The following is a 576,716-nucleotide window of genomic DNA, read 5'->3' as shown; positions in this document are numbered from 1 at the left end:
AAAAAGGAATTGTCCACCTTGTGCTGTACAGAAATGTCCTCTTTGTCCAAAGGTTTAATGGACTTCTTGAAGGTTTTGACAACCCTTTCAGTTAACCCATTCATTGCTGGGTGGTGAGGAGCTGACTTGAAATGTTATTTTTCTTCATAAATAGTCTGAACTCTTCTGATGTGCATTCTGGTCCATTGTCATATAGAATAGTACAGCACATTACAGGCCCTTCGGCCCACAATGTTGTGCCGACCCTCAAACCCTGCCTCCCATATAACCCCCCACCTTAAATTCCTCCATATACCTGTCTAGTAGTCTCTTAAACTTCACTAGTGTATCTGCCTCCACCACTCTCAGGCAGTGCATTCCACGCACCAACCACTCTCTGAGTGAAAAACCTTCCTCTAATATCCCCCTTGAACTTCCCTCCCCTTACCTTAAAGCCATGTCCTCTTGTACTGAGCAGTGGTGCCCTGGGGAAGAGGCACTGGCTGTCCACTCTGTCTATTCCTCTTAATATCTTGTACACCTCTATCATGTCTCCTCTCATCCTCCTTCTCTCCAAAGAGTAAAGCCCTAGCTCCCTTAATCTCTGATCATAATCCATACTCTCTAAACCAGGCAGCATCCTGGTAAATCTCCTCTGTACCCTTTCCAATGCTTCCACATCCTTCCTATAGTGAGGCAACCAGAACTGGACACAGTACTCCAAGTGTGGCCTAACAAGAGTTTTATAGAGCTGCATCATTACATCGCGTCTCTTAAACTCTATCCCTCGACTTATGAAAGCTAACACTCCATAAGCTTTCTTAACCACCGTATCTACCTGTGAGGCAACTTTCAGGGATCTGTGGACATGTACCCCCAGATCCCTCTGCTCCTCCACACTACCAAGTATCCTGCCATTTACTTTGTACTCTGCCTTGGAGTTTGTCCTTCCAAAATGTACCACCTCACACTTCTCTGGGTTGAACTCCATCTGCCACTTCTCAGCCCACTTCTGCATCCTATCAATGTCTCTCTGCAATCTTTGACAATCCTCTACACAATCTACAACACCACCAACCTTTGTGTCATCTGCAAACTTGCCAACCCACCCTTCTACCCCCACATCCAGGTCATTAATAAAAATCATGAAAAGTAGAGGTCCCAGAACAGATCCTTGTGGGACACCACTAGTCACAACCCTCCAATCTGAATGTACTCCCTCCACCATGACCCTCTGGCAAGCCAATTCTGAATCCACCTGGCCAAACTTCCCTGGATCCCATGCCTTCTGACTTTCTGAATAAGCCTACCGTGTGGAACCTTGTCAAATGCCTTACTAAAATCCATGTAGATCACATCCACTGCACTACCCTCATCTATATGCCTGGTCAACTCCTCAAAGAACTCTATCAGGCTTGTTAGGCATGATCTGCCCCTCACAAAGCCATGCTGACTGTCCCTGATCAGACCATGATTCTCTAAATGCCCATAGATCCTACCTCTAAGAATCTTTTCCAACAGCTATCCCATCACAGACGTAAGGATCACTGGTCTATAATTACCTGGACTATCCCTACTACCTTTTTTGAACAAGAGGACAACATTTGCCTCCCTCCAATCCTCCAGTACCATTCCCGTGGACAACAAGGACATAAAGATCTTAGCCAGAGGTTCAGCAATCTCTTCCCTTGCCTCATGGAGCAGCCTGGGGAATATTCCATCAGGCCCCGGGGACTTATCCGTCCTAATGTATTTTAACAACTCCAACACCTCCTCTCCCTTAATATCAACATGCTCCAGAACATCCAGAACATCATCAAGTTCCCTCTCATTGGTGAATACCGAAGAGAAGTATTCATTGAGGACCTGGCTCACCTCCACAGCCTTCAGGCATATCTTCCCACTTTTATCTCTAATCGGTCCTACCTTCACTCCTGTCATCCTTTTGTTCTTCACATAATTGAAGAATGCCTTGGGGTTTTCCTTTACCCTACTCACCAAGGCCTTCTCATGCCCCCTTCTTGCTCTTCTCAGCCCCTTCTTAAGCTCCTTTCCTTCTACCCTATATTCCTCAATAGACCCATCTGATCCTTGTTTCCTAAAACTCATGTATGCTGCCTTCTTCCACCTGACTAGATTTTCCACTTCACTTGTCACCCATTGTTCCTTCACCCTACCATTCTTTATCTTCCTTACCGGGACAAATTTATCCCTAACATCCTGCAAGAGATCCTTAAACATCGACCACATGTCCATAGTACATTTCCCTGCAAAAACATCATCCCAATTCACACCCGCAAGTTCTAGCCTTATAGCCTCATAATTTGCCCTTCCCCAATTAAAAAATTTCCTGTCCTCTCTGATTTCATGATATCTTTTCCATGATAATGCTAAAGACCAGGGAGTGGTGATCACTGTCCCCCAGATGCTCACCCACTGACAGATCTGTGACCTGACCCAGTTCATTACCTAATACTGGATCTAGTATGGCATTCCCCAAGTCGGCTTGTCAACATACTGTGACAGGAATCCATCCTGGACACACTTAACAAACTCGGCCCCATCTAAACCCTTGGAACTAAACAAGTGCCAATCAATATTAGGGAAGTTAAAGTCACCCATGATAACAATCCTGTTATTTTTGCACCTTTCCAAAATCTGCCTCCCAATCTGCTCACAATTTGTTCAGGTAAGCCGTTTCTGGAGAACATAGCCCTCAGAGTGGAAACAGTCTTTTCTCTGAGGTGGGTGCCTTCATTGGTTTGACCTCCAGCCACTTCAGATGAGCATCCATAGAAATCAAAAACCTTAAGTCCGTGAAAGGCCCAGCAAAGCCAATATGCACTGTTTGCCATGGTGGAGATGGCCACTCCCATGGGAGTAAAGGTGCCTGTGAGGGCACATTTTGAACTTTGTTGATTTTAGTCAAGCCTCCAATCTGTCTATCTACTCCCAGCCACCACGCATAGCCCCGAGCGAGACTCTTCATCTTGACTGTACCACATGTCCTGCGTGCAGATTCTCCAACACTCTAGTGTGCAGTTTTGAGGAAACCACAACACAAGATCCACACATCAGGGTTATTTGACATTCAGGCAGTTCTCTTCTCGAAGAGAACTCTGGAAACATAAGATTACCATGAGCTGTCCATCCTTGCATGGTGATGTCATAGACTTTTGACAATGTCAGGTCATTTGTTGTATCTCTTTGTATTTCAGAATTTGTTACCAGCAACTGGTCCACCAATGCGGTGTGGAACATTTCTGCTGGGTCACAGAATGAAGACTTTTCTTCTTCAGTTGCCAATAGTGGAAGATGTGATAAGCCATCAGTGTTGCTGTGTTGTTTGGTACCCTTGAGCTCTATGTCATAAGAGTGGGCTCCTTGGAGAAGTGTCCAATTTTGCAATTGGGTATCAGACATCACTGGGATTGAAAATGGACACAAGGGTCACTAGTGTAAACTTTTATCCGTGGAAGTAGTGGTGGAATTTCTTTATTCCCCATACTAAACTAATGGCCTTTCAGTCAATCTGTGCATAGTTGCGTTCTGCACTTGGCAGTGATCTTGAAGCAGATCCATCTTTCATCATGTGTCATAAAATGGCTCCACTGTCTTAAGGGGATGCATTGTACACCACTCTGATGGTCAGAGACGAATCATAAAGGGTGGGAAGTTTATCTGATGTTATTAGTCTCTTTGTTTTCTTCAATGCTCTTTCTCATCTCTCTGACTATTCTCACTTTGCTCCTGTCTGTAACAGTGTGTTCAATGGGTGCAGCACTGTAGCAATGTTTGGGAGAAACCGGTGGGAGTAGTTTATAAGGCCCAAGTATGACCTGAGACATGTCATTTTCCAGTTTGGGTGCCTGTAGCACTGCTTCAGTCTTCTCTTGTGACTTATGTAAGCCATGCTTGTCAATGACATGTTCACAGTATGAGGTTCCTTTCTTGAAATACTCACAATTCTCTCTTTGCGTGCAGACCATACTCACTCACACTGTTAAGCACTTTACCAAGGCTCTGGAAGTGCTCTTCATCATTCTTGCCAGTCACAATGATGTCAAATTGTTAGAGCTGATGTGACACCAAAGACGAGATGATTATACTGGATTATATTGTGTGCCAGTCTAGTTGGGTTTTTCTCAATCATTCATGTCTGAAAAATGCTGGCCCTCCATCTTTCAACACATAAAGCTAACACTGTTGAGTTTTGCCTCCGTATGTCACATTCACATTCAGTTTGTCTTTGAGAGACACTTTTTCACCTTTGTAGGTCTTTACCATTACTGAGGTCTTTTCTAATGGTAGCTTAGAAAACAGTCTGTTGTAGTCAGGCTCTGAAATTACAAACAAAGCTAACCTTCAGTTTTAAACCAGACACATCTATTCTGATCGAGATGATTTTGTGATATGCTTCAGTAATGCTATGCAGTTCTATGCATGGGAGCTCATTGTTGTCAGACTCTGTGTTGTCTGATTCAGTTTCACATTCAGTCACTTTATGCATTTGTTTAGTTTCGTGTTTAAAATTTCTCACTCTGTGTGGCATTTCTCAATGGTTATGCTTTTTGTCCGCCTTGCACATTCTCTCTATGTGACCTTGTCTGTGACACTTACTGCAAACTTTTTCTTTGAACCAATAGTCATTTGTATCATAGGAGGATTTGCCACATTGATAACATTTTTGGCATTTTGTACCTGTAACCCTCTCACCGGGTTCGTAAACCAACTCAGGTCTTTAGCTGACTCTGCTAACAACCATGTCATTCAGTGGTGAGAAGACTGCCTTTCATAAGCAATATACATCGGGGGGTTGGTATGATTTGGGGTTTAACCAAACAGGAGTGCCGTGATGGTCCAATTAAAGGAACCTCAATTTGAGTGAACGCTGTATAATAATTCCCCATACACAGTTATTGGTAACCCAGAAATGATAGATTGTACACCAGCATAAAATTATAAAAAAATATATTTACCAATTTTCAACTTCATCAGTTAACAGAGAAAGAAAAAAAAAGTGATGAAAGTCTGCATTACAGTTAAACCAATCTAAATGTGCACTAAAAACTTTGTTCATTCCTGTATTAGCTGGGTGTATCACTTTATTCACGGCATTGAAGTCTCATTACTAACAGCAAGTAGAACTTCTCTTCTTGGATTCCTCCACCTCGCAAAGCACTACTTGCAATCAGGTCTCCCCTTCAAATCGGATCCTCCAGGTGTCTCCACGGTGCTCTCCTCTCCACCCATCCTGCCAAAAAACCCCACACCTTCTACAGCCCTTCTGAAACTTTCCCCCACCCCCGCCTCCAGCTCCCTAAAACCATCTCTCATATTCCATGATCCTGATTTTTTTGACAAAACATTCCTGAATTGGACAACATGGCTCCTTATCTTTAGCCGAAGCCAAAACATTCTTTCCAGCAGGACACACTGATTTTACTGAAAAATGCTGAAGTAAATTACCTCATAGTATAGTAGTAGAAATCTTAACCAGGGCATTACATTCTCCTCCCACCAAAAATAGTCATGTCCTCATGACTTTGAAATTTATTAAACCATCAATAATAATACAGTATTCAAATGAACTTTCCAGGACACCCAATGGCAATACCTCACTATTGGGAAGGATGCAGCATTCTGTTTCCGGGGTGCATCATATGCCAGTCTACTTGGGCTTTTCCTGACTCTCTGAGACCTTCTTATCTCACCTTCAGCTTCTTCAGCCTCAGGCACCCCTTGTGACTGTTCCTGTTTACTTGGGGATGCCTCCTCCTATCTATCACTTGTACCTTCCAGTGATTCAGGAGCTCTGGCCACATGAATGAACTCAGCTTTATCCCCAATTATATTGAAGCCCAGTTTCCCCTCACTGTCTATTATCACGTCTGCCTGTCTACTAGTAGTCCTCCCCGTTACATTTGAGTCAGGGCTGGGAGATTCAGAAATCTCTTCATCAATTCTTGGGGAGTTTGCACAAGGTAAAGCATGCCACACTCCCATTTCCTCATCCTCTGGGACAGTACAGTATTCAATGGTTGGTCCCTCTTCAGGTCTTTCCACTGAAATCACACTATTGTCAACGGGGCGCCTTTTGTGCCTTCTCCTCCTTCTGTGCAGAGCTCTCCTTCTAGGTGTAGGTTCCATGTCAGGTTCTGGGTTAACACGTTCTTCTTGTCCTAGGGATAAAAGGTGATTCGGATTGAGAGTTTTGACAGGACCATTCCCATCCTCCGGCTTCACCTAGGAAACTGGCAAATTTGGCATCTGGCTCTCCACTATGCAAGGTGTAGACTTCAAGCAATTGGCCAACTTATGCTTCCCTAGTAGCCCCAAATTTCTTATTAAAACTCTATTTCCAGGTATCAGTTGGGAGAACCTAATCTTTTGATCATATCTTGTCTTGTTTCCTTGGTTTTGTTTGGCAGCAGAAATTGCTGATAGCTCATAAGCTTTTAGCAGTTCTTCACTCATGTCAGACACATACAGCTTCTGTGGCAAGTCTTCACCACCAGTTCCAAAATAGAGACCTACTGGTAATCTTGCTTTGCTCTGCCACATCAAATAGTGTGGCAGGTAGCTTCATTCTGTGTACAGTTGTCAAGTTAAAGTTAAAGTCTGTCCCAAGCCTTATAGGCTCATCAGGCCAGTGTTTATGCCAGTTTCTGTGGCATGAGCGACTGAGAGTATGAAACTCTCCTCCCGCCCCCGGATAGGACGCCAGTGTATCGCAAGGTTAACCCCAGAATTTTGCTGGTACCCATTCAGCTCTGTGGACTGGAGCAATGTGTGGTTAAGTGTTAACACAACACGTTGCCTTAGCTGGGGCTCGAACTCACAACCTTCAGATCACTAGTCCAATGCCTTAACCTCTTGGCCACGCGCCACTGTGTATAGTTGTAGCAGTGTACCAAATGCCCAGTATGCTGGCTCCACTTGTTCTTTTTGTTGGTATCCAGAGTTCCAAGCATATCTAGCAATGTCTGCTTGAACCTTTCAGCCTGAGGATCACCCTGTTGGAATCAGGCTCCATGGAGAGGAAATCCATGCACACTAAATCAAGTGGTCCTGTACTTTATAAATGAGATAATGGAGCAACTCTCATTGACAGCATCTTCCTCTTAATACATCAGATGCATGACTTACAGTACTGACTGACCCATGGCTGAAGGTTGGTTCTAGTTGGGAGCTGAATGTTCAAGGTTACATGTTGTATCAGAGGTAAGCAGAGGGAGAGGGATGGCTCTGCTAGTAAAACATGCCATCAAATCATTAGAAAGATGTGACAAAGGATCAGAAGATTTTGAATCCTTGTGGGTTGAGTTAAGAAACTGCAAGGGTAAAAGGACCCTGACGGCAGTTATATACAGGCTTCTCAACAGTAGCTGGGATGTGGACCAAAGATTACAAAGGGAAATAGAAAAGGCCTATCAGAAGGGCAATGTTATGATAGTCATAGGGAGTTTTTAACATGCAGGTCAATTGGAAAATTCAGATTGGTAATGGATCTCAAGAAAGTGAGTTTGTTGAATGCTTACAAGATGGCTTTTTAGAGCAATTTGTTGTTGAGGTGTTCCTGACAATCACCGTCATCCTGGTTGCGTGGACAGCTGAAGGTTTCTGCAGTTCAGGTCTCATCAGCCCTCCAGCAGGTAAGCGTAACTCTTCTTCATGATCCTCCATAGCATCCACTAAAAGGGTCTTGGCATTGGGCTTTCTGTGGAATTTGGGGTTCCTATCACTCTAGCTACCTCCCCAGGATGTAACATGACTGGTTTGGACCGGGTGTACCACACTGTCATCGTCATCCTTAGGAGGAACTTGCACCTTCTCAAAAGCCACTCTGAACATCGAGTGAATAGATGAGGTTTTCAAAACATTCTCTCCATTTCTCTCCTTGCATGCTCCCATGAGCCTTCTCATAATAAAGGAAGCTTCTCCTATTTTGAAATGGATCCAGACAGATCAACACTATTGCATCAAGGGTCTCAGCATCCCCAACATATGCTTCCAAAAACTCCAGTTTCAACGAGAAGTAACTATCATATGGGTAATCATCAGTGCTAAGGCCCCAAAGCTCTAGCGCACTAAGTGGCATCAATGGTAAGTGCTTCAAATACTAGTTGTAAAAGGATCTGTAAGGTAGAGTAATTTGAGAAGCTCTGTCAAGTATGGCTCTAGCATAAATGCCCTCTATCCATATGGAAACATCTGAGCTTGGTCCCACTAAACCTTCAGGAATAAGGTTTTGCACTTTAGTGTTTCCCTTGGTGCTCTTCTCTATGCACACCCCCCAAAAAAAACCAAACCAGACCACTGTCCTTCAGAAACTCTTCACCCCAGCTCTCCAGAACTTTTTCTCACATCCTACAATCACGATTGGCTAACACAACATTCCTAAGTTGGACACCATGGCTCCTTATCTTTAACCAAAGTCAAAAGTCTCTTTCCAGCAGGACACACTGCTTTTACAGAAAACTGCTAAAATAAGATATCTCACCGCATAGCAGTAGAAATCTTATCCAGGGCATTGCACACCATTCAGGAACATTTTGTGCATTTTACTTTCTACACTCTTTCTGCAGAATCTAATGATATTACAATGGTCAATGCCCATTCCAACGTTAGGTTTCTCTGACGGTAGCCACTTTTGAGTGCTTCGGCTATGCATGCCACATACAAGCCTGTCCATTAATGCATCAGAAAGTCCACCTCTAAAGTCACAGTATTTTGAAGGTTTGCGCAGTTCTACAATGTATTCAGAAAAGCTTTCATCCCTTTACTGGTTCCTTTTGTGAAATCTAAATCTTTTAGCTGTTACCAGCAGTTTAAGGCTCAAGTGATTTTATAAACTTTCTACAATTTTGTCGAACATCTTACTTGCAAGCTTTTCAGGAGTTACTAAGTTGCATAAGAGACTGTGCTTCTTTATCACCCGTTAAGCTAAGAGGTGTGGAGACTTACTTTTCCTCGTCCATATAGTTAGCATTATAACATAGTTCCAATCTCTCCATGTCCCAGTCCTCATTAGCACTATCAAATTTGTCAACTGTCCCACCTAAGGCCATCATCACATTATTTTCACTTTAGCTATGCTAGCTGTGCTTCTGTCACTGTGTACTGTGCACTGTCAGTCACACCTTCCTGAACCTGCATCCATGATTGCCTTCCTTCCTCTTACTGTCTCTCTCCCTTTCTCTGAGTTCTGTCATCTCGTAACTGTTTGAGATATTCACTGACATTCAGGTTCGTACTCGTTGCCAATCTGTTGTGTCTCTACAACTACATATCAAATCAATAAAGGCACGTACTCGGAGGTGAAGTTAACTCGTATACAGTTGGCCCTCCTTATCTGCGGGGGATTGGTTCCGGGACCCCACTCACAGATACCAAAATTCACGGATGCTCAAGTCCCTTATTTAACATGTATCAGTGCGGTGGTCTTTAGGGCCCAGTGGAACTCCAGGCTTTATTTAACCATATAACCATATAACAATTACAGCACGGAAACAGGCCATCTCAGCCCTTCTAGTCCGTGCCAAACGCTTACTCTCACAACTTTAACATGTTAATGTTAAGTTAATGTTTAACATTTAACAACTTTAACTCTTTAACATGTCTCCGTGTGGTGGACATTAGGACCCGGCGGTGCATCTCTGAATCCGCAGTGTTTCTGTTCACAAAAATAATCACGAACGCGATTGAAAATAAGGTGGAGGTACTAAAGCGATCGGAAAGAGGTGATCATTGGAAAAGCGCTAGGCTACAGTTGGTCAACGATCGGAACAATTTTAATGGAGAATGTGAAAGGCCCTGCCCCGATGAAAGCTACAATTATTACTAAGCAACGCAGTGGTTTAATTATTGAAATACATATGTTTCTTAAGTGTTTTATATGCATAGAAAAGTAAAATATGTACTATATACTAAGAAAAACATTTAACTAACTGATGCTATATAATACCTGATGTACCTGTTCCGACTTCAAATCCGACTTAAAGACGGACTCAGGAATGGAACTCGTACGTAACCCGGGAACTGCCCGTACTTTTAAGTCATCTCTAGATTACTTATAATACCCAATACAATGTAAATGCTATGTAGATAGTTGTTATACTGTATTATTTAGGGAATAATGATAAGAAAAAATAGTCTGTACATGCTCAAGCAACGAGTGCTGGAGAGAACTTCTGGGTTTTCCCGATCCGTGGTTGGTTGAATTTGCGCATGCGGAATCCACGGATAAGGAGGGCTGACTGTATTTGCTTTGCAGAGAGAGCAGCAAATCAACACACATGGGTGAGTTATCAGTCAGTAATTAGTGCTAGGGGAGACATGCACTAAAAGAAATAGATCTGTACACTTCAACTCACACTTACAATGTAACGCATTTTGGGTGAAGCATATTCCTCATGTCAATCCAAGTGCAAAACTGCTTTTCAGGGTTTTTGGCTCTACGTTAGTGACAGTTTTCTATAGTTCTCCTTGTCATTGGCTACAAATATAAACATAGAAAGTGAACTTTTGTAAGTGATGAACTAGAGATCTATAAGATAATCATTCTGTACAAATGTCTGTATGTTCTCTAACTGTTAAACAATTATGGTAAAACTGCAAGATATTTTGTTTTGATCTTTTATCAGGTTTTAAAAGATAAAGCACTAGATTATAACCAAAGATTGGGCTGGATTATGATTGATCCAACTCGCTGTCTATAGATGACCTACATCTTTTTTCTCTGTCAAAATGTTTACCTTCAGCAGCTCCGTGAAATTGATTGGCTTATAGTTCTGGATCCTGCATGGTAAAGCAACAAAGCTCAGTCTGCAGTTCTGAGGCCCATCTAGCAAAACATCCTCATAACCTTTCAACAGATTAAGAAATAAAATGTAACTAGAATTAAGAATATTAAGATAAGATTAAAATTCAAACAATGAAGATAAAATAACAAGCTGTAATTATTTACTTTTGAGCTGGTATTTTGAACTATCCCCAACTGCTGTAAAATTTGTGTCAGCTTTGATAAACATAAATCAGAAATACCGTAAATCAATTCCTTACCTGCATTTATGTTTTTAACTAACATCAAAATAAATTCATTGTCAAAGTTCATATATGTCACCATATACAATCTTGAGATTCATTTTCTTGCGAACATAAATCCTATGACCATAATAGAATCAATGAAAAACTGTACCAACTGGATATATGACTACTGTGCAGAACAAAACAAACTGTGTAAATACAAAAAGAAAGAAATGATAATAAACAATAAAGATTGAGACTATGAGTCCATTGAAAGTGAGTCCATAGGTTATAAGAACATTTCAGCGATGAGGCAAGTGAAAATGAGTGAAGTTATTTCCTTTGGTTCAAGAGCCTGATGGCTGAGGGTTAGTAACTGTTCCTGAACCTGGTGGGGTGAGTCCTGAGGCTCCTGTACCTTCTTCCTGATGGCAGCAGTGAAAAGAGAGCATGACCTGGGTGGTGGGGTCCCAGATGATGGATGCTGCTTTCCTGCAACAATATTCTGTGCTGATGTGCTCGGTGATGGGGATGACTTCACCCACATTGTAATGGGCTGTAGCCACTATTTTTTGTAGGATATTTCATTCAAGGGCATTGCTGATTCCATACCAGGTTATGATGGAGAGTGAAAACTTAGGAGTATATTTTTAAAATATTCCCATCCTTGGTCAATCTTTTATTATAAAATTTCCCCTGCAGCAAGAAAAGGACACATTCACTCTCACATTTGACTTTTGCATTCACCCAGTCTCCACAAGCACACTCTGACCTTATCAGCCATTTCAGAATTTGGATGTGTATATGTAGGATGCTGCAGTGGTTTTGCTTAAAGAAATAGAACTCAAACACAAACAGCAGGGTATGGATGCAAATAATAAGGAGGCAATGAAAGTCTCATTGTTGAAGATTCTCCATTGTGGGTCATGATCTTAAATCAATCTCTCAGAGGAGAAATGTAAGTGAAAAACATGGTTTATCAAGTTAGTTTTCTTTAACTTAAGAACTTTAGTTTTCTCTATGTCCACTTCCATGTTGCACTGCTATAAATAACTGAGGTCAAGGTCTCTCTTACAATATCATTCCAGGTGGTTTTGTTGAATCTATGTTAAATTTCCCACTATGACACACACTGCTCCATTTCTCCTCCAGGATTAACTTCATTTGCTGTGCCAGGATGTGGAAATTGAGGACAGAAAAGCAGACATTGTGAAGAACAGTCCTATCTGGAACTATCAAATATCATACAGAACCTAATGACATATGAAGTAGGAAAATGTATGGTCATGCACTTCGGTAGAAGAAATAAAGGTGTAGACTATCTTCTAAACAAGGAGGAAAGGACAAAATCAGAGGTGCAAAGGACTTTTTGAGCTGCAACCCATTTTCAAGACTGGAAAGGAAGGGGGAAGATGCCAAAATAAAAAGGTGGGGAGAAGGGAAGAAGGACAGGTTGAAGGTGAAGCCAAGTGGGTGAGAAAGGTAAAGGCTGGAGAGGAGAGTGGACCATAGGAAAAAGGGAAGGAGGAGGGCACTAGGGGGAGGTGATAGGCAGTTGAGAAGAGAGAAGAGGCTAGAGTGGGGAACAGAGGAAGCAGTGGGGGGGGGGGGAATTTTTAACGGATGGAGAAATCTATATCCGTGCCATCAGGTTGGAAGCTAACCAGATGGAATATAAGATGTTGCTCTTCCATCCTGAGGTTGGTCTCATTGTCAGAATGGAAATGGGGATAGGAGTTAAAATGTTTGGCCACTGGGAAGTTCCACTATTGGCGAATAGAGCAGAGGTGCTTGACGAAGCAATCACCCAAATTATGACAGGTCTTACCAATGTAGAGGAGACCGCACCAGGAGCATGGAATACAATAGATGACCCCAGCAGAGTCACAGGTGACGTGCTCCCTCATTTGGAGGGACTGTATGGGCCCTGAATGGAGGTGAGGGAGGAGGTGAACGGGCAGGTGAGGCACTTGGGCCACTTGCAGGGATATGTGCCAGAAAGGAGTCGGTAGGGATGAATAGACAAGGCAATCACGGAGGGAACTATGGAGTGGGGGAGGGGGTGTTGGAGGAGTTAAAAAGCAGCAACTCTAAAGGGAAAAGAGACAATTCTGGAATTATCTTTAGGGAAAGAGGCTGAGTGCATAAGAGGACTATTAGGTAAAGAGAGTTTGTATCGCAATGATCATTGCTTTGTTTGAGTTAATGTAGCTATGGGAAAGGAGAAAAATAAAGTAGGAGTAAAGATTCCAGATTGGGATAATGCCAGTTTTAGTTCAGCAAGAATGGACTGGAAGAAGTTATTTGAAGTAACATCGATGGAGAGAGTAAAGTGATGAATATTGCCATAAGAATGAGATGGGATAGCCAGTTACCGTGTCCACAGATCCTTAAAAGTAGCAGTACACATTGATGAAGTGGTTTAAAGGCATTAAGAGTTACATTATTTTATTAAGTAAACTTTAGAATAGAGTATATATTATGATCTTACAGCATATAATAGTATGAAGGGTAATGGATAAGTTCGTGGCTAAGGTAAAAGGAGTCAATTTTAGAACATGTAACACATTTATTTTTCAACATAGTCCCCTCCTACATTTATACACTTAGTCCAGCGGTCGTGGAGCATACGGATCTTAGACCTCCAGAAAGCGTCCACAGCATGGGTGATTGATAAGTTTGTGGCCTTAGGTAGAAGGAGACGAGTTATACAGCTCTCGTTACATGCACATGCAGTTCAACTCTTTGAGTGATTATGCAGAAAGTTTGAAGTTAATAACTTATCAGTTAATAACTCATCAGAGGTGATTGATAAGTTCGTGGCCTAAGGTAGAAGGAGATGAGTTATTAACTTCACAAACTTATTAAAGCCATGAAAGTGGACACTTTCTGGAGGTCCAAGATCCGTATGCTCCACGACCACTGGGCTAAGTGTGTAAGTGTAGGAGGGGACTATGTTGAAAAATAAATGTGCTATGTTTTCTAAATTTGATTCCTTCTACCTTAGGCCACAAACATCAATCACCCTTCGTATATATCATAAAGCATACTCCAACCCCTCTGCCTTTGAAAGACTGGGCAGTCCTATCTTGGTGGTATATTGTAAACCAATCAAGCTGCATCACTGCATCCGGAATGGTAGGGGATAACCAAGATTCCATGAAGCAAAGAACACAACAGCTCTTAAGATCCCTCTGGTACAGCAATCTAACTCTGAGATCTTCAGTTTTATTTACCAGAGACTACACTGGCCATCAAGATAGTCGGTAATGGAGTTGAAAGCCATGCTTTCATAGATGAATTTTTAAACCAGAGTGGCATCCTCTCTTCTGCTGTCTTAAAGGGGAACCACGTCAGAGACCAGAGTCTATTCAAGCTCTGTCATCTTTGAGTAACACTTTAAGATGTCTTTACCACTTTAAAATGAAATTACTAACTGTACAGACCTTAGATATAGTTGTGGTTCTCAGCTGTAGCAGACTGAAACAGGAGTATTTGACATTTTCCATTGGAGCTGCTCATCTGATTTGCCTTCTTGGTGGCACCCCAGACGATCTGTTTGTTATTAAATTATTTAACTTTGCTGACAACCCCACTGTTACTGGCTGAATCAAAAGCTGCATATAGTAACATATACATACTTCGATAATAAATTTAATTTGACATTCACTTTACAAGGCTTTTAGACAGACACACGAATATCAAGTTTATTGTCATTTAACCATATACATGTATACTAGCAAATGAAGCAACATTCTTCTGGACCAAGGTGCACAACACAGTACATATAATTCACATGCAACATATAAAATAATATCACCATAAATAAATTAACAAATAATAAAATATATTCCAGATGAAGTGGTAAATGCGGGCTCACTTTTAACATTTAAGAAAAGCTTGGACAGGTACATGGATGAGAGGTGTATGGAGGGATATGGTCCAGGTGCAGCACAGTGGGACTAGGCAGAAAAATGGTTCGGCACAGCAAAGAGGGGCCAAAAGGCCTGTTTCTGTGTTGTAATGTTCTATGGTTCTATGGTTCTAAGTTGACATTTAACATAAGATGCATTTGTGACACATGTCGAAAAGTGAACAATATAATGCTACTGGTGCTTCAAAGGTGATGACTTTGGTGATGGCAGAGAGTTCAGTAGTCTTACGGCCTAGGAGAAGAAGTTGTTTCCTATGCTGACAGTCCTAATCATAATGCTATGGTACCTCCTGCCTGATAGTAGGATGTCAAGGAGATTGTGGGATGGGAGGGAACCTTGAGAATTCTGAGGACTCTGCTTACACAGTGCTCCTGATAAGTATCTTGGATGGGTAGAAGATCCAAGGCCTTGATGATCCTCTTAAAAGTCCTTGCAATCCTTTGCAGTCAGATTCCTTGTAATTCTCATATCAGGTGGTGATGCAATTCGTCAAGTGATAATATCAATCTGCTCTGCAAATTTCCTTGATTTAAACAACTTATCCAACGCTGTCTAGCTTGAAACAAGCCTAATTAAACAATCCATTGCCTCACACTGCATCTCTTCAACAGCTAGACCAGGTGCTGTGGAGCCAGCATCCTGTGTTATAGACACTGTTTCTTTGCAATGCTGTCCATTTAACTTCAAACTGCTTGCAATTTACTTTGAGAATTAAAGACTGGCTTCCATTTACAACAAGAAGCTAAATAAAGAATACTGGATGGAAGTTTATCTTATTCAAAAACAACACTTTTATCTTTAGAGGTGTTAGCTGCTAGTGGTTAGAAAGCTAAGCTTGGCAAAGAAAAACAAGGCCCCCTGGACAGTGAATATCTATCACAAAATAGATGAGTTAATTTCTTGTATGGAGGAGACAAAAAAAAAGGATATAGATGGGTTAAGTGAGTAGACAAGAAGTTTACAAATGAAATATAATAAAAATGGGAGGTTGTCTTCTTTGGAAAAAAATATATATTTAAGTTGAAGCTACAGAATATTGCAGTACAAAGTGAGCTGGTACACTGAAGACAATAACCTGGTAGTCAGGTACAGTAAGTAATTAGAAAGGCTAATGGTAAATTCATTTTTCTTGCAAGGAAGACAGAATATCAAAAGAAAAATTTGCTACAACTTTACAGGGCACTGGTGAGCCTGGAGTAATGCATACAGTTGTAATCATCAAAATCATGGTTAGATGTGCCTGCATGGAAAGATATGCAGAAGTTCTCGAGGGTAATTCCTGGGAAGAACGTGTAGATGAACGGAAAAAAAAATCATGAAGGTGAACCACTTTCTTATGTCACTCTGGTCCACCTGGTGAAGGTACTTCCCAGTGCGGTTGGGTAGGAGTTAGAACATAAGAACATAAGAAATAGGAGCAGGAGTAGGCCATCTGGTTCGACCATTCAGTAAGATCATGGCTGATCTGGTCATGGACTCATCTCCACCTACCTGCCTTTTCCTCATAAACCTTAATTCCCCTACTGATGCACCATCAATAACTCTCTCTGAGACGTGAAGTCGAGATATCGGCTTTTATTGACTGGAAGAAAGAACAAGCAGTAGTTGACCACCATACTACATCCTGGAGAATGAGGGCCGGGCTCAGGCCTCAATCGCCTTTATACTGGGGTCTGTGGGAGGAGCCACAGGAGCAGTCAGCAGGGGGCGTGTCCAGACAGGTATATGTAGTTCACCACACCTACCATGCAAAAGGCTATCTAACTTTGTCTTAAAATTATTTACTGAGGTAGCCTCCACTGCTTCATCGGGCAGAGAATTCCACAGATTCACCACTCTCTGGGAAAAGCAGTTCTTCCTTATCTCCATCCTAAATCCACTCCCCCAAATCTTGAGGCTATGTCCCCTAGTTCTAATCTTACCTCTGGAATCAACATGGTGAACGTCCTCTGCACCACCTCCAAAGCCAGTATATCCTTCTTCAAGTAAGAAGACCAGAACTGAACACAGTACTTCAGGTGCAGCCTCAGCAGTGCCCTGTAGAGTTGTAGTATAATCTCCCTGCTCTTAGTTGCAGGTATTAGACACTACAACAATGTATGATGAGTGAGATAATTCTAAGTCTGGAAGATGTGCTCAAGGCTGGGAGACTGAGAGTTGCTGTTGATGTGACCTAAGTAACTAACATGTAGGCACTGCTTGCTGATTGTGGAGGGAGTGAATGGTACTGGAGGACAGGGTACTAATTTAGAGACCTGCCCTGTTTTTGATTGTGGAATGCATTAAACCAGAGGAAAATATCCATTCCACTCCCTAAATTCTGTTGGATACCTAGTTGCAACAGTATTTATCGGTTGGTCTGTTTCAGTTTTGTATTGACGTTAACCTCCAGGATGTCGGCAGTGGGAGATCCCACAATTAAATAACTCTGAATGTTATCAACAAGAGGATAAACTATCTCTCATTGGAGATCATCTTTACACGTGCACCTGTTTGGCACAGATGATTTGGGCAACTTATTGGCTTATACCTGAATGTAGTCTAGGTATGCTGCCGGTTGGTTAGTCTTCTTAATTTGTTGGGGAGAATCAAATGATAGACAGACATACTTTATTGATCCCGAGGGAAATTGGGTTTTGTTACAGTCGCACCAACCAAGAATAGTGTAGAAATATAGCAATATTAAACTATAAATAATTAAATAATACTCAAACACAATTAAATAATTAAATAATAATAAGTTAACCATGCCAAGTGGAAATAAGTCCAGGACCAGCCTATTGGCTCAGAGTGTCTGACACTCCAAGGGAGGAGTTGTAAAGTTTGATGGCCACAGGCAGGAATGACTTCCTATGATGCTCAGTGTTACATCTCGGTAGAACGAGTCTCTGGCTGAATGTACTCCTGTGTCTAACCAGTACATTATGGAGTGGATGCGAGTCGTTGTCCAAGATGGCATGCAACTTGGACAGCATCCTCTTTTCAGACACCACCGTCAGAGAGTCCAGTTCCACCCCCACAACATTACTGGCCTTACGAATGAATTTGTTGATTCTGTTGGTGTCTGCTACCCTCAGCCTGCTGGCCCAGCACACAAAAGCAAACATGATAAATGGAGTGTGTTAATCAATGGATATCCCCATTTCTGACCATATGATGGAAGGAAGGTTAGATGACACAACTGAAGATGGTTGGGCCCATGACAATGCTTTAAGGAATGATTACAGTGACACCTTAAAGCATGAATGATAACCACATCTGTCTTCCTTTGTATAAAATATCAAGTCCATTGACTTCAGTTTTACCAAGACTTGCTGATGCCACTCTCGTTCATTTTTGTATGCTAACACATTTAGATAGCAACTAATGTCTAACTTTGGCAAGCCAAGGTAGTAATCCTCTTTTATGTCCACTAATTCAGCATATCAAAGATAAGGGGTGACAAAAAAAATGGACCTTTACTCATTTTCAAGGTTGCATCAAACTCAACCTGAGAGTGTTTCCTAGTAGCGTCTCACACAATACAAAAAATTACCTATTGAGTATACTGACAGAATTTCTCTAGATTCATGATTTAGTGCTCTGTGGACCATAAAGTTTCAGCTGGAGTCTGGCCATCTCATTATTTTTTGAAATATCAAGCTTGTTCCTCCCTGATAAATAATTCCTGCTGGTATAATGTATCAGGCCACACCATATTTGCCAAGGCCAACAAGGTTAAAGCAGCAATCTAGCCTGAGTATCACCTTTTTTAATTTTTTTGCCCTGCAGACAGTGATTTCCATATACAGAGTGACCTCACTTTCTGTTGAACATGTGAAATCATGATGAAGCATGAAATGACACGTATTGCTGTCAGAGATTTGAAATGAGGCCTGCTAACCTGTGGGCAGTATCTCCGGCAGTGGAAATGTATTATGATATAAACTCCTTAGGAGAAAAAGGCTGGTGAAGTTTTTATCTAGGTCATTGAAAAACATGACAATTTAATGTATTTTTGTAATAATCCAGTCTTATCCCACTTTTGAAGCAGTTATCTCTCTGATTCTTGAAATATGAATGCTGCAAAGAAAGCATTTTTTTTGCTTCTGTAAACCTCTGTGGTTTAATGATTGACAATGTTTATATGGTATTAAAGACTGATGGAGTTTTTCGGGGCATTTAGATATTTGTGCTGTGTGTAATCACTGCGATGATTTTAATATTTGAAACGCTTGCAGCAGAGACTGTGGGAAATAGATAAAAAATAATGTGGTAAAAAATTATTACAAGAAAAGTTTTTTTTGTGAAAGGAATAGAAGGAATAGGACTAACAGCCCCTATATGTATGTATTGAAATTCAAAGCAAAATTGTGAGCAAACATCTTTTAACAAGTTCCTTAATAGAAATGCAGTTTTTCAGAACTGTTTCATAAAACTTGATTAATATTTCAAAAGCTCTTTATGAATTAGCTACAAAATTCAGAAAATGAACCTCTTCATTTTTTTTGTGTGTATTCTTTAACAAGTTGTCTTTTGTTCATAATACTGTCATCTTGAGTTCCTCTAGCTTTAATGTCTTAACAGAAATTATTTGAAGAATCTCTTTGGGACGTGAACGGGTTTAGTAATAGTTGCTCACAAATGTTTAAACAGGTTCAGTTAAAATTCTTGGATCAACAACATAACAATTTAGCAAGGAGATGGAATTGTTTATTAAGGTTTCTAAGCTTTTTCTTATCCCCATTTCTGTATCTAACCATAAGATACTCCAAGTTATCAGAGCCTCTTCAGTTCAGGCCTCTTGTTCATCCCCAAATTTAATCTCTTTGCCTAAACTCTATAATTCCCCCATTTAATCTCTCTGCTTCTGAATCTTTCTCTTCTCCTTTCAAAACCACTTCTTTTACCAACCTTTTGCCATCCATCATATTATCTCCTTATTTAGCTCAGCATAATTTGTGTAACTAGTAAGTTTGCTGTCCAATATTAAAGGTGTCATATAAATGAAATTGTTATTTTTGTTTATCACATTTGGGAATAGCTCCATTATAAGATGAAGTGGAAAGCAATATTAATGAAATTATGGATTTTCAGAGATGAAGAATAACTTGATAAATTATGGGATGACATAATTGCAATGCACTATTTTATTTTCATTCTAAACAAAATTGAAATCCATAAGCGACAGTAGAGAAATACATAAATCAAGGAGAAAATTGGACCTATTTTCAAAAAAAGAATTATGTTAATACTCACATTTCAGGCAAGTGCATATGGAAAAACTGTGTAGTAAGAGGATTCACACTACAGCTTACAGGATCTTGGAGACACAATGCAAGATGCATGCATGTAAGCTTCATTTTTCAGGGTCTTTAGCATGGTTACTATTTCAAGCCTTTCATCCTTGAAGCACAATAATCTGCAACTGCAAAGTGCTATTCATGGTTGTCTGAGAACAATTCAGCTTCCATGATGTGTGATGGGCTCTTTTTATTGTCCATTTTTGCCCTACACATCCATCATCAAAGATCCTCACTACCCAGGCCAGCTCTTTTCTCACTGCTGCCATCCTCCCAGGTAGAAGGTACAAGAGCCTTGATGCACCATCAATAACTCACACTGAGACGTAAAGGCAAGATATCGGCTTTTATTGACTGGAAGAAGGAACAAGCAGTGAGTGACCACTATACTACATCCTGGAGACAGAGAGACCGGGCTCAGACCTCCATCACCTTTATACAGGGGTCTGTGGGAGGAGCCACAGGAGCAGTCATCAGGGGGCCTGTCCAGACAGGTATATGTAGTTCACCACATTCACCCCCCCTTTGTTTTAAAAAGAGTCCCCATGTGGCGAAGTTTCTTACAAGTATATTTACAGGTTAAGTCTATCAGGTGGTCGAATCTGTCGCTGCGATCTACGTAGCACCGGCTGTGATTGCACAGGTGCCGGAGGTGGTGATTGCACAGGTGCCGGTGGTGGTAATTGCACAGGTGCCGGTGGTGGTGATTGCACAGGTGCCAGTGGTGATTGCACAGGTGCCGGTGGTGGTGATTGCACAGGTGCCGGAGGTGGTGATTGCACAGGTGCCGGTGGTGATTGCACAGGTGCCGGTGGTGGTGATTGCACAGGTGCCGGTGGTGGTGATTGCACAGGTGCCGGTGGTGATTGTACAGGTGCCGGTGGTGGTGATTGCACAGATGCCGGTGGTGGTGATTGCACAGGTGCCGGTGGTGATGATTGCACAGGTGCCGGTGGTGATTGCACAGGTGCTGGTGGTGGTGATTGCACAGATGCCGGTGGTGGTGATTGCACAGGGGACGGAGGTGGTGATTGCACAGGTGCCGGTGGTGGTGATTGCACAGGTGCTGGTGGTGATTGCACAGGTGCCGGTGGTGGTGATTTCACAGGGGACGGAGGTGGTGATTGCACAGGTGCCGGTGGTGGTGATTGCACAGATGCCGGTGGTGGTGATTGCACAGGTGCTGGTGGTGATTGCACAGGTGCCGGTGGTGGTGATTGCACAGATGCCGGTGGTGATTGCACAGGTGCCGTAGGTGGTGATTGCACAGGTGCCGGTGGTGCCAGTGGTGGTGATTGTACAGGTGCCGGTGGTGGTGATTGTACAGGTGCCGTAGGTGGTGATTGCACAGGTGCCGGTGGTGCCAGTGGTGGTGATTGCACAGGTGCCGGAGGTGGTGATTGTACAGGTACCGGTGGTGATTGCACAGGGGACGGAGGTTGTGCTGGTTCCGGCCTAACTGGAGGTGTCAGCCCACTAGGCGTCAGTGATCCCTCACGCGTGTGCGAGGCGCCTGGAATATACGCGTACGAGACTCCTGGTATATGAGTGTCGTGAGGGGTCAGTGTAGGGCTTGGTGTGCACGGTGTCACCTCGGGTACAGGGTTCATAGTTACCGTGGAGTGTTTGGGGTAGTGGTCTGCTGCTCCTGCGGGCGCCAGGTCGCGGACGGAGACCGTGTCCTCCCGCCCATCAGGTAAGACCACGTAGGCATACTGGGGGTTCGCATGTAGAAGGTGAACCCTCTCGACCAGCGGGGAGTATTTATTGCTCCTCACATGTTTCCGGAGCAGCACTGGCCCTGGGGACGTCAGCCAAGCCGGTAGGGTGGTCCCAGTGACAGACTTCCTGGGAAAAGAGAATAGGCGTTCGTGAGGGGTGGCATTGGTGGACGTACATAACAGGGAGCAGATAGAGTGGAGTGCCTCAGGGAGGACCTCCTGCCATCGAGAGACCGACAACCCTTTTGACTTAAGGGCTGAAAGTGTGGCCTTCCACACTGTGGCAAGCCTCAGGACTTGCACCACCAGGTTCAAGAACAGTTACTTCCCCTCAATCATCTTGAACAAAAGGGGGATAGCTACACTCATTTTAGGACTCTTTTATCCTGTTATTTCATACTTGTTATTTATTGCTATTTACAGTGCCTATAAAAAGTATTCACCTCACCTCTTCCACAAGTTTTCATGTTTTATTACAACATTGAATCACAGTAGATTTAATTTGGCTTTTTTTTACTCTGATCAACAGAAAAAGACTCTTTTGTGACCCAAAAAAGCCAAATTAAATCCATTGTGATTCAATGTTGGAAAACAATAAAACATGAAAATTTTCAAGGTGGGGGGTAGCAGCCGAATGCATTTTATAGGCAGTGCATTTATTATCTGCAGAGTTTGTTTACAGTTGATCCAGCTCTCATCTTGTTTTACTGAATATATACTGTACTGTATAGTTTGTCTTACTCTTACATGAACAACAAGTTCATGTAACTTCTGCAGTGATTCTCCTTGCATTGATTTTGGTATGATGGTTGCAAACCAGTCAGCGGAACGCAATCTTCCTGTGGAATGTCATCTTCGATGGACCAATTACAAATCATCAGTGGCTGCGTTTCTTACCTCTTTTAGGATCATCCAGAAACACATGTTGAGAATTCGTCCATAACTATTCATCTTTGTCACTGTTGCACTCACTTCTTTTGCCATTACATTTACCAACTAGTGAATCTTCACACCGAGGTATCTCACCTTCTGCTGGTGCTGTGGAAAAAGATGAGAATCTGCACGTGCTGATTCTGCTCTAGGTTCGTCAGCCTGCAACGTTCAGTCCCTTTCTGACTTTGCAGGTGTTGCCTGATTGCTGTATATTTCCAGGATGATCTGTTTATTCATTGGATTTCCAGTATTTTACAACTAGAACACTACCACTACCCTACTTTCATCAATCATCTTTAATCTTTTCAAAAAATTCAATCAAGCTTATATGGCACGACCTCTTCAGCAAAGTACAATGCTAATTATCCTTAACAAGTTTTTGAAGACAAGCTGAGTTTATTGTTATAGGCAGTGTACACATTTGAACAAAGTGCCCTGAAAGACTTACTTGCAACAGCATCTCAGGTACAGTGCATTAGAAACATGACATTCACAAGAAAAGCACAAATTGAACATTAAATAAACGTTAAAAATTGTACATAATTTTACAAATCAAGATCTAAGGTCCACTGCAGTGCGAAGTGTTGCCATACTGAGGTAGTGATTAGAGTTGGGCAGGTTGGTTCCAGACCCAAGTGATTGAAGGGAAGTAGCTGATCTTGGAATAGATGGTGTGGGGCTTCAGACTTCCACACTACCTGCCTGATGGTAGCTGCAAGAAGATAGATCACATCTTTGATGATATATTTTGCTTTCTTGGGTCAGTGCCTCATATAAATATTCTCCATGGTGTTTTGGCATGCATGTTACTGACAATCTCAACTCGTGCATCAACACAACCTCTTTAGCCAAGAGAGCACAGCAGTGGCTCCACTTCCTGAGGAGACTGAGGCAAGTGAGGCTCCTCCAGCATCCCCTCCCCACTCTCCACATTCTACTGGAGCACCATTGCGAATGTCCTGACCAGCTGCATCATCGTCTGGTATGGTAATTGCAATGTACCTATCAGATCAGAAGACCCTGCAACAGATAGATGTTTGCTGAAAACGTCAGTGGGGTCTCTGTCTCCCCCATTCAGAGCATACAGTATATCAGAAGTGCTGCATTTGCTTTGCCTCCAACATCGACAAAGACCCCTCCCATCCTTCCCACATTCTCTTTCACCTCCTGCTCAGGCAGAAGGTACTGCAGCATAAGAACCAGAGCTGTCAGGTAGGGTGACATGTTCTACCCCAAGCTTGTTGACACTCTGCTGCCACGCAGCACATAGATACATCCTGTCTGAATGACCAGTCCCCACCCTCCGTACCCACAATCCTCAACTCACAGACACACTCTCATCCTGCACTGGTCACATTTCATCTTTTATTACTGCTGTTACACATATTTATATGACTGCTTGTTTTATAATAGTAGTGTCAGGAACATTATACTGTTTTACATCAAACATGCACCTCACACTTTATGTCAACCCGTCAATCTTCAGGTCATGCCACTCAGGGGACCTGTGCTGATAATATTTTATGATTGTATGTGCTGGACTGTAACTATATGTGCTGTGTGTGGCCATATGTACTGTGTTTTGTACCTTTGCCCCCAGAGGAATGATGTCTCGTTAAGCTGTACTCATGTGTATGTTTGAATGACAATGAACTTAAACTTTATAGTGATGAAAGATGTCCTGTGATGGATTTGGCTGTCCACTACTCTCTCCAGCTCCTTACAATTCCTACACATTTAAATTGCCCTACCAGTCCATGCTGCAGCCAGTTGGGATTCTTTCAACAGCACCTCTCTAGAAGTTTGTTAGAATGTTTTGTGAAATGACAAAACTCCTTAACCTCCTAAAAAAGTAAAGATGTTGGCACACCTTCCCTATGATGGCATCTATGTGCTGGGTCATGTATGTTAACACCCAGGAAATTAAAGCAGCTGGCCCTCTCCACTGATGATCCACCAATGTAAACTGGCACTTTCCTGCCCTCCTTCCATTCCTGAGGACAATAATCAGTCCTTCCATTCCTGAGGTCAAATCATTTTTACTGACACTGAGGTTGCCATTGTGATACCACTCAACCGGGTGTCCTATCTCACTCCTGTTCCAGGCCACCTTTGAGCCAGGAGTTGAGTTGTAGGATAACTAATATCTCCAAGTGTTTTCTTATAATTTTATTGTTCACTTAATGCTTCATGAAATTTTCCAATTTTACACAACAACCTGATGAAAATCCATGCAGAAAATTCCAAACTTTAAATTAATTATAAATAATCATACTGGTATTGGATAAAGAAGAATTATCACGGGCTTGAATGGTGACACATTTTCTGTTGAGAATGGGAGAAGGAGAAGACCTTACACTCCATCTATTCATACTTCACTTATCCAGGAATCCGATGTGAAATGATTGATGCAATGTTAAATAATCCCAATACTAACACATCCCCACATCCCTCCTTGATAGTACCAAAAATAATGCTTAATGATGTAAGCAGTGTGGTTCTTTAATAAACATTTTAATATAAGAATCATGGACAATATAATGACGATTGTTGGGACAAAAGTCCTTTCAGAACCAGAGACACATTTTACATCAATTAAGCAGCACAAACCACATAACCTGCAATATGTGTTGTTCTCAATGATCTTTGTAGAATTATATTTATTAAGATTGTATCCAAAACTACCAGAGAATTGTGACTTTCTGGAAATCCCTTCAGCATTGTATAAATGATTTTTCTCCCTTTGGTTTACCAAATAATAAATTAAATCTCCCCTTATTCTCTGAAGGGTCAGTTTGTTGTATTCAGATATGTTGAGCTATTAGCATCAATGAAAATATCAGATGTGTGATCTCAACCTCTCCTCCTCAGGTCAGCCACAGCTTTTAATTTCCCTGAAGGCTTCAGCTGTGATGAATTGAACCACACTCATTGCCTGTTTTGTTTGAACCTATTGTGGCCAATAATGGAACTTATACATATGAAAAGAAAAAAAAATCCTAGTCCGTTTAGGCTATGTCGTGCGGCTTCTGGTCAATAATATGGGAATGATGACAATAGAATCAGAGGCCATATTTAGCTTTAATTTGTGTCACAAGCTACATGAATTGTTGATTCTGGAAACTGCTAATGACGTATTAACTGTTTATTCTCTGTCTTTTTACAATACAAAAAGAAGAGGTTTGCTATACTGTCCTGTAGCTCTTGGTGCAGAAAAGTGTTGATTTTGAGTAAAGTAAATAAATTGTAAGTACTTATTAAAAAATAAGAACATGTCTCTTAGCCCATAGCCCGATATGAGCCAGCTGGTGGTGTAGTGGCATCATCACGGGATTTCAAGGCAGATGCTTCCGAGTTCAAACCCAGCTGGGTCCCAACCTGGGCAGAAGCAGTACCTAGCGAATGAAAGGCCTGGCAATCTGCTTCCGTATGTCGCCATGAAGACCCTATGGTCCTTGAGGTCACAAAGGGTCGGGTTTGACTAAACGACTAAACAACAACAAATGTGTGCCGACTATGATCCCAATGTAATCTGCACGTGGTCTACATCGCTCAATTTCCCGCCTGTTCAGTTATCTTTCTAAATACCTCAGAATCACTGGTATAGTATCTGCTTCCACTGCCTCCCCTGTCAGTTCATTCCAGGCACCTAGCTTTCTTTCTCTGTGTAAAAGCTTGCCACGCACATCTCCTTTAACCTTACTTCCTGTCACCTTCACTTTATTTCCATTAGAATTCACCATTTTTGACTGTTCCTATCATCCCTCCCCGCATACTCTCCCACTTACCAGCACACTCAGGATAACTGACCCCCAGCTCGTAAATCTGGAAGGAAACCGGAACATGTGAAGGAAACCCACAGGGTCATGGTGAAAACACACAAACTTCACACAGACAGTAGCAGGGCTCAGGATTGAACGTGGGTCACTGGACGCGAGAAGCAATAACTCTGCCCGCTGTGTCACTGTGCCAACCCATTATTATCAGCTATGTTTCTTGAAGGTTTGGTTTAGCAAAATTTCATTAAACTATTGTTCATACCTTCCGAGAAAATAACTGCAGTTTATCGCTTAATAAATTGATATTTTCAAAATTATTAACCATTATATTCATACATCATTAAGCATCAATTATACAGTGAATTTCTTTACCTACTCTCATTAAACTGCAGAAAAACAAACTAGCAAAATGATACAAATGGCAGACAATATAAGAATCAGAATCAGGTTTATTAACACTGGCATGTGTTGTGAAATTTGCTAACTTAGCAGCAGCAGTTCAATACAATACATAATATAGAAGAAAAAGAAGAAATACTAATAATAATAAATAAGTAAATCAATTACAGAACACATATAAATGTATATTGAATAGATTAAAAAGTGCAAAAACAGAAATAATATATATATTTAAAAAGTGAGGTAGTTTTCATGGGTTCAATGTCCATTTAGGAATTAGATGACAGAGGGGAAGAAGCTGTTCCTGAATCGCTGAGCGTGTACCTTTAGGCTTCCGTACCTCCTACCTAACGGTAACAATGAGAAGAGGACATGCCCTGGGTGATAGGGGTCCTTAATAATGATGTCACCTTTCTTAGGCACAACCCCTTGAAAATCCCTTGAATACTATGGAAGCTAGTACCCAAGACGGAGCTGACTAATTTTATACCTTTCTGCAGCTTCTTTCGGTCCTGTGCAGTAACTCTCCCCCTCGCCCCATACCAGACAATGATGCAGCCTGTCAGAATGCTCTCCATCATGCATCTATAGAAGTTTACAAGTGTTTCAGGTGACAAACCAAATCTCTTCAAACTCCTAATTCCACACTTGGGGAGCCACCTGTCGGCAAAGAGCCAATTCAACAATGGCACTCACCACAACCATGACACACACTACCATCTCAAGAAAGTCAGCACAGCCTTTGGCCATCTAATGCAATGATTAATGAAAAGATCGGTACTGGAAAACTAGCACAAAATTCATAATATACAAATAGCTGAGATCACTGATATTGTGTTCAATGTCACAGAAATGAATTACCCCTAGCAAGCAACTCAGACCACTGCAAGGTGACTAGCAACACTGTCTCTGCAAAATCCTCTAATTGTACTGCAGAAAATGACAGCATCCTCTCCAGTATCATGGGTCTGTGTGACCTGGTCAGCATGAACACCAGGAGTGGAGTCCTGAAAAGTGCCCTCTGACCTTCGTCACATCAAGAATATCAGGTATATGCTGCAAGCAATTTTTCAAATCCTACTGAACAAAATGTCACACCCTAGCCAACCTTTGGCCTGTCATTGGTCAAATAAGCAAAGCAATATCTGAGGTAACAAAGTCTCTTCATTAGAATCAGATAAAACCATATAACTATATAACAATTATAGCATGGAAACAGGCCATCTCGGCCCTTCTAGTCCGTGCTGAACACTTACTCTCACCAAAACGTCAGCAAAAAAGTTCTGAGTTAAGTGCAACATGATTGGAAAAAAATTTCAAGCAAGAAGATTAAACTGATTTTGGCAATGAAGGGATTAACTATCAGTCTCCAGCAGGGATCCTTATTGTTTGACATAGATATTAATAATGTGCTTGTAGAAGAGTTATGAATGGAGGTTTTTGCAGATTACACAGAAGCTGGTGGTGTTGATAGTGAAGAGGGTAGCCTAAAGTACAGAATTATACTGATCAGTTGCTAAAATGGCATCTGAAAATAAATTTCGAAAAACCTACCCTTTGAGAGATCTACAATGGATAGACACAATGAATACTATGAAGCTTGAGAGAACAGGTATAATGGTGTATACATTCAGAGATCCTTAAATGCAGCAGAAGGTGCTTAAAAAGGCATATTGGATACTTGCCTTTATTAATCAGACAGAGAGGAAAGGAATTATGGCACAACTATGTAAAATATGTTAGGTCATACTGTACATATTGCACTTTCCGTTAGTCTGTTCACCACAATATTGGTGCACACGTTCACTGCAGAAAAGATTTACCAGGATGATGCCTGATTAAAAATGGAGATGGGCTGGTGAGGTTGAATACACTGGCTTTATTTTCTTTGGAGCAGAGAAGGCTGAAGGAGGGTTGAACTACACAAAATTGTAAGGGTCATTGATATGATAGTGAGCAACTTTCGCCACGCAGATGTTGTCTATGACCAGAAGGCATAAATTTAATAAACTTGGAGGAGTTTTAAAGAACGTTGTGTTCATCTAGAAGCTAACTGAAATCTGGACCACAGACCATGCAAGATGTATTTAGATGATCAATGGCATAGAAGGCTCTGGACCAAGTGCTGGGAAATCAAATTAATGTGAATAGGTACATGATGTCTAGCATGAACACAAAGGACCAAATGGCCAGTACAATCTCTTAACTCCCATACTACCGGCCAACTTACTAAAGCTTACCAACACAGCTAAAGCCTTAACTGTGGTAAATTCTATGGGCACCCAGTTGCCAACATCAGGCACCCCAGAACATACAAAACTGCAGTAGAAGCAAATCACCCTTAACGTCAAGGGAATACCTAAAAGAAGGAAATAGTAAACTTTTAAACTAGCATCAGCTGATCATGGAAAGACTGATCGATGCCATCTCAGCTTCAGAAATATCTTGTTAAAGGGGACTTCATGGTGCCCCAGTGCTCCAGCAGTTTGCTCTGCTGGGATTACTGTGGTGCTCTCGGGGAGAGTGCCCATTATTGGGGCTGAATCTCCTGTCTTTTCCATAGGGCTTTATTTCAACTCCAAGCATGTCAAATAGCACCATATCCTCATGGCTGCCTGGTTTCCAATAAGCCCGGGATGCTAGCTCCTGGCGGTCTGAATGCGAGCCATTCATTTCAGAAATAGGGGCCTTTGGGGAGGCTGGGATAGAATGTAAAATCAAAAGTAGGTAGTAAAAGACAAATTGACTTTGAATCGGTCCAGATTATGTTTGACTACACCAATCAAGGAACAGAAAGCCTTTCCATTTCTATTAGAATACAAAAACATAAAGAGGAGCACGAATTATTCAGTCAACCCCTCACTGAGCAGTGAACCAGACCTTTGGCCAACCACCTCCATGCCTGTCTCTATTAATCCGATTTACACGTACCAGTTCCATACCTTTCTAACTGTTAGTAATTCAAGCGCTCTTCCACAGGGCTCTCATATCTGTAGGAGTGATTGCATGACACTCCATTCCAACCACCCTCTGGGTGAAAAGAGTTCTTCCTCAGACATCCCTTTTACCCCTCACCCTAAACCTCTGCTCTCTCGTTGTAGATACCTCTCTTAGGTGGGAAAGTTTTATTTTATTATCTACTCTTTCCGTACATCTCAGAGTTTCATAATCTCAGTCAGGCATTCATTCATCAGCCTTCAATGCGCCAAGGAAAATGAACCCAACCTATCCACTTTCTCTTCATAACTGAGATACACTGTTTCATGTTGTGGCTCATCAGTTGTTAATAAAAGTTGAAGGGCTCCACCATACTCTAAGTAGGTCCTATCTTTAGTCATCTTCCAAGTCCATCACCTTGACTAATCAAGATTAAATTCTACCTGTAATCAGTTTGCCCATCTTACCAACTGATTGATATCATCCTGTTGCCCGTAACTATTTTCCTTACTATCAACAACAGATCTGCAAACTTACTAATTTTACTATATTCATACCTTCATTCCTAATATATTGTGCTGCTCCGGGGGGGGGGGGGGGGGGGGGCGTGGTTGACAGCTTGATGTCAGCGCTAGTTATTGTTCTTGTTTTAAAAAGCATTTGTGGGGCTATGGTGAGATGTTTCAGTTCATTTATTGTTATACTTCAGCTTGGGTTATACAGTTGTTTGCTTGTGTGTGCTTGTGGGTCACTCTGTGACCGGTGTGTGTAATAATCACCTCCCCCGCCTGGCTGTGACTGAGTTGGTTCTAACCGAGTGATGGTGCTCTGTCTGTCACTGTGCTTGTTGCAATAAAACTTGTAGTTGACATAAACGAGCTCTTCCTGTCTGTCTTTATAAACCGAATGCTTGCCATAATACATAACAAAATGTGTCTTAGCACTGAAGGCTGTCGTACATTACAGGTCATACACTTCCAATGAAAACAAAGCTCTCCACTTCTGTCTCACACCACCAAGATCAATTTTGGATCCTATTTGGCAACTTGTTCTGGGTCCCAAAGATCGAATACTTTGAATCAATATCCATGAGAGCTTCATCAAAGGCCTTAGTGTATGTGGACCACATCAACTGTACTGACCTCATCAATATATTCTGTTATCTCATTGAAGAATTCAATCAAATCTGAATGTTGTCACTAAATATGACTATGGATTTATTGTATTCATTGAGAGACAGCACAGAATCGGTCCTTCCAGCACTTCGAGTCAAGCTGCCCAGCAACCCACGATTTATTCCTAGCCTAATCATGGGACAACTTACAATAACCAATTAACCTACCAACTGGTACATCTTTGGACTGTGGGAGGAAACCCCAGCACTTTCAGGAAACCCACGCGGTCACGGGGAGACCGTACAAACTCCTTACAGACAGTGGTGGGAACTGAACGTGTTGTGCTAACCACTAATCTATCTTTTTCATTGGCTCTCCTCCATTATGTCATGTCTAAGCTTGGAGAAAATTAGAAGCCGGACATTTGATACATCATTTAATTTTGAGCAAGTCTGGTGACCCTTTATTCAATATTTTCACATGATTTAATTTATTTTTATTTATTTATTTTTCTTTACTCTCTTTAGGGAAAATCCTTATCCATGAAGGTTCGGAGATGACTGGAAGGATGTTTTGTTTTTCTCACTTTCCCTTTATTTTAATTTTATCCTCAAATGGACTGCCCAATCTTTCTTTTCTTTTTTTTTGTTTGTTCTGTTTAGTTAGTGGGTTTTTCCCTTTATTAAATAAAATTTCCAATCTTTTTTTAATGATTGTCAAGAGGAGTTGTGGTTTTCTTTTGATTATATTGTATATATAACAGCATAACATTTTACCTATCTGATTTTGACAATATATACTTTCTTTTTTTTACTGCTGTTTATATTTTTTTTGCTAAACTTCTCTGATCTGTATATTCTTTACTGGAAAATTAATAAAAAGATTGAAAAGAAAATCACTAATCTATTGTGATCTACTTGGGCCTGAATATTTGCTTTCCACTCTCGACACCATATCCCTTGACTTCCTTTTGCTTAGGTATCTGTCATTCTCTCCTTGAATGTATTAAATATGTAAAGCAACCACACAAAATGCTGGAAGAACTCAGCAGGTCAGGCAGCATCTATAGAAATTAATGAACAGTTGACTTTTCACCTTCTTCAGGACCAGAAGTGAAGGGGGAAGAAGCCAGAATAAAACAGTGGGGGGGGGGGGAGGGAGGGGAAAGAGGCTAGCTAGAAGGTGATAGGTAAAACCAGGTGGGTAGGAAAGGGTAAAGGGGTGGAGAGGAAGGAATCTGATAGGAGAGAAGAGTGGACCATAGGAGAAAGGGAAGGAGCAGGGAACCCAGGGGGAGTTGATAAGCAGGTGAAAAGAGGTAAAAGATCAGAGGGGGGAATAAAGGGTAGGGAGAATTTTTTTGTTGGAAGGAGAAATCGATATTCATGGCATCAAGTTGGAGGCTACCCAGATGGAATATAGGTTGCTCCTCCACCATGTCAGAACAGGAACAGGAATAAGATTTACAATGTTTGGCCACCAGCAAGTTCTGCTTGTGGCGGACGGAGCAGAATTGCTCAATGAAGCAGTCTCCCAGCATGCTATGGGTCTCACCAATGTAGAGGAGGCCACATCGGGAACACCAGCTACAAGAGACAACCCCAGCAGATTCCAGCAGATTTCCAGGTGAAGTGTTCCCTCACCTGGAAGGACTATTTTGGGTCCTGAATGGAATAAGGTAGGGGGTGAATGGGCAGGTGTAGGTGGCATTCATGTCACTTGCAGGGATGTGTGTCAGAGGGAGATTAGTGGGATTGATATCTGTCTGGAAAGTGGAGGAGAGGGGAAGTAAACGTGGTAGGATTCCTTTGGAGATTGTGGAGAATGATGTGTTGAATGGGAAGGCTCATGGGGTGGTTGATGAGGACAAGAGGAATTCTATCACTGTCAAGAAGACAGGAAGATTTGGTGAGGGCAGATGCCCAGGAAATGGGGGTGATGCGGGAGAGGGCAACATCAATGGTGGAGAAAGGGAAACCTCGTTCTATCAAGAAAGAGGACATCTCTGATGTCCTGGAATGAAAAGCTGTGTCCGGTGAACAGAGGTGGCTGAGGTGAAGGAATTGAGAAAAGAGAATAGCGTTTTTACAGGAGATAGGGTGGGAAGAGGTATAGTCAAGATAACTGTGGGAATCAGTACGTTTATAAAAGATGTCAGCCAACAGTTTGCCTCCAGAGATCGAGAAAGAGGAGGGAGGTGTCAGAGATGGACCAAGATAATTTAAGGGCAAGGGTGGATGTTAGAGGCAAAGTTAATGAAATCGTTGAACTCAGCATGGATGCATGAAGCGAAAAAAGATTTGGGGAGTATTACCAGGGAAGGCTTCGAACATGAACATGGCAAATAACGAGGCAGGCACAGCTGGGGTCCATGAGGGTGCCCATGGCACCCCTTGAGTTTGGAGAAAGTGGGAGGAGCCGAAGAAAAAATTGTTGAGGGTGAGGAGCAGTTCTGCCAGACGGAGCGGTGGAGGGCAATTAGTTGGTTCTTTTGTCAAGAAAGAAGAAGGTTGCTTTAAGGCCTTCTTGTTGGGAAACAGAAACACGTAGGGACTGAACATTCATGGTGAAAGTGAGTTGGTCGCTGCCAGGGAATTGAAAATTACCCAGGAGATTAAGGGCATGGAAAGTGTTGTGGATGAAGTTGGGAAAAGACTAAACCAAGGGGACAAAGTAGAATTGAGGTATGAGGACATGAGTTCAGTGGGGCAGGAGACAGGAGCAGGCAGAGACAATAGACCTACCCAGACATTCTGGTCTATGGATCTTGAGTAGAAGGTAGAAACGAGCAGTGCTGGGTAAGGGAACTATGAGCTTGGTGGCAGTGAATGGGAGTTTTCCAGAGTTGGTGAGGTCAGTGATGGTGTTGGAGACTGTTTTCTAATGATCCAGTATGACAGAGCAGATCTGCCACATCCAGAGAGGGGTCCTCTTCAAGGTGTGAAGAGGTGTCTGAGAGTTGCTGCCTGGCCTCAGCAAGGTAGAGATCACTGCGGCACACAATAGCACCCCCTTTGTCTGCGGGTTTGACGTTAAGGTTGGGATTGGTGTGGAGAGTGGAGGGCAGTGCGTTCAGTGAGGGTAAGGTTCGAGGGGCAGAGAAGGGTGCTGAAGAAGAGATACTTGATGTCTCGTTGGCAGTTCAAGGTGAAAAGATCCAGAGCAGGCGAAGAACAAGAAGAGGAGGAGGGTTGAAGATGGGAGAAGGGATCATCTGTGTGGGACATGGAATTCTTGCCAAAGAAGTAAGCTCGGAGATGGAGGCAACAGAAAAAGAGGTTGACATCATGGCGGGTGGAGAACTCACTGAGGTTTGGGCAAAGGGGAAGAAAGGTGAGACCCTTACTGAGGACAGAACATTGAGCTTCAGAGAGGGGATGGTTGGAGGGAATGAAGAAGACACGGCGAGGATTAGAGCGAGGATCAGAGGGGACAAGAGAGTTGGTGGTGTCAGAGGAGAGAGGGGTGTTCAGGGAAGGTGGGGTTGGGAGGAAGATGGAGGCTCCAATGACTCCAGAGGTGATGGTGGGGTCTGAGGGACATGAGGTTGGAGAGTGATGGTGGGAGACAGGGAGACTGGGGGCCCAGCAGAAGCATGTAAAGTCTTGGCCTGAAGGTGCTGGCAGTCAAGATCCAAGCTGGAGCTGCAGCTAGAGGTTGTACAATTGGAGTTTTAAAGGTGTCCAGGGTTGTAGGAACTGGCAATGATGGTGGTGGCATCCGGGTTCTGGATCCACTCGGGATCATTGGAACTGGTGTTAAATACATAAAGATGTGATACTCACTGCTATACAAAATCCTGACCTCTATGATAACAAGGTTAATGGTGAGTACTGGCCATTGAGCTTGTTACCATAAAGAAGTCCCAGGATTTGGCAGGACTATGTAGCCAGACAGAGGGAAGGCAGAAATTACCGTCACTACCAACGCAATCACAGAACTCGACACAAGGAGTAGGCACTGCCAGTCTCCAGCAGCGGCTGAACATTGAGTCCCAGATCACCGTGCTGAATTCACATCCACTCTACAGGGTAAGGCAAAAAATGGATGAGTGTACTTTTTGATCAACAAACTGTGTGGGATCTTGGCAAACGCTTTGCTGAAATCCATGCAGACTATTTCAAATGCAACAACATTGCCAACTATTGCCAGCATTGAGTTTATTTGTCATCTCCTCAAGAAAACTTCAATTCAGTTGGAAGCTCAGGCCTCGCTGCTTTATTAAATTGTATTTGTCAACATATGTGATCCCCAAATATCTTTCAGTATGTAGAGTTTGGAGATCTGATCGTGCTTATATTTTCTAACTCCATCTTTTCCTATTATCCCACAGAAGGAAAATGATAGTAGTCCAAGAGGAATAGGAAAAGTTGGACTGTTTCTGCCTGGTCCACAACAAGTCCAGAATCTACTCACAATGGGCACATTATAATCTGAATTCAGCAAAAAAAAAGCTATTTGGGAAGAAAGGCTAAGGCTAGCAAGCAAGTGTCGGCATAAACCAAAAGGCTGCTTCAGCTATAAAGGAGAGTGCATTAAAGATGGTGTGTAAACACTTCCACTTTAAACAGTAAGTTATTGAAGCTTGGCCAATAGATAGTATCAAGCCCTTCGTGATACTGTGTCCTAGGAGGTCTGAGGAAACGCATCTGCGAGGTGCATTCATGCAAATTATTACACAGAGTCCAGGATGCTGATAAATAAGAATTGCAGTGTCTGGCCTCTGTGTGTTGAAAATGGCATTGCAGTTCAAGAAAAACAAAGTGGATAAAATATTAAAAATTGCAAAAAAAAAATCCAAGCAGTCGGAGCGGGTTTGTAAATGAAACCAACAAATGCCTGTGATTATCCGCAGACACAAATATAGTCTATTGAAAGATAATTACAATAATTTGAAATTCTAGGGGATGCTTTAGGCTTAAAGAAATGACAGGCAACAGACTGTCACCTTCTCCAATAAAAAGATTAATTTGAAGTTTGCTCCCAAATAATCAGGCTTATTCAAAATCAGTGGCTAGTAACAATTTTATGTAGTTACTGTTAATCCTTCAACTGCTCTCGCGTATGTTATACAAAATCCACTGTAATATGCACAGAAATAATCAGTCACATTCTGTACATTTATTTCATTCTAAGATTATAACTATAAGAGCATGAGAAATAGAAGAAAGAACTGGATCCTTTGTATGATCCACCCGACATCTCTTTAAGGTCACTTGCATTCTTCTAAACTGAAGAGAGTATATGGACTAAGTCTGCTCAATCCTCTTCCCATGACAAAGCTGCCATTCCAACACTCATTTTGATGAACCTTTTGCTGAGCTATCTCAACCACAATCCTTAGATAGGGAGACTCAACCTGTACACAGTATTCCAGATGGTCTCTCCCAAGAGTAAGGTGCCTCTGCCTTTGTATTCAAATCCTTTTGAAATAAACAGTAATATGCCATTTGTCCTTCTGATGTTTACTTTATCTACAGTGCATGTTAATTTTCAGAAATTTGTGAATACCTTGAACAATAACATAGCTCAGCACTGAAAATATGTTTCACCTTTTTATGTTTTCAGCAAAAGGAAGGCCAGACACTTTTCCACATGATCTTGCATTTACAATGTTCAAGCCACTCACTAAACCTGACCCTATTCCTTGGTGTCATTGAAAATGGATGAACAGCTTACGGGCTGTTCATAAAGCAAGAAATACAACCAAATACTTCATTAATGACACTTTTTCTGTGGAAAATTGTGGTAAATGATCACTGCAAACAATGAAGAGAAGAGCGACGTCAAAGTGGACCCCATGGTTAAGGTGTGCGGGTGCGACGCAAAGTCGGAACAAGGCCAAGACGTGTTCCAGCAGAAATGGTTGGAGCAAGGCCGAGACATGTTCAAGACAGAGTCAGGGTCGGAGCAAGCGAAGTGGAGTAATGTCAGAGCAGAGGAATTTCTGAGCCTGTCCACCAAAACTGAGAGCGAGGTTAGTTAGATCTAAGTGCTGGGTCGATTTAGAAAGGTTGAGTACAGGCTGGAACGTGATGGCGGGGTCCAGACCCAGAGGGTATTGAAGCAATAGGGCCTAGGTCCTAGTGTGGAAAACAACTTGGTGCTTGGACAGTTTAAACATCAGGCTGGGTGTCAGTGTCATTTTCCCCACTCTGTGATGAACTGAGGCTGAGGCTGAGGGCCTGCTATGGCTGCTCTGGGCTTTGTGTCTGCTAGCTTGGTGACAATTTTCCCCACTCTGTGATGAACTGAGGCTGAGGCTGAGGGCCTGCTCCAGCTGCTCAGGGCTTCATGTCTATAGACTCACTTTAGTTCTGATTGATGCTGCTTGCTTCTCTTGTTTGCACGATTTGTGTTTTATTCTCTCTCTCTGCACATTGGGTGTTTGTAGGTCTTTTATTTAATGGGTTCTTTCGGATTTCTTGTTTTGTGGCTGCCTGTAAGGAGATGAATCTCAAGGTTGTATAATGTATACATACTTGGATAATAAATGTACTTAGAACTTTGAATGCTCTCTGCATCCCACTCACAGCCATTTGTATTAGCAATGTATTTTTCAAGATTTTAGCTCCATATTTAAAAAGATCTGAGCCTCGATTTTAATCTCTCTCCTCCATTCTGGAAGGATTAACTCAACCGTCCACACAAGTCTGAGGTTCCATACTGAATCAGCAGCATTGCACATTTGTTCTTCTTCAATAACTACTATTTAAATTTCAGAAAACACCAATGATGAACACATTGATTCAACATCATTTTAACATTGAGTCGGGGGAGCCTTACCTGTCTGGACTACCAAATTTGAAAGAAGTTCAGAAGAATCTGAGGTGAATTTTTTTAATTACTTTTTCTTCTATAGGGCAAGAAACAATCAGCCTAAAATTGCCTCTCCCTTTGGAGACCAGAATCAAAGTGAAAAGTCTTGCAGAGCACTTGCTTTAATCTGTGGATTATGTTTTTGGAGCCATTTTCTTGGATCTTTTCCTTTCCTGCTTGTCAGTTCTGGCATTCTTGTTAATTTTGGTCAGGAAATAGTGCTGGAGTATTAAGATGGCATGGGAATTAAAATGGCCTAGGCCACCAGTAAGGAAAAGTTCTTTGAATCATTTCCATTTTTTTAGATACTTGCGAGCACATCTTAAAAGTTTTCTTGCGTCAACAATAGAGTGATTAGCAACAGAACTGTGTCAGCAAAATACATTGGATGTAGAGCGATGTGCAGGACTCAGCAAACAGCCTGTTATGAAAATGTTAAAGGCATATAAAATTACGAGAGGTGCAGAAAGACTAGATATTTAGTTTTCCATGCTGGCAGTGTCTAAACCTAGAGGGCATAGTCTTATGGTGAGAGGTGGGTGAGAAATACATTTTTCTCACCAAATGGAACTTGGAAGCATAAATTGGGAACAGGCGTTCTCAGGGAAATGTATGGCAGAAAAGTGGCAAATGTTCCGGGGATACTTGGATGGAATACTGCAAAGGTACGTTCCAATGAGACAGGGAAAGGATGGTAGGGTATAGGAATACAATGCTGTTGTAAATCTAGTCAAGAAGCAAAGAAAAGCTTACCAGCAGTTCAAAAAATTAGGTAATGATAGAGATCTAGAAGATTATAAGGCTAGCAGGAAGGAGTTTAAGAAGGAAATTAGGAGAGACAGAAGGGACCATGAGAAGGCCTTGGCGAGCAGGATTAAAGAAAACCCCAAGGCATTCTACAAGTATTTGAAGAGCAAGAGGATAAAATGTGAGAGAATAGGACCAATCAAATGTGACAGTGGAAAAGTGTGTATGGAACTGGAGGAGATAGCAGAGGTACTTAATGAATACTTTACTTCAATATTCACTACGGAGAAGGATCTTGGCGATTATAGGGATGACTTCCAGTAGACTGAAAAGCTTGAGCATATAGATATTAAGAAAGAGGATGTGCTGGAGATTTCTGATAAGTCACGGGGACCGAACGAGATGTACCCCAGGCTACTGTGGGAGGTGAGGGTGGAGATTGCTGAGCCTCTGGCGATGATCTTTGCATCATCAATGGGGATGGGAGAGGTTCCGGAGGATTGGAGGGTTGCAGATGTTGTTCCTTTATTCAAGAAAGGGAGTAGCGATAACCCAGGAAATTATACACCAGTGAGTCTTACTTCAGTGGTTGGCAAGTTGATGGAAAAGATCCTGAGAGGCAGGATTTATGAACATTTGGAGATGTATAATATGATTAGGAATAGTCAGCATGGTTTTGTCAAAGGCAGGTTGTGCCTTACAAACCTGATTGAATTTTTTGAGGATGTAACTAAACACATTGATGAAGGTAGGGCAGTAGATGTAGTCTATATAGATTTCAGCAAGGCATTTGATAAGGTATCCCAAGGCTTATTGAGAAACTAAGGAGGCATGGGATCCAAGGGGGCATTGCTTTGTGGATCCAGAACTGGCTTGCCCACAGAAGGTAAAGAGTGATTGTAGATGGGTTATATTCTACATGGAGGCTGGTGACCAAAGGTGTGCCTTAGGGATCTGTTCTGGGACCCCTACTCTTCGTGATTTTTATCAATGACCTGCATGAGGAAGTGGAGGGTTGGATTAGTAAATTTGCTGATGACACAAGGTTTGGAAGTGTTGTGGATAGTGTGGAGGGCTGTCAGAAATTCAAGTGGGACATTGATAGGATTCCAAACTGGGCTGAGAACTGGGCAGGCAGAGTTCAATCCAGTTAAGTGTGAGGACGTTCATTTTGGTAGGTCAAATATTATGGTAGAATATAGTATTAATGGTAAGACTCTTGGCAGTGTGGAGAATCAGAGGAATCTTGGGGTCCGAGTCCATAGGATGCTCAAAGCTTCTATGCAGGTTGACTCTGTGGTTAAGAAGGCATAAAGTGCACTGGCCTTCATCAATCATGGGATTGAGTTTAAGAGCCGAGAGGTAATGTTACAGCTATGTAGGACCCTGGTTAGACCCCACTTGGAGTACTGTGCACAGTTCTGGTCACCTCACTACAGGAAGGATGTGGAAACCATAGAAAGGGTGCAGGAGATTTACAAGGATGTTGCCTAGATTGGGGAACATGCCTTATGAGAATAGGTTGAGTGAACTCGGCTTTTTCTCCTTGGAACGACGGAGGATGAGAGGTGACCTGATAGAGGTGTATAAGATGATGAGAGGTATTGATCGTGTGGATAGTCAGGGGCTTTTTTCGAGGGCTGAAATGTCTAACATGAGAAGGCATAGTTTTAAGGTGCTTGGAAGTAGGTACAGAGAAGATGTCAGTGGTAAGGTTTTTACACAGAGTGGTGAATGTGTGGAATGGACTGCTGATGACGGTGGTGGAGGCGAATACGAGAGGGTCGTTTAAGAGACTTCTGGATAGGTATATGGAGCTTAGTAAAATAGAGGGCTATGGGTAACCCTAGGTAAATTCTAAGATAAGGACATGTTCGGCACAGCTTTGTGGGCCAAAGGGCCTGTACAGTGCTGTAGGTTTTCTATGTTATCTGAAGTGAGCTGCCGGTGGAGTTGATGGAGGCAGGGACAGTAACAACACTTGAGGAATCATGGCTGGTCTCTGGCCTGAAATAGGATGATCATACAGTTTAACATGTGGCTAAGGAGATGATACACGAGTGAGGGTTTCAGGTTTTTGGATCATTGGGCTGCCTTCAGGGAAGGTGGGACCTCTGTAGAAGGGACAGTTTGCACCTGAAGTGAAGGGGTACTAATATCCTAGCAGAAAGGTTTGCAAGTGCTGCGCGAGGGTCCTTAAACTAGAGTTGCAGGGCAATGGGGACCAGAGCGCCAGAATAAATTGTGGAGAGATTTTGGAAAAAGATGTTGTTAAGCCTATATACAAAAAGTCAGGAACCAAAATGTTGAGCATAGTGGAACTAATGTTCTGAGCTGCCTATATTTCAATGCAAGGATTAATGTAGGAAAGGCAGATGAGCTTAGGGCATAGATCAGCATGTGGAGTTACGACATTGTAGCCGTTAGTGAGACTTGGTTGCAGGAAGGGAAGGACTCACAGCTCAGTGTCCCAGGGTCCCATTTTTTTTAGACATGATAGAGCAGGAGAGATTAAAGGGGAATGAACGTGACAAGAAACATTATTAATAACACCTTTTCTGAAGTAAATTGTGGTAAACTATTACCACAAACAATGAAGACAAAGTGAATTTGAGGCATGAGCCGTGCTGGTGCATTGCAAAGTCGACGCAGCTGGAGTTGGAGTGAGCGATTCAGAGAGGAGGAGTCTCTATGCCCATCCAACTAACCCAGGTGCATGGTCGGATCGCTCTGAGCACTGAGCTGATTTGGGGAAGTCGAGAACGGCTTCAGGCTGGGCGGCAAGTTCTAGGCCCAGAGTGTTTCAATGCAGTGGGGTCCTGGTCCTAATACGAGGCATGATCCACTCTTTGGACAATTAAAACACCATCCCAGGTAGACTGAAAATGCAGGGTGTTGGGATCAGAGGCAAGAGCCAGGGCGATTTCTCTGTGCATTGGGTTATTTTTACTTAATTGGGTTCTTACTGGTTTCCTGCTTTGTAGCTGTGCATAAGCAAACAAATCTCAAGGTTGTGTTACTTACACCTTCTTTAATATTAAATGTAATTTGAATACTTTGACCACTTGCAAATATGATGACGAGTCTTTGAAAGTGAATCCATTGGCTGTGGAAACGTTTCAATGATGGGGCAAATGCAGTTGAGTGAAGTTATCCCCTTTGGTTCAAGAGCCTGATTGAAGGGTCGTAACTGTTTCTGAACCTGGTGGTGTGAGCCCTGAAGCACCTGTACCTTCTTTCTGACAGCAGTAGCAAGAAGAATGCTGTGGATGGTGTGAGTAGCTGCTTTTCTGTAACAGTGTTTCATTTAGATGTGCTGAATGGTTGAGAGGGCTTTATTTGATGGACTGGGCTGTATCCACTACTTATTGTAGGTTTGTCCATCCAAGGGCACTGGTGTTTTCATACTAGGTTGTGACGCAGCCAATCAATACACTTTCCGCTACATATAGAGTCATAGAGAAGTACAGCCCAGACACAGGCCCTTTGGCCCATCTAGTTCATGCTGAACCATTTAAACAGCCTTTAAACAGGGAGCTAGGCACACAGCCTTGTGGTGCAACTGTGCTGATGGAGATTGGGAGGAGGTGTTGTTGCTAATCTGAACTGACTGGGGTCTGGAGTGAGGAAATCCATGATCCAAATGCACGAGAAGGTATTGAGGCCAAAGTCCTGGAGCTTTTTGATTAATTTTGATTAATACTGAATGCTGAGCTGTAGTCAATAACGAGCATCCTGATGTATGAATCTTTGCTGACCAGATGTTCCAGGGATGAGTGACGAACCAATGCAATGGCATCTGCTGTGGACCCATTGTTACTGAATCTAGAGGGAATGGGAATGACACAGGGCAGGTGACAGAAGTTTGTGTAGAGGGACAGTTTGCATCTAGTATTATAATGCCATTAGTTAATTATGGAGAAGTTCAGGGCCTGGTCCTTGGGTTAAGATTCCAAATTGGAGAAGGGCCAAGTGTGACAGCATCAGAAAGGATCTGGCAAGTGTGCATTGGGACTGGTTGATTTTTGGCAAAGGCGTGCTTGGTAAGTGGGAGGCCTTCAAAAGAGAAGAGTACAGAGTTTGCATGTTTTTATCAGAATAAAAGGCAAGAATAACAGGTTTTAGGAACCTTTGTGTTTTGAGAGTTATTAAGTCCCTGTTTAAGTAAAAGAAGGAGGTGTATAGCAAGTATGGGAAGGTGGGAACAAATGGGATACTTGACGAGTGTAAGAAATGCAAAGAACACAAAAAGAAATCAGGAGGGCTAAAAGAAGACATGAGGATGCCCTAGCAAACAAGATGAAGGAGAATCCTAAGGGATTCTACAGATATAGCGTTAAGAGTAAAAGGATAGCATGGGACAAATTTGGTCCTTTGGAAGCTCAGAATGGTAACCTATGTATGTGCAGTCAAAAGAGATGGGGGAGAATTTAAATGGATTTTTGCATCTGCACTTACTGAGCAGTGGACACAGAGTCTATAGAAGTGAGGCAAAGCAGCAGCGAAGTTAAAGAAAAGGAAGTGTTTGCTGTCTTAAGGCAAATTAGGGTGAATAAAAGCACAGGGCATGACAAAGGGTTCCCTTAGATTCTGTGATAGGTTAGTACAGAAATTGCAGAGACCATAGCAGAGATACTTAACCCATCCTTTGCCAGGGGCGAGGTACTGGAGAATAGGAAGATAGCTAATGTTGTTCTGTTGTTTAAGAAATTCTCTAAGAATAAGCCAGGAAATTTTAGGTCAATAAGCCTGACATCAGTCGTGGGAATGTTATTGGGAGGTATTCTAAGACCGGATGTATGAGTATTTGGATTGATAAGGGACTGATTAGGGATAGTCAACATGATTTTGTGCATGATAGGTCATGTCTAGCCAATCTTACAGAGATTTTTGAGGATATTATCAGGGAAGTTAGGCAGTGGATGTTGCCTACATGGTCTTTAGCAAAGCCTTTGAGAAGATCCTAACGGGAGGTTGGTCAAGAAGGTTCAGTTGGTTGGCATTCAAGATGAAGTAGCAAATTGGATTAGACATTGGCTTTGTGAGAGCAGCCAGAAATAGATAGGATATGGTTGCCTCTCTAGCTGGAGGTCTGGCTGAATAGTGTACCACAAGGATAGGTGCTGGGTCCTTGGTTGTTTGGCATCTATATTAATGATTTGGATGATAATGTGATCAACTGGATCAGCAAATTAGTGGATTACATGAACACTGGGGGTGTAGTGGACAGCAAGGAAGACTATCAAAGCCTGCAGCAGGATCTGGACCAGCTGAAAAAAATGGACTGAAAAATGGAAGATGGAATTTAATGCAGACATTAAAGCCAAGATAAGTCTTATACAGTGAGTGGTAGGGTACTGAGGATTGCAATAGAACAGAGGGATCTGGGAATACAGATTTAAAATTCCTTGAAAGTGGTGTCACAGGTAGATAAGGTCATAAAGAAAGTTTTTCGGCGCATTGGCCTTCATAAGTCAATGTATTCAGTACAGGAGTTGGGATGTTTTGCTGAATTTGTATAAGATGTTGGTGATGCCTAATTTGTAGTACTGTGTGCAGTTTTGGTCAGGAAAGATGGAAATAAGAGTGAAGGAGTGCACAGGAAAGTTATAAAGGTGTTGCCAGGACTTGAGGTCCTGAGTTATAGGGAAAGGTTGAATAGGTTAGGACTTTATTCCCTAGAGTGTAGAAGACTGCAGGGAGAATTGATAGAGATATACAAAATTGTGAGGTGTATAGATGGGGTAAATGCAAGCAGGCTTTTTCCACTGAGGATGGATGAAACTACAACTGGAGGTCCTGGGTTAAGGATGAAGGGTGAAAGGTGAAATGTTTAAGGCAAACATGAGGGGGAACTTCTTCACTAAGAAGGAGGTGAGGGTGTGCAACAAGTTTGCAGCAGGTTCGATTTCAACATTTATGAGAAATTTGGATAGGTACATTGATGGGAGGGTAATGGAGGGCTATGGTCCAGGTGCCTACAGGACTAGATAGACTAATAGTTTGGCATGGACTAAATGGGCTGAACGGCCTGTTTCTGTGCTGTAGTGTTCTATGACTGCATGAATATTTAACTTAAGAATGTGATTAGCATACATAAATGAATCTAAGTTTTAAGTTTGATATTCTTAAAATTCCAGTGGAATTTAAATCATACTCTGCTGCCCTTCATGTATACAAAACTAGGCAGGGAGTAAAACACATTCTCGAAAATCACCCAGGCTGGTAGCTTTCTTCGGGGTTTTTAATAAGAAAAAACTTTGGAAATTGCAGAAAGTTAAGGAAAATACGTATCAGATTTAATATTAAATTGTCAAGTGCTCGAATATATCGATTACTATCAAATATTCTCATGATCGGTGTTAACCAAGATAATGGTCACATGCAACATCCTATTACTATGGTGTGTACACCAGAGTAAACTCACGGTGCAAGAGTATTTATTTATTTATTGGGATGCATCATGGAATAGGCCCTTCCCGCCCTTTGAGCGAAGCTGATTTAATCCTAGCCTAATCATGGGACAATTTACAATGGCCAATTAACCCACCAGCCAGTATGTCTTTGGATGGTGGGCGGAAACCGGAGCACCCAGAGGAAACCCATGTGGTCACAGGGAGAACGTACAAACTCCTTATAGGCAGTAGTGGGAATTGAACCTGGGTTGCTGGTACTGTAAAGCGTAGCGCTAACCACTACACTGCTGTGCTGCCCTACCTTAATATCTTAATAGCGATAAACAATGCACATAATACTTCCTTCAAACCACATCTACTAAATGTTTACCAATGTTAAGAAAGCTTAACATTGCAGATATTGCTGTTTCACGGGCAAATAACACATGGCTGGAGACAGATGTCCTTCCTCCATGCGCTTCAAAACGAAATCCAAATTACCCAAGCAGGAAATGATGTAAAAGGCTGTTTATGTACAGGAAGTGATGTTCATACAATATGAACTGTGCACCAAGGAAACAGTGCCCCTAGAGGCAAAACACATATAATTCAGACTCAGGATAGACCAATCTTACTAAAAATGTTTATTTTTATTTGTATTCCACTTTTCATCTATAAAACTATATTCAATTACTTCAATAAATATGTCAAAGAATAAATGATGCTGGGAATAGGAAATAATGCAGAAAATTGGAACTATTGAGCTTTTTATTACCCAAATTAATTTTAGGTGAAACGTCAAATGTGCAATTTTTTTCTTAGCATTGTAGAGCGTCCAAAATGGAAAATTACCCATGATTAATTGAATTTAGTCACACAGCTATTATTATTCTCTGCAATTATCGCCTTTATCACACTTCTGGTGAAATATTATATTTGATCACAATCGTGTGAATTACTGTTTTCACACTCCAGTGGATCACAATCCAGTGAATAAGTAATCAAATTACAATTTTTATTCACTATAATTAATTATTTTTATTCACCCATCATTAATCTCTGCAATGCATAACTGATTTCAATCATATGACAACTAATTTTCTCTGTGATTGGTCACAATGCAATTAATTGTTGATTTTAATCATTTTGTTACATTGTAGCAAGTTGCTAATCTTAATTGCATTATAATTGATTTCGAAATATTTTTGAGTAATGTTTTCATGACAGTAACACACTTTATTGTTTTTCTTTAATTCAGCCTTTACTTTTCACCTTGGTGTGTGTATATATCAACAACCTAGAAATTTATTTTAAAACTAGAAAGTATGTGATAACGAGCAATGTGTGATTCCTTACTGTACATTTTGGAATAGAGCAGGTCTCTGCTCTCACTGTATCCATGTAGCAGCTTTACAGAAATCAAGGATAGATTAGAACCAGAATGTTACTGCACATCATGGGGTCCCTGCAAGCTCTATAGTTCCATATCAGAGTGAAATAAACTAGAAATAGTAACTACTCTTTAATAACTTATTGTTCTGATTCCATTCTACTGGAACTTCTTTGAATCAAACAACAGATTTCATTCATTTTTGACACCATGTATTCCCACAACATTGAGTCAATGCCACGTTTCAGGGCAATGCCATCTGTCTTGCTCCCCCAGCTCTTCACCGTTGTACACTATAACTGGCCTATCAACATGGAGGCAAGAGGCGGAAAGGTGTAAGCAGATAAGCAGTGCATGGTGGGCAATCAAACAAGAGAGGGGATGGAGATACGAAGGGCAAAATGGGAGAAGAAACTCATATATTTGGGTTTGTGGGTGATAGACAATTGAATATGGGAAGTTAGTAAAAGACGAGAGCAAATGGTAGGAGTGGGAAAGGAAGATTTGGGTATGATTATCTGAAACTGGGAAATTCAATGTTTACAACATTAGGTTGTGGGTCACCCAACAGATGTCGTTCTTCCATTTTGCATTCCATCTCACTATGACAGTGGAGACAGAAGGACAGACAGGTCAGTGTCGGAATGGGATGGGGACTTGAAGTAAATTAGAGAGCGGATTTAAAGCTAGACAAAATCATAGAGGGCTTAGAGAGTCGCCCTGAAAAATGCCTCAGTTTATTTTGATAACGGTGGTTGTTGTTTCTTGGTTGTTAATAGATTATAGTATGCCCATGCGTCATCAGACGGTGCAGAAATTTCACAAGTTTTGGGCGTAGCTTATATGTATTAAGAGCTTCTATTAATCATGTGTGTGGGACAGAATCAAATGCCTTTTGGTAGTCAATATAACAACATGAAAGATTTCTGCTTTTCCTCTGGGCTTTATATAGAATTACAGAATCTATTATCAGTTGTTCTTGACACTTTCTCATGCACTTACAGCATCCTTGCTGCTCTTCTGTAAGCATACTGTGCCTGTCTAGTGAGTGGTGATTAGTTGTGAGATACATGATCTTACAGTTTTATATATAGTTTGTAAACAAGTAATAGGACAATATTTTGATTGGTCATTTGTGATTTCTCCTTTAGGTAAGAGATATCTTTTATCTTCTGTCAAAAATTCAGCACCTTTTCAGTTTTTTACAGAAAAATGTTGACAACTAATTTTTTTGTACCAATAATTATGAACATTATCACTACCAGTTGTGGGTGGAGTTAAAATGGTACCAAGTGGCTGCCTCTTCGAGCTCATCTGTGGAAACAGCTTAAATTCCTCTCTACAGTTTCTTTCTTTTTTTTGCTTTTCAAGATGGTTGGGGTTTGATCGAGGTCCTGATCTGCAAGTGGCACTTAAGCTGCAGTACTTTTACGGCAGATGAATGTCTGTTCCTGGAGTTTGCCAGCTGACCGTTTTCCAACATGCACCTGGTGCAGCTCGGAAGATGGTGCCTCCAGGGTACGGCCTGGGAACAGCCAGTTCTAGGCAGTGATGCTGACTGAGGCATTGCAGGAGTTGGAACATCAGGATTTCGCTGCAGCAGATATATTGACGGGGGTCTCTAGTTGAGCAGTTCAGCTGTCTCTCTTTTTTTCTTGATGGTCGGAGAGTTTGCTGCCGATTCTTGAATAAAAAGTGACTCGGCAGACTGTACTATCGTAATCATGACTGTTAGTCTCCCCTTTCACTGTGAAAGTGGGTGATATCTCTCTGTCCCTTGCTAGTGAGGGAAGAGAGCCTATAGCATGTTGAACTGTCTGCTAAACAATAGATTTTTGGTGACCGCAGATCATAGACTTTCTTCAGGTGATTTTTTATTGTTTGGTGGATGGTGGTTGCTGATGCTTTTTTGCTGAAAAGAGCAGTGGTGGGAGCTTCATGCATTGATGCTTGCTAATGCTCGTACAAGATGGGATAGAGGGGCTTTGAGATTCTAACATTTTTCTGTCATTCTTTTGGGGTTCTGTTTTTCGTGGATGTCTGTGAAGACAAGTATTTCAGGTTGTATACCGCATATATTCTCTAATAATAAACTGAACTATTTGAACCATTTCATTGTGAGTGCATTCTTGTTCCTCCCTAATCCAGCTTGCTTCTTTGTTGTGCGTCATACTGTTTATTCAGACATTAGACCAAAAGTTCATTATCTGTATTTGTCGGTAATTCTGTGCTAGGGTTAGTGTAATTAAATGTCCTGTATAAACCTTCTTCTTTGTTCCTGAACTGATAATTCTGTTTTCTTCATCTGCCACATTTCATGTAATTATTTAATCTTGTTTTTTATGCACCAAGCTTTTGATTTAGTGTACCGAAAATTCAACAATGCTTTTGTTAGTTGATCATATCTTGTACTGATATTATTATCATTACTTATTTTTTTCTCAGCTCAAGCTGGTAAAACCTGAGGCATGAGCATACCCAAGCATGCTCATTTGTCAATTGCTAGGAACGTTTGGATTATTCTAGTGGTGTTCAGTATTTTGGCTTTCTGAAGATTTACATAGATATTATTGTGTAGTCCTAATTGTTTAATGCTATAGTGTAATGCCTTTGGGATGATACCAGTTGTAGATATTACTATTGGGTACAATGTATACCCTGTTCATGTTTCATAGTCTTTCAATTGCCTCTTTTAATTCAGCATGTTTCTGCTGTTCTTCACTTACTGGTTTCTGTAACTTACGTGTGTTTGGACTGGCTATATCGATTAAATAAGTTGTTCTTACTTGTTTATCCTGTATTATTATATCCAGTCAGTTATTATGGATAGTCCTATCTGTATTAACTGATCAGTCGTAATATAATTTGTGGTATTCTGACTCTAAAACTGGGTCATACTTGTATTTATAGTAAGGTGTGATTTATTTTATGAGTTTGTATTTTAAAGCAAGATTTTGATGAATGATGTTTGGCACTTGATTGTGCCTGTGTAAGTAATCAGATTGAGTTAAACTGCTACAGGATCCTGTAATGTGTTGGATTGTTTCTGGTTTTTCTCAGCATTTTCTACAGTAATCATCTTGAATTTGTTGGTCTTTTATTATGTATTTTTGATGATTTTTTAGTGTTAACCGCGCGATCCTGTATTGCCACAAAGAACCTTTCTGTTTCTGGGAAGAGGTCTCCAACTCTGAGCCAGGCGTTCAACACTTCCTCGTTGACATCTAGTCTGTTATGATTATACAGATGTCTTCCACGAAGGGTCTCTTCCGTTGTTTGTCCATCTTTGTTGTGTGTGGCTTTTTATTGATTCTATTGTGTTTCTTTGTATATTCTATTCCCATTCTGACATGTTGGTCCATGACCTACTCTATGGTCACTGAGAAGCCACTCTCAGGTTGGAGGGGTAATACTTCATATTCTCTCCTGGTAGCCTCCAACCTGATGGCACATACACGATTTCTCTAACTTCTGATAATTTCTTCCCCCTCCCTTTCTCAAGTCTTTATTTTGGCTCCCCTCTTACACCTTCACACTTCCTCACCTGCCCGTCACCCCCCTCTGTTGTCCCTCCTCTTTCCTTTCCCTTTCTCCTATGGTCCAATGTCATCTCCTATCAAATTCCTACTTCCTCAGCAGTTCACATCTTCAGCTATCACTTCCCAGCTTCTCACTTCATTCCTCTTCCCTCACCCAGCCGCCTTCCCCTTCACCTGGTTTCACCTCTCATCTGTCAGCTTCTGTTCCTTCCCCTCTCCCCACCTTTTCATTCTGGCTTCTTCCCCCTTACTTCCCATCCTGATGAAGGGTCTTGGCCTGAAATGTCTTCTGTTTATTCCTCTCCATAGATGCTGAGTTCCCCCGTCATCTTGTGTACATTGCTCTGGATTTCCAGCATTTGTACATCCTCCTGCATTTATATTTCATGTTGATCCCTGATCAACGAAGCTTTGTATTCATATGCGTTTTTTTGACACTCTATCCCCTTGCAGGGACCTATGGAGCTGCATGACAAATCTCCCTGTACATCAATGCTCCTAGGTTGCCTCTTTACCTCATTTGACCTTTCAAAGTGCAATACCTCAAAGTCGTTGGGATTAAACTATATCCATCACTTCTCCAACTGGTGTGTATCCTGCTCCATTCTTCGACAACGTTTACCACTATCCACAGCTTTGCTAATTTCGGTATCTCCTGCAACTCAATAATGAACTCTCCAAATACAGGTAATTTGTTCTTTCTTTCTATATGTTTCAGAAAAGGCCTTTTCTGCAGTCATCCATCTGTGATTTTGGGTCAGTCCTTCCCTCTCTATTAGTAAATTCTTGCCTGCTAGGCGTGTCCCACAACCTTGTCATAAGCAGCACGTAACACAATCAAATAAAAATTATCTGCTTCTATCTACCAAGTTAATTATTTTGGTCTTTTTCCCCTTTCAGGTATGTTACATTTGTTCTATACAAACAAATCTACCAAGCCTTAATAAAGTGGTTTCTGAGTGTATGTTCGTGGTCTTCTGCTGCTGTACCCCATCCACTTCAACATTCAATCTGTTGTGCATTCAGAGATACTACTCTGCACACCACTGTTGTAACAACTGGCTGTTTGAGTTACCGTCGCATTCCTGTCAGCTTGAACCAGTCTGGCCATTCTCCTCTAACCTCTCTCATAAACAAGGCATTTTCACCCACAGAACTGCTGCTCACTGGATGTATTTTGTTTATCGCACCATTCTCTGTAAATCCTAGACACTGATGTGTGTGAAAATCCCAGGAGGTCTGCAGTTGCTGTAATACTCAAAAACCCCATTTGGCATCAACAATTATTCCATAGTCAAAGTCCCTTAGATCACATTTCTTCTAATGTTTGGTCTGAACAACAACTGAACCCCTTGACTATGTCTGCATGTACAGTATATCTAATAAAGTAGCCATTGAGTGCAGGTGTCCTGAAGTGCACAAATTGTGCAGGGCCCAAGTTATATGTACAGTATAGTCAGAGAGTCATAGAGCACATAGAGCATACTGCTCAGAAACAGACCCTTCAACCTAACTAGTCAATACCAAACCTTATTCTGCCTGGTGCCATTGACCAGCACCTGGACTATAGACTCACATACATCTCCCATCCACGTATTTTTACAAACTTTTCTTAAATGTTGAAATCGAACCCACATCCACCATAAGACATAGGAACAGGATTAGGCCATTCAGCCCATCTAGTCTGCACCAGCATTAAATCATGGCTGATCCCGGATCCCACTCAACCCCATACACCTGCCTTCTCGCCATATCCTTTAATGTCCTGACCAATCAGGAAACAAACAACTTCTGCCTTAAATATACACATGGACTTGGCTTCCACCGCAGTCTGTGGCAGGGCATTCCACAGATTCACTACTCACTGGCTAAAAAAATTCCTCCTTACCTCTGTTTTAAAAGTTCACTCCTCAATTTTGAGACACTACCCTCTAGTTCTGGACTAGGAAACACCATAGGAAGCATTCTCTCCACATCCACCCTATCTAGTCCTTTCAACATCCAGTAGGTTTCAATGAGATCCCCACAGATTCTTCTAAATTCCAGTGAGTACTGGCCCAGCGCTTCCAAATACTCCTCATATGTTAACCCTTTCATTCCTGAAATCATACTCGTGAACCTCCTTCCTGACTAGTGCCTTATAAAGGCTCAGCATTATCTCCTTGCTTTTATATTCTATTCCCCTTAAAATAAATGCCAACATTGCATTTGCTTTCTTTACCACACACTCGACCTATAAATTAACCCTTCTGCGCATCTGATGTTTGAATGTTCTCCCATTTAGATAATGGTCCGCACTATTGTTTCTTTTACCAAAATGCATTATCATACACTTCCCAACACTGTATTCCATCTGCCACTTTTTGCCCATTCTTCCAATTTGTCTAAGTCCTGCTGCAATCACATTGCTTTCTCAGCACTACCTACTCCTCTACCTATCTTTGTATCATTCACAAAATTTACCATAAAACCATCAATTCTGTTATCCAAATCATTGACAAACAATGTGAAAAGTAGCGGTCCCAATACTGACCCCTGAGGAAGACCGCTAGTCACTGGCAGCCAACCAGAAAAGGCCCCCTTTTATTCCCATTCGCTGCCTGTTAGCCATTCCTCAATCCATGCTAGTATCTTTCCTGTGACACTAGAGGATTTTATTTTGTTCAGCAGCCTACGTGTGGCACCTTATCAAATGCCTTCTGAAAATCCAAATAAATAAAATCCACAGCCTCTCCATTGTCCACCTACTTGTTACTTCCTCAAATAACTCTAATGGATTTGCTGTTACAGAAAACATGCTGACTTTGACTTATTTTGTCATTAGTCTCCAAGTAACCTGAAACCTCATGTTTAATAATAGACTCCAACACCTTCCCAACCACTGAGGTTAGGCTAACTGGCCTATTATTTACTCTCTTTTGTCTTCCTCCCTTCTTGAAGAATGGGGTGACATTTTCAATCTTCCAGTCCTCTGAGACCATGCCAGAATCAAGTGATTCTTGAAAGATCATGACCAATGCATCTGTTATCTCTTTAGCAACCGCTCTCAGGACTCTGGGATGTAGTCCATCTGGTCAGGTGACTTACTCACATTAAGACATTTGTGCTTGCCTAGGACTTTTTCCTTTGTGACAGCAATAGCACTACTTCTGGTCCCTAACACCCAGGATCTCTGGCAGATTGCTAGCATCTTCCACAGTGAAGTCAGATGCAAAGTACCCATTAAGTTCATCTGCTATTTCTTTGTCCCCTATTACTACCTCACCAGCATCATTTTCCAGTGGTCTAATATCAACTCTCATCTCCTCTTTACTTTTTATATAAGTGAAAATACTTTTGGCATCCTGCTTTATATTATTGGCTAGTTTGCCCTCATATCTCATCTTTTCCCTTCTTATAACTTTTTAGTTGCCTTTTGTTGGATTTTAAAAGCTTCCCAATCATCCAACTTCCTACTAATTTTTGCTACCTTATATGCCCTTTCATAGAAACATAGAAAACCTACAGTACAATACAGGCCCTTCGGCCCACAAAGCTGTGCTGCACATATCCCTAACTTAGAACTACCTAGGCTTTACCAATAGCCCTCTATTTTTCTTTTTTTTGTAATTTATTTTTTAATTGAAGTTCATCAAACATTTCCATAAGATGTATTTCAGACATTGTACATATACATCATATAATCATATATATCACAAATCTCCACAAAGTATTTATCTGGGGTATACACTTATAGGAAAGAGTGGAAAGAAAAAACAAGCAAAAGGAAAGAACTATGTACAAGTAGGGAGTGATCTTTTTTTTACAACAGATTCATTGATTTGTGAGAATAAAATCAGGCCTATGAGGCATTATGTAGTTAAACCATTTTTCCCAGTATGAATCAAATTGTTCCAGCTTATGATTAACAGATGCTGTTATCTTCTCCATTTTGTAAATGTCCATTGTAATTTCCATCCATGTATTTAAAGTTGGGCTCTCCTGTGATAACCATTTCCTAGTAAGAGTCTTTTTACCAGCCACCAACAGTATATTCATTAAATATTTATCTCTTTTCAACCATTCTTGAGGTATATATCCAAAATATATGGTCTTACTCTCCAAGGGTATTTCACATTTAAAGATGTCTTGTAGGCCATTGTGTATCCCCCTCCAATAGTTTTTGATAACAGGGCAGTCCCAAAAAATATGATAATGATTTGCATTTTGATTTCCACAATTTCTCCAGCAAACAGGGAGGTTACTATCATAATGGGATTTCTGAGAGGGTGTAATAAAATATCTTATCAAGTTTTTCCATCCAAACTCCCTCCATTTCTGTGAATTGGTACACTTCCATTGATACCTCCATATTGTTGTCCATTCTTCCTCAGATATAATTATCCCTCCTTCCTTCTCCCATTTTGTTTTAATGTATGAAGTTGAATGTATTTTAAGATTTGACAACCCCTTATACATGCTTGAAATGATTCTACTACCATTATCTGAATTATATGTTTTTCTAAAGAGCTCTATCAAGCATGTATTTGCCTTGGTTATATTTTTAAGCGTCTTATTAACATATTTTCGCATCTGTAAATACCGATAAAAATCCTGTTTTTCTAGTAAGTGTTTCTCCTTAAGCATTTCAAAACTGAACAGTGTTCCTTCTTTCATTATGTTGCAAAGAACTGTTATTCCTTTAGCTGTCCAGTCCTTAAATCTAGCATCCAATTTATTTGGTATAAAATCAGAGTCATATGCACACCATTTAAGAATTGTAATATCTCCCTCTAGATTATATTCTTTTATAGTGGTTTTCCATATTTTAAGAGTCAATTTCACCCATGGGTTATCAATAGTATTTATGTACCTTTGCAGGTTGTTATCAGCCAAAATTGCTTGTATGGGGATGGGAAGTACCCGCTCCTCAATGTCTTTCCATTGAGCGTCATATGATGGGTTGCACCAACATATCACAGCTCTCAACTCTGCTGCAAAATAATAATCTCTAAGAGAAGGCAAGCCCCATCCCCCCTTTTCCTTTGCTAATTGCAAAGTTTTGAGATGAACTCTAGGCCTTTTACCCTGCCAAATATACCTTGATAGCATCTTGTTCCATTCATTGAATTGATTTTGATTAATCTCTATTGGTAGGGTCTGAAAGAGATATAACAGTCTGGGCAGTATATTCATTTTAATAGACTCAATCCTTGAACTGAGACTGAAAAATGGAATCAGGCTCCATCTTGCCACATCTTCCTTAATTTTTTTTTATATAGAGGCTGATAATTACATTCTGATAATTTTGCCAAATCTTTTGGCATAATGATGCCCAAATATTTGAAAGACTCTGTGTGCCATGCCCAGGGGTATCGACTTTCAATTTCTCTTGGTGGGCTATAGTAATATGAAAGTAATTGGGTTTTATCTATGTTGATCTTGTATCCTGATAATTGACCATATTGTTCAAAGGATTGCATCAAATTAGTTAAAGAGTATGTTGGTTGCCCTAGATAGATCAAAATGTCATTCGCATAACAGGCCAATTTATGCTCTGTCCCTTTAATAGTAATTCCCCTGATATCTTCATTTTGTCTGATGTATTGAGCTAATGGTTCCAGATATAGCGCGAAGAGTAGCGGTGACCATGCACAACCCTGTCTAGTGCACCTTTCTAGGGTAAGACTATTTGATAAATATCCATTGATTTTAATCCTAGCAGTAGGATTGTCATATAGTGCTTGTATAGTTTTAATAATTGTGTCTTGGAAACCAAATTTATGTAAAACTCTGTAAAGAAAATTCCAATTAACCAAATCAAATGCCTTTTTAGCGTCCACGCTTATCACTATTGCTTCGATTTTATTTTTTTGTATATGATCCATAATGTGAAGTGTCCTTCGTATATTGTCTTGAGTCTGACGTTGTCGTATAAAACCTGTCTGGTCATTACGTATCAGTATGGGTAGAAACTCCTCTAATTGTTTGGCCATGATGGAGGTAAATAACCTATAATCTACATTAAGAACAGATATTGGTCTAAATGACCCACATTCCATTTTATCCTTGCCTTCTTTCGGTATAGCTGAGATTATCACTTCCTTCCAATTGGGTGGCATTTGTGCCTTTTTTAGAGCCCAGTTTAGTGTGGGGAGTAAAACAGGAATTAACTCATTTTTAAATTCTTTGTACCACTCTGCCATATACCCATCTGATCCTGGTGACTTGCTTAATTTAAGCCTACTAATTGCAGCTTTTAATTCAACTTCAGTTATGCCAGCAGTCATCCTTCAATTTTGTTCTTTGCTTAAAGTGGGTAACTCTAGAGAATTCAAGAAGGTGTCAATTTGGGTTATGCTTCCCCCTGGAACTTTGGAATATAGCGTTTTGTAAAACACTTCAAAAGCTTCTTGAATTTCACTTAGCTTATTTTTTTATCATTTTCGTTCTTGGGTCCCTAATTCTATGAATTGTATTTTCTGCTATCTTTTTTTTACAGTTTCCACACCAGTATTTTCATAGATTTTGATCCACTTTCATAATGTCTCTGTTTCAGAAACATTAAGTTTTTCCTGATTTCTAGCATAGCCAAATTATTTATTTCATTCCTAATTCTTTTAATTTCCCCTAATGTATCCTGTGCCAAATTCAATTTGTGTTTTTTCTCTAGTTCCTTCAGTCTATTTTGTAATTCCTCTAATGTTTTATTCCTTATTTTATTCTTATATGAAGATATCGCTATAATTTTCCCTCTTAAGACCGCCTTCAGAGTATCCCATAAAATGGGAGGTGAAACCTCTCCATTATCATTAAATTCTAAGTAGAGACCAATTTCTTTTTTAATTTGTTCCTTAAGGTACAGATCATTGAGTAGACTTGAATTTGGTTTCCAAATAGTATTCTTTGGTTGTAGGTCAAAATCAACAGATAAATATATAGGTGCATGGTTACTTACATCTATTGTCCCAATTCCACAGGTGTTTATTTTGTCTTTGTCTTTTCCAAATGTTATGAAATAGTCTATTCTTGTATATACAGAATGTGGAGCAGAATAATTAATGTAATCCCTTCTGTCAGGGAAAAGGTCCCTCCATATATCAATTAAACCAACATCCTCAAAAAGTGTATTAACTTCCTTATGTAAAGATTTTGTTTCATAGGTTTTTCTATTGGAAGAGTCTAAGTTTAGTTGTAATTGTAAATTTAAGTCTCCCCCACATATCAGGAGACCTTCTGCTTCCGTTACCATAATATCAGTAATTTTCTGAAAGAAACCAATATCACTTCCTGGGGGTGCGTATATATTCAATAGAGTAACTGAATTGCCGTCTATATTCCCCCTTACCAGAATATATCTGCCTTCTTTATCTCCCATTTCAAATATTTTTTCAAAATTTAGCTTACTTGAGGTAAGAATAGCAACTCCTCTCCTATGTCCTGATTTATATGAGGAGAAAAACAGATTAGTGAAGCCCATTCTCTTTAGTTTTCTATGCTCATTATCACTTAAATGAGTTTCCTGTAAATATACTACATGGGCTTGTTCTTTTTTCATTTTGGATAAAATTCTCTTACGTTTGATTGGATTTAATACACACACATATACACATATACATACATACACACACATACACATACATATATACCGTAGATTTCGCACTACAGAGCGCACCTGATTAAAAGCTGCTGGCTCTAATTTTAGAAAGAAAATCAATTTTGTGCTTGTACAAGCCGCACCGGATTTTAGGCCGCACCGGATTTTCGGCCGCAGGTGTCCCACGTTGTAATATGAGATATTTACACAGAAAGATATTACACGTGAGGATTTTTTAACTTTTAATTAAATCCATATGGTAACATAAACAAATACATATTGCAAATGCTTTTTTTCGAACCGTGCCTGTAACGCGGCTACTTTTAAATATACGTTGCGTATACTTTTTTACTGAACAACATTCCAATATCTCCTAACGACTGGTAAAAAATATATATACTGCAGCCTACCAGGAAAAGTTATTGATCGCCTTTAACTTAAAAGCAGCGTTCGCTCAGATCTAATGCCGCTCGCCCCCACCTTCCCGTTTATCGCAAACCAGTATTTCCCACAAGATGCGGCGAAACCGGGTGTGACGTCATAGCATCCCGCGATGTAGTACAGAAAACAAATATAGTTAAAACACTTCTAACTTTAACTAGAAATGACTAACAAATGAATTACTAAGCGAAAATATAATAAACTAAATAACTGCCATAAAGGCAGCACAATGCTTTTCTTCGAGTGTTTTCCATGTTGATGAGGGTGAGTACAAATGACTGATTTACAATAATTTAATTGTGAAAGTGCGCTTGATTTATCGTACAATTTCATTGGACCTCTGTGAACTACTCATCAATTTTATTGGTCTACTGTTACGAGGCAAAATGTTTTTGGCGGCATGAAAAAAATCATACATTAGCTGCACCGTAGTAAAGGCCGCAGTGTTCAAAGCTGTTCAAAATGTGGGAAAAAAGTAGCGGCTTATAATCCGACATCTACGGTATATATATACACACACACACACATATATATATATACACACACACATTACACACATACACATATATGCACACATATACATATATATATATAAATTCTCATTTTGGTGGGGAAAAAGGAGTAAGTGAGCGAATAAAGAATAACAACTAAGTAATATAAAATCCACATTATAATAAGTATTTCTCAAGATAGGTATATCACCGTGTACTTTTGCTTCTGTTTAGGTTCTCAGCATTTTTAAAGTTAGCCAAACCTTATGGCTCTTCTGAAGGGGGTGAGGACTGTCTTTGGGAAACTCCCGGTCTCTTCCTGATATGTTTCTCTTGGCCTCCTCCCATCTCCTGCCTTCTCGTTTCTCGCACTATTTCCCAAGCCGAGCGAGACAATTCCTCAGCCAGGCTTTCTTTCGTTTTGGTCATGCTGACGGAACACCCTTTGGCTTTCATGTCTGTAGTCGCCTCTTCCACTGTCTGGTACAACTGCGTCCCGTTGTCATAAAACACTCAAAGTTTAGCAGGGTACAGAGTTTGAAATCTAATCTTATTTTGCTTTAGTACTCGCTTTACTTCAGAGTATTCTTTGCATTTCTGGAGGACCGCGGGGGGGTAATCTTGGTGGAAATATATTAATTTATCCTCTAAAAACACTCTCTTCTTACCCCAGGCCCTTCGTAGAATCTCCACCTTGGTGCTGTACTGAAGGAATTTAATTATAATTGATCATGGCTTTCTATCCCCGGTAGGTTTTGGAACGAGCGCGCGGTGCGCTCTTTCAACTTCCAGCTTCATAGCCGGGGGAAGCTCCAGCGCATCCTGCAGTAACTTTCCGACAAACTCCGTCATAGACGGGCCCTCCGCTCCTTCGGGAACGTTGTAGATTCTGATATTTTTCCGCCGTGATCTTCCCTCCAGATCAAGCAGTTTACCTTCTTGGTGATGTATGATTTTTATTGTCTTGCTCAGTATCCGTTCCACGTTTTGAACGCGATCTTCCACCTTCTCAATGTGAGTCTTTGCCACCGCTATTTTTTGATTAACGCTGGCGAGCTCTGCCTTAATATCACGGAGCTGCTGCTTTATATCTTTATGGACCTCCATTATTTCTTTCAGGATTTCGAACATATTCGCTGCTTCGACTGAACGAGGCCCGGCGCCCGCCTCGCTCGCATGCGGTCGGGTCAGAGAGCCGCTCGCTGCACTCCTCTCGGACACAGGCTCCGCAGTGTTGCTTTTTTTATTTCTGTTCTTTTTCCCCATTCTTGCCCCTCTTCTCAGTTCAAATATTTTTTGAAAAATACTATATTTGACGGGTTAATGGGGCTTAATACGCGTTTTTCCGGAGGAGCTCGTGACTTAAGCTGCCATTCTTGACGATGACGTCACCGGAAACCAGCCCTCTATTTTTCTAAGCTCCATGTATCCATCCAGGACTCTCTTAAAAGACCCTATCGTTTCTGCCTCCACCACCGCTGCCGGCAGCCCATTCCACGCACTCACCACTCTCTGCGTAAAAAACTTACCCCTGACATCATTTCTGTACCTACTTGCAAGCAATGCCCTTAAAACTATGCCCTCTTGTGCAAGCCATTTCAACCCTTGGGAAAAGCCTCTGACAATCCACACAATCAATGCCTCTCATCATCTTATACACCTCTATCATTTCACCTCTCATCCTCCGTCGCTCCAAGGAGAAAAGGCCGAGTTCACTCAACCTATTCTCATAAGGCATGCTCCTCAATCCAGGCAACATCCTGGTAAATCTCCTCTGCACCCTTTCTATGGTTTCCACATCCTTCCTGTAGTGAGGTGATCAGAACTGAGCACAGTACTCCAAGTGGGGTCTGACCAGGGTCCTATATAGCTGCAACATTACCTCTTGGCTCTTAAACTCAATCCCATGATTGATGAAGGCCAATGCACCGTATGCCTTCTTAACCACAGAGTCAACCTGCATAGAAGCTTTGAGCGTCCTATGGACTCGGTACCCAAGATTCCTCTGATTCTCCACACTGCCAAGAGTCTTACCATTAATACTATATTCTGCCATCATATTTGACCTACCAAAATGAACCACTTCACACTTATCTGGGTTGAACTCCATCTGCCACTTCTCAGCCCAGTTTTGCATCCCGCTACAACCTCTGACAGCCCTCCACACTATCCACAACACCCCCAACCTTTGTGTCATCAGCAAACTTACTAACCCACCCCTCCACTTCCTCATCCAGGTCATTTATAATGACCTTTCCTTGGCTTTTATACAGTCCTTAACTTCCCTCGTCAGCCACGATTGCCTACCCCTGCCATTTGAAAACTTCTTTCTCTGTAGGATATATCTATCCTGTGCCTTGTGAACTATTCCCAGAAAATACAGCCACCTCTGCTTTGCCGTCACCCCTGCCTGGGCAAGCTCCTCTCTCAGGGCTCTGTAATTCCCTTTATTCCATGGCAATACTGATCCAAGTGACTTACGCTTCTTCCTCTCAAATTGCAGTATGGATTCAATCATATAATGATCACTGCCTCCTTAGGATTCATTTACATTAAAGCTCCCTAATAAGATCTGGGTTACTACATAACACCCAATCTAAGATGGCCTTTCCCCGAGCAGGCTCAAGCACAAGCTGCTCTAAAACGCCATCTCGTAGGCATTCAACAACCTTCTTGTGATTCGACACCAACCGGATTTTCCCAATCTCCCTGCATATTGAAGTCACCTATTACAATTGTGTCATTACCATTATTGCATGCCTTCCCAGCTCCCTTTGCAATCTCAACCCCACATCCTGGCTACTATTTGGAGGCCTATATATGGTCTTATGGTCTATCTATACCCCTCATAGATAGGGTTCTAGATAAAGTAATGCAAGCTGTATAGATATACCTCTACCAACTCTCTCCTCATTCCCCTGCACTTCAGGGATTGAAGTCCTAACCTATTCACCCTTTCCCTATAATTTAGGTCTTCAAAGTCCCAGAATCATTCTTGTAAATTTTCCTGTACTCGTTCAATCTCATTCCAACTCCTGTACTCACGAGGAAATCTGCAGATGCTGGAAATTCAGACAACACACGCAAACTGCTGGTGGAACACAGCAGGCCAGGCAGCATCTATAGGGAGAAGCACTGTCGACATTTCCAGCCGAGACCCTTTGTCAGGACTAACTGAAAGGAGAGATACTAAGGGATTTGAAAGTAGTGGGGGGAGGGGGAAATGCGAAATGATAGCAGAAGACTGGTGGGGGTGGGATGAAGCTAAGAGCTGGAAAGGTGATTGGCGAAAATGATACAGAGCTGGAGAAGGGAAAGGATCATGGGATGGAAGACCTAGGGAGAAAGAAAGGGGGAGGGGGGAGCACCAGAGGGAGATGGAGAACAGGCAGGTTGATGGGCAGAGAGAGAGAAAAAAAAACAACTAAATATGTCAGGGTTGGAGTAAGAAGGGGAGGAGGGGCATTAACAGAACTTAGAGAAGTCAATGTTCATGCCATCAGGTTGGAGGCTACCCAGCCGGTATATAAGGTGTTGTTCCTCCAACCTGAGTGTGGCTTCATCTTGACAATAGAGGAGGCCATGGATAGACATAACAGAATGGGAATGGGACGTGGAATTAAAATGTGTGGCCACTGGGAGATCCTGCTTTCTCTGGCAGACCGAGTGTAGGTGTTCAGTGAAATGGTCTCCCAGTCTGCGTCGGGTCTCACCAATATATAAAAGGCCACACCGGGAGCACCAAACACAGTATACCACACCAGCCGACTCCCAGGTGAAGTGTCGCCTCACCTGGAAGGCCTGTCTGGCAAGGACTCTCCTACTCCTACCGATGACCCTTTCTCCCATCTTCAACCCTCCTCCTCTTCATGGACACCCCGCTCTGGTCTTCTGCCTGCTCTGGATCTCTTTCTTGCTAATTGCCGACGAGACATCAACCGTCTCGACTTCACCACACCCTGTTCCAATTCCAACCTAACTCCTTCCGAACGCTCTGCTCTCCGCTCCCTCCGCACCAATCCCAACCTCACTATAAAACCTGCTGATAAGGGGGGAGCTGTTGTTGTCTGGCGTACTGACCTCTACCTGGCCGAGGCACAGCAACAACTCTCTGATACCTCCTCCTATTTACCCCTTGATCATGACCCCACTAAGGAGCACCAGGCCACTGTCTCCTATACCAGCACCAACCTTATCAGCTCTGGGGATCTCCCATCCAGGGCCAACAACCTCAGTTCCCACACCCCGCACTTCCCGTTTCTACCTCCTACCCAAGATCCACAAACCTGCCTGTCCAGGTAGACCTATTGTCTCAGCTTGCTCCTGCCCCACTGAACTCATTTCTGCATACCTTGACACTGTCTTATCCCCCCTTGTTCAATCTCTTCCCACCTATGTTCATGACACTTCTCACGCTTTGAATTTTTTCAATGATTTTAAGTTCCCTGGCCCCCACCGCCTTATTTTCACCATGGACGTCCAGTCCCTATATACCTCCATCCCCCACCAGGAAGGTCTCAAAGCTCTTCGCTTCTTTTCGGATTCCAGACCTAACCAATTTCCCTCTACCACCACTCTCCTCCGTCTAGCGGAATTAGCTCTTACTCTCAATAATTTCTCCTTTGGCTCCTCCCACTTCCTCCAAACCAAGGGTGTAGCCATGGGCACCCACATGGGTCCCAGTTATGCCTGCCTTTTTGTTGCTTTGTGGAACAGTCCATGTTCTAAGTCTATACGGGTATCCATCCCCCTCTTTTCCTTCGCTACATCGATGACTGCATTGGCGCTGCCTCCTGCACACATGCTGAGCTCGTTGACTTCATAAACTTTGCCTCCAACTTTCACCCTACCCTCAAATTTACCTGGTCCATTTCCGACACCTCCCTCTCCTTTCTTGATCTTTCTGTCTCCATCTCTGGAGATGGCTTATCTACTGATATCTACTATAAGCCTACAGACTCTCACAGCTACCTGGACTATTCCTCTTCCCACCCTGTCTCTTGCAAAAATACTATCCCCTTCTCACAATTCCTCCGTCTCCACCGCATCTGCTCTCAGGATGAGGCTTTTCATTTCAGGATGAAGGAGATGTCCTCCTTTTTTAAACAAAGGGGCTTCCCTTCTTCCACCATCAACTTTGCTCTCAAATGCATCGCTCCCATTTCCCACACATCTGCCCTCACCCCATCCACCCGCCACCCCACTCGGGATAAGATTCCCCTTGTCCTCACCTACCACCCCACCAGCGTCCAGGTCCAATGTATAATTCTCCGTAACTTCTGCCACCTCCAACGGGATCCCACTACCAAGCACATCTTTCCCTCCCCCCAATTTCTGCTTTCTGCAGGGATCACTCCCTATGTGACTCCCTTGTCCACTCGTGCCCCCCATCCCTTCCTACCGATCTCCCTCCTGGCACTTATCCTTATAAGCGGAACAAGTGCTACACCTGCCCTTACACTTCCTCCCTCACCACCATTCAGGGCCCCAGACTGTCCTTCCAGGTGAGGCGACACTTCACCTGGGAGTCGGCTGGTGTGGTATACTGCGTCCGGTGCTCCCGGTGTGGCCTTTTATATATTGGTGAGACCCGACGCAGACTGGGAGACCGTTTCGCTGAACACCTATGCTCAGTCCGCCAGAGAAAGCAGGATCTCCCAGTGGCCACACATTTTAATTCCACGTCCCATTCCCATTCTGATATGTCTATCCATGGCCTCCTCTACTGTCAAGATGAAGCCACACTCAGGTTGCAGGAACAACACCTTATATACTGGCTGGGTAGCCTCCAACCTGATGGCATGAACATTGACTTCTCTAAGTTCTGTTAATGCCCCTCCTCCCCTCTTAACCCATCCCTGACATATTTAGTTGTTTGTTTTTATTTCTTTCTCTCTGCCCATCACCCTGCCTGTTCTCCATCTCTCTCTGGTGCTCCCCCCTCCCCCTTTCTTTCTCCCGAGGCCTCCCATCCCATGATCCTTTCCCTTCTCCAGCTCTGTATCACTTTCGCCAATCATCTTTCCAGCTCTTAGCTTCATCCCACCCCCTCCGGTCTTCTCCTATCATTTCACATTTCCCCCTCCCCCCACTACTTTCAAATCTCTTAGTATCTCTCCTTTCAGTTAGTCCTGACGAAGGGTCTCGGTCCGAAACATCGACAGTGCTTCTCCTTATAGATGCTGCCTGGCCTGCTGTGTTCCACCAGCATTTTGTGTGTGTTGCCTGAACTCCTGTACTCAGTACTTTGATTAATGAAGGCCAATGTGCCAAGAACTCTTTACAACCCTATCTACCTGTGATGTCACTTTCAAGGAATCATAGATCTGTATTCGCAGTTTACTCTATTCTAGCACACTCCTCAGTGCCCTACCATTCACTATGTAAGTCCTGGTTTGCCCTCTCGATGGGCAGCACCTCACACCTGTCTGCATTCAACTCCATCAACATTTTTCTAGCTGGTCCAGATCCTGCTGCAAGTTTTAAAAATCCTTTCTTACTGTCAACTAAACTCCAATCTTGGTGTTATCTGCAAATTTGCTGATCCAGTTTACATTATTACCCAGAACATTGTTATAGATGAAAACAACAACAGATCCAGCACTGATCCCTGAGGCACACCACTAGTCTGCAGATGGAGTAGACTTCCAGTCGGAGAGGCAACTCTGACTGGAGGCCAATTTACCATCTCATCCTCCACGCCAAGCAGTTGATCCTTTTTGAACAAACTACGATGCTGGCTTTGCAGGGCCTTGCTAAAATCCATGCAAACAACCTCCACTGACTTTCCTACCTGGTAACTTCCTTGAAAAACTATATAAGATAGGGAGAGCACATTTAATGAATAATGAATCAGATTTAGTTAACTGTCTAAGAGCCTGATGCACTTATCTAAACACAATGCAATCTGATACAGTGAAAACTGTAAAACAAGTCCGGAGGATTATGAAATAAAAACAGAAAACTATTTTAGAGCAGTCAACAGTTTAGGGGGCAATCCTCAATAGAATTAACCTTCTCTTCCCAATTATTCAACTGCTAAACATTTCTGGCATTCTTTGCTTTTGGTTAAAATTCTAGCTTGATTTGAGACAAGATAAGAGGAAGATTCTCAGTGGATGATGTTTTCCTGGTTAGCATGTCGACAATCCAGCATCACAGACTCAAAATAAGAGGCCAGCCATTCAACAGTGAGTGGGATGCCACAAAACCTCTTCCCCAAAGTGGAATGAATCGCTGGGATTTATTTATCTATTTCTCTCCCAGGAGACTACAGAGTGGCAGTCACTGGGTATATTCTAACCAAAATGGATAAATTTTTAATATTAAGATATGGAGTAAATGCATAGAAGTGTCGCTGAAGTATAACCATATTAAGTGGCAGAGAAGTCAACAGAGCCTGAATATATTACTGCTCCCACATAGCATGCTCTTAGATGAACTGGCTAAACTAGTTAATAAGTAAAACGGCATACAGTCAGAAGACTGCCTTCAATAAAAATAATGAATATGATAAAGAATCAATTTGTACCTTAAAAGTTCAAGCGTTCTACTTGTCAAAACAAAAATAACAACATAGTCTGTGGTTCTTGTCACCTACCTGTACCAGGGATGTCATTAAGCTGGAATGGATGCAAAAAAAGATAAATGACAAGGATGTTAGCAGGGCTGGAGGGCTTGAATTTTAAAGAGAGACTGGATTGTCTGGGGCTTTTATACCTGAAGCAAAGGAGGCTGAGGGGAAAGAGCCTTGGAAAGGTGGGTAAAATCATGAGGGCCATAGATAAGCTGAATGGTCACTGCCTTTACCCAGGGTAGGGAGCCTGAAGCTTCAGGGCATAGGTTTAAAGTGAGCGGGGAAAATTTTAAAGACAAACTGAGAGGCAAGTTTTTCGCACTGAGCTCAGTAAGTATATGAAATAAGCTGCCAAAGAAGTAATAGAGGTTGTTACAACTCTTTAAAGTGCATTTAGGTAAGTGCAAGGAAAGGAAAGATTTTGAGGAAAATGGGTCAAATGCAACTGGCTCAGGTCAGAAAGAGTAAGTTGGGTCAAAGGGCCTGTTTCTGTGCTGGAAAGCCCTATGTTTGTATAAAAGTACAATAAAGGTGCATGCAAAATGACAAATAGTGGCTGTGAAAAATATAAAGATCAACAGAAGGTATAAAAGTAAACAGTAATGGCTTTATTAAAGGAGAACAGAGAAAAAAATATAAGACATCAAAATCAATAAAACCGTTTCTGAGTTTATGATGTGTGTAGCTGACAAGGAATGTATACTATAGCTTCAGTGCTCTAAATGCAGTAGCCACCAAATGCCAATCACAGTGTTGGTGCCCTTAATATAACATCACAGATCCAACTTCCTGAATAATTAGCCTAACCAACACTATTTAAAGCCACTTCTTAAAAAGATGTGCTTTTGGTGGAAGTCAGTCACAGAAATTATTCCACTGGTTTTTTGAACCTGCTGGAACGCAAGACAGGGCAGGATGAGACCTGGATTCCAGATTTTCTAACATGGTCTGGAGGCCTTGTTGAATGAGATAGATGAGGGCAGAAAGCCTGGCAGAAAGACCCTATCCTGAGGGTATGCATGGAGTGCACAAAAGGTCCAATGGTTTCACGTGCACTGACAAGTTAAGTGAATTTCATCTCACACCAGCTGCACTTCTCAACGCAATTCACCTACCATTAATCAGGAATGGAATCTAGTGCTTTAACACCCCCTCATGTGCACACCACTCCTCCAAACCTCACACTGATATGCATACACACAGTTATTATTGATTTCTGAGACTCCTGTGAAGCCATCCCTGAAATGTCTTCCACTTTATAATGCATAAATTATTGGAATTATCTCGAGATAATTCATCCTCCCATTCATATTATCATACAGGTATCCTTGCAGTGCCAGTGAGGCAGGCATTTCCAACTGCTGCTGATCAGGTGCAGTCCAAAGCCTGACCTTCTAAGCCCAGAGCTGCTTGAAGTGATCCATTATGGCCTCTAGGCCTCGACCGCAGGTCAGCAGACTTCCACCATCTGAGCTACAACCTCTGATAGTGGATTGCTCAAGAGACATGCAAAGTAGCAGATGATAAGGAAATTCAAAAGCATGACTTACTGATCTTTCATCATTTTAGTCTTGGTTGGATATATATATATATATATATAGAAAACCAAGGTATGGAACACTGCTTTGTATTTAGTTGGATTCTGACATCATGGCCCAAATTATCAAAAATTATCAACGACAAGGAAGATGAAGAATTGGAAAGTCAAATACTGTTTACTCAAATTGTGTTTGGATCAGTTGGTCTTCCACTTCTCATTTATAAAGAGTCTCCTCAGCCTCTCCCCTCCTATTCCTCCCCCTCGTTCTGTAAAGGTTGACAACACGCAGCAATCTGTCGAGTGCATGCAGGCAGCTGTTGAGCATTTTTCATTGAGGCTTCAATCACTATCAGACTGAAAAAGGAATCAGGGAGCACTTTGAATGTCATTCCTCTCTGTACAACGAGAGAGAGAAAATATACTGTTCCAGTAGCTGCCTCTTATTCTGACATTATGGCTCAAAGATTTTCTCTGCTTTTATTTATTATTCAACATGTGGGCATCACGAGCAAGCTCAATATTTATTGCCCATCCCTAATCGCACTTGTTCACTCATCCATCCAGACAACTGGGCTATGACTTCCACGAGATAAGATCCCAAATTCATTCCATCATTTGAAAGGATATCTAGCTTCTGACTTGCTTTTGCTCATCCAGTTGAGTTTCTGATCAACGGTTAACTACATGATATTCATGGCAGGGAGTCAGTCATGAAAATACTGTAAGTATTGAATACTAGGAGTAGCTGGTTACCCTTTCTTTTGTTGGAAAAGTTACTTAAAACTTTCAAGGAACCAGAATTCCTTGAAAATAGTGTCAGAGGTAGGTAGGGTTATAAAGAGAAATTTTGGTAGGATTTTAACCTAATTTGGCAGGGGGATGGCAACTGGAGTGATAGCGCTAAGGATGAGGGGTAGATGGTTTACAAGTAAGGCAATGTGTGGCAATACTCCGAACAAGGAGAGGCCAACTATAGGGCAAAATTGCAGACAACAGGATGAGTTGCAATGTAAAAGGCAGATAAAATCGAAAAGGGTGAGTACTGGACGTAAGGTGTTATATTTGAATGTGTGCTATATAGGGAGTAAGGTAGATGAATTTATAGCACATTTAAAGATTGGCATGTATTTTATTGTAGGCATCACTGAAGCGTGGCTGAAAGGAAATTATAGCTGACGGATTAATGTCCATGGATACATTGTATTGAAAGGACAGGCAGGAAGGCAGAGGGGGTGGCTTGTCTCTACTGGTAAAAAATTAAATCAAATAATTAGAGGTGACATCAGGACAGAAGGTGTTGATCCATTGTGAGTTGAGCTAAGGTAAAAAGCCCCCAATGGGAGTTGTATACAGACCTCCCCCCGCCGAACATTAGTGAGAATGTAGTCTACAAATTACGACAGGAGATAGAAAATGCATGCCAAAAGGGCAATGTTACAATAGTCATGAGGGATTTCAATACACAGGTAGTTTGAGAAAATAAAAGGATCCGCTATTCTGGATTCTGGAAAGAGTTGGACAGAGTAGATGTGGAAAGGCTGTTTTCCTTGGTGGATGAGCCCAGGACAAGAGGCCACAATCTTAGAATTAGAGGGTACCCATTTAAAACAGAGATGAGGAGAAATTTTTTTAGCCAGAGGGTCGTGGATTTATGGAATTCGTTGCCACATACAGCTGTGGAGGCCCAATCATTGAGGGTGTTTAAGGAGGAGATTGATAGGTATCTGATTAGTCAGGGTATTAAGGGATATGGGGAAAAAGCCAGAAATTAGAACTAGATGGGAGAATAGTTTGGTTCATTGTGGAGTGGCGGACCAGACTCGATGGGCTGAATGACCTACTTCTGCTCCTTTGTCTTGTGATCTTGTGATTGTGTGTTTGCAATGAACCAAAATTGATCAGAGATTTGAAGGTAAAAGAGCCCTTGGGGGCAAGAGATCATAATGTGACTGAATTATCCCTGAAATCTGAGACAGAGGAGCTAAAATCAAATGTATCAGTATTATGGTGGAGTAAAGGGAATTACAGGCATGAGCTCAGAACTGCGAATGCGGAGGAGCTTAGGAGGAGACAATGGCGGCTCACGACGACTCCTTTGCTTGCATCTTCGGAAACAGCTCTATTTCCATCTTTAATATCTCTTTTATTCCCTTTCAGGGTTCTTTTGAAGACCCTGACCTGGAGCTACATACTGACTCTGGGTTTCATGACTGCCCGTTATTCGATGTGCCTCAGAGCTCAGCTCGCCTTCGAAGGGCTGAGATCTCATGGCTCTGGAGACAGGCAGATCGAAGGTTGGTGTCCTGACAGGAGATCGGTGTGTCAGAGAGTCGGAAGATCTATTACTGTGTGCCCAGAGACCTGAGATTTTTCGGCACAGAGCTCGGAAAAAGCAACGCAAAGGACTTTTAACATCGTAAACTAGTGAGTTGTTTGTTATGTCTCCCCTCTCACTGTAAAATGGAGACATATCTTTCTCCCTTATTAGGGAGAGAGCCTGTGGTATATTGAATGAGCAGTCTTTGGGGTACTGCGGCTTTGCTGCATGCTTGAGTGCTCAGTGGGGGTGCCGACGTTTTTTTGCTGGTGGGGAGAGGGGGATTGTTGCTTGCTGCCGCTTACACACAGGAGGGAGGTTTTGCTGGGGGACTTTGGCATTCTAATATTTAACTGTCGTTCATTCTTTGGGGCACTCCTCTGTTTTCAAGGATGGTTGTGAAGAGAAAGCATTTCAGGATGTATATTGTATATATTTCTCTGACAGTAACTGTACCTTTGAAACCTTTGAATGGGGCCGGAGTTGCCAAAATTGATTGGAAGAAAACACTGGCAGGAATGCTGACAGAGCAGCAATGGCTGGAATTTCTGGAAGCAATTCCGAAGGCACAGGATATATACATCCCAAAGAGGAAGAAGTAATCTAAAGGCAAGATGGCACAATCGTGGCTAGCAAGAGAAGTCAAAGCCAACATAAAAGCCAATGAGAAGGCGTACCATAGAGCAAAAAATAGTGGGAAGTTAGAGGAGTGGGAAGCTTTTAAAAACCAACAGAAGGCAATTTAAAAAGTCATTAAGAAGGAAAAGATGGAATAGAAAAAAAGCTAGCCAATAATATTAAAGAAGATATCAAAAGTTCCTTCAGATACAAAATATGTAAAAAAAAACAGGTGAGAATGGATATCAGACCGCTGGAAAATGACATTGGAGAGGTAGTAATGTGGTACATTGAAATGGTGGATGAACTGAATAAATATTTTGCATTAGTCTTTACTCTGGAAGACACTAGCCGTATGGTGGAAATTCCAGAACTAGGTAAGTTCCGTTAGGGGTCAGAACAGTGTGAAGTTGTCGTAACTAGGGAGAAAGTTCTTGGGAAACTGAAAGGTCTGAAGGTAGATAAGTCACTTGGACCAGATGATATGCACCCTAGGGTGCTAAAAGAGGTGGCTGAAGAGATTATGGAGGCATTAGTAATGATCTTTCAAGAATCACTAGATTATGGGATGGTTCCAGAAGAATGGCAAATTGCAAATGTCACTCCACTTTTCAAGAAGGGAGGGAGGCAGAAGAAAGGAAGTTATAGGCCAGTTAGTCAGCCTTCAATGGTTGGGAAGATGTTGGAGTCGATTGTCAGGGATGTGGTTTCGGGGTACTGTCGTCCCTCGGTATCCGCGGGGGATTGGTTCCAGGATCCCCCGTGGATACCAAAATCCGCGGATGCTCAAATCCCTTATATAAAATGGCATAGTATTTGCAAATAACCTACGCACATCCTCCCATATACTTTAAATCATCTCTAGATTACTTATAATACCTAATACAATGTAAATGCTATGTAAATAGTTGTTATACTGTATTGTTTAGGGAATAATGACAAGAAAAAAAAGTCTGTACATGTTCAGTACAGACGCAACCATCATGGCTCTTCTGGGAACACTGATGCCGCCTCGGCATCAGCCGATGCTGATTCTCCCGTGATCTTTAAGTTCTTGAGGCTGTAGCGCTTTACATAGCAAGCCAGCCATCCCTTACTAGCCTTAAACTCTTTTCTCTCACTCACAACACAAGTAGCGAATGCATAAGGCACAAGGCGAACAATGCTCAAACAATGAGTGCTGGAGAGAGACTGAGGATCTGTGAAATGGCGGGAGGTTACAGCAGGGTATGCCTACACATCACTTCATTCGCGTGGATTCAGCGCAGTGCTTGGCGCGCGGCAAATGCAAGTTTTGCTTTTTGGAACTTACTGGAATTTTTTTCAAATATTTTCGATCTGCGGTTGGTTGAATCCGCGGATGCAGACCCCGCGGATACGATGGGCCGATTGTACTTGGAGGTAGATGGTAAAATAGGCCATAGTCAGCATGGTTCCTTCGAGGGAAAATCTTAAGGTGCCACACATGAGGCTGCTTAACAAGTTAAGAGCCCATGGAATAACAGCAAATATCCTAGCATGATTAAAGTAGTGGCTGATTACCGGGAGGCAAAAAGTGGGAATAAAGGGAACCTTTTCTGGTTGGCTGCCAGTGACTAGTGATGCTCTATAGGGGTCTGTGTTGGAACTGCTTCTTTTTACTTTTAATGTCAATGACTTGGATGATGGAACCGATGGCTTTGTTGCCAAGTTTGATGACCATACAAAGATAGGTGGAGGGGCAGGTAGCTTTGAGGAAGTAGAAAGGCCACAGAAAGACTTAGACAGATTAGAAGAATGGTCAAAGAAGTAGTAGATGCAATATAGAGTTGGAAAGTGTATGATCATGCACTTCTGTAGAAGAAATAAAAGGATAGACTATTTTCTAAATGGAGAGGGAATTCAAAAATCTGAGGTGCAAAGGGACATGGAAATCCTTGTGCAGGATTCCCTAAAGGTTAATTTGCAGGTTGAGTTAGTGATGAGGATGGAAAATGCAGTGTTGGTATTCATTTTGAGAGGACTAGAATATAAAAGCAAAGACGTAATGTTGAGGTTTTACAAAGCACTAGTGAGGCCTCACTTGGAGTATTGTCAACAGTCTTGGGCCCCATCTATAAGAAAGGATGTGTTGTCATTGGAGAGAGTCCAGAAGAGGATGCTGACATTGGAGAGCATTCAAAGGAGGATGTTTCCTATGGTGGGGAAGTCCAAGACCAGTGGCCAGAGGACATGGCCTCAGAATAGAGGGACATCCTTTTAGAATTGAGATGAAGAGGAATTTCTTTAGCCAGAGAGTGGTGAATCAGTGGAATTTGTTGCCATTGGCAGCTGTGGAGGTCATGTCATTGAGCCTATATAAGTCAGAGTTTGATAAATTCTTGATTGGTCAGGGTATGAAGGGATACGGGGAGAAGGCAGGTGGTTGGGGCTGAGAGGGAAATGGAGCAGCCATGATGAAATGGCAGAGCAGACTTGATGGGCCAAATAACAATTCTGCTCCTATATCTTATGGTCTAATGTCCTGGATGCCAATGCTACTTTCACCACATCTGGCATTGATCTAATGTGAGCTTCATCTTCTCTGTGTCTCCACTCCTGAATGGTGCAGGTCTTTGCCACCTCTATGGTACCTATCTTCTTTAGGCTGCTCTTCTTTGCCTTTTTGCACTTCTTCCACTTTGGTCTTGCTTGATCCATGCTCAACATCTACATATTCATCTGGAAGTTCCAGTGTTTTGATATAATTATCTAGTTCATGTTTCTTGCTAACTCCCTTGTGTTTTATTATACTACTTCCACTCCAATTTTGGCATCCAATCCTGTTCCAAGTAAACCTCAAAATCAGCACCATTATCTTCCAGTTCATCACATTACAATCCCGGGACTCACAACTGAACTAACTATTTTACATATATAATCAATCATTAATTTTTTTTTTCTTTCCTCTGTGGTCACTTCAGATTTTATTTGCCTCCTCTTAGTTACACTTCCTCCAGACTTCTCCAGCCCTTAGCATCAACCGGCACAACAGCATTTGTCTCATGGTCTCACTCTGACATCGATACTCCCGTGATGAAGTGCTTTGACGGTTTGTTTATTGCTCATATCACATCAAGGACCAGCACCCACTGTAATTGGCCTCTCACCACAATAGATCGACAGCAGATGTAATCTCACTGGCTGTCACTGCTGAATTCCTCCAGCATTTTGTGTATGTTGCTTGGATTTCCAGCACCAGCAGATTTTCTCATCACTGGGCTGCCTACTTGGCTTCGGATCACCTGGACAATAGCAACACATAGGTCAGGCTGCTGTTATTGATAACAGCTCAGTGCTAAACACAATTATTCCCTCAGTTCTATTCAACAAGCTCCAAAACCTGTTCCTCTGTACCTCCCTCTGCAAATGGATCCTTGATTTCCTCATCAGGAAAACACAGATCTCAGATCGGAAATAACATCTCCTCCTCATTGACAACCATCACTGCTGCACCTCAAGGATGTGTGCTTAGCCCTCAGTACACCCTCTACACTCTCTACACCCATGACTGTGTAGCTAGGCACAGCTCCAATGCCATCTATAAATCTGACAATGACATAACTATTGTTGGCAAAATTTCAGATGGTTACGAGGAGGTGTACAGGAGTGAGATACAGTAGATTAGTTGATTAAGAGATGTCACAACAACAACCTTGCACTCAACATCAGTAAGACTGGGAATTGATTGAGGGGTAAGTCGAGGGAACACGCATCAGTCCTCATTGAGGAATCAGAAGAGGAAAGGGTGAGAGGATTCAAGTTCCGGGGTGTCAACATCACGAAGATGGAAGAGACACTGCACAGGATCAGAAAAAGCTGCTGAAAGTTGTAAACTCTGCCAGCTCCATCGGAGGTACTAGCCTCCCCAGCATCCTGTGGCCTCCAGTTTCTTTTTATTACTTGTGGCCCCTACAAAATCTGGCATGGTCCACGTTAAGGACCACTGCGAAAAATAACACTGATGGATTTGCAAGTGAAGGACTGTCTCATCTGGAAGGGCAGTTCAGGATCCTGAATGATGGTGAAGGAGGCCGATGTTGCAGGGACTTGAGGGTCTAGATTATAGAGACAAGTTGAACAAGCTGGGAAATTTTTTCATTGGAGCGAAGGAGATTGAAAGGTAATACTACAGAGGTGTATAGAGCCTGGAGGGGCATAGCTAAGGTAAATGTTCACAGTCTTTTCTCCCAGGGTTAGGGAATCAAAACAGTGAGAACATAGCTTTGGGTGAGAGGAGAGAGACTTAATAGGAAACAGAGGGTGGCCCATTCACAGAATGAGCGGCCAGAGGAAGTAGTTGTTGGCATGGATCAGTTGTGCTGAAAGTTCTGTTTCTGTGCTATGACCCTATGATCTGTGCTTCCATGCGCTGTCATTGTCATGTCTTCTACAAGGCCCCTCACAGTAGGACGATCCTACAGGATAAGGCACATGGGATCCAGAGAGACTTGGTAGAATGGATTCAGAATTGGCTTAGCCATAGAGCACAGAGGGTAGTGGTGGATGGGTGTTATTCTGACAGGGGGATGTGAGAACAGTACTGTACCATGGGGATCAGTGGTGAGACCCTGCCATTCCTAATATATATAAATAATTTTAATGAAAATGTAGATGGGCTGATAAATAAATTAGCAGACAACAGAACAATTTGTGGAATTGCTGATAATGAGTAAGTTTGTCAAAGGATACACAGGAAGCATGGATATATGGACAGGTCCATAGTTCACCAAAGTTGCTCTGCAAGTGGACAAGGTGGTAAAGAAGGCATATGGAATGATCGGGGTGTTGAGTACAAGAATAAGGAACATGCTGCAGCTTTACAAAACTTCAGTCAGACCTCACCAGGAGTATTGGTCATCCCATTATAGCAAGGACGTGGAAATTGTGGGAAAAATGCAGCAGAGATCCATAAGGATACCGCCTGGATTAGAGGATGTGAGCTTGGTTTGTTCACCCTGGAGTGCTGGGAGTCTGAGGGGAGTGGTTTTTAATATTATGAAAGGCATAGATAGGGAAGACAATCAGAATCTCTTCCCCAAGGCAGAAAAGTCGAACTCCAAATAACATTCTTTTAAGTTTACAGGGGGAAGTTTAAGCACAATATGAAGGGCAAGTTTTTTTTATATGTTGAGTGTGGTAGGTTCCAGGAATAAATTACCATGGGTAGTCGTGGAATCAGACAGTTTGGTGGAGTTTAAGAGGCTTTTAGATAGACGCATGGATATGAAGGGAATGAAGTGATGAGAGTGATATACAGGGTGAGGACATTTAGTATAAATTGGCAGTGTAATGGGTACAACATAGTGGGCTGAATGGCCCATCCAGTGATGGTCTATATTCTGTGAATGGATAAATGGCAGATGGAGTTTCACCTGGATAAGTGTGAGGTAAAATGTAAGTGGAAACAACACAGTTAATAGCAGGACACTGAGTCATTGGCATACAGAGGGATCTTGACGAGCAAGTCCATAGTGCCCTGAAAGTGGCAACACAATTGGAAAAGGTGGTAAGGAATGCATTTGGCATGCTTACCTGCTTTGGTCGGGGCACTAAGTATGAGATTCAGGAAGTCATGCTGCAGCTGTATAAAACTTCAGTTAGGCCACATTTGGAGTACAGCTAATACTCCCTAATCCAAACAGACTCCTGTAAGGAAACAAATGTCAAGGTTTGTAAGTTATACATTCTGTGATAATAAATGTACTTTTGAACCTTTTCAATCTTTAAAACTCAGTGAAGCTCTTCTTTATTTCTGAAGCCTCAGGAATATTGAAATTGTGGTCAGCACATTACAGGAAGGGTGCAGAGGCTTTGGAAAGGGTGAAGAAGAGCTTTACTGGGTTTCAAAAATTGAAAAGATTCAAAGATTCAGAAATATATTTATGATCACAGAATGTATAAATTATAAACCCTGAGATTTGTTTGCTTACAGGATGCCGTCTGGATTAGAGAATATTAGCTCTAAGAAAGGGGTTGCACAAATTTAAATTCTTTTCTCTGGAGTATTGGAGGTCTGATAGAAGTATATAAAATTCTGAGGGTCATTGATAGGGTAGATAGAGTTTTTCTCCCCCCAGGATAGAAGTTTCAAATACTGAAGGACTTCAGGTGAGTGTGGAAACATGTAAGGCAGATTTGTAAGGCAAGTTTATTTTAATATAGATTTTACTACCAGGGTAGGTAGAGGGGAAAAAATGATAGAAACATTGAAGAGCCATTCGGATAGGCATATGAGCAGGCAGGGGATGGAGAAAAATAGACTTTGTGCTGGCAGGTGGGATTAGATTAAATTGGTATTGTGCTTGGCACAGACCTCATGAGTTGAAGGGTTTGTTCCTTTGCTGTACAATTCTATACAAGTAGATAGTTATCTTGCTCTGCATTACATGGCCTTAACGGACACTCTGGACTATAAATCCAGCTGCACAATGCATTAGTCTCTTTTCTTAGAATATATCCTTGGAATATTTGCCTTTCACATTCAAATTTGCTTTCAATGCTTTGCCAAATATTTGCATAACACACTGAAAGTGAAATTTAAACAAAAGCCTTTTATGCAAGAGAATACATTAAACGAATAATGTTAAAAATGAACATAAAAGACCTTCAATTCAAGACAACGGAAACTCAAATTTGAAATGTAAATGCAACTTTCTTCACAATTTATAATCCATTTAAAGAACCCTACAGCTGCTTTAATGTGCTATCTTTCCAAGTAGGCTTAACAGTGCTATCACTACTGTGTAGAGCTTCTCTTCTGGAGCTGATGAGAAACTGCCTCCTTTCTAGAGGGATACCACTGAAAAGCTCCAACCCCGGATGGATGGATCTAGTAGTGGGAAACTGTTGGAGGAATCTGTCCAATAGCAGAAATCCTACACCCTGAGGAAGGGCAAGATGATCAATCTCTGCAATAACTGGTACTCTCCTGAATATAGAATATATAACAATACAGCACAGGAACAGCCCCTTTGGCTCATGATGTTGTGCCAAATTAATTAATCTGCTGATGCTTAAATAAACTAACTTATCTCCATTCCCCCTCTCACTTTAAATGCAACCCACTAGTGGCAAATATTTCATCCCTGGGAAAATGATACAGGCTGTCCACTCTATCTACAGAATGCCTATCATAATCTTACAAACTTGTATCAGGTCTCCCCTCAGCCTCCGCTGCTCCAGAGAAAACAAAGCAAGTTTGTCCAGCCTCACCTTATAGACCATATCCTCCAATCCAGGCAACATCTTAATAAACCTCTCCAAAGTCTCCACATTCCTTCTATAATGAGGTGCCCAGAATTGAATGCAATACTCGAAATGCAGCCTAACTGGAATTTTATAAAGCTGCAACATAAATTCCTGACTGCATTTGCTGGAGACCTGGATCAACACACTAAAAGCTCACCGAACTCAATGGGTCAGACAGTATCTATGGAGCGAGATAGATAGTCGACATTTCATAACTTCTTTGCTCTTAAACTTAGTGCCTCAACTGTAAAAGGCTAAGGCAAGCATCCCAGACACCTTCTTAACTTGCCCTGCTGCTTTCAAAGAGTTATAGATATTTCTGTGGGCTGAAGTCAGCACAAGAGGTTGCTGACTGGTGACAAAGTGCAAAGTTTAAAAATAACTCAGCAGCTTTCAGCAGGCTGAAATCTGTACCAGGCAAATACAAAGAAGGCAGCTATTAGCAGAGTGGCCATTGTTAGAGCGGCCATTCTGTGAGTGGGCAAGTGTTAGGGTTGTCTGGCTTTGGCTCAACAAGGCTTGAGGAGAACAGGCTTCAGCAAAAACAGGCAGAGGTTCTAAGTAAGGAGAAAGTTTCTAGTTAAGTTTTTTTTCTCCTGTTAATATGTAGCTAGCGCATTGAGAATGGATGGGAAGGTCGTGGTATGTTCCTTGTGTGAGATGTGGGAAATTTGTGAGACCTTCAATCTCTCTGATAACTACATCTTCACAAAGTTCATCGAGCTGCAGCTCCTAAGAGACCATGTCAAGGAACTGGAGCTACAGCTGATTGACCTTTGGCTCATGCAGGAAGCACGTTCTTGGTGACTTCAAGAGAGGGAAAGGGAATAAGTAGCTAGTGCATAGTACCCTATGGCTGTTCTCAATAGTAAGAAACCTCTTTGGAAACAGCTGGGGGAGACGAACAACCAGGAGAAGCACGAGTGACCTGGTCACTGGCACTGAGTCTGGCTATGTGGCTCAGAACAGCAGGTGGGGAAGAGGAGTGCAATATTGATGGGTGATTCCATAAATGGAGCAGCAGAAAGCAGATTCCATAGACAGAAGAGAGACACCTGGATAATATGTTGCCTCACAGGTGCCAAGGTCAGAGATGTCCTGGATCAGGTCCACAGATTTTTAAAGGGGCAGGGTGAACGGCTGGAAGTTGTGATAGATAGTGGTGCCAATGGCATACAGTATGTGGAAAAACGGAGGGGATCCTGAAGAGAGAATGTAGGGAGTTGGGTAGAAAGCTGAAAAGCAGGATCTCCAGGATAGTAATCACTGGATTGCTGCCTGCGCCACACATCAGTGAAGGTAAGAATAAGATGACTTGGCAGATGAATTGGTGCAGTGGGGCAGGATTTCAGATTTCTGGATCAATGGGATCTATTCTTGGGAAGGTATGACCTGAACAAAAAGGACGCGTTACACCTGAGCCCAAGAGGGTCCAATATCCTGGCGGGCAGGTTTGCTAGAGAGGTAGGGGAGGGGTTAGACTAATTTAGTATGGGGATGGGAACCAGACTGATAGGGCTGAGGATGGGGCAGTTGGTATACAAATAGATGCATTGTGTAGTGAGGCTGTGAGGAAGGACAGGCAGATGACAGGGCAAAATTGCAGTCAGTGGAATGAGTTAAATATATATTTTTTTAAATTAGTTTTTTTATACATTTTCTACATCGCTACAGATAAAAAAAAACCCAGATCGAAATGAAGAACATTAATACAGTGCAAAAATAAACATACAATAATAATATAATACAAAAGAAGATAATTGAGAAAGCATCCAAATTGAAGATATGTAAAATTAGTATCCTCCCCAAGCCCCGCAACAAAAAAGAACTCCAGACCAACCACAACACAATCTAGAGAGTGTACATCAGGACATTTAAACCCCCAAAACTGTAAATACACTTAGCAACAGAAGATATTAATGCCTACTACCAACAAAAAAGGAGCTGAAAGCAAGGGACCGAAAAAAAAACCTTAGTTAAGAAGAAGGTTATGAAAATACTCAATAAAAGGTCCCCAGACCTTATGGAACTTTGTATCCGAATTAAGAACTGAATAATGAATTTTTTCAAGGTCTAAGCAGGACATAATATCATTAAGCCATTGAGCATGCGTGGGCGGGGCAACATCCCTCCATCTAAGGAGGATTAAACGTCTAGCCAGGAGAGAAGCAAAAGATAATATTTGACACTTAGTCGAACTCAGACGTAAATCTGTCTCACCCAAAAATCCGAACAAAGCAATTAAAGGGTTAGGTTCTAGGTGGTGATTCAGAATATGCGATAACGTTATGAAGACGTCTTTCCAAAATTTCTCCAAGCTAGGACAAAACCAGTACATATGAATGAGAGAGGCCTCGCCCCTTTTGCATTTATCACAGAGAGGACTAATGTTAGGGTAAAATCGAGATAGTTTAGATTTAGACATATGGGCTCTATGAACAATCTTAAACTGTAAAAGGCAATGGCGAGCACAAAGAGAGGTTGAATTAACCGATTTGAGAATCAAATCCCAAGTCTCATCAGATAAGGAGATATTTAAATCATGCTCCCAAGCCATTCTAATTTTATCCGCAGGGGCACGTCGTAAGGATGCTAATTCATCACGAATAAATGATATTAAACCTTTACCTAGTGGATTAATAGAAAGAAAGAAATCCATAACATTTTTCTCAGGCATTTCAGGGAAGTTAGGAATTAAAGGATTAATAAAGTGTCTAATTTGGAGATATCTAAAAAAATGAGCATTGGGCAGATTGAACTTGGCAGAGAGCTGTTGAAAAGATGCGAAGTGATTATCAATAAAAAGATCTTCAAAATGTCTAATGCCCTTCCTATACCAATCATGGAATGCTGAATCATACGTAGTAGGTAAAAAAAAGGTGATTATGTAAGATAGGGCTAGAAAAGGAAAAACCATGGAAACCATAAAACTTCCTAAACTGGGCAAAGTGTGTCTAACAAGAGGATTAACAATTAATCTGGACAAACTACTAGGGAGTACAGAGCCAAGAAGTGCAGAGATAGATAATTCTTTAGTGGAGCTCAACTCCATTGCCACCCAATTAGGGCACTCGGGTTGGCCATGGAAAAAAGACCAAAAGGTAGCACAACGTATATTGGCTGCCCAATAATATAAACGAAAGTTAGGTAAAGCCATGCCACTCTCTTTTTTAGATTTTTGGAGATAAACTTTATTAATTCTAGAGCGCTTATTCTTCAACAGGTATGACAAAATAATAGAGTCTAAGGAATCAAAAAAAGATTTAGGAATAAAAATTGGGATTGATTGAAATAAATATAAAAGTTTAGGGAGAACATACATTTTAACAACATTGATACGACCTAGCAAAGACATAGATAGAGGTGACTATTGTAACAGACTCTGTTTTATAGTATCTGAAAGATTGGCAAAATTTTCACGAAAGAGATCTTTAAACTTCCTTGTGACTGTAATCCCAAGATAAGTAAATTGATTATGAACTACTTTAAAAGGGAGATCACGAAATGTTAATTCTTGTGCTTCTTTATTAATTGGGAAAAGTTCGCTCTTATGTAAATTAAGTTTATAGCCAGAGAACTGGTTAAACTGATCAAGAAGTGAAAACGTTGGAGGTAAGGATGTAGACGGATTTGAAAGAAAAAGTAATAAGTCATCAGCATAAAGAGAAACTCTATGCTCAACACCCCCTCTCCAAATCCCGGTCAATTCAGGACAATTTCGAAATGCTATCGCCAAAGTTTCTATAGCCAAATCAAAGAGAAAGGGACTTAAAGGGCATCCCTGGCAGGTGCCACGTTTGAGGTTAAATAACTGGGATTTCTGAAAATTGGTCAAAACAGAGGCAGTAGGACACAAATACAGCAATTTGATCCAAGAGATAAAACTTTGACCGAAGTCAAATTTTTCTAAAACTGCAAAAAGGTAGTTCCATTCTATACGATCAAATGCTTTCTCCGCATCGAGGGAAATAACACATTCAGGAATCCCAGTTGGAGGTGAATATAAAATGTTAAATAAACGCTGAATGTTAAAAAAAGGAAGACGGTTTTTAATAAAACCAGTTTGATCATCAGAAATAATAGAGGGAATAACAGTTTCTAATCTATAAGTCAAAACTTTGGCCAAGATTTTAACATCAGCATTGAGCAAAGAAATCGGCCTATACGAGGAACACTCTGTTGGATCTTTACCCTTTTTTAATAAAAGAATAATAGATGCCTCATTAAAAGAGGGTGGCAATTTACCATAACTAAGCGAGTCAGATAATACTGAGAATAACTGAGGGGAAAGAAGTGAAGAGAATGATTTATAAAATTCTACGGGGAACCCATCAGGTCCAGGAGACAATGCAGAAATTGCAAAAGATATTTCTTCTGAAGAAATAGGCGCATTAAGTTTGGCTTTGAAATCAGATGAAAGCGAAGGAATATTCAGATTATTTAAAAAGTGATCAACAGAGATATTGTCATTCAAAGATTCAGAGGAATAAAGTCGAGAATAGAAATTTTTAAATGCGTCATTGATTTCTAAGTGATCCGATGTAAAGACTCCATTCTCCTTCCGGATCTTTGTAATATGTTGTTTGGCTTTGGAACGTCTCAGCTGATTGGCTAGAAATTTACCAGATTTGTCACCATGAATATGGAAGCGACTCTTACTTTCAAGAAGTTGGCGTTCGACAGGTTGAGTAGACAGAAGATTAAATTTAGTTTGAAGTTCTACACGCTTCTTGTATAATTCAGGATTCTTGGTTTGAGCATACAGTTGATCCAATTCTTTAATCTGATTAATGAGGTCTAATCGATCTGCACAGGACTTTCTATTAAGATTTGCTGTATAGGAGATAATTTGACCCCTCAAATATGCTTTCATGGCATACCAGACAATCTGGGATGACATTTCAGATGATGTATTGGTGTTAAAATAAAAGGTTATCTGATCTTTAATAAATTTTAGAAAATCATCATCCGATAATAAAGTCGAGTCAAAACACCAGTGTTTATTCCTCTGAGGGAGACCAGGAAAATTTAAAGACAAAGTAATTGGGGCATGGTCAGAAATCAGTATACTCTGATAGTCACAAGAATAGACAAATGGAATAAGTTGATTATCCAGTAAAAAGTAGTCAATTCTAGTAAAGGTATGGTGAACATGTGAAAAAAAAAGAATAGTCTCTCTCAGTGGGATGAAGGAAACGCCATATATCAAAGATACCATAATTAGAGAGAAAAGAGTGAATAGCTAAGGCAGATTTAGTAAGTAGTCTAGTAACAGAGGACGATCGATCCAAATTAGGATCTAACCAACAATTGAAATCGCCACCCAGTATAAGAGAGTATGAGTTTAAATCTGGTAGCGAGGAGAAAAAACGTTCAAAAAAATTAACATCATCAAAATTGGGAGCATACAGGTTTGCTAGTACAACTTTAGTATTGTATAGTTTACCAGAAACAATAATAAAATGGCCATTTGTATCAGATATCTTATTATGGAGTTCAAAAGGAATATTTGAATTAATAAGGATGGAGACCCCCCTAGCTTTGGCAGCAAAGAATGAATGAAAATGCTGACCCGTCCACTTTGACAGAAGCCAAGAATTATCAAAACTACGAATATGAGTTTCTTGAAGGAAAGCAATGTCAGCTTTGAGTTGTTTAATATGCGAAAAGACCTTCCTTCTTTTAACAGGATGATTCAATCCCCTTACATTCCAGCTCACAAATTTAAGTGAATTAACCATTATCAATTGTTAGTGCATAGAAGGTAGCAGGCATATAGAAAATCAAGCAGTACAATAAAAGTCTGGGAGCAAAAATGTAAACATAGATCCGTAGAATCAAAACAGAGACATGTCCTGAATAACAAAGGAAAACAAAAGAAACAGTGAGTAGTGTTGGAACTGGAGAACCCCCCCCTCCGCAACCCAAAATTAGACAGCTACCTAAAAAAGCAGCTAGCTCTACCAAAAAAATTAACCCAAGTATGACTTCCAGTTCTGTGTCGTTAACAAAAGTTCCGTATAAATAATATAGCAAATAGTAACTAATTTATGCACTAGAAAACAGAATTATAAATAGGAACAACTTCAACAGAAGTATAAAACTTAATACAAAGAAAATCAGAAGAAAACTAAAACTAACCTACCCGCGAAAAATTATAAAAGATTAAAAGAAAAAAAAGGGAGGGAGAAAAGGGGGAAATTATAAAATTCAAAGAGAGTCCTTATCAACCATTTACAGAAAAAAAAGCAAAACTTAAACTATGAATCAACCAACAGGGAGGCCTTCAATAAAAACTCCAAACCTCCAAAACAAGTTAAAGACAATTGTAGTTCTCTATAGATAATGTTATACAAAAATAAAATAGATTACACAGGTAAAATCTAAAAGTTCGCAGGGAAACATTAAACTTAAATTATCTGTTTAGAAAAAACGCACCAAGTCCAGGGAGAGATTGACTACAGCCCTTAGAGTTTCAATAGATAATGACTGAATTATTCAAGTAAAGTCTGAGTTCGGAAAAAATAGTTTTACTTCGAGAAGTACTTATCAGCCATTTTAGAAGGTCAGGCCGGTTCCGAAGAAGACGAGGTGGCTGGAAGACTTCCAACAAACGCCTCAGCCTCCTTCACTGATTTAAACCACTTATAATCTCCAGTAGTAAGTGTAATTCGAAGATCGGCTGGGTTTCGGAGAGAGGGTCTGAATCCGCGATCAAAAAGCACTTTCATTACACCTTTAAACTCAGCACGCATCTTCAGAACCCCGGGGGGGGCAAAATCCTCCACAAAACGAATGACCGTATTTTGAAAGGCGAAAGTACCTCTGCGGCGTGCCTCCATCATCAAACGGTTTTTCACCTGGTATTGATGAAAGCATAAAATAATCGGCCATGGGCGGGAACCCAGAATTGCACGGGGAACGTAGATCCTGTGTGCCCTTTCAAGCTCAGGTGGAGTCGGAAAAAATTCTTTCCCGAAAATCTCACAGAGAAACTTGGAAAAAAATTCAACGGGAGAGCCCTTTTCGGTGGCCTCTGGCAAACCAAGAATTCGTAGATTGCAACATCTGCTCCGATTTTCAAGATCCACCATTTTGGAAAAAAGTTTACTATTCTCCTCTAGGTTGGAGCAGAGAGTTTCAAGATATTGAACACGGCGTTTTAAATCTTCAGAAGTTACGTCAATGCGAGATAAATGTTCAGCATGATCATCCACTCTAGCATTAATCTGATCCAGTTTGACATTCAGCTGGTTGAAAGAAGTTCTAAATTCAGTTCTAAAATCCATTAAAGTGTCTTGTCGATGTTGTTCCAGAACAGCGAGAATGTCAGCCGGCAAAGCCGTAGAAGTTTCCTTTTTCCCGGTTTTAGTACTTTTGGTAGCCATTATAAGATAGATGTGTTCGCAGGCAGGTAGAAGAGAACTAATAAAATACCTAACTAAGGTTTAAAAAGGGAGACACATAGTGCAAAGGTAAGAAGAATAACGGAGCAAAAGTTCGGAGCAACTAAACAATCGCCATCTTACCGAATGAGTTAAATATTAACAAAGGACCAAAATCAAAAAAGATAATGAATGCAGGACTGAAGGTGTTATATTTGAATGCACACTATATACAGAATAAGGTGGATGATCTTGAAGCACAGTTAGAGATTAGCAAGTATAATGTTGTGGGTATCACTAAGCCATGGTTGTCAGATCATCGATGGGAGCTTAACGTCCAAGGGAACACTTTGTATCGAAAAGACAGGCAGGTAGGCAGGGGAAGTGGGGTGGCTGTATTGGCAAAAAATGAAATTAAATCCTTGGAATGAGGTGACATAGGATTGGAGGATGTAGAACCCTTGTGGATAGAGCTAAGAAACTGCAAGAGTAAAAAGACCCTGATGGGAGTTATATACAAACCACCATACAGTAGCCAGGATGTGGGCCACAGGTTACAATGGGAACTAAAAAAGGCATGTATAAAGGGAAATAGTGCAATAATCATGGGAATTTCAGTATGCAGGTACATTGGGAAAATTACTTTGCTACCTGATCCCAAGAAACGGAATTTGTAGAATGCCGACAAGATGGCTTTTGAGAGCAGATTGTGGCTGAGCCCAAAAGAGGACTGGTACTTCTGGACCGGTGTTCTGTAATGACCCAGATTTGATTAGGAAGCACTTTGGAGGCAGTGATCATAATATGATAGAACTCACTCTGCAGTTTGAGAAGGAGAGGATAAAATTGAATGAATCAGTATTATAGTGGAGAAAAGGGAATTACAGAGGCTTTAGAGAGGAGCTGGTCAAAGTTGATTGGAAAGGGAGACCAGATGGGATAAAAGCAAAACAGCAATGCCTGTTCTTTATGGGGGAAATTCAGATGGCACAGAATAGATATATCCCAAAGACAAAGCATTCAAAAAGGAGGATGACACAACTGTGGCTGATAAAGGAAGTCAAAGACAGCATAAAGGCAAACAAAATAGCATAGAATGCAACAAAAATTAGTGGGAAGTGAGAGAATTGGGAAGTTTTAAAAACCAAGAGAAGGCAATTAAAAAAGCCATAAAGAGAGAAGCAATGAAATATGAAGGTAAGCTAGCCAATAATATCAAAGAGAATACAAAAAGATTTTTTCAGATATATACAGTGCCTATAAAAAGTATTCACCCACTTGGAAGTTCTCAAGTTTTGTTTTACAACATTGATTCACAATGGATTTAATTTGGCTTTCATTGACACTGATCAACAGAAAAAGACTCAAATTGAAAATAGATCTCTACAAAGTGATCTGAATTAATTACAAATATAAAACACAAAATAATTGATTGTATAAGTATTCATCTCCTTTAACATGATACACAGATCATCACTGGTGAAGCCAACTGGTTTTAAAAGTCACATAATTAGTTGAATAGAGATCTGTTTTTGGAGACCTGTGTGCAGTCAATGTGTTGCAACTGATTGTAGTAAAAATACACCTGTATCTGGAAGGTTCAGCCGCTGGTGAGTCAGTATCCTGGCAAAACTAAACCATGAAAACAAAAAGAACACACTAAGCAACTCTGTGAAAAGGTCATTAAAAAGCACAAGTCAGGAGATGGATACAAGAAAACTTCCAAGTGAAGGTAGAGAGTAAGAAGAATACAGCAAAATATAGGAAATCCTGGAGGAAAACCTGATGCAGTCCGCAGGGGATTTGCAACTTGGGAGAAGAATTGTTTTCCAGCAAGACAATGTCTCCAACCATAAAGCCAAATCTACACAGGAATGACTTAAAATCAAAAAAGTTAATGTACTGGAGTGGCCAAGTCAGAGACAAGACCTCAATCCAATTGAGAATTTGTGGCTGTACTTGAAAAGGGCTGTTCATTCACGATGCTCGTGTAATCTGAGAGAGCTTGGGCAGTTTTGTAAAGATGACTGGGGGAAAATTGCAGTGACCAAATCTGCAAAGCTGATAAACCCCTATTCTCACAGACTCAAAGCTGTAATCACTGCCAAAAGTGCATCTACAAAATACTGACTTGAAGGGGTGAGTAATTATGTAATCAATTATTTAGTGTTTAATAATTTAGACCAATTTGTAGACATTTGTTTTCACTTTGACACAAAACAGTCTTTTCTCTTGATCAGTGTCAAAAAAGCCAAATTAAATCCATTATGATTCAATGTTGTAAAACAATAAAACATCAAGACTTCTGGGGGGGGGGGGTGGTGTTGAATATTTTTTAAAGGCACTGTAAAGAGTAAAAGAGAGAGGAGAGTGGCTATTGAACTGCTGCAAAATGGCATTGGTAAGGTAATACTGGGGGACAAAGAAATGGCAGAGGAACTTAATCAGTAGTTTGCACCAGTCTTCACTGTGGAAGACACCAGCAGAATGTCAGAAATGCAAGAGTGTCTGAGGAAGAAGTGCATGGCATTGCCATTACTTAGGAAAAGGCGCTTAGGAAACTGAAAGGTCTGAAGGTAGATAAGTCACCTGCGCAAGATGGACTACACCCCAGGGTTCTGAAGGAGGTGGCTGAAGAGATTGTGGAGCCATTAACAATGATCTTTCAAGAATCATTAGATTCAGGAATGGTTCCTGAGGACTGGAAAATTGCAAATGTCACTCCGCTCTTCAAGAAGGGAGAGAGGCAGAAGAAAGGAAATTATAGGCCAGTTATTCTGACCTCAGAGGTTGGGATGATATTGAAGTCTACTATTAATGATAAGGTTTTGGGGTACTTGGAAGGACATGATAAAATAGGCCAAAGTCAGCATGGTTTCCTTAACGGAAAATCTTGCCTGACATATCTGAAGGTATGGACAAGGGAGTCACAGGACTGCTTTGAATCAATGAACTGGACTGTATGCAGGGATGAGTATGCTGCAGTTGTCACAGACTTTATTAAAACTAGTGTGGATGAGTGCGTGCCTATGAAATCTTTCTGTACATATCCAAATGAAAAGCCATGATTGAACCAAAAGGTCCGTAGTCTGCTGAGGGCTAGATCTGTGGCATTCAAGTCTGTACGAGAAAACCAGGTATGACTTCCGGAGGGCTATTTCAAGAGCAAAGAAACAATTCCAAGTGAGGTTGGAAGCGATGTCAGATGCACGTCAACTCTAACAGGGTTTGTAGGACATTACTTCCCACAAAGTGAAGCCCAACACCATGAATGGCAGTGATGCTTCACTACCTGATGAGCTCAATGCTTTTTAATGCTGGTTTGAAAGGCAGAATAAAACTACAGCGGTGAAGATTCCTGCTGCACCCGGTGATCCTGTGATCTCTGTCTCGGATGCCAATGTCAAGCTGTCTTTCAGGAGGGTGAGCTCTCACAAGGCAGCGAGCCCTGATGGAGTACCTGGTAAGGCTCTGAAAACTTGTGACAAACAACTGGCAGGAGTATTCAAGAACATTTCAACCTCTCACTGCTACAGTCAGAAGTTCCTATCTGCTTCGAAACAGCAACAATTATACTAGTGCTCAAGAATAGCAGTCTAAATGCGTTAAAGACTATCACCCAGTAGTACTCACATCTGCTGTGATGAAATACTTTGAGAGGTTGGGCATGGCTGGAATCAACTCCTGCCCCAGCAAGGACCTGGACTCACCACAATTTGCCTATTGCCACAATAGGTCAACGGTGGACGAGATCTCAATGACTCTCCACTCAGCTTGGATGGCCCGGACATACAAATACCTATGTCAGGATACAGGTTATTGGCTACAGCTTGGCATTTAACACAATCATTCCTACAGTCCTGATCGAAAAGCTACAGATCCTAGGCTTCTGTACCTCCCTCTGCAACTGGATCCTCAACTTGCTCACTGGAAGACAACAATCTGTGCAGATTGGTAATAACATCTCCACCTCGCTGATGATCAACATTGGCACACCACAGGGATGTGTGCTTAGCCCACTGCTCTACTCTCTCACTACACCCATGACTGTGTGGCTAGGCATAGCTCAAATGCCATCTAAAAATTTGCTGATGATACAACCATTGTTGGCAGAATTTCAGATGGTGACAAGAGGATGTACAGGAGCGAGAACTACCAACTAGTTGAGTGGTGTCACAGCAACAACCTTGCACTCAATGTCAGTAAGTTCAGGAAGGGTAAAATGAGGGAGCACAAACCAATCATCATGGAGGGATCAGAAGTGAGAGAGTGAGCAGTTTCAAGTTCATGGGTGTCAATATCTCTGAGGATCTAACCTGGTCCCAACATATCAATTCAGCTATAAAGAGAGCAAGACAACAGCTATATTTCATTAGGAGTTTGAAGAAATGTGATTTATCACCTTAAACACTCAAAAACTTCTACAAATATACCGTAGAGGGCATTCTGACTGACTGCATCACCGTCCAGTTTGGGAGGGAGGGAAATCTACTGCACGGCAAAGGAAAACTGCAGAGAGTTGTAAAATTAGTCGGCTTTATCATGGGTACTATCCTCCATAGTATCCAAGACATCTTCAAGGAGTGGTGCCTCAGAAAGAAGGCATCCACCGTTAAGGACCCCCAACACCCTAGCCGTGCCCTCTTCTCATTGTTACTGTCAGGAAGGAGGTACAGAAGCCTGAAGGCACACTCTCAGCAATTCAGGAACAGCTTCTTCCCCTCTGCCAATGGATTCCTAAATGGACATAAAATCCATGAACACGACCTCACTAACTTTTGTAATTTCTGTTTTTGCATGACTTAATTTAATTATTTAATATATATATATATATATATATATATATATACACACACACACACACACACACACACACACACACACACACACACACACACACACACACACACACACATATATACTGTCATTTTTTTCTATATTTATCATGTATTGCATCGTACGTACTGCTGCCTGAAATTTAACAAATTTTATGACATAAGCTGATGATAGTAAACCTGATTCCAATTCTGGTTCTGGAATTCTTTGAGGAAATACTATGCAGGATAGACAAAGAAGAGTCTGTTTATTTGGATTTTCAGAAGGCACTTGACAAAGTGCCGCACATGAGGCTGTTTAACAAGATAAGAGCCGATGGTATTACAAGAAATGTACTAGCATGGGCAAAAATTTGGCTGAATGGCAGGAGGTAAGGAGTGGGAATAAAAGGGTTCCTTTCCAGTTGGCTGCTGGTGTGCCACAGGAGTCAGTTTTGGGACCATTTCTTTTCACGTGTTACGTCAAGGATTTGGATGAAGGAATTGATGACCTTGTGAATGATACAAAGACAGGTAGAGGGCCAGATAGTGTTGGGGAAGCAGGGAAGTCTGCAGAAGGATTTAGACATATTCATGGAATGGGTGGCAGATGGAATATAATGTGGGGAAGTGCATTGTCATACACCTTGGCAGAGGGAATAAAGATATGACCTTTTTTCTAAATGGGGAGCAAATAAAATAATCAGAGGCGCAGGGTGCTTGGGAGCCCTTTTTTCAGGATTCCCTAAAGGTTAACTTGCAGGTTGAGTCAGTGGGGAGGAAGGTGTATGAGCCTGTATTGTATTTTGTGGATCATTTACTATGGGAATCTGTCATGTGGGTTGGAGTGTGATAGAAGCAAATAAGTGCAGTTACGTATTCACACATTGTTTTAATTAGTTGTTTAGTCTAGTGGAGATGGAGTGAGCTGGGGAATGATAACCTTTTTGACCGCTAATATCACCTAGTTAGATCGCTAACTTCATTATTTCATTAATTCGAATGCAGGATCTCTAATTATGCAAATTGGGATGCTTAGTTAAGCTATTATACCGCTAAGTGTCACTAATATCACTATTGGACCACTATATTGCTAAATTAGTTTTGTTAGTTTTATTATTGCTGCAAGATCATTCATCTTTGAGCCTTTCATAATAAAGGCTCAAACCTATCTTTCTCGATGTGGAAATTCGTTATTGAGAAGTGTGTCATACAGTGTTGAGTCCCTCACTCAGTTTCTCAGTGATTTTGGTTTGGTTGCAAGTAACCGCTACATTTTGTCAACAAAAAAATAGTTATACCAAATGGCCACCAGTCTATGGCAAAGAATTGCCTCGGACCTCTTGGAGCAGCTTGGGGCAGGTAAACAACCTTTTGTTGATTTTTGCTGTGTATTTGTGGTTTGATAACAGCTTGGAATGGTCAGAAACATGAGAAAATATGCAGATGCTGGAAATCCAAGGTAACGCACACAAAGTGCTGGAGAAACTCAGCAGGTCAGGCAGCATCTACGGAAATGAATAAACAGTTGATGTTTCAGACCGAGACCCTTCATTAGCACTGGAAAAAAAGATGAGAAATCAGAATAAGGTGGGGGGAGGGGAGGAAGAAGTACAAAATGGTAGGTGATGAGTGAAACTGAGAGGGGGGAGGCATGAAGTAAAGAGATGGGAAATTGACTGATGAAAGAAATAAAAGGCTGGAGAAAGGAGAATCTGATAGGAGAGGACAGAAGGCCATGAAAGAAAGGGAAGGGGAAGGAGCATCAGAGGGAGGTGATGGGCAGGTGAGGTAAGGTGAGAGAGGGAAACAGGAATGGGGAGTGGTGAGGGTGTGACAATTACTGGAAGCTTGAGAAATTGATGTTCATGCCAAATGAAGAAATAGCTGCATAGATGGCCAAAATTAATGTGCTAAGGGCTTCAAATGTGGCGAGTGCTGAAAGTGCTCCAGTAGGATCGTCCTCTGGTGTGAGTTCCAATGTTGAAAAGATGCAGAGAAAAACAAAAACCTGCAATGTCAATGTTGTAGCACAAAGACAAGAAAATCTGCAGATGCTGAAAATCCAAGAAACACACACAAAATGCTGGAGGGACTCTGCAGGCCAGGCAGCATCTATGGAAACGAGTAAACTGTCAACGTTTTGGGTTGAGACCATTCAACAGGACTGGAAAAAAAGATGAGAAGTTAGAACAAGGAGGTGGGAGCAGGGGAGGAAGGAGTCCAGTTACAGGTGTCAGGTGAAAACGGAAGTGAGGGGAAAAAGGATCAGCCATGATTGAATGGTTCGATAGGCCAAATGGCCTAATTCTGCTCCCATGTTTTGTGGTCTTACGGGTGAAGTAAAGAGCTGGATTAGAGCAAGAAGGTGGAAAGAGGAGACCGACTTCCCATTCCCGTTCCGATACGTCAGTCCAGGGCCTCCTGTACTGTAGCGACGAGGACACACTCGGGTTGGAGAAGCAGCACCTTATATTCCATCTGGATAAACTCCAACTTGATGGCATGAACAATGATTTTTGACCTTCCAGTAATCTCCCCACGCTCCCCTCCGCTCAATTCACTATTTGCATTTCTGTTTCCCTATCAGATTCCCCTTATCCAGCCCTTTATCTCTTTCACTTATCAACTTCCCAGTTCTTTACTTTATGCCTCCCCCTTTCCCAGTTTCACCTACCACCTTATACTTCTTCTTCCCCCTCCCCCCCTCAACTTCTTGCTCTAGCTTCTCATCTTTTTTTTTCCAGTCCTGATGAAAAACTGGACTGAAACGTCAACGGTTTACTCTTTTCCATAGATGTTGCCTGGCCCAGTGTCAATGCTGATTCAATGTCAATGTTCCTCAGATGTCTGTGAAACGTAAGCTAGATCCCCAAGAGATACGTCAGGGTGTTTACTCTCAGCCTGCAAATATGAGGCACTCTGAACCATTGACATAACCAACAGCTCAAAGGACTCTCAGGGACATTAACTTACAGCATGGAAACACTCCTGTTTCAGATGGTAGCTGTCAGAAAAGTGTTATTGATGTTATGAGGGAGCAAAATGAAACAGCAACCTTATTTGTACAACAAAAACACATCTTACCTTTGCTAAAAGTTAGATTCAAATCTTTGATGGCAATCTATTGAAGTATTATACATTCTTGAAAGCTTCTGAAAACAGTACACTAGAGGTTGCCCTAAAGAACTTGTTAGAAGTTGCCAGCATGTTGACCCTTAGAAAGGATATGCAAAAGCTAAGGCTTTGCTACTGGAATATTTTGGTCCCTAGCAGAAAATGTATCTGCTGGCATGCAAAAGACTCTTTCTTGCATACCTATCAAATCTGATGCCATGACAGATCTTCAGGACTATAGACTTTTTCTTAGAGGCTGTTGCAATGCCATAGAAAGAGTGCAGTACATGCATGAGCTGGATATGCCTGTCAATATGTTGGTTATCATATAGAAATTGCCCTAAATGCTTAGAAATAAATAGAGAATGGTGGTCGATGAACTGCAAGAAAGGCACAACCATAAGATTACTTTCACTAACATCGTTCATTTTATTTGAAGGCAAGTAAAGATTGCTAAATACAAGATGTTTGGGAATATTCAGGATGCTACATCACCTGCAATAGCAAAGGTGTAAACAAAACTGAGACACAACTTCGTTCTAAGGCTAAAGGAAGCAGCTTTGCCACTACTGGGGCCACTATGGGAAGTAAAGTTTAAACCGAACCTAAAAGGACTATTCGGGGCATTTGGAAATGGTTTCATCAGCCAAAAGGTTCTGTCTGTTCTTTGGGGGTGGACACACATTGGATTAGTGTTTTCAACTGGACAAGAGGGCTCAAAGTGAGAAGATTGTCTTCCTAAAAGAAGATGATGTCTGCTTTGGCTGTTTTTGTGCAGAAAACATCACCACAAATTGCAGGAAGCGTCTTTCATGGAAGGTATGGAGTGGCAAGTGTCCCAGCATACTTCATATTCACTCTAATAAAAAGGGTGCAGAATCAAAGCAAGCCAAGAAGGGATTAGGCACATTAGGGTGAGTAATACCCTGGTATCCAATGGCCTTAAAGGGGCTGGTGATCATGACTTCCCATAGTTCCAGTACAAGTGGAGTCTAAGAAGGGTAACAAGACAGTGATTGCTTATGGTTTCCTTGGATCAAGGAAGTACAGCAGTGTTCTATACAGTGGGCCTCATGAACAAGCTCAACCTCATAGGAAAAAGGACACATATTCTCTTATGCCATGAAGGCTATGAGCAGCTACATTGTTTCAGGATTGGAAGTGGCTAGCTTAGATAGTGACAGCTATTGTGAACTACCAACATCTATATGGAGGGAAATGTACCTGTCCACAGAGGGAATATTCCATGTCGGATGGATCTCCAGGGCTGGACTCACCTGAAACATGTCTATTTGCTAGAGATTGGTTAGGAAATTATAGGGACAAATGTGCCCAAAGCATTGGAGCTTTTACAAGCGATATGCAGTGTTAATAATGGACCTAATGCAATTAGAGCAATATTGGGTTGGACAGTGAATGGACCACTGAAAAGAGACTGTGCACAGCCAGTGCTGGCAGTAAAGAGGATCTCTGCTTTGAGCCCGGATGAACCTTAGAGCAGCATTTTAAGGCAGACTCTTCCCTCAATGCAGTCAGGATGAACAACCTGCTCTGTCAAGAAAAGACCACAAGTTCATTGAGCTGGATGAAACTTCTGCAAAACTGATGGATGGCCACTGAGTAGTGGTCACCAACCTTTTTAAACCCAAGATCCCCTATCTCGGCCTTAGTGAAAGGCGAGATCGGCCCCAGATCGATTAGTTACACGCATGCGCACCGGGGCAGAAAAGACCGGAAGTAAAACCCCCGCAACCCGGAAGTAGAAATAATGTATAACCACCAGGGGTACCCGCCCTTTTTGCTCCGCGGACCGGTTTAATATTGACAATATTCTTGCGGACTGGGCGACGGGGGTGGGGGGGGGGGTGGGGGTGTTAAACAGGATGGGAATACAGCGATACTCGAAGCAGGTTCCTTATGTCCAGCCTATTCCGCAATTTAGTTTTCACGGCTCTCAGCACTCAGCTGCTGTCCCGCGCTGCTCTCATTTTTTTCACTGAAAAAACTCACGGGTTCATCTTTAAGTGCTGGGTGCTTGGACTCAGGGTACCGAAGCAGTTTTGAGGGCTTCATTGTCTCATTAGACAGCCTCCAGACCTGAACTCCAGCCTCTGCCCGCCCACCACGAGACACCCTGGCCAGGTGCGGCTGGTCGTGCGTGGGATGAGAGGACAAGGTCAGGGCCGGAGGTCCCCGTGCCGGGCAGCGGCGGTCGCAGTCCAGAGAGAGCGACCAACCGAGCAAGGAGAGCGACAGGCCCGCACTCACCCCCCCTTGTAGGATCTCTCGGCCAACAAAAGTTTGTTTCAGTAGATCGCAGCGCAATAGCTGCTCTGCTACTTACAAAACCCTGAGCCTGGATTAGGTTGTCTGTGAATATTTTAGCACCAGGTTCCCCATGAACATTCAGCATGCTAAACAGGTTCAGAACTTGATGACGGTGAGGACAATATGAGTGAGGTTGATGTTCTGGAGCATGTTGATATTAAGGGAGAGGAGGTGTTGGAGTTGTTAAAATACATTAGGACGGATAAGTCCCCGGGGCCTGATGGAATATTCCCTAGGCTGCTCCACGAGGCGAGGGAAGAGATTGCTGAACCTCTGGCTAGGATCTTTATGTCCTTGTTGTCCACAGGAATGGTACCTGAGGATTGGAGGGAGGTGAATGTTGTCCCCTTGTTCAAAAAAGGTAGTAGGGACCATGCCATGGCCAGCCGCTCAAAGCCTTTCAAAATGGTTGATGTTAATGTCACTGGACCATAGACAATTAGGTAGGTTACTTTCACCTTCTTTGGCACTGGAATAATGTTTGCCACATTGAAAACTGAGGAGACAATGAACTGTTCCAGTGAGGTGTTGAAAAATTCCGTCAGCTGGGCTACGAAGTCTTTCAGAACCCATCCTGCTGTATTATTGGGTCCCGCAGCTTTGTGTGGCTTGATTCTGGCCATGGTCTTCTTGATCTCACCTCCAGTCAGACAGAGTACCTGTTCCGCTGGGGTGGAGGGGTGCCTTCCTCATCAGCACTTTGTTCTGTGCATCAAACCGGGCGAAATGGGGTATTGGGTCATATTTACCTGTCCAGCTATACGAGCTGTTCTCATTGAAGTAGCATCTTCTTTAGACACAGATTCCTTTGTTAATTAACTTCACTTTATAGCAAGATGAGGGCAAGTTCATGAACTGCACTCTGAGAGTGTGACAAGTATGTGAAAAGATGTACAAGATGTGAAAAGTCACTGAGAAGTGGAATCATTCACAGATCAGCGACGGCCTCCTTCAAAATGGAATTAAGTGTTTTTTTTAATCACCCCCCAGCTGGTTCACATCATGGAGGAACACGGGAGAAATTGATCAGGTCTGTGCGAAAGGTCCTTAATTCCACCATGAAGGAACAGAATCTTGATGAGGAGGGTTTCCACACAGTCCTTGGAAAAGTAGAGGATATTATCAACGGTTGTCCAATTACTAAAGCATCCTCCAATCCTAATGATTTGGAAGCTCCAATATCCAACCATCTGTTGCTTCTGAAGACCTCATCATTCTTATCTCCAGGAGAGTTCCAAACGGAAGACATTTATGCTCGTCGTAGATGGAAACAGGTCCAATACATGTCAAACATGTTTACAAAATGTTGGGTCAAAGAGTATTTACCACAGTAACAGGAATGTCAGAAATGGTCAGGTGTAAAATGCAATTTCCTCCCAGGCAGCATTGTGCTTATAGTTAATGACACAGCGCGTCATAACTCATGGATCATGAGGAGACTCATTTGTCTTTCCAGACAGAAGAGCATTTGAGCGGTAGGTGTATATTAAAACCAAGACCAGCTGTCTGGACAGGCCTATAACCAAAATCTGTCTTCTACAGGAGGCAGAGGTTTGAGGAGCTACAGCTCTAGAAGTTTCATGACTCTGACATGAAGCTTCTTGACTTACTGACTTGACAGAGAGTGATGGTGAAAATCATTCTGTACTGGGCTAAGTGCTCATAAACTCTGGCATAGATGACTGGCATAACTGGACTGGAAGAAGAAAGAAGAAAGAGGGCATTTGTATAAATGTTAAGATGTTTATCCTTGAAGATTTCATGTCTCCTGTTTTAGTAGTCTGCAGTTGTAACTATTATAGTGCAATAATTAGGGGCTGGAATGTTGGATCCATGTACCTATTTTCTGTCTGTAGGAGCCATGCATCTATTTTCTGTCTGTATTGTGCTTTGTGGATCATTTATCTTGGTAATCTGTCATGTGGGTTGGGCATGGTAGAAGCAAATAAGTATAGTTATGTATTCACACTTTGTTTTAGTTAGTTATTCAGTTTCATCTAATGGAGAGGGGGTGAGCCAAGGACTATGATATTTTTTTGTTAACTGCTAATACCACCTAGTTAGATCGCTAACTTTGTTATGTCGCTAATTGGAATACTTATTATTTCTAATTATGCTAATTACACTAATTGGAACACTTAGTTATGCTAATTACACTATAATGCCACTTTATATGTTAAAACCACTGATTAGACCGTTATATCACTAACTTAGTTTTGTTAGTTATTTATCACTTCTAAATCATTCATCATTTCATAATAAAAGAAAGACCGTATCTTTCTTTGATTTGGAAATTTGTTATGACATTGGAGTGGGTCCAGAGGAGGTTCACAAGAATGATCCTCAGAATGGACAGATTAATGTATGAGGAAAGTTTGGTGGCTCAGGGGGCATACTGGAGTTCAGAAGAATGAAGAATGAAGGGGGATCTGATTGCAACCTATCACGTTTTGAAAGGCCAAGACAGAGTGGATGTGGAGAGGATGCTTCCTGCAATGAGGGAGTCTAGAACTAGAAGGGACGGCCTCAGAATTGAGGGACATCCGTTTAGAACAGAGATGAGGTAAAGTTTATTTTGCCAGAGGGTGTTGAATCTGTGGAATTCATTGCCACCGAGTGATGTGCAGGCTAAGTCATTGGGTATATGCAAGGCAGAGGTTGATAGATTCTTGACTTTCAGCACATCAAATGTTACAGGAAGATGGCAGGAGAATAGGATTAAGAGGAATAATAAATCAGCCATGACACAATGGCAGAACAGACTCAATAGGTTGAATGGCCTAATTCTGCACCTATGTCTTATGATCCTAGGCCTTGGACCCCAATGCTGTTAAGTGTCCCGACATTAACTGTGTACTTTCCTCTTACGGTGATCTCCTAGCTCACACCTAAGATCCATCCATCATTTCGCTGCAACTGATCTACTGCATGTCCCACTGTATCCTCTGGCAATCTTATACAATGCTACCAGTCCTTGTGTCATCCACAAACTTACAAATATATCTATCCCCATTTTCATAAAAGTCATTTATATCATATACCACAAAGAGCAGAGGTTCCAGTACAGATCTTTGAGGAACACCAGTAATCATGGACCTCTAGCCAGAATAAGACCCGTTGTCCACTATCCTATCTTCTATGGATGAGCCAATTCTGAATCCAAATGGCCAAGTCATCATGGATCCATGCATCTTAATCTTCTGGATGACCAAACCTTGTTGAATACTTTTGTAGCACGCTGTCAGGTTTCACTGCTAATGTAGTGGCTTCTCTGTGATGTTCCACTGCTGAGGTAATGGTTTCTCTGTAGCAGCATTGTTTGGGTTATGCCTAGAGATAACGGGGCATGCTAGCCAATGAGTGGGATGTTGTTCTTTCTTGTCTGTCTGGGAGCCGGGAATTCATGGTCTATTGCCAGGGAGAGATCAGGCGAGAAGACGTGAATGGAGAGAATTGGTATACCTCCGACGGAGTGGACTTGGAGCGGGGGTCCAAAGGTCAGCGAAGATTGGAGGAGGTCAATGGTGGATGAATGGCTTTATCAGTGAGGTCCAACATTGCACATTAGACTGTTTCATGAGAATGGACCCTTTTTCTTCTTTTTTGCTTTCTTTATTAACAATATAGCCAAATTAAGAATTATAAAGCTCAATTGTTGAATCGCATATTGCGTACTGTTTGTTATTTTGTGGCACTGATTTGTAACAGGGGACACATTGCACAGCATCCACCTGAACAAGATTTCTTAAGTTTGGTTGGACCGGAGTTACAATTGTGGGGGCTCATCTGGGATTGATTCTGTTCGATGCTGAGTGATTTTGCTGAGCATTGAACCAGTGGGGTAGATATTCATAATCTAGATGAATTGTTTATTCACCTTTTAAGTACTGTTAAAGTTGCGATTAAAGTGGGCGGAGGTTTGATAAAATGGTGGTCGCAGCTCTCCTTTTAATACGGACCAGTACTGATGTAGCAGCAGCTAGGGGCAGAGATTTCAAAGACAGGGTTCTTTCATTCCTGAGGAGTGGGAGAGCATTCCTGCCCCATGAGTGAAGGCCATGTGTCAGTTTGTCATCACTGTGAAGGCAGAGGGAAGGGAGGGACAGGATTGAGCATTGGATCAATTGGGAGCTTCTGATGATGCCAGTCCCCAAGTTTATTGTAACCTGACTGCTCTGAAGACAAATCAGCTGCCGGAATTGAGTTCTGGCAAAGTGGCTGCTACTCAGCGAGATGATCCGGGCATGGTACCATTTGGGTAGTGGTTGAAAAAGGAAGCATGGCTCAGGTGGAGAAGACGAAACATGCATCGGTGCCTCTATTACTGTGAGAATGGCCTCAGTTGGAGTTAAAGAACCAGATCTTATACTGGGTCATGTCGCCCCCAATCCATCCTCAGCGTTGCCAGCTGGTTCTGCCCGAGAAGTATCGGAGGATTGCATTGAAATTACTTCATGATGATTCTGGACATTTGGGAGTGGAAAAGATTGCTCAGGGACTGGTTTTACTGGCCCCGGATGAAATCGGAGGTCGAAGAATACTGCAAGTCATGCTTTCGATGCATACGGTGGAAGACACTGCCTACGCACGCAGCACCCTTGTCCCACTTGCAGAGTGCAGGGCCCCTGTACCTGGTGTGTACGGATTTCCTGTCCATAAAACCCGATGCCAGCAACACGGCGAATGTCTTAGTCATCACAGACCACTACACCAGATATGCTCAGGCTTTCCCTACCAAGGACCAGAGGGTGTCTACGGTGGCAAAAGTGTTATGGGAGAAGTATTTAATCTATTATGGCCTCCCAGGTGGATACATAGTGATCAGGGACGGGATTTTGAAAGCAGACTCATCGTGGGTTACTGGGCATGCTTGGAGTCGAGGACCACGCCTTATCACTCACAGGGTGATCCCCAGCCCGAGAGGTTTAATCAGACCTTGCTAGACATGTTCGGGACCATGGAGATCAGCAAAAAGAGCGGTGGAGTCAACATTTTGGACATCTGGTTCACAGTTACAACTGTACACGAAATAAAGCTACTGAGTACTCACCATATTATTTTATGTTTGGGTGCGAGGCGAGGTTGCCCATTGACCTCTGTTTTGGGACTGATGAGGGTGATTTACCCCCGAAGACTTATCTGAAGTATGTGTCTAATATGAGAAGAGAGCTAAAAAGGGCTTATGAACTAGCTGGGGTCGCAGCTGCCAAGCAGTATCAAGGAAATAAAAAGAGTTACGATCAAAAGGGAGGTTCACCCAACTCCTGCTGGAAGACTGGGTCCTCATAAGGAATTCGGGGCTACCTGGGAAAAATAAGTTGGCTGACCGCTGGGCGGCTATGCCCTATGTGGTGGATAGCTAGATGCCAAACGTACCAGTTTTCCGGGTGAAACCAGAGGATGGGAATGGGCCTGTAAAGATTCTACATCGGAACCACCTGCTGCCCTGGGACAAGAGGGGCAGGTTGACCCAGAGCCCGACCTGGAGCATACACCTAGTAAGGGGACTCTGCAAAAACACTGGGCAACTGCAGGGCCAACGTGGCAGAGGCTGGGCCGGCCCTCACCCGAGGGGGATACTGTTTCGGAGGATGATGATCTGGATGTGTGGGATATGCCACCTTTTGCTAACTCTCCATTGATTGAGGAAGAGACTCCCGGCCCTTCTCCCACTGAGTCAGGTGAAGTTGGGGGCGGGTATCTGTAGGCAGCTTGGGTTGCAGTTGGACTCTTCAGGGAAGGAAGCTGGCCTGGCCATGGGACAGAGGTGTCTGAGTTGCAGGTGGGCGCGAGTGATAGGCCAGGGGAGGCCTCGCCAGGTAGATTGAAAGTATCCCCAGTAGTGTCTGAACCTGAAGAGTTAGGTGAGGGGGTACGGAGGTCTCAGAGAATTAGGATAGGCTGGCCTACATAGCATCAGGGGAACAGAGTGTGACCCTCTAACCTTTTGGGGTGCTATGTCACTGCCTTGTGCACCTGGACTGGACTTTGTGTTTTGCAGGAAAAGTTGGCAAATGATCTCAACATCATGAGGACTTGACTAAACTTGGTGGGGTGGGGGGGAAGAGTGTAACACTCTGTCAGGTTTCACTGCTAATGTAATGGCTTCTCTGTGATGTTCCACTGCTGAGGTAATGGTTTCTCTGTAACAGCACTGTTTGGGTCATGACTAGAGATAACGGGGCATGTTAGCCAATGAGTGGGATGTTGTTCTTTCTTGTCTGTCTGGGAGCCGGGAATTCATGGTCTATTGCCAGGGAGAGATCAGGCGAGAAGACGTGAATGGAGAGAATTGGTATACCTCCGACGGAGTGGACTTAGAGTGAGGGTCCGAAGGTCAGCAACAATTGGAGGAGGTCGATGGTGGACGAACGGCCTTATCAGTGAGCTCCAGTGTTGTGCATTAGACTGTTTCATGAGAATGGGCCCTTTTTCTTTTTTTGTTTTATTTACTAACCATATACAATAGTCAAATTAAGAATTATTGAGCTCAATCGTTTAATCACATATTGTGTACAAGTTGTTATTGATTTGGTACTGATCTGTAACAAGGGACACATCGTGCAGCATCCACCCAAACGAGATTTCTTGAGTTTGGCCGGGCCAGGGGGCTATCATCCCCTATATTAAGCCATTTGCCAAAGTGAGAGTTACACTTTACAAATCATTGGTAAGATATAACTTGCCCCACACAAACCCAAGCTGATTGTCCCTAATTAGGCTATGCTTTGCCAAATGCTCATAAATTCTATCCCTAAGAATCCTCTCCAATACCTTCCCTCCCAGTGACATGAGACTCACCAGTCTATATTTTCCAGAATTATCAAATTTTTCCTTCTTAAGTAATGCAGACTCCAACAGGACATTATTCTGTTCATAGGAAGAACAACCTGGAGGTCAAATTACTGCTGGCTCAACGCAGCAGAACATTGATGGACAAAGAGAATCTGTTCCAGCAGATACTATTCATTGACTGTGGCTGAACCAGAACTGTTTGCCTTCTTAAAATCTGACTTCCATGCCATTTCCAGAGTGAAAATGATGCTATCTTCAATCAGCACAAACTCCGGCATTGTCATATAGTGTTTTCAGCATCAGAGTAAGGTTTCCTATCACTGGCATACGTAGTGAAAGTTTTTTTTGTGACAGCAGTACAGTTCAATACATTACAGGCCCTTTGATCCATGATGTTGTGCCAAACTTTTAACCCTTCCCTCCTACACGACACTCCATTTTTCCATACCTTTCTGCTTACCTAAGAGTTTCTAAAAATGCCCCTAATCTTTGTTTCCAACACCACCGCTGGCAGGGCATTTCACAAGCTCACACTCTCTGCACAAAAAAAAACAAATCTCTGATATCCACTGAATACTTTCCTTCAATCACCTTAAAATTATGTTTCTCACGTTAACCACTTTCGCCCTGGGAAAAAGTCTCTGGCTATCCATTCGACCTATGCCTCTATCATCCTGTACAGTGTACCTTTATTAAGCCACCTCACATCCTCCTTTGCTCCAGACAGAAAAGTCCTAGCTCACTCAATCTCCCCCCATAAGACGTGCTCTTTAATCCAGGCAGCATCCTGGTGAATCTCCTTTGCACCCTCTCCAGCGTTCAGAGATCTGTAAGGAGTTTTCCTCATCAGTTTTCTTCGGGTCCTTTGGTTGCCTCCTACAATCCAAAGACGTAGCGAGTAGGTTAATTTGTCATTGTAAATTGTCCAATGATTAGGTTATTGTTAGTTGGGTTCAAAGTTCAAAGTAAATTTCATTAATGAAGTACATAATGTATATGTTACCTTATACAACCCTGAGATTCATTTTCTTGAGGGCGCACTCAGCAAATGTATAAAGTAATAACTATAGACGAATCAACGAAAGATCAGCCAAGTGGGTGTTCCACCAGAGTGCAAAGACAACAAACCCAGAAAGAAACAATAAGATCAATCAATATTGAAAACATGATGTGAAGGGGCCTTGAAAGTGAGTCCATTGGTTGTGGGAACATTTCAATGATGGGCCAAGTAACGTTTAGTGAAGTTATCCCCTTTGGTTCAAGAACCTGATGCTTGAGGGGTAGTAACTGTTCCTGAAAATGGTGGTGTAAGTCCTGAGGCTCTTGTACCTTCTTCCTGATGGCAGCAGTGAGAAGAGAGCATGTCCTGACTGATGGGGTTCCCTAATAATAGATGCTGCTTTCCTATGACAGCATTTCTTGTAGATAAGCTCAACAGTTGGGAGGGCTTTGCCTGTGATGGACTGGGCCGTATCCACTACATTTTTGTATGATTTTCCATCCAAGGACATTGATGTTTCCATTCCAGGCTGTGATGCAGCCAGTCAATATACTGTCCACTACATATCGTAGTATTGTCAGAGGATACAGGGGTAGCATGGCTCTAACGGCAGGAAGGGCCTACTTGGCGCTATATCACTAAATAAATAAATAGAAAGAATAGATGTTCACACCCAGGAATTCAAAGCTGCTCACCCTTTCCACCACTGACCACTGCATGAGGACCGACGTGTGCCCTCCTGGCTTCCCCTCTTGAAGTCTACAACCAATTGCTTTGTCTTGTCAATGTTAAGTGCAAGGTTGCTGTTGCAACACCACTCAGCCAACCAATCTATCTCACTCCCATCACCGTCTGAGATCGTGGCAACAACTGTGGTATCATTGGTGAATTTATAGATGGTGTTTGAGCTGTGCCCGGTAATGAGTGTAGATAGAGTAGAACAGTGAGCTGAACATTTATCATCAAGGAGGAGATGTTATTGACTGCCGTCACCCAATGAGGAAGCAAGGCTCTAGTTGCAGAGGGAGGTACAGAGGCCCAGGTTTTGAAGCTTGTTGGTCAGCACTGAGGACACTGTGCCAAGCACTTCACTATGCATTGCCACTGACTGCCTCCTCATTCTCACTCATGATCTTCAAATAGAAACAGCACTCCACATTGTCCACACACAGTATTAATACTTTCTCCAGATCTGACCTGATCACCCATTGTCATAAGCCTATCCATCTCAAATATTGGCGTGTGGCCTAATGGATAAGGCATCAGGTCTGGTGATCTGAAGGTCACTGGTTCGAGCTTCAGTTGAGGCAGCGTGTTGTGTCCTTGAGCAAGGCACTTAACAACACATTGCTCTGCAACGACACCGGTGCCAAGCTGCTTGGGTCCTAGTGCCCTTCCCTTGGACAACATCGGTGGTGTGGAGAGGGGAAGAATTGCAGCTTGGGCAACTGCTGGTCTCCCATACAACCCTGCCCAGACCTACATCCTGGAAACTTTCCAAGGAGCAAATCCATGGTCTCACGAGACTAACGGATGCTTATATATCCATCTCTAATGTGCTTTTCACACACTGAGTAAATCATTTTGTCCTGAGCATGGCCCAACTAAATCAAAAAATAATTTTTTTATCAGAATGTCCCCTGACTTGACCCAATCAAGCACAATTTAAATAAAGCACAAACAAAAAAAAACTTACAACACAGGAGGCCATTCAACTATTGTGGCTGTGCCTGCCATGATTGGGTCTTGTTTGGCTCGGTTTGTGCAGTCAGTCTTTGTTTATAGGCTGATGAGATGTGCTCCTGCCAGATGTCTCTATTGTGCAGAAAGCCCCTGTGTCTTGCCATTGTGGTGCCAGTATCTGAGCCGGTGCTTTGTGTACATGGCTCCGCATTACCTTTCCTCCTCTACTCCCCCAGCAGCAAACTCCTCCAGCTTTTCTCAGTCCTCTCCCTCCAAATGAAGAGTCCTTCTGGAGTTGGATTGTGTTCTCCTCAAAGTAAATAGTCGTATCAGATCAATTTCAAAAGCAGGGTTGGAGTGATATGGTGCCTTAGTGGTATGTGATTGACTCATACTAGAAATAAAATAGGGCATCTCAATCACTCCAGCCGGAGAGCTGGTCAACTTACATCACAGCCAGTTCCCCAACTGTTTATGCAGGTAGTTTTTAAATGTGACAAAGGTTTCTCGCATCACTGCCCTTTCAGATAAAAGTCTAGATCTCTGCTGCTCATTCCTGAAATACTACAACTAAATTATTGTAATTTATGTCTCTAACTAGACTATGTTTCTGCCAAGATAGATTTCTCCCAACCTGTTTTCCCTGTCTGGCCTCTCCTAATTGTAGACACCTCTGTTAAATCTCCTCCCAGTTTCATTTGTTCTAAAGAAAACAAGCAATGCCTAGTCAGTCTATTATTACCTAATCTCACAATTTTTAACACATTCACCATTCCTTTCAGCAACCATTCTGATGCAACCACATTCTTCCAGATGTGTGGCAAATATAACTGTGCACAGAAGACTGGGCCATATCCACTATCCAGTATTTTCCTTTCAAGCGCATTGGTGTTTCCATACCAGGCTGTGATGCAACCAGTCAATATACTCTCCACCAAACATTTACAGAAGTTTGTCAAAGATTTAGATGTCATGCCGAATCTTTGCAAACTCCTAAGGAAGCAGAGGAATTGCCATGCTTCCTTTGTAATTGCAATTGCTTGCTGGGCCTAGGACAAGTCCTCCAAAATAATAACTGAAGAATTTGAGGTTGCTGACTCTCCGAAGAGGACCAGCTCATGCACCTCTGGTTTCCTTCTCCTGAAGTCAATAATGAGCTCCTTGGACTCGCTGACATTGAGTAAGAGATTGTTGTTAAGGACCACTCATTCAGATTTTCAATTTTCCTCCTAAATGCTGATTTGTTACCACCTTTGATTTGTCCTATGGCAGTGGTGTCGTCAGCAAACTTGAATATGGTATTGGAGCTGTGCTTAGCCACACAGTCATAGTGTAAAGTGAATAGAGCAGGGGATAAGCACACAGCCCTGTGGTGCTCCTGTGCTGATGGAGATCATGGAGGCAATGTTATTGCTGGGGCCTGCAAGTGAGGGAATCAGGGATCCAATTGCTCAAGAAGGTATTGAGGCCAAGTCTTGACACTTATTGATTAGTTTTGAAGAGATGTTGGTATTGAATACCAAGCTGTAGTTGATGAAGAGCATCCTGATGCATGCATCTTTGCTGTCTAGATATTCCAGGGTTCTGAAGAATTTGTTGCTCATCCTATTTATTGCAGGCTCGTTTAAAGTCAAAAATAACACCTTGCTAACAAAGCTGAACAAAATATTCAAATTTAAGTACAGATGAAAAAATATTCCAACAAAGAAAGTTTGCATCTGAGGCTGAATCCAAGTTTGCATAACATATGAACTGAGAAATCTGCTTATAAATGAAAATTATTTTTGCAGGATCCTTCCGAATATACTTATTGAAAAGCCATGTTAGATGGTAAATGACATGGCCTGCACTTGGTGTACACTAGAATTTAATTGAATTGGGAATCATAACTGAATTTGTCAATTAATAGGAACCCTTTGTTTAGAGACTAAATTCATCTTTGGTTGCATGCATTAAGTATGCATTTTAATGATATGAGGTCTACTATCAGACCCTTCAAACCTATTTACTATGTTTGATGTGTGTGACCTCAACTCTTCTGCTGTGTCATTTCTCCACACTCCTCTGTTCCCTGATTGATCAAATGTTTATCTACTTCCACTTTAAAGTACTTAAACCATAACTGAGAAATAAGATATATGCAATCGTTATGGTGGGCTATACTACAGGTAGAACAGAAACATCAGCAAATTGTGGAAAGATGTAAAACCAACAGGGCTGTTGTAGTCGGTGACTTTAATATCCCCAATATTGACTGGGATGTCCTTGATTTTCCATGTGCTTTGTAAATTATACCACTGTAACAACCTCAACCACTTCCCCAGGCAGTTCATTTCATATTCTCATCACTTTCTGCATGAAAAGTCACCACTCAATTCCCTTTTAAAACTCAAACACAAGGGATTCTTCAGATGTTTAATTCCTGATGAAGTGTCTTGAACTGAAACATCAACTCTTTACTCTTCTCCATAGATGCTACCTGACCTACTGAGTTCTTTCCGCATTTTGTGTCTGTTACTGTTCTAAATCTTTCCACTCTCCACTTCAATCTATGCCCTCAAGTTTTGGAACCCCTTCCCGAGGAAAAGACTTATTATTGACCTTATCTATGCTTCACATAATTTTATAAACCTCGTATCACTTCACACCTCATTCTCATAGGCTCCTAACTGGCCAACCTCTCCCTATAATTCGGCCCTCTAGTTATGGTAACATCCTGATAAATATTTTCTGCATTCTTTCCAGTTTAACCACATCTTTCTTACAACAAGGGGACCAAAACTGTAGACAGTAATCTAAACGGGGCTTCGCAACTCCTATATTCAATGTTGCTGCTTTTTGGCTAACTGTGTATAAGTACTGCGACGTCCCGCTGCTCCACTACACTCCCTAGTGCCCTACCATTCACAGTATAAATCCTACGCTTTCCAAAATGCATCACCTCACACTTAGCCGTATTGAAATCCACTTCGGTAACTGAGCAAGATCCCCTTGTAATCTATCGCAATCTTCCTCACCATCAACCCCTGTGCCTATCCAAGTCACTTACATAGCAAACAATAAGACTCCAACACCGACCACTGCGGCATGTCACTAACTACCGAACTCCATTCCGAGAAACTGGAAGACAGGGCAGGGAAGGAATGGCGACGAGCATATTGCTATCACCCCACCCCCAAAATTTCCTTTTCGTCCCCATGTTGTGTGCACAATTACCAAATTGAGCGTTCGATTCTGTCGAAAACAGTAATAGTGGCGCAATATACATTAATTGATATATTGCAATATTAAACCCGTTTTCCCGCCCACCAGAGTAAATCATGGACTTTCCCAGGATTTTAGTCAAATCTCATAATACACCGGCCCAGGGCGCAGGAGAAGCACCACGAATCAGCATTGATGGCGAGGAGCTCCCGTCCACGCACTGGCCAGCAGCGTGCGGATGGGCCGACTGTGGTGAACAGCCAGCTGGAAGGTCGCTGGATGGGCTCCACCGGTCCCGCCACTGCCTAACCCGAAATGAAGGGAAATGCCAATACTACCTGTTCCATAATTTGTCCCCACGATCACTGACAGAAGCGCTGAATGGCATATGCAGCATTTTATATTTTATTTAAGATATGGAGCAATTTCACTCTTCTGTTTTTGGCTTGCATTTTTTTCTGCCAGTATAGAGTAAATGCTAAAAGTATAACTTCATTTGCCCGCTCTCGGGAAAAGGCGGCCCCAGAGCGCAACAGTTCGGTGTTTTCACACTGCTTCCATTCTTGGTGTTCTACATGTCCGCGCCCATGGTGCAAGGAGAGCGAACCTGAAACAGACTACAGAAGCTGGTCTTTCTCCGCGCACTAGACGAAGGATACAAAAGACCACAATGGCTAGCATAAACACTATTTAATGTTATTCATACACGATTGAAGAGATGGGCGTCGATTTAGCATTGCAGCAAAGTAAGAGCATTGTTGGGAGATTAAAGGAGGCTTAATGAACAGGAAGCATCGTTTCAGCAGGGTGACAGTAAACATCCAGCATTAGTATTGTGAGCGATGCCATTTATCCTGTGGGGTTTAGGATTAGGGAAAAAAAGAGAAAACAGAGTGCGCAAAGGAATCCTGTTGCCGCAATAGGTTCGGAAGAGGAAATACAAATTCCACTTTTCAACCTGTGCAGAATCGGACTGTGATCAGACCTGGTATAACTGGACAGCGTAAAAAAAACCGGGCCCGCCACTATTTTCCTTTAATCGCTTTAGCACGTTTACATTGCATTAATGTCGTTTTCTTCCCTGTTTTCACGTGTTAGCTGCAGAGCGGGCGTTAATACTCCTTTAAAAAGTACACGGAAAGATTCAGGTTTCTGTGCGCTGCGTAAAATAGGGGAAAGATGTGGATCCCCTAACGCGGTATGGCGATTTGTCTTGCGTTTTAATGTTGAGTATGGAACCACTTCTCTCTCTTTCGAAAGGATTCGCGGCTACTTTTCAGAGTCGATGAAGCATACCGCGATTCAAGAATAAAAGCAACTGCGGTTGCGGGTTCGCAGAGGATCAGGCAGAGCAAGGTTTCTGCTGGGTCCTACATTCTCTTGAATACTATCGACCCCAGCATATTACCCGCACTTCAAATGCCCATTCGATCGATAAACGCTCTGTATGATCTATTTCCTTTATCCTGCTGTTCAGCTTTTCAAGTACAAGAAAAATCTTGCAATTTGCACAAAAATATACCGAGAGATGGAAAGTCACGTTTCAAAAAAAAAGAATCAAACTGATGCTTTCTGTTTGAATTGTCCGAGAGTTCTGATATTGCAGACGGTAGGTTCAGAAATGGGTAATAGTACCGTTCAGTAAACTGTAATTACAAAAACAATTGTGCGCCAGAGCAGCTGCATTAAAACGCGCATTTGGTGTTATAATGACACTGAGCGGTATCTCGAAAAGCAAGCTTGTGCAAATGAAGTAATATCTTTGGAATTTGAAAGCGGTGGTACGGCAGGACCACGCGGAAGCCTTGTCGATCGGGTTGACGGGTTAGTGTCCCTCCCACGTTCTGACCATCGTCAACCCTCGCACAAAGTAATCAAAGATCCCAGCAATTTAATCATTGAAACCCTCACTCTAGAGACGACAGGAGTGTCAATAACACACTATGTCATTATCCGTTTGTATTTCGCATCGACAGTGTCAGATAAACAGAGTGGAAAATTAAGATTAAAAATATGGTAATTTCATTTCACTCAGCAGGATGCACTTACTGCCCCATTATCCTATTGATTACCTTTGAATTCAATTTCTGTTTGAATGCAAACTTTAATCTGTTTTCTTCCCAGCAATTCAACTCCCTGGGGGCTATTTGCAAGTAAGTAACCATTTAATCTGGCAAAGCAGTGCCCTAAATAAATTGTGTAAATCAGCCAGCTCTAACGCACCTATGACTTCAATTTCATATTTTTGGCAAAAGCTGCCTGATGTAGCTTGTGTATGGATAATTACAAAGTACAAAGTTTTAATACAGCAAATATGATAAAAAGGTCGTGCGTAATGAGGATCAGTTTTTAATTTCAGAATGCCTATTCATGAACTGAATGAAAGATTGAACAGAGAGGCTCAAAGCTCCAGCAACCTCACAGGGTAAAGTTGATAGACATCGTAATTACATGGTTAATTTCAGAAATTTACGCACGGGTTATGATTTAAAAGAAATCGTTGAGAGCTGACATTTCATTTTTAAGAAGGCTCTTTATGTGAAATTAATCTGCTGTCTCACAGCCTTAATTATTTCCAAGCAAAGGATTGAGTAGGATGCAAAGTTAAAGCTAATGAAATGGAAACCTGAACCAAGCAAACGAATGTTAACAGCACCCAAAGTGTATCGTGTTAACTTCGGTTTAATTTTATAATGTGTACTTAAATGTAGTCCACATGGGCTACAGGCAATATACCGCAATTCTCTTTTTTCTCTTTTTTTTATATAATTAATAGCAAAGGAACCAACTGCACAAATATAACCTGGATGGGGGGGGGGGGGGGGGGGAGGGGGGAGAAGAGAGAGAAGGAGGTTGACGGAAACAGAGTTTTCAACAAAATTTCCCAACTAGTGACAAAACTTGCTCATCTGTTGAACTGGAATGGCGAATTACTTTGATTAATAAAATTACAGGCGACGCATGCGTCATGGCCTTTCGGGTAACGGAATTCGCCCTTACAAAATTAACAAAACACTATCCGAAAAAAAAATCGAGATGAGAAATAAAACACACTTAAGTAGAATGTATGTGAAAAGTGGTTATGTGTCAACTGGCATTTCTCAAGTTACGGAAAGTCGCGGTACCGACTGCTTTCCAGAAATACAGACTCAGTTATGCGGGGCTTCCCTGCATTGCCTGTACCGTCAGTAGTACAATGTTGGAAACATTAAGCAGGTCAGACAGAATGTTTGGACAGAGTTAACATTTCAACTCAATAACCATCAGGTTAGAGGCAAGATCATCTGAAATGTTAGCCTGGTTTTACCTTCTTCACCAATGTTGCCTGACCTGGCGAGTACAGCGGCGTTTTCTGCTTTTATTCCAGATAACCAGCAGATATTCCGATATATCAACAGGATATAAATAAATATTATTTAGTTTTCGACGGTTACCCCAATATAGAGACTATTGAAAATTCTCAATGGTCAGTCAGCGAGTATGGAGAGGGAAACATAACAGAACTGCGACTTTAATGTAATGATCATGTCAGTGAAACACTTCATATGTGTCCTACATGTTAGGGTTATCATCAGCATCACATATTTTAACGTGTATTGTTAGTTGCTTCACTGCATGTTCACGACGCGCACTATTTAACACATGGCTCCCACGACAACTTCCCTTCTGGTACTGCAGCCTGCGAGTTCTTAGTAAGAGATGTTCACCTCTTCAATAAAACCAAATTTATCTCCGCTGCTAGGCTCTTTAGAGGAAAGGAAAATATTTTACTATATTCCTATTGGAAATATATCCTGCACATGGCTAACATTTATTTTAATATTTTGATGAAGTTGTGATCCCATTGGGAAGGGCAACTCGCGTTACAAAATATAATATACAATATCGAAACATTTCTCTAAGTGCCGTACAGGATGTGTAAACTTCTATTTCGGACACCCGTACCTCGTCGCAGTGCAGTTCCAATGTGGGGTTAATCGGATAACACACACGCGCGTTCTTTTTGCCTCCCTCCAAACCTGGCACGTCTGTGCCCGTGCTCCCTTGCGTTGTGCAACAGGAAATTTACACTACGATTTCCACGTGAAACTCGAGTTCACAATCTCGGCCCTATTTAGGAGCAGAGCCACGTGGTGTGAAATATATTAAACATGCGAGTCGAAAGTAACGATTATGGTGCTGGGCTTGCTTTTCACGTGTAACAAGGATTTCAGAAGTTTCGCTCTCGCTAAAATAACGTAGTCGACTGAAAGGCACGAAGACTTCCTTGGACTCCAGCACTGATTGACAACTGATTACAACATTCGATCCATGGTTCCAAAACTATTTCGTTTGATTAGTCAGTGAATCCATTGACTCGAATTTCTGTTACTGAACATGGAGTAGCTATGATTCAAAAACTCTTTTGTGGTCCTCTCTTATTAACCGCAAACTTCAATGTTTCCGCGGAAGAAAAGGTGAAAATACAGATGAGATATAATCGATTCTTTGTGGAAACAGGAAAAGAAAACAATGTAGGCTGTTTAAAACTTAAAATGGGTCAAGATAACTTGAGATATCAATAAATTTAGTTTTAGAAGTAGTTAACAGTTCGAATACCTGAAGACATTCAAACACACAGAAGACAGATTCACATTACCGGTGTTTCTTTTCCATCTAGAAAAAACACCTAAACAACGCGAATTATTCTCGAGGGGTGGGGTGATAGTACAACATCGAATAAACAGTGTGAAGATACCAAATGGACTTTTAGAAAATGTTAGAGGCATCGGAACGAGGAATTGAGCAAAAAATACGTGCTTTGTCAGTTGCATTGTCCGCCACTATCAGAATGAAGCATGGTTGTTGATCTTATATTTCTAATTTCAGCAAATAAAATGGAGAGGACTAATACATGTATAAAACGTTACGGATCCCTGTTTCAGGGCTGACAAGCCAAGAGCGCCTGCTTCTAAATAGAGTTCTAATTAACACGACGCGTAATTATAAACGGAACTACTTTAATGCTGTGCGAATTCATCTTTAAATGTTGCAGTGTTGACATTTGACCTGTCGTCTGAGAGTGTTCGGCGTTTCGGGTTGATGGGAACACTTGATATTTTTGTTAGTTGAAAACGCCGTGGTTATTTCGGAGACAGACAGATGACTGTAATAGGTAGGTTAAACATAATAATCGTTAACTTTTAAACACACATCTACTCCTCTAATTGTGGTTCTGCACCTTAATAACAAATTTTGGCAGCAGCAATAATGTTTGTTTTGTACACTACTCCCTCCCCCAACCATCCATCAACTTTGTACATCTGGTAATTATTCCGACCCATTAGGGCAATGTTTTGTCTGCCTTTCAGTATTTCATAATGTGTGGTAATTCGAAGTCTCTGTACGTTTCAACAGTTGCAATTCCGAGAGGCGTTTTCAAAAGGAACCCTGATATTCCGGCGATGTTTCTTTCTGTCACCTTGCTCGCTGGTGTTTTCTTTAAAAACAAATTACACACAGCGATACTTTGGGCCAACTCACATTGACTTGAATGTGACAAGCCTCTCAGCTGCCGAAAGGTCTTAAAATCGTTGATCCGCATATAACTGCTGCTTCCTTACTTATTCCCCTTTCTCCGTTTGGTTAATTAGCAGAATTTCACGAAAGGACCTACAATGTAAGTGAGAGCAAGGTGTACCCTACAGAGGAATTTTCCAGTGCCTAAGAGTGCTAAGTCATTGCTGCTCGTTTTCCAACAACTAATCTGACAAACGGGATTACAAGTTGACAGTAATGAGTGAAGTTATGTCTATTAATAAAACATGTCCAGCTTTACAAACTGTCCCAAGATTCAGCACAGGAGTATTGACAAAACTAAAATTATATGAGTTAAATCAGGAAATGTAAGGGCAGATGAACAAAAGCTGAAAGAATTCCAGAATTTTGTACAAATAAATTTCTATTTATTGAGGAATTATAAAATGCAGGGGTGTGCAGGTATCTCAGAGATTTATTGAGCTAGCTGAGACTGCAGCAAAACAGAGAAAAGGGATGCAGAGTGGGGCTTGAAAATAAGATGAGAAGTTAAATATTGAATTTTTGCTTTACCTGGAACCAATATATATCAGCAAGCTTTGATGACTGGAATTTGTGGACATTAGACTAGAGTTTACAGAAAATGGAGGGAGAGGTGAGCAAAAGGTACTTTTGTATTGTCAAATCTACAGCTACCAAATTATAGAAGAAATTTTTACTAATGTGAGCTGATGCAGAGATAGAATCAAGTGACCTTATGAGGTAGAAACAGTGGTTTTAGTGATAAGGCACATAACTCATTTCAGGTGTAAACTCTGATTTTGTGTCAGATGAATTTGAATTGGAGTTACATCAATGTGCATAACACATTTACAATAAATTAATTTTTCAAACCCTGTCTGCTATAAGATAGCAATTTATGTTAAACCAAATACCATTTTCTACCAATAGACTCACCTTTTCATCCCCTTTCAGCATTCTGAAGGAATTGTTTCCATCATGTCTCCTTGATTTGTTCTACCAATTCCACCAGCCACTCTCTTTCAATGGTACTTCATGCAATTGCAAAACACCAGTCCTTGAACTCCTCCCTTAACACTATCCAGAGACCCAAAAGATCTTCCCAACTGAAGCAGCAATTTATTTGCACTTTTTTCAAATCTAATGTGTTGCAGTAATGTTTATGACATGTTCTCCTTCACATCAAAGATATCAAATGTAGATTGGGTAACTTTACAAAATACTCAGTGCTCTATTCACCTGCATCTTTAATTCACTGTTCAATGTCACGTTAATCTTTGTTTCTGGCTCCTTACTGTGTTTCATTGATGCTCAAGGAATCGCTCCGCATCTTCCCTCTGGACATACTGCAGCTCTTGAGTTTTACACTTAATTCAATAATTTCAGGTAACCTGCCATTCCTGCTCATCTCTGAACTGGTTGGTTCTAATGTAAGGTTATCTATCTCTACTTAGTTTTCTCTCTCTTATTTGCTGCTGCGCAGAGGATCTCTGAGTATTATGGGCTTTCTTTTCATTGTGGTTTTTGTTCAACGTGTTCCTTTGATTCTTTCTAATTGTCAACATCAAAAATAATCACAATAGCTGGAGCACTGATCTCCACCAAATCATAAGCTTTCCACCTTGCACTTCTCCCCTTCTCTGCAACTTAAACACACTTTTCACTATTCCATTTCTGATGATTGACCTGAAATATTAAATCTGCTTCCTTTTCCCTCAGATGCTGTCTGACCTGTGGAGTGTTTTTGGCTTTTTCTATCCTTGTGGTAATGAATATACAGAAAAACTTTGATAATACAACATCTACAGGACATTGGTGTTGGATGAGCAGATGTTCTGGGTGTTAGTCCTATTAGCACACCAGCACCCATTTAATTCCCTTTTTTGTTTAGATAGCACACATTAGTAGTACAATAAAATTCCCAGTGAACCAGACAAGCACCAGAAACAAATGTATTTAAAAGGAGTGTGCCAATAGGCCCAAGTTGGTTGAAAAAGAGCTCAGGCAGAGGGTCCTTGGCGAGTTTAAGTGAAGTGTGATAATGGACCCTAGATGAGTTTAAGTGAAGTCTAGGAAACATCATTCAGTGGGTTTAAAGCCAATATGGTAAGAGGACCATGGAGAGTTGAAGGTGGTGATTCTGTGGCCATGAGTGAAACTCCATGTCACGAGCCCTGCAGCTTGCCAATGGGGCGCTGAGCTACTAGGGTTCTTTGGCACTTGTATTTACTAATCAATATCTTAACTAGAGTTGTTAAGCCCCTGTGTTTTCGGTTTAATCTCGTTAAGTTAATTGTGGCTGGCACATGTACCCCACATTCTATGATTATTTAAAGAGGACTCTCATTCAGTGCCCCAGTGGGGTCATTGTGTTGGGGAGGATGAATTACCCTGTGGTGTTGCTCAGTCGCTCCTCCGAGGCTCTGTTTCCAACATTTAACCTCTTGTTTTCGTCTCTTCCTGGGAATCCTGTTCCTCCATGCCCAGGTCCAATCTGTGGTGAGCGCACGGTGACACTCCAGGGTGGTGAAAGGGTCAAGAAAATCTTGAGGAGGCCAGAGGACGTTCTGAAAGGGGAGGGCAAGCAGCTGGGGGTTGTCATAGAGCTATAGAATACTACTGCACAGAAAAGACCATTTGGCCCATCTAGTCAATCCCAAAACATTAATTGCCTAGTACCATCGATCTACACCCATAGCCCTCCCATCCATGTATCTTTGCAAATTTTTCTTAAATGTTGAAATAAACCCTGCATCCACCGCTTGTGCTGGCAGCTCATGCCACACTCTCGTGACACTCTGAGTGAAGAAGTTCCCCCTCGTTCCCCTTAAATCTTTCACCTTTTCACCCTTAACCCATGACCTGTAGTTGTAGTCTCGCCCAACCTCAGTGGAAAAACCCTATCTATGCCCCTCAGAATTTTGTATGCCCCTTTCAAATCTCCTCTCAATCTTCTGTGTTCCAAGGATTAAGTCCTAACTTATTCAATCTTTCTTTATAACTCAGGTCCTCCAGACCTGTCAATATCCTTGTAAATTTTCTCTGTACACTTTCAACCTTATTTATGTCTTCACATAAAGACTTCACATATGTAGGTTACCAAAACTGTACACAATACTCCATATTAGGCCTCACCAATGTCTTGTACAATTTCAACATTGCATTCCATCTCCTGTACTCAATACTTTGATTTTTGAAGGTCAATAAGCCGAAAGCTTTCTTTACAACAGTATCTATCTGTGATGCCACTTCCAACAAATTATGGACCTGTAATTCCAGATCCCTTAGTTCTACCGCACTCCTCAGTGCCCTACCCTTCAGTGTGTAAGACCTACCCTGGTTAATGCTGCTGAAGTGCAATACCTCACACTTGTTTGCATTAAATTCCATCTGCCATTTCTCAGCCCATTTTTCCAGCTGATGCAGATCCCTCTGCAAGTCATGATAGCCTTCCTCACTGTACACTACAACCTGAATCTTGGTGTCATTCACAAATTTGCTGGTCCTGTTAACCAGATGATTGATATAGATGACAAACAACAACAGACTCTGCACAGATCCCTGCAGCACACCACTAGTCACAGGCCTCCAGTCAGAGAGGCAACCATTGACTACCACTCTCTGGCTTCTCCCACAAAGCCAATGTCTAATCCAATTTACTACCTCATCTTGAATGCTGAGCAACTGAACCTTCTTGATTAACCTCCAATGCAGGACCTTGTCAAATGACTGACTAAAGTCCATGTAGACAACATCCACTGCCTTGCCTTCATCAACTTTCCTGGTAATTTCATCAATTAACTCTATAATATTGGTTAGATGTGACCTACTGTACACAAAACCAATGTTGACTATCCTTAATCAGTCCATGTCTGTCCAAATACTTATATATAGAAACATAGAAAATAGGTGCAGGAGTAGGCCATTCGGCCCTTCGAGCCTGCACCGCCATTCAGTATGATCATGGCTGATCATCCAACTCAGAACCCTGTACCTGCTTTCTCTCCATACCCCCTGATCCCTTTAGCCACAAGGGCCATATCTAACTTCCTCTTAAATATTGCCAATGAACCGGCCTCAACTGTTTCCTGTGGCAGAGAATTCCACAGATTCACCACTCTCAGTGTGAAGAAGTTTTTCCTCATCTCGGTCCTAAAATGCTTCCCCTTTATCCTTAAACTGTGGCCCCTTGTTCTGGACTTCCCCAACATCGGAAACAATCTTCCTGCATCTAGCCTGTCCAATCCCTTTAGAATTTTATATGTTTCAATAAGATCCCCCCACAATCTTCTAAATTCCAGTGAGTATAAGCCTAGTCGATCCAGTCTTTCTTCATATGAAAGTCCTGCCATCCCAGGAATCAATCTGGTGAACCTTCTCTGTACTCCTTCTATGGCAAGAATGTCTTTCCTCAGATTAGGGGACCAAAACTGCACACAATATTCTAGGTGCGGTCTGACCAAGGCCTTGTACAACTGCAGTAGAACTTCCCTGCTCCTGTACTCAAATCCTTTTGCTATGAATGCCAACATACCATTTGCCTTTTTCACCGCCTGCTGTACCTGCATGCCTACCTTCAATGACTGGTGTACAATGACACCCAGGTCTCGTTGCATCTCCCCTTTTCCTAATCGGCCACTGTTCAGATAATAATCTGTTTTCCAGTTCTTGCAACCAAAGTGGATAACCTCACATTTATCCACATTAAATTGCATCTGCCATGAATTTGCCCACTCACCTAACCTATCCAAGTCACCCTGCATCCTCTTAGCATCCTCCTCACAGCTAACACCGCCGCCCAGCTTTGTGTCATCCGCAAACTTGGAGATGCTGCATTTAATTCCCTCGTCTAAATCATTAATATATATTGTAAACAACTGGGGTCCCAGCACTGAGCCTTGCGGTACCCCACTAGTCACTGCCTGCCATTCCGAAAAGGTCCCGTTTACTCCCACTCTTTGCTTCCTGTCTGCCAACCAATTCTGTATCCACATCAATACCATACCCCCAATACCGTTTGCTTTAAGCTTGCACACTAATCTCCTGTGTGGGACCTTGTCAAAAGCCTTTTGAAAATCTAAATATACCACATCTACTGGCTCTCCCCATCCACTCTACTAGTTACATCCTCAAAAAATTCTATAAGATTCGTCAGACATGATTTTCCTTTCACAAATCCATGCTGACTTTGTCTGATGATTTCACCTCTTTCCAAATGTGCTGTTATCACATCTTTGATAACCGACTCTAGCATTTTCCCCACCACCGATGTCAGACTTATATATCTGGTCCCTCAGAATACCTTCCAATAACTTTCCCACTACTGGTGTCAGGCTCACTGGCCTATAATTTCCTGGTTTATTTTTAGAGCCTTTCCTGAACAGCAGAACTCCAATCCTCTGGTACCTCACCTGTCTCTAAGTATGATTGAAATATCTCTGCTAGTGCCCCCTGCAGGGTTGGAGGGAACATCTTGTCAGACCCTGGGGAGTTATTAACTAATTTGCCTCAGGACAACAAACACCTCCTCCTCTGTAATTTGCGTAGGGTCCATGAAGTTAGTGCCGCTTTGCCTCACTTCTATAGACTCTGTGTCCATCTCCTGAGTAAATACAGATGCAAAACATCCATTTGCCAGGGAAAAACCTGTCCCAATCTACACTTGCCAGATCATTTCTGATTCCATCACATTTGTCTTTTTTTCTAATTTAGAATCTCCAGTGGTGGACCTGACCTATATTTTGAAAATAATGGCATTGTGGTCACTGGATGCAAAGTACTCTCCTACACAAACCTCTGTCACTTGCCCTCCCTAAAAGCAGATCCAGTATCGCACATTCTCTCATTGGGATTTCTCTGTACTGACTAAGGAAACCTTTCTGTACACATTTGACAAACTCTATTCCATCTAGTCCTTTTACAGTATGGGGGTCCCAGTCAGTATGTGGAAAGTTAAAAACACTTACTAGAACAACCTTACGTTTCTTACAGCAGTCTGTGTTCTTTCTACAAATTTTCTCCTCTAAATCCCTTGGACAGTTGGGTGGTCTATAACTGAATCATGTTAATGTGATCATACCTTTCTTATTCCTCAGTTCCACCCATAGAGCCTCAGTAAATGAGTTCTCCAGGCTGTCCTGACTGAGCACTGCTGAGACACGGTAGATAAGGTGTTGCTCCTTCAACCAGAATGCGGCCTCATCACGATGAAACCACTCTCAGGTTGAAGGAGCAACATCTTATATTCAGTATGGGTAGCCTCCAACGTGATGGCATGAACGTTGATTTCTTGAACTTCCGGCAATGTCCCCACTCTCCTTCCCCATTCCCATTTCCCTCTCTCACCTTATCTCCTTACCTGCTCATCTCCTCCTTCAGGTTCCCCCTTCTCCACCCTGGTATCTCTTTTCACCAATCAACTTCCCAGCTCTTTACTTCACCCCTCCCCTGGTTTCATCTATCACCTTGTGTTTCTTCCTCTCCCCACCCCACTTTCTTACTCTGACTCATCTTTTTTTCTCCATTCTGATGAAGGGTCTCAGCTTGAAAAGTTGACTGCACTTTTTTCCATAGATGCTGCCTGGCCCGCTGAGATCCTCCAGCATTTTGTGTGCATTGCTTGAACATAGAGCATGGATCAGTGCCTGGAACTAGGATGTTGTGGCCATTACAGAGACTTGGTTGAGAGAGGGACAGGAATGGGTGCTTAATGTCCCAGGGTTTTGATGTTTTAGAAAAGATAGGTTATAGAGGCAAAGGAGTTGTGCTCCTAATTAGGGACGTTATCAGAGCTACACTCAGAGGGCTCATTCACTGAGTCTATTTAAATATAGGAAGGGTACAATCACTCTGATAGAATTGTACTACAGACCACTCAATAACAATTGAGAAATTGAGGAACAGATATGCAGGCAAATTAAGGAATGGTGTAAAAACAAAAAGGTTGTTGTCACGGGGGATTTTAATATCCCTAATATAAACTGGGACCTTCTTCGTAGCAAGATGTTTAAATGGGGCAAAATTTGTTAAGAGCATCTAGGAAGGTTTTTTAAAAAAAATCATTATGTAGATAGTCCAACAAGAGGAGGGGTTTTTCTGGACCTGGTGTTGGGAAATGAGTCTGGTCAGGTGACCGACCTTTCAGTAGGTGAGCAGTTAGGGAATGGTGACCACAAATCCTTAACTTTCAAGATAACTATAGATAAGGATAAGTATGGACTTTGAAGGAGATTATTAAATTGGAGCAAGGCAAAATATTAGGCATTAAAAACATTAAAAATTATTAAAAACATTAGGCAGGAACTAGGGAGAGATAATTGGAAACAGCTGTTTTTGGGCAAGTCCACATCTGACATGTGGAGAGTGTTTAAAGCCAACTGCACAGCATACAGGACAGGTGTGTTTTAGTCAGAAGGAGGGATAAGGATAGTAAGGTAAGAGACCTTAGATGTCAAGAGGGAATTTTAGGGAGTATTCTGGAGTTACGTGAATGTAGCAGATATTAATTCAAACATGAAACCATCTTCAATTCTTAATGTGGATTGTAAATTGCATGCAGTAAATTGAAGTTAAACTAGCCCATAGACTAAGAGATTTGCTACAGCTGTGGCCTCTTAGCCATGGCTGGAGGCAGTGTCCTAAAGAGAAATGGGTCTGAGAGTTATCCACCAAAACGGGCAGAAATGACAGCAGCACTGTCTCTGACTGACTTGACTGCTGACCAGATCATAGAGCTGGTGAAGACAGCATCCAGGTCAGACAAACGGTTGGTGGCAGCCTCTGTTGGCAGTAGTGGTCACACACAAATGTACACAGAGGTTTATTGGGGAGCTAGTAATGTGATATGCTTGTGGAGAGAGGGTCATAAGCATCGGTAACTGAGCTACCCTTGCCCACGACTGGAGAGGGGGGACTTACATTAACAGTGCAGGGTGTGAAACAACAGGGCAGAGGGAAGTGATCCTTAGGTATTTGGGATATAGGGAACGCAGCTTTCTGTGGATTTTTGGGTGTGCCCACACAATGAGGTTACTGCCCTGGGGTTAGACAAACTGAGTAAGGCAGGTGCTATCATAGATTCAGAAAAGAACAGTTCAGACACAGCAGGAACAACAAATGTGTGATTCCTAGACAGCTAACGTGGCCCACAGAGAGACAGTAGCCCTAAGCAAGGACAGGACACAGGACAATGAGTGGAATCATGTCAGGAGGCCACAAGGGTAAAACAGAGTAAAGAATTGTTCAAAGCAGAGGGAGCAGCAATTTAAGACAGACCAGCAGGGGGAGAGTAAGGTGCAGAAAGGGAGTTCGTTTGCAGAGCACCTGGCAAAGGGGGCCACAGAAGGACACGTGATGACAGAAAATGGAAGTGTACAGAAAGAAACTACAGGAGTCAATATTGTAAAATGAGAGATTTGAAGGGCCACTGTAACTAGCGTAAAGTGTTGAGCAGTAATATATTGTGGATCAGAAAGAGCCAGAGGGAGAGAAGATAATCTTACCACAGCTGGGTGACCAAGTCATGGTGAGGGAGCTGCCTGAAAAGACAGGGTTCACTCCCAGGTGAAAAGGACCACAGCTGGGTGCTTCTGACAGTGACACCTCTGTTTGCTTGACAATCTGGAGGGCCAGCCAGTGGAAACCTTTTTGTCACCCTCACAGACAGAACAGGGAATCAAGTCACCCAATAACAATGTCATTAGAGAATCTAAGTGATGAACTCCAGCCTGACCACTCCTGATGGAGCAGGAATGCAAATGACAGAATGGAAACATGAATGCAGCAGACAGAGAGAGTGTCAGCAAGCCGTGAATGAAGTGTAAAGAATACTAGTACCTGTATTTTGTAATGAAGGCTGCTTCTGGGAGGTAGATGATTAGTTATATAGATAAGAATAGAAAGATATTGGGAAAATAGTTGGGAAGGGATCAAAGTTGCTGCAAAGACATCAGGATCCACAACCTTGATGGTAAGGCATACCGAGAAAGAGTAGAAATTGCAGTGCAGTGTCTGAAGGCAGCTGCCCCAGTGTGGAATGGGAGTGGACCCAAATGAGCTGGGCCCCTTTCAGTGGTTGGACCAGTGATCGAAAGGACAGACCAGGAGGGGTACCACCAGGGCGAGGTCCTTGTAACCATTCAGATAGAGACCATTCCAAACCCTCCTGTAGACCGATAAGACTTGCTGTCAGATTTTTCTGACTTCACTCAACTTCACTCACCTCTACAGTGTACTGATCCCATAACCTATGGACTTACTTTCAAGGATTCTTCATCTCACATTCTGGATTTTTATTGTGTTATTATTTATTATTATTCTTGTTTTTCATTTTGCATTTGCACTTTGTCTTTTAAACATTGGTTCTTTGTCTGTATTGTGAGCACCTTTCATTCGTTCTTTTGCATTTTTTATACTTATTGGGAATGCCCACAAGGAAATGAATGTAAAACTATTAACTGATTCCAACCTGATATAATCTTTGCACAAGAGACGTGTGTCAGGTTATGTGATAAAAATTGATTTTTTTTAATATTGGAAGGATCCTCAGTTTCATGCAAACTCTCAAAGTAAAATTAGAGGTGTCTCTATTTTTATTGATTCCAATATTCCTTTTAATCAGGAGGATATTATAGCCAATATTAATGGTAGATTTTTGATTGTTAAAGGAATAATTTATAATAGGAAAATGGTTTTGGTTAATATTTATGGACTAAATGTTGATGATCCCTCATTTTTTTAAAGCTGTCTTTGCTCTATTACCTGATTTAAATGAATATATGTTATTAATGGGTGGTGATTTTAATACTTGTTTAAATCCTTTAATGGATAAGTCATCATCCAAACATCAACTCCATAATCGTTCTGCATCACTTATTAATTCCTTTTTAATTAATTATGGCTTAACTGAAATTTGAAGGCATATGCATCCTAGTGATAGAGAATACTCTTTTTTTCTCACATGTTCATAATAAATATTTGAGAATTGACTATTTTATAGTCGACCCTCGACTTCTATTTAATGTTCAGAAATGTGAGTATGATGCCATTGCTATCTCTGATCATGCTCCTTTAAACCTAATATTTGAACTGAAAGATGTTCCTTCTACCAGACCATTTTGGCATTTTCCAGAACATTTGTTACAAAGTTCAGAATTTGTTGAGTTTATTGAAACTCAGATAAAAGAATTTTCTCTCTTTAATAATACAGGAAACGTCTCAAAGTTAGTAATCTGGGATACATTAAAAGCCTATTTACGTGGTCAGATTATTTCGTATATAGCTAAACTGAAGAAACAAACAAGAATGGAATTAGATAAAATCTCTAAACAAATTAAAGAACTAGATAAAATCAATGCAACCTCTCCAAATGTTGTTTTGTTTAAAAGAGTGGAATTACAATCACAATATAATTTATTTTTAACTTATCCTATTGAAGGATATTTGCTTAAATTGAAAAGTCAGTTTTATATTTTTGGGGATAAAAATAATAAGCTCTTAGCTTCCCAATAAAGGGCAGCTAGAGCTAAAAGACAAATTTTAAAGATTCGTAAAAATAATGGAGATATAGCAAGTAACCATGAAGACATCAATAATATTTTTCAGGATTTTTATTCTGATCTTTATAGATCTCAATTTCCTGCAGATTCCTCCAAAGTGAAGGTTTTTTTTACATAAGATTAAATTTCCTCAAATTTCTGTTGAAGATCAACAGATGCTTGATGCTCCAATTACTGAGCATGAAATTCAGAAAGCTATGTTATTAATGCAATCAGGTAAAGCTCCTGGACTTGATGGTTATTCAGTAGGATTTTACAAAAAATTTGAAAGTTTACTTTCTCTAAACATTTGGAAATATTTCATGAATCCTTTGAGAAGGGTAGTTTACCACCTTTTTATGCAACTTCTATTTCCTTAATCCTTAAGAAAGATAAAGATACTACTGAATGTTCATCATATAGACCTATTTCGTTATTAAATGTGGATGCAAAAATTCTCTCTAAGATAATGGCTAACCACTTAGAAAATATTTTAACTAAAATCATCTCTATGGATCAAACAGACTTTATTAAAGGCCGTTACTCTGGCTATGTCCACACTACACCAGATAAATCCATAACTGAAGCTTTTTCTCTTCTGTCCACACTAAAATGGCGTTTTCATCCCCTGAAACCAGAGCTTTTCAGAAACGCTCTCCAAGGTGTGTATTTTTGAAAACACTGGATTGGCCAGATCAGTGTGGACAGGGTAACTGGAGACTTCTGAAAACGCTGTCAGACGGCAGCGCGCTATTTCATTGTTTTCTTGAATGCAACCTAACAATTTCAGAATAGATGGCAACGAAACTGATGCGAGAAGAGTTAGAAATGTACTCACCAAATACTTTGAGCCATAACTTACTGAATAAATAAGTATACTCACTTTGCCATTTTCTGTCCTTGCTCGTATAAAGGTGGTTTACCTAGTTATGCAAGTACTTCTCTGACAATCGATGTGTAACAGCCTAATGCAACATTGTATGGAAATACAAGATAACACTGATGCAGACATGTTTTATACATTTAACAAGGGGCTTTATTAATGTAACAGATATAGTCAGTTTTTCAATGTTCATCGTCAGCCGGGTCATACGGGTCATGAATTCCCTGTTGGTTGCCTCCGTACGCTCCAGTATTTGTTTTTTTTTACTTTTAAGTTCTCCTGCGTGAAAGCCAACAGCTGTCAGTCGTTTTAAGTTTTTCTAGTCTGTAACTACACAAATGTGCACTTTTATGGTGAGATTCGACACCAAACATGTCGCTTGTTTTTGGTAGATGTGTCCTGTGCATGCACAGGAGGAGGAGATTCGCCGACATCTCTGTTTCAATGTGGACAGAAATATTTTTAAAAACACATAGTGTGGACGCCTAATGTTTTTACACGAAACCGGAGTTTTCAAGATTATCCGGTCTAGTGTGGACGTAGCTTCTTTCTCCAATGTTCGGAGATTGATGAACATTATATATTCATCACTGTCTAAGGAACCCCAATGTGTTATTTCTCTTGACACAGAAAAGGCATTTGATAGAGTTGAATGGTCATATTTGTTTAAAGTATTAGAAAAATTTGGTTTTGGTAATAATTTCAATAGGTGAATTCAAATGATTTATAAGAATCCTATTGCCACGGTTATTACTAATAATTTCAGCTCCTCTTTTTTTTCACTTTCTCGTGGTACTAGACAGGGATGTCCATTAAGCCCTTTATTATTTAATCTTGTACAGGAGCCTTTGGCCATAACACTCTGTGAAGCTAAAAATATTCATGGTATTTCTATGAATGGAACCATACATAAGATTTCTCTTTACACAGATGATCTTTTGGTTTTTATTTCGAACCCTGAGGAATCAATTCCTAATCTTTTGGAAACACTGAAAGATTTTGGTAAATTTTCAGGATATAAACTTAACTTGAATAAAAGTGAATTGTTTCCATTAAATGCCCCTGTTTTTATATATAATGATATTCCATTTAGAATTGTTAATTCTTTTAAATATTTAGGTATTATAATTACTAAAAATATAAAGACCTTTATAAAGCTAATTTAGTTCTTTTAATAGACTCCGTGAAACAACTATTTTCTAGATGGAATCCACTTACTCTTTCTTTAATAGGTCATATCCATGCTGTGAAAATGATGATTTTACCTAGATTTTTTATAGTTTCCAAAATATACCTATCTTTCTAACTAAAAAAAATTTTGATCAAATTGACTCTCTTATTTCATCCTTTATTTGGAAGAATAAGAGATGAAGAATTAATTAGTATCATTTACAAAAATCTAAAAAAGATGGTGGACTTGCACTTCCTAATTTAAGACTGTATTATTGGGCTGTTAATATCAGACCATTATGTTTTTGGCTATATTGGCTCGACAAGAGCCAAACACCAGTTTGGGTTGATTTGGAATTAGAAGCTGTCAAACAATTTCATTTAACCTCAATATTAGGAGCTCCATTACCTTTACAGCTCTCTAAAATTCCAAATTTAAATCTCTACCCTGTTATTAAACAGTCCTTATGGATTTGGTTTCAGTTTCGCAATTTTTAAATTTTTAAACAACTTAAATTGTTTAGTTCTTTATATCGAAATTTTTTATTTAAACCTTCAATAACAGATCCCATTTTTCTCCTATGGAGAAATAAAGGGATCCGTTCTTTTACAGACTTATTTTGTGATGGTCGATTGATGACTTTTGAAGAGTTAATTAGCAAATATTCTCTCTCTCATACACACTTTCTGTAATATCTTCAGGTTAGATATTTATTACAACAATACTTATCTAAGTTTCCATATTTGCAAGAATCTGATTTGTTGGATACCATTTTGAATTTGAATCCTTTAGTAAGAGGTTCCATTGGTAGAATTTATAATTTATTTTTACGACAAAAAGAGAACCTCTCACTAAAGATTAAACAAGATTGGGAGAGAGAACTTAATATGACCTTTGTTAATGAAGATTGGTTGCAAGTTTTGAAAAAGGTAAATACTTCTATATGTGCCAATCACTGTTTAATTCAATTTAAAATTGTTCACTGTTATTATTTAACAAAGGAGAGACTATCCAAAATATTTCCTAACATAGACAATTACTGTGATAGGTGTGAAGTAGCTACTTTGTCACATATGTTCTGGTCATGTTCTTCATTAAAATCTTTTTGGAAATCTTTATTTTCTACAATTTCTAAAGCTCTGAAAATTAATTTACAACCTAATACATTGATTGTTCGATTTGGAATAGTTCTGCATCATATTCAGGGCATTTCATCTTCAGATCAACATGTAATTGCATTTGTTACATTGTTGGCAAGAAGGGCTATTTTATTAAAATGGAAAGATACCTCTGTCCCTACATTAATTGAATGGTTTTCTCAAGTAATGTTATGTCTCAGTTTGGAAAAAATTAGAAGTAGAACTTCTGATCCTTGATTCGATTTTGAGAGAAGATGGGGCTCTTTTGCCAAATATTATCATTTAATTTGAATTATTTTATATGGTTTTCTTTCCAATCTTATTCTATATAAGCATGAATTGGAGGTTGATGATTCTTTTTCTTATATAGATGATGGTAAGACGTATTGCTCCGGGGGTTGATTCCTAATGGGTTTTTTTCCTTTTTTGTAGTTAGTGGGTTTTTTTTAGTTAGTTGAGGTTCTCTTTTTTCCTTCTTTTCCTTATATAAAAACTTTTTTTCATTTTCATATATTACGATTAGCTTTTTTCTCTTCAGCTTTATTAGTTGTATATATATCAATTTGTTGAAGTTTTGTATAATTTTATAGCTGTAGAAGATTATGTACCAATTAAAAGATTATAAAAATGAAAGAAAATGAATCTCAGGGTTGCATATGGTGATGTACAATACATGTACTTTCGTAATAAATTTACTTTGAACTTTAATCATGCCTTGGAGTTTCTTTTCTGAGTGCACATGGATATAGCCTTGATCTGCATCAGCCATTGATGTTTGGATCACCCTAGTTCTGGTATTTAGTTACCACAGATTGAAGAGTTTCCCCATTTGCTCTATGGACAAAATGGACAAAATTTCTGAGGCAACCAAATTTGAGGAGATTGCTTCACAGTCCCTATTGATTAAAACAATAAAGAGCTGTAGTGAAGTTAAAATGGAGATGTATATACTGTATACACACTATGTTGGTTTGTATTGGACACTCTTGGAATTGTTGAATGGTGACATTTATTTCCACTGTACCTCTGAAAGGATGGAATCCAAATTATGATTCATGAGGCAGCTCTTTGACAATTGTGAGCAGGACCTCGGTGATGACTTTTCCCTTAGAAGGTAGAATGATATCTGTTTGTAGACCTGATGAAGTGTCTCGGCCTGAAACTGCAATTGTTTACACTTTTCTGAGTTTCTCCAGGTGTGTGTGTGTGTGTGTGTGTGTGTGTGGGTGTGTGTGTGTGTGTTGATTTTTCAGTATTTGCAGATTGTCTCCTCCCTCTCTTTTCTCACACAGCAGGAGACACGTGTCATCGGGGGAGTTGGAAAATCTTCTGCTGTGTGCCTAAAGACCTGGGATCTTTGAGCTCGTTGGGAACAAAATTTTGAAAAAGCTACGTAATGGACTTTTAACATCGTAAACCAGTGAGTTGTTTGTTATGTCTCCGTACTCGCTGGGGAAAGAATGGAGACACCTCCTTCTCCCTTATTATGGAGAGAGAGAACCTGTGGTATGTTGCATGCAGGGTGAAAGGCGAAGTCTTTGGGGTAACTGCAGGTCTGTGTCTTTGCTGTTGCTTTGCTCACACTTGAGTGCTCGGTGGCGGGTGCTCATGCTTTCTTTTTGCTAGTGGGAGGAGGGGCGAATCATTGCTTGTTGCCACTTACACATGGGAGGGAAAGAAGCTGGGGGAACTTTGGGGTTCTTGCGTTAATCTGTCATTCATTCTTTGGGGCACTTATCTGTTTTTGTGGATGTTTGCAGAGAAAAAGCATCTCAGGATGTATATTGTATACATTTCTCTGACATTGAATTGGTCCTTTGAAGGTGGTCAATATAATGGCACCTCTGAGGTTCCCTCATATATTCTCCTCTTCCTAAGTGGGGAAGGTTATGGATCCATGACTGAAACTCTTCTTTACCAAGCGTAGGAATACCAGCAGGAATACCATCTGTTCCCAAAGCCTTGTACTGTTTTAGTTGGCTTGGCTGGTAGTGGATCAATTCGGTTGCTATCGGCTGGAGTCAAGACCACTTGCATCACAGTTGAGGAGGTCTTTTCAGTGCACCATCCACCTCTCTGCCTTGAAAGGGCTATCCATGTTATTTCTTTCCAGTGGGGTGAAATTTTCTGTGGATGTTCTTGATGGTGCTGAGTAGCCTGTTCTCATGGCTGAGATTTACACATTTTTCCATTGACCATCTGCCCTCTGAGCCGTGGGTCTTCTGCTGGACCTCTGCCTCCAGGTGCCCAGAAAGTTGTTTCTTCCTTGAGGAGCAGTGCAGCTTCCTATTGAGTTTGCGGTTAAGAAGATATTTGATCTCCTGGTCATTCTCAAAGAGTTCTGCTATTGTTTGGTAAAGGAGTCAAGAGTGTCTTCACAGGTATCAAGTATGATGGATTGCTGGGCAGACAGCCCGTGGCTGCTGCTAGCAGGGAGTTGACATACTGCTTGCGAGGTGCTGTCTAAGAGCAGCCGCTTTTGTGTGGAACTTGAGAGCTTCAAAGTTGATAGCACCAGCAAAGAGGATAGAGTGGTGGTCAGTCCAGTTACGTGTACCTGACAGGCTAAGTATGGTACAGACACTTCTGCAATTCCTCATTCCAACAGGTACATTTAAAGTCAGAGAAATGTATACAATATACACCCTGAAATTCTGTTTCTTTGCAAACATCCACAAAAACAAAGGAATGCCCCAAAGAATGAATGACAGTTAACTGTTAGAACCTCAAAGCCCCCCAACTCTCCCCTCCCATGCATAAGCAGCAACAAAGCAATGACCCCCCACCAGCAAAAAAGCAACAGCATCCTCCACTGAGCACTCAAGCATGCAGCAAAGCATCAATAAGACACAGACTTGCAGTAGCCCAGAGACTACTCGTTCATCTGGTACTCGACATACCACTCTCTCTCTCTCTCTCCCTCTCCCTAATAAGGGAAAAAGAGGTGTCCCCATTTCACAGTGAGAGGGGAGACATAACAAAGCAGCTCGCTGATTTCTGGGGTTAAAAGTCTGTTGCATTGCTTTTTCTGTAATTTGTGCCCAATTAACTCGGGTCTCTGGACACACAGCCAGCAGCCACCCTGTTGCTTAATATCCTCCGTCTTCCATGACGCATCAGGTGGCAGCACCAGCCTTGTATCTGCCCACCCCCAGAGGCACGAAAATCCGGCACCCTAAGGTTGTGCTAATCTTCCAGGCTGCATCCTTGGCAATATTGAAAAATGGCCGTTAGTGAGGCCCCAAGAGCAGGTCCCATTTTCACAAAGAACCAAAGTCAGCGCGTAACTCCAGGTCGGGGTCTTCAAAAGAACCTTGAAAGGGTGAAAAAAAGAGATATCAAAGATAGAAATAGAGCTGTTTCCAAAGATGCAAGCAAAGGAGTTGCCGTTAAGCACCATCATCCTCCTAACAGGTACTAGAGATTACTGTTAAGTCCTGTGCTTGTCTAGATGAGACTGCACTTCAAGCATTTTGAGAAGAGAAGGACTTAGACTTCTTGAAATGCCATGCAAAGCCTTTTCTTGCCCTGATGTCCAGGAGAATCAATTTGTCTCCCTCCGGGATTTGGACCAATGTCAAAATTCTTCTTGACCTCATCTGAAGTTTCCAGGGTTGGAACATATGTACTGATGACCAAGCATTTTGGTTCCTTGTTAGGGTGAACAAAGCCTTTATTAATTTTATTAGTGACTGAGAAACCAGACCAGTTCATTTTTTATGACAAGAGTTTACCTTATAAAGAAGGTGGTTGTCTTCTGGTGCATCTCTCCAGCAGAAGGTGTTCTTCACCATCTTAATTAAACCGGCTACCTCCTGCCTAGCATTCCTCAATAGGCATTACAATTCAGCAGTTAGCATGAAGCTATTACAGCTTGGGGCTTTGGAGTTCAGAGTTCAGGTCCAATGTCATCTGCAATAATGTCCCTCCCATGGAATGCGTGGGTTTTCTTCAAGTCCTCCAGTTTCCTCCCACAGTCCAATGACTAAGTTAATTGGTCATTGTAAATTGCGGTGTTATTAGCTAGGGTTAAATGGGGTGCTGTGCAGTGCAGCTTGAAGGGCCGGCAGGGCCTATTCTGTGCTGTATCTCTAACAAACAATTGGAAGCAATGTCAAAGTCAAAGCATTTCACATCCCAAGCTTTGATAGCAGAGAGCATTCAGGTATATGTGCTGCAATGCTTCAATTCTAGAGTCAAGCTGTTTATGAGGGAGAATCTCATGGTCACAGCTAACGATCTTTCTGTCCCAAGAGATCAGTGATCTGCTCAGGGATGACGTCTCTGTTCATGGAGGTATATTTAGCTGCTTATTTTTCCTGATGAGCTGGACAATCATATCCTCTTTCCTATGGAGTGCCACAAGATCTTTCCCAGGGACTTCATCCCACTTCTGTGAGAAGTGGTGACTGTGACCTTGATCTTGACAGAGTTGCCAAGACTTATAAGGTACATTTTCACTTGATTGTTACAAATCCCATTGCAAATTCAGATGTAAACGTGATTCTATGTAGACATTTATTTAATGCAGAGTGATCAGGATCTTATCTTTCCTGTTTCTCTGCAGGCATGGGGTCTTCCCATTTCCTCATTATTATCCATCTCGCCTTTGATGTGTTAACCTAATGGACTTAATCAAAAATATTTTGCCAATGGTATCAACATCAAAACATTCTTAAAACTAAATCAAGGGCTTTTTTCCAAAAATAAATGTAAAATAACAGTGTGGGATAATTCTGAGGACATTAGTGCTTTCTGAAGATTGCAATGGTTAACAGTATTAAGTAGTATTCCAGTGTAGAACACATAGGGTCATACTTATCAGTTGTATTATGAATCCAGAAGATCAAATTTAAATTGGCAATGCTATGAAAGAATTTTGCACAATGAATTAGGCCTTTAGGTGCACTTAAAATTCATTTCTTGATTTATGCAATATGATGCAGAATTCCTTGCAAATGTAGGTCACTACAGATGAAGCTGATTCACAGGTTTGGAAGGTTTCTTGCATAAAATGCTACTATTGGTGTTTATATCTCACAAAATGAACCTTTTACTCTGTATTGATAGTTTACATGAATCTTAGCAAGGCTTTCACAATGTCCCAGAGAATAGGTTGATCCAGTAGTTTCAAGCCCATGGGATCCAATGGTCATAAAAAATGGTGGAGTGGTAGACTACAAATAAGATTTTGAGAGTATACAGAGAGAGACACTAATTAATTGGAAAGATGGACAGAGTGGTGGCAGATGGAATTTAATACGGCCGAGAGAAGTAATGCAGTTTGGGAGGTCAAAAATCTACTGGACATCTATAGTACATGGAAGATAATATAGAACCATAGAACATTACAGCACAGAAACAGGCCTTTTGGCCTTTCTTGGCTGTGCCAACCATTTTTCTGCTTCGTCCCACTGACCTGCACCTGGGCCATATCCCTCCAAACCCCTCTCATCCGTGTACATGTCCAAGTTTGTGGAGGGATATATGTGGAGGGATCTCAGCATGCAAGTTCTTAGCTACCTGGAAATGATGCCACAGGTGGGTAGAGTAGTGAAGAAGACATCTGATAACATGTTGAAGTTGTACAAAAAATTGGTCAGGCTGTAGCTGGAGTAATTTGAACAGTTCTCATTGCCATACTACAGAAAGGATGTGGCAACTGGTAATGTCAGGTAAAGTGCAGAAGTGATTCACCAGGAAGTTGCCTGGAATGGAGGACTATAGTTATCCAGAGAGATTGGATAGGCTGGGGTTATTCTCATTGGAATGTAGGAAGATGATGGGTAACTATGGAGTTTATGAAATGTGGGTGTGTGTGTGTGTATATATATGTATATTCTATATCGGAGACAGATACTATTACGATGTTTAAAGGGCATTTGGACAGGTAATTGGATAGTAAGTTAGTGGAAGGATGTGGGTCTAATAGAGGCAAATGCGATTAACACCAATGGGTATCATGGCTGGCATAAACAAGTTAGACCAAAAGGCTGTTTTCTATGCTGTTCAACTTTGACTATAAATGCACAGAAATACCCAGAGACTCAATCATGCATCAAAAAAGAAGTTGGGGATAGTGATGGAACCAAAGAGGAGGCTGTAAAACTGTCAGAAAATGCAGCAGGCCTGAGCTCTGGGAAGAGCTTTGCATTCAGCGAAGAAAAGCAAAAGGACTGGTTAAAGTTGGGAGGTGAATGAGCTAGATTGTGAGGCTGAGACTGCAGGAAACAAAAATAGACTAAGTTTAATAAATATATGAAGACAAAGACGCTAATTAAAATCAACGTTGTTCCTTTCCATGCCTCAGGTGGCAACCTTGCTGTTTTTTTTAGCATCTTTGTCCGTTTTTTTTATGAGGCTGAGTTGTGAACTCAATGCTCAGCCAAGCACGGATGGAAAGCATACAAGGAGCTGGCCGAATTCAAACCTGGGACCACTCATGTTGAAGTCCGGTGCAGATGCCACCACACCACTGGCCGAAATTAAGACCAATGTAGGACTCCTACAGTCAAGAAAATGAGAAATTGTAATTGGGGAAGTAGAAAAGGCAGAACAATAAGATACATATCTAATTTGGCTCTACCTTTAAAAGGGAGGACACAAATAACCAAGCAAAGCTCTACAGAGAAGGCGGAACTGAAGGAAATCAGTATTCATTAAGAAATAGTGTTAAGGAAATGAATGGGGATAAAGTCTGACAGATTATCTGTGTCGAACAAGCTGCATCCCAGAGCTCTAAGGGAAGTGGCCCTGGAAATAAGACACACTGGCGGTCGTCTTCCAAAGTTCCTCACACTCAGATCCTACAGACCTGGCAACATTTTTGTTAATTTTCTCTGTACTCTTTCATCCTTGTTTACATCGTTGGCAAAAACTGTCCACAATACTCCATATTAGGCCTCACCAATGTCTTGTACAACTTCAACATAACATCCCATCTCCTGTACTTTGCTTTATGAAGACCAATATGCCTAAAGCTTTCTTTACAACCCTATCTACCTGTGACTCCACTTTCAATGAATATGGACCTGTATTCCCAGATCCCTTTGTTCTACCACACTTTGTTCAGCTCACTTTTTCTGCTGGTCCAGATCCCACTGCAAACTCTGATAGTCTTCCTCGTCATGTGATTGGAGTGCTTGCCTGTGATGTAGATGAGTTCATATGGGGAGTCCCTCAAAACTTTGCAACAACAGTCATCCCTCGGCTAAAGTCTGCCTTTCAGGTTGGATGCGAGGACCATAACAGATTCTTCTATGTAGGGATTGACATCCTTGCTATTGATGGAACAGTACAACTATTACATAAGGAATCTTCCGACAATCCACATGGAATACGACAGGATGCTCCCCTCACTGAAGCGAGGCCCTGCAACTCGGGTGAAAGAGAGGTCAGATTCTATGGGTGAAAAGACAAAACAGACCTGACATGATTGATGCCTGCAGCTTGGCATCCAGCACAAAAAAAACACAGGACTATCTTCACATGAGGCAAACAAGATAGTGCGCAAAATTCAATCTGAAATAGTAGTCTTGATGTTTCAACAAACACAAAATGCTGGAGGAACTCAGCAGGCCAAGCCAGGGTTTCATCCCGAAACATTGACTGTACTCTTTTCCTAGATGCTGCCTGGCCTGCTGAGTTCCTCTAGCGTTTTGTGTCCGTTGCTCTGATTTCCAGCAGCTGCAGATTGTGAGTGAAATTTCAACATCTTAAAAAAGATAGCTCACTGAGGCTCAGTTGGAAATCTTCCTGATGAAGGGACTCAAGGGGGACATTTTATTGTGATGACGGAAGAAGAGGGACCATTTTCACCTCTCTGTTGGCGATCAAAAAAGTTCCAAAGAGTTGTACGCAGTACGCTGGCAGTAGTATCCCTTGCGATGTCTGAAGGTATTAACATAGTTGTTTTTCTGGCCACACTCTATTCTCTATTCTGAGCTTTTTCAAGATGACCTACAGAAGAATAGTCTACAAGTAACTTGTGTCACAGACAACTATTCTCTGGTTGATCGCATCAAATTCACCAAGTCAATTACAGAGAAGAGGCTTTGTCTAGAGATAAGGAACTTATGCAGTCACAGAAAATTCATCCCATGCTACAAAGGACCAACCAGCTGTCTCACAAAGAAGGGACTGCCAGCTCGTGTGCGGCTAAAGGCACTTAGTGATGGCATTTGATACCTTAAGTACTGCATCAATATTAAGGATTAGAACTAATTTCCATATCCTAATAGACATTTGAATTGGTGTTTAATTTTTTTAAATATACATAAAAAGGATGGTAGATTGTTGAGGTCTATTCATTTGGGCAATGTAAGCATTTAGTTGGGATGCGCACGTTCCCTGTTGTGGGCATTCACATGGGGGTGAGAGGCTATTTATGGGTAAGAAGATGGCAGCATTTATATACTGAATGCTAAAGTGGTTTAAACGAAAGAAAATCTTGTCTTTGTCATATGAGAGTTAACAGAACAGTGGTAGCACAGGATGGTTCTCAATGATCAGATCCTGCCGGCATTTGACAAGAGCAAGCCTTACGAAAGCTGGAAAAATGAAGTTGGAATATGGACTTGCGTTACAGAGCTCGAGAAGAAGAAGCAAGCCCTTGCAGTTGTGCTGTCGCTTTCGGGAAGAGCAGAGAGACCACAATGTGAATTTCAGTGGAAGACTTGAACAAGATGACGGTAAGAATAGGCTATTGGATAAACTTGACTCAGTTTTTCTGAAGGAAGAAAAGGATGGGATTTATGAGGCATATTCAGACTTTGACAAAATCCCCAGAGACAGTCCTAGAAATGTGGTTGATCTATATTATTGATTTTGAATAAAATGAAAGCTGCATGTGTAAATACAAAATGCAACTTCCTGATGCAATATTAGTTTTGAAATTGCTGGATACGGTGCACCTAGACATAAAGGACAGATAGCTAGCATTAACTGCATGTATAGAACTTGCATTTGCATGTATGAAATCAGCACTGGATTTTTGGAGAAAAGGCCACTTAGATAACATTCAGAATTAGTTTGAGTCAGGAAACCACATACCCCAATGAGCAGAGTGAGCGTATAGCAAGCATAGGTTCCAGAGTGACCAGATGAAGGTGCCATTACCTGGCACAAATCCACTAAGCAAGTATGGCAGGAGATTTAGATGGTGCAGTTTGTCAAAGTACTTGCCACTGGGCAAGAAACTTATCTGCACAGAACCAAACAAGTAAGGCTAACTGAAGAAAATAACAAATCTGAAGATTTAGAAGGGTGCCATATCACACTGTTTGCAAAGGAATCACCTACTAATGCAGAGACATCTGATGCAGAGATTTTGATGATAGAATATCTAGGATCTGATGCAGTCTGCACGTGCACCATGTGTGAAGAAAAATGGCTTGAAAGCTATGTGTAGTGTTCTCGCTCGGGTGTAACGGAACCCGAACTAAACACCGAGGTAAACCGTCGTTAATGAAAACAGGGTCGCAGTAAGATTAACCATTTACTGTTCACTCTTCCACATTAACGTATGGTGAAAACTGTTGATAAAACAATACAAGATTGGTACAGTATTTGTTTCCCTCTAGATATCACACTTACATCGTAAATACTTGCAAAGGTAAAACTACAACAACTACATTACATTAAAGTGCAGCATACAGTCAGAATCTACTTACGCCATTGACTGCTTTAAATACACTTCAACACGACTATCTGCAACTCTTTAACTAACGAAAACATAAACCTTATCGACCGTCGTTACTTTTAACAGAATCAGCGTTAACATTTTAATTCAACATATCGATTATCTATGAACTTACAGCGTTGCTCCACTGTGATTTCTAATGCGTAGAAGACAACTTTTCTTGCGCTGGACTCGCACATGTGAGCCCCCCACCTTTCCGTCTTTCCCAAACCGGTATTTTTCCCACAAGACGCGGCGAAACCGGATGTGACGTCATCACATGCCGCGATATATTACGGACAACGAATTTACTTAAACAATCCTAACTTTAATTTAAAAATGCTAACACACGAATTACTAAGCGAAAATATTATAAACTAAACAAATGCCATAAAGGCAGCACACTATGTAATTGATCAAAACCAGAATGAAGTGCATAAACTGGTGAACACAGATACACCTAGTTACAAAGTACTCAAAGTCGGAGATGGAAAGATTGTACATTCTACCAAAAGAGTGAAAATTCCTGCAAAAATAAGGCAGACAAAATGTTACATGAAAATGGAGCTGGTACCAGTGAACATCCATTACTGAGTAAAACTTCCCTAAAGAAAGTGGGGGAGAGGTAGGGAGAATGGTCAAGCAGTGATATTTCAGCACTGTCTCTTGAGCTCAACAACTCTGTGTGACATTCAAGATAGAGGCATTACTGAGAATCAATGTGAGAGTGAAGTATTAACTGTCACAGAGAACATGACCGCAGATGGGAAATGTGAAGTGTTGCTCAAGTTTCACAAACATTTTGGAAGCACTTTGAGCATCAGGAACCGCTCAGGAGTTCAGGAAACAAAGATGTAGACTATTTTTCTACAACAGATAGTTGACAGCTGTCAGACATGCCAGAAGTTTGTAAGCCCAAACCCAAGCCTGCAGTTGGTCTGCATTACAATGAAACAGAGGCAGTGGACATGAAGAACTGGAGCAAGGAGTGTGGTATCTCTACATTGAGTTCACACTTCTCAGTGCCGATAGCATTGTAAATACAAGGAGACCCTCCGAGATAGAGAAGCACTTCATCCAACCCTGGATAAATGTGCATGGCCCATCTTGGAAAGTAATTCAGCAATAATGGTGGTGAATTTAATAATGATGAATACGGAGATATGGCAGAGAACTTCAACACTAAAGAAGATAACAGTGGCATACAGCCCCTGGAATAATGGACTTCTGGAGTGACACAATCAAATACTTACTGAAATAATGCAGAAGGTAAAGAAAAGCCATGGTTGTGATTGGAATACGGCCCTGGACTGGGCCCATAACTCAGATGCTGATGGATCGAAACCAACCTCTGCTACAACTGATAACGTTTAAGATTTTCTTTCATTTAAACAACTTTACTTTATCCAATTGCATTCTGTAAATAAAGGCTGCCATCTTCTTACCCACAAATCCACTCCCCCTGCTCTCCCCCCCCCCCCACCCATGTGCATGCCCGTAACTGGGAAAGTGCACATCCAAACTAACTGCCCAAATGAACAGATCTCAACAATCCTCACTGTCCACGGCACACCCAATCCTGGTGTCATTCACAATCCAGTTAACCACATTATCATATGGATCCTTGATATAGATGACAGACAATGATGGACCCAGCATCCCCTCTGGCACCCCACTAGTCACAGGCCTGCAGTCAGAGGGGGAACTATCTACTACCACTGTCTGGCTTCCACCACAAAGCCAATGTTTAGCCCAATTTACAAACTCATTTGAGTGCCGACTGACTGAACCTTCTTGACCAGCCTTCCATGCGGGACCTTGTCAAATGCCTTGCTGAAGTCAACGTAGACAACATCCACTGCTTTGCCTTCATCAACTTTCCTGGTAACTTTCACAAAAAACTCTATAAGATTAGTTAGACATGACCTAACAAACACAAATCCATGCTATCTATCCTTAATCAGACCATGTCTATCCAAATGCTCATGTAACGCCCTGGTTAAGATTTCTACCACTGTGCTCTGAAGTATTTTAGTAGCTTTCTGTATAAGCAGTGTGTCCTGCTGGGGAGGGTTTTGGCTTTGGCTAAAGATAAGGAGCCATATTGTCCAGCTTTGGAATGTTGCGTCAGCCAATCAGGAGTGTAATGGCATGGAACATTCTTGAGAGCTGGGCGGGAGGAGTTCCCTGAAGGACAGTCATCTGGTTTGAGGTCTTTTGATGGGAGGTTTAGAAGAACACCAGGGAAGACACCTGGAGGACAGACCCTATTGCAAGAGTGCTTCGAGGTGGAGGATTCCAAGAAGAGACGTTCTACCTGTTGGCGGTGAGGAGAATCCGGCGCTGTGAGTAAAGCTACTCCCAGCTACTACAGAAATGAGCTCCAACATTTGTGTGCTCATTTAGTCTGGTTTAACTGTAATGGGCATTTTTCCTCTCTCTGTTAGCTGATAAAATTGAAATTGGTAAATATACTTTCATTATAATTTTATGCTGTTGTACGATCTGTCATTTCTGGGCTACTGATTAACTGTGTATGGGCAGTATATACACAGCAGTCACTCAAATTGAAGTTCCTTTGATCAGAAGATCTCAGTGTTCCTGTTTGGTTGAACCCCAAATCATATCAACCCTAGACATGTATTGCTTATGAAAAGCTAACAAGCCAAGTTGGTGTACAAGTCCTGGTGAAAGGTTTGCATTTGAGGGGTGCTCATCCCGGATTTTGGATGCTGTGTGAATGCTATTTATGGATTGTTTAAGGGGCTTGTGTGTGTTTATTTGTGTGTTTAAGCAGTGTTTAAACTAATGTTTGGGGAAAATGAAGTGTGCTGTAATTAAAGCATTGTATTATGGATGCAGCGGGGATTAAAGTTTGGTATGATTCGAAATTCTTATCCAAAGGTCATGCTTGTGTTCTGAGTGGGGAGGATATTCGAATTCCCAGCAAACTGCTACTTGGAGTGCTGAGTTCTATAAAAGTATTGGGGAAAGTTACGCTGGTTGAATGGCATTTTGAGCAATCAGTTTGTAAGGATGCCGTGTTAGTCCAGGCTACCAGTGGCATAACCGAAGGCACATTGCCTGATAAGATAGGGGAGCCTGGAGAGGTGGGGCCATTGCCAGTCTATATTTTAGAGAATGGGGGGGAGTATAGCTGAGGGTGAAGACTTTAAAGACAAGTTGTTCTTGTTTCTGCAAAGTGAGGGAAGGGAATTGTCCGATGTGAAAGGTCTAATGGGTCCTTCAGTTCATGATTTAAATTCTGAGCTGGTTTTGGCAATTAAATCACTGGTTGATAAATGCCAAAGTGTACCTGTGGAGAGCCAAAGTTATGTAGGCTAAGTGTTCTCTGGAGTCAAGCCCATCCCCGATGGGGGGAGAAGAATAAGGTTTGGGTAGAGCAGACATTTCTGTTCTGGGATGAGTGGCAGTGCTCAGATAATATGGGAAAAAACAGACTGGTAGAGAGTTTAAAAGGTCAGCTGGTAAGGTAGAGAGGTCCTTAAAGGCAGAAAACCCATTGGTCATGTCGGTAGACTACATGCAAGAGTAAGAAAACGTTTTTGGCATGACGGCCAGCTCTGTTGATCTTACGATGAAGTTTAGGCACGCATTCCAGGACAAATGGGAGAAAATTTTTGTGTACATTTTAGGCTAGAGAAACAGCTGCATTGCTTGTGCTGTAAAGGGGCCATTCAACGGACTGAGATATATCGATTTGAGGATGGGGCAAATTGTGAAGGGCACACTATCACATGACGTGATTGCTTTGAGTATTCGAATGATCCACAAGATGCGTCTCTCTCCCTTGTTTGTTGAGCTGATTAGGTTAGTAAGAGAGGAAGAAAATATGATGGAGGAGTGGGGGTAGGGGGTTCTCAACCAGTCGGGTATTTTTCTCAGTAGTACCCTCTGCTGAAGCGACCCCCTTGCCACACAAGCAAGGGCTTTGCCGGATGAAGTATAAAGCCTGCAAGCTGAAGTATCTAGGTTGATGTTGGTTACTGCTGCCACCAACTGTAGCAAGTCGATAGAAACCTGACCCACCTGTAGGACATACTAAGCAGAGAGCTACTCAAAGGGGTCTTTTGACAAGGGAAGTGACTGGTATTTTCTGTTACAACTGTCGAGAGGATGGACATTTCAAGCGGGAGTATGAAGGATAGGAAAACTTTTGGAAAGTAACCCGGTGGTTGCTAAACAGAAAAGGAAGTCGGGAAGCTTTAGAGGGACCCAGCAAAGGAATGGCCTGGCATCTCAGAGAGAACACGTTTTAATCAATGTATTGAGGGAAACACAAAAGTGCAAAACACTAAAGCTTAGTGAGACTAAGCTCAGATGTATCCATATGGACTGAGGGTATTTATGCTAGAGCCATACTTCACACAGGTTCTCTAGTTACTCTACAGATACTTTTACAACCAGTATTTGACACATTTACCATCGACACCACTCAGTGCACTAGAAATTTGGGGCCTTAGTACTGATGACTACTCATATGATGGTAATTTGTCATTGAAACTGGAGTTTTCGGAAGCAAATGTTGGCGTAGTTAAGTCCCTTGATACATTAGTGTTGGTCTGTCTGGATCTGTTTGAAAAAGTTGAAGCTTCCATTATTGTGGGAACAAATACTCCCATTGTGAGAAGGCTCATGGATGCAAGCAAGGAGAGAAATGGAGAGAATGTTTTGAAAACCTTCAACACTCACCCAGTATTCAGAGTAGCTTTCGAGAAGGTGCAAGTTCCTTCTAAGGAGGATGATGAGCATAAACGAGGAACTGTGTGGTTAGGACTGGGTGTACCAGTCATGTTACATCCTGGGGAGGTAGCTAGAGTGATAGGAAACCCCAAATTCCCCAGAATGCCTGATATCAAGGTCCTTTTAGTGGATGCTGTGGAGGATCACAGAGAAGAGTCACACTTACCTGCTGGAGTGCTGTTGAGACCTGAACTGCAGAAACCTTCGGCTGTCCACACAAACAAGGTGATAGTGATCATCAGGAGCACCTCATAGAGAGACATTACCCTCAGATGTGGGATGGTGATGGCATATCTTTTCCCTGTGAGGGTGATGACTAATTTTCTGGTGAGAAAACCGGGGGAGAGAGGCAGTTCCTGGATTGGGAAAGTTAACAGTAAAGTCATTCAACTTTGACCCCCGAGGAATGGAAAAGGAGACCAACTGAGATGTTGAAGCTGAAGGATGTATTTTCTACTGATAAGTTTGATTTGGGTTGCTCCAAGAGTACCTGCCACACTATTAGTGACAGAAGACACCCCTTTAGATAGCACTGGCGAAGGTGGTTTGGCAGCACCTGCTGAAACTGAAGGAGGCTGGAATTACGTATTACCCATAGTATGATGAGGAAGAAGAATGGGAAGGTATGCATGTGTAATTGACTATGGAGACATGTAGTCCCAGACCAATATACTGTTCCATGGATCGAGGGTGCTCTGGCCTGCCTGAGTGGAGCCAAATGGTTCCAGTGTGTAGCATCTAGGATCTAAGGAGATGGTATTATCAAATACCCACGAGTGAAGCTGATAAAGAGAAGACTGCATTCGTATGTCCACTTGGAAAGTATGTCCCAGGGCACATCAAGAGCACCAACTACTTTCCAACGTGTCATGGAGAAGACTGTTGGGGCATGAACTTACTCAAGGTACTGGGGTGCTTGGATGATCTCACAGGGCTTGGGTCCACACAGGAGGAGCATGAGACAAGGCTACCGAAGGTGCTAGATTGTCTGAAAGCTGAAGGGTTAAAACTGTCACTGGACAAGTGCCCATTCTGTATGACATCAGTCAACTATGTCAGACACTTGGTCTCACAGGATGGAGTGACTATGCATCTGTCCAGATAGAGGTGGTGACCATATGGCCAAGGCCCACGAATGTGAGTGCCCTATACTCATTCCTTGGATTCTGTGGGTGCTACCGGAGATTTGTGAAGGACTACTCCAGAGTAAGCCACCCTTTGAATCAGCTTCTGTGTGATTACCCACCCTTGGGGAAGAAAAGGAGAACAAAAGGGGAGGAAAGCAAAGTTTATCTTAGCCCTTCGGAGCCTTTCGGGAAAAGATTGAATGGAAAATATGAAGAGGCCTTTCAGCTGCTGACTCAAGCACCTGTGCTGGCCTTTGCAAGCCCCCAGTTGCCATATGTACTGCATATAGACACCAGCATGAGGTGTTCTATATCAGGACCAAGGTAAAGGGTGAGACCTGTTGCTTTTGTCAGCTGGAGCCTGTCACCATCTAAATGAAACTACCCTATGCACAAATGAAGTGAGGACTAACAACAATCTACTGACATGTATCCAGACTTCAACGAAGTTGGATGCCACAGCTCATCACTGGTTGGTGGCATTGTCTGCTTATGATTTTGGCCAGGGAGTCGGAATATTGATGCAGATGCATTGGCTTGACGTTTGCATGAGATGTCGGAAATCGATGGAGAATGGGAGGGCATTCCTGCCTCTGGTGTTAAAGCAATGTGCCAGTTTTCAACAGAGCTGAGAATCATTTGGGAGCTTCTAGTCATGCCATTCCACAAGCATATTGCAGCTTGACCAGTCTGGATATGAAGCAGTTGCCTTCAGAACTGGCAGCAGCCCAGCGAGACAACACTTGCATTGGTGCCATTTGGTCATCTGTTGTCAAAGGGGATATAGCCCAAGCTGAGAAGGCAAAACACTCTACCATATCCCCACTGATGAGGGAATGAGACAAAATGGAGTTGAGGAACAAAGTTTTATAGAGTCACATCTCCTCCAGACAGACTTCTGTGCTTCCAGTTGGCTTTGCCTGAGGAGTACCAGAGAACTGTACTAAAGTCATTTCATGGTCTGAGACCAGTTCAATTGGCCCTGAATGAAGCCAGAGGTTGAAGAGTACTGCAAGTCATGCATCTGATGCTGCCTATGAGAATTGCCCCATTATCTCATTCATCAAGTATAGGGTCACTTGATTTGGTGTGTCCATACAGCCTGATTCCCGTAATGTTGCAAATGTCATTACGGATCGCTACACCAAATCTTCCCTACAAAGGATCAGAGAGCATCCACTGCTGCCAAAGTGTTATGGTAGAATTACTTTGTTCATTATTACCTCATTATACACAGTGATCAGGGAAGGGATTTTGAGAGACGGCTCATACATGAGTTACTGGGTATGCTTGGAGTTGAGAAGTCAAGGACCATGTCATGTCATCCTCAGGTTGAAAGGTTCAACTGGACATTGCTAGACATGCTTGGAACTCTGGATGCCAACAAAAAGAACAAGTGGAGCCAGCATACTGGGCATTTGGTACACTGCTACAACTGTACACAGAATGAAGCTATTGGCTACCTGCCACACTATTTGATGTTCAGACGCAAAGCAAGATTACCTGTAGATCTCTATTTTGGAACTGGTGGTGAAGACTTGCCACAGAAGCTGTATGTGTCTGACATGAGTGAAGAACTGCTAAAAGCTTATGAGCTATCAGCAATTTCTGCTGCCAAACAAAACCAAGGAAACAAGACAAGATATGATCAAAAGATTAGGTTCTCCCAACTGATACCTGGAGACAGAGCTTTAGCAAGAAATTTGGGTCTCCCATGGAAGCATAAGTTGGCCAACCACTTGGAGTCTACAACTTGCATAGTGAGAGCCAGATGCCAAATTTGCCAGTTTTCCAGGTGAAGCCGGAGGATGGGAATGGTCCTGTCAAAATTTTCCTTCAGAATCATCTTTTACCCCTAGGGCAGGAAGAAAGTGTTGACCCAGAGCCTGACACGGAACCTACACCTAATAGGAGAACTCTGCACAGGAGGAGGAGAAGGCACAGAAGGTGCCCCGTTGACAATAGTGTGATTTCAGTAGAAAGACCTGAGGAGGGACCAACCATTGAATACAGTACTATCCCAAAGGATGAGGAGATGGGAGTGTTGTGTAAACTCCCCAAGAATTGATGAAGGGATTTCTGAATCTCCCAGCCCTGACTCAAATGTAACGGGGAGGACAACCAGTAGACAGGCAGGCATGATATAGACGGGAAACTGGGCTTCAATATAATTGGGGATAAAGCTGAATTCAGTCACGTGGCTGGGGGACCTGAGTCATGGAAGGTATGAATGATAGACGGGGGAGGCATCCTCAGGTAAACAGGAACAGTCACAAGAAGTGCCTGAAGCTGACGATGAGATAAGAAGGTCTCAGGGAGTCAAGACCCACAGATAGTCTAGCATATGATGCACCAGGGAAACAATGTTGTGTCCATCCCAATAGTGAGATATGTTACTTCCATTTACAAATGGCTTGGAGGTCCTGAAATTACAAAGTTCATTTGAATAATGGTTTGATAAGTTCCAAAGTCATGAGGACATGACCATTTTTGGTGTTGGGGGGCGGGAGAGAATGTAATGCCCTGAAGTAGTGAAGTATTTTATTTTGGCAGTTTTCTGTAAAATCAGTGTGTTTGTTTTGTAAGATTTCTTTGGCTTTGGCTAAAGGTAAGGAGCCATGTTGTCCTACTGTCAGGATTGTGGGAAGTGAGAGAAGGTTCCAGAGAGCTGGGGGAAGAGTTTCCGAAGGATAGTAGTCTGGTTTGGGGTCTTTTGGTGGGATGGGAGGAGAGAAGAGCATGAGGAAAGGTGCCTGGAGGGTCCCATCCGAAAGGGAAACCTGACAGTAAGGAGTGCTTCGCAAGGTAGAGAATCCCAAGAAGGGAAGTTGGGGAGAATTCAGCTCCGTGAGTAAAGCTACTCCCAGGTACTACAGAAATGAGCCTCAACGTCCATGCACACATTTAGACTGGTTTAACTGTAATGGCTCTTTAAACTTTCTCTTTTTCTTTCTCTATTAACTGATAAAGTTGAAAGTCAGTAAACATACTTTATAATTTTATGCTGACATACAATCTGTCATTTCTGGGCTACCAATAACTGAGTGTATGGGCAGTAGTTACACAGCATTCGCTCAAATCACGGTTCCTTTAATTGAGACATCCCGACGTTCCTGTTTGGTTAAACCCCAAATCCTGCCGACCCTAGACATGCATTATGAAAGGTAGCCTTCTTATGGTTGATTCATGTGGCTGTTAGCAGAGTCAATTAACAAGACAAGTTGATGTACAAGCCCCAGTGAGAGGTTAGAACTCACATATACAGTCCCTTGGAATATCTTCCAGTAACTTCCCCACTTCAGATGTTAGGTTTACTGGCCTATAATTTACTGGTTTATTTTTAGAACTTTTCTAGAACAGCGAAACACCATTAGCTATCTTCCAGTCCTCCGGTACCTCACCTGTCATGATGGATGATTTAAGTATCTCTGTTAAAGCCCTGGCAATTTCTGCATTTGCCTCTTGCAAGGTCAGAGGGAAAACCTTGTCTGGCCCTACGGATTTATCTGTCCAAATTTGGTTCATGATAGCAAACACCTCCTCTAAAATCACCTAATATAACAACCTTGTTTCTTGCATGTCTGCAAAGTCTCTTCAAATTTGTTGGCTAACTCCCTTGGACTGGGTGGTCTGTAATATAGCCCCATTAACATGGTCATGCCTTTCTCATTACTCAGTTCTCTCTATGTGTCCTGTCTATCACCCTCTTAGCCTCCCAATGATACAGAGTTCATCCAGTTCCAGCTCTAGCTCCATAATGTGGAGTGTTAGATGCTGCAGTGGAATGCAATTCTTGCAAGTGAAGTAATCAGTGACACTGAGTTCTCCCTGCCTTCCAACATCCTTGAAGAGGAACATTCCACTATTCTGCCTGGCATATCTAATGTTCTAAATGAAGAAGTATAAGAAAGGAAAACTATCACCTACAGCTGATTTTGTTTTTGTTTACAGCTGCTTTTGCCTTCTCTCACTTAGGCCTCTCCTCACTGAAGCCTTCAAATCCCCACTCTAACTCTGACCACTCCAACAATGGTCGCTCCACATGCCACTGCCTTACTTCAATTTGTTCTTGCCAATCAATCCCGAATGCTGATTGGCTGCTGCTCAAAACACCAAGTTTTTGCAAGTAGCTGTTTTTTCTATCAATCAATGAACCTGAGTGAGCTACATCTTCTCACACTTTCAAAGTCCATTTGGCTGCTGCTCAAAATTCTTTTATACCATGTACTTCCTTCTGTAATTCTTTTTCCCTTTTAGTTTAAAAAATCTTGCAATATTTTCTTTATGCATATTCATGAACCCAGAGATCATTGAGCCAGTCCTCATCAGAGATGTCGAGGCCGGTGCTGTTTGTCATCTATATCAACTATTTGTGTTCATATGTAGAGGGCTGTTCACAGATGACCCTAAAATAGGTGGTATAGCGGATAATGAAGAAAGTTATTTTAAATTACAGGGGGAGTCTTGATCAGCTGAGTAAGTTTGGGCTGATGAATGGCAAATTGAGTTGAATTCAGCTAAGTGTGAGGTATAGCATTCTGGAAAGTCAAATCCAGGTAGGACTTTCACAGTGAATGCCTATTCCTATTAAAGCTTTCCACTCACATTAAACTTCTGCCCTCCAGTTCTTGTCCCCAACCCTGGGAAAAAGACGGCGTGCATTATCTGTCTGTGCCCCTCATGATTTTATAAATGTCTCCGAGATCACTTCTCAGTATCCCATGTTCTAAGCTATAAAGTTCCAGCCTGTCCGACCTTTCCCTGTAACTCAAGATCAAGTAACATCCTTTTCTGTACTCTTACCAGTTTACTAACACCATGACCTCACAACTTTATACTCACTACCCTGACTTATGTAGTTTGCTGTGCCAAGTCACCCTCACCAACCTGTGGCTCCACTTCCAGTGAACCAAAATGATACTGAAAATCCAGCAGCATCTGCGGAGAAGAACCCATATAGTTATCTGAAACTGGTGAATTCAATTTCTAGCACTGGTCCTTCCACAATTTGATTATTGTGTTCAATGTCAGTCACTGCATTATAGAAAGCACACGAGTATTTAAAGAGGATTCTGATGAAACTTAGCAGGATGAGGAACAATGCTAAAGTGATGGATTAGGAATTCTGGAATATTACCTTTAGGAAAAGTTGAGGGGTGATACGATAGGAATATATAAAATGATGACTGGTCTGGGTAGTGGGATTCTTTTCCCTTTCGTATCAGGATGGAGGTCACATATATAATTAGGGAAGAAAATAAATAACAAAATGGAAAAAATAAACTATTATACAGCTTGTGGATTTGGATTGAATCTGGAATACACTGTTTGCTGATGTGGTGGGGGCCGGTTATATTGTGGCTTTCAAAATGGATTCAGACAAATACATTTTAAGGAATGATTTGCCAGAGTATGAAGTTTTTGGCCCCATATCTGAAAAAGAATGTGCTGGCATTGGAGAAGGTCTAGAGGATGTTTAGAAGAATGATCGTGGGAATGGAAGGGTTAATGTATGAGGAGTATTTAATGGCTTCAGGGCTGTATTTGCTGGAGTTAGAAAAGTGAGGGGGAGGCGGATCTCATGGAAACCTATTGTATATTGAAAGGCCTAGATAGAATGGACATGGAGAGGATTTTTCCTACGGTGAGGGGAGTCTAGGACCAAAGGGTACAACTTCATAATGAAAGAATGGCCCTTTTAGGACAGTGATGAGGAGGAATTTCTTTAGCCAGAGGGTGGTGAACCTGTGTAATTCATTGCCACTGATGGCTGTGGAGGCCAACTATTTGGGTACATTTAAAAGGGAGGTTGATAGTAAGGGCATGAAAGGTTAAGGGAAGAAGGCAGGAGGATGGGATTGAGAGAGAAAATCAACCATAATTGAATAGTGGGACAGACTCAATGGGCTGAAAGAAGCAGATTTAGGCCAATGTCTTATGGTCCAAAAAAGGACCGGATGATGGAATTTGTGAGTTGTGCTGGTAGAGAGCTGGCATGGACACAATGTGCCAAATGGTTTCCTTCAGTGCTGTAACCATTCTTCAATGCTATTGAGTCCTGTGAGTTGCTAGGTGCATGAACAGACACCTGGGGTAACTCTTGTAGACTGAATGGATGTTTTCCAGAAAAGTGCATTTTGTTCCTCGGACGCAGAGGAGATAGCATTATGAGCACTTTGGAAGAAGTGCCAGTGAATGTGGAAGATTTTTTTTGAGTCACGACATGGATGGGGAAAGTTAAAAGGCTGGTGTTGCACCTCGAGTGGTTCCATGGCAAAATGCCGACAGAATAGTGGGTAATGTAGATGAAAGAGTGAGTCAGACAGAGGTGGATGCAATGGTCTCTTTGAAATGCTGAAAGACACGGAGGAGATGTGGAAATTACACTGACAATGAAAGCTGATGGGGAATGGGATGTGAGATAAAGGGCAAACAATCCTTTTGATTTTTTGTCTGAATCCTATTGATGAGGCAGTAGAGCAGGAAAGTGTGAAACTGGTTGTGAGTCCTGGTAGGAGGAAGCCACATTTAGAACAGAGAACATAGAAATCTACAGCACATGTTGTGCCAACCATGTAACCTACTCTAGAAACTGCCTAGAATTCCCCTAGTACATAGCCCTCTAATTTTCTAAGCTCCATGTACCAAAGGCTCTGCTGTGTAAAGTCAAATTATTAGAACAGGTAAAACAGAGACGAGAAACTGGCAGAAAGGCGTTATTTCAGAAAGCAAGGCTGGAGGAGAAACCGTGCGAGTGAGTAGACAAGGGAACCAGATGGAATTTGGTCGTTGGTGACAAATCAGCATATAGGAGGGAGATAGAAGATCTGGCTGAGTGGTTCCAGAACAACATCTTACTCAACATCAGCATGACCAAGGAGCTGATTATTGACTTCAAGAGGCAGAAACCAAAGGTCCATGAGCTAGTCTTCATTGGAGGATCAGAAGTAGAGAGGGTACTGACCTCTGAACTTTGAAGCACTTACAAATACCTTAAACATTTGAAAATACCTTTTGTTACAAAATCAAGTTGTCAGACTTTTTATACTCTACTGCTTGGTCTGTAATGCATATACAGTACTTCACACATACTCAAGTATATTCTAACACTATCTACAAACCAACACTAATAACCCATACACAGTCACTATTGTAAACAGTGGCTAAAATCTAAACAAAGTGGTGTCTCGTAATGAAAACAAACATGTAGAATTATCACTCTTCTCTGAAGATCATAACACTTGTGGAGAGGTATTAATGCACGTATTTAAATTGAAGGCATTGGGTAAACTGCTTATACTGAGTATAAACAAAACTTTTAATCAAAATAAGAAATACAGTGGAATTTTAAGAAGGAAATATGATGAAGCTAAAGGACTTAACTGGCTCGGTAATTAAATGCCATCTTAATAAAGAGAACACAATCTCTGGTTTTTGAAAGATTACTATTATGATTCTTCTTTCTCAGTTTGGATTTGCCGCATCCCTTTCCTTATAAAAGTCCTAATAGCTTCTACTACTGGCTGGCAGCGCAGTGACATCAGCGCCGGACTCCGGAACAGAGGTTCCCGGATTCGAATCCAGTCGGGTTGTTCCCGAGTACACTTTCCATCCGTGCCGGGTTGAGTGTTGAGCTCGCAACTCATCCTCGTAAAATAAGACAAATACTGCAAAATGTCTGTGTGAGGAGTGGCGCACCACACAGTCTTTCGTTCCACGCCTTGCAAGGCATGAAAATGCCCGACGCTGGCCTCTCAAGCCTGAGTCGACATCATCATAATCACATTAAAGAACTGTATTAATTATTGTATATAATAATATAGTCCAATGATGAAAACCCTCAGGGATTATTTGAGGGTTATGAAATTATGTATAGCATAAAAGCTAGAAAAGATGGCATCCGAGGTTTTTGTATCCCATGCGACTACTTCCAGCTTGTCTGCGAAACTGCTTGTTCTTCTTTTCTCGTGTCTCCTTTCTCTTTTCAAGGAGGCTGGGGTCCTGTCGGAGTCTGTGATCTATAGCTGCACCTCAAACTACAGTTCTATACAATCAGTGGGTTCTCGCTCTGTGTAGCCTGGCATTTGGATATCAGCAGGTGTGGCCTGGAAGACGTGCATCTTTAAGGTGCGGCCCTGTAGATGACACGGTGCATTGCCAACTGAAGTGTTGAGGGAGAGTGCAACATCAGGACAGCAGGCGGTGTGCACTGCTGTAGGAAGAAAGCCCCTGCACTCCTGCATCCCTCTCTCTCCCCCGAGTCAAGGGACTTGAAGAAGCGACATGGAAGATTGTGTCATCGAAACGGCAAGCTGCTGGTCTCCCAGTTTCACTACTGTACTTTTGCTACTGTTGGTGTGTGGGAGGGGGGCTTTGGGGTTCTGAGGTTTCTGCTTTTCATCCTCTGGGATTTTTTCTATTTCATGGATGTCTGTGTAGAGTAAAGATTTCAGGTTGTATACTGTATACATTCCCTGATATTAAACTGAACCATTGATTATAGATTGACTGAATTGAAAACCAGTCTTCAGGAAATAAAATCTGTACACAACTTAACTTTCAACTGATACACTGTGACTAGGCAAACCATTCATTCTGATTCTGCCAGAATGAAACCAGATTAGGAAAGATGAGAGATGAATACTCCTGCTATTAGCACAGTGATAAAGGCATAGTTCAGGACAGATCTGTTTTGTCACTTAACCTTTAGGTTATTTGTATATTCATGGAGCCATCCCTTAACACCATAATAAACAGCATATTTTGGGTCTCTGGCTTTTGGAATAGACATCAGTATGGAATGCAACACACAAAATGCTGATGCAACTCAGCAGGTCAGGCAGTATCAATGTTTTGTCAATGAAAGTCAAATGTTTTGGACCAAGACTTTTCTTCAGGACTGGAAAAGAAGGGGGAAGATGCTAGAATAAAATGGTGGGGGGAGGGGAAGGAGGATAGCTGGAAGGTAAAAGATGAAGCCAAGTGGGTGGGAAAAGTAAAGGGCTGGACAGGAAGGAATCTGATAGGAGAGGAGAGTGGACCATGGGAGAAAAGGAAGAAAGAGGCACATCAGGGGGGAGAGATTTTTTTTTAAACTGGACAGAGAGATCTATGTTCATGCCATCTGGTTGGAGGCAACCCAGATCCAATACGAGGTGTTGCTCCTTCAACATAAGAGTTGCCTCATTGTGGTGTTAGAGGAAGACATGGTAATGGGAATAGGTATTAAAATGACTGACCACCAGGATATTCTGCTTTTGGCGGATGGAGAAGAGGTACTCGATGGAATATTCAAAGGGGTTCCTCTAGTTGGGATGTGCCATTGTTGGAAGTGTGTAATAATGTAAATTTACCTGACTATATCCCAACTGTTAAAGTAGGTGATTATAACAATAAACAAATACATTTTCAGTTGTAATGTTTAAGTATAAAATGTCGTGTCAGGAGAGTAAGATTCTGTTGGATTCTCCTGTGAATAAACACTTGCAGTACAGGATATATGGCTCAGTTTTAGTCAGTCACAACAAAGACCATTTGTACAGCTTCACTAACTTTTATTACAACTATAAGGCATCAAGTATTTCCAAATGGAGTAGCCATTTCTGGTGGAGACTAAACAAATAATTTCAACTGTCTTATATACACAGCAATATTCAAAAATTTTATTGGTTCGAAATTCAGTTTAAATTGACATATTTGCAAAAGTAATGTAGTATAAAGTTTCCTGTCAACTATTGGACTTCCTTATAAACAACTAAATAAAATTTAATCCTGTAAGTATAGACATGTGATGCAGAGGTTATTGCTTGTGTGAATTAAATACTCTGGAAAAACTCACTGAAGAACAAAATATGAATATTGCTGCAACTACAGTAGACAAAAGGTTCAAGTAACAGAAAAATATTTGAATTTATAGGGCAAGATATAATGAACAGTTTCACTGTTTGATCTTTGCATAAACATTGAAAATAACAGGAATATCGAGGAGCAGATAGGGAAATAGATTCTGGAAAGGTGTAATAATAAGAGTTTTCATGTTGGGAGATTTTAATTTCCCAAATATCAATTGGCATCTCCCTAGAGCAAGGGGTTTAGTTTGTTAGGCGTGTTTAGGAAGGTTTCTTGACTTAGTATGTAGATAAGCCTACAAGAGGGGAGGCTGTACTTGATTTGGTATTGGGAAATGAACCTGGTCAGGTGTCAGATCTCCCAGTGGGAGAGCATTTTGGAGATAGTGATCATAATTCTAGCTCCTTTATAATAGCATTGGACAGAGATAGGAACAGACAAGTTAGAAAAGTGCTTAATTGGAGTAAGGGGAATTATGAAGCTATCAGGCAGGAAATTGGAAGCTTAAATTGGAAACAGATGTTCTCAGGGAAAAGTATGGAAGAAATGTGGCAAATGTTCAGGGGATATTTGTGTGGAGTTCTGCGTAGGTATGTATGTTCCAATGAGACAGGGAAGTTATGGTAGGGTACAGGAACCATGGTGTACAAACGCTGTAATAAATCTAGTCAAGAAGAAAAGCTTACAAAAGGTTCAGAGATATTAGAGATCCAGAAGACTATAAGGCTAATAGGAAGGAATTAAGAAGGAAATTAGGAGAGCCAGAAGGGGCCGTGAGAAGGCCTTGGTGAGCATGATTAAGAAAAACCCCAAGGCATTCTACAAGTATGTGAAGAGCAAGAGGATAAGACAAGAAATAATAGGATCTATCAAGTGTGACAGTGGGAAAGTGTGGAAGGAAACAGAGGAAATAGCAGAGGTACTTAATGAATACTTCAGTATTCACTATGGAAAAGGATCTGGGTGATTGTAGTGATGACTTGCAGCAGACTGAAAAGCTTGAGCATGTAGATATTAAGAAAGAGGATGTGCTGGAGCTTTTGGAAAGCATCAAGTTGGATAAGTTGCTGGGACCAGATGAGATGTACCCCAGGCTACAGTGGGAGGTGAAGGAGGAGACTGTTGAGCTTCTGGCAATGATCTTTCCATCATCAATGGGGATGGGAGAGGTTCCCGAGGATTGGAGGGTTGCGGATGTTGTTTCTTTATTCAAGAAAGGGAGTAAAGATAGCCCAGGAAATTATAGACTAGTGAGTCTTACTTCAGTGGTTGGTAATGATGGAGAAGCTCATGGGAGGCAGGATTTATGAACATTTGGAGAGGTATAATATGATTAGAAATAGTCAGCATAGCTTTGCCAAGGGCAGGTTGTGCCTTACGAGCCTGATTGAATTTTTTGAGGATGTGACTAAACACATTGATGAAGGAAGAGCAGTAGATGTAGTGTATATGGATTTCAGCAAAGCATTTGATAAGGTCCCCCATGCAAGGCTTATTGAGAAAGTAAGGAGGCATGGGATCCAAGGGGACATTGCTTTGTGGATCCAGAACTAGCTTGCCCACAGAAGGCAAAGAGTGGTTGTAGATGGGTCATATTCTGCATGGAGGTCAGTCACCAGTGGAGTGCCTCAGCGATCTGTTCTGGGACCCTTGCTCTTCGTGACTTTTATAAATGACCAGGAGCTTAGAATAAGAGGGCTCTTGGTAAGCCTAGTAATTTTCAAGGTAGGGACATGTTTGGCACAACTTTGTGGGCTGAAGGGCCTGTATTGTGCTGTAGGTTTTTTATGTTTCTATAAGTTGAGGACAGAGTCAGAGACAATCTAAAGTGATGGCAGTCTCGTGCACATTCTATGCAAACCCAACCTGGATTATCCAGCACCTCACAAAACATTACTAAAGGCCAAATTTGTGTCCTCCCCCCAAATTTTCAAGTTCTTTCCAATAACTGATAAATCTGACATCATTCTTAAAGGCAAGTGTGTATTTAGGCAGCAGTATATTTCTGTATAATATCAAGTTCAAGTTTCTAGAACTAAATGCAGCAAATGGTGATGGAATCTGGCCCAGGAACAGAACGGTGAATTATCCTGGTGCAATTTTTTTTTGCTGATTTACAATTCATGTTTTGTTAGTTAACACAATCCTTTCCAGAGCATTTCCCTTATTACTTAAATAAAGGTGCTCCACTTCTCCTTTCCTCTGCTCATAGTGAAGTCTCAAAGACAATACCACTGGAGTGTAAAATTGCAGAGCCATTGGCTTTCATTTGGTCAGTTAGTGTTTCTTCCAAAGATTTCCTTTTCAAGTGCACCTGTCGAAACAAAGAAAGACACAATCCTAAATATGTTCTTGATTACATTCATAATAGGAGCATAATCCTATCGTTTCAAGTGAAATAAAAGTTTGAAATGGCATTTTCTTAGATTTCTTATTTGATTATATGGAAAAGAACAGAACTTTCTTCCTGAAACTATTTTTCTGAACTCATTCTATACTAGACAAACAAATAATTTCCTCATATTTTCACTCCATGAGTAACATATGCATTCAGGTCAAAACATCTTCAACATTACAGTTTAGTCATGCTCAAGTTGCTCGACTCTACCCCAAAACAAAGTAATCCACTTGATTGGCATTACATTCAGAACCTCCATCACAGCTGCACTTTGACTACAAAATCACTACAAGAACTCATCAGGGCTTCATCTGACAGCACCTCGTAAACATCTGACTTCCGCCAGTTGGAAAGAAAGACGGCAGGTGCTGGGAACTTTTCATTTTTAATGGGTCATCATCCCAGAATTCCCTCTCATGGAGCAGTGTGAAAGCACCTGCCACAACATCCTGGAATTCCCTCTCATGGAGCAGTGTGAAAGCATCTGCCACAACATCCTGGAATTCCCTCTCATGGAGCAGTGTGAATGTACCTTCCACAACACCCCGGAATTCCCTCTCATGGGAATTCTCAGTGTGAATGTACCTTCCACAACACCCCGGAATTCCCTCTCATGGGAATTCTCAGTGTGAAAGTACTTTTCATAACACAGGCTCTTTTATTCATGCACTGCAGCAGTTTAAGATGGACTAGTGTAATTTTTGATCAGTTGGACCTAAATTCAATTTAAGCTTCAGAGTTAAAAGTAAATTTATTATCTAAGTACATATATGTCTCCATATTTTTTACTGCCCTGAGATTTTTTTTTAACTTAAGGGTATTCACTGAAAAAAAAGAGAAGCATAAAAGAATTAATGAAAATCTACAATGCAAAAAGTTTGAACAGTAAATGGGCTTTTCCCAACAAGTGCCAATTCCCTTCACTGTGCAGTAAATGGCTGAGCTTCAAACTGCGTTCATCAGTGAAAAATGAAAAATTTCTGTTGAAATGCTAATCTCAGTAAAGATTTTCCTGTCACATAACAATGGAACCTTCAGGTGTTATTTGAACAGGAACAAAATATAACTAAATGTACAATTTATGTTGGTGATTTTAGTCATTAGTTATGGAGCAACACAGTTGCTAGATATTCAGAATAATCCAACAATCTTTTTACACCTTTTCATACATTATAGTATTCCTGTAATTCAGAAAAGGTTACAAATCAGCTTCACAGTGGATTATCTAGGAATTAAGAAGATCAGTGCATGGATTTAGGGTGGATTTGACAATCATGATCACTGCGATGCAGTTAGATGCATACTATAAGGTAAGGTTTCCAATGCCAAGTGTCTGGGGCGTGGAGCAGATAATTAGACACAGGGCCAGTGTATTCCATCCTTCATTCATCTCACAAAATACATTTATGTTAAAATTAATCAAAATTAAATACATTTATCTTGCGGACTCATTCAAAAGTGATTTGTGAAAAGGGTAACAGATTGAAGAATCAACATCATAGTTCCAATTGTCTGACCGGCATTGTCTTCAAATACAAGTTTCCATTGGGAAAATCAGATCAGACCAGTTAATTTACTTTGATTAATCTTGAGCAATAAGCAATGGAATACAAAGTGCTGAAGTAATGGAAATTTAATATTAGTAAAGTTAGTTTCTGATTTTGACAGAGATGGAAAAAACCTCCACATACTGTACATCCAACAATCAAAAGACTCAGTCAACCTTTCACACCATCCAGCTAATGCCATAGAAATTGGATGGAAACACCTACAAAACATCTGTTTTAATATTTAATTTTAGATAAAGATGTTCAAAATGCATTGTTTTCATCTAAATGTCAGGGATACCGCTGAGGAATGTACCATTTTCTCTGTGGTGGTAATCAGTTGCTGCAGTAACTGGTTTGATGGTAGTTTCATTACAAGTTAATTTGATTTAATGTCGCACTTACTCTTCTTGGAAGTGCCATCTTATTCTAAAACAGGAGTTCCCAACCTGGGGTCCACAGACCCTTGCTCAATGGCATTGGTACATGGCATAAGAAGGTATCAGCGCTTGCCCTTCCCTTGGACTACATCAGTGACGTGGAGAGGGGTAACCCGCTGCATGGGCAACAGCCGGTTCTTCAAATCGTCCCGCCCAGGCTTGTGTCCTGGAGAGGACCCAGTTGTATACCCATGATGCCCTGGGATCGATGGCTGCCTACTACCCTAAGCAAAACCATCCCTCTCTACACAGATGTTTTATTTTAAACTGCACAATTTTAACTGCTTTCACCTACATTTCAAACTCCTTACAACATTTTACCTTGCAGCTATTTGATTAAAGCTCTAAGTACAAGAGATTCTGCAGATGCTGGAAATTCAGATTAACATATACAAAATGCTGAAGGAGCTCAGCAGGTCAGGCAGCATCAATGGAGATGAATAAACTGTTGACATTTCAGGCCGAGACCCTTCATTGGGACTGGAAAGGAAGGAAGAAGAAGCCAGAATAAGAAGGTGGGGGGAGGGGGAAGAAGTACAAGCTGGAAGGAGATAGGTGAAACTCGGTGCATGGGGGAGGGGGATGTGCTATGAAGCTGGGCGGTGATAGGTAGAAAAGGTAAAGGGCTGAAGAAGTAATCTAATAGAGAGGAGAATGGACCATGGGAGAAAGGGAAGTAGATGGGGCTCCAGGGAGAAGTGATAAGCAAGTGAGGCGAAGAGGTAAGAGGGGAGCCAGAGTGGGGAATGGGAAGAGAGGGAAGGGGGAAGGGGAAAAGTACCAGTTGCCATCAGGTTTGGAGGCTACCTAGATAGAATATGACATGTTGCTCCCCCACCCTGAGGGTGGTCTCATCGTGACAGAAAAGAAGGCCATGCATAGACTGATATGTTGGAACGGGATTGGAAATTGGAATTAAAATGATAGGCCCCCAGGAAACTCTGCTTTTTGCAGACAGAGTGAAGTTGCTGGACAAAGTAGTCCCAACCTATGTCAGGTCTCAACAATGTAGAGACTGCATTGGGAGCACTGGATACAGTAGACGATTCCCAACAGATTGGCAGGTAAAGTGTTGCTTCATCTGGTAGGACTATTTGGGGCCCTAAATGGAGGTAAGGGAGGAGGTTGATGGGGCAGGTGTAGCACTTGTTCTGCTTGCAGGGCTAAGTTCCAGGAGGGAGGACGGTGGGGAGGGAAAATAGACAAGGGAATCATGGAGGAAGCGAATCCTTGTGGAAAGCAGAGAGTGGGGCAAGAGATAAAGACATATTTGGTTGTAGGATCCCCTTGGCAAAAATTGTGGAGGATGATGTGTCAGATGTGGAATGCCCATGGGTGGTAGGTAAGAGCAAGAGGTAGCGGGAAGATGGGGTGAGACTGAAAGTCTGGGAAATAATGGATATGAGGGTGAGGGCGACATCAATGGTGGAGGAAGGGAAACCCCGTTCTTTGTAAAAGGAGAACATCTGTGATGTTCTGGAAAAGATATGGCAGAGACGATGGAACTGAATGAAGAGAAACACATTTTTACAGGTGGGATGAAATACAGTCAAGATAGCTGCGAGAGTCTGTAGGTTTATAAAAGATATCAGTAGACAGTTTGTCTCCAAAGATGGAGACAGAGAGATCAAGAAAGGGAAGAGAGGAGTCAGAAATGGACCGAATGAATTTTAAACTCCTAATGAAACTCTGACTATGCAGAAGTGTACAGGCAAGGTCTGCCAGACATGCCCAACAGTTTAACTAGTGACTCATAAGTGTGCACTAAACCTATCAGTCATTCAAACAAGCTGGTAAATTCATTATTCCATATAGTCTATGGAGGTAAAATAGATCACAAAGCTAGCAGCCTAGTTGGTAGCAATAAACATGCTGTACAGTCACATCGTTGCATTGTACACTCCATCTGAAGCTCATTGCATTGATTGGACGTACTAGGGATAAATTTCTAGGCAAGCTTACTTGCTTGCCAGTTTGTACAAAACCACAACACACAAGATTTCAAGTAACCCTGCTTTCTAAGCCATTGTGTAAAAATGTCTAAAATATCTCAAGAACATATTCCCCGCCTGCCCAGGTCAGGATAAATCTGGTAAATAATTTCCTCAAGCAACAAATCTGCATTTACTAAAGACCACAGCAAGCTTTTACTTTCCATCGTACTGCTGGCCCCATTGTTTATGCAACTACTTAGAGAAGTAATGCACAGGAGAATTTAAAGCAAATGTCTTAACACCTTTCATTGCACAGAAATTGTAATAATTATTGATCATACATGCTGATACATTTTAATGCTTTATCAATATCAAATAGAAGGAAGAAAGTATTGCTATGATAAGTAAAATCATTTTTGCTGTTGAATTGAAAGATAAATGAAAAACGGGGTAACAAAAGGCAAGTAAATCTAGTCCCTGCACAAGGATTTCTCATTTTCTAACATGAAATGAACAAAATAGGTTTGACAGTAATATCAGATTAGGACCAGTACATTGTCAGAAGCATGACTGACAAGTGTAGATACTTCAGTATTATTTGTATTAAATCTCTGCATTGAATTTGTTGCGTAAAGCAATTTTTTGAGTTGGTAAATCAGTGCGATGAAGAGAGCGACTACAATGAGAAAAAAAGCAACCTGACAATGACCAAACCAAGCAACATTCTGAAAATGTAAAAAAGTGATACTGAAGTAATAAGGTAGTCATATGCTGGGCCTTTCAATTGTTATAGTCTATCAAATTCTACTTGTGCTGAGGCAGATGTAGGTCTTCCGATAAACGCAAAACCTGAATAAAAAGGAAATGAAATAATATCAGGTCTTACTGTTTTTTAATGGCCACATTCTAGCCATTTTTCACACTTCCTTGGCATCTCTGTTCTTTGACAAGTAAACATAACACAAATGAATTGATGCCAAGGCTACTTCAACTTTATCTGAAATGTATTCAAGAGAAAGAATACATAAATAAAAGATGTATTTACACAACATATATAAAATCTTTTTTCCTTTGATCTTTAGAGTGTAGTTAGTTGGTTAAAAATATGACTATCAAATCCTGGAATTAATCTGATCTCTGTCTGTTCTGGTTGCCTTTAATACAGCTTGAAATAAAGGCTTATTGAAAAGCAGATCAATTTTGAACTTTAAATCAAGTACTTCTCAAAGAGGCATGCTATTCCACAACTATTTTAAAGAATGAAATTATTTTGTTTCTCTAAGGAATACGGCAAGTAATCAAGCAGGATTTGGCAACAGCTTGGAATACTGGAATTTTCTCCCACCATCCTTTTTATTTACCACCATATTGTTAAAAATTTTAGGAACTTACTAAGCCAAAAGCTAACCTCTTATTCTTAATTCGAGCTAGTTACCAGCGATGACTTGCTGACTAGGAGCTTTGGAGCCAGAATACAAAACAGATGCATTTCCTGATGAAGTGATACATTTGATTGTACAAATTGCAAAGGCCAGGAAGAAAGTAATACACAATTGTTAAGCATAGTAAACAGAAAACACAATTAATACATTGACTTGACTAATTACAATGAATAGCAGAAAAAAATCCTGTAGTTTACTAAAATGTTTGTTATGAGGACAGATGTTCTGAAGCTGTGTCTGTAGCTGCTAGTATTTAAACATCTTCTCTGCTTGGAAGGTCAGCAATACAGATTACATTTTTCAGCTGAAGTTCCTGTAGGACCTGTGCTGGCACGATTAGCTCTCCATAAAATTACAAGGGCGAGTATTTTTGTTTTCATTTCTGATCACTTTTCATTTTGCAACTAACCAAACCCAGTCTTGTCCATACCTGACATCACAATGAAGAAATATGCAGCAGGGGCTACAGAATATTACTGAGGAGTAATACTCTCATAAACTCAATCACACAAACCCATGAAAGCTCAGCTACTTGAAGCACTGATCTCGATCTCTCTGCAAGGACTCACAAGAAAGAAAGAGGTGGCTGCTGTAAGGCAAGAAGGAAAGTAACTGGAAAATGTAGTATTCCCCGAGAAGTTTTCCTGCAAGCTGATGACAAGGGATCCCACTTGCTTTTAAAGTTGTTCATCAATGCCATTGATACAGTACATCATGTATCTAAAAACCTTGACCAGAAATAATAATCGGTCATTATCATATGCAACTCTGGTAGGTCAACCAATGGTCCAGGAATCTACAGGCAACATCCCTCTTGTGCGCCATCTACAAACTCCGAGATCACATCAAACTCTGAAGAAATATTGCTGATAGTAAACTGGCAAAAGGCTTTGCATGTCCAGGGGATGAATTCCTCACTAGAAGTACCCAGCCTCTGACCTGCCCTTCAGTCCACGTGGCTAATCTAATTTCATTTCTGGACAACACCCACTCCCGAAGATTCTTTTGGTGGAAAAGTTGGTGATGGTCAATCCCATTATGGATGCATATATATTAGACTAAACAAATCAGAGAGCATTCTTTTAAACTGAGAATAATAAATCTTCTAATAGGAATCTGAGGAGAGGATATGTAAGCAAATCACAAAAGTAAAAGAAATATGGTTATAGTAATGAGTTATTTTAATTTTCAGAATATTAGAAGGGATTAGGAGACTAAAGGGCTGAGATGGAGTGGAATTTACTAAATGCATCCAACACAGGTTGTTGAGACATTATGTAGGTAGTCCTACTGCTGAAGGGGTTGTGCTTCATATTATCTTAGGAAATTAAACCAGGCAGATAGTGGAGGTGTTGGTTAGAAAACACTTTGCAAACAAGAATGTAAGTTTCAGAGTTCAAAATTAAAATCAGAATCTGGTTTATTATCCCTGACAGGTGTTGTACGTTTTTGATTTGTGGCTGCAGTATACAGTACAAGGCATAAAATTTACTCTGAGTTAGTGGTCACCAACCTTCTTAAGCCCAAGATCCCCTATCTCGGCCTTAGTGAAAGACAAGATTGACCCCAGATCGATTAGTTACACGCATGCGCACTGGGGCAGAAAAGACCGGAAGTAAAACCCCGCAACCCGGAAATAGCGATACTCGAAGCAGGTTCCTTATGTCCAGTCTATTCTGCAATTTAGTTTTCGCGACTCTCAGCACCTAGCTTCTGTCCCACTTGCTCACGTTTTTTCCACTCACAAAACTCAACGGGTTTGTCTTTAAGTGCAGGGTGCTTGGACTCTAAGTACCGAAGCAGTTTTGAGGGCTTCATTGCCTCATAGACAGCCTCCCGGCCCGAACTCCAGCCTCCCACCCGCCCGCTGCCATATGCTTTGGCCAGGTGTGGCTGGTTGTGGGTGGGGCAAGAGGACAAGGTGAGGGCCGGAGGTCCCCATACTGGAGAGAGCGACCGACTGAGCGAGGAGTGCGACAGGGCGTGCGCCCGCTCCCCCCTTGTAGGATCTATCGGCTGACAAAAGTTTGTTTCAGTAGATCGCAGCGAGGTAGCTGCTCTGCTACTTACGAAACCCTGAGCCCGAATTAGGTTGTCTGTGAATATTTTAGCACCGGGTTCCCCACGAACATTCGGTGTGGTGAACAGGTTTTGAGGCCGCGCCCATCTGTCTGCTCTCCAGACCAGTAGCAACGGCACTTCCCGCCGACCGCGCAAGGCCAACCAGTGATCCCTGGCATGAGGGCGTCACTGCGTTTAGGTGACTGATGACCTTGCGTGGGTTCAAGTTCAACAGTGGCTGTGACAGGGAATGAAGAAAAATGTAATTGACTCATACTGTTTCCTCGCGGCCCGGTGGTTGGGGACCACTGAAGTACACTGTGTAGTGCTGGGGAGCTACACGCATGCGCACTGGGCAGAAAGAAAGGAACTAAAACCCCGCAACCCGGAAACAATCTCTCAACAGTATTTGTGTATTTATTTTTCTTTTTTTTGGGGGATCTACTGGGAAAGTCTCAAAGATCGACGGGTTGGCGACCACTACTCTAAGTTATAATTTAAAAATGTTGCAAAAGAGGAATAGTGAAGTAGTATTCATGGGTTTGTGGACTTTTCAGAAATGTGAAGGCAGAGAGGAAGAAACTGTTCCTAAAACATTAAGTGTGGGTCTTCAGGTTCCTATACTTCCTCCCTGATGGTAGTAATGAGACGAGGACATGTCCCAGATGGCAAGGGTCATTAATGATGGAAAGGGATAAAGTTGGTTAGTTAAATCCTTAAATTAAGGTAGACTGCATTAGAGAGGACATGTGGATAGTAGATTGGGAGCAAATATTTGCAGGTAAAACAATATCTAAAACGTGGGAGACTTGGAACAATTCAGGGACAGCATGTTCCAGTAAAGATTACTGAAAAAAGTAGCCAGATTAGGGAAACTTGTATGACAAAGGTTGTTAAAGGGTGACTTGGGAAAAATAAAGGAAGCATAGGGCAGATATAATCATCTATAATCAAGCTAGTCATTGGAAGAATATAGAGGGTGTAGGAGAGCAGCAAGAGGTCACCCTTGGCAGGAAAGATTAAGGAAAACCTTAAGTTATTCAATATTAGACCAAGAAGATAGCGACAGAGAGAATACATATCCTTCGGGACTGAAAGAGTAATCTATGTGTGGAGCCAGATGATGTGGATATGTTTGTACATGAATACTTCTTGTCCGTATTCACCAAGGAGAACAATGTGGAGGATTGCATGTTCCAGGGTGGATCCATTGATTGTCTGAACCATGTAGGTACTGAGAAGGTGGAGGTGGTAGATGCCTTGATCTACACAAGGACCGGATGAGATCTATCCAAGGAAACTATGGGAAACAAAGGAGGACACTGCTGGGACTGTGACAGAGATTTCTGCATCTTTGTTACCCAGACAAAATACTGGAGGATAGCTCATGTTGGTCCTTTATTTAAAAAGGGCAGCAGGGATAAAACAGGTAACTGTAGGCCTTATAATTAGTGATAGAGAAGTTACTGGAGGTTAAAGGACATAATTTATGTTCAATTGGAAAGGCTGGGGACGATTGGGGCTGTTACCCAGCATGGCCTTGCGAGAGGGAAATCCTCTCTCTAATTTGACTGAGTTTTTTGGGGAGGAGAGGTAACTAAGGTGACTGACAAAAGCAGGGTAATAGGTGTTATCCCTACAGATTTTGGTAAGGCACTTGACAAGGGTCCTGGTCTGGAAGGTCAAGGCACATGGGATCCAAGGTGGAATGGACACCTGGATCCAGAACTGGATTGTTCAAAGGAGGGAGAAGATGGTGTTAAAAATCTGTGACCTGTGATATAGAGCGTGTTGAAAAAGTATTCAGTCCCCACAACTATTTTCACATTTTATCGGCTTATTTTCTAAATTTAAAATATATCGAAGCAGAATTGTTTGAGCTAATCTACAAAACACTGTGCATCATATCAAATAAAAAGAAAATTTAAATAAAAAACCAAAATTGTGACGCTGAAAAACAATTCATTCCCTTTGTAATTATTATGCTAATTTTCCTGAGGTGCAATCCTGTATATTCCTTTCACAGCTCACACAATTTATTGATATAGAAAATTGGAGAGACACCCATTTTCAATGAATTCATAAGTATAAACAAACCATCACTCTGTTGGTTCTAACAATATGATAGATTTTCAAAAGACCAAACCAAAATGAAGACAAAGGACTACTTAAGACAAGTCAGGGAAATGATAATAGAGAAGCACAAGACCATATCATAGGTACTGAGTATACCGTTCTTAAGAGCTCAGTGCAGTCCATCGTAAAAAAGGAGGAAAAATATGAAACCACAGCCTCACTGCCTAGGTCAGGCTGCCTTCTAACCTTAGTTGCTGGAGAATAATTGTACTTGTAAAAGAGACTACAGTGATGCCAACAGTCACTCTGAGTGAACTGCAGAAGTCAGTGGTTGCAACCGGAGATGAAGTTCTTGGCTCCACAATTTCTAGACCTTGCATAAAATGTATTTATGTAAGAGTGGCGAGGGAGAGGCCCTGGCTAAGAAAAAAAACCATATCCTTGCCAGTAAAGATTTTGTAAAGTGTCACTTGGAAGATACCGTAAAGATGTGGAAGAAGGTCTTGTGGTTGGATGAGACTAAAGTGGAATATTTTGGCTTTAACACTAAGCGTTATGTGTGGCTTTAATTGAATACTGCACATCAGCCAGGTACCACGATCCCTACTGCAAAATACGATGGAAGTAGCATCATGCTACGAGGATGCTCTTCAGCAGTAAGGACTGGTAATCTGGTCAGGATTGATGGGCAGATGATTTGTCTTTCAAAAGGACAACAACCCAAAGCACACTGTTAGGGCAATCATGAAGTAGGTTCAAAAGAAGAAAACTGATGTCCTTGAGTGGCCCAGTAAGAGTCCTGACCTTAACCCCATTGAACATCTCTGGCAAGTCCTCAAGATAGCTGTCCACCGCTGCTCCCCAACTAACATGGCACAGCTTGAGCAATTTTGCAAGGAGGAATAGGTAAATATTGATCCATCACATTGTGCAAAGCTAATAGAGAATTATCCTATAAGAGCACTAATGTGAACAGTTGCAAAAGGTGATTCAACCAATTACTGATCAAAGGGGGAAAACACAGACAAGAGAAAATCTGCAGATGCTGGAAATCCGAGCAACACACACAAAATGCTGGAGGAACTTAGCAGGCCAGGCAGCATCTATGGAAAAAAGGACAGTCAACGTTTCGGACCAAGACCCTTTCTACAGCTGATGTTTTGGGCCGAAACGTCGTCTGTCCTTTTTCCCATAGATACTGACGGGCCTGCTGAGTTCCTCCAGCATTTTGTGCGTGTGGATCAAAGAAGGATGAATATTTCTAAAAACTGACATCTCAGTTTTTGAATTTTTAGTTTTTTATGCTTTATAATTTTTCCTGATTCAAATAAAAATTCTCAATTAAACTGATCAAAACCCCTGGTTGTTATACTAATTTATCTGAACAAAGGGGCATGAATAGTTTATAAGGCACTATACCTCAGGAACTGGTACTGGGATTTCTGCTGTTCATGATGTACATTAATGATTTGGGTGTGAATGTAGGGGCGAGTTTGTGGGTGATGCAGAACATTGTTTAGGGGTCCAGCAGGACATACTATAGATCAGTTGGAATGTTTGGTGTAGCATTGATGGAATTTAATCCCAACATGAGTAAGTATATTTTGGGAAATCAAATAGGGGTAGTACATATGTAGTAAATGAGAGGGCATTAAGGAATGTATATGAACCTCATAGACCAAGTCCACAGTTCCCTGAGAATATCAAGTGTTGAATGGTGATGATCAATATCTTTTTCCTGTGGGAGTGAAGTCAAAGACAAGAGGGCATGCTTTTAAGGTGAGAGGTAGGGGATTCAAAAGGAATCTTTGGGTTGAGTTTTTTTTTTACACAGAGAGTGGCTGACATCAGGAATGTGTTGGCAGAGGAAGTGGTGGAATCAAATATGATTACTACATTTAAGAAGCATTTAGACAAACATTTAAATAGGCAAGGCATAGAAGGAAGCAGTCTTAATGTGGGAAAGTGTATTTAGTGTAGATGAGCAAAGTCAGCCTGCAATGGAAACACAACATCTCAGTATAGGGTTTCAGTTATGTGGAAGGAGAGAGTTAAATTAAATATAGTAAAAAGGACTAAAATGGTATTGGGTGATGTTAGAAAATAGATTAGAACAGATGGGGACAGGCCAAAGAGGGACCATAAGGAATACAAATACCTATATGAAATATAAATAAAGTTGGTTAGGAACATATATAATTAGTAGAATAATGAAGCAGTGGCAAAAGGGAAACCGTAGAGGAATAGCAATGCCAAGTAAAAAGATAGTTGTTATGGACAGAGAAGATACTCTTGAAGGTTTAAGGGCAAAACCAATTTGGTTAGAGTTCAGAAGCAAGAAAGGAGCTATGGTGTCCAAAATTGAGATTGAGATAAAGGAGCAAAATTACAGAAATTGGGAGATTTCAATTACTCCAGGATCAATTGGAAAAGTGTTTAATGTGAAGAAAGAGAGGACGTTCTGAAATGCACAGAGGAGAAATTTCACAATCACCTAAAAAGGAGAGGAAGCAATGAAGTAGGTCAGTCAAAGTGGGAGAATAGTTGGGGACCAGTGATCACCAAATCATACAGTTGATGATAATAAAGGAGAGCAGCAAAATAACTACAGAGTACAACCTCTACATTTCAGGTGAGCTTACTTCCATGGGAAGAGACAGAATGTGTTCCTGATAAACTGAACCAAAGTGTTAGTAAACAACAGTGGAACAAAGGGTCATTTTTAAAGAGGAGGGCTTAGAAATGCCATTGCACAACCACTACCCTCCTCCATACATCACAAGTAAAAATTCAAAGCCATGCATTTCCAGACACAACCTAGCATATGCACACAATTTCGTACGCATTTCTGGCTTGTTGGAAAACTTCAATGTCTGTCTTTTGACAGGTTTTTCTTAGTCCTAACACCTTTTTCACAAAACAAAAACTGTCCCAAATGATGCCCACAGTAGAGTGACATGTAAAATGTGTCATCAGTAGGATCCTTGGACAGATCAGTGACATTCAGAGAGAATCATATTTACTGAATGAAAATACTGTTACAGTAGTACAGTACTAATACTGTTCCCCATGAAATGGACCTAAATTTTAAAAGTTTTCTTTGTCTTTAGAGTGATTTCTTGCAGCCTCAAATTCAGCCTTATGCGTGCTTACAGTGCTTTGTCTGCAGCGGTTATTTCACAGTCATTTTTAGCTTTCTAGCTTCAGGATCGTTCCAGACTGCATCTTATGATCTCTGCCGCATCATGAAAATTTTCTGCTCACTGCTGCATGAGGGAGATCACCCAAATTCAAGACTCAAGGAGACTTCATCTACTTTTCCTTCAGCCCATAGGAGCAGGAAAAGCAGATTTGCACTGCAAGCTTCCCCTAAGTAGTCTGCATGTACTGTAGCTTGCATTCAGTCAAAACCTAGGAGGTGGTAAAGGATTGCTTACAGTAGTGGTCGCCAGTCGATCGTGATCAACCAGTCGACCTTTGAGACTTTCCCAGTAGACCCCAAAAAAAGAAAGATAAATACACAAATACTGTTGTAATGTAAGCATTACAAAAATAAGTAATACTAATTAGGATAATGGTAATATAGCAATACTCCCACTATGGAAAGCTGTTTGTAAAGAGAAGTTGTTACTGGGTTGCGGGATTTTACTTCCGTTCTTTCTGTGAAGTGCAGAAGTGCTGCAACGATTTGTTGACTTGCTGCCTAAGATAAAGACTTTTCTGTCGACAAGAAACGAGGAGCACGAGGAACTGTCAGATGATGCATGGCTACTGGATTTAGGGTTTCTGACAGACCTAATGGCTAAATTAAATGCACTTAAGAACGAGCACATGGGAAAAGACCGAACCCACATGATAAGTGCAATAAATGCGTTTAAGGCCAAGCTCAATGTTTGGATTTCAAATTTAAAGAACGGGAGGCTGACACACTTTCCTAACTTGGAGAAAATGTTACATGCCATCAAGGAAAAAAACACTTTTCGCCCTGAGTAGTACTGTGCTTACCTAGACAAACTGGCATCAGAGTTTGACTGGCGTTTTGGGGAGTTAAACATCATGAAAGATATTGCTGCATTTATTTCAAACCCATTTCTGCTGATTGATATAGAACAGATAGCAGCCAAATTCCAGCAAGTATATGGTGTGCCAAGTGTTAATGAAATGGAAATAATTGATTTGCAAAATGACATCAAGCTTAAAGCAAGATGAAGGGACGGTGACTTTTGGGGGCTTGGCAGCAGGGAGAAGCTTCCTCATCTCACCACGTGTGCACTAAAAGTCAGTGCCTACTTCGGGTCAACTTATCTGTGTGAAATTGCATTTTCACAGATGAAAATTATTAAATCTAAGTACAGGAGCTGTCTTACTGACAGACACCTCACAGACTGTCTCAGACTGGCTGTCTGTAGTTATGAGCCAAATTTCAATGAACTAGCAGAAAGTATTCAGCCCCAATCATCACACTGAGTGCCACAGTCAATTTTTATTCATTTATTTTTCGTGTTGAAGTAAAATTAAATAATGAAACTTAGAATTAAAGGTATGAAGTATTGTAATATTCTTAAAGAAAGACAGCTATGGCCTGTTTGATATGCTAGTTACAGTTTTTTTCTTGGTTGAATTAATTTGAAAGTTTGACAAAAGCATTTTACGTAAATCAAATACAATCAGCCCAAGTAAAAGTCCTCAAGTTGGAAGTACATTCTGAGCTGTTTTTTCTCTAAACAATTTAGTCGGTCGATCTTGCCTTTCACTAAGGCCGAGGTAGGGGATCCTGGGCTTAAAAAGGTTGGCGACCACTAGCTTACAGTATATTGTAGGTCACTTTATGTTACCTGCAAAGATTGCAGCTGCTAATTTTGTAAGAACTTGTAAGGCAAAGCACAGAGAATGTTAATGTTAGCATAAACCCAACAACAGTATTTGTGAACCTCTTAAATGAAGGTCTTATTCAGTGCTAAGGTGACTTGCAATGCTGTTTTAACATCAAAAGAGGAATGTGAAACAATTTCTAGGTTAAAATTTCTAACTATTATCTAAGTACCTTTTATACATTCTTTATAGCAACATTTTACATACTTTCCTTTGTCTACAGTGTCACGAAAGTAGATTTACCCAGAGGCAAGTTATAGCCATAGTTAACTTACCTACAGAGAAAGGCTGATTTCCATGTTAGAAATTGAAAAATTTAGATACCAAAGTGCACTTTTCTAAATAATTGCAACTTTTAGAACTCTCCAGATTTCAAGGGATCAGCACTAGTGTCTACTATTAGCTCTAAACTTATGTTTGCTCAAAATGTCTCATTATACTAACAAATGTGCAGAGTTTGGTCATCAATGTTAAACATTTTGAATGTAAAAAATCAATAGTGTGAATCATATCATGAAGAGCTTTAGAAAAATTGAATACATGCTTTGTGCATTAACCACCAGTTGATATTTTTGGAGACATTTAATCAATTGTGCATATCACACTATGGTTTCAGTATGCTGCACCAGATAATACCCTCTGGATTCCAGACAAAAAATAAATCTATTTCAAATTCAGTTGAAATGGGCAAGGACAGATCTTCAGGACAGGGTTGAGTATTAAGGGGCATTCGATACAAACATGCTCTCTCATGTTATCTGTGAGTAGTTGTTTTTAAAAATATATGTATTTTAAATGTTTCTATGGCTTATTGCAAATGCAGAACGATGTCTTTCAACAGATGGATCAAAGAAACTGTCAGAAAAGAAAAAATGGCTCAGCACCAACAATTCAAAACCAGTACATGTCATGCTACTTTGAAACAAGTTATGTTACATAATTGATTAACTTATTGATTTCAAAACAAGTACGAAAAGAGTTGCAGTTAATCTTCACATGTAACTTAAATTTATATAGGAAATGCAAACAATGATCTTTCATATACAACCATACCTCTTTTGCTATATTTGTCAGAGCAATTGCTTCAGTTTTGCCCAAGTGTTGAACCATTCTGTATAAGAAACCATCCTTGTTCTCAAGAAGAACGTAAGGTTCCTCGTATTCAGCAACTCTTCCTTGATCCAGCACCTATAGGTAACAGTTAAAGCAAAAACATTCAAAAAGTGTAGTCAACCAAAAATACTCTCATATCAGACCCAGACAAAATGAATGTGAAAGGAAAACAGAAAGATAGCGAAGTCCAAACAAGGAGTCTAGCAATTTTTACTTCTATGCTGCGAATGTGTTTTGGGATGTTGGGGCTCAGATCTGACTTGAACTTTTAAACTCAGCTGTCTGGAAATGTTAATAGGTTTCACTGGTATTTTCAGCACAACTTAGTATTTTTTTTCCCCAGAGTGGAGCACAATATTGCACTTGCTAGGTCGGAACCTGATACACATTTTAAATGATGAAATTGCATTATATTGATTCAAATCAGACTAGTTATTGGTCAGTCACAGGGAAGTCAGCTTTCATTGCTTAATGTGCACTACTGTGATTTAGAACAAAGATTTTGTTCAATCATCTGCAGAATTCTGCTGATTTGGAATCCCATTCCTGTCGACCACAGAAAATTTGGGTGATGTCCACTATTCTATATCCACTCTCCAGATCTACACACTACCATCCCAATGTGCATCTGACAAGGTGTCAGTGAGTCATTGCCTTGGTCTGCTGCAGTTCTTCTTGTCAAGGCAATTCCAAAGTTCCAGGATTTAGACCCAATGATACGAAGGTCATTTTATATTCTTCTAGGTCATCTTGGAGGGGAATCTGTATATGGCAGTATTCTTTTGCACCTGTACCAGTGTAGCCTAGGCGAGTGACTGGAAGAGTAACTTAAAATGATACATACTATACACCTTGAAAGTGGTGTATGCCAGTGCTAGAGGGAATGAATGTACAGGACTGATGGATTGTCTGCTAAGTCCTACCCTCATCCTGGCAAATGGAGATTGTTCCACTCAGCAGCTGACTTGTATCTTGTAGATGATAGAAAACTCCTGAAAAATCACTGGAGGATTTCTAGAATTTGACCTTTCACAAACAAGAGGAAATCTGCACATGCTAGAAATCCAAACAACACACACAAAATGCTGGGGGATCTCAGCAGGCCTGGCAGCATCTATGGAAAAGAGTACAGTCGACATTTTGGGCTGAGACCCTTTGGCTGGATCTGACTTTTGCTTGCTTGTAGCTAGATACAAGATTTTGATGGTCAATGACTCAAAGAAAGGTAGGTGGTCAGATTCTTTCATGCAGGAGATGGCCATTACCTAGCAACCTCATGTCATTAATTACTCAGTACTTAACAGATCATGGATATTGTCTAGGTCTTGTTGCATAGTCTCCTTTGTTTGAGGAGATGTTCATGGAACTGAACCCTGCACTAATCAAACATGCACACCTCTGACCCTATGATAGAAGTGAGGTAATTGATGAAGTAGTTTAAGACAGCTGGAATTTTGACACTGAGGTCCTCCTGACAATGAGGTTCTGGAGCTGGATGACTGATCTGCAATAACCACGACCATCCTCCCTCATGCACGGTTATGACTCCAGCCGCTGGAGTCCTTTCACTAAAATGTCTTACCAGAAGCTCTGATGTCACATTTGGGGCAAAGGAGTCACATTGCCTCCGGCAGTCAGCTCTTTGGTGAATGTTTGAAACAAGGCTGTGATGAGGGCTGGAGTTGAGTGGTCTCAGAAATGCGAGCACCTGACTCACCAAGGCTATAGACTAAGTGCTGTGAATGCAATAATGTGGATAGATAATTACTAGTAAGCAAGGAGTTGGTGGGCTGGAGGGCCTGTTTCTGTGCTGGTGACTCGATGATTTCAAGCCCAAACTAGACATCAGTGAATAAATACTGTAATTGGTAAGTATCACTTGATAACATGGTTGCCATGGCTTCTATAGTTTGTTGTGATTGACAGTAACCTGACTGGGCAGTATTTGGCTGAATTGGAAATGTTCTGCTTTCTGTCAACAAGAGATTCCTGGGCAGTTTTTCATACTGTTGACAAGATGCCAGTGTCATAACAGCACTGAACAGTTTTATTAGAGATGCAAGCAGTTCTTAAGTGTTGGTCTTCGTTAATACAATTGGGATGCTTTCTTATCTTGTAATCTTCACTGTATCCATTACACTCAGCTCTTTCATGGTATCATGGAGAGCACATCAAATTGGTTGGACACCAGCCACTGTGACAGTGTTGGTCTCAGGAGGAAGATGAGAGGCATTATCTATTCAATATGCTGGCTGAACACTTGTGAAAGCTGTAGCCTATTTAATTGCATTCACATGCTAGGCCCTGCCATTGCTGAATTTGGGATGTTCTTGGATTCTCCCCTTCCCATTAGCTATTTAATTGTCTATCACTATCCATTACTAGATGTGGTGGAAATGCAAAGGTCTGATCTGATCTATTGGTTGGTGAGATTGCTTCACTCTACCTATCCTGCAATGTATTTATTGTATAGCATATGCAATTTGACTTGCATTTTCACCAGGTAGCACACAGTTTTAGCTGACTGGTGTCTTTTTGTACATCTCATTGAAAAAAATACTTCTGATTGCCCCAGATTGTTGGTGGTTGAATAAGGAATGCAATGAGCCACAAGGTAACATTGTGGGTGGGAGTGTACATTTTTGCTGCTGATCCACAGTGCTTCATGGATACAAAGTTTTGGGCTGTCAGACCTGCTCGGTAAATACCCCATTTAGAACAGAGAACTATACAACGTTGTTTAAGATGTTCTCAGTGTGAAAATGAGACTGTCTCTGCAAACATTTCTACCAGTGCTGCCACGTACAGATGCATTCCTCACGTGAGAGGTTGAGATCATATAGGTTTATCTCTTACGTTGGCTCATTCACTGCCTGCTGAGGACTCAGCCTGTGGTGGTGCTACCATGCTATTCTTGCTGACAGGAGGTGAATGGACAATGTCATTAAGCTCCCCAAAATGTGATTCTGGTACATACACTGTTCTGGGGGGGGTGTTCTCCAGTAATCATAGAAATTTCATACTTGGTTACTGTTTGTTGTATCCTACAGATCTTAGCCAGCAGGAGAGAGTCCTTGCTTGAAGGCCTTCAGAAAAAAAGAAACAGAAAAAGAAGGAAGAAGATGAAGAAGCGGAAGTGGATGAACATCATGGATACAGAGAAGAAGGGAAGCTCTCTCTTTGGCATGAAGTTGGGAGCAATTCAATTTCTCTGCAATTCACCAAAATATTCAATTCCTCAGTTCTGCACATCAACAACACAATCCATAACTGACTTATTTTGCTAAATGAACGAGATCCACAGATGGCATGTGTTGCAGGGGCATACAGCAGAGAAACATGCCCATCACCACCACCACATCAGTGCTGACCCTTCAGCCCATCTACTCCAATCCCTCTTGTCTCGCAGCTGCAACAAAATATGTTTGAGCCTGAACTCTGGTGCTGTCTGTGTGGAGTTTGAACATCTCCCTTCGTGATCATGTCTGTTTCCTCTGCTTTCCTTCCAAATCCCAAAGGCATGCGAGTTGGCAAGTTAATTGGCTAGTGTAAATTACGCCTGCTGCGTAGGTGAGTGGTAGAATAGATAAAGAATTAATGGGGATGTAATTGAAAAAAGATTAAAGTTATTGGAGAAAGATACTGTCTTTCAGGTAACAAAACACTCAATGGGCCAAAGTAGGCTCTTTCCATGCAACAAGAAAATAACGATGAGGAATCCTGTAAACTTCATTCTAAACCACATAAGCTCCTGTGGCCATCGATGCTGAGTCTGCACTGATTAAATTTTCATCTACAATTTTCCATGCAATGATTGGCCATAACTGACTTGACCTTGATCTTTTACCAGCATTCATCACTACGGTTACAGCATCTAGATGAACTTTCCAGATTACATGACATGTTCTTACACAGGCTTTCGTTTGCATAGTCATATGCTATTCTGGCAATTTCAACAGACATTCAAAGTCAAGTAATGACACTTGACCCAAATCCCAAATTTTTTCCATGAAAACAGTAAGCGCTGAATATAACTATTTTGCAGGAAAACTGCTTCACTCAGATCCAAATCTGTGATAGGCAGATTTAGTTTTTCCTCTTAAGACCTTGGGCGAAACATAACAGCAGCTTTAAGGAAGCTTGTGCTTGGCCAGCTCTTACCAGAATCCTATCGCTGTCGATTATGGTATTAAGACGATGTGCAATTGTCAGTACTGTACACAGTTCAAACTTCTCTCGAATTGTCTTCTGAATAAGTTTATCCGTCCTTTAAAAGAAGAGAAACATTAGGAGCATAGAAATCCACACAATTTCAGATCTTAGGTCAAATAAGAGAACCCAAATGCCCTCCTTCTACCTGACTTTTTAAAGTCAGGTCCACGGAAACATTTCAAAGCAATCTGCATTCTACTGATCGTGGCTGATTGAATCATAGAAACTTAAAAACACAGAAGAGCTTAGAAAGTGATCGATTAGTATCCAATGTGTAAATCATGCAAAAATCTATTTAACCGCTGTAGATCTTGCCACCATATACTGTAACTATTGTGAAGTTCTATATGCTACTCACATTTAACTCTTCTGTTTATTTGTTGTCGGGCACACACCTGATGATATCACTACTTGTGCAACATCTATTGCCGCCATTACCAGCATATACTAAAACTTTGATAATTTGGTACTCTTGCTATATTGATGATGAGAGACTGGCAACTTTTCTGGACTGGCATCTTAATCCAATTAATTTCGAACAAGCATTTCATTCACTATTTTTTTAAAGATGTTGCACAGTAGTATAAAATTTCCAGGTTTAAAAGGTCAGGACCATGTTACAAGCATTGATTGCCTTCCCCATTGGCCGCTACACCTGAAATTAGGAGTTCAGTTCTCTACTTTATCATTCACAATGCCTTATTAAAGTATTTGGCCCCCATCCCTTTGTTCACAACTTAACTGAGAATTTTTATTTGTGAATCACATGCTCCTTTTTTCACAGTAAAGCCCATAAAACAGAGAAAACATGAAAAACTAAAAACTCAAACACTGAAATGTCAGCAGTTCAATATATTCATCCTCCTTTGCTCAGTGCTTAGTTGAACGACCTCTAACAGCCATTACAGGAAGTAGTCTTTTTGGATAAGTCTCTATTAGCTTTGCTCAACGTGATGGAGCAGTATTTACACATTGCTCCTTGCAAAGTTGCTCATGCTATTTCAGGTTAGTTGGGAGTGGCAGTGGACAGCAATCTTGATGTCTTGCTGGATGAGCCACTCAAGGACATTAATTATCTTCATTAAAGTCACTGCATGGTTGCTCTGGCAGTGTGCTTTGGGTCATTATCCTGCTGTAAGGTGAATTTACTCCCCTCATTTAAGCTTTCTGGCAGATGCCAGCAGGTTTTTAACCCAGTATCTCTCTGTATTTAGCAGCATTCATCTTCCCATCAATCGTGACCAGATTTCCAGTCCCTGCTGCTGCTACCCCCACCATCCCTGGTAGGGATGGTCGCAGTATTAGATTAACGCCACACATACCACTTAATGTTGAGCCCAAAGTGTTCCACTTTAGTCTCATCCAAACACAAGACCTTCTTCCACACCTTTGCAATATCTTCTAAGTGATGTTTTGCAAAGTCCTTAAGGGCAAGGATACATTCTTTTTAAGTCAGGGCTTCTTCCTTGCGACTCTTCCATAAGCACATTTTATGCAAGGTCTAGAGATTGTGGAGCCATGAACTTCATCCCCAGTTGCAGCCACTGAGTTCTGCAGTTCACTCAGAGTGACTGTAGTCTCTTTTACAAGTACAGTTATTCTCCAGCAACTAGGTTTAGAGGGGCAGCCTGACTTATTGCAGGCAGCGTGGCTGTGGTTTCATATTATTCCACTTGTTCATGATGGACTGCACTGCGCTCTGAGGTATGTTCAGTACCTTTGAGATGGTCTTGTAGCCTTCCCTAGATTTGTGCTTCTCTATTATCCATTCCCTGACTCACCTTGAATGCTCCTTAGTCTTCCTTTTGATTTAGTCTGTTGGAAATGTGCTATACTGGTGGACGTAACAGAGAGAAGGGGTATTTGACAAGTTTTGTCATTTTTCTTTTTCAAGCACTCTATTTCTGACTTTGGGTGCACATCCACTTTCATAATTGGTGCATTGTCACCTGGAAGTGATGGTTAACGGGATTTACTGATGTTGAGTCAATTTTAGACCATTTTAGAAGTTACTAAAGATTTATGAGAATGCTGCCAAGAATAGAGGGCTCCAATTACAGACATTAGAGAAGGGTTTGAAATTATTAGAGGCCTGGATGAAGGTTTTCCCCAGGGTGAGGGGAATCCAAAACTAGGAGTGCATTGGTTTAGGGTGAGAGCAAAAAGATATATAAAGGACCTGAGGAGCAACCTTTTCATGGAAAGGGTCATGATTATATGGGATGAGCTGCCAGCAGAAATGGCTGAGGAATATACAAGTACTTGGGCAGACACATGGATGAGTGAGGGTTGGAGGGATATAGGCTAAATGCAAGAAATTGGGACTAGCTGGGTTGGGCACCTTAGTCAGGATGGACTCGTGGGACAAAAGGCCTGTGGTCATGCTGTTTTGCTCTGTGACTTAATGTTACACTCAACAAAAAAATACCATAATCATAATGTTTGGTGGTGGAGTCCGTGAGCTGTCAATCCGAATTGTATGAAGCATTTCCTTGCACTTTTCTAGCATTCAATGGTGTAAACAATATTCTGGCTTTATTTTTATATTCTACATTACAATTTGTTCCATAACCACAGTGCACTGGTGGTGGAAGGAATGGATGTCTACTTTAGTATCATTTGTTCCTTATTTGCCATCATATGATGTGTACTCAGCTCAGGGCTAACCACCCTGACTGGTCAAACAAAACTGTCATGGACACAGCAATGAAGAATCCTACATTTGAGTGTGATAGTATTCCTGAGTCTCCACCTGGGACTTGCACAACTGACAGTAGAGAAAACTGAGCTACTGACATGATGAAGGAGGCCCTGAACACCGCCAGAGATGGAGGACCTTCATTGCTGCCCTAAACACCAGCAGCATAACGGGCAGTAGGATGACATGGACGATCATGGTCTTTCCATGACCATGATTATTCAGGGCAAATTTTTCTACAGAAGTGATTTGCCATTGTGTTCTTCTGGACAGTGTCTTTACAAGATGGGTGACCCCAGCCATTATCAATACTCTTCAGAGATTGTCTGCCTGGCATCAGTGGTCACATAACCAGGACTTGTGATATGCACCAGCTGCTCATATGACCATCCACCACCTGCTCCCACTGGCTTCACATGACCTTGATTGGGGGGCTAAGCAGGTGTTACATCTTGCCCAAGGGTGACCTTCAGGCTAGCGGAGGGAAGGAGCGCCATACACCTCCTTTGGCAGAGACGTATCTCCACCCCGACACTTTGGTATATAGGTATCAAGTGAGCTGTTTTGTCCTGGATGATCTTGGGCTTCTTGATCATTATTGGTGCTGGTTACTCCCAAAGCAAGTGGTGTCGGGCCTGCATTTGTTCATCATCTTTATGAATTATTTAGTAGGCCAATTGTTACACTACTCAACAATCCAGCCAATTGAAGCATTCCATATCTTCATGGAGCTGGACCTAGACCACAGTCAAGCAAGGGCTTATAGTGCCAAATAACATTTGCATCATAAAAAGTCCAGGCAATTACCAACACCAACGAGAAAATCTAATTACCTACTAACAGTATTCACTGGCATTAGGTTTGCTGGACCACCCACCTTCTGGGAGGTCAACACTGACAGAAATTCAATTGGGCCAGCCACATAAATACTGTACAAGGACAGTTCAGAGGCAGGGGATCCTGTGGTGAGTGACTTACATTCTGATATTCATAAAAACATTATCATCTACGCAACACAAATCAAGAGCGCAATGAAATACTCTCCACAACTGGATGAGTGCAGCTCTAATAACTCTCAGGAGCTCAACACTATCCCGGATAAAGCAGCCTGCTTGATTGGCACATTACCAATCATCCTAAATGTGTATTCTATCCAGCACATAGTGACAGCAACATCCAGACCAGGAGGATTAAACATAAAGAAATTTCTTTCTATGATGACATAAATTGGAGCACTGAACCACACATAATGATGCCTAGGTACCATCTGAGAAAAATTAAGAGCACAGCTTTACTTGCTGTCTAAAGTGGTACTATGCTGGCATCATGACACTATGCATTTAAATTTGACTGCAGACTATTTAGATATTTCCAAAGTTCACGGAGCATGCTAAACCTAATAAGGGAGGTTTTTTTTGCACGATGTAGCGGAGAACCACTCGCCCTACATGAGACTGAGAAGCTGCAGTGGGACGGGAAGTGGTGACTTTGAGAGAAGGAACATTAATGGCCTGTGCCTGAACACCACGTGATCAATGGGGCAATGTCACTGACCACACTGCTAGTGTTTCAACCTTCAGACTTAGAGCTGAGCTTGCTGGCAGATAGCTGAGTGATCCCTGCTCCTCTCACTCTTCTCCTTGGAGTTAGTTTTCTGTGTGTTCTGGGAAGGGTTCTACTCACAGTGAAGGCATGCATGAATTGAAGTTGCATGTCTTTACTCCTGCAGAAGAGTGATGCATTTATGTTCCAAATCTCTCCCCCTCATGCTGTAGAACATGTGCCACGTCTCTCTTGGTTCCTGGAGGACAGATAGTTGCACACGTGCTGCCAGTTGGTCAGGGGTAGATTCCATGTGTTCACTGAGAGCAACAAGCAATGAGAGGCCCACTCTTTCTGAGTAGTTTCATAATGCTCTTCTCCAGTTGGATTTGCGTGAAACTGAATCGAAGGACAAAGCCCTTTTAAGTTCCTTTAAATCAGTAAGTCCTGGGTGGCTAGATTATTGCTGAGCTCTTGTAAAGAGGTGAGTGTCATTTCTAGAAAAGAGGGCATAGTTTCCTGTTCTTCACAAGCAGCTCAGAGATGGACTCTTCTGTGTTCATCTCCTGCACTGTTAAAAACATAACTACTTCTTTGAATTCATTCTTAAAATACCAGAATGGTTTTCATGCCTTGCAAGAGCACCAAAGTGCTGTTGTGTGGCATGCCAGTGACTATCTTAACTACGACATTCAATAGCAACTAGGACCTTGGTTGTTCATTGCATACATATCAGTGAATGCAGAAATAAATACAGTGCAGGATTAGGTCTGGAGGATTAGGGAAGAAGAGAGGTCAAAGGTGCAAGTCAGTCCCACAGAGTATGTTGTCTGGAGATGGAAGAGTGGGGAGCTCAGAGAGTCAGGCAGCATCTGTGGAGGGGAAAAAACTGTCAAAACTTTGGGCCAAGGCCCTTCATCAGCACTGGAAAGGAAGGGGGAAGAAGCCAGAACAAGGAGCTGGGAAGCGGGGAAGTTGAGGAGGGGGGGATGAAGTAAGAAGCTGGGAGGTGATAGGAGGAAGAGGTAAAGGGGTGAAGGAGGAATCCAATAGGAAAGAACAGCAGTCCATGGAAGAAAGGGAAGAAGGAGGGGCATCAGAGGGAGGAGATAGACAGGTGAGGAGAAGAGAAGGGGTTAGAAGAAACCAAAATCTGGAATAGAAAAAGAGAGAAGGCAGAGGTGGGAGAAATTAGCAGAGAGAGAAATTGATGTTCATGCACCATCAGGTTGGAGGACACCCAGAGAGAATAGAAGGTGTAGCTCCTTCAGCTTGATTGTGGCCTCCTCGTGGCAGTAAAGGAGATCATAGACCAACATGTCGGAATGGGAATGGAAAGTTGAACTGAAATGGATGGCCACCAGGTAATCCCACATTTTGCAGCAATTGGAGCAAAGGTACTCAGCAAATTGGTTCCCCAATGTACATCAGGTCTCACTGATGTGGAGGCCACATTGGATATAGTACAATTATTTACTTAAATAGAGACACGTGTGGAACAGGCTTCTGGTCAGTCACTCTGCCCAGCAACCCACCTGTTTAACACTAGCCTAATCACAGGACAATTAGTTTTACAACAACCAATTAACCTATTAGCTGCTACGTCTTTAACCCGTGGGAGGAAACCAGAGCACCTGGAGGAACCCCACATGCTCACATGGAGAACATACAAATTTTTTGCAGACGGTGCTGGAATTGAACTCTCAACCCTGATGCCCCGAGCTGTAGTACTGGTGTGTTAACCGCGACATTATCGGGGTGCCCATAAATCACTGGCATTTCATTTCTCAACTTGTTCAAGGATGAGAAATAACTGCGCACCCACCAGTTACTCGCCAAAGGGGAAAGTGCGTTGAATTCCAGAAAGATCCACTGAGTGGATTCGCTACAAACATGGCGATGACAAAATTGAATGCAGTCTTTGCGACCCCCAACATGATCTGAACACACAGCCTTCTGATCTGGAATCAAATGTGATTCCGATACACACAGACAGGCTCGCAGGTGAAGTGTCGTCTCATCTGGAAGGACTGTTTGAGGCTTTGAATGATGCTGAGGGAGGAGATGTAAGGGCAAGTGTGGCACCTGTCCCTCTTGCAAAGGTAAGTGCCAGGATGGAGATCAGTGGGGAGAGGGGCAAAGGGAGTCACTTAGAGAATGAGCCCTACAGAAAACAGAGAGTTGGGGGGAGGAGGGAAAGGTGTGCCCAATGGTAAGCTTTTGTAGATGATGGAACCTCAGGAGAACAATGTGCTGGATATGGAGACTCATGGCATGGTAGGTAAGGACAAGCGGAACCCTATCCCTGTTATGATGGCAGGAAGATGGTGTAAGGGTATATGGAGGAAATGCAGGCAAGGACAATGTAGATGGCAGTGGAAGATAAACCCCATTCCTTGAAGGATGTTATAAAATGGAAAGCCTCATACTCAGCAGATGCAGTGGAGGAGGAGGAACTGGGAAAAGGAAATAGCATTTTGAGAAATGCCAAGGTGTGAAGAGGTATACTCAAGATATGAGAGTCAGTAGGTTATCATATCAGTAGGTAAGATATCAGTCTGTCTCCAGAGATAGAGACAATGAGATTGAGAAAGGGGAGAGAGGTGTCAGAGACAGACCAAATAAAAATCGAGGGCTGGTTGCAAGTTGGAGGCAAAGCCGATGAAATTGACAAGCCTAGCAGGAAACAGCCCAATGTTGTTGTCAATGTAGTATATGTGGGCATATGGGAGATGATAGAGGGTTGTGTAGAGACAGTACTGGAAAACTGGGACTGAGAAGAACAAGCAAGTTCAAAAGAAATTAGAAGGGACATACCTAGGTGGATTTCCCAAGCAGACAGCAGTGTTAAAAGAGCATTGTTTTTCTGGGAATGACCAAGGCCAAGCATGGCAGTATAACCTGCTTTTCTGGTAATCCTCCATACCTGTTCTTCTTGAAGAATGGTGACATGGAAATCATATAATAACATTAACCTGCCAAATAATCTGCCAGGTTGGAGCAGTGTGATGGAGGAACCTATGAATGAACGTAGTTACATTCCATTCCTGAAATAATGGATTCTAAGGTGTGTAGCACTGAAATAACAATCCTAGGCTTTTGTAACTAAATTTCTAGCCATTATATTAAATAATAGAAGATTAGCTAAGTTTCTGTTTAGTGTGTCATATTTCACTTACGCTGAAAACAAAAGATGCTGCAGTGCAGAACAGCCAGTCAGACCCCCAACCTCACAGTGTCTGTGACCTTGATTCAACTCTGACGTCCGAAGCAGAGTTTGTACTTTCTCCTGGTTTTTCTCCAGGTGCTCAGGCTTCCACATTTCGACGACGTTCGGATTGGTAAATTAATGGGTCACTGTAAGTTGTCCCTCATTATACAGTCACAGGATAGCAACAGGCCATTCTGCTCACCATATCTATGCTTTCCTATACTAATCCCACTTGCCTGCCTTAGGGCTATACTCTTCTATGCCCTGCTCATTCAGTACCTTCTCAGCTACCCTTTAAAAGCTGCTACTGTTCCTGCCTACACTACCTCTTCTCGTGGCTCACTGTAGGAACTGACTGCTCTTTGTGTGAAAAGCTCACCCCTCAGATTCTCTTTAGATATCTGATTAGTGTAAATGAATGGTTAATGTCTGACAAGGACTTGGAGGACTGAAAGGCCTATTTCATGATATTCAATTCTTATTTCTAAGTTATAACTGGAAGGCACCGTCCAGTGTGAATGATAATTCATGTATTTCTAAATTCCTACCAAGGCTTTCAGTCACTGATGATCAAGTAAGTTAAATAATTCATTATCTAAAGTATAGTTTGAAGATAATTGTGAGTGTCACAGCTGCAATTACAATGATGTTACGATTTAACGTTCGATTACTTAAAGCAAATAATTATATTCGAAAGGACACATTACCTCGGATCCACATTTGCCGTTGCTTCATCGATGATAAGTATTTTACTTTTTCTAAGCACTGCTCGGGCAAGACACACTAGTTGTCTTTGTCCAACGCTGAAATTGGAACCAGCTTCCGCTAGTTCTGTCATTAATTTATTTGGCAGTTCTTCTACTACCTCCTTTAGCTGCACCTATGAAGTGAATCATGCAGAGGACTATTACAGAACCTACATTTAATTTAGTTTAAAGAAGATACTTCCACTCTTAACACATTTGTCTAATCTTGAAAAACAGTTTCATATATGGTCATTCAAAGTCTTCAGTACAGGAGAAGTGGGTGTTTTTAAAGTTAGATTAGTCATAAGGCTCAACAGCAAATAATGATTTTCAGTTCAAGCTCCTACCTCTTCCAATGCATTCCACAGTGTTTCATCGGCATGTTCATCAAATGGATCCAGGTTTTTCCTCATAGAGCCAGTAAATAAAACAGGATCCTAATAACAAAGAAAGTTTATATTTTTACATTTTCTATGAATTAGATGCATAAAATATTCACACTCTGTTTATAATTCACAGTAGGTCGTTCACACTCTGTTTATGACGCAGGACGTCACCTTCCTGTAGCAACTAGTGTGACACTATTGCAGCTTGGGATGTACCAGAGGCTGGAGTTCAATTCCAGCCCTGTTCTGTAAGGAGTCTCTGTACATCATCCCCGTGGAATGCATGGGATTTTTCCAGAGTCCTCCTGTTTCCTCCCACAGGCTAAAAATGTACCAGGTAGGTTAACTGGTTATTGCAAATTGTCCTGTGATTAGGTTAAGGTTCTTCGGGGTTGTGGGGATGCTGAGCTCATGTAGCTTGAAGGGCTAGAAGAACCAACAGGAGTTCAGTGGCTGCAACTAGAGATGAAGTTCTTGGCTCCACAGGACAAATATTTATCGAAGAGTGGCAAGGAAGAAGCCCTAGCTAAAAAAAATCATACCATTGCCCATAAAGACTTTGCAAAGCATCACTTAGAAGATACTGTAAAGATGTGGAAGAGCATCTTGTGGCCGGATGAGACAAATGTGGAACTTATTGGCCTCAACACTAAATGGTTCATGTGGTGTAAATCTCATACTGTGCATCAGTCAGGTAACACCATCCCTACTGTAAGGTATGGTGGAGGTAGCATCATGCTATGGGATGCTTTTCAGCAGTAGGGACTGGAAACCTGGTCAAGATTGATGGGAAGATGAATGCTACTAAATATAGAGATCCTGGATAAAAACTTGCTGGCCTCTGCCAGAAAGCTTAAACTAGGGAGGAAGTCGCACTTTCAGCAAGACAACAACCCAAAAAAACATTGCCTGAGCAAGCATGGAATGGCTTCAAATGAAGAAAATTGATGTCCTTGAGTGGCCCAATCAGAATCCTGACATAAGCCTGATGTAAATTCTTTGCAAGACATCAAGATTGTTGTCTACTGCCACTCCCCAGCTAACCTGGCACAGCTTGAGCAATTTTGCAAGGAGCAATGGGTAAATCTTGCTCCATCACATTGTACAAAGCTAATAGACTTATCCAAAAAAAACTACTGGCTGTAATAGCTGCGAGAAGTGATTCAACTAAGCACTGAGCAAAGGGAATGAATACTTTTGATCCACTGACGTTTCAGTTTTTGACCTTTTAGCTTTTCATGCTTTACAGATTTCTCTGTTTTATAGGCTTTACTGTGAAAAAAGGGCATGTAATTCACACATAAAAATTCTCAGTTAAATTGATCAAAATCCCTGGTGGTAATACTTACTTATGTGAACAAAGGGTTGGGGGCTGAATACGTTTACAAGGCACTGTATCTGTTCAGGGTCTGGAGATTTACCCACCTTGATACGCATTAAGGCATCCAGTAACTCAGGAATGTGAATTATGCCCAAGAAACCTCTATTAACTATTTCAGTTCCAAAGTCTTCATGTCCTTCTCCACAGTAAGAAAAAAAGAGGGGTGTTCATTGACGACCTCACCTATCTCCTACAGCTCTACATAAAGATGTCCCTTTGGTCTTTGAAGAGCCCTGTCTCTCTCATTTTATTTTTTCCTTAATATACTTATAAAATCTCTGGGTTCTCCTTAAACTTCACTGCCAAAGATATTTAATTTTATTTTTCTTAACAAAAGCATCAATATCTCTCATCATCCAGGGTTCTCTACCTCTACCAGATTTGCTCTTCATTCATCTGGGAACATGCAGAACTGAACTCTTGATATCTCACTTTAAAAAAAAACACTTGCCTGCAAACACCTACTCCAATCAACTTTTGCAAGTTCCTGTCTAATATTGTCAAAATTTGCCTTGGTCCAGTTTATAACTTTAACATGTGCATCAGACCATTTCCTTTCCACAACTCATTTAAAACTAACAGAACACTGGTCACCTCAGAGCACCCCAGTGTCACCTCAGTCACGAGGGCTATCTTATTTACTTACTTTTACTTTATTGTCACCAAACAATTGATACTAGAGTGTATAATCATCACAGTGATATGTGTTTCTGCGCTTCATGCTCCCTTAAGTACAAATCGAAGTAAATATAATAAAAATTTAAATTATAGATCATAATTTGAAAATAGAAAAGGGGAAGTAAGGTAGTGAGAGTAGGTCGTTTAGCCCTCGTTCTCCCTATGAAGGCCTTCTATATTCCCAGAATATACAGAATCACAGCCCTTAGCACAATGGCAATCCCATTCTAAACTAGGAAAGTTGAAACCCCCGACCGTGATAACCCTATTTTTCTTGCAACTATCTGCTGTCTCCCTGTATATTTGTTCCTGTAAGTCAGAGGTTCCACAGACCCCTCGGTTAATGGTAAAGGAATGAAATTGCATACCTTTTCTCTAATTCCTGTCGACTATTAGGGCGCCTATAATATAATCCCAACTAGGTGACCATCCCCTTATTTCCTAGCTACACCCAAAAAGCCTTACTGGATGATCTGGATGATTCCTCAGTAATTTCATCTCGGGCTACTGTCATGACATTCTCCTTAATCAGAAATGTAAATTTTCTTCCCCCCTCTCCCACCAAAAGCCTTTCTCCTCTCCACCTGCCTCTCCTATTTTTATCTCTCTAGCCCCATTCACCATCCACCACAGGCTCCTGTCTTATCACTCCCCTCTCCAATCTCAGTCCTGATGCAGGATTTTCACCTGAAACAGTTCCTCCGCCCCCCCACCCCCCCCCCGCCCCCCCGCCCACAGGGGATGTGTGATCACTGAGTTCTCCCAGTCCGTTATTTGATGCTTGCTCCCTATTACACACCATTAGTCAAAAATGATTGCTAATCTGAAAATAACCTACTTAACTTTATTTCTGTTTTCTGTTAGTTGGTCATTCCTATAACCATGACAATATATTACTACCCCAAACACCCTTATTTTGTGCAGAAATCTTTTATGTAGCGCCTTCTCAGTTCCTTCTAGAAATCTGTAACCTAACCACTGGTTGTTCTTTATGTATCCTGTTTATTTCAGTATGTGACGGTAAATGTAGGTCAGAGTATTTGTATCGCTATAGAGACTTTTTAGCACATCATATCTGCCTTCACTCCACGAAGAGAAATACATTTATCCTCTTCTGAAGTTACTCCATACCTTCTTACATTTCCAGCTAATCATCTAATTCCTCAGCGAAGATTCCTACTGAATTACTCCCTCCACTAAAGGAAGTGCAAGCCTACTCTTAGAACGTAGGAGATAGAACAGTACAGCAAAGGAACAGGTCCTTTAGCCCAGGATGCTGGGCCAAATAACTAAGCTAATGATACTGAATCTTTTCTGCCTGCACATGATCCATATCCGTCCAATCTCTGTATAACCATGTGCCTCCTAAATGCCTTCACAGTATCTGGCTCCATCACTATCCCTGCTTCAACAGTTTTGACTGTATATTAACAATATTTATCAGCAGTGAAAACAGATTTTTAAAAAAACCTGATTTTATCCCTTCTATGAACAATCTCTTTCCTTATTTTCCCACAGCATCCTGGGATAGATCTCAATCCAGTCCTTGGAATTTATCCACCAAAATAGGGGGGGAAAAATTAGCTCTGGAAGTACCATCACTGCCAGGAACCACATATTAGACCTGCTGTCCATTAGACTAAAGGTTTCTGGCTGGATTCCTCTTCTATCAGTTCATACTGTACCTGAGGAATGATGGACATGCAACTTCGCAGGTCATGTAAACCTAGCTCTGAGGTCACAATGCCATCAATCATGATTTTCCCTTCTGGCTCAGCAAGGCGAAACAAGGCTGAAATCAGGGAGCTCTTTCCAGCACCAGTCCTTCCAACAAGCCCAACCTGCAACAAACCCAACTTTAGTTATTAATACTATACATTAAGCAAGTCAGGAACACTTTCTCAATATATCCTTTTGAAGAGTACATCAAAAAATTGATTAATTATCAATATGTTCAGTGTCTAGTGACATTTTATTGATTTAAAAACACTGTACACTGGCTAAGAGAGGGCCGATATTGATTCAATGACTGCTAAATAATGGTTATCTTCAGAATTAGGTTAAGAAATGCTGCTAATGATCAAATTTCAAGTAGGCTCTATGTAGAGGGTTATTGCACAAATTGTTGAAGAGTCTGAAAATTCTTGTATACAATAATATAGTTGATGAGTATGCAAATGAAGTCCGCTGGGGCAGCCTCATATGGAGACCACGGCATTGAGGACTGGACTGACAATCTTCTACATCTCATCTCATTCCTCTTCCTGGCCATCACGATGCTTGTCTTCAACCTGCCAGCCTTGCTTAGTTGCTGATCTTCCCCTTGCTCCATGTCTGGAGGCAACTGTTGTGATCTTAACATAACCAGACTATGAGGTAAACCATAAACCATGGACATGATGATAGAGATTAGTTAAGTGATTGAAAGCAGAAGGTAGGGACAAAGAAGATCTGTTCAGTATGGCGAACTAACTAATGGGTGCCAGAGGAATCAATGCTTATGTTCATACATTTACATGATCCCTTGACAAACTTCGAAGGATGTGTATTGGAGAGTATATTGACTGGCCACATCACAGCATGTTATGGAATACCCTTGAATGGAAAATCCTATAACAAGTAGTGGATAGCGTCCGGTCCACCACAGGTAAAGCCCTCCCAACCACTGGACACATGAAATGCTGTTGCAGAAAAAAAGCATCCATCATCCAGGACCCCCACCACCCAGGACATGCTCTCTTCTAGTTGTTGTCATCAGGAAGAAGGTACAGGAGCCTCAGGACTCAAAAACCAGGTTCAGGATCACTAACTGCCCCTCAACCATCAAGCTCTTGAACCAAAGGGGATAACTTCACTTGCCCCATCATTGAAATGTTCCCACAACCTATGAACTCACTTTCAAGGACTCTTCCTCTCATGTTCTCACTATTTATTGCTTACCTATTTATTATTAGTGTTTCTTTACTCTTGTATTTGCACAGTTTGTTGTCATTTGCATTATGGCTTAACACAAGAGTATGCTCATAAGAAAACCAATCTCTGGGTTGTAAATCATGATATATGAGTGGCCCGACTGGATTCGAACTCGGGAACCTTCGCTCCAGAGTCCAGCGCTGATGTCACTGAGCCACCAGTCGGCTGATTGGGATATAAAGGGCTAGAAATTCAACCCCATAATTCCCAACCCTATAAAGTTCTATACAAACTAAAACAGCTAAACCAATGTCAAATTGTGCCCATTTCTAAATGTTGTAAGAATATTCCCATGTCCCCTGATTCCTCTAATATTCTGGTTGATTATAGTTTAGAATGCTGTCAATGATTGATCTGCCACATCCCTCCCAGGTAAAATATTCCAAAATACTCTTTGACCACTGAATGTCCTTTGTGTAAAATGGACTGGAGGCCAACCGGACAACAGCTTGGCGCCCAAGGCAGGGAATGCTATGGAGATCTCGGTAATGATCAGTTCTGAACATTGAATGTTCTACCTCTCATCTTGAGACTATGAATCCTAGCTCCGGACACATCAGTAAGGGAAACATCCTCCTGTACCTACTCTCCCAGGTCAGCTATGAATTTTGTATGTTTCAGTGAAATCACCTTTTATTATTTAACTCTGATGACGAATAGATGCCAAGATTATTCAACTCCTTGTTGTCCATAAGACCCACCATACTAGGAATTAGCCTGGTGACTCTTCACTATATACCAGCTGTAGGATGCATAATCTTTGTTAATTATTTAGAGAAATGGCACAGAACAGGCCCTTCTGGCCCAATGAGCCACATTGCCTAGAAACCCACCTATTTAACTCAAGCCTAATCACAGGACAATTTACAATGAACAATTACCCGGTAACCTACTAACCATTCTGTCTTGGGACTTGGAAGAAACCAGAGCACCTGAAAGACACCCAGGCAGGCAGACAGGATGTACAAGAAGGTACTTATAGAAGGTGCCAGAAATTAACTCTGAACTCCAGAACACCCCAACCTGTAATAGCGTCGCACTAACCGCTAAGCTATCATAGCAGGCCAATTGTTTCATAGGTAAGGAAATCAAAATTGTACACAATGCATCAGGTATGGTCTGATCAAATCCCCACATCTAATTATTATCAAATGTTAATGTTATACTGCATGGAATCAGGCCAGAGGGCACCTGCTTATATTATTCTCTTCTTCCACCAGTTGGCCCATAACCTTCAATACCTGGATGATTGAATTACACATCTAGAAGTGAAGTGTCCTCTGCACTGGTGAGCCCCAGCGTAAATTGGGCAACTGTTTTGTCAATCACCTTCGCTCCAGGTAGGATTTCCCAGTGGTCAACCATTTTAATTCTACTCCCCATTCCCATTCCTGTGTTATTATGGGTATACATAATAAAGAACTTCAGTTCCCAGTGTGCAATGCGGGCAGTTCACCAGGAACCGGAAGTGGCGTTGGTGAACTGGTCGCACATGCTGCTGTCGGGCTGAAGCCATGACTAGAGTGTCCTCTAAATAAATATGTTAGCTTTATTCTTGCTGTTTGTCTTTTATCAAGAACAAGTATAACATTGTGTCAGAAGTGATATACAGGCCTACATTGATGTGATTGTCACCTCCATTCCAGTATCTCCCAAAAGAACAGAGAAGATTAGGACAGCAGCAGGGACAGATGAAACAATGAAAGTACTCTAAGAGTCAATACAGAAAGGATGGCTGGCAACTAAGAATGACTATCCAATGTGCATTCGGGATTATTGTGCATGTACAGCTGAACTGTCAGTAGTGAGGATATGGTCTTCAAAGGGAACAGATATGCAATTCCAGTGTTGTTACACAAGGAGATACATGAAGAGCTCCTGGTGAGGAAAAAATGTAAATATAGAGCTCAGGAAGTGATGTACTGACTAAGGATCAACCAGGATATCAGCCAGACCAATACTTCATGTGAGATATGCCTTACCTACAGACCAACGCAGTAAGCAGAATCGTTTACAACACACCGTGTACCAGACAGGCTGTACTTTAAAAGGGTTTTGGCCCAAAATGTCAACAGTACTTTTTTCAATAGATGCTGCCTAGCCTGCTGAGTGCCTCCAGCATTTTGTATGTGTTGCTAGGCTATACTTCAAAGTTGGAGTGGATTTGTTTGATTGTAATGGGAAGTCATATTGTCGTAACAGACGACTTTTCCCAATTACCCAGCAGTTGCAACACTACAAGCAGCATCCAGCAAAGCGGTTATCACCTTCCAGAAAGCTCTGTTTACAAAGCATGGAGTTCCATGTGACGTGGTATCAGACAACGGTCCACAATTTTCGAGCTGTGAGTTCAAGTCCTTTGCCAATGATTGAAAGTTTTGACATACAATTTCAAACCTAATCACCTAAAGTTTAATGGCCAAGCAGAGTTCAGTCAAGGTAATGAAGGCCCTCATAAAAAAAGTGAAAGACAGATGAGAGGACTTCCACAAGTCTTATGATTTACAGAAGTGCAGCACTGCACAGTGACCTTTCACCAGCCCAAATGCTGATGGGTTGACACATACGTGCCAACCTTCCAGTGCGCGAAGACCTGTTGAAACCTCAAGGAGCACACGGGTCAAATAGACTCAAGAGAAAGGGAAAGAAAAACAGAAACAGTATCACGACAAGTCTGCAAAAAGCCCACCAGTCCTGAAACCTTGAGATCGAGTACGAATCCAAGATCACGATTTCAGCACATGGTCCATGCAAGGATATGTGCAAGAGGAAATTGTCCACATTCCTATCCGATCCAGACGGTGTGAGGAAGACCTCTGAGGAGGAACTGGTTGGTCTACTTCCACAATTTCAACACACAGCTGTGAGACATAACCAGTCAGTACACCAAATGGCCAGCAGATGTGAAAAAAGAACTTGGTATTCAGAGTTCTCAAAAAGACACTAATACTAACACAACAAGTGAAGGCCATACATCTCTGGAGACAAATAGCAGACCAAAAAGGATCATTGAACCACCTCAGACACTGACTGAGATTTGATGCGTGAATAATGGACTGTATTTGCTCATTATGATTGAATTTACAAGTAAATATATTTACTGGTAAGCATTATTGTTGCTTGCAGGTTTATGAAGACATAGTATTGTATTTAGTTTTGTCTTAGAAAGGGTGAAGATGTGTTATAATGTGCATACATAATAAAAATCTTGAGTTCCCAGTGTGCAATACAGACAGTTCACCCAGAACCAGAAGTGGCATTGGTAAACTGGTCACATGTGCTGGTAAACAAGAGGAAATCTGCAGATGCTGGAAATTCAAGCAACATACAAAAATTGCTGGTGGAACGCAGCAGGTCAGGCAGCATCTAGAGGGAGAAGCACTGTCGACGTTTTGGGTCCTGATAAAGGGTCTCAGCCTGAAACGTCAACATGTGCTGGTGTTGGGCTGAAGTCCCATGACTCCATGACTGGAGTTTCCTGTAAATTAATGTGTGTTAACTTTACCCACGCTGTTCATCTTTTATCAAGACAATTCTGATGTCAGTCTGTGGTCTCCTCTAATGTCATAATGAGGCCACTCTCAGGTTGAAGGAGCAACAACTCATATTCCACCAGGGTAGCCTCCAACTCAATGGCATGAGCATCGATTTTTCTAACTTCCAGGATTGAATGGCCTGTCATATGAAGAGCGTTTGATGGCTCTGGACCTGTATTCACTAGAATCCAGAAGAATGGTGAAAGGTCTTGATAGAGTGGACGTGGAGAGGATGTTTCCTATGGAGGAAGAGCCTAACATCAGAGGACATAGCCTCAGAACAGAGGGATGTCTTTTTAGAATGGAGTTGAGGAGGAATTTCTTTAGCCATGATATGTGTAGATATTCTCCAGGTCCTCTGGTTTCCTCCCACAGTCCAAAGGCATACATGGTAGGTTAATTGGTCATTGTAAGTTGTCCTGTGATTAGAGTAGAGTTAAACCGGGGTTGTCGGGGGTGCTTGGTGGAGAGGCTAGAAGGGCCATTAGGGCCTATTCCACGATGCATCTCTAAATAAATTCATTGAAGTTCAAAGTAAGTTTTATTATCAGAGTATACATATGTCACCATATAAAACCCTTATAATAATTTTATTGAGGGCATACACAACAAATCTATAGAATACTAACTATAACAGGATCAATGAAAGATCAACAAGAGTACAACAAACTCTGCAAATGCAAATACAAATAAATCACAATAAATGAAGAGAACGTGAAGTAACAAGATAAATAGTCCATAAAGTGAGATCATTGGTTGTGGGAACACCTCAATTGATGGGCAAGTGAGTATAGTTATTGGTTGAGGGGTAGTAACTGTTCTTGAACCTGGTGGTGCAAGTCCTGAGGCTCTTGTACCTTCTACCTGATGGCAACAGCAAGAAAAGAGCACGGCCAGGAAGGTGAGGATCTCTGATGATGGATGCTCTTTCCAACGACAGCACTTCACACAGATGTACCCTGTGGTAGGGAGAGCTTCACCTGTGATTCTGTGATGTACTGGGCTGAATCTACTACCTTTTTTAGGATTTGATGTTCAAAGTCATTGGTGTTACCATACCAGGCCATGATGCAGCCGTCAATGCACCCTGCAATATATCTATAGAAGATTATCAGAGTTTTTGATGACATGCCAAATCTCCGCAGACTCCTAAGGAAGTCGAGGAGCTGTCATGCTTTCTTTGTGATTGTATTTACATGCTAGGTCCAGGACAGGTCCCCTGAAATAGTAACACCCAGGAATTTAAAGTTACTAACCCTCTCGACCTCTGATCCTCCAATGAGGACTGTCTCATGGGACCTCTGGTTTCCCTCTCCTGATGTCTACAATCAGTTCCTTGGTCTTGCTGAAATTGAGTGAGCAGTTGTTAGGACATCAGTCAACCAAATTTTCAATTTTCAATTTCATACCTCCTGTATGCTAATTCATCACCACCTTTGACGTGGCTCCCAACTGTGGTGTCATCGGCAAACTTGAATATGGTGTCGCAGCTGTACTTAGCCACACAGACATAGGTATAAAGAGGGTGGAGCAGGGGGCTAAGCACACAAATCTGTTGTGCGCCTGTGCCAACGGAAATCATGGAGGAGATGTTGTTGCCGATACGAACTGACTGGGGTCTGCAAGTGAGGAAATCCAGAATCCAATTGCACCAGGAGGTATTGAGGCCAAGGTGTTAGAGCTTATTGACTAGTTTTGAGGTGATGATGGTATAAAATGCTGAGCTGTAATTGATAAAGAACATCCTGATGTATGCATCTTGGCTGTCCAGATGTTAATGAAACTTCTCAAATAATGACCGATTTTGCTTACCTTTTCCTTTGGTCTGATTGTTAGATTCAGGTCCTTAAGAACAGGTTCAGAATCAGGACTGTAGCCAAAGTTGACATTTTCAAATGTCACACTGCCTTGGTTTGGCCAGTCACCCGGTGGCGGTTTTCGAGATTCCCAGGCCGCCTCGCTTTCAAGTTCACTATAGTCCAGTACTCTTTCCACTGATGTCATCTACAAGGATGAGAGAATGTTTAAAAATGTCATGCGATTCGCTGATGCTTCCTTTCACACAAGGCTTTACTACAACCAGTTCATTTAAATAAAACACTTGGCTATGAAAAGAATATGCATGCTTCAACTTCCTTGCATTACTTTAGACGAGAAATTTCAGCACACCAAGGAAGAAAAAAGGAACAGCTCCACTGGTGCTTGTAAGGTGAGCTCCAATAAAAGATTTTGACTGATAGAAAAAAACGCAGCACATGCTAGATGATAATAATGACAAAAATAGGTTCTCCATTGCTGCCTGGGGTACTTGCTTCATAAAATGCTTGTTCAACATATCCTGCTGCTTTCAAAGACTGGCACTCAACTGCACACAAAAACCTCTGTTGCTGCACACCTTACAATTCTGTCAATTACCCTGCACTTAATGTTTCTGCTAAAATATATTACTTCACACTCCCCTGCATCAAACTTCATCTGCTATGCAACTGACCTTTCTCCCAGCCTATTCATCCCCTCCTACAGTCTATCATTATTTCCCTCAGCACCGAAAACACCTCCAAACTTGTATTGTCTGCAAATCATGAGGTTTTATTCTCTACACTCGCATCCAATTCTCTAATTTGTATAAAAAATTAAATTCAGAGGTTGTAATACTGCCTCCGGTTGAACAATGCTCGAGTCTGCAAAGAGTAACTATTGAGCAGAACCTGACTTCAGCCCCGGAATCAATTTTTATCAATGATCCTATCGACATCTTTAGCTCACCGGCCTCAGTTTTAGTAAAAACCCTTTTATGTCAGACTTTCGAAAACTGTTTTTTGGGAACCTCTACTGAGAACATCTAACATATTCCATTATTTGTTATCCCATTAAAAAATACAGTCCGGTTAGTCAAGGAATTTTTTTGCAGGCTTTCCTTTGACTGGAGGCTCTCAAGCCAATCTTTTCTACTTGCTTCACCATCACAAATATAAATCTGAGAGGCCTGGCATGTTCGTACTCCTTTTTAGATAAGGGCATCATATTCATCATTTTCCAGTTATCTGGCATGCTCAGTATGTATGGACAGTTTGGGTAGATGGCAAGTTCTTTTGTCATTTGTGTTTAACTCCCCTCAGCAAACTACACTACCTTAAACATCTTTTCATCAATTCTTCACGTGTCTTCTATCACTCGAATCTCTGCTTAGTGAAGCTGATAGGTCAAAGGGATAAAAGGCTGGAAAAGGGGGAATCTGATAGGAGAGGATGGAAGATCATTGAAGAAAGGGAAGGGGGAGGAGCACCAGAGGGAGATGATGGGCAGGTAAGGAGGTAAGGCGAGAGCAGGGAACAGGAATGGGGAATGGTGAAGGTGGAGTGGACAATTACCAGAACTTCGAGAAATCGTTGTTCATGCCATCAGATTGAAGGCTACCCAGGTGGAATATAAGGTGTTGCTCCTCCAACCTGAGTGTGGCCTCATAATGGCTGTTGGGGAAGCGATGGACTGACGTGTGGGAATGGAAATGGGAAGTGGAATTGAAATGGGTGGCTTTCAGGAGGTCCTGCTTTTTCTGGCAGATGGACCATGGGTGTTCGGTGAAGTGATCTCCCACCCTACGATGGGCCTCACCGATATACAGGAGGCCACATCAGGAGCAGTGGATACAGTATATGACCCCAACAAACTCAGAGGTGAAGTGTCACCTCACCAGGAAGTACAGTTTTGGGGCACTGAATGGTAGAGGGGGGAGGTGTAGCACTTGTTCCACTTGCAAGGAGGGAGATCATTGGGAGGGACGGATGGACAAGGGAGTCGCACAGGGAGTGAACCCTGCAAAAAGCGAAAGGGGGAGGGTGAGATGTACTTGGTGGTGGGATCTCTGGAGATGGTGGAAGGTATAGAGAATTATGTGCTCAACGCACAGGCTAGTGGGGTGGTAGCTGAGGACAAGAGGAACCCTTTCCCTGGTTTGGTGGCAGGAGGATGGGGTGAGGGCAGACATGTTGAAAATGGAAGCTATGCAGTTGAGGGCACCGTATATTCATTCTGGATACACTCCAAACTGATGGCATGAACATTGATTACTCAAACTTCTGGTTATTGCACCCCCCCCCCCCACCTTTTTCACTATTCCCCATTCCTACTTCCCTCTCTCACCTCACCTCCTTACCTGCCCATCATCTCCCACCGGTGCTCCTCCCCCTTTCCTTTCTTCCATGATCTTCTATCCTCCCCAGATTCCCCTTCCTCCAGCCCTCTATCTCTTTCAGCTGTAAACTTCACAGCTCGTTATTTCACCTCCTCGCCCTCTCCCAGTTTCACTTGTCACCTACCACCTTGTATTTCTTCCTCACCTCCCCCACCTTATTCTGACTTCTCATCTTCTTTTCTAGTCCCAATGAAGGGACTCGGATTGAAATGTTGTGATTTCTCTCTTTTCCATAGATGCTGCCTGACCTGCTGAGTTCCTCCGGCATTTTGTGTGTGTTGTTTAGAATATAAAGTAGATTCTTACGATGTAGTAAATGCAACATGCAAACTTTAAATGTTTTCTAATATAACTGAAGTAGTAAAATGAGTAAGATAAATAAATCGGTTATTGTGCTCCAATTCAACCAGTTCTTAATATTTTTAAAGTTCTTTCCCAGAGTTTAAAATCTGGTTAACACTAGTTAAAATGTTTAGCTTTGTTTCTAAAGTAAATCCATTTTCAGCCGTGTTAATCAAAGCACCAAGTTATTTTGTGAACACCTCAAGAAACGAAAAAGGATCCAGTGCTTTCCTGGCGTATATGATGAATAAGCTCTTCTCGGGCTTCCAGCTGGGTACAGGTATCAATTACAACCGACATTTTGATTCCAAACTCTGCCATCTTCATCAGGGATGATGCCTGGGCATGTCTTACCCAGTGGTAGTTACACCCTGTAGCCCATCACTCCTGATTGGTTGGTCCTCATCCAATCAGGTTTCCTTTCACTTTAACTTTTAACAATCAAATTCCAGTTCTTAATAAGAGTGAGAATTTTACAGAAACACAGAAAACATACTGCACAATACAGGCCCTTCAGCCCACAAAGCTGTGCCGAACATGTCCCTACCTTAGAACTACCTCGGCTTTACCCATAGCCCTCTATTTTCCCAAGTTCAATGTAGCCATCCAGGAGTCTCTTAAAAGACCGTATCGTATCTGCCTCCACCACCGTCGCCAGCAGCCCATTCCACGCACTCACCACTCTCTGCGTAAAAAACTTACCCCTGACATCTCCTCTGTACCTACTTCCAAGCAACTTAAAACTGTGTCCTCTCATACTAGCCATTTCAGCCCTGGGGAAAAGCCTCTGACTATCCACACGATCAATGCCTCTCATCATCTTGTACAACTCTATCAGGTCACCTCTCAACCTTCGGCGCTCCAAGGAGAAAAGGCTGAGTTCACTCAACCTATTCTCATAACGCATGCTCCCCAATTCAGGCAACATCCTTGTAAATCTCCTTTGCACCCTTTCTATGCTTTCCACATTTTTGTTAAAACTCTTTTATTCTAGTTTTATTTCAATGGCTTCCTTTACCAGGCGGTCCCAAAAGCCATTGGCATGGCACAGTAGTTTTGTGCTATCAAAGTCAATCCTATTGCCATTGCGAATGCAATGTTCTGCTACCACTGATTTCTCTGGATAACCCAAATGGATACACCTCCTGTGCTCCTTATGTGGGTTTTCTCTATGCGTCCTGTCTGGCCAATGTACGCTATTCTGCATTTACAGGGAAATCATATAAATGCCAGCCAACCTGAATCCCAGGTCATCTTTGACCTGCACAAGCCGTGGTTTGAGCTTCATTACAGGCATCCCGGCTAGAAGCCAGGAACAGCTTTACTCAAGTAATGATTTAGGAGAAATTTTGCATTTGCTGTTATGCGCACGATTTGAGAAGAAACTCAATACTCTTAGATCAGGTGCAATTTGTGCCTGGATTGTAACAAAGTGGAAACTCTATGCAAGTTAATTAATTCACTGCATTTATTTATTTAGGGATACAGCATGGTACAGCCCTTCTGGCCCAATAAGCTGGCACTGCCCTTACACGCCCAAGTGACCAATTGACCTCCTAACCCGTACACCTTTGGGATGTGGGAGGAAACCAGAGCAGCTGAAGGACACCCACGCGGACTATGAGAGAACCTGCAAAGACCTTACAGTCAGCAGCGGGAACTGAGCCATTCTTCTAACTTGCTGCATAAAATACTTTAAAAGCAATCTTACCAGATTTTCAACTTCAGCACTTTGCCGTACGCCCCACTGGAACATTCCCATTAGTGTGATAGAATAAGACAGAACTAAACCGACCTGTCCTGCATCCAACTCTGCAAGAAGGAGAGAGAACACCTGCAGTCAAAAAGGGCACCTTTCGTACTCACCACTGAAAAACACTGGAGGAAATCGGCATTGTTGTAATGCAGGAAATGCAATTGTCAATTTACACAAGTGTAACTTTTGTTGAAGAATCTAACTTAACTGAAGACACAGAAGAAGAAATAAGCCTTATATCTTCTTAGGTGCTGATCAGTAACTATCTCTTATAATAATAACTAATCTTTACTCATACTCTGTGCCTCTGGGCTTGATCTCTGATCCTTTAGTAAAAAGCCCGATTTTTGTTCGTATTTAGAATTTTGCACTTGTCAAAAGCAGACCTTTTTTTGCTTGATAAAGTTGGTATCGCACAGCACAAAAAGGGGCCTTTCAATCCACCAAATCTTTTGCCTATCTACACTAATCCCATTTGCCCACATTAGAACTATATGCTTTTGTTTCCCTAATTAAATAATTGCCTTAAAGCTGCTTAAACATAGTATTTGTATCCACTTCCATCCCTTCTCTGGCAAAGAATTCCAGATATCAACCACCTCTCAGAATAAAAAAGGTAAGTGGCAATTCTGTACTAAATTGAAGGGTGCTCAACAGCTGTGGCAGGGTTTGGATGTCATCACCTCCTGCAAAGAAAAACCAAGCAGCAAAAATTACAACAAGGTTTCGCTCCCAGATGAGCTCAATGTTTTACGCTCACTTTTACTAACAGAACTTGGAGGCACCTTCACGAACCCCCACACACCCCGATGACCTTGTGATTTCAGTGTCTGAGACCAATATGAGAGCATCCTTCAACAAGGGCAAATCCTCGGAAAGCATCTGGCCCGGAGCACGTATCTGGCCGAGCACTGAAGACTTGTGCAAATTAACTGGCTGGAGCATTTACAGACGTCTTTAACTTCTCACTTTGGCTGTCTGAGGTACCCACCCACTCAAGTAGGCTTCAATCACACCAGTGCCCAAGAAGAACATGGTAACCTGCCTCAACGACTATCGTCCAGTTGCACTTATATCAACTGTGATGGAGTGCTTTGGGAGGTTGGTCATGAGGTATATCAACTCCTACCTGAGGAGCAACCTGGATCCACTTCAATTTGCCTAACAGGTCAACAGCAGATGCCCTTTCATTCACCCTACACTCAGCTCTGGAAGACCTGGATATTGAAAATGTATACGTCAGCATCCTCTTTATTGACTACAGCTCAACACTATCATCCCCTTGAAACTTATCACTAAGCTTTGAGACTTGAGACCCAATACCTCACTTGGCCAGTGGATCCTTGACTTCCTCACTTGTGGACCCCAGTCAGTGCAGACTGGCAACAGCTCCTCCACGATCACCACCAGCACAAGGCTGGGAGCATAACCCCTAACTCTACTTGCTGATACCTACGATTAAGAGCTGTTCCAATGCCATATTTAAGTTTGCTGACGACACTCGTTGGCTGGATCGAAGGTGGTGGTGAATCACCATATAGGAGGGAGATTGAAAACCTGGCTGAGTGGTCAATCAGCAGTCTCACTCAATGTCAGCAAAACCAAATAGCTGATTATTGACTACAGGAGGAGGAAACTAGAGGTCCATCAATGTGTCCTCATCAGGGATTCAGAGGTGGAGAGGGTCAGCAACTTAAAATTACACTGTGTGATCTTTTCAGAAGATTTGTCCTGTGTCCCACAAATAATTTCCATTACAAACAAGGCACTACTGCATTTCTACGTTTTTTTAAAAGAAATTTGTGTACATTCGGTATGTTACCTAAAACTTGGACTAACTTCTATAGATGTTTCCCTCCAGGTTTCACCTATCACCTGATATTTCTCCTTCCCTCCCCCCACCTTTTAAATCTACTCCTCAGCTTTTTTTCTCCAGTCGTCCGAAGGATTTCGGCTCCAAATGTCAACATACTTTTTTCGATAGATGCTGCCTGGCCTGCTGAGTTCCTCCAGCATTTTGTGTGAGTTGCTCAGATTTCTAGCATCTGCAGATTCCCTCGTGTTTGTGATTCTATAGATGTATAGTGAAGAATATCTTAACTGGTTGCATTTTGCCTGGATACAGAAACACTGATGCCCAGGAACAGAACAGTCTACAGAAAGTGGTGCATGCAGCACAGTCCATCACAGGCAAAGTCTTCCCCACCATTGAGCACACTTACATGGAGAACTGCCACAAGAAAGCATCTTCCACCATGAAGGACCCATACCACCTAGGCCACGCTCTCTTCTTGCGGCTGTTATCAGGAAGGAGGTACAGAAGCCTTAGGTTCCACACTACCAGTTATTACCCTGTAACTGTCAGGTTCCTGAATCAGCATGGATAACTTCACTTGCATCAACTCTCAACTGATGCCACAACCTACAGACTCACTTTCATGGATTCCACAGCTCATGTTCTCAGTGTTATTTATTTTTTATTTGCACAATTTGTCTTCTTTTGCACATTAGTTGTTTGTCAGTTTTTATTTATGTGGGTTTTCTTAAATTCTATTGTATTTCTTTGTTCCTCTAAATGCCCGCAAGAAAATAAATCTCAAGGTAGTACAGTGCCTGTAAGAAGTATTCACTCCCCTGGGAAGTTTTCATGTTTTATTGTTTTACAACATTGAATCACAGTGGATTTAATTTTTTGAAGAAGATTATTTTGTGTCAACGTAAGTTCCTATGTATTGCTTTCATCCTGGGAGCTCTGAATTTGTTTATGCTTTCTTTAATTCTCTTGGGAATGTGCCTCAACTGTAGGTGACCGGTCACTTGATTAGGTAAGGCATCGAAGAGTACAGATCTACTAAGGGCAAATGTGTTTAGTGTAGATTGGGTAAAAAGCATCAGCATTTTCATAGTAGGTTGAATAACCCATTTCTGTGCTCAACAACTTTATGACTATACACAATACTGTAGAGAATCACACTGGTTCTTCACGTTTAGCTTTGGTGGCACTCTGCACAGTTTCCTACTCTTGATCTTGGTTTCTCAACACAAAAAAAATGCTCAATGTACTCAGTAAATTCAATATAACAAATCATAAAACCTTGTAGTTTAATAACACTGAATTGGTTACATCAATTACAGATTTATTTAATCAAACTGCAGGATCTGTATTCAGCTCAATCTTGCTAAGTAATGTAAAACAAAAATAGAAATAAAAACCATTTTAACAGAAAACTAGCTTAATTGTAAATCTGCTTGCAGAAAGTAAAAGAAAACTGGATTACAGAATTATAATTACATCCATAAAAAAAAGCTGAAATGCCTACTCACGGTTTGCAATGAAAATGGAACTAAAAGCAACCACTGTGACAAAAATTGCACAAAGACCATCCAACCGAACTGCAAGCCACCGTGAAGTAGTCAGAAAAAGGAACCACGTTTCTGCAGAGAAAATGGGAAATAAAAGTCCGATAAAAATCAATGACATGTTCTTTATCATTTCGTCAAAACAATTCAGAATACAGTTCTGTGTACAATGCATAATTCAGGTAATTTAAATGTTGATATTAAAATATTATAATACTGATATTAATGAACTATTCTCCTGAGTTTTACATGCAACATTATCAGTTACTTGTTCAGCAGTGACCACACAGATAGAAGCAACTGAACATTTAGACTCAGAACACAAACAATGGTTTATTTCTATTAGGTTCTATTAAAGGGAGTTTACGATTCCAATTGAGGCAAACTCCAATTAACCCGAGAACAAAGCATACACTGAAACATACTGTAACTACTGTACATGATATGTCCATATTTCCAATAATCATGCTTCCATTTTGTGCAATATGTGAAGACATGCTTTGGTTTTCATTAGTGTGGAGCTCCTGGGCCATTGGTGCTTTGGAAAGAGTCCAGAATTAGAATTACCTGTTACAAAACTAGACAGTATTTTCCATCAGAAAGCAATGCCTAATTGCAATGATTTCTAAGCTTCCACTTCTGCAGAGCCAGCCTACATACATGCTTTGACATTGACTCCCTATTTCAAATGTGTGAGGAAGAAACATCTTAAAGTATAAAGTCACATCTGTCCAACATAGAAAAAAGCCTCCTCCTCCTTGCTGACACTCAACACCGATGTACTTCACAGACAGGTGTTTAGCTCGCTGCTTTACTCTCTCTACACCCAGCGCAAACACAAACTATAAATTCACCTTGATACAACTATCGTTGGCAGAACTTCAGGTAGTGACAGGGAAGTGTACACGAATGAGATAGATTGGCTGGTTGGGTGCTGTTGCAACACAACCTTCAATCCAATGCCAGTAAGACCAAGGAACCGATTGGGGACTTCAGAAAGGGCAAGTTGAGGGAAAACGCACCAGTCATTATTGATGGGTCAGCGGTGCGAAGGGTGAGCAGTCTGAAGTTCCTGGGTGTCAACATATCAGAAGATCTATCCTGGGCTCAACATAATGATGCAATTATGAAGCAGCAAGCAGCTATATTCCATTAGGAGTCTGAGGAGATTTGGTATGTCACCAAAGAACACAGAAGAGTACAACACAGGAATGGCCCTTCATCCCACAATGTTGTGCTGAACCAGCTAAAGAATAAATCAAAGCCCCCAAAAGCTAATCCCTCCTACCTACATAATGTCCATATCCCCCTATCTTCCTCACATTCCTGTGCCTATCTAAACAGCTCTTAAAAGCCTCTAATGTATTTGCCTCTACCATCATACCAGGCGGCGCATTCCAGGAGTAAAAAACTTACCCCTGACATCCCCTTTGAACCTACCCCTCTCTTCTTAATTCATGTCCTCCATTATTACACATTTCAACCCGGGGAAAAAGATGCTCCCTGTCTACTCTATCTGTGCCTCTCATAATTTTATAAATCTTTAACAGATCTCCCTTCTGTCTCCACCGCTCCAAAGAAAACAACCAAAGTTTGTCCAGCCTCTCATGATAGCAAGTGCCCTCTAAACCAGGCAGCATCCTGGTAAACCTCTTCTGCACCCTCTCCAAAGTCTCAGCATCCTTCCTATAGTGGGGCAACCAGAACTGGATGCAATATTCCAGATGTGGCCTAACCAAAGTTTTATAAAGTTGCAACATAACCTCTGGACTTTTGAACTCAATTCCACAGCTAACAAAAGCAAGCATTCCATAAGTCTTCTTAACCACCCTATCAAGCTGTGTACTTCCATGGAGGTATGAACTTGGGCTCCAAATCTCTCTGCTCAGCAACACTGTTAGGGGTCTTGCTCTCAACAGTGTACTGTCTCCTTGCATTTACCCTATCAAAGTGCAACACCTCATATTTATCTGGGTTAAAATTCATCTGCCATTTCTCTACCCATACCTGCAACGGATCATTGTGCTATACTCTTTGCCAGTCTTCTACACTATCCTCAACTCCACCAATCTTGGTACAGTCGGCCCTCCTTATCCGTGAGGGATTGGTTCCGGGACCACTCGCGGATACCAAAAATCACGGATGCTCAAGTCCCTTATTCAACCTGTCTCAGTGCGCTGGACCTTAGGACCCAGCGGAACCCCAGACCTTATTTAACCTGTCTTGGTGCGGTGGACATTAGGATCTGGCAGCGGAGCTCTGAATCAGCAGTGTTTCTGTTCATGAAAATAATCACAATCACGATTGAAAATGAAGTGGAAATAATAAAGCCATCGGTCATTGGAAAAGCATTAGGCTACAGTTGGTCAACGATCGGAACAATTTTAAAGGATAAAGTGAGAAAGGCCCTGCCCTGATGGAAGCAACAATTACTAAGCAACGCAGTGGTTTAAGTATTATCTGCATACTTACTAATCCACTCACCTACATTTTCATCCCATTTATTTATTCACATACAAACACAGAGGTCCCAGCACAGATCCCTGAGGAACACCACGAATTACAGATCTCCAGCTCAAATAAGACCTTGCTTGCAACCACCAACCTATGTCTTCTTTACACAAACCAGTTCTGATTCCAAACAGCCAATGTGTTATGGGCCCCATGCATCTTAATCTTCTGGACTAGCCTCCCATGAGGGACTTCATCAAACTCCAGCAAGTGTCTACAAATCTACATGCAGAACATTCTAACTGGTTGCATCTCTGCCTGGTATAGAGAGGCCATCGCATAGGATCGTGTAAAGCTGCAGAGGTTGAAAACTTGATCAGCCCCATTCCTCTTATCAAAGACATTTTCAAAAGGCGATGCTTCAAAAAGGCAGCGTTGATCATTAAGGACTCCCATCACCCAGAACATGCCTTTTTCTCATTGCTATCACCAGAGACAAGGTAAAGGATCCTGAAGACACACACTCAACATTTTAGGGACAGCTCCTTCCCCTCCACCATCAGATTTCTGAATGGACAATGAATCCATGAACAATACCCCACTATTTTTGCAACTACTTATTTAATGTTTTATATATATTTCTTTTTATAGTATATATTGACTTACAGTATATATTTTATAGTATATTTTGATGTATTGTTTTCTATTTATAGTGTTTAATTTTTTTTCTGTTTTTTGCCTGATCGTTCTCGTCCTTTTTGTGAGGGAGAGGGGGACTCATGGTCAATAAGCCTGTTCCATTTTTGTTCATTTTTTTGTGTGGGGAAGGGGGGGATGATGGGCTTGATGACTGTGTTGCTCTTCTTTGATTCTTTGATTTTGTGGCTATCTGGATAAGAACGATTTCAGAGTTGTATACTTTGATAATAAATGAACCTTTGTACTGTGCTGTGCAAATGCTGCAAAATAACAACTGTCATGACGTATGTCAGTGATAATAAACCTGATTCTGAAGGCCCCTCAGCTTACTATATCTACGCCAACCAATAATTCCACTTGACTGAATTAATTCAATATCCTTCTATGTCTTCCCCATTCATGTACCTGTCCAGAAGGCTCTTAAATGTTGTGACTGTTCCTGCCTCTATCAACTCCTTTAGCATTCCAGAGACCAACTACTCTTTATGAGAATATTTTACCCCTCAGATCTCCTTTAAAACACCTCCCTCTTAACTTAAACCCCCTGCCCTCTAGTTCTAGATTTGCCTATCACAGAAACAGATCCTGGCTTACTGCTCTTTCTATCACTCTCATCATTTATACATCCCCATCATGTCACCTCTCAGCCTCCTTCATTCCAGAGAAAACAGACCTAGCCTTTCCAATGACTACTCATAGTTCAAGCCTTCCAATCCAAGAAACACTCTGGTGAAACTTTTCTGTTCAATAGTTTTTCTTTACTGGATTGAAGTGGTATTTGGACTTCTTTTGTAACTGCTGGTTTTCAGAATTCTCCAATATTTTCGTTGTTTCTTTCTCTTCGCTATTGGTTTGCTTTTAAGCTCCACTGGACGTTGGTCACTCTCAGTAACTGCTTTATTAATTGCACCTGTACACTTGCTCGCTAATGCAAATATCTAATCAGCGAATCATGTGGCAGAAAAGCATGCAGATATGGTCAAGAGGTTCAGTTGTTCTTCAGACCAAACATCGGAATGGGGAAGAAATATGATCAAACTGACATGGAATGATTGTTGGTGCCAGGGAGTGTAGTTTGAGTATTCAGAAACTGCTGATCTCCTACATTTTTCATGGCCAACAGTCTCTATAGTTTACAGAAAATGGTGCAAAAAAAAAAAAAAATCCAGTGAGCAGCAGTTCTGTGGACAAAAGCAGCTTTTCAATGAGAGAGATCAGAGAATGGTCAGACTAGTTCAAGCTGACAGGAAGGCAACAATAACTCAAATAAGCATGTGTTCATACAGTAGTGTGTAGAAGAGCTTCTCTGAATGCACAATATGTTGAACCTTGAAGTGGATCAGCTACAGCAGCAGAAGACAACAAACATACACTCAGTGACCATTTTATTAGGTACAGAAGATACCTGATTAAATAGCTCCTGAGTTTAGAAATCTCTGGAATACAATAGCATTTTATGATTGATTTTTAGAATTAAATATCACATTGCTTTTTTTCCAGTTCTGTCAGTAATTATCCATGTAGCTGAAGCTGCACTGAAGATTTCAGTCTTTTCTTGTAACAGGTTTTCTGTTTTCTTTTCTCTCTCAAAGACCATGCCTCTCCATTGATTATTGCTTTAATTGATCACAAGTACTTATGGCACTTCAATGAAATCGATATTATGTCCTATTCTAACAGTGAATAATATTTAATCAGTAATTCCGCTATTGTGGACACTACAGTTTAGCTTAATCTTGTACTGATTGAATATCTATGCACTTGTGGGAGCAAGAAGTATAAATGCATTAGAAAGATAAGCACCCAGGAAATTAGCTAGTGGAGATAGAAGAGACTACTAGATGCTGGAATCTGGAGCAACAAACAAATAAATAACTTCAAGCAGGCAGTGGTGGCTCAAGGAAATTAGCTAGGCTATTTCTAGTAAAAAAAAGGTTCTTCTTTCATTCTCCCTGATCTATATAGCATTTTCAAAGTATCATTTAAATTACTGAGTTGGGGAAACAATAAAAATCATAGAATTATTTCACCTGAATGGAGATCCTGATGTTCATCAAATTTTGCTTGAAACTGTTGCTCTGTTCTTGTTGCACGAATAGTCCAAAGTCCTTGAAGGGACGAAGATAGATGGGAAAAGACTGGACTTCGAGCTGAATTACAAAATCAATACATGTATCATTATTTTTTGCAGTAATTTTAAACACTGTTACATTTATAAAGAAAGCAGAAGCCCAGGACCACTATTAATTAATTATGTTGACTTCTTATGGATTTTAATATCGAGCATTGGTGTAACTGTGAACATAATTAATGGTATAAACTCTCAACACATTTTCAATGATTTTCATAAAGCATTGCCATTAAAACATTTTGGAATAATTTTTTGCATGTTTTGGTGTGATATGGGAGATATGGTAGAGATTTGGTGTGGAAGTGGATGGTGGGGGTGGTGAGGTGCTCTGGGAGAGGGAAGCACACTTGGCAGGTGGTTTAAAGAGCTTTCATCCAATTATGTTCCAGCCTAACGTTGGTCAGGTACACAGTTAACCTGAAGCATGATTTCAGGTTGTTCCAGAGTCAGCAGGGAACTCTAGAAAGGATAACAGTCCAGAATTTGAAGGCCTAGTGAAAGCACAAAATGGACATATCATGTTGAAAGCAGCCACTATTCACTGCTTAGCTAGGAACAGTTTTAAAAAAGTGCTTGGAAGCTAATAAATAAATATTTCAATCAAAATAAACCTGCCACTGTTCTAGGATATACTGGTACAAAATGCATAGTTCACAATAAATACATTTAATGCTTACAAAGGTACATGTCCTTTCAAAGTACATATATGTCACTATATACTACCCTGAGATTCATTTTCTCATTTTCTTGCAGGCATTCACAGTAGGACAAAGAAATACAACAGAATTAATGAAAATCTGCACAAAAACCAAAGTCTGACAAGGAGCCAAGGTGCAAAATAACACAAAATGTACAAACAATAAACACAAAGGTTGTGATTCAGAAGAGCAGCAGGACGGCTGGGTAAATTAAAGTCTAATAAAGCACCAGACTCCACCTGCAGTTTGTGGGCTGTATATGTGTAAATGAAAGTTGAAGTAGCAATGGATAGGTGAGCAGTGTTGGACAGTACTGCATATGTCTGAGAATGCCCAAGTTTCAGCAGATCACTCTATTAAAGATATATAATAAATATAATTTCAGGCTATAAAAATATTGTCGTCAAACATGTTTTGACGTACATAGATGTTGCAATATTCAATTAAATTTTAAGAACAGTGTCATAATGTCACAGAATAATACTGATAGGAAACAGCCCTTCAGCCCAAATAGTCCTAAAGATGAAAGTTTATTAATTCATGAAAGGTATGGATAAGATAGGTGGTCATAGTCTTTTTCCCCAGGTTTAGGGAGCCCAAAACTAGAGGGTAAAGATACAAGAGGTGAGAGATTTAAAAGAGACCTGAGATGTAACTTCTTGTATTTCAAAAATATTTTACAATTGACAAGTTCAAGACCATAGTTCCCCAAAAGTGGCAACACCAGTCAGTAGGATGGTGAAGGAGACCATTGCCTTCACAGGTCAGGACATGGAATGGAACAGTTGGGACATTACATTGCCAATTTATGAAACACTGGTTTAGCCACACTTGACACACTAATCCCCACACTGACTACCGCACCACACCAGAGAATAACGTGCAGTTTGGGTCACAACACCACAGATTGATCTGGAGAGAATGCAGAGAAGATTCACCAGAATGTTGACTCAGTTGGAGGACCTATGGAGAGAGGATGGACAAGTTGGGGTTGTTTTCCCTTGAGTGAAGGAGACTGAGGGGGTGACCTAAGAGATTATAAAATTATGATTGGCATAGATAAGGTTAACATCGAAAGCTCTTTCCCATGGTAGAAATATCAAAAACAAGATGACTTAGGTTTAAGATGAGAGAAAGGAGTTCTAAAGCAGGCTTGAGGGGCAGGTTTTTTAAGCAGAGAATAGTTGAGGACCCATGTTGTCAGAGGGGATGCTGGGATCAGATATAAGCACTATGTTTAAGAGGCTTTTAGAGAGACACTTAAATAGAAAAGGCACCAAAGTATACACTCCTAATGCAGGAAAATAAGATTACTGTTGATGAATAAAAAGGTGGATGTGGACTTATTATGTGACTTACCTAAAGAACAAATAAAAATGCCAAGCTTAGAATCCCAGTAAATATCAACATTGGTCTCAAATTGCAGACCATCTAAAAAGGCATTATGGTTTACTGGTCTGTACCAGTCTTATGCAGGAACAGTACATTGTGCCAGAGGCACACTGTGTCATATTCAGCAAAAAAGGCCCTTCCTGAAGGTGAAGTCGCAGATGAATTGATGGTTAAGAGAGGATGAAGAGTTTTATTGTAGGGAAGGGACAGAAATTGCATAGATAAGGGCAAACTGACAAAAAAGGAGCAGGAGATTACACACAGAAGAAAAAGTTGTGACTGAGGAGAGAAATGATGATGAAGCAGGGGAGAAAAGAAAGCCAAGGAGGAGAGAATAGGGAGGGTCATAGGGGTGGGGTGACTGGTATTTAAGTACTGTGGATGTGAGAGAGATCTCAATGGGAAGAGAGAAATAAAAGAAATGATTGTGGAAGGGACCACTGAGAGAATGGGGGGGTGGGGGGTAGAAATCTTTGGAGGTTAGTAGAAGGCTTTGAGTCACAGCAGAGTATTTTGTAGTGGAGTAATTGAAGAGTAAATCTTTTAGTGTGATGATCTGAGTGGAAAATTGTTTCTAAAAAAATTTGGTTAAAGCTTACTTCTGTGTGTAAGCAGCGCCTTTCACAGGCCTTGCTGTGCAGTACACTTTATTGTAGGTGATGTATGTCATTTCTTGTCACATACACGATATACCTCATGTAAGGAGGACCCCATCTAACTAAAAGAGCATAAGACTTAGGAACAGAACAAGGCCATTTGGCCCATCGAGTCTGCTCTGTCATTCGGCCATGGGTGATTTATTTTCCCTCTCAACCTCATTCTCCTGCCTTCTCCCTGTAACTTTTGACATCCTGTCTAATCAAGAATCTAACAACCTTTAAATATACCCAATGATTGGGCCTCCACACTTGTCTGCGGCAATGAATTTCACAGATTCACCACTCTGTGGCTACTGAAATGTGTCCCCATCTCTGTTAGAAAGGTACACCCTTCTGATCTGTGGTTGTGTGAAGACATGGGCGATGAGATGCATTTTAGGAATTTAAACACAGGCCAGGGCATACACAGTAAATGCCAGAACTCTGGGGAGTGTTGTAGAACAGAAAGGCATAGGGGTATAAGTACATAGTTCTCTGAAAATTGCAAAAGTATTAGATTGGGCGGTGAAGAAGGGCAGCTTAACTTTATTGGTCAGAGCACTGCGTACAAGAGTTGAATGCCATGTTAGAGCTCTACAAGACATTAGTGAGCCCCACTGAGAGTATTATGTGCCGTTTTAGGCTCCATCCTAAAGGAAGGATGCAATTTAAAACAGAGAGAGGGCAGAAAAGTTTCACACGAATGTTGCCAGGGCAGGATGGCTTCAGTTATAGGAAGCAATCAGATAGGCTGGGACTGTCTTTCCCCCGGAGAAAAGGAGGATGTGGGGTAATACAATTGATGTATATAAAATTATGAAGGGTAGGAGAATCCAAAATTGTTTAAAGTGAGAGGGAAAAGATCTAAAGTAAACCTGAGGTGTAAGTTTTTCACACAGAGGGTGGATATATGGAATGAGTTGTCAGAAGAAGTGGTTAGCACAACACTTCACAGTACAGGCAACCTAGATTCAGTTTCCACTTCTGCCTGTAAGGAGTTTGTACATTCTCCTCTGACTGCATGTGTTTCCTCCAGCTGCTCCGGTTTCGTCCCACACTCCAAAGATGTTCTGGTTGGTAGGCTAATTGGTCATTGTAAATTGTCCCATGATTGGACCAGGATTAAGCTGGGGGACTGCTGGGCAGCTTGGCTTGAAGGGCCCATTCCACACTGTATCCCAATAAATAAATAAAGGTGTAAAAGACATTTGGACAGGTACATGGATAAGAAAGGTTTAGAAGGGTATGTGCCAAATGGAACCAACTCAGACAGGCATCATGATCAGCAAGTACGAGTGGGCCAAAGCATCTGCCTCGGTACTATATAACCCAACAACTCTTTACTTTTATAATAAGATTATTGTTTTAAAAGATAAATTTCACCAGATTTGGCTGAAAGACATCCAATAATGGCTAAAAGATGGCCATCAAAATATACTTTGTTGATGAGACCTTGTAGTTAGTCATAGATTCACTGAGAAGAACAGCACAGAAACAGGCCCTTTGGCCCATCTAACCCATGCCGATACTATTTAAACTGCCTATGGCCTTTGACCATACCCCTCCATATTGCTACTATCCATGTACATACTGTAGCTATCTAAACTTCTCTTAAACGTTGAAATCAAACTCGTATGGACCACTTGTGCTGGCAGCTCATTCCACACTCTCAAAACCCTTTGAGTGAAGCTGTTTCTCCTCATGTTCCCCTTAAACTTCTCACCTTTTACCCTTAGCCCATGACTGCTGGTTGTAGTCCCACCCAACCTCAGTGGAAAAAGGCTGCTTGCATTTACCCTAACTATACCCCTCATAATTTTGTATATCTCCTGTCAATCTTCTACGTTCTAAAGAACACAGTCCTAGCCTATTCAATCTTTCCTTTCAACTCAGGTCCTCCAGACATGGCAAAATCCTCGTAAATTTTCTCTGTACTCTTTCAACCTTGTTTACATCTTTCCTGCAGGTAGGTGACCAAAACTGCACACAATACTCCAAATTAGGCCTCACCAACATCTTGTACAACTTCAACATAACATCCAATCTCCTGCACTCACTGCATTGATTTATGAAGGCCAATGTGCCAAAAGCTTTCTTTACGATGCTATCTGCCTGTATTCCCAGATGCCTTTGTTCTACCACACTCCTCAGTACCCTTCCGTTCACCGTTTAAGACCTATGCTGGTTGGTCATACCAAAGTGTGAAAATTTGCATATTTAGGCGAATAACAGTGGGAATAATTGGTTGAGATCAACAGCAACTCCTACAAAGCACACCAATACCATGAGCAACAGGAAGAATCATTGGAATTTCAGTAACATTTTGAAAAATCTGACATTGTACAGTAAGCTCTCTACACCACCTCCAGCCCAACCTGTCCATCCACACTCCCTGTATTCTTTTTATTCTTTCTTCACTTATCATAAAAGGTGTCCAGAACATCATTTAAAGACCGATAATTTAGTTTTCTGAGTCATACTTACTAGTAGTTTCCATGCGCTTAATATCACGTGATGTTTCCAAGAAATAACTCCGAAGGAAAAAGAAGATAATGACAAGTGGAGTGATGGGAATAAGTATCCAAGGAATGACTGATACTGCCACAGCTATCACACTCAAGATCTGCAGAAAGATCTGAAAAATAAAACAAACACATTTATCATCTCATGAACAGCTGACAATACAGTTGAATTCTAATCGGAAAGAATCCACTGAAGATTTTTAATATACCACTCTGTTTAGATAAAGTTACAAACTCATGGAGCACATAATCAAGGCTCACTATATCTATGCCATTAACCTACATTAATCCCATTTACCTGCATTAGTTAACATAACCTTCTGTGCCTTGGCAACTTAAGTACCTGTCCAAATTTGCGGATGGTACAAAAATTGGGGGCACAGTAGACAGCAAGGAAGATCTGGACTGGCTGGAAAAATGGGCTGAAAATTGGCAGATGGAATTCAATGCAGACAAGTGTGAGATTTTGCACTATAGGAGGGTAAACTAGGGTAGGACATACATGGTTAATAGTAGGGCACTGAGGAGTGCAGTGTTACAGAGGGATCTGGAAATACATCAACATCAAAGTACATTTATTATCAAAGAATGTATAAAGTATACACCTTGAGATTTGTTTGCTTACAGGCAGCCACAAAGCAAGAAGCTTGAGGAACCCAATTAAAATAAAGAAAGGCCATAACCACTGTGGGGAAGAAACACACACATTATGCAAACAACAGCGTTCTGAACTAAACTGAATCCTTAGACCCGCTCCCCAGACCAGCCAGAGTGTTAGGCCCACGCCTCAATCTCAGTTCATCACATCAGTGGGGCAAAAGTGCCATATGGAACTCGCAGAGACTATAACCACCGGAGAGAGGATTGAACATTGTGGGGGAGCAAGCAAGATCAGCCCAATCTTCACCGCCACACTTGGGTTTTCTAGCCTGCCTGGGCCAGCGTGAAAATTATGCAAGCACTGGGTAGTGCCTTGCCCTAGGACCCGGGCCTTGCTACAGTGACACACCTGGGCCGCATAGCCTGAATCCATTCTCGATCTCACCAAATCAGCACAGCACTCGGGAATGACCCACCCTCACACCCGGGTTAGGTGGATGGGCATCTTCCACATCAACTCCTCTCCAAATCATTCACCCCAACAGCGAGAGTGATACCAACTCCGTCTGTGACCACGTCTTCAACATATTGTGTTCTGGCTTTGCGATACACCAGCATGGGTTATCCTTCGAATCATTTGCCTCCACTTGCTTCTGGTTTGCGGTGATAGATGGCCGCAATTTACTTCAGAAAAGTTGTTATTAATAATGCTTTTAGTCACATTTCTTGCCTTCTGAACTACCAGTAAGCTATACGAGCTATATACTACTGGTATACAGATGCGTAATTCCTTGAAAGTGGCATCACAGCTAGATAGGGTCTTAAAGAGAGGTTTTGGCACATTGGCCATCATGAATTCAAGTACTGAATACAGGAGTAGCAATGTTATGAAGCTGTATAGGACTTTGTAGAGGCCTAATTTGGAGCACTGTGTACAGTTCTGGTCACCTACCTACAGGAAATATCAGTAAGATTGAATGAGTACAGGGAAAATTTACAAGGATACTGCCAGGCCTTGAGGTCCTGAGATATTGGTAAAGTTTGAATAACTTTATTCCCTGGAGCATAGTAGAATGATGGGAAATTTGGTAGAGGAGTTATGAGGGGTATAGATAGGGTAAATGCAAACAGGTTGGGGGAGTCTAGAACTGGAGGTCATGGGTTAAGGGCGAAAGTTGAAATATTTAAGAGCAACATGAGGGGAACCATTCAGTGGAGGGTAAAAGTGTAGAATGAGCTGTCAGCAGACGTGGTGAATGCAGGTTCAATTTCAACATTTAAGTGATGTTTGGATAGGTACATGGATGGGAGAGGTATGGAGGGTTATGATCCAGGTGCAGGTTGATGGGACTAGGCAGAATAATAGTTCAACAAGGACTAGATGGGCTGAAGGCCCATTTCTGTGCTGTAGTTCTCCATGACTCTAAATGGTTCTTAAGTACTTGAGAGTCTCTGACTCCTGCAATTCTTCGGGCAGCTTGTTCCAGATTCCAACCACATTCCGTGTGAAAATAACTCCTCACATTCCCTCTAAACCTCTTATCTCTCAACTTAAAACTGTGTCTTTTAGAGTTAGACATTACTTCCAAATGGAAAGGAAGACCTCTTCATTTGCCTCTGTCGTTTTTTGGCCTCCACTACTCCACCCAGCCTATCCAGGTTCTTCTTCAATACAAGAAATTCTGCAGATACTGGAAATTCAAAGCAACACACACAAAATACTGCAGGAACTCAGCAGGACAGGCAGTATCCATGGAAATAAACTGTGGATGTTTCGGGCCAAGACCCTTCTTTAGGACTGGAAAGGAAGGGGGAAGACGCCAGAATAAAAAACTGGGGGGAGGGGAAGGAAGCTAGTTGGAAAGTGATAGGAGAAGCCAAATGGATTGGAAAGATAAAGGGCTGGAGAGGATGAAATCTGACAGAAGAGGATAGTGGACCATAGGAGACAGAGAAGAAGGAGGGGACTGAGGGAGAGGTAAGAGGCCAGAGTGGGGAATAGAAGATGGGAGGGTGAGGGAATGTTTTTTTACTGGAATATTCACACTCAGGTTGGAGGCAACCCAGACAGAATATAAAATTTTGCTCCTCCACTCTAAGGGTGGACCCATCGTGGCTCAAGAGGAGGCCATGGACCTACATGTCGGAATGGGATCAGAATTAAAATGTTAGGCCTTGGGGAAGTTCTGCTTTCGGCGGACGGAGTGGAGGTGCACGACGAAGTGGTACCCCAATTTATGACAGGTCTCACCAAGGCATTGGGAGCACTGAGCACTGTAGACAATCCCAGCAGATTCACAGGTGAGGTGTTGCCCCACTCGGAAGGACTGTTTGGGACCCTGAAGGGAGGTGAGGGAGGAGGTAAATGGATAGATGTAGCACTTTGGCCACTTGCAGGGATAAGTGCCGGGAAGGAGGTTATCGGGGAGGGATAAATGGACAAGGGAATCACGGAGGAACCGGGGGTGGGGGGGGGGGTGGAAGATAAAGATGTGTGGTGATAGGTGGTGGGATCCTTTTGGAGATGGCAGAAGTTGTGGAAGATAATGTGTTGGATGAGTGACTCATGGTAGATGAGGACAAAAGGAACTCTATCCCTATTAATATGGCGGGAAGATGGGGTGAGTGCAGATGCCCAGGAAATGGAGGAGATGCAGGGGAGGGCAGCATCGATGGTAGAGGAAGGAAAACACCGTTCTTCGAAGAAGGAGTGATCTCTGATGTCCTGGAAAGAAAAGCCTCATCATGGGAACAGACACAGCGTAGATGGAGGGAACCTCTAATCCAGAAACCTTAAATTGAAATGCTCCCAATAGCTAACATTTATGATTTTTCAGTTCAAGACAAAAAGGTCTCTATCACCAATCTCCCCCACCCCCAGCTTATTTTTCAGAATTATAGAACAAAGAAGCAAGCTGTCTCACCTATGCCAACCATGGCACCTATCTATTTGTACACATCGCTTTATGCCCCACCTAAGTATCAGTCTAAATGCTCATTAAACATTATATTTATAACTGTCTCCCACCTGCCCTGGCAGCTCATTCCAGATATTCTCCACTTTCTTTGGGAAAAACCCATCCCTCAGATTGCCCATAAATTTGTGCCCCCACCTTAAACAGATGCCCTCTAGTTCTACACGCCTAGACCCTGATAAAAATATTCTGAATGCCAATCCTACCTGTGCTCCTCAATCTTATAAACATCTTCAAGATTAACCCTTTGCCTCAGGTCTTCCAGTGAGAATAATGCAATCTCTCTACTGTCCTTTTACAGGCGACATGCAGATGAATCTCGTCTGCACCCTTTCCATTGCTTCCTGCATGTAGTGTAGTGCAAAATACTCCAGCTGTGTCTCACAGATATAAAATGATGTCCTCATTCTTATACTCAATGCATTCTTCACTACTCTATCCGGGCCCCTACAGCTAATTCTATATGTTCTACCAGAGTTTGATCTCCTAAAATGTATTACTTCATACTTGTCTGGATTAAGTTCCATCTGCCACCACACTGCCCAACTTTTCACATTACGTCCCATATGTGCTGGGTTTAGCTGGCCAGTGAATAAAATAGCCTCCACAATTTGAAAGCACATCCATTCCAGAACATCTGAGACATAGTTTTTTCAGAAAACAGGGTTTCCCTTCCATCACTATCACCTGCATCTCAATTACCTGCAAGCCTGCCCTCACCCCTTTATCCCACTAGCCTCCATATCCAGCACATCATTCTCTGCATCTTCTGCCATCCCCCAAGGGACCCGTCAGGCAGATCCTTCCCTCCCCTGACCCATCCACCAACTACAAGGATTCCTCTCTAGACATCTACTCCTTCTTTCCCATTCATCTCCCTCTTGGCGCTTAGCCCTGCCATTGTTGCAAGTGCTACACCTCCTACCTCACCATCAGTCAGCGCCCCAAACAGCACTTCCAGGTGGACCAACACCTCACCTGTTAGTCCAGCAGAGTCGTCTATTGTATTGGGTGTTTCCAATGTGGCCTCATCTACATCAGTGAGACCCAACGCAGACTGGGGGATCACGTCGACAAGCACTATTGCTCTGCCTGCCACAAAGGCTAGGATCTCCTGTTGGCCACCTACTTCAATTAAAGTTCCCATTTCCACACTGGCATGGCTGTCCATGGTCTCCTCTAATGCCCTGATGAGATAAACTCAGGTTGGATGGGTAACATCACATATTTTGTCAGGATAGTCTCCAGCCTGATGCCATGAACAAGTTCTCTACCATCTGGTAATCACTCCTCTTTATTCCCTCCCCATCTTTTTGTTTCTCCCCCCTCCACTCTTACCCGTTCTCTACTCCTCCGTGCGCTTATAGCCTACCCATCATCTCCCTCTGGTTCCCCACCTAGTTCACTTTATTTCATGGTCCTTTGCTTCTTTCACCTGTCACCTCCCAGCTTCTCACATCATCCTCCCCACTTCCACCCACCTCCCCTCACCTGATGTCACCTATCACCTACCAGCTTGTACCCCACCTCCCCCACCTATGCTGACACCTGTCCCCTTCCTCTTCAGTCCTGATGGAGGGTCTGGGCTTAAATTGTCAGCTGTCTTCTTATTATATGGAGGTTTTGCGTTTTCCCATCTTATACACCATTTGACTTATATTTGCCCCTTCACAATCACACTATGTTTCTGTAGCTTCTCGCAAATTACTTCTCTACCTCACACTTCGTCACTGGAAAACTCAGCAACCATACCTTTCCTGCCTTCAACCATGTCATTTATATAGACCTTCAGAATTTCCTCCGGTAATTTCCCCTTACTGATGTCACGCTGAATGGATTGTAGTTCACCGGTTTGTCCTTGCTACCCTTTTTAATCAATGGAGCAATATTAACTACCTTCCCTTCTTCAGGAACTTCAGTAGAAGCTAATGATGAAGCAAGTATCTCTGCAGGGGTCTCACAGTTTCTCCTCTAGTCTCCCACAAAGTCCAAGGACATATTCAGTCTAGCCCCAGGGATTTATCCACCTTAATGAGCTGTAACGCTGCAAATACCTCCCTCTGGTAATATGAATGTCCTCAACTTATTTCCCATATCTCTTAAGCAACCACAATTTCCTCCTTACTAAATACCAAGGAAAATTATCTGTTAAAAATCCCACATATCTCCTGCAGCTTAAGATACAAGCAGCCCTGTAAATCTCCAAGGGTCCTACTCTCTCCTAAGCCATCGTTTCTTCTTCTCAAACAAGAAAGATCAAACCTGGAAGACTTCAGAAAATAAACGGTTAAACCGATTTCTATTTTGTAAGACCAGACTGACTTTTACTGATTTGCCTTGATTTTTTCATTTGCCTTGAAAGTCTTTAATAGCAGCATTTTCCTCACAACGAACTGGCCTGTAATTTCCTGCTTTCTGTCTCCCTCTTTTTATCAACAAAGGAACTGCATTTGCTTTTACTAACCTAATGGAAACTTGTCCAGAGCTAAGGAAGTTGAAAACGAAAACCAACAACACACACAGTAAATGACTGGTCTCTGGGAGGCACTGTTGAACAGTGATCCAGGGGTACAGATATCTAATCCCCTGAAATTGGATTATGATTAGTAAATTAGTAAAAGATGACAGCAAAATTGGTGGTATAATGGTCAATGAAGAAGGCTATGCAAGGTTACAATGGAATCTGTTTTAAGATGGTGCTACCAAAGACATGCGACAGCTTACTTGTGGTTTGAAAGCAAAGGAATTCAATTAAAATCATTAATAACACCTCTTTTGAAGTAAATTGTGGTAAACTATCACTAGAAACAATGAAGAAGTGAGTAAAGGCAAAGTGAATTTGTGAGATGTGCCCTATTGGTGTGCTGCAAAATTGAAGCACTTGGGAGTTGGAGCCGTGCTGGTTGGAGTGAACAATTCGGAGGGGAAAAGGCACAACAGAGGAGTTTCAATGCCTGTCCAACTAACCCAGCCATGAGGGTGGACCGCTGTAAGTACCGACCCAAATTGGAGAGGTCCAGAACGGCTTCTTTGGCAGCGAAATCCAGGCTGGGAGCAATTCGTGGGGCCAGGTCCTAGTGCGAGGTTCGAACAACTTACACGCCAGCCCAGATAGTTTGGGTGCTTCTCTTTACGATGCTAAGGCTGTGAGACTGCCCCGGCTGCAAACTTTGTGGCAACTTGCTCTGCTAATGTGATGATCTGGATACCAAGGCTTTGGGCCTACTCCGAGCCGCTCTGGGGATTTGGATCTAAGGACTCAGTTTGGTTCAGAACATTGTTGCTCGTTTCTATTGTTTATACAATTTGTTTTGTGTTTTTTTTCTCTTTTTCTTTGTGGGCACTATGGAGGGGTGTTGGTCTTTATTTTTTTTAATTGGGTTCTTTCAGGTCCCTTGCTTTGTGATTGCCTGTAAGCAAACAAATGTCAAGGTTGTATAATTTATATATTCTTTGACAAAAGGCGCACTTTGAAACTTGCAATGTTGAATATTGATGGACTGAGAAAGTGGGCAAAAGAGGCAGATGGATTTTAACTCAGACAAGTATAGAGTGATGCATTTTGGGAAGTTAACTGGGACAGGGCTTACACAATGAATGGCAGGTTCCTGAGGAGTGCTGTTGAACAGAAAAAATTGTGTGGAAGTGGTGACACAGGTAGACAAGGTGGTGAGGGAGGCATATGGCGTGCTTGTATTCATCACTGAGTAAGAGTGAGAGTAAAGACATTTGTTTAGAGCACAGTTGTATGCAATTCTGATAGTCATGCTACTAGAAGAATTTGATGAAGCTGCAGAGGATGCAAAGCAAAAAGATGCACATCAATGTTACTAAGACTGGAAAGCTTGAGTTAGAAGGAGAATTGGATAGAGTAGGATTGTTTTCCTGGAGTGAAAGAAGCTAAGGAATCATGTTATAGAGTTTTATATAATTCTTTAGAGAAGACATTTAAACAGATACATGCATAGAAAAGGTTTTAAGGGATATGGGTCAAGTGCAGGCAAATGGGATTAACTTACATAGGTATTTTAGTGGACATGAGTAATCGGGGTAAAAAGGACTTTTTTCTGTGATGTAAAACTCTATTAAAGTGGCAGCACAGGTAGAAACTCTAAGGATCTACCCTGGGCCCAATATATTGATGTAGTTACAAAAAAGGTACAACAGCGACTATATTTCATTATGAGTTTGAGGAGATTTGCAATGTCACCGAAGACACTCACAAACTTCTATAGATGTACCATGGAGAGAATTCTAATTGGCTGCATCGCCAGCGGAAGGGAGGGGGTGTTGGGCAATGCATAGGATCGAAATAAGCTGCAGAGAGTTGTAAACTCATGGACACCAGCTTCTCCAGTAATCAGGACACCCAGAAGCTGGCATTCATCATTAAGGACCCCCATCACCAAGGACATGCCTTCTTCTCATTGCTCCTATCAGGGAGGAGGTACAGGAGCCTGAAGGCACACACGCAAAAGATTCTGCAACAGCTTCTTCCTCTCTGCCGTCAGATTTCTAAATGAATATTGAACCCCATAAACACTAACTCACCACATTTTTTTCTCCTTTTGCACTACTTATTTAACTATATTTTATATATATATTATATATACACACACACACATATATATACACACAAATATACATACACTTACTATAATTTACAGATTTTATTCTCTTTTGCAATATACTGCCGCCACATAACAACAGATTTCATGACATATGCTAGTGATATTAAACCTGATTCAGATTCTGAAAAGTAGTGAGGGCGGCATATAGCATGTTTGCTTTCATCAGCTGAGGCTTTAAATACAGTGCCTTGAAAAAGTATTCAGCCCCCAAATCTTTGTTCATATAAATGAGCATTACAGAGATAGTGATCAATTTAACTGATAAATTTTATTTGTGAATCACATGCTTCTTTTTTTCCCAACAGTAGAGTCCAACAGGGAAATTTGTAAAGCACAAAAAACTAAAAATTCCAAAACTGAAATGTTAGCAGCTCAAAAGTATTCATTCCCCCTTTGCTCAGTACTTAGTTGAACCACGTCTCACAGCTATTACAGCCAGTGGACTTTTTGGCTATGTATAACCATATAATGATTACAGCACAGAAACAGGCCATCTCGGCCCTTCTAGTCTGTGCCGTGTGTGTATTAGCTTTGGCTAATGGAGCAAAATTTACTCATTGCACTGAACAAAATTGCTTAAGTTAGATGGAGAGCGGCAGTGGACAGTAAACGTGAAGTCTTGCCAGTGATGTTCAATCAGATTAAGGTCAAGTTCTGACTGGGCCTCTCAAGGACACCAACTTTCTTAACTTGAAACCACTCTGGGTTGCTCTGGCAGTGTGCGTTGGCTCATTGCCCAGCTGAAAGACCAATTTCCTCTCCAGTTTAAGCTTTCTGGAAGAGGCTAGCAGGAATTTAATTCAGGATCTCTCAGTAGTTAGCAGCATTCATCTATCCTGACCAGATTTCCAGTTTCTGATCCTGAAAAGCATCCCCATAGTACAATGCTACCTCCACCATACTTTACAGCAATGATGGTGTTACCTGACTGACGTGCAGTATTAGATTATTGTCATAGTGTTGAGGTCAAAAAGTTATTTTTAGTCTCAACTGACCACAACAGCTTCTTCCATATCTTTACAGTATCTTTAAAGTGTCACTTTGCAAAGTCTTTAAGGGCAAGGATATGCTTCTTCTTTGTCATTCTTCCATAAATCCCTGCTTAGTGCAAGGCCTTTTTGTGTAAGGTCTTAGGGATTGTGGAGCCATGAACTTCATCTCTAATTGTAGCCACCGGCTTCTGCAGCTCACTCAGAGACTGATGGTGTCACAGTAGCCTCACTTACAAGTGCCATTCTTCTCCAGCACTAAGTTTAGCAGGGCGGTCTGACCCTCTAAAGTGGGGAGGAAGCTTGTGTTTCTAAAGAGCGTGGCTGTGGTTCCATGATGGGCTGCAATGAGCGCAGGCGGGGTGTGTTCAGTGCCTTTGAGATGGTCTTGTACACATTTCTTTTGATTTGACATGACGCCAAATGTTTTGTAGATTAGCTTAAGAAAATCCTACTTCAATATATTTAAAATTTAGAAAATGAGGCTATAAAATGTGAAAACAGTTGTGGGGGCTGAATACTTTTTCAAGGCTCTGTACAAGAGTTGCATAAAATGTTGGCTTGGTTGCACCCAGAGCATTGTGTGCAGTTCTGAATGGTACACTTCAGGAAAAACATGTCTAAGGAAGAGAGGGTGCACAAAGGTTCAGAAAGATGTTGGTTCAGATGTTGAATTATAAGGACAGAATGGTTTTGTTTTCCTTTTAGCAAAGAAAGCTGAAAGGTGACATAGAGGATGATAAAAGGATGCAGGGCATAAATAGGAGAAATAGTCAGAGTCTGCCTCCCGTGGTAGGAGCGTTTACGTCTTGAGAGCATATACTTAAGGTGTAAAGGAGGAGGTTTAAGGAGACCCTGAGGGGTACTTTTCACACACAAAGAGTGGTTAGTATCCAGATTGAACCGCCAGAGGAAGTGGTGGAGACAGGAACTGTAATCAGAATCAGAATCAGGTTTAATATCACCGGCCTATGTCATGGTATTTATTAACTTTGCTGCAGCAATACAATGCAATCCATGATAATTTAGAAAAAATGAATTACAGTGTATATCTGTATATTAAATAGTTAAATTAAGTAGTGTAAGCAAAGAAATTTCAAAAGAAGTAGTGAGGTACTGTTCATGATTTCAATGTCCATTTAGAAATTGGAAAGCAGAGGAGAGAAGCTGTTCCTGAATTGTTGAGTGTGTGCCTTCAGGCTTCTGTCCTTCCTTCCTGATGGTAACCATGAGAAGAAGGTATGTCCTGGGAGGTGGAGGTCCTTGGTGATGGAAGTCACTTTTCTAAGGCACCGCTCCTTGAAGATGATGAGTTATAAGGCATTGTTGCAGTGGGCTGAATAATCTGCTTCTATAATACACAACTATATGACTCTCTAATCACCCCACTAACCAATTATTTTTAGACCCTAAGATGAAGTCCTGAGGGACCTGACTTGTCAGTCATAATTTTCCTGAGCTTCTCCCTCCTTTCTCATTCCCATTGGACATTTCCTAGATCCTCTATTCTGAAAACTGAAACAAAGACTCTGTTTAATTCATCCACCTCCTTGTTTATATTACTTCTTTTCTAGAATCTCTTCCAAAAAGGCCAATTGCTCACTTTGTCAACTCTAAACATTTTTTTTAATCTTACAACTCGATTTTTTTTAAAAAGTTCTGGCAAGCCTCTTCTCATACATTTTCCTTATCAATCTTTTTATAATTCATTGCTATTTTTATATTCTGGGCAATTTTGGACTTGCTACCCTTTCCAGCACAATTATAAGTTTTAATTTTAAGTTTTGTACTTCCATTTTTTGGCTACAATACCATCTTTAAGTTTGCTGATGACATCACTGTCATTGGCCACAACTGAATGTGGTGACGAATCAGTAGGTAGGATGGTAATAGAAAATACAGCTACATTGTGCCACAACGACCTCTCATTGAACGTCAGCAAGACTAAGTAGATTATCACCGACTTGCTGAGGAGGAAACTAGAGGTCCATGAGCTAGTCCTCATCAGGGGATCAGAAGTGGAAAAGATCAGCAACTTTAAATTCCTTTGTATTATCATATCAGAGGATCTGTCCTGGGTCCAGCACACAACTGCCATTATGAAGAAAGCAAAACAGTGCCTCTTACTTTCTTAGAAGTTTGTAAAGATCCGGCATGTATTCTAAAACTGAGACAAACATTTAGAGAGGTGTAGTGAAGAGTATACTGACTGGTTGCATTACGGCCTGGAAACACCAATGGCCTTGTACAGAAATGCTTAAAACCTCACCACCAGGTTCGGGAACAGTTACTACCCCTCACCATCAGGCTCTTGAACCAGAGAGGATAACTTCACTTGTCCTGTTACTGGACTGTTCCCACAACCTGTGGATTCACTTTCAAAGCCCCTTCACCTCAAGTTCTTGATATTTATTGCTTGCTTGCTCATTCGTTGGTTTGTTTGTTTTCACTTTCTTTTTTTGTATTTGCACAGTTTGGTTGTTGCCCATCCACTGATTCCATTGTGTTTCTTTACTTACTGTGATTGACTACAAGCAAAAGAATCTCAGGGTTCTATAGATCGTGACATATATATATTTTGATAATAAATTTCCTTTGAACTTGAATGACTACAAATTCAAGTTTTAGGAAAGTAACAATTTGCTTGCTTACATTTTGTTTTGTGTTTTCAACAAGGTCTAAATGATCGCAGCATGCTAGAAAGTGATACTTCTGTTTGCCGACCTGTGATCACTCCCAGCCCGTTTGTGTAGCAGGGGTTTCCTACCTTTTTAAACTAATGGATCTGAGATTTATCTACGGAATGGCACTGACATTCAAGCTGTCCAGCTTTGAAAAGGTTAAAACCAGGGAGCTGGTTTGGGTTGCTAACAGTAACTTCTGCTGTTATGAAGATCAGGACCAGTTGTAACCTTAGGTTACAATATTCAGGGAGGTCTGTATGACCCAATTTGTATCTAAATCATCATTTCAGGCATCAAATTGAGAAGTTCCAAGAATGGCAGAGATTTAGTCCAATATCCAGCATTCCTTCAAGAGCCAACAAATTGTTTGCAGAGTAAAATTATTTACTGCCTTTTCTATCATTTACAACACAAAATGCTCCAAAAATGTACACTGATTACAAAGCTGTTTTCAATATATTAAGGAAATATATAAAGAGACTGTTAATTTTAGTTATTTGGAGATACTCCGTGGAATAGGTCCCCTTGGCCCTTTGACCCGTTCCACCTGGCAGCCCCCAATTTAACCCTAGACTACTCATGGGGCAGTTTACAATTACCAATTAAGCTACTAACTAGTATGTCTTTGGACTGTGGGAGGAAACTGGAACACCTGGAGGGAGGAACACAAACACGGGAAGGACACCCACACTCGCTTACAGAGGATGTTACAGTAGCGTTGTGGTCAGGGCGACGCTGTTACAGCTCAGGGCACTGGAGTGCAGAGTTCAATTCTGTTCCTCATAATTCTCTAAAAACAGGATGTATCTTAGTATTTTTTTCCCATAAGTTAGTTTTATTTTTAAAGGTGCCTACTCGTTGTAATGATACTAACAATGGGTGGCACAGTAGTGTAGTGGTTAGCACAACACTTTACAGTACAGGCAACCCAGGTTCAATTTCCACTGCTGCCTGTAAGGAGTATGTCCATTCTCCCTGTGACTGTGTGGGTTTCCTCTGGGTGCTCCGCTTTCCTCCCACAGTCTAAAGATGTACCGATTGGTAGGTTGATTGGTCATTGTAAACTGTTCTGTGATGAGTACAGGATTAAATGGTGGGGGGTTGCTGGGTGGCACGACATTAAGGGCCGGAAGGGCCTATTCTGTGCTGTATAAATAAGTAAACAAACATAGGACTATAATTATCATAAAATCTGCATTCAGAAAGGGTTACTTTTATGCTCCACTTTCCTCCCCTCATTCATTTAAGCTCATGTATATCCTTCTGCAAAACACACAAATTGCTGAAGGTCAGGCAGCATCTGTGGAAATGAATAAATAGACGACGTTTCGGGCCGGGACCCTACGTCAGGATCGATCGATTCCATGTATTAACAATTCAGCTTTTCCATATTCTCACTGGATCTTAATATATGAAAAATTACACAGCCATTAATTCAAAATAATTAAAATCCTGTCTGCAACAATTTATTCGATATCAAAGAAATTTGTTTGTGAAAAATTTATCCAGTGAAGCTCAGAATCTGAGTTTGCGATGAAGTCAGAATATGTATTCAGTTAAGTCAGTGATGAAAGATCACCACACTGCCCTTTGATTTAATTAATGTGCTTGTTTTACATTATCATGTCAAGATCACAAAATGCCTGATTCTTCCCATAGCCCATACCAGACAATGCAGTAAACAAGCAAAAAGTAACCTAATGTCCACTACACTTGAAAGTGAAAATAAAGCTTTTATATACAAATGTTCTAAATAAAACATTATTGTTAATTATTTTGAAGATTTACCAAAATGGAATTACGGATTTGCAATTGTGTGAACAACCAAAGTAATGGGTGCATTCCTGTTCTTTTAATGTCAAGATTTAAATCTTTCAGCTATAATTTTTAACGATAGCATCTTTTCCTTGATGTCTAAAAATGAGAAATTAGAGTAAATTACAATGTTTTTGTTATGTGGATATGAAAAGTCACTTTTAAACCCAACATAAACATTGGTCTAACAATTAACTACATAAACAACAAAAACACAATGACCTGCACTTTGAACAAAATGGGATAAAAGGCACAAACAAAACATTTTGCTTCAATTTGAGTTTCAAATTTTAATTGTGAATAGGAACTGAAGAATCCTTTTTTAACTTCACTTTTTCATGGCTTAGTCTTTAACCACTTACAATGAATCCACAAGAATTCCTTCAACACACCTTCCTTAACACCACCAAACAAAAAAGAAATCTGTAAGGGTCAGTGCTACTGAAACAAGTAAAGACAGTTCCACTTCTTTGTACTAATGAAAATGACTGACCCATACCATTATCCCTGCCTTCGAACCTTTTGACTATCACATCCAGATGCAGCTGTTAGTCATTCATACCATTTACAATGGATACTTCCATCACTTTTACCCCTTATTCAGCACTTTCACTTCATAAAGCTCCAGTCAATGAGTTTTGTGTGTGGTTGGAAAGGAAAGACAGATTCAGTGGTGGTCTCAGAATCTACCTTCATTGGTGGTTCAAGTAGCTGTAAGATTGGGCCTTTGTGCTTCATGAAAAGATATTAAAAGTCACTTATTTGAACTCAGTCAAGCTGCTGATTTTTAAGTAGAAGGGTGCTGTAGTTCACTTTTAACTCTATAAATCGCCGCCTTTTCCATGGAACAGCTGTGGCAATGTTCGCTCAAGAAGCTGGAATAAACTTTAAATCTGTGATACCATGTATTAAATAATAAAGCTGCCCCTGGCTATTAATAACAACATGATTTGTCATTGTTTGAAAGCGGCACTAAGATTTAAAACAGTATCAATGAAAATAAAAATAAACTGTAGTTTTAATGGTTTACTGCTGTTAAGAAATAAAGATCAGCTTTATTTGTCATATCCACATCAAAACATTGAAACATACAAATGTGTCATTTGTGACAAATCAGATAGTGAGGATTGTGCTGGAAGTGCCAGCATGAGCAGGATTTGCCCATTCCTCCTTGGAAGATTGCTCAAACTGTCCCAATTTAGTTGGAGAGCGGCAATGAACGGTGATCTCAAGGTCTTGCCAAAGATGTTCAATCAGGTTAAGATCAGGACTCTGACTGGGCCACTCAAGGACATCAATCTTCTTAATTTGAGCTACTCCATGATTCCTCTTGCCTTGGGTCATTGTCCTTCTGAAAAATCCAACTTCTTCCCCAGTTTGAGCATTCTGGCAGAGGCTAGCAGGTTTTTATCCAGGATCTCTCTGTATTTAGCGGCATTCATCTTCCCATCAATCCTGAACAGACTTCCAAACCCTGCTACTGAAAAGCATCCCCAAAGCACGATGCTACCTCCACGTACTTTACAGTAGTGACCGTGTTACCTGGCTGACATGCAGTATTTGATTTATGCCACACGTGCCATTTAATATTGAGAACACAAAGTTCCAATTCATTTTCATCCAACCACAAGACCTTTTATCACATCTTTACAGTATCTTCTAAGTGACACTTTGCAAAATCTTCTCGGGCAAAGATACGCTTGCTTCTTTAGCCAGGGTTTCTTCGTTGCCACTTTTCCATTAATAGCCTTTTTGTGTAAGGCTTTAGGTATCATGAAGCCGAGAACTTCATCTCCAGTTGCAGCCACTGACTTCTGCAGCTCACTCAGAGTGACTGCTGGTATCACAGGAGCCTCTCTTACAAGTGCCATTCTTCTCCTGCGACTAAGTTCAGAGGGTAACCTGATCTAGGCAGTGAGGCTACTAAAAAGCAATTACGGTTTGGCAATAATTTTGAATGACACCCGGAAAGACAGCAAGTAAAGTGCTGGCTTTATCTTTAATCACAGTAGCAAATATAGTTTTAATTCCATTAAGTACACAGATTTAAAAAGTTTTTGTATGACCACTTTAAGACACACAACCTATACAACTATGGGCCAGGTTGTGCATCTTAAAGTGGTCATACAAAAGTACGATGGGTTGAATAGTTTCCTGCACACGTATAAATTTCTGTAATTCTATGATACAGCTGCAATTTTAATTCAATCACTTTGCTGGTTTAACATCAGTTAAGATTTTTCTACCTCTTAACACTGTGAAAAGTAAACCAGTGAATGCTAAGGTGAGTGTTGAGCAACATTTGGCAACCTTATGAATGAGTTTATGTTTATGAAGATCAGGTTGAAGAGTAGAATTGCATTGGAATAGTTGAACCCGGAGCTTCAAAGACACCAAATAGCTACGTGACACCAAAACACATGCAAACTGTTTTGCACAATCAACTCCCTTCCAGAATGTATATAAACTGAAATGTTAACAGTAAGTTATTGGAAAATGCTTTAATGATCTCAGCCACATTATCAAGAGAAGCAGCTAATAGCACAGGATAATAGCTTAGGATATTTTGCTTGTGCCTGACAGTCAATTATAAAGCAAATGTGCCACACTTCATAAGGAAGTTGCTTGACAAAGGTGTAAAAAGTGATTTGACTAGTTAGAGGATTGAGCAGCTGTTGCACAGAAAGCAGGGAGATTATACGCAATTTTCAGAGCATTGCCACATTAGAACATCTTGGGGAAACAATTGAATAGACATCACAATTTGCCTGGGTGCCCTGTATTAGACAACTGTCTTCTTCATCTGCTCTATAGGTGTCAGTCAGTCAGTCTACATACATCATCTAAGTTTAGATCAAAAATAATTCATAGAATTTATAGACTTGTACAGCATGAAAACAGGCTCTTTGGCTTAATTGGCCTATGATGGCCAGGATGCCCAGTCCAAGCTAGTTCTATTTGCCAATGCCTGGTCCATAACCTTTTATACCTTTCTGTCTGTTATTGCACCCGTCTCAGCCTTCTTCCAGCAGTTCATTCCACATGCACATCACCCTTTGTGCAAAAAAAAAAATTAGCCCTCAAGATATTTTTAAATCTTTCAAACCTAAGCTCTCTAGTTCTTGATTCCCGAACTCTGGGACAAAGAGCGAGTACATTCACCCTCGCGATTGCCATCACTGCAATTGTCCTGTGATTATATAAATAAAGCACAGTTTATTTCAATGAATGACATTTTATCCAAGACGTCATGATAAAAGAAAACAAGAGTTAGAGAAAGGTAGGCAAAAAGGAACAGTCCTTTCATGTGCCGCTGGAGTTCCAATAAGTGATGCCAGTAACCATGTACACTTACAAAAAGAACGAGGTCAGACCTCAATGAAAATATTTTCATTTGAAATTCTGTCTCTTAGTAATAGCTTCCACAATAAAGGTGATTGCTATGCAAATCACAAATCATGGAACAGAGCCAACTATTTTAATTAAATCTCCAAAAGGTATGAATACATAATTGTGCAAGTTGAAAAAACATAAACAATATCTTTATCAGTATATTATGAGACAAAGGTATTTATAGAATGAAACAGATCACAGTAAAACTAAAACGATGCACTGTTAAACTAGGTACGGTCTACGAAAGGCTAACTTAAGATCAAAAAGACAATTCCAATTGAGTTTAGGGACGGAATCGGATGCACGTCGGCTCTGGCAAAGTTTGCAGGCCATTATTTCCTACAAGGCAGAATCTAACATCATGAATGGCTGTGGTGCTTCACTCCCAGATGAGCTCAATACCATTTATGCAAGCTTTGAAAGGGAGAATAAAGCAACATCTACTGTATGTGATTCCCTTCAGCATCCGTTAACCCTGTGATCTCCGTCTCGGAGGCTGACGTCAGAACATTTTTCAAGAAGGTGAACCCTTGTAATGGTGTACCTAATGGGACTCAGAAAACATCACTGCTGTAGTCGGAGGTTCCCAATCATACCAGTGCTCATGAAGAACAGGGTGGGCACCCCCAGTGACTATTCCCCAGTGGCACTCGCATCTACTGTGAAGTGCTTTGTCAAGTCAAGTCACTTTTTATTGTCATTTTGACTATAACTGCTGGTACGGTACACAGTAAAAACGAGACAACGTTTTTCAGGACCATGGTGTTACATGACACAGTACAAAAACTACACTGAACTACGTAAAAACAACACAGAAAGAAAACTACACTAATTACAGACCTACCCAGGACTGTATAAAGTGCATAAAACAGTGCAGGCATTACAATAAATAATAAACAAGACAATAGGTACAGTAGAGGGTAGTAAGTTGGTGTTAGTCCAGGCTCTCGGTATTAAGGAGTCTGATGGCTTGGGGGAAGAAACTGTTACATTTGAGAGAGGTTGGTCATGGCCAGAATCAACTTTTGCCTAAGCAAGGACCTGGACCTGCCATAATTTGCCTCTCACTATAATAGATCTACAGCAAATGAAATCTCACTGGCTCTCCATTTATATCACCTGGACAACAGAAATACTTAGGTCAGGCTGCTGTTAACTGACTGCAGCTGAGCGCTCAAACACAATGATACCCTTAGTTTTAATCAAAAAGCTCCAAAACCAGGCCCTCTGTACGTCTCTCGGGAACTGGATCCTTGACTTACTCAGCGGGAGACCACAGACTGTGTGCATTGGAAATAACATCTCCTCACTGACAATCAAAACAGGCACATCTCAAGGATACATGCTTAATCCACTGCTCTACTCTCTCTACACCCACAATTGTGTGGTGAGGAATAACTCAAAGACCATCTATAAATTTGCCAATGACACAACTATTGTTCACAAAGTTTCAGATGGTGACAAGGAGGCGTACAGGAGTGAGATAGATCACCTGGTTGAGTGGCGTTGCAGCAACAACAATGCATTTAACAGCAATATGACCAAGAAATTGATAGTGAACTTCAGGAAGGGTAAGTCAAGGGGACACACACCAATCAGAAGTGGAAAGGGTGAGCAACTAGGCATTGACCGCAGCTGAGCATTCAAACACAATCATACCCTCAGTTCTAATATTAAAAAAACTCCAAAACCTGTAAGCCCCTCAGCAATTGGATTCTTAACTTCCTCACTGGGGTGTCAACTCTCTGATGATCTATCCTTGGCACAACATATTGATGCAATTACATAGAAGGCAAGACAGAGACCATTTCCCTAGGGGTTTGAGAAGAATAGGTATGACATCAAAGACACATACTTCTACAGATGTACCGTGGAGAGATTTCTAACTGGTTACATCACTCTCTGATGTGGAGGGGCATTGCGTAGGATCCAAGGAACAAAGTCCTAACCTATTGAATCTTTCTATATAACTCAGGTCCTCCAGACCCAGTAACATCCTTGTAAATTTTCTCTGTACTCTTTCAACCTTACTTACATCTTTCCTGCAGGTCGGTAACAAAAACTTCACACAATACTCCAAATTAGGCCTCACCAATGTCTTAGACCATAAGACCATAAGATAGAGTCATAGTCATAGAGTAGTACAGCACAGAAAAAGGCCCTTTGGCCCATTGAATTCATACCAAAACCATTTCAACTGCCTACTCCATTTTCCCTACTATCCATCTACCTAGACAAACTTCTCTTAAATGTTGTAATCCAGCTCGCATGCACCACTTATATTGGCAGCTCATTCCACACTCTCATGATGCTCTGAGTAAAGTTTCCCCTCATGTTCCCCTTGAACTTCTCACCTTTCACCCTTAACCCATAACCTCTAGTTGTCGTCCCACCCAACCTCAGTGGAAAAAGCCTGCTTGCATTTACCCTATCTATAACCCTCATAATTTTGCATACCTCTATCAAATCTCCTCTCAATTGTCTATGTTCTAAAGAATACAGTCCTAACCTATTTCAATCTTCCCTTGTAAATCTTGTTTACATCTTTCCTGTAGGCAGGTGGCTAAAATGGCACACAGTACTCCAAATTAGGCCTCACCAATGTCTTATACAACTTCAACATAACATTCCTACCCTCTGTAATCAATACATTGATTTCTGGAGGTCAATGTGCAAAAGCTTTCTTCACAACCTTATTTACCTGTGACACTACTTTCAGAGAATTATGAACCCATATTCCGAGATCCCTTTGTTCTACCACACTCCTCAGTGCCCTACCATTCACTGTGTAAGACCTACCCTGTTTGGTCCTACCGAAGTGCAAAACCTCACATCTGTCTGCATTAAATTCCATCTGCCCATTTTCAGCTGATACAGATCCCTCTGCAAGCCATGATAGCCTTCCTCACTGTCCCCTACACCTCCAATCTTGATGGCATCTGTAGATTTGCTGATCCAGTTAATCACATTATGATCCAGATTACTGCTATAGATGACAAACAACAAAAGGACCCAGCACTGATCCTTGAAGCACACCACTAGTCACAGGCCTCCAGTCAGAGAGGTAACTCTCTATTAAAACTCTCTGGCTTCTTCCCACAAAGCCAATGTCCAATCCAATTTACTATCTCATCCTAAATGCTGAATAAAGGAGCAGAATTAAGCCTCTTGGCCTATTGAGTCTGCTCCACCACTTCATCGTGACTGATCCATTTTCCCCTCAGCCTCAATCACCTACCTTCTTCCTGTAACCCTTCATGCCCTGACAAATCAAAAATCTATCAAACTCTACCTTAAATATACATTAAGACTTAGCCTCCACAGCTGCCTGTGGCAAGGAATTCCACAGCTTCACCATTATCTGGCTGAAGAAATTCCTCCTCATCTCTGTTCTAAAAAGGATGGCCCTCTATTCTCAGGCTATGTCCTCTAGTCTTATGACTCTTCCACGAAAGGAAGCATCTTCTCCACAACCACTTGATCAAGGCCTTTCACCATCTGATAGGTTTCAATGAGGTCACCCCTCATTCTTCAGAATTCTAGTGAATACAGGCCCAGAGCCATCAGACACTCTTCATATGATAAGCTGTTCAATTCTGGAATCATTTTCATGAACCTCCTTTGAACCATTCTAAGTTTCAGCACATCCTTTCTAAGATAAAGGACCCAAAACTGCTCAAAATACTCCAACTGAAGCCTCACCAGTGCTTTATAAACTCTCAACATGACATCCTTGTTTTTATATTCCAGTTTTCTTGAAATGGATATTAACATCGTATATGCCACCCGAACCGCATAGTAAACCTGTACATTAACCTTTAGGGAATCCTGTACAAGCAATCCCAAGTCCCTCTGAGTCTTGGATATTTGTATTTTCTCCCCATTTAGAAAATGGTCAACCTTTTCATTTCTTTTACCAAAGTGTTTATCCATACACTTCCCAACACTGTATTCCATCTGTCCCTTCTTTGCCCATTCTCCTAAATCGTCCTCCTGTTGCCTATCTACTTCCTCAACACTACACTCCTCCCTCTACCTATCTTCATTTTGTCTGCAAATTTTGCAACAAAGCCATCAATTCCATCATCCAAATCACTGACATACAGCGTAAAGAGAATTGGTCCCAACACAGACCCCTGTGCAACACCACCAGTTGGCAGCCAACCCCGAAAAGGCTCCTTTTATTTCCACTCTTTGCCTCCTGGCAATCAGCCACTACTTGATCCATGCTAGAATCATTCATGCTATACCGTGGGCTCGTAGCTTGTTAAGCAGCTTCATGTGTGGCAGATTAATGCATGGCTGAGAAGCTGGTGCAGGGGACAGGAGTTCATGTTTTTGGATCATTGGGATCTCTTATAGGGGAGGTATGACATGTTCAAAAGTGACAGGTTGCACCTGAATCTGAGGGGAACCAAAATTCTCTCAGGCAGGTTTGTTAGAGCTGTTGGGGAGGTTTTAAACTAATTTGGCAGTGGGTTGGGAACCACAGTGAAGACACTCAGGATAAGACGAATGGTAAAAATGCAAAGATAGTGTGCAGTCAGACTGTCAAGAAGGGCAGGCAGATGACAGGACATAATTGCAGTCAGCAGGGCAAGCATCAGTGCATTAGGGATGCAGAATCAAAAAGCACATACCGTACTCAAAGTGTTGTATCTCAATGCACAGAGAATAAGACAGACGGTGGATGATCTTGTTGCACTATTACAGATTGTCAGGTATGATGTTGCAGCCATCATTCAATCATAGCTGAAAGGTGGTTGAGTTGGTAGATGAATGTCCAAGGTTACACATTATATTGGAGGGATAGGAAGGGAGGCAGAGGGGGTGGCGTGGCTCTGCTGATAAAAAATTGCATTAAATCATTAAAAAGATGTGACATAGGAACAGAAGATGTTGAATCCTTCTGGGTTGAGTTAAGAAACTGCAAGGGTAAAAGGACCCTGATGGCAGTTATATACAGACCCTCCCCCCAACAGTATTTGGGCCACAGATTACAACAGGAAATAGAAAAGACTCATCAAAAGGGCAATGTTATGATAGCCATGGGAGGTTTCAACATACACGTCGATTGGGAGAATCAGGTTGGATATGAATCTTAAGTGAGTGAGTTTGTTGACTGCTTACGAGATGACTTTATAGAGCAGTTTGTCGTTGAGCCTAATAGGGATCAACTATATTGGATTGGGTGTTATGTAATGAACCAGAGGTGATTAGGGAGCTTAAGGTAAAAGAAACCTTAGGAGCCAGTGATCACAATATGATTGAGTTCAACTTGAAATTTGATAGGGAGGAAGTAAAGTCTGATGTAGCAGTGGAATAAAGGAAATCACAATGGTACAAGAGAGGAATTGACTGAAGTAAATTGCAAGGAGATGGTGGCAAAGATGACAACACAGCAGCAGAGTTTCTGGGGAAAATGAGGAAGGTGCAGGATAGATGCATTTCAAAAACAAAGAAATACACAAATGGCAAAATAGTACAACCATGGCCAACAAGGGAAGTCAAAGCTAATGTAGAGCAAAAGAGAGCGCATACAACAAAGAAAAAGTTAGCAGGAAGATAGAGGATTGGGAAGCTTTAAAAAACCTGTAGAAAACAACTAAATGAATCATTAGAAGGAAAAAGATGAAATATGAAAGCAAGCTAACAAACATTATCAAAGTGGACAGCAAAAAGCTTTTTCAAGTACTGTATGTAAAAAATAAAAGATGAGAGAGGATATAGGACAGCTAGAAACTAAGAGGACAAGGAGACAGCAGATGAACTGAGTATTTTACATCAGTCTTCACTGTAGAAGACACTAGTAGTGTGCCAAATGTTGAAGGGTGCAAGGAAAGAGACGTCAGTACAGATACTATTACAAGGAAGAAGGTGCTCAAAAAGCTGAAAGACCTAAGGGTACACAAGTCATCCGGACCAGATGAACTGCACCCTAGGGTTCTGAAAGAGATAACGGTAAAGACTGTGGAGGCTTTAGTAATGAGCTTTCAAAAATCATTGGACTCTGGCATGGTGCCAGAGAACTGGAAAATTGTAAATGTCACTCCACTCTTTAAGAAAGGAGGAAGGCAGCAGAAAGGAAATTATAGATCAGTGGTTAGGAAGATGCTGGAGTCAGTTAGTTAAGGTTATGGAGTACATGGTAACACAGGACAAGATAGGACAAAGTCAGCATGGTTTCTTTAAGGGAAAGTCTTGCCTGCCAAACCTGATGGAATTCTTTGAGGAGATTACAAGTAGGATAGATAAAGAGGATGCAGTGGGTGTTGTATATTTGGACATTCAGAAGGCCTTTGACAAGGTGCCACACATGAGGCACCTTGTGGCAAGTTAAGAGCCCATGGTATTGCAGGAAAGTTACTGGCATGGTTAGAGCATTGGCTGATTGGTAGGAGGCAGAGAGTAGGAATAAAATTATTCTTTTCTGGTTCGCTGCCAGTGATCACTGGTGTTCCACAGGGGTCAGTGCTGGGACACTTCTTTTTATGCTGTATAACAATGATTTAGATGATGGAGTAGATGGCTATGTGGCCAAGCTTACAGATGATACAAAGATTGCTGGAGGGGCAGGTGATGTTGAAGAAACAGGTAGGATGCAGAAGAACTTATACAGAATAGGAGAATGGGGAGAAAGTAGCAAATAAAATACCATGTTGGAAAATGCATGGTCATGCACTTTGGTAGTAGAAATAAATGTGCAGACTATTTTCTAAACAGGGAAAAAATCCAAAAATCGGAGATACAAAGAGACTTGGATGTCTTTGTGCAGAACATCCTAAAGGATAACTTGCAGGTAGAGTCGATGGTGAGGAAGGCAAATGTTAGCATTCATTTCAATATGTTTAGAATACAAGAGCAGGGATGTGATGCTGAGGCTTTATAACATAGTGGTGAAACCTCACCTTGAGTATTGTAAACAGCTTTTGGTCCTCATCTAACAAAGTACATGTTGGCATTGGAGAGGGTTCAGAGAAGGTTCACAAAGATGATTCCAGGAATTAAAGGGTTATTATACGAGGAATATTTGATGGCTCTGGGTCTGTGCTCACTGGAATTTAGAAGGATGGGGGGGGCAATCTCATTGAAACCTTTTTAATATTGAAAGACCTAGACAGAGTAGATGTGGAAATGATATTGTCCATGGTGGGGGAGTCTAGGACAAGAAGGGCACAACATCAGGATAGAGGGGTGTCCATTTAAAACAGAGATATGGAGAAATTTCTTTATCCAGAGGGTGATGAGTTTGTGGAATTTATTACCGCAAGCAGCCGTGGAGGCCAGGTCATTGTGTGTATTTAAGGTAGAGCCGGATAGGCTCTTGATTGGACACGGCACCAAAGGTTATTTTGGGGGGGGGGGGGGGGGGAAGGCTGGGGAATGTGGCTGAGGAGGGGAGAAAAGGATTAGCCATGATTGAATGGCGGAGCCGACTCAATGGGCCAAATGGCTTAATTTTGCTCCTATGAGCAAAATTACCTGTACATTCAATGAGGTGGACCTCATTGTATATAGTTTATGATTATTTGCACCATTGTTTTTGTTTGCTTTTAATTCTGTACAGAGAGAGCTCAGGGAAACCGGCAGCAAATTCCCTGTATCTGTCCTCATACTTGATGATAATAAAGGATTCTGATTCTGATTCTGATGAGTTATTATCTTATGGTCTACTGAAAATCCAAGTACACAACACAAACCGATTCTCCTTTGTTTGCTGTTTGTTATTCTTTCAAAGAATTCCAACAGATTTGTCAGGCAAGATTTTACCTTGAGGAAACCATGCTGACCACAGCCTATTTTATTATGTGCCTCCAAGTACCTGAAAACCATATTATCTTTCCAACCACTGAGATCATACTAACTGGCCTATAGCTTCTTTTCTTCTTCCCCTCTTCCTTCTTGAAGAATGGAGTGACATTTGCAATTTTCAAGTCTTCTGGAACCATTCCAGGATCTAGTGATCATTACTAATGCCTCCACAAACTCTTTAAGCACTTCTTTCAGAACCCTGAGGTGTACACCATTTGGTCCAGGTGACTTATCTACCTTCAAACCTTTCATTTTCCCAAAAACCTTCTCTCTGGTTTTTATGCAGTCCTTAACTTCCTTTGTCAACCATGGTTGCCTACCCCTGCCATTTGAGAACTTCTTCCTCTGTGGGACATATCTATCCTGTGCTTTGTGAACTATTCCTAGAAACTTTAGGTATCTCTAGTCTGCCTTCATTCCCGCAGGTATCCTCCTCCAATCCACCTGGGCAAGCTGCTCTCTCATGCCTCTGTAATTCCCTTTATTCCACTGCGATCAGTCTAAGACAGGGCTGTCAAACACATTTTAGGTCACGGGCTGGATTGCGACTTCATGCGGGCCGGATCAGTTGTGCACGTGCGAACACACGCACATGTGCTCCCACAGCTTTCATTGCTTTCGTTTTTTCAACCTGCTCTCATGCATCCCAGTCTCTGCTATAACTACAAAGTGTTTCACTTTACGAATTCCATTTCTTATCAAGAAGATTGCTCAGCAAGCATTATTTTTATGATTGGAATTAACTTACAGTCATAGGCTACAAGGAAGTTGTGATGAGAGAGAGAGAGAAAAATGATTATATTTTGGCTAAGATTGTTTTTGGAGCCCCACCCTTTCCATTAATAAACCATTTGAAATCGAACATTAGCAGACACAAATGTAGACCGAACGAAACAAATTGTAAATGTAGGCTACGCAACTGCACCTTATTTTTATTAGCCTGCTTCCAGCAATCAAACTCAGACAATGAACACAGTTAGCCTCTAATTTTTATTGAAGTGATCACATTTACAATAATAGAATAGTCAGAAAATGAATGAACCACAATATTATGACACTGAATATTTCACAATGCATTTTGCTTACATGTCGCAATGCATCAAACAGTGTCACTCATTTTTCACTTGCTGCTTCCAGACACCTGACATCTCTTGGCTTTAACCAGCCTGTCAACATCAGGGACCAGTTTCTGGGCAGTTGTGATTTTCATAATGTCATTTAGATGTCTGTGCATCAGCTGTGAGTGCAGTTTGGATTTGTTAATGTTCATTATGGAGAACGCCTGCTCACAGAGATATGTTGTCCCGAACATGCAAAGGATCTTTGAGGCAAAGTCTGTCATCTTGGGGTACATCGGTCCCAGGTATTGATAGAATGAGTCCAGACCCACAGTCTCAAATTTATATTTCAAAGCTGAGTTACACTTAGTTCCATTTGAAGTTCCTCCGGCACATCTGATACTGCATTGACGGCAAACGGCGAGCAAAATCGTGAGAATTCCTTCTCGAGCTGAGTGAAGACTTGGAAACAATTCTGAAACTCACTTTTCAGCTGTGATATTTTGTCCTCGTACCTGTCCATGTTGTCATTATTCCCGTGAGCAACACGCACAGACTGCAAAGAAGGGAAATGAGCTGGGTTGCTCTGGGATAGTTGCATCTCCCACGTGCCTAATCTAACCTGAAAGGCACGAATGCTGTCGCAGTATTCCGTAACAAGTTGTTTGTAGCCTTGCATGTTAACATTAAGCACATCTAAGTGCTCTGTTATATCCACCAAAAATGCAAGATCATGAAGCCAGTCTGAGTCATCCAACTCTGCCGACTTCCCTTTCTCGTTCATGAATAGTCCAATTTCCGCACGTAATTGAGAAAAACATTTGAGCTCAACCCCTCTGTTCAACCAGCGGACTTCAGTGTGGTAGGGTAGGCTGTTTCCAATATTACTTTTGGACAAAAGGGTGTCAAATTGCCGATGGTTGAGTTTCTTGGCTCTAACAAAATTAACTATTTTGATTACTACATCTATGACATTGTCTATTTTCAGGCTCCTGCTACATAACGCCTCTTGGGTGCATAATACAATGAAAATTCCAGAATTCCTGCTCTGGATTCTCTGTCTGAACTTTCTCTCTGAGTTTCACAACAACACCTGCCTTTTTCTCGAACATGAACGGTGCGCCATCTGTTGCCACGCTGACAGCATGACTCCAGCCAACCCCCAGTCTGTCCAAGGCTTCGACGACGCTGGAGAAAACATCATTCGCCGTTGTGGTGTTTGTCATGGGCACCATCTCCACAAACTCCTCGGGGACAGTCAAAGATGCATCAACACCGTGAATAAATATTCCCAATTGAGCTACATCAGTCATGTCAGTGCTCTCAGCAATTGCAATAGAGAAGGCAATAAATGACTTCACTTTGTCTTTTAGTTGACTGCTCAAATCTCTTGCAAGGTCCCCGATTCTCTCTGCCACAGTATTTCTTGACAAGCTGGTATTACTAAATGCCTGTCTCTTCTTAGGGCACCCCAGCTCAGCCGCCGTCAGCAAGCATGCTTTGATGAACTCCCCCTCTGAGTATGGCTCCAATGCAGCAGCTATTTTGTTTGCAACAATATAGCTGGCCTCGACAGCTCCATCATGAGTCTTTCGACTTTTGACGAACACTGATTGCTGTTTTTTTCAGAGCTGCTTCAAGCTCGTTTACCTTTTGCGTTCTGAGTCATGCTGCGTACTTGTCATATTTTTCTCCGTGACGTCTCATAGTGTCGTTTGATATTGTAATCTTTTGCCACAGCCACTTGTTGCGAGCATATCAGACACACAGGTCTGCCATTTCTTTGCTCTGTATTACTACCTTTCCAGCATCGTTTTCCAGCAGTTCAATATCAACTTTCACCTCTCTTTTACTCTTTATGTATCTGAAAATACTTTGGCATCCCCTTTGATGTTTTTGGTTAACTTTCCTTCATGGTTCATCTTTACTCCTCTTACGTTTTTTTTAAAAGTTGCCTTCTGTTGTTTTTTAAAGTTTCCCAATTCTCTAACATCCCCCTATTTTTTGCTATATTATCTGCCTTCTCTTTTGCTTTATGCTGTCTTTGACTTCTTTGTCAGACGTGGCTGCCTCATTCTTCCTTAGGAATACCTCTTATTCTTTGGGATGTATCTATTCCACATCTTTCAAATTGCCCCCAGACACTCCAGCCATTACTGCTCTGCTGCCATCCCTGCCAGTGTCCCATTCCAATCAACTTTGGCCAGCACCTCTCTCGTGCCTTTGTAGTTCCCTTTACTCTACTGTAATACTGATACATTTGACTTTAGATTCTCCCTCAGCAATTGCAGAGTGTGTTCTATCATATTATGAACACTGTCCCTCAAAGGGTTCCTTTATTTTAAGCACCATAATCAAATCTGGTTCATTACATTACACACAATCCATAATTGCCTTTCCCTAATATGCTCAACCAGAGGGTGCTCTAAAAAGCCACCTTGTGTAGGCATTTTACACATTCACTGACTTGGGATCCAGCACCAAGCTGATATTCCCAATCTACCTGCAACTGAAATCCCTCGTAACATTGCCATAATTACATGTATTTTATCTCCCACTGAAATTTTTTATCCCACAACATGGCTACTGTTCAGGTACCTCCATACAAGTCCCATCAGTGTCTTTTTACCCTTGTAGTTTCTTAACTCTACCCATAAAGATTCTGCATCTTCTGATCCTATGTCATTTCACTACCTCCTCTAGCACCTTTCGATACAAGGTGTATCCTTGGATGTAAGCTCCCAACTGTCATCTTTCAGCCACGACTCAGTTGTGCCCACAAGATCAAATCTACCAATCTCTAACTCCGTTACAAAATCCATCTAACTTATTCCATATACTGCGTGCGTTCAAATACACATCTTCAGTCCTGTATTCGTCATCCTTTTCCTATTTTGCCACCATGTTCAACTTCATCTTATCCCACTGACTGCAATTTCTCTCTATCATCTGCTTGTCCTTCCTCACAGTCTCACTACACTGCATTGACTTGTCTATCAATTGTCCCATCATTCCGGTTCCCATCCCCCTGCAAAGTTAGTTTAAATCCTGCCCAACAGCTCTAGCAAACCTGCCCGAAAGGATATTGGTCCTCCTTGGGTTCAGATATAACCTGTCCTTTTTTTTACAACCTAGATCCTGATGTAAACTTTGATAACCTTTTTCTATGTCCAGCACACCTATTTTGCTGTTATACTTAACCTTCCAAACCACGTAGACAATATTTTCATTTACTTAGATAACAAAGAACCTAGATCTAGTCAATATCTACTGCCCTATCCCTCATCAACCCTATTCATCATTTCTTCAAAAAAAATTATCCAAATAGTAAGTAAACACGACAAAATCTGCAGATGCTGGAAATTCAAGCAACACACACAAAATGCTGGTGGAATGCAGCAGGCCAGGCAGCACCTATAGGAAGAAGCACTGTCCCTCTTCCTACAGATGCTGCCTGGCCTGCTGTGTTCCACCAGCATTTTGTATGTGTTATCCAAATAGTAAGACATGATTTCCCATGTGCAAAGTGATTCTGATTATCCCTTAGTCCTTGGCTTTCCAAATGCCAGAAGGTCTATTCTCTCAGAATCCTCTCTCATAATTTTTCTATCACTAATGTTTGGCTCATTGCCATGTAGCTCCTTAGCTTGTCCTAGCATAAAGTAGAACATTAGCCGATCTCCAATCTTCTAGTACCTCACCCATGGCTAAAGGTAGTGCAAATATCTCTGCAGGACCCCTGCAATCTCTTCTCTAGCTTTCTATGATGTCCTAAGATGCACCTGATCAGGTCCCAGTGATTTATCCATCTTGGGTGTCACGCTAACATAGTGGTTAGGACAACACTACTACGGCTCAGGGCATCGGAGTTTGGGGTTCTATTCTGACATCATCTTTGAGGAGCCTGTACGTTCTCTCCATGGAATGCATGTCTCATGGCTTTTCTCTGGGTGCTCTGGTTTCCTCCCACAGTCCAAAGATGTACCGGTTAGTAGGTGAATTGGTCATTGTAAATTGTTCTGTGATTAGGCTGGTGTTAAATAGGTGGGTTGCTGGGCGATGGGCCTGTTCTGTGCTGTTCCTCAATAATAATTAATATGCCAACACCACCTCTATTGTATGTAATGTGGATATGTTCCAATACATCACTATTCATTTTCCTTAATGGTTTAACTTCCCTGCCCTTCTGCAGAGTAAATACAGATGAGAGATACTTATTTCAGACCTCACTAGTCTCCTGTGGCTCCTTGCATAGAATGATTACATTGAACTGTAAGAGGACCTATTCTTTCCCTAGTTACATTTTTCTCTTAATAATTCTTGTGGAATCTTTTAGGATTCTCCTTTACCATATATGCCAAAGCTATTTCATGATCCCTTTTTGCTTTCTGGATTTTCCTCTTAAATTTACCCCTGCAGCACTACTCTTCCTCAAGGGAATCTCTTGATCTGACATACACCTCTAATTTTCATGAATAATATCCCGTGTTGACCAGGATTCTGTAACCCTGCCAGCCCTGTCCTTCACTCTACCAGGAACGTCTCTGAACTCTCCCTATTTCACTTTTGAAAACCTCCCACTCGACAGACATTCCTTTACCTGCAAACAGCCTCTCCCAATCAATCTTGGCAATTCCCAGTCTAATACTTCAAAATTTGCTTTGCCAATTTAGGATTTTGCTTGATATAAGCTATGAAATTAAACCACTGGTTATATAAAAAAAGATCAATTTTAGTAAAATATTATTATGAAGTATTATGAGATTCAGTTTAACATTACTATCAGTATGCATTCTAATTAGAGAACACAATCCTCTTTACCCCCACTGAAGGGCTATATTTCTTAGCACCAACAAACTTTTATTCTTCTTTTATTATGTATTGCTGACTTGACTCAGCTAATAATCACTTTGTCATAGTCGACTGCTGCCCTACCGTAGCCATACTTCATTATACTCATCGAGATACGCTCCGAATGATTAGAAAACAAATGATCAATGAGCTACTGAGTATGTAGGTACCATGGATAAGACATGACACCAAAGGTCTAAAGCCACTTCCATACATCAACTATTTCTGACACTAAATTTCTAGTTTTGTTCCATAAAAATACAACCAAGTTCTCCTCTGAAATGCAGACACTTCAACTGAATCACTGTTTAGCTTTGTTAGAAGCTATTGATTAGGAAGTAATTGTTTTATGATCACAGTATTTCAGCATTAAAGAGCACGCAGCGTCCCATAAATAATCACACAATGTACAATTCATCAACTCCAATTTACTGAATCACCTGAAAAAAGTCCATGAAAGTATAGGGCAACAAGTCATCAAGGTGGCCGACATCTTTGGAGAAACGGTTCAGGATCCGACCTGAAGAAATTGAAAATAAGTCACTGCAAAAATTTTTAAATAAAACTTACAATACTATTTCAGTTATATGATTCAGCTTCTTTCAGCTCATAAAATACTTAACCAGGTTTACAAATGTGTCATCATCTGGCTAAATGCTTTACAATATCCAAAACTTATTGGGTAATGTACAGCAAATGAGAAGGGGCACTGAGAATGAAAGACAGCAAGTCATGCTACAGCTGCATTAAATCTTGTTTCACCCACATTTGGAGTTTGCTTAGTCGATGTACAGAACATGCAGAAGTTATTCACCAGGATGTTCCCTAGACTGGAGAGTATTAGTCTTAAGGAGGTTGGACAAACTTAGATTGCTTTTGTTGGAGCATAGAAGCTGAGGGGCTCTCTGGTGGAAGTACATTAAATTATGAAAGGGATAAATAGGATAGATCGTCAGAGTCCTTTTCTCTGGATGGATATGTCATTTACCAGAAGATGTAGGTTTAAGGTGAAAGGGGATAAGAAGATAAAAGAGGCAAGTTTTTTTTTTTTACACAGAGAGTTGTATGTGCCTAGAACACACTGTCAGGAGAGGTAGCAGAAACAGATATGATACCAATTTGAGAAGCATTTAAACAGGCGGGGAATATCAGGATAAGGAATTTGTGCAGATGGGATTAGTTGAGATTGGCGTCATGGTCAGTGCTGAAATAGTGGGCCAAAAGCTCTGAACTTGTGCTGTACTGTTCTGTGTGTGTGTAGAAAGAACAGCCTCAAAATTCAACTTAAGACTACATTTTGTAACTTAAACGAAGTTTCACTTGGGGTACACCACCATACTCTTGGCAACTTACAGGTAAAATTCATCCTCAGGAAATCGGCTCAGACATTTCTGCCCATTTTCCATCTCAGGGAAGCTGACATTTTCTCAGTGTCATTAAAGATAATCAGGTCTTGCAGGGTATATTACTTCCACTACTGGCAGCCATGGTGGCAACCTACACTCTTCACCTAAGCAACCATTATAAGACTAGGAACATATCAGCTATTCTGTCAGTCTCAGAATGGTAAGAATAATATAATCTGTGTCAATCGTGTTCCCTTTGCTCTTCAGTTTTTGTGAAAATTGGATCTGAACTGACCACTTAATCATAACACTGTGAACCCACTGATGGCAGAGGAGCCATCTGTAGAAATATCCACACACCTAGCAGACTGCCCATATGTGTTATTTTGCCTCAGTTATAATCTTTTCTGTAGCAGTCCTAAAGTCACTCTCAAGCAGAATCTAGTGATCAGTGCAGCCAAGATGTAGTAGCTGTGAATTCTTCATGGAACTCTTTATCAGATCACATTTAGTTTATTATTCTGTGTGCCAAGTGCCACAGTGCTGATTCTAATGTGTCTTTGTCCACATTAGTGGTGCTACGTACTAATATGTCAGGGACTTTTGAGATAAAGAAACTGTTGGACCATTGCAGCCATTAAGATGGATAGGTCCTCAGATTATTAGATAGAGATAGATAGATACTTTATTGATCCCAAAGGAAATTACAGTGTCACAGTAGCATTACAAGTGCACAGATATACTGTACAAATATTAGAAGAGAAGCAGAAAGAATAAAAAAAAAGTTACCTTGAAGAGTCTAACAGGAGGGGTCATCAATTCCCTGTCTACAGGTTGATTCATTATAGAGCCTAATGGTCGAGGGTAAGAATGACCTCATATAGCACTCTTTGGAGCAGCGCAGTTGTCTTAGCCTATTACTAAAAGTGATCCTCTGTTCAGCCAAGGTGGCATGCAGGGGGAGAGAAACATTGTGCAGAATGGCCAGGTCCTTTGTTCTACCACAGCCCCCAGTGTGTCCAGTTTGACTCCTATAACAGAACCAGCCTTTCTAATCAGTCTGCTGAGCCTGCTGACATCACCTATGTTGATGCCATTGCCCCAGCTCACCACCACATAAAAGATTGTACTGGTAACCACAGACTGGGAGAACATGTGAAGGAGAGGCCTGCATACTCCAAAGGACCTCAGTCCCCTCAGGAAGTGGAGGTGATTCTGGCCCTTCTTGTACACAGCCTCTTTGTTGGAGCTCCACTCAAGTCTGTCACCCAGGTATACCCCAGGTACTTGTAGGTCCTCACCACATCCTCATTCTCACTATTAACAGAAACAGGGAGCAGTGCAGACTTAGTCTTCCTGAAGTCCATCACCGTCTCCTTTGTCTTACTGAGCTGCAGATGATTCAGCTTGCACTATTTGACACAGTCTTCCACCAGGGCCCTGTATTCATCTTTCCATCCTCCCTTTATACACTCAACTGTTGCTGAGTCATCAGAGAATTTCTGCAGATGACATGACTCAGGGTTGTATCTGAAGTCCGAGGTATACAGGGTAAACAGGAAGGGAGTCAACACAGTCCCCAGTGAGGCCCCACTGCTGCTTATCGCCATGTCTGACTCACAGCTCTGAGATGCACAAACTGTGGTCTGCTAGTCAGGTAGTCCATTATCCAGGATACAATGGAAGTGCCAACCTGCATTGAACAGAGTTTTTTCCCCAGAAATGAGGGCTGTATGGTATTGAAGGCACTTGAGATATCAGAAAAACACGATCCTCACAGTGCTGCCCTGCTTATTGAAAAGGGAGTAGGCTCTGTTCAGCAGGTAGATGACAGCATTGTCGACTCCACTGTGCTCCTGGTAGGCAAAATGCAGGGGATTGAGGGTTGATCTGACCAGAGGTCAGAGGTGAGCCAGGACCAGCCTCTCTTGAAAAGTCTCATTCAAAACTTTTGGTCGTCCCTTCTGGGGTACTGGGACCACATGTGATATTTTCCACAGTCGGGACCCTTTCCAGGCAGAGACTCAGACTGAAAATGCTCTGGAGAACTCCACACAGCTGCTCAGCACACTCCTTCAGGAGCTTGGGGTTCACATTATCCGGTCCCAATGCTTTGCCGTGCCTGACTTTCCCCAGAGACTTTCTTGCCTGCTCAGTGGTGAAGGTGACTCCATGATGACTGGGGAGTTGGTGGAAGGTGGGGGCTAGGGGAGGTGAAGATCAGGACTATAGTTGGTATGTGGAGGCGTGGATGGTAGGTGCAGGGCAAGAAGCAGATGTAGACAGTGGTAATCTGTGTTGTTCATCCATGTGTTGAACAGAAGGGGGAGGCATTGGTGCGGAGGGAGCATTGGGTGCTTCGGCATCTGGACTGGTGTGATGGGGGGGTATTAACAGGAGGGCAATTGTCAAACCTATTGAAGAATTGGTTTAACTCATTAGCCCAATCAGAACTGCATTCCTAGACTCTACAGCTAGGCTGATTGAAGCCAGTGATATTCTTCATGCCTCTCCACATCTCCCGTGTGCTACTCAACCCAAGCTTGCTCTCCAGCTCTCTACTGTATTCCTCTTTAGCCACCTTGATCTTCTTCATCTGCACACTTCAGTTCCTCCTCATCTCCTGATTTGAAGGCTCTTTTTTGTGGTGACCCATGGTTTTTTTGTGAGAGAAGCAGTGAACTGTCCTTGATGGTATTACAGTGTCCACACAGAAGTTGATGTAACCAGTGATGCAATCAGTAAGTCCGTTAATATCCTCCCCATATGGTTCACAAAGCACATTCTAGTCAGTAACCTCAAAGCAGTCCTTAAATGTGTCAATGGCTTCTGGAGACCATTTCTTTCCTGTCATGGTGGTAAGCTAGCTGTTGCTGTACTTTGGGCTGATATAAAGGCATGAGGTGAACCAGGTTCTGACCTAATCTTCCAAGTGGGGGTGGAGTGTGGGGGTAGAAGGAGATGAGTTCTACAGCTCTCATTACATACACATTCAGGTCAACCTTTGAGTGATGATGCAGAAAGTTTGAAGTTAATAACTCATCTCCTTCTGCATTAGACCATGAACTTATCAATCACCCCTGCTGCAGACACTTTCTGGAGGTCCAAGATCCGTATGCTCCACAACCACTGGACTAAGTGTGTAAATGTAGGAGGGGACTATGTTGAAAACTAAAGGTGCTAGGTTTTCTAAAACTGACTCCTTCTACCTTGGGCCACAAACTTATCAGTCACCTCTCGTATATCAATGCTTTGGCGCTCACAATTGACTGTGGCAATGAATTCCACAGATTCTCCACCCTCTGGTTACAGAAATTCCTCCTCATCTTTGCTATAAAGCAGGGGCTCCCAACTTTTTTATGCCATGGACTGACACCATTAAGCGAGAGGTCCAAGTACCCCAGTTTGGGAACCCCTGTTCTAAAGGGACATTCTTTTATTCTGAGGCTGAGCCCTCTGGTCCTAGACTCTCCCATTATTGGAGACATCCTCTCCATATCTCCTCCACAATCACCATCACCATAGCTACAGCACAAGGCCGCGTGCTTAGGCCCCGCTGTACTTGCTTTACACCTATGACCGTGTGGCGAAGCACAGCTCCAATGCCATATTCAAGTTTACTGACAACACCGCTATTATCAGCAGAATCAAAGGCCGCCCCGAATCGGCATTTCGGAGGGAGACTGAAAACCTGGATGAATGGGGCCACAGCAAGCTGATTATTGACAACTTGATTAACGAGCTGAGGAGGAAACTGAAGGCCCATAAGCCAAGTCCTAATCAGGAGCAGAGAGGGGTCAGCAGCTTTCAATTTGTTGACATTATCATTTCACAGGAACCATCCTGATAGCAGCACATAAGTGCCATCACAAAGGCGACATGGCATGCCATCTAAAACTCTGACAAACTTCTACAGATCCACAGTGGAGAATATCCTGACTTGTTACATCAGGGCTGATATGGAAACACCAATACCTCTGAACGGAAAAGCCGGCAAAAAGTAATGGATACAGCCCAGTCCATCACAGGAAAGAGCACTGTCACCAGAAAGCAGCATCCATCATCAAAGACTCCCACCAACCAGACCATGCTGTCTTCTTGCTGATGCAATCATGAAGAGGGAAAAGGAGCCTTGGGTCCCACACCACCAGATTCAGGAACCGGTATGACCCTTCAACCACCAGGCTCTTAAATCAATGCGGAAGGCTTCACGCACAGCAATACTGAACTGATTCCACACCTATGTACTCACTTTCAAGGACACTGAAACTCGTGCTCTCAGTATTAATTATTTATTGTGCTTGCACAATTTGGCTTCTTTTGCACTTGGTTGTTTATCCATCTTCATTTATGCGTAATTTCTCATTGATTCTATTGTATTTCTTTGTACCTACTGTGAATGGCCAAAAGAAAATAAATCTCAGGGTCGTATGTGCTGACATACTGTGTATTTATTTTGACAATAAATTTACTTTGAACTCTCTCTTGGCCTTTTAATATTTGGTAGGTTTCAATGAGATCGTCCCACATTTTGCTAAACTCCAGCGAGCAGACCACCAAACACCCTTCATAACCCTTTCATCCCTGGGATCATTCTCGTAAAACTTCCTCTGGACCCTACCCAATGCTAGCACATCTTCCCTTAGATCAGGGGCCCAAAATTGCTCACAATACTCCATATATGTGTCAGGCCACAATATGTGGTCTGACCGATGCCTTATAAAGTCTCGGCACTACATCCCTTGCTTTTATATTCTAGTAGTGGCAAATTATCCACATAATTTCTGAAATGTATTTTTTACAAATAGTTCTCAACTTCTAGCTTTTTTCAAAAGCTTACAAGCAGTATGCTTATATTTCACCCCATCGTGCTGCAGTTAAGAACACAGAAGTCGAAATAGACAATCTGTTGGAAGAACTAGGCGTGTCGAGCAGCATCTGTGGGAGGAAAGGAATTGACATCGACACCTCAGGTTGAAATCCTGCATCAGGATGGAGAGTGGAGACCTGAGAAGGCAAGATTAAAGTGAAGGAAAGTGGTGAGAAATGAGTCAGAAGTAATTGGTGGACTGAGGAGGGTATAAGATAGAGTCATATACAAGAGGGGAGTAAGATGGAGTTGGGAGACGGCGGCAAGTGAATGATAGACGGAGGCAGACAAAGAGAGAGAAGTAAATGGGGAAAAAAGTAATTTATCTCTGGTCAAAAAAGACAAAATGGATTTGGAATGACTTTGCAAATTAACAGTAGTTAATCAAATATACATGTAGCATTCATTAAGTTCTATAAATCATAATCAAAATCAACTTAAAAGCAATTAATCACCATGTCACAAAAGTACAAAACTGAAATGCTCTGCATAGCACAATTGGTACTATTTAATGGATAAACATTGCTTTATCTAATTTAAATAATGATTCATTAAATTTGTTTTATTTCTACAATGGTTTGCTACTTCAGTGAATATAGTTTTGTTCTGCAATAAAAAGCGTTTGCACTGTACAGCAATTAAGAATCATTTGTTGGGATTGATTGTCAATTAGATTTACTAGGTCTGTGAAAACATTAAGCTGTAATAATATGGACTTGTGGCTTACAGGTGCTCACTTACACTGCTCTATATTATCAATTTTTAGTTATCACGTGCATAGTAACTCTACCACACCTGTTTAAATCTGATTACCATTTACTTAATTTGGAAATTATCCCAGTTGTGCGCTTAGCAGTTAACAATATGCAATTATTGTCAAAAGTAACAGAATGATATACATAATTTGAGGGTCTATTCAGAATTTCTTTGGAGAAATACATTATAACCCACATCAAGACTGCCTTTATTACTGTGAAGCAGTCCATTCCGTTTTGCATTATTACAGTCACGGTAAATATAACAGTTAATGGATCAATTCTGGTAAGGAGCACAACAGAAGGGAAGACTGATTATTCCAGGATTATCCTGGGGAAGAACAGACTAAACTGTTTATCAGTCAATGAAAATAATGGAATATTTTATGTTTCTTCTAATATACGAGGAGTGATTAATAAGTTCATGGCCTAAGGTAGAAGGAGTCAATTTTAGAAAACCTAGCACATTTATTTTTCAACATAGTCCCCTCCTACATGTACACACTTAGTCCAGCAGTCATGGAGCATACAGATCCCTTCTTTGTAAAAGTGGTCCACGGCAGGGGTTATTGATAAGTTCGTGGCCTAAGGTAGAAGGAGATGAGTTATACAGCTCTCGTTACATGCACGTGCAGTGCAACTCTGAGTGATTATGCAGAAAGTTTGAAGTTAATAACTCATCTCTTTCTACCTTAGGCCACAAACTATTTAAAGAAGAAGTGAAAAAAAGATAAAATACCATTTAATTGAGTAACAAATTATGCATTTAAATGAAATACAGAACAAATTAGGACACTACCAATGATGCTACAGTACTATAAAACTGCGTATTAGTTCCTAATAATTATGTATATGGTCTCCAGGGAAGGGTAGTGTCCCTGGTGAAGTGTCTATTCTGGGGCAGCTCACTTACTTTTGGCTGCTACCGGACATTCTGCTCTCACCTGTGGCTCCAAGTAGCTGTTTGCATGAGATAGTGCTACACCCCAGCACACTGCTTTGACAGGTGGGGTAAACCATGTGAGGGTAGCCCGAAGGGCTCATACCCCAGTGAAATTTCAATATGCTTATCCTAGAATGTGAAGTCAGCTCTGGCAGACTGAACAGATGAGATCAACAGTGAATTCCATCGGCCCCGAAGGCAGTTCTGCAATGCTTTGTGGAGAGCGAAGTGCAGGACAAGGCACGGAAGTCACCCCAGTTTGTGATAACTACTCATGATACTGGATCTGGATTTCTGACGTTAAGAGAGTGGAGCTCTCCCAGTGCAATGGCTTTTTTCATTTTAAAAACTCCCCGGCACAGGTTTCACTGTCATTGTTGGCTATGAGGGAAAAACAACCTGCTCCCATGTTCTTTTGACTGACTGTAAATGAACAAAATTAACGCAGACACTGAGTGCAGAAAATGAACTGACTTCATACAATACTTTCAACAACTGCATCCTCCAAATCTTCATTTTCATTGTAACATTCAAGATGATCGGCAACACCTTCAAATTTCTAACTTGTTGAAACAGTGAAATCCTTTCATTTTTACTTCCAACTGATTCTGGCATCTCAAAGCCTGAAAGCTTGAAACTTCAGCGAGCAAAACAATTCTGAACTGTATTGCTGCTTATTTCTCACCAACTATCAGTGACAAAAATCACTGCTCTTCAAACACAACTTACACAAATGATACTATTTAAAAAATGTACGGTGTAGTGTGTAACGGGACACACAAGTTCACATGACTGATTCACATGCTAGTTAGAAACTGTTCAGCAATAGTCTCCCAAATAAATGAAGGGAATCTCAATTATTTTCTTGATTAGTTTTTTTCCAAATAAGTGACTGCCCTGATTAACCGGTGGACCAATTAACCGGAATCCAATGCACCTACCATCGAAAGTAAAAATGACCTATTGAACATAGCAACTAATGCTCTAATGTGATGTAGACAAGTTTTGGAAGCCTAACTTCAAAACTAAGCAGACTGTTAAATGACCAAACTGTTTTAAATAAATATTACAATAATCTTAAACACAAATTACTTTTGCAAAATGTGCATGATAAAAACAAAATGTTAATCTCTGAAGATCAACTAAACAACCAAACTCATCAGGTGTAATGTTCAGAAATATCTGTGCTATATGTTTGAAAGTTTTTGAAATCTTATACTTTATTATCAATTGCACATGTTGCAAATCATTGTCATTTTAAAATTATGACTATTCAGACTCACTTGAGTAAGCTGCGAAAGTTAACAGTATTTAGCAAAGCTTCAAACCTTCCTTAACTGAAGTTTATTTTGTCAAAGTTACTGATAACATAACACAGATAACTGTACAATAGTATTTATAATAAATAAATATAGGCTCCACAGTATTTTAAGCTCAAGTGTACCACCCATAAAGTTGTTCTTCAGCATCACACCCTGATAATAGATAATCTCAACAATAAAAACGATATGTTTGTTTAAAAATTAACAGTCAAACAAGTTCAACCACACCTATTCCACTGGCACTACTGCAAAACGATAATGGACTCACCATATATTTACTGGATCAAATTACAGCACTATGTGTCACATTAAAACAAGTTAAAACAACTAACAAGCAATAAAGCACATACAAGGATGAAAGCTAGTTAGAAATAGTTACAGTGCCGCAGGAGGTTTCAGCTGTCATTTTGGTAGCAGTGTACATTCTACCTCAGGCCAATACCAAACAGGCTCTACACGATCTGAGCAACAGGATCAACATGCAGGGAACAACTCGTCCTGATGCATTCACCACCATTCTGGGGCATTTTAACCAGGCCAACTTGAAAAAGTCACTACATAATAATAATCAACAAATCACTGGTAGTACCATAGGAAACAACACACTCCAGCACCATCAAGAATGCCTACCACCCTACGTGATCGCACAGCAGCTATGGCTGGAATTTCTGGAAGCAATTCGGAAGGCACAGGATATATACATCCCAAAGAGGAAGAAGTATCTAAAAGAAAGATGACACATCTGTGGCTAACAAGAGGAGTCAAAGCCACCATAAAAACCAAAGAGAGAGCATACAACAGAGCAAAAAAATAAGTGGGAAATGAGAGGATTGGGGTGCTTTCAAAAAACCAACAGAAGGCAACTAAAATAGTCATTAAGAAGGTAAAGATGGAATACAAAGTAAGCTAGCCAATAACATTAAAGAGGATACCAAAAGTTTCTTCAGACAGATAAAAGTGTACAAGAGAGGTGAGAGTTGATATTGGACCGTGGGAAAACTATGCTGGAGAAGTAGTAATGGGAGACAGACTGAATAAGTATTTTGCATCAGTCTTCACTGTGGAAGGCACTATCAGTATGGTGGAAGTTCCAGGTGTCAGGGGGCATGAAGTGCGTGATGTTACTATAACTAGAGAGGTTCTTGGGAAACTGAAAGGTCTGAAGGTAGATAAGTCACCTGGACCGGATGGTGTACACCCCAGAGGTCTGAATGTGGTGGCTGAAGAGATTATGGAAGCATTAGTAATGATCTTTCAAGAATCACTAGATCTGGAATGATTCTGGAAGACTAGAAAATTGTAAATGTCACTCCACTCTTCTAGAAAGGAGGGAGGCAGAAGACAGGAAACTATAGGCCAGTTAGTCTGATCTCAGTGGATGGAAAGATGTTGGAGCTGATTATTAAGGATGAGGTCTCAGGGTACAATAAAATAGGCCGTAGTCAGCATGGTTTCTTCAAGGGAAATTCTTGCCTTACAAGTCTGTTGTAATTCTTTGAAGAAATAACAAGCAAGATAGACAAAGGAGAATTGGTTGATGTTGTGTACTTGGATTTTCAGAAGACCTTTGAAAAGGTGCCACATATGAGGCTGCTAAACAAGTTAAGAACCCATGATATTACAGGGAAGATTCTATCATAGATAAAGCAGTGGCTGATTGGCAGGAGGCAAAGAGTTGGAATAAAGGGAGCCTTTTCTGCTTAGCTACAGGGGACTAGTAATGTTCTACTGTGCTCCGTGTTGGGACCGCTTCTTTTTACTTTTTAAGTCAATGACTTGGATGATGGAATTGATGGCTTTGTTGCAAAGTTTGTAGACAATATGGATATAGCTGGAGGGGCAGATAGTTTTGAGAAAGTAGAGAGGCTACAGAAGAATTAGGAGAATGGGCAAAGCAACGGCAGATGGCATAGAGTCTTGGGAAGTGTGTGGTCATGCACTTTGGTAGAGGAAATGAAAGGGTTGACTATTTTCTAAATGGAGAGAAAATATTTTTAAAAAACTGAGATGGAAAGCGACTTGGGAGCCCCTGTGCAGGATTTCCTAAAGGTTAATTTGCAGGTTGAGTCTGTGGTGAGGAAGACAAATGCAATGTTAGCATTCATTTCAAGTGGACTAGAATATCAAAGCAAGGATGTAATGTTGAAACTTTCTAAAGCACTGGTGAGGTCTCACTTGGAGTATTGTGAGCAGGTTTAAGCCCCTTATCTTAGGAAGGATGTGCTGAAACTGGAGAGGATTCAAAGGAGGTGCATGAAAATGATTCCAGGAATGAATGGTTTGTCACATGAAGAGCATTCGACGGCTCTGGGCCCGTATTCAGAAGGATGAGGGGTGATTACATTTTTGCAGAACAAAATTAGTGTAGTTAAGCTCTCAGCATCTGCAAATGACTTTGTAAACTACATCCCATATACAGAATGTGGGTGCTGCAGGTACAGTCAAGTCAAATTTATTTATAAAGCACATTTAAAAACAACCCATTTTCACCAAAGTGCTGTACAAACCATAACAGGTAGCTAAAATCACAAATACAAGAAACACACATATAAACAACAAGGCACTCAGCTTATAGGCACAAAATAAACAACACATGAGCCTAGGCACAAGCCAAAAATCAGCCACATCAGGAAGATTCAAACGCTAGTGAATAAAGGTAAGTTTTGAGCCTGGACTTAAAAGATTCAATGGAGGGGGCAGATCTGATAGGGAGGGGAATGCTGTTCCACAGTCTAGGGGCTGCACCAGCAAAGGCACGGTCACCCCTGAACTTAAATTTAGATCGCGGGACAGCCGGGAGCCCCAAGTCAGCTGACCTGAGGGGCCTGGAAGTAGAATAAGGGGTTAGAAGGTCTGTGATATAATCGGGAGGGGGCCAGTCCATTTAGGGCTTTATAAACAATCAGGAGAACCCTAAAATCAATCCTAAACTGTACTGGTAGCCAGTGGAGAGAGGCCAGGATAGGAGTAACATGGTCCCTCTTCCTGGCACCTGTCAGGACCCTGGCTGTAGTGTTCTGGACCAGTTGCAGGCGGGACAGGGATGACTGACTAATCCCAGTATACAGGGAGTTGGCGTAGTCCAAGCAGGAGGATACAAGGGTGTGGATGACTTTCTCGAGATCTTTGAAAGGGAGAAACGGCTTGATCTTGGCAATTGTATGAAGCTGGAAAAACTGGCTTTTACTACTGCATTAACTTGCTTGTCAAACTTAAAAGGCGGAATCAAATCTCACACCAAGGTTTTTAACATGAGGTTTGACAAGGGTGGACAGGTTACCAAGACTTGTTGGTAATCACTTTGATGGAGTCAGGGGGGTCAAATAGGGTAACTTTAGACGTCTTCATTCAGCTGTAGGAAGTTTTGTGCCATCCAACACTTTATGTCCTCACGGCAATTCATGAGGCTGACTAGATTTGACTGATCATTTGGTTTCAAGGGGAGATGAAGCTGAATCTTGTAATTATTAGTCAACTCTAAATCACTTTATTGTGCAACCACAGTCATTTGATGAGGGCTCTCTCACAATAGTGTTGGGCTCTCACAGTATTGTTGGGTCAGGAGTTCCATGACTTAGATCTTGTGATGATGGTTACGTTCAGATCTTGTGGCTTGGAAGGAAACCTGCAGGCAGTGGTGTTCCCAAGCTTATGCCTTTGTCATTCCTGGTAATAACATCTGAAAGCAGCTGGACTTGCCTAGAGGAGTGTCTGCATTGCACTTGTGAACAGTGCACACTGAAGCCATGGTGTTCAGGTGGGAGAAATGTGTAAATGAAGAGCAATTCAATTGGTTGCTTCATGCATCCAGCTTTTCCACGTGGTTGGACCTGCACTGATGTATTGTCTGATATGTACTCTCTGTGTACTTACTGAATGAGCAGACGGTCAATGACATTTGCTTATTAAGCTTTCAGAAGGCTCTTAACAAAACAGGAGGAACCAAAAGCACAAAGCTAAGAATATGTAAATTTAACTTGCAATGCAAACTTGTTCATGAAGTGGTTGAAAATTGTGGCAGAGAAAATAACTATGATTATGATTACGTCAAAACTAGGGGAGCAATTCAGCTGCTTCCAGCAGAATTCAGTGTTTCAATTCTGCCTGGATTTAGAAGTACAAATCATACAAAAATAATAGAGCAAAACTTATTTCAGAATGTCTGATAGATATCAGTACGATTCACTCTGGAAATTGTTCTATGTAAATATATACAAATGGCAACATGAGCCCAGCAAGTATGACCACTTTTGTGGAAACACCAAGTGACTTTCCTGATGTGTTCATTCATTATGTGCTGTGTTGCAAAGTATACAGTAGAGAAATAGAGTTCCGGAGTTATCTAGGTCCCTTCAATCAAATTTGTCCATGTCAAGCAAGTTGCCTACCTGAGCTAGTTCCACTTGTCTGTTTTTTTTGCCCATAGCCTGCTAAACATTTCCTATCCACGGTAGCTGTCCAAATGTTGAAAGTGTACCTCTGCCTCTACAACACCCTCATGTGACACCTGTAAACTTACTAACCAGCTTTCTCATCCAAATTGTTAACATGAATGACAAACAACAGGGGACACAGCATCAAGTCCTGTGGCACACTACTGGGCACAGGCCTGTAATCTGAAAACAACCATCCATTATCACTCTCTGACTTTTTCCAACAAGCCAATTTTGAATGCAATTAGAAACATAGAAAACCTACAGCACAATACAGGCCCTTCGGCCCACAAAGCTGTGCCGAACATGTCCTTACCTTAGAACTACCTAGGCTTACCCACAGCCCTCTATTTTTCTGAGCTCCATGTACCCATCCAGGAACAAAATTGGCTGGGGTTTGATCTTTGAGTCCACATGACCTTCTAGAACAATCAATATGTCGAATCTTTTAAGAAGCCTTGCTTAAATCCGTGTAGACAATGCCTACATACCCTCATCAATCTCTTAAATTTGTGAGACAATTTTCCATGCACAAAGCCATGCTGACTATCCCTTATCGATCATTCCAAATGTAGATGGACCCTTTCTCTTAGAATCTCCTCCAGTAACTTACCCACCACTGATGTTCGGCTCACTGGTCCATTGTTCCCAGATTTGTCCTTGCAGTCCTTCTTAAAGGCATATTACCTATCCTCTAATCTGCAGGCCAGTGGTGTACTGGCATCAGCACTAGCAGATGGTCCTGAGTTCGAATCCGGCCGGGTCCCAACCTGGACAACAGCAGTATCTGCACGGAAGAAAGGCCTGGCAATCTACTTCCACATCTTGCCACGAAAACCCTGTGGATGATTGCACTATCCAAACGGTCGCCATGAGTCAATGATGTCTTGATGGCACTCAACAACAACAACAATCTTCAGGTACCTTATCCATGACTAACAAAGATTTAAACAGCTCTGCAAGGCCCAGCAATGTTCTCTCTTGCTTCCCACGTCTTACAATACAATGTTGTTCAGATAAAACTATCTCCGGGATGGAATACATTATTTAATTCATGTTCTCAGGACACAAATCACTTGAGTAAGTTCTCTCAGACTACTTAATCACCTAAGCACACCTGTAAGTATAAATTTTAAAGGTAGGCAAATGAAAGATCCTAATTTCAGTTGTGTGTGTGCTTGTGCGCCCTTAACTCCTGGTTGAGTCGTCGGGGTGCCGTCATGACAAGCTTTTTGCTTGCCGATCTTTCTGGTGATAGCTCATCGTACAGCGTGTCTTGGGCATCTGAAACCTGGCGGAGCCCATCCCTCTCCGGTTTTTTTTTTTACAAGGTTGAGTTGCTGGCTGGTGGCGTAGTGGCATCAGCGCTGGACTTTGGGGCGAGAGGTCCCGAGTTTGAATACGGCTGACTCCCTTGCACGCTCTCCATAATTTCAGTTATCTGCCTTAATTTTTCAAAAATTTATTGAAGGAATGGGAAAGCAACAGGTAGACAGTTTCAAAACCTCTTGTTTAATATAGTGGTTTGCAGATTACAAACGGGTCAGAGTAACTCATGAAGAGATAAAGCATGGAAATCAGTCTTCTGGCCCACCGACTCTGCACTGACCATTGTCCACCCATTTTTAAACTAATCCTACCCCAACACATTTTACCTACCATATGTTTCCAGCAACACTCTCTCAAAAATCTATTGCTCATCTAAACACTCAGGGCAGTTTACAGTAGACAATTAATCTACCAGCCAACAATTTTTAAATGTAGACGAAATCTAGAGCATCCACAGGAAGCTTGCTTGGTCACATGGATAATGAGCAAACTCCACACTGACTGTACCAGAGGTGAGGATTCAACCCAGTCGCTAAAGCACTGAGGCAGCAACTACACTACATGTATCACTGTGCCACCCTAGATTAAATCAAAATCATTTGATTTTATTTCTTATTGAATTAAGTAACAACATGTTGGAGCAAAGTTCACCAGAGGGGAGAGGACCCTGGACTTGATGTATGCTAATGTTAAGGATGCAAACAGCTCCTCTCCCCTCCCCCCACTGGGAAGGTCAGATCACAACCTGGTGCATCTCAAACCCTGCTACATGCCTCTGGTGAAGAGTAAACCTGCAACCTCGAGGACAGTGAGGAAATGGTCGGGGGAGCCTTAAGAGGCACTCCAGGGTTGTTTTGAGGTGACAGACTGGCAGGCCCTCTGTGAGCCACATGGAGAGGATATTGATGGGCTCACAGAGTGCATCATTGGTTACATCAACTTCTGTGTGGACTGCAATGTTCCGGCAAGAACTGTCCTTTGTTATTCAAATAACAGGCCATGGGTAACAAAGGAAAATAAGGACATCCTGAATGCTAAAAAGAGGGCGTTTAGAGATAGAAATAGGGAGGAGCTGAGGACAATACAGAGGGACCTGAAAGCTAAGATCAGGGAGGCTAAAGACAGGTATAGGAGGAAGCTTGAGTGGAAACACCAGCAGAACAACATGAGAGAGGTCTGGAGTGGGATGAGGACCATCACTGGGTTCTGGCAAACTAGCAACAGAGGAGCTGACATTGTCAATACGAATTGACAATTAATTGGACTGGTCAAAGAACACTGAGGCTGTCTACAAGAAGGGGCAGAGCCATCTCTATTTCCTGAGGAGACTGAGGTCCTTTAACATCTGCTGGACGATGTTGAGGATGTTCTATGAGTCTGTGGTGGCCAGTGCTATCATGTTTGCTGTTGTGTGCTGGGGCAGCAGGCTGAGGGTAGCAGACACCAACAGAATCAACAAACTCATTCGTAAGGCCAGTGATGTGGGGGTGGAACTGAACTCTCTGACAGTGGTGTCTGAAAAAGAGGATGCTGTCCAAGTTGCATGCCATCTTGGACAATGACTCCCATCCACTCCATAATGTACTGATTAGGCACAGGAGTACATTCAGCCAGAGACTCATTCCACCAAGATTCAACACTGAGCATCATAGGAAGTCATTCCTGCCTGTGGCCATCAAACTTTACAACTCCTCCCTCGGAGTGTCAGACACCCTGAGTCAATAGGCTGGTTCGGGACTAATTTCCACTTGGCATGATTAACATTATTATTTAATTATTTATGGTTTTATATTGCTATACTTCTTCACTATTCTTGGTGCAGCTGTAATGAAACCCAATTTCCCTCAGGATCAATAAAGTATGCCTGTCAGTCTGTCTGTCTGTCTGAAGGCAGTGTGGACAGGGCCAACGAACTTAACCTGTTCTTCAACAGATTTGACACTGTGGCCCCTGTCCATCCCTCACATGATTCATCTGTTGTCGGCCCCCAACCAACACATATTCCACTCTCCCCTCCTACCCCTCCTCACAGCCCCCCACCCTGCTCTCATGGCTACACCCCTCCCCCACCTGAAACCACCACGGTGGGCTTCACAGCTGAACAGGTGAGAAGACAGCTGAAACGTCTCCAGCCAAGCTAGGCTGCAGGCCCGGATGGTGTCAGCCCCAGGGTGGTCAAAGCCTGTGCCCCCCAGCTATGTGGAGTACTTCACCATGTCTTCAACCTGAGCCTGAGTCTCCAGAGGGTTCCTGTGCTGTGGAAGATGTCCTGCCTAGTTCCTGTACCGAAGACGCCGCGCCCCATTGGCTCCAATGACTACAGACCGGTGGCATTGACCTCCCACATCATGAAGACCCTGGAGAGACTTGTTCTAGAGAAGCTCCAGCCTATGGTTAGGCCACACTTCGACCCCCTCCAGTTCACCTAACAGCCCCGACTAGGAGTTGAGGATGCCATCGTCTATCTGCTGAAATGTGTCTACGCCCACCTGGACAAGCTGGCGAGCACTGTGAGGGTCATGTTTTTTGACTTCTCCAGTGCGTTCAGCACCATCCGCCCTGCTCTGCTGGGTGAGAAGCTGACAGTGATGCAGGTGGATGCTTCCCTGGTGTCATGGATTATTGATTACCTGACTGGCAGACCACAGTACGTGTGCTTGCAACACTGTGTGTCAGACAGAGTGGTCAGCAGCACTGGGGCTCCACAGGGGACTGTCCTGTCTCCCTTTCTCTTCACCATCTACACCTCGGACTTCAACTACTGCACAGAGTCTTGCCATATTCAGAAGTTTTCTGATGACTCTGCCATAGTTGGATGCATCAGCAAGGGAGATGAGGCTGAGTACTGGGCTACGGTGGGAAACTTTGTCACATTGTGCCAGCAGAATCATCTGCAGCTTAATGTGAAAAAGACTAAGGAGCTGGTGGTGGACCTGAGGAGGGATAAGGCACCGGTGATCCCTGTTTCCATCCAAGGGGTCAGCGTGGATATGGTGGAGGATTACAAATACCTGGGGATACAAATTGACAATCGACTGGACTGGTCAAAGAACACTGAGGCTGTCTACAAGAAGGGTCAGAGCCATCTCTACTTCTTGAAGAGACTGAGGTCCTTTAACATCTGCCGGACAATGCTGAGGATGTTCTACGAGTCTGTGGCGGCCAGTGCTATCATGTTTGCTGTTGTGTGCTGGGGCAGCAGGCACCAACAGAATCAACAAACTCATTCGTAAGGCCAGTGATGTTGTGGTGTTGGAACTGGACTCTCTGACGCTGGTGTCTGAAAAGAGGATGCTGTCCAAGTTGTATGCCATCTTGGACAATGTCTCCCATCCACTCCATAATGTACTGTTTAGGCACAGGAGTACATTCAGCCAGAGACTCATTCCACCGAGATGCAACACTAAGCATCATAGGAAATCATTCCTGTCTGTGGCCATCAAACTTTACAACTCCTCCCTCGGAGTGTCAGACACTCTGAGCCAATAGGCTGGTCCTGGACTAATTTCCATTTGGCATAATTTACTTATTTTTATTTAATTATTTATGGTTTTATATTGTTATATTTCTACATTATTCTTGGTTGGTGCGACTGTAACGAAACCCAATTCCCCTCAGGATCAATAAAGTATGTCTGTCTGTCTATCTGTTGTTAACTTTTTCTTCTGGAACACTCTATCAAGGTTTCATGGAGCCATAGAGCACTATAACTCAGAAACAGGCTCTTTGGTCCATCTAATCCATGCGAAACCATTATTCTGCTTACTCCCATCAACTTGCACCTGGACCACAGCCTTCCATAGCCCTCTCATCCATGTAGTTATCCAAACTTCTCTTAACCATGAAATCAAACCTCTTCCTCTGGCAGGTTGTGCCACATTCTCACCACCCTCTGAGTAAAGAAGTTTCCCCTAACCTTTTCACCCCTCATTCTTAACAAATGATTTCTAGCTCTAGTCTCATCCAACCTCAGTAAAAATTGTCTGTTTGCATTAACCCTATTTATACCCTTCATAATTTTGTATACCCTAATCAATTCTCCCCTCATTCTTCCACATTCCAAGGAATAACCATAAACCATTCAACCTTTCCCTATAACTCATGTCCTCAAGTCCAGGAACATCCTTGTAAACTTTCACCCTACACTCTCAATCTTATTGACATCTTTCCTGTACCTAGGTGACCAAAACGGCACACAATACTCCAAATTAGGCCTCACCAATGTCTTATACAAATTCAACATCATGTCTCAACCCCTGTATTCAATACTTTGATTAATGAAGGCCAATGTGCTAAAAGCTCTCTCTACAACCCTATCTAACAGTGATGTCACTTTCGAGGGATTATGGATCTGTACTGCAAAGTGGAACACCTCACTCCTGTCTGCATTATATTCTATCTGTCATTTATCAGCCCATCGAGATCCTACTGCAAGCTTTGGCAGCCTTCCTCACAGTCCAGTATGTCCTCAATCTTGGTTTATTCTGCAAATTTGTTGGTCCAAATTTGCTTCAGTGGAAGACTGGAAGCATTTTCCTTTTTTTCACTTTCAGACCTCTTTCTCTCAATAATTCTCTTCATATCATCCATAAATCAGAACCAGATTCAGGATTACTATCACTGAGATATGTTGCATTAACAAAGATTTGATAGTCTGGATACATTCTCTTACAATGTAGAAGGCTGACAAGTAACTTTATTCAGGTGTATAAAATTATGAGGGATATAGACAGAATCTTCTTTTCTTAGGGTTGAAGAATCCAAAGCTAAAGGGTATAGGTTTGAAGTGAGAGGGGAGAAATTTAAAGATCTGTGGGGGAAAAGGGTGGTGGTTTTACGGGAGGTAGTGTCAGAAGAAATGTTTGAAGCAGATACAATTACAGCTTTTAAAGGCATTTGGACAGGTAGTTGGATAGGAAAGGAGAATGCATGAGTGTGGTTGAAAGGCCCATTTCTGTGCTGTACAACTCCATTACCCTATGAACTGTTTGAAGTTAAAGTTACTCGAATCTGCTGGTACCACCCTGTAACTAGGAAGTACTAAAATTGTACAGCATGAGCCACCAAAATCTCTGTCCTTGTTTCCTCTTGAAGTTTACACTATATTTCTTCCAGATTTTGTGAATTATCCATTTTCAGGTGATAAACACTTTAAATACTTCTTTCTCACTATGCTTATCCCATTCAATATTTAACTCCATATTTTAACATCAATATCAGCTCCTCTTTTGTGAAGTGGGTTATAAATTTCACAGATTTGTAGTTGGCACAAAATTGCTAATGTAGGTAGTAAGTAGTGTTGTTTAAGGTGACAACATGGTGTAGAAGATCTGGAAAGTTGTGGAGTGTTATGGCAGTTGGAATTTAAGCCTGATAATATCATAAACAATAGAGACCGAGGCTGTTGAATAGAGGGACCTTAGGGTACAAGCACCATAAATCCCTGAAAGCAACAGTACCGAGAATGTATATAGGATGCCTGTTTTCATCAACCATGAACCCATGAACAACTAGGTGACACAAAAGGAAAGAACACAGAATATACAGGTGCAGTTGCAAAGAAAATGCAATGCAAGTAGACAAAATGCAAGAGCCATGATGTGGTAGACTGAGAGGTCAAGAATTTACTGTGTAAGGAGGTCAGTTCAGGAGTCTTAGTACAGCAGGATAGAAGCTATTCTTAAGACTGCTGGTCTGGGTTCTCAAGCTTTTGTATCCCCTGCCCAATGATAAGAGAATGACTAAGGTGTGAGGAGTCCTCAGATTCGTGTCGGCAGAGGTAAAAATTGCCAGCAAATACTCCCATGAGCTGGTCTGTGCAGGATATGAGGATACCGCTGGGAACTCCATGCAGCCCACTTGGTTTCCATGCAGTTGTAATTCACATCAACGTTATTGAGCCCAGCAATTTTTAACTGATTTTATTAATCAGATGTTTATCTAGTCAAGCAATCATGGAGTCCGTCTTAGCTTTTAAGATTGCACTGCTTGAACGACAGCTCCTCCCTCATGAACCTTTTCTGATCTGGTATTGTCATGTTACAGATTTCTACAGATGTGTGATGGGGAGCATTCTGGCTCATTGAATCACAGCCTGATATAGTGGCTCCAATCAACAGAATCACAAAAGTCTGCAGAGCGTTGTAGACTCAGCCAGCTCCACCGAGGGCACAATCAAACCACCACTGAGGCAGCAAACATCATTAAGGACCCTTCAACATCGAGGATGTGCCCTCTTCTTATTACTACCATAGGGAATCAGAATCAGAATTATTATCACTGACAAATATCATGATATTTATTGCTTTTGTTGCTGCAGTACAGTGCATGAATAACAAATTACTAAGTTGCAATAAAAATAAATAAATAAATAAATAAATAGATAGATAGATAGATAGATAGATAGATAGTGCTTAGAGGAATTGTGACGTAGTGTTCATGAACTCCTCAGAAATCTGATGATAGAAGCTGTTCCTAAAACATTGAGTGTGGATCTCCAGGCTCCTATACTCTCAGAAATCTGATGATAGAAGCTGTTCCTAAAACATTGAGTGTGGATCTCCAGGCTCCTATACTCTCAGAAATCTGATGATAGAAGCAGTTCCTAGAACATTGAGTGTGGATCTCCAGGCTCCTATACTCTCAGAAATCTGATGGCGGAGGGGAAAAAACTGTTCCTAGAACATTGAGTATGGATCTCTAGGCTCCTATACTCTCAGAAATCTGATGATAGAAGCTGTTCCTAGAACATTGAGTGTGGATCTCCAGGCTCCCATACTCTCAGAAATCTGATGGCGGTGGGGAAAAAACTGTTCCTAGAACATTGAGTGTGGATCTCCAGGCTCCTATACTCTCAGAAATCTGATGGTGGAGGGGAAAAAACTGTTCCTAGAACATTGATTGTGGATCTTCAGGCTCCTGTAACTGCTCCCTGATGGTGGTAATGAGAAAAGAGTACGTTCTGGCTGGTGAGGGTCAATAATGATGGATACCACCTTCTTGAGCCATTGCCTTTGGAAAATGTCCTTGATGGTGGGGTTTGTTGCGCCTGCGATGGAGCTGGTTGACCCTACAGCCCTCTGAAGCTTCCCATGATCCTGTGCATGGGGGCTCCACACCAAATGGTGATGCAAGCAGTTAGAATGCTCTCCACGGTACTTAGTAGAGACTCGCTAGTCTTTGGTAACTTACTAAATCTCTTCAAGCTGCTAATGAGGTATAGCCACTGGCATGCCTTCATCACTGTTGCATCAACATGGTGGACCCAGAACAGATCCTCAGAGATTTTGATGCTGAGGAACTTGAAACTGCTCAGCCTTTCCACCGCTGACACACTCAATGAGGACTAGTGTGTGTTCCCCTGGCTTCCCCTTCCTGAAGTCACCAGTCATTACCTTGATTATGCTCATATTGAGTGCCTGAATGTCCAGGGATCTAAAGACCCATAGTCAACAATTCAGAAACATCTTCTGCCACTCCACCACAAAATTTCTGAATGGTACATGAAAACCACTTCTATTTTTGGCATTATGTTGACTTCAGTAATTTTTAGAAATGTTATGTCTTTGCGCTGAACTGCTGCCACAAACCAACAAATTTCATGTCATGTCAGTGATAACAAACCTGATTCTTATGGATGAGAAGCAAAAGATTTAGGAGTTTAAAAAGACAAAATAGCTAAGTTACATTCTAAATAATTTCATCTTGACACACCTAATAGTAGCAGATAAGAATTCTTGTTAACATGTTAACTTGGCTTTATGCATCCACATTAATTATCATTTCAAAGACCATAAAATCAGGTTTTCAGAAAGCAAAATTTAAGCTTTATTTTCTCCTCTGAATGCTATAGAAGACCTTAATTCTTCAAAAGGACTGTCCACCATAATTTTTTTTAACACTTAAGTCACTAATAATTACCATTGACCAGGCTAAGCCTTATCTAAAGCTTAAGTAACTGGCATGCATAGCAATATATTCAATCATACAAACAGCAGTATTATTTTGCAACATCTACTAAACATAGAGAACACCATCCCCTTGTGGTTGCTGAACATAATGACAAACAAAATCACAGTTTTTTTTCTGCCATGCTGGTCTAAAAATGTTGGAGACAGTATGATGACAAATAACATAAACTTAAACCTTACCTATTGGATTTTTGTCGAAGAATAAAACCGGAGCTTTTATGATGGATGTAAACATTTTGTTGTGCAAGTCCTGCGATGCATTAACCAATACTTTGAAAATTAGCAAACTTCTGACTACTCCAAAGAGTAGCACAGATATTGTTAAACCTGAGATGAGGAAGTAAAAAAAATCTTCAGTTGAGCTCATTAATTGATTCTAAAGTAATAGTATTACTATTTATTTAGTAATACTAATAGTATTAGTAATAGTATTAGTATTAGTATTTATTTTATTAGTATTTACAGCAAACAAGAAACTATATTACAAATCTGTAGTTTTCTGAAACATTATTTTCCAAAACTTGACCTTGGGTTCAGATTTTTGTAGGCTTCACAGGACTGCCCTCCTATGGGCCAGAACTTAGTACTAAAAGTATCAATTCCATTTGATTGGCAGACTTTTACCTGTACAACAGTGTAAATGTTTAGGACACCTGAATGAGGTCAGAAAAGATGAACTTTAGTGAAGCTCACTGACACCAGATGACGATGCACTCTGTCACTGGGCTTTTTGTGGAGTTTAAAGGAAGACCTTAAACCACAAATGTTGAGAAACTGCCCACAGAACCTGTTTCTGATTCAGAAGGCATAATTTCATTGCCTTCTCGGCCTGACAGGAACAAACTGCTGAGGAATTCAATGCATTGAGCAGAATCAATGGTGGGGAGCGGGGGGAGGGAGCGGCAGAAGGAACTGTCAGCACTTCTGAGGACACGCATCAGGACTTTTGGAAAGACAGCCTGCATAAAGAGGAGAGGAGGAGGAGTGAGATAGGGATTAGTAGATGATAGGTGGATTGAAGAGGGGTGAGATCAATGGACAGGTGGAATGAAGGATGTGGAGTTGGCTACAGAGGTGGATGGGTGCTAGGTAGAAGCCGTGAAGGTGCTGAGGGAGGGTGAAGGTGGAGGAAGAATAAAGTTGGTAAGAGGGTACACAAAGGCTACAAGTAGCAGAATCTCAGGTATGGAACGTAATAATGAGAAGCCTTAGAGGGAGAGACAAATAGTAGATGAAGCAACCTGGGAGGGGTATCCAGTGAATGAAATGCTTAAGTAGTTGATGGATAAAACTAGGAAGGGGCTAGGGACCAGAGCAGGTGTGGGGGAGTGTGGGAAAGTAAATAACAAGTGGCAGAGAAGGCCGGTGGGGGAGGGGGGAAGAGGGAGGGGGGTAAGAGGAGAAGGGGGGAAGAGGAGAAGGGGGTAAAGAGGAGAAGGGGGTAAAGAGGAGAAGGGGGTAAAGAGGAGAAGGGGGAAGAGGAGAAGGGGGAAGAGGAGAAGGGGAGGAAGAGGATAAGGGGAGGAAGAGGATAAGGGGAGGAAGAGGCAATGAGAACACAGAAGCAGAAAGGTTAAATGAAATAGGAAAATTCTGTGTTCATATCCAGGTTTGTCAGGCAATGGAAAGATAAGTTGAAATCAAAATCAACTGAGAGTTCAGGATGACTCTGGGAACAAAGCACAGCTGCTTTGCAAACCAGTCGCCTAGTCTGTGGTTGGTCTCGCTGACGTAGAGGACACCACCAAATGAAGTAGGCAGGAAGTGCACATGAATCATTGCTCTTGCTAGCAGGACTGCTGAGGTCCCTAGATGTGGTGACGGAGGAGATGCCAGAACAAGTGATGCACTTCCTGGTGTTGCAGAGAGGTTAGGGAGGGGTGGATGAGGGGAGGAGGCCAAAAGTTTGTGAGTGAGGTGGGGTGGGGGCTGATTGCTCTCTCCCCACTGAACCTATTTATTCATATATTGACTCCTATTTTGCCTTGTCCAGACACTTCCCACCTACATCTGGGATACCTTACATGCCTCCACCGTTCTGACAACTTCTGATTCCCTGCGTCCCACTACTTCATCTTCACTATATATGTCTTCATGCATCTTCATCCCACCTCAGGAAGGTCTTCAAGCCCTTCATTTCTTTCTGTGACAAAGATCCAACCAGATCCCCTTTACCAACAGCATCAACCACCTAACGGAACTTGTTCTTACCCTGAAAAACTTCCCGTTTGATTCTTCTCACTCCCTATAAATCAAAAGTATAGCCATGGGCACACAAATAAGCCTCAGCTATGCCTAATTTTCACTTGGGCATATGGAAATTCTTATTCCAAACCTCCTCTCATATGACCTCCCAATTCTCGCAAAAATTTCATTGCTGATTCTATAGGCCCTGCTACCTGTACTCGTGCAGAATTCACCTTCGCTACTAACTTCTACCCCTGTTACAGTTTGCTTGGACCATTTATGACATTTTTCATCCTTTTCTGGATTTCTCTGTCTGCATTTCAGGGGTCAAACTTATCAAATAATAATTAGTACAAACTCCCTGACTCCCACAGTTTCCTAAACACCTCTTCCCACCCCTTCTCTTGTAAGGGTGCCATCACATTCTCCCAGGTTTTCTACCTCTGCTGTATCTCCTCTTCAGATGAGGCCATGCTTTCCATGACATCTGAAATGTCCACCTTTTTCAGAAAGCCAAAGTCAAAGAGAGGACATATAACAGAGCAAAACTTGTTGAGAAGTTAGAGAATAAGGAAGCTTTTAACAACCAACAGAAGGCAACTAAAAAAGTCACAAAGAAGGAAAAGATGGAATACAAAGCTAAGCTATCCAATGATATTAAAGAGAATATCAAAAGTTTCTTCTGATACATAATGTGTAAAAGAGAGGCAACAGCGGATATCAGGCTGCAGAAAAATGATGCTGAAGAGGTAGTAATGGGAAGGTGCAAGGAAATGGCAGAGGAACTGAGTAAGTATTTTGCATCAGTCTTCACTGTGGAACACACCAGCAGTATGCCAGAAGCTCGAGGGCAGAAGTGTGAGAAGTTATCATTACTAGGGAGAAGGTTCTTGGGACACTGAAATGTCTTAAGGTAGACAAATCACCTGGACTAGATGGTTCTGAAAGAATTGCCTAAAGAGACTGTGGAGGCATTTGTAATGATATTTCAAGAATCAATTGATTCTGGTATGATTCTGAAGGAAACATTCAAGAAGGGAGAGATGCAGAAGAAAGGAAATTACAGGCCAGTTAGTCTGACCTCAGTAGTTGGGAAGATGAGAGAGTCGATCTTTAAGGATGTGGTTTCAGCGCACATGGAAGCATATGATAAAATAAGCCTTAGTCAACATGGTTTCCTTAAGGGAAAATCTTGCCTGAAAAGTCTGTTGAAATTCTTTGAAGAAATAACACACAGGACAGACAATGGGGAAATCAGTTGGTGGTGTGCACTTGTATTTTCTGAAGACCTCTGACAAGGTACCACTTTAAACAAGGGGTCCATGGTATTACAGGAAAGATACCAGCAATGGATAAAGCATTGGCTGATTTGCAGGAGGCAAAGAGTGGGAATAAACCGAGCCCTCTCTGGTTGAATGCTGGTTACTAGTGGTGTTCCACAGGGGACTGTGTTGGGACCACTTCTTTTTATGTTGTATATCAATGACTTGGATGATGGAATTGATAGTTTTGTGGCCAAGTTTGCTGATAAGTGGAGAAGCATGCCGTTTTAAAACCATAAGATCATAACATATAGGAGCAGAATCAGGCCAATTCACCAGAGTCCGCTCTGCTATTTCATCATGGCTGATCCAATATTCCTCTCAGCCCCAATCTCCTGCCTTCTCCACGTATCCTTTCATGTCCTGATCAATCAAGAATCTATCAACCTCTGTCTGAAATATACATAAATACTTGGCCTCCACAGCTGCCTGTAGCAAAAAGTTCCACACATTCACCACTCTCTGGCTAAAGAAATTCCTCCTCATCTCCATTCTAAAAGAACACCCCTCTATTCTGAGGCTGTGTCCTCTGGTCTTAGACTCTCTCACCCTAGGAAACATCCTCTCCACATCTACAGTATCATGCCCTTTCATCATTTGATAGGTTTCAATGAGGTTACCCCTCATTCCTCTGAATTCCAATGAATACAACCCCAGAGGCATCACTCTTCTTATGACAAGCCGTTTAATCCTGGAATCATTTCCATGCACCTCCTTTGAACTGTATCCAGTTTCAGCACATCCTTTCTACGATAAGGGGTCTGAAACAGCTCATAATACTCCTTGTGAGGACTGATGTTGTGAAGTCTCAACATTACATCTTTGCAATTATATTCTAGTCCTCTTGAAATGAAAGCTGACATTGCATTTGCCTTCCTCACCAGACTCAGCCTGCAAATTAGCCTTTAGTGACTCCTGCACAAAAACTCAAGTCCCTTTGAATGTCAGTTTTTAGTATTTTCTGTTCATTTAGAAAATAGTCAGCCCTTTTATTTCTTCTACCAAAGTATATGATCATACACTTACTGACACTGTATTCCACCTGCCATCTCTTTGTTCATTCGCCTAATTTGTCCGTCCTTCTGTAGCCTCGCTACTTACTCAAAACTACCTGCACCGCTACCTATCTTTATATCTACTGCAAACTTTGCAACAAAGCCATCAATTCCATCATCCAAGTCACTGACATACAACTTAAAAGGAATCAGTCCCAACACAGAACCCAGTGAAACACCACTAGACACTGGCAGCCAGTCAGAAAAGGCTCTCTTTATTCCCACTCTTTGCCTCCTGCCAACCAGCCACTGCTTTATCCATGCTAGAATCTTTCCTGTAATACCGTGGGCTCCTTGCTTGTTAAGCAGCCTCATGTGTGGCACCTTGTCAAAGCCCTTCTGAAAATCCAAGTACACAACACCAACCAATTCTCCTTTGTCTATCCTGCTTGATATTTCTTCAAAGGATGCCAAACAGCTTTGTCAGGCAAGATTTTCCCTTAAGGAAACCATGCTGACTATGGCCTATTTTATCACGTGCCTCCAAGTACCCTCATCCTTAATAATCAACTCCAACATTTTCCCAACCACTGAGGTCAGACTAACTACCCAATAGTTTCCTGTCTTCTGCCTCTCTTCCTTCTTGAAGAGTGGAGTGGCATTTGCTATTTTCCAGTCTTCCAGAACCATTCCAGGATCTTGTGGTTCTTCAAAGATCATTACTAATGCCTCGCCAATCTCTTCAGCCATCTTTTTCATAACCCTGAGGTGTACACCATCTGGTCCAGGTGACTTATCTACCTTCAGACCTTTCAGTTTCCCAAGAACCTTCTCTCTAGTTATGGTAACTTCACACACCACCTGACCCACCTGAAACTTCCACATACAGCAAGTGTCTTCCACAGTGAAGACTGATGCAAAACACTTATTTAGTTTGACTGCCATTTCCTTGTCCCCATTAATACCTCTCCAGCAGCATTTTCCAGCAGTCCGATATCCACTCTCACCTCTCTTTTATGCTTCATATATCCGAAGAAACTTTTGGTATCCCCTTTAATATTATTAGTTAGTTTACTTTTATATTTAATTGTTACCTCTTTGATGACATTTTCAGCTTTGATTGGTTTTTAATAGCATCCCAATCCCCTAACTTCTCACTAATCTTTGCTCCATTATATGCCCTCTCATTCGCTATTATGTCAGCTTTGATATTTCTTGTTAGCCATGGTTGTGTCATCTTTCATTTAGAATACTTCTTCCACTTAGGGATGTATATATCCTGTGCCTTCCAACTTACTTCCGGAAATTCCAGCCATTGCTGCTCTGCCATCATCAGTGCCAGTGTTCTTTTCCAATCTTCTGTCCAACTCCTCCCTCATGCCTCTGTAATTCCCATTACTCCAGTTTAATACTGATACATCTGATTTTAGTTTCTCCTTCTCATATTTCAGGGTGAATTCCATCATGTTATGATCACTTGCTCCGAAGGGTCCATTTGCCTTAAGGTGTCTAGTCAATTCTGGTTCATTGCACAACACTCATTCCAGTATAGGTAGGTGATCCCCTAGTGTGCTCAACCACAAGCTGCTCTAAAAACCCTTTTCTCATCGGCACTCTAGAAATACACCCTCTTGGAATCAAGCACCAACCTGAATGAGGGGTGACCTCATTGAAACCCATTGATAGAGTGGGTGTGGATAGGATGTTTCCAATGGTGGTGATGTCCAAGACCCGAGGACATAGCATCAGAATAGAGGGGCGTCCTTTTAGAACAGAAATAAGGAGAAACTTCTTTAGCCAGTGAGAAGTAAATCTGGGGAATTCGTTGCCTCAGGCAGCTGTGGAGGTCATGTTCTTGGGTATATTTAAGGAAGAGTTTGATAGATTCTTCGTTAGTTAGGGCATGAAAGGATACACCGACAAGGCAAGAGATTGGGGACTGAGAGGGATAACAGATTGGCCATGATGAAATTGCAGAGCAGACTCGATGGGCCAAATAGCTGAATTCTGCTGCTATATCTTATGGAACCATGGCTTCCCTTTTACTGTGGTTGATGGAGCCCTCTCTTGAACTTCCTCCATTTCCTAGATCTCTGCTTAACACTCTTCCTCAACAGAACAGACAGAGTTCTCCTCATCCTCACACTTCACTCTGTTAGGCTCCTTATCCCGCACACCATCCTATGTCATCTCTGTCAACTGCAATGAGATCCTGACTTGACCACATCTTTCTCTTCCCAGCTCTTTCCAACCTCTACAAGGACCATTCTGTTTATGACTACTTAGACCATTCATCTGCCACACCCCACCCCACACAACACCTGACACTTACTCCTACAACAGCACGAAGTGCAATATATGTTCCTACCCCTCCTGCCTCACCACTATTCAGGGACCCAAGCAGCCCTTCTAAGTGAGGCAAAGATTCACAGACATCTCCTTCAACCTTATCTACCGCTTATGGTGCTTCTAATCTTCTAATATTTTCTTCCTTGCATTAGCAAGACCAAGCACTGGACATCAAAGGTTTCGGGGAGAAGGCAGGAGGATGGGGTTGAGATGGATAATAAATCAGCCATGATGGGATGGCAGAGCATACTCATTGGATCGAATGGCCTAATTCTGTTCCTATGTCTTATGCAACCAGCTTGAAGAGCACCTGTTGTCTGTCCACAAAAGCCATCCGAGCACGCAGTTGCATGCCATTTTAACTCTGCTTCCCATTCCCACACGAACTGTTCATCCTCAGCCACCCCCACTGCTAGGGTGAACCCCAATACAAATTAATGCAATCTTCATATTTTGCCTGGGAAGTCTACGAGCCAATAATATGAACACTGAGGTTTCCATTTTCAGACAACTCTTATCTCCTCGCAGTGCCCTCTCTCTCCTTCTGATCTATTTCTGGTTCTTCCTCTTTGTTTTTTCCGCACGCCTCTCGCTCCAGCTCTGCACCCATGTCAGCCATTTTCATGTGAAATACAGCAGCATCTGCGTTTTCTCTCCAAGTATTGAAGTTCTATCGTTTTAACTGGGTTGCTGCAGTCACATCTTTCACATACTTTTTTTCTTAATATTTTGTTTTATAACTGAGATTTTACAAAACATAGACTTATTCCTGAAAGTTCTTGGAGAGGAGGGAAGAGGAACAGTTGGTGGGTAAGAGAACTTAGACTTCCATTATGTTCCTTTGCTGAAACGAAGGAACGGAAGTAAGGCAACAGGTCATCAGTTTGACCTCCAGTTTAAAAAAAGTATTAGAAGAATACCCACTCACCAGCTTCTCTATTTACCTGCATATGTTCCTAAATAGAAGTCAATATCCAGTACTTGGGTTGTGTTATTTGGACTAGCTCCCTCAGTAATATTCAGATTTTTTTGGTTTGTAGCCCTATAAAACACAATAGTAATACATTGTTGTATTTTAGTAGCAAAACAAAACTTGATTTAAAAGTAACATTTTTAATGTGTGCCTTCTATGCTGTCCTGTCTTGCTGTGAATTCACTATGCTGTTAAGTACACTTAAGTACACTTCTTCAACATTCAAATTTTTAGTCTACGGTCTTGTAAGCTACAAATGCATAAAATCTATACGCAAATATTTTGTGAGTTATCATATTTGTGACAAATGCTCGAGAATGAATATACATTTGTCAAGAATCCAAAGGTGCATGTTAAGGGTTGCAGAACTTAAAAACTTGAAAATTACTGGGGCAACAGAATATTAATATAAATCATAATGTCTCTGTGAAAAAAATAAATTTGGTTTGTTCTTTTCACCAGTACAAACAACAATTTTTTTTAAAAGGCAAACACGAGGAAATCTGCAGATGCTGGAAATTCAAACGACACACACAAAATGCTGGTGGAACACAGCAGGCCAGGCAGCATCTATAGGGAGAAGTGCTGTCGACGTTTCGGGCCGAGACCCTTCGTCCTGACCAAGGGTCTCGGCCCAAAACGTCGACAGCGCTTCTCCCTATAGATGCTGCCTGGTCTGCTGTGCTCCATCAGCATTTTGTATGTGTTGTCTTTTTTAAAAGAATTTGTTGATGGTAATGTTTTAATTAGCCACCTTCTATGTGATTATATTTTTACAAATCTACAATGGGGATTGGAATACAAGGGAATAACGATGAGGCAGCTCAATGAACATGATAACTGAAGTGCTGCATTTCTAGATAAACCGAGGTGGAAATATTCATTTGATCAGAGAGGTTACATTGATAAGTAATAGTGGGAATGTTTACAGTAACTAGCCTGTTCAGCTTTCAGAATAAGGTGACTAAAATCATGCACAGAGGTACAGAAGGTCCATGTTATTAAAATGGCCATCCAGTGGCTGCTTTATTAGGTACAGCTGTACATTAATGCAAGTTCAAAAAAGCATGCAGTCATAGTCAAGAGGTTCAGTTGATGTCCAGACCAAAATTTAGAGTGGGAAAGAAATGTAACCTAAGTGACTTTGACCATGGAATGATTGCTGGTGCCTTTGGGGTGATTTGAGAATCACAGAAACTGCTGATCTCCTGGGATTTACAAGCACAACAGTCTCTACAGTTTAAATAGAATGGTGAGAAAAACAAACAAAAACAGCTGTTGATGGGCAGGTCTGTGGGGTGAAAATGCCTTGTTAATGAGAGGTGAGAGGTCAAAGGGCAATCTGACAGGAAGGCGACAGTAACTCAATTATGTGCAGAAGAGCATCTCTGAATCCACAACATATTGATGATTGAAGTGGATGGGCTACAGCAGCAGAAGGCCTCTGATGGTAGATACTGGAGGTACCTAATGAAGTGGCCACTGGGTGTATGTGGACTTACAGAAGCATTTGAGGTCTTTGACTAATTCCACATCATTCCCCCTCCCTACAACCCACCCTCCATCCTGGCTCCCATAAGTGATTACATGGAATAAGCTGCCAAAGAAAGTGCTGGAGGCTGAGGCAAGCACAGCATTCAAAAGGCATTTGGATAGGGAAGGAGTAGGAGGGTATAGGCCTAATGCCAGCAAATGGAATTACCATAAATAAGGATGGATGAGTTGGGTCAATGGATCATCTTTGTGCTGAACACATCTATAACTCTAGGTTTGGGATGTACTATTGAAGCTGGCTGGGCCAGCAACTGCAAAGCACGTCCTAGATGCTGCCCACTGCAACTGCTGTGTGCCAGTGGTGTAGGGAATGAATATTTAGAGTAGCTGATGGGGTACTAATTAAATGGTTGCTTGGTCATAGATGCAGCCCAGTTTTCTGAGACTTCTTCGTGCTGCAATCCACTAGGCAGGCGGCAATTATTCCATCGCATTTCTGACTTGGGTTTATAGTACACAGTAGTAATGTCTTGGGATGTCAGTAGTTAAGTCACCTGTCAGTTCTTGGAGCTTGGAGCCATCTGATTAATGATTCACTACCCCACCCCCCACCCCGCCAGATACTGATAATGGTATACGTGGCAATGGTAATGTCACCAAAGGTCAAGAATTGGTGGTCAGAATCTCTTGTTAGAGATGTTTATTGCATGGCACTTTCGTGGTACAGATGTTAATATTAATTATAACGTCCAGGATATTATGTGGTTCAGGATAGGAGATTCAAACGCTATGTATAGACCATCTCATTTGCAGTTAGGACTAAAACCAGAACCTGCTGATGAAATCAGAATGAAGTATGCAGCAGAGAACGATCATACTTAAAAGCACGAACCTTTCAAGGTTTCAAACAATCAGAAAAACATGCTCAAAATGGATAAGAAAGCACAAATCATCTTCCCGGCGCTGATTCAGGGATTACTCCAACAAGCTTAAAAGTAGTTATAAAAATCAAGAAAATCATTCTTACCAATAAGACAGCCACCAATCTTGAAGAATATAAGAAACCTGCAGGAAAATGAAACAAAATCTAATGATCAGTAATGAAATGTTATTTGCAGTGGATTCTGGTTAATTGGGACCAATACATTTTGACCGAATCAAGCAGCTATCTCAATTCGACAAAGCTTCATGGAAACAGTTAAGGAGGGAGGTAAGGGAGAATAGGAATGGGCAGGTGTAGCATCTCTATTGCTTGCGGGGATATGTGCCAAGTAGGAGTTAGTGGGGACAAGTGAATGGACAAGGGAATCACAGAGGAAAGCGGAAAGTGGGCAGAAGGTAAAGATGTGTTCGGTGGTAGGATTGCGTTGAAGATGACTGAAGTTATGGAGAATGATGGATTGGATGTGAATGCTCATGGGGTGGTAGATGAGGACAAGAGGAACTCTATGTTGGAGGAATGATGTGGTGAGCATGGATGAAGCTGAGGGCAGCAACCCTGTTCTTTGAAGCAGGACATCTCTGATATCCTGGAATGGAAAACATTATCCAGGAACAGAAACAGCAAAGCCAGGAGATAGGGTGAGAAGAATTGTAACTGCATCCAATATATTCAGCTCGTCTACATGGAAGAGAAATTGCTCATCAGAAGAAATACCTATGGAAGCTACTCTTCATGACCATCTATAATTACAGTTAGATTCCTTTACTCTAGTAGCCAAACACCCATGTAAAAAAGGCCAATATACCATTCGCCTTCCTATTTCCACTGGTTTCAGACTGAACTACATCAACTTGAAACTTCATGTATAATTCCATCATATTATGGTCACTTGTTCCAAGAGTTCCTTTTACAACAAGTCCATCACATTCTCAGAACACATTAATATATCCGAAATAGCCAGTCTCCTGGATGTTGACTCTAAGCCTGGGTTAAAAACCTTTCTTCCTAACCATAATCAATGTTATCACATCTCTTCCCTAATCTGCCCATTTTTTGCCAAAATCCTAAAGCTTCATCTTCTGGGCAGCAGCTCAGTAAGGCAGGAGTGATGCAAGTACGACATGGCTACTGAGGTTTAAACAACAACAACTCTTTGGAGAAGAAAGCTAGTAGGATGAACATCAGAGAAGTCACATGGACTTTAGCAAGGCACTTGACAAGGTCTTGCATGAAAGAAGATTCAGTTACTTGGCATTCAGGATGAGGTAGCAAATTGGATTAGACACTGGCTTTGTGGGACATGCCAGAAGGTAGTAGTAGAGGGCTGCCCCTCTGACTGGAGGCCTGTGACTGATGGAGTGCCGCAAGGATTGGTACTGGGTCCTTTGTTGGTTGTCATCTGTATCAACGATCTTGATGATAATGTGGTTAACTGGATCAGCAAATTTGCGGATGACACCAAGATTGGAGAAGTAGTGGACAGTGAGGAAGGCTATCATGGATTGCAGGAGGATCTGCATCAGTTGGAATAATGGGCTGAAAAATGGCAGATGGAATTTAATGCAGACAAGCGCGAGGTTTTGCACTTCAGTAGGTCCAACCAGGGTAGGTCTTACACAGTGAACGGTGGGGCACTGAGGAGTGTGGTAGAACAAAGGGATCTAGGAATACAGGTACATAATTCATTGAAAGTGGTGTCTTATGTATATAAGGTCGTATAAAAAGCTTCTGGAACATTGGCCTTCATAAATCAAAGTATTGAATACAAGAGATAGAATGTCATGTTGAAGTTGTAGAAAACATTGGTGAGGCCTAATTTGGAGTACTGTGTGAAATTTTGGTCACCTACCTACTGGAAAGATGTGAACAAAGTTGAAAGTGTACAGGGAAAATTTACAAGGGTGTTGATGGGTCTGGAGAACCTCAGTTATAAAAAAAAATTGAATAGGTTATGACTGTATTCTGTAGAATGAAGAAGATTGAGAGGATAGAGGCATATAAAATTATGAGGGGTATAGACTGGGTAAATGTAAGCAGTTTTTTCCAATGAGGTTCAATGGGAGGACAACCAGAGATGATGGGTTAAGGGTGAATGGTGAAAGGTGAGAGGTTTAAGGGGAACTTAAGGAGAAACACCCTCACTCAGAGGGTTGTGAGAGTGTGGAATGAGCTGCCAGCACCAAGCGCACATTGCTTGAATTTGATGCTTAAGAGAAGTTTGGATAGGTACATGGATAGTAGGGGTATGGAGGGCTATGGTCTGGTACAAGTCGATGGATGTAGGCAGTTTATAAGGTTTTGGCAAGGACTAGATGGACTGAAGGGCCCGTTTCTGTACTATACTTCTCTATGACTCTAGAGACAAAAACACACGTGAATGGTTTCTATATTGGGCAAAACCAGTTGACATTGCAGAGGATGAAATAGAGAGATTTGGTACTCTTGTATCCAACCCAGTCTGGTCAGGTGATTGACTCAGAAAAGGTGGATGGAATTGTAAGCAAGGCAGTAAAATTAGTACAATGGTTTAAAATGATTTTATGTATGTATTTTTGTTATAGGGGAATTTGATATTGTGCTTGGACAGTTAATTCCCTCAAGGATGTGGTGGCGAACTGTCTTAAACACCCATAGTACTTTCACATTTGAATTCAGCTAGAGTAAGCAGTCAGGAAGGAAACCAAAAATAAAAACTGGTCTCAGCAACAGTGATCATGAAACCACTTGATCGTCATAAACTCATCAGGTTCACTAACAGGCTAATAGGTCATAGAACATCAAAGATTACAGGACAGGAGCAAACCCTTTGATGTTGCACTAAATTAAACACCAAACTCCATTTAACCCTTCTGCCTACAAAATGTCCAAATCCCTCCACATTCTGCACATTCACGTGCATGAACACTAGCCATAACCCTAAGAACCTCTTAAGCCTCCATATTTACCTCCACTCTCATCAATATTCTTCAGTAAAGGAAATCTGCTGCCTTGAGCCAGCGTATCTGATCTATGACTCTAATGTGTTTTCCCTCTGAAATGTAATTGTAACACAACTAACAGATCAGAATACAAAAATACCAAGCATGAGAAGATGTAATTCACTCAGGTTCGCCGATCGAGTAGAAAAGGCACCAACTCGCGGCAATTTTGGTGCTTTCATCATCAGCCAATCAGCATCCGGGATTGGTCAACAAGAATAAATTAAATTAAGGCAAGGGTAAGTAGACCGGCCATCATTGGAGTGGCAGAGTTAGAGTGGAGATGCTGAGGCTTTAGCTCTTCAAGGCTTCAGTCAGAGAAGGCAAGGTCATGGAATGCTCCTCTTGCAGGATATGGAAAGGCAGGGACACCTCTAGTGACCCTAACAATTACACCTGCAAGAAGTGCATCCAGCTGCAGCATCTAACAATCCACATTAAGGAGCTGCAGCTGGAACTGGAACTGGAAGAACTCCGGATCATTCAGGGGTTGAGGTGGTGATAGATAGGATATATAGAAAGTTAGTAACACCCAAGGTGAAGATACAGGAAATTAGGTGTCAGTCAGAAAGGGGAAAGGGACTAAACAGCCACTTTGGCAGTGGGGGTGGGGTGGGGGGATGACCTAGCAGGGGAAAGTCTCAGCGGTCCGGTCTCTGGCACCGAGTTTGACTCTGCGATTCAGATGGGAAGGGGGAAGAAGAGGCGAGCTGTAGTGATAAGGGATATTTATTAGTCTAGTGAACAGAAAGGAGGTTCTATAGGTGAGAACGAGATTCCCAGATGGTATGTTGCCTCCTGGGTGCCAGTGTCAGGGACCACTTGGATTGAGTCCTCAGCATTCTTACATGGGCGGCTGAACAGCCAGAGGTCATTATCCACTTAGGTACCAATGACAAAGATAGGAAGAATGACGAGGTTCTACAAAGTGAGTTCAGGGAGTTAGGTGCTAAATTAAAGGGCAGAACCTCCAGGGTTGTGATCACAGGATTGCTATCAGTGCCATGTGCTAGTGAGGCCAGAACTAGGAAGATTATACAGTTTAATACGTAGCTAAGGAGTTGGTGTAGGAGGGAAGGCATAAGATCTTTGGATCATTGGGCTCTCTTCCAGGGAAGCTGGTACCTGTACAGAAGACAGTTTGTACCTGAACTGGATAGGGACTAATACCTTAGCGGGAAGGTTTTCTAATACTGAACATTTAGTGGAAAGGCTTCAGAAGCAGATAAAACCTCGGACAAAGTCAGGAATCAAAAGGTTGAGCATGGTGCAACTAATATCCTGAGCTGCACATAGTTCAAAGAACAAAGTATCGTGGGAGAGACAGATGAGCTGAAGGCATGGATCAACACCTGGAAATATGGTAATGTGGCCACTAGTGAGACTTGGTTGCAGGAGGGGCAGGACTGGCAGCTCAATATTCTGGGAATCCGTTGTTTTAGGCATGATAGAGCAGGAGGGATTAAAGGAGGAGGGGTGGCTTTACTAGTCAGAGAAAATGTCACAGCAGCATTCTGTCAGAACAGACTAAAGAGCTCATCCAGTGAGGCATTATGGGTGGAGCTGAGGAATAAGAAAAGTACGATCACATTAATGGGGCTATATTACAGCCCACCCAACAGTCCGAGGGATTTAGAGGAACAAATTTATAGAGAGATCTTAAGGGGATTCTACAGGAATTTGCAAGAAACATAAGGTTGTTATTGTAGATGATTTTAAATTTCCATATATTGACTGGGACTCCCATACTGTATAAGGACTAGATGGGAAAGAGTTTATCAAATGTGTTAAGGAAAGTTTCCTTAATTAGTCCATAGAAGTCCCAATGAGAGAGAGTGCAATACTTGATCTATTAGAGAATGAGACAGGGCAGGTGACAGAAGTTTGTGTAGGGGAATGCTTTGCATCTAGTGACCACAGTGCCATTAGTTTCAAAGTAAATATGCAAAAAGGTAGGTCTGGTCCTCAGGTTAAAATTCTAAATTGGAGGAAGGCCAATCTTGATGGTATCAGAAATGATCTGGCAAATGTGGATTGGGACAGGCTGTTTTCTGGCAAAGGTGTACTTAGTAAGTGGGAGGCCTTCAAAAGTGATTTTTTTTTAAAGTAAAAGCTTGTATGTGCCTGCCAGAATAAAAGGTAAACATAACAAGTGTAGTGAACCTTGGTTTTCAAGAGAAATTGATGCCCTGGTTTAAAAAAAAAAGGTGCACAGAAGGTATAGGCAGGTTGGAACAAATGAGGAGCTTATGGAGAATAAGAAATGCAAGGGAACACTTAAGAAGGAAATCAAGGTGGGGGAGGGGCTAAAAGAAGGCATGAAGTTGCTCTAGAAAACAAGGTGAAGGAGAATCCTATGGGATTTTACTGTTATGTTAAGAGCAGAAGGATTGCAAAGGACATAATCTTCCAGAGGACTAATTAGAATGATAATCCATGTATGGAGCCAAAACTGATGGAGGAAATCTTAATTTTTTCTTGTATCTATTTTTACTCAGGAATAAAGAGAATCTATGAAGTGAGGCATCAACTTCATGGACTCTATACAGATAACAGAGGAGGAGGTGTTTGCTGCCCTGAGGCAAATCAGAGTGGATAAGTCCCCAGGGCCTGATAAGGTGCTCCCTCGGACCCTACAGAAGGCAAGTGCAGAAATTGCTGGGACCTTAATAGGATATTTAAATCATCCTTAGTGACAGGAGAGGTACTGAAGGATTGGAGGATAGACAATGTTGTTCAGCTGTTTAAGAAAGGCTCTAAATATAGGAAATGATTGGCTGGTGAGTCTGATATCAGTTGTGGGAAAGTTACTGGGAGGTATTCTAGGGGATTTTATATATTTGGATAGACATGGCCTGATTAAGTATGGTCAGCATGGCTTTGTGTGTGGTAGATTATGTCTAACCAATCGTAGAGTTTTTCGAGGAAGTTACCAGGAAAGTGGATGTTGTCTACATGGACTTCAGCAAAGGTTGGACAAGAAGGTTCAGTCGCTTGACATTCAAGTTGAGGCAGTAAATTCAATTAGATATCGGTTTGTGGGAAAAGATGACTGCCACTATGACTGGAAGCCCGTGACGTATTGGAGTGCCGCAGGGGTCGGTGCTGGGTTATTTGTTGTTTGTCATCTGTATCAATGATCTGGATGATAATGAGGTTAACTGATCAGCAAATTTGCAGATGATACCAAGATTGGGGGTGTAGGCTTGCTGAGGGATCTGCATCAGCTGGAAAAATGGGCTGAAAAATGGCACAGAATTTAACGCAAACAAGTGCGAGGTTTTGTACTTTGGTAGGACCAACCAGGGTAGGCCTTACACAGTGAACGGTAGGGTACTGAGGAGTGTGGTAGAACAAAGGAATCTGGGAATACACGTCCATAATTAGTTGAAAGAGGCATCACAGGTAGATAGGGTCATAAAGAAAGCTTTTGGCACATCGGCCTTCATAGATCAAAGTATTAAGTACAGGAGATGGGATGTTACGTTGAAGTTGTAGTGAGGCCTAATTTGGGGTATTACGTGCAGTTTTGGTCACCTACCTACAGGCAAGTTATAAATAAGGTTGATTTACAAGGATGTCAGCAGGGTATCCTTGCAAATGGAACAAGTGCCACATCTGCCCCAACTGCTCCTCCCTCACTACCATTCATGGCACCAGGTGAGGTGACACTTACCCTGCGAGTCATCTACTGTACCCAATGCTCGCAGTGTGGCCTCTTGCATATCAGTGAGACCTGACGTAGATTGGGAGACACTTCATTGAGCAGCTTTGCTCCATCCACCACAAAAAGCGAGAATTCCCAGTGGCCACCCCTTTCAATTCTACTTCCTATTCTGACATATCAATGCACAGCCTCCTCTACTGCCAAGATGTGGCCACACTTGGGTTGGAGGAACAATATCCTATATTCTGTCTGGATAACTTCCATCATGATGGCATAAAACATCAATTTCTCAAACTTCCCGGTAAGTACCTCCCTTCCTCTCCTTCACCATTCCCGTTTCCCTCTCACACCTTCTCTTCCTACCTGCTCATCACCTCCCTCTGGTTGTCCTCCCCCTTCCCTTTCTTCCAAGGTCTCTGACCTCTCCTATTAATTTCCCTTTCCTCCAGCCCTTTATCTCTTCCACTCACTAATCAACTTCCCAGCTCTTTAGATCACCACCTCCCCCTCTCCCTGTTTCACCTATCACCTGCCACCTTGTATTTCTTCCTCCCCTCCCCCACCATCTTATTCTGACTTCTTCCCCCTTCCAGAGGTGGAGTGCAGAGGTATATAGTTAGGAAGCCACAGAGAGCCTCAATATTCACTCCAGACTCCACTGAATTTCACAAGGACAAAAGTAATAAAAAATAGAAACAGCAGTAAGCTACCTAGACCTTTGAACCTGCTCACACTTTCATTACAATCATGGCTGACTTAATAACTGAGTTGTATGCTTCAGGGCAGTCTACACATTCCCTTGATCCCTTGAATGAATGCAAAGAATTCCAAAGGTTCACAACCCTCAAAGAGAATATTCTTCCTTCACCTCTGTCCTACACTTTTTTAAACTGTACCTCCAGGTCCTGCAGACCTCAATTCTACCAGCAACTAGCCTGCTGGCCCTTACAAGAATTTTGGAAGACTCACAGAGAAGTTTTATTCTTCTAAACTATAAAGGAAGCAGTCCTAGTCTATCTAATCTCTCTTAAAGTTGCAAACCTCCCATCCTTAGATTCAGTCCAGTGAATTTTTCATGCCTTCCCTCTGTACCACCAGGTACTGTCACTGCACAAGTTACAACTGCAATGAGGCTTTCTTATTCCTGTAATCAAAGCCTTTTAATAATGCAACATCTGATACAAGAGATTTTGCAGATGTTGAAAATCTGGAGCAACACACAAAATGCTGTTTGAACTCATTAGGTCAGGCAGCATCTATGGAGGGAAATGAACAGTCAACATTTTGTGCAGAGACCCGAATCCTGATGAAAGGAGTCACTCCAAGTGCCAACTGTATAATATTTGCCTTTCTAACAACCTGCTGAAACTACAAGTCTATCTTCCGTGACTTATAAGTAAACACACCCATGTCCTTTTGAACATCAACAGTATCTTATCTCTTGCAGCAAACAGTCTGTTGGAAAAACTCAGCAGCTCAAGCAACATCAGTGGGAGGAAAGGAATTATTGACATTTTCGGTCAAAAACCCTGTATCAGGACTAATCAGGAGAGCATCAGCTCAAACCAACCACCAAATACCACAAACAGCAAATTTCATGCCATATACGAGTGATATTAAACCTGCTCTGATACTGATTCTGCCCTCTGCGTGAGGATTTAAGTGTCAATCAGGGAGATGTTGCGTGAGCCTTAACTGAGATTGCTAAAGAAATTTTTACTCCCGACAGGTATCCCACAAATCAGGTACAACACCCATAACTGGAGTAGTGGAAGGAATGAATATTTTAAAATTGCCAATGGCAAGTTGATTATAGAGACCATTTGTATTGGATAGTACTGAATTTCTTAAATGCAGTTAACCAGGCAAATGCATAGTTTCCCAACAAGATCCTGACTTGTGATGCAAAAGCAAATGAAAAACTTTATAGAAATATGAGACTAGTCAAACACAGCTCTGAGCTCATGTACATAACTGGTCTTGACAAGAATAGGGTCAAGAGTATGGAAACAGGCCCCTTCCGCCTACTTGGACTGTATTAACAATCAAATAGCCAGTTCCTATTTACACCAGTTCCTATTTCACACTCCCCCATTCCAACAAATGCCGCCCCTTACACAGCCACAACACCCGTCTCTGCAACTTGCCTATACATCTGGGCAATTTACACTGTTCAACTTCAAGTTCATGGTGATTCCAGAGCGCTGATGGCATAGGATCTTAAATGTACCACAGAATCACAGGAGGTGGTGATTAGGAGTTCTTGCTCAAGATATTCATTGTCTGACAGAAATGTATTGAATATTTATTAGCTGAAGTTTAGATGCTGAACATTTACCTGTGCCAACAAATAGAGACCCAAGAGAATCAATGACATAAAACAATTCGCTCCTGCTAGAAAATACTTCTTGTAGACTGTGAAACTAATTGATCCTTCAGTTCGACTCTCTTCTGGTACTGCAGAGAACGCAGTCTCCCCCTGTCAAACAAACACACGGGATAAAAATAACAAACTATACATTACATTTTTCATAACTAGAGAATGTCCATCAGTCAAATGATATGTTAATACATCAAAATGCAGTAACCAATCTATTAGTTACACATCAAGGATATACAGTTGTTATCAAACGAAAAGTAATTACATAAATACATTTTCTACAAATTCACAAAGCTGTTTATTTCTGGGTTGGATTTCTGGCAGACAGCAAACTGCATGTTGATCATGCTGTAACTTATCCACTGATAGTCCTCATGCAGGATTCCCTAAAGGTTAACTTGCAGGTTGAGTCAGTGGTGAGGAAGGCAAATGCATTGTTAGCATTAATTCAGAGAGGACTAGAAAACAAAAACAAGCATGAAATGCTGAGGCTTTATAAGGCACCGGTGAGGCCTCAGTTGGGGTATTGTGAGCAGTTTTAGGCCAATTATCTGAGGAAGGATGTGCTGACATTGGAGTGGGTTCAAAGGTGGCTCATGAAAATGACTTTGGGGTTGAAAGCCTTATGAAATGAGGAGCATTCGATGGCTCTGGGCTTGTAGTCGCTTGAATTTAGAAGAATGAGGAGGGATCTCATTGAAACATATCGAACATTATAAGGCCTAGATGGAGTGGATGTAGAGAGGATGTTTCCTAAAGTGGGGGAGTCCAGGACCAGAGAGCACAGCCTCAGAATAGAGGGATGTCCATTTAGAACGGAGATGAGGAGGAATTCCTTTAGCCAGAGGGTGGTGAATCTGTGGAATTTGGAGTCACAGGCAGCTGTGGAGGCCAGGTCTTAGGTGCATTTAAGGAGGATTACAGGGAAAAGGTAAGAGAATGGGGTTGAGAGGGAAATGGATCATGATCATGTGGCGTGCCATACGATATGGCCAATCACGGTCTTTGGCCATGAATGTTCCTGGCAATTTTTTTCTACAGAAGTGGCTTGCTTTGGCCTTCTTCTGGACAGTGTCTTTACAAGACGGGTGACCCCAACCATTATCAATAGTCTTCACAGATTGTCTGCCTGGCGTCAGTGATCACAAAACCAGGACTTGTGATATGCTCCAGCTGCTCAGAGGACCACACACCACCTGCTCCCATGGCTCACGTGTCCCTGATATGGGGGGGGGGGGGGGGTGCTAAGCAGGTGCTACACTTTGTGCAGGCAAGTGGAGGGAAAAAATGCCTTACATCTCCTTGGTAGAGACAAATCATCCCCCCCCCCCCACACCCAGGAAATGGATCAGCCATGATTAAAGGGCAGGGCAGAGTAGATGGGTTGAATGGCTTAATTCTGCTCCTACACTTTATGAGCATACCTGATGAAAGAACCAAGCGCACAGAGTAATACACCTGAAATAGACCCTTCAGCCCAACTGCTCCATGCCAACCACAACATCCTCTCTGCTAGCCCACAGCCCTCCAAGCTCTCCTTTCCATGCACCTCCCAAAAAGACTTTTAAAGATCACTGTGTACCAGTCTCAACCACTTCCTCTGAGAACTCTGTACAGTGTGTTCCAATGTAACTATGGCTATGAATAGGACAATAGTGTGGCACTGCTACAATAAGCACACAATAGAGTCTGCAGAATAAAAATTAACAATAACTCCTGAGAAGTAATGCATGGCATCAAAATAAATGAATGAGTTCAAACCCCCTGTAAAATCCTGCAAACAGTGGCTCAAATTTGCCTGTCCAGTTTTCTAGCACTGTTTTGAAAAGCTGTAGAAATGATTGCACCTGTGTGGATACTAGCTTATCCAATGTCACACCTACTTCAGGGGCAGTAATTACTTCCAGCTGGATTTCTCAAACTACTAGCACCCATGCTCAAAAGCCCTGACCTTTAGAAACAGTCTATTAAGGGTCACATCACAATGCAAACTAGACCTTTCCACCTCCTCCAGAGTGCTCGAAGGAAAACATACTTTGGTAATGCAGAATATGTGCGGCAGAGTCCTACCACACAGTAAAAGGGACTTGCACAAGCCACTGAAGTAGAGTGCACCAAGGTGACTGATGCACCATCAATAACTCACGCTGAGACTTAGGAAGTGAGATATCGGCTTTTATTGACTGAAGAACAACACTACATCCTGGGAAAATGAGGGAGAGCAGCAGACCACAGTCGCCTTTATACAGGGGTCTGTGGGAGGAGCCACAGGAGCAGTCAGACAGGTATATCTAGTTCACCACATTCACCCCCCCTTTGTTTAAAAAAAATCCCCAAGTATATTTACAGGTTAAGTCTATCAGGTGGTCGAATCGTTCGCTGCGATCTACGTAGCTCGGCTGCAATTGCACAGGAGCCGGAGGTGGTGATGGCACAGGTGCCGGAGGTGGTGTTTGCACCGGAGGCGGAGAGTGGGTTGGTTCTGTCCCAACAGGAGGTGTCAGGGATCCCTCGCGTGTGAGCGAGGTCCCTGGAATAGACGCGTACGAGATGCCCGGTACATGAGCGTCGTGAGGAGTCTGGGTGTGGCACGGTGCGTGCGGTGTCACCTCGGGTACAGGGTGCATAGTTACCGTGGAATGCTCGGGGTAGTGGTCTGCTGCTCCGGCGGGCGCCAGGTCGCGGACAGAGACCGTGTCCTCCCGCCCATCAGGCAAGACCACGTAGGCATACTGGGGATTAGCATGCAGGAGGTGAACCCTCTCGACCAGCGGTGAGTACTTATTACTCCTCGCATGTTTATGTAGCAGCACTGGCCCCGGGGACGTCAGCCAAACTGGTAGGGTGGTCCCACTGACAGACTTCCTGGGAAAAGAGAATAGGCGTTCGTGAGGGGTGGCATTAGTGGACGTACACAACAGGGAGCGGATAGAGTGGAGTGCCTCAGGGAGGACCTCCTGCCATCGGGAGACCGGCAACCCTTTTGACTTAAGGGCTAAAAGTGTGGCCTTCCACACTGTGGCATTCTCCCTCTCCACCTGGCCATTCCCCCGGGGATTATAACTCGTGGTGCGACTAGTAGCAATGCCCCTAGCTAGCAGGAACCGGCGCAACTCGTCACTCATAAAGGAGGACCCTCTATCACTGTGGACATAGCAGGGATATCCGAACAGAGTGAAGAGCTGGCGCAGGGCTTTTATGACCGACGTGGTAGTAGTGTCGGGGCAGGGAACGGCAAAGGGGAATCGCGAGTACTCGTCAATAATACTGAGAAAATAGACATTGCGGTCGGTGGAGGGAAGGGGGCCCTTAAAGTCAACACTCAGTCGCTCAAAAGGGCGGGTGGCCTTGACAAGCTGCGCAGTGTCAGGACGGTAGAAGTGCGGTTTGCACTCAGCGCAGATCTGGCAGTCCCTGGTCATCGTCCTGATGTCCTCCAGGGAGTACGGCAGGTTCCGGGCTTTAATGAAATGGTAAAATCGGGTGACCCCCGGGTGGCAAAGTTGGGCATGAAGGGCATACAGCTGGTCGAGCTGGGCACTAGCACACGTTCCCCGGGATAGGGCATCAGAGGGTTCATTGAGCCTGCCAGGCCGGTACAGGATATCATAATTGTAGGTGGAGAGTTCTATTCTCCATCGCAAAATTTTATCATTTTTGATTTTGCCCCGCTGTTGGTTGCTGAACATGAACGCAACCAAGCGCTGGTCGGTCAGCAAGGAGAACCTTTTGCCGGCGAGATAGTGCCTCCAGTGCCTAATAGCTTCCACTATGGCCTGGGCTTCTTTCTCCACCGCGGAGTGCCGAAGTTCAGAGCCTTGAAGGGTACGAGAAAAAAACGCCACTGGTCTGCCTTCCTGATTGAGGGTAGCAGCCAGCGCGACGTCAGAGGCGTCACTCTCTACTTGGAAGGGAATGGTCTCGTCTACCGCATGCATCGTTGCTTTGGCAATGTCCCCTTTAATGCAGCTGAAGGCCACGCGGGCCTCGGCAGAGAGGGGAAAAGTGGTAGACCTGACCAGGGGGCGGGCCTTGTCTGCGTAATGGGGGACCCATTGGGCGTAATAGGAAAAAAAACCCAGGCACCGCCGGAGGGCCTTGAGAGTGGTGGGAAGAGGGAGTTCTAACAGGGGGCGCATACGGTCGGGGTCAGGGCCAATGACCCCGTTCTCCACGACATACCCAAGGATAGCGAGTCGTGTGGTTCTGAACACACACTTGTCCTTGTTATAAGTGAGGTTCAAAGCATCGGCCACTTGGAAAAATCGTTGGAGGTTGGCGTCATGATCCGACCAGTCGCGACCACAGATGGTGATGTTATCTAGATAGGGAAATGTGGCCTTCAGTTTGTACTGGTCCACCATCCGGTCCATCTCCCTCTGGAAGACTGAGACCCCATTTGTGACACCAAATGGGACGCGCAGAAAGTGATAGAGCCTGCCACCCGCCTCGAAGGCGGTGTAGGGGCGGTCCTCTGGGCGGATGGGGAGCTGGTGATAAGCGGATTTCAGATCAATTGTCGAGTACACCTTGTACTGAGCTATCTGGTTGACCATATCCGCGATGCGGGGTAGGGGGTACGCGTCAAGCTGCGTGAATCTATTGATGGTCTGGCTGTAGTCCACAACCATCCTATTTTTCTGCCCAGTCCGAACAATGACCACCTGGGACCGCCATGGGCTTGTGTTTGGCTCAATGATCCCCTCCCCGAGCAGCCGCTGCACCTCTGAATGAATAAAGGCCCTGTCCCCCGCACTGTACCTCCTACTTTTAGTTGCCACCGGTTTACAGTCGGGGGTCAGGTTGGTGAACAGCGATGGGGGAGGGATCTTGAGGGTGGAGAGGCTGCAAGTAGTGTCAGCAGCACAGCTATCGGCATGGTGCTGGGCGGGATGTGTGGGTCGGTGTGTATGTGCGTGTGGTAACGGAGTATATGGCAAAGTCCCACCAAACTGAGGATTCCTGACAGTGAGTGGTGGAAGGGGCCCGTCATATGCCATAGTCACACTTTTGAGATGGCTCTGGAAGTCGAGCCCCAACAGCACAGGTGCGCACAGTCGAGGCATGACCAGGAACGCAAAGTTCCGATACTCTGTGCCCTGCACCACCAATGTCGCTACACAACCCACCCGGATGTCTGTGGAATGCGACCCAGAAGCCAAGGTGATCCTGTGACGTACCGGCCGTGTCACGAGTCCACAGCGTTTCACTGTGGCCGGGTCAATAAAACTCTCAGTGCTGCCCGTGTCAAACAGGCAGCTAGTCCTGTGCCCCTCCACCAGGATGTCCATCATTGACCTTGCGAGCTGGTGCGGAGCGCTTTGGTCGAGGGTCACGGAAGCCAGCGTTGAACGGGGCGAGTCGGGGGCGGGGCCTGGAGACGCCGGCAAAGATGGCCGCTCACATCCGGGCATGCAAGATGGCGAGTCGGGGGTGGGGCCTGGTGACGCCGGCAAAGATGGTTGTCCACATCCAGGCATGCAAAATGGCGGCCCCCAGGTCTCAGACGCAGCGCTGCTCGACCCCGGGCGCGGTTTAGATTTACAGACCTTGGCGAAATGGCCCTTCTTCCCGCAGCTGGAACAAGTCGCTTCGCGAGCCGGACAGCTGTTTCTGGAATGTTTCTGAAGCCCACAAAAGTAACAGTGTTTTATACTCGGCGAATTCGAGGAGTTCGTGATACCGCGACTGGCCGCGGCGTTGGCGAATTCGCTCGGAACCGGGGAATCGCGCGGCTGGACCGCTTCGGCGTACAGTTGCGCAGCCTCTAACGTATCGGCCGTCTCTATCGCGGAGCGTAAGGTAAGATCAGCTTTTTCCAGCAGCCGCTGGCGTAAATACACTGACCGGACTCCAGTCACAAAAGCGTCTCGGACCAAGAGTTCCGTATGCTGTTCCGCTGTGAGCGCTTGGCAGTCACAAGCCCGCGCGAGTGCCTATAGTTCGCGGAGAAATTCAGCAGTCGACTCCGTAGGCCGCTGTTTTCGTGTTGCCAAGCGGTGCCGTGCATAAACTGGATTTACTGGCCGCAGGTACTGTCTTTTGAGGGCGGCAAGCGCCCCCTCGTAGGTGGAGAGGTCCCTGATGAATGAATAAACTTTTGGGGCGACCCTCGAGAGGAGAAGTCTGTGCCGAACAGCCGAGTCGGTGGCACGAACCTCCTCCAAGTACGATTGGAAGCACACAAGCCAGTGTTCAAAGGCAAGAGCTGCTTCAGGGTCTTGGGGGTCCAAATCTAGGCGTTCTGGGCGTAAAACGGTTTCCATGTTGTAATTTCAGTCAATAAAATTGATGCACCATCAATAACTCACGCTGAGACTTAGGAAGTGAGATATCGGCTTTTATTGACTGAAGAACAACACTACATCCTGGGAAAATGAGGGAGAGCAGCAGCCCACAGTCGCCTTTATACAGGGGTCTGTGGGAGGAGCCACAGGGGCAGTCAGCAGGGTCTGTGGGAGGAGCCACAGGAGCAGTCAGACAGGTATATCTAGTTCACCACAGTGACATCCACCTGTGCAAGGATACCTTTTGCAGGAAGCTATCTGGGAGATGTGTGCAAGGGGGTGAGTACCCTCTCTGGCTATCTGTTTCAGTGCAGCTGATTCCCCTGACTGCTCCAATTCTAGAGGTCCATTAACCAAAATGCATCCTAGCCCGTTGAGCTCTCATTTGACTTCCATAACAAAAGGCACGGCAACAATGCTTGTAATATAAAAACAAAAACTCAGCAGGTCGAGCCACAGCTGGGTGAAGACAAACAGAGTCAATGGTTCAGATGAAAACTCTTTTGCAGAATTGTGAAGGAAACAAAAGAAGCCTGTAAAACTGGAGGGGGATTGCATTAGTGGGAATGCCCCTTAAAGGGGAAAACCGAAGTGATTGTGGAGATAAGTAAATTCACTCCATGGTTAAACTGGTGGGTTGCTGGGGTGGAAGGACATATTACGCACTGTATCACTAAATAAACATAAGTTTAATAAATTCTTGTTTGCATTTTGTAAAGAAACATATATGGCACTGAATATTCGTCCAAAATTTATTGTATACCTCTGCCTAATTTTTTTTAAAGTTTTAACCACCTTGTTGAAACCTTTTCCACTTTGGTCAATAGTAGCTCCCAATTTGAAACACTCAGTCAAGTTACATCCATGATTTTCACAGATGTTTTACAAAGCGAATTGCTTTACTTACTGATAGTTCAACTGTGCTCTCTTTATGTGATTGCGTTGATGACCCCAATGACAAAACTGAGGTCTGAGAAAGTGTACGTTCCTTCATTAGTTTAGTTGTGGAATGAAGATCTGCCTGTTCATCTTCTTCATGCTGTTTCAGCAGATGAGCAAAATCAACTCCAGATTTTATTAGCTGGTTTAACTTTCCGCTTTCAACCACTCGACCCTGAAATTAATTTTCAGTATGTCAATTAATTAATTGAAATTTAGGATGTGATTTACTAAATATAATTGTTCAAAGTAAATTTATTATCAAAGTACATACATGTTACCATATACAACCCTAAGATTCATACTCTTGCGGGCATACTCAATAAATCTAATAACCATAATAGAATCAATGAAAGAGACTTCACCAACAGGGCAGACAACCAGTGTGCAAAATACAACAAACTGTGCAAATGCAAAAGCAAAGAAAATAATAATAATAATAATAATAATAATAATAATAATGAAAGGTGCAATAGTGCTAAGTAGATTATAACACAGAGCACAGAATACAATATAATGATGGAAGAATATGAAACATAGAAGTATTTGGGGTATCAAAAAGTTAAGAAAACAGATCATAGTCCAATAAAGGTAAATCATTTGACAGAATTTACTTCAAGGCTTACGAATATCTGCCAAACAGTGCTCAATAGTAAAAATATAACAAAGAGAATAAATACTTTCACTAGATCCATATTAATGTATTATTTTGCCATAACAGCTTGGTTCAAAATGGATGTGGAAAATTTACTAAGAAAAATAAAAACTGAGTTGACAAATTTTAGAAAACTCTATGTGCAACTATAATACACTTGGATTAACACTGCCTGAGACAGGAGGAGGAAGAGGAATAAAAAAACATTCAAATTACTATGCCACAGTCAGATAAAACTTCTAAGAATATATTTTCATCAACAAAAGTAGGATTCAGCACTCTATGCGTACACATGAAATTCTGATAAGTACACACCACTAAACTTAAATGAAAGCACAACCCAGAAAAATGAAGAAATTATCACTACAGAGGAAAAAGTTAACAACAGACAGACAGACATACTTTATTGATCCCGAGGGAAATTGAGTTTCATTACAGTCACACCAACCAAGAATAGTGTAGAAATATAGCAATATAAAACCATAAATAATTAAATAATAATAAGTTAATCATGCCAAGTGGAAATAAATCCAGGACCAGCCTTTTGGCTCAGGGTGTCTGACACTCTGAGGGAGGAGTTGTAAAGTTTGATGGCCACAGGCAGGAATGACTTCCTATGACGCGCAGTGTTGCATCAACAGGTTACTATCGATGCAATGCTCCTCAGACAGGATGAAGAGGTCAATACTCCCCAATGCCATTAGGCTTTACAATTCAACCGCCAGGACTTAAGAACTTTTTAAAAGCTATTATTAATGCTTTTTGAGATAGTGATTTAGATGCATATCATATTTTTTACTGAGTTAAGTATTGTATGTAATTAGTTTTGCTACAACAAGTGTATGGGACATTGGAAAAAAAGTTGAATTTCCCCATGGGGATGAATAAAGTATCTATCTATCTATCTATCTATCTATCCATCTCGGTGGAATGAGTCTCCAGCTGAATGTACTCCTGTGTCTAACCAGTACATTATGGAGTGGATGGGAGACATTGTCCAAGATGGCATGCAACTTGGACAGCATCCTCTTTTCAGAAACCACCATCAGAGAGTCCAGTTCCACCCCCACAACATCACTGGCCTTACGAATGAGTTTGTTGATTCTGTTGGTGTCTGCTACCCTCAGCCTGCTGCCCCAGCACACAACAGCAAACATGATAGCACTGGCCACCACAGACTCGTAGAACATCCTTAGCATCATCCGGCAGATGTTAAAGGACCTCAGTCTCTTCAGGAAGTAGAGATGGCTCTGACCCTTCTTGTAGACAGCCTCAGTGTTCTTTGACCAGTCCAGTTGACTGTCAATTTGTATCCCCAGGTATTTGTAATCCTCCACCATGTCCACACTGACCCCTTGGATGGAAACAGGGGTCACTGGTGCCTTAGCCCTCCTCAGGTCCACCACCAGCTCCTTAGTCTTTTTCACATTACAAACAAACAGAAGAGCATAACCCTCCGTGGAAGACATCCCCACAATCTGAGCAGACCCGATGTCGACAAGAAAGCATCAAATGCCTGGCTCGGAGTTGCAGATCTCTTCCCTGAAGTAGAGGGGTTCTTTGTGGCAATACAGGACCAGGTGGGTAACCCAAAAGAATATCAGAAGTACATAATACGAGACCTATAAATTCAAGATTTAAGAGACTCCTGGATGGATACATGGTACTTAGAAAAATAGACGTCTATGGGTAAGCCTAGGTAGTTCTAAGGTAGGGGCATGTTTGGCACAGCTTTGTGGCTTGAAGGGCCTGTATTGTGCTGCAGGCTTTCTGCGTTTCCAAGAACAGGGTATATACATTGGCCCATTAGTAGTATCTATAACTGATATCATTCTGAAGAAGGCGGAGCTTAGGAGGGATAATGGCGGCTAACGGCGAATCCTTTGCTTGCATCTTCAGAAACAGCTCTATTTCTACCTTTAATATCCTTTGAAGACCCTGACCTGGAGTTACACGCAGGCTTCGGCTCTTTGCGGGAATGGGACCCGTTCTTGGGGTTCCACGACTGGCCGTTATTCGACATGCCAAGGGTTTGGCCTGAGAAGCTCAATTGTGTTCAGAAGCCTGGGATCTCAGGGCTCTGGATACAGGCAGATCGAGGGTCGCTGTCACAGCAGGAGACTCGTGTGTCATCAGGGAGGCCGGAAAATCTTTCGCTATGGGCCCGGAGACCCGAGGTCTTTGCGATCCTTGGACACAGAGCTTGGAAAAATGCAATAAAGCAGACTTTTAACATTGTAAACCAGCGGGTTGTTGTTATATCTTCCGCTTGCTGTGAAAATGGGGGATACCTCCCTCACCCTTGCCCGGGAGAGAGAGAGAACCTGTGGTTTGTCAAATGTCAGATGAAATGCGAAGCCTTTCGGGTAACTTTGGTTTGTGTCTTTGCTATTGCTTAGGACATGCTTGGGCTCGGTGACAGTACCAATGCACTTTATTTTGCTGGTGGGGGGAGGGGGGTTGTTGCTTGCTGTTGCTTATGCGTGGGAGGGGGGAACTGGGGAGGGACTTTGGGTTCTCATGCTTAACTGTCGTTCATTCTTTGGGGCACTTCTCTGTCTTTGTGGATGTTTGCAAAAAAAAAAGCATTTCAGGATTAATATTGTATACATTTCTCTGACATTAAATTCAACCTTTGAACACTGCACGACAGCATTAAACAATTAAGCCTACACAGCAATATTTATGTATATCTTCAGAAAACCACAGAACTAAACACTACTAGAATAATCTGAAAATTCCTAGCAATTTAGAATAATCTAAACATTCCTAGCAATTGAGAAATGAGTGTGCTTGGCTACATCTGTACAAGTTTTACCAGCTTGAGCTGAGGAAAAAAGTAAAAATACAACAATAATAAACATCAAGAACATGAGCCAAAGAGCCCTTGAAAGAGAGTCCATAGATTGCGAAGTAACTTTTGGAAATCCTGTTTGTAGCCTGAAATCCAGAATGCTGACAGGAGTTTGTGCACAAGCCTCTACAATCACTTAGATAATCCATTGAAGCAAATTGAAAATTATGCAAAGCACATACCACATTTCTAAATGCAGAATAAAAGCAGAAACACCCTGGTCATCTTATGACATTGACTGCTTTGATGATGTTGACTGGAATGTCTTCCATGATGATGATTTCTCCGAGTTCACGGATGGGGTCATGAGTTTCATTCAGAAGTGCATTGAGGATGTTGTCCCCCAGAAATCGGTCAGGGTCTATCCAAACCAGAAACCCTGGATCAATAGTTCCGTGTGAGCAGCACTTACCACGCGACACAGAGCTTACGTTGCCGGTAACCAACAGGAACTCAAGAAATGCAGCTACAATCTACGCAAAGTCATCAAGGCAGCGAAACAACAATAACAGGGACAAGCTTCAGACTCAACTCTCCACCAACAACACACACAGCTTATGGCAACGTCTGCACACCATCGCAGCCTTCAAAGCTAAACGCAGTGGAGTTTCTAACATCGCTGCCTGTCTCCCAGATGAACTAAATCTTTTCGATTCGATGTTGCCAAAACTGAACCCCTGAGGAGAGCTGCTGATGCGACCTGCAGCTTGGTCATCTCTGAGGCTGAAGAATGCAGGTGTTTCCAACGAGTGGACAGTCGCAAGGCTGCGGGACCGGATGGCATCTCAGGACGGGTACTCAGGGTGTGCACGGCACAACTGGCTGGTGAGTTTACAGACATTTTAATCTCTCCCTCTCCCAGAGGCCTCAAAACATCCACCATTGTTCCTGTACCCAAAAAGACCAAGGTAACATGTCTGAACAACTGGCATCCTGTCGCACTGACCTCAATAATAAGCAACTGCTTTGAGAGGCTGGTCAAGGGCTACATCCACAGCTTGCTACCAATCACACTGGACCCCTACAATTCCCCTACCAACACAACCGATCGACAGACAACGCAATAGCCACAGCTCTACACACCGTCCTTACACATCTGGAGAAGAAGGATGCTTATGTGAGAATGCTGTTCTTGGACTACAGTTCAGCATTCAACACTATAATTCCCTCCAGGCTCAACAAGAAGTTCAGAGACCTCGGCCTTCACCCTGCCTTGTGCAGTTGGATCCTGGATGTCCTGTTAGATTGCCGACAGGTGGTAAGAGTGGGCTCCCTCACCTCCAACCCTCAACACAGGTGCCACTCTGGGCTGTGTCCTAAGCCCCTCCTCTATTCTCTGTACACTCATGACTGGGTCGCCACCCAAGCTCCAATCTGCTAATACAATTTGCTGACGACACTACACTGATTGGCCTAAACTCAAGTATTAATGAGGCAGCCTACAGAGAAGTCATCTCCCTGACACAGTAGTGTCAAGAAAATGACCTCTACCTCAATGTCGCTAAAACAAAGGAGCTGTTTGTAGACTACAGGAGGAATGGAGACAAGCTCACCCCTATTGACATCAATGGATCTGGGGTTGAGAGAGTGAACAGCTTTAAGATCCTCAACATAAACATCACTGAGAACCTCACGTGATCTGTACATACTTGCTGTGTGGTGAAAAAGGCACTAAAGTCCTGGGTAGGTCTGTAGTCTAGTGTAGTTTTTGTGTTGTTTTATGTAGTTCAGTGTAGTTTTTGTATTGTTTCATGTAGCACCATGGTCCTGAAAAATGTCTCGTTTTTACTGTGAAATAACAATAAAAAGTGATTTGACAAAGACAGATCCATATTACAAATAAAAGCTCAGCTCTAAGCTTTTCACAATGTGAAAAGATTGTGATAAGCAAATATGTCAATTTGAGTGTCCAATTCCCATTTTGATGTATTTTCATAAAGGGACACTTAGTTCAAAGAAGAAACTTACCTCTTTTAATATGATAATTTGGCTAGCAGCACTTAGATATTGAAGCTGATGGGTCACCAGAATACGAGGCTTATTTTTCAAAATTCCTGTTATACACCTATGGCACAAAAACAAGAAATAAGAATAATCAGCACCTCTCTACTGTGATCCTGAATCTAGTTTGCACTGTTTGATTTTGATGGTGCCAATCAAACTGTAGAACTGTTGACAAGCTACGAACTTGACTACATAACAGCCTGCATAACAAGACTAGGAAAATGCAACTCAATGTATTAGTATAAAAAGAGGAGGATTTGAAACAAAACTGAGTAGTGGTCAGGAAGTCATGTCAGAGTCTTATATCATGGACACAGGTTCTTTGGCTCACTGCGCCTGTGCCGGGTGTAACACGTATCTACACTAATCCCATTTCTCAGCATTCAGCCTACAGCTTTCTACGGCATGGTATTTCTTATACTCATCCAAAAACTGAACTGTTTTAAGATTAATCATCTCCATCCCTCTGTCAGGAAGTGAATTCCAGATACAGTCACTCTATAAGAGTAAAAAAATCTTCCACAAATCCCTCCTAAATCTTCCAGTGTGTTTGGTATCCTCCGTCTGCAGCATTATAAAATTTAGGAAGTATATCCTTCATGACACTGAAACTATATGTAATGGCAAAATGCACAACTTACAAAACTAAGTTCAATAATGGAAGTTTCTTCATTCATTACACTGGAAGTGAGAGAAAAGAAATTTAAGCAACATCACTATATAGAGGCTAGATCCAAATTAAAAAACTTGGGAAATCCCGACTCTTAATGTCTGTCTCGAATTCAAAAGCAGAAGTAAATTATATCAGTATGAATACTTTGACTCCTATATTTTATATACTTTAAGAAGAAACTTGCCTCTTTTAATATTACAAATTGGTGGTGTACAACCGCCTTCAAGATACAATACTTCTGTCGAATCCTTTCTAAATCTTCCACTCTCTTATCTTAACCCTATGTCCTCAGGTTATTAACCATAGATTTTCATCCAAGTCACTGATATAGAAGACAAATAGGCCTGGGGAATACCATAGTTAAGGGCCTTTTCTCTGAAAAGCAGCTTTCCATCATCACTCTCCCTAACTTGTTCTGTAACTGGATCCTTAACTTGCTCACCGGAAGACCACAGTCTGTGTGGGTTGGAAATAATGTCTCCATCTCGCCAATAATCAACATTGGCGCACTTCAGGGAGGTGTGCTTAGCCCACTGCTCTATTTTCTCTACACCCATGAACGTGTCGCTATACACAGCACAAATGCCATCTATAAATTTGCTGATTACACAACTATTGTTGGCAAAATTTCAGATGGTGACGAGAAGGCGTATGCCTCTTGAGAGTCCATAAATCACTCTTATAAGCAAACTTTGTGGCGATTTGCCCCGCCAATATGATTAACTGAATACTGAGGCTTTGGGCCTACTCTGGAGATTTGGATCTAAGGACTCATTTTGGTTCAGAATGCTGTTGCTCGTTTCTATTGTTTATATGATTTGTTTTGTGTTTTTTTCTCTTTCTCTGTGGGCATGGGGGGATGGAAATTGGTCTTACATTTTTAAGAAGTTGGGTTATTTCAGGTTTCTTGCTTTGCGACTGCCTGGAAGCAAACAAAACTCAAGGTTGTACAATTTGTACGTGCTTTGATAATAAATGAACTTTGAAACTTATTTTTCCTGACCCTTGTCATCCAGGGTTCCCTACTCTCATCAGTCTTGCCCTTCACAACAGCACCATGCAGATCTTGAGATCTCAATATCTCATTTTTAAAAGTTTTCCATCCCGTTACCTGCTCCGCACCATCCACTTCATTAGCACTATGACTGTCCCAATCTACAGTACATGAGGAAAGTTAAAATCCCATCCCATAGTACCCTATAGTACTATAGGGGCCTATAGTACAATTGCAACAAGGTGATCATTCCTTTTTTATCTCTCAATTCCTTCCAAAAAGTCTCTCCAGATGATCCCTCAATAATTTCATTTTGCCCAAGTGCCAAGATTGTATCCTTAATCACAAGTGCAACTCCACATCCTCTCTTTCTGCCACCTCTATCCCACCTATAGCATCTGTACCTTGGAAATGTCACTTGTGCCAGTCCTGTCTCCCGCACCCTCCCACTTCACCATGTTTCTATGATGGTTATAATCTCCCAGTCCAATGTAGCTATCCATACCCTGAGTTAACACATACAAACAAGCTGGATGAACACAGCAGGTCGGGCAGCATCCGCTGAAATGTGCAATCAACGCTTCGGGCCGAGACCCTTCGTCAGGACTGAAGGGGGGGCCATAAAGAAGGTGGGGGGCAGGGTGGAAGGTGCCAGGTGAAAAACCAATCAGAGGAAAGATCAAGGGGTGGGGGAGGGGAAGCAGGGAGGGGATAGGCAGGAGAGGTGAAGAAGTAATGAAAGGGGAAAGCACTATGGGTAGTAGAAGGCAGAATCATGAGAGGTGATAGGCAGGAGAGGTGAAGAAGTAATGAAAGGGGAAAGCACTATGGGTAGTAGAAGGCAGAATCATGAGAGAGGTGATAGGCAGCTAGAAGAAGAGGCAGAGTAAAAGTGGGATGGGGGAAGGGAGAGGGAGGGAATTACCAGAAGTTGGAGAATTCAATGTTCATACCAAGGGGCTGGAGGCTACCCAGACGGTATATGAGGTGTTGCTCCTCCAACCTGAGTTTGGCCTCATCATGGCAGTAGAGGAGGCCATGTATGGACATATCCGAATGGGAATGTGAAGCAGAGTTGAAGTGGGTGGCAACCGGGAGATCCTGTCTGTTGACCCTGAGTTCATTCCCCTTACCTGTCAGGCCTTTTGCTTTGAAATTAATGCAATTTAATCCAACAGCCTTTCCTTGCTCCTGGTTGTCCTGTCTTCTAATATTACCACCATTAAATTCTATCTCAACTCTATCTCCCCATCTGCCTCACTTGATCCTGCCCTCCTACCAAACTAGTTTAAACCCTCCAGGTAAATCTCCCCGCTGGGACATAAGACTCTTTCAGTTCAAGTGCAAACTGTCACTCTTGTGCTGGCAACCCTCATTCCAGAAAAGTTCCCAAAGGCTTGTAAATCTAAATCCCTGCCTGCTGCACCAACTTTTCAACCACATATTCATCTACCTTATCATCAATCTGTTACCCTCAACTCAGACATGATACAGGCAGTAATCCAGAGATTACTACCCTCAACTTCTTGCTTTTTAAACCTCTTTCCGAACTCAATATCCACTCTGCAGGACTATGTGCCTTTTTCTTCTGCCAACACACACAATGACTCCTGGCTGCTCACCCATCACCCTCTCCCCCCACTCTCTTGAGAAGATAGATAAGATAGATGAGCTTTATTTGTCATACGTACATCAAAACACACAGTGAAATGTGTTCTTTGCACCAACGACCAACACAATCCATAATGTGCTGGGTGCAGTCCGCAGGTGTCACCATGCTTCCAGCAACAACACATCATGCCTACAACTAACCGGTATGACATTGGGATGTGGAAGGAAACCGGAGCATCCAGAGGAAAACCACGTGGTCACGTTTTAGAATGGACAGACAGTAGTGGGAATTGAACCACTATCTTGCAGCTAGTGCTTTCAAGTGTTACTACCAAGTGCTGTGCTACCACGGTGCCCGATAATTTGAGAACGCTCTACAACAGCTCAGATTCACCCTTGACCTTGGTCCCAGGGAGGAAACACACCATCTAAGAGTTCCTTCTGCAGCCTTCGATCCCATGTCTGCCCTAAGTATCGAGTCTCCTGGTACTACAGTCCTTTCTGCCTTCACCCTTCCCCATGGAACCTCAGTCAGTCACAGAACTGGCTGCTACTTTCTCCTGAATGGTGATTCCTCTCACTCAATAATATCCAAAATGGTATACTTGTTTTTGAGGGGAATAGTTACACTATCTAGCTGCATCCTCTACTTTCCCTGGTAGTCCCCCAAATACCTGCAACCTGCACTTTCGGTATGACCAACTCAATAAAACTCTTATCAGTGATGTTCTCACTGATGTGTCCATGTGTCACATGTGTCCAGCTCCAGTTACATCTCTTTTACACGGAGCTGCAGCCGGACACACTTCCCACAGTGTCTTCAGGGACACTGGAAGTCTCGCTGACCAAGTTCGGCCCTAAAATGAAAGCTATTCTGTAGGAGTGATGACAGGCCTCCATCGCTTGGCAGATGATGGAGAGTTAATTCTGAAGGTTGGTTTTAAAGTATCAGAGTAATACATCATAGAGGCAGGCCCTTTGGCCCAACCCATCCATGCTCACCATGGCCACTGAAGCTCATCCCACTTGCCCATATCTGGCCTTTACCCCTCTAAGCCTTTCCAAGACACAAACTGATGCAATTTTTTTTTTAAAATTTTGTAATATCAGTTTCAGCTGCTTTCCCTGGCAGCTCATTCTATTCCTGCACTACCAGCAGCATGAAGAACCTGCCCCTCAGGCCTCTTTTAAATCTTTCCCTTCAGACTTTAAACTTTTGCCCACTAGTGTTTGGTTTCATTTTCCTACGAAAAAGACAGTGTGCATTCACCCCACTTATGCCCCTCGTGATCCTATATACATCTGTAAGGTGTATAAGATATATCGTCTGGCTTTTTAGGAACAGATGCCAGTATTGTAAGAGTAATGGAAGAGTCTGGCTTGACATCACAAGTTTAGGGTGCAAAGATGAAAACGTAATGAAAATACTTTTAATAACAAATACAGTGCTTTGTAAAGTATTCAGCTCCCACAGATATTTTCATACTTTACTGTTTCATTTTCTAAACTTAAAAAATATTTAAGCAGGATTTTTGAGCTAATCTAAAAAACATTGTGCATCACGTTAAATCAAAAGAAAAATTATAAAACCTGTCAACAATTTACTAAAAATTAAAAAAGCAGCATTGTGAAGCTGAAAAAGTATTCATCCCCTTTGTAATTACTGCACTAACTTTCCTCAGGTGCAATTAAGGATCAGCTGAATAAATACCCCCTTTCTTTGTAAGGCCCAACAAGTATGGCAAATTTTCAACAGACCAGACCAAAATAAAGACAAAAGTGTATTCAAGACAAGCCAGGGAAATGATAATAGAGAAGCACAAATCTCAGGAAGGGTATAAGATCATCTAAAATATACCTCAGAGTTCAGTACTGTCCATTGTGAAAAAGTCAGAAAAATAAGAAACCACTGCCACATGGCCTAGTCAGGCCGCCCCTCTACTTAGTCGCTGGAGAAGAATGGCACTAGTAAGAGAGGCTACTGTGACACCGACAATCACTCGGAGTGAGATGCAGAAGTCAGTGACTGTAATTGGAAATGTAGTTCATGGCTCCACATCTCCAAGGCCTTGAACAAATATGGTAGAGTGGCAAGGAAGAAGCACTGGCTAAATTAAAAAAAAGCACATCCTTGCCCATAAAAACTTTGGAAAGCGTCACTTAAAAGATATTGTAAAAATGTGGAAGAGGGCCTGTGTTCGGATGAAACTAAAACGAATCTTTATGCCCTCAACACTAAGTAGTACATGTGGCGTAAATCTAATACTGCAGTTAAGCCAGGTTACACCATCCCTACTGTAAAGTATGGTGGAGGCAGTATCATGCTATAGGGATGCTTTTCAGCAGCAAGGAATGGTTATCTGGTGTTGATGGGAAGATGAATTCTGCTAAATACAGAGAGGTCCTGAACAAAAAAACTTGCTGGCCTCTGCCAAAAAGCTTAAACTGAGGACGAAGTTCATCTTTCAGCAGGACTACTCCTGCTCCTATTTCTTATATTCTTATGTTCTTACTACAACCCAAAGCACACTACCAGAGCAACCATAGAGTGGCTTCAAACAAGGAAAATTGATGTCCTTGAGAGACCCAGTCAGAGTCTTGACCTTAACCTGCTTGAACATCTCTGGAAAGATCTCAAGATCGCTGCCCACTGCCATTCCCTAAGTAACCTGGCACAGCTTGAACAATTTTGCAAGGAGGAATGGGCAAATCTTGCTCCATTACATTGTGGAAAGCTAATAGAGACTTATCCAAAAAGACTACTGGCTCTAATGGCTGTCAGAGGTGATTCAACGAAGTACTGAGCAAAGGGGGATGAATACTTTTGAACTGCTGATATTTCAGTTTTTGAATTTTTAATTCTTCATGCTTTACAATTTCCCCTACTTTTTGGGCTCTACTGGAGGGAAGAAAAAAAGAATATGTGATTCACAATAAAAAATCTCAGTTAAATTGATCAAAATCTCTGGATGTTATACATGGGGGCTGAATACTTAAACAATGCACTGTAAATTATCTGAAATATGTCCAACACGCTGGTTCTTTTCCAGGTACTCACTGCTCGAATAGGTATTTTCCAACTTCAGCATCAACAGCACTAAGTGGATCATCAAGCAAGTAGATATCAGCATCTTGATACACACATCTTTAGTGAAGAGAAAATTAAAACAATGCAGTTTTACTTCTTTGTCCAAATCCAAATTCAGCAACCACAAATTCTTCATTATCAGATTTCTGAACTGTTCATCGGCACTGCCTTTTATTCCTTTCATGTTACACAATCTATTCATTTCAAAATTTGCCACAAACAAATTTAATGACACAAAACAGCAATAATAAACATGATTCTGAGATTATTCAACTTATTGATTTTTCCTGAAATATTTGGAAAGTACAGCAAGTCCACTATCCCATTATTAAGGAATAGAAGATTAAGATGCAAGGTGACTTGGTTGTTTCGATTCAGAATCAGCTTGCCCACTGAAGACAGAGGGTACCACTCAATGAAACCTGTCCTGGCTGGATATCTGTGACTAGTGGTGATCTGCAGGGATCAATAATGGCATCTGTACTATTTGTGATATATATAAATGGCTTAGATGTAAATTCCAGTTCACATAATCAAAGTCTGTGGCATGGTAGAGAGTGTAGATGTTTCAGGTATTGGCACAGTTACAGAACTGAGTTGCAGATACAGATGGAGAAATAGCATGTGATGTTCAATCTAGTCACATGTGGATGTTACACTTGGGAAGATCAAATGTAAAGCGACAGTACATTTTAGTGGTAAAATCCTCAACGGTGTTGATGTACAGTGTGATTACTAAAAAGCTGCAGTACAAGAGGAATCAGGGGTCCAAATGCAAGAAATACTGAAGGTCAGTGTGCTGGTATAGCAAATAATTAGAACAACTAATGGAACACTGGCTCTTATTGAACAGTAGTATGTACAGAAGTATAAAAGTAGGTACCATGATGCTACTTTGCAAGGCATGGGACTGCTCTGTGCAAATTCTGTCTCCATACTTAAGGAATGACATGTTTGAGGTGGAGGAAAACATATCACTCCTTCAATATGGGGAGCATAAGCTGAAGGAAAACAAATCAAACTGCAGATAATACAACCTGAAACAAAAAAAGAAATGCTGGAAGAATTTATGCAGCATTTGTAGAATGAGAAAACCAGTTGATCTTTTGGGTCAGAGGACCTTCCTTAGAAATGGCACAAGATCGAAGGGTTAATAGTTTAATAGCTTTCAAAGCAGAGCTCTGGGGAAAGAGTAGGGGTAAGAGAAAAGACTCCCTATGGATAGGCTACAGCAGCTCAGGTGCTGACCAAAAGCAAAGCATTTTGAAGAGATGAGCTGACCCGATTTCTTTAAGTACCTTCCTAATGGTCAGTACTCATGCTCCTCACCTTGATTCAGATATTAGAACTGTGAGACAGTCAAGCAGTAGGGGGAGAAAGCCAGAGATGAGGCCAAGATTGGACCAGCGACAATCTTATTAAATTTCGGAAGAATGGAAAATTGCAAATGTTACTCCACTCTTCAAGAAGGGAGAGAGGCAAAAGAAAGGAAATTATAGGCCAGTTCACGTGACCTCAGTGGTTGGAAAGATGTTGGGTACTTGGAGGCACATGAAAAAAATAGGCTGTAGTCAGCAAGGGAAAATAATGTCTGACAAATCTGCTGGAATTTTTTGAAGAAGTAACAAGCAGGATAGACAAAAGAGATCAGTTGATGTCGTGCTCTTGGATTTTCAGAAGGCCTTTGACAAGGTGCCATACATGAGGCTGCTTATCAAACTACGAGCCCAAGATATTATAAGGAAGATTCTAGCATGGGTAAAGCAATGGCCGATTGGCAGGAAGCAAAGAGTGGGAATAAAGGGTTGAGTGCAGGTGACCACTGGTGTTCTAGGGGGGTCTGTGTTGGGACTGGTTCTTTTTATGTTATACGTCAGTGACTTTGATGATGGAACTGATGACTTTGTTGCAAAGTTTGCAGATGATATGAAGATAGGTGGAGGAGCAGGTAGTTTTGAAGAAGTAGAGAGGTTACAGAAGGACTTAGATAAGGAAAATGGGCAAAGGAGATGGAATGCAGTGCCGGAAGTGTATGGGTCATGTACTTTGGTAGAAGAAATGAAAGGGCTGACTATTTGCTAAATGGAGAGAAAATACAAAAATCTGAGGCACAAAGGGACTTGGGAGACCTTGTTCAGGATTCCCTAAAGATTAATTTGCAGGTTGAGTCTGTGGTGAGGAAGGCAAATGCAATGTCAGCATTTATTTCAAGAGGACTAGGATATAAAAACAAGGATGTAATGCCGAGACTTTATAAAGCACTGTTGAGGCCTCTCTTGTAGTATTACAAGCGATTTTGGGCCCTTCATCTTAGAAAGGATGTGCTGAAACTCCAGCAGGTTCAAAGAAGGTTCACAGAAATTATTCCTGAATTGAACGGATTGTCATATGAAGGCATTTGATGGCTCTGGGCTTGTATTCACTGGAATACACCATCGCTGTGTTTTTTTCCTGTGAGTGAGGCGGTGAGGGATTGCTTTTGTTGCTGTTTTTTCCTGTGTGTGAGGGGGTTCGAAATTGTTATTGTCACTGATTTTTTCTGCAGGGGAGGAGTGGGGATTTGATGGTATTGTCGATGATTTTTTTTTCTGCAAGGAGGGGGTGGGGGATTTTTGGGTCTGCAAGTTTTGTTTTTTTTCCTGCTGGGGGGGTGGGGTAGCTGATGTCTCTTCTCTCATCAGCTCCCATGGTCTTCCTGTATTTCGTGGCCACCTGGAAAAGATGGATATCAGAGTTGTATTGTTCATGCATACTTTTGACAATAAAATTAACTTTTGAGTCCAGAAGAATGAGGGATGACCTCATTGAAACCTATAGAATTGTGAAAGGCCTTGATAGAGTGGATGTGAGGAGGAGGTTTCCTATAGTGGGAGTGTGTAAGACCAGAGGGGGCAGCCTCAGAATAGTGGGGCATCCTTTTAGAACAGAGATGAGGAGGAATTTCTTTATACAGAGAGTGGTGTGAATCTGTGGAATTCTTTGCCACAGACAGCTGCGGAGGTCAAGTCTTTATGTATATTTAAAGCAGAGGTTGATAAGATTCTTGATTAGTCAGGGCATGAAGGGATACTGGAAAGGAGATTGGGGCTGAGAGGAAAAAGGGATCAGCCATGATGAAATGGTGGAGCAAACTTGATGGGCTAAATGGCCTAATTCTGCTCCTATATCTTATGGTCTAAATGGTGGCGCAGGCACTAGGGTTCAAATCCAGTTATTTTCTCTGGATCATATTCTTCCTGTTGTAATCTGATCCTGTTCCTCAAGAAATATCCTCAAGTGAAGTCTATTTGTTTAGCCAATAATTTAAAAACATTGTTAGAGTTTCACTTAATAACAAACTGTCCTTGAATTTGTTGTTACTGAAATACTAAGCTCACACTCAATGAAAGTGCAATTTTCTTTCAAGGTATTCATTAAATCTGTTTAATGCTCCATGAACGTGCCCAGATTTGGTACAATATGGACTCTAATTACCTAGCCAAATTCACTCTGGCCTTTTGTCCTCCACTGAGTGTAGCTCCACGGTCTCCAATCTGAGTCAGGTCTCCATCCTGAAGCAGCTCCAAATCCTATAAAACACACAATAAATAAAAGCAGCATTCTAAACATTTTCACAGCTTATATAAACATTCTGAGCCATCAGTTTAAACTAATCACATTAACTTGACTTGACCATAGAACTGTTGTTTAGAAATTTGGCCTCAGGATAAAAGGATTAAAGAAAGCTGGATCCATTCGCATCAATATTTTTTTAATATGTGCGTGAGTATTTCCAGGTGAAATTGTGCCTGTTGGGTAACTACACAATTCACATTAATGCATTTGACCTTTCTCCAGCATTACGTCCGAGACCAAACTGTTCACAGTTCTACCTTACAGGGATTAATTTGAAGATTTTGGATGCAGCAAACAACCCTGGTTGAACAGTCAAAGGAGAGCTGGGAGTAGATCGTGCTGTTTTGATTTATATATCTATTTAAAGGGCAGAGCAACGACATCCAAAGAGCTAACTGGGTCGCTTCAGGACTCAGAATAGACTATTCAAACAACTTCTAAAGTACAAAGAGCGTGCTTAAGGAATGCTTTTTTTTAGCATTTGATAAGTGGTAAGTTGGTTTGTCATTGTCACATGAAACATTATCAAATAAATTACCAAAAATTACCAAATAAAGTGGTATAATTACAAAAAAAACACAGTACAGATAGGCAGTAAGATTCAAGCCCATAACGAGGTCGATTGTGTGGTCAAGAGCCCATTTATGATACAAGGGGAGCATTCAATAATCATATAACACTGGGATAAAGGCTGTCCTTGAGTCTGTGGTACATGTTTGCATGCTTTTCTGTCTACTGCTTGATGGGAGCAGACGGAGGAGAAAATACCAGGGTGGGAAAGTCTTTGATAATGTTGGCTGCTTTCCCAAGGCAGTGAGAAGTACAGACAGGGTCCATGGTGAGCAGGCTGGTTTCGCTGATACGCTGAGCTGTGTCCACAAGTCCGCAGTTTGTGGTAGTCTCGGACCAGCTAGCTGCCATGCATCTAGATAGAATTCTTTCTAAAGTGCATCGGTCAAATTGGCATGCCAATTCTTTAATCTTGAGGAAGTAAAGACAGTTGGAGCATGGATGGCTGTGCATTCTACGCGGTTGGACCAGGACAGGCTATTGCTAATGTTTCTTAAGTAAGGCAAGCATAGGCTGATAACAGGATGGGCTACTAGTGTATTGCCGTTACAGAAATATGGTTATATGAAGGGCAGGACTGGGTTTTGTTGCTTCAGATGTGTTAGAGAGGTGTGTAAGAGGGAGAGCGATTCCATTATTGATAAAGGAGAACATTACCAAAAACATAAGAGCAGAATTAGGCATTCGGCCCACCGAGTCTGCTCCGCCACTTGATCTTGGCTGATTTATTTTTCCTCTCAACCCCTTCGCCTCAAAACCTTTGATAGACTTACGAATCAAAACCTACCAAACCCTGCCTTAAATATACCCAATGAGTTGGCCTCCGCAGCTGTGTGTGACAATGAATTCCACAGAGTCACCATCCTCTAACAAAATTCCACCTCTTCTTTGTTCTCTAGGTATGACTTTCTTTTCTGAGGCTTTATCCTCTGGCCCTAGACTCCAAATGTGGTCTGACCAAAACCTTAAAAAGCCTCAGCATTACGTCATAAACACAAGAGATTCTGCAGCTGCTGGAAATCCAGAGCAATACACACAAAATGCTGGAGGCACTCAGCAGGTCAGTTAGTATCTATGAAAACGAGTAAACAGTCAAATTTTGGGCCAAGACCCTTCTTCAGGACTGGAAAGGAAGGGGGAAGACACCAGAATAAAAAGGTGAGGGGAGGGGAAGGAAGACTAGCTAGAAGATGACAGGTGAAGCCCGGTCCAGTAGTAGGAAAGGTAAAGGGCTGGAGATGAAGGCATCTGCTAGGAGAGGAGACCATCAGAGAACGGGAAGGAGAGGCAGCAAGGGGAATTAAGATGATCCTGACCGCAACAGTGTAAACACTACAGGTACCAGAAAATGACTGAAGCTCTTCCCACAGCATTTTACATCATTGTGAAGATGGTCTTAGAACACCTGATCTTGCAAATGTGTGTCAGAGATCTAGCATAGTACTACCACTACTACGTTGACTCAGCATAGGATGTGCTGTCACTCTTGGATTAGTCCCTTTGTGATGGAAAGATCAGACCTCCCTTCACGCGTGGTCCTTCAGCCTGCCTGTGTGGCCAGTTATTCCATAGCCCAAGGGGCCCCAGCAATGAAATATAATGGGTAGTGTTACCACTGAGGCATCCATTAAACAGGCATCTCAGCAGCCATCAATCATGGCAGGCCTTGTCATAATGGGCTATGAAATGAAAGCGGGCAGCATTCCTTCCTGATGAATTTAACGCATTCTACGCTTGTTTTGAACAGAAGGGGAATGAAATGACAGCCTCCAATTTACCACTGCAGCTGACGACAGATTAGTCTTCCAGAGAGTGAAATCACACAAAGCATTTGATCAGATGCTGTCCCAAGATGTGTCATTAGATCGTACATAGACTAAAGTAATTGCTACCTAACCCCACCGATGACCCCTTCTCCCGTCTTCAACCCTCCTCCTCTTCATGGACACCCGGCTCTGGTCTTCTGCCTGCTCTTTATTGCTAGTTGCCGATGAGACATCAACCGTCTCGACTTCACCACACCCTGTTCCAATTCCAACCTCACTCCTTCCAAATGCTCTGCTCTCTGCTCCCTCCGCACCAATCCCAACCTCACTATAAAACCCACTGATAAGGGGGGAGCTGTTGTTGTCTGCCGTACTGACCTCTACCTGGCCGAGGCACAGCAACAACTCTCTGATACCTCCTCTTATTTATCCCTTGATCATGACCCCACTAAGGAGCACCAGACCACTGTCTCCTATACCAGCACCAACCTTATCAGCTCTGGGGATCTCCCATCCAGGGCCAACAACCTCATAGTTCCCTACCCCGCACTTCCCGTTTCTACCTCCTACCCAAGATCCACAAACCTGCCTGTCCAGGTAGACCTATTGTCTCAGCTTGCTGCTGCCCCACCGAACTCACTTCTGCATACCTTGACATTGTCTTATCCGCCCTTGTTCAATCTCTTCCCACCTATGTTTCTAACACTTCTCACGCTTTGAATTTTTTCAATGATTTTAAGTTCCCTGGCCCCCACCCGCCTTATTTTCACCATGTACATCCAGTCCCTATATACCTCCATCCCCCACCAGGATGGTCACAAAGCTCTTTGCTTCTTTTTGGATTCCAGACCTAACCAATTCCCCTCTACCACCACTCTCCTCCGTCTAGCGGAATTAGTTCTTACTCTCAATAATTTCTCCTTTGGCTCCTCCCACTTCCTCCAAATCAAGGGTGTAGCCATGGGCACCCGCATGGGTCCCAGTTATGCCTGCCTTTTTGTTGGCTTTGTGGAACAGTCCATGTTCCAAGTCTATACAGGTATCCGTCCCCCTCTTTTCCTTCGCTACATTGACGACTGCATTGGCACTGCCTCCTGCACGCATTCTGAGCTCGTCGACTTCATTAACTTTGCCTCCAACTTTCACCCTGCCCTCAAATTTTCCTGGACCATTTCCGACACCTTCCTCCCCTTTCTTGATCTTTCTGTCTCCATCTCTGGAGACGGCTTATCTACTGATATCTACTATAAGCCTACAGACTCTCACAGCTACCTGGACTATTCCTCTTCCCACCCTGTCTCTTGCAAAAATGCTATCTCCTTCTCACAATTCCTCCGTCTCCACCGCATCTGCTCTCAGGATGAGGCTTTTCATTCTTCCCTTCTTCCACCATCAACTCTGCTCTCAAACGCATCTCTCCCATTTCCCGCACATCTCACCCCATCTGCCCGCCACCCCACTCAGGATAGGGTTCCCCTTGTCCTCACCTACCACCCCACCAGCCTCCAGGTCCAACGTATAATTCTCCGTAACTTCCGCCACCTCCAACGGGATCCCACTACCAAGCACATCTTTCCTTCCCCCCCGCCCTTTCTGCTTTCCGCAGGGATCGCTCCCTACGCGACTCCCTTGTCCACTCATCCCCCCCCCCCCCCCCACCCATCTCTTCCCACCGATCTCCCTCCTGGCACTTATCCTTGTAAGTGGAACAAGTGCTACACCTGCCCTTACACTTCCTCCCTCACCACCATTCAGGGCTCCAGACAGTCCTTCCAGGTGAGGCGACACTTCACCTGTGAGTCGGCTGGTGTGGTATACTGCGTCCGGTGCTCCCAGTGTGGCCTTTTATATATTGGTGAGACCCGACGCAGACTGGGAGACCATTTCGCTGAACACCTACGCTCGGTCCGCCAGAGAAAGCAGGATCTCCCAGTGGCCACACATTTTAATTCCACGTCCCATTCCCATTCTGATATGTCTATCCATGGCCTCCTCCACTGTCAAGATGAAGCCACACTCAGGTTGGAGGAACACCACCTTATATACCGGCTAGGGAGCCTCCAACCTGATGGCATAAACATTGACTTCTCTAACTTCTGTTAATGCCCCTCCTCCCCTTCTTACTCCATCCCTGACATATTTGTTTGTTTTTTTTCTCTCTCTCTCTGCCCATCACCCTGCCTGTTCTCCATCTCCCTCTGGTGCCTCCCCTCCCCCTTTCTTTCTCCCAAGGCCTCCCGTCCCATGATCCTTTCCCTTCTCCAGCTCTGTATCACTTTCGCCAATCACCTTCCAGCTCTTAGCTTCATCCCACCCCCTCCGGTCTTCTATCATTTCGCCTTTCCCCCTCCCCTCCTACTTTCAAATCTCTTAGTATCTCTCCTTTCAGTTAGTCCTGACAAAGGGTCTCGGCCCGAAATGTCGACAGTGCTTCTCCTTATAGATGCTGCCTGGCCTGCTGTGTTCCACCAGCATTTTGTGTGTGTTGTTTGAATTTCCAGCATCTGCAGATTTCCTCGTGTTTGCTCTCTAAAGTAATTGCAAATATTTTTAACTCTCCCTTCTTCCATCTGAGACACTGGAGTAGGGACAGGCCCTGAACCATATACATTTCAATGTAATTCATTGAAATCCTTGTGCTCCATCAACTTTCAAGGCCACCGAGTCTCCGATATATTTTACTGTCTAATACTTCGGTATTTTAGATCCCTATTCTCACCTGGTTCCTTAAGGTTGTTACAGCCGGGGGTTATAATGAGAAAGATCCCACTTCCTATTAAATGCTCCCAATGACGTGCACCTCAAATCTCCTCTGATAACCATCCAGCTGCTGGCCTTCACATGTGGCTTCTCTACTAAGTCTGGTGGAACCACTTTGACTGACAGGAGAAGGGGCAAAGGCGGGTTACTGCTGCCCTAAAACATGTCACTTCGGGCAAATAGGGCTTGTCAGCCGCAGTTGGCAGCTCACCTAAGAGAAGGAAAAAATCTGATCTGAAACCTCTGCTGCCTTGCAGCAATTCTCACTCACAGGGAGGGCTTCAGGAGTAAACCCCCAAGGGAAAAATCCAGAGTGTGAGTCCCCAAGGTAGTCCTACATTGAGTTCAACACTGACCAGCAACTCATGCTACGCTGCAGGTACCAAACTGTATCGGTCTCTGCCCTTTCTTTGGGTTTATGAGTTGCGTGGAGAGGGGCAACTTGCTACATGGGCAACCGTTTGCTTTCCATATTTAGATTAGATTAGATTCAACTTTATTGTCATTGTGCCAAGTACAGATACAAAGCCAATGAAATGCAGTTAGCATCTGACCAGAAATTCAAAAGAATAGTGTTATTTACAAAATAACTGCAAATAAAAAGTAAGTGCTTCAGCACACAAATATAAACATACTGAGACAGTACAATATGGGTGCAATACCGCTTAGCGCTGTGATGTGAGGTTCAGCAGGGTCACAGCCTCAGGGTAGAAGCTCTTCCTGTGCCTGCTGGTGTGGGAGCGGAGGCTCCTGTAGTGCCTACCGGATGGGAGGAGAGTAAAAAGTCCATGGTTAGGGTAAGATGCATCCTTGATAATGCTTTTCACCCTGTCCAGGCAGCGTTTATGGTAGATGTTCTCAATGGTGGGCAATTGGGTGCTGATAATCTGCTGGGCAGTTTTCACCACACGCTGGAGTGCTTTACGGGCCAATACAGGAGAATTGCCATGCCACACTGAGATGCAGTTGGTGAGTATGCTCTCAATGTTACAGCGGTAAAAGTCCATCAGTATCTTGGGACAGAGGTGAGCTTTCTTGATGCTCCGCAGGAAATAAAGGCGCTGTTGCACCTTTTTGATCAGGATGGAGGAATTCAGGGACCAGGTGAGATTATCAGAAATGTGGACACCAAGGAATTTGAAGCTTGATAAATGCTCCACTACAGCTCTGTTAATGTAGAAGGGGACATGAGTGTGGCTCCTAGCATGCCTGAAGTCCACAATGATCTCCTTGGTCTTCTGGGTGTTAAGGGCCAGGTTGTTGTCGGCACACCATGCGGCTTCGTGCTGGACCTCGTCCCTGCAGGCCGTCGTGTCATCCCCTCTGATCAGGCCAACCACCGTGGTGTCGTCTGCGAACTTGATTATGGAATTAGAACCATGTACAGGAACGCAGTCATAGGTGAAAAGGGAGTACAGAAGAGGGCTCAGCACACAGCCTTGAGGCATGCCGGTGGTGAGAGTGGAGAAGGACAGGTTGTCTAACTTAACATATTGGGGTCTGTAAGTCAGGAAGTCCAAGGTCCAATTGCGGAGGGATGAGCTGATACCAAGCTGGCGAAGTTTGGCGATCAGCTTGGAAGGGGTCACTGTATTGAATGCTGAACTAAAGTCAATGAACAGCATTCTGACGTAAGAGTTGGGGCTGTCCAGATGGGTCAGGACAGAGTGAAGTGCCGTGGAGATGGCATTCTCTGTTGACCTGTTGGTGCGATAGGCAAATTGATGGGGGCCCAGGATAGTGGGCAGACAGGATTTCAGATGTGATAGAACCAGTCTCTCAAAGCACTTTGTAATGATGGGGGTGAGTGCAACTGGGCAGAAGTCATTCAGGCCCGTGGCAGTGGAATGCTTCGGCACTGGCACGATGGTGGCGATCTTGAAGCTTGTGGGGACCATGCAGATCTTGAGATCTCAATATCTCATTTTTAAAAGTTTTCCATCCCGTTACCTGCTCCGCACCATCCACTTCATTAGCACTATGACTGTCCCAATCTACAGTACATGAGGAAAGTTAAAATCCCATCCCATTGTACCCTATAGTACAATTGCAACAAGGTGATCATTCCTTTTTTATCTCTCAATTCCTTCCACAAAGTCTCTCCAGATGATCCCTCAATAATTTCATTTTGCCCCAAGTGCCAAGATTATATCCTTAATCACAAGTGCAACTCCACATCCTCTCTTTCTGCCACCTCTATCCCACCTATAGCATCTGTACCTTGGAAATGTCACTTGTGCCAGTCCTGTCTCCCGCACCCTCCCACTTCACCATGTTTCTATGATGGTTATAATCTCCCAGTCCAATGTAGCTATCCATACCCTGAGTTAACACATACAAACAAGCTGGATGAACACAGCAGGTCGGGCAGCATCCGCTGAAATGTGCAATCAACGCTTCGGGCCGAGACCCTTCGTCAGGACTGAAGGGGGGGCCATAAAGAAGGTGGGGGGCAGGGTGGAAGGTGCCAGGTGAAAAACCAATCAGAGGAAAGATCAAGGGGTGGGGGAGGGGAAGCAGGGAGGGGATAGGCAGGAGAGGTAAAGAAGTAATGAAAGGGGAAAGCACTATGGGTAGTAGAAGGCAGAATCATGAGAGAGGTGATAGGCAGCTAGAAGAAGAGGCAGAGTAAAAGTGGGATGGGGGAAGGGAGAGGGAGGGAATTACCAGAAGTTGGAGAATTCAATGTTCATACCAAGGGGCTGGAGGCTACCCAGACGGTATATGAGGTGTTGCTCCTCCAACCTGAGTTTGGCCTCATCATGGCAGTAGAGGAGGCCATGTATGGACATATCCGAATGGGAATGTGAAGCAGAGTTGAAGTGGGTGGCAACCGGGAGATCCTGTCTGTTGACCCTGAGTTCATTCCCCTTACCTGTCAGGCCTTTTGCTTTGAAATTAATGCAATTTAATCCAACAGCTTTTCCTTGCTCCTGGTTGTCCTGTCTTCTAATATTACCACCATTAAATTCTATCTCAACTCTATCTCCCCATCTGCCTCACTTGATCCTGCCCTCCTACCAAACTAGTTTAAACCCTCCAGGTAAATCTCCCCGCTGGGACATAAGACTCTTTCAGTTCAAGTGCAAACTGTCACTCTTGTGCTGGCAACCCTCATTCCAGAAAAGTTCCCAAAGGCTTGTAAATCTAAATCCCTGCCTGCTGAGGGCTGGTTACAAATCAGCTCTGGCAGGGTTTGCAGGTCATTACATCCTACAAAGCAAAACCTAAAATCATGAATAGCAGAGATGCCTCACTCCCAGATGAGCTCAAAACATTGAAAAAGGAGAATAAAATTATAGCTGTGTGACCATTGCGATATCTGGCTACCTTGTGATCTCTGTCTCAGAGGCTGACATCAGAACATCTTTCAAGAGGGTGAACCCTCACCAGGCATAGGGACCGGATGGTGTACCGGGTAGGCATTGAAAACTCCTGCCAACCAACTGGTGGGAGTATTCAAGGACATCTTCAATCTCTCACTGTTGTCTTCAGCAGTACCCACCTGCTTCAAAAGGGTGACAATCATATCAGTGCCCAAGAAGAGCAGGATGAGTTGCCTCAACAATTACCACCCAGTTGCACTCACATCTACTGTGATGACATGATTGAGAGGCTGGTTATCTCCAGAATCAACTCCTGCCTCAGCAAGGACCTGGACCTGCTGCTATTTGCATATCATCACAATAGGTCTACAGCAGACACAATATCACTGGCTCCCCACTCACCTATATCAGGCTCTATTTATTGATTACAGCTCAGCGTTCAACAGAATTAGACCCTCAATTCTAATCAACAAGATCAAAAACATGGGCTTCTTTACCTCTCTTCACAACTGGATCTTGACTTCCTCATCGAAAGACCACATTCAGAGCCGATCGAAAATAACATCTCATCGCTGGCCAGTAACACTGCAGCACCTCAAGGATTTGAGCTTAGCCAACTGCTCTACTCTCCCTACATCCTCATCTGTGTGGCTCTGCACAACTCAAACGTCATTGATAGATTTGCTGACAACACAACTATTGTTGGCAGAATTTCAGATGGTGATGAGGTGGTGTACAGGAGTGAGGTACATCAGCTAGTTGAAGTGTCACAGCAACAACCAAGGAACTGGGTGTGGATTTCAGCAAGGGTAAGTCAAGGGAACACACACTAATCCTCATCAAGGGATCAGAAGTGGAAAGAGTGAGCTGTTTCAAATTCCTGGCTGTCAATATCTCTAAAGATCTATCTTGAGCCCAACATGTTGATACAACTACAAAGAAGTTGTAATTACCGGAGTTTGAGGAGAATTAGTATGTCACCAAAGTTTCTTGCAAATTTTTACACATGTACCAAGGTAAGCATTCTAACTGGTTGCATCACTGTCTCGTTCTCGTAGGAAGGGCCCACTGTACAGGACTAGAAAATGCTGCAGAAAGTTGTAAGCTCAACCACCTCTATGGTGGGTATTAGCCTCCCTAGCATTCAGGACACTTTGAAAAGTTGATGCTTCTAAATCGCAGCATCCATCATTAAGGACCCAGGACATGCCTTTTTCTCATTGCTACCATCAAAGTGGAGGAACAGGAGCCTGAAGACACACACTCAACTTTTCAGGAACAGCTTCTTCCCTGAATGGACAATGAACCTACGTACACTACCTCACTAATTTTGTGCTCTCTTTTGCAATACCTAGCGGAACAACAAAGTTCACAACATATGGTATTAATATGAAACCTGATTCTAACTCTGATATCAGATGGCTTCTGCCTCTTATTCCACGAAGGTATACACAATTGTTTAATTCCTTTGCCATTTCCTTATTGCCCAATTTTAAAATTTGATGTCTCTATCTGGAAGAGTGAACCTTTGTCTTTTCTTTTCATTTACCTATAAAAGCCATTTTTTGTCCCTCACCAGTTTACTCTAATTTCTATGCTACTTTTCTTAACCAGTTTCTTGGCCATCCTTAATGAATCCAAAAAAGCTGCCAATTCTTAGGCTTACTGCGATTTCTGGCAACAATATATACTGTATTTCTTCACTTAATTTAATTACTTTGGTCAGCCATAGATGGGCAAATCATTCTTCGTTTTTGTGGATTTATACTTTAAAAGGTTTTTTTTTGCAATTTATGCATTATTATGTCAAATGGCTCCCCAACATTATATCTGTGGGCAAATCCAATTCTCTCCTCATACCTTCATACTTACCGAACATCATTTTGAAACTCAATGTAACATTCCATCTTATTGTGAACACACTTCCCTAAAGGCCCTTTAAGAACAAGATTATCAATTAACTCTCTTCTCAATGCACTAAACTGGATCCAAAACTGCTGTTCTCTCACAAACAAGAGAAAATCTGCAGATGCAGGAAATCCACTGTTCTTTGTTTGGTTCCCCAATATAAGTTCATCTTCCCAAATAATAAAGCAAATTAAATTTCTCCAATATATATTTAGGATAAACCCACTCATTATGACTGTGTGACCCTGTTACATGCACCTGAAATTTCCTGACCAATATTAAGACTTAAGTTTTGATGGCCTCTGGAAAAACTCTACAGCTGTTCCCTTACTTTTGCTGATCTTTACATCTTTCCCACAATAATCTCATAAACAACAAGTCCAGAAGTAGAAATTACTAAAAATATTAAACAGGTCAAGCCAAAATGCCTTTGATTTGAGAATTTAACTGATTTTTCTTTCACAAATACCTACTGATTATTTGTAGTATTTTCTGTTTTATTTTAGATTTCCCACATCACCAATATTTCCTTCTGCACTAGTGAACATATATTTGACTTGAGTAAGTCACATTTGCCTAAAAAGATTATTACAGCCCAATTATTATTATTACTTTAGACTTAATCTTAAAGGCTTTTAAAAAAAATTAACCTCATTTTTTTTCTGAAGTAGTCATACGTGCTTGAAAAAATAAATGACTAGTTTGGACCTTAAGGACTGAAGAACAAATGACCCTGCACATTATAAATTAGTTACTTATATACCTAATTTCAGATATTGTGCAAGTGAACTATATTCTGCTGCCTGGATTTCTTAAGTTGACCACCAAGTATTAACTTACAGCTGTTAATACAGAGTCAATGTTCCCAGTTGGGTGTCTAAGAGGTCACAGTCTCCAGAAAACAGCCTGACAGGATTAAGATGAGAAGAGATTTTGTCACCCTGAAAATGGTGTATTTGTGGAGGTCACAATCCAATTCTGGAGTGTATTCAATATGGACACTGAGATTTTGAGATATAAAACAAGTCATATGTTTATGAGAAGGAGCACTCAACACTTAGAAGTCCAGCATGAACTGTAGAAGATGTGCACTGTCTTGCACCATCTACCCATCCCATCAAGAAACCTTCTGCCCAGCTGAAGCAGGCTCTGAAGGTGCCACACTGCCCCCTTCAACAACCGAAGAATCTAGAAAACTGTAGAAAAAAAGCACTCCTCACACTCAAGGAACTGCCTAAGTTGCAAAATAGATTTTTAAAATGAAATTATTTGCAAATTAAAGACAATGATAAATTTCATTCCATCACTAGTATATCAAACCACAAACTATCAATGCACCAATTGCCTTTGTTCTATAATTATGAAGACAATTCATTTCCAAGACATGTAAATGTTTTAATATAAAGCAATTATGTTTACATCGGATTCAGTGTAGTCAAGATTGGATACTCACTTTCTTCAAGGCACAAGCTGTGATGATCTTTTCATATTTTGCTTTTTGGTATTCTTTACCAAATAGGATATTGCTCCGAACAGTACCAGGAAACACCCATGGCTGTTGTGCACAATAAGCTATTTTGCCTTTAACATCTAGGATACCACTGTCCTTTGAAAGTTCTCCAAGTAACGCAGCAAGAATAGACGACTATAGTGAAAATTTGATAATCCAAATATTAAACATCTGCTGACATCTAAGATTCAAGAATCAGTATTCAATTTGCAGTTGCTGATCAGTATATGGACAGTGTATTACAATTATTAAGGCACCGCTCTCTCAAGAGGCCCAAGAAATAGAATTCACTCAATATTCTTAAGGTGAAAAGCAATATTCCAAAATAGAAAAACAAAAAAGAGAGTGGGAAAGCAGGCTATAATAATAAAAACTTCCTTTTAAAAAATTATTTCACAGTCATAAAATCATACTACTTTATAAATAAGACTAAACTTGAAAAGAGACAGAAAAGCACCCAGAAAAACATACTTCCAAAATTACACAGATGATATAAAACATTACTGGTTTCATAGACTACACATTTATAACTTAAAGAATAGAGTTAAACACTTAACAACTCCATGATTAAAACTCACTTTGCCAGCACCTACAGGTCCAATCACAGCCAGAAGTTCCCCTGGTTTGAGAGAAAAGCTAATATTTTGCAGCGATGGAGCTTCCATTGTCTAACACAAAAATAGGAAATAATAAATAATCAGAAGGTACACATAATATGCATGAAACAAATTTCATGCAGTATTTGTTGGGGTTGATAACAGACAAATTTGGGGGAATCACATATCAAAACTGACTGAGGATTCCATCAGACTTTATAACATTATTGAAGCTTCTGTACTTCCACTTTCTAGTATTCATCCAGAAGTTCATTCTATCTTTACAGTGTAACATAGTGGAGTATGCACTTCTAACAACCCGAAATAGTGAAAGATGGTATGCAAATTCTGCTCAAAACAAAGTACATTTTTAACTCACAAATGAGAAATTGCATTGGTGATGGTATTTAAATATAAAGGGATAGAAATTGATGATAAACATTGTGATGCATTAATGGACATTACTTAATAAAAAGCAGTATTTTGCACAAGGATCACAATGAATTACATGATTCTCCACAAAACTGTTGCTTTGCATTCATATAAATGCAAGTTTTCACTTACATTTAAGAAAATTCCAGGGAAAACAACAAGCTATTAATTTGACATAAAAGATTTCAAAATAAAATATAAAAGTGCATGGAATCTAAGAAGTGACAAATTGGATCTATAACTGGCTCAGTAACGGAAGCAGAAGGTAATGGTAATGAGAACAAAGCCATTAGTCTAGAGCAGTATGCAACACAACTCTAACCATAATTTAGCATTACATACAATTCTAGTCACCAGATTTTAGAAAGTACGATGACTAGAAATGTGACTGCAGAGAGATTCACAAGAGTGGTGCAATGGCACAGTTAGCAGTTCACGGATCCAGCAACTTGGTTCAATTATGGACTGTGCACCTTCTCGCTGTAACCACATGGAATTTCTGTGGGTGTTCTATGTTCTTCATAACTCAAAGGTGTATGGTTAGTAGACTAACAGGTTCGCATAAATTTTGTTTTGTGTGAATGCAAGTGGTGAAATTTAGATGGGGAGGGGTTGGGATGGGAGAATACGGGGAGAAGCAAATGGAATTAATATGGGACTGGCTATTAAATGCGTCCTGGATAAGCTGGTGCAGAGTACATGGATGGTTTACATCCTGTATAACTCTTTATCGGACTGGAAAGTTGTAACAATGACGAAACGAGAAACAAGAGCTGTTTTCCTTGGAATGCAGTAACCAATAAGATTATTTGAGATGTATAAAATTTTGAGTCACATTTCCCTTAGGCTCATCTCAACTAACAAAAACAAGCTACAATTTCCAGACAAATATTTGACTTGGACATTGGACAAAAATGTTCTTTTAATTTTGAACATCCCTTTGAATGATAACACTTACACAATTTTCTCTTACTCATGAGCACTTTCGGACAATATTATTCATTCTCAGAAGAATTTCTCCATCAAATCAAATATGCAATGAGAGACCATAAGACTTTGAAACAAAATTAGGCCATCATGTATGCTTTGCCATTTCATCTTGGCTGATCCATTTCCCTCTCGACCATATTCTCCTGCCTACCCCCTGTAACCTTTTTCACCTATCAAAAAATCTCTCAGCCTCCACTTTAAGTACACTTAATGACCTGGCCTCCACAGCCACATGCAGCAACAAATTCCGCAGATTCACCACCCGCTAGCTAAAGAAGTTCCTCCACATTTGGACGTCCCTCTATGCTAACATTGTGCCCTCTGGTCCTGGATTCCCCCACTATAGAAAACGTCCTCTCGGTTTTCAAGGTGGCGACCGTCATTCCAGTGCCAAAGGTGATGTCAGTAATCGGGCTAAATGACTATAGTCTGGTGGCATTAGCATCAACCACCAAGAAATGTTATGAGCACATTAAAGCCTTACTCCTGGCTACATTGAATCCTCTCCAGTTTGCTTATCACTCGAATCAATCCACTGATGATACAATAGCCTCTGCCCTCCACTCTAGTTTTGTTCCATCTAGAAAATTGTGTCTCACATGCCAGGCTGCTGTGTATAGACTTCACTTTGTCATTTAACACCATCACACCCAAGAAACCGGTGAGGAACTTGTCCTCACTGAGTCTCAACACCTCTCTCTCTAACTGGATACTGGACTTCTTAACAGAAAGGCCACAGTCAGTCCATGTGGGCAGCAACATCGCTAGTCCCATTACACTGAGCACTAGCGCTCCCCTGGGCTGTGTGCTCAGCCCACTGCTGATGCATGACTGTGTCGAAGGATCCAACTTAAACCATTTCCTCAAATTTACAGATGACACAACAGTGGTTAGCCTTACCAAGAACAATGACGAGATGGCATATAGAGAGGAAGTGAAGCAGCTGGTGGACTGGTGTGAGAAGAACAACCTTGATGTGGAGAAATCCAAGGAAATCATTGTGGACTTCAGGAAGGTGCAGATGAACCATCCTTCTCTGTGAATACATGGCTCCTTCGTAGAGAGAATTAAGTGCACCAAGTAGCTGGGCTTTCTTATCACAGATGACTTTACCTGGTCCCTTAACAACATCTCCCTGAACAAGGCGGCACAGCAACTCCTCCACTTCCTAAGGAGATTGAAGTAAGCAGTTCTCCCCTCCTAACCCCACCATCTTAACTGCACTTTACAGGAGCACCACTGAGAGCACCCTGGCAAGCTGCATCTCCATCTGGTACGGCAGCAGCCGAGCATCGGACCAGAAGTCTCTACAAAGGGTTGTGAGAACTGCTGAGGGGATCATAGGAGTCTCCCTACCATCCATCGGGGACATTTATCAGGAACATTGCATACGCAGGGCCTTTGGTATTATTAAGGATCCCATCCATCAATCCAGCATCCTCTTTGACTTTCTATCATCAGGCAGGAGACTACGATACATAAAAACAAGAACGGTCAGGATGCAAACAGCTTCTTCCCCCAGGTCATTAGGCTTCTGAACTCCCTGCCACATCACCTTCGAAGTATCACTAGTTAATCTGTTCCATGCCTTACAATATTTAACTTAGGCATTTTAATTTGTTATTTATGTGTGATTCTCTACAGATTTTATTCTTACCTTCATAAGTTATTGTGTGGCATGTGTGTTATATATACCACTGTGCTTTACACCCTGGTTCAGAGAAACATTGTCTTCTTTCTATATACATTATATGGTTATATACATTGCATACATGTCATCAGTAGGTCGCACCTGGAATTTCCTAGTTGGCTGACGATTTCCCTCCACGCCACTCTGACATATTGGGAAATCAGTGCTTTGCCATTGCCTTCTGCTGGGTGAGTTTTTTTTAAAAAGAGATCACCAGCTCTTAACCCAGCATAGATGGAGAGCGTGCAAGGGAGCCGGCTGGATTTGAACTCAGGACCTCTCACCCCAAAGTCCAGCGCTGATGCCACCATGCCACCAGCCAGCATGTACATAGTTAAATTACAATAAACTTGACATGGCACTTGAGATTTTTGAATTTTCTCCTGTCCTGATAAGAAAATAGTCTAACTCTTCTTCCTTCTGCTAAAGTGCATGACCATACACTTTCTGACACTATATTCCATCTGCCATTTCTTTTCCCATTCTCCTAATCTATCCAAGTCCTTCTGTAGCCTCTCTGCTTCTTCAGCCTTCTTGCCCCTCCACCTACCTTCGGATGATCCACAAGCTGGGACACAAAGCCCAGCTTTGTGTCATCCAAAACCACTGACATACAACGTACAAAGAAGAGGTAACAATAGACAATAGACAGTAGGTGCAGGAGTAGGCCATTTGGCCCTTCTAGCCAGCACCGCCATTCACTGTGATCATGGCTGATCATACACAATCAGTACCCCGTTCCTGCCCTCTCCAATATCCCTTGACCCCGCTATCTATAAGAGCTCTATCTAACTCTCTCTTGAATGCATCCAGAGACTTGGCCTCCACTGCCTTCTGGGGCAGAGCATTCCACATATCCACCACTCTCTGGGTGAAAAAGTTTTTCCGCATCTCTGTTCTAAATGGCCTACCCCTTATTCTTAAACTATGGCCTCTAGTTCTGGACTCACCCAGAACATTCAGCGGGAACATGCTTCCTGCCTCCAGCGTGTCCAATCCCTTAATAATCAGAATCAAAATCAGACTTTAATCGCCAAGTACCTATGCACATACAAGGAATTTACTTCCGGCAGATGTTGTCTCTCTGCTCATAACAATAATAATAATAAATATAAATGAAAATATAGATTATACATACAGGTAGTGCAATCCAAGTAATAGTTAGCCGACAGCTAAACGGCAGTTAACTGTTCAGCAAGGTGACCGCAGTAGGGAAAAAACTTCTCCAATGCCTACTAGTCTTAGTCTGGAGGGATCTGAAGCACCTACCAGACGGAAGCAGATCAAACAGTCCGTGCGCAGGATGGGAGGAGTCCTTTATGATGTTCCCTCTCATCCTTCTAAATTCCAGTGTATACAAGCCCAGTCGCTCCAATCTTTCAACATATGACAGTCCCGCCATTCGGGGAATTAACCTTGTGAACCTACAGTGCACTCCCTCAATAGCAAGAATGTCCTTCCTCAAATTTGGAGACCAAAACTGCACATAGTACTCCAGGTGGGGTCTCACCAGGGCCCTGTACAGCTGCAGAAGGACCTCTTTACTCCTATACTCAATTCCTCTTGTTATAAAGGCCAGCATGCCATTAGCTTTCTTCACTGCCTGCTGTACCTGCATGCTTGCTTTCATTGACTGATGTACAAGAACACCTAGATCTTGTTGTACTTCCCCTTTTCCTAACTTGACTCCATTTAGAAAGTAATCTGCCTTCCTGTTCTTGCTACCGAAGTGATAACCTCACATTTATCCACATTAAACTGCGTCTGTCATACATTTGCCCACTCACCCAACCTGTCCAAGTCACCCTGCATTCTCATACCATCCTCCTGACATTTCACACTGCCACCCAGCTTTGTGTCATCAGCAAATTTGCTAATGTTACTTTTAATCCCTTCATCTAAATCATTAATGTATATTGTAAACAGCTGCGGTCCCAGCACCGAACCTTGCGATACCCCACTGGTCACAGCCTGCCATTCCAAAAGGGACCCGTTAATCGCTACTCTTTGTTTCCTGTCAGCCAGCCAATTTTCAATCCATGTCAGTACTCTGCCCCCAATACCATGTGCCCTAATTTTGCCCACTAATCTCCTATGTGGGACTTTATCAAAAGCTTTCTGGAAGTCCAGGTACACTACATCCACTGGCTCTCCCTTGTCCATTTTCATAGTTACATCCTCAAAAAACTCCAGAAGAAACACAGACTCCTGTGGAACACCACTAGTCACCAGCAGCCAATCTGAAAAGGCTCCCTTTATTCCCACTCTTTGCTTCCAGCCAGTCAGCCATTGCTTTATCCATACTAGTAATACCATGGTTTAAGATCATGCTTTATTGCATTACATTTCTGCACACTTTCTCAGAATGTAATGTGTTCCTTGAATCACATTATACAATCGGGTATTTCTTTTTTTCCTGCTTAAAATAACAATTCAGTTAAGTTATGCTTTCTGTAATAGCCAACAGGAGTTGTCTTTTTAACATTTTATTCACTTTATTAAGATGCCCCAGAACATTGTAGAGGGATCGGGGGAAGCCATTTCCTGGAGAGAGTGCAGGAGTTTTGGGGGAAGAAGGAGAAAGGAGGAAAATGGAAATGGACAACAAACATAGCAGAAGAATATTTGGAAGGACAGATACCGCTGTCAGAAAATCCTCATGCAGACAATGATCTCACATAGAACGTATAGATACTTTTAAATTAGTTAGTTATCACACAACTTTGGAGACTGTCCGATGCCCTGTCCTTGAACATTGTGTGGATATTTATTTATGCTTCACTCGGACTGAGTTTCAGGCAGAATTTTTCAGTATCGTGAGTAAACTAAGTGAAGCAAACCGGATTGATTATGCAACAGTGAATTCCAACGATATGTGCACACTATAGGACTAATATATATGTAATGGGCCATTTTTCTTTTATTTTGTTTGTTATAATTTAAAATGTTTTGTCAATACAATTTTAATCTAGGTTTATACTGGTGTGAGCTAAATTATTTGCTTCCTGGTGAATGGTAAATTTGCATGGGTATGTCAGCGTTCACACAAGTGATAGCCTCATTTTCCCTTAAAAGGACATTCAAACTGTTATGTTCGTGTTTACCCTAGACGTGAGTATTTATTGGAAATGGCCTTTTCATCGTTATTCTCCATGCATTATAAAGGTATGTTACTGTTAGTTTGTATTCACGGTACTATCTAACACATTACGAGCCTACGGTGAGAGGGTTACATTAGCATCTTTCGTGTCAGCAGCCTCATGTGTGGAACCTTGTCAAAGACCTTTTGAAAATCCAAGTAGAAAACATCCACTAATTCTGCTTTGTCTGTTCTTTTTATCATTTCTTCAAAGAATTCCAAAAGATTCCTCGCGCAAGAATTTTCCTAAAGGAAATCTTGCTGATTTTGACCCATTTTATCATGTGACTCCAAGTACCCTGAAACCTCAACCTTAACAATCGACTTCAATATCTTCCCAATCACTGAAGTCAGGCTAACTGACTTATGATTTCCTTTCTTCTGCCTCCTTCTCTTCTTAAACAGTGAAGTGACAATTGCAATTTTCCAGTCCTCTGGAACCATGCCAGAATCTGGATAATTCTTCACAGATCATTACTAATGCCTCCACAATCTCTTCAGCTACTGCCTTCAGAATCTCAGGTGTACAACATCCGGTCTAGGTCTACCTTAAGACCTTTCACCTTCTCCCTAATAATAGCACCTGCATTCACTTCTGCCCCATGGCACTCCAAAACATCTGGCATACTGCAGGTGTCTTCCACAGTGAAGACAGATGCAAAATACTTATACAGTTCATCCAAAATTTCACTTGTCCCATTACTACCTCTCCAGCATCATTTTCCAGGGGTCTAATATCTACTCCCATCTCTTTTGCTCTTTCTATATCTGAAAATGAAACTTCTGATATCTTCTTTGATTTTACTGGTGAGCTTACATTTATATTTCATCTTTTACTCCTTATGTTTTTTTTAAGTTATCTTCTATTTATTATTAAAAGTTTCCCAATTCTCCACCTTCCCACTAATTTTTGCTCTATTATATTCCTTCTCTTTTGTTTTTACACTGAACAAATACTTCAGTTCAGATACAGGTCCAGACTCCCACAACGGAAAAGTTCAGATTCAAGTTTAAACAGAAAAATGTTTCCAATCAAGTTTAATAAATAAGATTTAAAAGCAGATTAAGAAATTTCAGAGAATCAAAGAATTTCATGACACAGGAAGCCAGCCAAAGTGGATTTTCATTAATCTCTTTTCTCAGTTCTTGAGAAAAGTTCTTCCATTGTACACCCAGGAACAATACTAAAAAGTTATGGGTTACTGCCTTGACTACCTATACAAAGAGCTTCAGAACCAATGACTTGTTGAGAGAGAACATTTTTACACCATATTCCTCCAAAACATTACTAACTTATATCTTTGTAGAGCGTCTCAAGCAATAAGGGCAAGCAGAGAAAAGCTACAATAATCCACTCTTTGACAAGGTTGAGTGAAGGGAGAAAGAATCTAAGAGCGGTGCCAAGTGTGACCAAGGGAAGATGTATTCAATGAGTTATAACCTACGTCTACATTAACCAATCACTCATGTCTAAATAAGGATCCAAGGGCAAGATCCCAAGCCAGATCAATTCTATCTTGCTTTCTACTTTCTCAATGGCAAGATTAATTGAAGAGAATATCTAAAATAATAAGTGCTTCTGCACTTCCTACCCCTAAGATCAATTATAAAAGCAAAGAGCACAGAGCTGAATTTAGCATATTAGCTAACACTTATCGTGTGATGGCATTGCCCAGAAAGTTAGTCCCATCTACTTGTGTGCAGCCAACAGCCCTTGAAACTTCTCCTCTCATGTACTTATCTAGGTGGCTTTTAAATGCTGCTAACACACTTGTTTCAGCCACTATTTCCAGCAGCTCATTCCAAATCTGCACCACCCACTGCATGAAGAAGCTGCCCCAGCTCTCATTTTAAATCATTCACCTCTGACCTTAAATCAACTTCCTTTTTTAAAAAAAAATACGACCCCTCCTTGGGAAAAACATTATGTCTATGCCCCTTGCGATCCAATATCTCTCTATCAGGACACCCTTCAACCTCTGACAACCCAGGAAATGTAGTCCTAGTCTATGCAACTTGGCCTTGCATCTCAGCCTTCCCACCTTTCCCCCCACAACCCCAAGTCCAGTCAACATCCTGGGAAATCCTTTCTGATCATTTCTGCATTCCAGTTTAATAACATCTTTCCTATACAGGGCAACCAAAACCACACACTATGCTCCAAGTGCAGCCTCACTAACATTGTATCTGCAACATAGCTTCCCAACTCCCATACTCAATGCCCTGATTGGTAAAAGCCAGCATACTAAATGCCTTTTACATTATCCTAGTAACACCACCCTCACTTACATTTTACCTAATGAAACATAAAACCTCAGCCTTGTCCAGATTAAATTCCATCTGGCATTTCTCAGCCCACTGTGCTATATCCCACTGAATCCTTTGACAATCTTCTTCATGATGCATTGCACTCTGATCAGTCGCCTATATTTATATAAATCACAAACAACAGGTCCCAACTCCAACCCTTCTGAAATGCCACCGATCACAGATGCCCAGTCAGAATAACATCCCTCCACCGCTACTCTCTGTCTTCAATGACCAAGCCAATTTGGAATCCAATCTACAAATGTCCATGGATCTCATGCAACTTCATCTACTGGATCAACCTATCATGAAAAGCCTCATTGAAAGCTTTAGTAAAGTCCATGTATATAAACACCTACTGGCCCTAAGCTCAATCTTCTCCTTCAGCTCCTAAAAAAACTCACTCAGCTTTGTCAGATATAACATCCCCTGCATAGAAAACATGCCTAGTACTCCTGACAAGTCTTTGCTTTTCTAGGAGTAGATCTTATTCTTAAAAATCTTCTCCAACAACTTCTCCACCAGTGATGTAGGGCTCACTGTTCTATAATTTCCAGTTTGTTTCCACAGCCCTTCTTAAACAGAGGAACAACATTGACTATTCTCCAGTCCCCTGGGACATTGTTGCGCCTTTACAAAGAACTTTGTATCAAGCGATCTTCTGAAACAAATTGCAGGAGGAACTCATCCTCCACAAATGCTGGATGACCCACCAAGTCCTCCACCATATTATTGCTCCAAATTCCAGAATTTGCACTCTCTTATGTCAGCAGCAATCTCCTCCCATGCCTCCCTCAATAACCTGGCATAGATCCCATAAGGCCTTGGGGACTTATCTACCTTAATGTTCTTCCTCTTTGATATCAACACGTCCTGGGGTATCATCATACCACTCCCTCACCCATTTCCTCTGGACCCTTCTTTGTCCTCATCCTACCCTCTTGTTTTTAAGGATTTGTGTAAAATGCCTTGGGATTCTCTTTTATCCTACTAGTTAAGCACATTTAACATACCCTTTTAGCAATCCCTGCTTTAAGTTCTGTCCTCCTTCCTTTAAATTCCTCAGAGTCCTGTCTGATTTCAGATTCCTAAATCTTACGTGTGTTTCCTTTTCTGACAAAAGCCTTCACATCAGTGAACAGCAAGGAGTCATCCGACTCATCTCCTGTGATACGAGACAAAGGCTGTCCTATTGAACTCAAAGGGTACCCAATATGATATATTTATAGAATCCTTTGGGATTTTTCTTAATTTCGAGCGCTGAACCCATACCCTCTCTTTGTCCTCCTGATTTCCCTCTTAAGTATATTCTTAATCATTTTATTGTCATCTGTCCCCAGCCTCCTACAACTACCTCCATTATCTTGAACAGAATTTCAATATTTGTCATTATTCAGGGTTCCCTAAATTTGCCAGTTTACCCTTCACTGTAACAAGAACATGCAACCCCTAGGCTCACTTGTAATCTCACTATAACTTGCCATGACTTCCTTTCTCTTCAATCAGAATCATCCAACTGACCTCTGCTGGATCCTGCCTAATTTCCAAATTAGCCTTGCTCCTGTTTAGGACTCTAACCTATGGACCTATTTTATCTTTTTTCATCACTACCTTAAAACTAATAGAATATGTCACTGTAGCTACAGAACTCCCTGACTGCCAACTCATTTACCTTCCCTTCGCTAAGAGAAGATCTACTATTGCACTCTCCAGATTAGGGCCTTCTATATATTGACTCGGGAAATTTTCTTGGACACACCTCAGAAATTCCACCCTTTTCGGAGCCTAACACTGGCTAACTGAGTCAATACCGGGGAAATTTAAATCTCTCACTAACACAACCCTGGGATTGTTATTGCAGTATTGCTAACTAAGATAGAGTCATAGAATCATGGAGCACTACAGCACAGAAACAGGACCTTTGGCCCACCCAGTCCAGGCTGAACTGTTATTCTGCTAATGACCCGCTCCTGGACCATAGCTTTCCCATCAATGTAGAGTATTATGCAAAAGTCTTAGGCACCCTAGATTTTCCTTATATGGTTTCAGATGCTATGACCTCAAGGCCTTGATCTCAACATCATTGAGGCTGTCTGGGATTACCTGGAGAGACAGAAGTAAGCAAAATTGTCAAAGTCTGCAGAAGAACTGTGGCAAGTTCTCCAGAATGCTTGAAACAACCTTTCAGCCAATTTTCTTATAAAACTGCTCAACAGTGTACCTTAGTGTTGATACAGCTTTAAAGGCGAAGGGTGGTAACACCAAATATTGATTTGATATGGTTTGTTGTTTTTTTTTTTACAGCTTATTGCCCTTTATAATATCTTTTTGGTATTTAGAAACTTTTCATCTCATTATTTTTGGAAGTATCTTTAATTTACTGAATTTTTACATGTGCCTAAGATTTTTGTGCAATACTGTACTTACCTAAATTTCACTTGAATGTTGAAATCAAACCACCATCCACCAGTTCCTCTGACAGCTTGTTCCACATTCACCACTCTCTGAGTGAATAAGTTCCCACTAAACATTTCACCTTTCACCCTTAGCCCATGGCCTCTAGTTCCAGTCTCACCCAACCTCAGCGGAAAAAGCCTGCTTGCATTAACCTTATCTACACCCCTCATGTTTTTGTATACCTCTATCAAATCTCCTCTCTTTCTTCCACACTCCAGCAAATACAATCCTAACTTAATCAAACTTTTCCTAAAATCCAGGTCTTCAAATCCAAGCAATATCCATTGTAAAAGTTGTAAAATTAGTCAGCTCCATCTTCTCTGTACTTTGTCAATCTTATTGATATTTTTCCTGCAGGTAGGTAATTGAAACTGCACACAGTACTCCAAATTTGCTCCCGCCAATATCTTATACAACTTCAACACAACAGCCTATTCAGGAGAAAACTCTATAAGATGAGTTAGACATGACCTACCGTGCACAAAGCCATGGTGACTATCCCTACTCAGGTCCTGTCCATCCAAATATTTAGAATATGTTTCAATAATTTACCCACTACTGATGTCAGACTCACCACTCTATAATTTCTCGGCTCATTCTTAGAGCCTTTCTTGGACAACGGAATAACATTATCTATCCTCTGGTCCTCCTGCATCTCAACAGTGGCTAAGGATGTTTTAAATATTTGTCAGGAACCCTGCAATGTCTGAACTAGCCTCGCACAAAGTCCAAGGGGACATCTTGTCAGGTCCTGGGGACTTATCCATCTTAACTTGCCTCAGGACAGCAGGCACCTCCTCTTCTATAATTCGTATGTGGTCCATGACTTCAATGTTGTTTAGACACAGTTCTATAGACTCTGTATCCATCAGCCAAGTAAATCATAATTCTAAATCATAAAATGAAACCATCATTTCAATTGTGTTCTCAATCAAAAGCAGAAAATCTAGATAAATAAATGGAAGGTTTTCCAAATCTTTATTTAAACTTGACTAAATTAACTGAGTGTATTTCATGAACAGAGATTTAGAGAGGTGTAATTAAGAATAGCCAAAATGAAAAAATATTGTGAATATTTTTAGAGAACCGTCTTTGATAATCTGTCAGTGGTCTGAGATCTGGAGAGACAAGCACAGATCACCAATTTTGCTTAGGTTATCCTGAAAGCTAAAGTATAGTTTGCAATTGGTCAGTTACAGGCATAGAGTCATAAAGCACAAAAGAGACCCTTTGGCTCAACTCATTCATGTTAACCAAAATGCCCACTTAGTCTTACGTCATTTGCCCATCCCTCCAAACCATTCCGATCCAAGTACCTGCCCAAGTGTATTTTAAATATTGTTAAAAACAACACAGTAAATACTAGCAGCTCCGATCGCTATCCCTGCTGCTGTGTTATGGTCCTGATACAGATTTTCCACCTGTAAAGTCAATAATTCCATATTCCCCTGCAGGTGCTTCTTGACCCAGTGAGGGCTTCCAGCTGTTTGCTTGTTGCTCAAGATTCCAACAGCTGCATTCTCTGGCATCTCCCTCTGCTCTTTTATAGTGCTTTCCACAGTACTGACTCATGATTTTCTTTCTAAATCAAGCAGAATATTAGGCTGCCAAGGGAAAAAGTCACTTGGCACTACACTGGTCTTAGAATCATGATGTTGCACAGCAGGAAATAGTCTCTCAGCTTCGATGCTGCCCATCAAGCTCATCTATAGTAATCTCATGTGTCAGCATTGTCTCTGAAATGTTATTGCTGCTCCTGTCTCCACGACCCCCTCTGGCAGGTCACCCTAGTGTTATGTGCGCAGCCCCCTCCTTTGTGAGAATCGCAAGAGCACTAAAGGGAGGGTGAGTCAGTGGACCCAGGAAATGGGAGAGAGACGTGCTGGATGCCTCATTCCTTGGAGACACATTTGTGGATTGGGGACTAGTATACGTGCAAGCCCTCGGCCAACGTGGGCGGGTTGAGAGAGAGATTGCATCATCCACCAACCTGATTGACATCTTCAATCCTGCCAGTCAGGATAAAAGAGGGGCTGTAGGAACAGCCCCCTCAGACGCACCAGAAGAGACGCTAGCGATCCCGTAATAGCGGGCAGCCATTTGAAGGAAGCCACGTGCGTTCGGTTCCCTTGCCTGGGAGCCGGTGGCGGGTACCACAGAAACGATTTTCTTGAACTAACAACGGGGAACCAACTCCCCCGACCCAACGGATTGGCCTCATCAAAAGACCCGGGCAAGTTTCTTTTTCTCACAAATCTCTCTCTCTCTCTCCAACAAGTGAAAACCCAGCAGTCCCCAAAAACCAGAAGCCTGCAGGAACTGAGTGACTCTTATATTTCCAACGGACAATATATTACCCCCTAGACAAACGATAGAGCTATTTCTTATTGATGATGATTATTATACCCGCGCTTTAGATTGAGTATTGACGACGTATATTATCTGAATGTTTGTATTAACCTTATTTTTGTGCCCCTTTATAAATAAAGACTTTTAAAAATAGTACCATCAGACTTCAACGGACCTCTCTATCTTTGCTGTTAAGTGACCCAGTTACAGGGTACGTAACACTAGATATCAGCAACTCTTTGTGTGAAAGATTTATTACCTAGATCCTCTTTAAACCTCCTTCCTCTCACTTCACACCTGTCCGAGTTTAATTCCATCTCTCATTCCTTCGCTCATCTTCAGAATTGATCAATATCCATTTGTACCTTCAGACAACCTTCATCACTGTCCACTATCCCATCATCTTTGGTGTCATCCACAAATTTAGAAATTATGCCACCTGCAGACTCTATAATGATTTTGATAAATGGAGGACCCATCTCTGATTCCTGTGGCATACTACTGGTCAGGGGCCTCCAAACTGAAAAAACAATACTTGGTATCACAAGGTTTTTCATGTATAAAGCCCTTTCCGACTATTTCAACTAAGTCTTTACTTATTCAAAGGCAAATGAGTCTCTTCTAATAATCTTTCCGCCGTTGATGTTAGGCTCACCAGCCTATAGTTCCCTGCTGCATTTCTTAAATAAAGGCATATCTGCATTCCTCCTGTGCAGAATCAGGTTACAAAAATCTCTGCCAAGTCCCAGCAATCTCTTCCCTTGTTTCCCATTAATAACCTGGGACAGGTCTGATCAGGCCCCAGGGATTTATTCACCATTATGAATTTCAGAAACTTCAGTACTTCTTCCTTTCTAATGATAAAATGCACCAAACCATCACTGTTCCCTCTCCTGAACTCACAAACTTCTAATGTCCTCCTCCGTAGTACATACAGATGAGCAGAATATTTTTGACCTCGCCAATTTCTCCTGTTTACTACATCAATCTCTAAGGGATCTTACTCTCTCCCTAGCTCCCCTTTTGTTCTTAGTGCACTTAAGGATTCTTTTAGGATTCTCCTTCATCTTATCTGCCAGGGATATCTAATACATGAGAAAATTTGCAGATGCTAGAAACACAAAGCAACACACACAAAATGCTGGAGGAACTCAGCAGGTCAGGCAGCGTCTATAGGAAAGAGAAAACAGTTGACATTTCAGGCCAACCCTTCTTCAGGATATCTAACGTCCACCTTTGGCTAAGTTCAGGTTTAATTGTCATTCAACCATACATGAATACAGCCAAAAAAAAAGTGTTACTCCAGGACTAAGGAGCAAAACACAATATCAACAGTCAGACATTGTACAAGGCAAATACAGCATGTATATATATCAAGCACAGATTTGATATCAGTAAAATACAGTCCCACAAAAGACAAATATAGCCCAAGACCCTGAGTCCATGAATGTTGTAGCAGTCAATAACTAAACAGTTTGACTTCTGCCAAGCTAACACTCATGGGCAGCACTGATTCTAGCTTGGACACCACACCACACCACACTACCTCCGGTGGAGTGCACCAACTCAGACGCCTCTCTCTTGGGCGGCTGCGTACAAGCCACACCACGGCTTGAGACCTGGTCCTTTCTACAACCGAGGCCGTGCAGCTAACCTCACTGTCGCCACCGTTGCTCGCCAATATTAACAGTGTCCAACAGAGCGTTGCGATCGCAAGAAAAATGACTAGGATGATCATCCGCTGTTAATTTTCTCCTTACGTGTATTCCTACATCCCTTATGCTCCTCAGGGAAATGAGTTGCCTCATCTTTCTATAGCTGACTATTGCCTCAAATAGTACAGCACAGGAGCAAAGCTCTTCAGCCCGTGATGCAGAACTAACTAAATTAGTAATCAAGAGCCCAACTAATCTCTTCTGCCTTCACAGTGTCCATATCTTTCCACTTCCTGCAAACTCATGTGCCTATCTATGAGCCTTAGATCAAATTTGCCTCCGTCAACATCTCTGACGGCGCATTCCAAGCGTTATGAAACATGTAGCAGGAAACCGGGATGACACAGATGTACGCATATGATTAGTTGTGAGTGAAGCAACACAAATTTATACTGAAGAGCATATCCCAGACATGTAGTTGAGAAACATGAAATGATTAATGTAGTTCAGGTGAAAGAGATAAGTAGTTAAATCAAAGCAGTGATGAACCCTGTAGGCACACAGGTTCTGAAACAATTAAGCAAGCAAGCAAATAATTGGAAGTCTGGAATTAATTGTGAGAATGGAAAGATGTCTTCAAGATCAGAAGTTGCAAGAAATAGTATTACCAAGTAAAAATAGGTTGTTGATCAATAAAACTTACAAAGACATTAGAGCTTGTGAAGAGACCAATTCACTTTTACACACTTCTACAGACAGTGGGTTGTGACCTATTTGTGCCCATCAGCTCTCTTGGCATTGCACTGAAAGCAACAATTGGAAATTATTTACAGAGGTTATCAATGAGGTATAAACTTCAGCAAGAAAACAGGTCTTAGTGCAGCAGAGCAGAATTTATAATAGGACTTGGGAAGCGGGTACAATTGCAATATTTTAAAGACATTTGGACAATTTGGACAGGAAAAGCTTAGAGGGAATTCAGCCACACATAAGCAATTGGTACCAGCCCACATAAGCAACTTGATTTGCAGGACAGGTTGGACTGAAGGCCCTTTCCCCACTCTGTATAATTCACTGATTTAATGAATCTACGATTACAAGAGAATCCAAATGAATGGAGGAGGTGAGCCAAGAACCAGCGAATGGAGCAAGTGTGGTTAAATCAGGGCAGGGACCTACACAGTAAATGGTGTGGCTGGGGAGAGAGCTGCAGAACTGAGAGACCTCGGAGTACAAGTACATTGCTCCCTGAAAGTGATGACACCTGTAGACAGCATGGTAGAGACTTTTCATGTATCCCTTCATTGGTCAGGGCATTGATTACAGCAACTGGCACATCCAGTGGAGGTTCACAGGACATTACTGGATTGGAGGGCTTGAGTTACAAGGAGGGACTGGTTAGGCTTTGGCTGTTTTTCACAGGAACGTATGATGCTGAGGAATGGCACAGTACTTTCTCCAATTTTCTCTTATCAGCATCACTTCTACAGAGCCATCTGTCCCCTCAGTTCCTCTTTAAAGCTTCCCCCCTCTCAAATTAAACTAATGCCCTCTAGTTTTAGACTCCTCGAGTCTGGGGGAAAAAGACTGACAATCAACCTTACCTCTGCCACATATGATTGTGTAAATCTGTCAGCATCCTTTGCTCCAAGGAAAACAATCCCCACCCAATCCGTCTCTCCTTCTAACTCACGCCCTCCAATCCCAGCAGCATCCTTGTGAATCTTTTCTGAATTCTCTCTATCTTAATGTTTCTTTCCTGTAGTATAGTTAGATTAGATTAGACAGTGAAATGCGTCATTTGTGTCAACAACCAACACACTCCGAGGTTAGGCTAGGACTCTGCGCAAATGTCACCATGCTTCTGGCACCAATGTAGCATGCTCGCAACTTACTAACCCTTACTGATCCACAAGTCTTTGGAATATGGGAGAAAATCGGAGCAGCCGGAGGAAACCCACGTGAACATGGGGAGGACGTGAAAATTCCTTACAACCAGTGACAAGAACGCTGGCATTGTAAAGCATTATGCTACCCACTACTCTAGTGACCAGAACCACACATAACACTCCAGGTACAATCTCCCCATTGCTGCAGCATGACGTCATAGCTCTCGCGCTCAATGCCCCGTCTAACAAAGGAAAGCATGGCACGTGGCTTCTTCACCACCTTGTCTAGTCCCGTCGCCAGTTTCAGGAAATTATGTACTTGTAACCCTACATCACTTGCTGAACTACACATTCCTCAGAGCCCTGTGCAGGTCCTGCTAACTTTAGAACAACCCTGAGGAATAAAGCCCTGCAATGTATCACCTTAACAGTAAGCAGCTTCAGAGAAAGGGACAGGAAAAGGAAAAGGAAAAGAAGAAATTAGGAAAAATAGAGCATGTGATTTGGAGGGACAGGAGATTGGAGGAGTTAGGGAGGGTGAGGGGAAAAAAAAGAGGACCTCTTCTTTTTCATTCCCATCACCATACTGAAGGTTCTGTCCCACAGATATTCTTGGAGGGTGGGGGTGGGGGGTGGAGTTAGGGCAAGTCAGTAACTATAACTTACTAGTAATCCACCAATGGGTACTTTAACAGATTTCCTGCTAATCCTGCACAGCAACCAGGTTAACATAAAGCCAAATATCCCTCACATACAGGTGAGCCAGTTGTCAACATCATTGAAACAGGGAAGAAAGAATTTGAGAAAAACTTTTAATGAATAAGTAGTTCCAAGGAAAAAGTCAGATCAAATTTCATAAAAGATTCCATTTTATGTCTTCATTTTACCTTGTCCCAATAGCATGTGAGATCTTGTAAGTGAACTGAATATTCATTTTCACGGTTATTCACGTCTTCATTGGGTTTCTTAATTTCTTCCAGAATCAAAAATTCCTGTTAAATTCACAAAACACAAGCCAATTACCAATAAAAATGTATTTATATTGTCTTGTTTTGCTGTTAACAAAACACTATTTTATTAGTAACTACGTCACATAGTAACTTAAACCAGGTAAATCAAGATTTTAATGGTGTTATGCATATATAGGTGTAAAAATAAATTCCCAAACTTATTTAAGTTCAGGTAGCAAGAGTAACAGTCTTACGATGGTATGTAAGAAAAGTTCAGTTCAGATGCACAGGTTAATTAATGCGAGATGTTTGTAATCCAAAGGCGAATGTTGTGAGAAAGCAATTACGTTGATATTCCACAGATTCCACGACAGCAATACAAAGTAACAATAACAGTAGGTTTTATCTCCGAAGTTGTTCCACTCCACACAAGAAGTATCACTGACAGTGATCTTCAATGGATATCCTTTCAGCACAAGTGGTACCACACCCAAATTCAGCTACAGGACATCTCAAAGTGGTGGCCACAGGATACTCAAACAGAATCCACGTATGGATTATCACCAACAGTAGCTTGTCACAAAAGGGACCATCTTCAAGGGAACCACCACCCAGGCAAGGGTCAACACACCGGTAGATTCCACAAGGTTACCCCAAACACACACAACGTAATAGCCACTTATCCAGTTAAACGACATATGAAATAACTCCAACAGTGATTTGCCACAGGGGTGCCTTTCTTCAGTGAACTACCACACCCAGACAAAGGGTAAACACACACGTGGTATTCACAAAGGTCTCCTCTCACCAGAGAACCCACTCCTGTGGATTAACTAAGTGACAATCACACTTTCGTAGCCGAATGGAAACAAACTCACCCCCACGGGCTACTTAGAGAGAGAGTCCAAACAGTGATATCTTTGTCACTAGGTTTCTTCTGTTTCAAACCTTCCTCTCTTCTCTTCTCTGCAAACTTCTTCTAGTTGTATCAATACTCAGGATTGATCTCAACTCACCCCTTTTGGGCTACTGAAAGTTTAAACCAGCGAGCAACTCACTGGTGTCTTTCATTGACTGAATCCATCTTGACTCTGAGTTGTGTGTCTGTGACTGTCTTTGTAAAAAGTAAACAAGCTGCAGAGAAACCATAACATCCGATTGTCCGCACAGTTTTATTTCTTTATTTATTTAGAGATACAGAGCAGACAGGTCCTTCCGGCACAACAAGTGCCCTATTCAGCAACCCCCTCCCCCCCCAGCCTAACCATGGGACAATTTACAATGACCAGTTAACCTGTAGGTCTTTAGAACGTAGGAGGAAACCAAAGCACTCGGAGAACGCATGCAGTCACAAAGTGGACGTACAGACAGCACTGGAATTGAAGTCCAAAGACCGCCCCAAGCTGCAACAGCATAGCGCTAACTGCTATGCTACCATTGGCACCCACCCTCAGCTCTCCACGTAACTAAAATGTTGCTCCATGCCCAATATCTGAATCTTGCATTTTTATCAGTGGGCAACACTGCCTGAACATGTTGTTCTGGATGAGAGAAACAGTCTGTATTTCCCATTTGGCACAGGGAGTACATTCTTTGTGACGAATAAATCTGTCAAGCCTCTATTTACGAGAAGAATTAATATGCAACTCCTTTTCCAGGTCATCACTTACAAAACGTTTAACTGCTTTCCTGGTTAATTAGGTTATCAGTTACTAATTTGATCTTTTGTTTATAAAAATGAATCTCTCCCTCATCAGCAATTTCCCTGGCACAATAAATTCCTATCTTTACATTCTGTAAAAGCTGCACTCCGTGCTACACACTCTGGTTGAACCATTTAAAAGGATAGACAGTGACGTCGTGTGGATATCCTTGTGTTGAAAATCAACGTTGGAGCCACACCGAAGTAACTTCAAGCAGCACTCCTTCAGTCTGTGGAAACCAGAGCATTTCACTTCAAAATGACTAGATTAATTCAAAACTACAAATCTGAGATCAGTAAACTGTTAGGTAAAGCTATTTAGGTCATGGAATCGAAGAAAACCAGAGTTTGGATAAAGGTTAGCCTGCATAAATAGGAGGTCAAACTGCCTATTCCAACTGCAATGCTCTTAATAGGGTATTTTTATAAATTTTATGTCTCTAAACTTCTGCTCACAAAATACTCATTATATCTTCACCACCGTAACTTGTGTGGTATTTGTTTTCTGTGCAATATCTTTTATCGTACCCATGAAAACTCAAAGCAATAAATTTGCATTTGTGGAGAAAAATTACTATGAGCTTTTATTTTCAATACTTGACTTACCTTTATCCTTCTTATGCTGATCATTCCCTCAGAAGCAGTCTGAATAGCTGCTGGGAAGAATAAGGTGACTGTGAGTCTCACAGCGCCATACAATGACACTGTAACAAACACACGGCTTGCTGTGATAGTGTTGCCAAGTAGCACGTACACCAGGAAGGTGAAAAATACTATTATCTTGCTTGCTACAAAGAATGAGGCCATGTTCAAGCCACGCAGGTAAGAGCTTTGTAGGACCTTGGCAATCTCCTTCCTGAAATATAGAAAACATAACTGTTTGTTTCCCTCAAAATTACTTATGTATGTTACTATTAAAAGGTTTATTTAAGATCTAACACTCAGCAGAGGAACTCTACTGTTAACAAAACTACATTTTTTTTCAGAAATCCATATGTATTTCAGCAATGCTTTATCTGCTTTAAGTACGTACTTGGGTTTTATTAATGAGAGTGCAAGTATTTCATACTTTATGAGCACAGCCATATGGAACGCCATCCATAAGGGCACAAAATACAAACTTATTTACTTACATCATGTTGCCAACTCCCCATGCTAAAACCAATCCCATAAATAATCCAAGAACACTTTCTACAAAACTACAAATACCTGTACAAGCTGTAGGCAATGTGGTTACACAAGTGGAGTTGCTGTCTTAGAGACCAGGTCCAACCACGAACTCAGCGCACATCTAAGCGGAGTTCGTACATTCTCCCAGGGACTATCTGGGTTTCCTCCAGGTTCTTCAGTTTGCTCCCATCCCAAAATCGTGTAGGTTGGCTGGTTAACTGGCCACTCTAATTTGCCCCACGTGCGTGGGCAAATATTAGAAACTGGAGGGTGTTGGTGAGAATGTTGGTGGTATAAAGTAAAGCAGGGTTAACATTCAATAAAGAATATCAGCAGGTCAGGCAGCATCTATTGGGAGAAGCACTGTCGACATTTCCGGCTGAGACCCTTCGTCAGGACCATCAAAACCATCAGTGGTTGATGGTTGGTGCAGACTCAGTGAGATGAAAGGCCTGTTGCTGTGCTATCTCTCTCAAAAATTATTTTCTTTCTTGTTGTCTTCATTCAATGTCCTTCCTTAACCCTCTCCCTCAGAAGCAGATCTACTTACGATCACACCGCTGAGCCTGATTAGTGTCCTTCCTCATCACTCATCATGGAATTAAGATCAAACAGGCTCCTATTTTTTTTAATCCAAGGATCAGAAAAATGCCGATTTAGTAAATCTTTCCAGTCTGTTACATATCCAGTTTCTACCCATACTGGCTTCCTGGTTCTCCCTCCAGCATCAGCTGACTGGCCGCTGTAAAGTCCCCCAGTGTTGATGAGAGGTAGACACTGAAAAGGGCTGATGAGAATGAAATGGGATTATAGTAGGATTAATGCAAATGGTGTTCAAATGTTGGTGTGAACTTGGCGGATCAAAAGCACGCATTCCCACGCTGTTTGGCTTTCTACGCCCTATGTAATTCAGGTACAGTACTAATATGCATCTCAATGAATAGCTTCTGTGCAAGCAAGTGATTCACTTAAGGCAGCGTCTGTGTATTCACGGCGGGAGGATTCCAGACAGCTTTCTGCAGGAACAGAGCACAGAAACTTCAGAGTTCTGTGAACCTGGATTCACAGATTTTCCTGGTTGATAGGAGACTTGGGACTGAGATCAGAACACAAAGTATGAAATTAAAAAAAAACAAAAAATGCGGGGGATATTCAGTGGTCAATGTATGAGATTAGTTCAGTCATATGGGTAGAAGTTCCTGGAGCACCAAGTACCAAGACAGAGTACAGAAAGTGGTTTCATGGCCCAGAAATACTGGAGTATGGCATGCCATGCCATCTCCACTCCCAGAAGGAGCTTCCACAAATCATTGAGTAAAGCTCTGCAGAATGCCAGGGCCTTGCATGAGGGGCTTCATTCATATGAGTGAGCAGAACAAGCCTTGTCTACGATATAGGAAAGCCACAGATAAGCAACAAAGCTGTTTCCGAACTTTGCCAGCTGATACTATCAATCGTTTTGTTAAAGCTACTGAGCTCTCACATTGCTTTCCAAATTCCTGGTTTTGGATTTTCTAATGTGACCCTAATTAAAGAACACTGCTGGTAACGGCAGCCAAATGCCATGACTTTCAAGCTTAAATGCTTGCTACTGAAATCCATCGCAATGTTCCACAGCTGTCTCCACTTCATCACATGGCTGTGAATTCAGGAGCCAGCCCTCAAAGGGCACGTGGCTAATGCAAGCACGACTGTGGCAAACACCAGTGCAGCTCCAACAGTGATGGCGATGGACAGCATAGTAGTTGGTGAGTCGAGGGATTCCGAGGCCAGTTTAACTGGCAGCATTTTGTCCGAGGGGGCCACCTTCAGGACAAGGGTCCTATATGGCCAAGACCGTGGAGGCTCCCCAAGACAACAGAGTTGCTTGGTAAGTTTATGCCAGGAGTAGATTTTTGACATCTGGATAGTCCATTAATATTTTGGGGAACACTGCAATGCTAAAAAATATCCCTGTGCCTGTTTATCCTCATTCTCAAGATGAAGGAAGTATAGGTGTCTTTGTTTCTTTTGCATTAAGGTCTTGCTTTGTCATGATTGGTATAATTTATACTCTGTGTTGTTATCTGTACCTACATACCTTGCAACGGTGCTGCAAGCTTTTCATTACACTGAAAAACTCGGACCCTGCGGGAGCAAGTGCAGAAATTGCCGGGGCTCTAGCAGAGATATGTAAATCATCTTTAGCATCAGGTGAGGTACCAGAGGATTACAGGATAGCCAATGTTGTTCCACTGTGGGCTGAATTGAAGTGGCAATGGGGCGGAGCTATGATGGCTCTAGTCAGCGATTTCTCCAAGCTCATCTGCAGTAACAGCTTACTTCTACCTTTAATGTTTCCCTCTTCTCTTTTTAAAGTAGATGGGGTTCTATCAAAGACCCTCACTGAGAGCCACTCTCGAACTTCCATTCTTTGCAGTGATGAAATCCACTCCCAGGGGTCACCAACCAGCCATATTTCAAAATCCCAAGGATGCAAGGTCCCACATGAGAGGTTGGTCAAGAAGGTACCGTCACCCTGCATTCAGGATCAGGTAATACACTGGACTGGACGTTGGCTTTGTGGGAGAAGCCTGAAAGTGCTAGTAGGTGGTTGCCTCTTTGACCGGAAGCCTGGGACTAGTGGTGTGCTGCAGGGATTGGTGCTGGGTCCATTGTTGTTTTTCATCTATATCAATAATCTGAATGATAATGTGGTGAACTGGATCAGCAAATTTGCGGATGACACCACGATTGGGGGTGTATTGGACAGTGAGGAAGGCTGTCATGGCTTGCAGTGGGATCTGGACCAGCTGAAAAAATGTACTGAAAAATGGCAGATGGAATTTAATGCAGACAAGCGTGAGATTTTGCACTTTGGTAGGACCAACCTGGGTAGGTCTTACACAGTGAATGGTAGGGCACTGAGGAGTGGAGTAGAACAAAGGAATACGTCCATAAAATAGTGCACAGGTAGATAGGGTTGTAAAGAAAGCTCTGGGCACTTTGGCCTTCATAAATCTAATTAGGAGATGGGATGTTATGTTGAAGTTGTATAAGACATTGATAAGGCCCAATTTGGAGTAGCGTGTGCAGTTTTGGTCACCTACCTACAGGAAAGATGTCAATAAGGTTGAAAGAGTAGAGAAAAAATTTCTAAGTATGTTGCCAGGACTGGAGGATCCAAGTCATAAGGAAAGATTGAATAGGTTAAAACTTTATTCCTTAGAATGTAGAAGATTGAGAGGAGATTTGATAGAGGGATATAAAATTAAGAGAGGTAAATGCAAGCAGGCTTTTTCCACTGAGCTTGGGTGGGACCACAACCAGAGATCATAGGTTAAGGGTGAAAGGTGAGAAGTTTAAGGGGAACATGAAGGGAAACGCCTTCACTCAGAGGGTCATGAGAGTGTGGAATGACCTGCCAGCACAAGTAGTACATGCAAGATCAATTTCAACGTTTAAGAGAAGTTTGGATAGGTACATGGATGGGAGAGGTATGGAGGGCTATGGTCTCGGTGCAGGTTGTTGGGAATAGGCAGTTTAAATGGCTTGGCATGAATTAGATGGCCAAAGGGCCTGTTTCTGTGCCGTACCTTTCTATGACTCCATGAATCTCACCATTCTTGTGCACATGACAATAATCTCAAATTGACAAGTAAAGTGGATGAAGGTTTTATTTTTTAAGATTTAAAATGCAGTATTTAAGACTGTTTAATGCAATTTCCAGTACAAAAATGGGCAACAAAATAATTGTTACTTGGGATCCGTGCAGCACAGCAAAAAAAGACACACATCATAGACAAAAAAAACAAGGTAAATACAAACACATAAAATAGCATATATGCATAGATTGATTGTATGTCCATAAAGCAATGTTAAACACAATAGTGTCTGTACATCAGGTGACTTTAACAGGAACTGATAAAAGTAGTGGTGATGGGGGGGGGGGGTGGGGGGGCACCTGGCTACAGCTCAGCATTTAACAAAATCACTCCTATAGTTCTGATCATAAAGCTCCAGAACCTGGGCCTCTGAAACTCCCTCCACACTGGACCCTCGACTTCCTAAGCAGAGGGCACTGCGCAGATTGGAAATAACATCTCCACCCTCCTGACAATCCACACCGGCACACCTGAGGAATGTGTGTTTAACTGACTGCTCTAGGTGTGGCTAGGTGCAGCTCACATACCATCTATAAATTTGCTAATGATGCAACCATTGTTGGCAGAATCTCAGATGGAAACGAGAGGATGTATAGGATGATATATATCAGCTTGTTGAGTGGTGTCACAGCAACAACCTTGCACTCAACATCAGTAAGACCAAAGAGCTGATTGAGGACTTCATAAAGGGTAAGAGGAGGGAACACACATCAGTCCTCATTGAGAGATCAGAAGTGGAGAGAGTGAGCAATTTCAAATTATTGGATCTCTGAGGACCTAACCTGGACACCACTTAATGATGCAGCTACAAAGAAGGCACAACAGTCGTTGTATTTAATTTGGAATTTGAGATATGGTATGCCTCCAAAATAAATAAAAGCAGCAAAACTTTCTACTCATGTATCATGGAGACTATTCTAACTGTCTGGTGTGGGGAGGCAATGCACAGGATCAAAGTAAGCTGGAGAGAGTTGTAAACTTAGTCAGCTCCATCATGAGCAGGAGCCTCCGTAGCGTCCAGGACATCTTTAAGGAGTGATGCCTCAAAAAGGTGGCGTCCATCATTTGGACCCCCATCACTCAGGTAATGCCTTGTTCTCATTGCTACCATCAGGAAGGAGGTATAGAACCCTGAAGGTACACACTCAATGAGTCAGGAATAGCATCTTCCCCTCTTACATAAAAAAGAATCCAAATTACAAAGGGATCATACTCCATATGAGAGGATACATAGCTCAGAGAGAAGCCACTTTGTCGCTTGTTCTTCGCAAACCTCATCCTACCCTTCCTCATCTAAAATACCCTATTCCCCTTTCCTTCAAATGCTTTCCCAACCTCCTCTTCCAAGCAGGTCCTGCCAGGTTCAGACTGATTCAATATGCAGCAGGGGTAGGGGTCTGCTCTTTGGCTCAGAGATCCCTCTGGCTTTCAGTGCCAGTTAGTTTGAGAACCAATCTGATCAGATCTTTGAAGCCGTGTAAATTCCATTCAGGTTCATGCCAAACAGGCTCCAGACAAACTGAGCAACATTATCAACAGCCATGAACTTGCAGACACTGGTGCCTTCTCTATCATTTTATCACCACCATTGTTTTCCTGGCTACTTTCTTCTTTCTGATGCACTTCATATATATTAGAAGGACGAAAAGCAGTCCTTGGCACGTAAGGTTAAGGAGAATCCCAAAATATTCTCTAAGTTCTCTTCAACACTCTATATTCTTCAAGACTCTCTCTTGGTCCTAGCTGCCTATACCTGTCATGTTTCTTGTTTCTTCTTTCCCTCTTGATCAAACATTCAGCATCTCTTTTCATCCAAGGTTTCTGAATCTTGCCATTGTTACCCTTCACCCTTACCATCAGCTCTCAAAATATTCACACTTTTCAGCTATTATTTTATCCGCAAGCAACTGCTCCTAATCTGTTTCCCCCAAGGTCCTGTCTACCATCTTCTGAAGGGCTATTATGCTATGATTATCTGTTGATACATTATTAAATGGCTGAATAAGTGAGGGGTTAGTAAACCTGGCAGCCATTATTCTCAAACTGTATATGGGGGGGGGGGGGGATAATTTACAGAAAAGCTAATGGCTGTATCTGAGACATAAACCCATTATTTAAGGACAACAAAATCTAATACATGCCATGGTTGTTATATACTGAGATTTATTTATTAAAATATCTGAAAGGGGATCAGAATCAGATTTATTGTCACCTGTAAATTTCACAACATACATCAGTGATAATAAACCTTATTCTGATTCTGAATACAGAAGAATGACTAATGTTGTACCGTTATTTAAGAAGGGCAGCAAAAACCAAGCCATGAAGTACATGCCACTGAGTTTCCTACTAGCGATGGTAAATTACTGGAGAGGATTTTGGGAAACAGGATCAATCAACATTTGGATAGGCAAGGTCTAATTAAGGGTAATCAGCACGCTTTTGTGCATGGGAAATCATATCTGACAAATCTCTAAAGAGCGTTTCAAAGAAATAACCAAGATGGTAGAAGAAGGTAGGGCAATGTACATTGGCTAAAAGGGTTTTAGCAAAGTCCCGCATGGTAGACTAATCCAGAAGATTTGATCACACGATTTAGGGAGAGCTAGCTAAGTTGATACATAATTTGCTTGATGGTAGAGAGTAGAGAGTGATGGTAGAAGGTTGTATGAGGAGATCAGAATGGTTGATTGTGCCTCTCAATTAGAAAATGATTGAGGCAGGTATAGCAACAGCATTTCAATGACTGTACACATCCATGGATAGGCAAGGTCCAGAGATCTAGCAAAACACAGGCAAGCGTGACCAACCTGGGTGGGCATCTTGGTTGGCATGGATGAGTTCGGCCAACATTCTGTTTCCAAGCTGTATTATTCAATGGGCTTATTATTAACATTCTTTTAAAATGTTAAACATTTCTTAAAATGAAGTTTCAAATCCATAATACTTTATAAATAAATGATGTAAAACTGTCAGACAAATAATCAATATTTACTGGATGAGCATTGATGTTTTCAAATGTCAATACATTGTTCAAAACTTACTTTCTAATTTGGGTAATCAAAGTTGTAAAGGATTTCTCCCATGCATACATCTTGATGATTCGCATTCCTGAGATTACCTCATTCATTGTTCGAATTCTGTCATCTGTCAACACTGCAGTTTTGCTTCTATAAATAAGTTTGTGAAAAGAAACGTTATTGTATGTGTTATGTTAACTAGCACAATTTAATGACAATACGTAATCAGATGATCTACAGAGAAAATTAATCTGCTACAGTTACGTTGACATATACAAATCACACGCAAAAGGATAAAAGCAATCAGTTAGTCATAACAGAACAGAAACAGGCCCTTCTGCCCATCTAGTCCATGCCAAGGCCATTTAAACTGCCTACTCCCATGGACCTGCACCTGGACCATAGCCCTCCCTACCCCTACTATCCAAACTTCTCTTAAACATTGAAATTCAGCTCGTGTGCACCACTTGTGCTGACAGCTCATTCTACACTCTCATGACCCTCTGAGTGAAGAAGTTTCCCCTTAAACTTCTCACCTTTCACCCTTAACCCATGACCTCTGGCTCGCAACCTCGGTGGAAAAAGCCTGCTTGCATTTACTCTATTAATACCCCTCATAATTTTGCATACCTCTATCAAATCTCCTCTCAATCATCTATGTTCTAAAGGATATAGTCCTAATCTATTCAATCTTTCCTTAAAATTCAGGTCCTCCAGATCCGGCATCATCCCTGTAAACTTTCTCTGGACTCTTTCAACCTTGTTTACATCTTTCCTGTAGGTAGGTGACTAAAACTACACACAATACTCCAAATCAGGCCTCACCAACATCTCATACAACTTAAAAATAGCATCCCATCTCCTGTACTCAGTACATTGATTTACAAAAACCAATGTGCCAAAAGCTTTCTTTACCACCCCATATACCTGTGACACCACTTTCAACAAATTATGGACCTGTATTCCCAGTTCCCTTTATTCTGCCACACTCCTTTGTTCTACCACACACCTACCATTCACTGTGTAAGACCCACCCTGGTTGGTCCAATCGGTGCAACACCTCACAGTTTCCCCAGTGACATCCCTACTACTGATGTCAGGCTAACAGTTCCTAAGTACCAGGGGTTCCCCAGCTGTCCTTATTGAAAAGGAGGCCTACTTTTGTTGTCATCAAGGTATCATAAGGTCCGTGAAGATTTTAAACAATCAGAGCAAGCCTTAGCAACCTCTTCCTTTGCCTTCTATAGTAGTCTAGAATGAATCTCATTTGGCCCTTTATCCACCTTCAAGCCTATTAAAACATCAAGAGCCTCTGTTTTAGTTATGGAGACTTGCACTGGAATTTCACCATCAACTTTCCAAGTATCAGACCCATTTCCTTTGTGAATATTGATGAAAGGTATTCATTTAGGACCTCACCTATACCTTCTGACTCCAAGCACAGATTTCCACCCTGCCACTCCATTGTCCCCAAAGGACCTTACCTTTTCTTTACTTATTCTTTTAGAAAATATTTTCAGATTTACCTTAATGCTCCAGTCTGATAGCCAGTCTTAATTTTATTGCACCACTCTGCTAGTTTCCTGCATCTCTATACTGCTGACCATTAAACAATGAAGTGACCAACTCTTGTTGTTCCCAATCGCTACCCATATGGCTCTCTGGAGCCAACTCAAGTATCCTTCCATGATACTATAGTTAATAAATTAGGAAGACGAAGAGGCTCACAAAATATGACTACCCATCTGGAATAGAAGTTATAGAGAGAGTTATAAGGAGAAATTGACTTTGCTGGATCTTTATTCTTTGGAGCTTAGGAGCTTGAGAGGTGACCTCATAGAAGTTTATAAATCATGAGGGGGTATGGATAAGATGGACTGTTAAAATCTTTTCCTTAAAAGTTGTAGAGTCTAAAACTAGAAGGCACAGATACAAGAGGGGAGTGATTTGAGAGGCCCGAGAGGTAACTTTACGCAAGTGTAGTGAGTATTTGGAATGGGCTGCTGGAGGATGTAGTTGAAGTGGGTACAACTGCAACATTTAAGTGGTATTTGGATAGATTCTTGGTGGGGTGAGGCTTAGAGTTATGTGCCAGAGTGGGCAACTGACACTAGCAGGGAGGATGCTGTGGCTGGCAAGGCCCACTTGGGCCGAACCGCCTGTTTCTCTGCGTTATCACTCTACGACTGTAGATTTTAAACGATATGCTGTTGATGCAGGGAAATGTGGTTAAAGTAAGAAAATCAGCCACAGTGTTATTGACATAGTGGATATTAGGACCATTATGGCACATTTTATTTCAAATTTTTATGTTCACTGACCACACGTATTATGTCCCCATATTCTTTGCTTTTCCTGTGGAATCCAGTCACCTACTGGAAACATCGTCTGACTGTGGCCACACAAATCATGCTCTTAAAATGGGCCAGAGGATGCATCCCATGTTTCTATTTTGTGACTGTGGACAGGTGATTGCCCAATGTGTGATGAACAAGAAAACAAAAATAGAAATGTGACAGCAGCAATAATTAGTGCCTATCATCTGGAGAAACTGGGAGCTCTGTAATTATTGAACATTTATTGATAAATTTAGTGAACTTGAAGATGTTGTCTGGTGGAAACAGACCATAAAATAATTTTCAAAGCACTTGTTATGATGAAGGAGAAGGGAATGAGATCAGCTGGGTTCCTTACAAAGGTTTGCCCAAGCACAATAGGCAATTATTACGGAATGCTACAGGGCAGGTGACAGAAGCACATGCAGGGGAACACTTTGCATCCAGTGACCATATTGCCATTAGATACAAAGTAAATAATGCAAAAAGATAGGTGTGGTCCGCAGGTTGGGATTCTAAATTGGTGAAAGGCCAATGAAACCCCCTGGTTTCCATGGCTATGCAAATCTAGGGAAAGCACTCTCAGGTCCCGCCAAACTTGTGAGATTGAGACGGCTGTCCCACCCCAAACCCCGGTTTGTGTGGATGTTGTGTAATTTGCTATCCTATTACCAATTAGTGCCATGAAATAACAGACCGTAGACTGCCTATGATTAAAGGAATTACATTTATGAATCTTAACTGAAGGGTTAGTAAAGAAAACCAAAAAGAAAAAGGCCCATTCTAATTAAACAGTCCAATGTGCTCATCTTGAACCTCTCTCACTCATGCGCTGGGCCATCAGTCTGCGTGAAAGCCCACACCACCTTACAAACGTTGTTCGCAATCCATCTCGAACTAACGGGTCTCCCACCGATCGTATTCTACAACCGGTTCTCCCCAGTGTCCTCTCTCTTCAGCTCCCGCCAAACAAAAACCTAAGACCAACCTTACTGACCGTCATCAAGAAAACCTCCCGCTAATTGGATGGCACCCATTCCACAACATCCCGTATCTTCAACAGTAACCCAAACAGGCTAAAACCAGAACAGTAGCTCTCACCGAGCTGCTAAATGAAATACCTACAGCATTACAGCAAAGATGTGAACCAGGGCATTATACTCTATCACAGCCCCCACCCCCCACAAATAGTCATGTCCTCATGACTCTGAGACAATTTGTCATCCCATCGTTAATAACATCGTTTTCAAAGAAATTATGTGTTATCAGAACCTACCATTTGTAAATGGTAGTGACATACCTCACTGGGGGATAGTCGCAACCCTCAGTTCACCCGGTGCTACATTGTTTAGCCTATCTAGGGGTCTCCTGACTCTTTGAGACCTCCTTTTCCCATCACCTACTTCTTCATTTTCAGACACTCCTTGGGATACTTCTGGTCCATATGGCGCGGCCTCCCCCGTCTATTATTCGTGTATTACTCCCCGTCTATTAATCGTGCTTTCCAGCAACTCCGGCCCCTCTGCCATTGGGCTGAGCTCAGCTTCATTCCCAGTTACTTTAGAGCCCAGCCCCCCTTCATGGTCGAGCTGCAAACCTGCCTGTCCACAGATATTCCCCCTGATTTCACCTGCCTTGGTGTGAGAAGGGTTGGGAATCTTTTGCTCAATTAGAGAGGAGTTAGCAAAAGGCAGCATATACCACACCCCCATTTCCTCATCCTCCAAGTCCATATCCCATTCCGGGGCGGGGACCAGTCTAACCTCTTCTGCTGCTGGTCCTTCAGTCTCCCCACGTCGCCACAGAGACCACGTCCAGGTCAGGCTTTGGGTCAACACGCACCTCTTGTCCCAGAGGTAGAAGGTGGTTCTGATGGGGAATTTTGCCAGGCCCGTTCCCACCCTCTATTTTCACCCAGAAAACTGGTACGACTCCCCACTAATTAGGGTGTAGCCACCCAACATTCAGCCAACTTATGCTTTCCAGGTAGCCCCAAATTCCTTGAGGACTCGGTCTCCCAGCAGGAGTTGGGAGAGCCTCACCGTTTGATCATACCTCCACTTATTTCCTTGATTCTGCTTGGTAGCCGAGTAGCTAATTCATAAGACTTTTTCAGCTCCCTTCTCATATCAGACACATACTTCAGATAAATCTTGTGCGGTAGATCTTCCCCACCAGTCCCAAATCAGAGGTTAACAGGCAGCCTTGCTTCACGCCCAATCATCAGATAATACGGCGAGTTCTAGGTACAGTTGTAGCAGTGGACCAGCTGTCCAAATATTTTAACTCCATTTGCTCTTTTTGCTAATCTCCAAGGTTCCAAAAATGTCTAGCAAGGTCCAATTGAACCTCTCAAGCTGGGCATCACCCTGTGGGTGATAACGCATAGTCCTCAACTTCTCAACTCCAAGCATGCTCAGTAACTCATGTATGAGCCCACTCTCATAATTCTGTCCCTCATCACTATGTATCCGCCTGGGGAGGACAAAATGAATTTAATACTTCTCCCATAACACTTCGGCCACCCTGGACACCCTCTGATCCTCGGTAGGGAAAGCTTACGCATATCTGGTGTAGCGACCCATAATGAGCAAGACATTCACCATGTTGCTGGCGTCTGGCTCTATTGACAGGAAATCCATACACACCAGGTCAAGTGGTCCTGCACTCTGGGACAGTGGAGCAGCCCCGATAGGCAACATCTTCCTCTGTATACATCAAATGCACAACCTGCAGTACGCTTCGACCTCTGGCTTCATTCGGGGCCAGTAGAACCAGTGTCTGAGCAATCCACAGGTCTTTTCAACCCCCAAATGTCCAGAATCATCATGAACCGACTTCAACATGATTCTCCAATACTTCTCAAGCAGAACCAGCTGGGAACGCTGGGGCCAGTCCGGTGGTGACGTGACCCTGTATGGGATCTGGTTCCTCAACTCCAATATCTGGGCCATTCTCTCAGTAGTAGAGACACTGCAGTGTTTCATCTTGCTTGCTTGGGCCATGTCCCCTTTCACAACCGCTAACCAAACAGTACCAATACACGGGTCATCTTGCTGAGCAGCTGCCACTTTCCCAGGACTCAATTCTGTCAACTGCTTTGTCTTCAGAGCAGTCAGGGTGCAGTAATCTTGTGGAATGGCACCATCAGTAGCTTCCAAATGATCTACCACTCAATTCTGCCCTTGCTTTTCCTCTGCCTCCTGTGATGGAAAACTGGCTCATAGCTTTGACTCCATGGGCAGCAACGCTCTACCACACTCTTTCCCAGTCCAGCCCTTCATGTGCACGTCCGGACAATACCTTGGCATCAGGCAGACAATGCTGCCAAAGATTGATGGCCTGTGGCATCTAATTTCGCTGAGGTCAGGATATATTAATGGTTTGTTGTTCGTCAAATTTCTCACCATATATATATATAGTCACTTAGCTTATCCACCACAGCCCATTTCAATGCCAGGAACTCCAATTTGTGTGTGGGGTAGTTTCACTCAGGGAGTGACAGACTCCAGCTGACAAACACAACAAGTCTCAACCCTGCGCCCTGATCCTGACACGGAACGACTCCTAAGCCGTCTCTGCTGGCATCTGTATGCAGTACATACGGCAACCAGGGGTCTGCAAAAGCCAGCAGAGGTGCTTTCATCAGGATTCCCTTCAGCAACTGAAAGGCCTCTTCACATTTTGCATCCCATCTTGCTCCAAAAGGTGAAGGGCTAAGATAATCTTTACCCTCCTCTCCTTTCATCCTCCCTTTCTTCCCCAAAGGAGGGTAACCACACCGAAGCTGATTTAAAAAGGGCGACTCACTTTAGAGTAGTCCTTCACGAATCTCCAACAGTACCTGCAGAACCCAAGGAACGAGTGCTAAGTGCACAGAGTCTGGGGCCTTGGCCATGTGGTCACTACCTCTATCTTAGACGGAGCTATAGCTACTCCATTCCGTGAGACTATATGCCCAACATAGTTGACAGGTGTCTTACAGAAACAGCGCTTGTCCAGAGAAAGTTTTAACTCTTCAGCTTTCAGGCAGCCCAACACCTTCAGTAGCCTTGTTTCCTGTTCTTCCAAGGTGAACCTGAACACTATGAGATCATCCAGATACACAAATACCTCAGGCAAGTTCATATCCCCCACAGTTTTCTCCATGACATGCGGGAAAGTCCCAGGGTCTCCTGACAGGCCATAGGGCATCCTTTTGAACTGGATGAATCCCAGTGGACATATGAACGCCATCTTCTCTATGTTAGCCTCACTCATGGGGATCTGGTAATATCCACTCCTCAAAGTCTATCACACTGAACCACTTCACACCACTCAGGCAGGGCAGCACAGCTTCCTTTGATCCTCGGGACTGTATACTGGTTGGGGATTGTATGCCTGTTCAGAGTCAGATAGTCCACACACATCTGTACTTCCCCATTCTTTTTCCAGGCCACCACTATTGGAGACACTTAAGGGGTTCTGGACTCAGTGATGATCCCAGCTTCCTTCAACTTCCGCAGATGCTGCTGAACATCCTCCCCCTCTGCAGGTGCCAGTCACCACGACCTTTACCTGAATGGGGCATCCTCTGTCACCCAGATGGTGTGGCGAGTGCTCTTGGAACAACCCACATCAAACTCATCAGCAGAAGACATCTTCCACCTTCAGCAGCTTCTCTATTAATCTCTTCTTCCAACCTCCAGGTACCGGGGAGTCCCCAAAGTTAAATGACTTTCCTCCTTGCAAAGAGTTTCTCCCCGGCTCATCTCTCAGGGACACCAGACATGACCATCCTCCGCCTGAGGGTGACCTCCCACTCTGAAGCATTCCTGACACTCACTGTCATCCTGTTCAGCTGTACAACAGAGGGCTTCAGTAGTTCGGGTCTCACCAATACCCCAACGGGTAAGCACGACTCCCCTTCGTGGTCTTCCGGAGCATCCACCAAGAGGGCCTCGGCATTAGGCTTTCCAGAAATTTTGGAGTTTCCCGTCACTCTCGCTACTTCCCCGGGCTGTAACACAACTGGTTTGGACTGGGTGTACGACACGATCCCTCCTTCATGCTCATCATCCAGCCCAGTGCAGCCATGCACTTCCTCAAAAGCAGTTGGAACACAGGGTAAATGGACAATGTTTTCAGAAAGCTCCCTCCAACTTTCTCCTTGCAGACTCCCACTAGCCTCCTCACAATAGGAGTACTCATCCCCACAAGAATTGAAGCTTTGCCCTTCTTGACCGCGCCCAGACAAACCAACACTAACATATCGAGGATCTCAGCTACTCCCACATCTGCCTCTGGAAACTCCAGCGTCAATGACCAGTAACTACTGTACGAAGACCCCAGATCTCCAGTTCACAGAGTGGTGTCAATGGTAAATGCATCAAATACTGGTTGTAAAACGAACGGTGCAGCAGAGTAACCTGAGAGCCGGTGTCAAGTATGGCTCTCCCTCAATCCATTGCAATACCACTGGAGCTTGGCCCCACTAAGCCTTCAGGAACAGGTTCTTTTGCTTTAGGGTGCTCCTTGATTTATTGCTAGAAATGTGTTCCCCTCCCCCTCCCCGAGACGCCAGGCTGTTCCCTCACGGGGTCTCTCTGCTTAGCTACCTGGGGGCTCACACTCCGAGGGTTTTCCTATCGTTCACACTCCGCCTAAGGTGTCCCTCTGCACCACAGTTAGGCAATACTGGTCACCCCCCCCTTCTCAAGGGACCCCATTCACCTGCACCCCTCTGCTTAGTCCATCCTCTCAGGGGGGTCCAACTCCCTGTCAGCTTTATTGTGCGGGATGGCTACACCCGCCAATAACATCCAGGACATCTCAGCCGGAGCTCCTTCACCACTCCCCGGGTGGGTCACCTCAGGGAACTACTGTACCCTGCTGTCGGAGGCCTCCCGTTCCTCCATCGTCTTCTCCTCCTCTCTTACTTCTCTGATCAGCTCGACATACGAAGGAGGGGGCACATCTTACGAGTCATTTGGAGACCCCAAGCGATCAGGTCTGGAGCCTGGGCACCTTTCACCACCTGGTCCACTCTTAACTGATTCACCTCAGCCATTTGAACACAAACCTCTATGCCACAAGCAACTTAGCTGCCTCTCTAGCCGGAAAATGGAGGCAAAAAGTTTCTCCCTCTTTTCCTGAAACATGTTTTCAAACCCCATCATAAGCTCCATTGGACCTCCCGATGCGCCAAAGACATTTTCTAGCGCTTGCAGGTAGCCCACATAGGCAAAAAAGGAGTTCTGAGTCTTTACGGATCTCACTCTGTCAGCAGCCCGGCTTCTCAAACTCTCAGCCAATCAGCCATCAAAGCACTGACACTCATCCAGTATCTGAGAGGTCTGCTCCACCAAAGTCTCATACTCCTCTTCCCCCTCAGGGGTGGGCTTCACCCCAGAGAACATTCTCAGCTTTCGATAGCTCGGACCCTCAGCCTGGGCACTGGGCCATTTATTCGCCAGGGAGGTAAGGGCTGATACCAACTCAGAATTCTGACTCCTTGCTGGGGGAATCATTAGACATTTCAAATCAGACCACTCCTTCCCCTCAGTCCGCAGAAACGATAGCAACCTGTCTTTGAAAAGTCTACGCCCCCAGCTACAGGAGATTCGGCCCGCTCGCCTACACTCCCCTCCTCCCAGAAAATATGGACAGCCCATGGCCCCTCCTCTCCCGGAGCTTCAACAGTACTGGGCAGTTCCACTGCCGTTACGTCAACATTAGTCTGAACTAGAACAAAGTCTTTGCCCGTCATTTTATCAAACCTCCGCTCCATAATCCTAACTGTTCCTACTGCTTTAATGGTACTTAAAATTCGAATTAACAATTCGCCGGGGATAGGAATGACTACCCCACTCAATACAAACACAATTTGTTACCAGTAACCCCATGGATTCGCACCACAGCTCAATCCCTGCAGCATCCATAACCACGTATTGTAATCACTTAACCAGACAGCAGCTTAACACAGACTTACACACACAACTCACTGGATCAATGCTCAGGGCAATCACACAGCATCCAATGAAATCGATCCCAGACAATACCCCCACAATGAAACCCACTTGGCAGCACAAGTCTAAGGAAATCACTCCAGTCTCGCCAAACCCGTGAGATTGAGACAGCTCTCTTACCCCAAACCCCGGTTTGTGTGGATGTTGTGTAATCTGCTACTATTGGAGTATAAAAGTATAAATTTTGCTGTGTAACCAAAACTATGTAGTCAGTTTTGAAACTTGCTATTTGCTATGCATGTACCCAATTTAGTAGGAGAATGAAATCCTAAGAATGTAGAAGACAATGGTGTGTTAATGAGAGGTAGCTAAGAGATATAGATTAGAACATGATTAAGTCAATGGGTAGAAACAATAGTGGCGGATGTACGTGTGATACGCAACTATAGACCGATTGGATATGCTAATGCAGCTAAACCAGCAGATTGCTATAAAAAATGCTGTATCCAAGGATCGGTGGGCAATCAGCGACTAGCTCAATGACTGTCTCGGCTTTGATTTGCAAATTAAAGTTTAACACTTCTTGAAGAATCTTCTGCGTCTCCTGGTCGTTTGTGGGGCACGAGAAACCACGACACTACCCCGTTACAAATTAGTGCCATGAAATAACAGACTGTACACTGCATACAATTAAAAGAATGATATTTATGAATCTTTAACTTAACTAAAGGGTTAGTAAAGAAAACCAAACAGGAAAGGGCCCATTTTAATTAAACAGTCAAATGTGCTCGCCATCCGTCTCAAACAGGTCTCCCACCAGATCGAATGCCACAACCGGTTTTACCCAGCACCTCTCCATCACCCACCAAACAAAAACCCAAGACCAACCTTATTGACCGTCACAAAGAAAACCTCCCCCTAATTGGATGGCACACATTCCACATCATCCCGTATCTTCAACAGTAACCCAAACAGGCTGTGCACAGAACAGACTGCTCTTACAGAGCTGCTAAATGAAATACCTACAGCATAACGGTAAAGATGTGAACCAAGGCATTACACCAATTTTGACAGTATCAGAAGTGATCTGGCAAGTGTGGATTTGACAGGCAATGTATAATGAGCACATACAAAAGCTGGATGAACTCAGCAGGTCGGGCAGCATCCGTAAAAAAGAGCAGTCAACGTTTCAGGTCGAAACCCTTCATCAGGACTAAAGGAGGGGGCAGGGGCCCTATAAAAAAGGTGGGGAGGAGGGTGGAAGGTGCCAGGTGAAAAACCAATCAGAGGAAAGATCAAGGGGTGGGGGAGGGGAAGCAGGGAGGGGATAGGCTGGAGAGGTGAAGAAGGAAAGTAAGGGGAAAGCACTATGGGTAGTAGAAGAAGGCAGAGTCATGAGAGAGGTGATAGGCAGCTGGAAGAGGAGGCAGAGTGAGGCAACACTTCACTTGTGAGTCTGTTGGGGTAATCTATTGCATCCGGTGCTCCCGGTGCGGCCTCCTCTACGTCGGCGAGACCCGACACAGATTGGGGGACCACTTCGTCAAGCACTTCCACTCCGTCCACCACAACAGACAGGATCTCCCGGTTGCCACCCACTTCAACTCTGCTTCACATTCCCATTCAGATATGTCCATACATGGCCTCCTCTACTGCCATGATGAGGCCAAACTCAGGTTGGAGGATCAACACCTCATATACCGTCTGGGTAGTCTCCAACCCCTTGATATGAACATCGAATTCTCCAACTTCCGGTAATTCCTTCCCTCTCCCTTCCACCATCCCACTTTCACTGTGCCTCCTCTTCCAGCTGCCTATCACCTCTCTCATGATTCTGTCTTCTTCTACTACCCATAGTGCTTTCCCCTTACATTCCTTCTTCACCTCTCCTGCCTATCCCCTCCCTGCTTCCCCTCCCCTACCCCTTGATCTTTCCTCTGATTGGTTTTTCACCTGGCACCTTCCACCCTCCCCCCCACCTTCTTTATAGGGCCCCTGCCCCCTCCTTTAGTCCTGACGAAGGGTTTCGACCTGAAACGTTGACTGCTCCTTTCAATGGATGCTGCCCAACCTACTGAGTTCATCCAGCTTTTGTACGTGTTGATTTGACCACAGCATCTGCAGTGTACTTTGTGTTTACTAATGTATAATGAGGCTTTCAAAGTGAAATTTTGAGAGAACAAAGCTTGTATATGCCTGTCAGTATAAAAGGTAAAGATAACAAGTGTAGGAAACCTTGGTTTTCAAGAGATATTGAGGCGCTGGTTAGGAGAAAACAGGAGGTGTATAGCAGGTGTGGGCAAACAGGAACAAATGAGGTACTTATGGAGAACAAGAAATGCAAGAGAAAACTTAAGAAAGAAATCTGGAAGGCTAAAGAAAGGAATGAACTTGCTCTAGCAGACAAGATGAAGGAGAATCCCAAGGGATTCTACTGATGAGTTATATACAGGCCTCTGAACAATAGCCAGGATGTTTTGATAATCATGGGGAATTTTAATATGCAGATAGATCGGGAAAGTCAGGATGTTGCTGATTTTGCATCCCAAGAGGAAGAATTTGTAGAATGCCTAGGAGATAGTTTGTTAGAGCAGTTTGTGGTAGATAAAGCCTAACAGGGTATCAGCTATTCTGGATTGGGTGTTGTCTAATGAACCAGATTTAATTTGGGACCTAAGGTAAAGGAAGCCTTAGGAGGCAGTGATCATGATATGATAGAATTCACACAGCAATTTGAGAGGAAGAGCTAAAGTCAGATGTATCAGTATTACATTGGAGTAAAGGGTATTACAGAGGCATGAGAGGGGAGCTGATCAAAGCTGACTGGAATGGGACACCAGTCGGAATGATGCCAGAGGAGCAATAGCTGAAGTTTCTGGGAGCTATTTGAAAGGCATAGGATAGATATATCCCAAAGAAGTAGCATTCTAAACAACCATGGGCGACAAGGGAAGTCAAAGCCAACATAAAGCAAAAGAGAGGGCATATAATGAAGAAAAACTTAGTGGGGTTAGAACATTGAAAAGCTTTTAAAAACAAATAGAAGGCAACTAAAAAAGCCAGAAGGAATGAAAAGATGCAATATGAAGTTAAGTTAGCCAATAATATCAAAAAGAACAAGAATTTTTTTCAGCTATATAAAGTAAAAGAGGGGCAAGAATAGATATCAGACAGCTGGAAAATGATGCCGAAGAGGTAGTAATGGGGGTGAAGGATGTGGCAGATGAATTGATAAGTATTTTGTGTCAGTCTTCACTGTGGAAGACAGTAGCAGTATGCCGGATGTTCGAGAGTGTCAGTGTGAGTGGAGTTGCCATTACTAGGGAGAAGGTGCTTGGGAAGCTGAAAGGTCTGAAGGTAACTAAGTCACCTGGGCCACATGGACCATATCCCAGAATTCTGTATGAACTTATTGAAGAGATTGTGGAGGCATTAGTAATGAACTTTCAAGACTCAATAGATTCTGGCACAGTTCCAGAAGACTGCAAAATTAGAAATATCATTCCGCTTTTCAAGAAGGGAGGGAGACAGATGAAAGGAAATTATAGGCAAATTAGCCTGACCTCAGTGGTTGGGATGCTGTTGGCAGTCGATTGTTAAGGATGAGGGTTCAGGTAATTTGGAGGTACATGATAAAATGGGCCAAAGTCAGCATGGTTTGCTTAAGGGGAAACCTTGCCTGACAAAGCTGCTGGAGTTCTTTGAAGATATAACAAGCAGGAAATTTCAAAGGAGAATCAGATGATGTTGTGTTCTTGAGTTGCACGGCCTAAAGATTGACAGGCTGACAAAGTGCAAGGTTCCTGTTATCAGAAGAAGTGGTATAAATGTGTGAACCAGCAGCAATAAAAGGTGAAGAGTGACCAGTGCAGGATGAGAGTGTGTCTGTGAGTTGTGGACTGGGGGGGGGGGGGGGGGGGCACAGGGCATTCAGACAGAGTGTGATGTGTGCTCTGTGGTAGGAGGGTGTTAAGAAGTCTGACAGCCTTGGGGAAAGAAGCTGTTACTCAGCCTGACGATCTTGGCTATTATCCTGCGGTACCACTTGCCAAACGGCAAGAGATCAGGATGGGAGGGGACTTTAACAATGCTGGGGGTACTGCTTATGCAGTGCTTATGATACATGCCCTGAACGGGGAGAAAGACCCCAATGATGTCCAGATCCCCTTAAGATTTCTCTGAACTTTCTCCCAGATTTGTACCATGAACATACCTGATCCCTCTCATTCAAATGAAGTGAGTACACCGTGCACACGTGGGGCAACCCATGAGTGAGCCTCCCAGTCTAGAAGTGATGTGTTCACTCCTGCTCCTTTCTGACCATTAATCAATCCTCAATCCATGCCAGCATTTTACCTTCAAGCTGACTTGCTCCAACTTTAAAAACCTTGTGTGACACCTCGTCAAATGTGAGAAAGCACTTACACTATATCCACTGGTCCTCCCTAATCCACAAAAAAAACTAACACATTTGTCAAATATGACTTGCCTTTCACGTAAATTTCAATTTCCTTATTATTATTTCCCAAGTGCCCTATACTAGCCTCCTTAACTGCAGATTCTGGCATTTCCCTTACTATCGGTATCAAGCTAACTAACATGCAACTCTCTTTACTTTCTCCCTCCTGTCTGAAATAGTGAGATTATTTCACTTTGAGGGAACTATACTCAAATTTATGAAATTTTGAAAGGCTGACAACTAATGCAATTGTTGCTTCCAATGTTACCTCATTCAAAACCTTGAGACACGAGTCATCACGTCCTGGAAATTTACCAGCTTTACCATTAATTTCTCCAACATTTAAAGAAAAACTAATGTTAGTTAATCTTAGCTCTGTCTTCTCTCAAGACAGATCTTACTGAATGGTGTAGCAGGCTCAACGAGCTGGATGGCCTACTCCTGCTCCCATTTCTTAACTTGTGTTGTTCTCCATCATCTGCATGTTTTCTATTTCTTTACATGACAACAAAACACTTCACTTCTCAATCACTACCTTTTTATCCACTATTACATTGCTTGTCTCAGCTTGTAAAGGATCCACATTAACTGCTGCTCCCATTTCCGTCTCTACGTATCCACAATGTTTACAAAGATAAATAAAAAGGCACACAGAAGCAAAAGTGTAAAAGGCCGAAATTGTGGAGAAGGCACACTGTAAATGTAAAGCCCAACATAAACAAAAGGAACAAGAAGTCATATTCCACCTGAGTAATCTGCAAACTAATGGGATGAATATTGACTTTTCCAATTTTATGTTACCTACCCTTCCAGTTTCCACTTACACCTCCTCTCTCCCCTTTCTCCTTCCAATTATTTTCTAGTCCTCCCATTTCTGTCCCCTTTACCTCTCTCCTATCGTCCACTTTCAACCCCATCCCCTTCCTTCATACACACTTCATCCACAGTCTTTCCATCACCCGCCCCCCCATCTTACACCTGGTTCTAGTCCCAGTTGGCATTCACCTCTCCCCTAATGGTTCCCATTATCACCTCCATTGTACATCAGATTCCAACACTTGTAGCTTTGTGTTCCTGCTTATTACCCTCCAGCGGGTGACCCCATTCCCCTCCCCCTACCTCATGCCATCTGCCTCTTTCTTTCTCTCTGCCTCCATCCGTCATCCACCTCTAACTCCACCCCTCTTCTCCACTCTCCAGCTCAACCTGCCTGTTATCCTCTACCACACCTGAGTCCACAAATCACCTGAGCACCGCCCCTGCTCTCTTCTTTATACTGTCTATCTCCCCCCTTCCCCCAAACACAAGCATTTGATTTGAAACTTCAACAATCCCCTTCTCCTCAGAGATGCTGCCTGGCCCACTGAGTTCCTCCAGTAGACTGGAGCTCCAGTTCCAGAATCTGTACTCTCTTGTATCTTCTCAAAGAAAAGAAGTCCCTGCACTGATCCCTCCAGGCACAATATTCAGTCTACACTCACGTGATTGAAAGCTCCAACCCTCCCTGACACACTCTTGGTTTTATTTGGCTATATACTACTACATTGCCCCTTTTTGCTAACCCTAACCCTCTCTCTACCACTTAGAGTAAAGCTGTATCTACAATGTTTGTATATCTTAGTTTAACAGGACCACTTCAAGTAAGTTTGTCCTGATACCAATGAAATCCATTTCCCTGACATCAATCATTCAGTCCAACAATCTGTCTTATTGACGTTATGCTAATGAGTGTGCAGCTCAGGTTGTACCTCTGGGATTGTTACAGTTGTAGTTTGCTTTCTAATTTGGACATAAACATCTTAACCCCCTCAAGATATCCTCCTCAGTTCTCTCCATGTGGACAACAAGTTGTGGATTTTTCAGCACTGCCTGCCACATCAAGCTCCTCTCTGGCCCAGAGCTGACCTCCAAGCCTATGGCATGGGCAGAGAACGGAGGTTTCTGGAAATCTTATTTTACATTCCGTAACACACCCATAACTTTAATGACCCTTTGAGATGGTCTTGTACCCTTCCCCAAATTTACGCCCCGACTTGTCTTGAAGCTGTTTTGACTTCATTTTGGTTTGGTCTGTTAAAAATCTACCGTAACAGTTAGACCTTACATTGAGAGAGAGTAATTATTCTTGTGAATTCTTTGAAGACAGGTGATCCGCCAATTTTCCACACAAGACCAGAAGATATAGGAGCAGAATTAGGCCATCTGGCCCATTGAGTCTGCTCCGCCATTTTATCATGGCTGATCCATTTTTCCTCTCAGCCCCAAATCTCTTGCCTTCCCCCCGATCAACCTAGAATCTATCAACCTCTGCCTTAAATATACATAAAGGTTTACCCTCCATAGCTGCCTGTAGCAACAAATTCCAGATTCACCATTCTTTGGCTAAAGAAATTACTCATCTCCGTTCTAAATGGACGCCCCTCTATTCTGAGGCTGCGTCTTCTGCTTAAGAATACTCCCACCATAGGAAATATCCTCTTCACATCAAGGCTGTTCACCATTCAATAGGTTTCAAGTAGGTCACCCCTCGTTCTTCTGAATGCCAGAGCCATCAAATGTTTTTCATATGACAAACTGTTCAATCCTAGAATCATTTTTGTGAACCTCCTTTGACCATATCTGCATGCATTGAGGTGCTGCCACATAAATGGCTGCTTAGATATTTGTATTAATGAGGTGTACAGGTGTACCTAACAAAGTGGCCCATGACTGTATATAATAAACGTCAGAGGATCCATCACTAATCCCTACGGTATGCCACTGGTCACAGGCCTCTAATCTGAAAACAGTATCCATCCATCTCCATCATGACTCCTTCCACCAAGCCAATTTTGTATTTAATTGGTTAGCTCACCCTGCTTTTGCCAAATTCTAACCTTCTGGACTGACCTACCATACAGAAACTTACTACAGGTCTTACTGAAGCTCATGTAGACAACCTCTTGGTCACCTCTTCAAAACAATACCGATCAAATTTGGGAGACATGATTCCCCATGCAAAGCTAACCATTCCAAATCAGTCTTTGCTTCATCTCCTTCAATAACTTTTCCACCACTGATATTAGACTTACCGACCCGTAGTTCTCTGCCTTATCTGAGTTTCATCAATAACAGCACAACATTTTCATTCCTTTGGAACCATACCTGCAGCTAAAAAAATTACTAAAACCTCTGCCAGGTTCACAGACATTTCTTCTCTTGTTTCCCATTAATATCCTGGGACAGATCTAGTCAGATCTCAGGGACTTGTGGTCCTGCATTCACTTAAGAGCTGTCAAAGCCTCACACGGATGACTATATTGACTTCTAAGGAATTATCACATACCAACTGCTATCGTCCTGAACTTCACTTCCCCAGCCCCCAACTCCCCAGTCATCATGGACTCACTTTCACTACTGAGCGGGTGAGAAGGGCTCTGGGGAAACTCAGACACGGCAAAGCATTGGGACCAGATGATGTGAACACCAAACTCCTGAAGGAGTGTGCTGAGCAGCTGTGTGGAGTTCTCCAGTGCATTTTCAATCTGAGTCCCAGCCTGGAAAGGGTCCCACCTGTGTGGAAAACATCATGTGTGGTCCCAGTACCCCAGAAGGGCCAAATGAAAGTCTTAAATGACCACTGTCCAGTGGCCCTGACCTCACACATGAAGACTCTAGAGAGGCTGGACCAGGCTCACCTCTGACCCCTGGTCAGATCAGCCCTCAATCCCCTGCAGCTTGCCGACCCACAGCACATTGGAATCAACAATGCTGTCATCTACCTGCTGAGCAGAGCCTACTCCCATTTGGATAAGCAGAATAGCACTGCAAGGATCATGTTTTTTTGATTTGTCAAGTGCCTTCAATACCATACAGCCCTCACTGCTGGGGGGAGAATTCAATACAGGTCAGCACTTTAATTGTATCCTTGATAATGGACTACCTGACTGGCAGAGCACAGTTTGTGCAGCTTCAGAGTGTGTGTCAGACGTGGATATAAGCAGCACTAAGGCCCCACAGGGGTATGTATTGGCTCAGACTTCAGGTGCAACACTGAGTCATGTCATTTGCAGAAATTCCCTGATGACTCAGCAATAGGTGAGTGTATAAAGGGAGGACAGGAGGATGAATACAGGGCCCTGGTGGAGGACTTTGTCAAATGCCAGCAGTGATTATGCAGAACCTTTGAAGTTAATAACTCATCGGGGTAATAAGTTCGTGGCCTAAGGTAGAAGGAGATGAGTTATTAACTTCAGACTTTCTGCATGATCACTCAGAGTTGACCTGCATGTGCATGTAACAAGAGCTGTATAACTCATCTCCTTCTACCTTAGGCCACAAACCTATCAATCACCCCTGCTGTAGACACTTTCTGGAGGTCCAAGATCCGTATGCTCCACAACCGCTGGACTAAGTGTATAAATGTAGGAGGGGACTATGTGAAAACAAAATGTGCTAGGTTTTCTGAAACTGACTCCTTCTACCTTAGGCCATGAACTTATCAATCACCCCTCGTATTTGCTCCTCTGTAATCTGCATAGGGTCCATGAAGTTGATGGCTCAGATCTATAGACTCTGTCCATCTCCTAAGTAAATAAAGATGGAAAAAAAATTAATTTAACATCTCCCCCATCTCTTTGGGCTCCACACATGGATTCCTATTCTGATCTTTCAGATGACTGATTTTGTCCCTTCCAATCCTTCTGCTCTTAACATACCTGTAGAATCCCTCAAGATTCTCCTTCACCTTGTCTGCTAGAGAAACCTCATGCCTTCTTTTAGCCCCTCCTAATTTCTTTCATAAGTGTCCTCTTCATTCCTTACTCTCCATAAGCACCTCATTTGTTCCTACCTGCATATACCTGCTCTGCATCATTTTTTTCTTAACCAGGGCCTTTGAAAACAAAGGTCTCCTACACCTATTACTGTTCATTTATGACAGGCATATACAAGCTTTGTACTCTGAAAATTTCATGTTTGAATGCCTCCCACTTACCAAGTACACCTTTGCCAGAAAACAGCCCATCCCAAAACACACGACTGATAGTTTCTGATACCATCAAAATCAAAATTCTCCGACTTAGAATGCTTAGAAACACAGAGCAGATTTATCTTTTTGCATATTTGCTTTGAAACTAAAGCCACTGTGATCACTCGATGCAAGGTGCGAACTTCTGTCATCTGCCCTTTCTCATTCCTTAATAGCAGATCAAGTGTCACACACTCTCTCGTTGGGACTTCTATGTACTTATTAAGGAAACTTTTCTGAACATATTTGACAAATTGTATCCATCTTGACCTTTTGTAGTATGGGAATCCCAGTCAATATGTGATTTTGTGTGTGTTGTTGTTTGAATTTCCAGCATCTGCAGATTTCCTCGTGTTAACTCTAAAGCCAGGTGGCCAATTCACCAAGGATTCCATTCAACTTCAACATCTGGAAGCGCCACCCCTGAGGGGACTCGTCAAATGCCTCAACTGTCTTCATCAGTCACTTTTATCACACCTTTGAAAAACTTAATCAAGTTTGTAAGACATGACTTGCTCCACACAGAACCATGCTGACTGCTCCTAATTAGGCCAAATCCTCATAAATCCTTTCCCTAAGAATCATTTCCTTTAAGTTCCCTACCACTGACATGAGACTCACCAGTTTAATAGTTTACAGGCTATCCCAATTTCCCTCCTTGAATAATGGAACAACATGAGCTACCTGTCAGTCCTCTAGAACTTTGCCAGTGCCTTGAGAAGGCAGTGATGATCTTGGTCAAAACCACAGCAATCTCATCTTTTGTTTCTCTAATTGACCTGGGGTAGATCCTTTCAAGCCATGAGGACATCCGCATTAATGTTCTTTAAGAAACTCAACACTACCTCCTCCTTTATCTCGAAATGCCCTAGCATACCTCATTCTAATCTCCCTATCTTCCAAGTCCTTCTTGCTAAATACTAATCCACTTCACCCATTTAGGACCTCATACTAATCTCCCCATCTTCCAGGTCCTTTTTGCTAAATACTAATTTGCACTTGCACTTGAACTTGCACTTCACTCATTTAGGACCTCATTCACACCCTCCTCCTCCAAGCACATGCTCACTCCTCGGTCAATGACTTGGGAATCTTTGACAGGGACTTTTCATGACCCCTCTTGACTCCCCTAACTACCTTCTTTAGTTCTTTTCTAGCTACATTTGTAATTCTTTATATTTCTGAACAACTCTGTTTAATTTTAGCTTCCAAAGCCTTACATACCCTTTTTCCCCCTTCTTGACCAAATACACCACCTCTCTCATTATCCTATCCCTCTCTAAGCATGCAGCTTTAAATGCCATTGTTTCATCAATGTTTGTATCCTGACAATGCCAAGATTTCACAAAATTAAATATGATAAGGAACCTGTTTGCATTCACATGGAGGGACTTGGAAGTTGTAAGACTCATGCCAATGTCCATCTTTTGGCAGGGGTGTCAAACTCATTTTAGGTCACGGGCCAGATTGAGCAAAATGCAGCTTCATGCGGGTCGGATCAGTCGGACGCATGCGAACGCAGCTTTCGTTGCCTCCGTTTTTTCAGCCTGCTCTCATGTGTCCCTGTCTCTGCTATAACTACAAAGTGTTTCACTTTACAAATTCCGTTTCTTATGAAGAAGACTGCCGAGCAAGACTGCCGAATAAACACTAAAACCCCTGAAAACCTAGTACCTGAATAAACTCAGCATTAGCCATATCATACGCCATAGGCGCTTTGATTACTGGGGCCAGCTTTAATAGTAATTAGATATTATCTCGCGGGCCAAAGATAATTCCACCGCGGGCCGGATCGGGCCTTGAGTTTGACATATATGGTATACTGCAAGTAAATACTGATATTTATTTATCAATAAATTAAATATTTTTATTAGACACAAGACAGACTGCAGCTGCTGGAAATCTAGAGACTGCTGGAGGAACTCAGCAGGTCAGGCAGCGGTCCATGGAGGGAAACAAATCGTGGGCGGTTTCGGGCCAAGACCTTTCATCAGGACTGAAGATATTTATTTTATTGATCCAACAAATAGGGGATTAATAGGCAAATTATCCAGCCCATAATTTAAAACAACTTGTTCATTAGCATACAAAATGAAGCTAATGCTAGAAATTATAACACTTGTGAAATTGGAGTGGTACAACTGCCTCCAATGTTGGCACTCATTCAGCCCCCATAGCTCCTGATTGATTCAAACATGAATATACATGAATCCCGGAGGATAACCACCATCAATATGAAGATAATATTAGACAAAACGGGGCACTGTTAAAATTGATCTACATGGAATCTGGGATAATAGGTCTCCACCAGGTTCGTTGGCAGCATTTCTCAAACTCACAACCTGCAACATCCAAAAGCAAATGAACTGTGGGCGCACACCAGCACCATTACCTCAAAATCATACAGCACCTTAGCTTCGATATACATTTCATCGTTGCTAGGTTGACCCTGCAATTGAATGTGTACAAGGATTGCAGAAACTTAAGACAACAGTCCATTGCAGTTTCTTAAGAGCAACAAGAAATGGTTGCCTTCTCAGCTACACCTACACTTGAATTTGAAATCTGGGACGTAAAAAGAAGCATGTGAAAACTTACGCTCTAACAGATTCAATACAAAATCAGATCTGAAACTAAGCATTTTAAAATACACAAATTTTTCATAAATAAATCGTGAAAAAGTAAATCTCAGTAAAAAGGTACCTCAGGACTGAAAACCACTTGCCAAAGAGGGTTTGCAATGGCATCAGGATAAGTAGTACGGCTATTCCAGCCAGGCAGGATGGTCCTATTTCATGCCACAACAGTACTACCACTGCAATTGCTTGCAATGGTCCAACCCACAGGAAATGCAGAAATATGGTTACCTGAAACAGTTGATGTAATATACAGTAGCATCACAAAAATATCCATGTACAAAGTTTCCAACATTAGGCGAAATATATTTTTTAAAAAACAGCATCAACCTTTAAATTTCTTTGCAGTTTATAAGTGCACAAGCATTCATACACTGAAAAGAAACTTTGGACAAGCATTTAAAGTGTGCAATTGGTTTTGTGTTATCAGTTATTTCACATCATCAGCTCATTCAAGGTGCTTACAAATTTCCACAAAATACTCGACATTTAAAAGAAATTATTCCAAATTTACACAATTGTTCTTTAAAGTTGGACTTGACTTAAATCTTATGTGTGGAACCAACACCTTCTAGAGCAGGGTTCCCAACCTTTCTTGATGGCATGGATCAATACCATTAAGCAAGGGGTCCACGGACCCCAGTTTGGAAACTCCCCTTCTAGAGAGATGGAGCATCTATACCCAGAATTAGAATACAGCCTTTTGAAAGGCCTTTTGTTTGTTGGCACAATATCCCAGAGAAGCAGACCGCAACATCCTGTACCCTGTTCCTATCTGATTAGGCACCAATGTTTGAACATTTTGTTCCAGTTTTTGAGGAGGCCAGGCCTATGATCAGCCAGAGAACTTTCAACATTCAGGAACATGACTCTCCTATCTTATTTCCAAATGCAGGGTTTTGCCAGCACCAGATCATAGTTGAATTAGAGTACAAATATCCTGGCATTAAAAAAAATGGGACATATTGCTTTGTAGATAGACACGGTGTGTTTAAGTGACTTGTGTTTACTAGGTACCCAAGAGGAAACAAGGTATTATTAAATAGTCTTTTTGTTATTTAGGGGTGGTGGGGTGGAGATGTATCTCTACCAAAGGAGGTGAAAGGTGTTCCTTCCCTCCACTAGCCTGCGGGTCATCCTTAGGCAAGATGTAGCACCTGTTTAGCCCCAACGATCAGGATTATGGGAGCAGGTGGTGGATGTTTGCATGAGCAGCTGGTGCATATCACAAGTCCTGGTTATGCGACCACTGTCGCCGGGCAGACAATCTCTGAAGAGTACTGATAATGGGATCACCCATCTTATAAAGACACTATCACAAGAAGGCAATGGCAAACCACTTCTGTAGAAAAATTTGCCATGAATGCTAGTGGTCATGGAAAGACCGTGATTGCCCATGTCATGTGACATGGCACATAATGAACGAACTGATCCTACAGAAAGCAAAGTTCCCCATCAATCACAACCTCTGATGAGGAACATAGGTCATCTGTTTCCTTAAGTTATTCTTTTTGCAAATTTTACCGAGTACAATCATTCCACCATGTTTTCGTTTTTTCTAAAAACTAAGTCAAAGTAGATTTATTATCAAAATACATATACGTCACCATATACTACCCTGAGATTCATTTTCTTTCACACTAAATACAAAGAGCCACAACATAATCAATGAAAATCTGCACATAACAAAGGCGATGTATAAAAGACAACAAGCTGTGCAAATACAAAAATAACAAAATAATAATAATAATAAATAAGCAATAAATATCAAGAACATGAGTTGAACGTGAGTACTCAAAAGTGAGTCAATTGGTTGTGAAATCAGTTCAGTGTTGGGGTGAATGAAGATATCCCTGCTGGTTCAAGAGCCTGATGGTTGAGGGGTACTAACTGTCCCTGAACCTGGTAGCACTGGTCCTGAGGCTCATGTACCACCTTCCCGATGGCAGCAGTGAGAAGAGAGCGTGGCCCTGACGATGGATGCTGCTTTCCTGCAACAGCACTTCTTGTAGATGTGCTCAATGCTAGGAAGGCTTTACCCGTGATGTTTTGGGCTATATTCACTACTTTTTGTAGGATTTTCCATTCAAGGGAATTGGTGTTGTCCATACCAGGCTACGATGCAAACAGTCAGTATACTCTCTAGCACACTTCTAAAGAAGTTTGTCCAAGATGACATTCTGAATCTTCACAAATACTAAGAAAATGGAGGCGCTGGTGCGCTTTCTTTGTAATGGCAACTACATCCTGGACCCTCTAAAACGATAAGACCAAGAAGTTTGAAGTTGCTGACCCTCTCCACCTCTGATCTCCTTATGAAGACTGGCTCATAGACCTCCAGCTTTCTTCACCTGTAGTTAATCATCAGCTCCTTGGTTTTGCTGACACTAAGTGAAGGTTGTGGCACCACTCAGCCAGATTTTCAATCTCCTCCCTACATGCTGATTTGTCATCATCTTTGATTTGCCCAACATCAGTGGTGTCATCAGCAAACTTAAATATGCCATTGGAGTTGTCATTAGCCTCACAGTCATAAGTTTAAAGCGAGTAGAGCAGGGGGCTAAGCACAAAGCCTTGGGGTACACCTGTGCTGATGGTGATTGTAGAGGAGATATTGTTGGCAATCCAAACTGACTGAGGTCTGCAAGTGAGGAAATCACGGATCCAGTGGCACGAGCAGGTATTGAGACCAAGGACCTAGATCCTATTCATTAGTTTTGAGGGGAAGATAGTGTTGAATGCAGAGCAGGAGTCAATAAAGGACACCCTGACGTATGTATCTCTCTTCTCCCAATGTTTCAAGGTTGAGTGAAGAGCCAATAAAATGACATCTTCAGTTGACCTGTTGTGAGAGTGGGAAAAGTGGAGGGGATCCAAGTTGCTCCATTTTGCCAGGAAAACTAAGAATTTATCATGATCGATCTTTTTCCCCGACCCAGAAGGCAGCTGCAAGCTGAAACACACTAGCTGAGAAAGTGATGGCTGTAGGTAACTCTTACAACTTTAGTAGCTGAATGAGCACTCGAAACACACAGCATAGTAGGCTACTTGGTGATCAGCATGGGCATAGTCGATTGAACAGGCTGCTTCTGTGCAGTTTCACTTGACAACTTTATGATTATAGTGGACCACCCATGCCTTGCTCCTTGACTGCAAACTACATACCTGATCAAACTTGTTTACATCATTGGATAACAGGTTCACTATCTGGCCTGTGGTTGTTTTTGACAGTGCAATGTTATTGAGACGCAGTGCCTGAAACAAAAATATATTAAAAAATTACGTATTTTGAATGAATACAAATAATTTCAAAGTAACAAAATGATTTAAAAACAGTTATCTATTTCTAACATTAATGTGGGAAGGAAGTGCTTAATTTTACTTCCCACATTTTGTTTCGAAAGGCCCATTTCTATACATGTCAGTTAAAAGGATTCGGAAATATAACTGGCACTAATTTTACTAGGTTTTGCTGAGAATTTGCCCAGCTTGCCAGCTTTTCTCAACAGAATTGTTAGAACAGCTAGAGCTGCAGATAGATTTACTCATGAGCATTGATAGTCCTGAGAGTATCGAGGTCCAGAGCTTCAATGAAATGGCCACACTTAATGTGCAGCTAGTAGTTGAATGGTCTTTAGTAGGGAGTTTGTGGAGAGTTGGAAGAATAATAGGGGAGGATTTTACGTTTTCCAACATAGAATGGGGCTGCCATACTGTTAAGGGTTTAGATAGGGTGGAATCTGTTCAGTGTGTTCAGCAAACATTCCTTGGGCAATATGAAGAGGGATAAAACCTTTGAATGAAGAGAAAACTTAACCTACTCTTGGGTAATAGGGCAGGGTAGGACACTGAGGTGACAATGGGGGAAGCACTTTGGAACCAGTGACCATAGATCTACAAGTTCTAAAGTAATTATAAAAACCATATAGAATTAGTCCACACGTTCACGTTCTAATTTGGGGCAAGGCAGACTTCAGCAGTATGAGACAGGAACTTGCAAAGGTTGACTGGAGTAGGTTGCTTGAGGGCAAAGGGACCACAGAAAAGTGAGAGGCCTTTAAAGGTGAGACAGTGAGAGCACAGCATCTGCATGTTCCTGTTAGAGTGAAGGGCAAGGCTGGTGGGAGCAGGGAAACCTGGGTGACAAGGAATATCGAGACTCTGGATAGGAGAAATGAGGCATGGATCAGGTGCAGGCAGCTGGGATCAAGCCAGAGAAAATCAGGGCAAAAAGAAGACATGAGATAGCTTTGGCAGAGAAGAATCCTAAGAAATTTTAGAAGTACAGTTGAACACATGCTTTTTCAGTTCTGCCCACAAATTTTCAATCGGATTGAGGTCAGAACATGATGTCAAGTCCGGTTCATCGTTGGGAGCAATTTCCAAATGCCTGAATGTACCACGTTCATCTGCACAAACAATAGTACACAAGTATAAACACCATGGGACCACGCAGCCATCATACCACTCAGGAAGGAGACGCATTCTGTCTCCTAGAGATGAACGTACTTTGGCGCGAAAAGTGCAAATCAATCCCAGTACAACTGCAAAGGACCTTGTGAAGATGCTGGAGGAAACAGGTAGACAAGTATCTATATCCACACTAAAACGAGTCCCATATCGACATAACCTGAAAGGCTGCTCAACAAGGAAGAAGCCACTGTTCCAAAACCGCCATAAAAAAGCTAGACTACAGTTTGCAAGTGCACATGGGGACAAAGATCTTACTTTTTGGAGAAATGTCCTCTGGTCTGATGAAACAAAAATTGAACTGTTTGGCCATAATGACCATCGTTATGTTTGGAGGAAAAAGGGTGAGGCTTGCAAGACGAAGAACACCATCCCAACCGTGAAGCATGGGAGTGGCAGCATCATGTTGTGGGGGTGCTTTGCTGCAGGAGGGACTGGTGCACTTCACAAAATAGATGACATCATGAGGAAGGAAAATTACATGGATATATTGAAGCAACATCTCAAGACATCAGCCAGGAAGTTAAAGCTTAGTCGCAAATGGGGCTTCCAAATGGACAATGATCCCAAGCAAACCTCCAAAGTTATGGCAAAATTGCTTAAGGACAACAAAGTCAAGGTATTGAAGTGGCCATCACAAAGCCATGACCTCAATCTGATAGAAAATTTGTGGGCAGAACTGAAAAAGCGTGTGCAAGCAAGGAGGCCTACAAACCTGACTCAGTTACACCAATTCTGTCTGGAGGAATGGAATAAAATTCCAGCAACTTATTGTGAGAAGCTTGTGGAAGACTACCCAAAACATTTGACCCAAGTTAAACAATTTAAAGGCAATGCTACCAAATACAAAGTGTATGTAAACTTCTGACCCACTGGGAATGTGATGAAAGAAATGAAAGCTGAAATAAATCACACTCCCTACTATTATTCTGACATTTCACATTCTTAAAATAAAGAAGTGATCCTAACTGACCTAAGACAGGGAATGTTTTCTAGGATTAAATGTCAGGAATTGTGAAAAACTGAGTTTAAATGTATTTGGCTAAGGTGTACGTAAACTTCTGACTTCAACTGTATATATACTTATATATATTAAGCAGAAAAGTGATTGGAGTAGAGATCCTGTTGTAGAGCAGCAGGAGATAAGCAGAATTTTTAATGTACATTTCGTTGTGGAGAAAGACATGAATCTGTCAAAACCAGGAAAAGTTAATGGGGAGATCTCAGAGAAAGTCAGCATTACAGTAGAGGAGGTGCTGGATTTCTTAAAAGGTGTGAAGATAGAAAAATCTCCAGGCCCACCATGTATACCTAAGAACTCTGTGGAGGCAAGAGGAGAAACTGTGGATCCCCGATCATCACCATATGATATTTGCATCATCATTAGCCATGAGTGAGGTGCCAGACCAGTTTATTTAGGAAGAGTGACAAAGAAAAACCCGAGGAACTATAGTCCAGTTAGTCTGTGGCAGTAAATTACTGGAGAGGATCCTGAGGATAAGATACGGTATATGTATATTTGTAAAGACGTGGACTGATTAGGGATAGCCAGCATTACTATGTGTGCAGGAGGTCATCAAGTTTGGTAATGTGACCTAGAAAGTCGATTGGGGTAGGGCAGTAAACATGGCTTATATGACTTGCTAAGGTTCCATGCAGGAGGCTGCTCTGGACAGTTACATTGTGTGGGATCCAGGGAGGGCTGTCTAAATGGATAAACAACTGGCTCAACAATAGAAAGTAGAGAGTGATGATAAAATGTTGTTTCTCATACTGGAAACTTGTACCTCAGAGGCTGGTGCTGAGCTTATCATTGCTTGTCATCTACATCAACAATTTTGTTAAAAATGTTCAAGGCATGGTTAGTAAGTCTGCAGTTGATACTAAAATAGCTTAACCACATTGTGCAGCACACCAGAATGGGGAAGGTAATGCAGTCCGTGTGATGCTCTGATAAAGTGCCATAAAACAGGATTATTTGCAAAGTTGAAGTATATTTCATAAAAGTATAGTCATATGACTAATAATTAAACCACCAACTAAGCCTTATATGAAACCTAAGTGATCCAAACAACTGAATAAGCAGAAAGAGGCCCAGCAAATTGGCAGGACAACTCAGTAACTGCATCTTCACCTTTTCAACTAACTTAATTTGAGGGTTCTGAACAGTCTAGAAGATCCAGTGAAAACAAATTAAAGGAACACTGCGCACATGGGTAGCTACAACCCAGGAACATCCACTACAGAAAGAGGACCCTGAGTTCTGAATTCAGAGAAGACTACAATCTATCTGACCAGTTCAGCTCTCATCTGACAAGTTATACCCCTGTCCAAACCATCAGTTTAGAAGAGCCAGTTAAAAGCAAAAACATTAAATTATAAGGACTGACTGAATGCCTTTAGTGACCTGAACGGTAATAAATCCCAAATTATATAAGGTTACAGATAAAGGCCCAGTAGGTAGAATTAGTGAGAGACTATTAGTGATTCCCTTTGTTTATTTGGGACACTATGCTGCTTAATTGGGGCAGGCAATTATTGCCGAATATTTTCTACGTAGCATCAGTCGTATGCACATCATGTGACCACTAGACATTACATTGTGCTTAGAGCAAACAGTTTTTAAAGAGTGTCATTTGAATGTGTTTATGTTCAAAAAGCAGTGATTTTAGTCACTGATATTTGGCGAAAAATAAACAGTAGGACAGTTCAGATTTGTCGTACTCATGCAGTTTCAAGTATTCAGGCTTGGAGATGCCAGAAACAGCTGGGAGTGAAAATGAAACGATTTCACTACTTCAACAAGTTAGGCACTACAAAGAGGTTTTTAAGGTTTCGACAATCATCTTGAATGTTATAAATATAATGAAGATTTGGAGGATGCAACTGTTAAAAGCACTGTCTGAAGGCAGCTAATGTCTGCATTAGGTGTCTGTGCTGATTTTGTTCATTTACAGTTCAAAAGAACACGTCAGCATACACTGAATTAATTCCTCCATCAATAACAATTAGGAACTAATGCACAGTTTTATGGTAATGTAGAACTTTTGGTAGTGTTCTAATTTATCCTACATATCATTTAAATACATAATACATTACTCAGTTAAATGATAGGTTATCTTTTGTATATCTTTTTAGTTATTAAACTTTAGCTAATTGGGCAACCACTTAATTGGGCCAAAATGCACTGGTCCTGATATGCATTATTTAACTGGAATTCACTGTATTTTATCGTGAACCAATTTTGTCATGTGTATCCATCAAAAATTAAACCACACTAACCTTTGCAACTCCATAGAGAGGCAATCATTGACAGTAAATTTCTTACCTTTCTGTAAATCATATGGCACATTGCTATCCTTAGTTTCATTCCGCTCCTTTGTACATGAAAGAAGTACAGGTGATGTAGAATTGCCAAAAACAATGTACAAAGTGATAGGCCAGCAGCATATCCAAAGGCAGTTTTAGAAGCCTCTGTATCATCCTTATCGTAGTTTTCAAAATAACTAACAATTTTTCCCAACATAATAGGCTGAATAATTCTTACTAATTCCTGAAAAGTAAAACAAAACAGATCAACAATATATTTTGAGAAGCTCTAAAAAAAATTGGACTAAACATAAAAAAGCCGTGGTATTAGGATTATTTTGAAAAGTACCTAACATAATTTTCCATTTGAAAAATATCATAAAACCAAACTTAATCAGTAAAACTGATATGCTTTATAAGTTAGTGTATTGCTTCTTTGAAGATCATCTTCAAAGCATTTTTCCCATCCTTCAGAGCACCCACCCTTGCTTGTATATGGAACAGAATACTGTAGAGGACAAACAAGAGAAAAATCTACAGACAAGAAGAAATTTGCAGATGCTGGAAATCCAAGCAACACACACAAAATGCTGGAGGAACTCAGCAGGCTGGGCAACATCAATAGAAAAGAGTAAACAGTCAACACCTTGGCCTGAGAACCTCCAACAGAAACAAAAAAAAAAGTTAAAAGTCAGAGTAAAAAGGTGGGGGAAAGGAGAGGAAGATGTACAAGGTGGTAGGTGATAGGTGAAACCAGTAGAGGGGGAGGGGTGAAGTAAAGGGCAGTGGAGTTACTGGTGAAAATAAAGGGCTGGAGAAGGGGGAATGTGATAGGAGAGAAATCTGATAGGAGGACTGAAGGCCATGGAAGAAAGGGAAGGGGGAGGAGTACCAGAGGGAGGTGATGGGCAGGTAAGGAGATAGTGAGAGGGGAAATGAGAATGGGAAATTTTGAAGGGGAGGGGGGGCAATTACTGTAGTTCGAGTTCGGGAACTTCCGGTTGAATATCAACTTCTCAAATTCTGGTAACTGCCCCCCACTTCCCTTTCACCATTCCCATTTCCCTCTCTCACCTTATACCTTACCTGCCCATCATCTCCCTATAGTGCTCTTCCTTTTCTTCCACAGCCTTCTGTCCTCTATCACATTCCTCTTTCTCCAACCCTTTGACTCTTTTGCCAATTGCCTACCCAGCTCTTTACTTCACCTTAACCCCCCTCCCAATTTCACCTATCATCTATACTTTTCCCCTCTCATTTTCCCACTTTCTTACTACAACTTCTAATCTCCTTTTTCCAGTCCTGATGAAGGACCTGTTGTTGATGCATTGCTGTACTACCAAATCCAATTCAAACCAAATCATCAAGTTCTCTGATGACACAATAGTGGTTGGCCTCATGAACAATGACAACAAAATGGCATACAGAGAGAAGGTACAGGGGCTGATAGAATGATGCCAGCACAACGACTTGAGTCTCAATGTGGACAAGGCCATATCAATGATTGTCGACTTTAGGCTGATCATGCCTCACTGCACATACATGGCTCCTCTGCGGAGAGAGTTAGGAGCACCAAGTTTATGGCAGTTCACAAAGCAACAATTTCACCTGGTCCCTCAACACCTCCTCATTAGTCAAGAAAGTACAGCAGCATCTCCACTTCTTGAGATGATTGAGGTGAGCAAGTCTTCCCCTGCACCCACCACCCATTTGAACCAATCTTATAACAAGTGAACCATTCCCTTACCAACTGTATGGGAGTTACAAGGCATCTGACCATATAAAGGCTTTCAAGGTTTGCTAAGAGGATCACTAGAGTCTCTCTTCCACCCAAGATATTTGTCAGGAGTACTGGCTACATAGTACACTTAGCATTGTCAATGCTCCCTCCCATTCATCCAATAATCTCTTTGACCCCTTAACATCAGGCAGGAGATATCGTTGTACTAGGACAAGAAGTGTTAGGGTGGGAAACAGCTTCTTCCCCCAGGCCATAAGACTACCCAACTCCAGGTGTCATCGTGCATGAAGCACCAGTAGCATTATACTCTTTACTTTCTAAATTTGTATCAAATATGGACTTCTATTATTTGTTAATTTTTGTGGTAATATTACTTTGTGTGTTGTGTATTACATGTACTGTGGTGCTCCCCTTGACATATTCATGTTTACAGTTGAATGGGATTAAAATGAACTTGAACCTGCTGAGTTCCTCCACCATTCTGTATGTACTCCTTTCTTCCTCTGCCACATCTGATCGCATGGCAAAACTTCTTCAGCCAGACGTCTGCAATGCCTCCTTTTGCATTGAGCAGGAATTTCCCCTCCACCCAGGTAAGACTCCACTCGCTTCACATCTTTCATAGCTAAGTCACTTCTAATGCCCTATTTAAGTTTGCCGACAGCCTCAGTTTTGTTGGCTGAATCAAAGGTGGCGATGAACTGGCATAAAGGAGAAAGATTGAAAATCGTGTTGAGGAGTAGCATGGCAAGAAACTGTCACTCAGTGTCAGCAAAATCAAAGAGATGATCATGGATTCCAGGAAGAAGCTGCTGGAGGTTCCTGAGCCAGTCCTCATCAGGGGATTGATTTTAACTTCCTTGGCTTATCATATCAGAGAATCTGCCCTGGGACCTGCATGCAAGCGCCATCACAAAGAAGACATCACAATGCTACTGCTTTCTTAGAAGTTGATGCAGATTCAGCATGCCACCTAAGACACTGACTGACTTCTAAAGATGTAGAGTGGAAAATATCCTGACTGGATCCATTACTGACTGCACTAGAAACACCAATGCCCAGGAACAAAACAGTCTACATAAAGTGGTGGATACAGCCCAGTACAGTACAGGCAAAGACCCCCCCCCCCCCCCCACCACCACCAGATTTACAAGGTGCGCTGTCACAAGAAAACAGCATCCGTCATCAAGGACCCCAACATCCAGGCAATGCTCTCCTCTTGCTACTGCCATCCTGAAGGAAAGAGTGTCAGGTCCCACACCATCAGGTTCAGGAACAGTTATTACTGCTCAACCATCAGGCTCTTGAACTAGAGGGGATAACTTCACCCTCACCTCAACATGAACTGATTTAAAAGACTATGCATCTCCTCCAACCTCATTTGCTGCTTTTGGTGCCCACAGAATGGCCTCATCTGCATCAGTGACAGCAACTGCAGACTAGGTGATACCCTGTCCACCTGGGTTGCCACTTCCAGGGAACTATATACCTTTAGCCTTGTATCTCTCTATATGATACTCTCCCAGGCTCTGCCATTTATTGCACAAGTCCTGCCCTGGTTTAACTTACCAAAATACACCTCACACTTGTCCAAGTTCCATCTCCCATTCCTTGGACAGCTTTCTATGTTCACCAAGGTTCTTTTACAAGCTCAGATCTCCTCTTTCACTGTGGAGAGAGGTTGAGATGGCACTAAGCTGCATCTTTGGAAACAGCTCTATTTCCATCTTTAATATCTTTATTTTTCCCTTTCAGGGTTCTTTTGAAGACCCTGACCCGGAGTTACACACTGACTGCGATTCTTTGTGGGAATGGGACCAGTTCTCAGGGTTTCAGGACAGGCTGTTGTTCTGCACGCCAAGGGCTCAGCCTAAGGGTCCGGCTTGGTTTTGGAAGCCTAAGATTTTGGGGCTCTGGAGTCGGGCGGGTTGAGGCTCAGTGTCACAGCAGGAGACCAGTGTGTCGACAGGGGAGCCGGAAAATCTGCTGCTGTGTGCCTGAAGACCCAGGATCCTCGCGATCTTCAGGCATAGAGCACGATGAAAGCAACGTAATGGACTTTTAACATTGTAAACCAGTGAGTTGTATGGTATGTCTCCTCGCTCGCTGGGAAAATGGAGACACCTCCTTTTGCCTTCTGTTTTCGTGGATGGTTGCGAAGAGAAAGCATTTCAGGATGTGTATTATATATTTCTCTGACATTAAATTGGACCTTTGAACCGATATTTTTAGTTTGTATTTCAAATTTCTAACACCTAGAATTTTTTTTATTTCTCCTCAGGACCCTCCATGTTTCATTTGGCAAGTACAATAAAGGGAATACTTTTTTATTATTTTATTTTATTTGATAGTGAAGAAATCAGTATTATATCATTTCAAAAATTTGCATTCTTTTTTTAAGTGTGTGGGGCTCTTTGACATTTGAACTCTAAACACAATCAGAATTTTCACACTGAAATGAATGGAAGTTAAGCTAATTGTAATTCTAGAAGTCACACAAAATTGAGGATAATATACCTCAGCAGGTCAGAACATTAACAGACTAGGGGCCTGAAAGCCTGAATAACCAGTTTCTGTGTAGAATGTGCTTCAACCTGTGTAATTTTGGGGTGACAAAGTTCAAAGTAAATATATGCCACCCGTGGGCATACTCACTAAACCTACAGAATAATAACCATAATAGAATCAATGGAAGTCCACCCAACTTGGGCGTTCAACCAGTGTGCAGAAGGCAACATATGCAAATATAAAAACAAAACAAATAATTATGTAATCAATATCAAAAGCATGAGATGAAGAGTCCTCCAAAGTGAGTCCATTGGTTTTGAGAACATTTAAATGATGGGGCAAGTGAAGTGGAATCAAGCTATCTCCTTTGGTTCAAGAGATTGAAGGTTGAGGGATAGTAACTGTTGAGTCCCGAGGCTCCTGTACTACTTCCTGATGGCACCTATGAGAAGAGCACATGTCCTGAGTGGTGGGGTCTCTGGTGATGGATGCTGCTTTCATGTGACAGTATTCCATGTAAGGAGGGCTTTACTGGTGTTGGAGGAGGCTGCATTCACTACACTTTGTAGGATTTTCCTTTCAAGGGTGTTTCCATACCAGGCTGTGACGCAGCCAGTCAGTACACACTCCACAACTATAGAAGTTTGTCAGAGCTTTAGAGATCATGCCAAATCTACACGAACCCCTAAGGAAGTAGAGACGCAGCCATGCTTTCTTTGCATTTGGACTTGCGTTCTGGACCCATGGTGAGTCCTCCGAAATAAGACTGAGGAATTTAAAGTTGCCAGCCCTCTCTACCTCTGATCTTCCGATGAGGTCTGGCTCATGAACCTCTAGTTTCCTTGGTCTTACTGACATTGAGAGAGGTTGTAATAATTATGGCACCACTCAGGCCGATTTTCAAACTGCCTCTTACACACTGATTCATAACCACCTTTGAGGAAGCAAAATTTGATGAAAGGAAGAATGAACCAAGCAAACTAAAACTCATAAAAGCACATAGAAACCCCGTAAAATAGAAAAACGGCGGGGAGTGTGACATTCATGAGGGGCGTAGATGGCATGAATGCAGACACTTTTTACTTGGTTTTGATTCTCTTTCCTTCAAGGGCATAGGTTCAAGGTGAAAGGGGAAAGATTTAAAAGGCTCTGAGGGGCAACTCCTTCAGGCAGTGTGTGATGTGTATATGGAACAAGCTTTCACAATATGTGCCCAAGACAAATAGGCCTAAGTTAGATGGGCATTTTGGTCAGCCTGGATCAGTTGGGCTAAAGTTCTGTATTACTCTGATTCAATTCAGCTCAATGAGCCTGTTTCAGCATTCAATATGATCATGGTTTCTCCAAATTCAACACGGTGTTCGTTCTTTCTGGACATCGCTTGATTTAGTCCTAGGAACAATAATTAACTTCATGATTTTTTAAAAAATAATTTGGCTTCAACTGTTTCCTCTGGGCATAGAAATTTCTCATTTCAGTTCTTATCCTTGGATTTGATACATGGTTGTAGTTTCCAAGTTCCTGCATCTACTCCATCTAATCCTTTTAGAATTCTCTCTCTTCATTTTTCTAAAAGGTAATGAATCTATCTGCTAATTAAATCGTTCTCTTTACATGTGTCAGACTTGCTATTCAGGAATCAGTCTGCTGCCCAACTCACGGCAGAAGGAGACAATGATTGCACAAATTACCCAAGATATGGTCTCACCTAGCCTAGATACAAATGCAAGAAGACATTGCTGCTTCTGTACATAAAACCACAATAGACTGGCATCCTACCAGGGGTGGGTGGGGTTCTCATACTCTCAGTCGCTTCAGGCTCGGGACAGACTTTAACTTAACTGTACATAAAACCCTCCCACTACGAAGACCAACAGATCATTTGCCTTCTAATTGCCTGCTGAATTTGCATGCTTACTTTCAACAATAGGTGACCAAAGAAAGCCAGTTTTCTTTACCTCCCTTCCCAAAACGTCACCATTCAGATAATAGCATGCCTTCCTGTTTTTGCCACCAAAATGAATAACCTATATGTCAAACATTTGCCTACTCATTCAACCTGCCCAAATCACTCAGTACCCTTCTCACAGCTTGCACTCAATTCAGTTTTATGTAGTCTGAAACTTGGAAACATTATACCTGGTTCACCCTGGATATGAATACTCAACTTATCAACATCCCATACAAGTGTTTGAGAGACCAGTGGGATCAATGGACATGGATTCGTTGGCTCTTGCAGGCATCTGCTGCGAGGTGGGAATGGAGCATTTCCACAGCCCTTCTTTTCCTCCGCCCTTTTCAAATGCAACTTTTAGGCTCTGTGGTGCTGAGCAAAGCTGGTTGTGTTGATCAGTCTCATTTACTCAATCAAGAGTCAGTGAGGCAGAATGGTGGCTGCTCTTCATGTGCCTGTTTGCACTCCTGTCATAGCTATTTCTATGATCCTCTCACACACACTGTTTTTGTTCCTTCCTGCCTTACTAACAGTTCAGGTTACTCAGCAACATAACCTGGGGGACTGCCTGCACTTAGGAAAATACACATTTATTCCTAGCCTTTGTTTACTGCCTGCCAAGCAATGTGATATAATTACATTGGCTCTAATCACGTGTTTTAAATTTGCACGCCAATCTCTTAGAAAGGAGCTGACTGAAAGCTTTCTAAAAAGCCAAATACATTGTGTCAACTGGTTCCCCTTCACGTGTTCTGAGAGTTACATGCTCAAAAATTTCAGTGGATTTGTCAATCACATTTTTTGTCAATAATATAATTTGACTTTGTCCTATCCAGTCTATTGGAAGTGTTCTATTCCTAATTTTTTTTTAATATAAAACAGAGTGGGAAACTTTTCTGCAGTAAGATGATCACAATGTTTTATTTTCATAAGATTGTAGATTTAGGCTGTTCCTGTGACTAACAAAATATCAGAAGCTGCATTGCTGAATCATCAGGAGTAACTTAACACCAAACAGGTTTTATTCTCCCATAGGCGTAAAAGGAAAGAGATTCATCGACTGGATTATTGAGTGAGGCCAGATTTCTCCATGAGAAACCATTAAACTGGCATATCTATAATTAATTCACTGCTCTTCTCTATCTCATTTTCTAAAGTACATTTGAGAACCTCTAGCTGTTGGAACTATTCCAGAGTTTAAAAAACTTTTGAGGATGGCAGACAATATATTCATTATTTCCAAGGATATGTAATCTGGGGCGTCCATTTTAAGCCTAGCCTTCAAACCCGACAATTTCACTAATAGTAGTGAAGTTGATACAAACCCATCTGCCCAGGTAGGCCCATTGCTTCTGCCTGATCCTACTCCACTGAAGTTGTATCCACACACCTCAGCTCCATTTTATCCCCTTTGTCCCTTCCCACCTACAGCTGTGACCCTTCACATGTTCTTGATCTCTCAAAATTCCCCTTCTGCTCCTCCCACTTTCTCCAGACTCAAGGGACAGCCATGGGCCCCAGCTATGCCCACCTTCTTGTTGGTTACGTGGAATAATCCATGTTCCAAGCTTTCACTGGTAACACACCCCAACTCTTCTAGCGCTACATTGACAATTGCACTGGTAGTATCTCACGCATTAATGCTGAGCTTGTCAATTTCATCAACATTGCCTCCAACTTCTACCCTGCCCTGAAGTTCACTTGGTCCATCTCTGACACCTCTCCCCCCTTTCTTGATCTGTCTCCATCTCTGGAGACAAACTACTTATTGACATCTTTTATAGATGTACTGACACTCACAGCCACCTTGACGATACTTCTTCCCACCCTATCACTTGTAAAAATGCCATTCCATTTCCTCAGCATTGGCTTCTAGGATGAGGCTTTCCTTTCCAGAACATCAGAGAACAGATGTTCCTTCTTCTACTATTGATGGTACCCTCATCCACTTCTCTTACGTTTTCTAGATATCTACCATCACCCCATCTTCCAGCTACCTCAATAAGGATAGAGTACATCTTGTCTTTACCTACCACCTCGTGAGCCTCTGCATCCACCAAGACATTCTCTGCAACTTCCACCATCGACAATGGGATCCTACCACCAAACACATCTTTATCTCACCTGCCACTTTCCACTTCCGCAGGAATCCACGATTCCCTTTTATTGTTTCTAATTTTGCACTACTATTTTTAATTTATTTAATATACATATATACTTACTGTAATTCATTTATTTATTCTGTACTTACCATGCATTGCATTGTACTGTTGCCACTAAGTTAACAAATTTCACAACATATGCCAGTGATATTAAACCTGATTCAGTCTCCATTCATTCCTCCCAACCAATCTCCCTCCTGGCCCTTATACCAGCAAGCAGAAAAATGCTGCATCTCCCTATTCAACTCCTCTCCGCACCACTATTCAGGGCCCCAAACAATCCCTCCAGGTGAGGCAACATTTCACCTGTGAAGGTGTTGAGGTTATCTACTGCATCCAGTCCAGCCTTCTCTATATCAGTGAGATCCTAAGTAGAATTGGGCAAGTGCTGCATTTTGCATCTTCACTATATCTGCACAAGCAGGATTTCCCAGTGGCCAACCATTCTAATTCTAATTTCCATTCCTATTCCTACATATAGGTCCATTGCCTCCTCTACTGCCATGATGAGGCCACTCAACACTTCATTTTGTCTGGGTTAGCCTGCAACCTGACTGCATGAACATTAATTTCTCTAGCATCTGGTCATTTCTTCCACACCACTCTCCCCTTGTTCCCCCATTCCCAAGTCCTTTCTCCTCACCTCCCTCTGGTGCTCCTGCTTCTTCCCCCTTCTCCCCTGATCCACTTTCCTCTCCTATCACATTCCTTCTTCAGCCTTTTACCTTTTCCACCTATTACTTCCCAAAATCTTATTTCATCCCCCACCCCACCCTACCTTCCCCTTCATCTAACTTCACCTGTCACCTTCCAGCTTGTACTCCTTCCCCTACCTTTCCCCACCTTATTCTGGCTTCTTTCCCCCTTCTATTTCAGTTCTGATGATAAGTCTTGGCCCAAAACGTCAACTCTTTATTCCTCTCCATAAATGCTGCCTGACCTGTCATTCTGATACTCTGTCATACTTTTTCTCTTCCTTCACTGAATTCGGAACTGCCGTCAACCCCTCTGGTTCGCTAGTTTATCTGGCCATTTTATATACTCCTTGATAAGGCAATGAGACATAGGAGCAGAATTAGGCCATTCAGCCCATCGAGACTGCTCCGCCATTACATCATGACTGAACCTGGATCACTATCAACCCCATTCACCTGCCTTCTCACCATATCCTTTGATGCCTGAACCAATCAGGAAACTATCAAACTCTGCCTTAAATATATCAATGGTAGATATCCTGTGTAGTATATCTCCAGTAGATAACCTGAGAGTACAGGCCAAAAGCTCCAAACTCTCCTCACATGTTAATCCCTTCATTCCTGGAATCATCCTCAGGAACCTCCTTCTGGACTCTCTCCAATGACTACACATCCTTTGTGTTATGGGGCCCAAAACTGTTGACAATACTTCACTGCTGCCTGATTAGTGTCTTATATAGGCTCAGCATTTTCTCCTTGCTTGTATATTCTATTCCCCTTGAAATAAATGCCAACGTTGCATTTACCTTATACAGACTCAACCTGTAGATTTACCTTCTGGGAGTCTTGCACGAGAACTCCCACGTCCCTCTGCACCTCTGATGTTTGAACCTTCTCCCCATTATAATAGTCCACACTACTGTTACTTTTACCAAAATGCATTGTATATTTCCCAACACTGTATTCCATCTGTCACTTATTGCACATTCTTCTAATTTGTCTAAGTCCTGCTGCAATCACATTTCTTCCTCAGCACTACCTACCCCTTCACCTATCTTCGTACCATCTGCAAACTTTGCCACAAAGCCATCAATTCCAGTGTCTAATTCCACTAATATAATACTAGCATTAAGTTCTTTTGTTCACTATTGCATGAACTACCTTTTCGCCTTTTTATTTTTTGCACCCAGCACGAATGACCAATTGTTGCAGTTTGTGATATGTCCAGAGATTATAGCCCATTGTTTTCCCTACTCTTAATCCACTAGGTAGCACTCCCCAATCTATCATCGACAACTCACCCCTCATAGTTGCAATTTCACCTTCAGTTGGACATAACTTGGAAAATGTCATGTGACACACACAAAATGCTGGAGGAACTCAGCGGGCCAGGTAACATCGATGGAAAAGAGTTAACAGTCAACATTTTGGACAGAAACCCTTCATCCGAAAATTGCCATACTGTTTTGTTTCAGAATATTTTAAGAATTAAGAATATTTTAATAATTCTAAGAAATATTAATTACATCACATCAAAAAGGTTGTGCACCAAGTACAACAAAATTAGTACAGAACTCACTCTAGTACAGAGTTAGAAGTAAAATTCAGCACTACTATAATATGGCATACACAATGCTGTAAAGATTAATCTTAAAGAAAAAAACTGGACAATTAAAAGCTGTAATGTAAATAAAAATTATGCAAAGATGAAATAGAGACTCAATAACAATTCTGTAATTACCTCTAAAAATGTAAAAGCACCTAAAATAATATACGATTTCCAGAAACATTTTAAAATGGCTCTTGTTAGATGGGGATTTCGCACTTGTTTCTGCGCCTTCTGGACTTCATTGTCCCAGTGCCTGAACAAAAGACAAACAACTCATCACAAAATAGCATGGCTCTCAAATCAGCGAAAAGTTAATGGCACAAAAGCAAATAAAGTGCAAATCACTACCACAATTTGTGAAAGGCCTTTAATAATTACCGGTTCAATGGAAATGATACACAAGGATGAGATAAATTGAACTCTCCGAGTGGCTTCCTTTACAGAAGTGTATCAAAGCCAAGGATTCGCAATGTCAATAAATTCACATCCTTTATCATCCTAATTAAAGTTCTGCAATTACTCCAGATGTAGTTGCTTCCTTTTAGCTTAAAAATGTTAAAATGGCTCTTTTTTTTTTAAAAAAAAAGAGAAAACATTCTAAAATGATGAAGGCTTTAGAAAGGAACTGATGAGAGCTGTTTTTCAGGTCAAAGCCACTCAGTGAAGTGGTCAGAGGTAGTGCCAGCTTTCAGTGTAATAAGAGGCAAGCTTTAGTGAAGTGGCCCTTTTGGAAGGGCCATGTTTTGGGAGTGGTTGTGTTCGAGCTGTGAGTGGAGTGTTTGACTATCAGTGCAAGGCTTTGCTGAACAGGAAAGGTTTTCCTCAGAATTACTCTTCCTGCAATGACAGATAATGCTGTGGTTTGCTTCTTCAGTGTCAATTTTCCTAATGACTTCACATGTCAAATTGTACCCAGATGCAGCTCCTGGCCGACTGGGTCAAATAACTGGAACTGGACTTGAACGTACTTAGGATCATAAATAAAAATTTTCACGACAAAGGCACAGGCATCAGGTATTTGTGGACAAACCAGCAAAAAGGAACAAAATGCATGGGGCAGGATTCCCGTGGCAATCCCCCCTCAGAAACAAGAAAACCCCTTTGGAAACTGCCAGGGTGTGTACCTGTAACAACACAGCAACAGTAGCCAGGTCAGTGGGCATTGTGACAGGCTCTGAGACTCAGCAGGGCAAAAATGACAGGAGGCTTGTTTGTTAGGGCAAAGGACAATAGATTCTGGGGCTGCAAGAGAGACACCAGGATGGTATGCTGTCTCGTGGTGCCAGGGTCAAGGGCCTCTCAGAGCAGAACATTCTCATGGAGGTGGACAAGCAGCCTGAGGTCATGGTGCACACTAGTCCCAAAAATACAGGTAGAAAGGGCTTGAGAAAAGGAAGTTAGGAAAGAAGCTGAAAAGCAGGACTTTATTCCCTATGCTACATGATAGGCATGGTAGGAATAAAAAGGCACAACATTTGAATGTGTCAATGAGAACCTGGTACATAGAGCGAGAGTCCAGGTTCCTGGATCATTGGAGCATTTCAGGGGCAAGGGCGACCTATGACAGGTTGAATTTTAATTGAAGGGGAATCAATAGCCCTGGCAGAGAGCCCTGCCTAGGAGGACTTAAATCAGCTTGACGAAGAGAATGAGAACCGAGCACCAGGTCCATAAGTGGAGGAATTCAGAGGAAGATAAATATCACTTACAAGGGAAGATGGGTAAGGACAAGGTAATAGACAAGATGGGGTGGACAAGTTGAAATGTGCTTATTTTAAATGTTAAGAGTTTTAAGAATAAAAGGAGACAGACGTAAGAGCATGCATGGATCCGTACATGGAACTATGATGTTATGGCCATTATAGAGAGATGGTTGAGAGATGGACAGAACTAGACACTAAAGTTCCAGGGTTCCAATATTTCAGAAAATAGAGGTGGTGGCAGTGGTGGAAAGTTGCACTGTTAGTTGGGAGCAATTCCTCAGAGATCATGCATTTAGTCAAGAAAAAGGACATGTGTGCAAGGTTTAAAAAAGCTGAAATCAAATAGGATAAGGGTCAGAAAGCTAGAAAAAAATTCTATTAATGAATTAAGAGAGCAAAGAGAGATCATGAAAAATCCATGGCAAGAAGGATTAAAGGAAATGCTAAAGCTATTATGCTGGGACCATTTTGAGATTAAGGAAGAGGTAGCAGTAAATCATTTGAAGACCATCAAGTTCCCAGACCTAAAGGATATACTCCAAGTTATTGAGATTGCTGGGGCCTTAACCAAAATCTTAACGTCCTCTCTAGCTATAGGCAAGGTCCCAGACAACAGACCTCCATTATTTAAGAAGGAAAACAAGGATTATCCTGATAATTATTGACTGGCGAGTCTCACACCAGTAGCAGAGAGGTATTGGTAAGGGTTGTTAGCAATAGGATTTAGGAGCATTTGGAGAGCTATGGGTGAATTGGGGACAGCTAGCATGTCTTTCTGCAAGGCATGAAATGTATGAGGACAGATCTATGGATCTTACTAAGACATTGACAAGTTTCAATTTGGCAAATTCATCCACTAAGACTGAACTGCATGGGATGCAAAATGATTTTGCTGTTTCAATTCAGAATTTGCTTGCCCATTGAAGACAAAGGGTCATGGTCAATGCGATTTTTCTGGCAGGAAGTCTATAACGGGTATCATTCTAGTTCCTCAACAATTGGAAGGAAGTGTGGCATGGAGGTGTTAGTAAGTTTCTAAGTAGGACTTTCATAATCAATGGAAGGGCTTGGGAAGCATTGTAGAACAGAGTGATCTTGGAGTGAATGTATATTCTCTTAAAGTGGAGGCACAACTAAACAGGATACTGAAGGCGACTTTTGGAATATTAGCAGTCATAAGACCATAACACCATATACCATAAGATACAGGAGCAGAATTAAGCCATTTGGCCCATCATGTCTGTTCCACCATTTCATCATGGCTGATCCAATTTTCCTCTCAGCCCCAATCTCCTGCCTTCTCCCCGTATCCCTTCATACCCTGACCAATCAAGAATCTATCAACATCTGCCTTAAATATTCATAAAGATTTGGCCTCCACAGCTGCCTGGGACAAAGAATTCCACAGATTCACCACTCTCTGACTAAACAAATTCCTCATCTCCATTCTAAAAGGACACCCCTCTATCCTGAGGCTGTGTCCTCTAATCTTAGACTCTCCCACCATAGGAAACATCTTCTCCACATCCACTCTATCAGGGCCTTTCACCATTCAATGGGTTTCAATAAGGTTACCCTACATTCTTCATATGACAAGCCATTCAATCCTGGTATCATCTTCATGAACCTCCTTTGAACGCTCTCCAGATTCAACACATACTTTCTAAGGCAAGGGGCCCCAAAATGTTCACAGTACTCCAAGTGAGGCCTCACCAATGCTTTATAAAATCTCAACATTTTATCATTGTTCTTGTATTCTAGTCCTCTTGAAATGAATGCTAACATCGCCGTTGTCTTCTTTACCACAGACTCAACAGGCAAATTAACCTTTAGAGAATCATGAACAAGGACTCCCAAGTCCCTTAGCACCTCAGTTGTTTGTATTTACTCTACATTTAGAAAATAAGTCAACCCTTTCATTTTCTCTACCAAAGTACATGACCACACACTTCCCAACACTGTATTCCATCTGCCATTTCTTTGCCCATTCTCCTAACCCAAGTCCTTCTGTAGCCTCTTTATTTCCTCAAAACTACCTGCCCCTCTATACTTCTTCATTTTATCTACAAACTTTACGACAAAGCCATCAATTCCATCATCCAGATCATTGACGTATAACAGTAACAAAATTCAGTTCCAACACAAACCTCTGTGGAACACTACTTGTCACTGTCAGCCAACCAGAAAAGGCTCCCTTTATTCCCACTCTTTGCGTCCTGCCAATCAGCTATTGTTTTATCCATGCCAGAACCTTTCCTCTAATACCACGGACTCTTAGCTTGTTAAGCAGCCTCATGTATGGCACCTTGCCATAGGACTTCTGAAAATCCAAGTACACAGCATCAACCGATTCTTCTTCGTCTTTCCTGCTTATTACATCTTCAAATAATTCCAACAGGTTTGTCAGGCAATATTCTCTCTTAAGGAAATCATACTGACTATGGCCTATTTTATCATGTGCCTCTAAGTACCTAGAGACCGTATCCTTATTAATTGACTCCAACATCTTTCTAACGGACCACTGAAATCAGACTAACTGGCCTATAATTTCCTTTCTTCTGCTTCTCTCCCTTCTTGAAGGGTGAAGTGACATTTGCAATTTTGCAATCTTCCAAAACCATTCCAAAATCTAGTGATTCTTGAAAGATCATTAAAAATGCCCCCACGATCTTTTCAGCCACCTCTATCAGAACCCTGGGGTGCACACCATCTGGTTCAGATAACTTATCTACCTTCAAACCTTTCAGTTTCCCCAAGAACCTTTCCCTAGTTATGGTAACTTCACTCACTTCATGAAATCTGATACCTGGAATTTCCACCATACTTGTGCCTTCTGATACAAAATACTTTTCAAATCTTTTTATTCTTATTATTCAAAAATAGCACAAGTACATCAAAGTAACAACACTTACAATGCCTCATAAAAGAAGAAATTATCTTAAGGATTGAAAATTTTTGTGAATAAAAAAAACCTACTAAGCAATAAAAGTGAGGAAAAAAAGAAACCCACTGGAGGAAAAATGCTTATTCAGTTCATCTGCCATTTCCTCATCCTGCATTATTACCTCTCCAACATTGTTTACCAGCAGCCAAATATCCATTCTCACCTCTCTTTTACACTTCATGTATCTGAAGAAGCTTTTTGTATCCTCTAATTTTATTACTTTTTTAAAAAAGTTACCTTCTGTTGGTATTTAAAAGCTTCCCAATCCCCTAACTTCTCACTATTTTTTGTTCTATTATTTGCCCTCTTTGCCTTTTATGTTGGCTTTGACTTCTTGTTAGCCACAGTGTGTCATTTTGCCTTTAGAATACTTACCGGTATTCCTCTTTGAGATGTATATATCCTGTGCCTTCCAAATTACTTCCATAAATTCCAGCTATTGCTCTCTGCCGTCATCCCTGCCAGTGTTCTTTTCCAATCAATTCTGGCCAACTCCTCCCACATGCCTCTGTGATTCACTTTACTCCACTTTAATACTGATACATCTGACTTTAGCTTCTCCTTCTCAGATTTCAGGGGGGAATTTGATCATATTATGATCACTTTCCCCTAAGGGTTCTTTTACCTTAAGCTCTCTGATCAATTCCAGTTCATTGCACAACTCCAAATCTGGAACAGCTGATCCTCTAGTGGGCTCAACCACGAGCTGCTCTAAAAAGCCACCTCGTAGGCACTCTAGAAATCCCCCCTCCTGGAATCCAGCACCAACCTGATTTTCCCATTCTACCTGCATACTGAAATCCCCCCATGACTATTGTAACATTGCCCTTTTGACACGCATTTTCAGAAGTCAGAGTACTGAGTACAAAAGCTTGATGGCAATGGTACGATTGTACAAGATGCTGGTGAGACTGCACTGGGATTATTGTGTTTAATTGTAATCTCCTTGCTAGACAAAATATGTTATAAAAGTGGTATCAGTGCAGACAAGATTTATATGGGCATTGGCAGGACTTTAATTATCAAGATACAAGGAGAGGTTGGATAGGCTAAAACTTTATTCCTTAAAGCACAGGAGACTTGAAAGGTGATTTCATAGGAGGTATATAATATCATAAGGGGCAGAGATGGGTTGAATGTACTCCGTCTTTTCCCCAGGTTTAGCAAATCAAGAACTAGAAAGCAAAGGTTTAAAATGAAAGGAAAAAGATTTAAGAGGAACTTGTTTGTATGTATATATACACATATGTACACACAAGACGGACCCTATTTGGAATGAGCTACCAGAGGAAGTGGTTAAGGCAAAAACATAGTAATAACCACAACCACGTTATTTAAAAGTCAGTTGGACAGGTACATGGATTAGAACAGTTTAGAAAATTACTGACCATATGCTGGCAAGTTGGACTAGCTTGGTGGGGACACATTATTCTACATGGACAAGTTGGTCTGTAGGTCTTGTTCCATGCTATATAATCTACGACTAAGCTTGCCACAGGATGCAGCAGAATAGAATTGTAGACACGGATAGAGAAATGACAGATGGTGTTGCATCTAGAAAAGTACAAGTTGTTACACTTTGGGAGGTCAAATGTAAAGGGACACTACATAGTTAATGGCAGGATCCTCAATCGTTCTTTTGCATTTAACTTCCTTGACAAGTTTGACCGCAACAAGCTTCTGGAATGCAGCTTGAGAGCAAAATAGAGCACAAGTTACATAAGAAATAGCAGGTCATTAGCACACGAGAGAATCAAAGTGTTTACAGAAAGTTCAGGGAGAAAGTATAAAGAAAATAAGACAGTCAGGGACTTGCCATGAGAAAAATTTGATAGCAAATATAAAATTGAATCCAACAACATGTGAACAGGAAAATGGTTGTATGGAAAGGTGGGGCTGATCAGAAACCACAAGCGAAATGTATTCATGTGGCCAGACAATAGAAACAATAATCAAATGACACTTATCCAAAATGTGCATTGGTACAGAAAGCTAGTGTGGACTGACTAAATACATAGATCTTGAAAACACAAGAATGCTGGAATCGGAAGAAAAACAAAGAAACAAAATTTCTGCAGGAGCTCAGTGAGTCAATCAGCATCTGTGTGGGGGCAGGGAAGAACAGCCTCAACATTTGCCAAGATTAAGCACAGAGCAGGTGACTGATTTACAGACTGCTTGCACTATCTGCAATGGCCGTTCCAAGTTCCCCATTGCATACCACTTCATTCTGCTTCCCATTCCCATAGTGAACTGTCTGTCTGCAGCCTTCTCCACTGCCAGGGTGAGGACAAACACCTCATATTCCACCTACATAGTCTGTAACCAAAAGTTAGAAACATTAAATTTTTCCTATTTCAGATCATCCTTACATCCCATGGGGGAGATTCAAATCCACTTCCAGTCCTCCTACCTTTGTCCCAATTCCCATATCCTGCATCCATTCCCCCATCACCTACTTCCAATCCCCATTCCACTAGGTTCCATCTTCAGGATCCCCTTCCCTATCTGTCCTTCATCTAACACTTATGATGCTGTTATGAGAATACCATGATGAAAGAATACAGAATACACTAGACAACAAATTGTTTCCTCATAAGTATTTTTGTTTATGATACACCGCTTGAAGCTGAAAATAAATATAATTTCAGACTACTTGCATCTTTTAGGAATTTGGAGAAATAATAAATTAACTTTTATTGAATACTAGACAACGGGGTGACCCATTGATGCATTCTTTGAGAGAAAGGTAGTGCAGTTGCTTTGGAAATTAAAGAAAAACTTAGTTTATTAAAGAAGAAAGACACATAGCAAGACAAATATAGCTCCTCCTCATTTAACGAAGGACATTTTTGATGAAACACACACAAAATGCTGGTGGAATGCAGCAGGCCAGGCAGCATCTATAGGGAGAAGCACTGTCGACGTTTCAGCTCCCACTAATTCAGCAATATCGGTGTGTTGAAATTTTATATGTTCATACGAGGAAAATATGTTCTGTGTGTTTAATACCCAAACGTTACTTAAAATGTTATGATGCTATTGACTTATAAGTGACTTATAATTGTTTAATATTAAGTTCGTTAGATAAACCCTTTTAGAAACAAAATTGAGTGTATTAGCCACTTAAGTTACAGAGAAAGGTTGAACAAGTTAGATCTCTATTCTTTGGAGAGTAGAAGGTTGAGGGGGGACTTGATATAGGTATTTAAAATTATGAGGGGATAGACAGAGTTGACGTGGATCGGCTTTTTCCATTGAGAGTAGGGGAGATTCAAACAAGAGGACATGAGTTGAAAGTTAAGGGGCAGAAGTTTAGGGGTAACATGAGGGGGAACTTCTTTACTCAGAGAGTGGTAGCTGTGTGGAACGAGCTTCCAGTAGAAGTGGTAGAGGCAGGTTTGATTTTGTCATTTAAAAAAAATTGGATAGGTATATGGACAGGAAAGGAATGGAGGGTTATGGGCTGAGTGCAGGTAGGTGGGACTAGATGAGAGTAAGCGTTCGGCATGGACAAGAAGGGCCAAGATGGCCTGTTTCTGTGTTGTAATTGTTATATGGTTATAAGTGATTTATAGTTGACTTATCACCTATATTCCGGTTGTGCTTAACAACCCCTGGTTGGCCGGTCTGCAAGTATATTATCAATATTAAACCGGTCTGCAGTGCACAAAAGGTCGGTGACCCCTGTGTTATCTGATTGAAAATCCTGATGGTTCTGTATCTAACTTTACAGGGCCCATGCTCCCTCTCACATAGCAAGGCCACTGGCTCAATGCTCTGTTGATCACACCAATATCCAATTTCCCACAGTCCCTCTAGCATGCAGAGGCCCTTTTTCCCAAGCTCCTTCTAGCACCCTGGGCTCACAGTTCCCATGCCATTTTGGGTCCCAATTTCTAAATGTTCTTTAAGCTAACCCAGGCTCCACTTCCCAGGCACACATCAAACTCACTGGGATCCCGGTTCACCCTCTCTTCAAACTCACCTGGGCCCAGTTCTTGCACTACCTACAAACTTGGTCATTCTAAAGGAGGAGCGTAGGGATCCATGACACGAGAAAGATTAGGAACCCCTGTTCTAGTACTGCAAAGCTTATTTGCATCCAACTGGATCCCATGAGATCTAACCATCAAGACCAGCCAACATGAACATTATCTACCACCCAAGCCTCATCTATGCCTTTAGTCATCTCTTCAAAATATTTTATTTTATACTTTCACTTGTTTTTAAAAACAAGTTGCACAGAATCAAAATGCATTGCAATGAAACCAGTGGGCTGAAAGAGTGTGAAAGATATGCAAGTATTCCAGCAGCAAATCTACTGATCATGCTGAGCCCTTGGTGTAGTTGATCCAAATCGAAGCTCTGACTGCACATCTGAACCACAGACCAGATCCTGGCCGAAGATAGACTTCTGGCCCCAGCTCTGACTACACACCCCATTGTAATGTCAGCCTTAATCAACTGAATGCCAGATTTCCAATCAGAATTTATTGGAGTTTTACTATTGTTGGAAATTTCAGAGAAAGGGATATTCTTGGTTTTTGTTGCTGTTGATAGCAGGCAGGTGAAGTATCAAAATCCCAGACAACTCATTACATCTTCGGTTTAATTTACTGGCAGTATAAACAACTAGATTTTTAAAGTGATCAGCTGCCAGGTGGAAGTATCTATGGATGAAGGATGCAACCAGGGACTGGCATCCAGCAATCAACAAGATGATAGGGGCTAAGGCAAGCTGACGTCATAAAAAGTGAGCAGCACAAGAGCGGAGGTCACAAGTATGAAAGTGTAGTGACTAAGTGTAGAGGATTTGCACAAAGTGCAGCTGCTGCCTTCCAGACTTACTCGTTGTACCTCCTGGGCACTGATTAACCTGCCAATTCAGCATTAATTTAATCATGCTCCTGGTTGCAGTAAAAATGATAATGAGATGCCCTTCATCTCAAGGGGCATGCTCAGCCATGCTATGCAAAACACTTCCAGAAAATCAAAAGGAAAAGCGCTGGCACCAAACTGCGGTTGGGATTTGCATTATTTGATACTTAATTTGCAGAAACACCTTCTCAGCAATCATGAGGAAATGAAAGATTTTAAAATTCTCTTTACCCTTCAATATTTCTCCTGGGATAGGAAGATCAATTTGCACATTATGTGATACACTTTACTAATTCCTCCTCCGGGGACTGTTGAGGTCGGAAAGCAACTCGAACTGATGAATTTTCTGCTGATGTTGACTATTACATCGAGCCTTCAGTATATTTTTCCACTCAAGTAAGTTTCAGATATTAAAATACCCCACTTGAACAAGAAGATTTTGATTACAGTTCTGGATTCGAAGTGAAACTTAACCTCAGAGCACTTTTGCTTTCAACAAAAGCCTGCAAAGGCTATTAATAGACTGCTGCAAGTCATACAAACGACGTCAAATAGCTACAGTCATGGTCTTCGAGCAATGCAGAACAGAAACCAGCTCTTCGGCACAACTCATCCACGCAAGCCACGATGCCCAGCTCAGCTTAGTCCCATTCATCTGCATCTGTCCACATCCCTTTTTCTAGCTATGTACCTATCCAAGCGTCTTTCCAGTACTATTACTATACCTGCCTCAACTATTTCCCCTGGTGGCTTATTCCACATAAAGCATCACCTCCTGTGCGAAGAAGTTGTACTCTCAAGTCAATTTCAGATTCCACCCTCTGACACCTTGAACCTATGCTCTCTAGCTTTTGATACCCTTTCCATGGGAAAAGACTTGTGTACTCATTCCATACACCTCACTATAGTTCAATGAAGTCTTAGCCTGCCCAACCCTCCCTGTAACTTAGACTTCGGCAATCTGCTTTGCACTCTTTCCAGCTTAATGACATGGTTTCTGCAATAGGATAAATGAGTTATACATAGAATCACTGAAGTGAGCAGACCGTCTAAGTAGTTTAAAATTTGCTATTGTTATGTTTGTGTTTCAAAATAGCAGTTGCTTCAAGTTAACTTTATGCATCCACCACCTCCAGCATATATCAGAGAGAGAAAAAAAGTGGTTTACCAGCAGTTCATAAGATGTGAAAATCTATTACAAGTTCAGAGACAGGGATCAAAGACAAGTCAAAAGGGCACACCAAGTACCGTATCAGACGCATCTAAAAATGAGCTACAATGTAGGGATACAAAGAGCACAGATGACGGTCTTTCACTAACGATCACACCAAGTCTGCACTATTCATCAGCACGCATTTTTCACTAATCCAACCCTTATCTATTTTCTTTTTCCCCCCACTTCCATTCCAGATGAAAGTGCTCATCGACACTAGGGAGAATTTACCGGGGCCAAACAACCGACCAGCCCACACAGCTGTGAAATGTGGAGGAAGCCAGAGAAATCCACAGTCCACAGGGAGGACGCGCGAACTCCACATGCACAGCTCTCGTGGACAGGAGTAAATCAGGGGTCACTGGAATTAGAGGCAGCCGGTCAGGTTTCTCCCACAAGGAGAGTCCAACACCGCCGTTTCTTCTCCTTCCTCGCGTCCAAGAAGGATCACAAGCTCGCCCGCCTGCAGCCCACGATGACTACCTCCAGCCCGGACCCCGACCTCTCAGACTTCGACTTCTCAGACCTTCGGCAGTCCAAAGACCAATCCACCTCTGACTCTAACCCCGACTGGAACCACAGCCTCCTGAACATGGGCATCAGCCCCCAGTGTGCCATGGACTCACTCGCTTCTGATTTGGACCTCTGTTCTGGCTCTAGATCCAGCTCGGACCGAGATCCTGACGCTATCCAGACCAGGACCGCTCTTACTGCTGCTGGGTCCTACCGCTCGTCTTATTCCTCTACCAGCCTCTATCATCCCCGCGACTCCCAAACTTCCCTCCACCCCTCATCTCCCCTCCATTCCTCTGATCCCTCATCCTCCCCTCTCCCTGAACATCCCAACCCCCACTCCTGAGACCTCCCACTCTTTACCCTCCTCTGACCCCAGCCCCAACCCTTGTCATGTCTTCACCATCCCCTCTGACCTTCCCCTATCTGAGGCAGAGTGTTCTGTGCTTAGCAAGGGCCTCACTTTTGTCCCCCTCTGTCCACACCTCAGTGAGGTCCATGCCCGGCATGACGCTGAACTCTTCTTCCGTCACCTACGTCTCCGAGCATACTACTTTAACAAGGATTCCCCTCCCCTACTGATGACCCCTTCTCCTGTCTTCAACCCCCTTCCTCCTCCTGGACACCCCCACTGGGCCTTCTACCTGCACTTGATCTTTTCATCTCCAACTGTCGCCGAGACATCAACCGTCTCAACTTCACCACTCCTCTCTCCTGTTCCAACCTTACTCCCTCTGAACACACTGCCCTCCACTCTCTCCACACTAATCCTAACCTCACCATCAAACCCGCAGACAAAAGTGGTGCTGTAGTGGTCTGGCGGACAGACCTCTACCTCAGTGAGGCCAAATGGCAGCTCTCTGACACCTCCTCTTATTTACCTCTGGAACACGACCCCACCAAAATACATCAAACCATTGTCTCCCGTACCATCACTGCCCTTATTGACTCCAGAGATCTTCCATCCTCAGCCAAAAAACTCATAATTCCCACACCGCTCGGTTTTACCTCCTCCCTAAGATTCATAAGCCTGATTGTCCTGGTAGGCCCATAGTTTCGGCCTGCTCCTGCCCCACCCAACTTGTATCCGCCTACCTGGACTCCATTTTTTCACCCATAGTTCAGTCCCTCCCCACCTACATCCGGGATACATCCCATGCCCTCCACCTCTTCAATAACTTCCAGTTCCCCGGTCCCGACTGCTTCATTTTCACCGTGGATGTCCAATCCTTATACACTTCAATTCCCCATCAAGAAGGCCTCAAAGCCCTCCGCTACTTTCTTGACAATAGACCTCACCAGTTCCCCAACACTACCACACTCCTCCGGTTGGCGGAACTGGTACTCACACCGAATAACTTCTCTTTTGGCTCTTCCCAATTTCTTCAGACCAAGGGTGTAGCTATGGGCACTCGCATGGACCCCAGCTATGCCTGCCTCTTTGTGGGTTATGTGGAACAGTCTATGCTCCAAATCTATACTGGTACTGCTCCCCAACCTTTCCTTCGATACATTGATGACTACATTGGTGCTGCTTCCTGCACCCATGCTGAGCTTCAATTTCATCGACTTTGCCTCCAACTTTCACCCAGCCCTCAAATTCACTTGGTCCATCTCGGACACTTCTCTGCCCTTTCTCGATCTCTCGGTCTCCATCTCTGGAGATAGACTGTCCACTGACATCTTCTATAAACCCACTGACTCCCATAACTACCTTGATTATACCTCTTCACACCCTGCCAAATGTAAAAATGCTATTCCCTATTCCCAGTTCCTCCGTCTCCACTGCATCTGTTCCCAGGATGAGGCTTTCCGTTCCAGGACATCCCAAATGTCTTCTTTCTTTAAGAATTGTGGTTTCCCTTCTGCCGTCATCAACGATGCCCTTACCCGCATCTCCTCCATTTCCCGCACTTCAGCCCTCAACCCCATCCTCCCGTCACAACAACAGGGACTGCATTCCCCTTGTCCTCACCTACCACCCCACCAGCCTCCGGATCCAGCATATTATCCTCCGCAACTTCCGCCACCTTCAACAGGACCTCACCACTAAGGACATCTTTCCCTCTCTGCCCCTCTCTGCTTTTCGCAGGAATCGTTCCCTCAGCGACTGCCTGGTCCACACGTCCCTCCCCACAGATCTCCCACCTGGTACTTATCCCTGTAAGTGAAAGTGCTACACCTGTCCCTACACTTCCTCTCCTACCACCATTCAGGGCCCCAAACAGTTCCTCCAGGTGAGGCAACACTTCACTTGTGAGTCCGTTGGGGTAATCTATTGCATCCGGTGCTCCCGCCTCTACATCGGCAAGAACCGACGCAGATTGGGGGACCGCTTCATCGATCACCTCCGCTCCGTCTGCAACAACAGACAGGATCTCCCGGTTGCCACCCACTTCAACTCTCCTTCACATTCCCATTCGGATATGTCCATACATGGCCTCCTCTACTGCCATGATGAGGCCAGACTCAGGTTGGAGGAGCAACACCTCATATACCGTCTGGGTAGTCTCCAGCCCCTTGGTATGAACATCGAATTCTCCAACTTCTGGTAATTCCTTCCCTCTCCCTTCCACCATCCCACTTTCACTCTGCCTCCTCTTCTAGCTGCCTATCACCTCTCTCATGATTCTGCCTTCTTCTACTACCCATAGTGCTTTCCCCTTAGATTCCTTCTTCACCTCTCCAGCCTATCCCCTCCCTGCTTCCCCTCCCCCACTCCTTGATCTTTCCTCTGATTGGTTTTCCACCTGGCACCTTCCACCCTCCCCCCACCTTCTTTAGAGGACTCCTGCCCCCTCCTTATTCAGTCCTGACAAAGGGTCTCGGCCCGAAACGTTGACTGCTCCTTTCAACGGATGCTGCCCGACCTGCTGAGTTCATCCAGCTTGTTTGTATGCGTTGATGAGTCCAACACCTTTCCTCGTCATTCCTCACCGTCAACATGCCGGGGCAGCGCATTGCTCAGAAATACAAGTACTATGGCTTGAAGGGCACACCAGAGACGGATCTATGGAAAATGACTCACTTCGTCATGCTCAGAAAACTTCCCATAACCAACAAAATACAAGTCAGGACCATGAAGGGATACTGCCAATTGGTTTTGATGCCTCTGATGCACCACACCCTTCAGGCCAAAGCAACTCACTTGATTTGTTATCAATCCTCACCTAAACACACACTATACTCCATGCACTATGGCTACAGTGTACACCACTGCTCAAATGCACTGCAGTTACTTATCTGGACTTCTCTAGCACTTCAAGGGGAGCTAGGGTCGGACAATAAATGCTGACCTTGCCAGCAAGATCCACAAGCCCAAAAAAAGCTTGAGAGTTTGATAACTACATGGATGCTTCATATACATTATGTAATCTAAAGGAACAGGAAATACTACTATTATTTACCTCTGTAGTTCTTTTCCCAACTTCTCAGATCCATCTTCAGGAAGAACTTTGTACAGGTCATTTTCTTCTAGTCTCCTTTTATAACCAATTTTGAACAGTGGATTGAGCCAACTATCAGATGAAAAATAAAAAGATAATTCAAATTATTTATTACATGTATTTTAAACTGTTCAATTTTAAATTAGAAATCAATTGTATTAAAATAGTAATAGATCAAAGATCAATGGTTTAGTAAAACATATAGTGGAAATAAACATCTAGAGTGACACTAAACTCTTACAAATCCACTCTCACCCATGAATTGCCTTTGACGTATAGTCACTAATCTTATGAGCAAACCCTGTTGGCAATTTCTGAATACCACAAAACCATTAATAGCAAGAACAATTTGAACAATTAATCTCTTTCAATGTTAATCCAGCACTAGGTAAGTGCCTAAAGCCCTCAGAAAAATATGCAATGGGTGTTTTGAAATAAAATCAATTTGAAATCTCATCTGAAATTCATAATAATAAGGCAATTCTTCAAGAGTGTTCAACAGGGTGTCAGGATTTATTAACGGGTCCACCATGAAACTAGCCGAACAAAGTGTTGAGATCCTGAGTCACTCCAATCTCACATAGTAAATACTGTTATTAGAAACATTCACTAAGATACACTCAAAAGAATCTCAAGCTTAAAATACCTTAAGTTATGATTATGAAGCGCCTTAGCCTTCTTAAACCAGAAAAAAGTTAGGACGGGTGTCTGATGATGGAGAGTAAACAGGGACTGACACGCTGCTGCTCTGCAACTGTGTGAATTCTTTCTCTTGTTCATGGAGATGAGCACAGTTATTCACTTGGCCTCTGCGTCCTTAGTCTACCTCTGTAGTTTGGTAGCCAGAGCTGTTAACTGTTGCTAGGTAATTTCCAGGGCTTTGATTATGAACACATCTTTGTACTTCGTTAGTAGCTGAGATGAGTATTTGATCTTCCCACCTGTTTTCCAAGGTCAAGCCAATTCTGAATCCAAATGGCCAAGTCACTATGGATTAAATATTTTTTTTAATCAAAATAATTCCTAATTTCTCACCTATGCAGGAGCGGCATGGTAGCATAGTTGTTAGCATAACTGTTATAGTGCTAGTGACACAAGTTCAATGCCCACCGTTGTCCATAAGGATCTTCTACGTTCTCCCTACGACCCTTGACTTTCTTACAGGTGCTCTGGTTTCCTCCCCCATTCAAAAGACGTACACGTTAGCAGGTTAATTGATCACGTGGAAGTAATTGGGCAGCACAGGCCCATTGGGCCGGAAGGGTCTGTTACCTCGATGTACCGCTTTAAAAAAACCAATTCCAACCCCACCCTCCCCCACCTCCAAGATTCAACCAGTTGCTGATACACTAGGCTTAGCTTAAAGTGGCCAATTAACCACCCAACCTGCTCATCCATGGGAAGCAGGAAGAAACTGGAGCACCCAGAGAGAAAAAAAGACACAGGAATAATGCACAAACTTCACATTGACAGCATCCAAGGTCAAGCCATGCCCTTGGCACAGCGAGGTAGCAGCTCTGTTAGCCGCACATTGGCTTTGTAGGGTACATGAACAAGAATTGCAAGCCAGGTCTGAGCATACATCCAGAATCAATATTTCAGAGAAAACAGTTTGGAACGTGATACAAGCAGCTAGCTCAACTGATGCCAGCAAATATAGAGACAGATTGCACAGGCTTGTCTGTTTGCTGTTGTTTGAATACATATTTTTGCCACTTTTTTCAGCTTTTCGATATTACTGTTAAAGCTTCAGCATATAGAAAGGGGATTGAAAATCTGGCTGAACGGTGCCACAACAGCCTCTCAACATCAGCAAGACCGAGGAGCCGACTGCTGAGTTCAGGAGGAAACCTGAGATCCAGGAGCCAGTATTCATCAGAGGTGGAGAGGGTGAGCTTTAAATTCCTCGATGTTACCATTTCAAAGGATCTGTCCTGGACCCAACATGCAGGTACAATTGCGAAGAAAGCACTCAGCACCTCTACTTCCTTAGAAGGTTGTGAAGATTCTGCACGATATCTAAAACTTTGATAGATGTGTGGTGGAGAGTATATTGACTGGAAACACCAATGCCCTTGAACAGAAAATCCTACAAGAAAAATTAAATATAAATAGTAGATATAGCACAGTCCATCACAGGCCAAGCTCCCTCCACCAGTGAGCTCATCTGTACAGAAAGATGTTGCAGGGAAGTAGCATCCATCACAAGGACTCCCCACAACTCAGGCCATGTTCTCGTCTTATTGCTGCAATCAAGGTGGTGGTACAGGAGCCTCAGGATCCACACTACCAGGTTCAGGGACAGTTATTATCCCTCAACCATCAGGCTCTTGAAACAGTGGGGATATCGTCACTCACCCCATCACTGAACTGTTCCCAAAACCTATGGACCCACTTTAAAGGACTCTTCATTTCATGTCCTCATATTTATTGCTTTTTTTCCTCCTTTCTTTTGTAATTGCACAGTGTGTTGCATTGTGCACTTTGGTTGTTTGCCCGTCCTAGTGACTGCAGCCTTTCATTGATCCTATTACGTTCCTTGTAGTTACTGAGAATGCCGATAAGAAAACGAATTGCGGGGTTTTATATGGTGACATACATGTACACCCTATCCTCATTATATGCAAGGGATACATTCCACGCAGGTGACGCATAGTATGAAAATGCATAATGTGAATAATTATTTAAATAGAGAAAATAGGGATGCGTTCCAGAGGGCTTCCTAAATATGTTTTATCTGTAATTTATTCACATTTTCATACCAATACGACACAAAAGCAGTACAAGGCAATATTCGTATTATATTTCAGCAATTTAAGGTAATAGTCAATGTAATAAATCATAGAAAGTTAACATACTAGGGTGTACAGTAGTCACTAACAGTGGCAGGTGTGTTCGCTCCGGGAGATGAGTGGTTGTTGTGGTGTCGGGCAGCTTTACATGGATAAGGTGGATGGTTGTGGTCGTCAGGATCATCGAGCACAGCAAGGGGTGAAGGAAGACTCATAGAATGGCAGCAGGAGATGACACCGGGTTTGAAGAAATTGGTGAGGGTTGTTTGCTTGGCAGCATTTTGTTTTTCAGCATAAATTTGCTTGTAGGGAAGAAGGGTTGACGGCAGGGAATGACTGGAATGCTGACTCCGTTCTAAACTTGGGTCCCCGTCCATCGCCATTCGTGCCAAGTGTTCCGACTTCCACCATTCCCTCACTGTTGGTAAACTCCCGGGATTTTCAAAATCATCTGTTGCTTGCAGCATCTGAGAGATAACTCGCCATAAAACAAAATACGTCTTGAATGTAGATCACACCTTGGTCGAGAGGCTGAATCAGCAATGTTGTGTTAGGCAGCAGGAGACGCACTGTTATGTTAAGATGAATGCTGTCCAAATGTTTAGGATGGGCTGGCGCATTGTCAAGCAACAAAAGAACTTTAAAAACAAGTTTCTGTTCCCAGCAGTAGCATCCCAGAACTGTGTTACCTTTACCTAACGCCGCCCTGTTTATAATTTCCAACTTTTTTTTCCCCAAGTGTTAAAGCAGTTCTATGCCGCTTGGCTGATGGCCCAGGAACTGACATCAGATGCTTAGGAGGCATAGTTAAATATTTCAAGCACAAAATCACTGCACTGTAGGTAAAAACTCAAAAGTTTAAGAGCGCAAGATCGTACATCCACACCTTGCCAAAACCAACGCGAGACTGGCAGGAGTGAGACTGTGAGGTGCTCACACCTGACTTGTATTGGCAGGAAAGCAGTGCTTCTCATCCCAACAGTGAGACTGTGAGGCATGAGCACGTGACTTGTGCTGGCGGGAAAGCGGTGCTCCTCGCATAACTGAGTTTTGGGCGTATGTAAGGAGATGTTGGTAGAAATAGGTTCCTCGCATAACTGTGAATCCGCATAGTCTGAAGACGCATATAATAGGGATAGGGTATACTTTGATAATAAATTCACTTTGAACTTCAGAAAGTTAATAATCTTACTTGATTGCTTATACAATCATCTTAGACCTAATTGCCAACAGGATTACGTGCTCTGCCTGTTATTCTTAACCACTTTTCATGCTGTCAAATTTGATGACTCAATTTTTATAACCATTAATTCTCTAAAATCTGATGCAAAGACTGCTATGACTCAAAAGCAAATTTTAGAAAGAAATACAAAGTTATGATAAGGAAAATTTTAAACTGCAGCTTTTGCCACCTTATTATATGAAATGTCTGATGAGTTTCCTCACTTGCATTCATTATTAGCACTGCTCAACTAAGCAATGTCCTTTATCCACATCTGCTCAGAGGTGATTATGCAAAATGATGCAGTGCAAAAAGAATGATTCACAGGAATCAGTATTAAAGGTCAAACAGATAAATTATGGATAGATCTTTCTCCCATCAGGAGAAAAGGACCACTCATTTCAAAGTATGCTCCATACACGCCCTGAGAGTACAGAGATTACGACTTTCTGCCTATTTCAGAGATGAAGTCCAACAATTACAATTGTATTACATGTTAACCAACCTTGTACAAGATGGCTTCAGCAGGCGCTTTGATATAATTTGCACTTCAAGATCATTTATGGACCTTTAAGAGCTTTGCCTCTAGTCTTAGAGTTATAAGGAGATACAGTACGGAAACAGGTCTTTCAACACACATCTATGACAGCTAGCAACCACCCAGTACAATTATACTGTATCAATCCATTTTTTATAGATTTTCTTCCCAGACTAAACAACTCACCTACACCCTAGAGGCAATTCACAGCAGCAAATTAACCCATCAAACCATATGTGATGCAAGGAAACTGGAGTAGCTGGAAGTTATGAGGCAATTAAACGATGATGGGCATTGGCATTCATTCCTCAATATGTGCACCTGACACATCCAGTCGCCTCCTTGAGCTTATATTATTCAGCCAGCCCTGTTTCGTTCTACGGGGTTGCACCAGAACTTCAGAGCTGAAAAGTAGCTGCTCCCAGGGACACACTCTATTTGTTCATTATCTATTAGTCCAACAGTTGTTTCATACATTCTTCCCTCTTTACTCAGAACAAAAACAATCCCTTGGCAACACGCAAGTATTTCTAACTGCTGGAACCTGAAGCAAAAAAAAACAATCCTTTATTGTCATCAGGCAGCACAGTATAAAATAAACATTTGCTTGATTTATCTAACACATCATTTCACTGCATATGAACCAAGTTTCTTCCACAGTGATACAATTTTCACCTCCCAATCTCCCAACCAAATAGCCTGCACGTCCTGAATTGCATGGGGAAGTGGAAGACAGCGAGGTGAGACATCCCCTCTGTACCTACTTCCAAGCACCTTAAAACTATGTCCTCTCATGCTAGCCACTTCAGCCCTGGGAAAAAAAACCTCTGACTATCCACACGATCGATGCCTCTAATTATCTTATACACATCTATCAGGTCACCTCTCATCCTCTGCTGCTCCAAGGAGAAAAGGCCAAGTTCACTCAACCTATTCTCAGAAGGTATGCTCCCCAATCCAGGCAACATCCTGGTAAATCTCCTCTGCACCCTTTCTACAGTTTCCACATCCTTCCTGTAGTGGGGCGACCAGAACTGAGCACAGTACTCCAAGTGGGGTCTGACCAGGGTCCTATATAGCTGCAACATTACCTCTCAGATCTTAAACTCAGTCCCACGGTTCATGAAGGCCAATGCACCGTATGCCTTCTTAACCACAGAGTCAACCTGTGCAGCAGCTTTTGAGTGTCCTATTAATTAGGACCCCAAGATCCCTCTGATCCTCCACACTGCCAAGAGTCTTACCATTAATACTACATTCTGCCATCATAAGTTGGTCACACATAACTTGCTGTGAGCAAATTCATCCCATTATTAACATTTGTCCAAAGGATGTTATTATGTACATCTTGCAAAATGTTCAAAATCACAGCATACTGTGGAGGGTGTAAATGTTTATGGTGGTTGATCCTCCAGTCCTGCTGGAGATCTCAGCCCAAAACTCTGCCCCCCAGCCCTTTATCTCTTTCAGCAAATTCCCAGCTCTTCATTTCCTCAATCCCTCCCTCTTTTCCAGGAATTCCAGGAAGACCTTCTTCATTGCTGCTGCTGCTGTGAGGTCCGGGACTCTGCTGGGAAGAACAGGTCCCAGTCCTCGGAGTCGCGTTGCCGATGGCCGTTGGCGGGTCCGTCTTAATACGCTCGGCAGAGGATGGTGCTCGGAGAAGCTGTGCCGGAGGGGATGGTCGTCGGCTCGGAGGTTCGACGGACTTGGAGTCCTTTCGACGGACTCGGGTCGCTTTCGGTGTGTGCTGCGTCTGCGAGGCTGGTTTCGACGGAACTTCCATTGTGTGCTGCGTCGGTGCGGCTGAGTCGGGTGGAACCTTGGAAGTCCATAGCGGGGGTATTCCCTTCTGCCGCCGGCGTGGGATGGCGAGTCTGTCGGGACCCTGAGGACTTGTGGGAACCATGGTGATTTCTTTTGAACTTACAGTCTTTTAACATCTTAGACTATTTTTACTGTGCCCATAGTCTTTTTTTTATCAATTATGCTATTGTTTGCACTGTTGTAACTATATGTTGTTATTATGTGGTTTTGGGCAGGTCTTGTAGCTTTAGTTTTTGGTCTTGTTTTTGTCTGGTGGATTTGGAGCTCCTTTCTGGGGAACGTGCTAGACGGTAGCGCGATATTAATACGCAGCAGCCTCTCCGGCCTCTGGATTGGGGATTGCCAAACGTCATGTGGATTTTCTGGTGTAGTCTGTTTTGTCATATGCTTTTGTGATATCATTCTGGGGGAACGTTATCTCATTTTTTAACTGCATTGCATTTGTGGTTTCTAAATGACAATAAACTGAATCTGAATCTTTCCAGGTTTATCTATCACCTGCCGCTGTACTTGTTTCTCCCCTCCCCCACCTTCCGACTGACTTCTCCCCTTCCTTTCCAGTCCTGAAGAAGGGATCAGCCCTAACCGTCGACTGTTTACTCTTTTTCATAGACGCTGCCTGGCCTGCTGACTTCCTCCGGTGGGGGCGGGGGGGGGGGGGAGGATGTGGGAGAGGGGAAGTGTATCTGTGTCTGGGGCTCCTTATGCTCAAAATCCACTGTATCACTGTTAACCATTAATTGCTTGTTGCACCGCAATGATCACCAGCCACTCGTCTACAAACATACAAAGACACTTTTTAATCTGGTGCTATTTAACAAACACTTTTTATGTTCACTAGTAGACAGAGTGACAGACAGAATGTGACATGATCACCAATTAGGTTTGTTACATGGTTGCATAGTCCATTTCCTCATTTCTGCCTTGTGTAATATTTAGAAGAATTGAAGTGGAAATATGATATTTGGTCTCCTCAGCCAAGGTGTTGATGTAGTCTAAACACCAACACTTGCTAAACTGGATGCCAACCTTAAAACAATGTGTTTAGTCACACACACAAATTGCTGGTGGAACACAGCAGGCCAGGCAGCATCTATAGGAAGAAGCACTGTCGACGTTTTGGGCCGAGACCCTGCGTTCCACGAGCATTTTTGTGTGTGTTGCTTGCATTTCCAGCATCTGCAGCTTTCCTCATGTTTAGTCACAGTTTGCTTCCAGTCTAAAACAAATTTCAATCTATTCATTTCCCTTCCTACCCCTCCCCTCTGTCATTCTTTGCATTCTAGCTTGATCAATCTCTTATGCAGAACTTACTAGACATTTCCAAAAGACCCACATCCACAGGTTCCTTGTCATCTATCCTAACAGTCACCTCTTCAAAGCTCCAGCACATTAGTCTAACTTGATTTTTTTTTCACCTGCTTATATCTTATTCTTTAGGATGTTCTATTGGATCATTCTAGATACCAGTAATTTATCACTAACATTCTCCTAATCATTTGGAGAAGTGGGCTGAGGAGTGGCAAATGGATTTCTGTGGGCAGGTGGGTATATTGAAGAGAGGAGCCTGGAGGGATATGGGCCAAATTTAGGAAATTGGGTCTGGCTGGGTGGACACTGGTCAGCATGGACTCAATGGGCTGAATGGTGTACACCTGTGCTGTTCTGCTCTATGACAATGGCAGTTGCTACTGCCAGGGGAGCCATTCTATTCCTCTCCGTAATCCCCTGCAAACTTGCTTTCGCACATGTTCATTAACTCTTTTGGTTCTTTTTGCCATCAGCTCCTCACCAGGGATAATTTGCAGCAGCCTGCACAGCCCTGTGGACAAGAATTCTCACCCGCATCGCATACTGAAGCGTCACCGGAGCTGGGACATGGAAGCCAGCGAGAGTGGATGTTAGAGAGCTCGGTACTCGGTAATCAATTTGCTGATTCAAGTCAGGGAACTCAATTTTTTTTTAAAAAAGCAAAGATTCAGATCAACTGCAACATCAAAATAATGACTGTTGTCTCCCCTGTCGCTGTGGAAGGAGGAATATCTCTCTCTCTCTCCTTTGTTAGTGAGCAAGAGCCTGTGGGATGTCAAAATGCTGGAGTCAACAGTTAGTTTTTGATGGACTGCAGACCATGGTCTTGCTTTGGGGGCTTTGCTGTTGTTTGCATGGTGGGTGGTGGGAATGCTAATGCTTTAAGGCTAGAATAATTTGGGGGAAGGGGAGGGTTGGTGCTGCTTGCGTGTGGGAGGGGAGCAGGGGGCTTTGGAGTTCCTGCATCTTCTTTCTGTCATTCATTCTTTGGAGGGGGTTTCCTTTGTTTTGAGGATGTCTGCAGAGAGTAAGAATTTCAGGTTGTATAGTCCCCGAGTTACGATCATCCGACTTACGGACAACTCGTACTTACGAACCGAGGAAGCAGAACACCGTCCACCATTTTAAGTCAGATTGCAATGCCATCCGCCATTTTAAGTCGTTGCCGTTGACATTGTGTTGAGTGTTTAACTTTGTATTTGGCTTAAATTTTTCTTAGGAAGATTCACCCTAACCACACCCCGCCCCCCCCCCCCCCCACCACCCGTTCCAGTCAGCTGGTGGCGCAGTGAGATCAGCGCTGGGCTGGAGAACAGAGGTTCCTGAGTTCGATCCAGTGACAGACCGCTCCCGTGCCGGGTTGATGTTGATCCAGTGACTCCTGTAACATCCGTGCCGGGTTGATGTCGAGCTCGCAACTTGACCTAAAAAAAAACACTGCCACCTCCAGTTTAAATTCCTACACGGAATATTGTGGAGGATCAAATACAGCCCAAACCCAGCACAGCCCCCACTTGTCCCAATTAACCTGTCTTAGTGCAGGGGACTTTAGGACCCGGGGAATTCAGTGCAAAGGTCCTTAGGACCCAGCAGACCTCGGGAGCCGGCAGAGCTCGGGACCCACCGCCCACAGTGTTTCTGTTCCATTGACGGGAAGCGATCGCAACTGAAAATAAAGTGGAAATAATAAAGCATTTGGAAAGAGGTGAAACGCCATCAGTCATTGGAAAAGCATTAGGCTACAGTCGGTCAACCATCGTAACAATTTTAAAGGATAAAGTGAGAATAATGGAGTATGTGAAAGGCCCTGCCCCGATGAAAGCTACAATTATTACTAAGCAACACAGTGGTTTAATTACTGGAATACATACGTTTCTTAAGTGTTTTATATGCGGGGACTTCCGGTAAGATGGCGACTGTTTAGCTGCTTCGAACTTTTGCTCCGTCATTTTCCCTATCTTTGCACTATATGTCTCCACTCTTAAACCTTAGTTAAGTATTTTATTGGGTTTCTTTTACTTGCCTGCGAACACATCTATCTTATAATGTCTAACAAAAGTACTAAAACCGGGAAAAAAGAAAATTCTACCACTTTGCCAGTTGCTATTCTCGCTGCGTTGGAACAGCATCGACAAGATATTTTAAAGGAATTTAGAACTTATTTCAACCAGCTGGATGCCAAATTGGATCGGATCAATGCTAGAGTGGACGAACATGCTGAACATTTATCTCACATCGACTCAACTTCTGAAGATTTAAAACGCCATGTTCTTTATCTCGAGACCCTATGCTCCAGCCTACAGGAGCAGAATGGTAAACTTTTTTCCAAAATGGTGGATCTTGAAAACCGTAGCAGACATTGCAATCTACAAATTCTTGGTTTGCCACAGGCCACCGAACAGGGCTCTCCCGTGAAATTTTTTTCCGATTTTCTCTGTGAGATTTTTGGGAAAGAATTTCTTCCGACTCCACCTGAGCTTGAAAGGGCACACAGGATCTACGTTCCCCGTGCAATTCTGGGTTCCCGCCCACGGCCGGTAATTTTGTGCTTTCATCATTACCAGGTGAAAAACCGTTTGATTATGGAGGCACGCCGCAGAGGTACTTTTGCTTTTCAAAATACAGTCATTCGTTTTGTGGAGGATTTTGCCCCCCAAGTTCTGAAGATGCGTGCTGAGTTTAAAGGTGTAATGAAAGTGCTTTTTGATCGCGGTCTTAGACCCTCCCTTCGGAATCCAGCTGACCTCCGAATTACGCTTACTACTGGAGATTATAAGTGGTTTAAATCAGTGAAGGATGCTGAGGCATTTGTTGGAAGTCTTCCGGCCATTCCGTCTCCTTCGGAACCCGGTCTGAACCTCTAAAATGGTGGATAAGTACTTCTCGTAGTAAAGCTATTTTTTCCGGACTCAGACTTTACTTGAACAATTCAATCATTATCTATCGAAACTCTAAGGGCTGTAGACAATCTCTCCCTGGACTTGGTGCGTTTTTTCTAAATAGATAATCCGAGTTTAATGTTTCCCTGCGGACGTTTAGACTGTACGTGTGTAATCCATTTTATTCTTGTATAACTTTATCTATAGAGTTCTACAAGTGACTTTAACTTGTTTTGGAGGTTTGGAGTTTTTATTGAAGGCCTCCCTGTTGGTTGATTCATAGTTTAAGTTTTGCTCCCTTTTTTTCTGTAAATGGTTGATAAGTACTCTCTTCGAATCTACAATTTCCCCCTTTTCTCCCTCCCCTTTTTTTTCTTTTCTTTTAATCTCTATAATTTTTCGCAGGTAGGTTAGTCTTGGTTTTCTTTTGATTTTCTTTGTATTAAGTCTTATACTTCTGTTGAAGTTGTTCCTATTTGTAATTATGTTTTCTAGTGCATAAACTAGCTACCATTTGCTATAGTATTTATACTGAACTGTTGTTAACGACACAGAACTGGAAGTCATACTTGGGTTAATTTTTTTGGTAGAGCTAGCTGCTTTTTTTGGTAGCCGTCTAGTTTTGGGTTGCGAGGGTGGGGTAGGTTCTCCAGTTCCAACACTACTCACTGTTTCCTTTGCTTTCCTTTGTTACTCAGGACATGTCTCTGTTTTGATTCTACGAATCTATGTTTACATTTTTGCTCCCAGACTGTTATTGTACTGCTTGACCTTTTATATGCCTGCTGCCTTCTACGCACTAACAATTGATAATGGTTAATACACTTAAATTTGTGAGCTGGAATGTAAAGGGATTGAATCACCCTGTTAAAAGAAGGAAGGTCTTCTCACATATTAAACAACTCAAAGCTGACATTGCTTTCCTTCAAGAAACTCATATTCGTTGTTTTGATAACTCCCGGCTTTTGTCAAAGTGGGCAGGTCAGCATTTTTCATCCTTTGCCGCCAAAGCTAGGGGGGTCTCCATCCTTATTAATTCAAATATTCCTTTTGAACTCCATAATAAGATATCTGATACAAATGGTCGTTTTATTATTGTTTCTGGTAAACTATATAATACTAAAGTTGTACTAGCAAACTTGTATGCCCCCAATTTTGATGATGTTAATTTTTTTGAACGTTTTTTCTCCTCACTACCAGACTTAAACTCATACTCTCTTATACTGGGTGGTGATTTCAATTGTTGGTTAGATCCTAATTTGGATCGATCGTCCTCTGTTACTAGACCACCTACTAAATCTGCCTTAGCTATTCAATCGTTTCTCTCTAATTATGGTATCTCTGATATATGGCGTTTCCTTCATCCTACTGAGAGAGATTATTCTTTTTTTTCCACATGTTCACCATACCTTTACTAGAATTGACTACTTCTTACTCGATAATCAACTCATTCCATTTGTCTATTCTTGTGATTATCAGAGTATACTGATTTCTGACCATGCCCCAATTACTCTGTCTTTAAATTTTCCTGGTCTCCCTCAGAGGAATAAACACTGGCGGTTTGATTCGACTTTATTATCGGATGATGATTTTCTAAAATTTATTAAGGATCAGATAACCTTTTATTTTAACACCAATACATCACCTGAAGTGTCATCCCAGACTGTCTGGGATGCCATGAAAGCATATTTGAGGGGCCAAATAATCTCCTATACACCAAATCTTAATAGAAAGTCCTGTGCAGATCGATTAGACCTCATTAATCAGATTAAAGATTTGGATCAACTGTATGCTCAAACTAAGAATCCTGAACTATACAAGAAGCGTGTAGAACTTCAAGCTAAATTTAACCTCCTGTCTACTCAACCTGTCGAATGCCAACTTCTTGAAAGTAAGAGTCGCTTTTATATCCATGGTGACAAATCTGGTAAATTTCTAGCCAATCAGTTGAGGCGTTCCAAAGCCAAACAACATATTACAAAGATCCAGAAGGAGAATGAAGACTTTACATCGGATCACCTAGAAATCAATGACGCATTTAAAAATTTCGACTCTCGACTTTATTCCTCTGAATCTTTGAATGACAATATCTCTGTTGATCATTTTTTAAATAATCTGAATATTCCTTTGCTTTCATCTGATTTTAAAGCCAAACTTAATGCACCTATATCATCAGAAGAAATAGTCTTCAGGGAAATCTCCTGGACCTGATGGGTTCCCCGTAGAATTTTATAAATCATTCTCTTCACTTCTCTCTCCTCAGTTACTCTCAGTATTATCTGACTCGTTTAGGTATGGCCAATTGCCACCCTCCTTTAATGAGGCATCTATTATTCTTTTATTAAAAAAGGGTAAAGACCCAACAGAGTGTTCCTCGTATAGTCCGATTTCTTTGCTTAATGTTGATGTTAAAATCTTGGCCAAAGTTTTGGCTTATAGATTAGAAACTGTTATTCCCTCTATTATTTCTGATGATCAAACTGGTTTTATTAAAAACCGTCTCCCCTTTTTTAACATGCGATGCTTATTTAACATTTTATATTCACCTCCAACTGGGATTCCTGAATGTGCTATTTCCCTCGATGCGGAGAAAGCATTTGATCGTATAGAGTGGAACTACCTTTTTGCAGTTTTAGAAAAATTTGACTTCGGTCAAAGTTTTATCTCTTGGATCAAATTGCTGTATTTGTGTCCTACTGCCTCTGCTTTAACTAATTTTCAGAAATCCCAGTTATTTAACCTCAAACGTGGCACGATGCTCTTTAAGTCCCTTTCTCTTTGATTTGGCTATAGAACCCTTGGTGATAGCATTTCGAAATTGTCCTGAACTGACTGGGATTTGGAGAGGGGGTGTTGAGCATAAAGTTTCTCTTTATGCCGATGACTTATTACTTTTTCTTTCAAATCTGTCTACATCCTTACCTCCAATGTTTTCACTTCTTGACCAGTTTAGCCAGCTCTCTGGATATAAACTTAATTTACATAAGAGCGAACTTTTCCCAATTAATAAAGAAGCACAAGAATTAACATTTCGTGATCTCCCTTTTAAAGTAGTTCATAATCGATTTACTTATCTTGGGACTACAGTCACAAGGAAGTTTAAAGATCTCTTTCGTGAAAATTTTGCCAATCTTTCATATACTATTAAACAGAGTCTGTTACAATGGTCACCTCTTTCTATGTCTTTGGTAGGTCGTATTGTTAAAATGTATGTTCTCCCTAAACTTTTATATTTATTTCAATCAATCCCAATTTTTATTCCTAAATCTTTTTTTGATTCCTTAGACTCTATTATTTTGTCATATCTTTGGAAGAATAAGCGCTCTAGAATTAATAAAGGTTATCTCCAAAAATCTAAAAAGGAGGGTGGCATGGCTTTACCTAACTTTCGTTTATATTATTGGGCAGCCAATATACGTTGTGCTACCTTTTGGTCTTTTTTTCATGGCCAACCCGAGTGCCCTAATTGGGTGGCAATGGAGTTGAGCTCCACTAAAGAATTATCTATCTCTGCACTTCTTGGCTCTGTACTCCCTAGTAGTTTGTCCAGATTAATAGTTAATCCTCTTGTTAGACACACTCTGCGTATATGGGCTCATATAAAATTATGGATAAAATTAAAATGGCATGGGAGCATGATTTAAATACCTCCTTATCTGATGAGACTTGGGACTCAATTCTCAAATCGGTTAATTCAACCTCTCTTTGTGCTCGCCATTGCCTTTTACAGTTTAAGATTGTTCATAGAGCCCATATGTCTAAATTTAAATTATCTCGATTTTACCCTAACATTAGTCCGCTTTGTGACAAATGCAAAAGGGGCGAGGCCTCTCTCATTCATATGTACTGGCTTTGTCCTAGCTTGGAGAAATTTTGGAAAGATGTCTTCATAACGTTATCGCATATTCTGAATCACCACCTAGAACCTAACCCTTTAATTGCTTTGTTCGGTTTCTGGGGTGAGACAGATTTACGTCTGAGTTCGACTAAGTGTTGAATATTATCTTTTGCCTCTCTCCTGGCTAGACGTTTAATCCTCCTTAGATGGAGAGATGTTGCCCCGCCCATGCATGCTCAATGGCTTAACGATATTATGGCCTGCTTAGACCTTGAAAAAATTCATTATTCAGTTCTTAATTCGGATTTAAAGTTCCATAAGGTCTGGGGACCTTTTATTGAGTACTTTCACAACCTTCCTCTTGACTAGGGTTTTTTTTCGGTCCCTTGCTTTCAGCTCCTTTTTCTTTTTTTTTGGTAGTAGGCATTAATATCTTCTGTTGCTAAGTGTATTTACAGTTTTGGGGGTTTGATTGTCCTGATTTATATTCTCTATATTGTGTTGTGGTTGGTCTGGAGTTTTTTTTGTTGCGGGGCTTGGGGAGGATACTAATTTTACACGTCTTCAATTTGGGTGCTTTCTCAATTATCTTTCTTTGTATCATATTATTGTTGTATGTTTATTTTTGCACTGTATCAATGTTCTTCATTTTGATCTGGATTTTTTTTATCTGTAGCTATGTAGAAAATGTATTTAAAAAACTAATTTAAAAAAGTGTTTTATATGCATAGAAAGGTAAAATATACACTATATACCAAGACAAACGTTTGACTAACTGACGCTAAATAATACCGAATGTACTTGTTCTGACTTATGTACAAATCCCACTTAAAGACAGACTCAGGAACAGAACTTGTTCATAACCTGGGGACTGCCTGTATTGCATACATTCTCCGATTTTAAAATGGAACTACCGAACAGTGTAATGTCATGCTCCAGGTGATCCCCAGGAATTAAATGTAGCTTGCTTCCCCTTTGGGTTTTGTGGATTGAAGTCTGAGGTGGCTAACCGAACAGAATAGCATAAGGTCAGGCCATTTGGCCCACAATGTAATGTTGAACCAGCTAAAAACACCCAAATACTAATCCCTCCTACCTACACCATGTCCACCTTCCTTACATCCATGTGCCTAACCAAATGTCTCTTAAAAGCCTTGAATGTATTTGCCTCTACCACCGTACCAGGCAGCGCATTCCAGGCATCCACCACTATGAGTAAAAACTTAACCCCCACATCCCTTTTGATCCTAGCCCTTCGTCATCAATACGTGCCCTCTGGCATTAGACATTTTAATCCTGGGAAAAAGATACTCCCTGTCCACTCTATCCATGCCCCTCAATCTCATAAGCCTCTGTCAGATCTCCCTTCAGCCTCTGACACTCCAGAGAAAACAACCCAAGTTTATCCAGCCTTCATGATAGTACATGCCCTCTAAACCAGGCAGCATCCTGGTAAACCTCTTCTGCACCATCTCCAAAATCTCAACATCCTTCTTACAGTGGAGTGGCCAGAACTATATGCAATACCCCAGATGCGGCCTAACCAGAGTTTTGTGAAGTAGCAACATAACCTCCTGACTTTTGAACTCTATGCCTCAACTAATAAAATCAAGCCTTCCATAAGCCTTCTTAACCACCCTATTGACCTGTGTAGCCACTTTCAAGGAGCTATAAACATGGATCCCAAGATCTCTCTGCCCAGCAACAATGTTAAGGATCTTACCAGTAACAGCATACTGTCTTTGCATTTGTCTGGGTTAAACTCCAACTGCCACTTTTTGCTCACATCTGCAACTGATCTATATTGTGCTGTATTCTTTGCCAGTCTTCCACACTGTCCACAACTCCACCATTCTGGGTAACAACCACAAATTTAACAGCCATCCATTTACATCACAAATAGCAGAGGTCCCAGCACAGATCTCTGCAGACCACCACTAATTACAGACCTCCAGCTTGAATAAGTCCCTTCAACCACTACCCTCTGTCTTCTCTCCAGTTCTGAATCCAAACAGCCAATTCACCAGATCCCATGCATCTTAATCTTCTCGATTAGCCTCCCATAAATGACTTCTTCAATTGCGTTACTAAACTCCACGTAGACAACATTCACTGCTCTACTCTCATCAGTCTCTCGTGTCACCTCATCAAAAAATTTAATCAAGTTGGTAAACACCCTAATGTATTTATACACTCAGCACTGACCTTCTGGTCCTCCATATCCTTTTCCCTGGTAAATACTAAAGCACAGTACTCATTAAGTACCTCACTCATATCCTCTACATCCAAGCAGATGTTCCCCTCTTTATCCTTGAATGATTCCACCCTCTCCCTCGTTATCCTCTTGCTCTAAATGTACAGAATGCTTTGGGATTCACCTTAATCCTATCTGCCAAGGACTTTTCATGGCCCCCCCAGCTTTCCTAATTCCCTATTTTCATTCTTTTCTTGCTTCTTTATACTCCTCATGTGCTTCGTTTGATCCTAACTTCCAAAGCTGCAGATTCTTTTCTTCTTCTTGACCTCATCTTCATCACCTCTCTGGCCATCCAAGGTCATCTTACCTTTCCATCTCCATCCTCTCCAACAGGAACATACCTCTCCTGGACTCTGTGCAACTGATCTTTAAACACCTTTCACATGTCTGATATGGACTTGCCAGAGTAAAGGTGCTCCCAATTAACTCAACTTGGTTCCAGCCTAATGCCGTCATAATTCGTCCTACTCCAATTGAAAACTCCCACAAGGACCGTACCCATTTTATCTATAGTTACCCTGAAAGTTAAGGTGTTGTGGTGACTTGTCCCTTACTGTTCACCTATCAAAACGTCTGTCACCTGGCTAGGCTCATTACCCAACACCAGGTCCAATATAATCCCTCCTCTTGTCGGACCTTCTACATATTGATTTAAGAAACCTTCCAGGGCACACTTAACAAATTCTGCCCCATTTAAACCCCTATTAGGGAAGTTGAAATCCCCCACAACAACACATTTCCTTAAGCAGATTACATATCTGTTCCTCAATGTCCCAGTGGTTATTTGGGTGTCAGCAGTACAAATCCATCAGTGTGATTGCACCCTTTCTATTCCTGAGTTCTACCCAAATGGACTCAGAGTCTGACCTCTCCATTATGTCTCCTGAGTGTGGCTGTGATATTGTCCCTGATTAGTGGTGAAACTACCTCCCCCACTTTCTTTTACCTCCTTTGCCATCTTTTCTAAAGCTCAGAAAGCCTGGTACATTAATCACCCAATCCTAGCCCTCTCTCAAACAAGTTTCAGTAGTGGCTACAACATCATAGTTCCATGTACTGATCCATGCTCCAAGTTCATCACAATATGCATAACATTAAAATATACACACTTCAAAATATCCAACCCAGCATAACTGTTATTTCGATTTTGCCTTTCAATGCTTTCCCTGACATCTACCTTCTACTCTGATCCTTCCCTTACTGACCTGAGGCTCTGGTTCCCAGCCCCCTGCAAAACTAGTTTAAACTCTCATGGACCAGTAGCATCCACCATCCTCCCAGCCATTATATGGATCCCCTCCAGTTCAGGTGCAACTTGTCCTCTTTAATAGGTCACTTCTTCTCCAGAAAGAGTTCCGATGATCTCCAACCCTTCCCCCGAACCATCTCCACAGCCACTCATTCATCTGTCCTGTCATTCCATTCGTACCTACATTAGCCCGTGGCACTGGGAGTAATCCAGAGATTACAGCCGGGGGGGTGGGTGGGGCTCCTTCTCTTCAGCCTCTTTCCTAACTCTACACACTCACTGCATAGGACCTCTTCCCCTTTTCTGCCAATGTCATTGGTGCCAAGATGTGCCACAACCTCTGGCTGCTCCCCCTCCCCTTTGAGGATATCCTGCAACCTCTCTGATGCATCACGAACCTTCACAACCAGGAGACAACCCACAACCCTGGTGACTCTTTTGCGGCTACAGAATCTCCTTTCTGTCCGCCTAACCATCAAGGCCCCGATTACTGCAGTGCCTAACTTTGCCCTTCCCTGCTGAGCCCCAGGGCTGGTCAGAGTGCCACCAGCCTGGCTGCTGCTGCCATCATCTAATGGGTCATTCCATCCCCCCACCGTCACCCACAGTATCCAAAGAGGTAGACTTGTTGCTGAGGGGAATGGCCACAGGGGAATCCGCACAGACTTATTCATTCCCTATCTCTGCTGGTGGGACACCCATCTACTATCCAAAGCCTGTACCTCTTCAAAAGTCTCCTCTGTAATATCTTCAGCCTCCCGAATGATTCTTAGTGGAACCAAACACAGCTTCAACTCCTTTACCTGGTCAGGTAGGAGCCGAGGTTGAGTGCACTTCCCACAGGTGTAGTCATCAGGGAAACCGTCAGATATCCTGAATTCCCACATCAAACAAGAGGAGATTTCCATCCTGACTATATAAAAAAAAGACAACCTTTTCTTAACTGTACTTCCACCTGTTAAGCCAAAGCCTTCCCATTGTCTCAGTGACACATTCAAACAACGGCCACTCATCTTGATCCTACCTTCCTTTTATCTACAGCTGAGTTTCGGCCTCTAACACCTACACTCACTGTGCCTGTGCAGCCAAAAAGACCGGCCTTGCCTGAATCTACTCCTTCTATACTCTCTCTCCTGACTTCCGTTGGGCTCTGACATAGACACTCAGTCTCCCGCCAACTGAGCTGCCAAGAAAATACCATATTTTCCCTGACTCAGCTCTTTTTATATTCGGTAGGCCTCAAACTCCAACACTTACTGCGCCTGTGCAGCCCAAAACAAAATTAGGCAAAGGTGGGAAGCACAAGCTCTTTTCTGGTCACTACCAAAGCAATCCTGATTTTCTGAAGCCAAAGTACCAGTGCCAGCACAGGGCAACCCTAAGTTTCAGAATCAGATTATTATCACTGACATATGTCAAGAAACCTGCTGTTTTTGTGACAGCAGTATTCTGCAAGACAAAATAATTAGTATGTTTCAATAAAAATAAAATCAATTCCTGTAAGGCACTGTCAGATTTGCCTTTGAGAGGTCTGACATTGACATAGGTTTACCTCTGAACACTGCTCAATTTAGCATGCAGAGTATGCTCACTATTCCACAGAGGCCTAATTTAACTTTAACTTCTTATACTTAATGTCAAAAACATACTTTAACAATTCTGTGCTTTGTAAATAGAATGGAGTGGGGGGGGGGGGGGGTGAACAAGATTGTGTCACTGTCCATGTGGTTAATTATATCCCAAGGAGAAAAACTGCTTTGGGATAAAGAGTCTAAACATCAAGACAAGCCCGCCCCCACCAATTTAGAAGGCCCTTGTGTGTGATCAATATAAATTATTTAAGCCAAATCCTAATTTTGATTCTATATAAGGATTCGTCAATTAGAATTAACTTTTCTTAAAGATTGTTTTATCAAATAAATTGTGTATAAAATCACATTGAACACTCATGAACTTTGTGCTAATGTATAACCATACAGTCTATTAAACTTCCATGTGTGTCAGTATCACCTGTTTTCCATAATCATTAAATAATATGATTCAGAAACTTAACAACAGTTTGGACAAAGTTTTCTGCTGACGGATACTGTATTTTGCGACACCAATGAGTGATGACAATAGATAATCACATAACCTGTTGGCTTGGAATATGAAGTTAAACATCTAACATTGTAATATAATTTGTATAGCTGAGGCATTCCTCAACTTTGATTTCTCCACAACAAATAGCTTACCACACAACCCACAAGAATACACTAGCAAAATGCTGAAAATTTCTTCCAGTTTGTTCACTAATAAATTTCACCTGAGGAACTGCTATAGAGTAATGCATCTTAGTTTGACATACATCTTCAAAACTTCATTACCCCTTTATAAAAACAGTATTTACAAATTTCTATTTTGAAAATTCAACAGAACAATCATTAAGTGAATCAGTGTAAACTCAGTGAACACAAGTCTGCAAAAACTACAGTGGCACAGCTAGCAGAATCTCTTTCAGGTTAAGCAACCCAAGTCATTCCAAAGCTTGGGAAGTTATCTGTATGGAGTTTGTACATTCCGTCTGAGTATCCCTTAAATACACTAGCTTCATCCCACAAGGCAAGGACCTGCAATTGATAGGTTAATTGGCCACCGTAAACTGCCATTGATGTACAAGCGAGTCGTAGAATCTGAGGGAGCTCAGGGAAATTGGTGTAAATGGATGCCCTTTAGTCAGCACAGACTCAGTAGGCTGGAGGGTCTTTTTTCTGTCACTATGAACTCAACAACGGCAGGTTTTGAGAGACGTAGGCAGAGGCGGAGTACGATAGCACTAGATTGTGAGTCCTTCCTGTTCATCAATCAAAAGTTTAATTTCTGCTTTTGATGACTCTCCTTTTCAGGGTGGATGGGTTCTGTTGAAGACCCTGACTTGGCATTACACTCAGGCTTTGGTTCTTTACGGTGGTAGGACCTGCTCTAGGGCCTCACCACCAGCCGCTTTCCAGTATCCCAAAAAGATGAGCACGCCTTCAGAATTCCCAGGTCTTGCGGCCCTGGGGAAGGGCTGATTCTGAGTCGGTGCTGCTGACAGAAGCGTCGCGGGAGAGAACAGAACATCAGGAACAGTGGATCAGCTGTCGGAGGCTCTGTACTCGGCGAATTGTTCCCTCTCCCTCTCTCATGGATTAGAGATGGTTGCCGATTCTCCGGGCAGAGCACTCAAGAGAGAAAAAAAAATGGAGCAACCAACTTTCAACACCTTAAATCTGTGAGTTATTTTGTTACGTCTCCCTTCTCGCTGTGAAAGGGGATACCTCTTCTTACCTTTATTAGGGAGAGAGTCTGTGGCATGTCCAATGGTCAAGTGAATGATTTGTTTTTGTTGTACTGCAGATTACGGTCTTTATTGGGGGCTTTGCTATTGCTTGCTTGGTGGGTGGAGGGTGCTGATGCTTTTTTGGGGCAGGGGAAGATCACTGCTTTGGCTGCTGCTTGTGCACAGGAGGAGGAGTGGGGGAGCTTTGGGGTTCTAATGCTTTTACTGTCACTCATTCTTTGGGGTACCTTCTGTTTTTGTGAATGTCTGCAAAGAACAAAACTTTCAAGTATATTGCATACACTTCTGTGATATTAAATGGAACTATATAACTATCAATGTTCTGTATTTCTTATCCCATGATTACGCACTTCTAATTTTTTTATCCACAAATCCAAATTTCAAAGATTAAAAGGTAAATAGTGAAAATGCTCAAAAGTGGTATTGTAAGTTGTAGAAAATTGGTCATCACAGCAGTTTTAACAAATTAGTATTTTTCAGGTTAGAAGGACATAATTCTGCAACAGGATATAGGAACTGAGTGAAAACTTGGCAAATGGAGTTTAATATGGGGAAAGTGTCATATTTGTCAGACTAAACAAATTATCATCTGAATGGGCAGTTTACAGAACAGTGTGGGTAGGTCTAAGTGCTCTATTTCATAAATTGGACAAGAGCTGTGGTCACAGACAGTACAAATGCCCACAGAGTTGGCAACAAGCAACCATCCATTTAGATTAACCCTACATTCATTCTACTTCATTCCCCCAACCCCCAGAAATAAAGGAATTGGCAAATAGTCTTGCATAGAAAAGGGTTGTGTGGTGAACTAGATATACCTGTCTGACTGCTCCTGTGGCTCCTCCCAAGATCCTGCTGACTGCCCCTGTGGCTCCTCCCACAGACCCCTGTATAAAGGCGACTGTGGCCTGCTGCTCTCCCTCATTTTCCCAGGATGTAGTTGTTCTTCAGTCAATAAAAGCCGATATCTCACTTCCTAAGTTTCGGCGTGAGTTATTGATGGTGCATCAGGTTGTAGTTTAGAAATAAGGCTGTTTTGTTAAAAGTGTACATGGTGTTGTCAAGGCCATTACCTCTTCTGTACTTTAGGTCCCCTTGCCCAAGAGAGGAGACATTGACATTGGAGGCAATGGAGTACCACCAGACCAAGTCCAGGGTTGAAGATTGTTTTATCAAGATTCTGAACAAGCTATATATTCTTTAGAGGAATGGGATGATCTTATTGAAACAACATTCTAAAATAGTATGACAGGGTAGATGTTGAAAAACGTTCACTAAATGCTGAGTCTAATTGCCTCCCTAATTAACCCTTCAGCCCAGTGTACATCTTAGGTGGATCCCCTCTAATGCTTGCACTTCCTTTCCAATAAATTAGTGACCGGAAATGTACACAACATTCCAGTTGGCAGCAAACCTGTTATTAAGGTTCAGTGTGATTCACTTTTGCTTTCTGCAATTATTGATAAAATTCTGAACTTTGGCTTGCGCAAGAAGCCTCTGCTCCTGTTCCCCTTTTAGAAAAGTTATTTTTTGGCCCTCACAGAACCCATCACCTACAGAAGGCTCTGCTTTGAATTTCATCTGCCACATCTTTGTCAATTTTGTATTTTTCTGTAATTTATCCCTTTCTCTGTACAGCTTACAATACTACCAAATGTGGCCATCTGCAAATTTAGAAATTGTAGCTTGTGCTCCCAGTTTCACGTCAATAATGCAAACTATTTATTTTAAAAGCAATTGCTCTGATCCCGATTCCCTGGGAACACTTAAGCTTCTATCTGCTGTAAAAAACATCTATTAGTAAGGCAACTTTGGTTGCTTCTTTACCTTCAAAGAGAAATAACGTGTTGCTCTACAATCCCCACGTGATTCGATTGCCGTGACAAAGGCAATTTGTTTTCCAGCATCCGATTTACAGGTGTTAAAACTTTAAAAATGTTTACAACAGCTTAATTAATAATACTTCAACTATGGACAACGGAAAGTGGCATCTGTCCACACCGTCCTTATTTACACCAGTAATACAAGCGAGAAGGGGGAAGATTAGATGCAAGAGCAACCCTTTCACGTGTGCTATGCGTTTCTAGCCGGTCCATGCCGACCAAGGTTCCCATCTCGGTTAGCGTCATTCACCAGCGTTTAACCCACACCCCTCTAAACGTTCCTATCCAAAGAGCCGGTAAAACTGTTCTCATCCCAGGTCGGGGCAGGTCAACAACTTATCCTCCGAATAATAATCACCAACACGTGGCGCGTTGGATCTTTTCATAGTGCATTTACTACTACCCAGTGGCAATGTGCCGAAGGTATACACTCGAACGCAGTACAAGGGAATGTAAATTCTGGGGATTATATCCCACACTGCGAACAACAATAAACTGACTTCTGGCCTATCATTTAAAACCAAAAGTCGCCGCAAGCGGAGTGGCATTTACATCGCTCCAGCAGCTGAGCACTTAATACCGTCTCGCATAAAATTTCTACGCCACCAAAATCATGATCGTTCATAAGCAGAAAATAGTTCGGTATTTATCACAAATCAGCAAAAGGAAGTTGTGTCGGTGGAAGCTCAGACTCACCAGAAGAACACAGTGGAGAATATATTTGCCGTTGCCAGGGGATTTGGCTTGTCCTCTCTGTGAAGGGGTTCCATTTATATATGTGTGTATATATATATATATATATATATATATATATTCCTGTTGCAGGAAATAAGAGTACTGCCGGTCCTACTTCTCGTCAGCTGCCGGTATGTTCCCTGCTCGCTCCTGAAGCCGGGCTTAGCAGCGTCACTTCCCACCTCAAAAATTTACTCCACGTCCCGGCGTCGAACCGTGGCTTCCAAGCGCCGCCGCCAGAAGCACATTCTCCCGTCGCTGCGCTGTTCGGTGTGAGCCTTTGTTCGGAAATAAATAATTAATTCCAAACGAAACTGACGTCAGTGCTTTACATAGACGCAGAGAATGTCGCTCATTTCATCAGAGAATGAAATAATAAACCATAGTAAATGTATGACACAAAGATGGATTTTCGTTCATCTGCAAACCTACCTGGCCTTACACCATTGGGAATTACAGGTCGGGGTCTTGAATTACACATCACATAACTCAGACGTAACATAGATACGGGCCTTCTATGCAAACTGTCAAACACCCATTTACATGAATTCTGCTCCATTCCCCCCACTCCCGATTCCACTTGAGGCAACTTACAGTGGCCAACTAACCCACCAACCTGCCTTTGGGATGTGGGAGAAAACCCACAAAATAGATAGATAGATAGATAGATACTTTATTCATCCCCATGGGGAAATTCAACTTTTTTTTCCAATGTCCCATACACTTGCTGTAGCAAAACTAATTACATACAATACTTAACTCAGTAAAAAAAATATGATATGCATCTAAATCACCGTCTCAAAAAGCATTAATAGCTTTAAAAAGTTCTTAAGTCCTGGAGGTAGAATTGTAAAGCCTAATGGCATTGGGGAGTATTGACCTCCATCCTGTCTGAGGAGCATTGCATCGATAGTAACCTGTCACTGAAACTGCTTCTCTGTCTCTGGATGGTGCTATGTAGAGGATGTTCAGAGTTATCCATAATTGACCGTAGCCTACTCAGCGCCCTTCGTTCAGCTACCGATGTTAAACTCTCCAGTCCTTTGCCCACGACAGAGCCCGCCTTCCTTACCAGCTTATCAAGACGTGAGGCGTCCCTCTTCTTAATGCTTCCTCCCCGACACGCCACCACAAAGAAGAGGGCGCTCTCCACAACTGACCTATAGAACATCTTCAGCATCTCACTACAGACATTGAATGACGCCAGCCTTCTTAGGAAGTACATTCGACTCTGTGCCTTCCTGCACAAGGCATCTGTGTTGGCAGTCCAGTCAAGCTTCTCGTCTAACTGTACTCCCAGATACTTGTAGGTCTTAACCTGCTCCACACGTTCTCCATTAATGATCACTGGCTCCATATGGGGCCTAGATCTCCTAAAGTCCACCACCATCTCCTTGGTCTTGCTGATATTGAGACACAGGTAGTTTGAGTTGCACCATATCACAAAGTCCTGTATCAGTTTCCTATACTCCTCCTCCTGTCCATTCCTGACACACCCCACTATGGCCGTGTCATCAGCGAACTTCTGCACATGGCAGGACTCAGAGTTATATTGGAAGTCTGATGTGTACAGGGTGAACAGGACCGGAGAGAGTACGGTTCCCTGCGGCGCCCCTGTGCTGCTGACCACCGTGTCAGACCTACAGTCTCCCAACCGCACATACTGAGGTCTATCTGTCAAGTAGTCCACTATCCAATCCACCATGTAAGAGTCTACTCCCATCTCCATTAGTTTGTGCCTTAAGATCTTGGGCTGGATGGTGTTAAAGGCACTAGAGAAGTCAAGGAATGTAATCCTCACAGCACAACTGACCCCCTCTAGGTGAGAGAGTGATTTGTGCAGCAATTACGTGATGGCATCCTCCACTCCCACCTTCTCCTTATATGCAAACTGAAGAGGATCCTGGGCGTGCCTGGTTTGTGGCCTCAGATTCTGTATTATCAGCCGCTCCATGGTCTTCATCACGTGCGACGTCAAGGCAACAGGTCTGAAGTCATTCAACTCCTTTGGTTGTGGTTTCTTCGGTACCGGGACAATACAGGATGTCTTCCACTGTCTGGGTACTCTTCTCTGCTCCAGGCTCATGTTGAAGATACACTGTAGTGGTTCTCCCAGCTCAGTCGCACAGCACATGCAGACTCAGAAATCTTTAACCTCTCCCTTGGGCAGTCAGAAGTACCCAACTGTTCCAATCAGGCTTCAATGAAACTTATCAACTCCTGCTTGTGCAGCTACTTGGATCCGTTCCAGTTTGCCTACCAGAGCAACAGGTCCACAATAGATGCTATCTCATTGGCTTTTCACTCAACCCTGGAACTTCTGGACAGCAAAGGTGCTCTTTATCGGCTACAGTTCAGCATTCAATACCATCACCCCCTTGAAACTAACCAATAAGCTCTCAGACCTTGGCCTCAATACTTACTGGTGCCACTGGATTTCCTGACCTGCAGACCCCAGTCAGTTCAGATTGGCAATGACATCTTCAGAATCCCTGCTCTTCTCACTCTACACTCATGACTGTGTGGCCCAGCACAGATCCAATGCCATATCCAAGTTTGCTCACGACCCCACCGTTATAGCTGAATCATAGGTGCTGATGAGTCAGCATACAGAAGGGAGTTTGAAAACCTGGCTGACTGGTGCCATTATGACAACCTCTTACACAATGTCACCAAGACCAAGGAACGGATTATTGACTTCAGGAGAAGGAAACCAGAGGTCCATGAGCCAGTGCACATCAGAGGATTAAAGGTGGAGAGGGTCAGCAACTTTGAATTCCTCAGTGTTATGATTTTGGAGGACTTGTCCTGGAATTAACATGTAAATATAATTACAAAGATAGCACAGCAGCTTTGCAAATATTCGGCATAACATCTAAAACCTTGACAAACCTCTATAAATGTGAAGTGGAGAGTATATTGACTGGCTGCATCACAGCCTGGTATGGAAATACCAATGTCCTTAAGCAGAAAGTCTTACAAAAAGTAGTGAATACGGCCAGTAGTGGATAAAGCCCTCCACTTGCCCCTTTATTGAAATGTTCCCTCAATCTATGAACTCCTATTAAGGATTCTTCATCTCATGTTCCTGATATTTATCGTTTAATTATTTATTTTTATTATTATTGTTTCCTTCATTTTGTATTTGCAATCTGTTGTCTCTTGCCCACCAGCTGAATGCCCAAGTAGGTGCGGTCTTTCATTGATTCTGTTATGGTTATTATTCTATTGTGGATTTACTGAGTATGCCTGCAAAAGATTAATCTCAGGGTTGTAAATAGAGACCTATATGTATTTTGATAGTAAGCTTACATGGGAGTTTGAACTCCAAATGAGCTGAGGATGGAACCTGGCTCATTGGAGACGTGAAACAACACTCCACCAGTTGTGCCACAGTACTCTACAAGAAATAAATTTTAAAATAAATCTACCTTCCATATGAAACTTAGGCAAACATTTCAAATGGCTGAATTTTCAAGTTACTGTTCTTGACATTTTTAATAAAGATGATATTCCTACAACACCCTTTCAAGCAATGTGTCATTCCCCAGCCATCCTGGGATGAATACTTATGCTTATCTCCTCTCTACTCCTTCCAGCTATAACTTTAAATCTATGCCCTTGTCATGCTTACTCCTTTACGAACAGAAGAAAAGATGTTTCCTACTTCCACCATCTAGGACCATATTTTTTTTAATGTAGTTCAGTAAAATTTCCCTTCAGCCTTTCTGTTCCAAGGAGAACAACCTTGGCCAATCTATTCTTTCCTGCATAATTTTCAGCTCTGGCAACTTCAGCATTATTCTCCTCTACATCTTCTGCAGGGAAATCATATCTTTCCATAATGTGGCCAGGACTTCAAGTAGTACTCTCAAGTTATTGCCTAGCTAAACAGTTCCAGCATAAAACAAGAAGTGTCCCATAATCCTTTGCAATTGTCATTTTTGACCCTTCAGTCTTATTACAGAGAAACACTGTTTCTCCACACCCCTCAATATTCTCCTGTTTCTTACATCTCATCCAAATACATTATTTCAAACCTTCCATTTACAATTTTTTTTTCAAACAAACTAATTGTACTGTCTTCCTGTAGTCAAAAGATGGCACATTGACGCAACTGGCACGTTAATCAAAGTATTCAGTACAGGTGTTGGAATGTTATGTTGAAGTTGCATAAGATGTTGGTAAGGCCTAATTTGGAGTATTATGTGCAGTTTGTCACCTATCCTACAGGAAAATATCAGTAAGATTGGAAGTGTACAGAGAAAAATTAGAATAATGTTGCTGGGCCTTGAGGATCTGCGTTGTAGAGAAAGGTTGAATAGGTTAGGACGACTCCCTAGAGAGTAGGAGAATGAGGAAGATTTAGTAAAGGTACACAAAATTACAAGTGCTATAAACAGGGTAAATGAAAGCAGGCTTTTTCCACTGAGGTTGGATGAGGCTAGATCTAGAAATCATGGGTTAAGTGTGAAAGGTGAAATGTTAAAGGGGAACATGAAGGGGAGCTTCTTCAATCTGAGTGTGATGAGAATGTGGAACAAGCTGCCAGTGGAAGTGCTGGATGCAGGATTGATTTCAATATTTAAGAGAAATTTTGATAGGTACATAGAATAAAGAACATAGAAGATTACAGCATGGGATCAGGACTTCAGACCACAACGTTGTGCAAAACCATCTAAAAAACAAATCAAAAACCACCCAAACACTAACCCCTCTATTTTCCTTATTCCCATGTGCCTAATGTCTCTTAAAAGCTTCTGATGTATTTCCCTTTACAGCACACCAGGCAGTACATTCCAGGCATCCACCACTCTCAGAGTATAAAACTTAATCCTTGCATCCCCCTTGAACCTATTCCCTCTCACAGAAGTTAGAGAACTTCCGTTACTGCCCCTCCACCCCTTCTTACCCCATCCCTGATATATTTAGTTTCTCCCCCCCCCTCCTTTTTTATTCTCTCTCTTTCTGCCCATCACTCTACCTGTTCTCCATCTCCTTCTGGTGCTCCCCTCCCCCTTTCTTTCTCCCCAGGCCTCCCGTCCCATGATCCTTTCCCTTTTCCAGCTCTGTATCCCTTCTGGCTCTCAGCTTCACCCCACCCCCTTCGGTCTTCTTCTATCATTTTGCATTTCCCCTCCCCCTCCTACTTTCAAATCTCTTACTATCTTTCCGTTCAGTTAGTTCTGACGAAGGGTCTCGGCCCGAAACGTCGACAGTGCTTCTCCCTATAGATGCTGCCTGGCCTGCTGCATTCCACCAGCATTTTGTGTGTGTTGATTGATCTGTGTAGCCACTTTTAAGGTTCTATCAACTTGGTTCCCAAGATCTCTCTGCTTAGCGATACTGTTAAGGATCTTGCCCTTAACAGTGTACTGTCTCCTTGCGTTTACCCTACTGCAGTGTAAACCCAATATTTATCTGGGTTAAATTCCATCTATCATTTCTCAGCCCCTCTGTCATTTCCATCTGTCATTTCTCAGATAAATATCTATAAATAAATAAATAAATGATCCATAGCATGCTGTATTCTTTGCCAGTCTTCCAGACTATCCACAACTACACCAATCTTGGCATTATCCACAACCTTATCAACCAATCCATCTACATTTTCATCCAGGTTATTTATATACATTATAAACAGCAGAAGTCCCAGCACAGATCCCTACAGAACTCAACTAATTACAGACCTCCGGCTCGAATAAATGCCTTCAACCACTCCCCTCTGTCTTCTATGTGCAAGCCATTTCTGATCCAATTCACCACGGATCCCATGTATCTTAATCTTCTGGATTAGCCTCCCATGAGGGACTTTATCAAGTGCCTTGCTAAAATGCAAAATCTCTTGTCACCTTGTCAAAAAAACTCAATCAAGTTGGTAAGACCAACCTGCCCCACACAAGCCATGCTGCCTCTCCCTACTCAGGTCATTTGAACTCCATGCCAGGTGCTCATGTATCCTATCCCTAATCATTTTCTCAGGCAATTTCCTTACAACTGACATGAGACTCACCAGTCTATAGTTCCCAGGATTTTTCCTTGTTCCCTTCTTAGATAGAGGTACAACGTCAGCCACTCCTGAGTCCTGCAGAATTTCACCTGTGGCTAGAGAGGACATGAAGGTACTGGTCAAGGGCCCAACAATCTCATCTCTTTCCTCCTTCAATAACGTGGGGTAAATCCCATCAGACCCTGGGGACTTATCCACCTTAATACTCATTAAGAGGCCCAACACTCGCTTCTCCTTGACTTATAAATGCCCAAACATATTTATAGTCTCAGCACTGATCTTCTGGTCCTCCATATCATTTTCCTCGGTAAATACTGAAGCAAAGTACTCATTAAGTACCTCACTCATATCCTCTACATCCAAGCAGATGCTCCCCTCTTTATCCTTGAGTGGTTCCACCCTCTCCCTAGTTACCCTTTCACTCTTGATGTATGTATAGAAAGGCTGGGATTCACCTTAATCCTACTAGAGACTACTAGACAGATATATGGAGGAATTTAAGGTGGGGGGGATATATGGGAGGCAGGGTTTAAGGGTCGGTACAATAGTGTGGGCCAAAGGGCCTGTTCTGTGCTGTACTGTTCTATGTTCTATGTACTTGCCAAGGACTTTTCTTGGCCCCCCCCCCGACTTTCCTAATTCCCTTCTTTCATTCTTTTCTGACTTCCTTATACTCCTCATGTGCTTCGTTTGATCTTAACTTCCAAAACTTTACATAATTTTCCTTCTTCTTCTCGACTAAATTTATCACTCCTCTGGACATCCAAGGTTCTCTTATATTTCCATCCTTGTCCTTCCATCTAACAGGAACTTATCTCTCTGGTACTCCATGCAATTGATCTTTTAAACATCCTCCACATATATATGATGCGGACTTGCCAGAGAAAAGGAGCTCCCAATTAATGACTCTTAGTTCCTGTCTAATGCTGTCATAATTTGCCCCACTCCAATTTAAAACTCTCTCACAAGGGCCCTACCTACCCTGAAAGATCAGGACTGTCGATATAATGATTTAAGAAACCTTCCTGGATACAGTTAACAGATTCAGCCCCATCTAAACCCCTTGCACTAAAAAGGTCCCAGTTTATATTAGGGAAGTTGGTAGGAGGCAGTGAGTGGGTATAAAAGGATCCTTTTCTGGTTGGCTACCAGTGACAAGTAGTGTTCCACAGGGGTTGGTGTTGGGACCACTTCTTTTTATGCTGTATATAAATGATTTAGAGGATGGAATAGATGGCTTTGTTGCCAAGTTTGCAGATGATACAAAGATTGGTGGAGGGGCAGGAAGTGTTGAGGAAACAGGTAGGATCCAGAAGGATTTAGACAGATTAGGGGAATGGGCACGAAAGTAGCAAATGAAATACAATGTTTAAAAATGCATGGTCTTGCACTTTGTTGGTAGAAATTAATGTGCAGACTATTTTCTAAATGAGGAGAAAATCCAAAAATCTGAGATGCAAGGAGACTTGGGAGTCCTTGTACAGAACACCCTAAGGGTTAATTTGCAGGTTGAGTCAGTGGTGAGGAAAGCAAATGCCATGTTAGTATTCTTTTCAAGAGGTCTAGAATATGTTACGTACCCTGTAACTGGGTGTCTGATCAGCAAAGACAGAAGAATCCGTTGGAGTCTGGTGGTACTATTTTCAAACAGTGTATATTAGTAAAATATACAAATCAATATCAACAATGCAAATATATAGATAATACACATTAGCAATACTAAACCTAAAAGTGTGGGTATAATAATAATCAATAATAAACAAGCTCTATCGATGTCTAGGGGATAATGAATTGTCATATGTGAATATAAAGTTCAGTTCAGTTCATACGTGCTGAGGTAGTTGTTGGTTCTTGTGTTATAATCGTTGGAGAAGAGAGAGAGCGAGCAAACAGTGACAGCTACAGTCAGTCAAACCTTCCTTTACATTCTTGATCTGTCGATGTGCTGTGGCCATTCAGGTATGAATGTCTTTCAGCTAGACCGTTCTTCTGTGGTGGACTCGTCATCCAGGCAAGGGCGGACACATACACAAACCCCCACCGGCCCTGCTATAAACACTGAGTTAAACTGACCAATCCTTTGTTCGGTTTCTGATGCCCCACACCTTCTCGTGGGTTCCAACACTCAAGCAGTGCTCACTAGTGTGTCTCCTGGTGTGTCTGAGGGGTGTCTCCCCAGACCTCACTTTTATCCCCACTCACGGGGTCTCAGGTGTCAATCAGTTTTGAATGGCTTTGTCCATCAAACCAGTCCACTCCAGCTGTCCACTGAGGAATTTCAATGAACAGAATGGTACCAAGTAAACAGCCCTCTCCGGAGCCATAAGTCTTTCAGGAGTCATAATATGGTGGAACATAAGAGAGTCTCTCCCCTCTCTTATCAGTAGCAGATGTTTTGGCATGTTTTTGTTCCATCTCTTCCTCTCTCATTAGCAGCATGGCAACAGTAACAGTTTGTGATTCTCCCGGGGGGGGGGGGGGGGGAATATGGGCAACTTTGTACCTTTCTGCCCATCAGAGTTGTTCATCCTTCGTAACAAATACAAGAGCAAGGATGTGATACTGAGGCTTTATAAGGCACTGGTGAGGCCTCACCTTGAGTATTGTGAACAGTTTTGGACCCCTCATCTTAGAAAAGATGTGCTGGCATTGGAGAGGGTCCAGAGGAGGTTCACAAGGATGATTCCAGGAATGAAAGGGTTATCATACGAGGAACATTTGCTGGTTCTGGGTCTGTACTCACTGCAATTCAGAAGGATGAGGGAAGATCTTATTGAAATCTTTCAAATGTTGAAAGGCTGAGACAGAGTAGATTTGGAAAGGAGGTTTTCTCTGGTGGGAGAGACTAGGACAAGAGGGCACAGCCTCAGATAGAGGGGTACCCTTTCAAAACAGAGATGCAGAGAAATTTCTTCAGCCAAAGAGTGGTGAATTTGTGGAATTTGTTGCCACATACAGTTGTAGAGGCCTGGTTGTTGGGTGTATTTAAGGCAGAGATTGATAGGTTCTTGATTGGACATGGCATCAAAGGTTACAGGGAGAAGGCTGGGAACTGGGGTTGAGGAGGAGATTAAAAAAAAGGATCAGCCATGATTGAATGGTGGAGCAGACTTGATGGGCCAGATGGCTTGATTCTGCTCCTATGTCTTGTGGTCTATGGTCTAAGTTGAAATTCCCCATGACAACAACCATATTATTTTTGCACATTTCATGAAATATGTTTACATATCAGTTTGTCAATGTCCCAGTGGCTACTGGGGGGTCTGTGATACAATCCCATCAGTTTGATGGTACCCTTCCTAATCTGAGTTCCACCCAAACGCACACAGTGTCTGACCCCTCCATTATGTCTCTCCCAATTTCTATTGTCCCAGTTTAGTTATGCAACTCCACCCCCCACTTTTTACCTCCTCTTTTATCTTATCTAAAACTTTGAAAACCATTGCATTTTCTGGTCAAGATGGTACCAGAGAACAATGATTCCATGGCTGACATCTTCCAGATAGTCAATTATTTCACCCTTTCTATGCCTTTTAGTTATGCTTTTTTATCTTAATTGTTATGGAGACAGTGACTTACGGTTGGGCATTCAATCAAGTGATCTTATGCTCTGCTGTCCCCAAGAAAATCCCAGGGGAGGACCACAAGCAGGAGCTGTTTTAAGCAGGAGACCAGAGATGAAATGCAGGGTGATGACTGACTCCATTTCTCACTGATTGAATCATCGAGGAAGCTTGAAACATCAAGCCAGCCGAGCCTCAGACCACCTGATGAAGATACAGCAGGTGGTATAGTCGGCAGCCAACTATGCGATCGAATTTCAGACCTTGGCCCAGACAATGGTTGGAACAGGGAGGCCTTGGCCAATCTATACAGCCATGGACTCTGAGATGAACTGAAGGATGCCCTCAGCTAGGAAAAGCCAGCAGAGGACTTAGAGGTTCTGATCGACCTGTCCATCCGCCTCAACAGTCATCTGGCAGAGCGAAAGTGGGAAAACTTCAGGAGGTCAAAGAGAGTCAGTCCGAGCCCAGCCCCTACACATCACAGTTATGCTCCACAACCTTGGACCATGACCAGCTCGTTGCCTGCTCAAGATCCAGTCGAACCCATACAGGCTGGCTGAACTAGACTCTCTGCTGATGCAAGGTCCCGGCATCTGAGTCGAAATTGCTGCTTTTACCATGTGGAAGCAGGTCACTTGCTGCTGAATGTTCCAGGCTGAAATCTTTGGGGAAACTGCTCATACCATCCAGTGTCAGGAGTACAGTGACGGTAGCAGCCGCTACTCCCAATTCCTGGGGAGTCACAATTCCTGGGGTTTGCAAACTTCAATCAGAAGTTCATCAGGAACTTCACCTTGGTGTCAGCTCCACTGACGGTGCTAATTAAGAAATCCAGGAGACCTTTGTGTCTGGACTACTTAAACAGCAGTTCACATCAGTTGCCATCTTAGTTTCTCCTAAACCTGACCTTCCCACCATCCCAGAGGTGGATGCCTCAGACATCGGAGCGAGTGCCATGTTGTCTCAACGGTCATCTTCAGGCAGTAAACACCGCCCATGTCCATTCTTCTCCAGATGGTTCTCCCCGGCAAAGAGGAATTATGATATCGGCAACTGGGAGCTTCTTGCAGTTAAAGGTAGCTTTGGAGAAATGACGTCACTTGCTAGAGGGGGTCAAGAACCCTGTTATCATTTGGACAGACCACAAGAACCTGACGTAGTCAGGAGGCCAACAGGCTGAATTCCAGGCAAGTCAAGTGGTCTTTGTTATTTAACTGCTTTAATTTCGTCCTGGCCTGTCAACCAGGGTCAAAGAACCAGAATCCAGATGCCTTATCCCATCAGTTTGATGAACCGGAATGAGAGGAGCCACTTCCATCATTTTGCCCCAAACCAGGATGGTTCGCTGGGGAAATCGATCCACTTATTTGCAAAGCCCAAGTGCAAGGGGAGATTCCTAACAATGGTCCTCTGGGTCATCTCTTCATCCCAAGTTCCTTCTAGTCCTAGGTACTCTAACTGGGACATCTGTCGTGAATGAACACTCACCCAGGCATTGGAGGACCATTGAGTTTATTAAGAGGAGGTATTGGTGATGCAGGATGATGAAAGAGGTTTGGCAGTATGTGCAGGCGTGCAAGGTGTGTACCAGAAAAAAAATCCCCATACCCGACCTCAAGGGCTCCTTCACTTCCTACCTGTCCTGGAAAGACCATGGGCTCACATCTCCATGGACCTTGTTATGGGTCTTCTGCCATCCAAGGGGAATGCCATCATCATGGCAACTGTCGATTGGTTTTCGAAAGCCTGCAAGTTCATTGTCTTGCGGAAGCTACCACCTGTGTTGGAGATGGTCTTCAGGATCCACCAGTTCTGATGGATATTGTCTTGGATCATGGTCCACAATTCGTATCACACTTCTAGAGGGTGCCCTCTAAGTTGATAGGGGCAACAGCAAATCTTTCCTCTACATTCCACCCACAGTCCAATGGCCAGATGGAGCAGACTAACCAAGATTTAGAATGTACCCCAATATACCTGGCCTCAAAAAGACCCGACGAGTAGCATGACCATTTGATGTGGGCAGAGGTTGCCCACAACTCCTTATGACATTCAATGCATGGGATGTCACCGTTCGACCGCTAATTTGGTTATCCTCCACGTCTCTTTTCAGAACAGGAGGCCGAAGTTGGGGTCCCTGCAGCTGAAGATCTCATCCAAAGCTGCAAGTAGAAATGGTTTAAGCTAAGAGAATTTGCTGGTGTCTACCCAGAAGAGGAGATTAGGCGGAACTGAAGGAGAAGCCAGGGACCCACTTTGTAGCCTGGGCAACAGGTCTGGCTGTCTACTCATAAGTTGCCACTCCAAGTTGGACATAGAAAGTTGGTGCCCAATTTCATTGGATCCTTCAAAGTCCTGAGGAAAGTCAACCCAGAGGCTTACATCTTGCATCTCCTCAAGACTCTAAAAATCAATCCCACCTTCCACATCTCCATATTAAAACCTGTCTGCACCAGCCCCTTAGCCACAACCCACCATCAGCCCTGCTGCTGCCCAGGTTTATCAAGGGGAACAAGTCTTCACGGTGAGCAGACTTTTGGACTCATGCACTTTTCGAAGTGTTCGGCAATACCTCGTGGAACGGGAACGATTCAGACCAAAGGAGAGGTTTTGGGTGCCTGAAAGAGATATGTTGGATGCAGTGCTCATCCACAACTATCATCACCACCTCTCCAAGCAGTCAGGGCCATCAGGAATTGGCCACGGAGGAGGAAGTCCTGTTATGAGACGCTCCCAACCATGCTAGATTCTGGGATTTAGATGCTCTAACTCTCCAGAGTATGAATAGCTGGGGTGACCCCTTTAAGGGTTCAGGGTGGTCCCGCTATCAGGTTTTGGGTGTTAAGAATACAGTATTTAAAGAACACTTGAACTAAGGTTTGGTGCTCGATCATAAGCCCTACTAGTGATATTGTCTAGCATTTATTTTGTGCTCAGTTCTTGATCCAGTTTGCTACCATGTCCCAATCCTTGCTGGGATACTCCAGCATTTGGGTCCAAACCATCCACATCAAGGATTCTCATGACAGGTACAGGTTGATGGGACGAGGCAGAACGGTAGTTCTGTCATGAACCCGGCAGCTTGCTGTAGAGCTTCTCGGGTTCATGAGCACCTGAATGTACTAATCAAAGTCACGATTGGAGTGGTTACGCCCTTGTGTTTTCGGTTAATCTGGTCAAGTTGACTGAGGTAGTCACAGGTTTCCAGCGCTCTGTCATTAATTAAGAGGACTCTCAGTCAGTGCCAGAGGTTGGTCATTATATTGGGGAGAATGAATTCTCATCATGTCATGCCTCTGTGTCCCTATTGGTATTCTCACTTTGGTTGGAGAAGATGAGTTATCTGCTGGGGTTGCTTCATCGCTTCTCCAAGACTCGGATTCTGACATGTGATCTCTTGTTTACATCTTTTGAGATCCTGCCACTCCAGTCCTTTGAGAACACATCATGACAAGTTCAGCATGGAATAATGGGACAAAGGGCGGAGAAGTCTATACTCACAAAATTATTCTGAATCTTCCCACTGCTCTACCACCTATACACACATGGTTGTGTGGCTAAGTATTGCTGAAATGCAATCCCTCAAACCTACACCAAGATCAATCATACCCTAATCAATCACAACCCTCCATTTCCCTTTCATCCTTGTGCCTTTCCAAGAGTCCCTTAAATGTCCTTAATGTATCTGCTTCTACCACCACTCCTGGAAGCACATTCCATATACCTACCACTCTCTGTGTAAAGAACTTACCTCTGACATCCTCCCCAAACTTACCTCCAATCACTTTAAAATTATGCCCTCTTGTTTTCCACCCTGGGTATTTGGATGTCCACTCAATTCATGGCTCTTAGCAGCTTGTACTGTACTTCTCTATCAAGTCATCCTCTCGTCCTCTCTCTCCAAACAGAACATCCCTAGCTTTTTCAACCCATCCCCATAAAACATGCTTCCTAATGTAGGCAACATCCGCTGAACTTCCACATCATTTCTACCATGAGGCGACCAGAACTGAACACAAGACTCCAAGTGTGGTCTAACTAGAGATATATAGAACTGTAACATTACCTCATGGTTCTCTTGAACTCAATCCCCTGCCTAATGAAGGCTAACACACCACACACCTCTTAATGTACCCTACCAACTTGCGCTGCAACTTTGAGGAGCACAAGGATAACCCCTTAGTAATAATAGACAATAGATGCAGGAGTAGGCCATTCGGCCCTTCGAGCCAGCAATGTGATCATGGCTGATCATCCACAATCAGTACTCCGTTCCTGCCTTCTCCCCATATCCCTTGACTCCGCTATCTTTAAGAGCTCTATCTAACTCTTTCTTGAAAGCATCCAGAGAATTGGCCTCCACTGCCTTCTGGGGCAGAGCATTCCATAGATCCACAACTCTCTGGGTGAAAAAGTTTTTCCTGAACTCTGTTCTAAATGGCCTACTCCTTATTCTTAAACTGTGGCCTTTGGTTCTGGACTCCCCCAACATCAGGAACATGTTTCCTGCCTCTAGCATGTCCAATCCCTTAATAATCTTATACGTTTCAATCAGATCCCCTCTCATCCTTCTAAATTCCAGTGTATACAAGCCCAGTCACTCCAATCTTTCAACATATGACAGTCCCGCCATCCCGGGAATCAACCTTGTGAACCTACGCTGCACTCCCTCAATAGCAAGAATGTCCATCCTCAAATTTGGAGACCAAAACTGCACACAATACTCCAGGTGTGGTCTCACCAGGGCCCTGTACAGCTGCAGAAGGACCTCTTTGCTCCTATACTCAACTCCCCTTGTTATGAAGGCCAACATGCCATTAGCTTTCTTCACTGCCTGCTGTACCTGCATGCTTACTTTCAGTGACTGATGTACAAGAACACCTAGATCTCGTTGTACTTCCCCTTTTCCTAACTTGACACCATTCGGATAGTAATCTGCCTTCCAGTTCTTGCCACCAAAGTGGATAATGGTTGGTTAGGCACAGAGTGAATCTGTATTTACTGACAAGTACTACCTGATGCTTGGACAATTTAAACTCCGGTCCCGATAGACTGGAAAGCTCGAGTGTCGGGACTGGAGGAGAGAGTCGAGCTGATTTTGTTCACTCTCCTGGGACGTTCATTCCTCTCTCGGTGGTGAACTGCTCTGGCTGTTGTGCTTCTGTGAATGAGGCTTGAGCCTACTCCAGCTGCTCTGGGGAGCAGACCCAAGGACAGTCTGGTTCAGAACGCTGTTGCTTGCTTCTATTGGTGGCATGTTTGTGTTTTTTTCTTTCTCTTTCTCTGTGCCGTGGTTTTGGTCTTTTTTCTTAAATTGGGTGGGTTCTTTGGGTTTATTGCTTCATGGCTGTCTGCAAGCAAAAAAATCAAGGTGTATAATTTATACATTCTTTGATAATAAATTGTACTTTGAATGTTGAGCTTTGAAGTACCCTTATTGTCTCAACTAAAAAGGACATGAACTTACACAAGCTGAGTGCCCTCCAGCCAAGTTTCCCCAACCCTCCATGAACAGTCAAAGAATAAAAACAGTAATACCTGGGAAAATAGTCTATAGTGTGACGTGGGGTCCTTCATGTCCATGATGGTTAGTCTCTAGTGATTTGTTGTTGTGTTGCATTTAATTACTTTTAAACACTTTTTCAAAGGTTGCATTTCAATCTCGTTGGCTCAAGGTCATCTGACTGACCTGCATCACCTTCTTATTGAATCTAGTCTAAGCCAGTAGCCATTTATTTCCCTCTCCACAAGTGACAACTGGTAATTTATGGCTCTTTGTTCTAAATCAATTACCAAAAAAGTAACCAGCTCAAATCACTCAGGGCAGACACAAACTCCACTATTCACAAGAAAATAACTTGTTATTTGTAATGATGTCCAGTCCACCATTAGTTCTGATGAAGGGTCTCGGACCAAAACTTCGACTGTTTACTCCTGATGTTGCCTGGCTTGCTGAATTCCTCCAGCATTTTGTGTATGTTATTTTTAGTCCAGCAGATGAGCAGGAGCATCATTGTCTCTTCTTTAAAACAAGTTCACAAAAATAGAGGATACAGAGCAGCTTCACAAAATGGCAGCCCCATTCCTTCCACCTCATAGCAGGAACAAAGACGATTGGCTTGTCTACTTACATTGTCCTTAAAACATAGAACATATAAACAATACAGGCACAATACAGGCCCTTCGGCCCACAAAGCTGTGCCAAACATGTCCTTACCTTAGAACTACCTAGGCTTACCCATAGCCCTCTATTTTTTCTAAGCTCCATGTACCTATCCAGGAGCCTCTTAAAATATCCTATCATTTCCATCTCCACCGCCGCCGCTGGCAGCCCATTCCATGCACTCACCACCCTCTGTGTAAAAAACTTCCCCTTGACATCTCCTCTGTACCTACTTCCTTGATTCACTTGAATTCACCAATTTGTAGACTGTAGTTCTTTCTGGCCAACAGAAGAATCCATGGACTTGAGCCCCTCTGTTCCACCATACTGTTAAGAATTCTGCCATTATCCCTGTATTCTGCCTTCCAGTTCAACTTTCCAAAGTTTATCACTTCACACTTTTATGGATAGAACTCCATCTGCCAGTTCTCAGCCAGCTTTGCATTCTATCAATGTTCTGTTGTAGTCTTCTACACTATCCACAACACCATTAACATGTGCCAGTCTACATTGGGGGATTCACAGTGGAGAGAATCAGCAGCTCTAAATATCTGAACAAATCAGATGACCGGTCCTGACCCCACCACCTAGATGAAATCATAAGGAAAGCACACCTGTGTCTTTGCTTACTTCGGAAGTTAAGGAGGTTTAGCTTATCACTGAACACTCTGAAATCTTATATATCCTGACAGGTTGCATCATCAACTACTATGGCAATTCGAATGTGCAGTACTGTAAAAAGCTCCAGTGAGCAGTCTTATCAATGTCTTATAGAGTAGTAAGTTGTACAGCGTCTAAGCAGGGCAGTTGGAAATGACATCCCAACTCCTGTTTTCAATGCCCTGACCAATGGAAACAATCATACCTAATACAATCTCCACTACTGTCTACCAACTTTATCACTTTCAGGAAATTATGTACCTGTACACCTCGTTCTGTCTGTTCTACATCTCTCTCCAGGGCTCTGCCCTGCTTTAACTTACAAAAGTGCAACACTTAACACAATTATTATCTACAGGAGGAGAAAGCCAGAGAACCATGAGACAGTCCACTTCAGGGGATCGGAGGTGGAGATGGTCAGTAACTTTAAAATCCTTGACTTCACTATATCGGAGGATCTGTTCTGGGACCGGCATGTAAAGGCCATCACAAAGTAGGCACAGCAGTATCTGTACTTTCTTAGAAGTTTGTATAGATTCAATATGTCACCTAAAATTTTGACACAGTTATTAACCTACAACCATTGGGCTCCTGAACCAGCTTGAATATCTTCACTCACCTCAATGGTGAAGTGACTCCAAAACCAATAGACTCATTTTCAAGGACCCTACAAATCAGTATTATTTATTTACTTTTAAATTATTTGCACAATTTATCTTCTTTTGCACATTGCTTGTTCATCAGTCTTAGTTATTTATAGTTTTTTTATATAAGACCATAAGATATAGGAGCGTAAATAGGCCATTCGGCCCATCGAGTCTGCTCTGCCATTCAATCATGGGCTGATCCAATTCTTCCAGTCATCCCCACTCCCCTGCCTTCTCCCCATATCCTCCGATGCCCTGGCTAATCAAGAATCTATCTATCTCTGCCTTAAATACACCCAATGACTTGCTGCTCACGGCAACAAATTCCACAGATTTACCACCATCTGACTAAAGTAATTTCTCTGAATCTCTAAAGTTTCATAAATTCCATTGGATTTGTTTTCCTGCAAATGATTGCAAGAAAACAAACCTCATGGCAGTATATAGTGAGAGACACAGTATGTATTTTGATAATAAATTTAAGTTCAAGTTCAATTGTCATTCAATCATACATGAATGCTATGAATGCAGCCAAATGAAAAAGCATTCCACAGGGGTCAAAGTGCAAACACAGTACCACCAGTCATACACAGCGCAAGCCACATATAGTAAATATAAGATATCAGTAAGCATACAGTCACACAAGAAATTTATTATAGCCCAAATCCTTGAGTGTCATTGATGGTACATGGATGTTTTTGGCAAGGGCAAGTCCAATCATCAAGTGCTGGTGCAGCCACAGACCGATACAATCCAGCTTGTCTTCCAGCAAGGGAACACAGTAAGGCAGCAATAACGCAGGGGTCCAGCCCCAAACCAGCATGGACACCAGCCTCTGCTCTCCTCCACACTGACTCAGATGTTTCTCCCCTGGGTGGCTGCACCAGGAAAACCTGCGGCATGAGGGTCTAGTCTGCGTGACAACCGAGGCGATGCAGATCCTTCACCGTCAGTCTTACCAGTGAACCACACTTGGTATATTCTGCTTTACCCAAGTCCAACAGAGTCTTGGGATCACAGGAGAAAATGTCCAAGACAATCACTCAGTTTGTTTGTTAGACTGTGTACCATACTTTGAACTTTGAATGAGCATTCCTCACTTATAATAAAAGAAATGGAAATTCAGTTACAACTTGCTTTCTTCAAAAAAAATCACAGCCCTAAATATCTAGTTAGACCCTATTGCACATTACAGGTGATTGTACCATCCGTTTTTCAACAGCCACTCTATAGTCATCCATTTTAATCACATTGATTCAGGATCCTTATGGAGAAGCACTGCGATTTGAATTTCCAAATATGGGATGCTGATATTTTATATATTCATAATATTGAAGGCCGGAAAGGCCTTAAGTCTATGCTTTGATTAAATCACAACAGACTGATATTATACTTCAGCAGGTATCAGACTCCAATAGGGATCAGAGTCCAATAGGGATCTGTCATCCAATAGGATCACTTATGTAAGATCCTAACAATGTGTAAGATCATGTGACAATGATTGACTTTGGCATATAATTTTTTATCTGTCATAAAAACACAGTTCTATGGAGAGGGGCCCACACTTTTGAACATCAGCATACAAGCATTGGAAATAGTGAAGATATCACTGCAAATGAAAATAAACTGTGTGTGTGTGTGTGTGTGTGTGTGTGTGTGTGTGTGTGTGTGTGTGTGTGTGTGTGTGTGTGTGTGTGTGTGTGTGTGTGTGTGTGTGTGTGTGTGTGTGTGTGTGAGAGAGAGAGAGAGAGAGAGAGAAATAGTAAAGTTCAAAGTAAGCAAAGTAAGTTTACTATCCAAGTACATACAATGTATGTCACCATTTCTGCTGGATACTCATCAAATCTATAGCATAGTGACTATAACAGGACCAATGAAAGATCATCCAGAATGCAAAAGACAACAAACGTCCAAATGCAAATATAACTAAATAGCAATAAATAACAAGAGCATAAAATAACAAGATAAAGAGTCATTAAAGTGAGATCATTGGTTGTGGGAACATCTGAATTGATGGGCACATGAGTGTAGTTATCCTCTTTTGATTGAGAGCCTGAAGGTTCTGAGGTAGTAAACATTCTTGAACCTGGTGGTGAGTCCTGAGGCTCTTGTACCTGATGGCAGCAGCGAGAAAAGAGCATTTCCTGGGTGGTGAGGATCTCTGACGATGGATGCTGCTTTCCTATGACACATGTAGATGTATTCAGTGGTTGGGAGAACTTTATCCATAAAGTTCTGGGCTGAGTCGATCACTTTTTGTAGGATTTCCCGTTTAAAGGCATTGATGATTCCAAACCAGGTTGTGATGCAGCCAATCAATACACTCTCCACTATGCATCTATAGAAGTTTGTCAAATTTTAGATGTTGTGCCAAACCTCCTGAGGAAGTAGGATAGGTTCTCCAAAATAGTAACACCCAGGAATTTAAAGTTTCTAACCCTCTCCACCTCCTCTGAGGACTTACTCAAAGGTTTAAACGTACAATTTAATGTGCGAGAAATGTATACAATACACATCCTGAAAAGCTTTTTCTTCACAACCATCCACGAAAACAGAGGACTGCCCCAAAGAATGAACGATGGTTAATTGTTAGAACCCCAAAGTCCCCCCCGAACACCCCCCCAACGCATAATCGGCAGCGAGCAACAATTCCCCCTCCCCCACCAGCAAAAAAAAAAACACTGGCACCACCACCAAGCACTCAAGCATGAGCAAAGCAATAGCTAGGATACAGACTTGCAGTACACCAAAGACTTCACATTTCACCTGGTATTTGACATACCACAGGCTCTCTCTCTCCGTAATAAGGGAGAAAGAGGTGTCTCCTTTTTTCCTAGTGAGCAGGGAAACATAACAAACAAATCACTGGTTTGCGATGTTAAAAGTCTGTTATGTTGCTTTTTTCGAGCTCTGTGCTTGAAGATCTCGGGTCTCCAGGCACACAGCCGTAGACACTTTGACTCTCCCGACAACACATGGATCTCCTGTCATGACACCAACCCTCTTACTTATGGGAATCCTTGCAAAGAGATCTGCAGCATCATTGGTGATGCGTGGAATGCTGGAATACTAGACATTGTGCCTTTATTTAAGAGGGGCTGAAAAAACAATCTGGGAACTGTAGATCATTAAGCCTAACATTTATAGACAATAGACAATAGGTGCAGAAGTAGACCATTTGGCCCTTCGAGCCTGCACCGCCATTTTGAAATCTTGGCTGATCATCTACTATCAATACCCGGTTCCTGCCTTGTCCCCATATCCCTTGATTCCCCTTCCCATAAGATACCTATCTAGCTCCTTCTTGAAAGCATCCAGAGAATTGGCCTCCACTGCCTTCTGAGGCAGTGCATTCCAGACCCCCACAACTCTCTGGGAGAAGTTTTTCCTTAACTCTGTCCTAAATGACCTACCCCTTATTCTCAAACCATGCCCTCTGGTACTGGACTCTCCCAGCATCTGGAACATATTTCCTGCCTCTATCTTGTCCAATCCCTTAATAATCTTATATGTTTCAATCAGATCCCCTCTCAATCTCCTTAATTCCAGCGTGTACAAGCCCAGTCTCTCTAACCTCTCTGCGTAAGACAGTCTGGACATCCTAGGAATTAACCTCGTGAATCTAAGCTGCACTTCCTCTACAGCCAGGATGTCCTTCCTTAACCCTGGAGACCAAAACTGTACACAATACTCCTGGTGTGGTCTCACCAGGGCCCTGTACAAATGCAAGAGGAATTCCTTGCTCTTGTACTCAATTTCCTTTGTAATAAAGGCCAACATTCCATTAGCCTTCTTCACTGCCTGCTGCACTTGCTCATTCACCTTCAGTGACTGATGAACAAGTACTCCTAGATCTCTTTGTATTTCTCGCTTACCTAATTTTACACCGTTCAGATAATAATCTGCCTCCCTGTTCTTACTCCCAAAGTGGATAACCTCACACTTATTCACATTAAACATCATCTGCCAAGTATCTGCCCACTCACCAAGCCTATCCAAAGTCACCCTGAATTCTCCTAACATCCTCATCACACGTCACACTGCCACACAGCTTAGTATCATCAGCAAACTTGCTGATGTTATTTATGTCAGGTAAATTCCTAAAGGAAATTTTGAGATAAGATATACAAATATTTGGAAAGACTGTGGTGTCTATTCTCCAAAGCACATGACTTCTGCCTACATTGGCCATCTTGGTCTAATGGTTGCATGTCCTTTCAACTCCTCTTCCCATATCCGCATCAATTTGTCTCCATTGACCTTCTCACTTGCCAACTCCTCTGCACACTCTCCAACACAAATAATTTTTCTTACAGTGTGTGCTAGCCTATGTTTTGAAAAATTGTAACATAATATTCCAACTCATATATTCTTTTTCCATCTGATACCAGAATGCATCAGGGTTAAATTCCACTTGCCATTGGTGTGCTGAATTCTCCAGTTGACCGACATCCTTCTGTAGTCTTGGACTACCACACAGCCAATTTTGTATCATTCCAAACTTACAAATCCAACCTCCTGCATTCACATCCAAGGCATTAATATTGATCACAAACACCAATCCTTCTGGAACACTGCTGATCACAAACTTCCAGTCAGAATAAAGTCTCTCCATCACTATTCTCAGGAGCAGTGTAAACTTCCATGAAGAAAAACACATTGAGGAAAGGGCATTCAGCATTGATTGGTCAGAGAAAAATCATGCCTGACCACTGTTGAATTGTTGGAATGAAAAGGAGAAAGGATTATAACAGCAGTATATTAGTCTACATGGATTTAAGCCAGGTTTTCTGACAAGGTCTCTCCTGTTGGTCTGGTCACAGGAATAAAAACTCTTGTGATCCAAGAGAGGGTGTAAAATTGGATTCAAAATTGCCTTAGTGGCAGAGAGCAAAATACATGTTTATTGTTATGAGAGGGCTACTGCCATTGGGCTCAGTTGATGCTTGATTTTTGCTGTATATTACAGTTACCTGTACGTGAAATTGTATATTAAGGCTGTACTTAGATGTTGCAAAAACTGCCATGTGGTTGACAATGAGGGGGGAAGCATTAGGTTGTAGGTGGCATGGCTAGTTGGGGGAAAATAGCAAATGGAATTCAATCCAGGAAAGTGTGATATAATTTTTTGGGGATATTATAACAAAAGAATATAAAATAAACAGGAAGAGTCATGGAGTGGAAGGACAAAGGGACCCTAGTATTCATGCCTACAGGTCCTTAATCAAAGCCAGATTTGTCATTAATGTGATTAAAATGGAATACAGAATGCTTTCATTTATTAGGAAAGACCGAGAAGTTAAGGCAGGAGAATTATCCTAAAACTGTATACAAAACTCCATTCTGCTGTGCCTACCACATTGCAGGAAGGAAGGTGTGAATGCATTAGGTGCAGAGGATATTCATGAAGATTTTGCTGGAACTGGAAAGTTATAGCTGGAAAGATGAGGTACAAAATATTTTCCAAACAGAGCTGGCTGAGGGTGACTTAATTGCAATGGATGAAATTAATAGAGGCCTAGATTGAATAAATTGGAAAGGCCCCTTTTTTTAAAGAGGTGTCAAAAGCAGAGGACAAAGATTTAAATTGATAGTGTAAAGAATTACTAAGGAACTGAAATGATTTGCTTAAATTCAGCATGTGGCTAGGGGCCTGAAACTACAGCATGAATGAATAATGGAGCTAGAGAATCTCATCGTATTTGAAAGGTACTTGAATGTGGATTTAAACAACTGTAATCTGCAGAACCTTTGGCTTTATGCTGGAAAGTGGGATTACATTGGATATCCCAACAGTTATGATAACTGCTCATCTTGTAAACGTTCTAACGTCTTTTGTAAGTAAGTCTGCAGTCTTTCAACATTTTGTCAGATTTCTTTCAATATTTTTGTTAATATTATATAAATTGCATGAATATAAATACAAAATTCATAAGGATACAAGTAATATGAATTACATTATATTTAAATCAGAGTAATATGATCATAGTATCCCATATTTCAAATCAATCATGTGGACAAAAAGATTGAATTATGAAATGAAATAAAATAAAATAATTGTATTTTATTTTAAAAAATCTACCCCCACTACCAAAGTGTGCTGGTTGGTGAAAAAAAAGAGAAAAATAAAAACCTTTACCATATAATATTATATTAATAATGGCTCAGATCCAGACTTTAATAACAGTTCAAAGATTATGAAAATAACTCAGGAAGGGTCCCCATAACTATAGAAAATCATGTTTAGAATCAGAAATTGAACAACGAATCTTCACTAGGCACAACATAACTTCAGATAGCCATTGAACATGAGTTGGCAGGGCAACCTCCTTCCATTTGAGCAAGATCGCCCTCCTGGCCATAAGAGACATAAAGGCCAATACCTGCAAATTAGATGGTTTCCATTTTGTAATACTATTCTCAACAATACCAAACATGGCAGTCAAGGGATTGGGCTTAAAACTAACATTGAAAAGTACAGAAAAGGTTTGAAGTACATCTTTCCTTAATTTTTCAAGGCTCAGACATGTCCAAAGCATATGAATTAGTGTGGCCACTCCATTAGTGCATCTATCACAGTAGGGGGAAATATCTGCGTAGAAATGAGAGAGCTTGTCTTTGGGATTTTTAAAGATCCAAACGACATACATTCCCTACAAGTCCAGATAAGAATATAATAGATGCAATTTTTAATCTGAAACCCTTTGACAACGGTTCAATATCTTACATTTACGGTCTGCTGTTGGGACCAAAAAAGGCCTCTTCAGATAAAATTAAAGGAGACTGGGAAAAGGATTTACAGATTTTCATATCTGAAGAGAGCTGGAAGAATATTTTAAAATTAATTCTTCATCATTATGTGCTCGTCATTCCTTATTACAATTCAAAGTGGTACATAGAGTTCATATGTCTATAGACTTCTTCCAATTTGGAAAAACAATTATTTGCATAAAAACAGAGCCTTCAACTTTCAAACAAGATTGTTTCAAGGAAACAGCATCAGAAGATATAATTAACTACTAGTTTGCTATATCATGGTATCTAACATGTTGACTTTCTTATGGATCAAAACAGTATGCTTTACTTATGCACTTAAAAAGAGTTTATATAATTAAGGTAACTCAGGAAACAATGCCAAAATCAAAATTTGTGTTCAGTTTTGGATTTTTTTTTTTGCTGTTCTCTGGAGTCTGAGGATCAAAGTGAATAAATCACAGGAGAAAAGATTGTCTGGCATGCATTGACATTCTTCTGGTTCCAATACAAGTTCAAATTTGTTGATGTCATGCTCCATCTCTAGTGAAAACCAGGATTGCAGAACAAAGTGGGATCACTGAACACTGCCTATCATGCTCATGTAAACTGATGAGGCCAACACCCTTGGCAAGGACGAGAATGTCTATAAGTGAAAGATTAGGGAATCACAAGAGATGGAGCATTTGCGGGACCTAAATGCATGTTCTAAGTGTGTACAAATAGCTCCAGTTGGGGACTATACTTTCCTGAAAAGAATTGGCCATTCAGAGCAAGGCCAATTTAAACTAACCTAATCAGGTATGGGCAATTCAGATCCAGCCAATCAGGACTGTGCATTAAGCCCCATCCATGTCCTACTCCATAAGGAGTTTTCTCTAGGGGGACTTGTCATTTGATTAACTTGTTCTTGAGGAAGATGGTTGGATTTACTACTGAATTGCTGCATTCAGTGTCTGTAAGTATGTGTGACTGTTAAGGACAAAGGATGGTATGGATAAATGTGAGTTATTTAATTTTATCAAGTCAAACCAGGGTAGAACTTACATAGTGAATGGTAGGGGCCTGGAGAGTGTTGTGGATCTGAGGGTCTTGGAAATGTGAGTAAATAGTTCACTGAAAGCAGTGTTGCAGGTTGATAAGGTGGTGAATCTGTTTGGCACACTGGTCTTCATCATAAACATAAGACATCCTGTAGATGCTGGATATCCAGAGTAACATGGATCTCCTGATGAAGGGTCTAGGCCTGAAATGTTGACTGATCTTTCCTCTCCATAGATGCTGCCTGACCTGCTGAGGTCCTCTAGCATTTTGTATGTGTTACTCTGGCCTTCGTCAGTCAGGCAGTTGAGTATAGAAATTTAGAGGTTGTGTCACAGTTGTATAAGATATTGTAAGTGCTGTGGAATAGGGGATTCCAGAACAAGTGTTGGGTTTGCTGAAAATAGCTTCTCAGGTAATTCGGGTAGTGAAAAATGCATTTGCCAATTTGGTCTTTATCAGTCAGAGCACTGAATATGGAAATAGGGACATTATGTTGCAGTCAAACAAGATGTTGGTGAGATTGCACTAGGAATGGTGTACAGTTTTAGTTGCTCTGTTATTAGAACATGTCATTAAACAGGGAAGAAGTGCAGAGAAGATTTACAAGGATGCTGCCGGAACCCAGAAGCTTGAGTTATAGAGGGAAGCTGGGTAGGCAAGGACTTTATTTCTTGGAATGTAGGAAACTGCAGGCCTTAAAGATGTGTAAATTCATTAGGACCATAGATCAGGTGAGTGCACAGTCTATCCCCCAGGGAAGGGAACTTAAAAACTAGAGGGCATAATTTAAGGTGCAAGTTGAAAGATTTAAAAGGTACATGAGGCCACTTCACACAGAAGGTGTTGCATATATGGAAAACAAACATCAACACAGAAAACCTACAGCACAATACAGGCCCTTCGGCCCACAAAGATGTGCCAAACATGTCCCTACCTTAGAAATTACCTAGGGTTACCTATAGCCCTCGATTTTACTAAGCTCCATGTACCTATCTAAAAGTCTCTTAAAAGACCCTATTGTATCTGCCTCCACCACTGTTGCCGGCAGCCCATTCCGTGCACTGAACACTCTGAGTAAAAAACTTACCCCTGACATCTCCCCTGTACCTACTCCCTAACATCTTAAACCTGTGCCCTCTTGTGGCAACCATTTCATCCTCGGGGGAAAAAACCTTTGACTATCCACACAATCAATGCTTTTCATCATCTTGTACACCTCTATCAGGTCACCTCTCATCCTCCGTCGCTCCAAGGAGAAAAGGCCAAGTTCACTCAACCTATTCTCATAAGGCATGCTCCCCAATCCAGGCTACATCCTTGTAAATCTCCTCTCCATCCTTTCTATGGCGTCCATATCCTTCCTGTAGCGAGGCGACCAGAACTGAGCACCATACTCCAAGTGGGGTCTGACCAGGGTCCTATATAGCTGCAACATTACCTCACGGCTCCTAAATTCAATTTCACGATTGATGAAGGCCAGTACACCCTTCCCGACCCCATTGATGATGCAAAGATCATCGCCAGAGGCTCAGCAATCTCCTCCCTCACCTCCCACAGTAGCCTGGGGTACATTTCATCCGGTTCCAGCGACTTATCCAACTTGATGCTTTCCAAAAGCTCTGGCACATCCTTTCTTAATAGTTACATGCTCAAGCTTTTCAGTCTGCTGAAAGTCATCACTACAATCACTAAGATCCTTTCCCACAGTGAATACTGAAGTAAAGTATTCATTAATTACCTCTGCTATTTCCTCCGGTTCCATAGACACTTTCCCACTGTCACACTTGATAGGTCCTATTCTCTCACTTCTTACCCTCTTGCTCTTCACATACTTGTAGAATGCCTTGGGGTTTTCCTTAATTCTTCTCGCCAAGGCCTTCTCATGGCCCCTTCTGGCTCTCCTAATTTCCTTATTAAGTACCTTCCTAATAGTCTTATAATCTTCTAGATCTTTAACGTTACCTAGCTCTCTGAACCTTTTGTAAACTTTTCTTCTTGACTAGATTTATTACAGCTTTTGTACACCATGGTTCCTGTACCCTACCATAACTTCCCTGTCTCATTGAAACGTACCTATACAGAACTTTACGCAAATATCCCCTGAATATTTGCCACATTTCTTCTGTACTTTTCCCTGAGAACATCTGCTTCTAATTTAAGCCTCCAATTTCCTGTCTGATAACCTTATAATTCCCCTTTCTCCAATTAATTGCTTTTGTAACTTGTCTGTTCCTATCTCTCTCCAATGCTATTGTAAAGGAGGTAGAATTATGATCACTATCTCCAAAATGCTCTCACACTGAGAGATCTGACACCTGACCAGGTTCATTTCCCCATACCAGATCAAGTACAGCCTCTCCTCTTGTAGGCTTATCCACATACTGTGTCAAGAAACCTTCCTGAACACACCTAACAAACTCCACCTCATCTAAACGGCCTATAAAAAAACCCAGTAAAGTTATTGACCCCTTCCTGTTCCTAACCTCCACCCACAGAGACGCCAGAGAAAACAGTTGAAGGAGGAACAAGAGCATCTGGATATGGATGTGAAGAGTTCAGTCATATGGAGCTAACATGGGTAAATGGGCCTTAGGTTAGCATGGGCAAGTTAGCCTGAAGGGTCTGTTTCCATTCTGTATGACTCCATACACCATTTCAATTTTTCTGTTCCTTTGCAATCTAACACCTCTATTTTCACTGAAGTTTATATATAAACAAATTCAAATGTGCAATTTCTTTCAAAAGGGAAAATTTCCCTATTGGACCTAATTTAAACATGCCAGAAAAATGGTAGCAGTTCAATATTGTGGCAGTTAGGCCCTGGTGATTTTAACTTGTGATAATAGTATCATCTAAATGTCATTCAGTTTGTTGCTTCTCTTTAATTATTAACTATGCCGCAGGCAATCAAACCTTAAAGGACATGCAACAGTAAACATACCAACCTGAAAATGCAGAAGACAGTGCAAAATTGCAGTCAGTAGGATTAGTTAAAATATGACAGGGGGCCAAGATCAAAAACAGGGATGAATACAGAACTAGAGATGTTGTATTTGAATGCACAGTGTATGGAACAAGGCAGATGATCTTGTAGTACAGCTAGAGATTGGCCATTATGTAAGAAGATCGGAGTTGGAAGCTTAACATCTAAGGATACATATTATATCAGAAGACAACACGAGTGAATCTGCAGATGCTGGAAATAAATAAAAACACAAAATGCTGGCAGAACTCAGCAGGCCAGACAGCATCTATGGGAGGAGGTAGTGACGACGTTTCAGGCCGAAAGCCTTCATCAGGAGTGAAGTAACAGGGGATGGTCAAGGGGGGATAAGAAGTAGGGGGAGGGATGGAGTAGAGAGCTGGGAAGTGATAGGCTGAAGGGAAATAGGCTAGTGGCAAGGTGGAGAATTATGGGAAATAAAAGAGAAAGAAAGGTAGGGCTGGGGGGAGATTATAGTGAAGGGGGAAAAAGAGAGAAAGAGAACCAGACTAAAATTATAGATAGGGATGGGGTAAGGGGGGGCAGGGGTATCAACGGAGGTCAGTGAGTTGGATGTTCATGCCGGCAGGTAGGAGGCTACCTAGGCGGGAGATAAGGTATTGCTCCATCGACCTGCGTGTGGCCTCATCTTGACAGTAGAGGAGGCCGTGGATAGACATATCGGAGTGGGAGTGGTCTGTGGAATTGAAGTGTGTGGCCACAGGGAGATCCCGCCACTGCTGGAGGACTGAGCGCCGGTGTTCGGCGAAACGGTCTCCCAGTCTGCGGTGGGTCTCCCCAATGTATAAATGGCCACATCGGGAGCACTGGATACAGAATATCACCCCAGTTGACTCGCAGGTGAGGTGGTGCCTCACCTGAAAGGACTGTCTGAGGCCTAGGATGGTGGTGAGTCCCTACGTGACTCCCTTGTCCATTCATCCCCCCCATCCCTCCCCACCGACCTCCCTCTGGGCACTTATCCTTGCAAACGGAAGAAGTGCCACATCTGCCCCCACACTTCTTCCCTCACCACCATCCTAGGCCCCAGACAGTCCTTTCAGGTGAGGCACTATAATCTCTCCCCCCAGTCCAATCCTCCTGCCATTGCTTCTCTATACCTTTTTTGATCTTACTTCTCAATTCTGCCCTGCCTAGGGGTATTCTAATTCCTACTTGCCCACTCTGTAAGGAAGACTTTGCAATGCCATCCACAATTTCATTTCCCTCCACCCCAGCATGCCCAGGTATCCATGCAAATCTAACTTCACAACCCATCTTCCCTACTCTAAACAAAACTAAGAGAATCTCAATAACTATGTCAGGATGAGCTTTTGATTTATTCCCTTTTATAGCCTCTAAGGCAGCAGCAGAATCCGAACAGATGACAGCTCTGCATGGTCGAGAGTCTTCTGTCCACCATAAGGCCCAGAGGATTGCTAATAATACTGTTGCAAAGACAGAAACACCATCTGAAACCCGGTGACCAATCTCAACTCCAAGTTGAGACACGTACGTCCCAAATCCTGCCTTACTGCCCCACTGAGCCATCTGTAAAAATCTTCAGATAAGATAGATAGATAGATAGATAGATACTTTATTCATCCCCATGGGGAAATTCAACTTTTTTTCCAATGTCCCATACACTTGTTGTAGCAAAACTAATTACATACAATACTTAACTCAGTAAAAAAATATGATATGCATCTAAATCACTATCTCAAAAGCATTAATAATAGCTTTTAAAAAGTTCTTAAGTCCTGGCGGTAGAATTGTAAAGCCTAATGGCATTGGGGAGTATTGACCTCTTCATCCTGTCTGAGGAGCATTGCATCGATAGTAGCCTGTCGCTGAAACTGCTTCTCTGTCTCTGGATGGTGCTATGTAGAGGATGTTCAGAGTTTTCCATAATTGACTGTAGCCTACTCAGCACCCTTCGCTCAGCTACCGATGTTAAACTCTCCAGTACTTTGCCCACGACAGAGCCCGCCTTCCTTACCAGCTTATTAAGACGTGAGGCGTCCCTCTTCTTAATGCTTCCTCCCCAACACGCCACCACAAAGAAGAGGGCGCTCTCCACAACTGACCTATAGAACATCTTCAGCATCTCACTACAGACATTGAATGACGCCAACCTTCTAAGGAAGTACAGTCGACTCTGTGCCTTCCTGCACAAGGCATCTGTGTTGGCAGTCCAGTCTAGCTTCTCGTCTAACTGTACTCCCAGATACTTGTAGGTCTTAACCTGCTCCACATATTCTCCATTAATGATCACTGGCTCCATATGAGGCCTAGATCTCCTAAAGTCCACCACCATCTCCTTGGTCTTGGTGATATTGAGACGCAGGTAATTTGAGTTGCACCATATCACAAAGTCCTGTATCAGTTTCCTATACTCCTCCTCCTGTCCATTCCTGACACACCCCACTATGGCCGTGTCATCAGCAAACTTCTGCACATGGCAGGACTCCGAGTTATATTGGATTTCCATTTACTATTTAAATATTTATTTACGATCCTCACAGCTCTAACATGGAGAACTGCTTAAATATCTACAGATGATGTCGTCAATGAGACACAGATCACATGACCTAAATAACTGCTGTACAAAACCACCAGCAGAGGGTGCTAAATAACAAATTAAAATAACTGACTACTGAGGCTGCACAAGGGTGTTTATAAGTCTCTCAGCCTGGGGGAAGAAGCTTTTTTCCTCAGCCTAGCAGTACTTTTCTTTTACTGCAGTTCCTTCTACCTAATGGTAGAAAGTCAGAGATTGCGGGACAGTAGTGAGTGGTTTTTGACAATGCTGAGGGCTCTGTGAACAGTGTTTCTGGTATGTGTCCTGGATGATGTAGGGGAGGAGGGGGGAGAAAGAGATGCTAATGACTTCTAAGCGGACTTGCAATTGCCATACCAGGCAGTGAAACAGCTGGTCAGGGCACTCTCGACGTGGCAAGGATGGGGCCGGGGAGCTTCGCTTGTCTCGGTCTCCTCAGGAAGTGGAGTTCTTGCTGTACTTTCTTGACGAGAGGTGGTGTTGAGAGACTGTGATGTGCACTCCAAGAAACTGGGTGCTCATGACTCTCCCCAGGGGAGTCGTAAGGAAATGTCATCCTGCAACTTCCTGCAGTCCACAATCATCTCTTCAGTCTTGTTCATGTTGAGATTCAAGATGTTGTGTTTGCACCAGTCCACAGGCTACTCTTCCTCCTCTCTGTATGCTGACTCATCATTGTTGATGAGACCGAACTTAAAGACGTTGGTTAGAAGTGCGTCAGTAGAGTGAAAAGCAGCTGACTGAGCATGCAGCCCTGGAGGGGTGCCTATGCTCAGTGTGATGGAGCTTGAGATGTTGCTGCAAACACAGATTGTCTGAGAACTCTCCATCAAGATTTCCAAGATCCAGTTAGAAAGGCACTGATTTCCCACCCCCCCCCCACCCCACCCATAAGGATAGCTGACTCACCAGCTTCTTGGGAGTGATCACAGTGAATGCCAAACTGAAGTCGATGAACTGCACTCTGAGATAGGAAAAACCATTCTCCAGGTGAGACTGGACTGAGAAGATGGCAGAGCTATCAGGTCAACAGTCGACTGGTTTGGATGATATACTGGCATGGTCTCAATGTAGTGGGAAGGCAGGATCTTGGACCCCAAGGTCTCTGTAGATAAACACTGTCAAATGTCCTGCCACTAATTGTGCACTGTCCCTTTACATTTTCTCTCAAAGTGCAGCACCTCATGCCTGGCTGAATTAAAACTTATCTGACCTAAATCTGCAACTGATCTACATCCTGTTGTATGGTTTGGCGACCTTCTAGACTATTCACACCACCAATCTTTGAATTCAAAGTTCAAAGTAAATAGATTATCAAAGGACATATGTTGCCATGTACTAGCCTGTGATTCATTTCTTCCAGCCATAGTCGGTAGAATAAAAATATAATAGAACCAATGAAAAACTACACAAAGTTGATAAAACAATGTGCAAAAGGCAAACTGTAAATACAATAAATAAACGATACTGAGAAGATGAGTTGTTGCATCCATGAAAGTGAATCCATACATTGTTCAAAGTAAATTTATTATCAAAAGTCACCATTTATGTCACTATAAAACCCTGAGATTCTTTGTCTTGCAGGAATACCGGGTTTGCACATCTGACTTCAGGTACAACTGAGTCCTGCCACCTGCAGAAGTTTTCGGATGATTCAGCATGCTGAGTACAGAAGAGTGGTGGACAACTTTGCTGAGTGGCGAGCTGAATCACCTGCAGCTCAACATCATTAAGACATAGCAGTTGGTGGTAGATATCGGTGAAAACACCTGCATTTCCACTTCCATCGAGGAAACGGATGTGGAAGTTGTCCAAGAAAAGACTACAAATACTTGGGAATTCACTTGGAAATTCAGCTGGACAATAAACTGGGATGGACTAAATAGAGACTCTGTACAAGAGGCAGAGCCAACTGGCTTTCCTGGGGAGGGTTCATTCAAGAGCCATTCAACATCTACAGGACTATGCTGCAGATGTCCTATGACTTGATGGCCAACATTCTATTCTGTGCTGTAATCTTCAGGGGCAGCAGGGTGAGAGCAGCTGACAACAAAGAGATCGATAAGCTTGTCAGGACGGCTGGCTCTGCTCTGGGCTGGAACTGGATTCGCAGATGGTTGTGCCTGAGAGGAGGATGCTGCAGAAGTTACAGAGCTTTCCTCTCACCCCCTCCATGACGTACTGGACAAACAGAGGAGCAACTTCAGTAACAGGCTGATTCCACCGAACTACAAGGAGATCCTTTCTCCCTGTGGCTATAAGACTCTACACCTCCTCAAGTGTATAAGTCTATGGTTTCATTGCACGTCTGTATTTTGCACTGTTACAAACGTACACTTTAATGCACATTTTGTACTTTTTTTTGTACCTCACTGCTTACAAAGTACTGTATAAGAACCTTGCAACAATTTTCTTTGGGATAGAGTTTTATCTTACCTTGCTTTTAAATCCAAAAACGATAATAGAATCAATGACATACTGCACCCAATTGGGTGGACAAACAATGTGCAAAATACGGCAAACTGCAAATGCGAAAGAGAAAATAATAACTGGCACCATCCAGCCAGGTATTCAGTCGCATTCCTAAATGCTGATTTGTCACCATGATTGATTCAGCCAGCAACAGGTGTTGACAAGAATCTTAAATATGGCCTTGGAGCTATGCTTGGCCACATAGTCATAAGTGTAAAGCTAAGCACACAGCCTTGTAGAGCACCTGCGCTTAGGGAGATTGTGGAGGAGGTGTTGCTAATCCAAACTGACTGGGATCTGCAAGTGAGGAAATTGAGGATCCAATTTCACAGGGAAGTACTGAAGCCGAGACCTTAAGATGTAGGAGTAGAATTAGGCCATTTAGCCTATCAAGTTTGCTCTAATATTTATCATAGCTGGTTCAATTTTCCTCTCAGCCCAACCTCCTGCCTTCTTCCCGTATCCATTCATGCCCTGGCCAAGCAAGAGTCTATCAACATCTGCCTTAAATGCACATAAATATGGCCTCCACAGCTGCCTGTGTCAAAGAATTCCACAGATTCACCGCTGTCTGATCAAACATTCCTCCTCATCTCCCTTCTAAAAGGATGCCCCTTTATTCTGAGGCCATTTCCTCTGGTCTTAGACTCTCCACCACAGGAAACATCCTCTCCACATCCAATCTATCAAGGCCTTTCACCATTCAATAGGTCACCCCTCATTCTTCTGAATTCTAGTGAATACAGACCCAGAGCCATCAAATGTTATTCATGTGACAAGCCATTCAATCCTGAATCATTTTTGTGAGGTTCCTTTGAACCATCTCCAGTTTCAGCACATCCTTTCTAAGGCAAAGATCCCAAAACACCCTCAATACTCCAAGTGAGGTCTCACTAATGTTTTATAAAGTTTCACCATTACATCCTTGCTTTTATATTCTAGTCCTCTTGAAATGAATGCTAACATCACATTTTCCTTCCTCATCACAGACTCAACCTACAAACTAACCTTTATGGAATCCTGCACAAGGATTCCCAAGTCTCTTTTCACCTGTTTTTTTCTATTTTCTCTCCATTTAGAAAATAGTCAATTTTCATTTCTTCTACCAAAGTGCATGATCAGACACTTCCCGACACTATTCTATTTGCTATTTCCTTGCCCATTCTCCTAATTCGTCAGTCCTTCTGTAGCCTCTCTACTTACTCTAAGCCCCTCCACCTATCTTCTTAACATCTGCATACTTTGCGACAAAGCCATCAATTCTATCATCCGAATCACCAACATAAACTTTAAAAAGCAGTCCCACACATAGACTCCTTTTGAATATCACTAGTCACCTGCAGCCAACCTGAAAAGGCTTCCCCCCCCACCCACTCTTTGCTTCCTGCCAATCAGCCATTGCTTTATCCATACTAGAATATTTCCTGTAATACCATGGGTTCATAGTTTGTGAGGTAGCCTTGTGTGGCATCTTGTCAAAGATCTTGAGAATCCAAGTACACAACATCAACCAATTCTCCTTTGTCTATCCTGCTTGTTACTACTTCAGAGAATTCCAACGCCAGCTGGTCCAGGTGACTTATCTATCTTCAGTTTCCCAAGAACCTTCTCTTTATTAATGGTAACTTCACACACGTCATGACCCTTGACTCTTGGAACTTCCACCATACTCCTAGTGTCTTTCACAGAGAAAATTGATGCACAATACTTATTCAATTTATCCACTATTTCTTTGTCATCCATTATTACCTCAGCATACTTTTCCAGTGGTCTGATATCCCCACTATTGCCTCTCTTTTATGTATCTGATAAAAACTTTTGGTATCCTCTTTAATACTATTGGCTAGCTTACTTTTGTATGCCATCTTTACCTTAATGATATTTTGTTGCCTCCTGTGCCTTCCCAGTCCTTTAACTTCCCACTAATTTTTGCTCTCTTTGGCTTTTGTTGGTTTTGACTTCTCTTGTTAGCCACAGTTGTGTCATCTTGCCTTTAGAATACTTACTCCTCTTTGGGATGTGTATATATCCTGTGCTGTCTTAATTGGTTCCAGAAATTCCAGCCATTTCAAGAAATGCTTGAAGTGTGTTGGTTAGTTTTGAGGGGATGACGGTATTGAATGCCAAGCTGTAGTCAATAAAGGGCATTCTGATGCATTCATCTTGGCTGCCCCAATATTCCATGGCTGACTGAAGGGCCTATGAAATTGCAGCTGCTGTGGACCTGTTGTGCTGGTAGGCAAAACTGGAGTGGATCTCAATCACTTCTCAGAAAGAAGATGTGCTTTATCACCGGCATCTCAAAACACTTCATCTCAGTCGATGTAAGTGCGATTGGATGATGGTCATTGAGACGGGGTACCAGGTTCTTCTTAGGCACTGGTATGATTAAGGGCTGCTCAAGTCAGTTCAGTGTTGATGTGAGTGAAATTATCCATGCATGTTCAGCAACCTGATGTTTGAAGGGTAATAACTATTGCTGAAGCTGGTGGTGTGGGACCTAATTCTCCTATACCTCCTTCCCGATGGCAGTATTCGCGAATACAGCATGGTGGATGGATGGATCTTTGGATGCTGCTTTCTTACGGCAGCGCTCTATTCACAGGCACTTAATAGTGGGGATGGGTTTTCCTGTGATGTACCGGGCTGTACCAAACACCTTCTATAGGCTTTTCCATTCTTAGGCATTGATACTTCCATACAAGTCTGTGATGCATCCAGTCAGAATCCTCTCCCCTATGCATCTACACAGTGGCCACTTTACTGGGGACTTTCTGTACCCCACTCTTGTCACGTATGGTCGTTTGAGTTACTGCAGCCTTCTTGCCAGCAGAATCAGTTTGCCCATTCTCCTTTGACCTTTCTCATTAACAAGACATTTTCACTGACAGAACTGCCTCTCTCTAGATGTTTTTTTTTTGTTTCTCTATAAACTCTGGAGACTGAAAATAATTCGGAAGATGTGTAGCTTGGGTTGTTGATATTTGGATTGAGTTGTTCCTGATCTTAGCAATTTACTTGCAAACATGTCTCCATGATGACTCCTCCATGGTGATGAAACGTTTGCAAAAGAACTATCAAGATCGGAGTAAAACTCAAGCCAACTCTAGAGACTGTTGTGTGTGAAACTCCCAGAAGAACAACAGTTTCTAAAATATGCAACCCACCCTGTCTGGCACCAATAATCATTTCATTGTAAAAGTCACTCAGATCATATTTCTTCCCCCATTCTGATGTTTGGTCTGAACAACAACAGAGCCTCTTAACCATGTCTGCATGCTTTTATGCACTGAGTTGCTGCCACAGAATTAGCTGATTAATCTGCATTAACAAGCAGGTGTACAAGTGCACCTATTAAAGTGGCCACTGAGTGTATACAAATTTGTCAGATTTAGATGACATGTTGAACCTGTGCCTTCTTTGTCATGGCACATACTGGCCCCAGGACAGATCTTCTGAAATGATAACACCAAAGAATTTAAGGTTACTGATTCTCTCCACCTCCGAACTTCTAATGAGGACTGGCTCCTGTTGTCAATAGTCAGCTCTTTAGCTTTGCTGATGTTGAATTTGTGGCACCATTCACCCGGATTTTCAATCTCCCTCCTATCTGCTGATTTGCCACCACTTTTGATTTGGCAAAATTTTAACTTAAATATGGCATAGGAGCTGTCTTGAGCCTTGCATTGATAAGCAAAAAGCAGATAGAGCCGGGTGCTAACCACACAGCCCTCAGGGCTGCACCTGTGCCGATGATGATTGTGGAGGAGATGTGGCCAATCCAAACTCACTGGTGTCTGCAAGTGAAGAAATCAAGGATCCAGTTGCCAAAAAGTTATCGAGGCCTAAGTCTTCGAACTTGTTGATTAGTTTTGAGGGGGATGATAGTTTGAATGCTGAGCTGTAGTCAATGAAGAGCATCTTGATGTATGCATCTTCACCACCTAGATATTTGCCTCTTTGTGCAAAATTATTAACCTACCCATCTGCATTGTTATCCATGTTATTTACATATATTAGAAAGAGCAGAAGTCTTAGCATAGATCCCTGTGGAACCCCACTAGTCACAGACCAGCAGACAGAAGGTCCCATCGTCTTCAATGTGCAATTCTATTCTGAATCCAAATGTCTAAGTCAAGTGTCACCATGCTGCTCTTTGAAGCAGCTTGTTATTAAGTCCATGGGGAAATGAATGAACCAGATTTGATTAGGGAGCTTGATGTAAGATTCCAGAAATTCAAGTCAAAGGTGAGTGTGGTCATCATTACTAAGGAGAGAGTGCAAAAGGAATCTGAAAAATCTAAAGGTGGATAAGTCACACTTGCTGAATGGATAACATCCCAGGGTTTGAAAAGAATTTGTCGATGTATTTGTAACGATCTTTCATGAATCACCACAGTGAGGAATATTTCTAGAAGACTGGAAAATTGCTCTACTCTTTAAGAAGAGAGGGAGGTAAAATACAGGTAATAATAGACTGCAGTAAGATTTTAGAGTCCAATAAGAATGAGGTTTCAGGGTGCATGGAAGCAAATGAAATTTCAGGCTGAATGTAGCATAGTTTCTTAGGGGGAGATCATGCCTGACAAATCTTTTGGAATTTTGAGGAAGTAACAAAGATAGACAAATGAAAGTCAGTGGATGTTGATTATTTGGATTTTCAGAAGGTCTTTGTTAAGATGCTGCACATGAGGCTCCTAAACAAGATAGGAGCCCATGGTATTATAGGAAAGATACTACCATGGATAGAAGACTGGCTGATGTGTGGAAGGTAAAGAGTGGGAATAAAGGGAGCCTTTTCTGGCTGGCTGCCAGAACATAAAACATATGTAGAAGCAGAAATAGGCCATTCAATCCATCAAGTCAGCTTTAGTAACCAGTGGTGCTCTGCAGGAGCCTGTGCTGAGTTTCTACTTTTTACGTTCCATGTTGACGATCTTGGCTTTGTGGCCAAGTTTGAGCATGCTGCAAAGACAGGCGGATGGGCAGGTGGTATTGAAAAAGCAGGGAATCTGCAGAAGGACTTGGACAGGTTGGGAGAACGGGTGAAGAAGTGGCCGATGGAATACAGCATAGGGAAATGCATGGTCATGCACTTTGGTAGGAGTAAAGGAATGCACTATTTTCTAAATGTTGGGAGAATTCAGAAATTGGAGATGAAGAAGGACTTGGGAGACCTAGTGATAGATTCTTTAAAAGTTAACTTGTAGGCTGAGTTGGTAGTAAAGAAGGTATATGCAATTTGAGCATTCATTTTGTAATGCTGAGACTTTCTAAGGAGCTAGTTTGACCACATTTGGAGTATTGAGCAGTATTGGCCCCAATATCTAACAAAGGACGTGTTGCCATTGGAGAGGGCCCAGAGGAGGTTTATGAGAATCTTCACAGATGAACAAGTTCATGTATTGACCCTCTCTGGTGGAACACACTTGAATTACTCATGGAGTCCTTTCCAGATAGCAAAATAACTTGGCACACATTTTTCTATGTTTATCCTTTCATCACTTAAACACTCTCACAGTTCAACTATTCAGATTAATGCCACAATACACTCTGACCTTGTCTTGGTAAGATGGTGCATATAGTAATTTACTCATAATAGTTGAGGTGGATTCGATGATTCAAACTGGTTACGTTTCAATCCATACTGCATGCCTGGTATTAATGAACATTCATCGATAAACGAGTTTAACTTTAAGTATAAGTGATAAGCAAATATTTGCAAGGACTTGTTATTAGAAGGTCATTAAGAGATCAACAAGTTCCTGTTTTAAGTTACTGAGTGAAAACTCAGATTTATCTGCCCTTGTCATATGAAATTGTTATTGCCTGTGATATAACGCTGAGTTAATCTTATAATCAATATGGGGGCTTTCTTCATGTATTCTCAGTTCTCTCTATATATCCCAAGGATATACAGTGTGGCAGGCTAATTGGACATTGTACATTGTCCCTCTGTGCAAAGATGAATTGGAATTTTGGAGGGAGAAAGGCCTTGATGGGAATGTGGGGGTATATAACAATGGGATTAGTACAAGAGTAATATAAAGGCATGGTTGATGGTTGGCGTGGAACTGGTGCCTCAGAAACTTAATGCAAGGAAGATGGCTTCATGATCATAACATAGAACATACAACATAGAACTGTAAAGCCCTACACAGGCCATTTGGTCCGTAATGATGTGCCAAACGTGATGCCAATTTATACTGAATGTCCTCCTGTGTGTCAGTAGTATACAGTCGGCCCACCTTATGCGCAGATTCAACCAACCGCAGGTCAGGAAAACCCGCAAGTTTTCTCTCCAGCACTCGTTGTTTGAGTATGTACAGACTATTTTTTGTTGTCATTATTCCCTAAACAATACAGCATAACAACTATTTACATAGCATTTACATTGTATTAGGTATTATAAGTAATCCAGAGATGATTTAAAAGTACAAGCAGACCCTTGGTTATGAACGAGTTCCGTTCCTGAGTCTGTTTTTAGTCAGAACGGGTACATCCGGTATTATTTAGTGTCAGTTAGTCAAAAGTTTGTCTTTGTATATAGTATACATTTTACTCATTTATGCATACAAAACACTTAAGAAACGCATATATTTCAATAATTAAACCACTGCGTTGCTGAGTAAAAATTGTAGCTTTCATCAGGGCAGGGCCTTTTGCATGTACCATTATTCTCATTTTATCCATTAAAATTGTTCTGATCGTTGACCGACTGTAGCCTGACGCTTTTCCAATGACCGATGGCATTTCACCTCTTTCCGATCGCTTTATTACTTCCACTTTATTTTCAATTGTGATCATGATTATTTTTGTGAACAGAAACACTGTGGATTCAGAGCTGCACCACCAGGTCCCAATGTCCACCTCACTGAGCCAGGTTAAATAAGGTCTGGGGTTCCGCTGGGTCCTAAAGACCACCGCATTGAGACAGGTTGAATAAGGGACTTGAGCATCCGTGTTTTTTTGGTATCCACAGGGGGTCCTGGAACCAATCCCTCACGGATAAGGTCAGATCAGGCAGCATCGATGGAAATGAATAAACAATTGGCGTTTTGGGCCAAGACCCTTCTTCAGGGCTGAAAACGAAAGGGGGAAATGACAATAAAAAGGTGGGATCAAGGGGAAAGAGGATGGCTAGAAAGTGATAGGTGAAGCCAGGTGGGTGGGAAAGATAAAAGGCTGGAGGAGAAGGAATCTTGTAGGAGAGGAGAGTGGAACATGGGAGAAAGGGAAGGAGGAGGCGACACAAAGGGAGGTGATAGGCATGTGAAAAAATGTAAGGGGCCAGAGTAGAGAATAGAAGAGAGGAGGGTGAGGGATTTATTTTTAAGTTGGAAGGGGAAATCTATATTCATGCCATCAGTTGAGAGCCCACCCAGACAGGATTTACGGTGTTGTTCCTCCACCCTGAGGGTGGCCTCATCATGGCACATGAGTCTATGGACTGACATGTCAGAGCGGGACCAGAAATCAGAATTAAAATGTTAGACCACCAGAAAACTCTACTTTTGCATGGAGCAGCAGTGCTCGATGAAGTAGTCCCTCAATTTATGATGGGTCTGACCAACATAGAGGAGGCCACATCAGGTGCATTGGACACAAAAGATGACCCCAGCAGATTCACAGGTGAAGTGTTGCCTCTCCTGCAAGGACTGTTTGGGGCCCTGAATGGAGGTGAGTGGGTAGGTGTAGCACTGGGACTGCTGGCAGGGATAAGTGCTGGGCAGGATATTAATGAGGAGGGATGACTAGACAAGAGAAGCATGAGGTGCAATCCCTGCAGGAAGTAGAGGAGTGGAAGTAAAGATGTGTTTAATGGTAGGATCCCTTTGGAGATGGTGAAAGTTGTGAAGGATGAAGTGTTAGATGTGGAGGGTCATGGGGTGCTGGGTAAGGACAAGAGGAACTCTATCACTGTTAGGGTGGTGGGAAGGTGGGGTGATTGTGGAAGCTCAAGAAATTGAGGAAATGCAGGTGATGGCAGCATCAATAGTGGAGGAAGGAAGGGAAATACTGTTCTTTGAAGAAGGAAGACATCTCCACTTTCCTGGAAAGGAAGGCTGCATTCCAGGCACAGATGCGGTGGAGGCTAAGGAATTGAGAAAAGGGAATAGCATTTTTACAGGACACAGGATCCACCACTCCTCCCTAATTTGGTTCCATCTTCCACCTCAGGTTTCATCTGACAGGAAATGAAGGTGGGCAGAAAAATGGCAGATGGAGTTCAATCCGGACAAGTGTGAGGTGATGCATTTTAGAAGGACAAACTAGAAGACTGAGTACAGGATTAATAGTCAGTTACTTAAGTGTGTGGATGAACAAAGGGACCTTGGGGTTCAAATCCATACGTCCCTCAAGGTCTCTGCACAGGTTGATAGGGTAGTTAAGAAAGTCTATGGGTTGCTAGGCTTCATTAACAGGGGGATTGAGTTCAAGAGTAGAGAGGTCATGTTGCAACTCTACAAATCTCTGGTGAGACCACACTTAGAGTATTGTGTTCAATTCTGGTCACCTCATTATAGGAAGCTATGGAGAGGGTGCAGAGGAGATTTACCAGGATGTTGCCTGCTTTGGAGAACAAGTCATATGAAGCAAGGTTAGCAGAGCTGAGACTTTTCTCTTTGGAGCATAGAAGAATGAGAGGGGACTTGATAGAGGTCTACAAGATTATGAGAGGCATAGATAGGGTGGATAGTCAGTACCTGTTTCCCAGGGCACCAATAGCAAACACCAGAGGGCATAGGTATAAAATTAAGGGAGGGAAGTTTAGGGGAGACATCAGGGGTAAGTTTTTTTACACAGAGGGTTGTGAGTGCCTGGAATGACTTGCCAGGGATGGTGGTGGAGGATAAAACATTAGGGGTATTTAAGAGCCTCTTGGACAGGCACATGGATGAAAGAAAAATGGAGGGTTATTGGGTAGTGTGGGTTTAGTACTTTTTAAGGATTATATGAGTCGGCACACCATGGAGGGCTGAAGGGCCTGTACTGTGCTGTAGTGTTCTATGGTTCTATCATCCCCTTTACCTTTCAGTCCATCTGCAGGGTCTTGACCCGAAACATCATCTGTCCATTTCCCTCTGGACTTGTTGCTCAACCCTTTGAATTCCTCCAGAATTCTGTCTCTTGACTAAATTTAATGATAGTTTACTCTTCTCAGAAGCCAACAAAATTTGTAAACACATGTCCAAAGTAAATTTTTTATCAAAGTACATAAGTCACCATATATAACCCAGAGATTCATTTTCTTGTGGGGGGGGCCTCATTCCTCTGTTTTAGCCTGGCTCGGAGCTCCCTCACCCCACCTCAGTTCCAGCAATGGTGATGACTTTTCATCCACTTAAAGGTGCCATACCTTCTTGCTTGTGAGTTAAATCCGCCAAGTCCTTCAGAAGGTCATGAAAGTTTATTGTTGTTATAGGCATGCATATGCCTATGAATCCCATGAAAATTTGTATTTTTGTAGCAGCAACATGGAATATTACAAAGTTGAAGATACATTATACATAGCTTACATGTGCGCAAAACCAAACGCCAAAATAAGACCATAAGACAAAAGAGCAGAATTAGGCCATTTGGCCCATCGAGTCTGCTCTGCCATTTCACCATGGCCGATCCATTTCCCTCGTGTAACAACATTGGTGCAAGATTAAGAGAAAAAGAAATACTGTATAGTGCAAGGTAGTTTTCAGGTCAGTTCCAACACCTGATGGCAATGGAGGAAAAATTATTGTTGAACCTTGAGTACTCTCCAGACTTCCTAATCTGCTAACATTGAGAAGGTCTGACCTGGAGGTTTCTGGTGACATCGTCGTCGAGAATGGCAGCTTAAGTCACTAGCTCCTCCGGAAAAATGCGTATTAAGCCCCATTAACCCGTCAAATATAGTATTTTTCAAAAAATAATTGAACTGAAAAGAGGGGCAAGAAAGGGGAAAAAGAATGGAAATTTAAAAAGCGACACTGCGGAGCCTGCGGCCGAGAGGAGTGCAGCGAGCGGCTCTCCTACCCGACCGCGTGCTAGCGAGGCGGACGCTGGGCCTCGTTCAGGCGAAGCAGCGAATATGTTCGAAATTCTGAAAGAGATAAGGGACTTCCAGAAAGATATAAAGCAGCAGCTACATGTTATTAAGTCAGAGCTCACCAATGTCAATCAAAAAATAGCGGTGGCAGAGACTCAAATTGAGAAGGTGGAAGATCGTGTTCAAAACGTGGAACGGATGCTGAGTAAGACAGTAAAAATATTAAATCACCAAGAAGGTAAACTGCTTGATCACGGCAGAAAAACATCAGAATATACAATGTTCCTGAAGGAGCGGAGGGCTTGTCTATGACGGAGTTTGTTGGAAAGTTGCTGTAGGACGCGCTGGAGCTTCCCTCGACTATGGAGCTGGAAAAAGAGAGAATGCATCATGCGCTGAAACCTACCCGAGATAGAGCAGATAAGTCGCACTCAATAATAATTAAATTCCTTCAGTACAGTACCAAGGCGGAGATTCTACGAAGGGCCTGGGGTAAGAAGAGGGTGTTTTTAGGCGATAAATTAATATAGTTCGACCAAGGCTACCCCCCCCCCCCCCCCCCCGCGGTCCTGCAGAAACGTAAAGAATACTCTGAAGTAAAGCGAGTACTAAAGCAAGAAACGATTAGATTTCAAACTCCGTACCCTACTAAACTTCAAGTGTTTTATGGAGACGGGACGTGGTTGTATCAGACAGTGGAAGAGGTGACTACAGACATGAAGACCAGAGGGTTGCCCGTCAGCGTGATCAAACCGAGGGAAAGCCTGGCAGAGGAATTATCCCGCTCCGCTTGGGAAATAGTGCGAGAATCGAGAAGGCAGGAGACGGGAGGAGGCAGAGAGAAGTATATCAGGAAGAAACTGGGAGTTTCCCAAAGACAGTCCTTACCCCTTCCAGAAGAGCCATAAGGTTTGGCTAACTTTAAAAATGTTGAGAAGCTAAACGGAAGCAAAAGTAGACGGTGACATACTTATCTCAAGAAATAATTATAATGTGGATTTTATATTACTTAATTGTTATTCTTTATTCGCTCACTTACTCCTTTTTCCCCACCAAAGTGCGAATATATATATATGTGCATATATGTTTATGTATGTAATATATATGTGTGTGTGTGTGTGTGTGTGTGTGTGTGTGTGTGTGTGTGTGTGTGTGTGTGTGTGTGTGTGTGTGTGTGTGTGTGTGTGTGTATATATAAATATATATATATATGGAGTACACAGGGAAATCTTTTCTGTGTAATGATTTGTTCACTGACTTTTATGAATATTGCAATGGGGGCCCTCAACTCACAAGTAGGAGGGGTTATCCCCCACAGCTAGACATTTCCTCTAGCTCAACGCAGGGTCATCTACTAGAGACCTCAGCCTTGGAATCACACGTTCGTTGCCATTTTTGTTATTATTTGCGTTTCTTGGTTCTTATTTGTTCAGGGAGTAGATCGATTAAGTTTTATTCTGCTAATTTCAATGATACATTGACAGATAAATACAGATGGCTAAGGACAAAGTAACATTCATTTCTTTTAATGTCAATGGGTTATTAAATCCAATCAAACATAATAGAATTTTATCCAAAATAAAAAAGAACAAGCCCATGTGGTATATTTACAGGAAACTCATTTAAGTGATAATGAGCATAGAAAACTAAAGAGAATGGGCTTCACTAATTTGTTTTTCTCCTCATATAAATCAGGACATAGGAGAGGAGTAGCTATTCTTATCTCAAGTAAGCTAAATTTTGAAAAAGTATTCAAAATGGGAGCTAAAGAGGGCAGATATATTCTGGTAAGGGGGAATATATAGACAGAAATTCAGTTACTCTATTGAATATATACGCACCCCCGGGAAGTGATATTGGTTTCTTTCAGAAAATTACTGATATGGTAGCGGAAACAGAAGGTCTCCTGATATGTGGGGGAGACTTAAATTTACAATTACAACCAAACTTAGACTCTTCCTTACATAAGAAAGTTAATACACTTTTTGAGGATGTTGGTTTAATTAATATATGGAGGGACCTCATCCCCGACAGAAGGGATTATACTCATTATTCTGCTCCCCATTCTGTATATACAAGAATAGACTATTTCATAACATTTGGAAAAGACAAAGACAAAATAAACACCTGTGGAATCGGGACAATAGATGTAAGTGACCATGCACCTATATATTTATCTGTTGATTTTGACCTACAACCAAAGAATACTATTTGGAAACTAAATTCAAGTCTACTCAATGATCCGTACTTTAAGGAACAAATTAAAAAAGAAATTGGTCTCTTCTTAGAATTTAATGATAATGGAGAGGTTTCACCTCCCATTTTATGGGATACTCTGAAGGCTGGCTTAAGAGTGAAAATTACAGCGATATCTTCATATAAGAAAAAATAAGGAATAGAACATTAGATGAATTACAAAATAGGCTGAAGGAACTAGAGAAAAAACACAAATTGGATTTGGCACAAGATACATTAGGGGAAAGTAAAAGAATTAGGAATGAAATTAATAGTTTGGCTACGCAAGAAATCAGGAAAAATTTAATGTTTCTGAAACAGAGACATTATGAAAGTGGATCAAAATCTATGAAAATACTGGTGTGGAATCTGAAAAAAAAATAGCAGAAAATACAATTCATAGAATTAGGGACCCAAGAACAAAAATGATAAAAAAAATAAGCTGAGTGAAATTCAAGAAGCTTTTGAAGTGTTTTATAAAACTCTATATTCCAAAGTTCCAGGGGGAAGCATAACCCAAATTGACACCTTCTTGAATTCTCTAGAGTTACCCACTTTAAGCAAAGAACAAAATAGAAGGATGACTGCTGGCATAACTGAAGTTGAATTAAAAGCTGCAATTAGTAGGCTTAAATTAAGCAAGTCACCAGGATCAGAGTGGTACAAAGAATTTAAAAATCAGTTAATTCCTGTTTTACTCCCCACACTGAACTGGGCTCTAAAAAAGGCACAAATGTCACCCAGTTGGAAGGAGGCAATAATCTCAGCTATACTGAAAGAAGGCAAGGATAAAATGGAATGCAGGTCATTTAGATCAATATCCGTTCTTAATGTAGATTATAGATTATTTATCTCCATCATGGCCAAACGATTAGAGGAGTTTCTACCCATACGTAACAATCAGACAGGTTTTATACGACAAAGCCAGACACAAGACAATATACAAAGGACACTTCACATTATGGATCATATACAAAAAAAATCGAAGCAATAGTGATAAGCGTGGACGCTGAAAAGGCATTTGATTTGGTTAATTGCAATTTTCTTTACAGAGTTTTACATAGATTTGGTTTCCAAGACACAATTATTAAAACTATACAGACACTATATGACAACCCTACTGCTAGGATTAAAATCAATGGCTATTTATCAAATAGTCTTACTCTAGAAAGGGGCATGAGACAGGGTAGTGCATGGTCACCACTACTCTTCACATTACATCTGAAACCATTAGCTCAATACATCAGACAAAATGAAGATATCAGGGGAATTACTATTAAAGGGACAGAGCATAAATTGGCTTGTTATGCGGATGACATTTTGATCTATCTAGGGCAACCAACATACTCTTTACCTAAATTGATGCAATCCTTTGAACAATATGGTCAATTATCAGGATACAAGATCAACATAGATAAAACCCAATTACTTTCATATTACTATAGCCCACCAAGAGAAATTGAAAGTAGATATCCCTGGGCAAGCACACAGAGTTTTTCAAATATTTGGGCATTATTATGCCAAAAGATTTGGCAAAATTATCTGAATGTAATTATCAGCCTTTATATAAAAAAATTAAGGAAGATATGGCAAGATGGAACCTGATTCCTTTTTTCAGTCTCAGTTCAAGGATTTAGTCTATTAAAATGAATATACTACCCAGACTGTTATATCTCTTTCAGACCCTACCAATAGAGATTAATCAAAATCAATTCAATGAATGGAACAAGATGTTATCAAGGTATATTTGGCAGGGTAAAAGGCCTAGAGTTCGTCTCAAAACTTCGCAATTAGCAAAGGAAAAGGGGGGGATGGGGCTTGCCTTCTCTTAGAGATTATTATTTTGCAGCAGAGTTGAGAGCTGTGATATGTTGGTGCAACCCATCATATGACACTCAATGGAAAAACATTGAGGAGCGGGTACTTCCCATCCCTATACAAGCAATTTTGGCTGATAACAACCTGCAAAGGTACATAAATACTATTGATAACCCATGGGTGAAATTGACTCTTAAAATATGGAAAACTACTATAAAAGAATATAATCTAGAGGGAGATATTACAATTCTTAAATGGTGTGCATATGACTTGGATTTTACACCAAATAAATTGGATGCTAAATTTAAGGACTGGACAGCTAAAGGAATAACATCTTTGAAACATAATGAAAGAAGGAACACTGTTCAGTTTCGAAATGTTTAAAGAGATACACTTATTAGAAAAACAAGATTTTTATCGATATTTACAGATGTGACAATATGTTAATAAGATGCTTAAAAATGTAACCAAGGCAAATACATGCTTGATAGAGCTCTTCAGAAAAACATATAATTCAGATAACGGTAGTAGAATCATTTCAAGCATGTATAAGGGGTTGTCAAATCTTAAAACACATTCAACTTCATACATTAAAACAAAATGGGAGAAGGAAGGAGGGATAATTATATCTGAGGAAGAATGGACAATAATATGGAGGTATCAATGGAAGTGTACCAATTCACAGAAATGGAGGGAGTTTGGATGGTAAAACTTGATAAGATATTTTATTACACCCTCTCAGGGAAGGGACTCGGCCCAAAATGTTTTCCATAGACGTTGCCTGGCCTGCTGAGTTCCTCCAGCATTTTGTGTGTATTACTTGTACACCTAGGCCCTTCTGTTCCTACCAATCACAGTATAGGTCTATGCTGGATTGACTTACCAAAATGTATCACCTCACACTTATTTGTATTGAAATCCATTTGTTGCAACTCAGCCCAATTCCCTAACTGATCAAGATGCCCTTGGAATCTATTAACCTTGTTCACTATCAACACTTCCTAATTTTGTGTTATCTGCAATTTGCAGATCAAATCTTGTGCTTCCAAATCATTTAAACAAGTAACAAGGGTCACGCCACTGATTCCTGTGGTACAGCACTAGTACTGGCCTCCTTTCCAAGAAAAACACTTCAACCACCTCCTTCTGCTTCCTGCATAAAATCAATTTTGAATCTACCAGATTAGCCCTCCCTGGATTCCATAGGACACAAGAGTCATAGTCATAGCAAAATCCAACACAGAAACAGGCCTTTTAGCCCATCAAGTCCATGCCAAAACCATTTAAACTGCATATCGCATTGACCAGCACCAGGAGCATAGCCCTCTATACCCCTGCCAACCATATTCAGATTCAAGCTTCTCTTAAATATTGAAAGTGAGCTCACATGCACCACTTGTCCTGGCAGCTCATTCCACACTTGCACAACCCTCTGTGAAGAAGTTTCCCCATCAACCTCACCTTTCACCCTCAACCCATGGTTGTAGTCCCATCCAACCTCAGTGGAAAAAGCTGCTTGCATTTACACTATCTATACCCAACAATTTCTTTTTATACAGTGCCCTTAAAACGTATTCAACCCCTTGGAAGCTTTCATGTTTTACAAAATTGAATCATAGTGGATTTAATATTTTTGACACTGATCAACAGAAAAATACTCTTTCAGGTCAAATTCAAAACAGACCTCTTTGCAAAGTGTTTTACATTAATTACAAATATAATGTATGGCATCCATTAGTCTTACGAGACCATGGGTCTGCGCCTGGAAAGTCTTCTCCAGGGCACAGGCCTGGGCAGGTTTATATGGAAGACCAGCTGTTGCCCATGCAACAAGTCTCCCCTCTCCATGCCACCGATGTTGTTGAAGAGAAGGGCAAGGGCCAATACAGCTTGGCACCAGTGACGTCGCAGGAGTTGCTAGAACGAGGTTGAAGGCCACGTCGGACTGCCTTAGGGACTCCAGCTCCGGATTTGTCCTCAGGGTTTACTCCCGAAGCCTTTCCCATAAGTGGGTATGGCTGCCAGGTAGCAGAGGTTTGAAATCAGAGTTTTCCCTCTCTAATTACTCTCTAAATATAAAAGACAAAATAATTGATTGCACAAGTATTCATCCCCTTCAAATCAGTAGATGCAGCAATGATAGTCTTGAGTCTGTGTGGATAGGTCACTATGGGCATTGCACATCTGGACACTATAATTTTTCCCCATTCTTCTTTGCAAAACTGCTCAATCTCTGTTCGATTGCATGGGGATTGTGAGTGAACAGCCCTTTCTCAAGTCCAGCCATAAATTCTCAATTGGATTGAGGCCTGGACATTGACTTGGCCACTCCAGTACATTAACTTTGTTTTTAAGCCATTCGTGTATAGTTTTGACTTTATGCTTGGGGTCATTGTCTTGCCAGGAAAGAAATCTTTCAAGTTGCAGTTTTCTTGCAGACTGCATCAGGTTGTGCTCCAGGATTTCCATATATTTTGCTGCATTCATTTTACCCTCTACCTTCACAAGCCTTCCAGGGCCTACTACAATGAAGTATCTCCACAGCATGATGCAGCTACCACCGTGCTTAACGGTAGGGATGGTTTGTTTCTGATTATGTGCGGTGTTTGGATTACTGCATACATAGTGTTTAGTCTCAAACAAAAAAAAATCTGCAGATCCTGGAAATCCAAACAACACACACAAAATGCCGGAGGAACAAAATGTACAGTTGATGTTTTGGGCCAAAACCCTTTGGCAGGACTAGAGAAAACTTAGTGTTTAGTCTGATGGCAAAAAAAACCCCTCACTTTTGGTTTAATCAGACCATAGAACCTTCTTCCAACTGACTTCAGAGTCTCCCATGTGCCTTCTGGCAAACACTAGCAGATATTTCATGTGATCTTTTTCCAACGGTGTCATTCTCTTTACCATTCAGTTTTTGAGGACGACATGCTCTAGGCAGATTTACAGCTCTGCCATATTCTTTCCATTTCTTGATAATTGTCTTAACTGTACTTAAAGGGGTATTCAGTGACTTGGAAATTTTCCTGTATCTATCTCCTGACTTGTGTTTTTCAATAACTTTTGTGTAGTTGCTTGGAGTGTTCTTGTGTCTTCACAGTGAAGTTTTCGCCAGGATACTGACTCACCAGCAGTTGGAAGTTCCAGATACATGTGTATTTTTACTACAATCAATTGAAACACCTTGACCGCACACAGCTGATCTCTATTTAGTTAATGATTTGGCTTTAAAACCAATTGGCTGCACCAGTGTTGATTTGATGTGCCATAGTAAAGAGGGTGTGTACTTCTGCAATCAATTATATTCATGTTTTATAATGTGTACTTAATTTACGTAGATCACTGCAGAAATCTGTTTTCACTTTGATACGCAAGTCTTTTTCTGTTGATCAGTATTACAAAAAAGCCAAATTAAATCCACTGATTCAATTTTGGAAAACAATAAAACACGAAAACATCTGAGGGGGTGATTACTTTTTATAGGCACTGTATATTCTTGTTATTGAGGGGAATGGTCACAGGTGTACTTTGCACTGGTTGTGCATTTCCCCTTCTTCTGACAGTCACCTAGTTACCCGTCTCCTACATCCTAGGGGTAGGAGCCCTGTAGCTCCTATCACTTCCTCATTCTCTCATATGAGTTGAAGGTCATCGAGCTGCAGCTCCAGCTTGTTAATGTTCTCTGAAGACCCGTAGCTCGGTACACCTCCCAGACATCCCGCATCCCACACACAGTACAAAACACTGCCCCTGAAGCCATTCTCACTGCTCTACGCACTAACAGATGAGGAATGAACAAATAAGAACAGAGAGAGAGAGAGTAACATACAAGACAATCTAACTCACCACCAAGCCTGAGGAGCCAAAGCACCTCCAGAAGAACGGTAGCTCTGCCAGCACCTGTATTCTCCCTTTCGAATGAATTCCCCTTGCTGATTGGTTGCTCCTCAACTCAGAGAAACTGCTGTGAAATTCTGCTTTTGAAATTTTCATTTAAAAAGTAATTCTTCATGCACCCCTGGTGTGGATTGTCCAGTCGTAGGTATAAAGCAAGTAGAGCTGAGGGCTGAGCACAGAGGAATGATTGCTTTCATTAGTTTGACACAATGCCTGTACGGTTCCAGGTTTTGTTCTATGACATAAGGATGCCATGCACCTTGAATGCTAAGGGCTGAGGGAGGAAAAGTTTCCTTGGTGTATGAGAATCCCTGCAAGTGGCAGCACAGGCCAGTACGATGGAGCTTAGAACAGGGAGGTTATGGTGGAAATGTATAAGAAATTGCTGGTATCCTGTTTGCACTGCTGGTCATCACACTTCAGAGGGCATATGGCCAGAGTTGAGGGGAGTAAAGTTACCATGCTGGTTCAGGAAGGGTAATAACTGTTCCTGAACCTGTAGGTGTCAGGGTCCGATCTGGAACCGCGTTCCGGGTTTTGATCCGGTCCGGGGGCTCCGGACTCTGGGTCCTGCAGTTGTCCCTCCCATCACCCGTGATCTAGTTAGGACCCTCCGGGTTCAAGGAGACACACCTGTAACTCATTGAGCTGCAGGTGTTTATAAGGGGCCTTGGGACTGGGACCAGAGGGGTGGTCGTTGTGTTCTGTTTCCTGTTTCTCCGCTGGCTCCGAACTCATCTCTGCATTCTGTTATCCTGCCCGGGCTCAGACCTATTCTTCATCATGCTTCTCTGCCCGTACCAGTACTGCCAGGTTGGTCCTCTCCCCCACCTTTCTTCCCATGCGCTGGTCCCGCTTCTCCGCTCGGTTTTGTGTTTTGTGCAGTCGCGCTGTCTGCCGACCGTTTCCGAATATTCCGTTGTTATGGCTGTTGTGTTGGTCGACCTGGACCTATGCCCGTTCCTATCCTTTGCCTCCGTTGGGCGGCTCTGGCCGATGGGCCGTGGCCCGGCGGGGTTCTGCCTGTTCCTATCCCTTGCCTCCGTCGGGCGGTTCCGGATGATGGGCCGTGGCCCGGCGGGGGTTCTCTCCATTCCTATCCCTTGCCTCCATCGGGCGGCTCCGGCCGATGGGCCGTGGCCCGGCGGGGGTTCTGCCTGTTCCTATCCCTTGCCTCCGTCGGGCGGCTCTGGCCGATGGGCCGTGGCCCGGCGGGGTTCTGCCTGTTCCTATCCCTTGCCTCCGTCGGGCGGCTCTGGCCGATGGGCCGTGGCCCGGCGGGGGTTCTGCCCCCTCCTTCTCTTCCGCCCGAACTCTGGGATAGTGCCCGCACCCGCCTAGGGGTCCGCGTCGTGCCCAGGCCTCCGGTGTTTCCACCTGGGAGGCGCCCCTACCCAGGATACATGCCCAGGGAGGGCTCTCCACTAGCCTATCACCACCTAGACCTGTCTGTCTGTCTGCCTGCCTGAACCCGGGGACCTGTCTACCTGTCTGCCTGAACCTTGGGGACCTGTCTACCTGTCTGCCTGAATCCCGGGGACTTGTCTGCCTGCCTGAACCCTGGGAGCCTGTCTACCTGAACCTGGACTTCGGGAGCCGTTCCGCTCTCCCTACCAGAACTCTATCTGCCTGAACCCCAGCTACCCTTAAGTGCCATGGCATCCCCATCCTGTCCTCCCCCTCGTACTTCAGTGCCTGTGTCCTGCGTTTGGGTCCATCTGGCCCTTCTGACAGTAGGTGATGATTGAATCTTGGTCACCGGAGCTGTAAACCAGCAGCTCTACTAGCTGTGCCACTTATGCCGGTGTTTTAAGGACTGATGTTCAAGTAATTAGATCAACAGGGCTCGATTATGGATAGTCAAGTAACACACACAAAATGCTGGAGGAATTCAGCAGGCCAGGCAGCATCTACGGAAGAGAGTAAATAGTCGATAGTAAATAGTAAATACTCCATAGAGGGAGTACAGAGAAGGTTCACCAGATTGATTCCTGGGATGGCAGGACTTTCATATGAAGAAAGACTGGATTGACTAGGCTTATACTCACTGGAATTTAGAAGATTGAGGGGGGATCTTATTGAAACATATAAAATTCTAAAGGGATTGGACAGGCTAGATGCAGGAAGATTGTTTCCAATGTTGGGGAAGTCCAGAACGAGGGGTCACAGTTTAAGGATAAAGGGGAAGCCTTTTAGGACCGAGATGAGGAAAAACTTCTTCACACAGAGAGTGGTGAATCTGTGGAATTCTCTGCCACAGGAAACAGTTGAGGCCAGTTCATTGACTATATTTAAGAGGAAGTTAGATATGGCCCTTGTGGCTAAAGGGATCAGGGGGTATGGAGAGAAAGTAGGTACAGGGTTCTGAGTTGGATGATCAGCCATGATCATACTGAATAGCAGTGCAGGCTCGAAGGGCCAAATGGCCTACTCCTGCACCTATTTTCTATGTTTCTATGATGTTTCGGGCTGTGACCCTTCATCAGGACTGGAGAAAAAGATGAGAAGTCAGAGTAAGAAGATGGGGAGAGGGGAGGAAGAAATATGAGGTTGTAGGTGAGACTAGGAGAGGGGGAGGAGTGAAGTAAAGAGGTGGGGAGTCGATTGGTGAAAGAGATAAAGGACTGGAGAAGGGGGAATCTGATAGGATAGGAGAGAGGCCATGGAAGAAAGCAAAGGGGTAGGAGCACCAGTGGGAGGTGATGGGCTGGTAAGGAGTTGAGGTGAGCGAAGGAAATGGGAAATGGTCAAGGTGATGGTGGGGAGCCATTACCAGAAATTCGAGGAAATCAATGTTCCTGCCATCGGGTTAGAGGCTACCCAGATGGAATATAAGTGTTGCTCTTCCAACCTGAGTGAGGCCTCATCGCGGCAGTACCGGAGGCTAAGGACTGACATGTCAGAATGGGAATAGGAAGTGGAATTAAAATGAGTGGCGACTGGAAGATACTGCTTTTTCTGATGGATGGAGCGTAGGTGCTCAGTGAAGCAGTCTCCCAATCTCCGTCGGGTCTCACTGATATACAGGCGGCCACTCTGAGGGCACCACATACAAAAGGTGACCTCAACAGACTCACAAGTGAAGTTTCGCCTCACTTCAAAGGACTATTTGGGGCCCTGAATGGTAGTGAGGGAGGAGGTGTAGCACTGGTGCTGCTTGCAAGGATAAGTGCCAGGAGGAAGATCAGTGGGGAGGGACAAATGGACAAGGGGGCCGCGTAGGGAGTGATTCCTACGGAAAGCAGGAAGTGAGGGGAGGGAAAGATGTGCTCAGTGGTGGGATCCCGTTGGAGTTTGTGGAAGTTGTGGAGAATTATGTGCTGGATGCGAAGGGTGGTAGGGGAATGGGTTGAGGGCAGACTTACGCGAAATGGAAGAGATGCAGTCGAGGGTAGCATTGATGGTGGAGGAGGGGAAGCACCCTTCTTTGAAGAAGGAGGGCCACTCCTTCGTTCTGGAATGAAAAGCCTCATCTTGAGAGCAGATGCGGCAGAGACAGAGGAATTGAGAGAGGAGGATGGCGTCTTAACAAGTGATGGGGGGAAGAGGTACAGTCCAAGCAGCTGTGAGTACAAGTAACAGGGTGGGATGTTAATTCTTTTCCATAGATGCTGCCTGACCTGCTGAGTTCCTCCAGCACTTTGTGTGTATTGCTCTGGATTTCCAGCATCTGCAGATTTTCTTTTGTTTGTTATGGAGAATCAACATGGTTTTGTGCATGTTAGGACATGTCTAACCAATAATAGTTTTCTGCTAAGAGGGATGTTGAAGTTGTACAAGGTGTCGTTGAGACCGAAATTGGGAGTATTATGTGCCACCTTGGTCACCTATCTGCAGGAAAATATCAGTAAAGTTGAAAGCACAGAGAAAATTTACAAAGATGTTGCCAGTATTTGAGCTGTGGGAAAAGGTAGACTTTATTCCCTGGAGCGTGGGAGAATGGAGGGAAATTTGATAGACAGGGTTAATGGAAGCAGACTTTTTCCACTGAGGTTAGTGAAACTGGAACTAGTCATAGGTTAGGGGTGAAAGGTGAAGTGTTTAAGGGGAACTTCATTCAGAGGGTGGTAAGACTGTGGAATGAGCTGCCAGAGGAAATGGTAGATATGGGTTTAATTTTTACAAGTACATGAATGGGAGGGGTATTGAGGGCTTTGGTCCAGGTGTGGATTGATGGGACTCAGCAGAATAATAGAGCAGCATAGACGAGATGGGCCAAAGGGCCTACTTCTGTGCTGTACTGTTCTATGACTGACTTTATGACTCAAACCATTGAAGGGCCTGTCTGTTCTCTAGGATGCTATGACTAACACTGGAGTGTGTAGAATGTAGAAGAGAACCCAGGAACAAATCCCATCTGTGCTGAGCAGGATGCCTAATTAAACCATGCCCATCTATGGTCCACTTCCTATCTGTTCATCTCCCTATGTGAAGGAGGTTGGAATTGAGAAGTGACAAGTGAGGCCACGTGGAACAGTCTATGTTCCAAGCCTACACTGGTATCACTCCCCAACTTTTTACGATACATTGATGACTGCATTGGTACTGCTTGCTATACCCATTCAGAGCTCATCAACTTCATTAACTTTGCCTCCAACTTCCAACCTGCTCTCAAATTTATCTGGTTCATTTCCAACACCCCCTTCTTTCTTGATCTCTCTGTCTCTATCTCCAGAGACAGCTTATATGTTGATATCTTTTATATACCTACTGATTCTTACAGCTACCTGGACTACATCTCTTCCCACCCTGTTAGTTTTGAAAATGCTACCCCCTTCTCCCAATTCCTCCATTTCTGCCACATCTACTCTCAGGATGCGGTGTTTCATTCCAGAACGAAGGAGACGTCCTCCTTCAAAGAAATGGACTTCCCTTTCTCCACCATCAATGCTGCCCTCAACCACAGCTCTTCCATTTCATGTATGTTTGCCCTCACTCCATCCTCCACCACCATACCAGGGATAGGGTTCCTCTTGTCCTCACATACCACCCCATCGGCCTTCACGCCCAGCACATAATTCTCAATTCTCCATAGCTTCCGCCATCTCCAACGGGATACCACCATTAAGCAAGTCTTTCCGACACCCCCCCCCCCACCCCCGCACTTTCTGCTTTCCACAGAGATTACTCCCTACGTGACTCCCTTATCTATTTGTTCTCACTGACCTCTCTCCTGGCACTTATCCTTGCAAGTGGAACAAGTGCTACATCTACCCTTTCACACCCTCCCTTACTACCATTCAGGGCCCAAAACAGTCCTTCCAGGTGAGGTGACACTCCACCTGTGAGTCTGTTGGAGTCATCTACCGGTATCTGATGCTCCTGGTATGGCCTCCTTTATATTGGTGAGACTCAACGTAGATTGAGAGACCACTTCACTGAGCACTGACACTCCACCAACCAGAAAAAACGGGATCTCCCTTTGCTCGTCCCCTTCCCTTCCTTCCATGGCCTTCTCTCTCTTTCAATCTTTTTATTAATATTTAAAATATTATGAATGAGATACAATTCAAATAATGGTAAGGGATTACAAATATATAGACTCCCATTATACATAAAGTATTACATAAACAATGAATAGAGCATAAGTAAGTTTCCCAAAACATCAACCGTATAGTATATATATGAACAAGGTAAGTTTAGATATTTCATAATATATAATGTAAAAAAGAGAAAAAAAAATCTATCTAAGGAAGTTAGCTAATCTACTAATCTAGTATCAAGAAAAAGAAAAAAAAACAAAAAAGAAAAAAAAAATAAAAAAAACTTTTAAAAAGAGAAAAAAAAAGGGCTGTTCATAGTATCTCACGAGTATACATAAACATCAATGACGTCAACTCCGATCCTCTCAACATACATACGATTAAGGCTGAAAAAAAAACCAATAAGCCCGGCACAGGGCCATTACATCATATGAAAATATTGAATAAATGGTCTCCATATCTTTTCAAATTTAATAGAAGTATCAAATACAGCACTTCTAATTTTTTCTAAATTTAAACATAACATAGTTTGAGAAAGCCAATGAAATACCGTGGGAGGATTAATTTCCTTCCAATTCAACAGAATAGATCTTCTAGCCATCAAAGTGAGAAAAGCAATCATTCGACAGGCGGAAGGAGATAAGTGAAGTAAGTCCATCATCGGTAAACCAAAAATTGCGGTAATAGGATGGGGTTGTAAATCAATGTTCAATACCGCCGAAATAATATCAAAAATATCTTTCCAATATTTTCTCAAAAGTGGACATGACCAAAACATATGAGTTAAAGAAGCGATTTCTAAATGACATCTGTCACAAATAGGGTTTATATGAGAATAAAAATGAGCTAATTTATCCTTGGACATATGGGCCCTATGTACAACCTTAAATTGTAATAATGAATGTTTGGCACATATAGATGATGTATTAACTAATTTAAGAATTCTATCCCAATTCTCAATAGGAATAATAAGATTAAGTTCTCTTTCCCAATCATTTTTGGTCTTATCAAAGGGCACTGAACGTATCTTCATAATTATATTATAAAGTTTTGATATAAGCCCTTTTTGAAAAGGGTTTAGTTCAAACAAACTTTCCAAAGTATCTGAAGACAGAGAATTTGGGAACGAAGGAAGTACCGTACTTAAAAAATGCCTAACCTGTAAGTATCTAAAAAAATGAGATCTAGGCAAATTATATTTATTAGCTAGTTGCTCAAAGGACATAAAACAGTTGTCCAAAAATAAGTCGGAAAATCTTAATAATCCCTTAGTTTTCCAAGCCAAAAAAGCATGATCTATAATTGAGGGATGGAAAAAACAATTAGATACAATAGGACTATTTAACATGAATTGAGTCAATCCGAAAAATTTCCGAAATTGAAACCATATACGTAAGGTATATTTAACTATCGGGTTGTCAATTCGCTTCGGCAATTTAGAAAGAGCAAAAGGGAGAGATGTCCCTAAGATAGAACCCAGAGCATAAGCAGAAACCGATTTGGTTTCCAAACTCACCCAATGAGGGCCAAAAGGACCATCCCATTCTTTCAACCAACATATCAAGTATCTAATATTAACTGCCCAATAATAAAATCTGAAATTGGGTAATGCCAACCCACCATCCTTCTTTGTCTTCTGTAAGTATATTTTACCTAACCTGGGATTTTTATTCTGCCATATATATGAAGAAATTTTTGAATCAACATTAGTAAAAAAGGATTTCGGAATAAAAATTGGTACCGCTTGAAAAACATATAAAAATTTAGGTAAAATAACCATCTTAATAGCATTAATCCTACCTATCAGAGATAAAGATAATGGTGACCACTTAGTAAACAAACCTTTAATCTGATCAATTAAGGGTAAAAAATTAAACCGAAATAATTCTTTATGGTTTTTGGTAATTTTAATCCCTAAATAAGTAAAAGAATCGTTAGCTAATTTAAAAGGTAAAATACCATAATTTGGGACCTGTTTATTCAAAGGAAACAATTCACTCTTATTAAGATTTAACTTATACCCAGAAAACTCACTAAATTGAGCCAACAATGATAAGACTGCTGGAATAGATTTCTCAGGATTAGAGATGAATAATAATAAATCGTCTGCATATAAAGATACCTTATGAATATCTGTTCCACGATTAATACCCAAAATATCATGTGATTCTCTGATGGCAATTGCCAAAGGTTCTAAGGCGATGTTAAATAGTAATGGACTAAGAGGACAACCTTGTCTAGTGCCCCGAAATAAACGAAAAAATGGAGATCTTTGATTATTAGTAAACACCGAGGCTACTGGAGTTTGATATATCAGTTTAATCCAAGAAATGAAGGTCGGACTAAAATTAAACTTCTCCAACACATAAAATAAGTAGGGCCATTCAACTCTATCAAATGCTTTTTCCGCATCTAATGATATAACACATTCTGAAGTATTATGTGAAGGAGTATAAACAATATTCAATAATCTCCTAACATTGAAAAAAGAATAGCGATTTTTAATAAAACCGGTTTGATCTTCCGAAATAATTTGGGGTAATACCTTCTCCAACCTAGAAGCCAGCAACTTGGAAAAAATCTTAGAATCCACATTCAATAAAGATATTGGTCTGTAGGATGCACAATCAGTAGGGTCTTTATCTTTCTTCAGTATTAAAGAAATGGAAGCTCTATAAAAAGATTGTGGCAACTTCCCCAATCTAATTGCTTCTTCAAACACCTTGCATATCCAAGGAGATAGAGTATCAGAAAAACATTTAAAAAATTCTACTGTAAACCCATCTAGACCTGGTGCTTTCCCAGAGTTCATTGAGGAAATAACCCCTTTAATTTCCGCATCTGTAAACGGAGTATCTATTACTGAAATATCATCAGATGATAGTTTTGGAAAATTCAATTTCCCGAGAAAATCACACATGGTATTATGATCCTGAGGGAATTCAGATTTATACAGGGAGGTATAAAAGTCTTGAAAAGACTTATTTATGTCATCATGGTTAACTGTCAAATCCCCATTCTGCTGTCGAACCTTAGTAATCTGGCGTTTAACTGAAACATTCTTCAGCTGACTAGCTAACAGTTTTCCTGATTTATCATTATGTATATAGAAATCAGATTTGGTTTTCATTAATTGATTTTCTATCGGAGATGTAAGTAATAAACTATGTTCCATTTGAAGTTCAACCCTTTGTTTATAAAGTTCCATGCTAGGAGTAGTCGAATATTTCTTGTCAATCTCTTTAATTTTATCAACCAGTAAAAGAGTTTCCTTCTTAATACGTTTTCTCAGACCAGCAGAATACGAGATAATCTGTCCACGTATATACGCTTTTAAAGTGTCCCAAAGTGTTCCGCATGTGATATCCTCCGTGGAATTAGTTGAAAAGAAGAAATCAATCTGTTCCTTCATAAATTTAATAAAGTCCGGTTCTTGCAATAAGGTAGAGTCAAATCGCCATTGTCTAGCATTTAAAGCTGTATCCGTAAAATTAATAGAAAGTTTTAAAGGAGCATGGTCAGAAATAGCTATAATATCATAATTACAACCAATTACCGATGGAATAAAACAAGAGTCAATAAAAAAATAATCAATTCTCGAATAGGAGTGATAAACATGTGAGAAAAAAGAAAACTCTTTGTCATTAGGATGACGAAATCTCCAAATATCAAAAACTCCATTATCAGTCAAAAAGGAGTTAATACAAGTGGCCGACTTATTGGGTAGAGTCTGAATAGTTGTAGATTTGTCCATCAAAGGAATTAAACAACAATTAAAGTCACCACCCATTATTAATTTATATTCATTTAAATTAGGTAAAGAAGTAAATAAGGACTTAAAAAAGTCAGGACAATCCACATTTGGGGCATAAACATTAACCATAGCAACCTTTTTATTACCGAGTAAACCCGTAATTAACAAAAATCTACCATTCGGATCCGAAAGAATATCGTGTTGAACAAATGTAATAGAGGAGTCAATAAAAATTGAAACTCCCTTAACTTTGGCATTCGAATTCGAATGATATTGTTGACCCCGCCAAGACCTAAAAAAGCGATATTTGTCCTCCTTCCTCACATGAGTTTCTTGTACAAAAATAATATGAGCATTAAGTCTTTGGAATACTTTGAAAATCTTCTTTCGTTTAATCGGATGGTTTAATCCATTAGTATTCCAAGACACAAAGTTAATGGTTTGAACCATGTTTCCAAAGTCATCCCTTTGGTATATAAAGGGTTAACCATGTTATAAACTCATGCATCCGGAAGAGGGACAAAAATAAAGAGCGGACCCGGAAGTGACGACATCGTAGACATATTTGTAGTTCATGAACAGCCCAAGTAAAAAAACTAAAACAAATTGATAAGAAAGAAATTAAAAAAGAGAACAGACCAACCCCCACCCCCATATGAAAAAGAAAAAAAGCCAAAATATGGCTAGAAAAAAGAAAAAATGAAACTAACTCTAACCCCATATCAGCGGCAGATCACTCCGTGATTAACGGATATATATAAAAAACCACCCGAACTTTAAGAATTATGATCACAGTACTAAAAACTACGCTTCTTAATATGCTGAGTTGTAAAGAAAAAGGGAATAAAATCATTAAAAGTTTATAAATCGGGTTATAACCCAAACAAATCAAGAAGTATTTAAACAATGATAAGCGATGCATTATAGGAAGAAGACGAAAAAAGAAGCAATAACGCCATCTTAAACTAAACCAATACTTTGCAAAAAACCATTATCTTGATATTAAACAAAAAATTCACTTCGAAAGGTTAAAAATATACCTTCAAGGGAACAAAAATAGTAGACAAAAATATAGTATAGTAGTTAAAGTGTATAAGACAGAGCGATTAATATAACGAAAACACACTTTAACTTAAATATGAAGTATAGGATAAACCTACACCAATAACCAGAGACTAACCCTGATTTAAAAAATCAAAAACCATCTTTCACGATCAGAATCACTCATTTACTGGAGAGTAGTAACTGTATCAGTAGGGAAGTTCTCTTCCAAATACTTTTTCGCTTCAAAGGTAGACAAAAATACTTTACGCGGAGCATTCGGGGGGGAGATCCTGAGCTACGCCGGGTATAAGAGCGCAGGTTTTAGATTTTTCTCATAACATTCAGACATCAGAGGTTTAAAAAGCAGCCTTTTTCTCATGATTTCTGGGCTAAAATCCTGGACCAAGCGAAAACAATAATCGCGAAATTTAATCATCCCAGCCCTTCGAGCTTCACGAATGAGTTGTTCTTTATCGTGTACGTAATGAAATCGGACGATTACCACCGGGGGCTTATCTGAAACCGTCGGTGATCGACTCCAAATTCTATGTGCTCGGTCAAGTAGCGGAGGGTTTACTGGAAAAACCGACGGAAACGCATCTTTTAGAAATTGAGCAAAGTATTTCGAAGGATTGCCTTGTTCTATGCCGTCTGGGAGACCAAGTATGCGTAGGTTCTGTCTTCTGGACCGATTCTCCAAATCGACACTCTTGGCTTTAAGTGTCTCCACCAATTTAATAGTCGAAATTAAATCCTGTTGCAATTTTTCAATTGTCGAATCTCGTTTCCGCGCTTCCTCTTGCAGCAATGAGATAAGCGCTTGCTGCTGGTTAATTACTGAATCCGTCTTAACCATATAATCTTGAAAAACCTTTATGTCTCGTTGAAGAGCCTGACGTTGTTCCTCAAATTTTTTATCCAAAAGCTCCATAAGCAGTTCATAAGTTAACTCAGTGCGTTGAGGTTGAGCTGGCTTCTTTCCATTACCGTTCGGGTTTCGCCCCGGTTCTCGTCCTTTGGATCTAAGAGCCATTTCTGTTTGCATATCTTCCAAAATTCACGATAAAATCTTAACAATAAGCCCGAGAAAGTAGCAAAAGTCTTTTGGTGTAGGTAACAATAAGTTAAATAAGGGTGATCAAAGGTTAAAATAAGTAAAGATTATGGAGCGGATCTGAAACAGTACTCACTCCATGAGCGTCTCCCGCTGACTCGGCCTTCTATCCTCTATCAGATTCCCCCTTCTCCAGCCCTTTACCTTTCACCAATTAATAACAATTAAACTGAACTTGATATACCGTTATCAGGTCACCCCACAATTTTAAACTTCCCAGGGAATAAAGTCTTGGTCCACACACCCTCTCCCTGTAACTCAGGCTCTCAAGTCCAGGCAACATTCTGGTAAACCAGATTTAGTTCCTACTTTAATTGTTTTGTGCAATGAGAATGTTATAGAAACATAGAAAATAGGTGCAGGAGTAGGCCATTCAGCCCTTCGAGCCTGCACCACCATTCAGTATGATTATGGCTGATCATCCAACTCAGAACCCTGTACCTACTTTCTCTCCATACCCCCTGATCCCTTTAGCCACGAGGGCAATATCTAACTTCCTCTTAAATATAGCCAATGAACCGGCCTCAACTGTTTCCTGTGGCAGAGAATTCCACAGATTCACCACTCTCTGTGTGAAGAAGTTTTTCCTCATCTCGGTCCTAAAAGGCTTCCCCTTTATCCTTAAACTGTGATCCCTCATTCTGGACTTCCCCAACATTGGAAACAATCTTCCTGCATCCAGCCTGTCCAGTCCCTTTAGAATTTTATTCGTTTCAATAAGATCCCCCCTCAATCTTCTAAATTCCAGTGAGTATAAGCCTAGTGGATCCAGTCTTTCTTCATATGAAAGTCCTGCAATCCCAGGAATCAATCTGGTGAACCTTCTCTGTACTCCCTCTATGCAAGAATGTCTTTCCTCAGATTAGGGGACCAAAACTGCACACAATATTCTAGGTGCGGTCTCACCAAGGCCTTGTACAACTGCAATAGAACCTCCCTGCTCCTGTACTCAAATCCTTTTGCTATGAATGCCAACATACCATTTGCCTTTTTCACCGCCTGCTGTACCTGTATGCCCACCTTCAATGACTGGTGTACAATGACATCCAGGTCTCGTTGCATCTCCCCTTTTCCTAATCGGCCACCATTCAGATGATAATCTGTTTTCCTGTTCTTGCAACCAAAGTGGATAACCTCACATTTATCCACATTAAATTGCATCTGCCATGAATTTACCCACTCACCTAACTTATTCAAGTCACCCTGCATTCTCTTAGCATCCTCCTCACAGCTAACACCACCGCCCAGCTTCATGTCATCCGCAAACTTGGAGATGCTGCATTTAATTCCCTCGTCTAAATCATTAATATATATTGTAAACAACTATGGTCCCAGCACTGAGTCTTGCAGTACCCCACTAGTCACTGCCTGCCATTCTGAAAAGGTCCCGTTTACTCCCACTCTTTGCTTCCTGTCTGCCAACCAATTCTCTATCCACATCAATACCATAACCCCAATACTGTGTGCTTTAAGTTTGCACACTAATCTCCTATGTGGGACCTTGTCAAAAGCCTTTTGAAAATCTAAATATACCACATCCACTGGCTCTCCCCTATCCACTCTACTAGTTACATCTTCAAAAAATTCTATAAGATTCGTCAGACATGATTTTCCTTTCACAAATCCATGCTGACTTTGTCTGATGATTTCACTGCTTTCCAAATGTGCTGTTATCACATCTTTGATAACTGACTCTAGCATTTTCCCCACCACCGATGTCAGACTAACCAGTCTATAATTCCCCGGTTTCTTTCTCCCTCCTTTTTTAAAAAGTGGGGTTACATTAGCCACCCTCCAATCCTCAGGAACTAATCCAGAATCTAAGGAGTTTTGAAAAATTATCACTAATGCATCCACTATTTCTTGGGCTACTTCCTTAAGCACTCTGGGATGCAGACCATCTGGCCCTGGGGATTTATCTGCCTTTAATCCCTTCAATTTACCTAACACCACTTCCCTACTAACATGTATTTCCCTCAGTTCCTCCATCTCACTAGACCCTCGGTCCCTTACTATTTCCAGAAGATTATTTATGTCCTCCTTAGTGAAAAGTCCCCAAAGTAGTTATTCAATTGGTCTGCCATGTCTTTGTTCCCTATGATTAACTCACCTGTTTCTGACTGTAAAGGACCTACATTTGTCTTGACCAATCTTTTTCTTTTCATGTATCAATAAAAGCTTTTACAGTCAGTTTTTATGTTCCCTGCCAGCTTTCTCTCATAATCTTTTTTCCCTTTCCTAATTAAGCCTTTTGTCCTCCTCTGCTGGTCTCTGAATTTCTCCCAGTCCTCAGGTGTGCTGCTTTTTTTTGCTAATTTATATGTTTCTTCTTTGGACTTGATACTATCCCTAATTTCCCTTGTCAGCCACGGGTGCACTACCTTCCCTGGTTTATTCTTTTGCCAAACTGGGATGAACACTTGTTGTAGTTCATCCATGCGATCTTTAAATGCTTGCCATTGCATATCCACCGTCAACCCTTTAAGTATCATTTGCCGGTCTATCTTAGCTAATTCACGTCTCATACCTTCAAAGTTACCCTTCTTTAAGTTCAGAACCTTTCTTTCTGAATTAATTATGTCACTCTCCATCTTAATGAAGAATTCCACCATATTATGGTCACTCTTACCCAAGGGGCCTCGCACGACAAGATTGCTAACTAACCCTTCCTCATTGCTCAACACCCAATCTAGAATGGCCTGCTCTCTAGCTGGTTCCTCGACATGTTGGTTCAGAAAACCATCCCGCATACATTCCAAGAACTCCTCTTCCTCAGCACCCTTACCAATTTGGTTCATCCAATCTATATGTAGATTGAAGTCACCCATTATAACTGCTGTTCCTTTATTGCACGCATTTCTAATTTCCTGTTTAATGCCATCCCCAACCTCATTACTACTGTTAGGTGGCCTGTACACAACTCCCACCAGTGTTTTCTGCCCCTTAGTGTTATGCAGCTCTACCCATATCGATTCCACATCCTCCAGGCTAATGTCCTTCCTTTCTATTGCATTAATCGCCTCTCTAACCAGCAATGCTACCCCACCTCCTTTTCCTTCCTGTCTATCCCTCCTGAATATTGAATATCCCTGGATGTTGAGCTCCCATCCTTGGTCACCCTGGAGCCATGTCTCTGTGATCCCAACTATATCATATTCATTAATAACTATCTGCACATTCAATTCATCCACCTTGTTACGAATGCTCCTTGCATTGACACACAAAGCCTTCAGGCTTGTTTTTACAACACCCTTAGCCCTTATACAATTATGTTGAAAAGTGGCTCTTTTTGCTTTTTGCCCTGGATTTGCCTGCTTGCCACTTTTACTTTTCACCTCACTACTTTTTGCTTCTACCCTCATTTTACACCCCTCTGTCTCTCTGCACTTGTTCCCATTCCCCTGCCGCATTAGTTTAAAGCCTCCTGAACAGCAGTAGCAAACACTCCCCCTAGGACATTGGTTCCAGTCCACCCCAGGTGCAGACTGTCCTGTTTATACCGGTCCCACCTCCCCCAGAAGTGGTTCCAATGCCCCTTATCATTGACAAGTCACGTGACAGACCTGAAGCCATTCCACAGATGCAGAGGTACTACCCTGAAAGAAACAGAGCACCACCCAAAAGACTGAATCTTTAGAATTGTGAAGTTAGTTATGGACTATTATTGTGAAAGCATGTTTATGTGGAATATGGGTTTATGAAAGGGAAATTGAATGTTTTATGCAGATACAGTTTTATATTACATTAATCTAAAGAGGAGGAAGTGTAACGTATGGATCTATGTAGCGATCTGTTGCCTGCACATGCACATTGTTCTGTGTCTGCTTGCCTCTATCAAGTCTGACAGAGATCAGGTTAGGGTTTGGGAACAGGGATTTTAGGGAATTATAGGCCCGGCTGAAGTCTAAGTCTCTGATCCTCGTTCGAATGCCAGGAATGTGGATGTGAGACATTCGTAATCAGATGTCAGCCTGGCAGGAAGTGGACACAGGCCCCTTAAAATCAGCGAGCTGTTGGTGAGGTTCTGGATTCGGAGTTGTGCCCACACACACGAGAAAAAAATCCCACTTCTCATTCCCATTCAGATATGCTGTGAAGTGGCCGTGGGTTCGTGAAGTGAGCTTGAGGCCTAGCGTTCAGGGTCTTGTCATCGAGCCTGGAACTTGAGCCTAGTGATCGGTATTTTCCGGAATTGATGCTGAGGATCAAATCAGAAGTCGGGAAGTCCAGGCTTGTTGGCTGGAGCGGAGTTTGTGATTCGCTGAGACCACTGAGGAGGTGGAAGCCCAGCAACTGCAGGCCTGCATCAGAGTCTGCTGGAGGCTTGTCTTGGGGTTTAAAGACTGTGGACGTGCGTGGATGGGAGTGAGGAACAGGGCTTTGCTGTTTTGTTGCTTGTTGTGTTCTGTGTTGTTCTGCCAAGCATTGTAGTCATGCTATGTTGGCATTGGAATGTGTGACGACACTTGTGGACTGTACCCAGAACACTCTCAGCTGTGTTGGTTGTTATTTAGAAGTGACGCATTTCGCTATATGTTTTGATGTGCGTGTGATAAATAAAATTGCATCTTGAAAAATCTTTCCTGCACTCTTTCTTGATATCTTTTCTATACTGGGTACCCAAAACTGCATACTACACTACTTCAAGTGTAGCCTCACCAATATCTTACAACTGAAATATAACTTCCCAACTTCTGCAGTTGATGCCCTCACTGAGTGCTAGTGTGCCATATGCCTTTGTCACCAACCAATCTACTTGTGCAACTGCTTTCAGCAAATAATGCACAGAACTTTAGTACTACAATGTTCCTCAGGCCCTTACCATTCACTGTACAAGTCCTAGATTGCTCCCAAAATGCAATACCTCTCATTTACCTAAAGTGAAAGCTATTTTCTGATCCTCACCCCATATACCCAGCTGATCAAGATCCCCCATGTAATTTTTCATAACCTTCTAGATGGTCTACAACACCAGCTGTTTTAGTAGGACAGGCAGCAGGTCCTGAAGTAGGGTCTTGGCTTGAGACGTTGACTATTTACTCTTCTCTATAGATGCTGCCTGGTCTGCTGAGTTCCTCCAGTATTTTGTCCGAGAGCACAAACTGACTGGTGGAAAAGACTAGGGATGAGGTGTAGAGTCATGAACGATTCCATCTCGAACCGGCGAGGAAGATTGCAGCATCGAGGTTAATGCGGAGTCAGTCAGTGATGGCTCGGTGCGAGGCGGTCGGCAGCCAGATTAGTGCATTTGGTCTATTTGTCCTGGATCGGCGGTGTTAGGACCCAGGTCAGCAGTCACTCTTTACGGAAGGACTGGGTTCATGCAGCTGTTCTCCTCGTATGAAGCACAAAGACGTTTTCCGTATTCTGAGACTGCACTTTACATTGGTTTCCTTCAGTTTTCTCAGTGTTTCCTTGTGGCCGATTGGCGGGTGGGAGATCTGTAACTTCTGTGTGTGTGTGGGGGGGGGGGGGGGGGGTTGGGATTTGGTATGACTGTTATTTTTCTTTTCTATGTGTGAGGAGATTAGGTGAGAATGGGGGTGGAGGGCAAGTACAGGAAGCTCGAGAAATCAACGTTCATGCCATCAGATTAGAGGTGTTGGTCCTCCAGCCTCAATGCAGCAGTAGAGGAGGCCGTGGACTGACATGTCAGGACGGAGAAAGGGATTGTGGGATTCCTTTGCCTTCTATTGCTTGCAATGTTCTTGCCAAGGGCATGCAATATAGCACCAATTAGTGGGAATCTAGGGGACTGGAAGCTTTTTAAAACCAATAGAAGTCAACTAAGAAGCAATGAGTGAAAAAATGAAAAATAAAGGTAAACCAGGAAATAAAACAAAAGTGGATACCAGAAGTTTTTTTCAGATATAGTGTTTTGAAAAAGTATTAAGCCCCCACAACTATTTTCAGCTCAGTTCAGTTTCAGTTTATTGTCATTTAGAAACCATAAATGCAATGCAGTTAAAAAATGAGACAACGTTTTCCAGAATGATATCACAAAAGCACACGACAAAACAGACTACACCAGAAAATCCACATAATATTTGGTAATCCCCAAATCCAAAGTCCGGAGAAGCTGCTGCATATTAATATCACTCTATCATCTTAGCGCGTTCCCCAGAAAGGAGCTCCAAATCCACCAGACAAAACAAGACTACCCAGACACACCAAGTCAAGAGACCAACTCTACCACCCAACAAAGCAAAAACTAAAGCTACAAGACCTACATAAAACCACATAGTTACATATAGTTACAACAGTGCAGACAATACCATAATTGATTAAAAAAAACAGACCATGGGCACAGTAAAAATAGTCCAAAGATGTTAAAAGATTATAAGTTCGAAAGAAACCACCACACTGTTTCCTCAAGTCCTCAGGGTCCTGATAGACTCATCATCCCACGCAGGCAGCAGAAGGGAATACCCCCGCTATGGACTTCCATGGCGCAGGACTCAGCCTCGCAGACGCAGCACACAGTGGAAGTGCCCCGACCGCAGCAGACTCCGAGTCCGTCGAACCTCCGAGCCTCCAACCATCCCCTCCGGCACAGCCTCTCTGAGCACCATCCTCTGCCGGTTGCACTACGACGCCCCCGCCAATGGCCACCAGCAACACGACCCCGAGGACTGGGGGCCTGTTCTTCTCAGCAGAGACCCGGACCTCACAACAGCAGCAGCAACGAAGAAGGCCTTCCTGGAGAGTTCCAGATGTTCCTCCGTGCTGTTTTTCATCAGATTAGGATTGTGCACGGCACCCTGCTTCACAAATAACAGATATCAGCTCTGGAGTGGCCGCTGCAAACTGCATCGTGCTACCCATAATTTACCATATCATTTAATAGATTTGAAATATACTGAAGTAGGATCTTCTTAAGCTAATCTACATAACATTGTGCATTATGTCAAATCAAAAGCAAAATTTCAAAACCTGTCAACAATTTTACTAAAAGTTTAAAAACCAAGATTGTGAGGCAGAAGAAGTATTCATCCCCTTTGGAATTACTATGCTAACTTTCCTCGGGTGCAATATACTATTACCTTACCTACTCACCCAATTTTGATTTAACAAATTGGAGTATGACCTGTTTTTAATGAATTCGTACTCCCCTCTGTCTGTAAGGTCCAACAGTATGGTAGATTTTCACCAGACCAAACCAAAACGTAGATAGAAGGATATTCAAGACAAGTCAGAGAAATGATAATAGGGAAGCACAAATCTGACCAAGGGTACAAGACCATCTTAAAGGCTGCTAGATACGTGGGTTATGACCAAAGGAAAAATGGCTGGAGTTGCTTAGCGCTTTAGTGCAAGGGAGTTTATTAGGTGCATCAAACATCAAACTGACAAAAATTGCAAAAAGAAAACTGCTAATATTTACAAAAGGATATCTACCAGAAAACACAATAACAGCTCTTGACAAAGGATCTCGGCCTGAAACATTGACTATCTACCCTTTTCCATATATACTGCCTGGCCTGCTGAGTTCTTCCAGTGTTCTGCTTTGGATTTCCAGCAGCTGAAGATTGCCTTATGTTTGTAACAGTTCCATACTATTTTTGTCCAGCGTAAATTCCTGGCTGCTCTGATCTCTTTCTCTTACTGGGAGCGATGTGACCCATTTATTAGGCAGCAGGACATACAATCTTTAATTGTCCACAAAGTTAATTTAACGCTTGAATTAGAATACAATGCACCCCACAACGTAGTTACAATCGTATTACAAAATAAACAGAATTGAATGGACTTTATAGCTTATATCCTTCATATACATAAGGAGTAACAATCTTTTCATTACAGTAGACAACAACCACAGATTCCCTTCACTAGAGAAATGGAATATTCTATCCTGTATAGAGGGAAAGGTACCATAAAGCCAATGCTTTAGGATCCATTATTAGAATATAGTGGGGAAGCCAGTAAAGTACACACACTCAGTGCAACGACAGCAAAATGACAAGGCAATGTTTTTGTGTATGTGTAAGGAGTGTGTTTACCAAGCACTCTCCGTCACGAAGGCACTGAACGTACCTTGGAGCCTTGGAAAAATATATGATACCGCAGTCACACTGTCTAGGTCAGGCGGGCCCTTCTAAACTCGCTGTGAAGAATAGCACTTCTAAGAGAGGCTACTGTGACGCCAGTAGTCACTCTGAGTGAGCTGCACAAGCCAGTGGCTGCAACTGGAGTTGGCTCATGACTTCACTATCTCGAAGGCCTTGCACAAAATGAGTATTTATAGAAGAGAGGCAAGGAGAAGCCCTGGCTTAAAAAAAAACATCATTCCCCATAAAGATTTTGCAAAGCATCTTAGAAGATACTGTAAACATGTGGAAGAAGGTCTTGTGGTTGGATGAGACTAAAGTGGAACTCTTTGGATTCAACACTAAGCAGGATGTGTGGTGTAAATCTAATACTGTGCATCAGCCAGGTAACACCATCCTGCCTGTAAAGTATGGTGGATGCCTTTTAGCAGCAATGACTGGACATCTGTTCAGTATTGATGTGACAATGAATCCGGAAAGATCCTGGATAAAAACCTGCCAGCCTCTGCCAGAAAGCTTAAAATGGGGAGGAAGTTCACCTTTCAGCAGGACAATGACCCAAAGCAAACATTGAGTAGCTTCAAATCAAGAAAATTGATGTCCTTGAGCAGCCCATTTAGAGTCCTGACATCCTGATTGAACATCTCTGGCAAGATCTCAAGATTGCTGTCTACCGCTGCTCCCCAACTAACCTGGAGTAGCTTAAGCAATTTTGCAAGGAAGAATGGGCAAATCTCACCCCATTACATTGTGCAAAACTAATATCCAAAATGTCTACAGGCTGTAATAGCTGTGAGAGGTGGTTCACCTACATACTGAGCAAAGGGGGATGAATACTCTTGAACTTCTGACATTTCAGTTTTTGTATTTTTAGTTTTTCATGCTTTGTAATTTTCCCTGTTTTTTGGCTCTGCTTTGGGGGAGAAAAGCAGCATGCAATTCAGAAGTAAAAATTCTCAGTTAAATCAATCAAAATCCCTGGTTGTAATACTCATTTATGTGAAAAGGGGTAGGGGGTTGAATGCTTTTACAAGGCACTGTACATATAAATATTTAAAGAAGTCTACCTTGGTACACTACATGATAAATGGTAGGGCATTGAAGAATGCAGTAGAACAGAGTGATCTAGGAATAATGGTGCATAGTTCCCTGAAGGTGGAATCTCATGTGGATAGGGTGGTGAAGAAAGCTTTTAGTATGCTGGCCTTTATAAATCAGAGCATTGAGTATAGGAGTTGGGATGTAATGTTAAAATTGAACAAGGCATTTGTAAGGCCAAATTTGGAGTATTGTGTACAGTTCTGGTCACCGAATTATAGGAAAGATGTCAACAAAATAGACAGAGTACAGAGAAGATTTACTAGAATGTTACCTGGGTTTCAGCACCTAAGTTACAGGGAAAGGTTGAGCAAGTTAGGTCTTTATTCTATGGACCGTAGGTTGAGGGGGGACTTGATAGAGGTATTTAAAATAATGAGGGGGATAGATAGAGTTGATGTGGATAGGCTTTTTCCATTGAGAGTAGGGGAGATTCAAACAAGAGGACATGAGTTGAGAGTTAAGGGGCAAAAGCTTAAGGGTAACATGAGGGGGAATTTCTTTACTCAGAGAGTGGTAGCTATGTGGAACGAGCTTCCAGTAGAAGTGGTAGAGGCAGGTTCGGTATTGTCATTTAAAGTAAAATTGGATAGGTATATGGACAGGAAAGGAATGGAGGGTTATGGGCTGAGTGCGGGCCAGTGAGACTAGGTGAGAGTAAGCGTTTGGCACGGACTAGAAGGGCTGAGATGGCCTGTTTCCATGCTGTAATTGTTATATAGTTATATGGTTATAAGCAAGAGTGGACTTCAGACTGCTGGAAAATGATGCCGGACTGTGATGGAGGACAAAAATTGGCAGGCGAATTGAATAAGTATTATTCATCAGTCTTCACTGTGGAAGCCACTAGCAACAAGCCAGAAATTCAAGAACGTTTGGGGAAGATATGAGTGTAGTCACTATTACCAAGGAGAAGATCCTCGGGAAGCTGAAAGGTCTGAGGGTAGATAAGTCACCTGGACCAGATGGACTACATCTCAGGGTTCTGAAAGAAGCAGCTGAATAGATAGTAGAGACATTGGTAATGATCTTTTAAGAATCTGGAAGGGTTTAGGAGGACAGGAACATCATAAACTTCATCCACTCTTTAAGATGAGAGGGAGGCAAAGGCTGGAAATTATAGGCTAGTTAACCTGACTTCAGTGGTTGGTAAGATGTTAGAGCCCATTATTAAGGATGAGATTTTAAGATACTTACCCATGATAAAATATGCTGAGTCAGCATGGTTTCCTTACGGGGAAATATTGCCTGACATACCTGTTGGAATTCTTTGACAAAGTAACAGGCAAGATAGACAAAGGATGGTCAATGGATGCTGCTTATTTGGATTGTCAAAAGGTCTTTTCAAGGTGTTGCACATGAGACTGTTAAATAAGATAGAAGCCCATAGTATGAGAGGAAAGATACTAGCATGGCTAGAATGATGGCTGACTGGCAAAAGGCAAAAAGTGGGCATTACGAGGACATTTTCTCATTAGCTGCTAGTGGTGTTCAGCAAGGGTTAATGTTGGGTCCACAACTTCTTACATTATATGGTAATAATCTAGGTGATAGAGTTGTTAGCTTTGTACCCAAGTATGCAGATAATAAAAAGATAAATGATAGTGATAAGGAAACAAGAAGGAATTGGACAGATTTGGAGAATAGGAAAAAAGGCAGATAGAATATAGTGTAGGGAAGTGTATGGTCATGCACTTTGGTAGAAAGAATAAAGGCATGGATTATTTTCTAAATAGGGAACTAATTCAGAAATTGAAGGTGCAAAGGGACTTGGGAGTCCTTGTGCAGGATTGCCTAAATGTTAACTTGTAGGTGGAGTTGGTGGTGAGGAAGACAAATGCAATGTTATCTTTCATTTCGAGAGGACTAGAATATAAAAGCAAGGATGTAATACTGAGGCTTTATAAGTTGTTGTTAAGATGACATATAGAGTGTTGTGAGCAATTTTGTACCCCATATCAAATGAAGGATGTGCTGGCATTGAAGAGGGTCCATGGGACATTTACAAGAATGATGCCATGGTAAATAAGAGAAAATCTGCAAATGCTGGAAATTCAAAGCAACACACACAAAATGCTGGAGGAACCTGGCAGGCCAGGCAGCATCTACGGAAATGACTAAACAGTCGAAATTTTGGGCCAAGACCCTTCAACAGGGCAGTGCTCCATATGTGGTCCTGATGAAGGGTCTCGGCCTGAAATGTCAACTGTTTACTCAGCTGCCATGCTGAGTTCCTCTAGCATTTTGTGGGTGTGGTGCTATGAAAGGGTTAAGTATGAAGAGTCTTTGATGGCTCTCTGCCTGTACTTACCGGAGTTTAGAAGAATAAAGAGGGATTTCATTGAAACCAATCAAATATTGAAGCCTTGGATCGAGTAGACATGGAGAGGATATGTCCTATCATATGAGAGTTTAAGAACAGAGGGCACAGCTTCAGAATAGAAGAACGGTCCTTTAGAACAGATGAAGTGGAATTTTGTTAGCCAGAGTATGGTGAATCTATGGAATTAATTTCCACACGGGATTGTGGAAGTCAAGTCTTTGGGTATATTTAAAGCAAAGATTGATGGATTCTTGGTTAGTAAGGGCATCAAAGATAACGGGACAGGCAGAAGAATGGGATTGAGAAGGAAAATAAGTCAACATGACTGAATGGCAGAGCAGAAGCGACAGGCCAAATGGCCTAGATCCGCTCCTGTATCTTATGCATGTGGTTTTGTGTTACTACCTTATTTACTCTTGGTACCTCAATTTTAGGAGCACCTGATGCTGTACTTGGACTGTTCTTCCGCACTCCTCACTGAACACTCCCTCTGACCTTAAAATTGATTTTGATATCCCCATGAGTTGCTTACAAATCATATTCTCTCAGTTTTATAATATATTCTGAAGATGTTGTGAATATGGAACAATCTGCCATAGGAAATAGCTGAGGCAGATATATTAACAAGTTTACTGTCATTGACATATGTTGTGAAATTTGTTGTTTTGTGGCAGTAAAACAGTGCAAGATGTACAAAATTACTGTAAGTGTAATAAGAATGTGCAACAGAGGAATAGTGAGGTAGTGTTTATAGACCATTCGGAAATCCGATGGCAGAGCGGAAGAAGCCGGTCCTGAGTGTGGATCTTCAGGCTCCTGTACTTCCTCCCTGATGGTAGCAATGAGAAGAGGTTATGTTCCAGGTGGTGAAGGTTCTCAATGACCTATTCACCCTTCTTGAGTTACCGTCTTTTTGAAGATGTGCTCACTGGTGGGAAGTCAATTGGACAAGTACATGGCTAGGGTCATACAGTACAGAACTGGTTCAGGTAGATCTCGGTTCTCATCATTGAGTCATGGGATAAACACAAAGGAACAGACGAGCATCTCAATCGGTAAGGACAGGCTGAGATGAAGGATCTGTTTCTGTGCTGTATGATTCTGACTCCATGATACATTTCCTTCTGAAGACCAATGTCTTTTAATCTCTTTCCTTTGTGGAAGACTTCACATTTTTCTCATTATAATCCATACGTCCATATTATCCAGATGGGGTACCTGGCCAAGTACTAAAGATATGTATGGACCAACTGGCTGGAGTAGATACTGCATGGACATATTCAACCCCTAACCATTTTGGAGAAGTATTCTCTGTTATGGTATGAATCATCTCCTGCCTCAGACGACCTGGCTTTGCTCCAATTTAACTACCATCATTATAGGGCAGTATCAGATACAATTTCTCCAGCTCTTCACTTATGGACAATGGGAACTTATACATCAGGCTACTGTTCATTGACTGCAGCTTGGCGTTAAACACAATAATCCCATCCAAACTCATCATCTTCAAGACCAAGACCTGGGCCACTATACCTCCCTCTGCAACTAGATTCACAACTTCATCATTGGCAGACCTCAACCAGTGAGAATTAGTAACAATATCCCCTCCTCGCTGAATCAACACAGGTGCAGCTCAAGGCTACATGCTCAGCCCACTGCTCTGCTCTCTATGCACACATGGCTATTTGGCTAAGTGCTGTTCCAATGCCATTTGCAAAGCCAACGATGATACTACAGCTTGACAAATCACAGGCGGCAATGAGGCAGATTACTGGAGCGAAATTGGCCACAACAACCTCTCACTCAACATCATCAAAACTACTGAGCTGATTGTTGGCTGCAGGAAGAGGAAGGAAGGTGAGCTATTCTATATTGAGGATCAGCAGAGGATGGAGTCAGCAACTTTAAATTGCTCAGCATTAACCGATTAGGTCATCTCTCCTGGGCCCAGTACACAGGTGAAATCATAAGGAAAATGTGCCAAAGTCTTTACTTTCTTGGGGGGTTAAGGGGGGTTGGCTTGTCTCTGAACACTAACAAACTTCAACAGATGTTTGTTGAAAGTTTGTTGAAGCTGCAGAGAGTGGAGCAATCTGCCCATTACATACAGGCACAACCGTCCACACCATGGTAGTATCTACAGAAGGTGCTGCCTCAAGAAGACAACATCCATCAAAGACCCTCATTATCCAGGCCACACAATCTTTTTGTAACTATCAACAGCATTGGGGTATGGAAGCCTGCAGTCCAGCACCACAAGGTTGAAGAACAGCTAATTCCCTTCAGTTATGAACTAGTGGTCTTGAACTAACCAGCAAAGTCATAAAATGTCCTTACATATTGACTTGAATTTTTCCCCTTTGGTTCAGTTCTTTCCCACCTACGTCCATGACACTTCACATCCTTCCACCACTTCAGGAACTTTCCATTCCTGGAGCTGACCGCCTCATTTTCACTATGAACACCCGGTCTCTGTAGAACTCTATCCCCCATCAGGAAGGCCTCAGGATTTTCTGCTTCTTTCTTGAAAACAAACCTAACTAGATCACCTCCACCACCATCCTCCTAATGTCTAACACCAGGGTTCCCAACCTGGGGTCCATGGCACAAAAAAGAGGTTGAAAACCCCTGGTCTAACAGAATTGATTCTCACCCTCAATGACTTCTCTATCAGCTCCTTTCACATTCTTCAGATCAAAGGTGGAGCCATAGGTACTCAGATGGGAATCAGCTACATCTGCCTTTTCAACAGCTGCATGAATAATCCATTTCCAAACCTACACTGATAATGCTCCCCGATTCTTTCTCCACTACATTGACACTGCCTCCTGCACCCATGCTGAGCTTAAAAATGTCATCCACTTTACTACTGAGTTCCACACTGCCCTGAAATTCACTTGATCCATTGTCAATATCTCTTTCCGCTTTCTTGATCTCTGTGTCTCTATCTCAGGAACTAGATTATTTACCACCAGTTTGTACAAACCACAATTATTTTACTATAACTCTTCTGAACCTAGCTCTTGCAGGGATGCTAGTCCCTTTTCTCAGATCCTCCAGCTCTGCCATATCTGTTCTCATAATGAAGCATTCCATTCCAGGACATTCAAGATGTCCTCATTTTTTTCAGAAAACAGTGTTCCCCTTCCACCACTATCAATGCAACCCTTATCTGCATCTCCTCCACTTTCCACACGTCTACCCTCATCCTAACTATAACACCTCCCACCCTACCATTAGAACTGGGGTAAGCTTCCCCTTGTCTCATCTACCACTCTGCTTTCCACAAGGATCACTCACCCTGGAACTCTCTTGTCCACTTGTCCCTTCCCACCAATCCCTCTCCAGGCACTTACCTGTGTTAACTGTTACACCTGCCCATGCACCCCTTTCCTCACGACCATTTAAGGTCATTAACAGTCCTTCCAGGTGAGGCAGAACTTTATTGGTGAATCCATCCTGGTCACTTATTGTTTTGTGTGCTCCCAGTGAGGCCGCCTCTACATTGGTGAGACCCATTGCAGACTGGGAGAAATCACTTGAGTGAGTACCTTTCCGTCTCTGCTCCCCGCCCCACCCCCAGCACCCTGTATTTCCCGGTGGCTCCCAGTGGCCAGCCATTTTACTTCATCTCCCCATTCCCGCAATGACATATCTGTCCATGGCCACCTTTACTGCCAATTGAAGCCAATTTAAAACAGTGAATTGTTTTGTTTATGTCTCCCCTCTCGCTGTGAAATGGTGACACTCCTTTTTCTCTTATTAGAGAGCTGGTGGTATGTTGAATTACTGGGTGAATGAGCAGTATTTGGGCTACTGAAAGTCTGTGTCTTTATTGATGCTTTGCTGCATGCTCGAGTGCTCGGAGGGGGTGCCAATACTTTTTGCTGGTGGGGGAGGGCGTCATTGCTTTGCTTCTGCTTATGTGTGGGAGGGGGAGTTGGGGTGGCTTTGGGGCTCTAACATTTAACTGTCATTCATTCTTCGGGCCACTCCTCTGTTTTTGTGGATGTTTGTGAAGAAGAAGAATTTCAGGATGTATATTGTATACATTTCTCCAACATTAAATGTACCTATTGACCTTTTGAAAATTATGAGCGGTATAGACAGGGTAAGTGTAAATAGACTTTTTCCAATGAGATTGAGCAAGATGAGAACTAGAGGTCATGGGTTAAGGGTGAAAGGTGGAATGTTTAAGGGGAACATGAGGGCAACCTTCTTCACTCAGAGGATGGTGAGTGTGGAATGAGCTGCCAGCAGAAGTGGCGAATGTAGGTTTGAGGTCGACATTTAAGAGAAATTTGGGTAGGTACATGAATGGGCTTAAAGGGCTATGGTCTGGTTACAGGTCCATGGAATTAGGCAGATAAATAGTTTGGTGTGGACTAGATGGGCTGAAGGGCCTGTTTATATGCAGTAGCATTCTATGACTCTATAATGTGTGGGCTTGACTGCATTTATCAAACCATCATTATTAGACAGTGATCCTGGCCTTTAAAATATTCACTTATTTTTATTTGTTCCAAAAATAACATCACTTCAGCTTTTGTTAGTTCAGCGTGTATGTTTTGGTACTTAACTCATTAGAATATGCTGTTGTTGTTGTTGGGATCCTGGTTTCACTTCTGCCATTCTCAGATGTTTAGTCCCAACAGGAAGGTACGAGTTGACAAAGGTACTTACACGTTTAAAGGTGTTGAAAAGAGGCTGACTGTCCTATGACGTAAGGTAATTGACCTGTGCACAGATTTCAACTTTTCAGCAAATTTTTATTTCACTCAGTCCCAAAGACACGGAGTCTGCCACACGCGGCTCCCCACAAGGGAAAAGAGTGACGGACCAGCTTTGCTTCTAATTTCAGTCCTATTAATTTGAGTGATACACGTAGAGATAATCGACAGGGGGAAAAAAAAAGAGAATTAAACTGATTTAAATTATAAACCGATCGATAATCCTAGAAATGGCGAAGATGTCAATTGAAATCGTTGCCTTCATTATATCCGTGTCTGGATTTATTTTAATTTCTTCCACAGTGCCCACGGACTATTGGAAAGTGTCTACCATCGACGGTACTGTTATCACCACGGCCACATTTTGGGCCAATCTCTGGAAAACATGTGTAACAGATTCTACTGGCGTGTCCAACTGCAAAGAATTCCCATCCATGCTCGCACTCGATGGTTCGTAGTTTCAATGAATCTTTTCGAGCGTCTGTTTATTTTTATTGCTTTCAAGTCTCCGTATACTTATAGCAACGCGCAGCTCCTTTACTTTCTGTGATTTATTTATCGGGAATTTGCAGTCTTGATATGACGGATGGAATAATAGAAACTCAGCCCTTGATTGTGGACATTTTAAAGAATAGGCACTTTATCTAACAATTATTGTTTAGCATTCCTGTTCAGTCTTTAACAGCAAAATACCTTAACGCTAAAAAGAAGTTCATTGTTCTGTGAATTGGAGAGATACCTAAATATTTATGCTCGGGCTCTTTAGATCTTAATATTCCAGGTGAAAGCCTATAGTTTCTCCGTTCCTGTGGGATTTGCATCGACAAAGAGAGATGTACCATTTTCCGATGCTTCAGGTGGATGCGCTAAATCTTATTTTATTATTTGGTATAGAAAACAAAATGCAGCTATATGTTCTAAGAAAAGTGCATGAATACTAACAATTCTTAATCTGAGAGTTTAGATTGCAAATGCATTTAGATCTTGGTCAACATAATGATAACTTGTATATTTATTAACAATCCTATGCAATCTGGTGGACATGCTTATATACACAATCTATCAGTCTGGCATAATACTTTATTCAGAACAATTGCTCTGATGAAGGGTCTGACATGAAATGTTAGCTCCGTTTCTTTTTCCAAAAATGCTGTCTGATTTGCTGAGTGTTTGCACAGTATTCTGTTTTTGTTTCAGACTTCTAGATACCCTGACAGATTAGTGACCTCCATTGATATTAAATTCAAAAGTCAGTCTCTCTCCCTCCTTCCCCCCCTCCCTCCTCCCCTTCCCCACCTTCTCTCTCCCCCTCTCTCTTCCTCCCTCCCTGCACTTTTAGTAATTGTTCTTTATCTTTTGACGCAATTCAAGACAATATTGTGAAGGTAGTTAACTACCACATCAAGCTTTTTGTATATTTTCTGACTTGGAGAAAAAAAATTGATGGCCCTCTATAAAAACAGAAGTCGTTTGTTCCCTGGGGATCACGTATATCTGCCTGCTTTGATCTTTATTTTCAGCTATTTCACTGTCACTTAAAATGTTCCTTCTTTTCATGCTTTTCCACCGCTTCCTTTATTCTCTTTCCAGTTATTTTTCTTCATTCCCTAAATCACACTTTTTATTAAGCTTGATCTGTTTAAATTCAAATTTCTGTAGTTAGTGCATTTTACAGGCTTACAACGGTTGGTGTCAGTTGTAGCCAGTCACTCGGGCATTGGCTGCAAAGATTAGAAAACGGTTGCTCAGAAATGCAAAATTATTTTCTTCCAGTTTTTTTTTCAAATCACTTTTTTCCCACTCTGCTTGCAACATCCTGGCCAGTGCATTACTGCTGAAATTCAAGTGGTGCTGAATATCTCAGAATGCTCTTTGATTTGAAAAATTATATTGAACCAGAAGCGGTTGATTTTTGACACCCCAGAGCCCCAGAGGTACCTCTTGCTCCCAGCATGCAATCTGAAACTTATTGTGCTTTGGATGTTTTGTATTGACTTCTGATAGTAAGTACTATGACATTCTGTTACGACAGTCAACCTGCAGGGACTGTAAATTGTTTTGTTCAGCTATAAGTACTCCGTAAGTGTTACCCTACTTTGTCTTTGTTGCTGACTTTCAGGACTCGTACAGCTTTCAATATAAAGACAAGGAATCAAAAGAACCACAAGGCTTGTCTTTCAGCATAAAATTCCTGTTCCAACTAGAGCAAGGTGGAATGTAGGTAGAATCAAAATCAGGATTAATATTATAGGCATATGTCGTGAAATTTGTTAACTTTGCAGCAGTACCACAATACAATACATAATAATGGAAAAAACTATGAATTACTATTTTATATATTAAACAGTTTAATTGAATAAGTATTGCAAAAATAGAAGTTAAAAGAAATAGTGAGGAAGTGTTCATGGGTTCAATGTCCATTCAGAAGTCAGACGGCAGAGAGGAAAAAGTTGTTCCTCAATCCTCATTCGTTGAGTGTGTGCCTTCAGGCTTCTGTACCTCCCCCCTGATGGTAGCAATCAGAACAGGGCATGACCTGGAAGATAGGGGTCTTTAATAATAGACACGGCCTTTTTGAGACATCACTCCTTGAAAATGTTCTGGACACTATGGAAGCTAGTGCCCATGATGGAGCTGACTAAGCTTACAACTGTCTGAAGCTTACTTCGATCCTGTGCAGTAGCCTCACCCCCCCCCCCCCCCATACCAGACAGTGATGTACTCAGAGTGTTCTCTACAGTACATCTGTAGACATTTCCCAAACAGAACCATTCTTATATCAATACCTAGGTTGCTTTAATCCCAGCACAGAAATGGGAAAATACTCTGTTTGATACATTTCTTTGTATAATAGGGCACAAGAGAAGGCCTTTGACCCCTGATGGTGTGCCAAATTAACTAAACCAATATCTCCTAATTAATCCAATTCCTCATTAGCCTTATCCCTCCCTTCTCTTCGTATTCATATGTCTGTGCAAGAATCTCTTAAATGCAATGTATTCTAGGACATTATCTCTGTGAAAAAAAAATTGTCTTGCATATCTGCTTCGTACCTTCCCTCCTCACCTCAAATAACTGCCCTCTAATACTGGACTTTCCAATCCAGGGAACAAGAATCTGCTGTCTACTCTATCTATGTCTCATTTAAATTTATAAAATTCTATCTAATCCCCCCTCAATCTCCACTGAACTAGAGAAAACAGCCCCAGCTTTTCCAACCTCTCTGTATAACATATAATCTCCAAATCAGGCAGTATGCTGGTAAACCTCCTCTATACCACCTCCAAAGCCACCGCAGTGTTCCTATGAGGAGGTGCCCAGAACTGAATGCAATAATCTAAATGTGGACTAGCTAGAGTTTTATAAAGCTGTAACATGGCTTCCTGGCTCTTGGAGTCAGCAGTCTGAGACCTTCTTTACCACAATATTCACCTCTGTGCCACCTTTAGAGAGCCTTGTACCTGGAACCCAAGATCGGTCTGTTCATCAATACTGATCCTAGCACTAACTCTGTACTCTCCCTTTATCCCAAACTGCAGTACTTCCTATTTGGATCTCTGGATTTTTGGATCATTGTGCTCTCTTCCAGGGAGGTGAGATGTGTACAGAAGTGACAGTTTGCACCTGAACTGGAGGAGAATAAATATCCCAGTGGGAAGGTTCACTATACTGCACGAGGAGATTTAAACTAGAGTTGCAGGGAGATGGGAACCACTGCTAGAGAACAGATTGAGGCTGTGGAGAAAGCCATTGTTGAGCCTACATAAAAGTCAGGAATCAAAAGGATGCGTGTGGTGAGACTAATGTTCTAACCTGCGTATATTTCAATGCGAGTGTTGTTGGAAATGTGGATGATTTTACGGCATAGATCAGCACATGGAATTATGACATGGTAGCCATTAGTGCAGCTTGGTTGCCGGAGGGCCGGGACTGCCAGCTCATTGTTCCGGACTTCCGATGTTTTAAATGTGATAGAGCAAGAGGAATTGAAGGGGGGAGGGTAGCGTTGCTAGTCAGAGAAAATATCATGGCAGTGCTCAGTCAGGACAGACTGGAGAACTCATCTAGTGAAGCTTTATAGTTAGAAGTGAGAAATAGGAAAGGTACGACCATGTTAATGGGGCTACATTACAGACCACCCCACAGACTGCAGGATTTAGAGGAGCAAGTTTATAGAGAGATCACAGACTGTTGCAAGAAACATAAGGTTGTGATAGTAGGTGGTTTTAACTTTATATGTATTGACTGGAACTCCCAAACTGTAAAAGGACTAGATGGGAAAGTGTTTGTCAAATATGTTCAGGAACTTTCTTTAATCAGTATGTAAAAGTCCCATCCAAAGAAAATGTGATACTAGATCTCCTATTAGGAAATGAGATGGGGGAGGTGACTTAAGTTTGTGTAGGGTAGAATTTTGCATGAAGTAATCATAATGCCATTAGTTTCAAGGTAATTATGGAAAAGCATAGATCTGGTCCTCGGGTTGAGATTCTGAATTGGAAAACAGATCAATTTGGATGGTATCAGATAGGATCTGGCAAGTGTGGATTGGGACGGGCTGTTTTCTGATGGGAAGCTTTCAAAAGTGAAACTTTAAGGTTATACAGTTTGGATGTTCCAGTTGGAGTAAAAGGCAAGGATAACAGGTTTAGGGAACCTTGGTTGTTGTGAGATATTGAGGCCCTGGTGAAGAGACAAAAGGAAGAGCATAGCAGTTATAGACTGGTAGGAAGAACCGAGGTTTGTGAGTATAAGAGATGCAAGAAAACTCTTGTGAAGGAAATCAGGAAGTCTAAAAGAAGGCATGTGGTTGCTCCAGCAGACAAGGTGAAGGAGAATGCTAAGGGCTTCGACAGATGTATTAAGAGGAAAAAGACTGCAAGGGACAAAATTCACTGGGAGGTCAGAGTGGTAGTTTATGCATGGAGCTGAAAAAGATGGGGGAGATCTTAAATGGTCTTTTTGCATCTTTATTTACTCAGAAGATGAACAGAGTCTATAGAAGTGAGGTGAAGCAGCAGCAAGCTCATGGGCCATATACAGATGACAGAGGAGGAGATGTTTATTGTGTTGAGGCAAATTAGGGTGGATAAATTCCCAGGGCCTGACAAGGTCTCACCCTGTGTGAGGCAATGCAGAAATTGCAGGGGCCCAAGTAAATATATTTCAAAAATCCTTGGCTATGAGTGAGGTGCTGGGGGATTGGAGGATTGCCAATGTTGTTCTGTTGTTCTAAGAATAAGCCAGAAATTCATAGGCCGATTACTCTGACATGAGTACTGAGAAAGTTATTGGAAGGTATTCTAAGGGACCAAGTATATGAATATTTAGATAGACAGAGACTGATTAGGGTTAATCAACATGACTTCATGCATGCTAGGTCATGTCTAACCAATCGTATAGAGTTTTTTAAGGAAATTAAAAATTAAAACTCTGGGACCTCTACTTTTCGTGATTTTTATTAGTGACCTGGATGTGGGGGTAGAAGGGTGGGTTGGCAAGTTTGCAGATGACACAAAGGTAGGTGGTGTTGTAGATAGTGTAGAGGATTGTCAAAGATTGCAGAAAGACATTGATAGGATGCAGAAGTGGCTGAGAAATGGCAGATGGAGTTTAACCCAGAGAAGTGGGAGGTGGTACATTTTGGAAGGACAAACTTCAAAGCAGAGTATAAAGTAAATGGCAGGATACTTGGTATTGTGGAGGAGCAGAGGGATCTGGGGGTACATGTCCACAGATCCCTGCAAGTTGCCTCACAGGTAGATAGGGTAGTTAAGAAAGCTTATGGGGTGTTAGCTTTCGTAAGTCGAGGGATAGAGTTTAAGAGACGCGATGTAATGATGCAGCTCTATAAAACTCTAGTTAGGCCACACTTGGAGTACTGTGTCCAGTTCTGGTCGCCTCAGTATAGAAAGGATGTGGAAGCATTGGAAAGGGTACGGAGCAGATTTACCAGGATGCTGCCTGGTTTAGAAAGAATGGATTATGATCAGAGATTAAGGGAGCTAGGGTTTTACTCTCTGGACAGAAGGAGGATGAGAGGATAGAGGTGTCCAAGATATTAAGAGGAATAGACAGAGTGGACAGCCAGCACCTCTTCCCCAGGGCACCACTGCTCAGTACAAGAGGACATGGCTTTAAGGTAAGGGGAGGGAAGTTCAAGGGGGATATTAGAGGAAGGTTTTTCACTCAGGGAGTGGTTGGTGTGTGGAATGTACTGTCTGAGGCAGATACACTAGTGAAGTTTAAGAGACTACTAGACAGGTATATGGAGGAATTTAAGGTGTGGGGTTATATGGGAGGCAGGGTTTGAGGGTCGGCACAACACTGTGGGCCAAAGGGCCTGTAATGTGCTGTACTATTCTATGTTCTATGTAAATTACCAGGAAAACTGATGAAGTTAAGACAGTGGATCGTGTCTACATGGACTTTAGCAAGGCCTTTGATGTAGTTCTGCCTGAGAGGATGGTCAAGATGGTTCAGTTGTTTGGTACTCAAAAAGATGCAGCAAAGAAGACCATCAAAGCTTGAGGCAGGATCTGGACCAGCTGGAAAAATGGGATGAAAAATGGCAGATGAAATTTAATGCAGACAAGTGTGAGGTGTTGTACTTTGGGAGGACCAATCAGGGTAGATCTTACACAGTGAATGGTAGGCACTGGGAAGTGTGTGGAACAGAGAGATCTGGGAATGCAGAACCATAATTCCTTCAAAGTGGAGTCACTGGTAGATTTTGGCACATTAACCTTAATAAATCAAAGTATTGAATACAGGAGTTGAGATGCTATGTTGAAATTGTTTAATGTGCTGGAGCTTTTGGAAAGCATCAAGTTGGATAAATCACTGGGACTAGATGAGATGTACCCCAGGCTACTGTGGGAGACGAGGGAGGAGATTGCTGAGCCTCTGGCAATGATCTTTGCATCATCAATGGGGACGGGAGAGGTTCTGGAGGATTAGAGGGTTGCGGATGTTGTTCCATTATTCAAGAAAGGGAGTAGAGATAGCCCAGGAAATTATAGACCAGTGAGTCTTACTTCAGTGGTTGGTAAGTCAATGGAGAAGATCCTGAGAGGCAGGATTTATGAACATTTGGAGAGGCAATATGATTAGGAATCGTCAGCATTGCTTTGTCAAAGGCAGGTTGTGCATTACGAGCCTGGTTGAATTTTTTGAAGGTGCGACTAAACACATTGATGAAGATACAGCAGTAGATGTAGTGTATATGGATTTCAGCAAGGGATTTGACAAGGTACCCCATGCAGGCTTATTGAGAAAGTAAGAAGGCATGGGGTCCAAGGGGACAATGCTTTGTGAACCCAGAACTGGCTTGCCCACAGAAGGCAAAGAGTGGTTGTAGAAGGGTCATATTCTGCATGGAGGTCCATGACCAGTGGTGTGCCTCAGGGATCTGTTCTGGAACCCTACTATTCATGATTTTTATAAATGACCTGGATGAGAAAATGGAGGGATGGGTTAGTAAATTTGCTGATGACATTAATGTTGGGGGTGTTGTGGATAGTGTAGAGGGCTGTGAGTGGTTATTGTGGGACATTGATAGGATGCAAAACTGGGCTGAGAAGTGGCAGATGGAGTTTAACCCAGATAAGTGTGAGGTGGTTCATTTTGGTAGGTCAAATATGATGTCGGAATATAGTATTAATGGTAAGACTCTTGACAGTGTGGAGGATCAGAGGGATCTTGGGGTTCGAGTCCACAGGACACTCAAAGCTGCTGCGCAGGTTGACTCTGTGGTTAAGAAAGCATACGGTGCATTGGCCTTCATCAATTGTGGGATTGAGTTTAGGAGCCGAAAGATAATGTTGCACTATACAGGACCCTGGTCAGACCCCACTTGGAGTACTATTCTCAGTTCTGGTCGCCTCACTACAGGAAGGATGTGGAAACCATAGAAAGAGTGCAGAGGAGATTTACAAGGATGTTGCCAGGATTGGAGAGCATGCCTTATGAGAATAGGTTGAGTGAACTTGGCCTTTTTTTTGGAGCGACGGAGGATGTGAGGTGACCTGTCAGAGGTATACAAGAAGATGAGAGGCATTGATCGTGTGGATAGTTGAAGGCTTTTTCCCAGGGCTGAAATGACTAGCACGAGAGGGCAAAGTTTTAAGGTGTTTGGAAGCAGGGACAGAGGAGATGTCAGGGGATGTCAGGGGTAAGTATTTTACACAGAGAGTGGTGAGTGCGTGGAATGGGCTGCCGGTGACAGTGGTGGAGGCAGTTACGATAGTGTCTTTTAAGAGATTCCTGGACAGGTACATGGAGCTCAGAAATATAGAGGGCTACTGGTAACCCTAGGTAATTTCTAAGGTAAGGACATGTTTGGCACAGCTTTGTGGGCCGGAGGGCCTGTACAGTGCTGTAGGTTTTCTATGTTTCTAACTATGGGCTTGAACCCAAGATACCTCTGCATATCATTGCTATTAAGTGTAACTGTATACCTTTTCCTCTCATTTGACTCCCAAAATATAACACCTCACACTTCCCAGTTTAAACACCATCATCCTCTTCACTGCCCATATCTGTAACTGATCTATATCTTGCTCATGTTGGATAGTCTTTCACACTGTCTGCAGTATATATGTGTATATGTGTGTATGTGGTGTGTGTGTGTATAGATATATATATATATATATATATATAAAGAGATCCCTGTACCAACCCTTGAAGAACACTGGTTATCGATCTCTGGCCTCAATAACAACCTTCTACAGCGACTCACTCTCTGCTATTGGTAAACCAGTTCCAAAGTCAATCTTGCAAATTCACCTTGGATCCCAAGTGTCTTTATCTTCCGAATCACCCTACACTCTGGAACTTTGTTCACTAAAGTCTGGAGTTCTCTTCTGGCTACTTCATAGCCCTCAAACTCCCTGTTTGATTTAATTTACAAATGCTTCCTTCTTCTTCATGACTCAATTAACTACTGCTTGATATCAAAGATTTCCAGACTCTGTGTGTGTGTGTGTGTGTGTGTGTGTGTGTGTGTGTGTGTGTGTGTGTGTGTGTGTGTGTGTGTGTGTGTGTGTGTGTGTGTGTGTGTGTGTGTGTGTGTGTGTGTGTGTGTGTGTGTGTGTGTGTGTGTGTGTGTGTGATCGATCCGTTAGTCTCGTGAGACTGTGGATCTGTGCTCTCTCCAGGTGCAGGCCTGGGCAAGGTTGTATGGAAGACAGGCAGTTGCCCAAGCAGCGAGTCTCCCTTCTCCACACCACCGATATTGTCCAAGGGAAGGGCAAACACCGATACAGTTTGGCACCAGTGACCTCGCAGGAGTTGCCAGAATGAGAATGAAGACAATGTTGGACTGCCTTAGGGACTCCAGCTCCGGATTTGTCCTCAGGGTTTGCTCCCGAAGCCTTTCCCATGAGTGGGTATGGCCGCAAGGCAGCGGAGGTTTGAAATCAGAGTTTTTCCCTCTCTCAGATGGACTGCCTTCCCAGGCTGATGAGCTCCATCTACCTGAAGCACTGGTTTTAAGGCACCAGGACCCGCCTTCACCCCTTCTCCTGTCAGTAGAAACGGTTCCGCTGGGCTTAGAGGCTAAGCCACACGAGAAGGCCTGGAGTTAGACTTGGTTGTCAGAGGCTATTTGAGTCGCATGCTGTGAGGAGCACTTTTAGGTAGTGGGAGCTTGTCCCCATTACCACTCCTCGGCTTGACAACCTTGGGAGTGTGAGTGTGTGTGTGTGTGTGTATACAGATACATACATATACATACACGATAATTGTTAAAGTAAGTGGTGCAGAAAAAAATATAGTGAGGTAGTGTTCATGGTTTCATTGACCATTTAGAAATTATGAGGTAGAAGGGAAGAAACTGTTCTTGAATCGCTGAGTGTGTGCCTTTAGGCTTCTGTACAGATGTTAACAGTGTGAAGAGGGCCTGTCCTGGGCGGTGGGGATTGTTATTGATGGACGCTGCCTTCCCAAGGCACCACACCTTGAAAATGTCTTGGATACTGTGGAGGCTATTACCCATGATGGAGCTGATTAATTTTACAAGTTTCTGCAACTTGCTTCGATCTTGTGAAGTAACCCACCCCACCATACCAGACGGTCATGCAGCCAGTTCGTATGCTCTCCATGGTACATTTGGAGAAGTTTTCAGGTGTTTTAATTGTCTTGCCTTCTTTATAGCTGCATTAATATGTTGCGTCCAGGTCAGGTACTCAGATATTGACACCCAGAAATTTGAAGTTGTTCATTCTCCCCACTTCTGATCCCTCTATGAGGATTGGTTTTGTTTTCTCTTCTTACCCTTTCTGAAGTCCATGAACAGGTCTTTGGTCTTACTAACATTGAGTGCAGGATTGTTGCTGCAACTCCACTCAACTAGCTGGTATATCTCACTCCAGTATGTTCTCTCGTCACCATCTGAAATTCTGCCAACAATGGATGTATCATCAGCAAATTTATTGATAGCATTAGAGCTATGCCTAGCCACACAGTCATGGGTGTAGAGAGAGTAGGGCAGTGGGCTAAGCACGCATCCCTGTGGTGCACTAGTGTTAATTATCAGCAAAGTGGAGATGTTATTTCCAATCAGCACAGATTGTGGTTTACTGGTTAGGAAGTTGTGAATCCAATTGCAGACGGAGGTACAGAGGCCCAGATTCTGTAGCTTTTCAATCAAGATTGTAGGAATGATAGTGTTAAATGCTGAGTTATAGTCAATAAACAGCATCCAGACATAAGTATTTGCAGCGTCCAGGTGATCCAAGGTTGTGTGAAGAGCCATTGAGATCACATTTGCTGTAAACCTATTTTGGTGATAGGTGAATTACCTACTGTTTTTCATTGGCTCTCCTCTATTATGTCCTGCTTAAGTTTGGAGAAAATTAGAAGCTGGACGTTTGACACATCTTTTAATGTTGAACAAGCCTGGCGACCTTTTATTCAATATTTTCAATGGATTTGATTTTTTTCCTCTCTCTTTCTCTTTTCCCTTTTTAAAATTTTTTTTAGGTAAAAATTTCTTTTTTTTAGGTAAAATTTTTAGGTAAAAATTTCTGACTGTAGCAGTGAGAGTTTGAAAATGTCTTTGAATACCCCTGCCTGTTGGTTGACATAGGTTTTCAGAGCCTTACAGGTACTTCGTCAGGCCCCGGCAAATTGAAAGACAGTTTGATCTTGACCTTCGAGACACAGATCACAGTGTCATTGGATGCTGCAGGGATCCTCAAAGTTGTGATTTTATTCTCCCTTTCATCTGGTAGTGAAGTATCGCTGCCATTCATGATGTCAGGTTTTGCATTGTAGGAAGTAAACCCTACCAGAGTTGACGTGCATTCAATGTTGCCTCTAACCTCTCCCAGAACTGTTTCTTGGCTCTTGAAATAGCGCTCCACAAGTGTACCAGTATCCTGAGAATGGTAGCTGAAGAGATTGGTAGACGTTAGTAATGATCTTTCAAGAATCATTAGATTCTGGAATGGTTTGGCAGGACTTGTAAATTGCAAATGTCACTCCACTTTTTAAGAAGGGAACGAGGCAAAAGGCAGGAAATTATAGACCAGTTAGCCTGACTTCAGTGGGTGGTAAGATATTGGTGTCCATTATTAAGGATGAGGTCTCAGGGTACTTGAGGCACGTGATAAAATAGGCTGGGCTGAAGTCAGCCTTGTTTCTTTAAGGGAAAATCTAGCTTGACAATTTTGTTAGAATTCTTGAGGAAATAACAGGCAGGATAGACAAAGAAAAGTTAGTGGATGTTGTTTATTTGGATTTTCAAAAGCCTTTGACAAGGTGCTGCACATGAGGCTGCTTAACAAGATTAGAGCCCATGGTATTACAGGAAATATATCAGCATGGATAGAAGATTGGCTGACTGACGGGAGGCAAAGATTGGGAATAGAGGAGAACTTTTCTGATTGATGCCTGGTGACTCACGGAGTGCCGCAGGGGTTGGTGTTAGGATAGGTTCTTTTCGTGTTATATGTCAATGATTTGGATGATGGAATTGATTGCTTTATGGCCCTTTGTGGACAACATGAAGATAGGTAGAGGGGGAGGTAGTACTGAGGAAGCAGGGAGTCTGTGACAGATTAGGAGAATGGGCAAAAAAGTGGAGAAGTGGCCTTTGGAATTTTCCATCAACTTACCAACCACTGAAGTGAGACTCACTGGTCTATAATTTCCTGGGCTAGCTCTACTCCCTTTCTTGAATAAGGGAACAACATCTGCAACCCTCCAATCCTCTGGAATCTCTCCCGTCCTCATTGATGACGTAAAGATCATCGCCAGGGGCTCAACAATCGCCCCCCTCGCTTCCCACAGTAGCCTGGGGTACATCTTGTTTGGCCCTGGTGGCTTATCCAACTTGATGCTTTCCAAAAGCTCCAGCACATCGTCTTCCTATCCCTCTCCAGTGCTATGGTAAAGTTGATAGAATTGTGATCACTTTCTCCAAAATGCTCTCCCACTGAGAGACCTGACTCCTGACCAGGTTCATTTCCCAATACCAGATCAAGTACAGCCTCTCCTCTTGTAGGCTTATCTACATATTGTGTCAAGAAACCTTCCTGAACACTCCTAACAAACTCCACCCCATCTAAACCCCTCACTCTAGGAAGATGCCAATCAATATTTGGAAAATTAAAATTTCCCACCACAACAAATCTTTATTATTACAGCTTTGCAGAAACTGTCTCCCTATCTGCTCCTCGATGTCCCTGTTACTATTGGGTGGTCTATAAAAAACACCCAGTAGAGTTATTGACCCCTTCCTGTTCCTAACTTCCACCCACAGAGACTCCGTAGACAACCCCTCCATGACTTCCTCCTTTTCTATTCCTGATCAACAGTGCCATGCTCCCCACCTCTTTTGCCTCCCTCCCTGTCCTTTCTGAAACATCTAAAGCCTGGGACTTGAAGTAACTATTCCTGTCCCTGAGCTATCCAAGCCTCTGTAATGGCCACAATATCATAGCTCCAAGTGCTGATCCATGCTCTAAGCTCATCCACTTTGTTCATAATACTCCTCACATTAAAATAGACTCATCTCAAACCATCGGTCTGAGCACATCACTTCTCTATCACCGGCCTATCCACCCTTTTGCACTGTCTACAAGCTTTCTCTATTTGTGAGCCAACCTCCCTTTCCTCCGTCACTTCAGTTCGGTTCCCACCCCCCAGCATTCTAGTTTAAATTCTCCCCAATAACCTTAGCAAACCTCCCTGCCAGGATATTGGTCCCCCTGGGATTCAAGTGCAACCCGTCCTTCTTGTACAGGTCACACCTGCCCCAAAAGAGGTCCCAATGATCCAGAAATCTGAATCCTTGCCCCCTGCTCCAATTCCTCAGCCACGCATTTATCTTCCACCTCACTCTATTCCTATTCTCACTTTCACGTGGCGCAGGCTGTAATGCCGAGATTACTACCTTTGAGGTCCCGCTTCTCAACTTCCTTCCTAACTCCCTGTCGTCTGTTTTCAGGACGTCCTCCCTTTTCCTACCTATGTCGTTGGTACCAATATGTACCACGACCTCTGGCTGTTCTCCTTCCCACTTCAAGATATCGTGGACACAATCAGAAACATCCTGGACCCTGGCACCTGGGAGGCAAACTACCTTCTGCGTTTCTTTCCTGAGTCTACAGAATCACCTGTCTGACCCCCTAACTGTAGAGTCTCCTATCACTGCTGCCATCCTCTTCTTTTCCCTACCCTTCTGAGCCACAGGGCCAGACTTTGTGTCAGTGGCATGGCCACTGTTGCGTCCCCCCAGGTAGGCAATCCCTGGCAACAGTACTCAAACAGGAGTACTTATTGTTAAGGAGGACAGCCACTGGGGTACTCTCTAATACCTGCTTCTTGCCCTTCCCTCTCCTGACTGTTACCCACTTATCTGTCTCCCCAAGCCTCGATGTGACTACCTGCCATACCTCCTCTCTCACCTCCTCACTCTCCCTGACCAGACAAAGGTCATCCAGCTGCATCTCCAGTTCCCTAACATGATCCCTAAGGAGCTGTAGCTCGATGCACCTGGTGCAGATGTAGCCGTCCGGGAGGCTGGGAGTCTCGGGGACCTCCCATACCAACCACAGAAAACCGGCCTCACACACATACTTTCTGTCTGTATTCTACACAGATAACCTACCTCGCCTCGACCGTTAATCACTGAAGCCCTATTGAGCCAAAGACTTTCTACTCTGTCTCCCTCTGTTCCGATGCCCGCTTCTCTGACACTCGCTGTATAAATCTGTCTTCTTTTTAAGCTCTTCTCGCTGTTCTGACTGGCTGACCTCCATGTGCTTGCGCAGTCATGCTCCGTTCAAACCACTGGAAAAAAAGAAATTGGAATCTCAAAACAAACAGTAAAGCTTTTAATTAAAATCAACTTACAGACTTTAGTTAAATTAAATCTACTGAGACTACCTTTAGAAAATTTAAATCCCATTTTGGCTTAAGCCAGTTATTTAACAGCAATTTATTATGTTGTAAAAATAATAATTTTTCAAAAAAATTATGAAAGATTATGTAGGGAAAGAAAGATTAATTTCAGGAATGGTAAGCTAAGCTTAACTGCCTGTTTTTTAAAAGAAAGGTTGGCTAAAAATTCATTGTCTACTCAAAAGACCTCTGGTCTCTGAGGTACAACAGACCTCTAGCTGGAATGATGCCCTTCCACCATTACTCGCTATCTTCTCAATCCAAACTATCAGTTCTCTGCTTGGCCTCCTACTCTCCAGGAAGTAAAACCCAGCCTATCCATCCTCTCCTTCCAATTCAAGTCCTCTAGTTCTGGTAACATTCTTGTGAAGCTCTTCTGCACCTTTTTCAGCTTAATGACATCCTTCCTTTGGCTAGGTGACCAGAACTTTGCACAGTACACTGAATCTGTTCTCACCAACAGCTTTTACAATTACAGCATATTTTCCCAATTCCTGTACTCAAATTGCTGACTGATGAAGATAAACCAGGCCAAATACTGTCTTTACCTACACAACCACTTACTATGTAACCTTTATTATGTCTCTCTGTTCTACAGCACTCTCCAAGGCCCTATCATTCACTGTGTAAGGCCTGCCCTGGATTAGCAGACTACTTACTTTCCAAGTTAAATTCCATTCTCTAACCTGTTCATCTCGATTTTCTCAGACGCCTTTCTTCACTGTCTGCTGCACTCCCAATTTTGGTGTCATCTGTAAACCTGGTGTGCACGGCTGCTGGAGTAGTGGCATCCGCGCCAGACTTCGAGGCAAGTGGTCCCAGGTTCGAATCTGGCCGGCTCCGTGCACACTTTCCATCAGTGCTGGTCGAGCATCAGGCTAGTATCATGGTCTCGTAAACTAAACAGACAAAATGCTAAAGAAATGGCAAGGTTGCCACCCACAAGGCATGGAGAGGAACAATAACAACATAAACCAGGCGGCCATGTTAATATTGTCGTCCAAATGGCTAACTCAGATGACAAACAATTGTGGATGCAGCACCAATTTCTAAGGCAGACCGCTGATCACAGGCCTCCAGTCTGAATTAGACTACTCTTAGAGTATTACGTGTCATTTCGATTACTATGTTGTACCAATAGAGAAAGTGCAGAAGATATTCACAGGATGTTGCCTGCAGCGGATGGCTGCAGTTTTAAGGAGAGATTGGATGTGTTTGTTTTACTCTCACTGGAACATAGGAGGCTGAGAACTGAAGGAAGTATGCAGGATATTCAATAAATGAATAATGTTCCCATGGCGGGGGAATTGTATGTTCTCCCCGTGACCGTGTGACTTCCGTTCGGTACTCCGGTTTCCTCTCACATTCCAAAGGCACACTGTACACGTTAGGGTTATCAAGTTGTGGGCATACCATACTGGTGCTGGAAGCATGGCAGCATTCGCAGCCCGTCCCCGGCACGAGCTAAGCATTTCACTCCGTATTTCAATGTACACGTGAGAAATAAAGCTAACTTGAGAGGGAGGAATTTTGAAAGGATCTGGGGAGTAAGTTACTTGCATAGCGAGGCTGAATACCTGCTAGAAGAGGTTGTGGAGGCCGGTGCAACTGCAATGCTTAATCGGTATCGGGGCAGGTGCTAGGTTTGGAAAGGCATAGTGGGATAGGGGCACAGAGCAGGAAAATGGGATTAGCGTAGATATGGATCACGGTTGGCATGAACCAAGTGTCTGTGCTATGCGATTCAATGATTCCATGGAAGGAGATTAAAAAATGTTAATCTTCAGAAGCACCTGGGTGTCTATCTACTTCACTCACCAAAAACTAACGTGCATACAATCGGGGGGCAAATGGCATACCGGCTTTTGTGAGGAAAGATTCTACAGAGAAGTAAAATAGTGCTTTCCTGAAACTGCAGTTGCAATAACTTGTACAGTTCTGATGTCTCTCCCTGAGGAAGATGTATGTGGCTTAGAGGGACCTAACTTTGTCCACAAGCACAACTTTGTACTTACATCCTGTGGATCTTCTATGTGTTTACAATTTAACAACTAGGCAGATCACAGGAAGGGGTGGTTATCCTATGAGGGTAGATTCAGCAGATCGGCCCTAGTTTCGAGGAATGAGGACTAAGATATCAGTTTCTTTAGCCCACTGACTCCATGCCAACCATCAAACGTTCATTTACACTAATCCTATTTTATTCCCACACCCTCATTATTATCTTTGATCATTAATCTTTCATTAATCCTGTGATAGTTACTGTTCTATAGATTTTCTGAGTATGCACATAGAAAATGAATCTCAGTGTTGTATCTAGTGACATATATGTACTTTATAATAATATTTACTTTGAACTTTAATCTATCTCTCACCTATATATTAGGGTCAATTTACAGTGATCAATGCTTGTGCAGACTCCTATCTTTGTGATGGAAGAACAAACTGGCATGCCATGGGAAACACATATGGTTGCAGAGAGTCCATGCAAATTCCACATGGAAAACACCAGAGATCAAGATTTTGTCTATTATGTGAATACAAAAGCAACTTAACGTGACAATATTTTAAAATATTTTTTAAAGACATTCATGAGTGGTTGAACAGCAAATTTACCTTGAAGTTTGGAATCTGATTATGAAATTCTGATATTTTGAGCCCCAGCATGACTGAAGAAGAACTTTATTTTATCCACATAGTACTCCAAAATATTGAAGGTGCTTTTACTTGTATAAATATTAATAATGGTCCTTGGAAAATTAACATAAACCTAAGCTCCCAAGAGAGCTGTCAGGTATTTTGTTTCGCGACTGAGCAAAGTAAGCTGTTGATTAGATAAATTCAGCATTTGCAGCTAATCATTTTCCAGACTGTACTCCTTCTCTCTGCATTCAACCAGAAGGTGAAAGGGGAGAGATCCAAAACAGAAAGTCATACCCTGCTGTTCTGAGGAAACAGGGGAGCTTCTATGTGACTGTTGGAGTCAGTAGACTGGTCCATGTATGAAGTCTTAGCACTCAGCCTGGATGAGCATGTCACCACCATCACGGACTTGTTGAGGACCGTGTGCCAAGGAGGATCTTCTGACCGTTCCCAAACTGGAAGCCAAGGATAAACTGGGAGATCCATTCACTGCTGAAGTCTAGGGATGTCACATTCAAATCAGCTGACCTTTACAAGAAATTGAGATACAACCTCCATAAAGCTATTAGGGATTGCCAAGCAACAATATCAGACCAAAGTCGAGTTCCAGGCTAGCTGGCAGGGCTTGCATGTAATAAAGATGATGCCAAGCAGTATCGCCAACAGCAGCATGTCCCTTCTCAACAGGCATAACACATTCTATGAGTGTTCTCACCATCTTGACGGCCTCCAATGCACCTAAACACACAGTCACTGTTATGGACGTAATATCTGTCTTCAGTAGAGTGAACTAATGGAAAGCAACTGGCCTGGATAGTGTCCCTCTCCGTGTCCTTAGATCCTGTGCAAAGAGGCTGGTGGGATTACTTGCTTCAGTCTGAGGTTCTCGCCTGCTTTAAGTAGACCACTGTCATCCCATTAAAATCAAGATTGTGTGGATTTATGACTACGGCCTGGCGGCTTCGACATCCACCATCATGAAGTGCTTCGAGAGGCACACATTAACTCCAACTTCCTACACAATTTCCTGTAAAAGTCAGCTGATTTTAATGTGACATCCCCATACTTCAGCAGTGAATGCATCTACCAGTTCATCCATGGCTTCCGGTTTGGGAGCAGTCAGATGATCCTCCTTGGTACACGGTCCTATTGCGGACCCCATCTCCCTGGCTCTGCACTAATCCCTGGAGCATCTGGACAGTAGAGACCCCTCCCGTTGCAACTGAATCCTTCACTTCCTGACCAACAGACTGCAATCACTGAGACCTTGTTTATTCTCAATACTGGCATGCAACAAATCAGCTTCCTCAGCCATTCACTGTACATCTGTGTGACCAGATTCATTGTAGAGGGCCATCTGTCAAATAATGATGAGGCAGAGTACAGGATGGAGGTAGAGAGTCGAGTGACATGGTGTCATGATAATAACCTTTCCCCCAATGTTAGCATAGTAAGAGAGCAGGTCATTCACTTTGGAAGGGGTGTGGTGCACATATGCTCCTGTTTATGTCAATGGTGTAGAGTCGATAGGGTTGAGAATTTCACGTTTCTAGGGGACAATGTAGCCCATTTTGGTCCAACTACATAGACACCATGGCCAAGAAATCGCACCAGTGCATTTACTTCCTCAGGAGGCTAAAGGAATTTGGCATGTCCTCTTTGACCCTCGTCAGTTTTTATTGATATATCATTGAAAGCATCCTATCCGAGTGCAGTATGGCATCTGCTCTGCACGTGACCATGTGACCAATGAAACTGTACAGAGTTGTGGACACAGCTCAGCACATCAATGAAACCAGCCTCCGCTCCACAGACTCGGTCTACAGTTACCACTGCCTCGGCTAAGCAGCCAGCATTATCAAAGATCCCACCCAACTCCAGCACACTCTCCTCTCCCCTCTTCCATCAGGTGGAAGATACAAAAGCTTAAAAGCATGTGTCACCAAGCTTCTACCCCACAGTTATTGAATGTAATCTTGACCTTACACCCTACCTCACTGTGACGTTGCACCTTAGTGTCTACCTGCCCTGCACTTTCTCTGTGACTATAACACTTTATTCCAAACTCTGTAATTGCTTTACCCTGCACAGTTTCAATGCATTGTTGTAAGGAATTGATCTGTATGAACGGTATGGAAGCTATGCTTTGCATTGTATCTCGGTACATATGACAATAATAAACTAATTTACCAATTTAATTTGCCTTCTCCCTGTAACGCTTAACCCCTTTATCAAGAACTTATTAATCTCTGCCTTAAATGCACCCAATTACCTGGCCTCTACAGCCCTCCATGGCAACAAACTGCTCTGGCTGAAAAAACTCTTCCTCATTTCCTTTTTAAAGGTACGTCCCTTTATTCCGAGGCTGTCCCATTGGGTTCTGGACACTCCTACTGATCATTCTCTCCACATCCACTCTACTCAAGACTTTGAGTATCTGGTAAATTGCAATATCACCCTAACCTTCTGAGCTCCATTGAGTACAAGCCCAAAGACATCAAATGCTCTTCATACCAATGCCTTTCAGTCCTGGGATCATTGTGGGAGGTGCCAATAACCATGTGTGCTAAGACACCAGGACCAAGAGCACAATTACAGATCAGTTGGGGTACCAGTGAGAGCTGAGTCTAATGTGCGCCATGAGGCTGCGTAGTACAGAAATGTGGTCAGGAATGCATCCTGCCTGCCACAGTTAGTGTGGGCTTTGTTGGGGGAATAGTGGCAGCTGCTCTATACCATATGGTGACAGAGCACCTAGATTCTATATGATGGAAACTGCTAACACCCCATCTCTGTCTACACAGCTCTGCCCAGCTCAGAGAGTTCTCTTCAGTAATAAAGTCAATGGCTAGTGATTACATTGGAACTGGATACAGTCAGCATTACCTAATTTATTCCACTGCAGCAGAAAAAAATGATTGTCCTCGGTGAATTCTGAGAGCATTTGGTACTATTTGCTGATCTGATATCATTGTTCAAAGATAGCAATGGGTACAATTGAAAGATTAAGTTTCTATAGAAGCACCATCTCTCATCAAAAGTGACAACATCATTGGTAATCAGCACCAACTCTCATACAAAAAGTGCCTTTTTGGTTCTGCAGGGGATATCTATACAGTATTCAGCCAGCAACAAAGACTTCATTCTTCAATGATGCATTTAATTCATTTACAGTCTAGATTCCTCTCAGGTGGAATGTTGGAATTCATTGTTTGTCTTGCTTTGACAACAGAAAGCCATTTACAAACATAGGAGCATAAGAAATGGGAGCAAAAATAGGTGATGTGGCCCCACGGGCATACTCTGCCATTCATTAAGCTCTTGGCTGATCTGATTTTTTGCTTCAGCTCCTTTTTGTAGACTGTTCCCGTAACCCTTGTCCTCCCTTTCCAGAACAAAAAGATTTGCATCTACAACCACTTCTTCGCATGTAAGCTATCAAGACCAAGGGACTAATTGTGTTCTTCATGAAGACAGATACATCAAAGTTCTTTAAAATCTCAGCCTTTTTATCACTTGATGTTATTAATTCATCAGCTTTATTCTGCAAGTGATGATATTTTTATTCCCCACGAATACAAGAAAATAGCAGATTAAACCACTCGGTCCCCTCACCTGCTATGTCATCTAATTCTACTTCTGTGTTAGTTCTCCATCATTTTCACTTTTTCAACCTTTTCAATTTTTATCTATGTCCATCTGAATTATATCTTAATGATCTGGCCTCCACCACCTCCACGAACAGACAATTCCAAAAACTCACAATGACAGAAGTAATCTCTAAGTACTTCAGTTTTAGATGATCAAGGGCTTTGCTTCCTTGCTTATGATTCTCTCACTAGTGGAAACATCTCAACATCTATCCTGTCGAGCCAACCTGGGATCTTGTATGTTTCGATAAGGTCTCACCTCTTTCTCCTAATCTCCTAAAAAATATTAATGTAAAGTGTCTAGCCTCTCTTGATAGGAACAAACTTCTCATCCCAAGAATTAGCCTGGTGAACTTCCTTTAGAGTTCTCCAATGTTAATCATATCATCTTTTACCTATAGGGACGTAAGTTTTATTTCAATGCACATTGCTTAACAGGTAAAGTAGATGAACTGCGGGTGTGGTTTACCTCTAGGGACTAGGATATTGTAACCATAATGGAAACAAGTCTTGGCAGGAATGGTAGCTCAATGTTACAGAATAACATTTGTCATACCTGACAAATCTTCTGTCCTGGTGTTGGCTTGAAAACATTGGCTGTTCATTTCTCTCGGTAGATGCTACCTGATCTGCTGAATTCACACAGCATTGCTTCAGATTTCCAGCATCTGTGGTCCCTCTTGTGATTAGGTTACATGGGTTTTAGGGGGAGCTAATGAGGTGGATTCACATTTACCTGGATGATATATACAGGAAGCAGAGGGTGATGGTTGCAAATCATTTTTCTGACTGGAGGCCTGAGATTAATCAGGTGCCTGAGGGGTCAGTGTCAGGACCTCTGTTATTCATGTTGTATTTAATTGATTTGGATATGAATGTACTTGGCATAATTCACAAATTTACTGGTGATGCTAAATTAGAGGGCCTTCTTGACAGTGATGCAAATTACCGTGAATTGTAAACTGCTTCACTATCAAGATCTTGATCAGTTAGGGAGATGGATTTGAGGAATGGAAAATGTTATAGGAAAGACATTGGTAAGCTGAAGAGGGTGCAAAAGAGATGCTACGTAGACTAGAATTCTGGGTTATAAGGAGAGGTTGTCTATGCTGGATCTCTATTCCTTGGAGTGTGGGAGAATGAGAGGAGACCTCATAGAAGTTTATAATATCATGAGGGTATGGATAATGTGAGCATCATCCCTAGGGTTGAGAAGTCCAAATCTAGAGGGCACAGGTACAAGATAAATATAGAACATAGCACATTACAACCTAAAACAGACACTTCAGCTGATGATGTGGTGCCAACCTCTTAACCTACTCCAGGATCAATCTAATGCTTGCATTCAGATTAAGAACATTTAATTTTGTCCCTTTACTAGTTTAGATTCTATTTCCAAATACACATTTAAGTTTTCCATTGTCCCTTCTTAGTCCAATATAATTACTCAGTTCACTACTCTGCTTTATCCTGTCTTTAACTTACAAAATTTCTGCTCATATGAATGGTCCATCCTACAAGTCGATTTAAAACTTTTCATTTGCCTGCTCCCAGCCTGATTCAAATGAATCCCACCCCAATGAAAGAGCTCCCTCTTTTTCCAAGTACTATTACCATGAATTAAAACTTTCTTCTCTGTCATTGACTGAATGACAATTTGCCTGCAGCCTCAGTGTTAGAACAGAGATGGTTACTTTTGTGGTTCTGCTTTTCAGTTGGTATCCTTGTTACTCATACTCAATCAATTGAACTTGTTGATGCTCACATAGGCCACAGTAAAACTTTCCTCCCTCACTTCAAGTTCCTTTCCCAACTGATCAAATCCCCTTGACCCTGCCTTCAGAATTCAAGCTTGCAGTTGAAGAATACACTATCCATCGCCCTAATATTTTCTGGTGCTCAACTAGTACATGCTTTTTTGCTACATTTCCCAACCTCCATTCAGTTTCAAATGGATACTGTACAATGGTGATGTAATCAGTGGCTTATTTTTTCTGTAATCTTATCCTGTTCGATGTGCAAAGGGTAAATATTCTCCTGCCCTATATACTGCAGCCCAGACTCACCTCCATTATGGTCATGGCTTATTATTGAATTGGTCATTTGATCAAATCTGCAGTTCTTAGACTTGGAGATTACAATGCCTCCCGGGGCAAAATACCCAGGTAATGTACTGCAGCTCTGATACTTAGACACCAGCTCATCAAATCGGAGCGGAATTTCTTCAAACCTGCACATACTGACTGTATATGTGCCTGCTACTGATCACCAGTTCTCAGTGCTCCAGCCACAATGTATTTCCAATCAGTGGACATGCTGCATTTTCCATATTCTGAAAGGAAGCTTTCAGACCATCATTAAATTTATTCCTTTCTCCACCTGGTAATGTCCTCATGTAACAGCCATCAAAAGCCTGAACGGTTTTCATTTCAGAAGCCAAAATTTTGGATTCAGAATTGCTTGACTATGGAATTAATTCAAAATTGGCTCAGCAAAAAAAAAGACTGAGGATACAAGCCGTTCAATCCTGAAATCATTTATGTGAACCTCCTTTGACCCCTCTCCAGTTTCAACACATCCTTTCTTAGATGAGAGGCCCAAAGCTACCCTCAGTACTCCAGTTGGGGCCTCACCAGTACTTTATTGTTTAGTGCAACCAAAAAAGGCTCCCTTTCTTTTCAGTCTTTGCCTCCTGCCAATTAGCCAATGCTAGAATCTTTCCTGTAATACCTTGGCTCTTAACTTGTTAAGCAGTCTCATGTGTGGCACCTTGCCAAAGGCCTTCTGAAAATCTAAGAACGCAACATCATCCGATTCTCCTTTGTCTATCCTGCTTGTTATATCTTCAAAGAATTCCAACAGATTTGTCAAGCCTTGAGGGAACCAAGCTGGCTATGGCCTATTTTATCATGTGCCTCCAAATACCCTGAGACTTCATCCTTAACAATCGATTCCAACCACTGAGGTCAGGCTAACTTGCCTATAATTTCCTTCTTTCTGCCTCTCTCCCTTCTTGAAGAGTGGAGTGACATTTGCAATTTTCTAGTCTTTTGGAATCATTCCAGAATCTAGTGATTCTTGAAAGATCATTACTAATGCCTCCACAATCTCTTCAGCCACTTCTTTCAAAATCCTGGGGTGTAGACCATGTGGTTCAGGTGATTTACCTACCTTTGGATCTTTCAGTTTCCCAAGAACTTTTTCCCCAGTAATGGCAACGTCACACACATCTGACCACTGATACTCTGCGACTTTCACCATGCTGCCAGTGTCTTCCGCAGTGAAGACTGATGCAAAATACATTCAGTTAGTCCACCACTTCCTTGTCCCCATTACTACCTCTCCAGCATCATTTCCCAGTGGTCTGTTTTCAACTCTGGTCTATCTTTTACAGCTTATGTATCTGAAAAAAACTTTTGGTATTCTCTTTAATGTTATTAGCTAGCTTACTTTCATATTCTATCTTTCTCTTAATAACTTTTTTAGTTGCCTTCTGTTGGCTTTTAAAAGCTTCCCAATCCTCTAACTTCCCATTAATTTTTGCTCTATTATATGCCCTCCCTTAGGCTTTTATGTTGGCTTTGATTTGTTAAACGTAGTTGTGTCATCTTGCCTTTAGAAAACTACTTCTTTATTGGGATGTACGTATATATCCTATGCCTTCCAAATTAATTGCAGCAATTCCAGCCATTGCTGCTCTGCCATCATCCCTGCCAGTGCTGTTTTGGCCAACTCCTCTCTCATGCTCCTGGAATTTCCTTTACTCTACTGTAATTCTGATAGATCTGACTTTAGCTTCCCCTTCTCAAATTTCAGGGCGAATTCAATCATCTAATGATCAATTCTCCTAAGCATTCTTTTAACTCAAGCTCTCTAATCAATTCTAATTTATTGCACAACACCCAATTCAGAATAGCTGATCTAGAGGGCTCTATCACAAGCTGCTCTAAAAAGCCATCTCGTAGGTAATCTGGAAATTTCCCCTTCTTGGGATTCAGCACCAAACTGATTTTCCTGATCTACCTGCATATTGGAATCCCCTATGGCTATTGTAACATTGTCCTTTTGGCATGCATTTTCTATCTTCCATGCGGATTACATCCACATCTTTACTACTGTTTGGGGGTCTGCATACAAATCCCATCAGGGTCTTTTTACCCTTACAGTTTCTTAGCTCTGTCCACAATGATTCAACAACTTCCAACTCTGGTCACCTCTTTGATTTAATTTTTTTACCAACATAGCCACGCCACCCCCTGTGCCTACCTGCTTGTTCTTTCAATGCAATGTTTATCTTGGATGTTAAGTTCCCAGCTATAATCTTTTTTTAGCCGTGATTCAGTGATGCCTGCAACATCATACATGCCAGTCTGTAACTGTGCTACAAGTTTATCTACCTTATTTCATATACTGCACGGATTCAAATATAACACCTTCAGTTCTGTATTCACCCTTTTTGATTTTGTCCACTATTTACATTGCAACTCATCCTGTTGACTGACATTTTGCCCTATCTTGGCCTCCCCTTGCTAGGAGTCTCACTACACATTGTCTTTGTTTGTAAAGCAACTACAACATCCTCAGCTCTATCACTCCAGTTCCCATCCCTCTGCTGAATTCATTTAAACCCTCTCGAACAACTCTCGAAAACCTGCCCGCAGGGATATTGGTTCCCCCTCGGGTTCAGGTGTAACCCATCATTCTTGTACAGGTCATTCCTTCCCCAGAAGAGATCCGACTGACCCCTAGATCTGATCACATGTCCCCCGCACCAGTTCTTCAGCCACACATTCACCTGCCAAATCATCCTATTCTTACCCTCGCTGGCACGTGACACAGGCATCAATCCAGAGATTACTTTCCTGGAGGAAGCACAAGGAAATCTGCAGATGCTGGAAATTAAAACAACACACACAAAATGCTGGTTGAACACAGCAGGCCAGGCAGCATCTATAAGGAGAAGCACTGTCGACGTTTCGGGCTGAGACCCTTCATCAGGACTTTCCTGGAGGTCCTGTTTTCCAGCTTTCTACCTAGCTCCCTAAGATCTGTCTTTGGGACCTTCTCACCTCGTCTACCCATGTTATTGGTGCCAATATGCCAGTGTCTGTAACAGCTGCAGATGCGAGGAGGACCCTGCAGAACGTCAAATCCCATAAGGCAGTCAAGCCAGATAACGTACCAGGCCGAGTACTCAGGGAGTGTTTGCATCATCTCACTGACGTCTTCATAGACATCTTTAACACTTCACTCATCCAGGTTGCTGTCCCCACAAGCTTCAAGTCATCCACCATCATCCCTGTGCCAAAGAACTCAACACCATTAGAGTTAAGTGACGCCAATCGCCATGAATTGCTTTGAATGGCTGGTAATGGCACATATCAAAAACTCCATTCCTGCCATGTTGTAGACTCATCAATATGCTTACCAGTAGAACTGCTCTACAACAAATGCTATCACGTACCTGGCCATGACACACCTAGAAAACAAGGACACTTATGTCAGAGCTCTGTTTCTGGATGCCAGTTCGGCATTCAACGTTTTTGTCTCAAAGACCTTGGTGAACAAACTCCTACTCCTCGGTCTAAATACACCACTGTGCATCTGTGTGTGAACAGACCTCAGACAGTCAGGATGGACAACGTTCCTCCGCCCTCCTCCTCAACCTCAACACGGTGCCTCCCAGGGCCGTGTGCTGAGCCCATTGCTGTACATTCTGCTCACGCATGACTGCACAGCCAAACACCTTGTCAAGTTCACCAGTGGCACTTCAGTGGTAGGATTCATCACTAACAACGTTGAGAGGCCTACAAAGAGGAGGTGGAAGAGCTTGAGGCCTAGTGCCAGGCAAATAACCTCTTCCTCAAAGCCAACAAGACAAGGGAGGTGTCTATTGAATTCACGAGAACTCACTCACACACCTCAATACATCAGTGGCTCAGCAGCAGAGACTGTGAGCAGTTTCAAACTCCTGGGAGTGCACCTCACACACAACCTCTCGAGGTCCCAGAACACATCCTACACAGTGAGGAAAGCTCACCAACATCTCTACTTTCTGAGGAGGCTGAAGAGAACTGGACTATGCTCGTCCATACTCGCGTCATTCTGTAGATGCGCAGTAGAGAGCTATAAAAACCTCCTTTTTCAATCTGGCCTCCTTATAGAATTACTTAATGCTTGTTGATGTTGATTGCATTTGTATAATTTGGTATTTTTTTTGTCTTTACTTAAGATTTTTTATTTTGTCTCATATTTTATGACTATATTGATTTATGTTTACAATCAATGTAAAACACTTCGTGTTTGCTTAATGTATGAAAGATGATATGTAAATTAAGTCATTATATTTTTATCTTAGCAAGCTGCATCACTGCTTGGTACAGAAACTGCACTGCGGCGGACAGGAAGACTCTACAACAAATAGTCCAAACTGCCCAACGTATCACTGGCACCAGCCTACCCACCATCAAGGATGTATATACAGAAAGGTGCCGGAGAAGGCCAGTAACATCATGAAGGATCCCATGCATCCTGTTCATGGACTGTTTGTCCCACTTCCATCAGGGAGGAGGCGATGTAGAATTAGAATTCAGTTAAATCTTACATTCATCACACAACACAAGGGAGTAGAAACCTTTGTGTTATGACTCTGTTGCAAAGTGAATTTAAAAGTAGAATGGCTTGTAGAAAGAAGCTGTCCCGTTGCCTGTTGGTCCTGGCTTTAATACTGTGATACTGTTTGCCAGACAGAAACAGCTGAAACAGTTTATGGTCGAGGTGACTAGTGTCACCGATGATCTTCCAGGCCTTCTTTCTGCATCAGCTGCTATAAATGTCCTCAATGGAGGGAGGTTCACACTGCACCACTCCCTCTAGTGCCCAGCGATCAAGGTTGGTGCAGTTCCTGTACCAGGTGGTGATACAGCCAGTCAGGATGCTCCCAATGGTGCCCCTGTAAGAAGGTCTTGAGGATTTGGGGGGCTCATGCTGAACTTCTTCTGCCACCTGAGGTGAAAGAGATGCTACTGTGCTTTTTTTTTTGCCACAAAGCCGATGTGTACAGCCCAGGTGAGATCATCGGTGAGGGGTATAGTGAGGAACTTGAAACTACTCACCCTCTCAACTGCAGATCCATTGATGCTGATGGGGCTGCACCTATCCCCATTCCTCCATTAATCCACAATCAGCTCGTTTGCTTTTTGGACACTGAGGGAGGGGTTGTTATCTTGGCACCACTGTGTCAGGTTGTCAAACTCTCCTCTGTAGGCTGTCTCATCACCGCTGGAAATAAGGCTGATCAAAGTTGTGTCATCTGTGAATTTGATCAGCAGATTGGAGCTGTGTGTGTGGCAGTGCAGTTGTGGGTGTAAAGGGAGTAGAGAAGAGGACTCAGTACACAACCCTGGGGGCATTTGTGTTGAGGGTCAGAGGGGCAGAGGTGAGGAAGCCCATCCTTACCACCTGTCAGTGAACCACCCATACCAGGATCACCAGACTCAAAAGCAGTTACTTTCCTCAAGCAGTAAGCCTGATCAACAGCTCCACCCACTAACCCATCACCTCTGTTTTATTATTTCCCATCGGTTACCTTATGTACAGCCTAGCATCACCTTATGGACATAAAATCTATTAATATATTTAAGCTATCTTGTGTAATTATACTTATTGTGTGTTTATTATAATTATATATTTTTTCTCAGCTCAGGACAATAAAACCTGAGGTATGGCCATAGCCAAGCACACTTGTTTCTCAATTGCTAGGAACTTTTGGACTATTTTAGTGGTGTTTATTGGTGTGGCTTTCTGGAGATTTACATAAATATTACTGTGTAGCCTAATTGTTTAATGCCTTTGTGTAGTGACTTTGGGATGATGCCAGCCGTAGATATCACTATTAGGACAATGTATACCCTGTACATGTCCCATAGTCTTTTGATTTCCTCTGTAAAGCTACTGGTTAAGATGGTACTACCAAAAGCATGCAACAGCGCACTAGTAGTTAAAAAGGCAAGAAATTCAACTAAAACATCACTAAGGGCACCTTTTCTGAGGTAAATTGTGTTTAAATTATCCTCACAAACAATAAGGGTGTGAGCAATGGTGAGGCGAATTTGGGGGATGATCTGAGATGTGCTGTTGGAGAAGCAATGCAGATGGAGTCAGCCATTCAGAGAGGAGAAGCCAGGGCAGTTGAGTTCTGATGTCGCACAACTGGCCCAGGTGTGAGGTTAGATCGCTCTGGGTGCCAGGAGGAGAAGTTGGGGCAGAGGAGATTCGATGCCTGTGCAACTGGCCTGGGTGTGAGGTTGGGCACCAAGCTGATTTGAAGAGCTTGAGAGTAGTTTCAGGCTAAATCTGGGCCTGGTGTGAGTCGCTGGGCAGCATAGTCTAGGCTCCGAGTTCTTCGCTGTAGCCATGCCCTAGTGCGAGGTATGATCCGCGGTTTCAATAATTTAAACGCCGGCCCTGATTGGAGGAAAAAGCTGATCTCGCCACTGTCCGCGATGTTCACTCCTCCCTCCAGGGTGCAGGAGGTTTTCACTGTCTGCTGTTCAGATAGACTGAAAAAGCAGGGTGTCGGGATCCAAAGTGAGAGCCAATTTCCCTCGCTCTCTGCGATGGTCATTCCTCCCTCCATGACATTGAGGCTGGGAAGACTGCTCCGTGCCTGCTGATATGATAAACCGATAATCAAAGCTTTGGGCCTACTCCAGGCTGCTCCGGGTTTCGGATCTGAGGACTCAGTTTGGTTCGGAATGTTATTCTATGCTTCAGTTATTTGCATGAGTTATTTTTTTTTGCTTTCTCATACAGATTGGGTTTTGGTCTTTTTTTTTTCTTTGATTGGGTTCTTTCAGCTTCCTTGTTTTGCGGCTGGCTACCTGTGAGCAAACAAATCTCAATGTTTTATAATTTATATATTCTTTGATATTAATGTACTTTGAATCTTAATTAAGCCAGCGCAGGATGGCTCACCTGCTGGTCAGTGGTGGGGAGGTCTCCCTCACTGCTAGCTGCCACCTGAAGTGCTGTCACCACCGCTTCCCGTTTCTACACTACACTCGAGGCTGCTTCACAAGATAAGGGTCCGTGGTATATCGGAAAGATGCGAGCATGGATAGAAGATTGGTTGACTGTCAGGTGGCAAAGAGTGGGAATAAAGGGAATCTTTTCTTGCTGGCTGCTAGTGAAAAGTGGTGTTCAACAAGGGTCACTGTTGGGCAGTTTCTTTTCACATTATATGTCAATGATTTGGAGGATGAAATTGATGGCTTTGAGGCCAAGTTTGTGGATAATACGAAGATTGATAGAGGGACAGATAATGCTGAAGAAGCAGAGAGTCTGGAGAAGGACTTGGACAGATTGGAAGTATGGACAAAGAAGTGGCAGATAGAATATAGTGCAGAGAAGTGTATGGTTCTGCACATTGGTAGAAAGAATAAAGGCATAGACTATTTTCTAAACAGGGAGAAAATTCAAAAAACGGGATATAACACTGGGGCTTTATAAGCCATTGGTCAGACAGTGTTATGAGCAATTTTGGGTCCCTTATCTATCTTAGAAAAGAAAAGACGTGCTGGCATTGTAGAGGATCCAGAGGAGCTTCACAAGAACAATCCCAGGAATAAAAGGGTTAACATATGAGGAGCTTTTTATGGCTCTGGGATTGTACTCACTGGAGTTTAGAAAAATGAGGTGGGTTCTCATTGAAATCTATTGAATATTGAAAGGCCTAGATAGAGTGGATGTGGAGAGGATGTTTCCAGTAATGTGGGAGTCTAGGACCAGAGGCACAGCACTGTCTCAGAATAGAGGGAGGCCTGCTTAGACCAGAGAAAAGGAGAAATTTGCTTAGCTAGATATTGAGAGGGACAGTAAATCAGGCATGATGTAATGGTGCAGCAGACTTGATGGGCCAAATGGCCTAGTTCTGCTCCCATGTCTTATGGTATTATAGATCCTTGCAGAATACCACTTGTCACAGACCTCCAGCCATAATAAGAATCATCAGCCATGTTTGAATCCAAACAGTCAACTCACAATGGATCTCATCTTCTGGATGAGCCTTCTATGAGGAACCTTGTCAAATGCCTTATTAAAATCTATGTAGATAATAACTCTACTTTCATCAGTTGCCTCCTTGAAAAACTCAATCAAATTAGTAAGACATAATTTGTCACACACAAAGCTATGCCATCTGTCCCTAATTAGTCCATAGTATTCCAAATGCACTTAAATTCTGTCCTTGCATAACTTTATCAACTGAGTTGTTTTCTGTATTCCATTTTCACCTTATAGGCCCTGACTCACTGTGCTCCCTTAATCTCCTCATATCATATAAACATATAACAATTACAGCACGGAAACAGGCCATCTCGGCCCTTCTAGTCCGTGCCGAATGCTTACTCTCACTTAGTCCCACTGACCCGCACTCAGCCCATAACCCACCATTCCTTTCCTGTCCATATAACTATCCAATTTTACTTTAAATGACAATACTGAACCTGCCCCTACCACTTCTACTGGAAGCTCGTTCCACATAGCTACCACTCTCTGAGTAAAGAAATTCCCCCTCGTGTTACCCTTAAACTTTTGCCCTCTAAATCTCAACTCATGTCCTCTTGTTTGAAACTCCCCTACTCTCAATGGAAAAAGCCTATCCACGTCAACTCTATCCATCCCCCTCATAATTTTAAATACCTCTATCAAGTCCCCCCTCAACCTTCTACACTCCAAAGAATAAAGACCTAACTTGTTCAATTTTTCCCTTTAACTTAGGTGTTGAAACACAGGTAACGTTCTAGTAAATCTCCTCTGTACTCTCTCTATTTTGTTGACATCTTTCCTATAATTCAGTGACCAGAACTGTACACAATACTCCAAATTCAGCCTTACCAATGTCTTGTACAATTTTAACATTACATCCCAACTCCTATACTCAATGCTCTGATTTCTAAAGGCCAACATAGCAAAAGCTTTCTTCACCACCCTATCCACATGAGATTCCACCTTCAGGGAACTATGCACCATTATTCCTAGATCACTCTGTCCTACTGTATTCTTCAATGCCCTATCATTCACCATGTATGTCCTATTTGGATTAATTCTTACCAAAATGTAGCACCTCACATTTATCAGCATTAAACTCCATCTGCCATCGTTCAGCCCACTCTTCTAACTGGCCTAAATCTCCCTACAAGCTTTTAAAACCCACTTCATTATCCACAACACCACCTACCTTAGTATCATCTGCATATTTACTAATCCAATTTACCACCCCATCATCCAGATCATTAATGTATATGACAAACAACATTGGACCCAGTACAGATCCCTGAGGCACACAACTAGTCACCAGCCTCCACCTGACAAACAGTTATCCAGCACTACTCTCTAACATCTCCCATTCAGCCACTTTTACTACTTCAATATTAATACCTAACAATTGAACCTTCCTAACTAACCTCCATGTGGAACCTTGTCAAAGGCCTTACTGAAGCCCATATAGACAACATCCACTGCTTTACCCTCATCAACTTTCCTAGTAACCTCTTCAAAAAATTCAATAAGATTTGTCAAACATGACCTTCCATGCACAAATCCATGTAGATTGTTCCTAATCAGACCCTGTCTATCCAGATAATTATATATACCATCTCTAAGAATACTTTCCATTAATTTACCCACCACTGACGTCAAACTGACAGGCCTATAATTGCTAGATTTACTCTTAAAACCCTTTTTAAACAATGGAACCACATGAGCAATACGCTAATCTTCTGGCACCATCCTCATTTCTAATGACATTTGAAATACTCCTGTCAGAGCCCCTGCTATTTCTACACTAACCTCCCTCAAGGTCCTAGGGAATATCCTGTCAGGACCCGGAGATTTATTCACTTTTATATTCCTTAAAAGCTCCAGTACTTCCTCCTCTTTAATTATCATAGTTTCCATAACTTCCTTACTTGTTTCCTTTACCTTACACAATTCAATATCCTTCTCCATAGTGAATACCAAAGAAAAGAAATTGTTCAAAATCTCCCCCATCTCTTTCAACTCCACACATAGCTGTTCACTCTGATTCTCTAAGGGACCAATTTTATCCCTCACTATCCTTTTGCTATTAATATAACTGTAGAAACCCTTCGGATTTATTTTCACCTTACTTGCCAAAGCAACCTCATATTTTCTTTTAGCTTTTCTAATTTCTTAAGATTCTTCTTACATTCTTTATATTCCTCGAGCACCTCATTTACTCCATGCTGTCTATATTTATTGTAGATATCTCTCTTTTTTCTAACCAAGTTTCCAATATCCCTTGAAAACCATGACTCTCTCAAACTTTTAACCTTTCCTTTCAACCTAACAGGAACATAAAGATTCTGTACCCTCAAAATTTCACCTTTAAATGACCTCCATTTCTCTATTACATCCTTCCCATAAAACAAATTGTCCCAATCCACTCCTTCTAAATCCTTTCGCATCTCCTCAAAGTTAGCCTTTCTCCAATCAAAAATCTCAACCCTGGGTCCAGTCCTATCCTTCCTATCCATACAGGTAGCTCCATTTTGGGAATGATCTGGTGGTCAGAACAGTGTCGAAGTGATTTCCACCTTCACCTATGCTGCTCCTTGTGATGTTCATTTCCCTGTCCTTCTTAAGCTGCAGTAAGTTCAGCTCTGTCTGCAAGTTTCAACCTCAGCAATATCCTGCAGTGTTTTAGGTGGTGTCCTTGTGTAGAAGTAGAACTACTTAGAACCATTTGGCTGGAAGCCTTCACTAAGCAGATCAATCGTTTAATTATGAATGAAAATAAAGAAAAAGTGTAAACATTGGAAATCTGAAACAAAACGGGGTGTTCTGGGAAAGACACTGGCATCATTGGAAATGGTGCAGAAGAGATTTACCAGGATGCTGTTTGGATTAGAATGCATGTGCTATAACGAAAGGTTGGATGCTGAGGGATCATCTGATAAAAGTTCACAATTCTATTAGGCATTGATTTAGTATATAGCTGGTATCTTTTTCCCAGGGTTGAAATATCTAATAGCAGAGAGCATGCTTTGAATGTGAGAAGGGGTGCCTTGAAAGGGCTTCCAGGGGTTGTAGTGGAAGCAAATGAGATAGAGATGTACTTAAGAAGGTCTTGGGTAAGTACTGTATGTGAACATGCAGATAATATAGGGTATGCAGGTGATCAACTCCTGACTGAGAAGCATCCTGGATCCAATCCAGTTCCCTACAGGAGCAACAGGTCCACAGCGGATGGCATCTCAATGGCTCTTTTCTCATACCTGGAACATCTGGACAGCAGAGGTACATACATCAGGGTGTACTTGTATAGAAGAACCACTTAGAACCACTTGGCTCTTCATCAACTACAGCTCGGCATTCAATACCATCATCCTCTCAAAACTAATCCGAAGCTTGAAGATCTTGGCTTCAATACCTCCTTGTGCAACTGGATCCTTAAATTCCTCACTTGCAGACCCCACTCAGTTTGGATTAGCAACAACATCTCCTCCATGATCATCATCAGCACAAGTGCACCACAGGCTGTGTGCTTAGCCCCCTCTACTGCTCAATTCACTTTACACATATGACTGTATGGCTAAGCACAGCTCTAATGCCATATTTAAATTTGCTGACAGCACCACTATTGTAAACTGAATTAAAGGTGGTGGTAAATCAGCATATAGGGAGGAGATTGTAAATCTGGCTGAGTGGTGCCACAACAACTCAATGTCAAAAAGACCAAAGAGCTGACTATTGGCTTCAGGAGGAGGAAACCAAAGGTCCATGAGCCAGTCTTCATCAGACGATCAGAGGTGGAGAGAGTCAGCAACTTTAAACTCCTTGGTGTTGTCATCTCAGAGGACCTGTCCTAGGCCCAGCACGTAAGTGTAATTACAAAAAAAGCCTCTGCTTCCATAGGAGTTTTTGAAGATTCTAAAACTTTGACAAACTGCTGTAGATGTGTAGTAGTGAGTATATTGACTGGCTGCGTCACAGTGTGATATGGAAACACCAAAAGCCCTGATTTGAAAAATTCGATATAAAGAAGTCAACCATGGAAAAAGCCCTTCCCATCATTTAGCACATCTGCATGAAGCATTGTGGCAGGAAGGCAGCATCCATCATCAGGAATCCTCACCACCTTGGTCATGCTGTTCTCTCACTGTTGTTATCAGGAAGAAGGTACAGGAACCTCAGGATTCTCACCACCAGATTCTGGAGCAGTTATTACCCCTCAGCCATCAGGCTCTTGAACCAGAGGGGATAACGTCACTCAACTTCACTTACCTAATCATTGAAATGTTCACACAACCTATTGAGTCACCTTCAAGGACTCTTCATCTCATGTTCTTGATATTTATAGCTTATTTATTTCTTGTTGTATTTGCACAGTTTATTGTTTTTTGCACATTGCTTGAATGCCCATGGAGGTGCAGTCTTTCATTGATTCTGTTATGATTCTATTATGAATTTGTTGAGTATGCCCACAAGAAAATAAATCTCGTGGTTGTATATGGTGACATATATGCACTTCAATAATCAATTTACTTTGAACTCTGGATACGTTCGTTGTGTAGGCATTAGTGAATTGTTTAGTTTGGCAATTAATTACTAGTTTAATTAGGAGCAACATCATGGATAAACTCCTGTTCCTGGACTGTACTGTCCTATGTGCTGTGGATGTGTATGGGATATAAGATAAAAAAACAGAACGTGGAAAGTGCCAGGAAAACTAAGCAGGACAGGGAGCATCTGAGGAAAGAGAAACAGTTAAGGATGTTGCATCAGACCAAACAAGAGAGAATAAGTCAGCCTGGGGTGTAGAGAAGTGTGGCATTACAGTAGCCAATGATTACACTGCCACATTATCTTTTCCCATTTGCATCATGCCTTTACTTTATCAGAGAAATTCCATCAGTTTCATCCCCATGCAAACTGCACTGCTGTGTGGATTGTCTACCAACCAGTTCTTCAACCTTTCCAGTTCCTGGTTTCTAAACCCTGAAGTTGTTGTGCATATTGCCATAGGCAGCTCTCAAATTAGAAAAGCTTGAGGTTATGACCATGCAAAAACTAGAAATTAATTTCCATAAGGCCGTAAGATATAGGAGCAGATTTAGGCCATTTGGCCCATCAGGTCTGCTCCACCATTTCATCATGGCTGATCTAATTTTCCTCTCAGCCCCAGTCTCCTGTATTCTCCCCATATCCCCTCATGCCCTGACCAATCAAGAATTTATCAACCTCTGCCTTATATAAACATAAAGACTTGGCCTCAACAGTGCCTGTGGCAAAGAATTCCACAGATTTGCCACTCTCTGGCTAAAGAAATTCCTCCTCATCTGTGCTCTAAAAGGATGCCCCTCTATTCTGAGGCTGTGTCCTTGGTCTTAGACTCTCCCACCATAGAAAACATTCGCTCCACATCCACTTTGTCAAGGCCATTCACCATTTGATAGGTATCAATGAGTTCACCTCTAAGTAAGAACTTAAGAAATAGAAGCAGGAGTAGGCCATCTGACCCATTGAGCCTGCCCCGCCACTCAATAAGATCATGGCTGATCTGTCTGTAAACTCAGCTCCAACTACCTGCCTTTCCCCCATAACCCTTAATTCCCTTATTATGTAAAAACCTATCTAACTGTTTCTTAAATATATTTAGTGAAGAAGCCTTAACTGCTTCCCTGGGCAGAGAATTCCACAGATTCACCACTCTCCGGGAAAAAGAGTTTCTCCTCATCTTCGTCTTAAATCTTCTCCCCAGATCTTGAGGCAATGTCCCCTAGTTCTAGTCTCACCTACCAATGGAAACAACTATCTTATCTATCCCTTTCAAAATGTTGTATGTTTCTATAAGAACCCCTCTCATTCTTCTGAATTCCAGAGAGAATAGTCCCAGGTAACTCAATCTTGCCTCATAGGTTAACCCCTTTATCTCTGGAATCAACCTGGTGAACCTCCTCTGCACTGCCTCCAAAGCCAGTATATCCTTCCTCAAATATGGAGACCAGAATTGCACACAGTACTCCAGGTGCGGCCTCACTAGTACCCTGTATAGTTGCAGCATGACCTCCCTGCTCTTGAATTCAATTCCTTTAGCAATGAAGGATAACAATCCAATTGCCTTCTTAATAACCTATTGCACCTGCAAGCCAACTTCTTGCGATTCATGAACAAGCACTCCCAAGTCCCTCTACACAACAGCATGCCGAAATCTTTCACCATTTAAATAATAATCTGCTCTTCTATTATTCCTTCCAAAGTGAATGATCTCGCATTTACCAACGTTGTATTCCATCTGCCAGACCTTGGCCCACTCACAACCTATCTATATCCCTCTGCAGACTCTCTACATCCTCTGTACAATTTGCTTTTCTATTCAGTTTAGTGTCATCAGCAAGTTTTACTATGTTACACTCAGTCCCCTCTTCCAAGTCATCAATGTAAATGGTAAACAGCTGCGGGCCCAGCACCAACCCCTGCGGCACCCCACTCACCACCGACTGCCAACTGGAGAAACACCCATTTATACCAACTCTCTGCCTTCTATTGGTTAACCAATCCACTATCCATGCCAATACACTTCCTCCAACTCCATAAATCCATATCTTATTTGTAAGTCTCTTGTGCAGCACCTTATCGAATGCCTTCCACGTTAGAATACAACATCTACCTGTTCCCCTCTATCCACTGCACTCATTATGTCCTCAAAGAACTCCAGTACGTTTGTCAAATAGGACCTGCCCTTTCTGAATCCATGCTTCATCTGTCCAATGGAACCACTCCTTTCTAAATGTTTCGCTATTTCTTCCTTAATGACAGCTTCAAGTATTTTCCCGTCTACAGATATTAAGCTAACTGGCCTAAAGTTGCCCATCTTTTGCCTACATCCTTTTTTAAAAAGTGGTGTGACATTTGCTGTCTTCCAGTCTGCCGGGACCAGCCCAGAGTCTAGAGAGTTTTGATAAATGATTACCAATGCCATTCATTCTTCTGAATTCTAGTGAATACAGGCCCAGATGAACTGTTCAATCCTGGAATCATTTTTGTGAGCCTGCTTTGAACCCTTTCCACTTTCAGCACATCCTTTCTGAGACGAGGGGCCCAAACCTGCTCTCAATACTCTAAGTCAGGCTTCACCAGTGCTTTATAACGTCTCAACATTATATCCTTGTTTTTATATTCTAGTCCTCTTGAAATGAATACATTTGCCTTCCTCACCACAGTCTCAACCTGCAAATTAACCTTTAGGGAATCCTGCACAAGGACTCCCAAGTCCATTTGCACCTCAGTTTTTTGCATTTTCACTCTTATAGAAAATAGTTAACCCTTTCATTTCTTCTACCAAAGTGCATGACCATACACTTTATTGAATCTGTCCAACACTATATTCCATCTAACAACACACACAAAATGCTGGTGGAATGCAACAGGCCAGGCAGCATCTACAGGATGGAGTACAGTTGACGTTTTGGGTTGAGACCCTTCGTCAGGACTAATGGAAAAAAGAGATAGTAGGAGATCTGAAAGTAGGAGGGGGAGACCCGAAATGATAGGAGAAGACAGGAGGGGGAGGGATGAAGCTAAAAGCTGGGAAGTTGATTGGCAAAAGGGATACAGAGCTGGAGAAGGGGGAGTATCATAGGATGGAAGTTCTTGGAAGAAAGAAAGGGGGAGGGGAGCACCAGAGGAAGATGGAGAACAGGCAAGGAGTTATTGTGGAGGGAAAGAGAGAGCAAAAATAAAAAAATAAAAATAGGGATAGGGTAAGAAGGGGAGGAGGGGCATTAACTGAAGTTAGAGAAGTCAATGTTCATGCCATCAGGTTGGAGGCTACGCAGATGGGATATAAGGTGTTGTTCCTCCAACCTGAGTGTGGCTTTTCCCATTCTCCTAATCTATGTAAATCCTTCTGTAGCCTCTGTTTCCTTAAAACTACCTTCCCCTCCACCTATCTTCATATCGATTGCAAACTTTGCAACAAAGTCATCAATTACATCATCCAAATCATTGACATGTAATTTAAAAAGAATCGGTCCCAACACAGACCCCTGTGGAACACCACAAGTCACCGGCAGCCAGTCAGAAAAAGCTCCCTTTATTCCCACTCTTTGCCTCCTGCCAGTCAGCCACTGCTTTATCCATGCTAGAATCTTTAGTGTAATAACGTGGGCTCGTAGCTTGTCAAAGGCCTTCTGAAAATCCAAGTACACAACATCAACAGATTCTCCTTTGTCTATCCTGCTTGTTACATCTTCAATGAATTCCAGCAGATTTGTCAGGCAAGATTTTCCCTTGAGGAACCCATGCTGACTACAACCTATTTTATCAAGTGCCTTCAAGTACCCTGAGACCTTATCCACATCTTCCCTACCACTGAGGTCAGACTAACTGGCCTATAGTTTCTTTCTTCTGTCTCTCTCCTTTCTTGAAGAGTAGAATGATATATGGAATTTTCCAGCCTTTTGGAACCATTCCAGAATCTAGTGATTCTTCAAAGATCATTACTAATGCCTCCACGATCACTTTAGCCACCTCTTTCAGAACTCTGAGGTGTACACCGTCTAGTCCAGGTAAGTTATTTACCTTTAGACCTTTCAGTTCCCAAGAACCTTCTCTCTAGTTATAATAACTTCACACACTTCATGCCCCCTGACACCTGGAACTTCCCCATACTGCTACTGTCTTCCACAGTGAAGACTGGTGCAGTTATTCAGTTCATCTGTTATTTCATGGTCCCCATTACCATCCCTCCAGCATAATTTTTGAGCAGTCCAATATCACTCTAACTGCTATTTTACATTTTATGTATCTGAAGAAACTTCTGGTATCCTGTTTAATTTTATTGGCTAGCTTACTTTCGTATTCCATCTTTACTTTCTTAATGACTTTTTTAGTTGCCTTCTCTTGGTATTTAAAAGCTTCCCAATCCTCTAACTTCCCACTGATTGTTGCTGTATTATGTGCCCTCTCTTTGGCTTTTATGTTGGCTTTGACTTCTCTTGTCAGCCACAGTTGTGTCATCTTGCCTTTAGAATACTTCTTCGTCTTTGGGATGTATATATCCTGTGCCTTCCAAATTGCTTCCAGAAATTCCAGCCATTGCTGCTCTGCTGTCATCCCTGCCAGTGTTCTTTTCCAGTCAGTTCTGGTCAACTCCTCTCTCATGCCTCTGTGATTCCCTTTACACCACTATAATATTGATACATCTGACTTTAGCTTCTCCTTTTCAAATTTCAGGGTGAATTAGATCATATTATGATCATTTAACCCTAAGGGTTCTTTTACTTTAAGTCTCTAATCAATTCTGGTTCATTGCACAACACCCAATAGCTGATCCTCGAGTGGGCTCAACTACCAGCTGCTCTAGAAAACCATCTCATAGGCACTCTAGAAATTCCCCATCCTGTAATCCAGCACCAACCTGATTTTTCCAGTCCAGCAACATATTGAAATCCCCCTGACTATTGTGACATTGCCCCTTTGGTATGCGTTTTCTGCCCTGCTGTAATTCGTAGGCCACACCCTTACTGCTCTTGGGGGTCTGTATACTGCTCCCATCAGGGTCTTTTCAACCTTGCAGTTCCTTATCTCTATCCACAATGATTCAATAACTTCAACCCTATGTCACTCTTTCTAATGATTTGATTTCACCCCCTCTGCCTTCTTGCCTGCCCTTTTGATACAACGTGTATCCTTGGGTATTAAGCACCCAGCTATAATCTTTCAGCCATGATTCAGAGATGCCTGCAACATCATACCTGTCAACCTACAACCGTGGTGCTAGTTCATCTACCTTATTCCATATACTGCGTGCATTCAGATACAACACCTTCAGTCCTGTATTCACCCTTTTTGATTTTGTCCACCTTTTACATTGCAACTCATCCTGTTGACTGCAATTTTACCCTATCAACTTTCTCTCCTCACTACACATTGCTCTACTGCATCTTCAGCACTATTATCCACCTTTCCTATGATACTGATTTGCTTGTGCTACTAGGGCAGGTTTAAACTAAATTGGCAGGGGGTGGGACCTCATGCAGAAGTGAAGCAGATGAGAAGTCTAAGTTGAGATAGAATTGATGGCAGTTACGTCAGTGGACAGGACAGGCAGCAGAATTGCAGGATGCACGGAAAGAGTGTTGGATTAAGTTCCATGTATTAGAATGAAAGAGGACTAATGTGTCAAGCAGATAACCTCGGATCATGGATAGACAAATGGGACAGGGATTATAGCCATTACAGAAACACGGATAATGCAGGGGCAGGATTGGCAAGGCCAGCTTCTATCTGTTGAATGGATTGTTCACTTCACAAGCTACCTCGTTATTGTCTTGCACTTTATCGTTTACCTTCTCTATAGTTTTCTCTAGGTTCCAAGCTTGTCAAGCCGAGGAGTGGTAGTGGGGACAAGCTCCCACTACCTAAAAGGGCTCCTCACGGCATGCGCCTCAAATAGCCTCTGACAACCAAGTCCATCTCCTGGCTTTCTCGTGTGGCTTAGCCTCTAAGCCCAGCGGAACTGTTTCTACTGACAGGAGAAGGGGCACAGGCGGGTCCTGGCACCTTAAAACCAGTGCTTCGGGTAGATGGAGCTCGTCAGCCTGGGAAGGCAGTCCATCTAAGAGAGGGAAAACTCTGATTTCAAACCTCCGCTGCCTTGCGGCCATACCCACTCATGGGAAAGTCTTCGGGAGTAAACCCTGAGGACAAATCCAGAGCTGGAGTCCCTAAGGCAGTCCGGCATTGCCTTCAGCCTCACTCCGGCAACTCTTGCAATGACACTGATGCCAAGCTGTATCGGCATTTGCCCTTCCTTTGGACAACATCGGTGGCGTGGAGAGGGGAGACTTGCTGCTTGGGCAACTGCAGGTCTTCCATACAACCTTGCTCAGGCCTACGTCCTGGAGAGGACACTCCAGCGTCGCCTCACCGCGACAGCACAAGATTTTCCAGGTGCAGATCCATGGTCTCGCGACACTAACGGATGCCATCCATTAGTTTTCTCTAGAGCTGTTACACTTCTTGTGTTCTGGATTCTGAATAGTTTTGCCTTGTTCTACCTGAATGATTTGATCTGTATGAACAGCATTCAGGACAAGCTTTTTGCTGTATCTCAGCACATGTGACAATAATGGTAATAAGCCAATAAACGTTCCAAGGTATAGGTGCAATAGTCAGGACAGAGGTGAAGAAAATTCTCTTCTGACCTCTCTCGTTAACAAGGCATTTTCACCACAGAACTTTGTTTATGTTTGTTTTTGCACTACTCTCTGTAAACTCTGGGGACTGTTGTATTTGAAAATCCCAGGAGATCAGCAGTTTCTGAGATACTCAGACCACCCCATCTAGCACCAACAATAATTCCATGGTCAGATTACATTTCTTCCCCATTCTGGTGCTTGGTCTGAACAACAACTGAACCTCTTGACCATGCCTGCATGCTTTTATGCATTGAGTTGCTGCCACATGATTGTCTGATATTTACCTTAACGAGCAGGTGTACAGGTGTAGTTAATAAACTAGCCACTGAGTGGCAAGTAGAGTGAAAAGCTTGACCTGCACTTGGGAAATAGGGTAGGAAACATGATTGAGGTGTCAGTAGGGGAGCCATGTGGGAACAGTGATCATTGATCACTGTTAAGTTTTCTTTAAATTAATATCATACTATCCCTTTACCTTTGATCTTCCGTAAACTTGGCCATATTAGACTCCATATGGTATCTCTCTGCTCAAAGCTGCAACCCATCCATATCACATTGCAACTTTTGGCAATCTTCTACACTGTCCACAATGCCACTATTCTTTATATTTATATTGTCTGCGAACTTACTAACCCACCTGCTGCTGCTTTCATCCAAGTCATTTGTAGACATGACCAACAGCAGAGGTCTCAGAGTGGATACCTGTGGATCACTACTGTTTATAAACCCTATCGAGAATAAATCACATCAACCACTACACCATGACTTCTATGGGCAAGCCAGTTGGTTTCCTGGTGGGGGCATTAGTAATGAGAAGGGCAAGCAGGATAGAACATGGAACAGCACAGCACAGGAAAACCCCTCTGGCCCATGTCTGTAGCAACTAATTTTGTCAAATAAATTATGTCAAAATAGAAGAACTTAAAATACAAATGAGTAAAATTATTGATGATCCCTTCAAATAGTACTGGAACTGTTGCTATCCTGTTTCTTCTCTTAACTCATTTTTTGGTTATAGATCTGACATTGTATGCAAAGGTAGGTGAAAGTGGCACTTGGACACACAATAAATTTAAGATGGTCGGACATCCAGTACAAGTTTCAGGGACTAATTTCCACTTAAAATCACATTTATCTCTTGGGCTTAATTTATTCAATATACTTTTACATAAAGCTATGTGTTTCATTATTGTTTTAATATTGCGTACGGCTCTGTGTGAATAGATTGTAACTTCATTTGTGATGCTAGCGAGTTCACTTCTGTTAATTCCAACAAAATCAGTGAAGTGTATTTCAAAGGTAAAGTACAATGCATTTTAACTAAGTAAGATTTTATCAGAATTGATGCAGGATGACTTTCTAGCCAATTTCTCACCTTTATGTTTTCTTTTTTATATATTGCATATTTCTAATTTAACATCTGTTTTACTATCTAGATCATTGGTGGTCTAGATTTTCAAAAACAAGTTTGCATTTCAAAGATAAACTCCCTTGCACGATCTTAGTTTCTTGCAACTTCATCACCTGCCTGTCAAGATACAAAGACATGAATATCATCTAATCTGTATTGATTTCTTCCTGTTAGTGAGGCACATACATTTTGCTATTCTTCTTCTCATCTGCCCATGTCCCTGACACTCTCCTTACTGAAGAAGGAGTGTATTGTTAGACCTTGTCTGAGTGGTTGTGGTTTCATTTCAAACATGGGAAATTGGCAGCTCTGCAGGATTACCCAAGGTTCCAACTTCAATCAAGTTTAGTCATGCTCTAAAGGTCTCCCTAAAAAAATACAGAGCTGCTCTTAAATAAAAAGGGCTTGCTAGTTTCAATGCCTCCATGGTCATTGATCATGACAACAATTCTCATGTTTCCTGGAAGCTCAGAGCTGCATGTTGGCACATTTAGCAGTGCTGCTCCCTCACAGCTCCGTGATGATTCATCTTGATCGGAGTTGTCTGTGAGCTCTCGGTCTGTTCTCTGAGTGACAGCATTGCTTTCTCAGGGTGCTCCAGTTTCCTCCTACGCGTGAGTTGGTAGGCCAGTTGACTATTGTGAATTGTCCACTATGGCATAGCTGAGTAATGCAATTTGGAAGATATTAATTGAAATATAGGAAGAATAAAGTGGGATTGGTGTAAATGTGTACTTGATGGTTGGTACAGGATTGATAGACTGAAGAGCCCGTTTCTCTGCTGAAAGAGTCCATGTCACCATTTCAGGAAAGCACAGTAATTTATAATCCAGATCTTTATCTTAACAGTAAAGCAAATTTAAGGATATTTTTCCATCCTTTTGAATTGCTCTGATAATTGATAGGCTTTTACTTCTGGACAGTATTATATAATTATTATTTCTTGACTGATTTCTTTCCATTTGTGTTCAACAAATCTGTCATTTACAGAAGGGTTTGGAATTGTGCAAATATGTCAATTAAAAAGCATAATTTGTCATTGTACATAAGAAAATAAGAAGTTTCACAGAATACACTTGTTGTAGATTCAAGGTTCTAATGTAACTAACACATTGTTGAGGTTTCAAGTTGCACTGATATTTGCTTTTCTTTCTCTCCCAGCTTATATCCAGGTCTGCAGAGGTCTCACAATTGCTGGTGTTTGTCTGGGATTTTTTGCTTCCATATTTTCATTGGTGGGGATGAAGTGCACAAAGATTGGAGGCTCAGAAAGTATTAAAAGAAAAATAACCTTTTTTGCAGGAATGCTATTCATTCTCTCTGGTAAGTCGGAACAGAAACAAGTCCTTAGATCCACAATTTGCATGTTGACCATCAGTTGCCTGTTTGCAAGAGCATGGTCCATCACCTTCTATGTTACATTGCATAAGACTGGGGGAATGGGGAATGAGGTAAATAAATATGTTTCTTTGGCAACTGAAGAATTTTGTGGTCATCTTCATTGCCACCAGGTTTTGTATTCAAGCATCTAAAAATTGGTTGCATATTCTGAAACATCTGTGTTAGGATGAGAACATACATTCCTTGATTAACTTGCTCGGGGTTCTGATAACTGACCCAATAATAACATGACCACTTTATCCTATTTTATTTATAGTTGCTTACAAATGAGAATAAATGACTAAATCCTCTCAGGTTTTGGCAATATGGTCTTTATCTGCCAGGGATTCCGGGCACTAACAGTGGACAGTAAGCAAATAATGACAACATTCTTTTGGTTAAAGCTGGACTGTGGAGGAATATCTAATAGTATTTAGGCGAGAGGCCTTGGTAGTCTCTTGTGTTCTGAAAGCTTTGTTGGTCTGTGGGATTGGAACTTGGCGATTTCAGCTAGGATGGAGCAATATCCATGGACTTAGACTCCTTCCAGGAAAGCTCTGTGAAATACAACAACAATGAACAAACATATTGAAATACCATTACAGTTTGTACTGTTCTTCTGTAATTTACTGTACAAATTGGTAATTTGGTTTTGTTTCAAAAATTAATATTTATTTGAACATGTATCAGGCTGAATATTTTGAATGTTAGTGGTAAGATATTGTTTTAATCAAAACCAACAAATTAATGAGATTTCAGGGCATTAAACCCATTTCAAACAATTGGTACTGTCAAATATATAAAAACACCAGCCCAAATCCCTGTCTCAGCAATAATGAAACAATTCTGAAACCATTTTTGCTGTATCTGGCCTGCTTTTGTTTCATGGCAGCTTGAACAGAAAGTTGATTCTTAATGAGTATGAGTATTTGTTATTAGACATAAAAAAATATCAGTATCTGATAATAGTCTATTTCATGGGAATGCCTCTGAGATAAGATTTGAATCGGCAAATCACACCTTTTAAAAAATCGATTATGTGAATGAACTACCTATGATGTAAATTTAACCTAATAATAAGGGATTTACATTTTTGTTAATCATTATTAATCTTGGACTAATGAAAATTTGTTCCCTACAGGTTTGTCATCTGTAATTGCTTTTTCGTGGTATGCAAATCGAATTACTGCACAATTCTTTGACCCCATGATAATAGAGCAAAAGTAAGTTTTTGTCATGATACCAATTTCATTCTCTTTGAAACTTTTATTTTTTTATTACACCCAAATTGAGTGAATCTTACAGAAGTGTTATCGTAAATCCTTCTATAAATAACATTATCTGCAAAACTCTTCAGTTTCAGCTGTTGCATTCTTTTTCCAAGGTTCTTTTTTTCTCAAGTTTTACTGATGTAATTTAGAACCTTCCTTTCTGGGATGATAACAAAATAGCCACAGTTTTTATTACTGTTTAATGTAAATTGGTTTGCATAAGATTGAGGAAGTGAGTCATCAGTAATGAAATAGGAGAGTTGAAAAATTGCAGTGGAAACTGCGTCATCATAGAAGGAAAAGATAAAGTAATGTCAGCCTGAACAAATTAATACTAGGTCCATTAGTCATGACAATTTTTGTAGACGGAACTTCCTCCCAACTCTCCTCCTCTGCTGCTATGAAGCTCTTCACAGTAAAGTTATACCACAAGCACAAGAAAATCTGCAGATGCAGGAAATCCAAAGCAACGCACACAAAATGCTGGAGGAACTCAGCAGGCCAGGCAGCATCTATGGAAACGAGTGAACAGTTGACATTGTGAGCCGAGACCCTTCATCAGGACTGGAAAAAGTCAGAGTGAGAAGGTGGGGGGGAGGGGAGAAGTAAGTACAAGTTGGGAGGTGATAGGTGAAACTGGGAGAGGGAGAGGAGTGAAGTAAATAGCTGGGAAATTGATTGGTGGAAGTGATAAAAGGCTGGAGAACTGTAAAGCTGTGCTCTGCATAGTAGAATATTGCAATCTTTTCTCTGCGTTCAAAGTTCAATTAGGTAACCGGAAAAATAGGCCTGGGCTTTGTGATGTGCTAGTAGCACTTTGCAGGCAGCACACTTGCTTTGTTGTGCACATTGTGTTACACAATTTCTGCATGCAGATATTCAATCATAGTCTTTAGCTTGCTCCTTGGCTTTACAGATGCTTGTGTTACATAACAGGTGTCCAGATCTTGTCAAGGGACAGAGCTGAGGCCGATAGAAATGTTTTAGGTCCTTTGTGATCTAAGTATCTGTTCAATTATGTTAAAGAATGGCTATTTTGAGGAGAATATGCATTAAGGCTTTCTGATAATGTATTGAAAGCTTTTGGAGTGAAGGCAGTGAACAGGAGAAATATCCTTTACCCTCTATGTGCTCAGAAGGACCTTAGAGTCTAAAGGAGGTTACAAGAATGATTCCAGGAATGAAAGGGTTATTGTATAAGGAGCATTTGATGGCTCTGGGCTTGTATTTGCTGGAGTTTATAAGGATGAGGGGGGATCTAATTGAAACCCATCAAATATTGAAAGGCCTGGATAGAGTGGACAAGGGAGGATATTTCCAATACTTGGAGAATCTTGGGCTAGAAGGTGTAGCCTCAAAATAAAAGGACATTCTTTTGAAACAGATGAGGAGGAATTTCTTTAGGCCAGAGGGTGGTGAACCTATGCAATTCATTGGCACATTCAGCTATTGAGGCCATGTCATTGGATATACTTAAAGCAAGGTTGATAGGCTCTTGATTAGGAAGAACATGAAAACTTACAGGAAGAAGGCAGGAGTTTGGAGTTGAGATGGAAAACAAATCAACAATGATCAAATAGCAGAGCACATCTGATGGGCTGAATGGCCCAATTCTGTTTCTATGTCTCATGGTCATTTGTAATTTCCAAGAGTGGTGGCAGAAATAGAGCTTCAAGACGTGCAGAATAATATTTAATGATCAAACACATTGTGAAATGCTAACAGTCTTCAGATGGCACATATTGTCAACTGCATCACCAGTTCATCCCTTCAATTCACCAAAGTCCCATCTTTTACCAGTTAATAATTCCAGTCAATTGGGCATCAACCTTTCAACTTGCATTGTTCACCTCAATCTGTTCAATTCTCGTTCCAATAACTTAGTGTGATGGTGGTGGATATCCGTAGGCAGCAATAACAAACTGGAAGTGAATGTTTTCACTTATGTGGAGGTGGCAGTGTTGAGAACTGACATCAGTTCGGCTGTGGTTGATATTGAAACTCAATGTCAGATGATGTGGATCTCGGCATACCTAATAATTCACCTTTGCTGCTTATCTCTTATCCCACATGTATTTACGTGCCCAGTTATATATGTAATTCGTGTCTTTGTACTCCTGTAATTTTCATATACAGATTCCTCTCTAGTCTCAACCTCTAAAGCACACTAAGTGTCAATGTCTGAACTGGGGGAAGCAAGTGCAAGATGGAGTGAGTGTGTTTCTACATAGAAACATAAAAAACCTACAGCACAATACAGGCCCTTCGGCCTACAATGCTGTGCCAAACACATACTTACTTTAGAAATTACCTAGGGCTACCCATAGCCCTCTATTTATCTAAGCTCCATGTACCTATCCTGGAGTCTCTTAAAAGACCCTATCGTATCCACCTCCACCACCGTCGCCAGCAGCCCATTCCACGCACTCATCACTCTCTGCATAAAAAAAACTTACCTCGACACCTCCTCTGTACCTACTTCCAAGCACCTTAAAACTGTGCTCTCTCGTGTTTGCCATTTCATCCCTGGGGGAAAGCCTCTGACTATCCACAGAATCAATGCCCCTCATCATCTTATACACCTCTATCAGGTTACCTCTCATTCTCCTTTGCTCCAAGGAGAAAAGGCCGAGTTTACTCAACCTATTCTCATAAGGCATGATCCCCAATCCAGGCAACATCCTTGTAAATCTCCTCTGCACCCTTTCTGTAGCTCCTACATCCTTCCTGTAGTGAGATGACCAGAACTGAGGACAGTATTCCAAGTGGGGTCTGACCAGGGTCCAATATAGCTGCAACACTACCTCTCGGCTCTTAAACTCAATCCCACAGTTGATGAAGGCTAATGCACTGTATGCCGCCTTAACCACAGAGTCAACCCTCACATCAGCTTTGAGTGTCCTATGGACTCGAACCCTTAAGATCCCTCTGATCCTCTACACTACAAAGAGTCTTACCACTAATACTATATTCTGCCATCATATTTGACCTACCAAAATGAACCACCTCACACTTATCTGGGTTGAACTCCATCTGCCACTTCTCACCCCAGTTTTGATGCCCCGCTGCAAGCTCTGACCGCCCTCTACACTATCCACAACATCCCCAGACTTTGTGTCATCAGCAAATTTACTAACCCAACCCTCCACTTCTTCATCCAGGTCATTTATAAAAATCACAAAGCGAAGGGGTCCCTGAACAGATCCCTGAGGCACACCACTGGTTACCAACCACCATGCAGAATATGATCCATCTGCAACTACTCTGTCTTCTGTGAGCAAGCCAGTTCTGGATCCACAAAGCAAGGACCCTTGCATCCCATGTCTCCTTACTTTCTCAATAAGCCTTGCATGGGGTAACTTATCAAATGCCTTGCTGAAATCCATATACACTACATCTACTGCTCTACCTTCATCAAAGCATTTAATCACATCCTCAAAAAATTCAATCAGGCTCATAAGGCACGACTTACCTTTGACAAAGCCATGCTGACTATTCCTAATTAAATTATGCCTCCCCAAATGTTCATAAATCCTGCCTCTCAGGATCTTCTCCATCAACTTACCAACCACTGAAGTGAGACTCACTGGTCTATAATTTTCTGGGCTATCTCTACTCCCTTTTTTGTATAAGGGAACAACAACTACAACCCTCCAATCCTCCTGAACCTCTCCCATCCCCATTGATGATGCAGAGATCATTGCCAGAGGCTCAGCAATCTCGTCCCTCGCCTCCCACAGTAGCCTGGGGTACATCTCGTCTGCTCCCGGTGATTTATCCAACTTGATGCTTTCCAAAAGCTCCAACACATCCTCTTTCTTAATGTCTATATGCTCAAGCTTTTCAGTTCACTGTAAGTCATCCCTACAATTGCCAAGATCCTTTTCCGTAGTGAATACTGAAGCAAAATATTCATTAGGTACCTCTGGTATCTCCTCCAGCTCCATACACATTTTTTCTACTGTCACACTTGATTGGTCCTATTCTCTCACATCTTATCTTCTTGAACTTCACATACTTATAGAATGCCTTGGGGTTTTCTTCAATCCTGTTCACCAAGGCCTTCTCATGGTTCCATCTGGCTCTGCTAATGTCATTCTTAAGCTCCTTCCTGCTAGTTTATAATCCTCTAGATCTCTATCATTACCTAGTTTTTTTGAACCTTTCGTAAGCTTTTCTTTTCTTCTTGACTAGATTTACAACAGCCTTTGTACACCACGGTTCCTGTATCCTACCATCCTTTCCCTATCTCATTGGAACGTACCTATGCAGAACATCACGCAAATATCTCCTGAACATTTGCCACATTTCTTCCATACATTTCCTTGAGAACATCTGTTCCCAATTTATGCTTCCAAGTTCCTGCCTGATAGCTTCATATTTCCCCTTAGTCCAATTAACTCTTTCCTAACTTATCTGTTGCTATCCCTCTCCAATGCTATGGTAAAGGAGATAGAATTGTGATCACTATCTCCAAAATGCTCTCCCACTGAGAGACCTGACTCCTGACCAGGTTCATTTCCCAATACCAGATCAAGTACAGCCTCTCCTCTTGTAGGCTTATCTACCTGAAACCTTCCTGAACACACCTAACAAACTCCACCCCATCTTTATTAACATATTTTTCGTGTTTTTGAATATTAAATATGAACAAAGAATAAGCAGTAATCACAAGAAAAGACTTAAGTTTAAAAAAATAATGCACAAATTTTACAAGAAACAACACAAGTCAAACAAAGTTCAATACATATCTGGCCAACCTTGTCTGACCTATCTCATTAACAAGGCATTTTCACCCACAGAATTACCACTCATTGGATGTATTTATTTTTTGTTTCTCACACCATCTCCATAAGATCTAGAGACTGTGACAATCCCAGGAAATCAATATCTTCTGAAATACTCAAATCACCTAAATTCAGCAGCAACAATCATTCCACAGTCAAATTCACCTGGATCACATTTCTTCCCCATTCTGATGTTTGGTCTGAACAACAACTGAATCTCTTTGCCACGTCTGCATGCTTCTATGCATTCACATGCTACCACATGGTTAACTGATCAGATGTTTGCATTAATAAGCAGGTGTGCAGGTGTACCTTATAAAGTGGCAACTAAGTGTATCATTGGGTTCTTTCAAGGATGGTTCAATTGTTGAGATGAACATTTGCTTAAATTGCAAATAACTTGTAACAGAAATCAAACACTAAAGGAAATCATAAATTACCCTTACCTTGATTCTTTTTTAAAAAATTAATAAATAGGAAATGAAAATTACAATATACAGTAAATTCCAATTAATTGGGCAATCGCTTAATCGGGGCAGACACTTATTTGGTAATTCTTAAAGAACAGAAAAACAATTTGAGAAAATAGGAAGGATTCTGTATGATTATATGGGACACTATGCCACTTATTTTGTACATGAGACTGTTGCCGAACAGTTCCCACTAATGTCAATCGCCTGCAATTATGTGGCTGTTAGGCACCACATGTGCTCAGAGCGAAGAGTTTGTAAATAGCATCAGTTGCATGTGCTTATTTTAAAAGCAGTGAATTTTGTCAGATTTGGAGGTTATAATCATCGTAAGTATTGTATGAAGACAGTCCATTATCTGCACTGGATGTCTGTGTTAATTTTGTTCATTTACACTCATTCAAAAGAACACAGCACGCTGGATGAATTTCTCCATTGGTAATTATTAGAAGCTGGTCTCTTAAGGTTGGTATAGCTGGAGTGGTAATGGGAATAAGCTTCCACTACCTATTAAATACTCCCACTGGCATGTGTATCAACTTGCCTGTGGACAAACAAGTCCAGCTCCTGGCCTTTATGTGTGGCTTAGCTGACAGAAGAAGGGGCAAGGGTGGGCTATTGGTGCCTTAAAACCGGTCACTTCAGGCAGATGGGGTTTGTCAGCCATGGTTAGCAGCTCATCTAGGAGTAGAAAAGCTCTGATCTCAAACCTCTGCTGCCATGTGGCTATACCCACTCTTGGGGAAGGCTTTGGGAGTAAACCCTGAGGGAAAAATTCAGAGCTGGAATTCCTAAAGCAGTCCTACACTGAGTTCGATGCTGACTGGCAACTCCTGCTATGATGCTGGTGCCAAACTGTATGGGCCTCTGCCGTTCCTTTTGGTTCATCAGCTGTTTGAAGTGGGGGAGTAACAGCTTGCTCGCCATATTTTACTGCCCTGACTTGCATATCTAGATAGCCAGGGTGAAACAACAATGGAGGCCTCAGCAATTATAAGCAACTAATGCACAGTTTTATAGTATTGTGGTAGAATTGGTAGTGTTCTAATTTGCTCTGTATTTCACTTAAATATATAATTTGTTACACAGTTAAGTGGCAGATTTCCTTTTAACCATTTCCATTAAACTTTGGCTAATTAGGGCAATTGCTTAATTAGACCAAAATATACTGGTCCTACTGTATCCCAATTAATCAGAAACCATAACTGTTGTTCAAAATGCAAGCCTGCGACTAGTAGTGTGCTATGGGGATTGGTGCTATGTTCACTGTTGTTTGTCATCTACATTAACAATTTGGATGAAAATATAGCTGGCAATAGTTAGTATCTCTTGAAAACCAAGGGTCCCTAAACCTGTTATCTTTGTCTTTTAACCTGACCTGAATATACAAACTCTGTACTCTCCAAAATTTCACTTTTGAAGACCTCCCACTTGTACACACTTACCAAGTTCAGCTTTACTAGAAAACAGCTTATCTGAATCCACACTTGTCAGATCCTTTCACAGTTGGCTTTTCACCAACTTAGAATCTCAATCTGAGGAGCAGACCTAACTGTTTTCATAACTACCTAGAAACTAATGGCCGTACGTTCACTGGATGCAAAGTGTTCCCAGACACAGAATTCTGTCACCTGCCCTGTCACATTCCCTAATAGGAGATCTAGTATCACAGTCCCCTTAAATAAAAATAAACAAGTTATTCCGATTACTGAAACTGATAAAATTCTCACAGTGTCACCTTGCAGCTATACATATAATCATGTTTCACATGACTAGGGTGGAATCGATATAACTATGAAATAATTCAGTGCACGGATCAGAAGATTTTGCAGAAGGAATAATTCTTTACTGCTTGCAAAATGACAAAATAAGTATGATGTAGAATGTCTCCATTGCTTTGTCATAACTCATCTTTGAACTTGCCTTCCCATTGTTGCAATTCCAGTGCAGTAATTAGATTGCAGTCAGTAAACGTTCATTTTGAGAATGAAAGAAAACTTTCTCTAGGGCTGAGACCTGTTTCATCAGGCTTCACATCAGTGAATAAAATGTTTATCTCTGATTTAACCAATATTTAAATTGACATACTGATTTAAAATCATTTTATTATAACAGTGAGCAAAAATTGAGGGAAAACAATATCATTATTCAAAAGTAGAGGTCTGCTTGGTACTCCAATATTGGGAACAATACTGGGGACAAAACTGTGAACTGTCATATTGATTTTTAAAGAATTTGTCTGATCCCTCACATTCTGAATGGGCCTGTAAGTTAGAATATATATGTCATAGAATCATAGAGTCATACAATGTGAAAGCCAGCTGCTCAGCCCATTGCTACCCACACTGATCAGTGGGCATTCATCCATAGTTATTTCCATCTTCCAGCATTCAGACCTCTAGCTTTCAAGCCCTTGGTGAATGAAATGCTCATCCAGATACCTTTGAAATCCTGTCAGCTACTCTCCTTCCACCACTCTCCCTGGCAGTGCATTCCAGCTACTCACCGGTCTTTGGTGAAAGAGGTCCTATCTAAATCTTTTACTCCTTACCCTAACATCAGTGTTGGAGAAGTTACTGGAAGGCAGGATCTATCTGCATTTGGAAATGCAAGAGCTGATTCGAGGTATTCAGCATGACTTTGTGGCTCATGAACTTGATTGAGTGTTTCTTGAAGAGGTGACCAAGGGGTTGGATGAGGGCTGGGGGGTAGAGGTTGCCTGCATGGACCATAGTAAGTCCATTGCAATGAAAGGCTGGTCTGAGAGGTTAGATTACATGAGATTCAGGATGAGTTAGAGAATTAGGTACAAAATTGACTCGGTGGAAGAAGTCAGAGGGTGATAGTAGAGGGTTGTTCCCTAAGAGCAGAGGCCTGTGACCAGTATTGTGCTACGGAGATCCACACCGAGTCTGTCAGCTGTATTAATAACTTGGATGAGAATGTAGATGGCATGGTTAATCAGCTGGCAGAAGATGACAAATTGGTGTTACAGTGTATAATAATCTATCTAAGATTACAAATAGATCTACAATATATCAAATGGATAAGTGTGCCAAGGAATTTAACTGAGATTAGTGTGAAGATAAAGCAGGACAGGATGGTACATGGTAAGACCCTGGAGACTGTTGTAGAAGTCCCAAGGGTACAAGTACATAGTTCCCTGAAAGTGGAGATAAAAGGCTGACAGAATTGAATTGAATTGATTTTTATTACTTACACCCTTCATATACATGAGGAGTAAAACCCTTACATTATGCCTCCATCTAAATGTGCAATGTGCGATTTATAGTAAATTATAATAAATAGTATGTACAACAGGACAGTCAATATAACATAGATATCACTTGATATAACATGAGTCAGCATAAATTTATTAGTCTGATGGCCTGGTGGAAGAAGCTGTCCCAGAGCCCTTTGATCCTGGCTTTTATGCTGTGGTACTTTTTCCCAGATGGTAGCAGCTGGAACAGTTTGTGGTTGGGGTGACTCAGGTCCCCAACAATTCTTTGGGCCCTTTTTACACACCTGTCTCTGTAAATGTCCTGAATAGTGGGAAGTTCCCATCTACAGATCCGCTGGGCTATCCGCACCACTCTCTGCAGAGTCCTGCGATTGAGGGAAGTACAGTTCCCATACCAGGCAGTGATGCATGCAGTCAGGATGCTCTCTATTGTGCCCCTGCAGAAATTTCTTAGGATTTGGGGGCCCATACCAAACTTCTTCAACGGTCTGAGATGAAAGAGGTGCTGTTATGCCTTTTTCACCACACAGCTGGTATGTACAGACCATGTGAGATCCGCGGTGATGTTTATGCTGAGAAACTTAACTAGGCATATTGCTTACTTGACTTCATCAATTGGGGCACATGGTATAAGACCTAGGATATTGTATATTAGCTGTTCAAGGCAATGGTCAGACCACACCTGGACTATCATATGCAGCAGCTATTCCTGCCCTTGTGATATGTATTTCAGCTGGACAGTATCCCAAAAGGTCAGCGCCCTTGGAATCCAGAGAAATCATCCCTTCCTATCAAACATGGTCATCTAGCCATAGGAAGGATGCAATTAAGTTGGAAAGGGTGCTGGAAAAATTCGCAAGTAAATTGCTGGATCTCAATGAGAAAGGCAGGGTTGTTTTCCATGAAATATGTGAGACTGAAAGGTAATTTTATACTGTAAAGGTATACAAATTCATGAAGGGCATTGCTTAGGTGAATAGTCAGGGTCTTTTTCCCAGATACAGAAGTCTAAAACTAGAGGATGTAGGTCTAAGGCGAGAAGGGAAAGATTTAAAGGGGCAAGTTTTTCCACACTGAGGATGGTGAGTTTCTGGAATGAGCTGTCAGAAGAAGTGGGAAAGTCAGTTGCAATTATGCTTGGAAGATATTAGACAGGAAAAGTTTTTAGAGCTATGGGCCAAAGTCAGAAGAATGGGATAGCTTAGTTAGACAATTGGGTCAGCTTGGGTGAGAGAAAATCTGATTCAGCCCACTAGGCGATTAGTTATTCTGGAATGGGTGTTGTGTAATGAATAGGATTTCATTAGGGAGTTAATGTAAAGGAATCCTTAGGAGGTAGTGACCATAATATGATAGAATTCACCCTGGAATTTGAGATGGAGAAGCTGAAGTCAACAGATGTATCAGTATTACAGTGGAGTAAAGTGAATTATGGAGACATGAAAGAAGAGCTGGCCAAATTTGATAGGAAGGGATGATTTCTCTGGATTCCAGGGGCGCTGACCTTTTGGGATACTGTCCAGCTGAAGTACATATCACAAGGGCAGGAATAGCTGCTGGATGTTATGGGGTTTAGATGCTTCAAAAGGAACAGGCAGCAAGATAAAAGAGGTGGAGGAGTGGCATTGCTAATCAGGGATGGTATCACAACTGCAGAAACTGAGGACTTCTTGGAGGGACTGTCACCTGAGTCAGTGTGGGTGGATGTCATAAACAGGATGGGAGCAATCACTCTTTTGGGAGTAGTTTGTCAATCTACAATAGCATCAGAGACACTGAAGAATAGGTCAGGAGGCAGATTTTGGAAAGTTGCAAAAATAACAGGGCTGTTGTTATGGGAAACTTCAACTTCCCTAATATTGATTGGCACCTTTTTAGTGCAAAAGGTTTGGATGAGTGGAATTAGCTAGATGAGTCCAGAAAATATTCCTAAGACAATATGTAGGCAGGCCAAATAGAGGACAGGTCAAATTGGATTTGGTGCCAGTCAACAAATGTCATATCTCTTGGTGGGAGAGCATTTCAGTGACAGTGACCACAACTCCCTAATGTTTACTATAACCTTGCAGAGAGATAGGAGGTGATGCTATGGGAAAGCATTTAATTGGGAAGAGCAAAATAATCCTGTTAGGCAGGAAGTGGGAAGCATAAATTTGGAACATATCTACTCAGGGAAATGCACTACAGAAATGTGGAGCACTTGCTGGGGATTCTGGATAGCTTTGTTCCATTGGGGCAGGGAAAGTATGGTAAGGTGAAGGATGTGGAACATCTAGGCAAGATGAAGAAAGAAGATTACAAAACACATTGATGAAGGTAGAGATGTAGATGTGGTGTATGTGGATTTTAGTAAAGTATTTGATAAGGTTTCTCATGATAGGCTCATTCAGAAAGTCAAGAGGCATAGAACCAGGTTAAATCTGGATACAGAACTGGTTTGCCCACGGAGGCAGAGAATGGTATTAGATGGAGAGTATTCTTCCTGCTGGTCAGTGATCAGTGGTGTTCTGCAGTAGTGTTCTGGGACCCTGCTCTGTATGATTTTTATAGATGACTTTAATGAAGAAGTGGAAGGGTAAAATTGCAGATATAACCATATAACAATTACAGCATGGAAACAGGACATCTTGGCCCTTCTAGTCTGTGCTGAACGCTTACTCTCTCCTAGTCCCACCGACCTGCACTCAGCTCGTAACCCTCCATTCCTTTCTTATCCATGTACCTATCTAATTTTTTTTTTAAATGACAATATCGAACCTGCCTCCACCACTTCTACTGGAAGCTCGTTCCACACAGCTACCACTCTCTGAGTAAAGAAGTTCCCCCTCACGTTACCCCTAAACTTTTACCCCTTAACTCTCAACTCATGTCCTCTTGTTTGAATCTCCCCTACTCTCAATGGAAAAAAGCCTATCCACGCCAACTCTATCTGTCCCACTCATAATTTTAAATACCTAGATCAAGTCCCCCCTCAACCTTCTACGCTCCAAAGAATAAAGACCTAATTTGTTCAATCTTTCTCTGTAACTTAGGTGCTGAAACCCAGGTAACATTCTAGTAAATCTCCTCTGTACTCTCTCTATTTTGTTGATGTCTTTCCTATAATTCGGTGACCAGAACTGTACACAATACTCCAAATTTGGCCTCACCAATGCCTTGTACAATTTTAACATTACGTCTCAGCTCCTATACTCAATGCTCTGATTTATAAAGGCCAGCATACCAAAAGCTTTCTTCACCACCCTATCCACATGAGATTCCACCATCAGGGAACTATGCACTATTATTCCTAGATCACTCTGTTCTACTGCATTCCTCAATGCCCTACCATTTACCATGTATGCCCAATTTTGATTAGTTCTACCAAAATGTTAGCACCTCATACTTATCAGCATTAAACTCTATCTGCTACCTTTCAGCCCACTCTTCTAACTGGCCTAAGTCTCTCTGCAAGCTTTGAAAATCTACTTCATTATCCACTACACCACCTATCTTAGTATCATCTGCATACTTTGTAATCCAGTTTACCACTCCATCATCCAGTCATCCAGATGACATGAAGGTTTCTGTCCCTGTGGATAGTGTAGAGAGTTGTTGTAGGTTACAATGGGCCATTGACAGAATGCAGATCTGGGCTAAGAAATGGCAGATGGAGTTCAACCCAGGAAAGTGTGAAGCGATTCATTTTGGAAGGTTGAATTTGAAGGCAGAATACAAAATTAATAGCAGGATTCTTAGCACTGTGGAAGAACAATGGGACTTTCTGCCCCGCATCCATAAATCCCTCAAAATTGTATCTCAAATTGACAGGGTTATTATGAAGACCAATGGTGTGTTAGCCTTTATTAGTCAGGAAATAGATTTCAAGAGCTGAGAGGTAATGTTGCAGCTCTATAAAACCCTGGTTAGACCACACTTGGATTATTGTGTTCAGTTCAGGTGGCCTCATTATAGGAAGGATATCATCAAACTCTTCTTACTGCAGTCAGAGGTTCCTACCTACTTCAAAATTGTACCAGTGCCCAAGAAGAGCAGGATAAGCTGTCACAATGACTATCACCCAGTTGCACTCACATTTACTGTGATGAAGTGCTTTGAGAGTTTGGTCATGGCTAGAATCATCTCCTGCCTAAGCAAGGACCTGGACACACTGCAATTTGCCTTTTGCCACATAGGTCCACAGCAGATGGAATTTCACTGGCTCTCCACTTGGTCTTGGATCATATGGAAAATAGAAATACCTACATCAGACAGCTGTTCATTGACGGTAGCACAGCATCCAATACAATTATTCCCTCAGTTCTAATCAATGAGCTGCAAAACCAGGGCCTCTGTACCTGCTTCTGCAAATGTACCCTTGACTTCTTCAGTGGGAAACCACAGTCAGTTAGAATTGGAAATAACATCTCCTCACTGCCAATCAACACTGGCACATCTTTAGCCCACTGCTACACTCTCTGTACACCTACAATTGCATGAGTAGATAGAGCTCCAACGCCATCTATAAATTTGCTGATGACACAGCTATCATTGGAAGAATTTCAGATGGTGACAAGGAGGCAGCAACATCCTTGCCCTCAAAGTCAGTAAAACCAAGAAATTGATTGTGGACTTCAGGAGGGGAAGTCAAGGTAACAAACACCAGTTCTCATCAAGGGATCAGAAATTGTAAGGATGAACAGTTTCATGTTCCTGCTTGTCAATACAGTATCTCTGAGGATCTATCCTGGGCTCAACTTATTAATGCAAGTCCAACGAAGGTACAACAGTGGCTTTATTTCATTAGGAGTTTGAAGAGATTTGTATGTCACCAAATACATTTGCAAGTTTCTACATATGTACCGTGGAGAGCATTCTAACTGGCTATGTCACCATCTGGCATGTAGGGGCCAGTGCACAGGACTGGGAAAAAGATGCAGAAAGTTGTAAACTCAGCCAGCTCCAACATGGGGAAAGGACTCCCCAGCATCCAGGACGCCTTCAAAAGGTGATGCCTCAGAAAGATGACGCCCATCACCCAGGACGTCTCTTCTCACTGCTACCATCAAGGAGGAGGTATAGGAGCTTGAAGATGCACAATCAAAGTATCAGGAACAGCTTCTTCCCCTCCGCCATCAGATTTTTGAGTGGACAATGAACCCATGAACACTTCCTCAGTATTTTTCCCTCTCTTTTTTGCAAGACTTATTTAATTTAATTTACTCTTTTATAGGTACTTCTTATAGCAATTTATAGTTTTTATTATTATGTATTACAACATACTTCTGCTGCAAAACAACAAATGTAATGATATATGGCAGTGATATTAAACCTGATTCTGATTTGTCTCAGGTGAATGCAGAGAATGGTGGGAACCTGGAATACACTGCCAGGGGTGGTAGTGGAGACAGATATGACAGAGGCTTTCAGGAGGCTCGTGCATGGGCTTATGAATTTGCAGAGGATGAAGGATGCAGATCGTGCGGGAAGAAGTTTAATTAGGCATCATTAGCTTAGCTGGTTCAGCACACATTGTGGGCCTGTTCCTGTGTGGTACTATGTTCTGTGTTCCATGTTCTAATCATTTTACAATGATATTTCCATCTTCCTGGAGGTTCAGAAACCACAGAATATTTCACTATACTTTTCAGAGCTTAATTTTATAACTATTCCAATCAGTTATTGCTTCAAATAATTTCACACATTTCAATCAACATATTATCTTCAATCCAATTCCAAAAAGTTAAGATTGAATGGGTGAAAATTGCTCTTCTACCCAGAATGTGAGTTTTATCTTCCTGGCAGTTAGTTGTGTGTTTAAAATTCAATCAAATAGCTATAATTTTTTTTGGCAAAACTATCTATTCCTCTTTGCAAATGGAAACAAATAGTGCATTTATTTGGACTTTATAACCAGATATTACAAATCAATTGGGTATTAACAGCTGTATCATTCACAACCTTTGCAGCCCCTATGTATCCTCTCATTTCCACAATTTCAGTTCTGATGCCAATTTTAATACATGACACTTTTACAAGTATTGATTGAAGTTTCAATTAAAATAGTTTTGAATGTGTGAGATTTGACAGAACTGAATATTTTAAACACATTTTGAGTATTTTGTCTCCAAAACTTGCTATTGGGAATGCCAGTTCATTAGATTGACCCTATATTCTACTGTAAGAATATTGCTGATTTTAATGCACAGCCTACATGTTATGGGAAAAAAGGCAATAAAAATATTTATTTTTCTTCTGCAGATATGAATTAGGAGCTGCTTTGTTTATTGGCTGGGCCGGCTCTTCACTTTCTTTATTGGGAGGCACAATATTTTGTTTCTCCTTATCTGATGATAAAGATTCTCCAAGGTAAGATAAAATTAGTGAACAGGATATGTTCTGATAAAGCACATTTCAAGTTCAAAGTAAATTTATTATCAAAGTACACACGTTACCATATACAACCCTGAGATTCATTTTCTTAAGCGCAAACTCAATGAATCCATAATAGAATCAATGAAAGACCACACCAACTTGGGTGTTCAAACAGTGTGCAAAAGTTAACAAACCGTGCAAACACAAGAATAAAGAAATAATAAATACATAAACAATAAATATTGAGACCATGAGATGATGAGTCCTTGAAAGTGAATCCTTAGGTTGTGGGAACTTTTCAATGATGGGGCACGTGAAGTTGAGTGAAGTTATCTCACCTAGTTCAAGAGCCTGATGGTTGAAGGGTATAACTGTCCCAGAACCTGGTGGTATGAGTCCTGAGGCTCCTGTACCTTCTTCCTGATGGCAGCAGCATGCCCTGGGTGGTACTGGTCTCTGATGGATGTTGCTTTCCTGTGACAATGCTTCATGTAGATGTGCACAATGGTGGGTAGGGCTTCACCTGTGATGGACTGGGCCGTATCCACTAATTTTTGTAGGATTTCCGATCCGGGCTATACCAGGCTGTGAGGTACTCTCCTGTACACACCTACGAGAAGCTTGCCAAAATTTTAGATGTCATGCTGAATCCCCACAAACCCTTAAGGATACTATTATAAAATTTCCAATTACTCATTCAAATATAATGAAGATGTAGGCCTGATGAGCAGTGAAACTGGGCTCCATAACATATTTTAGTCTTCCAGACCAGATGCGGTGTCATTGTCCAAAACATCCCTTTGCCTCCACAGATGCTGTTAGATTTGCTGAGTTCCTCCACTGATTTCCTTTTTACCATAAAGACCAGGGTTTGATTTTATTCAAGATCTTTTCTTTTTGCATGAATTGTGAAGCCAAACTTTCAGAGCTCTTCAGAAAATTGGAATTTACCAAAGCACGTGCTTCCTAGGAATAACAGAGATAGTCGTGATAGCAGTCTTCATACAATGTTGCTTTAAACTGGGCAAATTGGAGAAGTAACAATCCACACTTTTGGTATCCAGGCTAAAGGCTGTACCCTCATAATGTTGGTATTCAGTCCATGCCGATCATTTTTTTCTACTTAGCTGGTTCCAATTGCCTGCATTTGGCCCATATCCTTTCTCTCCATATAGTTATCCAAGTGCATTTTAAATGGTACAACTGTTTCCTGTGGCAGCACATCACATATTCTTATCACCCTCTGTAGAAATAAGTTGCAGAGTCAAACCGAAACACTGGCCATTCCTTCCTTTCCACCGATGTTGCTCGACCCGCTAAGTTCCTCCAGCAAGTTGTTTGTCTCTTGTGTCAGCATCATTTTAATGCCCTTCAATGAAATTTTGTTTTCCCTAAGTCAAGCCAGTACAAACCAGACCAATCAGGTCTCCCAAGCACTGGGCATAGGTTACTTCAGGTCACAGGCAGTTCTTTCCATAAACAATACATCACAGGCACATCGTTCTCTGCCACTGGTAGTATCTACCTCAGGAAGGCACTGTCCACCATCGAATATCCCTGTCACCCAAGCCATGTCTTCTTTTTCAGCTACCTTTGGGCAGGAGGTACGGAAATCTGAAGTTCCACACCAGCAGGTTCAAGAACAAACATTTCCCTTCAACCATTTGGCTTTTGAACCAACCAGCAAGATCTTAATCACCATTATAATTTAGCAACTTTATGACCACTCTGATCAATTTACACCAAAATAAGCTTGTTTTGTTCTAATTGTGGTTTTTGTATTTATGATTATGTATAATTAAGGTTTATTTTATGTTTGTCTTGAGCATTTTGCTTGTATTTTGCTTTATGCCTGTGATTCTGCTACAAGTAAGCTTTTCATTGAACCTGTGCATATATGTACTTGTACACATGACAATAAACGTGACTTTGACTTTGAAACTTCTATTTCCACCTAACCAAGCTTCTTATTTCAAAATGATCTCTGGTTTAGCAGGTTATTAGTAGGGAGCACACTGCATCCACTTTCAGATGCACTGATTAAATCATCCCTGAACAAGAGCTAGTTCACAAAACGGTGACTGCAAGATCAGTCTCACAAAATGCAGGCCTCCATTCCTTCCACAATATAGCAATAACAAAGAAAGAGGTTGAGTGCCTGTTACGAACCCCGTAACTGGGTTACTTACCAGCAAAGATAGAGACATCCGTTGGAGTCTGGTGATACTATTTTTAACAGTATTTATTAGTAAAAATACACAAAAATAATATCAATGCAAATATACAGATAATATACGTTGTCAATACTAAACCTAAAAGTGCCGGTATAATAATAATCAATAAGAAATAAGCTCTATCGTTGTCTAGGGGATAATGAATTGTCCGATGGAAATATAAAGTTTGCTTCAGTTCACACAGGCTGCCGTTGTTTGTTTGTCGCTGTGTTGCAATTGTTGGAGAGAGAGAGAGAGATAGGAGAATGGGAACAGTTACTGCTACGGGTTTTGCCAACCTTCCTTTATGATTTCGATCCATCGGTGTCTCGTTGGTGTAGCCGTTCAATTGTGACCTCTCCTTTAGCTAAACCGTTCTTCCATGATGAGCCCGCCACCCAGGCAAGGGAGGACGCACACGAGCTCCCACCGGCTTTCGCTATAAAACGCTGTCACTGGATTTCTAGCGTTTCTCCTGGTGCGTCTAAGGGGTGTTCCCTTGACCCGTCTTTTATCCTTACTCACGGGGTCTCAGATGTCAATCAGGTTGGGATGATGCAATCCCTCAACCAGACCACTCTGGTTGTCCCCTGAGGGGTTTCAATGAATAGTACAGTACTCAATACACAATTCCTTCTCCAGGAGACAATAACAGTAATCAGTGGTTCCATTCCGCTTATGTCAGGAGACATTCCACCTGGTTGTGTATTCTACGTCTCTCTCTCTCTCGTTATTGACATGATGTGTATCGCTCTCATTTCCTGGGTCTCAGACCTGAAATAAAAGCGATCTTGCGATTCTCAAAAAGGAGGGGGCGACTTTGCACCCTTCGGCCCATCAGAGTTGCTCCACATTCGTAACAGTGCCCATATCTGAAATTCCAAGATTCAAAAACCAAATTTTTTTTGAGCACTGACATAACATCCCAAATGGAAAGTTCCACAAGACACTGGGAAGGCTCACGTGCCATGTCACAGGTCTTTGTACATCACAGGCTGTTCTGAGAAGAGACATCACATAAATAATGAACAGAAGTTAATGAGAAAGAGAAAAACACTGCATAAAGTGAAAAATTAAGACCTTGATTGTGTATCACCAGTGTCAGAGTGAATATAAGCTGCTTAATGGCATGCTGATCATGAAACAAGCAAAGGTCTATCACAACAAGCTGAAAATTGAAGGTAATTGTGAACATTCAGCAGGCTCAATTCAGAAATTTAAGAAAAGGAATGGTATTAAATTTTTAAAACATCTGGTGGCCATGAAAATCTAGCAACAGAACAAGTCTATGACGCTGGTGGTTTTTAGAACTTACTTAATAGCATTAAATTTTTAACACATTGCTGATGAAAATGTGCCATCTACAATGCTGATTGTTTTTATATCTTGCATGAAACTTTAAAAATTTTAAATACGATACAGTGCACTGTAACCTTTTAATCAAACCATGACATCGTTGGTGGAGCGGGAAGCCTGCCATTGTTTGTTGTTGTTCAACAGCTGATTCAGGTATTCTCCTCTCCCAGTGCTGTCGTGCTGCTTTTGTTATCCTGCAAGCATTCTATTTTCACTATGATAATGGTATGCTATAATCTTTGCTGTTTAGTACATCTGTGTGATGAACAAGTGTAAGACAAAGACTGCTTACTGGTAGCACTTAAGTTCAGAGTGAGAAATGATGGTGATCTCAAGCTATCTCATTATATATTCCAAAATCCAAAACACTTCTTGCCCCTTGTAGATTTTATTTCCTTTACAGCTGACAATTTATTATTGTTACATGTACCAAGGTACAGTGGAAAACTTTGCTTTGCATGTCTTTGCTACAGATCATTTCATAACATCTGTACAAGGGACAAACAGTAACAATTACAGAGAAAATGCAATACAGGCAGACAATTGGATGCAAGGCCATGATCAAGTAGATCGTGAGGTCAGGAGTGCATCTTGTCATACAAGGGGACCATTCGATAGTTTGATAACAGAGGGATTGAAGCTGTCTTTGAGCCTGGTGGAAGGTACTTTCAGGTTGTTAAATATTCTGCCCATTGGGAAGGGGAAGAAGGGAGAATATCTGTTGTGGGTGGGGTCTTTGATAATCTTGGCTGCTTTACCAAAGCAGCAAGTGCAGAGAGAGTCCATCAAGGACTCTGCTTATTGGTGTTTGCGAGGAGCTGAGCTGCATTAACAACTTGCTGCAGTTTGTTATAGTCTTGGACAGATTAGTTGCCAGACCAAGCCATGATGCAACTGGATGTGTTGCATCGATAAGTATTGGTGATGATCAAAGGAACATGCTGAACTTCTTTAGACTCCTGGGGAAGTAGAGACGTGGTGCACTTTCCTGACTTTGGTATCTACTTGGATGGACCAGGACAGATTATTGGAGATGCTCATTCCTTGGAACTGAAAGCTCTCGACATAGTCAACCTCAGCAGCTTTGATGGAAACAATAGCATGTGATCACTCCCCTTCCTGAATTCAATGACTAACTCTTTTGTTTTGCTAACATTTGGAGAAAGGATGTTGTAATGCCAAAATGCCACCAGGGTCTCTATCTACACTGTTCCTCAGATAACTTTGCTGGGACAAAGTAATTCACACAAATGGTCTAAAAGCTAACACGAGGAAATCTGCAGATGCTGGAAATTCAAACAACACACACAAAATGCTGGTGGAACACAGCAGGCCAGGCAGCATCTATAGGAGAAGCACTGTTGACGTTTCAGGCCGCGCAGTAGTGAATTTCTAAAAGCTTCTGGGACGGAGATCCCAAACACCCAAAATTAAAAGCTACGAGGGATGGCTGTCCCAGTACACAAATATCCCAACCATTGATAGGTCATCTATGCCTGTGACCATTTTTGATGTGCTAAGTGACGTAACCCCATTGTCTTGCATTTGGGCAATGCAGATAATAAGCCTCATGGCCACTTCACTTTGTCAGCCATATCTCTTGAGCAATCAGCCCCTGCTGTGGGCCAGCAGCTTCTGTTATGTAAGCACTGCTGTTTGCAAATCCTTTTAACTTCAAATTGATTACTGCTTTCAATTTACATTAAGAAATGAAGACTGATTGTTGCTTACAACAAGAAACTGAGCAAGGAATATTTGGTAGAAGTTTAACTTTGTCACAAACAACTCTGATCCTTTGGAAAGGTCCTGCTGCTCTGTTACAAAGCTGCGGTTAGCAATTAGCCTCTCGGGTTCTGGAAAGCAAATATCCATCACAATGGGTACAGCGCATTCTGAGAGGGGAGGGTGAGCAGCTGGAAGTCATGGTCCAATAACAGAGGCAGAACCAGGGAAGGGATCCTGCAAAGTGATTTTAAAGAGCAAGACTTTGAGAGTTCTGATCTCAGGATTACTACCCATGCCAATGCTAGTGAGGTGAGAATTAGATGCATATTGCAGTTCAGCAGGTGGCTATGGAACTGGTACTGGAAGTAGGACTTCAGAATTATGGACCAATGTTCTTTCTTTTAGTGCAGTTGGGTCCAGATGCAAGTTTGAATATGGACTGAAGGGGGAGTAATATCCTTGCAAGGAGTTTTTCTAGTGCTACTCAGGTGGGTTTAAACTTAGAGTAACAAGCCAATGGAAACCGCAGCGAAAGGGCAACAGTTGGTAAGTTTGATGGCAAGAAAGTTGGTATGACAAGTGAGACTGAAAAGATGAACAGAAGTGGACAGGTCAATAAACATGGTGGAACTGATGGGCTGAAATGTGTTTATTTCATGCTAATAGGTAAAGCAGAGCCTGGATCAGTACATAGAATTACAATATATTTGCCATTACAGAGACCTGGTTGCATGAGGAATGGGACTGGCAGCTTAATATTCCTGGGTATTGACTGACAGACCTGACAGTGAGTGAACATTTTTGGGTTGGAGACCACAACTCATCTACTTTAAGATGGTTATGAGTAAGGATAAAATGGGAGCTTGTGGGAAGGGTGGCCACATAGCATTAAAGGACGGCATGATAGCATAGAGCAACACTTTTCAGTGCCAGTAATCATCGATCGAAGTTCAATTCCCACTGCTGTTTGAGGAGTTTGTATGTTCTCCCTTTGACATGAGTTCCCTCCAGTTTCCTCGCACATTCCAAAGACATACCATTAGGGTTAGTGATTAGTGGGCTTCCTATGTTGGCACCAGAAGCTTCTTTGGACTGCACTGCTCATTGACACAAACAAGGCATTTCACAGTTTTGATGTACATCTGTATCTGTGACAAATAAAGCTCATCTTTAATATTTACTATGTTGGGGGAGGGCAGATCATGGCAGGATAAGACAGGCACTAAGGGGCGCGATTAGGAGCAGCTGCAGTCGAACAAGTCCACGTCTGACATGTAGGAGTTGTTCAAAGACTAGCTAATAAGAATTCAGGATTGGGATGTTTCACTGAGGAAAAACGACAATGATGATAAATAATGACTATGAATAGCATCATTACGCTGTACTCTTTGGACATTTTACTTGGGTTGTAGCCTAATGAGTTGAGGGTGGATCACAACTGGCTGGTTTATCCAAAAATACATTAGCTATTCTCCCATTTCATATAACTCTGCCCCTTCATGCATCTAGGCTCTTGAATTCTAGTAAGAGAACTATGAATGACCTGAATCATCCTAAATTTGTTCAAGAAGGAAAAGAAAGCATACAAGAGGTTTGGGAAGATCAGATTATACTTGGTCCATGTGAAATATAAACATAACAGAAAAATGCTCAAGCAAGCAACTAGGAAGGTGAAAAGTGGCCATGGAATGTCCTTAATGAGCAAGATCAAGGAGTATTTGATACATTATGAATAAGAGGACAACTAAGGAGAGGTAGTCCATTTAAGGATAAAAGGGAATTTGTGTCTGGACACAGAGCAAGTGGCTGAGGTACTAAATGAGTACCTCATTTAGTATTTGCTGAGGAGTAGGATATGAAGGCAGAGTGGGGCATGATAATGTGCTGGAACATTCTGAGATTATGGAGAACATAGTGTGGGTTTTCTGAACATCATTAAGGTGGATTAGTCACCAGGACCTGATGGCATATATCCCAGAACATTGCAAGAAGCAAGTGAGGAGATTTCTGTTGCTTTGACAATGATCTGTGTGTCCTCATTAGCAGTAGCTGTGGTTCGAGAGGACTAGAGAACAAATGCTGTGCCTTTGTTTACGTGACGTGTTTGAGAGAGGGACAGGAATGGGTGCTTAATGTCCTAAGGTTTCAACGTTTTGGAAAAAATAAAGAGAGACATAAAAGATAGGGGTGTGGTAGTTGCACCACTAATCAGGGACAATATCACAGCTGCACACAGAGCAGAAATAATGTTGGGCTCGTCCACTGACCCTATATGGGTAGAACTCACAAATAGGAAGGATGCCATTTCTCTGATGGGATTGTAGTACAGAAACCCCACTCCTCCCCCCCCCCCCCCCACAAATTCCACCAGGACAGTGAAGAGCAGATATGCAGGCAGATTAAAGAAAGGTGTAAAAACGATAGGGTTGCTGTCATGGAGGATCTTTAACCTAATGAGATTTACAGGAAGATGGTTCCTGCTGGCATTGCTGCCTGCTACAATTCCAGCAGAGCAGGGTCATCAGCAAAGGACCACCACTCACTGATGTTCTGCTGCCTCAGCCCTGGTACATCACCTCATGATGGAGCAGTGGCAGCAACGTCTTTGCCACCCACTGCAACCTCCAATGGGGTTAGACGGTCCTCCAATTACTGTCCTTCCTCCTCAGCTACAGCCAGAAGCTGCCCTTTTCTGCCTCTTCAGCCTAACCTCTGGTGGCCCTCCTGAGCTTTGCTCCAGTCACAGCCGTATCACGAGGTAACCTTGTTGTTGATGTGCCATCGAGCCCTGGCATCCTACCTCCAGAGGCTAGCTGATGGTCCTCCAACCAGCTTCCTTAGACTCAGCTGCCCGTTCTGAGTACTTCAGCCTCTTTTACTCCTTCCTCCCCTGGGATGGTTAACTCAATGAGTACTATATCTGGGTAGAGAGATGTGGTGGTGAATTCCATGGAGAATTGAACTGTCTACTGAGACCTGCCCTCAGTCACAGAGAAGTACAGCACAGAAACAGGCCATTTGGCCCATCTAGTCTGTACTGAAACCATTTAAGCTGCCTGCTCTCATTGACTTGCACCAGGACCATATATCTTTCCATATCTCTGCTATCCATGTATGTATCCAAACTTTGCTTAAGCATTGAAATTGAGCTCACATGGATCACTTGCACTGACAGCTCATTTCACACACTGACAACCCTCTGAATGAAGATGTTCCCCTTAAGCTTCTCACCTTTCACCCTTAACCCATGACCTCTGGTTGTAGTCCCACCCAACCTCAGTGGAAAAAGCCTGCTTTCATTTACCCTATCTATACCCTCATAATTTTGTATATCTCTATCACATCTCCTCTTAATGTTCTACATTCTAAGGAATGCAGTCCTGACCTATTCAATCTTTCCTTATAACTCGGGTCTTTCAGGCCTGGTAATAACCTTGTAAATTTTCTTTGTACTCTTTCAACCTTGTTTATATCTTTCCTGTGAGTAGGTGTCCAAAACTACACACAGTACTCCAAATCAGGCCTCACCAACTTCCCCAATATAAATTGGGATATTCTTAATGCAAGAGGATTAGATGGGTTAAATTTGTTAGGTGCATCCAGGAGGGCTTCTTAAATCAATATGTGGATAGTCCAATGAGAGGAAGGGCTGTACTGGACCTGATGTTGGGTAATGAGCCTGGCCAGGTGACTGACCTTTCAGTGGGTGAGCAGTTAGGGAACAGTGACCACAGCTCCTTAAGTTTTAAGATAGCAATAAATAAAGACGAGCTGGGACCTTGCAGGAAAGTATTAAACTGAAGCAGGGCAAATTACGAGAGCATTTGGCAGGAACCAGAGAGAGTTAATTGGGAACAGCTGACTTTTGGCAAGTCCACATCTGATTGTGAAACGTGTACAGGACAGGAAAGTTCCAGTCAGCAGGAAGGACAAGGATGGCAAGGTGAGAGATGTCAAGGGAAGTGATAAATTTAGTCAGGAAGAAAAAGTATACAAAAATTCAGAAGCTAGAATCAAGTGAAGCTCTGGAGGAATATAAAGAAGCCAGAAAAGAACTCAAAAAGGGCATTAGGAAAGCCTGGAGGGGCTAAGTCCATGACAGGTAGGACTAGGCATTCTATCCATACAGTACATCAGGAACAAGAGGATAACAAGGCAAGAGTGGGACCACTTGAGGATAAAGGCGGGGAGCATTTGCTTGGATAAGAAGGATGTGGATGAGGTCCTTCAAGAGTACTTTATATCAGTATTTATATGAGAGAGCCAAGTGAAGATATTGCTTGGGCCTTGAGCCACAAGCAAGGTCCCAGAGGACAGGTGAGTAGCTATTATTCCATTATTCAAGAAGGGAAACTATAGACCAATGAGTCTCATGTCAGTGATAGGGAAGTTACTGCAGAGAATTCTAAAGGATAACACTTATAAGCATTTTGAAAACCATGGCCTAACTAGGAAGAGACAGCTTGGCTTTGAGTGGGCAAATCAGGCCTTGATTGAGGTTTTTGATGAGTTGACGACGGTGGATGATAAAGTGGAGCTGTGGATGTTGTTTACATGGATTTCAGTAAGGCTCTTGATAAGATTCCTCATGGGAGGATCAGCTAGAAGATTACGGTGCATGGGGTCAGTAGTGAATTGGTAATTTGTATTCAAAACTGGCTTCCCAGAGAAGATAGAGGTTAGTGATCAAATGGACATTCCAACTGGAGGTCTGTGGTTAATAGTATCCTGCAGGGATAAAATGGTTCAAGTTAATATCAGAGAGTTTATATAGTATACAACGTAAAATTCTTACTCTTCACAGACATCCACAAAACAAGAAACCCCAAAGAATGAATGACGGTAACATCAGAACCCCGAAGATCCTCCTCCCACACCCACACAAAGCAGCAGCAAAAGCTTAGACCCTCCCCCCCATTTACCCCAACAGAAGCACCAACCCCACACCACCACCACCCCCCACCACCACCAACCCCCCACCACCACCAACACACCCAACACCACCAACACCCTGCACCATCACCACGCAAGCAATAGCAAAACCTCCAAAGAGACATTGATCTGGGGTCCATACAAAACCACAGTTCTAAGGGTAACCCAGCACTAAGGGTAAGGCAGTGGACTCTATCTGAATGGACTTCAATAAGGCATTTAATGAGGTCCCTCATGGTAGTTTGATTCCAAAGATAAGATACCTGAGCTCAAGGATGACCAGCAAATGCTAAGCAAGTTGATAAGGTGGTAAAGGCATTAAATGGTATCCTTGCCTTCATTAGAAGGGATGCTGAGGTATAAAAATAAGGAAGTATGCTGCAGCTATATAACTGGATCATATTTGGAGTACTGCGTGCAATTCTGGCTGTCCCACTAGTGGAAGGATTTGGAGACTGTGGAGAGGGTGCAGAAGAGTTTTATCAGGATGCTCCCTGCATTAGAGGGTATAAACTATAAGGAAAGGTTGGACAAACTTGGGCTGTTTTCTCTGGAGTGCTGGAGGCTGAGTGGGCACCTGATAGAGATTTTTTTAAAATAATTTGTGAATCATATATACACAGGGCAGTCAGAATCTTTTCCATATGGAACAGATTAGAATCAGAATTATGTCATGAAATATCAGTGACATACGTCATGAAATTTGTTATCTTTGCAGCAGCAGTTCAATGCAATACATGATAGATATAGAAAAACTGAATTACAGTAAGTATATATGTATATTAAATAGTTATATTAAAATAAGTAGTGCAAAAACAGAAATTAAAAAAAGAAGTGAGGTAGTATTCGTGGTATGAGGATACAGCCTTGTGGTGCACCAGCGTTGACAATAATCAGCTGAACGTGTTGTTGCCTGTGCTGTTTGATTGTAGTCTGCTGGTCAG

The 576,716-nt window shown here is 42.1% G+C and overlaps 2 protein-coding genes across 4 annotated transcripts; one reads left to right on the top strand and one right to left on the bottom strand.

The window, feature by feature from the left end:
* Window positions 1–152,521: 152,521 nt before the first annotated feature.
* Window positions 152,522–426,542, bottom strand: abcc4 (ATP binding cassette subfamily C member 4 (PEL blood group)). 3 transcript variants are annotated; one of them, XM_073027133.1, is made up of 31 exons: window positions 426,230–426,542; window positions 402,377–402,487; window positions 387,848–387,968; window positions 377,066–377,290; window positions 372,433–372,522; window positions 369,335–369,498; window positions 347,906–348,031; window positions 340,654–340,903; window positions 338,283–338,387; window positions 320,470–320,559; window positions 319,835–320,026; window positions 307,911–308,005; window positions 304,407–304,493; window positions 298,035–298,131; window positions 292,526–292,732; window positions 285,290–285,430; window positions 276,391–276,428; window positions 273,841–273,938; window positions 266,224–266,370; window positions 243,516–243,595; window positions 212,230–212,380; window positions 206,917–207,036; window positions 201,701–201,811; window positions 198,332–198,432; window positions 193,896–194,087; window positions 187,260–187,415; window positions 183,477–183,566; window positions 183,091–183,263; window positions 174,882–174,987; window positions 170,661–170,795; window positions 152,522–155,151 (listed from the first exon to the last, which is right to left on the bottom strand). In XM_073027133.1, the coding sequence occupies exons 1-31, from the start codon at window positions 426,301–426,303 to the stop codon at window positions 155,044–155,046; spliced, it is 3,981 nt and encodes a 1,326-aa protein (XP_072883234.1). In that variant the 5' UTR covers window positions 426,304–426,542; the 3' UTR covers window positions 152,522–155,043. The 3 variants fall into 3 exon arrangements, with proteins under 3 accessions (XP_072883234.1, XP_072883242.1, XP_072883253.1); XM_073027141.1 differs by lacking the exons at window positions 319,835–320,026; window positions 320,470–320,559; XM_073027152.1 differs by lacking the exons at window positions 152,522–155,151; window positions 170,661–170,795; window positions 174,882–174,987; ... (4 more) ...; window positions 198,332–198,432; window positions 201,701–201,811 and having other exon boundaries at window positions 212,230–212,388; window positions 243,523–243,595.
* Window positions 426,543–504,930: 78,388 nt separating this feature from the next.
* cldn10a (claudin 10a) lies at window positions 504,931–567,432 on the top strand. Its single transcript, XM_073064152.1, has 5 exons — window positions 504,931–505,150; window positions 549,202–549,363; window positions 550,562–550,643; window positions 565,433–565,540; window positions 567,134–567,432. Exons 1-5 carry the CDS (start codon window positions 504,931–504,933, stop codon window positions 567,162–567,164), a joined length of 603 nt encoding a protein of 200 aa, XP_072920253.1. The 3' UTR covers window positions 567,165–567,432.
* The last annotated feature ends 9,284 nt before the right edge of the window (window positions 567,433–576,716 follow it).

The sequence above is a fragment of the Hemitrygon akajei genome, chromosome 2 (assembly GCF_048418815.1).
Source record: "Hemitrygon akajei chromosome 2, sHemAka1.3, whole genome shotgun sequence".
NCBI classification, from domain to species: Eukaryota; Metazoa; Chordata; class Chondrichthyes; order Myliobatiformes; family Dasyatidae; genus Hemitrygon; species Hemitrygon akajei.
The sequence above is the reverse complement of the archived record's forward strand: the minus strand, read 5'-3'. Positions and strand labels throughout refer to the sequence as shown.

Coding starts and splice junctions, on each gene's coding strand:
- abcc4 (XM_073027133.1), bottom strand. CDS start 426,303: ATGGAACCCCTTCACAGAGAGGACAAGCCAAATCCCCTGGCAACGGCA. Junction 369,499..372,432: donor ATGTAAACAAGTTTGATCAG/GTATGTAGTTTG, acceptor CAACTGTTTCAG/GTAACCATATTTCTGCATTT. Junction 320,027..320,469: donor GACCTGTAGGTGCTGGCAAA/GTGAGTTTTAAT, acceptor TTTTCACTATAG/TCGTCTATTCTTGCTGCGTT.
- cldn10a (XM_073064152.1), top strand. CDS start 504,931: ATGGCGAAGATGTCAATTGAAATCGTTGCCTTCATTATATCCGTGTCT. Junction 505,151..549,201: donor ATCCATGCTCGCACTCGATG/GTTCGTAGTTTC, acceptor TTTCTCTCCCAG/CTTATATCCAGGTCTGCAGA. Junction 550,644..565,432: donor CCCATGATAATAGAGCAAAA/GTAAGTTTTTGT, acceptor TTTCTTCTGCAG/ATATGAATTAGGAGCTGCTT.